Raw genomic sequence first — 569,247 nt, 5'->3', positions numbered from 1 at the left:
GAATGGGCGTGTTGGGTCTCAGATTGAGGTCTCAGAGCATTTAAAGGAGCAATTGGTAGAATAAATGTGGGGAAATATTTATGGGTAGAAGAGCGAGCTGAGGAAATGTTTAGAAGCTCATCCTTGGGTAAATATCAGGGAAGTTATAGGAAGTGCTTTGGTACCTAAAAGATACTAAATGGATGCTATTCAGAGGATTAGTGGCAGACAGTGATGGTGGGGGGATCTTAGGAGACAGTGGAAAGATATTTAAGAGATCAAGATCAGTAAATATTGGGAGTTGAGATTTTTAAAGTCTTTGTGGGGGGGCAGGGTCCAGTATGAAATGGGAGGGGCCATGTAAACATCTGGAAGCTCAAGGCTCTGGGCTGGCTTCTGAGGGACCACCTGCTTCCTCCCGCTCTTCACATGCCCAGGTTTCGGAATGAGGACTACACTGTCCATGTGCGGCTGAATGACTACCTGGACATCATCTGTCCTCATTACGAGGATGACTCTGTGGCAGAGGCTGCCATGGAGCGGTACACGCTATACCTGGTGGAGCGTGAGCAGTACCAGCTGTGCCAACCCCAATCCAAGGACCAGGTCCGCTGGCAGTGCAACCAGCCCAACGCCAGACATGGCCCGGAAAAGCTGTCTGAGAAGTTCCAGCGCTTCACACCTTTTACCCTGGGCAAGGAGTTCAAAGAGGGACACAGTTACTACTACATCTGTGAGTGCCTGGGAGTGTGCCCACAGGTGCACGTACTGGGGGGGCGCAGCTGGCATGATACACCTGCTTCAGTCCATGCTGAGCAGGGAGTCCAGCGGGAGAGAGTCCTAAATTCTGCTCTCAATCATTGTCATTACAAACGTGGAGTGAGCTGCTGCACCCTGCTTGGCGCTCAAGGCACAGAGATAAATAAAACACTACAGGGTCCCTGTCCTCCAGGAAGCTGGAAAGTGACACACACAGATTAATAGACCATTAGAACAGGGCGATCTGGTAGACAGGAGCACAGGGACCCTGAGAAAATGACCTGGTACCTGCCAGACAAGGGGGGGCTCAGAGAAGGCTTCCAGGGGAGGATGGCCCAAGAGCAGAGGAGTTGGCCGGACGTGGGCACATGTGCAAGAGAACATGACATCTTCAGGGACCTCCATATGGTCCAGCCTGACTGGAGCAGGAGGGACACTTGGAAGTGGGGAGATAGGAGCTTGGAGAGAGAGACAGGGTAGGTCCTGGGGGCCTAAGAAGTGCTGAGGAGTCTGGACTTTATCCCGAGCGCAGTGGAGAGTCACTGGTGGATTTTATAAGTTGGATGATAAGCTTTGTGTAGAGAGGATCCAGGCCTAAGTGGGGCTTAGGCAGGATGAGGACCAAGTGGCCTGCAGCCCCCCTGCCCCAGATTCAGGCTGGGAGGAGTGGAGGATGGCCTGTGGGGAGGAGACAGTGTCTCTCCTCTTTCTACCACCACTTCTAAAGCCAGGGGTTATTCCCAAAAATTGGAGCTTGGACTGAACTTGGGGCAGAATGAGGGCAAAAATTAAGGAACACGAGAATCAAAGATGAGGGAAGAGAGGGATTCAAAGGAGCAGGGACCAAGAGAGCAGCGCCAGAGACACGTGTGCCTCTATTTCCTTCCAGCAGAGTTGCGTTCCTTAACAGTCTCTGAATTTAATTTGTAGCCAAACCCATCCACCACCAGGAAGACCAGTGCTTGAAGCTGAAAGTGACTGTCAGCGGCAAAATCAGTGAGTGTCAGGGCCCAATGGGTCTCCTTCCTCCTTCTCTGTCCTAGGCCTGGTCTAGTGATCTGGAATCCCACCGCCCAGCCCACCCAGCACTCCCGCCCTCCTTGGTGCATGACCTAACCTAAGCCCACCCTTGTCTTTCAGCCCACAGTCCTCAGGCCCATGCCAATCCACAGGAGAAAAGACTTCCAGCAGGTAGGTGGCTGGGGCCCCAAAGGGGGGGTCTGCTTGAAGAGGCTGGTACAGGAGGTGGCTCCTCGTTGGGCTGAGGGCCGGTACCTGAGGTGGGGCCACTCATGTTGGGGGCCTTTGCCCTTTCACTCTGCAGACGACCCGGAGGTGCAGGTTCTACATAGCATCGGTCACAGTGCCGCCCCCCGCCTCTCCCCACTTGCTTGGGCTGTGCTGCTCCTGCCATTCCTGCTGCTCCAGACCTCGTGAAGGCAGAGGCCACATCTGGCGTAAAGAGAACTATTACTGAGGCTCCTCCCAGAGCCCCAGTCCCTGGGAAGCACTCCCACGACATGCATAAGCTGCCACCCAGAGGAGGTGCCATCCCCACATCCACCTGAGGGACAGACAGTCCTTTCCCCTCCCTTCCTGCCCATAAGCCAAAGAGACAAGCTCTGTGAACATGGCTCAGGAAGGGCACTGTGGGAACCAAGCTGGAAGGGGCTTGGGGTCACATGGATGGACTCCGAGCTTGGCAAAGACGCACCTCCCAGAGAGAGCCAGGACGGCCAGATGAACTGACTGAAGGAAAAACGAGACGGAACCCAACATAAGTGTCCGTGAGGATGTGGATTAGATCTCTGACCTCGCTCAGGGGGTTAAGGATCTGGCGTGGCTGCAAGCTGTGGTGTAGGTCGCAAATGCGGCTCAGATCCGGTATTGCTGTGGCTGAGCCAAGGACAGGAGAAGCAGCATGCTTGGGCTAACCCAGCATCTCTCCCAGGACTGTCCTCTGTGGCGCTGTCACAGAGAGGTTTGTAGCCAGGCACTGCATCATCTCCCATCCTGGGGCAGCATTTCCCAGAGCTGTGCCAGCAGGGGGGCTGTGCCAACCTGGTCTTAAGGTATATCTGTAAGGGCAGGGCCCACACACAAACAGTCTGTGCCTAGACTAAAGCCTGAAGGGCAGGGCCCACGTGTACAGAATCTGCATATGAACTTTCTGTGTCTGTGCTGATTTCTACACCTGGAACTTTTTTATACTGAGTTCTTTGTCTCAAAATAAAGTGATGTGTTTGGTTTTTCAGACTTGCTTTTTTGCCCCTCCATCCTGATTTAAGACCATTGAGTCCCTGCTATTTGCTAGGCTCTGTGTTATACCAGTAGGAACTGGGTTTGAATTTGCTCCTCACTCACCCAAAAGGGTGAGGTGTTTCCTCCCCTGAGGGTTGTCCAGGACAGGAGTGCTCCCCACGAGAATGTTTCAGGCCCTAGCCTGCTCCCCACTCTGGAAGTTCTTCCTGTCCAACCTCTGCCCCACTCCCACCCTCTCCGCGCTGGGCTTTGGCATACTGTTCAGGTACTCATTCTGCCGGGTGAGTCAGGGCAGCCGCTCAGGGGAACGCCAGCTGAGGCATGTGGCCCGCCCCACAGCCCCGCCAGCGGAGGCTGCTGCGTGTGTGGGAGGCTGGGAGGGAAAGTTCCCAGCAGCAAGTCGGTTGGACTAGGGGGTCAGTGATACACGCTTGGCCAGTGGGTTGGCCAAGTCACGGAAAGCTGGCAGTGTGGCGGAAGGGGGAGGGCAGCTCACAAAGACTCGGTGATTCCTGGCAATCCCTGTTATTTAGGGAAAAGACCGGAAAGAGGCTTCAGCAAGTGAGGAAAAAAATCTCCCAAGCTCTGGGCAACTGAAATTCCGAGCCGGGGCTCTGCCTGGGAAGCGTGTCGAAGTCTGCCTTGCAAGCTGCTGTTTTGGAGTTCTACCATGTAGGCTTTCGGGCCTGTGGGAAAGAGTTGAGGCTGGGGGGCTAGGGATCCAGGGGGTCAGCAGAGAGTGTGGAGCGGCTGGTCCCGGGGACGAATACGCCAAGCCTTAGGAAGGAGACGGGCGGGAAAAGAGAGCAACTTGAACCCCCGCAAGCCCACGAGCCGACAGCCAGACGGGTGGGGGCGGGACGGGCGCTCGGAGGGGCGGGGCCTGAGCTCCTGCTTGACGTCCTAGGGGTGGGCCGGGTTCCGGTTTAATTTCCGGGGGGGACGGCCGAGGGCGCAGGGGCGGGGCCGGGGGCGCGGAGGGGCGGGGCTCCGGTGTCGTGGGCTCAGGATCCTGCTAGCTGGTGTCCAGCGCAGAGCGCGAGATCCGGCTCGGGGAGGGATGGAGGCGGGCGGATTGGCGGACTCGCTCCTTTCCGGAGCTTGCGTGCTCTTCACCCTCGGCATGTTCTCCACCGGCCTGTGAGAGCGTGGACGGGCTGGGCTGGGGCAGGACCAGGAAATCGGGAGAGGAGAAACAGGGGACAGAGACGTGGCGGCAGCCTCAGGCTGCATCCGGAACCTAGAGTCAAAGTGGAATCGGGTCGAGGGGGCCGGGGGACAGGGGCGAGGCCAGTCACTTAAGCTGAGGGAGAAGGCCAGGATGCTGAGGGCGGGACCCGGGGGGGGGGGTCTGCAGTTGTCCGGGGAAAATGACAGGCATCGGGGATCTCGACGCCCCGGCAGCCTGGTTCTCCCTTTCCACCTCTCCCCCCTACCTTCGGGGCCCCGTTACAGCTCGGACCTCAAGCACATGCGGATGACCCGGAGCGTGGACAGTGTCCAGTTCCTGCCCTTTCTCACCACGGATGCCAAGTGAGAGGGGCGATGCCTGCGTCGGGAAAGGCTTCTGAGGGAGGTTGGGGAGGGGTAAGGAGGAATGTGGAGGAGGCCCCTCGGGTCCCCCGCCCACCCTCCACCCTGCGGATGAATGTCCCTCCCCTCCACCCTGCAGCAATCTGGGCTGGCTGAGTTATGGGGCCTTGAAGGGAAACGGGACGCTAATCGTCGTCAATGCTGTGGGTGCTGTGCTTCAGACCCTGTATATCTTGGTGTATCTGCACTACTGCCATCGGAAGGTAGAGGCCCTTCATCTCTGCTGCACGCCCTGCCTTGCCTTACTGGCAAGGCAAACACTGCTTCCTAGAAGACTGTAACAGGTTGGCACTGCCACCTTTTCCTGGAAGACCCCTCCAGCCTTGCAGTCCTCCTTCCTCCATGAGGCTAGCCTTCTGGGATGCACATATGGTCCCCCATTCTGGCAAGGCCAGTAGCTCTGCCTAGCCTGATAGTGCCTTGCTGCCCAACAGAGTGAAAGGGATTTTTTTTGTCTCCATGTTTCCTTCAGAGCCAAGGCCAGTGGCTGAGAGTGAGATGATTAGCTCTGCTTCCTCATTCACACAAGCATTAAGCTCCTACTCTGTGTAGCAAGCTCACCAAACCAAACAACAAAAAAAGATATACTTTTCCCTCCCCTAGACACCTTCAGTGTGGTGGGGGGATCAGATATGTGCTACAGTCACTGGTAGGAAAGAGGCTGTGACATGTGCAATACAGGAGGCTTAGACAATGGGTGGCTCCCTCACTGGAGCATGGGAGAGGGCAGGATGAATTAATTCCAGCAGCAGTGTCAGAAAGGGCTCCAAGCACCTCCAGAGGTAAGGCTACTCTCTCCTCTGCAGGGTGCTGTGCTCCTTCAGACTGCAACCCTGCTGGTGGTCCTTGTCCTGGGTTTTGGCTACTTTTGTCTCCTGGTGCCTGACCTTGAGACCCGGCTGCAGCAGTTGGGCCTCTTCTGCAGTATCTTCACCATCAGTATGTACCTCTCACCACTAGCGGACTTGGTGAGTGGGGATGTGCAGGGAGGTAGGGGCGATAAGGGTCAGGCTCCCCTAGCCAGAGGCTTACACTCCAGAGGAAGGGAAGTCAGATCCTGGAAGGACACAGGGCAGTAGAGTTGAGTGAGTAGGAGGCAGGAGGGAAAGGATGGGTAACAGAAGATTAGAGATGTTTGACCTTTTTCCTGAGTAAATTCTTAGGCAAGGTGAGCGCCTGGCTAGGAGTGCCTTTCATCCTTTCCCACAGGCCAAAGTCATTCAGTCTAAATCAACCCAGCGCCTCTCCTTTTCACTCACCATTGCCACCCTCCTCACCTCTGCCTCCTGGACCCTCTACGGGTTTCGAATAGAAGATCCCTACATTGTGGTAAGCAGCACAGGGACGGGGTGACAGGTGTACAAGGTGGAAAATCGGCCTCTCCTCAAAGCAGCCCTTGTGATTTCAGGTGCCCAACCTTCCAGGAATCCTCACCAGCCTCATTCGCCTCTGGCTTTTCTGGAAGTACCCTCCAGGAGCAAGACAGGAACTATCAGCTTCTGCAAACCTGAGGGAGTTCATCTGACTGCTGGGCACCTTAATGCCAACCTGTGGCCAAAGACACCTGCTTGTTTCAGCTGTTCCTGTTGATCGCTCCACAGATGCAGTGGGTTTTGGTAAAGGAAAAGGGACAGCTTTGAAAATTCAGGGACTAAAGAAAGAGCTTTACTTAGAAGACTGGAACTGGGAGATGAATCACTTTTTGTTTTGTTTTCCCCCAAGATTTCATTTTTTAATTTTGGAGGTGGGGGTGAAATCTTTAGAATGTGCCTTAAAATAAATTGTTCCCTACCCCTGCCCATCAAGGCTCATTCTCTCTTCAGGGATACTCATCCAGCCTGGTTTGGTAAAGGTTAGAGGTGCAATGTCCCCGCCACGTTTGTTCTTGGGCTGGTAGGGTTGGCTCAGGAAAGGTTATCTGAAAGAAGCAAGAGGTTGGAAAGACCTAGGAAGGCCTTAAAAACAACAGGGCTTGGGGACTCCCTGGTGGTGCAACAGGTTACGGATCTGGAATTGTCACAACTGTGGCTTGGGTCGCTGCTGTGCATGGGTTCAATCCCTGGCCCGGGAACTTTCACATGCTACCAGCATGGCCAAAAAAAGAAAAGAAAAAAAGGAACAGAGCTTGAATTTATGAAGAATGGAAATAAGCCTTCAAGAAATACTTCCTGAAGTTCCCTTTATGGCTCAGCAGAAACGACTCTGACTAGTATCCACGAGGACACAGGTTCAATTCCTGGTGGGTTAAGGATTGGGCGTTGCCGTGAGCTGTGGTGTTGTTCGTAGACATGGCTTGGATCTGGCATGGCTGTGGTATAGGCCAGCAGCTACAGCTCTGATTTGACCCCTAGCCTGGGAACCTCCATATGCCTCAGGTTCGGCCCTAAAAACACAAAAACAAAGAGAAGGATTTCCTAATGGGGCTAAAAGAACCAGGAAAGTGAAATGGCTTTTCCATTTGAGAGATTTTGAGACGAGGTCTTTGTTTCCTTTGGAGCAAAAATGAGGAAGCCCAGCAGAATGCAAAGACAAAGGCTGGGAAAACCACAGGAAGGTGGCTCTTCTACCTCTTAACCTTTAACAGCTGGTATACAGAACCCCCAATTCCCACCATCCACACTCAAACCAAACAAAGTTAGAAAATAAACTGGCTCTTTAATGGGAGAATGAGAGAGCAGGCTGTCCAGGCGGGAATTCGGTTAGGGTGTCAGAAGCGCATCCCCCTGCGGGCCAAGTCGGCTCGGGCCTCCTGGATCTGGCTCTGCAGCTCACGGGCGGCGTCCTCGCAATCGTGAAAAGTGGCCACGCGATAGCCCACAGTGCCCAGGGCATAGCAGCCAGCAGACACCAGCAAGTAGGCGGGCAGTGGCCACAGCACCTCCCGGCAAGACGAGGGCAGCTCCAGGCCAAGGGCTCCCATGGTCAGGGCCGCCCAGGTGGAGCCTAGAAGCGCCAGTCCCCACAGCCACTGCGCTAATTTCGTCATGGTCACTGAGGGGAAGAAGAGGCAAAGCTCGAGACCCCTGACACCCCGCTACCCGCTCTTCATCTGAGACCCAGTCCCTGTCCTTCTCCCTCACCCACCCTGAATAGCACCTAACCTCAGAGTCGCCCCCCCATCCTGTCATTGATCTTGCGCTCCCGACTCCTCCATCCACCTACACTTACCTCGCTGCCCCACGTCTCCCCTGTTCCGCGCGGGTCTGACGTCAGCGTCGGGAATCCTCCAAGGCTCGCGTTTCCGCCGCTGAGCCTTTTGGGAGTTGTAGTCGGCGAGCAGCGCCTGGCGAGCTCGGGGCTGTGGTCTTGACGTAGGCTGAACTCAGTCGGCTCCGCACCTGTAGCCACGGCCTGGATCCGGGGAGCCTTCGGAGCTGCTTCTCTCCCTCGGGATCCCGCTCCATACTGGCATGAGGCTTGTGGACAACCCGAGGATGCCTTAGGCCTTGCAACAAGGTGGGGATGTAATATTGTTCCTCTTAAACTCACTTCTGCACAAAAATCCCATTCATTCATTCGTTTATTCTTTTATTCATTCATTCACTTGAATATATTTTTTAATTTGTTTATTAGAGTATAGTTGATTTACAACGTGCTGTCAACTTCTGCTGTAAAGCAAAATGACCCAGTCATACATACTTGAATGTTTCTTTTTTTTTTTTGTCTTTTTTTTTGTTGTTGTTGTTACTATTTCTTGGGCCGCTCCCGCGGCATATGGAGGTTCCCAGGCTAGGGGTTGAATCGGAGCTGTAGCCACCGGCCTACGCCAGAGCCACAGCAACAAGCCACAGCAACGCGGGATCCGAGCCGCGTCTGCAACCTACACCACAGCTCACGGCAACGCCGGATCGTTAACCCACTGAGCAAGGGCAGGGACCGAACCCGCAACCTCATGGTTCCTAGTCGGATTCGTTAACCACTGCGCCACGACGGGAACTCCTTGAATGTTTCTTAATCGTCACAGTAGACTTTGGAGAAATGGAGATGTCAAGACACTCAGCTTCTCCTGGGGTGGAGAGTGAAAAGCAAGAGTCAGGAAAACAGATGCTTTAACAGCTAGCCATTGTGCCCTGAGATAGGTGTTAGAACAAGGCTTGTTGATATTTTTCTCCTTTGTTGCCCACCCCATGGCATATGGAGTTCCCTGGCCAAGGATCAGTCCAGATCCGAGGCTTAGTTGTGACTTAAGCCGCAGCTGCTGCAGTGCCGGATCCTTAACCCACTGTGCCCTGCTGGGCATCGAACCTATGTCCCATTGTTCCCAAAAGGCTGCCAATCCCGTTGTGCCACAGCGGGAACTCCAAGGTTGTCATATTTTAAAAGAGAAATTCAAGGGAGCAACCAGTATGGTTTGGAGCTAGAGGAAGAAGTGCTCCAGCATGGTGTCTTTAAGGGACAAAAAACATGGGGACAGAGGAGTTACCTGATGTGTTTAAGGTATTAAGAGAAGGGGTATACATCTTTCAGAATTTGGCAGATGAATTCATGATAGCTATATAGAAAACCAAATAAGACAAAATGTCAGGCAATTATCAAATTAAGGGAAAACAAAGAATTATAAAAGAAAGGAAAGAGATGGAATTACTGCCAGGCACTGTGGGTTAAGGACCTTACTGCAGCGGCTTGGTGGGCTGTGGAGGTACAGGTTCGATCCCTGGCCAGGTGCAGTGGGTTAAAAGGATCCTGTGTTGCCACAGTTGCAGAGTAGGTCGTGGCTAGGGCTCAGATTTTATCCCTGGCCCCGGGAACTTCCGTGTGCCCCAGGAGCAGCTATAAAATTTTAAAAAAGAAAAAGAAAGGAAAAAGAATTATAAAAGCCTGTCTGATAAGACCACTAGAAATATAACTGTAATCAAACAGTTAGGTTTATTCACTTGCTGCTGCAAGAGAGAGCACACACCAGAGGGACTGTGGAGCTTCTAAGGAAAAAGCCAGGTCATTGCAGGCTATGGGGAAAGGGTTGCGTTCAGGTGATATTTAAATGAAGCAGTGTTTCAATAGGTTCAAGGTAAGCACAGATGTAAGTGAAGGAGTTAAGCTCAGGGACTGAGAAGTCGACTGAGGTTGCACATGGAAACTACAAAATTAAGATAGTGAATTTCAATTTTTTTAAATTGTTATTGTTTATTTATATTTTATTTATTTATTTATTTTGCTTTTTAGGGCCACAAACGTGGCATGGGGAGATTCCCAGGCTAGGGGTCCAATCAGAGCTCCAGCTGCCGGCCACAGCCACAGCCGCAGCAATGCAGAATCTGAGGCACAACTGCAACCTACCTCACAGCTCACGGCAACGCCAGATCCTTAACCCACTGAGCAAGGCCAGGGATCGAACCCGCAACCTCATGGTTCCTAGTTGGATTCGTTTCTGCTGCGCCACGACGGGAACTCCAAGATAATGAATTTTAGATAATTATATAATGGATAACTACATAATTAAGGTATACTGTATAGCACAGGGAACTCTTCTCAATAGTCTATAATAACCTAGATGGAAAAGAATCTGAAAAAGAGTAGATATATGTGTATATATACAAATGTATATGGCTGAGTCACTTTGCTATCCACCTGTAATTAACACAATGTTGTAAATCAACTATAGTCCAATAAAATTTTTTAAAAAGATAAATATAGAATGTCACATCCAAATCCTCAATATCTGCAGCTTTGTGGTAGATTGGAAATTGAGGCTGCTCCTCTGTATCAAAGTAATCAACATGGCTTGGACCTCCAGGCAAGAGTGGGATGTTTCATTCTCACTGCTTGATTTTTTTTTTGTCTTTTTGTCTTTTTCTAGGGCCGAACCCGCGGCATATGGAAGTTCCCAGGCTAGGGGTCCAATCGGAGCTGTAGCCACCAGCCTACACCAGAGCCACAGCAATGTGGGATCCGAGCCATGTCTGTGACCTACACCACAGCTCACGGCAATGCCAGATCCCTAACCCACTGAGCAAGGCCAGGGATCAAACCCACAACCTCATGGTTCCTAATCGGATTCGTTTACCACTGCGCCATGACAGGAACTCCCTCGCTGCTTGATTTCAAACAGAAAAGTCTGTGACAGTATGATTTTAGAGAATTAAGTTTCTCAGTCCCATGTCCCTGATGGTAATTAATAAAACCAGTTTTTACAGATTCACAGTCTTAGTACAAACACTACATAACTCAGCTGTGTAGAATATTTTCACAGCCATAATAAACACTGAATATTGATTTAATCAAAAATTGGAATATATTTGGAGTTCCCATTGTGGCTCAGCGGTTAACAAACCTGACAAGTATCCATGAGGATGTGGGTTCAATCCCTGGCCTCACTCAGTGGGTTGAGGGTCTGGCGTTGCCCTGAGCTGTGATGTAGGTTGCAGACATGGCTCAGATCCTGTGTTGCTGTGGCTGTGGTGTAGGTCGGCAGCTGTAGCTCCAATTCGACCCCTAGCCTGGGAATGTCCATATGCCACAGGTGCAGCCCTAAAAAGAAAACAAAACCAAAACCAAAATGTAGAGGTAAGTACTAAAAAAGCAACCAAGAAACTTGAGAGTAGTTTATGGAGGAGTGTTTGTGTAGGGGTGGGAGAATGGAGCAGGGGTCTTTTTTTTTTTAGCTCTTTAGGGCTGCACCTGAGGCATTTGGAGGTTCCCAGACTAGGAGTCGAGTTGGAGCTACAGCTGCCAGCCTACACCACAGCCACAGCAACTCAGGATCTGAGCCACATCTGTGACCTACACCACAGCTTACGGCAATGCTGGATCCTTAACCCACTGAGCGAGTCCAGGGATCAAACTCATGGATCATAGTTTGGTTCATTAACCGCTGAGCTATGAAGGGAACTCCATTTTTTTTGTTTTGTTTTGTTTTTTTCATTAACTGCCTTGTAGAACTAGTTGGCTTTTTTTTTTTTTTTTTTTTTTGCCGAATCGGGGCATGTGTGTAGAAGTTATCAGGCCAGGGATTAAACCCACTCCTCACTTGCAGCCTATGCCACAGCTGCTGCAATGCCAGATCCTTAACCTGCTGCACCATGTGGAAACTTCCACTAGTTCCTCCTTTTTTTTTTTTTTTTTTTTGGCTTTTTAGGGCCACACCTGCTGCATAAGGAAGTTCCTGGGCTAGGGGTCGAATCCAATCTGCAGCTGCCAGCCTACGCCACAGTAGTTGGCTTTTGTGTGTGTGTGTATCTTTTTAGGGCCGCACCCATAGCATATGGAGGTTTCCAGGCTAGAGGTCTAATTGGAGCTATAGCTGCTGGCCTCCACCACAGCCACAGCAACACAGGATCCGAGCCTCGACTTCGACCTACACCAAAGCTCAAGGCAACGCCAGATCCTTAACCCACTGAGCAAGGCCAGGGATCGAATCCACCACCTCATGGTTCCTAGTCGGATTTGTTTCCATTGCACCACAATGGGAACTCCAGTTGGCTTTTTAAACTATGTAAATTCCCTTGTTAAAGTAAAAATTACTTATTTAATTATTTTCAAAATTAGAATATTTTTAGAAACTGGCTATGTGAATTTCAAAGGGCCACCCCCACTTCCTTCCCCATTCCCCTCCAAATCCTACTAGTTGCCCCCTCAAGACATCGCTAGTCACAGTGACTTTCCATACAATTCAAGGGCCACCAGGCATCAGCCTTGCAGATCCCAAAATTCTATCTTATTTACCTACAGTAGACCTGGCCCTGAAAGATTGCCACTCCCCAGAAAATCTGGGGGGGGGGGAGATAATGAGAAGGGGCTTGCTTTACAACCATAAAGACAGACAATAAATTATAATATCATAATACTCAGCAGAAGATTAAACATTCATTGAGGGACTATTATGGGTCATGCCCTGTGTGACACTGCATATCTAATTTTCCCAACAGGCTGCAGTAGGTACTTTTATATCCCCATGTATGAATGAGGAAACTCAAGCAGAGAGAAGGTAGAAGGTAAGTAATTTGCCCAAGGTCATGCAGGCAGTAAGGAGCAGAGCTGCCCCATCTGACTCAAAGCTCTGTGCTTAGTAATTTCACCCCTTGGGTTACTGGTAAAGTCGACAGATAGAGATCGTGCTAGCAGCTGACATTCCTTGATTGATTACTCTGTTCCAGGCACTGTCATATATATTTTATGTGCCGAATCTCAATCTTCACAGCTACCCTATGAAGTAGGTACTATTATCATCTCCATTTCACAAATGAGGAAACCAAGGCACGCCCCAGATAATCAGACTGCAGAGCCTGGAGACTTTGCCACCATGATTTAGCATCTCCCTCCCTAGATCAATGGAACAGAATCAAAAGTGAAGAAATAGATCAAACATATACCATTTCAGGAGTTCTCACTGGGGCGCAGTGGGTTAAGAACCTGCAGTAGCTCTGGTGGCTGCAGAGGCGCAGGTGTGATCCCCAGCCCGGCACAGTGGGTTAAGGATCTGGTGTTGCCGCAGCTGTGGCACAGGTCACAGATGTGTCTGGGATTTGATCCCTCGCCTGGGAACTTCCAGATGCTGTGAGTGTGGCCATAAGATTAAAAAACAAAAAACAAAAAACATATACCATTTCAGGAGTTCACATTATGGCCCAGTGGTGACAAACCCAGCTAGTGTCCATGAGGATTCTGGTTCAACCCCTGGCCTTGATCAGTAGGTTAAGGATCTGGTGTTGCCATGAGCTGTGGTATAGGTCACAGATGCAGCTCAGATCCTGCGTTGCTGTGGCTGTGGTGTAGGCCGGCCACTGTAGCTCCAATTCTCCAATTCAGCTTCTAGTCTGGGAACTTTGATATCCATGGGTGTGGCCTTAAAAAGCAAAAAAATAAAATAAAAAATAAAAAATAACCCATTTCGGCCTAGATAGAGATGGCATTTCAAGTGAGTCAGGAAAGATGGATTGTTTGGAAAACATTTGCAAATGGCTTACCATTTGAAAAAGTTAAGTTAGATTTCAACCTTATATCTTTTTTTTCTTACTTTATCTTTTTTAATTTATTTATTTAATTACTCAAATGAATTTATCACATCTGTAGTTGTATAATGATCATAACAATCTGATTTCACAGGATTTCCATCCCACAGCCCAGGCACATCCCCCCACTCCCCAAACTGTCTCCTCTGGAGACCAAAAGTTTTTCAATGTCTGTGAGTCAGCATCTGTTCTGCAAAGACGTTCAGTCTGTCCTTTTTTCAGATTCCACATGTCAGTGAAAGCATTTGATGTTGGTGTTTCATTGTATGGCTGGCTTCACTTAGCAGGATAGTTTCTAGGTCCATCCATGTTGCATCAACCTTATATCTTATACTAAAATAAATTGTCACTGCATGAAAACAAATTTAATGTGAAAAATGAAACCCTATATATGCCACAAGAAAATGTGGGTACATATTTCTCTAATGTTCAGCTCAAGCATCATGTCCTCCAAGCAGCAGCCTTCCTGGGCCTTAACCCTGTCTTGCAGAGTTGGACCCCATCTTCCTCCTCTGAGCTCCCACAAACTCTCTTTTATTTACTTTTAATTTATTATTTTTTTTTTTTTTTGGCCACACCTGTGGCATGTGGACGTTCCCGGGCCAGGGACTGAACCTGAGTCCTGAGCCACTGCAGTGACAATGCCAGATCCTTAACCCACTGCACCGCAGGAGACCTCCCAGACAGTCATTTCTAAATGGCACTTACCATGTTGAGCTGTAGGGGTTTGTCTCCCTGCCTAGCCTGCCCAGGGCCATTGTATCTCCAGGACCAAGCACAGTGATGGAAACGCAGAGAGCTTCTATACATTTAAGATGAGGGGCAGAAGGACGGGTTAGCATATGATGGTCTCCAGGGAGTCTGACCCATCTCTCCTGGTCTCAGGAACTAGAACTCTCCAGAGACTCCCATCTGCTAGACATAGGGTCTTTGGTTTTGGATAGCATTCTACAAAAGCCAGCAGATTCCTTTTGAGGGGGGGGGGAGGTGTGCCTGGGGGGCTAGGGATCAAACCCACGCCACAGCTGCGATCTGAGCTACAGCAATGATGCCAGATCCTTAACCCGCTATGCCAAGGGAACTCCAGCCAGGAGATTCTTATGGCTCACCAACTCCTTTCTTTTCTATCTTTCCGCAAACAAACCATTACCCATCACTCTGCAGCCAAAGGAGGCCACAAGTACACAGTACATGTGATGATAGTAGAATATATGAGGCGGTGTAGCCTGGGTGTTAAAAGTTTGCTTAGAGCCCAGGTGCCTGAGGTTGGGTCCTGGCTCTTTACCTAGCTATGTGACCTTAGGCAAGTAACTTAACTTCTCTCAGCTTCGGTTTTCTCCTATTTGTTGGGTTTTCTCCTTTAGCAAGCTTTGGTTTCAGAGAGAGACAAATTCCAGATCTGGGAGCCCTTATTCTAAAGTACACTAAAGACGGGAGAATATGCAAAACTACATAGAACACAGAGGAAGGAATTGACTCTTTGGGGGAAGGCATGAAGCCTCTTTGAAAGAGGCCCTAAAACCTGAAGTGATCCTGGCAAGATGAGTAAGAGTGTTCAGGTGGGGGCTGGAGGCGGAGCCTGTAAAGCCACAGGAAAGCCCGAACAAAGGCAGAGGCCTGAGAGGGCCTGGTGAGTAATTCTTTGTGTCTGTCTCTGGCACAAAGACTGCTTCATGGCAGAGAGGCCGGAGATGAGGCTGGAAGGGCTGTCTGGGGCCAGACTGCTTAAGGAAGACCCCTTAAAAGTATTTGTGTTGGGAGTTCCCGTCGTGGCACAGCGGAAACAAACGAATCCGACTAGGAACCATGAGGTTGTGGGTTCGATCCCTGGCCTTGCTCAGTGGGTTAAGGATCTGAGCTGTGGTGTAGGTTGCAGATGTGGCTTGGATTTGGCGTTGCTGTGGCCCTGGCGTAGGCCAGCAGCAACAGCTCTGATTAGGCCCCTAGCCTGGGAACCTCCACATGCCGCAGGTGCGGCCCTAAAAAGATAAAAAAAGACCAAAAAAAAAAAAAGTATTTGTGTTGGGGTTGATCCCTCAGGTCAGTAGCTCCCCCCCAGTTGGAGGAGTGGGTGACCTTCATGTGTTCCTGTCGTGCCGAAGAGCTTTCTGGGTGCCCAAAGGTGCCTTGGTGATTACTGGGTCCCTGAGGAAGGTTCCAAATGATTAGATTGTGTTGATTTCATCTCTGTCCTCAGGGCACCTACAGTTCCATTGAGGTGACAGGACAGACACACATGTAATCAACAAAAACACACACAGACAAAATTACAGCTGGGCTTTCAGGGAAAATGGCTCACAGATTGTGCAGCTGATTGGAGAAGGGCTGGGTGAGTCAGGTAAACTGGAGAAGACTAAGAAGGGAAAAGATGATAGCCTGAGGGAGGAGGGACCCAGGAACAGGCCTGGCCGAAGGGAGAAACATTTGGCTGATTCTGAGGACTCAGCAGTTAGAATTGATGGAGGATGGAAGCTGAGTTTCAGCAAATAGCTCAAAGTGTGGGAGTTCCCTTTATGGCTCAGCGGTTAACGAACCCGACTAGGATCCATGAGGATTTGGATTTGATCCCTGGCCTTGATCAGTGGGTTAAGGATCCGGCATTGCTATGTCTGTGGTGTAGGCCAGCAGCTGTAACTCCAAATTGACCCCTAGCCTGGGAACTTCCATGTGCCACAGGTATGGCTCTGAAAAGCAAAACAGAAACAAAACCAAAACCCAAACCCTCAAAGTGTGACCATGGTGTGTGGGTAATAGAGTTAGTTTTTTTTTTTTTTTTTTTGCTTTCTTAGAGCTACACCCGAGGCATATGGAGGGTCTCAGGCTAGGGGTAAAATCGGAGCTACAGCCACCGGCCTACACCAGAGCCACAGCAACTTGGGATCCGAGCCAAGTCTGCGACCTACACCGCAACTCACGGCAACGCCAGATCCTTAACCCACTGAGTGAGGCCAAGGATCAAACCCAAAACCTCATGGTTCCTAGTCGGATTTGTTTCTGCTGAGCCATGATGGGAACCCCGCTAATGGAGTTCTTGGTTCTTTTAACAAACATGTACTGAGTACCTGCTATATATCAAGCAGTATTCTAGCGACCAAAACAGACAAAACCTCTGCTTTCAATGAAGCCTGCAATGAAAATACCCGCCTTCAATGAAATGGTGGGAGACAGATAGGAAACAAACAAGTATTTAATAGATCAAGTAATGATGGATCTCCTGCTGTGGCACAGCAAGATTGGCGGTGTCTTGGAAATGCTGGGATGCAGGTTCAATCCCCAGCCCAGCATAGTGGGTTAAGGATCCAGCACTGCCGCAGCGCAGCTTAGGTCACAGCTGTGGCTCAGATCTGATCCCTGACCCAGGAACTCCCTATGTCATGGGGCAGCCATAAATGAAAGACAAAATATATATAAGTAGTGAGAAGTACTGTGATGAATATAGCCAGGCGAGGGGCTAAAGGGTGACAGTGACCCATGTTATAGAGCAATGGTCAGAAGGGCCTTGCTGAGGGGGAGACATGTGCATGGAAACCCAAATGAGGTGAAGGGGGTGGAAGTATAGACAGCCCCAGACAGCTGTTCCCAGGCAACTGGAACAGAACCTGCAAAGGCCATGATGTGGCCAGGGGACACATGGAGGCCGGAAGTGGGAGGGAGGAGCATGGGGAGTGTGTAAGGAGATGAGGTCAGAGGTGGCGGGGGTCAGATGCCGTGTTGTAACCAGGTGTTGGAACCACATTTGTTAAGCATCATGGCAAATACCAACAGATCTGAATTGCTACTTCAGCCCTGCCTTCCCATGTCATCTTGAGCAAGTTGTATTTTTTGTTTTTTTGTTTTATCTTTTTTTTTTTTTTTGCCAGTTCTAGGGCCGCTTCTGCAGCATATGGAGGTTCCCAGGCTAGGGGTCTAATCATAGCAGTAGCTGCCGGCCTTCGCCAGAGCCACAGCAACGCCAGATCCAAGCCGCATCTGCGACCTACACCACAGCTCACGGCAACGCCAAACCAACTGAGCAAGGCCAGGGATTGAACCCTCAACCTCATGGTTCCTAGTCGGATTCATTAACCACTGAGCCACGATGGGAATTCCTTGAGCAGGTTGTTTTAAGCTCTCTTTCATTTTTTCATTTCTCCATTTCATTTCACTAAAACAGGTGTATTTGTCATGGTTCTCCAGAGAAGCAGAGCCAATAAGAGATATATGGGGAGTTCCCGTTGTGGCTCATTGGAAATGAATCCGACTAGTATCCATGAAGATGCAGGTTCAATCCTTGGTCCCGCTCAGTGGTGTAGACTTGGTCATGTCTGCGATCTACACTGCAGCAACGTCAGATCCTTACCCCACTGAGTAGGGCCAGGGATGGAACCCGAAACCTCATGGTTCCTAGTCAGATTCTTTTCCACTGAGCCACCACAGGAACTCCCCTTTACTCCTATTTTAAATGCAAATCTCATTCAAAAGTACCCTCACAGAAATATCCAAAGTTGGGTTTGACCAAATATCCAGGCACCATGGCCCAGCCAAGCTGACCCATAAAAACATGGAGTAGGAGTATCAATCTCATGGAGTTCCCTTAATGCCTCAGCGGTTAATGAACCTGACCAGGTTCCATGAGGATGTGGGTTTGATCCCTGGCCTCGCTCAGTGGATTAAGGATCCGGCGTTGCCATGAGCTGTGGTGTAGGTCACAGATGCAGCTCAGATCCTGAGTTGCTGTGGCTGTGGCGTAGATTGGCAGCTGCAGCTCCAATTCAACCCCTAGCCTGGGAACCTCCATCTGCCGCAAGCGTGGCCCTAAAAAGCAAGGAAAAAAAAAAAACCAGAATATCGATCTCATAAGTTGACAGAAGCGTTGAAATTGAGACTCTCTCTAAAGTGCTAAATTGATTGGCAAGTGGTAAACGCTGTGAAAGGTGGTGGTTGTTATTGCATAGAGAAAAAAAAATGACATTTGTCAAATGCCTAGTAGGCCGGGCGCTATGCTAGCCTCTTCCAGGCTGTTATTTTTTTGTTATTATTATTATTATTATTTTACCTTTTCTAGGGCTGTTCCTGCGGCATATGGAGGTTCCCAGGCTAGGGGTCGAATCAGAGCTGTAGCCGCCGGCCTGTGCCAGAGCCACAGCAACTCGGGATCTGAGCCGCTTCTGCAACCTACACCACAGCTCACGCAACACTGGATCCTTAACCCACTAAGCGAGGCCAGGGATTGAACCCGCAACCTCATGGTTCCTAGTCAGATTCGTTAACCACTGCGCCACGACCGGAACTCCCCCATGCTGTTGTTTATCACAATTGAACCAGGTATCATTATCCTTATTTTACAGACAAGGAATTTCAGGTGCAGAGAGACCATTCAGCTTGTTAAGGACCCTCACCTGGTACCTACCAGTCAGAACTAAAACTAGAACTCAGGTCTGTCTGCTCTCAAGAGAGGGCTCTTTCTTACTGTCGCACAGATGCTAGAACCTGAAGCTCTCTGAGTCAGAAAAAGGCCTGGGTCACAGAGGCTGGAAATGGGGGCTGGAGGTCAAGAGCAGGAAGGGCGGGGATCTCCCTGGAGGGTTAGCAAGACCCTCGCAGGGGTGTATGCACTTCTCACTCCCAGAAATTCTCTGGAAGCAGTCTAAGGTAGGGCCTCATGGCAACTCTTGGCCCAGAATAGGGGTGTGTGGAAGGTTTTTTTCTGGGATCTTCACCTGTGCACAAAGGAATGGAGGTTCCCAGGCTAGGGGTGGAATCAGAGCTGCAGCAACCAGCCTACACCACAGCCACAGCTGCAGCAACGCAGGATCCAAGCCACGTCTGTGACCTACACCACAGGTCACTGCAACACCGGATCCTTAACCCACTGAGCCGAGGCCAGGGATCAAACTGGCAACCTCAAGATTCCTAGTCGGATTCGTTTCCACTGCGCCACAGTGGGAACTCCCGTTGTTCCTCATTTTGAAAGGTATCTGGAACCTCAGTAGTCACAAGGGACCTGGACGTCTCTTCATCTTTCAGAAGACCTGTCTCCCAGGGAGCAGTTGCTAAGAGCGTGGGCCCAGGTAGAAGAATCAGAAGAAGGCCCACCCCTCGCCCAGGGATGCAGAGGCTGGGGTGGGAAGAGCCAGCTGTCCGAGGCTCAGGGGAACGTGGCGGGGGTGCAGCCCCAGTAGGCAGTTCATACTCTGCCTTTCACGCCAGGTGATGCGGTGCCTAACTCTAGGGCCAACTAGGGGGCTTCTCTCTCTGCCAGGGCAGGAACCCAACCAAACAGCACTGACTGTGCAACCTCTGGTGGCTAGCTTGCTCTCAGCCCTGTTGGGGTGGGGAGGTAGGATTTGGAAGCACGATCTTAACCTTGTCCCCTGAGGAACTTCCAGTCTGCTGGGAAGGAGGCAGAGAAACTTACCTGAGACGGAGCAATTAAATGCTACCAACTGTGCCCACACAAGGGTTCCTGCCATTGTTTGCTTAGGAACCGGCTCTGTGAGTGACCCTAAGTCAAGCAGTGTGCAGGGGCAGGCCAGCCCGGAGGTCCCCAAGGGCAGGGCCTCCGGCTTGGCTTCCCATTCTTTCATGGTTCCCACAGCGCCCAGGGCTCGCTGGGCTCACAATGGGCTTCAATACTCGCTTTTGACTGAACTTTTCCCCTTTGTATCTGTCTCTGAGTCTCTCAGCATCTCTGTCTCTACCAGTCTCTGGCTCTCTCTTGTTTCCCAACATCCTTCCCGAGCCCCTGGGGAGCAGAGCTGGGGGCTGGGGGGCGGGCAGTCAGTGGGAACGGGACAGCGTCCTGTTCTCACCAAGGACAATAAGGTCCGGAAAGTGCTGGAGCCAAGGTCTGGCGCAGACTCCCCCTCCCTGCCCGCTCCGGGCGCCCCCACCCCTGCTCTGACCCTCTGGCAAGCCCTAAACACCAGGCATCCCCTCATGCCAGTGCCACTCCGAGGGGAGTGCAGCCTCTGCCCGGGCAGGGGAGCCCTATCCCCTGTATTATATGCCCTCTTCCTGGGTGGCATCACCTCCTGCCCCAAGGAGCACGGCTCTGGACCGGGAGCCCTCTCCCGCCAGCCTCCCAACTCACATTGAAGGCCCCCTCCCCCAGTATTATTTACTCCTATTTCCGGAGCAGGCAGCGGGTGCTGGCGGGTGTCGGGGCCACGTGTGAGGGAGCAGGAGGAAACATCTGGCTTCCCTCTGTCCTCTAGGGGCAGCCAGCCCGGCTCTCCCCTCAGCCTCTAGCCTCCGGGGAGGAGCAGAGCCCCAGGAGTCCTGGGCCAAGAGGTTAGCACCTTTGCCCTTCTCACCTCCAGGTCTCCAGAAGCCCGTGGTGGCCTCACGCCCCCTTACTTAATGATGGTGTCAGGTGGCTGGGATACCCCAGCGGGGTTAATTGGTAGGTCAGATGCAGGCAGCCAGCAACTAGGTACCCCAGGGATAGGCTGGGTGGAGAGCTGAGGTCGGCGCCAACCTGCCTGGTAAAATGCACCCATCTCCTGAGGAGGGGGTCATTATTCCTGGGCCACACACTGTCTCTGATGCCTACATAGCTGGTGGCAGCAGGTACGCAGATCCCTTGGCATCGTCCTGGCACCTGCTCAGGCTCCTCCCCTAATCAGGCCCCACCCAAGCTCTCATCTTAGAAGACATGGTGCCTTCAGGTGGCCCTATACCCTAGTTGTGTCTGTGCTTGCCTGGGCTGGGACCTGGCCCTCTGCCCTCAGCTCCCACTGCAGGTCAGGAGAAAGTCAAAGTTTGACAGAGTAAGACCTAGAATCAATCCGGCCTCCCCAGAGGTCCAGGATCCACTTTGGACCATCTTTCTTCTCCCCAAGAGTCCCAAGTATGGAAACCTGCCTAGTCTCCATCACTAGGTAAGCTGGAGACTAGATCCAGCTAGGAAGAGCTTCCAGCTTCTCAGGAAGGCTCTGGTCTCTGCTGAATTCTGCCTCCACGTCCATCCTACGGGAGCAAGGAGATCTGAGCTCCAGCCCTCCCAAACTGGCCAGTCTTTCAGGTCCTCTAAGAGTTGGCTTCCAGTGGAAAGACTCTCCCAGCAACCCTCCTAGCCCTCAGGACAGGCTTACAAGGGTGTTGCAGTCTCCTGGAGGAAGGTGTGTGCTCATGGCGCCCTCTGCGGGCAAGCTGCATAAACCGCAAAGCACTCCCTCAGCCTAAGCATAGCGGAGAGAGGGACTGGGGTTCCAGCTACAAATGGGAGGGTGTGGGTGTACCTCTAATCCTTGACCAGAAATCCTTTGACTCTCTTCGTCTTCACTGGGTCGCAGCCCCTAACCCAGGCCCATCCCATGTGTAAGATTCTCCGTTCTAGAAGGGCAGGTTCTTTCATTCAACCAACCCATCAGTCTTCCCTGCCCATGATCAGGCACGGGGAGACTACAAAGCTGACCAAGGCACAGTAAGAACCCTAAAGCCGGAGTTCCCGTCGTGGCGCAGTGGTTAACGAATCCGACTAGGAACCATGGGGTTGCGGGTTCGGTCCCTGCCCTTGCTCAGTGGGTTGGCGATCCGGCGTTGCCGTGAGCTGTGGTGTGGGTTGCAGACGCGGCTAGGATCCCGCGTTGCTGTGGCTCTGGCATAGGCCGGTGGCTGCAGCTCCAATTTGACCCCCTAGCCTGGGAACCTCCATATGCCGAGGGAGCGGCCCAAGAGATAGCAAAAAGACAAAACAAACAAACAAAAACAAAAAACAAAAAACCCTGAAGCCCGCACCACCCAGCAAGAGTGGGGATGCCTGGGTGCCCCAATGGACAGTGGAAAGAGAGGTACTCCTCATGGCAGAGCATGGACAGAGTAGGACCTGAGAAGTCACATCCCCCACATCCATTAAAGCTGGCTCCAAGGTGGGTGGCCTTGTCCCTAGTGTTCTATATACTTTGCTAAAACTTAGGAAATTGCCAATTCCTTGGCTATGAGATGGAGGAGGAAAATGAAGGCACCTGAACAAAGAGAAGGGACAGTGATTCAACCTGGGAAGTCTTTCTAAAATACAGGCATACGACATCCATGCTGGAGTAGAACACATGGGTCCAGGAGGGCACTATCAGGAGAGAATTTCCACCCGCAGACTTGGAGCAGAAGGGGCAGAGGGCTTGTCTGCTCAGGGTGAGGAGCTGGAGTAACAAAGCCCCCACATGCATAAATGGAACCCCAAGGGGAGGTATCAGTGTCGGGAGACTTTCCCTCCCAGACTCCACTGTTCCAAGGTCTAATTCCAGTTCAGAAGAACAAGCCTTACTTTTTTTTAATCCTTTTTTTTTTTTTTTTTTTAGGGCCACACTGCAGCATATGGAAGTTCCCAGGCTAGGGGTCGAATTGGAATTGCAGCTGCCAGTCCATGCCACAGCCACAGCCACAGCAGGTCCTTAACCCACCGAGCAAGGCCAGGGATTGAATCCGCAACCTCATGGATACTAGTTGGATTTGTTTCCTGAGCCACCACAGGAACTCCAAGCAGGCCTTCCTGCATTGCAGTCTCTACCCCTTTTCCCAAAGGGCAAGACTGCAGATCGTTCATACACTTTTCTTCCGTGATGAGACTCTTACACAAGCATGTGCCACTCTGTGCCTGGCAAAGTGCCTGGCACTGATGGCACTCAATCAATATTTGGTAAAAACAAATCTTGGAGGAAGGAAAGCCCCCCGCCACCCAAAGGTCTGAAAACAGTAGGTACCCATCTGCCCCAGCATTCTGCACACCCATGCAGGCATTGGTAGGAGGCCCACAGCATATCACAGCTCACAGAGCTACAAAGAATCAACTTTATTAGACATTCAGGGTCAGTTTCTCTTTTTGCCCTTGCCAGTAACCTTGGCTGGTGTGAGGACTGGGGCTGTTGCCTGGTACAGAGTGGACGAGATCTTGTTGATGTAGTACAGACCAACCATGGAGAAGATGAAGCTACAGGGTGAAGGAGAAAGATCATGGCCTCAATGGCATGCGGCCAGCCTGGTGCCTCCTAGCGCAGACACCAGCACTGGGGAAAGAACCCAGGTTCAGGTTTAGGAAATTGGCAAAGAGGATGGGGTGATGGTGGGGGGGTGGGGAACAGAGCAGGAGGAGGTAGGGGAAGTCTGGAACCCTCACAGGAGGTTCTAGTGCCAGCTATGCCTCTTACCCAGCTGTCAGGCACTTACCAGGTGGTGACACAGACCCGGTGGATGAGGCCAGATGCAAAGAGAGCCAACAGTAGGCAGAGGAGAACTGAGGAGGCAAGAGGGGAACAAGAAGAGTGCTGTTTAGAAGGGAAATTGGAATTCCCGTCGTGGCTCAGTGGTTAATGAATCCGACTAGGAACCATGAGGTTGCGGGTTCGATCCCTGGCCTTGCTCAGTGGGTTAAGGATATGGCGTTGCCATGAGCTGTGGTGTAGGTCGCAGACACAGCTCAGATCTGGCATTGCTGTGGCTCTGGTGTAGGCTGGCGGCTGCAGCTCCGACTGGACCCCTAGCCTTGGAACCTCCATATGCTGTGGGAGTGGCCCTAGAAAAGGCAAAAAGACAAAAAAAAAGGGAAATACCAGGCATTCATATATGGAGCCTAGGAGAAATCTGAGACCCTGTGAATTTGGGGGGCCAGATTGGAGGGGTAGGGCATGGCAACAGCAGGATCTCAGATGCCTTACTGATGCCCAGGCAGTAAGGCCAGCTCTGGCCCAAATATCACTTAATCTCCCTATCCTGGCTTGTCTCCAATAAGAAGGAAAGGTGATAGCAGAGTCTGAAGAGCAAGGCTTGCTCCCATTTGAGGAAGAGGGTCAAGGCCTTTCCAAGGGAAGCCAGACATTGGGGATAAATTCATGAAACTGGCTGGCCAGTGTGGGGAGTCAAGGGCCTCACTCCCTGGACGCAGGTTGGAGGGAAGTGTCTGGATCCACATAGCCATGGGGGGCGGGAAGGGGCCTCAGGGTAGGACTGGAGAGAGGGTGGGAGGGCAGATCGCAGCTAGGGAGGGCAGGGCAGGTGAAGAGGGCCAAGAAGCTTGCAAATGAAGGCAATACATCTGACACTTGGTAACAAATTCTAACAAAGTTCTGGCTGCTGTATGGCTGTATGGAGGCAACTCTGGAAGCCAAGCCTGCAAAAGGGCCAGGTGGATAAAGCAAGACACAAAGAGGACAAAAAAAGGAGGGCCTTGGTCTTTGTTCTACCAGGTGAAGGGGGTCACAAAAGATGGCATGTGCCATCAGCTGGGGCATATGGCATCCCTTAGGTGATCCGGCCTTGATGTCTGATTTGGTTCATGAACGTTAATTCTCCATAAATAACTAAATCATGTTCTTGATTACATGAGCTCTAATAACAACGACTGTTTCAAATGAAAAATGATCTCGGGAGTTTCCGTTGTGGCGCAGTGGTTAAGGAATACAACTAGGAACCATGAGGTTGCAGGTTCAATCCCTGGCCTCGCTCAGTGGGTTAAGGATCCAGCGTTGCGGTGAGTGGTGATGTAGGTCACAGACATGGCTCAGATCCCGCGTTGCTGTGGCTGTGGTGTAGGCCAGCAGCTACAGCTCTGATTCAACCCCTAGCCTGGGAACCTCCATATGCCATGGGAGCGGCCCTAGAAAAGGCAAAAAGACGAAAAAAAGAAAAAAAGAAAAAAAAAAGAAAACGATCTAACAGTTATTCTTATTTGGTCAGGATTCTTGCTGAGATAGAGAGTTGATATGTGTAATACATAGGCTCTTCACGATCATCTCAAATCAATAGAATTCCCGAATATTGAATCAATGTCACCTCTGAACCTCTCAACACACTTGGTCTTGCTCCTTCTGCTGGGAACAAAGAACATCTTTCCTTGGATGTGCTCATTACAAACCCAAACCTGCTATTCCCCTCAACCTTCCCCAGGAAATGGCCAGGAAGAAACTGGGTTTCTTGCTTTCAGAAGCCTTCTCTTCTAGCTCCAATTCCAGCAGCTAGCTAAGGTGCTGGATCCAAAAGCAGCAGCTAGCTAAGGTGCTGCTTCCAGACAGTATTAATACACATATTGCCTTTTCCTAAAACACCTTTACTATTCTAAGCACCTGGAAATTCAGTACTGTGTTTGCGGAGGTTACAGGAGAGGGATCAAATATTCCACCCTCAATTTCCACTTACTCTCGGGGAAGATCTTTGCTTGGAATCCTTTGCCAAAGACAAGATTCTCCAGATTATTGAAGGCCTGGGTTGAGAGAGTGAAGGAGTAGGACGTGCACAGGAGTAGGAGGGCAGAGCTCTGTGGGTAACGGGAGGGGTACAAGCCTGTGGCCCTCCACCCTCCCCACCCTCAAACACGTCTGCTTGCTCCACCTCAGGGAGGATACTGTGAGAGAGAAGACGAAAAGGCCGGAACCAAGTAGGCCGCCCTGGATGGTGAGCCACTCGGTGGAGGCCAGCTGCCGGCTGTACATCTGCATCCCAGCGAAGAGCAGCAGGGACAGGAGAGAGGAGAGCGCCAGCGAGGTGCCCGTACCCACCACTGCAGCGGAGTAGAGAAGAGACGGAGATTAGGCCCAGTCCTCCCTCCAGCAGCTGCAGGCAGATCCGGCAGGTCCGGGAGTCGAGGGCCCGACCACTTCCAAGCGCTCCCAGGACTGCAGCCATCCTCCGCAACTCCCAAAACCCGCGGCGACCCCCCAGGAATTCATTCCTCAGCCCCAGATGCCTCGAACCCTCCCGCCCTGGGGAAATGCCCGCCCCCCTGGAACCCAGGACACGTCAGCTCTGCGGGAAGAGGACGAGGAAAGCTGGTCCGCCCAACTCCGACCCCACTAGCCCGTCCAGGTGGGATCCCGCGGGTCCCGTTACCCATCATGCCCTGCCCTGGGGTCCAATTGGCGCCGCGGTCCGAGAGGAGAGCCGAACCGGGAACGGTTGGCTATGCGCATGCGTCGGCCCCAAACGTGGACTTGCTTCTCCCCAACGTCTTCCTCTTTCTCCCCCGCCGCGCCTGGGCGCAGCGCCCTCTCCCGGAAGGGAGGAAATAGTTCATGCAAAAGCAGCCTTGGCCACCACCCTGATCCCCCGCTCTTCTCCGCACCCGGAGCATCTGCCGCCTCTCAGTGCACGCTGCACTTAACTCTTCAAGTCACTGGACCCATGAACCATAGTCTCTAGCCCACGTCTGTCTTCTTTGCCATTCACGTCAGCCCTAGTGCCCTTTCCTTAAAACTCCCTCCCCCATGATCATTGCCTCGTGGACTCTGCCCAAACCAAAATCAAGTACTTCCATCCTTAAGCCCATCTTTCTCTGAAACTATCCTCTTGCTTTCTCTGAGCAAGATTAGGAGCCAATAAAGAATTCGAACATAAGAAATGGCACCCCCTTCAGATACCATTCCAAGTTACCCACCGCCACCCACCACCGCCTCCTGAGAACCACGTGGGGAAAACTATTTCCCACCTCCTACCTCGACCGGCGCTGTTCGAGGATGGTCCCTTGAGCATGCGCAGTGACATCTCACCCCACCCCTCCCCACATCCCCACTGGGCTCCAGCATTAAGCCCGGGGTTCGCAGCCGCAGCCGGGATCGGGCACCCGGGGGCGGGCGGGCATGGTAGGGCCATGGCTGAGGGTGAGGATATGCAGACCTTCACTTCCATCATGGATGCACTGGTCCGCATCAGTGTGAGTTAAGGTGGGGTCGAGGGAAGGGGAGGGGGAGTATAGGGGTCCCGGGTTGGCCGGAACCTGGAACAGGTGGGGATCCTGCAAATGCTGGGATGTAGACAGCGGGCTGATGATGGCAGAAAGAACTGGGGGGATCGGGTTGCAGGCATGTGAGGGTAATCTGGGGGCACCCCTGTGGTAAATGCCGTGAAGGCGTCCATCTGCTGGGATGTAAGGAACCTGGAGCTGCCCGGGCGCAGGGGGCGGCCCGGGTTAGCCGCCAGCCGTGCACCGGGGCTGGGCTGCAGGGCAACCGGGCTATGCTCTGAGGAGGGGGCGTGAGTGAGCTTGGATATTTTCCAGGAAAACTGAGGACAGGTGGGGGGAGAGCAAGGAGCCGCTCCGCGGTGTAGTTCCCAATTTGGACCCCTCCCAGAGACCCCACCCCACCGCACCCCCACTCAAGGCTGCCTCCGAGCCTGCGGTTGTCATGGCAACCCGTGCCCGGCTCTCCCAGGGGCGGTGCCAACCCTGCTCCCCCCCACCACTTCCTTCCCCCTCCCTCCCTGTCCCTCCCTCCTTTGTGTCAGCTGCGCCCCTGACCGGGATGGCTGCGAAGAGAGGGACCAAGGTGAGGTGTGGGGGTGGGGCATAGCTTCAGGACCCCCCGCCACCAAAAAAGGGAGGGGTACTTCCGGTGGGGAGGGGGCAAGGAGGCGGGGCGCTCATTTTTTTTCCCTTGCTAGGGGAGGGGGTTGCGGCAGGCCAGGTGGTGCCGGGGGAGGAAGCAGGAGGGCCGGAGCGTGGGGGGCAAAAGGGAATGGGTTAGAAGGAGCCGGATGGGTTAGTGATGGGGAATGGAAGCGAGGGCAGCTGCAGGCCGGAGCCGCGGCAGGAGGACGGGCAGGGTGAGCAGAAGGATGGAGAGAGCCTGGCTATAGGGAGGAGTCACGCGGGGGAGGGGGGAGGAGGGGGGGAGTCAGAGAAGGGGGCGGGGGTCCGCACGGAGCTGCAGAATGGGCGGTGTCCTTGAGAGGAGTGGCGGGGGCAGGCGGCCCAGGGATGGGGGGGGATGGGGCCAAGGCCAGGTGAGAGGGGCTGCAGGTCTGGCTGGGACTGGGACGGTGAAGGATGTGGGGCCTGAGGCTGGGGTAGAGGCGAGCTTCGACCATCCCTCCTCCTTAGGTTCTGTAGCTCTGCAGGAGGGAAACAGAAGCTAGAGACAGGGAGCCGGGAAGGCCTGTGAACCAGGCCAGGGCTGGTGCTGGAGAAAATCCACAGCTTGTCCGATCCCTTGTAACTTGTCTTGCCCATTCCTGAGATCCCGTGGGTCTCTTAGGGCAGCTGAGGGGCCTGTGGAGAGATGTCCAGGTGTCCAAGCTCTGATCCAACCTCCCGGTCCCTCCACAGACGAGCATGAAGAACATGGAGAAGGAACTGCTGTGCCCAGTGTGTCAAGAGATGTACAAGCAGCCACTGGTGCTGCCCTGTACCCACAATGTGTGCCAGGCCTGTGCCCGGGAGGTGCTGGGCCAGCAGGGCTACATAGGCCATGGTGGGGACCCCAGCTCCGAGCCCACCTCTCCTGCCTCCACCCCTTCCACTCGAAGTCCCCGCCTCTCCCGCAGAACTCTCCCCAAGCCAGACCGCCTGGACCGGCTGCTTAAGTCAGGTGGGGCTGGCGCCTGTGGAGTGGGGGTGAGGATGCTGGGATGGCCATTGGGAAGGCGGAAGGGGTCCATCTCTGGCCAGGGGCATCTGTCTTTTTCAGGCGGTGGAGAGACAGCCCATCCAGGCTCTAATGAGAGCCGAGCTCTGGCGCAATAAAAATTCATTTTTTAATTGAACAGATGCCCCAAGCCGGCTATAATTTTCACTTTCCTGCCTCCTCGGCCCATCCACAGGCTTTGGGACGTACCCCGGGCGGAAACGAGGTGCCCTGCACCCCCAGGTGATCACGTTCCCGTGCCCAGCCTGCCAGGGCGATGTGGAGCTCGGGGAGCGGGGCCTGGCAGGGCTGTTCCGGAACCTGACCCTGGAGCGTGTGGTGGAGAGGTACCGCCAGAGTGTGAGTGTGGGTGGCGCCATCCTGTGCCAGCTGTGCAAGCCCCCGCCACTAGAGGCCACCAAGGGCTGCACCGAGTGCCGTGCCACCTTCTGCAACGAGTGCTTCAAGCTCTTCCACCCCTGGGGCACCCAGAAGGCCCAGCACGAGCCCACCCTGCCCACCCTCTCCTTCCGCCCCAAGGTGAGCCAGCCTTTGCAGGGCCTGGGGAGGGAGGGGCATGGTGGTGCTGGGTGGGAGGGGTCGCCCAAAAGGAGGTGGCCAGGGCGGTGCCACTGCCTAGCTCCTTTTGTCTGTACCAAAAAAGGCACCGGACCAATCTTTGAACATCTTTGAGCCTCCATCTCACCTGCTGAATGAGGATTAAATATCCATAGCTGCAGGGTTGTTGAGAGGATCTCTGAGCTAATGTTTGTGGAAGTTATTTATACACTAAAAAGGTCTGTATGCGTTCATTCATTGAACAAATATTTAACAAGCACCTGTGTGCCTGGTGCTATTCTAGGTGTTGGGGTTACACAGAAAACAAGATGGACAAGGCTAATTATTAACCGCAAGGCTAAGGTTATCCTCCTTATTGTTATTACCACACATTGCTGTGAGGTAAATGCAGGGTGGAGCAAGGCTAATGCAGGAAAGGTGCTCGTTGATGCCGGGGTGTACCACCAGGTGGCACTGTGGAGCACCACCACCTGAACCTGCCTCCATCCCCATACAACCAGCAGAGGGAGGGCACCAAGTGGCTCCGTGGTGGGCCAGCACCCTTACCCACACCACTGGCTGACTCTCTCATTGCTCCTTCTGTCCCTAGGGGCTGATGTGCCCAGATCACAAGGAAGAGGTGACCCACTACTGCAAGACGTGCCAACGGCTTGTATGCCAGCTCTGCCGTGTGCGACGTACGCACAGTGGCCACAAGATCACACCAGTGCTCAGTGCCTACCAGGCCCTCAAGGTGAGGACCCCTGCCTCACTGGACCCCAGTGCTAACCCGCACTCGCACCCTCTCACACCTCCTCTTCACTGCTGGCTTCTTCGGAGTCAGGCACAATGCCCACCTCTTTCTTCCCCCTCAGGACAAGCTGACAAAGAGCCTGACATATATCCTGGGAAACCAGGACACAGTACAGACCCAGATCTGTGAGCTGGAGGAGACCGTGAGGCACACTGAGGTGAGGGAGGGCAGGGAGGCCGGGCCCGGCCGGGGAGCGGGAGCAGGAAGGGGCGTGGACCAGCCACGGCCCAGTCCCCTGGTTGCAAGCTCAGGAAGCCCATGGAGGGGCCCATGGTCCTGTTGAGGTTCTGGTTAAACCAGGTTGTCAGGAACAGCAGTGCCCCAGGCTGTGCCTGAGACTGCCATAGGGACAGAGTGGTTCTCACCCAGGAGAGGGAGAGCTTGAAAAGCCTCGCGGATGTAGCTCAGATGGCTTCAGCCTCGGCTCCCTGCTGAGGATGGCACACATGCCTGGACCAAGGAGGGTGAGAGAGTGAGGCGATGGCTCAGATACCACTTGCCAGTTTACTTGAGTCGGCTGAGATAGGAATGGGCGATAAGGATGGCATAAATGCTGGCGGATACTAGTGCAGTCCTGGTGGGCGTTAGTGCAGTTATGGCCTTTTTTCTTTGCTTTTTAGGGCCACACTTGCAGCATGTGGAGGTTCCCAGGCTAGGGGTTGAATGGGAGCTACAGCTGCTGGCCTAGGCCACAGCCATGGCACATCAGATCTGAGCCGCGTCTGTGACCTACACCATAGCTCCCGGCAACGCCAGATCCTTAACCCACCAAGCGAGGCCAGGGATCGAACCTGCAACCTCATGGCTCCTAGTCGGATTTGTTTCCGCTGCACCACGATGGGAACTCCCAGTCATGGCCTTTTATCTGGGGGAGTCCCTAAGGCTTCAGGATTATGATGCGGGTATCCAGGAAGGTGAGCACACATAGTCAGGAGTTGAGCCCATCTGGGTACACAGGGGCCCATCTGGGTATGCAGAGCCTGGCCCTATTAGAATGCATAGGTTTGAGTTCCCTGGTGGCACAGCGGGTTAAGGATCCCGCATTGTCACTGCTGTGGCACAGGTTCCATCCCTGGCCCAGGAACATCTGAATGCAAAAAAAAAGAATGGGTAGGTAAGATTTCCCCAGATCCATGGTGCGGTGCCCCAGGAGGCTGATGCACGTGCTACTTTGAAGCATTCAAGAAGATAGTGGAGTTCCTGTCGTGGCTCAGTGGAAATGAATCTGACTAGGAACCATGAGGTTGCTGGTTCGATCCCTGGCCTTGCTTAGTGGGTTAAGGATCCGGCATTGCTGTGAGCTGTGGTGTAGATCGCAGATGCAGCTCGGATCCTGCATTGCTATGGCTGTGGCGTAGGCTGCCGGCTATAGCTCTGATTAGACCCCTAGTCTGGGAACCTCCATATGTGTGGATGCGGCCCTAAAAAAAAAAAAAAAAGAAGAAGAAGAAGATGATAGTAAATGTTGCTCTCTGGGCAGGTGAGCGGTCAGCAGGCCAAGGAGGAGGTGTCCCAGCTGGTGCGGGGGCTGGGGGCTGTGCTGGAGGAGAAGCGGGCGTCACTGCTTCAGGCCATTGAGGAGTGCCAGCAGGAGCGGCTGGCCCGTCTCAGCGCCCAGATCCAGGAGCACCGGAGCCTGCTGGATGGCTCAGGTCTGGTGGGCTACGCTCAGGAGGTTCTTAAGGAAACAGACCAACCTTGCTTTGTGCAAGCAGCCAAACAGCTGCATAACAGGTACTCAGGGGCGTGGCACAGGGGCTCAGGCTCCTGCGGGGTAGGGGCATCGTGGGTGTAGCTCATGTATAAGACAGAGTTGGGAGTTCTGTCCGATGGAGAATCAGGCCCTGGGGATTTTCACCAGGCCAAACCAATGCCCAGCTTGTCCAAAGGGACAGGAAGAGACCCACAGCAGATACCAGGGCTCCAGGGACAGGCAAGGCAGAATCAAGGGGACGGGTGGTGGCTACCCAGATGGTAGTGCCTGACCCTTGCCTGCCCCCATCCCAGGATTGCCCGAGCCACCGAGGCCCTTCAGACGTTCCGGCCAGCTGCCAGCTCCTCTTTTCGCCATTGCCAGCTGGACGTGGGGCGTGAGATGAAGCTGCTGACAGAGCTTAACTTCCTGAGAGGTGAGGAGATGGCCAGGCCCCATGCCCAATTAGAGCCTTCCTCCCTTCTTCCCCAGCAGCGGGCCCGGGGGGCAGTGCCCACCAGGGAACTTCCCAGCCTCCTACCCGGCCCGGCTAGCCACCCCGCCCACCAGCCCATCCGGCCACCCACACGGTCCCACCGCGCTCAGCGCTGCTTCTCCCTCTCTTTGTTTGTAGGCTGTGGCCACCGCGGACTCTGCTCCGGAGCACCCCAGGCAAGTCAGCGGCCCTGCCCCGGGGGTCCTGCCCCCCCCCCAACGCCAGGCCCCCTGCCCTGCCACTCCCACTCAGCCCGGCTCCCCACTCATCACTTGCCTCTCTTTCCTGACCTCCCCAGACGCCTCCTGACCTGGTGCCCCCCCCCGACCCCCCACCAGTGCTCTGTCTCTCTCTCATGCCTTCCTTAGGTGCTGGCCTAACCCTTGCCCTTCTGACCTTTTGTCCTTGTGACCTTTGCCCTCTAGACTTTCCTCCTCTTCTCCTTGACTCCTGTTCCCTGCCATCAAGCTCTTGCTTGCCCTCTGCTGTCCCCCATTTTCTGTCCTGCCGACTCTTGCCTCTGTCTCCCGCCCCCTCGGTTCCCTCCTTCCTGTTCAGCGCCCTCTTGCCTGGGTTCCAGTGGCCATTGCCTGCCTTTTCCTGGGGCTCCTCTTTGTTCATAGACTAAAAAGGGTCATAGAAAGAAGGGACCCCTTCTGATATGAGCCCCTCATTTGACAGAGGAGGAAGCTGGGGCCCAGAAAGGGGGTCCAGAGTGAGGGAGTGGCAGCCCAGGACCCGGCCCCAGGCCTCCTGCCCCTCCTTCTGCCTTGGGCTCTGCCCTGCCCGTCCTTGCCCGGGGGCCCAGACAGGTGTCTTCCCCAGATCCCTCTCACTCACACTCACCCCCCCGGCTCCCGCTGCTTTCCCCTTTCCTGCCCGCCCTCCACGCCAGGCCCGTCGCCAGGCCCTGACGGATCCCCGCTGTCTCTTCCAACAGTGCCCGAGGCTCCAGTCATCGACACCCAGCGCACCTTTGCCTACGACCAGATCTTCCTGTGCTGGCGGCTGCCCCCCCACTCGCCACCGGCCTGGCACTACACCATTGAGTTCCGGCGCACGGATGTGCCAGCCCAGCCGGGCCCCACCCGCTGGCAGCGGCGGGAGGAGGTGAGGGGCACCAGCGCCCTGCTTGAGAACCCTGACACGGGCTCTGTGTACGTGCTGCGCGTCCGCGGCTGCAACAAGGCGGGCTACGGCGAGTACAGCGAGGATGTGCATCTGCACACGCCCCCAGCGCCTGGTGAGTGGCCACAGGGCACGCCGGGCCCCGGGCCCCGGAGAGATGCCATAAGCCAGCGGGTTGCGCTCCCTAGACTGCCCGGGTTCAAACCCCAGCTCGGCTTCTTGCCAGCTATGTGGCTTTGGGCACGTCACCATCCCTGGACTTCAAGTTCCTCTTCTGTAGGGACAGAAAGGACACTGAGCTCCTGGAGTTGTGAGAATTAAGTAACATGATAACATGAGCCATCTTAGCCGTGTTTCCAGCTCCTGGTAAGGGCTCACTGAGTGTGGGTAAAGCGACTCTTCAGAAAACAGTGGGGGGAGTTCCCCTTGGGGCTCAGCAGCAACGAATCCAATTAGTATCCATGAGGATGCAGGTTTGATCCCTGGCCTCACTCAGTGGGTTAAGGACCTGATGTCGCCATGAGCTGTGGTGTAGGTCCCAGCTGTGGCTTGGACCCCACGATGCTGTGGCTGTGGCACAGGCCAGCAGCTGTACCTCCGATTCAGCCCCTTGCCTGGGAGCTTCCATATGCTGCAGGTGTGGCGCTAAAAAACAAAAACAAAAAAGAACAGAAAACAGTGGGGACTCTGGGGTGGAGGCTCGCTGGAGGAGCATCACCTCCTGAGAGGGGGCAGAAGGGTGAGGGGTTGGGTGTGAGGGCCAGGGGTGAGCACCAGAATGCAGCACCAGAATGCAGCCTGGTGTAGGAGATGGTGGTGAGATGTCACCAGGTGGAATGTCACCAGCAGTGGAGACCCTCCATGGGGCAGTGGGGGAAAGAGTTGGGAGGCAGCATTGCGAGTCAGCTGGGTCTGGGGGACTGGCTCCTATGCCCACTGGTCATCACTAAAACTCTTCCTGGGGCCCCATGCCCACTTGGGATGCCCCTTCTTCTCTCCTTATGCCCCCCACTCCAGTTCTCCAGGCCTTGTTCCCCAGAGCTCCCTGCCCACTCCTTGGCAACCACGTTCTGCAATCTCCTGGTGTCTCGTGCTAACACCTCAAGGTCCCCAGTGCCAGTGTTTGTCCCTGAAGTCCTTCCTTCTGTCTCAACCCTCCCCCGCTCCAGTCTTGCACTTCTTCCTCGACGGCCGCTGGGGCACAAGCCGAGAGCGGCTGGCCATCAGCAAGGACCAGCGCGCGGTGCGGAGTGTTCCAGGGCTGCCCCTGCTGCTGGCTGCCGAGCGCCTGCTGACGGGCTGCCACCTGAGCGTGGATGTGGTCCTGGGCGATGTGGCTGTGACCCAGGGCCGCAGTTACTGGGCCTGTGCCGTAGACCCAGCCTCCTACTTGGTCAAGGTGGGCGTCGGGCTGGAGAGCAAGCTTCAGGAAAGCTTCCAGGGTGCCCCCGATGTGATCAGCCCCAGGTCAGGCCTCTCTGGAAGGGATGAGGGTATAGGGCCCTGGGTCGGGGAGCTGGGGACAGGGCGGGGGTGGCAAGGGGAGCACATTCGCTGGGATGGCGCTGCCAGGAGATAAGGAAGTAAGAGGAGCATGGGGGCTAGGCTGGGGGGCCTGCGGTCAGGAGAAATGTGGGCTCAGTGAAAGGGCTTTGAGCAGCGCTGTTCAGAGTGGTTGCGGAAAGGGCGCCATCTCCACGCCCCTTCCTCTGTCACTCAGGCCATCTCTCCAAGTCTCCATGTCCTTTCTCCCTAACACCCCATTTCCAACATCCTTTCTCCACCAAGCCTTTTCTCTCCAGTACCTCCTTCACCCACATCTTTTCTCAACATCCTAAACTTCTTCCTCTAAATGTCCCATCTCCATACCCTCTCACCCCCAACATCCTGTTTAACACCCGCCCACTCGGGCTTTTCTTTTCCTTTTTTTTTTTGGTCTTTTTGCCATTTCTTGGGCCGCTCCCGCGGCATATGGAGGTTCCCAGGCTAGGGGTCAAGTTGGAGCTGTAGCTGCTGGCCTACACCAGAGCCACAGCAACTCAGGATCCAAGCCGTGTCTGCGACCTACACCACAGCTCACGGCAACGTCGGATCCTTAACCCACTGAGCAAGGCCAGGGATCGAACCTGCAACCTCATGGTTCCTTGTCGGATTCGTTAACCACTGAGCTACGACGGGAACTCCCCACACGGGCTTTTCTGACTCCTTTCTGGGCAGCACTCTACCCCCCCAACACCCCACTTCTTCAAAATGCCTCCTCTCCCACACCAGTTCCCTCCTAAACCTCTGGTCCCCAACCCTGCATCCCGCAACATCTTTCATCTAAAACCCTGACCCGCCCTCAGTTCTCGCCCACGATCTACCATCCCAGTTTCCTTTCTCTGCTTTCCCTGCCTCCCTAGGACCTTAAATCCCTAAGCCTTCATCCTTCCAAGATTCTCTCACCTTTAAAACCCCCTCCCAGGGAGGCCCCTTTGTGGCGCAGTGGAAACGAATCCCACTAGGAACCATGAGGTTGCGGGTTCGATCCCTGGCCTCTCTCAGTGGGTTAAGGCTCTGGTGATGCCGTGAGCTGGGGCGTAGGTCGCAGATGTGGCTCAGATCCTGCATTGCTGTGGCTGTGGCTGTGACCAGCAACTCTAGCTCTGATCAGACCCCTAGCCTGGGGAACCTCCATATGCCACGGGTGCGGCCCTAAGAAGCAAAAAAAAAAAAAAAAAAAATCAAACAAACAAAAAAAACCCTCCCATCATGAAATCCCAGCAGCACTCTGCTCACCACCCTCCAATGTCAGGAGCGCTGATCCCTTCAGTGCGCTTGAGCAATACCGTCTATCCTTTTCCCCCACACCTCTCTGGCCATTGTGCTATCCTTTCAATACCCTCTTCCACCAACAGAACCCCCAACCCTATATTCTAACCCCTGTCTCTCCAACATGTTTTCTTCTCAATACCTCACATCATCCTTCGAACCACTTTCTCCCCGGCATTCCATCCTTCCAACACCTCAGCCCTCTGGCCCCCTCCCCCACCCCTGTACGCCACCCCCCAGCATCTTCCTCCCCAACGCTGCCTCCTGCAGGTACGACCCGGACAGCGGACATGACAGCGGTGCTGAGGATGCTACCGTGGAGGCGTCTCCCCCCTTCGCTTTCCTAACCATTGGCATGGGCAAGATCCTGCTGGGAGCCGGGGCCAGCTCAAATGCAGGGCTGACCGGGAGGGATGGCCCCGCTGCCAGCTGCACAGTGCCCCTGCCGCCCCGCCTGGGCATCTGCCTGGACTACGAGCGGGGTCGGGTTTCCTTCCTGGATGCTGTGTCCTTCCGAGGGCTCCTGGAGTGTCCCCTGGACTGCTCGGGACCTGTGTGCCCCGCCTTTTGCTTCATTGGCGGTGGCGCCGTCCAGCTGCAGGAGCCCGTGGGCACTAAGCCTGAGAGGAAGGTCACCATTGGAGGCTTCGCCAAGCTGGACTGACTCTTCCAAGCCTCCTGAAGCCGGGTTATTCCTCCAGCAGCTTCTCCTTCAAACTCTTCCTACCAGGTGGTCCTGTCCCTCACCCTGTCTTCCCAGGGCCTTCTCTTGACCAAGAGACTCTCCTCTGCTCACCTCTCTGGATGTCCCCATTCTCTCCATTGCCTCTTAACCCAGGGCCCCACCCCTATCAAGTCTCTGCCCCATGCCCTGCCCTTGGCATCTTTTACCCAAGTCATGGAGAGCGCCCCTTCCCTGACCCTGCCCTGTGCTCCTTCCCAGGCTGATTGGGAGGGAAGGCGCCTGGAACACTGGGCATGCTCCCCAGCTCTGCCCTCTGTCCTGCCAAGCTCCCGGCCCCATCAGCGCTGAACTCCAGCCTTGGGGCCAGCAGGCTTTTTGGCTGGACACCGCCCGGGCACTCCCTGGTGAGGGGAAAAGGGACCCTATCATCCTGCTTTAATTTATTCGGGTCCCTGTACCCCCAGCCGCATGCCTTTTATTTCCCTCGTCGCCCTCTTGCATGCTTTACCTGTCCTGCACCCATGCCAATGTGCCAAGTCTCCCTTGGGGGCCCAGCTGAGGTTGAGTGTTCCCATTGGGTGGGGCCTGGCGAGGCCTCTGGTACCTGCTGCTGCCCCCCCTGCAGTGGGTACTTCTAGGCCTGTGCCAAGCAACAGATGTTATTTTCATGGTTTATAAACAATAAACTGTGATGCCAGGCCTTCCTGTGATGTCTTCCTTTGAGCATTCCTCTTCATTTCCGTGCTGGGTGTGGCAGGCGGAGGGATCGAGGGTGCTCTGCTATTGCTCAGAGCAGGGGTGCTGAGGGATCTGGCACCTGAAGGAAGAAGGTCGCCAAGCTTGGTGCCTTCCCCCTCCTGCCACACCTGTCTGGGCTCAGGCCCGAGCCGACGGTGGCCGCCAGGGGGCGCATCGCTCCGGTGGCCGCTGGCGTCCGCCCTACGACGGTGCGTTGGTAGAAGTGGCGCCAGGCCCGAGGGTATGTGGTCGAGGGGGCGGGCCCGGTGCCTGGGCCCATAGGGATCAGGGAAACAGAACCACTTCCCCATTCTCAGGGTGCTGGGTGGCAGACCCCAGAGCCAGCGGGCGGGTGGGGCCGACGGGGAGGGCGCAGGTCCGGCGCCAGCCCCCCGGATCTGACACGGAGCTTATCGTGGCCCTGTTGACTCTGCCACTGTTGTCACCGCCCGAAGACTGACTTCACACTCGGACAGCCCCGAATAGAGCTGCTTGGCGGCACCGTGCCAAGGGGAGAGGAGGCCGCGGGGATGAAACCCAGGCCCAGGGAGAGGGGAAAGTCACGGGCATGTGGGCGGAGCCGGGTCACACCGGCCCCTGAGCCCCGGGAGGTTTCGTTTCCTCCTTCCTCTTGTGCCACCAGCCATGCAGGAAAGGTGACTCGAGGTCTTCCACCGGCCACTCTTTGCCCCAATGTCCTCTCTCCAGGGCTCCTGCTTCTCAAATGAAGCCCGCCCCTTCTGGCCAAGCTTCCCTTTTCTCTCCCAAGGCCCCTTCCAGAACCCGTTACATACATTGGGACCACCCCCACCTATCTAAGGTCACAGAGGACAGCTCAGAAGTTGGCAGTCAGTGCGGAGGAGGCCCACGTTTTATTCAGCCACGGTCAGGTTCCCACTCCCATCTTGGAATTTTCCAGGCAGTCCTCCTGGGTGCCACTGCCTCAGGCATGTCCCCCAGGCTCGGATGGACTTCGCTAGGGCTCAGATGGGTTAGGGGACTTGGTGGGACCTGTGAGGAAGATTGTGGGCAGCCCACCTGTGCTCCCAGCTCATCAGCCCAGAACAGAGTTGGGGGCGGGGGCTCCAGCAGGGAAGAACCTCAGGGAGGCAGCTGGCATTGGCTGGGCGCTCAGCCGGCAATGTGCCCCTACAAGTTGGCAGAAGTGGCTGCCAGGTTCGAGTAAGAGAGGCTGCCCCCACCGTTGCCTGCAGAAACCTAGGTGGGGGAGAGAAGGGAGCCAGGATGAGAGACAGAGGCCTTCCTGGGAGAAACTTCCTCCCCAAGGCTCCTGGATGGCACCCCAGGCTGGGGTAAATGGTCTGGGAGCCGAACTAGCTCTCAAAGGGTTAATTCGGAGAGAGCACCTGCTGGTCCCCACCAGCAGCCAGGTGACTGTAAACAGGGCCGCTCCTCCTCCCTCCGCCCTCCTGCACGCCCTGCTCTCCCTTCCTGCCTTTCTTCCCCCACTCTCTGCTCCTCCAGCCCAAGGAGGTTTTATGTGTGTCTGTAAAACCTAGAGAAGGAAGTCCCCAAGTGGAGGAAAAATGGGGTCAAGAAAAGGAAACTCCTCTCTCCTCCCCCACCTGGAGTGGCTTCCAGCCCAGGTAGCCAAGTAATTATTTACTAGGTCCCAGAGAGAAAGGCCAGAAGAAGAAAGAGGGAGGAGGGATCTGGGCCCCCCTCCAATTCCCAAGAACCGCAATTCCCAGAGTCCCCACCCACCGGCACCCAGGCTCACCCTGCTTGGCGAGACTTCTTCCTCAATTCGGAGACCCCTTGGCCCCACCAGCCTGTCTCAATCTACCCTCCATTCTTGGGAGACAACCAGAGGGCACAGGGGCTCATTCCCCGTGAGTCCTGCATAAAGGGCTCCCCTGGGCGCTGTGCCCCACTCATTTCTCCTCTGGGCATCCCAGGGAACAGCCCAGGCACTAATTCCTAATTCCCCGAGCAGTGACTGCTCTGCTGGGAGGGCTGGGAGTGGGGGGCACTCTCTCTCGAGGTCCCCTTTCTCCCGTGGTCTCTGCCCCAGGCCTTTCCCCCAGAACTCCTCTCACCTCCTCCCCCATCCATGTCAGGCCCTCACAGTCAATTCACCTCTCACCTCTTCTAAGTTCTCTGGGCTTCCCCAGTACCCCAGTCAGAACCCCCGCCCAGCCACAGCCTCTGCCTCTCTCTGCCTGGGGGGGCCCATCCTCACCTGCTCATAGGGGTTCCGTTTGGTACTGCCGGGGGGCACATAGCGCCCATGGGTGTGGTAGGTGGGGTACTCGCTCATAGGATGGTAGGCGTCCCGGGTCGGAAAGATGTCCAGCTGCCCACAGTTCTTTCTTCGGCACTGACACACAGCCTGGGGAGATAGGAGGTTGAGGGGGACCACGGAGGGCCTGCCCACAGGGGGACCCTGGTCAGGGCTAAGGACTGAGCACTTACCAGGGCGATGACATAGATGATGGCCAGGGCGACCAGAATACAGACCAGCACCAGCAGGGCAATGCCCCAGCCGGGTACCCCAGACCCAGGCTGAGCAGAGGAAGGAAATGGTGCATCAATCACTGGAAGGAAAAGCAGGGCTCAGGCCAGTCTACCAAAGGAGGTGACCCTCCCCCTACCAGCACCAAGAGAAAAAGCAGCCCAGATGCCGGAGAAAGACTGGCCCGGGGCAGTGTGGGGCTGGGTGGCAGCTGGGGAAGTGGCCTCACCACTAACTTCACTGATGGTCAGGTTATAGGTGCCCGCTTCCGCTTTAAGCCGATCAAACTGTGTCTTCAGGTTGTGGGCAGCGGCACTGTCTTGGAAGGCCAGAATCAGCTCTACCAGTACAGATCCTGGCCTGGTCACAGAGAAATGGGCAACTCAGCCATGGGGCCCAGCTTCTGGGTCAGCACATCCCTCGCAACCACAAGCACGCCAGCCGCTGCCCACAGTCATGACACTGTCCACCCATCCCACACAGAGTCCACCCCGAGAACTGTACCTGAACTTGATATAAAGGAGTCCCAGAAGCCTGTCTTCTTTATAAACCTGCAAAAACTGAGATGAGAGGGAAAGGGCTAAGGTTTTGTTTGTTTGTTTCTTTGTTTTTTGTCTTTTTTTAAAGCTATTTCTTGGGCTGCTCCTGCGGCATATGGAGGTTCCCAGGCTAGGGGTCGAGTCGGACCTGTAGCCACCGGCCTACACCAGAGCCACAGCAACGAGGGATCCGAGCCGCATCTGCAACCTACACCACAGCTCACAGAAACGTCAGATCCTTAACCCACTGAGCAAGGCCAGGGATTGAACCCACAACCTCATGGTTCTTGGATTCGTTAACCACTGCGCCACGATGGGAACTCCAGGGCTAAGGTTTGATGCAAGGGGTTCGAAAAGTTCTGAAGTCTGCTTTACGGGAGCATGGTAGAAGAAAGGCAGTACTCACCAATTCAGAAATCCTTCTTTGCAGATCCTTGTAGTAGCTGGTGCTGGGATCTTCCAGGGAAGAGGTAAACTGGAGGTTTGTAATGCGAAGATACAGGAAGATCAAAGAGACCATAACTGAAGATTGCTGAGAAGTCTTAGGATGGGAGGAGGTGGGAGGGACTATGCTATGGTTAGTGCTGTTGGCAATTGTTCTGGTAATGTGGCTGGCAAGAGTGGTGGGAGTATCAGAGTGGTTGCTAGGAACTGAAGATGGAGTACCTTTGCTGACTGGGGACATGGTAGCCTTGGAAGAGGTGCCCATGTGCGTTGGAGTGACAGTTGAGCTTGAGGCAGGGCTGGTGGCTAGGGTGGAGGTGCCAACATGGACTGGAGTGGTGGCCAAGCCTGATGCAGGGCTGATGGTCGGAGAGGAGGTCCCATTGGTGGCTGGAGATGAGGTACCATTGGTGGTTGGAGATGAAGTGCCATTGTGGACTGGAGTGGTGGCCAAACCTGATGCAGGGCTGGTGGTCGGAGAGGAGGTCCCATTGGTGGCTGGAGATGAGGTGCCATTGGTGGTTGGAGATGAAGTGCCATTGTGGACTGGAGTGGTGGCCAAGCCTGATGCAGGGCTGGTGGTCGGAGAGGAGGTCCCATTGGTGGCTGGAGATGAGGTGCCATTGGTGGTTGGAGATGAAGTGCCATTGTGGACTGGAGTGGTGGCCAAGCCTGATGCAGGGCTGGTGGTCAGAGAGGAGGTCCCATTGGTGGCTGGAGATGAGGTACCATTGGTGGTTGGAGATGAAGTGCCATTGTGGACTGGAGTGGTGGCCAAACCTGATGCAGGGCTGGTGGTCGGAGAGGAGGTCCCATTGGTGGCTGGAGATGAGGTGCCATTGGTGGTTGGAGATGAAGTGCCAACATGGACTGGAGTGGTGGCCAAACCTGATGCAGGGCTGGTGGTCGGAGAGGAGGTCCCATTGGTGGCTGGAGATGAGGTGCCATTGGTGGTTGGAGATGAAGTGCCATTGTGGACTGGAGTGGTGGCCAAGCCTGATGCAGGGCTGGTGGTCGGAGAGGACGTCCCATTAGTGGCTGGAGATGAGGTGCCATTGGTGGTTGGAGATGAAGTGCCATTGTGGACTGGAGTGGTGGCCAAGCCTGATGCAGGGCTGGTGGTCGGAGAGGAGGTCCCATTGGTGGCTGGAGATGAGGTGCCATTGGTGGTTGGAGATGAAGTGCCATTGTGGACTGGAGTGGTGGCCAAGCCTGATGCAGGGCTGGTGGTCGGAGAGGAGGTCCCATTGGTGGCTGGAGATGAGGTGCCATTGGTGGTTGGAGATGAAGTGCCATTGTGGACTGGAGTGGTGGCCAAACCTGATGCAGGGCTGGTGGTCGGAGAGGAGGTCCCATTGGTGGCTGGAGATGAGGTGCCATTGGTGGTTGGAGATGAAGTGCCATTGTGGACTGGAGTGGTGGCCAAGCCTGATGCAGGGCTGGTGGTCGGAGAGGAGGTCCCATTGGTGGCTGGAGATGAGGTGCCATTGGTGGTTGGAGATGAAGTGCCAACATGGACTGGAGTGGTGGCCAAACCTGATGCAGGGCTGGTGGTCGGAGATGAGGTGCCATTGGTGGCTGGAGATGAAGTGCCATTGTGGACTGGAGTGGTGGCCAAACCTGATGCAGGGCTGGTGATTGGAGAGGACATGCCAGTTGTGGTCCTGGATGAAGTGCTAATGTGGTCTCTGGTAGGGCTGACGGTCAGAGATGAAGTGTCAGTCTGGGCTGGAGTGCTGACCAAGCTTGAGGCAGGGCTGTGGGTGATGAGTGAACTGCTGGTTGCGCTCACAGCACTTCCACCAGTGGAGTTGGGCATTGGGCTGCTTTGGATATTTGAAGTCTGTGTATCTCTGCTTGTGTGGCCAGAGGTTGTAGGAACTGTTGTCTCAGAAGAGGTGGAGGCAGCTGTAAGAAGTTGGGGTTACAGAGTCGGATTGGGGGACAAATCAGCACAAGGAGAAAATATACTCTCTGGCATCTGGAGAAGTCATACCAGGAGGATTTGGGGAGTGGGGCCCCTAGGTCAGCCCTCCTCCTTCTCCTCCCCTGCTGGCAACCCCCCTCTCTCTTCCCATATCCCCCTGCTCCTGGCTTACTCTTTCTCCGCTGCCAAGATTTGCCTCTCCAGACTTCACCCCCACCCCCCACCCCCACCAAGCTTCTCTTTGGGACATCCGCCTGCTCTTGGCACCCACTCTCCTGGGGGGCTGTCTAGTCTCAGCCTGTCCTTAGCCTCTCTCCTTTATTCGGGCACAGACTGGGCCATGCCTGCCTGCAACTTCTACCTCTTGGATGCTCTCTCCCAGGAAGCAAAACTCATAGCAAGGCTGGGAAGACCCCAGGAGCAGAGCACCACCTCTCCCCGGGCCCCTCACCTGTAAGCACTGGGAGTAGCAACAGCCCGAAGAAGAAAGGGGCCTGGATGTCCCTTGTCATGATGGCGGTAAGGTGGTGGGGAGGGGGCAGAACAGACTCAGGCAGGTGCTGCGCATGAGGTGGAGCAGGCACAGGCGCCCGCTGCTTTATACCGGTCCCCCGCCCGCCCTCCGCTCGGCCAGAGCAGGTGACAGGTGACAGAGCTCCGCCCCCTCCCCCTTTCCCTCCCTCCTCCCTCTTCCTCCTCCTCCCCAACCGTTCCTGGCCCCTCAAATAGGGTACGTGGGCTCCAATCACTCAACCCTCTGACATGTTTGTTCTTCAGCTGGCCTTCCCCTTTCACCAACCACTCCCTGGCTCCAGAAGGCGGTAAGACGGAGCCTGGGACCTGACCTGGGTCCTCATGGCTTCAGTTTTACCCCCAGGACAACAGCCAAGGTGAGAAAAGTAACAGAGAAAGTGGGCTAGGTCAAAGTCCTGAACCGCAAGGTGGGGGGTCCGCAAGGTGGTGGAAGGTCCCCCACACCACTGTCCCATTCTCATTGGGTCCCTTGCAGTCCCAATCTGGGGGCTGAGAAAGAAGGGGAAGGCTTGATGACGAATGAACAGGTACCAGTTTGGGGCCCCCCTTCCCCCACTACTTCCCGGAATAGCCCCACCCTTCTAACAGCTCCCTGCAGCGCTCCACACGCAGTTTTACCCCGAAACCCAGTCCCCGCCCCTGCCGGACTTGCCAGCAGCCCGAGTCCTTCCATGACTTTCTCCCGAGAAAGGGGCGGGGGAAGAAATTTCCATTAAAGACGGCGAAATCTGCGTTTCACCGAATCTTAGGGTCTTTCCCGGTTCTCCGCCTGGTAGCGGCGGCTCGCTGGCCGGGCTCTCCTGCCCCCTAGCGATCACCTGGAGCCTCACCGGGCCTGCCTGAGCCGGCTGAGGGGCAGCCCCGATCCGTGGAGAGGAGGGTGGCGCTGCCTAAGTGGGGGCAGAGAATGGCTTGGGAGGGCAGAGCCCCGGCCAGAAGAGTCGGTGGGTTTCTTGGACAGTGGAGGGGAGGAACAGACAGTACCACCACTGGAGGGGCTGGAAGCTTTTGGGGCGGGGGGGGGACTCTGAGGCGCGTGGGGGCGGTGTCTGGAGGAAATGGCGCTAAGTGGGTGGGGTCTGAGTTACGTGGAAAGGGGCACTGAAGTATTTGGGCGAGGACATCGGAATGTGGGAGGGGGAGTGGAACAGATGAGTTATGTTTTCAGGAGGCAGAAAATAGGTGGGGCAACCGAATGGTATTTGGGGGCACAGAACTATCCTTTGGGGAGTGGTATTTGGGGCACGTAGGCACAAGGTGGTGGTGAGGGGTACAAAATTGTGTGTGACGGTGCGCGATTTGTGAAGATCAAGGGGTATTTTGAAGGGCAGAAACATATGGGATCAAGGAGGTATTTGGAGCCACTTGGCACGTGGAGCTTATCGGGCCCCATCCGGAGGTCCTGGGTTGCGGTCTTGGCGGATAGAAGCAATTACGTCCGCATTAGGAAACAATTCTTAGCCCCAAAGAATACAAATTGAGAAATAAACTTTAAGAACACTTCGGTGCGGCGGGATTGGAGGGAAGCCCCAGGAGCAAAGGAACCACAGTTGCAGCGCGCGCTCGGCTTTGTGCGACCGCCCGGCCCGGGGGCGGGCGCGGGGCGGGGGTGCGTTTACGTCTACGCGCCCCGGCGCTAGTCGGAGAGGCGGGGAAGACCCCCCCTCAACCCGCCGGCGAGAGAAAGCGTGAGTATCTATGTGGGCGGCCCCAAAACTTCAACCCCCCGGCGTTGCCAGGCAATAGCCATTCAGTTCGGTTGCTGGGACACGCGTCACCATGGCGACGGCTCCGCGCCGCGCAGTCTGAGTATTTAAAGAGCAAGCGCGCGCAACGCCCGGGAGTCGGAAAGCGGCCTTCCGGGATACTGCGGTCTCCCGTTCTCGAACCTCTTCCCCCTCCCCCTTACCACCCCTTTCACTCTCTTCCGGGCGCCAAGTCTCTCTGCCCTCCAAGGTGAACCCAGCTCCCCAGCGCGTCCCCGGTTCTCGGGCTGATCCGGCTTCAAGCGGTGGGGAGCGGGATCCCGGGCCCCGGGCGGGCGGGAGGGACGGGACGCGGTGCAGTGTTGTTCTTTCCCCTGCCAATATTGCACTCGTCCCGGCCTCCGGCCCCCCCGGCCCCCCGGCCTCCCCCTCACCCCGAGCAGGGCAGCCCCAGCACTCCTGGCTCTCGATCCCGCTGCTCTAAGATAGACTGGAGTGTCGCCGCGGCTACTGTGAGTAAGTGGGGCTGGGAGGACTTTTGCTATCCTCCGACCTGTATCCCGTCCTTCACCCAACCCCCGTCCACCATGCCCCAAACTCTGCCAAACTCCCTCTAGATCTCTAACTTCTGTTCTACTAGTCTTCTCCCTTACCGGCCTCAGGTTTGTTTGTCCTGCTCCCCACACTAAACCGGAAAAGCCCTAAAACAAGTAATTGCACTGGCTTAGAAAACAACTGGAACTTTATAGCAATGTGCTGTTATCTTTCCTGGGGTCAGTGCCTGAGAAATACCCCTTGAAAACTTCCCGTCTCCTCAACAGTGAGGTCACCACCCCTCTGGGGCTGAACTCCCGGTGTGTGCCAGAGGAGGGTCTGTGTTTGGCTGAGGGGCTGTAGAGTAGACCCCAAGGTCTCCAGGATGGACCCCAAGGCCAGAAGGTCCAAAATCAGGATTCTGAATCCGGTGGCCACCTCTTCACACTCTTCCCTGGAGCAGCTGCCTCCGGAATGGCTCAAAGTCCTCGGGAACTGTGTCTGAGGAAGGAGATAGGATTAAGGTCAGAAGATGCAACTCTCCCGTGAGGGCATGAGAGGTCAGGCCGATCTCCGTCTAGAGCCTCACCATTGCATCGATACTGGAGATTGGACCAAATGATGTTTTCTTGGGAGAAGCAGAATACACCAAGACGCCCCCCACGCATGGATGTGTCAATGATCACCCCAGAATCCGCCACTAGCTGGGGACCCTCATAAAGCTTCACCCTGTCCAAAAGAGGGGTGTCCATTGGTGCTAGGGTGCCAATGGGCACTGTGCCACCATGCCCAGACCCTGCAGGTCCCCAACCCCCCTAGGGCTCAGCAGGCCTGAGAGAGAAGGGAGGTGGGGAAAAGAGAGGAAGGAAAGGGGAGGGAAGAGGGGTGCTTTTCTCAAGCCTGGGGCCCCAGGCTCTTTGTCCAGCCCCCTTTGCATCTCAAAGCACCAGCCGCATTCCTAGCGAGGATTGGGTTGCCATGACAATAAGTACAATGGGCTGGGGGGTGAAGTCACCCGCTTCCCAGGCTCTAGTCCACCCCCCCATCCCCTGCCCTGGCGCCCTGCAGCCCCAGGCACCTTAAAGGGGAACCAACCCAAGTCCCTGTACTCTAGGCTCTTGGCCATTTCCCCTCCCTTCCCCGTCATCCCCACTAACTAGGAAATGCGGAGTTTGGACAGAGGGCTGAACTGAGAGGCCTCAGCCCAGCTACTAAGAGGTGTGGAGTCTGGGCCTTGGTTAGCTCTTCTGTAAAGGATGGTCGCTTCCAGGTCAGACACTTGGATGAGGCAGGTTCTGGGTTGTCCCAGTGATGGGGAGGTTTGTGATGTGCCCCTCTACAGACTGGCCTGGAGTTTGGAGGCTCCCGGAGGCACCCTCATTTTACAGAGGGGGAAAGAGAGCACAGAAAAGGAAAGACTTGCCCAACACTGCCTACAGGTCCTTGGCAGGGCCAGCCCCAGAGCCCAGGCTGCCTGATGCTGGGAAGAAGGCAGGGCCAGGGTAGTGAGCCTGTGGTGAGAGGGGAGGTAGAGAGAAGTGGTCCCAGTTGGGGCCATGGCACCTGGGCACTGGGGAGAGGGGAGGTGGCTGGTGAGTCCCAGCTACAGGCGAAGGAAAGGCCGGGCCTGGGGTCCGAGGGAGGGCTCAGCCCTTCCTCTCACCGAATGTAGCCAACTTGAGGCCGGTGCAGCAACTGCCAGCGGTAGGAGGTCTTGTCACGCCAGCCCACATTTCGTGGGTCAGTCCACAGCAGCCGTACCTGATCAGGGGTGTGGCCCGTATGCCACAGGGCATTCCGGAGGTGCTCACCTGGGCCAGACACCGATGTCACTGCCTGGGGGCATCGGGAAAGACAGTGGGTCAACCACAGGACCCAAGCGAGGGAAGACAACGGTGGGTAAGTGCAGGTGGAGAAGGAAGTCGGGAGAATATTCTGGAGCCCCAGGGAGCCACCCTCCAGGACAGCTGTCTGGATAAGAGGGTTCCCACTACTCAGGCAGTGGCGGAGGGGTACGGGGCAGGGGGGGGTGGGGGAGGCTTTGGGAAAGGGCCCTGGATTGGGGAATCTGGGCAGCGGCGGGACCTTGAGCTGTAGCCCGGGCTGGGCAACAGCCCGGAAAGGTGTGGCCTGCCAGTAGGTCTGCTCCGTTTGCTTCCACATGACTACGTAGAAGCGGCCGCTGTCCTGATAGCTGAAGAGGAAGCCTGCGTAGTCATCATCCGTCACTGTGTTCACGTGGAAGGTGCCTTCAAAGTCCACACCATTGAAGGCCGTATATCCTGGAGGCGGGCGGGCAAGTGGGATCTGGGTCAGGGGCAGCAAAGCTACTGGTGGCCCATGGCGGGGTTTGGGGGGCGGGGAAGGGATGCCTGCTGCACGGGTGGCCCAGCTTGCCCCCATCCCTCCATGTGCAAGTTACTGAGAGTGCTGAATCGGGTGCCCCTTACATACCCACTGCTAGGCCCGGGTCACTGTTCATGGTCTGAACGATCTCCATGCCCTGGGGTGTGCAGCAAAGAAAGGCCCGGTCCAGGTGCGCCGCCCCAACCCAGGCCCTGCCTGCTGGTCTGGTCTGAGCACCCGCCCCGCCCACCACCCTAGTACCTGGTTGAGCACGACCCAGTTGGGGTCAATCTGAGCATCACCCTCAGGATCCAGGACGACGGTCTGATAGGCCCGGAAATCCGTGAGGGTCACCTCTGCGCTCTCGGGGCACACATCCAGGGGGTCGACTACTGCATCGTTGTCGAAGTCATCCTCACACACGTCACCAACACCATTGCCTGGGCAGGGTGAAGCCTGGCGCTCAGGAAAGCCCTGGCCACTGCCATGGGCTAACCCCCTCTTGGGCCTCGCCATGCTGACCTCTCTCCCTACCCTGCCCTCCCTCACTCCCCAGCAAAGGCCTGCCCCCTCTCCCTGAGCAGAGCCCACTCCGGCCCCCTCCTCTGGGGACCCCAGCCTTACCATCTGAATCTTTCTGATTGGGATTGGGTACCAGGCGACAGTTATCGGGACCAGGAGGCACGTAATCTGGGACACCATCATTGTCATCGTCCCCATCACACTCATCTCCAAGTCCATCATTGTCTGAGTCCAGCTGGGAGCTATTGGGCAGCTGCGGGCAATTGTCCTTGGTGTCCTGATGTCCATCCCCATCGCTGGCCAGAAGAACAGGCACCAATTAAAGGCTTGTAAAGGTACCACATCCTTCCCCACTCTTCTGCTTAGGAGTCTCTGGGGTGTACCCTCCACTCAGCCAGACCCCTTGCAGTCAGCCAGGTGAGGTGAAGGTCCAGCAGGAGGAATGGGAGGTAGACTATGGGAAGGACCTCCTGCTCAATAGTAGTGGAGAAGTGGAGTTCCCGTTGTGGCGCAGTGGTTAACGAAGCCAACTAGGAACCATGAGGTTGCAGGTTCGATCCCTGGCCTTGCTCAGTGGGTTAAGGATCCGGCGTTGCTGTGAGCTGTGGTGTGGGTCGCAGACGTGGCTCAGATCCCGTGTGGCTGTGGCTGGCAGCTGTAGCTCCGATCAGACCCCTAGCCTGGGAACCTCCATATGCTGTGGGAAGTGGCCCTAGAAAAGGCAAAAAGGCAAAAAAAAAAAAATTAATTAAAAAATAAAAAATAAATAGTAGTGGAGAATTAAGGTTAGGCCGCAGAGGGAAGCAAGAATGTACCAGAGGACAGTGCAGTGTCCCCTTCCGTGTCTCGGCCCACACCATACCTGTCTTCATTGGTGTCACAGACATCCCCCACCAGGTCACTGTCTGCATCTGTCTGAGAGAGAGGGACCTGTTCTCACCATCTTCTCTTGATGACTTGGAAGACGACCCGACCCTTCCCCATCCAAAGGGCTGGGCTTCATCCACCCGTCACCCTACCCCTGCCCTGCCCTGCCCTCCCCATTCCCCTGTACCTGGGTAGGATTGCTCATTTCAGGGCAGCTGTCGCAAGCATCTCCCACCCCGTCTTCATCCCTGTCTGTCTGCAGGGGGTTGGGGACTTTAGGGCAATTGTCCAGTCCATTGGGGATGCCTAGGCGACATGTGGGTAATGCAAGGTTAACACGAGAGCCGAGCATATTCTCTCTTCTAGGCGGGTGAAAGCCCTGAGCCTCATCTCCCATCCAGAGGACAGCCGGTTGGAAAGGCCGCCTGTAGCGTGTCTTGCCCTCTCGCCCACTCCCTGCCTGACCCCATGTCCTACCTCTCACATTCCCCCGGCACCTGCCACAGGTGATCTCTCAGCCGGCCTGACTACCACAAGCATTGCCCTTCCCAGATTCTCCCTGCTTCATTCCCACCACATCAAACTCTTACAGGTTGCCCAGCCACCCCCTCAGCCCCAGGCCTGCACCATCCCCATCCACGTCGTTGTCACAGGCATCCCCTTCCCCATTGCCATCTGTGTCCTTCTGGTCATTGTTGGGAACGTTGGGGCAGTTGTCACAGGCATCACCAAATGAATCTGTATCTGAGTTTTGCTGGTCCTTGTTGGGGAACAGCCGGCAATTGTCCTGGGGTGGGAGGGAACGAGTCAGGCCTCCCTTGAACCACTGGCCACCATGCACCTTGTCCCTGTAACCTTTAACGGTCCCTCCTGTGATGGTCCACCTGCCTGGCACAGTCCCACCCACCCAACCTCCATGTAGTCCACCTTGTCCTGGGCACCAGGCTCGTGCCTCCCTAATGTGGAACACTAGGGCCCTTCCTGGGGAGCTGCCAGTGGCCGGGGGCGGGGGGGGGCAGGGATACGGGGTAAGGCAACAGTCACAGAGGAGCTGGAAGGAGCAGGACATCTGGGAGCCACCTCAACATTCTTGATCCCGTCCCCATCAGCATCATCATCACACTGGTCCCCCACGCCATCGTTATCCGCATCTTCCTGCCCAGAGTTGGGTGTCAGAAGGCAGTTGTCCTAAAGGTGGAGGGGGGGAGGAAACGGATAAGTTCTGTCCAGTCCCAGCCTGGGGCGCCCGACCCCGCACACCCACCCGCCTGCCCCTGCACCTGCTTGCAGTGTTTGTTGTTGTCCATGCAGGGCAGCGCCTGGTCCGGGTACCCATCAATGTCTGTGTCAGGCCCGCACACGTTCCCATTCCCGGCCCAGCCCACGTTGCACTGGGGCAACACAAAAGGTGGGAGTTGGTGGCCGGGACTGGCTCCCCACACCCCCCCTCTCCCTGCTTCAGGCTCTCTCAGCCATCTGGACCCAGGCCCGCCTCCCTTTCCCTGCCCCATCCCAGTCCCCCAAAACATTCACTAGCCCTACCCCTTTCCCCAAATTCCCCCTTTTCTTCCCAGCCCCGGGCCCAGCTCACCGAGCAGGACACTGCACCATTGCGTTCAAAGAGACAGTGCGCGTGGACATGGCAGGGGCTGTGGGCTGGGCTGTGGCAGGTCCGGGCTGGGAAGCAGCCATGGCTCTGGTTGCCCAGGAAGCCCAAACGACAGGGACCACACTTGAAAGAGCCCTAAGAGGAGGGAAGCAGTGGCTCCTGACAACCTGTCAAGGTGGGTCCTAGCCCCATCTTTCAAGTGGACACTGAGGCTCAGAAAAGGTAAATAACTTGCTCCAAGGTCATGGCTAGTAAGAAGCAAAACCAGAATTCAAACCAGGTCCATGCGGAGGACCCGCTATGTGTAAGGTCCTAAGGAAGGAGGAGGGAAAGCAAGAACTCAGAAAAGGGGTGGCACCCCATCCCATCACGTTCAGCTCACCACAGTATTGGTGCAGATGGAGTTTGGGTCACAGCCGCCGTTGTCCCCATCATTGCATTCATCGATATCGTTGCAGACCTGAAAGGGCCACACTCAGGGTAGAACCAGACCTACGCGGGCCTCCTCAGATAGAGGAGAGAGCACTGGCGTGGCCTTATCTGGGAACATGGATGTGAACCCCAGACCCCAAACCAGGCCAATGCCGGCAGCTGAGCCGGAAGCCTCATTCCAGTTATCACAAGGGCTTCACACCCAACCCAGAAGCCCCGCCCTTGCAAGGCCAAGATCTCTCGTCCCAACCTGACCTGCTTGCTGGCCCGGGCATAGTCAATGCCCACGCCAGACACCCGTGTGCCTTTGTAGCCTCGGGGACAGGCCTCACAGTGGAAGCCGGGCATGGTGTTGATGCAACTGGAGCCCGGGAAACAAGGGTCGGCGTGAGCGCACTAGGGACCAGATGAGAAGGAAGAGGTCAGGCCCCCTGCCTGTGATCTAGGACCACTGCTCCTGGTCTCCCCTATGTGCAGGCCTCCCTCTCTCCAACCTCCTCATGCTCTGATCCCAGCCCCCGCCTCTCTGGGGCCCCCCTCCTGGCTGGCCCTCTCTAACTGCCCCTGCTGCTCTTGCAGCTCCTGCGCTGCATGGCCCGGCAGTCTTCGCCCCAGACCTTCTGTCTCCTTCCCTTCTCCTGTCTTTTCTGGTCTTCCACTCTCCCAAACCGGGGTTCCTCTGCTCCTAACATTCATCCCACCTTCCCGGGCCTCTCCTACCTCCCTCACCCCAGCTCTCTGAGCCTTTCCCAGTTCTACCCTCCCCCACCTCATTGATGTCAGTGCAGTGGGTGCCGTTGCCCTGGAGGCCGGGGGGGCAGGGCCCACAGCGGTAGCCTGGGTACTCGTACACCTCCATGCAGTCCACGCCTCGGAAGCAGGGGTTGGGGCTGCAGTGGGAGCGCTGTTCGTGGAAGCCTGGGGGCGGGCGCAGGCGGGCACAGTCAGAGCCACCCAGAGGACACCATTTAATTCTCCGTAAGTAGAGGCCAAAGCCACGGGCTGGGGAGCACGGCGACGCCACCTGGGGCCCTCCCTACGCGCCCACTCACCGCACACCTGACACTCCATGATGGTGTTTCGGATCAGGGACATTTCTTTCACCTGGTAGACGGAAGGATGGGGAGGAAGGAGTCAGCTCTCGGCACCTGCCACCCCTCCCCAGCATCAGGACCACCCTTCGCCGGCCCACTAAACCTGGTCTCGGATATCATCCCGCAGCTCTACCAGGATCTGGTTGAAGAGGGTGAGTTGGGTGACCAGCGCTTTGGTCTGTTCCCCTGTCAGGGTCCAGGATGCAAACAGGCTCAGAACTGGGGCACCAGCCCTGGCCCCTCTCTGCGTAATAAGCCAGGGGCTACCATTGCTGCCCCCACCCCCATAAACCCACTCTCCTCCTGGCTGAAGAGGACTTAGTTGCAGGCAGCTGGGCCTCCTCCCCACCCTCATGCCCCTTTCACCTCAGCGCAGCCTACTCACCTAGGATGGAGTGGAGTGCACTGGCCACTAGAAAAGACAAGAAAACACAGAAGGTGGGAGTTCCTGTCGTGGCTCAGTGGAAAAGAATCTGACTAGTATCCAAGAGGACATGGGTTTGATCCCTGGCCTTGCTCAGCGGGTTAAGGATCTGGCATTGCCATGAGCTGTGGTGCAGGTCGTAGATGCAGCTTAGATCTGGCGTGGCTGTGGCTGTGGCTAGGCCGGCAGCTATAGCTCCGACTGGACCCCTAGCCTGGGAACCTCCATGTGCATCAGGTGCGGCCCTAAAAAGACAGGAAAAAAAAAGCCATGGAGGCCACGTGGAGATGTGAGACGGGCCTGGCTGGTGAGGAGGAGGAAGAAGAGGAGGGACAGGAGCAAAGGGCTGGAGCCTTGGAATAAAGATGCGGTGTTGAATGGGAATCGTGGGAGGGAGGTGACAGGCAGGCAGCGCCAGCCCCTTCCCCTGGCTGCGGGTAACCTCTCAGAGAGTCGCCTCATAGACAGTCGAAACCCAAATCCTCCTAGTTCCCAGGCATGGTAGTGACAGAAGAGTTCCAAGTGGGAAGTGACCCAAGCTGGGCCATGGCCACAATATCTTCCATTTCCTCCTTCCCAAGCTTCCACAGAGAGAGCTCTTTCTTTGAAATATCTGGGACCAGTGGACATTTTATTTAGGCAAGAACCTCTGAGCATCCCATCAGAGAGACCTGGCCGATGGGCAGTGCTTAGAGAAACTGCTGATAGGTGACAGATGCCAGTGGGAGCTAAAAAAGACCAAGACCCTTAGCGCAATCAACCAAGAAAGACTGAGCAGCTGACTTGCTCATCTCAACTCAAGTTAGATTCTTCAGACTTAGATTCTTTTCTGACATCATTGAATTTTTCTAGTCCCCCGTAGGTGGGATGACCTTAATGGAGATTTCCTGACCACGCCTCCTGGGATGGGATTATTTGGGGATCATAGCGTCAGAGGTGAAGAAGATCAGGGGTAACAGGATCAGAAGCTCCAGGAATAGTTGAGCCAAAAGCACTGGTTTTGGCATCCCCGTCATGGCTCAGCGGTTAACGAACCCATGAGGACGCAGGTTCAATCCCTGGCCTCAATCAGTGGGTTAAGGACCCAGTGTTGCCATGAGCTGTGGTGTAGGTTGCAGACATGGCTCGGAACCTGTGTTGCTGTGGCTGTGGCTGTGGCTGTGGTGTAGGCTGGTGGCTACAGCTCCGATTAGACCCCTAGCCTGGGAACTTTCAGATGCCTTGGGTGCAGCCCTAAAAAGACTAAAAGATCAAAAACAAACAAACAAAAAAACTGGTTTCAAAGGGCTGGGAGGTCAAGAGGATGGGGGCACCAAAGATCACATCACAGGATCTGGGGTCCAGGGTGTCAGCTAACAGAAGTTTCTGCGTTACCTGCACTGTGGATGGACTCATCCCCCTGGAACGGACACTCACTCAGGGCTCCGACCCGGGCCATGGACCCGCCCAGAATCATTTTCATTGATTCCACGAAGCCCTGGGGGGACAGGAACAGAGCAGGGTGGGAGGACCTACCGACTCCTCCTCCCACTGGTGCAAACTGTTTCCACAGACACTCAGGGGGTCCTCCCTTCCTGCTCACCTGCATCCTCAAATAAGCCTTCTGTCCAGTCCTAATCTCCAGCCCATTGACCTCTGCTGGAGGAATAGGGGCCAGTGCCGGAAGGCCAGCATGCTGGTCGCCCAGTTTGCAGTCCACGTACAGCTGCAGGGCAGGGCTGGGTCTGGACGGGCCTCGGAGTCGCAGGAGAGCGGTGTGTGTGCGCCCATCTGCCAGGCCTGCTTGCTGTAGGTTCACCGCGTGGACTTTGCCATCCTCCCGCTGGTACCGCACCAGCACTGTCCAGAAGGGGAGGTCAGTATTGGCACTGTCCCTTATCCCCTGTCTCCCAGTTGAACCTTGGATCATTTCTTCTGAAAACCACATCTCTAGGACTATCTTTCTTTCTTCAGCTATGTATCTCTCCACGCCTTGCACATAATCGGTACACACCCAAGGCACATGAAGGTTCTGGGCCAGGGATTGAACCACCCGTGCCTCCACAGCAACCTGAACCACTGCAGGCGGATTCTTAAGGGACTGCGCCACAGCGGGAACTCCTAAATGTTCTTCAAATTGGTTCAAAGACTTGGACTTTCTAACTCTTCCGTGTCATTAGATCACTATATCCCCCGCTACCGTCGCAGCTGGTTCTGAATCCCCAGATCCATTCCAGGGATCTGAGGGACCTCTTTATACCACTGCTGGGTCAGAGAAACATGCCTCCCTTCCCCCCAGGCATCCCCACATACAATTCCCCATTTCGACAAATGCCTCACCCTACTGTTTGGGTGCCTGGCCCCCCTAAGGCACTAAGTACCCCTTACCAGGTGCCCCTGGTGCCTGGGCACAGCCTGATGGGTCCATGGTCCCCAGGGGAGCCCAAAGAAAATTAAGAGGGGTCTGAGTGCTCGAAGGAGTCACCACACCACGGCAGGAAGGGAGATGCCCCACCAGTCACCTTTGTTGATCTTGCCCACAACAGAGGCCTCCAGCCATCGTGTGTTGTCTTGGCGAGAGTAGAGGCCAAAGAGGACACCACCCTGCTTGGGGGGCAGACGGAAGGTGGACAAGAGGTAGATGTCCCCAGCGGTGAGCAGGGCTGTCCGAATCTTCTCCGCCACAGCTACCATCTGCCGGGACTCGCCCAGAGTCAGCAGGTCGATCACTGACCAAGCAGAGATGATTAAGGTCAGACCCCTGTCAAATGCTAAGGCCTGCTCTCTCTGAGCCTTCAGGGGTGGGGCGGCATCCTTCATCACCACCCGACAGTGTTAGTCACCTCCTGGAAATCCAACCCTTGTTGCTGTCAGAGGACAAGGCGTTGTGCCTTCCTTACTGCCACTCGGAGAACCAGAACCGGCAGGCCTGAGGCTCAGTTGGAAATACAGCAACAGCGCCCCGCGAATGTGAGATGCCCCCACCAGGTGGCGCAAAGGAGTCACTGTGTTGATCTCAAGGCAGGAGTAGCACCTGGTGCCCACAGCGCAGAAATGGGAAGGCAGTTTCTCTTCACACGGCTGGGTTTGGCTCTAAATGCCCCTAAATGCTCCTCCTCCCGCCCTGGGGGGGTTCAGCACACTCGCTCTGGGTGAGAACAGCTGCCCACTGAAGACTTCGACCCTCCTGCTGTCTGGCTCTCTCCCACAGGAACCTGGGACCCAGCTCCTCTGCCTCCTGTGTCCTGGCCAATCTGTGGTTTCCCTTCCAGCCTGTAAAGAATCTGTGCCTGTGTCATCTGCTCCAGCTACCTCTCCCACACCCACAGGCCCATCCTACCATCAGACCTCCAGGGGAGCCCAGACCTCTTGGTCCCCACCCCCACCCGGTTCTTAGGCAACTAGGAGCCCAAAGGTGGAAGAAACCCACCTTTGAGCTGCTCTCCCAGACCCTGGGGTGTCTGGGGATGCTCAGACACCAAACCAGCCAGGCAGCCCTAGCATCCTGCCTCCTGAGTCCACAGCCCTGGCCTCATGCTGACCCTGGCCAGTTCCCACTCATCCGCCACCTTCTGGTGTCAGCTCCTTCCCACAGGGCCATAATTTCATCAACTCTTCCCTCCGGTTCAATTTCAGGACTCTCCCCTCTCCCCTTGCCCACATGTTCCCTGCTACTAGGCTGGGGGCAAGTGGGGAGGAGGCAGAGAGGGGGCTCTAAGAATTGGTACTGGCTTACCCTGCAGGTCCTGACTGGCAGATGCGAAAGTGCAAAGGAAGAGAAGAGCCAGGGCCCCCCGAAGTTCCTGCGTCTCCATGCCGCTCAGCCGGCTCACTACCCCTGGCAGGCAGGCGGCTGGGAGGGGAAAAGGCTAGGCGGAGAGCAGGAGAGGGGGGCGGAGGGACTGGAGGGGGGGGCCGGCAGGCGGTGAGGGGGGGCTGAAACAAAGAGCTGCCAATCACCCTGGAGGCATCCTCAGCTCCGGGAACCAGGGGCACTGAGGAAGAGTCCTGGAGGCCTCCTTGCCTCGTGCCTCTCCCTAATGGTGCTCTCCCCCAGGTGCCTCCCTCTCCCCTGCATCTCGCTCTTGGGGGCTGCTACCGAATGCTACTGTCTTCTGGAAGCCACAGTTGGGGAAGGCAGGCAACTTTGGCAGGGGCAGTGCCAGACAGTGAGCATTATTCCACAGCTGGTACGAGAGAATTCCAAGGGAGTGGCTGAAACTAGCTTGCTACAGTGCCCAGGGGATGCCCACATGGCATGACGTTTGCTCCTCCGACAGAGCAAGTGCTCTTTATTAGGGTGATGGTCCCATGCCTTGTCCCTGTGCTTCCACTTTCCTTCATTACTAGGAAAACCTGGTAGTCTAGAAGCGTCTGGTGGAAACTGGAGGGAAAGTCTACAACAGTGGTCAGTGAGGCTGGAGTGAAGAAATCGGGAAAGGGACGCCAAGGACAGGAGGAGACCAGAGGACAGGCCAGGGGCCGGGGGGCAGACTGAGAACACTTGGGGGTACAGGCAGACAGGCCACGACCCGGATGAAACGGAGGGGCGCCTCGGTTCCCGTTGCCAAGGCAACGGTCCCAGAGCCCCACCTCCCCTCCCCCCACCCAGGCCCCAGCCCGGCCTAGCTTCTGCCTCCGCCACCGCCCCTGTTTTGTTTCCATGGCGACAGGAGGCGCGGGGCCGGCTCCAAACATAACGCGCTGTGGAAAACATGCGGCTCGGGGGACCCCCCCCCCCCGCAGCCCCCGCTCGGGGCCGAGCCCTGAGGGGGCCGGAAGCAGCCCAGACCTCTTGCAGATCTGTGAGGGCACCTAGAGCCTGCCCAGGAGCCCAAAGCCCCCTTCTGGGCCCGCGAGCCTTCAGAAGCTCGGGGCTCCCCTCGGCCAAGGCTCCGGGACTCTCTTAGGCGCGCCGGGATGAAAGCCCTCCCCCCCTTCGCGAGCCGCCTGTGGATCGGGCCGCGGCCGCCCTCCCCCGAAGCCTTCGGCTCCGCCCCACGCCGTCAGGCCGCCTTTTGGGCCGGGATAAGCCTCGCCTTCCCAAGGGCCTCCCCCCAGCTCCCCACTGTGACCAGCCATAGGGGCGGGGGGCGGATCCGCGCGGAGGAGGGCTGAAGCGCAGGGGGAGGTGCTTCCGGGACAAAGGGCGGGCAAGATGGCGGCGCCCATGGAGCTGTTCTGCTGGTCAGGGGGCTGGGGGCTGCCGTCCGTGGACCTGGACAGTCTGGCCGTGCTGGTGAGGGGTGGCGCCAGTGCCCTCTGCTGCGCCCTGGAGGACTGGGGAGGGGGCTCGGACTAGCCAATCACCGAATTTTGCCAGGGCGCCTCAGCACGGGCGCATTGGGGGAAACTGAGGCAATCAAAGAGCGTGCCTGGCCAGTATGGACTCACATACCGTGTCCTTTGCCATTAGCAGCCTAGTTTTTGTTTGGCAATGGAACGGGTGCTGGTCAGAGGTTCAGGAGATGAGTTTTAGTTCTCGCATGTCCATTTACTGGCTGTGTGACCTTGGAGCGATCCCTTCTCTCTGGGCGCTGTTTTCTTCATCCGCTTGTTTACTGAGGCTGGACGATCTCAGAGTTCTCCGACTCCGCAGGTCTCTGCCTTCTCAGCCTCCCTCCCTCCTCCTCCTCATTCAACAGCACTGACTGAGGTTATTGTTCATTGAACCAAAAAGTCCACAGCCAGGCTCTGTAGATAGAGCTTTGGAGTCAGACTAGTTCACTCATTCATTCACTCTTTCATTTAATAAGCATGTATTAGGCGTCTTACAAATACCAGACATTGGCATGTAAAGATAAATAGCATGTGGTCCCTCCCCTGGTGGTGTTTACAGAAAGGTAGACATGTCAGCAAATAAGTGTAATAAAATGTTCTGGTGCTAAGTTATAAGTATGAACAGTCCATAGAGACTCCAAAGAAAGGCATGGTCAGTGCTTCCAAATGAGGTTAAGTGTTCACCGGGAAATGGCAGGAAAGAAGGTAGAGGAAAGGGTTTTTCTGGCTGACTTGTAATCATGGACATGTCCATCATCTCTCTGAGCCCTGTGTTACCCACTGTAAAATGGGAACATAGGAGTTCCTGTTTGGCGGAGTGGTTAATGAATCGGACTAGGAACCATGAGGTTGTGGGTTCGATCCCTGGCCTCACTCAGTGGGTTAAGGATCCAGTGTTGCTGTGAGCTGTAGGTTGTCGACACAGCTCGGATCCCGAGTTGCTGTGGCTCTGGTGTAGGCCGGCGGCTACAGCTCCGGTTCGACCCTAGCCTGGGAACCTCCAGATTCCAAGGGAGCAGCCCAAGAAATGGCAGAAAGACAAAAAAAAAAAAAAGGAACATAATGTCAACTTTTTTTTTTTTGGTAAGGCAATTATGAAGCATAGGGCATAACACAAAAGGTATTCAATAAATGTTATTTCTTTTCTTGATTCCCCTGTGGGGGCCATGTCCCTGGCCTCTCTGCCTTCTGCTTCCTTCCCTGCAGACCTATGCCAGATTTACTGGTGCCCCACTCAAGGTGCACAAGATCACCAACCCCTGGCGGAGCCCTTCAGGTACCCAGTGTCCCTGGGTCGCGGTGGGGGCAGTGAGGAAGGGAATGTACAAGGGGAAGAGCAGGAGACAGACAGGGATGTGGTGCAATAATATATGGATAAGCAGTTAAGGATCTGGTGGCCATACTTCTTTGTCAATGTCAGGAACTCTGCCTGCCCTTCGGACCAGTCATGGAGAAGTCATCTCGGTACCACACAAGATCATCACCCACCTTCGAAAAGAGGTAGGTGGCTTGGGTAGGGGGACTGTCAATGAGAGAGTTCAGTTGATTCAGTGCAACACATCTTTATTGAACAGCAGCATATGCCAATCCAGATGCAGGTGACTCAGCTGCAAGGAACACATAGTCCAGTGGGGGAGACACAATGTTGTTGTGATGGAGTACGTGGTAGACTAGAGATTAAGCTAGTCAGGGCATCCAGAGGCACCTGCTGGGCAGGGAGGGAGAGATGAACAGGCCGATGACACATGGAAGGGAAAGGAGAGTAGGAGAGAACAGTTGGCTCAGATGAAGCTCTCAAAGATAAGACTAGGAGAGAAAAAACAAAAAAGATAGGACCAGACAGGGATTTCTAAGGCCACTGCCCTTTTTTCAGGGACCAGTAGGGCTGAATTACATGGGGTTCAGGATGGACAAGGCTAAGAGCCAGGATGAGGAAATTCAAAGAGTGTTACGAGAGGAATGGGGAGGCCTAGGCTATGTTTTTCACTCTGTCATTGTCTGTGTGACTTTGGGCAAATTGTTTAACTTTCTCCTTATTTGTACAACTAGGGGGCCTAGCCAGGATACTTTGCAGGGGCTCTTCTAGCTTTTATGGTCTGGTTCCAAAAGGGAACACATCATCTGAAGTGTGGGACCCTCTTACTCATTTCTCCTTTCCCAGAGGTGGAGGAATTGGTGAATTAATGGAGGCTTGAGAGTCATGGAGAAAGGCGATCCAGATAAAAGCCAAAGTTCCTGGCAGGAACGGCACCACTGATTTCTGATGTAGGAACACAGCTTTCCCAGGTTCCAGAGTTTTCTCCTAACACAGCCACAGTGAGCGAAAGAGATTATTACCCCCATTCCATGGGGGAGAAACTGAGGTTCAGAGAGATTTGAAGATCACACTCGAGGTTATCTGGGGACAGAGTTTCCTCAGGATGTGAGGGAGGGGGCTGAGAAGCAGACACTGGAGCCCAGGAAGGTGTGGCAGGCAGAGACCTGGGGGTATGGCTGGAATGTGTGTGGTGGTGGCGGCGCCTGGGCCAGGGAATGAAATAGAAGAAACAGCCCAGAGCTAGGCATTGAGATAATAAGCCAGAGGGCCCTAGACATGGGTTCCCTGGGTCCCAGGAGCATAGGGATGGCGTCCCCTTGTTCCTGAGGCATTGATTGCGGCCCAGCCCGCAACTGAGCTCCGCTCTGCGAGCTTTGTGGTGTCTGGATTGGGGAAATTACCGTTAGAAAGTTGCCGTCAGCAGGCATCCTGCCAGCTTTCCGTGGAAACTCTGGGAGCTGCTCCTGGTTTGTGGCTGGGCCTTCCTTCCTCCCCCCAGTGGGCGCGGGACCTTGACGGCCAGCAGGCTCCAAGGTCCAGGCTTCCCGCCAACAGCAACAGGCTACTGACTGGGCCCAGGCAAGGGGGCCTCAGTGAGAAGAGCTCCTTGCCCTACCTCTGCTACACCCAGAGGTCAGTGCGGGTGGTGCCAGACAGGATGCCTCCCTCCTTGGGGAAGTGTCCTTGGAGTCCCCCTGCCCCGTGTCCCCCTCACAGTGGACATTTCCTCCACAGAAATACAATGCCGATTATGATCTGTCAGCCCGGCAAGGGGCAGACACCTTGGCCTTCATGTCGCTGCTGGAGGAGAAGCTGCTCCCGGTGCTGGTGAGTGTGCCCAGACCTCCCAGTGTGGATGGCCAGCAGGGGCGGGTGTCGGGCACACACACAGATGCCCCCCACAGACACACAGGCCTGGAACAGCATGGGGCTCAGAAGCCCACCCGAGTGGGGCAGGTGCACTGGCTCAGAGCCGCCTCTTCCTTCCTGCGTTCCCAATCCAGATACATACTTTTTGGGTAGATGCCAAGAACTATGTGGAAGTGACTCGGAAGTGGTACGCAGAGGCCATGCCCTTTCCCCTCAACTTCTTCCTGCCCGGCCGCATGCAGCGGCAGTACATGGAGCGGCTGCAGCTCTTGTGTGGGGAGCACAGGCCTGAGGAGGAGGAAGAGCTGGAGAAGGAGGTACCTCTGGGACAGGGGGCCGTTGTACAAGAGGAACCCCCAGGACGATGGCAGGGCATGGGAGTTCTGGGGCCGGGGGGAGGCGGCGCGCTGCCTGCAGCCGCAGCCGCAAACCGACCTTGTGTTCCCCTGATAGCTCTACCAGGAGGCTCGGGAATGCCTGACCCTTCTCTCTCAGCGCCTGGGCGCTCAGAAATTCTTCTTTGGAGATGCGTGAGTCTGACTCCAGGGGAATCATAGGTGGCTTGGAAGGAGATACAGGTTCAAGTGTCGCTGCAGGGGCGGGGGGGGGGTGGGCTCAGGCTCTGGACCAGAGGACCTTGGGACAGATACTGGGTCTGGTGACAGTGGGGCTGTGTGTGGGGCCAGAGCCGCCTCAGTGGTACAGGAGGGTGGGAGGGCGGCCAGGCCCAGGAGGGGCCTGCCGGGCTGTGGGGCACTCAATGTGCCCTTTATGCAGTCTTGGGATAGAGTCCCATTCAAGGCCAGGCTGGCGCCACCCGGGGCGCCCTCCCGACACCAGGTCCAGAACTGTGTGTCCTCTCCTTCCCCGGTGGCCCCCTGCTGCCCGGAGCCCACCTCCCAGAGCCGACTCTTCCTCCGACTCCATCTCTCCCGCTTCTCCTCAGCCCCGCCTCCCTGGACGCCTTTGTCTTCAGCTACTTGGCCCTGCTGCAGCAGGCGAAGCTGCCCAGTGGGAAGCTGCAGGCCCACCTCCGGGGGCTGCACAACCTCTGTGCCTACTGCACCCATATCCTCAGCCTCTACTTCCCCTGGGAGGGAGGTAAGGGGCGGATGGGTGGGTGGGGGTCACCAGCCCTGGGAGAGGGGGGCAGGGATCCAGGAACTAGCTCCCCTGCCCACCTTCCTTCCTTGCCCCTCAGCTGAGGTGCCACGTCCACGCCAGACACCAGTGAGCTCAGAGACTGAGGAGGAGCCATACCGGCGCCGGAACCAGATCCTATCCGTGTTGGCGGGGCTGGCAGCCATGGCGGGCTACGCCTTGCTCAGTGGCATTGTCTCCATTCAGCGGGCACCTCCTGCCCGGGCCCCAGGCACACGGGTCCTGGGCATGGCTGAGGAGGATGAAGAAGAATGACGTATATGCTCCCAGGACTGATTTTTTTACTGTCATGCATTCCAGGGGCCCCTCTGTTTCCCTGTTGTTGGTATGGCTGGAAATGTGGTGCCACCCCCAGAATAAACCTGCTCACACTGACGGGGATCAAACATTCTCTCCTTCAAGAGGCGGTCATTTTTCCTAGCTGGTACCAAGCAGGGGGTCACCTGGGTGCTTGAGTCTACTACCCACGGGTGCTTGGCTTCTCTTGCTGCCTGTGCCCTAGTGCTGACATCTGTATGGGCCTGGTTCTACATCTTCAAGAAAGACAAACAGTTCCCAGTTTTGGGTCCGGCTTTCCTAGTCTCTTCCTTTCCTTAACCTCTCCCCCCACCCCCCGTGTTTGTGCAGACAGTGAGCTCACCACCCTGGGCCTGGGCCCAGTTTCCACAGGCAACCAGCGCATAGCACACGCTCACACAGGCATGGGGGTGGGGGACCACCGGGGCTTCCTGATCCCTTCCCTAGGGGCCTCTAGCCCCTGGCAGCAACTAGAGGGGAGAGTGAGTCACCCAAACCACGGCCTCCAGGCTTACGTCACCTAAGATCCCTTCGGCCCTGCTGTACCCTCTACAGCCACAGACAGCATGTGAGCTGACTCTGTCTCTTTAATGTCCATGCCGGGCCCAGGTGCCTGCTTGGGTATCTGCTCCATCACTTGCGATGCCACAGGTAGGTGTGAATGGAGTAGCCAGGTGAGATCGTTTCCAGGAAGCCCAGAGCCGGATCCTTGATGGTGAGAGGCACATCCTTCGAGGAGCTGGGGAGGGGAGGGAGGAGAAGCTGAGTAGGTGAGCAGCCCGCCAAGGCCCCCGTCCCGGCTTCAGCCCAGTTCCCAGGCCCTGCTGCTCTCACCGGTTTAGCACGACCACAACGGCCGAGCCATCGGGGCGCAGCAGTGCCACCGTGTCCAAGTTGTTCTTCTCACTGGCAACCAGCCCCACTCTCTGGGAGCCCTCAGGAATGAACTTGCTGAAACGGAAACAGGCATGGTCAGGGACCCCATCCTAGACCCGCTGGCCCTAAGGAAGTCATCCTCCCTACTGTCACAGAACCCTGCCAAAGATCTGCCCTAACTCTCCAGGCCCCGAGCCAGACGGCTGGGCATGCCCTGCCCTCCCGCCTCCCAGCCCCAGCACTGGGCATTCTGGGGTTGTCTGTGTCTCTCCTCCCAGCTGGTCACTTCCTGCCTCGATGGCGCAAAAGGGAGAGGTGAACCTGCCCCAGGGATCCCACCCTAAACACCTTCCTGCTCTCTCATGTGGGGCGATACAAGCCCAGGGCAGGAAAGGCTAGGCTGGGGCCCACCCCCTCCACTCGCCTGAAGTGGCCAAGGTGGTAAAACATGGGCTGTTTGTAGAACGTGTCCTTGGAGATGTCCACGATGATGGGGCTGTCGACAAAGTTGCGCACCCAGTTGGGTCCCCCTTCGGGGTTCAGGGCGAGGTTCCAGTCAGTCCAGCCAACCACGTGGTAGAGGAGGTTCTAGGGTAGGAACAGGGCAGTCCACGTGGGGTCCTCAGGGCATTGAGTTAGAGGCACATGAGGGAGACCGACTCTGGCGCCTCAGCCCTGTGAGGGGGGTGTTTTGTATCCTTAATGTCTAAGGAGGGAGGGTTTGGGAGGATAAGGTGATCCCAAGAGGAGCTGAGAAATCGGGCGGATTGAACAAGGGTGACGGGGTGTGCAGATGGGTGACGGGAAGGCAAGTGAGCAGGTCGTGATATCCCAGAATTTGCCCCAAAGAGTAAGGCAGCTGGGGAAAAGCTGGAGAGGAAGGCCTCCCGTCAACCTTTGCTGAGACCAGTGAGGGGTCTGAGAGGGTCTGCTCTGCACAGAGGGACGCAGGTGGCATACCGTGATGATGCTGTGGCTGTACTGCACCCCTCGATCCCAGGAGCCCAGCCGTACGCTCTGCTCCCAGAACTTGGAGCCCACACAGGCCTCTGAGGCAAAAAGCATGGTGTTGGGGAACAGGCGGTGTGTCTCCCCCAGGGTGGCTTTTGCTGGAGCCAGAAAGTCCAGGTACCAGTGTACAGCGATGCCATGAACGTACTTAGCTGCCTCTGGGTCCGCCAGCACCTGTATGGGGAGAGAGAAGGACTGCTGGAGAGAGAAAGCCATTGATCCCGGGCCCTGCACAAATGGTTCTGGCAGAGGCCCTAGGACCTGAGAAGTAGGCAGTGGGATGAACCCAACCAGAGGGGGTTTGACAACCATGGGGCCCTGGAGAGCCGGAAGGGGGTCCTCACCACCCCCAGCACCTGGCTGGCCAGGGTGCTCTAGGATTCAAGAGTTGAGGCAGGGGTAGTTCCCATCGTGGTGCAGTGGAAACAAATCCAGCTAGGAAGCATGAGGTTATGGGTTCGATCCCTGGCCTAACTCAGGGGTTAAGGATCTGGCGTTGCCGTGAGCTGTGGTGTAGGTTGCAGACACGGCTCGGATCTGGCATTGCTGTGGCTGTGGTATAGACTGGCAGCTGTAGCTCCAACTGGACCCCTAGCCTGGGAACCTCCATATGCTGCGAGTGTGGCCCTAAAAAGAAAAAAAAAAAAAAAGAGTTGGGGCAGGGTAGGCACTCTGGCTGGGAGCCCGTCATCTGGATGCTGGATTTGGGGGTCGCAAGGGTACCGTGGAGGTCTTGGGCCTTACCACCTGGGCCCAGTGGGGCAGCAGCAAGCGCTGGTCATCCAGCATGAGCAGACGGACATTGCGGTGTGTACTATTGGCCAGGGTGGGACCCAGGTCACGGGCAATGAAGTCTCGCTGGTGTTCGGGGGTGAAGCCCAGGCACTGGAAGGGGTACCCGGTAAAGAGCCCTGCAGAAGGCTCGTTCTCGGCTGTCACTGCCCAGAAGTGTAAATTGTGCTCAGCATAGGCATCCAGGAACCTGGCAAGGTATGAGTGATCATGAGTGATCATGGCCAAAAAGAGAACCAAGGTCCTGGGGAGGAGGAGGCCCAACGGGGTGGGGGACCCGGGGGAGGCCCGAGTCTGAAAGGCCCAGAAGGTAGAACGATGATAAGCTGAGGAGAGTCAGATCTGGAGGCGGAAGCAGATCAAGGGTTGGGACATAGACCAGGGTGTCCGAGACAGAAGAGGTGTGGATCCTGTGGTCCTGCTGTTCCCTTACTTGACAAAGTATTTGGCCCAGGTCTGGTGGTAGCGATCCCCCGGATGACCCTTGAGTGTCCCCTTCCCATTCACTGCCCCATTGGTCTTGAGCCAAGTGGGTGATGTCCAGGGACTGGCAAAGAGGGAGACAGGGCGCTGGGCCATCTTCAGGGCTTGGTGAATCAGGGGTATCTAGAAACAAAGGTGGTGAGGCGAGAGACACCCAGAAGTGGAACATAAACAGAACTGGCCCAACCAGTCTATCAGGCCTCGCCACCAGCCCCCACCCTCCCTACCCCAGAACAGAAGAAAGAGAGCAGAGGGCAGCTTCTGTCTCTCTGTCCAGACTGCTCTAGCCTGAGGCCTCTCAACCCGCAGGCATCAATGCCACCAGGCCCTGAGGCAGCCAGAGGGCCCACCTTGAGCTTGACATCTTCCTCGGGGAGGCTGAAGTTGAGCAACTGGAAGTCATCAGGGGTGTCAGCATAGGTGTAGATGCGGATGGAGAAGTCACAGCTGGCCATAGGCACCCGGATGATATTGTATTCAATTCCTGCAGAAAACAAAGACCAAGATGTGGGAGTTCCCGTCGTGGCACAGTGGTTAACGAATCCGACTAGGAACCATGAGGTTGTGGGTTGGATCCCTGGCCTTGCTCAGTGGGTTAAGGATCCGGCGTTGCCGTGAGCTGTGGTGTAGGTCGCAGACGCGGCTTGGATCCCGCATTGCTGTGGCTCTGGCGTAGGCCGGCAGCTACAGATCCGATTAGACCCCTAGCCTGGGAACCTCCAGATGCTGCGGGAGCGGCCCAAGAAATGGAAAAAAGACAAAAAAAAAAAAAAAAAGACCAAGATATGTGAATCTGAGTCAACCGGAGAATGGGGGGTCTGACCTACCACTTGCCAGTCCTAAATTATGTCTAAGTCAGGGCCAAAAGAAACTTGGGCTCCAGGTGAAGCACAGATCCTTTTTTTTTTTCGGCTGCGCCCCTGGCACATGGAAGTTCCTGGGCCAGGGATCGAATCTGAGCCATAGCTGTGACCCATGCCACAGCTGCGACAATGCTGGATCCTTTACCCACTGCTGGGCTGGGGCTCAAACCCGAGCAGCTGCAGAGAAAATGCCAGATCCTTAACCCACTGTGCCACAGCAGGAACTCCTGAAGCACAGTCCCCAGGCACTCAGCAGAAGATGGGCAGAACAATCTTCTTTTCCAATTGGGGACTCAAATGTCAGGGATGGATGGACATCAGGGTCCAAAGAAAGATGTCAATTGCAATAAGTCATCTTGTCCCCTTCCTCCTCACCTTCTTCAGAGAAGTATGATTTGAGTAGCAAATTCCGGGCCTGGGGTGACAGGGCAAGGATGTTGAGAGCAGCAGCATCTGTCATGGCCCCTCCAAATCCCTTCACTTTCTGGAACTTCTGATCTGGCTGCAGGGTCAGTAGAAGCCCTAAGGACATCCAAAGGGAAAAAACAGTAGCAGTGCACAGGAGAGAAACTCCATGGTGATCATTGGAATGATTTAGTTCCAGAAGGATTCCAGCCCAGCTCAGGGGCTGAGGGGTGGATGGTTACCTTTGCTTGTGCGGTTGGCCTGGAAGGTCCCCAGGCTCAGCTCCATTCGGCGCCCGCTGCGTGTGCTCTCAAAGCGGCTGAAGGTGCCAGGGTCAGGCAGGGTCAGGGGGTCAAGAGAATCACAGTAGGTGGCATTGCAAACACAGACCACTGAGCTGTACCCAAAGCTTTTAGGGCTGCAGGGGCGGGCACCTGGGAGGGAAGGAGCACAGAGAGGCAAGGGCAGAAGGATGAATATGGGGCGCAGGACACAATAGTTGGAAGAAAAGACTGAACACTGGTTTCAAAAATTCTCTTGGAGGAGTTCCTGTGTGGCTCAAGAGTAACAAAACCCAGCAGGCTCCGTGAGGATGTGGGTTCAATCCCTGGCCTTGCTCAGTGGGTTAAGGATTTGGCATTGCCTCGAGCTATGGTGTAGCTTGCAGACTCGGCTCGGACCTGCGTTGCTGTGGCTGTGGCCTAGGCCAGCAGCTGCAGCTCTGGTTCGACCCCTGGCCTGGGAACGTCTATAAGCCACAGGTGCGGCCCTAAAATGCAATCAATCAATCAATAAGAATAAAGGACCCTGTGTTGTGGCAAGCTGCAGTGTAGGCCAGAGATGCGGCTTGTATCTGGTGGTGTGGCGGCTGTGGCATGGGCCCGCAGCTCCAATTCCCCTCCTAGCCTGGGAACTTCCATGTGCCACAGGTGTGGCTGTAAAAAGAAAAAAAAATTCCCTTGGAGTTCCCACTGTAGTGCAACAGGATTGGTGGTGATTCCACAGCACCAGGATGCAGGTTCCATCCTCAGCCCGGCACAGTGAGTTAAAGGATCCGGCATTGCTGCAGCTGCAACATAGGTCACTGTGGCTTGGATCTGATCCCTGGCCCAGGAACTCCGTATGCCACGGGGCAGCCAAAAAGAAAGAAAAAGAAATCCCCTTGCTATACCCACCCCACCATGGTTGATCTCAGTTACTGAGAAGGGTTTACTGAACAGCTATTGAAGTCCACCACTAGCATGCCAGAGAATACCAAAGGACCACAAGGCAGAAGGGGGTCTTGGGGCTCCCTCCCTCCTCCTTGGCTCACTTACCTGATGCCCATGATGCTGCTTGAAGTAGAAGCAATCCCATGAGGCTGGCAGCCATGATACCTACTCTGCCCTGGGGTCTGGGACACTCCTGAAAACAGAAAGAGGAGCAGCTAGGAGGCAAGCCCCTCTTCACGTGACTCTCATCTACTCTCCCGAGCAGGGCTCGCCCAGCCTAGTCTCCCACCTTTAGTTGAACACAGCCCACATATACCTGGGTCCAGCTCCCCTCTAAGCCCTCTGGTGCTGACAGCTTTCTGCCCATCCCAACCAGGACCCTCCTCCACCTCTTTCCATCCATTTCTCCCTCAACCCCTCCTTCCTTCTATCTTTCCCTCTATCGAAGAGCTGTGACAGCCTGGTTCAAGGAGAGACTGTCATTCATTGAATTTCAGAGCCTGGATGGCCAGGATTCCAGAAAGAGCATGACAGGACAAATTGGGCGCCCTGGCCCACTCACCTCTCTGGAAGGACTTGAGAGCTCCATCACCAGATGAGAAGACTGCAGGGATCCCAAACCTCAGAGGGAGAGAGGATCAACTAAATAAAAACAGGCTTGCAAGCACCAGTGGTAGCTATACACATCAGGTTAGCCCTACCAGTCAATACCGGCATAATGGAATGGATGGGTCATGTGATAACAATGGGAGAGTCACATGACACAGGAAGTGAAGCAATCACAACCATACTTGTAAAGGGCGACTGGCTTCCTTGGGGCTGTTGGTAATTATACACCCTGTGAAATTCTGGAACGTACGTATGGATGACAACTTTAGGGAGAATCTAGATGAAATCTATCAATGGAGAATTGGGAATAAGGCTCCTGAATCCCAGAAGATGGGAACCACAGCAGGCACATTGCTTTCCAGAGAAAAATAAGTTATTTTTCTTTATTTATAAATCAGTAGCCTTTATTTGCAGTTTTAGGTTTCCAGGAAGAGGAAAAAAAATTTTTAAGTAATGCTAATAAAAGAAATTTACTGTGCAAATTACTGAGGCCAGGAGTTCCCTTGTGGCACAGTGGGGTTAGGATCTCACATTTTCACTGCAGTATCTCAGGTTTCTGCTGTGGCAAGGGTTTGATCCCTGGACCCAGAACTTCCACCTGCCACAGGTGCAGCCAAAAAAGCAAAAAAGCAAAACTGAGATCAAGGAGTTCCCATTGTGGCTCAGTGGTAACGAACCCCAACTAGTATCCATGAGGTTGCAGGTTCGATCTCTGGCCCCAGCTCAGTGGGTTAAGGATCCCGTGTTGCCATGAGCTGTGGTGGACTTTGCAGACGGGGTTCAGATCTGGTGTTGCTGTGGCTGTGGTGTAGGCCAGCAGCTGCAGCTGCGACTGGACCCCTAGCTTGGGATCCTCCATATGCTGCGGGTGCGGCCCTAAAAAGACAAAAAAAAAAAAAACTCAAAAACCCAAAGCAAAACAAAACAGGTCAACATACTGAGAGATGATTAAGACAGCCTTTGCCCTACAGAGGCTCGTAAGGCAGGGGTCAGATGGTTACAGATAATGACAAAAACAGTAACAGGTGTGCACTGAAGGACCCTCCGTGGTGGAGATTATCCCAGAAGGCTTCAGGGAGGAGAAAGGGCAGGAAATAATAACCAGTGAAGAGCAGGGAGGATGAGCCCTGGGCAGAGGGAAGTGCCTCTCCAGGACTCCCTTGTTTTGTCATGAGATGCAGATGAGAGGAATTGATTCTCCTTTCTCACAGGACAGAGCATGTGTAAAGTAGCTGAGGAACTGGAAAGGGTTGCACAAAACTGTATCCTCATTGGATGTGAGAAGGGGATTGTGCATGGCATTGCCTCATGGGCCACATGCCATATGCTTTAGTGGGCGTGGCCCGCATAGTGCCACCTGGCTGACTCCAGCTCCCAGAGCCTACTTCCTCACCTGTAAAATGGAGCAACATTACCACCTCGCAAGGTCATTACTAAAGTCAGTGAAGTAAGCACAGTGCCTACTACAAAGCAGATGCCCAGGAGACACTTGTTGTTTCTTTTTTCGTTTTAAATTATCCAAGGGAGTTTCTGTCACGGCTCAACGGAAACAAATCCGACTAGGGACCATGAAGTTACAGGTTCGATCCCTGGCCTCGCTCAGTGGGTTAAGGATCCAGTGGTGTAGGTTGCAGACGCGGCTCAGATCCCATGTTGCTGTGGCTGTGGTGTAGGCCGGCAGCTGTAGCTCTGATTGGACCCCTAGCCTGGGAACTTCATATGCCGTGGGTGCAGCCGTTTAAAAAAAAAAAAAAAAAAAAAAAGCAAAGAAAAAAAATTATCCAAGTGAAGTCTTTCCAGACACACTCTAGGCAAAATGGACCATTTGAGTTGCACTTGGTTTGAACACTGGCTCCACCATTTACTGGTTATTTGACCTTCAATAAATTATTTAAGCATTCTAAGACTCTTTTTCTTTTCTTTTTTCTTTTTTTTTTGTCCTTTTAGAGCCACGCCCGCAGCATATGGAGGTTCCCAGGCTAGGGGTCAAATCAGAGCTACAGCCGCCAGCCTACACCACAGCCACAGCAGCGCCAGATCTAAGCCGCATCTGCAACCTACACCGGATAATGCCGGGTCCTTTACCCCACTGAGTGAGGCCAGGTATCCAACATGCGTCCTCACGAATATTGGTCAGGTTGATTTACCACTAAGCCACTACGGGGAACTGCTAAGCCCCTGTTTCTTTTTCTTTCTTTTTTTTTTTTTTTGCTATTTCTTTGGGCCGCCCCCGCGGCATATGGAGGTTCCCCGGCTAGGGGTCTAATCGGAGCTGTAGCCGCCAGCCTATGCCAGAGCCACAGCAACGCGGGATCCGAGCCGCGTCTGCAACCCACACCACAGCTCACGGCAACGCCGGATCCTTAACCCACTGAGCGAGGGCAGGGACCGAACCCGCAATCTCATGGCTCCTAGTCGGATTCGTTAACCTCTGCGCCACGACGGGAACTCCAGCCCCTGTTTCTTATCTATAGAAGGTGAGAACTCCAATCTTACAAAATTGTTGTGAGGTATAACAACAGTGTCTAGTACACTGCCTGTCACCAAATACTGCAACCAGTCAGGGCTGTGTCTACAGAGGAACCTTGGAATTCCACAAAGGAACATCTTACTCATTCTAGCTGCAAGACCTGGCACAGGGTGGGTAGTGCCAAATTGCTGAACTGAATTGAATCATCATCACTACGTCAGGAACTGTCCCATCCACACTTCCTGTTTTTCCAGGAAATGTTGCACAGGGTTTGTTCTTGGGAGGAGGGCAGGAGATATACAGTACCTAACTTCCCTCTAGTTCATTCATTCCACAAATATTTGTTAAGTACATAGGACATTTGCCCCTGCCTGCTCTGGTGGCTTTACAGCCCCACTCCCTACCCTGTTTCCCTGCAGGCACAGAGTTTGTGAGTCTCTAGTTTCTTCTCTCACGTGATTTGCCTGGGAGGCTTTTTTTTTTTTTTTTTTTGCCTTTTTGCCATTTCTTGGGCTGCTCCTGCGGCTTATGGAGGTTCCCAGGTTAGGGGTCTAATCGGAGCTGTAGCCGCCAGCCCACGCCAGAGCCACAGCAACGCGGGATCTGAGCCACGGCTGCGACCCACACCACAGCTCACGGCAACGCCAGATCCTTAACCCACTGAGCAAGGGCAGGGATCGAACCCGCAACCTCATGGTTCCTAATCGGATTCGTTAACCACTGCACCACGACGGGAACTCCCCGGGAGGCTTTTATACTTTGTTTTCTAAATAAAGTCGGTTATAATAAGGGCTAATGTTTATGGAGTACTTGTTCTGTGTGACTTTATGTTCATTGCCTCCTTTCATTCTCACAAGACAGGTACTATTGTTTCCTCCATTTTACAGTTTTTTTTTTTTTTTTTTGGTCTTTATGCCTTTTCTAGGGCCGCTCCCACGGCATATGGAGGTTCCCAGGCCAGGGGTCTAATCAGAGCTGTAGCTGCCGACCTACACCAGAGCCACAGCAACGAGGGATCTGAGCCGAATCTGCAACCTACACCACAGCTCACAGCAAGGCCGGATCCTTAACCCACTGAGCAAGGCCAGGGATCAAATACACAACCTCATGGTTCCTAGTCGGATTCGTTAACCACTGCGCCACGACAGGAACTCCATATTTCCCCTATTTTAGAGATAAAGAACCAAGGACTCTATAAGGTCATTAAATTGCCCCAAATCCTATGGCCCTTTAGTGGCAGAACCTGGATTGATATCCAGAGCCCTAGGACACACATTACACATTTGATGAGTGTCTCTGGGGCACCAAAGGCTCCACTGGCTCCTGGTTATTTTCAAAATTGGCTGTGTTAGTCTGCAGCCTTTGCTTTGCATTGTTTTAAAGTCATCCCATAATTTTTTTTTTCCCCTTTTTAGCTGCCCCGAGGCATATGGAGTTCCCAGGCCAGGGATCAGATCCAAGATGCTACCCCACCCCACCCCACCCCCACCCCCGCCCCAGCTGCTGTGGCAATGCCAAATCCTTTAACCTACCCTGTTGACCCGGGATCAGACTTGAGCCCTGGTGCAGCAGAGATCCTGCCGATCTGTTTGCCACATCAGAAACTCCTCCTGTAATGTTGAAGGAGGGTCTACCTGCCCAAAAGGGAGCCCAAGTTGGTTTCTTGAGTGCTGACTACGAGGCAACATTTCTGGATCTGCATTCTCCAAACACATTGGGCAAGGGATACCATGTCAATAATGAAAAAGAATCCAGGAGTTCCCGTTGTGGCTCAGTGGTAACAAATTCGACTAGCATCCATGAGGACGCGGGTTCGATCCCTGTTCCCAGTCAGTGGGTTAAGGCTCCTGGGATGTCATAAGCTGTGGTCATGGGGATGGGGCTCAGATCCTGCATTGTGTGTGGCTGTGGTGTAGGCTGGCAGCTGCAGCTCTGACTCAACCCCTAGCCTGGGAACTTTCACAATCCCCAAGGCGGCCCTGAAAAGAAAAAAAAGAAAAAAAAAACATAATGTAGTCAGATCTGTATAAACTTAAATGGAATAAATTAGGATGTAACAGAAGCAAAAACAGCCCCAAAATTAATAAATAATTTTGTGGGGTTTCATGGGGAGTTCCCTGGTGGTCTAGTGGTTAAGACTTGGTGCTTTCACTGTAGCAGCCTAGGTTCAATACCTGGTCAAGGAACTGAGATACCACATCAAGCTGCAGTCAAAAAAATAAAAAATAAAAAATAAAAATTTCAGGAGTTCCCATTGTGGCGCATTGGAAATGAATCTGGCTAGGAACCATGAGGTTGAGTGTATGATCTCTGGCCTCGCTCAGTGGGTTAAGGATCCAGCATTGCCGTGAGCTGTGGTGTAGGTTGCAGATGCAGCTCAGATCCTGCGTTGCTGTGGCTGTGGTGTAGGCCGGCAGCTGTAGCCCCAGTTGGACCCCTAGCGTGGGAAGCTCCATGTGCCACGGATGGGGCCCTAAAAAGCAAAAAAAAATTAAAAATTTAAAAGGAGTTACCGTCGTGGCACAGTGGAAACAAATCTGACTAGGAACCATGAGGTTTTGGATTTGATCCCTGGCCTCGCTCAGTGGGTTAAGGATCTGTGAGCTGTGGTGTAGGCTGCAGATGCAGCTTGGATCCTGCATTGCTGTGGCTGTGGCGTACGCTGGCAGCTGTAGCACTGATTGGACCCCTAGCCTGGGAACCTCTATATGCCGTGGGTGTGGCCCTAAAAAGCAAAAAAAAGTTAAAAAATAAAATAAAAATTTCTTTTTTTTTGTCTTTTTGCCATTTCTTGGGCCGCTCCCGCAGCATATGGATGTTCCCCGGCTAGAGGTCTTATCGGAGCTGTAGCTGCCGACCTACGCTACAGCCACAGCAACACGGGATCCGAATCACATCTGCGACCCACACCACAGCTCATGGCAACGCCGGATCGTTAACCCACTGAGCAAGGCCAGGGATCGAACCTGCAACCTCATGGTTCCTAGTCGGATTCGTTAACCACTACGCCATGACGGAAACTCCTATTTTAATTAAAAAAAAAAAAAAAAATGAGGCGTTCCCGTTGTGCCTCAGTTGAAACGAACTCAGCTAGTATCTACAAAGAGGTGAATTCAATCCCTGGCCTTGCTCAGTGGGTTAAGGACCCAGTGTTGCCATGAGCTGTGGTGTAGGTCAAAGAGTCAACTCAGATCTGGTGTTGCTGTGGCTGTGGCTGTGGCTGGCAGTGCAGCTCCGATTCAACCCTTAGACTGGGAACTTCCATATGCCGCAGGTGCAGCCCTAAAAAGCAAAAAAAAAAAAAAAAAAAAAGAACGAAATAATGTCTTTGCAGCAACATAGATGGACCTAGAGATTATCATACTAAGTGAAGCAAGTCAGATAAAGACAAACATCAAATTATATAACTTATATGTGGAATCAAAAAATATGAAACAGGAGTTCCCTTGTGACACAGTGGGTTAAGGATCCAGCATTGTCACTGCAGCAGCTTGGGTCATTGCTATGGTGTGGGTTCAATCCCTGGCTTGGGAACTTCTGCATGCTGTGGGCAAGGCCAAATTAATTAATTAATTAATTAATTAATTAATACAAATGAACCTATTTACAAAACAGAAACAGACTCACACACTTCAAAAACAAACATAGTGGAGTTCCCGTCGTGGCACAGTGGTTAACAAATCCGACTAGGAACCATGGACTAGGTTGTGGGTTCGATTCCTGGCCTTGCTCAGTGGGTTAAGGAGCCGGTGTTGCCGTGAACTGTGGGGTAGCTTGCAGACATGGCTCTGGCATAGGCCAGTGGCTACAACTCTGACTAGACCCCTAGCCTGGGACTCTCCATATGCCGCTGGAGCGGCCCTAGAAAAGACAAAAAGTCAAAAAAAAAAAGTAAAAAATAAAGAAAAAAAATTAAACAATTAAACATTAAGCATTATCCCCTTAGTTACCAAAGGGGATAAGTGTGGTGGTGGGGGGATGGACTGGGGGTTTGGGACTGTCAAGTACACACTACTGTATATGGAATGATGGTCCATGGGGACCTGCTGTGTAGCACAGGGAACTCTAACCAATATTCTGTGATAACCTGTATGGGAAAAGCATCTGAAAAAGAGTGGATATGTGGGAGTCCCTGTCATGGCTCAGTGGTTAACGAACTGGACTAGTATCCATGAGGATGCGGGTTTGATCCCTGGCCTCATTCAGTAGGTTAAAGGATCTGGTGTTGCCCTGAGCTATGATGTAGGTCACAGACTCAGTTTGGATTCCGTGTTGCTGTGGCTGTGGTGTAGGCCAATGGCTACAGCTCCGATTTGACCCCTAGTCTGGGAACCTCCATATGCCATGGGTGTGGCCCTAAAAAGCAAAAAAGCAAAAAAAAAAAAAAAAAAAAGGATATGTGTACGTGTATAACTGAATCACTGTTGTACAGCAGAAGTTATCACGACATTGTAAATCAACTATGCTTCAATAAAACTTTAAGAAATAGAAAAAAAATCAAAGTAAAATGGATCCTAGACTTCAATGTAAGCTAAAACTAGAAAAATTCTCGGAAGACAGCATAAGAGTAAATCTTTGTGACCTTGGATTAACCAGTGGTTAATGTTCTTTGGCCCTTGTGTGAAGCAACAATAAACATTTGTTATCTCACATAGTTTCTGTGGGAAAGGAATTCAGGAGTGGCTTATCTGGATGGTTCAGACTAGAGGTTTCTCAAAAGACTGTAGCCAAGATGGCGGCCAGGGCTGCTGTCATCTGCAGTAGGCTCCACTGGGCTGAGGCTCTGTCTAACAGAGGTGGTGAAGCGGGGCCGGCTGTTGGCAGCAGGCCTCAGTTCTCCACCGTAAGGGATTATTCAGAGGGCTGCTTGAGCGTCCTCACAATATGGCAGCTAGATTCCTCCAGAGTGAGTGACCTAGAGGAGCAAAAGGCAGGAGCCACCACATCTCAGCCTTGGGAGGTGGACATCAGCATTTTGACCTCTTTTATCAGTTACACAGTTCCCCCCCATACAGTGGGAGGGGGGTGGTGGGGCTAAACAAAGGCGTGACACCAGGGAGTGCCCCTTGTGGCTGGGTTTTTTTTTTTTTTGGTCTTTTTGCCATTTCTTGGGCCGCTCCCGCGGCATATGGAAGTTCCCAGGCTAGGGGTCGAATTGGAGCTGTAGCTGCCGACCTATACCAGAGCCACAGCAATGTGGGATCCAAGCCACATCTGCGAGCTACACCACAGCTCATGGCAACGCCGGATCCTTAACCCATTGAGCAAGGCCAGGGATCAAACCCACAACCTCACGGTTCCTAGTCGGATTCGTCACCCACTGAGCCACGATGGGAACTCTGGCTGGGTGGTTAATGAGCTCAACTAGGATCCATGAGGATGCAGGTTTGATCCCTGGCCTTGCTCAGTAGGTTAAGGATCTGGCGTTGCCATGACTGTGGTGTAGGTTGCAGATGCGGCTTGGATCTGGCATTGTTGTGGCTGTGGCTTAGGCCAGTAGCTCCGATTCAACTGCTAGCCTGGGAACTTCCATATGCTGCTGATGTGGCCCTAAAAAGCAAAAATAAATAAATAAATAAATTAATTAATTAAAAAAAATTGTGACACCAGGAGGTGGGGATCATTTCGGCCACTTAGCATTTATCTACTATAGTTTGCCCTCTGGTCCCTGAGAAGCCATGTCCCACCCACATGTAAATACTCTTACTTCCTCCCAAGGTATCCAAAATCTCATCTTATTATAACTTAAGCCCCAAATCTCATTAGGCAATCATTTCTTATTTATGATTCCAAACCATAAGTGACAGAAGAAAAAAAAAGACAAATTGGCTTCCTCAAAATGAAAAGGGTTAGCACTTCAAATAATGCCATTAAGAAAGGGAAAAGGGAGTTCCCGTCGTGGCCCAGTGGAAATGAATCCGACTAGGAACCATGACGTTTCGGGTTCGATCCCTGGCCTCACTCAGTGGGTTAAGGATCCAGCATTGCCGTGAGCTGTGGTGTAGGCCGGCAGCTGTAGCTCTGATTGGATCCCTAGCCTGGGAACCTGCATATGCTTCGGGTGTGGCCCTAAAAAGCAAAATAAATAAATAAATAAATAAATAAAAACAGGCAAAGGATCTGACTAGACATTTCTCCAAAAATAATATGGAAATGGCCAACAAGCACATGAAAAGATGCTTCACAACATTAGTCATGAAGGAAAGCAAATCAAAACCACTCTGAGGGAGTTCTCTTATGGCTCAGCAGGTTAAGGACCCAGTGTTGTCACTGCTATGGCTAGGGTCACTGCTGTGGTAAGGGTTCAACCCCTGGCCCAGGAACTTCTACATGCCTTGAGAATCCTCATGGATACTAGTTTGATTCATTTCTGCTGAGCCACAACGGGAACTCCAAGGTCACACATTGTTTGATTCTATTTATTTGAAATTCTGGAATAGGCAAATCTATAGAGACAGAAAATAGATTAGTGCTTGGCTGGGGCTGGAGTGGAGATGGATATTAACTGTTGTATAACTGTATATTTACTCAAAAGCATTGAATTGTACACTTAAAAGGAGAAACTTTTTTTTCTTTTTAGGGCCATACCCGAGGCATATGGAAGGTCCCGGGCTAGGGGTCAAATCAGAGCTGCAGCTGCTGGCCTAGCCATGCCACAGCCACGGCCACAGCCACAGCCACAGCCATACCAGATCTGAGCTGGATCTGCGACCTACACTGCAGCTCACAGAAACCCCAGATCCTTCACCCACTGAGTTAGGCCAGGGATCAAACCACATCCTCATGAATCCTAGTCGGGTTTGTAAGCGCTGTGCCACAACAGGAACTCCTATATTGCAGGTTATAGATGGTCTATCTATATCTATATCTCCAGTCATAACAGCTTCTCAAAATGACTCCTAGGGGGCGACTGAGGACCACTGCTCTAGGGGAGTCACCTCAAAGGCCCAGGCCTCAGTGCAGTAGCCACTAGGGGGGTACTAGGTGGCCATGAATGCTTTTCTTGGTTCCCTTTGCACAGCACTTTTACTATTTATTTATGTATTTTTGTCTTTTTAGAACCACACCTGCGGCATATGGAGGTTCCCAGGCTAGGGGTCGAATTGGAACCGTAGCTGTCAGCCTGTGCCACAGCCACAGCAAGGTCATATCTGAGCCACATCTGCGAGCTGCACCACAGCTGACGGCAACGCCGGATCCTTAACCCACTGAGCGAGGCCAGGGATGGAACGTGCGTCCTCATGGATGGTAGTCAGATTCATTTCCGCTGAGCCATGACGGGAACTCCCTGCACAGCACTTTTAAAAAGACTTAGCTAAACACCAAGGGAGAACAACTAGAAAATAAATATAAGCAAAAAGCAGAAGTACAAAAATAGTTTGGCTGACCCAGCACAGGGAGTTCTGACTCCCCCTTTAGCCAGGCTTGTGACAGGCTGTAGTCTTGGCTCAGATAGCAAACTCCAGACCTGGAGCTTAGCAAAGTACCACAGCACAGCCTCCTTGCTCTTCAGGCCTCAGATCAACTTTCAGAGGAGGAGTGCCTCCTCCCATTGTCACCTCCATGGTCAAGTCAAAGACACTTTCTCATGCCATGCATAGCAGAGTAGGTGCTCAGAAAAATACTTAGGGGAGTTTCCAATGTGGTACAGTGGGATAAGTGGTGTCTCCGGGGTGCCAGGTTAAAGGATTTGGCATTGCCCACAGCTGCGGCATAGATTGCAACTGCTGCTCAGATCTGATCCCTGGCCTGGTAACTCCATATGCTGAGGGGGCGGCCAAAAAAGAAAAAAAAAAACTACTGTGAATGAATGGATAAACCTCACCAGTCAGCCTAGAACCTGTCCTTTTGGCTCTGATCTGAAAAATCGCCATTCCTGGAGTTCCCTGGTGGCCTAGTGGTTAAGGATCTGGTGTGGCGAGGGTTACTGCTGTGGAGAGGGTTCAATCCCTGGCCTGGGAACTTCTGAACACTGCCAGCACAGCCTTCCCCAAAAAAAGGATACACCAGTCCCCTGATTATCGACCCCCCAACTTCTTGCTCCAGTGAGACCCTTCTGCTCCTTAATCACTAGGGTGTGCCTTCACCCTTGGATTCATCTGATTAACCAACTTTTTTTTTTTCAGCTTTATTGAGATATACTTGACATAACATTGTATAAGTTTAAGATGTACAACTGATGATTCCACATGGTATATGTATATGTTGCCAAATGATTATCACAGTAGCTACTTTGATTAATCAACTGATTTTTTTTTTCTTTCTAGGGCTGCATTTGCAGCATATGGAAGTTCCCAGGCTAAAGGTGGAAATGGAGCTGCAGCTGCCATCCACAGCCACAGCAACGCCAGATCTGAGCCTTATCTATGACCTACACCACAGCTTGCACCACTGCTGGACCCTTAACCCACTGAAGGGGGCCAGGGATCAAACCTGTATCCTCATGGGTACCAGTCGGGTTCTAAACACACTGAGCCACAACGGGAACACTGATCAACCAACTCTTTTTTGGTTTTTGTTTGTTTTTTCTTTTTTGGCCACCCTGAGGCATATGGAGTTCCCAGGCCACGGGGTTAGATCCAAGCCACAGTTGTGACCTATGCTGCAGCTGCAGAAAGAGCAGATCCTTAACCTTAAAGGGCAGATCCTTAACCACATGGATCGCCTTCTGTCACAGCTGGAACTCCTGATTAACCAACTCTTTTTTTTTTTTTTTGTCTTTTTGCCTTTTCTAGGGCCGCTCCTGTGGCATATGGAGATTCCCAGGCTAGGGGTCGAATCAGAGCTGTAGCCACCGGCCTACACCACAGTCACAACAACGCGGGATCCAAGCCACGTCTGCAACCTATACCACAGCTCGCGGCAACAATGGATCCTTAAACGCACTGAGCAAGGCCAGGGATCGAACCGGAAACCTCATGGTTCCTAGTTGGATTCATTAACCACTGAGCTACGACAGCAACTCCCTGATTAACCAACTCTTAAACAATAACCATAGCATCCTTCTAAAGCCCAGTGCAAATGGAAAGTATTTGTACCTTACATACTCTCCTATAATTTTTCTCAAGATACCAACAGCCAATTTTTCACGAGTGCCTATTACGTGCATTAACCTGAGAACTCCATGTTACAGATGAGAAAACTGACTTGTATTTTTTTTTCTTTTTTTGCTTCTTAGCACAGCCCCCGTGGCATATGGAGGTTCCAAGGCATAGAGGTCGATTACAGCTGCCGGTCTATACCACAACCACAGCAACGGCAGATCCGAGCCGAGTCTGCGACCTACGCCACAGCTCACAGCAATGCTGGATCCATAACCCAGTGAGTGAGACCAGGGGCCGATCCTGCATTCTCATGGATGCTACTCAGATTCATTTCTGCTGAGCCATGACGGGAACGCTGAAAACTGACTTAGATTAAGCAGCAGAGTTAAGCCTAAATTCAGCTATCCTACTGTGAAGCCCAAGCAGCTCTTAGCCATCATATCACATAGCCTCCCAGATATTCCAGTAGCATAATTTTAGTCTTCCATAAGTTTGCAAGCAGTTACAGGGCAGATTTCATGGTTCCTATGTCTCCGAAATCTCAAAACTCTTCACTCAGAGGCATGCACAGAATCAGAGGTCAAGTTTGCTGAATGAATGAATGAGCTAAGTTACCAATCACACCTGTCTATTCAAGGTCCTGCCTGTCGGTGTTTCAGAGACTGTCCTGGGTGTGGTTTGAAGCAAAGGAGTAATGAACGTCAGGAAGAAGGAAGCTAACTCTGAAAAGGACTATTACAGTGAGTCCTAATAGAGGGGATTGGGTTGAGGCAACAGGAAATATGATTCAAATCCTGAACATCGATGCGCCTGCTCCCACATTCCTTACTGTTCTGAGCCTCCCGACCCGGGCTGTAATGAGGCTCATTGAGAATAAAAACGTCTGGAGTTCCCGTTGAGGCTCAGTGGGTTAAGAACCCAACAGTGTCTGTGAGGATGCGGGTTCAACCCCTGGCCTTGCTCAGAGGGTTTAGAATCTGCATTGTTGCTGCAAGCCAGGGGTTGCTCCAATTCAACCCCTGGCTTGGGAACATCCATATGCTGCAGGTGCAGTTCTAAAAAGAAAAAAAATGAAAGAAAGAAAAGAAAAGAAAGATGTCTGTGAAAGTGGTTTTTGTGAACAGAAAAATTCCATATAGATGGCTGGAATTATTACAGTTATTAAGGATTTTTTTTTGGCCACTTCGTGGCACGCAGAAGTTCACAGCCCAGGAGTTCCCGTCGTGGCGAAGGGGAAACAAATTCGACCTAGTAAACATGAGGTTGTGGGTTCGATCCCTAGCTTTACTCAGTAGGTTACGAATCCAGCGTTGCCATGAGTTGTGGTGTAGTTCAAAGATACAGTTTGGATCTGGCGTTGCTGTGGCTGTGGCATAGGCGAGCGGCTACAGCTCTGATTGGACCCCTAGTCTGGGAACCTCCATGTGCCGCGGGCGTGGCCCAAAAAAGCAAAAAAAAAAAAAGGTTCACAGCCCAGGGATCAAACCCTTGCTAAAACAGTGACCTGAGCCACAGCCGTGACCATGCCAGATCCTTACCCTGCTAGGCCACTGGGGAACTCTATATTACTGTCATTGTAATTCAGCCTTTGATTCTTCCTTCCAGCTACAGTCAAAGGAGTCTGTCTGAGACCTCTACCTCCACCCTTGCTCCCTCTGGCCACCTCCATTTCTCTTCCATCCCAAGAAGAAGCAATAAATACGGAAGGGAGATTTAGCATGGACGCTGGAGTGACTATACAGGGTTGAAATCCTTGCTTGATTTCTCACTAGAACTGACATATTGGGAAGTCACTTGACTTCTCGGAGCTTCAGTTTCCTCTTCTCCAAAACTCTTGCCTCAGGGTTGTCATGAGGATTTCATGCAACAATGCAGATAACATTACTCATAGCAAACATCTGGAAGGTGGTACTACACCTGATGAGTCCTCTCTTGCACTTCCTACACCCCCAGCTAACGCTGGGCCCTCTGGACTCTAAAATTGCTCTTGCTTGGAGTTCCCGTGGTGGCTTCCCAGTAATAAACCTGACTAGTATCTATGAGGACGCAGGTTCAATCTCTGGCCTCATTCAGTGGGTTAAGGATCTGGCATTGCTGTGAGCTGTGGTGTAGGTCACAGACAAGGCTCAGATCTGGAGTTGCTATGGCTGTAGTGTAGACCTGTATGTGCAGCTCCAATTTGAACCCTGGCCTGGGAACGTCCATATGCTGCAGGTGTGGCCCTCAAAAGCAAAGAAGTAAAAATAAAAAAAGAAATAACTAAAATTGCTCTTGCTTAAAAAAAAAAAAAAAAAAAAGGAGTTCCCTGGTGGCTCAGCAGGTTAAATCTCAAACACTGTCAATGCTGTGGCTTTGGTTACTGCTGTGGTTCAGGTTTGGTCCCTGGCCCAGAAACTTCCGCATGCCATGGGTGCCTCCAAATAAAATAAAATAATAAAATTGGAGTTCCCCTTGTGGCTCAGCATAAATGAATCTGACAAGTATCATGAGGACTCGGGTTTGATTCCTGGCCTTGCTTAGCGGGTCGGGGATCCAGAGTTGCCGTGAGCTGTGGTGTAGGTCACAGATGTAGCCTGGATCACCAGTTGTCTGGGCTGTGGCATAGGCTGGTGGCTACAGCTCTGATTCAGCCCATCTCCTGGGACCGTCCATATGCCACAGGTGCAGCCCTAAAAATCAACAATCAAACAAACAAAAAACAAATTTTGAAGCTATCACTCTCCTAAAATCCTTCAAGGGCTCCATGATGCCTTTTACGAAGGTGTATGGGATCTGGCATCTTTGTTCCAGCCTCATTTGTTGTTGTCGTCGTTGTTGTTGTTTTTAGGGCTGTACCTGTGGGATGGATATGGAGGTTCTCAGGCTAAGGATCTAATTGGAGTTGTTGCTGCCGGCCTATGCCAGAGACGCAGCAACACCAGTCTCTTAAACCACCGAGCGAGGTCAGGGATGGAACCTGCAAACTCATGGTTCCTAGTCGGATTCGTTTCCGCTGTGCCACAACGAGAACTCCCAGCCTCATTTTTCACCTCTCCACTTGGACCACATGCTCCAATCACATTTCCTCTAATAGGCCACCATCCATCTTGCCTCTGTTCTACGCTATATTTTCTTCTCCTGAAAAAAATGAATATTCTTTTGCATCACTAAGTCCTTAGCCTTACTGTCTCTGCCATCAGCACCCATTTTCCTAACACCCTTGAGAGGGTTGGGCACCCCTGCTATGTGCTTCCCAATTCACACATTCAACAAATAATAATTGGGCATCTCCTATGTGCCAGGCACTCTTCTAGATCCGGAGGCTACAGAAATAAATGAGATGATAAAGTCCCTGGCTCTATGGAGCTTATGTTCTAAAGGGGGTGATAGGCAAAAAAAAAAAAAATCATTTCAGGGAGCTATGAGAACTACAAAGCAAGGGAGTGCTGGACAGAGTGAGTAAGGAGGCAGTGGTAAGAAGTGAGTTTGGAGAAAAAGGTTGAGGATCAGATGCTGCAGGTCTGTAGGGCCTTGGCTGCAGTGAAGAGTCTGAATTTTGTTCCAAGATGGAAATTCACTGGAGAGTTTGGGGCAGGGAAGTGACCACACCAAGATTTATATTTTTAAAAGATCACTCTGGCTGCTGTGTAGAAATCAGACTACAAGGGGTAAGTGTCCAGGCAGAAAGACCAGCCTCCAATGACAGCCCGCCATGGACTGGACCCCTTTGTTCTACATCCTTTCTGCCTCAGAATCCTCACAAAATCTCTTCCTTTAGTATGCATCGCTCTCTACCTCCATTCCGCCTAGTTAAAGCCTATTCATCTGTCCTTCAGAACTCAGCTCATATGTCATTTTCTCTAAGAAATTCTCTTCCCTTCACACACACACACATCCTGTAACACAAGCTCACAGCCTTTACATCTATCTCCTCTGTAGCTTTTATTACAATTGCAATTCATTGCACAAATGGCTTAATATCAGTTATATAGCCATCTCGTTTGCCTGCTCATCTGTCCGGGCGTAAACCCAGGAGGACAGGGATCAGTCTGTATCCCCAGTAGGTAGCACAGCACCCGGCGCTGGTCCCGTGCTCACTGAACATTTGTCGGATGACTTGAAGACATGGATAAATTACACAGACCTTCCTCCCACTCTACCCCTCAAAAACGCAAGTGGGTAGAAGAAAATTTGAAGATTCTCTCCCTCTTCTTCATTAGCAAAATACGACCATCCCTACTATTAATAATAACAATGATGATTTAAAAAAAAAAAAAAAAGATGAACTGCAGAAGCAGGGGAAGGGACAGTTAAGATCCAAACAGTGCAAAATCCATTACGCCTACCGTCGGCAAAGCGAAACAGCAGCCCCAACCGGAGGCGAAGGGAAATCCCAGTGCAGCCTGCAAAGCGGGGTGGGCGGGGCGGCAGAAAGGGGTCAGCGGAGCCCGAGCCGGAGCGAGGCTGCAGCCCCACCAAGCGCAGCCGCGAGACCCTAAGGGCCCACAGGGCGGGGCTGGGGCGGGATCTCGCTTGAGAAGGGAGACCCCCTAATCATCAGGAGGCGGGACGGGGCCCCTTTCCGCACTTCTTATTGGTCATGCTGGGGACGGACTGCTTCCGCTGACCAGCCGTGGCCCAAAGAGGACGCAAACCTATTCCGGAGTCTACTCGGAAGGAGGGCGCGGGAAGCGAGAGGCGCGCATGCGCCTTGGTGTACACTTAGCCGCACACCCAATTAAGAGGGGAGATTGAACTCACTCCTTGAGTCCGCCTTACGGAAGCTGAGCTGGTTTCTTGAGCTTCCTCCTCTGGGAGCCTCAGGATAGGGAACATCCAGTGCCCAGAAATTGCCCCGTAGGGAACCCCAATCTCCACTCCCTCCTACTGTTTTGTCGTCCTGGCCGCGCCCTAACCCTCCCTGAGGCTGAGTTGTTAGGATGGTGAATTATTCAAGAAGCCTTGCAGCCTGACGCCATCTATGGGCAGCGCCCCTCCCTTGCCCTGTTCTTTTCCTGTAGAGCCCCAGAGGTCCCCCCCCAATCATAGGGTCCCAAAGCTGGTTACAAGGGCCCACTCTGCGTTTTAGTAACTGCCTCAGTTTGTTGAGGACCTACTAAGTGTTAGATCCAGTGAAATGACCAAGTCCCTACACTCAGGAGCTTGAATTCTAGGGGCCAACACAGACAAACAAGATAATTTTAGATAGTGATAAGAGTTCAAAACAACCTGGCGGTGTGATAGAATGGGGAGTGCTCAACGAGAAGGTGAGATGGAACTAAGATCCGAAACAGGTGAAAGCAACAGCTACAGGGCACAGCGTTTAGCGTTGGTGAAGCGCTAGTTGGTGTAAAGGCTTTTGTACGAGGCAGTTTGGCTGGAGCAGAGAGTGGACTAGGTTGTGCCTGGCGGTACTTTCAAAGGAGTTGGGAGAATGAGAAGCCATTAGACTTAGGCAGAACTTCAATGTGACATGATTTCTTATTTTGCTGAGTGGATAATGAATTATAGGAAGCATGGAAATAGATCCATTCAGAGGCTGGGAGAGGCGAAGACTTGGGCTAGGTAGCTGGTGAGACATAGATGAATTCAGGGTAGGGCTGGATGAGGGAAAAGAAGTCAGGTGGGGTTCCCATCGTGGTGCAGCAGAAACGAATCTGACTAGGAACCATGAGGTTGCGGGTTTGATCCCTGGCCTCACTCAGTGGGTTAAGGATCTGGCATTGCTGTGAGCTGTGGTGTAGGCCACAGATGCAGCTCAGATCCCGAGTTGCTGTGGCTGTGGCATAGGCTGGCAGCTGTAGTTCCCATTAGACCCCTAGCCTGGGAACCTCCGTATGCCGTGGATGTGGCCCTAAAAAGTAAAAAAAAAAAAGAAAAAAAAAAGAAATCAGGGCCTGGAAAAGTGCAGGTGGATGAGTTCTGGTTCCACTTATTGAGATGGGACTGTTGAAAGAGGAACAGGTGCTGGGGGTGGGCCTCAAGAATTCTGTTATGACCATGTTGAGTCTTGAGATACCCATTAAACATCCAACAGAGATGTCAGTTTGGAGGTTGGAGCTAGAAGAGTTATCCATGAACACATAATTGGCATTTAAAGCTTGGATTTTTTTTTTCTTCTGCTGTTCCCATGGCACATGGAAGTTCCTTGGCCAGGGATCAAACCCACGCCACACAAGTGACCCAAGCTGCAACACCAGATCCTTAACCAACTGTGCCATGAGGCAACTCTAAAGCTGTGGATCTTGACAGGGCCACCTACAGACAGAGTGGAGGCAGAAAAGAGGAGTGGGCCAAGAGAGCACTGGGGCTCCCAGTATTAAGCAGTCCAGCGAAGGTGCGAAAGCTGTCAAATGATACCAAGATGGTAAAGTGGGAGGAAAAATAAGAGAGTGATGATGTCTTCAAAGACAAGAAAGGGAAAAGTTCAAGAGGAAAGATGCTGATTATCTGGCCTAAATGCTTCTTAGAGGTCAAGGAAATGCAGGCAGAGCAATGGCCACTAGGTCTGATACCTTTTTGGTTACTGAAAACTTTGTCAAAAGCAGTGCCTGAGGAGAAGGAGGAAAAGGAGCCTGATGGTGGGTGGAGAGAATGGATGTTCAAGAAGTGGAGGAAAAAGGGGAATACCTGTTGTGGCTCAGCGGTAACAAACCTGACTAGTATCCATGAGGGCTCAGGTTCGATCCCTGGCCTCGCTCAGTGGGTTAAGGATCTGGCATTGGTGTGGGCTGTGATGTAGGTCGCAGTCGTGGCTTGGATCTTGCATTGCTGTGGCTGTGGTGTAGGCTGGCAGCTGGGGCTCCAATTTGACCCCTAGCCCAGGAACTTCCATATGCTGCAGGTGCAGCCCTAAAAAGAAAAAAAAAAAAAGAAGAAGCAAGCAAGCAAGAGAAAACATGCGACTATGAAAAGGGGCAGAGATAGTGTGGTAGCTGGAAACAAAAATCAGCGTCTTGAGAGTTTACAGATGCTAGAACAAATTTCAGTGATGATAAAGAATGACCCAGAAGAGAAGGAGAAATTGAAATTTATTGAAGGCTTATGTAGTGTGTTGAGCTTTACAAACATTCATCCTCATAATGTTTTATGGATCAGGCAACTGAGGTTAAATAGCTTGCCCAAGGTCATGCAGCTGGAGGTGGCAGAGCTGAGAGGCCAGAATTTTCTGACCCATCATGCCTCACCGCCCCATTGCACAGGCACTCAGCCCCGTATACTTAAACACCCGGGATATGCCTTTGCCCCGGCCACGGGGCCCCTGGCACATCGGTTACTCTCATGCTGGGGGAGCAAGACTTTACTGTCCTCCTCCAATGCTGTAAGCAGGGACGTCTTCCTCCACAGCCTGAATACACACGCAGCACAGGGCAGAAGCTCACCCTGACCAGAGGGGCAGAGGCAAGCTGCAGGAGCCCCTAGAGGTAAGAGGGGAAGATACTTTTGGGGTGCTCAGCAAGTTTCTTTTTGTGTCAGCCAGTGCAAGGGGGTGCTGAGGGCTGCTGGTCCCAACCAGCTGGTGCCTGTGGCTCCAGCATTCATCTGGATCTGGTCAGTGTGCAAGGATGCCCAGGTCAGAGCCCAGTCTCCCGGCTGCCCCCATTGAGGCTGAGGCTTTGGGGGCGGGTACCACGCTCCAGCCTGCGGCCAGACAGGAGGCGCCTCAGGGAGGAGCCGGAGCTCAGGTCACCACAGCTGCGAAGGTGGAGGCTCTCTCGGCCTGGCCGGCCCCACGGGCTCCGGGGCACCTAGATGGGGCCGCAGGAGACAGCATCAGTATAGCCTGACCTGCGGCTCTGGGCTTTCCTGGGTGTTGTCCCAGCTCCCCTAACTCTACCTGCTTATGCCCATGGGTTCCATTCCCATTGGGGTCCGGGGCCTTCCTGGACATCTGGAGGAAACGAGCGACCAAGCCCCGGCCTGGCCAGCTGCCCTTCAGGTCCCCTAGGGAGTGGGCAGGTGCAGGGCCCGAGGGCAGGGGGACCTTCTGGAAGGTGGGCACAGGGCGCCGTTTCTCAGCTGAGCGGGCACGGAGCAACTTGGGAGAAGGGCAGTGGGCTAGACGGAAGAGGCAGGCTTCAGAGCAGAGCCCTGGAGAGAGAGAGACGGGGAGAGGGGGTGGAATGGGAGGTACAGGGAAGGTCAGGCCTCGCTCCCCTCCCCCTGCTCCCTGAGCACCAAGCACATGGCGGACCTGTATCTGCAGAGGAAATGGAAGCAGCTTCTTCCTCAAGCACTTTGGTATAAAGGTCCCTGAATTCAGCTGGGGTGGAGAGAGAGAGAAAGGGACTGAGAGGCAGCGCTCAGTAGACACACCTGCCCATCCCACCGCCCTCCTGAGAATGCAAGCTCGGCTCCCACATCCTATTCCCAGCCAAGGGGGCATCTTCTCTGCCCACGTCTTGGTGCAATCCATCAAGACAGAGATTAAGGAGCTGCCGTGCACTGCTGCATCCTCCCCAGTACCTGGCACCTAATGAGACTTTCTGTGCCAGTGCTAAGCCCCGGACCTGCCTCTCCTTGGGAACTCCACAGTACCCATGGTGGAGGTAATGCTTTTACACCATTTTACAGGTGACACACTGAGGCCTGGAGAGGGTAGGTAACTAGCCCGAGCTGGGAGCTGGGATTGGGTTCCAGAAACCAAATCCTCTTCCTTGAGCCACAAAGCTAGTGATGTGTTTCTAGGAGGTGACACAAGATGTGTCCACTGCAGGAGTGGGTCCACCCTTTCTTCCTCCTTGGGGACCTTGACCGTGTCCCAACTCCTGGGGGGCATCACTGGCCCTCTAACTCCCGGTGCCTGCCCTCTCCTGAACCTTGCAGGGACTCACCGGTGTTGCTGGAGGTGGTGATGCCCGGGTCACTGTGGGACCGTGGCAGCAGCAGCAGTGGTGGGGGAGCCGGATGAGGAGGCCGGTGCCCCGGTGGGGTGAGGGAACCTGAGCTATCGCTGAAGCGGCGAGCTGGGGGTCGGGGGGTCGGGGCCGCAGCTGGCCGGCTGCCTCCCCGGGGGACCCGCCGCCTCAGCTCGGGGAAGCAGGGTCCCACCCAGGGTGGCCAGCCTTCCAGCCGGTGGCAGCTGCGGGCAGCTGTGGGGGCACCCAGCGGGGGTGGGGCCTCGGGGGCAGAGCAGGAATAGGAGCGGGCAGCCCTCGGGGGCCGCCGGGGCAAGGGACTGTCCTCAAAAGGGCCCCGCAGGCCACAGTCCAGGCTGAGGCAGTAGCCGGCGCGGCTGCGCTGAATAGAGCGGAAGAGCACGTAGTCAACGGAGCGCACGGAGCCCTGCAGCTCCAGCAGGCACGAGTCCTCCGACGGGCTGGAACCCCCGGGGAGGTCACCAATGGCTGACAGCACCAGAGACCCGCTGTCCATGGACACTGTGGGTGGCAGGGGCTGCCAGGTAGTACCAGCCTGGCCAGGCCCAGGCTGGTCCTCTTTGCTCAGGCCCTGCCTCTTGGGGGCCATCCTGCCTCCCGTGTTATCTCAGAGGAGACAGATAAGTCCGGGATTCCCAGAAGCCTTGGCCCTTGCCTAGCTCTCCATCACCAACTCAGTCTCGTCTCTCCCCTCTCTGACCCACCCAGCGCTGCCAGCCTAGGCATCCCAGCCCTTGTCTGCCATCGGCACCGTCTGCTCACCATCTACAATGGAGGCCACCCGCTCACAGATACAGGAGCTGTCATGAAGCTGAGGATCAAACAAAGTGGCCTGTGGAAGACACAAGGGTCAAGGGTCCAGCCCTACACACGGATATGGCCACCCCATTGGCTGAACTGCGCTCTGGAGACCTAGATTCCAGTCCAGCTTTGTCACTCTGTGGGCCTCAGTCTTCCCAACTGTCAAATGGAAATAATAGTTCTTACCCCACCCACCTTACCAGGTGCTAGAGCAGATCAAAGATGACAGTGGAGGTGCTAGTGCTATAAAGATCACGAGAACTATTATCATCTTCATCCCCTGAGAGTGACTCCCTCATCTTTTCAGGCTCTGTCCCCAGCTCCCCGGCCTGCACCAAGCCCCGCTCTCACCTGGCTGTCTCCTCGTAGCCCCATGACAGCCTCATAAGAAGGGGGGCAATCAGTAGGGTACAAGGGTACAGGGCTATCCATGGAACCATTGTAGGTGATGCTGGCAAGAAGAGGAAGGGAGTCAAAGCTTGGAAAAGAACTCCTCCTCCACAAAGATCCCTCCCCACCAATCGAGCCTCGGCCCCAGTCCCCTTAGTTCCTCCAACAAGACTGGGCCAGGCCTCACCTCTGTGCATCTGTTTCTGAGCTACAGGTGTACTCTGGGGGATAGTAGGGCGGCGGGGGCACAGGCGGTACAAATTCCTCCAAGTCCAGCATGGTGTGTAGAAGAGGGGCTGGGGGTGAGGACGTGCAGCCCAGAGGCCCCAGAGGGCCTGAGACTGAGCGCTCAGGGGCCAACTGCTGGGGAGCAAGCAGGTCAGCAAGCTTGGTTTGTGGGAATACAGTTCCTTGGCTCCCAAACTCCTCTCGCATCTACATTTTCTGACCCCGCCCCCCCTCAAAGAAGCTCAGTTCTGGCCCCTCCCTTGGCTGAGCCAGTTCCCCCTCTAACCCTGCCCCAACCCAGGACCAACTCCATTTCTAGCCCTGCCCATCTTCTATAACCAGCATCTCTATCTGTCTCCACCAGAACAACAACCCATTATCCCCGCCCCCGTCTAAGACCTTCTGGACTCCGCCCAACTTTTAGTCTCACTCTCCAATGCCCCTGGACTGGCATCACAGACTTCTCTTGTGCCCTGTCATTCTCCTCTTCATCCCCCGCCCCTTGGACTCCCTAAATATCCCTACAACAGACATGCCTAAAATAGGTGCTCAGAAGCCAGTGTTGGCGCCATCGCTTCTCAAGCCCCCCCAGCACACTCACCCCTGCCCCCATCCTACCTTCTTGGCCTTGACCCCCGGCTCCTCAACTCACCGTGTGCACAAGGTCCAGGGAGAAGATTTGGATGCAGCAGACAATAGCAGACAGGGTACAGATTATGGCAGCGCAAACGGTGAGCCCACAGACGCTAAAGAGCAAGTTCTGGGAAAGGAAAGAGAGAGAAAGAAGAATATGACAGGAGCCTGGGGTTCGGTAAATCTCACCTATTCAGGGCCTGGGAGGATTCCGGGGCGGGGGTGCAAGGGTGAGAATCAGGACGGGCGGGGGTGGGAGGGGAAGGAATGGTGGGGGTGCGCGCTCACCTTGAGGGCTCCTCGGGCTTCATCACAGGTGGAGTTAGGGGCAACTTTCAGTTCCTGCCCTGACTCTGGACAGGGCCGGAGGAGAGGAACAGTGGGGCAGCACACACAGACCTTTCCTTCCTGAGTGGAAGTGGGGAGGGCGAGGCAGCCCGAATCAGGGCAAACCCAGGTGTCCCGCACGCCTCCCACAACCAGTGCTCTTGGGCTGTGCCGCCTCAAATCTCACCAAGGAGCAGTCTCGGAAGTCTCGGGCTAGCTGAGCATTTTTACAGGAGAGAACAGAGCCGGCCATGCTGAGCATGACACAGAGCACCGAGAGCAAGGAGAAGAAGGAGATCTGAGGGAAAGAGGGCACAGACTGAGGGCTGGGACCCCAGGAGTATCCTTTACAGTAGATGGAGTCACCCTCCCTCACAGACATGGTGCCTGGCCAGTGTGAAGGGGGAAGTCAGTTCCCTTCTTGAGGGCATAAACGGTATCCCCTCAGGTGATGGGCACCTGCCTCCCAGTGGGCACCAGACCTTGGCACCTACCACTAGAGTGAACGGCCGCTTCCAGGACACAATGCCAACCACCCCGGAAAACGCCAGCTGGGGACAGAGTGGGCACAGATTCAGTTTGGCATGGGAGGCCCCCGGTGAGCCCCCTGCCACAGGGTGCACCCAGCATCTTAAGGAGGAAGAGGACCAGGAGAGGGAGAAGAGACCAGGATTTGGACGGGCAGCTGGTCAGTGGCGGGGTGGGGCCCGAGGAGCATCCCCCACCCAACTGTGCACCCAACTCACCGAGAATCCAGCCCAAGACGGGCAGGACCTCTTGACGCTCTCGGTGGTGGTGACGGAGGAGGCCACCATGCTGAAGGTGACCACCAGGATGCCCAGGAGCACCTGAGCCAGCCCCAGCGTGAGCAGGGCCTGCAGCCAGGGCCGGTGGAGGCGGAGGTGGGTAAGGCCCCGGGTGCTGGGCCGGCTAGTCAGGGAGCGGCTGGAATCACTAGGCGAGGGCATCATGCTTGCCGCTTGGTTGCCTGCGCCTCGCTCGACCCCGCCTGGCGCTTGGGAGCATCTCAGAGGCGCCCCAGGCCCCGTCCTTCTTCCTCCCCACTCCCCTCGCTCTAGAGCCCACCCCCTGACTGGGTTCCCTGGGGCATGCCCCAGGGACTCCAGCTGGGGGGGGCGCCAAGGGAGGGGCGTCACGGAGGAGCCGCGGAGCGCTCCCTCCCCACCACGGGAACTGGACGGGCACCGTGCCCGGCACAGCAATGAGGACGCGGGGGCACCGGCTCATCGCATCTCCCTAGGGAAGAGGGCCGGTTCGGGAGTGAGGAGAGGGCGGCGGTCCGGAACCCAGGGAAGGGTGGGGAAAGGCGAGAAGGATGGGAAAGAAGTCTAGAGAGGAGGGTCGGGTCGGCGTGGGGCGACTCTAGAGGCGCGGTCGGTCTGCCCTCAGAGTGTCCAGTGGGATCCGAGGCCGCCTGGTGGGGAGAGGCTGCGGCGTCGCTGTCTCCTGGGTCGCCAGCCCGGCTCCCCTCCCCACCACGCTCCCGCTATCCCAGCTCGGGCTGCAGCAGGTCCGGGACTGGAGGCGGGGGATGGGGATGGGATGGTGCGGGGAGCAGGGGCGTGGTGCGAGGGCCGGCGCAATGCACCCCGGGAGTTGTAGTCTAGGCGGGAGACTCTGTGTAGGGGGAGGGCCGGAGCGGACAGCAGGGCAAGGGGCCAGCCGGAGCGGCTGGTGGGATGAACAGCTCCGGCCCCTGCCTCTCCCCATAGTGAGGCCCGAGCTAACAACGCTTTCGGCACTTAAGCCCCACCCAGCTTCTCAGGCCCCTGGGCCCGCTGTGTTCCCAGCAGAGGTAGCGGCTCTTTCCCTGCCCCTAATGGAGAGGGGTGGGGAGCTGGGCTGTTTGGCAGCTCCTCGATTCCACGCCCAACCGTGGACTTCCCTCCCTCTTCCTGCGCCAGCCAGCGGGCTCTGCTGCCCCGCCCTCGACGCACTGAGGCCAGGGCCCACCCTCCCTCTGGAGTCCACATTTGGCTTCCACTCCAATCCCCTCCACTTTCTTTCCCATAAGGCCTAGTTCCCATTAAAATTCCAGAAACAGGGATTTGTGTTCCAGTTCCACTTTCTTTTTATTTAAATAACCGAAGCAACAGCCTTGGCACAGCAGAGGGAAGCTGGGTTGGGATGTGTAGAGGTGGCAGCAGTGTGGCCTGATTTGGCGGGTGGGAGGGAAGCAGTGACTGGGTCACAGGGGGCTCTCGACACCCTTAAGTCAGGTTCAGCAGTCATGGCTGTGAGACTGGGGGCACTAGAGCGGAGACATCAAGTAGTGAAGTCTCACAAAGTCCCAGAGACCTCAGGGATGGGGGCTAGGTCAGCTCCCTCAAGTGGCAGGGCCAGAGCATCCCAGTCAGGGGTCACGGGGCCCGGAAGGCATTTTCGGCAGCTCCAGCGGCTGCATTGGCAGCTGCGGTTCGCACCGCAGGGTTGGAGAAGACACCGGCAGCAAATTCTTGCTGGGCCTTCTGAAAGCTGGCACCCGTGCGGCGATACAAGGAGTGGATCTGCAAGTAAAAGGCATAGCCTTTACAGCATGTTCTGGCCCCTGTTACCCCGCCCCATCTAACACCATCACCACCTCTCACCAGCCTGCAGCTCTAGCTCTTCCTTCTTGGCTCTCTCCCAACACAACACCCCCCTCCACTCTTCACAGGTCCATTAGCTGAGAACCCCGTCCATCGTCCATCGGTCTGGCCCTCCCAGCTGCTCCTGAATGTTCCACCCAGGCCCCTAGGGACATGTGATCTCGCTCTTCTGGCCCCATCTACAGTTCCTCACCCGCTTTAGCATCACAATTCCCAGCACAGCGATGCCAGTGAAGAACAGGGCGACCAGCAGCATAAGCACAGCTACAGCCGCATTGGTGTTCACCAACATCAAAGCGGAGATCCAGCCACTGCAAGGAGGGGAAAGTATGTGGAAGTGAAGAGGGGCTGCTCACAGCGGCTCCCTGTCCTCCCGGCTTCTGGGCTGGTTATGTCGCAAACATGTCCTGTTCCCACCCAACCCACCAGGGGGATGTTTCCCTGTCAGTCTGGTCGCTTTCCGCACACCACAATCCCAAACTACATCTACTCTCTTCATAGTTGAATCTCAGCTTCTGAATCATTTCCTACCTCTCCAAGCTCTTCCAGACATCCTCACTTTCAAGAGAACTTTCTGTTGAAGATTCTCCCTTGTCAACCACGCTTACATATACCTCCTCCAAGAAGCCTTCCCAGATGAACTGCATGCATCCATCTTTCCCTTAATCTATGCCTGTTGAGTTCCGTCTGGGGTCTCTCTATCCTGGCGTCCTTGTCTCTCTCATTAAACCAGCAGCTCCCGAGGATAAAAACCACGTTTCCGGAGTTCCCGTCGTGGCGCAGTGGTTAACGAATCTGACTAGGAACCATGAGGTTGCAGGTTCGGTCCCTGCCCTTGCTCAGTGGGTTAAGGATCCGGCGTTGCCGTGAGCTGTGGTGTAGGTTGCAGACGCGGCTCGGATCCTGCATTGCTGTGGCTCTGGCATAGGCCGGTGGCTACAGCTCCGATTAGACCCCTAGCCTGGGAACCTCCATATGCCGCGGGAGCGGCCCAAGAAATAGCAACAACAACAACAACAACAACAACAACAACAACAAAAGACAAAAGACAAAAAAAAAAAAACATGTTTCCTTTTTCTGAACAACTCCTATGCCAGTACTCAGTGCTGATTAGGCCTAGAGGAGTGGGAGGAAGGGGTGAGGGCGGCTGGCAGCCTCACAGACCTGAACCCCCAACCTGGGATGCCAATGGCCTGCAGAACATATAGGACATCCTGGACGAAGAAAATGAAGAAGAAAACGAAGAAATTGAATGAACTGTCACTCCTGCAAGGAGAAAGAATGGGGAAGGTAGGAGAAGAATTAAGGCTGGAGGAGCAGAATGGGACCCATCCAAGTCCCCTCCCTGCCATCATCCCCACTCCCCCTTCTTACCGGAAGGCCTTATACATGGGACGGTACCAGCAGACGAAGGAGCAGGGAGTGAAGAGGAGGATCCAGAGGATTGAGAGCCCGAAGCCTGAGCCAGTGTTGGTCTCCACACAGAAGCTAGCCAGGCAGGCGAGGAAATTCAGGAGAAGAGCCAGGGTGCTGCCTGGGGGTCAGAGGGACAGGATGATGGGTCAGTGAAAGGTCCCTCCCAGAGAGGCCCATCCCCCAACTCTTACCAAATGTGGCAGAATGAGGGAAGGCAGGCTGCCTCTGCCTTCACAGAGGTCTCAATGGGCCAGATGGAACTAGCAAATTTCAATCATGTGTGATCCCCTTTGTAAAGACATTTAAAGGATTCAGGATAGGTTGATGCACGAGGACAAAGGGAAAAGGGAGAGAGCAAGAACCTACATTTGCTAGAAGGCTGGAGAGTAAGTTCTAAATACTACAAAAGGAGTAATCAAGGAAGGTTCCCGGAGAAATGAGCCTGAAACTCCACTGCCGAGGAGAGGTGAGGTGTCACTCATTCTGGTGAGTGGGCTCCAGGGCTGGAAAGATGTAGCGGTTACTCCCTGTACTTTTCCTCCAAAAAGGCCTCTCAACTCACACATCCAGAGGTAGTACATGGTGGATACTGTCTTCTGAAATTCTTGGGGGATCTCCATAGAGATGTCCTGGAAGAAGCAGGGCTGAACTGGGCAAAACGAAGGTAGAGGAGGCCAATTGTTCTGTCGAGCTGTACGGCAGAAAGAGAGCAGGACCCCCAAGTGAGACAGAGCCCAACAGATCACGTCCCCTTCCTTCCACCCCTACGTCCTCTCTTCCATTTCCAGTTCGAGGGCTCAAGGAGACAAGGCAAGGGGCAAAAGCAATGCCGAGTGTTTACTATGACTTACAACTGCTAAGCACTGTGCCAAGCGCTATGAATAGATGACTTTAGCCCTCATAACAATCCTGTCAAACAGGTACAAACATCATTCTTATTTTACAGGGAAGGAAACTGAGGCACTTAAGATTAACTAACTTGCCTAAGAGCTCACCCTTAAATAAGCCTTAGCTCCCCAAGTCAAACTCAGCTCCTGCACCCATGCTCTGAGATCCTTTTTCGAGGCTTAAAAGCTGTCAGATGCCCTTCCTGATCCTACCAAGGATCCACTTACTAGCTGTGCCCCCCAGGGCAGCATGCTGCAGCTCTCGCTCCCTCCGGTCCAACTCCTCTGCCTTCCGGTTGAGCTCCTCCTGCTTCTTTAGCAGCTCAGCTGTGGCTGCTGCAGCTGAAGCCTGCCCAGCAGGAGCAGAGGGGGATATGAATCCTGAACCCCAGGGCTGGCCCCTCTCCCCAACCCCTACCCACACAGCCCCTTTACCTGGGTGCTATAGGAACCATAGTTCTTGGGTTCTGTGGGGCTGAGCTTTCTTGAGGACTGCAAGGGGGCGGCTGAGGGTGGTGCAACTGGAACAGGGGCAGGAGGCTCATAGCTTGGTGGTGGCTGTTGAGTTTGGAAAAGACCTTAGCAATCATCTAGTCCCTCATAATACAGGAATCTAGAGTCTGCTTGAATACCTCTAGACCTAGAACTCATTACCTAAGGCAGCAGCACCCCCCGCCCCCCGTTGTTAGAAAGCTAGTTCTTGCATTTATATCAGAGGATTCTGATGTGAGGGGTGATGAGGGCTACTATGACCTGAAGTCACATCTAGTTCCTCAGCCAGAACTCAAAGCACTCATCTACTGGATCTACCTCCTTAAAATCGACCTGAGCGATGCAGCCTCTGTTGGCTGTGGCTCTGGCATAGGCTGGCGGCTACAGCTCTGATTAGACCCCTAGCCTGGGAACCTCCATATGCCGTGGGAGCGGCCAAAGAAATGGCAAAAAGACAAACAAAACAAAACAAAACAAAACAAAAAACTGCCCTGAGCTGCTGCAGTGACAACACCAGATCCTTAACCTGCTGCAGCTGCACCACGAGAGAGCTCCAGCTACCTCCTTAACTTTTAAAAACTCTTAGCATTTTCTATTCCCACGAGATAAACAGGTCTAGTGACCTTCGTTTCTTGCTTTCGAACTGTACACCTAAGCATAGATTGTTTTCTCCTCAACTCCAAACAGCCCCATCCCTTTTCATCTCTAAAGAAGCCTCCCTAGACAGAGCCTTGGTTCAGGCACTAAGAGACTCCAGGTTCTTTCTCCCAGGACCGATATTTAGAGCTCAAACCACATGGATCTTTGGTTTTGGTGTCTTTAGAAGGTTCAGGCATCCCATGGAAGACTGGCTTCTCAGGGAGCTAAGATCACCCTGCTTCTTCCTTCCTTCGCGTGCAAACAAGTCCACTGTACCCCAACAGAGTGGACTTGCTGGCATACCCTAATCTTCCTGGCCCTCCTGTGCTCTTCAGAATCTCACCTCCCGGGTCTCAAAAGGGTTGTAGACGTCAAGCGTGGCATACTGCGGGCTGGGTCGGTGCTGGATCACAGCTGGGTCCTGTGGGCAGAGATCTGGGGCTCAGCTGGCACCTGGTGCCTCTGGAGGAACTCACAGGAACCTCTTCTCAATTGCCTGTGGCTGCAAGGACTGCAGCTTGGAGGCCACGTTGTTGTCCCAGTATCTGCTCCCAATCCTTCACCCCACACTGCCAGTACCAGCTCCTTATCGGGGCAGGGCCCGCCCCCCAGGTGCTCACTGATCGTCACTCCCACGTGGCGGCCCTTGCTCAGATCAAATGTCAAGAATGGGAATACAAGTTAGCCCGACCCTCTAGAACCGAGAAGTCCCCCAGGATGCCCCAAGGAGGCCGGCGCAAGTCACCTGAAAGGGGTTGTCAAGCTCGCCGGGTTCGGCGAAGGGGTTTCCACCATCTCTGCTTTGAGCCATGTTTGCAACCGCGGCCCGGGCCGCCCCCTGCCCTCCACGCCCCTGCCGCGGCAGTGGCGGCGGCCGTGGCTCTCAAGAGCTCCCTCCGCTCCGCTCCTCTCGGTCCGCCCCGCTTCTCTGTGCACGGATTGGCTGTACCGACCGGAAGGGTCACAAGGATCCCCGCAGCAGCCGCGAGTTGCGCCTGCGTCTCGGTTAAAAGCAAAGGAGGAAGTGCGCCACGTGACACTTCTCGTTGCCGGTAGCCAAGTACCGCCCCTACGTCATGTGACGTCCCTCGCCTAATGAACTACACCTCCCAGCGGGCCTAGCGTCAGAACCTGAGTCCATCCCAGCCTTGGGAGAGTTGCGACGGGAGACCTACCCGCCGGTGGTGGTGGAGGCGGCGGCGGCCGCCTGCCAGGAGCTCTATTGAGTAAGTTTTAAATCTGGATTTCTGGCTCTATCCTGGGGCCCGGCCTAACAGCTATAGTAATCAGAACTTCTTTCCCAACTCGTCATTCCAGATCAAAGTGCTTCATTAGCCCTTCATTCTAACCAAGAAATCTTACCTTACCCATTACTACTCTCCTGAGACAGACTGGGCAGATAAACTGGCAGCCTATGGTTAATGTCGCAGGGTAAGATGGGACTCCCTTTGTTGACAATCCCTCCACCCCAGCATCCCCCCAAACCTCAAACTCCAGGGAGGGGGGTCCGATGAAGCACGTCATTTTATTTCACAAAGACTGTACAAAATTCCTTATAAAACATGGGATTGATGCCACCTGGTTACCTCATTCTGCCCCCATCCAACTCAACTGTGAAGGGGCAGGTGAGGGCGGGAAGAGTGTGAGATGGGACAGCATTATGTACAAGGCAGGGGTTGAAGCAATAGGTATAAGTTCTTTCATATTTACACTATTTCACATATTCACAGGTACACACGGAGCCAGGAGGAAGGAGTGGGCTCCGGCTCTGTTCTCTTGTATAAAAAAGCACCAGTGTCCTGGACTGGACACCCACTGCTGTCAGAAATGCAGGGGGGCCCAGAGCCTGATCGTCACCGACTGATATCCCGACTGGAGTCCCACAACTTGGCGTTAGGTGGCTCAGCCCGAAGGCGGGCGAAGAAAGGGTGCTGAAGGGCTTCACCCAAGGTCAGCCGCTTAGCAGGTTCATACTCTAGCATGCTTTCAATCAGATCGAAGAGCTGGTGGTGTTCTTCTGCCTCTGAGGTCAGATACCGCTGGTGGTGGAGGGCAGGAAAAAGGTGAGGCATGATGCCTTGCAAACCCTGCCTTCTTCTTCAAGGCCCTGGCTTCCAATCCTGGAGGACCAAGGCTCTGCGGGCAACTGTTACGAATGCTACCTAACCATGACCACACTGTAACCATTTCTGATGTTCTACCTTCCCACTAGCACCATTATTCCTTTATACTTTTTGAAAGTTCTACTTGTATATCCTTGTCAACTTCAGGAATCTTCTTTAGCTCCTCATTAAAAAGTAAGCTCTTCAAAGGTAGTTTATGCTTTTCTGTCTGACCTAAAGAATCCAGGACATTGCTTTCATCTCTGGTTGGCTCAAAAAAGGCATGGCTGTCTAACCTCATTCCCTCCATAAAACCACTCCCTCATCTCTCTTCTATCAACAAAAGATGTCTTCTTTCAGTTTTCCTCCCCTACTTTGCTAACTCTCTGCTTGTAAAATGCATTCCAGGGGCAAAACACCTTAAGAAGGAAGTGACCTCTGGGTGATGGGCACTATTTATTCCCAGCCCGGCTCACCCGAAGTGGTTTGCAGTTTTCTCGCACGTAGCGCCCAGCTGATGTGTTCTCATCCCAATCCAGGCGACCCCGGTAAAAATATTTCTGCTTCCTAGAGGGGAAGGGGGAAGTTGAGGAATCAGGGGCTTCCTCTTGTTGTGGGATAATTCCCTTATTCCCCCATCTGAGAGTAGCTGGAGGTCGGGGTGGGGGGGAGATGTCAAAGAAAAGAGAAAATGATGTGATATAGACCAATTTTATGGAGAGAAAAGGAGAAGTTTAAGTCCCTCCCACTTGAGGTTCACCTTGTCTTTCGGATCATCCGGGAAGGGATAGGACCCAAGATCCTTTCCATCATGGCTAGATGTTCTCTGTTGTCATGGGTCTGGGAAACAAAGACAGAACTGGGTGTGGAACCAGGAGGGGAGGCTGAGGACTAGCCGCCAGGAAGGTAAGCAGTGTGAACGAGTGAGCAGGCAGGTCCTCAGCAAACAAGGAAATCAGGCAGGAGAAGCCCAGTGGTCATATAACACACCCCACCACTTACTTGGAAGAGGGTGAAGCCAACATAGTATTCGAAGATGATGCAGCCTATGCTCCACACATCACAAGGCTGTGACCAGCCCAACTCTGGGTAGGAATGGGAAGGAAAAGGTATGAGGCTCAGAGGGGCCCCATCCTCACCATCACACCCCATCACATATCTGGACAACCTTGGTCCTTCCCCCCTTACCGAGGATAACCTCTGGTGCTCGGTAGTGGCGGGTAGAGACGATGGTGCTATGGTGTTCATGGTCAAAGGTGGCACTGCCAAAGTCTACCACCCGCACAGCTGTGCTCTTCACGCTTCGCTCATCTCGCTTCTAGGAATAAAGCAGGAAGAGAATGAACCTCCCTCTGCAGTGAGACGGAAAGAATGAACAGACTGAGGTTCTAGCACGATTCTCTAAAGTGCTTCTGAGCCTTAAAACAAAGCAATTCTGACCTCCTGCCTGCTCCCCACACATGCTGAGACGTCTCCTCCTTTACAGCCTCCCCCACATCCCGCAAAGTACTTTAGGAGTGGGGCAGGAACAGGATCAAGGGCTAACTATGGAACAGCATGCAAGTCTGTGCATCTGAAGAGTATGCCCAAGCAACTGGTGGGTAGTGTTCCTGAAAATGCACAAGAGGTAGCCAAGTGAGGAAGAGCTGCCTCAGCTGAGATCTCCACTTAAGTCAAGGGAGCAGAGCTGAGCTTCCCTTATAGAAAAAAGAAGGAAGCCCAAACCAAGAAACTTAAAAATGTGGGAGGACAGAAAGGGCGAAGAGAAGGGCAAAGTGGCACGGCCACCTGCACCCTCCCTGGCTAAGGAGCACACCCTGTCTGCCTTACCTTCTCTAGGTTGTAGGTGAGCTCGTAGTCTGAATTCACAAACAGAATGTTCTCAGGCTTGAGGTCCGTATGTGTCAGCTTGTTATCATGGAGGACTGCAGAGGAGAAGGCCAGGTCAGGGTTGGTCCATGTGGCCAGGGCTAACTGGCACCGGCTGACCCCCGGCTTGGTCACCTAGCTCAAGGCTGGTGAGGAGGCAGATCCAGAATTACCAGGCTGTTTACTGCTCTACATTCAAATGAAATGCCTGGTCTAAGAAGCCCTACACTCATTAATGGACGATACATGTGTATTTCTCAACCAATGTATAGATGGTGTGCTATGGGTTTTTTTTGTTGTACTGACTTTGACACCTGTCTATCTGACTCCTGTGACTTCAGCTCTAGGAAACAGTACTGTTGTGAAGATATAAGAAGAAGAAGTATGAGCAGTCTAAATTCTGCCCCTGGCCCCTTGGCTGCATTACGCCCCACTCCCGCCTGCGTTGCTGGGAACAGAGAGTATCTCAGCTCAAACAAATGTAAACCTCTAGCTCGAGGAATCTTTTTGTCTCTTTGTGCTTCCTGCTTGACTTACACCTTCCCAAGGAAGGGGAATGAAGTTAAAAAGAGGTAATTAAGTGCTTTAGTTTGAAATGCTTTCTCTTCCAGCTCCTGCTAGGCTGAATGTGGAGTAAGAGCAATCGGTGACGGTGAGGACACGGATGAAGGAGGTAAGTCTGAAGAGGAAGAGATGTCAACAGGACAGTGGATAAAAGAATGGCACATCATCGAGATGACTGTTTGAGGGGCTTCACTAGTGCACAAACTGAGACAGAAGAGGTCCAATGGAGGGAGGGGCTGCCCCAGAGTCCACCTCGGCCCGCCCCACTCACACTTGACGGCCTGGCACAGCTGGAAGGCCATGTGGCGCACTTGGTGGATGGGGTAGGGCAGGTAGTTGTTGTCTTTGAGGAAATCGAAGGTGCTAAGGCCCAGAAGCTCAAAGGAGATACACATGTGGCCATGGTAGTCAAACCAGTCAAACATCTGGACACAGAGGCTGGGAAGAGAGATGGAGGAAGGGGGATGTCTGATGAGCTCCCATCTGCCCACCACCCCTCCAACGAAGAGGGACTGCATAGCTGTCGATTCCACATATTTGTGTAAAAACATGCCAGCTCTTATCACCAAGAAAATTCAGTTCAGCTAGAGAATGGCCTTTCTGGCAGAACCAAGAAGAGAAGTACTACCCGCGCCAAGCCTCACATCAGTTTCCTGCAACATTTTAAATAGTTGAAAAAAAGAAAAAAAAAAACCCACTCTATTTGCTGAGGAGCTGCTGAGTGCCAGGCTCCAGTGTGGAGTCTGAATGGTCAAACAGCCACTCCTACATCCGGATCCCAGATCCCACTCCTGAAATTCACTCACCACCAGCCATCACTGGACCCATGTTTATAACTATCGTCTTATGTCTTTGCTTAATACTCTTATTCTATAGTTAGATTCTGGAATGTGTGTGAATAGAAAAATTATACATAAATGTCATCAGCATAGTTTTGGGTATTAAAAGTTCAACTAATTTTTTTGAAAATGCTGACTCTCAGACTCAGGGCCATTTCCAGGGTACATCCCTAAGAGGCCATCCTGGGTCAAAGGCAAACTGCAGAGCAATCTATCGGCCTGAAAACAAGGGGAGTGAATTTGAGAATATCACAGACCCTCCCTTCCTGCCCTAGTGTTCTATCTACTACTCTAAGATGACGAACAAAAGATGAATGGATGAGAAGATCTAGAACTCCCTGCCTGGCTAACCCAGGTCAGGAAGGTTTTCCTGGGGCAGGGTGGAGCCTCTCAGACTCCCCACACACTTCTTCGCTTGCTTGCTTACTTCTTGTTGTCAGGGTCCTTCTCATTGATTTTCTCCAGCACATTGATCTCAAGTCGAGCTGCTTCCTTGTACTTTTCCACATTTTTAATGATCTTCAGGGCAACTCGGGCCCCACCCCTGTAGGGTGGCAAGAAAGGATTTTGTTGGAATCTCAAGAAAATCTCAGATTGAACAGGGCTGCCCAGGGAAGAAATCCTACTTTTGGCTAGTCAGCAAAAAAGCCCCAAATAATTTTTACTACCTCTTTACAGCTGGCAGGCGTGGAGTACAGAGGGGGGCTGCCAATTACCTGCGATGGTCGACACACTGCACAACTCGGCCGAAGGTCCCCTCTCCCAAGGTGCTTATGATTTCATCTGAAATGAAAAAGAGCAGGGTCGGGGAGAGGGAGGGAGAGAAGGTGGGGAATGAGCTGAGTTGGAAGAAAAAAAGGGTACAGCAACCTGGGGTGAGGAGATGAAGGAAGGGGGAACAGATACAGATGGTCACAGGGGAAGAAAACCCCTGCATGATTCCCACCACCTTTAACCCAGGGGCCATGAGAGCTGGGAGTGGACAGCAGAGGTCAATTCTCAACAGCAACTCAAACCACCCAGATAAACAACACCACTGAGAAAAGGCAAAAGAGGCTGTGACTTGGGTTGGCTCGGGACGTTAGGATGGCTATGGGACCATTACAGGCTATAGGATTGTTACGATTTGGCTTGTACATCGCTCTTGTAGCCAGTCCCCGACGTGGTAGATGAGGTGGCCCTCAGCGTCGTCCTCTACACTCTTGGCTCTCCGGCTGCTGTGCTGCTGTCGGGGGGCGGGGGGGGTCGGAGCAAGCCAGGTGTCGGAGCGGGGGCCGGAGGGAGGCGGGGTGGGTGGTGGAGGGGTCACCGGTCACAGGCGCCCAGCCAGGGGGGACAGACGATGATGGGGGACAGTGGAAGGGAACACGTCAGATGCAGTAAGGCGGATCGGGGTGAGAAGAGAGAGCGGCGCATAATCCCAAGTCCCCAAACCCAAAACGGGAACGGGGAGAGGCACGGGCAGAGCAGAGAAGTGGTGTCGTTGCCAATGTCACCCACAACCCCATGCTCTATGCAATGCCCTTCCAGGCGGGGACGCATCTCCCCTTGCCCCCACCCAAGCCCACCTGCTGAGGGGGCCGTGGAGCCCAGGGCTTGGGGGAGAAAAGCAATTCACAGGCAAGGGCCCCATCAGAAAGTGGAGGCCTCAGGGGTGGAGGAGCCGTTCCCAATACAATAAGCCCCGCATGCCAGGGAGGGCATGGGGTTCACAAATGCTTCGTGCCCGTCCATCTCCAAAGCAGGTTCCAGGGCCCTCCAAGAGTCGGAGAGCTTCCAAGAGAGTAGACAGACTCAGCGCCCACCTCAGTGTTCATGCCCCAATGCTCAGCTGAGAATACGGATACTTCTCACTTACCAGGGTCCCAAAGGGCTGAAGAAGAGTGGGGAGAGGAAGGGCCTGGGCTGGCACTCACCGAAGATGAGCGGCTGAATGTCCGGCTGCGCCGCCTCCGCCGTCTGTGCTTCCTCCGGCTGCTGTGCTGGCTGCGGTAACTGCTGTTCTCCCGGTGATACTCAAAGGAGTGCCGGTAGTCTGTGTCATAGTAGGCTTCGGCCCGATCCCGGCTGTAGTCGTTCCGCCTGTAGCTGCCACAGTACCGCCGGTCGTACGCCCTCCGGTCCGATGAACGATCATCATAGCTGCTGTTGGGCAACAGACACCCATTAGGTACACTCGTTCAGGCCACATTTCTGGCTGGGCCATAGCTTGTGACAAGGCCCTCCCCATCACCGAGGACAAGGAGTGATGCCTGGAAAAGTTGCCCTCAAACACTCAAGTCACTCTCAAGAGAGGACCAAGGCCCAGTGCAGTGACGTAGGTAACTAAACAAAAAGGAAGATCCCCACAGCTGCACGTCCCCGAAAGCTCTGAAGACATCTGTACAACCACACCCTGTGAAGGGCGCCCCCCTCCCCATTCCAGGGATGCAATGGAACAGAGCCATTTCTTTCGCGAGCCTTTCCTGACAGACATGTAGCCTTGCTCCAAACTATCCCTAACCCATCCCTCCCATGGAATATGCTGCTGAGTTATTCAAACCATGCAGCCCCAACTTTGTCTTGTCTATTAGTGACCTCTAGCCTCTAGTTTTTTTTTTTTTTTTGCATTTGCTTTCCCTCTGCCTGGGACACTTCTTTCTTGTCTTTCAGACAAGCTTAGATGTCCATCTCTGGGAGGTTTTCTCTGAACAACAGTTCTTGCCCCACTCCAATCAAACCTTTTGGATGCTTCCTCGGCTCCTTACGACACACTTCCTCTGGGATAACCACCCCTCCTTTAATGGCTGCATCTGCGGCATGAGGAAGTTCCCTGGGCCAGGGACTCAATCAGAGCCACAGCTGTGCAACCTCTGCCACAGCTACGGCAATGCTGAATCCTTTAACCTGTTGTGCCAGGCTGGGGATAGAACCCCCATGCCCATAGCAACCCGAGCTGCTGCAATCAGATTCCTAATCCACTGCACCACAGCAGAAACTCCTGTAATAACACTGAACATCACAGTACAAATGGCTTGTTTTGTTATCTTTTTTTTTTTTGGGGGGGGGGTTTTAGGGCCGCACCCATAGGTTAGGGGTCGAATCGGAGCTACAGCTGCCAGCCTACACCTCAGCCACAGCAATGCGGGATCTGAGCCATGTCTGCAACCTATACCACAGCTCAGTGCAACACCAGATCCTTAACCCACTGAGGCTAGGGATCAAACCGGCATCCTCATGAATACTAGTTGGATTCGTTTCCACTGAACCATGATGGGAACTCCCTTGTTATCCATTTTTTGGGGGCCACACTGAGGCACATGGAGTTCCTGGACCAGGCATCAGATCTGAGCCATAGCTGAGACCCAAGCAGCAACGCCAGATCCTTAACCCACTGCCAGGCTGGAGTGTACCCTCGTCCCAGCATTCCCAAGAAACTGCCAATCCCATTGCACCACAGCAGGAACTCCTTGTTCCCCATTTTGAGCATAAACATCCACAAGCTGCTAAGCATGAAACCAATACATCTATTTTTTCCCTCTTTTTGTCTTTTTAGGGCCGTACCTGCAGCATATGGAGGTTCCCAGGCTAGAGGTCAAATCGGAGCTGTAGCCACTGGCCTACACCACAACCACAGCAACACCAGATCCTTAACCCACCGAGCAAGGCCAGATCAAACCTGCATCCTCATGGACACTAGTGAGATTCATTTCCACTGAGCCACGATGGGAACTCCAATAAATCTTTGTTCAATATAACAAATGAATGAGTGGATCAAGTATGAGTTTCTCTTCCTGAGGCCTCACCTCCGGGAACGGACGTGGTAGCTGTCTTCCCGTCGGCGCCGCCGTGTCCGGTCACTGCTGCTTGACCAGGAGCGGCTTCTCCGTCTCTTATGCTTTCGGCTCCGATAGTGTTCATGGTAACTCCCCCGGCTGCCTCGCTCTGAAGAATGGTACCTTCGAGGATGAGGCATCTAGAAAGGAAGGATAAACAGAAATAGTGGGGCAAGCTCTGAGTTTTCAGACGTCCCTTCCAAGGACTGACTCCTCCAGAGATGCTAAGCTGTTTTTTTGTTTTCGTGTTTTTTAATGGCTGGACCTGTATCATACGGAGGCTCCTGGGCCAGGCCAGGGATTGAATTCCAGCTTCGACTGTGACCTATACTGAAACTGTGGCAATGTCAGAGACTTTAACCCACCGTGCCAGGCCAGGGATCTAACCTGTACCTCCGCAGCTACCTGAGCTGCTACAGTCAGACGCCTAACCCACTGTGCCACAGCAGGAATTCTTCTAAGCTGCTTTCTGTTCTTCAATTTTTACCTGTATTTACCACCCACAGCTTCCTTGTGCTTAATGGAGTATATATTCACCTAATAACTCTGGCTGACAGCTTTAGGAAGCTTCACTCCACTGAGTTCATTGCTCTAGTCTGATTTTCCTCAAATATGGCTTCATGACAACATTCAGGCCACAGCTCATTACAGGTGAGACTATGTAATTGACGAAGACGGCCACAGCTCATCTTTGGCTGAGATTTAGGATGGATCTGTGCGACGCTGCATTCGCTATTGTGCTTTACTATAATGAATAATGCTTCACTATATACTATTATGGTGTTTTACAATCATTAGTGTATCTTATCTCCCCAACTAGGCCATCCATATCCTGAGGGTAAGAATCCAGTTTTCCAGCTTTCCACTTATAGTATATATACCAAACACAAGCAAGTTCCAGGGATCTGGGTCTGGCCCCTTGAACATTTCTCACATCAATGGCCAAATCGTCCTTAAATGGTTTTAATCCAGGAGGCCCCAAGCTGCAGTCAGCTTTCCACCCAGCCCCTTCCCTTTTGGGTTAGGAAGTACCGAATAACTGCTTTTTAATTAATATCAGTACCGCCTGGCTAAAAGCTGGTCACCTTCCAGTTACTGGAATTGGAATGGCAGGGTGCACTAATCCTTTTTTCCTTCAAGGAAAGAAAATTACTGTCAGGAACCAATAAGATGAGACTTACAGGGCAGAATGAAAGTACATGGGCCAGGGACAGAGGTGCACCTTGTTGGGGGTGTCAGTGGTAGGATTAGGTGTGGAAAAGGCTTAATGATTCCAACATCTGGCTTCCATTCTGAGCTACTTCTCAAATTGAAGAGAAGGGTGGCATTTGATTCATTCCAGGCGTAAAAGGGCTTGCAGGAAGCCAAGAAGACGCAAGTACAAGATTCTCCCAGATAACCCAACCTTGCTTAACACAGCCACGCACATGTCATCTCACTACATACACAGTGCCACCAAAGTCCCTCACAGGCTTTCCTCCTTCCTACCCTCCCCCCCAACTATCTCCAGCTTACAATCTTTCTCCACTTCTAATCTTTTCCTCTCTTTCTCACTTAGAAAATCCAGAACTAACTCCTAGAGTCAAACTCTTTCCACAGCCTCCAAATGACATGGTGGTGTCTTCCAACCTCTCCAGCTTTGGTCCAACTTTTGAGATTTCTATTCTTTCTCATCTTTGCAACCACTCCTATCTTTACTCCATCACCCCTTCTCCTACTTCGGTCCCTCCTAACTTTCCTATTGGTCTTTACCAATGCATCTAAGACAGGGCGACATTCCACCTCATCTTCCTACTCCTCACCTCTGCCACTTCGCACATCTCAGCCCCACCCCACCCCCAAGCTCGCCCCGTCCCTTGCCCCCAATCCAATCTTCTCCCCGTCCGCCCCGCGGTCGCCATCTTTCCGCGCGGCCCCGCGGCCCGCCAGCCCGCGCGCTCACCGTTCTGGCGGCGAGGCCCGTGCGCTTGTCCCACAGGAAGTCCGTGATGGCGGCGGCACTGCGGCCGGAGTCCCGGCACCCCCGCGGCGACGAAGTGCGGCTCCACCCCCCCAACCCGAGACCCTGGACCTCCCGCCTCGTTCCCGGGCTCCGTTCCAGTCCCGCCCGCCCCGGCTCCGTGCCCGCCCCCAGGATCCGCTTGGCGCCGCTCGCACCGCCCCCGCCCGGGGCCCGATCCCAGCTCGGTCTCCGGCTCTGGCCTCCCCGATCCGCCGCCGCCGCCACCGCGAGCGAGCACGTACGCACGCACGCACGTCCTGCGTCGATTCCCAGCTACCCCTAGGCTCCGCCCCCAGGACCGCGCACGCCTCCGCGTCTTAGCGTAGCTCTGTCCGGTGAGAGCCGAGGAGGTGCTGGGGGTGGAAGTTCATGGGGGCGGGGAGAGAGTGGAAGCGGTTTATTGGGCTCGCGCTGCCTCGCCTGGTGTTCTTTCGTATCCTTCTTCAATCTTTGACCCTTTTCGTGGGACTTATGTGGCTTGCTTTGTTAGGTTTGGAGGTTGAAAGGAAGGGGTTGTGGTTTACGGAATGTCATCGCTCCGCAAACCTTTTGAAGCCTGGTGGTGAGGTGTGAGTCTCCATCATAGCCTGTTTTTGAAACAGTTCGCCTACCAAACCACAGCAAAGAGGGGCTCCCATCTTTTGTCCTGAACAAAAGCTGGTGCACGTTGTGTATATGGGGGAGGAGGGTAATGGCTTTGGAGGAAAGGTTTGAGAAATGGAGGGGTGGAGATTCAGGTGCCAAAGAAAGGGAAATCACTTGAGAACTTTGTTATATACCTACACATAATATATGATAAGTCTAAATTTGGTGAATTAAAAAAAAAAAGCAGAAGACGAGAAAAACTGGGTAAAGTTACAGATGTTATAGAAGGAATTGAGCAGTAAATAGGAAAATGAAAAATAACCTGAGGATAACTATATTCAAGTAAAGAAACAGAGAGGAGTCAGGGTGGAGGATAGTCAGATGGAATTTTTCATCAGTTGGCCAGAAATGGTTTAGGAAAAGTTTCCTGAAATAGAAGCTGAAGGGTAATGAAGGGGTGGAGAGGAAAGTGAACTTCACTTCCTCCTCCGTGTACACTTTCCCTCGTTCATTCAACAAGCATTTATTAAGTTCCTACTCTGTCCAGCACTGTGCCAGGCTCAAGGCTCCTGTTCTTCAGAGCTTCATAGTATAATGGGAAAGACCTGTAAACAAATAAGGGCAGCCTTGTGCTAAGAGCTGTTATGAACAGTGGTGTCCTGGCCACTGTAAGAAAGCTCTAGACTACAACCCTAGCTTGGGAAAGGAGAGTTATAAATGTGTTTCTAGGTTTCCTAGAGGAGATGACATCTGAACCAATGGATGGAAAGTGAATTGGAGGAGAGTGCTAGGCAGAGAAAGTATTTACAAAAGTCTGGAGACAAAGCAAAATGAAGTGTTTAAACAGAATTGGAGTCCTGGCTTTCAAGAGAGGGACTATCAGAAGGGAGGTTGTTGAAAAGAGAGGTCTAAATTTTGCAAGGCCTTGTGTTGTCATTCTAAGGAATTTAACCGTAATCCTATAGAACACTAAGAAGTTTGAAGGATATTAAGCAAGTGAGATAGCTACATTTAGATTTAGGAAGGTAACTCTGGAAGGAGAATTGGCCTGAGAGTTGAGAGACCTATTTAGAGGCTTCTGAAATAATCTAGGTGAAAAAATGCTGAGGGCTTGAAATAAGTCGGAGGCAATAAGAAATGGAGATAAAGGGAAGAATTTACTTCACATACTACTGTAATTTACCTGTTCTGTTTGCGGGCGTAGACGAGCAGTGCCTTTATGGCTAGGGCTTTGTATTCATCCTTGTATCCTCAGCGGTCGCTCAGTGATGGGCCGAGTTGCTTGTGGTGAAGGTGGCAGATGAATTCAGAAATGAAATACTAGGGGGAGCAGTAACGAGGAGATCCTTAGGAATATGCCTAGGAGAGTGCTGAGAGAAAAAAAAAGTGAAATGCAGGAAGTCCGTAAGCGAGAGTTAGGAAGGAGAATCCCCAAAGAATCCCTGCCTCTTCCATTGGTTCCCAATTCCTCGCCCTCCGGAGGCATACGAACTACAACCGGCGTCCGGTTTTCCCGCGGATCTCAGGCGGCCCCGCCTCCCCGGCACTCCGTGGTTAAAGGAACCGCAACTCTAGGCCACGCCCTCTTGGCCCTGGCTGCGTTCTCCTGAGCTTCCTACACCTGAGGGACCGCCCACATTGGCTAAGTCACACCCACCTCGGTGTCCCTCCGGTTACAGGCTTTATTGGCTCCGCCCCCTCCCGGGAGGTCTCTCGGTGGCCCCACCTCCGCCCGCCCTGCCCAGCCTTCCCTCAACTCTCGCCAGGGGGCGCAGCGCAACCCCCCTGCCACCCGCGGCAGAGTCTGTCGCACACACCCCCTCCGCCGGCGCGCCGGCAGTTCCTAGCCGACTACGCCTCCGCTCAGAGCCAGCCCGGCTGCTCCCGCTCCGACTCCGGAAAGGGTCGGGGGTCCCGAATGGCCGCGGCAGGGTATAGGAGGCCAAACGTGTAGGCCGACAGGCGTCATGGAGGCGGAGCAGCGGCCGCCGACTGGGACCAGCGACGGGGCGACCCCTGGACTGGAGGCGGCGCCTCCTGCTGCCCCGGCGTCTACGACCACGGCCTCCGGTCCGATCCCTGGGTCCGGGCCCGGGCCCGAGCCCAAGAGGAGGCAGCTCGGGACGCTGCTCCAGCCTACGGTCAACAAGTTCTCCCTTCGTGTGTTCGGCAGCCACAAAGCAGTGGAAATCGAGCAGGAGCGGGTCAAGTCAGCGGGGGCCTGGATCATCCATCCCTACAGCGACTTCCGGTACTGAGGGTCCGGCAGGGAGGGCGGGGGACACAGGTCCTACCTCCACGGGCCGGGGCACGGGGGCCGGGCCAGCCACACCCTCCACAGGCACTTCATTTCCGGCCCAGGGGTCCCTTGGGGGGCCGACAGTCACTTCTCCCAACCTAGCCCGGGAATTCTTGGGCATAGGGTCCCCAGCCGGAGATCCTGGCTGACTTCTTAGGCTGGGGGCGCTGGAAGGGACAAGCAGATTAACAGAGACCTGGATTTCCCATTTCAGGAAGCCGGCACCCCACCTGGACCACAGGGAATACAGGAACTAGGGACCGCTGCCTCCTCCAGTCCTGCTTGCTGGGGATCTGGGAAATTTTATCATATTTCAAGGCTCAGGGTCAATCTGAGGGAGAAACTGAACTCTGCTATCTCCCACCGACCCCATTCCCATCCCCAGCACCTGCCTAGTTCAGCAGGGCAGGCGACCAGGGAAAATAGGGACGCTGGGGGTGGGGGAGGGGCTGTCCAGACAACAGCTTTGATCGCTGTCCCTGGTGCTGAAGGAGGAATTCTGCCGGGCAGGGCCGAGACTCAAAGTGATTTGAGGCAGCCACGCAGAAGCACGGCCACCGCCCAGGTGACCACCAGAGAGAAGGGACGAAGAGAGGGGGTGGGGCTATTCCACAGTCCCCATCAGGCTGTACCTCCACATCAAGGTCGCTAGGGGAGGAGAGCAACCCTGTCCTTGGGGGAAATGAAGGACAGCTTTTGGATGAGGCAAGGATGTGTGCAAAGCACCCAACTTGGGGAGCAAAATGAGCAGAAAGAATGAGGTGTGAATCAAGAGCCTGGAAACACAATTGGAGACCCAGACATCATCTTAATCCACATACACACTCCCTAAATGTTCCTAGTTCTCACATTGTTCTTTCACTCCTCTCTTCCTTACTGCCTCATTCTCACCTTACCAGTGCACCTTTTCTAGTCTCCTGAGGGTCACTGTTCTCTCACCCATTTCACCCTCAGATGTATCCCCAGAAGCCATGTATTCCTGGTATTATTGTGCTTCTTCTCTGTCCTCTCTCCTGCATCACCCGCCAGGCTTGTGACTGCCTGTGAGTCAGGCTGTGAAGATGCTCTATGGCTAGGCAAACCCTCTTTCCCTCTCCTCTCCCAGCTCATGTACAGGATTTGTCCAGTGGCCATGAAGGAGAGGAAGTGGGGATCTAGTATTTGTTGATAGAAAGCACAGCGTCTGAGGGGCTTCCTGGAGGCCTGGATTTGGAGATCACTAAGCTTCCTTCAGGGGCTGAAAGGACTGATCTTGCAGTCAGAGTCAGAAGGGGCTGCGTCCTGGGTTGATGCTGCAATTAAGTGTGTCCTGGAATTGAAACCACCATAGCTAATTAGGACCCTCAGATTGTCCAGTGATCTTTGAATGAAGGCTTCACCTCACTCCCTCCTCTCCTGACCTCTTCTTTTCACAGCTTCCACCACAGCAGTGTGGCTCTCCCTGCCCATGCCCTTGCCTGGGCTCAGCCAGAGTTCCTGTGGGCATAGGGAGGTTAGAGGAGGAAAGGAGGGCAAAGCCTCAAGCCTTGCTGCCTTGGGATCTGCTGTGGGGCTTCTCAGTATGTGCAGTGCTGTCTGAGGTGCAGGACAGGGAACACCTCTGAGAAGCTAGTTCAGATGGAAGGCAGGATAGATCACCCCCACCTTGGGACACAGATGCACAGATCCTAGCAGAGAAACAGGAACCGTAGGCCCAGCTGTGTTGGGGAGGAGGGCTGGGGTGGGGCAGGCTAGGGAAGGCGTGAAGTCCTAGACTGGGAATGGGCAGAGAGCTGGAGATGGGAAAGGAAGCAACCTCTTCAGAAATCTGGGGATAAAGGGTGGGTGAGTCATAACACCAACTACTGCTTGTACAGCACTGTCACATCCATTGTCTTGGTGCATATTTTTTCAGCAGCCCTGTGAGAGCAGCAAAGGGGATTTATCTTTTTTTAACTTAAAAAATACTTAATAATAAAAACATACAATAGTGACATAGATTATATTCATATAGTAAGGGTGTTAGCTATATATTACTGTATGTGAAGAATACATATATGCACACTAGGGGTATATTTAGTAGGGATATATGTAGATATATATATATATGTAGAAAATATATCTATAAGGTGGGTATATATAGTAGAACAGAATATAGTAGGATGTATATATAAATTATAAACCAGGAGTTTCTGTCGTGGCACAGCGAAAACGAATCTGACTAGGAACCATGAGGCTGTGGGTTCCATCCCTGGCCTCGGTCAGTGGGTTAAGGGTCCAGTGTTGCTGTGAGCTGTGGTGTAGGTCACAGACACGGCTCAGATCTAGCATTGCTGTGGCTGTGGCGTAGGCCGACAGCTATAGCTCCAATTTGACCCCTAGCCTGGGAACCACCATATGCTGCAGGTGTCGCCCTCAAAAGACAAAAAAGACAAAAAAAAATTATAAACCAGACTCCCATGTAACAACTATACTGACTATACTGTGGGTGTCCCAGAAGGCTTCCTACTGCTCTCACATTCCTTTTCCAAACCCACTATTTTAACTTTCTTTTTTTTTTTTAAATGGCCACACCTGTGGCACATGGAGGTTCCCAAGCCAGAGATTGAATCCAAGCTGCAGCTGTGACCTACAATGCAGCCGTGGCAATGCCAGATCCTTGACCTCACTGCACTGGGTTAAAGGATCGCAGGGGGTCAAACCTGCACCTCTGCAGCAATCAGAGCTGCTGCAGTACCACAGCAGGAACTCTCAATTTTTGTGGTCTCCATTTCCTTACTCATATTTATGGTTTTACCGCTTTTCTGTGACTCTCTAAGTAATGCCGTTTAGGTTAGCCTATTTTTGAACTTTGTATGAGTGAAACCACATAGTATGTTTTGTTTCTCAGAATTACCTTTGAAAGATTCATTCATATTGCCAAAGGTAGCTGCAGTTGGGTGGTTTCACAGCTGTATGGTATTCCGGGGTATGAGTATATCATAGTGTATTTATCTACGGTGTTTGTCTTATTTACACTTTTCCACTGATGGACATTTGAATTATTTACAGATATTTATTTATTTATTTATTTATTTATTTATTGCAAGGCCAGGGATCGAACCTGCAACCTCATGATTCCTGGTCAGATTCATTAACTACTGAGCCACGACAGGAACTCCGAATTATTTACAGATATAATGCAGTTATTCCTGTATATATCTCCTGAAACACATTTTCCCTTGCATGTGTATATACCTAGGAATAGAATTGCAGGGTTGCCAGAAATGCAAATGTCTAACTTTACTGGGTAATTCCAATTGGTGGTCCCAATTTACACCTCCACCAGCTGTAAACCGTCATTCTGTTGTGCTGTATCCTTGCGCGCTTTTGGCCGAGTCAGACTTTCTGCCCTTGTGAAATAGCACGGTGGTCTTACTCCCCATCCCACCCTTACCTTAGGTTTTACTGGGACCTGATCATGCTCCTGCTGATGGTGGGCAACCTCATTGTGCTACCTGTGGGCATCACCTTCTTCAAGGAGGAGAACTCTCCGCCTTGGATCGTCTTCAACGTCCTCTCTGACACTTTCTTCCTGATGGATCTGGTGCTCAATTTCCGCACCGGCATTGTCGTTGAGGAGGGCGCTGAGATCCTGCTGGCACCTCGGGCCATCCGTACACGCTACCTGCGCACCTGGTTCCTGGTCGACCTCATCTCCTCTATTCCCGTGGATTACATTTTCCTGGTGGTGGAGCTGGAGCCACGACTGGACGCCGAGGTCTACAAAACAGCGCGGGCCCTGCGCATCGTGCGTTTCACCAAGATCCTTAGCCTGCTGCGGCTGCTCCGCCTCTCCCGCCTCATCCGCTACATACACCAGTGGGAGGAGGTGGGGTGGGGAGGTGGGCAGGGGGGCTTGCAGACTCCTCCAGACAGTGATGGGGCTCCTGGCGACTTCATGGGGTGGGGCGGATGGGTGGGGCTTCCAAGCATGGGTGGGTGCTCTCCAAAGTTGGAGGAAATGTAGGGACAGAATGAAGGTCCAGGGGATGGGTCCCCAAGGTGAGAGGATGGTAGTGCAGGAGGGTGGAACACAGTTGCTGGAAAATCACTTGAGGGTTACTTGGACACTGGGAGGAAGGTGTAGGAAGGGAGTTGGGAATTCCAGAGTGTGGGAGAGGCTACAGTTTCAGCTTCGGAACAGCAGTTTAGTGGTTCAGGGTGGAGGCTCTGCAGTCTCATTACCTGTGGTCAGATCCCAGTTTTACTATTTACTATATGAGACTTGGTTTCCTCTTCTTCTTCTTTTTTTTTTTTTTTTTTGCCATTTCTTGGGCCGCTCCCGTGGCATATGGAGGTTCCAGGGCTAGGGGTCTAATAGGAGCTGTAGCTGCCAGCCTATACCAGAGCCACAAAAACGCAGGATCTGAGCCCCATCTGCAACCTACACCGCAGCTCATGGCAACGCCGGATCCTTAACCCACTGAGCAAGGCCAGGGACCGAACCCGCAACCTCATGGTTCCTAGTCGGATTTGTTAATCACTGCACCACAACAAGAACTCCCTTGGTTTCCTCTTCTATAAAATGACAATGTTCAATATACTTACATATGATAAAGTTATAAGGATTAAAGGAATTAATACGTGTAAAGCCCCAGAACAGTGCCTGGCATATAGTAAGTTCTCAGTAAGTTATCCGTTATTGTTATTGGAGGGGAAAAGGGCTTTTGGCATTAATCCTTACGTGTGCCCTGGGGACATTGTACTGAAATGCCCTCTCTCCTCTTTCCCAGGCTATACTTGGGCAGCGTGGACAGTAGACCTTTCTGAGTTTCTGCTGTGACACTTGCTGTGTCATTTAGGGCACATGATTGGCATCAGTTTTCCTATCTCTAAGATGAGAGTAGTAATACAGCCTCCTTTGTATTGCTACGTAAGTGTGGTGTAAAGCTCTATGCGGAGGAATAACAGCCACAGTTTTAAAATTCATGGGAGCTGGGGCTAGAGAGAGGTTCAGAGAGAGAATTATTTGCAAGGCCGGGAATGGAGAAGGACTGGCAGAGAGGGGTTCCTGTCCACAGCAGCCCCTCCTCGGACTCCTCAGATCTTTCACATGACCTATGACCTGGCCAGTGCGGTGGTTCGCATCTTCAACCTCATCGGGATGATGCTGCTGCTATGTCACTGGGATGGCTGTCTGCAGTTCCTGGTCCCCATGCTGCAGGACTTCCCTCCCGACTGCTGGGTCTCCATCAACCACATGGTGGTGAGAACTCCCCACAGCTCAGCCTCTCCTGGGCCTTCGAAGGGCTCTTCCCCTTAAGTAGGAGGGATGAACCCCGGGGGCAGGAGGTGGGAGATGATGGAGAGATGACCAAGAGAGAAGACAGGAGGGGAGGTGAGAGGAGAGGGGAAAGAGGCCCAGAAGAAGTGTCTGTGTGTTGGAGCCAGCAGGCAGGGAAGGAAGGCTAGGCAGAAACTGCAGCCCCCAAGCTGTAAAAGAGGCCCCTTCTGCCTCAGGGCCCCCCCAAACAGAACTTCAGTTTCTCCTGGGAGGCAGATCTGAAATAGAAGAGGGCAGGCAGAAGGACTGAAAGAGAGAGAAGAAGGGGGCAGGAGGAGAATGAGGCTCTGAGGGGCATATGCCCAGCTCTGCAATACACTCTGCCCCGCAGAACCACTCGTGGGGCCGCCAGTATTCCCACGCCCTGTTCAAGGCCATGAGCCACATGCTCTGCATTGGCTACGGGCAGCAGGCACCTGTGGGCATGCCCGATGTCTGGCTCACCATGCTCAGCATGATCGTGGGCGCCACATGCTACGCTATGTTCATCGGCCACGCCACCGCCCTCATCCAGTCCCTGGACTCCTCCCGGCGCCAGTACCAAGAGAAGGTCAGCAGGGGCAGGAGGAGGAAGGGGAGGGGCGCTGGCGGCTGGGTAGCTCAACGTGGAGCCCATTCTGACACATGCCCCTGTTGGATCTCTGTGTCCTGCCTTGCCCCATGTCCACTTGTCCCATGTGTGTACCTTTTCCTTATTTGGACTCCTCCTCTGCCCACGTTGGGGTTTTCCTGTGATGCTGCTATGTGTCCTCCCCGTACCCACCATTATCCACATGTCCTTCCGCCTCCGTGTTTCAACCCCATGTCTGTGACCTTCCTCCACATGCTCCCCCCTGCCCTGTCCTGGCTCCACACCTGTCTCCATGTCACCCTTCCACCTCTCCAGTACAAGCAGGTGGAGCAGTACATGTCCTTCCACAAGCTGCCAGCGGACACACGGCAGCGCATCCATGAGTACTATGAGCACCGCTACCAGGGCAAGATGTTCGATGAGGAAAGCATCCTAGGCGAGCTGAGCGAACCGCTTCGGGAGGTGGGACTGGGTGGGGCCCTGGAGGGAGGCTCTTGAGGGACCTGGGCTTTGGGGATGCTCTCTGGGGTAGGGGCTGTTTGTTAGCAGAGGTACCCACAGGGAGTAGGGCCCACAGAGAGCCCCATGGGCGGTCAGGCCTTTGGGGGACTTTTCAGGGCTAAGGTTTTTCTTTTTTTTTTCTTTTTTTTTGTCTTTTTGCCATTTCTTGAGCCGCTCCCGTGGCATATGGGGGTTCCCAGGCTAGGGGTCGAATCGGAGCTATAGCTGCCAGCCTACACCAGAGCCACAGCAACACGGGATCCGAGCTGCATCTGCAACCTACACCACAGCTCACGGCAACGCCGGATCCTTCACTCACTGAGCAAGGCCAGGGATCGAACCCGCAAACTTATGATTCCTAGTCGGATTCATTAACCGCTGAGCCACGACGGGAACTCCGCTAAGGTTTTTCTTAAAGATGTTACAGGGGTGTGGTGTACATAGGGAGGGGCTGCAGGGATCTCTGTTTCTGGGGGGAGATGATCCTTTGAGGGCTCATATTGCTCCGAAGGTGGGAGCTTAGAGATGGTCTCAGGCGTACTGAAGCATCCACATCCGGTGGCAGATCATGACCCCAGGGGCGGGGCTTCCGGGGAGGACAGATGGGGGGGAAGCACCTCAGGGCAGATGGTCCAGCTTCTCTGACAAGCCCCTCCCCCGTCCAGGAGATCATTAACTTCACCTGCCGGGGCCTGGTAGCCCACATGCCGCTGTTCGCTCATGCCGACCCCAGCTTCGTCACGGCTGTGCTCACCAAGCTGCGCTTTGAGGTCTTCCAGCCGGGGGACCTCGTGGTGCGTGAGGGCTCCGTGGGCAGGAAGATGTACTTCATCCAGCACGGGCTGCTCAGTGTGCTGGCCCGCGGCGCCCGGGACACCCGCCTCACTGATGGATCCTACTTTGGGGGTCAGCAGGCCTCAGGGAGGGTCGGGGGGGTCTGGGGCAGAGGACAGAGGGCAACTGCTCCCTCGGATTAGGGTCTTTACCTGGCTGTGCTGCAGGACCACAGAGTTCCAGCCCCTCCTCAGTGTTACTCAGTTAGAATCTTTGGGTCTGGAACCTGGAGTTCTGTTTTTTTAAAAGCTTCTTAAGATATTCTAAAAAAGAGAGAGAGAAAGAGGGAGATTGCAGTGCACAGCCAGGTTGAAAGTTACTGGGCCAGTGAGTCTTTTTGAATCCTTAAGCAGTGAATTCCAAGGATCCCATAAGATGAGGGAGAGAGAGGAAGAAAGCAGTGCTGTCCCAGGGGCTTGAATTTTGTAGCTCCCTGATGGTATGAAGCCAGGACCTAGCCTGTGGCTGTGCAGCCTCCCAGCTGCTGCTCAAAGTGATTTGAGGTTTATCTAATCTCTCGGTCCCCAAATCACCCATCATGTTCCATTATCCAAATTGTGTTCTTTTTTTTTTTTTTTTTTTGCTTTTTCAGGCCACACTTGTGGCATACAGAGGTTCCCAGGCTAGGAGTCCAATCGGAACTGTAGCTACTGGCCTACACCACAGCCACAGCAACACCAGACTGAGCCTCGTCTGTGACCTACACCACAGCTCATGGCAACGCTGGATCCTTAATCCACTGAGCGAGGCCAGAGATTGAACCCACATCCTCATGGATACTAGTAGGGTTCATTACCACTGAGCCACAAAGGGAACTCCCAAAATTGTGTTTCCTTTTGCCCTTTGGCACTGCTTTTCTCCTGGGTTGCCCTTGGTGTTCATTCAAAGGAGTTGGAAGGGTGGGTGGGGAATGCAGAGGGCACTACCCCCAGCCTACAAGTGGAGGTGGGGTGGTAATGAAAGTGGAGTGGAGGAGGTCCCCGGTGGCCTAACTGTTAAGGATCCGGCACTGTCACTGCTGTGGCTCGAGTCATTGCTGTGGCGCGGGTTTGATCCCTGACCCAGGACCTTCCACATGCTGACAGCCATGGCCAAAAAATAAGAAGGTGGAGTGGAATATCTAAAGTCTGGGGGTCAACACAACCTAACTGTTTATCAGCTTTAATTTGGACAGAGTGAGAAGACCGTGCTCTCTATGGGTCTGCAGAGCAGCTGTGCTTGGAACACTGAGGGCCCCCTGGGTGGGTGGGTGATCATTAGTTTCTCCCATCTGGGGAGGAGCCTGGGGAAACTGGGTCAGCTGCTGCAGACCCACTGAGAGACAGTTCTTTGGCCGGTGTGTCTGAAGGCCTCCCCCCAACTTTGGCAGAGATCTGTCTGCTGACTCGGGGCCGCCGCACAGCCAGTGTGCGTGCTGACACCTACTGCCGCCTCTACTCACTCAGTGTGGACCATTTCAATGCTGTGCTCGAAGAGTTTCCCATGATGCGCCGGGCCTTCGAGACAGTGGCCATGGATCGGCTGCGCCGCATCGGTGAGGCCTATTTCACCATGTCTGCTCTGGGTCCAGCATGTGTCTTCACCCCATCTCCATGGCAAGGAGTCCCCAGCATCCCAGGGTCCAGGCTCTAATGCCTTGGCATCACACCCCAGCCCACCCTAGCCCCCGCAAATGCCCCCAATGGGGCTTTCACCACTGTCCTTATCACTCAGCGTCTCCTACCCCTGAGATATCACTCCGAGTTCCCGTGCCTTGAATCCTCTTTCCCTGAGTCCCAGTCCTTGACTCTCACCATCTCTGATACCTACTCCCATCTCCTGACCCTCTTCATCCAACCCCCATCTCGCAATCTCCATTCTCCAACTCCACCTCCGTCCCCTTGACCTCTATCCCCGACCTTCACCCCACTGCCATCCCTCGACTCCATCTTGTTCCCCTCATACTCTTTGATATCCAGCCTTTACCTTGGATTCCTTTCCTATCTTTCACTCCTTCTCCCTGGGATAATTTCTAGGCAAGAAGAATTCCATACTACAGCGGAAGCGCTCCGAGCCTAGTCCGGGCAGCAGTGGGGGCCTCATGGAGCAGCACTTGGTGCAACATGACAGGGATATGGCTCGGGGTGTTCGGGGCCTGGCCCCAGGCACAGGAGCTCGACTCAGCGGAAAGCCAGTGCTGTGGGAGCCTCTAGTACACGCGCCCCTGCAAGCGGCTGCTGTGACCTCCAATGTGGCCATTGCCCTGACTCATCAGCGGGGCCCTCTCCCCCTCTCCCCTGACTCTCCAGTCACCCTCCTTGCTCGCTCTGCTCGAAGATCAGCAGGAGCAGGCTCCCCAGCCTCCCCACTGGTGCCCGTCCGAGCCGGCCCTCTGCTGGCCCGGGGGCCTTGGGCATCCACCTCCCGCCTGCCGGTTCCCCCTGCCAGAACCCTCCATGCCAGCCTATCCCGGGCTGGGCGCTCCCAGGTGTCCCTGCTGGGCCCGCCTCCAGGTGGAGGTGGGCGGCGCCTAGGACCTCGGGGCCGCCCACTCTCAGCCTCCCAACCCTCACTGCCTCAGCGGGCAGCAGGCGATGGCTCTCCTGGGCGGAAGGGCTCAGGAAGCGAACGTCTGCCCCCCTCAGGGCTCCTGGCCAAGCCTCCGGGGACAGCCCAGCCCCCCAGGCCACCGGTGCCTGAGCCAGCCACGCCCCGGGGTCCCCAACTCTCTGCCAACATGTGAAACCTTTGGGTAAGCTCTCAGGTGCAGTGGCATGTGTCCAAGGGCAGATGCCTCTTGGGAACACCAGGAGGACCTGAAACGCTGCCCTATGGGAGTATCTCCCCTTAGTACAAAGAAGATGGCCTCTGTCCTCAGCTCAGGCACCCTGCAGCCTGACACCCTCCTAGTCCACTCACCCATTCATCAAAGACACCGAGTGCCTACCATGTGCAAGGCACTGTGCCAGGCGCTCTATGTCCCCACTGCCAAGTAGAAGTGACTCCAAGCCCTCTGATGAAGTTTAGTCCCCTGGCTGTGGTCTTGCCAGGTGCAGGCCCGGCCCGTGATCTCATCTTACTAAGCACAAGTACTTGTCATCGCCATCACTGCCACGTAACTAGATGTCTCTGTTTTCCTGCCCATGACCTTGCAGGTTCTGCCTGGCATGGTTGTCTTCCCATCCTGCTAGCATAGCTGGGCACTGCCAATTCCTTGTGCCCCCACTGCTGTCAACAAATGTCTTGGGTCCCCATGTGGGCATACAGCTTGACTGCCGTGTGTGGACCCTCCCTGTCTACACCCCCTGAACGGGAACACGGATCTCCTGCCAAGTTTCCTGCATTCTCTGTCTCCGTGGTAGAATTGCCTTTTTGTAAATTGGGAGCCACCTCTTCCCTGTGCCCCTGTTCCAGTGGTGTTCCCGTTAGAGCTAAGGGATTGTTGACACCCCCTTAATTCAGTGTGCCAACCTAGATTCCCCCAACCCCGGGGCGGGGGGCAAGTGGCTGAATCCTTGATGGCATTTTTTTTTCTTTCCTTCCTTCCTTATTTAATTATTCTTATTTATTCAATTCATTTAATAAGTATTCATTAGTATTTATTCATTTACTTGTTAATTTTATTTATTATCAATTCATTTTATTTACCCATTTCTTGATCCAGCCCTCCCCTCCTGGTAGGGAGGCAGGAATGGGCAGGGCCCCTCCATGCCAGCTCTTGTGGTCCTTGCCCAACTCTCATCAGCAGCAATACTTGAATCCTCTCCCTATCTAGGTAGGGGTAGGAAGGGCCACCTGAGAGGAGGAGGACTGTTTTTATTTTTAGGGTTTTTTTCTTCCTGCTGAGTTTGCTGAAGGTGCAGAAGCAAGGGGAGGGCCCGAGGTATCCAAGCCTGGGGAAGGGTAGGCTAGCCAGTGCCTCTGCCTTCTCAGGGATAAGAGAAATCCCTAACCCCACCCCTCTGTCCCTGTGCCTACTCTGCAGCATCAAAGAATGTGGGACCAGGACCCCAAATCTTCTTTTCTCTTGGGTGGGGAGTTCTGGGGTTCTGGATGGGTGTGGGAGTTTTATATTGCTTCCAAAAGCTGGGTTTAAAAAGAAAATAGAGACACTTGTTTTGGCTCCTGGTTCATGAATGGGCATAAAGTGGGCATTTTAGGGGGCAGGTGGAGGCCCAGCAAGGCATGAGGTGGGTATGAGGGCAGCCAGGGAGTGGCCTGCAAGCCTGAATGTGATAAAGACAGTGACAGGATGAGCCCACCTGGCTCTTAGGGCTCCCTGGCTTCCATCTGCCCTAGCTAGCCCAAAAATGTGGTACTGACACTGACAGTCTTGATGAAGAAAGAGGGGCATGCTCCTTGAGAAATGCCCAGATTATCAGGAAGGCCATGTTTGAGAACATCAAACTGCGTGGGTATGAAATATTTTTTAAAATAAAGATTTTTGGGAGTTCCCATCATGGCTCAGTGGTTAACGAATCTGACTAGGAACCATGACGTTGTGGGTTCGATCCCTGGCTCTGCTCAGTGGGTTAAGGATCCGATGTGGCCATGAGCTGTGGTGTAGGTTGCAGATGCAACTCAGATTCCGTGTTGCTGTGGCTCTGGCATAGGCCGGCAGCTACAGCTCCGATTCGACCCCTAGCCTGGGAACCTCCATGTGCCACGGGTGTGGCCCTAGAAAAGACAAAAAAAAAAAAAAGATTTTTGTGGAGACTGTGGACATGATTGCCCTGTTCCCTTCTCCCCAGCCTCCAGGGGTGGGAAGCCTGTTGGAATAGAATTAACCAGTTAAGCTGGGATTAAAGGCGCAGAGCATTTTAGGGACCAGTTGAGAGCATTGGATGCAGAGAATGTATGATTGGTGCTGTCAGATGGCCAGCGCTTAATTGGATACAGACTTTCAAGGCCTGTGTGAAATGGAGGGGAGGGGGCACCCAGAAGGGGCTAAATGCCGACGTGGCCTGGGGTAGTGAGGACTGAGAGTAGAGAAGACTTAGACAGGGGGCTGTAGGAGGGAGCAGAGAGGGGGACGGGTCAAGGGCTGGCTTGGTCCGAGGGGGAGGGGCACCTCAGGTTATGCTCAGCACCCGCATGATGTTGGTATAGCCGGAGCCGGGGCGCCAGCCTGTCACCACAATCACCAGGTCCCCCAAACGGAGGAAGCCACGGAGTTTTCCTAGGGGGAGGATGGGGAGAAAATGCTAATCAGTCACAGAGGGACCCAGGCCAGGCCTGTAATGAGAGCCAACTACCACCCTTCACCTCCTCAAAGCCACGCTTCAGGGGTAGGATGGGCCTGAGGCAAAATGCACAGGTGGCACCACGGGAAGGTGAGCACTGTAGTACATCAGAGCTGCAGGAGTGCCCGTGGGGTGGGCGTGGGGCATGCTGCTTGGGAAGCAGCAAGTCTCTCTGTGTTGCTATGCTGATAGGAAGGGTGGGGTATGAGCAGAGCCAACTGTCAACTAGATTTTAGTTCTAGCTGCAGGGGACTGGGTCGCCTTCTCTCCTCTCACCTCTGGCTCCTTGTGTCATGCTTGGCTCTTTCCACCAGGGACAAGCAGCAGCTATGCCGACTTCTTAGGCATAGCCCTGACCCCTCTCCCTCTTCAGCCTGTTTCCCCAGCCCTGGAGGCCCAAATATCTCAGTCTTAGTGAATCTCAGAAAATCTGGGGCCATAAGAGAGAGGCAAGGCCCTTTGAGTGGATGAGGAAAGTGGGGTTGGGGGACTCATGATACAAAGCCAGGGGTGGGTGGAGAGAAGGTCTATGTGGCTCACCGCTTTCGATGCCAAATTGGACCCGGCGATCCACATCGTCTGCCCAGATGTCCTCTGGAGGTTCACGGTAGAGCACAGGGAAGACTCCTCGGCAGAGGTGGGCCTGGCGGGCAGCCTGGGCAGAGCGGGTGACAGCAATGACTGCTGCCCGAGGTCGGTACCGAGACAGCAGCTGGGCTGAGCTGAAGGAAGAGAGAAGGTCAGCCCAGAATAATAAATGAGGGTTGGGTTCTCGTTCCAGATGCCAGCAATAAGCTGTGTGACCTCTGGGGCTTGATGTTCTCATCTGTAAAATGGGTATAAATACCTGCCTTTCTTAACACAAGGAAGATATGAGATGAGTAAAATATATAATGAGATAATGAGAAATCTCCTTGAAAGACAGAAAACCCTTCTGGGAATGTACCTTTATCCAGCTTTAAATAACTTACAAATATCTCTTGTTAATCCTTATAATCCTATGAGCAAATGGAGAAGGTTTATAGAGCCTGAATGACTTGCCCAAGGTGTTACAGCTAAGTTTCAGAGCAAAAGCTTGAACTCAGATCTTCTGGGACCTTCTGCAACACCTCAGCTCTGTAAGGCTTTGTGGACTAAATGCAGAGGACCTACCTCTGAGCCCCAGGAGCCCAAATGGCCTGGAAGCCAACACACCCAGTGATGCTACCTTCCCCTTCCAGCCCCTTCTAGCATTGCCTCTCCTGGCCTCCAGCTCCCAGTGCTACCTCTCCTCTTGCCCCAGAGTGATCTCTGATGATGAGACAAAATCCAAACCTGAGGCCCATCCCAGCCTGCCCCTGACCCAAAGCCCTGTCTTGGTGTTTCCAATGTCCCCCTCACCGGCCAGTTTTGGTCAACACAATGATGGCAGCAGCACAGCACTTGAAGGAAGCCTCCACAGCGCCGATAGCAGTGACTTCAGTGGGATCCCGGCTCAGTGGTGCTGCCCGGCGCAGCTCCTCAAAGAGCTGCCGGTGGTACACTGCAGCCTCTGCCTCCCGGGCAATCTGCAGGGAACAGGAGGTCAGGCTGGGCAGAGGTATTGGGACCTGGAAGGGCTTTGCCTTGCATTCTAAGCTCCTACCGCATGCTGCATCTTTACAGCCTCCACAGGAAAGTGGCCCTTGGCAGTCTCCCCTGACAGCATGATGCAGTCTGCCCCATCCAGCACGGCGTTGGCCACATCACTCGTCTCTGCCCGGGTTGGTCGGGGCTTGGTGATCATGCTCTCCAGCATCTGGGGGACATCTGGACATCAGAGCTGTAGGAGTCATAGTCTGATTGGGGGCCCACTCTGAACGACTACTTCTTTTTTTTAATGGCCTCACGCACAGCATATGGAAGCTCCCAGGGCAGGGACTGAATCCAAGCTGCAGCGGAGACCTATACCACAGCTGCAGTAATGCTAGATCCTTTAACCCACTGTGCTAGGCCAGGAATCAAACTGGAACTGCCACACAGACAAGCCACATCACCGACCCACTGTGCCACAGCGGGAACTCCCCTGAACTTCTTGACATCCTCACTCTCTGAGGGCCCCGAAAGCCAGCATCACAGTCACAAACTGTGTGATCCTGGCTGTTCTGTTTCCTCATCTGAAAATGAGAAGTTGCAGTATCTTTTCCTAGCTTTGTTGTTTGAGGGTCAAACGCGGGACAGCAAAAGGTGTCCCCTGACCCACAGGGCTGCCCCCAGGGCTCACTCCAGACCTGTGTAGCACAGACGACTGGCTTGCCCGCCAAGTTGCAACGGCCGATCATCATCTTCTGAGCCAGGAAAACCTTCTCGGCTGGGATTTCAATGCCCAGGTCACCTCGTGCCACCATGATGCCGTCGCTCACCTCCAGGATTTCATCAAACCTGGGCAGTTGGGGGAGTCAGGGCTGGGGAAGAGCTAGGAGATGCCAGGGAGAGGCAGGCAGGAGAAGAGGAGGGGCAATGGGATGGTTAGGGCCTGATGGGGAGAAAGAGCAAGCCTCACTTCTTCACGCCTTCATGGTTCTCGATTTTGCTAATGATCTTGATACCCTGTCCTTCTGGCCCCAGAGCAGCCCTGACGGCAGCCACGTCGCTGGCTTTCCGCACAAAGGAGGCAAAGACGATGTCCACGCCATGCTCCACCCCAAATTGCAGGTCCTGGACATCTTGCTCAGACAGCCCAGGCAGGTCCACCGGGGTGCCCGGCAAATTCACGCCCTTCCTGCTGCCCAGGACACCGCCGCTCTCCACTTGGGTCTCCAGGCCCTCTGGACCTGTGGGTATGCAAAGAGCCAGCCTAGGTCACGGGTGAGGCCGGGGGCTATAGCCACCGCAGCAGGAACACAGGGTTTGAACCCCCAAGAGAGCGGAATGCACTGAATAGACACAGATCTGGGGAAGAAACGACTAACCCACCAGTCCCGCCCCAACCCAGGGTGAGCCCAGGAATCTGGATGCCAGGGACTCCTGGGATGAGTGGCCAAGGGAAGAGGTGGTGGGTCTGAAGGGCGAATGCGGGGGCCGAAAGGAAAAGGGTGTGCTTCTTGGCCAGGACGGGAGGCGGATCCGCACCGATTTTCGTGACCACTAGGGAGATGAGTCCATCGTCAATGTAGATGCGGCCCCCCACCGGCACGACTCGGATGATATTGGGGTAGTCCACCCACACGGTGGTCGCGTTCCCCAGCTTCTGGAACGCCGGGTCCACCGTCACCAGCACGCGAGAGCCCTTCACTAGCTCCACTTCCGACGTCGGGCCCTAGGGGCGGGGCCACAGAAGGACTGAGCTCTGCCTTTCCCGGTCGGGACTGGCCCCTCCCCATGCTCCGCCCCATGGGCAATTGCCTCCGCGTCGCACCGCCTTCCTCTCGGTACCCTGAACAGGCGGATCCCAGGTCGCCTCTCACCCCCTGCGGGATCCCAGTGCGTATCTCCGGTCCCTTGGTGTCCAGAGCGATGGCCACGGGTCGGTAGATGAGCGGGGAACCTGCAAAGCTCTCCACCGCCTCCCGGATGTTGGCGATGGACTCAGCGTGGTACTAGCGACCCGAACAGAGCAGGATTTCAGGGGAAGGTGGGTGGGATCTCCAGGCATCCTTTAGACCCGCCCACCTCCCCGCGGCCCCGCCCTGAACCTCGTGGGAGCCGTGGGAGAAGTTGAGTCGTGCGATGTTCATCCCGGCCTTGATCATCTCCTTGAGGCGCTCCACGGAGCGAGATGCCGGCCCTGGAACCAGAGACCCTACTCAGACAACTTTCTCCCCATCATCACCACCTTCAGAGATGCCCGAGACCGCAGAAGTCCAGTTACCTGACCTTTGTTCCCTGAGGTAATTGTGTTGGCAGTGATGTTAAGCGTTGCAGTGGCGGGGGTGGGGGCCCCCCCTCAGCGTATGAGAAGAGGATGGCAGGGGGTGGGTGCCAGGTGAGGGCACTTGGGGGTACTAGGCTTTAGAAGCTGAGAGGCCTCAGACTGGACTCCAACTCTAATACGGAGAGTTGCGTTCTATCCACCCCTGCTCTGACGATAAGACAGCTGCAGAACTGAGAGCCGGTTGACCAACTTCTCCCGCCCCTACCTAAAGCCCGTTCTTCCTCTTGTGCCCTGGATCGCCTTCTCACTCGTTCAGAAACAGTCAGCCACTCCCAGTCCTCTGTGTCATCAGTATTTTCCTTTTTTTATTGGATCATTCCCATCAGCATGGAAACCTACTGTTATTTCTTTCAGCAAAATAAATATTCCCTGGTAGCTCGGTGCCTTGTCACTGCTGTGGGGCCCGTTGGCTCCCTGGCTCAGGAGCTTCTGCGTGCCATAGGCACGCCTAAAAAATAGTAATAATACATTCTCCTCATCCCAGTTCCCCTCCCAGCTGCAGTCTTTATTCCTTTGCACTCCTTTGCAGGAAAACTCATTGCAAGAGTTATCTGTCCTTGCTGCCTCCCCTTCCCCTCCCTCTATTCTCCGTTGCACCTGCTCTCTGCTACATCTGTTCTTTTCAAGGTCACCAGGAACCTCTGTGTTGGTGGGGGTTTTGTTTTGTTTTGTTTGTTTTGTCTTTTTAGGGGCTGAACCTGCGGCATATGGAAGTTCTCAGGCTAGGGGTCGAATTGGAGCTGCAGCTGCTGGCCTACACCACAGCCACAGCAACACCAGATCCAAGTGGTGTCTTCAACCTACACCACAGCCCATGGCAATGCCAGATCCTTTAACCCAGTGAGTGAGGCCAGGGATCGAACCTGCATCCTCATGGATACTAGTTGGGTTCATTACCGCTGACAACGGAAACTCCTCTAAGTTGTTGTTAAATCTTTTCTTTGTTCTTTTTTGGCTACACCTGCAGCATATGGTAATTCCTGGGCCCAGGGGTTGACTCTAAGTCACAGCTGTGACCTACCCTGCAGCTGGGGCAATGCCAGAATGGGAACTTTCATTGTTAAATTTAAAGGTCAGTTCTCAGTTCTCATCTTAGCTGGTCCACCAGCAGCATTTGACACACTTTTTCGGGGGGGGGGGGGCATGCCCGTGGCATGTATGTGGAAGTCCCTGGGTCAGGGATTCCACCTGCGCCATAGCAGCAACCAGAGTCACAGCAGTGACGATGCAGGGTCCTCAACCCCCTGTGCTTTAAGGGGACTCTGGACACATGTTCTTAATGACCCTCTTTGCTTGGCCTCCAGGACACTGCCCTCTCTTGGTTTACCCCCACCTCACTGGCTGCTCCTTCTGAATCTCTCTTGCTCCTCACTCCCCTTATCATTAGATGCCCCATTCTCTTCTGTCATTTTACTGTCACTCCCTTGGTGGTCTCAACTAGTCTCATGGCTTTACAGTTGGTTTTTTTTGTTTTGTTTTGTTTTTATTTTATTTTTTGTCTTTTTGCTATTTCTTTGGGCCGCTCCTGCGGCATATGGACGTTCCCAGGCTAGGGGTCGAATCAGAGCTGTAGCCACTGGCCTACGCCAGAGCCACAGCAACACGGGATCCAAGCCGTGTCTGCAACCTACACCACAGCTCACGGCAACGCCGGATCCTTAACCCACTGAGCAAGGGCAGGGACCCAACCCGCAACCTCATGGTTCCTAGTCGGATTCGTTAACCACTGTGCCATGATGGGAACTCCCGCCTCATGGCTTTAAATACCATCGATAGGACAGCTCCCAAAGTTATATCTCCAATGCAGACCACTTTCCCAAACCCAGAGTTGTATATCTGATTGCCTACTCTATACCACACTTGCATGTCTAATGCAAGTCTCAAACTTAGCATGCCCCAAAACTGACCTGATCTCCGCCCCCCAAAACTTTCCACCACAGTCTTTTCTGCTCAGTCGATAATGGATTCTTCTCGTTCCTCACGCCAAAAACCTGGGAGAAATCTTTGACTCCTTTTTCACCCTCACCCCTACCCCATATCCCATCCATCATTTCCTCTCAGCTCTGCCTTCAAAATACATTCAGAGGAGTTCCCGTCGTGGAGCAGTGGTTCACGAATCCGACTAGGAACCATGAGATTGTGGGTTAAGGATCCCTGGCTTGCTCGGTGGGTTAAGGATCCGGCGTTGCCGTGAGCTATTGTGTAGGTTGCAGATGCGGCTCAAATCCCAGGTTGCTGTGGCTGTGGTGTAGGCCGGCGGCTACAGCTCGGATTGGACCCCTAGCCTGGGAACCTCCATATGCTGTGGGAGCGGCCCTAGAAAAGGCAAAAAGACAAAACAAAACAAAACAAAAACAAAAAAAACACAAAATGCATTCAGAATCTGGTCACTTCTTGGGGAGGGGGGAGGGATAAATTAGAGGGTTGGGACTGGCATGTACACACTATTATATGTAAAATAGATGGGTCACAAAGACCACAATATAGCACAGGGAAATTTACTCAACATTGTGTAATAACCTATATGGGAAAAGTATCTGGAAAGGAATAGGTATATGTATATGTACACATGATTTTCTTTGGTGTAGACCTGAAATTAACACAACTTTGTATGTCAACTCTACTCCAATAAAATTGAAAAGAAAAAAAAGAATCTGATCACTTCTCACCAGCTTCACTGCCACCACCTGGTCTAAACCAGAAATACTGCAGGAGTGACTTCTGCCCTCATCCCCACCCCTGCCTCCAGTATATTTTCATTACCACAGCTGGGTGGGTTTGTTAAAACTTAAGTAAGAGTGTGTCATTCCCCCGACTCCAAACTCTGCAGTGGTTTCTCATTATACTTGGAGGAAAATTCAACTCAAATTCTAAAAATGACGTACTAAACCCTATAGGATCTTCCCCTCCTCCCAGCATCTTCATTTCTGCTGCTCTTCGCCTTGATGGTTTCCAGCCTCCTTGACTTAGGGCTTTGTCATTGACTGTTCCTGTTGCCGAGAACTCTCTCCAGACATCTGCATGGCTCGTTTTCTCATCTCCTTCAATTCCTTGCCCAGGTCTAATTTTCTCAACAAGAACTACCCTGCCTCCCTATTAGCACTGCCACCTCCTGCCCTTGCATCTTGACACCCCTTACCATGTTTGATTTTTCTTTTTCTCATCCACAGTACCTATCACTTTCTAAAATAATAAATACATTTCTTATTTTAAAATAATGTATTATGTTTCTTAAGTCTTGGCCCACCCAGCTAGATTGTCAGCTCCCCAAAGATGAGGGATCTTCATTTCACTGAACAACTCCCAGGGGCCAGATGCTTGTCTGCCTAGAGCTCAACAAATATTTGTTGAATGAATGACTCGCTCAGACAGGGAGAAGTCTGAAGGAGACAAAAGATGAGGAAGCATCTTGAGAAATGCCCAAGAGGTCCCGTGATGCTTCAGCGGGAATAGGGGGTGCTTACCGATGGTGGCAATGATGCTGGTACTACGAGCAGCCACAGGCTCAGAATCGATGTCCAGTAGGCAGAGGTGTTCCAGGAAGCTGTCTGCCATAGCAGCTGGTAGCTGTTGCCGCTGGAAGAAAGCAGTGCCCAGCTCCTGGGTCAGTTGGGCTAAGCTGGCTCGCCGTAGGTACCCCGCTGGCCCTGCGGTAGAAGAGGGCTGCATGGGCACCTGCCTCTCCTCCCCATCTTTTCATCTCAGCACAGCCTCAGCGCTCCAGTTTTGGTTGTCTTTTTATGAGCTGGGCATTACACGTACGTTATCTTATTTAGTCACAAGGATGCTGGGAAGCAGGTACTGTTAAATGCTCTATAATTATCCGCATTTTAACAGGTAAGGAAACAGAGGCTGAGAAAGGTTAAATAAAGTGCCCAAGGTCATACCGCTTCTACGTAAGAGATAGGATTTACGTCAAGGTCTAACTCTAGGCTCAAGTTCTTGACCACCCAGCTGTCTGATCCTTCTCAACCCTGGACTTCTTACCCTTTAGCTGCTGACTTCCTGCAGCCTTAGCCTCCATTGATATCTAGCTCACAGTGACCCTTCCTTTCCAGGCCCAGAATCACCCACTTCTCCCTCCTAAAGTCCCTGTTTTCTTCCTTCCAACCTCTGGCAATTGGCTGGCCTCCCCACCCCCTTGTCTGAGTTTCCTCAGCCTGCTCCAAGCTACTTCAGGTCCTGGAGCTCCTGTAGTTTGACACAGCCCAGCCCAGGGGAAGAGGAGCCCCACTGCCAGCCGCACCCTCCATGCCACTGCACGCCTGTCTATCTCTGGGGGGTCTGCTCCAGGATATCTGAAGCATGAGGGAATGAGGCCCAGCTGGGCCGGGGATCAGTACTGCATACTGGTTAAAGTGTCACCAGCATCTCCCCTGTCACTGGAGGACCTCTGCCCCAGGGGCCAGAGTCCAGGAACCACGGGAGTACCCAGTGGCTCCCGTGCTGCAAGCTTCCCTCTGCCCTGCCTTTTGTGGCTGAGAGAAGAGGCCCAGAGCAGGATCCATGACTAAACACAAGGGAGACTCCAAAGGCTACAAATCCTCCCCAAATGCCTACTGGCCAGCAGCAGATATGGATTATATGTACCCCCTGCCCCACTCCTGATTTTCACCCTCATTTTCCCCTTCTCTCTCTCTCTCTCTCTCTCTTTTTTGCTTTTTAGGGGTGCACCAGTGACATATGGAAATTCCTAAGTAGGGGTTGAATCGAAACTACAGCTGCCAGTCTATGCCACAGCCACAGAAATGCCAGATCCAAGCCTCATTTGCCACCTACCCCACAGCTCATGGCAACACTGGATCCTTAACCCACTGAGTGAGGCCAGGGATCAACCTGAATCCTCATGGATACTAGTCGGATTCATTTCCACTGAACCACAACAGGAACCCCTCCCCCTTCTCTTCAATGGCATCTGTTGCCCCTTCTTACCTCCTGGAGCCCCAAACAGGATGGACTTGGCTAAATCCCTTTGGGACTTAGAGATGCATGACAAAAGCCCCAGGGGTTGCATGCTCTCCTGCACTGACATGCCTCCAATATGCGGAACTGGGGCTGCCCAGACTGTGGAGAGAGAAGGGGAGAGGATAACAAGACTGCTGGTCTTATCAAAGGGAGCCAGAGAAAAGAAAAGGGGCACACCCTGCAGGCTGCCCATGTCGCCACACAGAGTCCCTCCCCCAGACCTGCTCAGCCCTCTGGCATTCTCCATCTCTCATCCATTTTTCCTGATAAATTTTCAATTCATTCACACTGTCTGGTCATCAGCCCAAATAGAGATTTTTTTCCCCTCATACCAGTGATATGGTTATTTTTTTTCTTTGCACTGCATTTTTTAAAAAAAATTTTATTGACTTTTTTAAGGGCCACACCTGCGGCATATGGAAGTTCCCAGGCTAGGGGTCGAATTGGAGCCACAGCTGGGGCCTACGCCACAGCCACATGAATGCCAGATCCAAGCCCCATCTGCAACCTACACCATAGGTTGTGGCAACACCAGATCCTTTAATCCACTGAGCAAGGCCAGGGATCGAACGAGCATCCTCGTGGATACTGGTTCAGCTCTTAACCCACTGAGCCACAATGGGAACTCCTCTTTGCACTTTATTGACGTTAGCCCTGGGTAAATCTAGGAAGCAGGGGATCTAGGGTAGGGCCTGGATCCTGAAGAAGGGGAATGGGGAGCACTTTGTGGGGGGAATCCTCTGGAAGGGCTCTGATAGCATCATTGTCATTATCACATTGGCTACCATTTGCTCATTGACCATGGCCAGTATTTATTCATTTATTTATTTGGTCTTTTTAGGGCTGCACCTGCAGCATATGGAGGCTCCCAGGCTAGGGGTCTGATCAGAGCTACAGCTGCCAGCCTTCACCACAGCCACAGCAACATCAGATCCCAGCTGCGTCTGCAGCCTACACCACAGCTTACTGCAATGAGGGTTCTTAACCCACTGAAGCGAGGCCAGGGTTCTAACCCAAAACCTCGTGGTTCCTAGTCAGATTCGTTTCTGCTGCACCACCATGGGAACTCCAACCATGGCCAATATTTATTGAGCACCTACTCTGTGCCAAGTCCTGAGGATACAATGGTGATCGAAAGAGGCAGAGCCTATGCCCTTCTAGGGAATTTATAGTATGATGGGGAGACAGACAAGTGTCAAGCACATGAATATTTAACTACATACTTTGTAAGTGCTATGAAGGAATTGGTCAGGGTGCTGAAACAGAGAAGCCCGTGAGGGCAAGAGAGGGGGAATCGGGCGTTCCCATGGTGGCGCAGCAGTAATAAACCCAACTAGTATCCATGAGGATGCAGGTTCGATCCCTGGCCTCACTCAGTGGGCTAAGGATCCAGCGTTGCCACAAGCTATGGTGTTGATCACAGATGCGGCTCAGATCTGGCGTGACTGTGGCTGTGGCTGTGGCTGTAGCCCGCAGCTGCAGTTCCAGTTCAACCCTTAGTCTGGGAACTTCCATATGCGGCAGGTGCGGCCCTAAAAAGACAAAAAAAAAAAAAAAAGAGAGAGAGAGAGAAAGAGAGAGGGTGGGAGCGGGAATGTATTTCAGGTGAGGTGGTTGGAGAAGACCTTTTTTTTTTATTACTCAATGAATTTATTACATTTATAGTTGTACAATGATCATGACAGAGAAGACCTCTTTGAAATGATCATATTTAAGCTGACACTTGAAGGAGGAGAAAGAACCAGTGGGGACAATTTGGAGCCAGGAGTTTTCTGTGGGATTGGAAATAATATACACCAAGCCTCCAAGGGAGGAAAAAGCCTGGTGTGAAAAAGAAGGAAAGCTGCCATGAGGCTCTGAGCCTGGAGCAGAGGGGCGTGGTCCCTGGTGAAACTGGAGCCTGAAGCAGGGCCTCAGAGGGCAGTGGGCTCACCCAGGGGAGTGACACCCAACTGATGCTTTAGAGCCCTCTGGCTGGGTGGGGGAGACTAGATAGTACAGCCCAGGGAGACCAGTGAGGAGGTTTAGGAGTAATCTAGGTGGGAGGTGGTAAACTAGCCTAGCAGCAGTGGCCATAGAGAGAGGGAGACAGATTTGAGATGTATTTTGGAGAAGGGCAGACAGGATGGAATGACAGAGATGTGTGGGGAGAGCAAGAGGGTTTTCACTCCATAAAGGATGGTGCTAGGGGAGCAGCTTGGTAGATGCTTGTGCCCCTAAGACTAGGGAAGAAATAGGTTTGCGGGTAAAACATTTAAGATTTCCGTTTTAGACTGGCTGGGTCTGAGATGCCAATTAGTCATTAAGATCAACAGGCAGCGGGTTGAGAACGAGACACAGTGTCCGTGAGGATGTGGGTTCGACCTCTGACGTCACTCAGTGGGTTGAGGATATGGCATCACCACAAGCTTCTGCATAGGTCACAGATGCAGCTTGGATCTGGTGTTGCTGTGGCTGGGGTGTAGGCTGGCAGCTGCAGCTCCAATTGGAGCCCTAGCCTGGGAACTTTCATATGCCGAGGGTGTGGGCTCAAAAAAAAAAAAAAAAAAAAAAATCAGCAGGCAGAGAATTGGATCTATTCATTGAGCATTCAGCATGTGCTGGAAGGGCCTCCGAGGCCTCAAACACATCCTTGCCTTTTGTCATCATGACAATCTAGAAGGAAGTTTGAACTAATAGCCGGCTTTACAGATGAGGGAACTGAAGCTAACGGGGTGGGTTGGGTATCTTCTGTGGCCATTCCACATCCTTCCTCTGCCCTTCCACTCTGGTTTGCGGCCGGGAGGCTGAAAGCCTTGCCCCAGGGCTTTTGTAGGGCTTGGCTGTGGAGAGAAGCACTAATAGCAGATAGATGGAAGAGAGTAAGGCTGGGCGTGTACCTGCCCCTTCCTGCTGTGAGATTGCTTTTGATCACAGCGCCTGCCAGGGGGCCCTCTCTCTCCAGATTCTAGGAACCATGGTCCCCCACATCTCGGGGCCCCTGAGGGTGGTAACTTAGCCACTGCTACTTGATCTGGAGTAATGCACTATTTCCTGTCGTTTACCAACACTCTGCCCATACCTTTGCCTATAATCCTTTTGTCTTGTTAAACTGAAATATAGTTGGTTTACAATGTTGTATTAATTTCTGCTGTACAGCAAAGTCATTCAGTTATACATATATATATACATTATTTTAAAAAATTCTTTTCCAGGAGTTCCCTGGTGGCTCAGTATGTTAAGGACCTTGTGTTGTCAGTGCTGTGACTTGGGCTCACTGCTGTGATACGGGTTCAGGACCTGGCCCAGGAACTTCTACATGCTACAGGCTTGGCCAAAATATATATATATTCTTTTTTTTTTTTTTTCCTTTTTAGGGCTGCATCTGCAGCATATGTAAGTTCCCAGGCTAGGGGTCAAATTGGAGTTGTAGCTGCTGGCCTACGCCTACAGCAAAGTGGGATCCGATCTGCATCTGTGACCTACACCACAGCTCAGGGCAACACTAGATCCTTTAACCCACTGAGTGAGGCCAGGGATTGAACCCGCATCCTCATGGATACTAGTTGGGTTCGTTTCTGCTGATTCACTACGGGAATTCCGCAAAGTATCTATATTCTTTCCTGTTATGGTTTATCATAGTATTTTGTTTTTGTTTTTGTTTTTTAGGACCGCACCTGCGGCATATGGAAGTTCCCAGGCTAGGGTTCAAATTGGAACTTCAGCTGGATCCTTAACCTACTGAGCAAGGCCAGGGATTGAACCTGTGTCCTCAATGGATGGTAGTTGGGTTGGTTACTGCTGAGCCACAACGGGAACTCCTATCATAGGATATTGAATATAGTTCCCTATGTTACATATTAGGACTTTGTTTATCCAGCCTATATATAGTGGTTTACATTTGCTAACCCCAACCTTCCATTCCATCCTCCCCTAACTTCCCCCCCGGCCCCCACCGCCCCTTGGCAACTACAAGTTTGTTCTCTATGTCTGTGAATCTGTTTTGTAGATAGGTTCATTTGTGTCGTATTTTGTTTTTATTTATTTGCTACACCGAGGCATGTGGAAGTTCCTGGGCCAGGGATCGAATAGGCATCACAACAGTAGCCCAGGCTGCCGCAGTGACAACCCTAGATCCTTAACCTGCTGAGCCTCATGGGAAGTCTGAAGTGGGAGCATATCTTTTTTTTTTTTAATTTTTTAAAATTTTCCCACTGTACAGCAAGGGGATCAAGTTATCCTTACATGTATACATTTTTTTTTCCCCAAGAGCATATCTTTTTGAATTATAGTTTTGTCTGAATACGTGCCCAGGGTGGGATTGCTAGATCATATGATAATTCTCTTATTCATTTATTTTTATTTTTATTTTTTGCTTTTTAGAGCCACACCCATGGCATATGGAGGTTTCCAGGCTAGGGGTCAAATTGGAGCTACAGCTGCCGGTGTATACCACAGCCACAGCAACGCAGGATCCACGCCACAAGGTCCATGCTGCTGCAGTGACAACACCAGATCCTTAACCCCCAGAGCCAAAAGGGAACTCCTGATTATTTTATGTTTAGTTTTCTGAGGAACCGCCATACCGTTTTCCATAGTCCTGTACCAGCGTACATTTCCACTAACAGTCTAGGACGGTTCCCTTTTCCCCCCACCCTCTCTAGCATTTGTTATTTATAGACTTTTTATTATTATTATTATTATTATTATTATTTGTCTTTTTGCCTTTTCTAGGGCCGTTCCCACGGCATATGGAGATTCCCAGGCTAGGGGTCTAATTGGAGATGTAGCCGCCGGCCTACGCCACAGCCACAGCAACACTGGATCTGAGCTGCGTCTGCAACCTACACCACAGCTCATGGCAACGCCGGATCCTTAACCCACTGAGCAAGGCCAGGGATTGAACCCGAAACCTCATGGTTCCTAGTCGGATTCGCCAACCACTGAGCCACGACGGGAACTCCTGTTATTTGCAGACTTTTTAATGATGACCATTCTGACCTGTGTGAGATAGTACCTCATTGTAGTTTTAATTTGCATTTCTCTACTAATTAGTGATGTTGAGCATCTTTTCATGTGCCTGTATTTTTTTTTCTCTCTCTCTCTCTCTTTTTTTTTTTTTGTCTTTTTGCCATTTCTAGGGCTGCTCCCGCAGCATATGGAAGTTCCTAGGCTAGGGGTCCAATCAGAGCTGTAGCTGCCAGCCTATGCCAGAGCCACAGCAACGCAGGATCCAAGCCGCATCTGCAACCTACACCACAGCTCAGGGCAACACCGGGTCCTTAACCCACTGAGCAAGGCCAGGGATCAAACCTGCAACCTCGTGGTTCCTAGTCAGATTCGTTAACCACTGAGCCACAACGGGAACTCCATGTGCCTGTATTTTTTCTTTGGAGCATGTCTAGGTCTTCGCCCATTTTTCAGTTGGGTTGTTTGGGTTTTTTGTTGTTGTTGAGTTGTATGAGCTCTTTGTACATTTTGGAAGTTAAGCCCTTGTCGGTCACATCCTTTGCAAATATTTTCTCCTATTCTATAGGTTATCTTTTCATTTTGGTTATGGTTTCCTTTGGTATGCAAAATTTGTAGGTTTGATTAGGTTGCCTTTCTCTTTGTTTTTATTTCTATTGCCTTGGGAAACTGACCTAAAAAAAAAATTGGTATGACATGTCAGAGAATATTTTGCCCTATGACCTCTTCTAGGAGTTTTATGGTGTTATCCCTTATGTTTAACCTTTTTTTTAAAGTCTTTTTTTTTTATGGTGTCATGTCTCATGTTTGTCTTTAAGCCATTTTGAGTTTATTTTTGTACATGGTGTGAGGGTGTGTTGTAACTTCATTGATTTGCATGCAGCTGTCCAGTTTTCCTAATACCGCTTGCTGAAGAGACTGTCTTTTTCCCACTCTATCTTCTTGCCTCCTTTGTCCAAGATTAAGTGACCATAGGTGTGTTGGTTTATTTGTGGGTTCTCTATTTGGTTCTGTTGATCCATAAGTCTGTTTTTGGACCAACCATGCTATTTTAACTACTGTAGCTTTATAGCATTATCTGAGGTCTGGGGGGGTAGAGTTTTGCCTCCTGCTTTTTTTTTCCCTCAGGATTGCTCTGGCAACTCTAAGTCTTTATGGTGCCAAATAAATTTTAGGATTATTTGTTCTAGTTCTGTGAAAAACATCCTGGTAATTTGATAGGGACCACATTAAGTCTGCAGATTTCTTTGTGTATTATGGCCATTTTATTTTTTTTTGTATTTTTGTATTTTTTAGGGCTGCACCCACGGCATATGGAGGTTTCCCAGGCTAGGGGTCTAATCAGAGCTGTAGCTGCCGGGCTACACCACAGTCACAGCAAATTGGGATCCAAGCTGCGTCTGCGACCTATACCACAGCTCACGGCAATGCTGGATCCTTAACCCACTGAGCAAGGCCAGGGATTGAACCCACAACCTCATGGTTCCTAGTTGGATTCATTTCCGCTGAACCACACGGGAACTCTGAGTATGGCCATTTTAACAATATTAATCCTTCCAGTCCAAGAGCATGGGATATCTTTCCATTTCTTTTAATCATCTTCAGTTTCCTTTATCAATGTTTTATAGTTCTCAGAGTATAAGTCTTTCACCTCTTTGGTCAGATTTATCCCTAATGTATTTGGGGTGTGTGATTTTGGTGTTTTGGAGGTTTTTTTTTTGCTTTTTTTTTTTTTGCTGCACTCATGGCACATGGTGGCTCCTAGGCCAGGGATTGAACTTGCTCCACAGCTGCAACCTGTGCCATAGCTGTGGCAATGCTGGATCTTTAACTGACTGTACCACATGGGAACATCCCAGGGTGTGATTTTGAAAGGTATTGTCTTTTTACATTTTCTTTCTGACATTTCATTGTTTGTGTAAAGAAATGCGACTGATTTCAGTATGTTAATCTTGCATATAATCCTCTTATGAAACACTCCTCAAATTATCTAATTTTTTTTTTCTTTTTGTCTTTTTAGGGCCACAGGCGTGGCATATGGAGGTTCCCAGGCTAGGGGCTGAATTGGAGCTATAGCTGCTGGCCTATACTACAGCCACAGCAATGCTATATCTGAGGTGTGCCTGCAATTACACCACAGTTCACAGCAATGCTGGATCCTTAACCCGCTGAGTAAGGCCAGGGTTCAAACCTGCATCCTCGTGGATACTAGTCAGAACTGTTTCCGCTAAGCCATGATGGGAACTCCGCAAATTATCTAATTTGAGAAGCACTAGACTTCAGTTTCCTGATGGAACCCTGCCTAAGACATTTATCTGGAGCTAAACATCTTGGCAGTGGTGGAGCTAGGCTTTAGGCATAGACAGTGTGGTTCTAGAACCTGAGATGTAATCACTGAGCTCCATTTCTTCTCTCTCGGGACTGTTTCAGTGGAAGAGAAGGGGAGAAACCTACGACCCCAGCTGGAAAAGAAATAAGTTAGACATAGGAAGGACTTCCAAGGGGGAATGAGCTTGGGGTCCTAGGCTCTATACGTAGAAGACAGAACATAAAGATGGACAAAAGTTGTTACCAGAGGGAACATAATAGACTTCAGAGGCTGGGGACTCAGGCCTTGTGCTTGCAGGTTGGAGTTGGACATGAGATATTTAAAGTTTGGTCTGACAATTTCAAATTGACTCCAGGACCAGTTGGGGGGTCAAGAATCCCAGAGATCCAAGTCCCAAGTGGCCAATAGGAAGAGCTGCCCCAAAGTAGCTTCCGTCCTACCCAGCCAAGAGACAGAGCTTTGACCTGAAATCAGATCAAAGAGGAATAGCACTCTGGCTGACCCTAGGTCCACCAGTGACCACGTGAGAGAGGGCCTGCACTTTGTCACAGGGTCGGGCAGCCCTGAGAAGGAGGCCTATGGGTGAGAAATCTGGGAGAAGGACTACAGGCCCCCAGGATCCAAACAGAATGGGGGTACTGGGCTTTGTCAGATGATACCCCTCTCCGTCCCTGCAAACACACACCCTGACATCTTCGGACACATACAAGCCACTTATGTGACATATCTCACACACACACACACACACACACACACATGCGTGCGTGCACCCACACCCACACAAGCTTGGATGGAGCCCCTGCCATGCGCCCTGTCCCATGTTGACTCAGGGTTCCTGCCCAGACTTGGGACAGACAGAAATGCTGGCTGTTAGTGTGTCAGGTGGGGTGATAGAGTTGTGTCAGGGACACAGAGGGCACCAGGGAAGACTGAGGGATGCTGGTGACAGAGGTCAGGGTGGTTTCCCAGAGGAGGTGATATCAGAACAGAACAGAGTCAAGGACAGAGATTGACCAGCTCTGGGATACATACACTCAAATGTGCCCATACACAAATGCCCCCATTCCACCCATGCCCACACAACTCCCCAACTGTAACACACGCAGAGTCTACAATCTCAAAACCAGCACACACTCATACAATAGACACACAGATGCAGACACATTGGAACCTCACACATGCATTTTTTTCTTTTTCTTTTTCTTTTTTTTTAGGGTTGCTCCTGTGGCATATGGAAGTTCCCAGGCTAGGGGTTGAATCAGAGATGTAGCTGCAGGCCTGCACCACAGCCCTAGCAAAGCCAGATCTGAGCCGCGTCTGCAATCTACACCACAGCTCACAGCAACACCTCATCATTAACCCACTGAGTGGGACCAGGTATCCAACCTATATCCTTAAGGATACTAGTCCGGGGAGCCACCACGGGAACTCCTCACACACTTTTTCTTACAGAGACACACACTTATGTACACACGTACACACACACTTACATGCACTTGTGCTCTCACACATGCACACGAAATCTAGGCTGTGTCCCATGCTAAGGTGGTTTATGTTGCAAACCAGAAAACACTGGCTCTCCTCATCGAGAAGAGGGAGACCGGCAGACCTGCGGGGGGCGCCCGCGAGCCACCCACTGGAGCTTAAGGGTGTGGGCGTGGCCGTTGGGCGGAGGAGGTGGGGGGTGCCCCGCCCACACCGAGAGCCAGGCTGGGGCGGAGACAGTTGAAGGTCACTGCAAACCGAGGTAATAAATCTTCGTGAGGGTGCTGGGCGGTAATGTACGTGGACGTGCAGTGAGCACCGCAGGAAATGAGAGGACGAAATTATTGCTGTAGTTCCGGTGCCAATGCGGGGACTCCTCTCCCACTGCAGTCATCAGAATACCAGGCTGGGGCCCTGCAGTTCTATTTCTAAAAGTGCTACAGAATTTGTCCAAAATGTATTCGCTCCTGGAGCTCCCGTCGTGGCTCAGTGGTTAATGAATCCGACTAGGAACCATGAGGTTGCGGGTTCGATCCCTGGCCTTGCTCAGTGGGTTAAGGACCCGATGTTGCTCTGGTGTAGGTCACAGACGCAGATCGGATCTGGTGTTGCTGTGGCTGTGGTGTAGGCCGGCAGCTACAGCTCCGATTAGACCCCTAGCCTGGGAACCTCCACATGCCATGGGTGCGGCCCTAGAAATGACAAACAACAAAAAAAAAACTATTCACTCCCATCCATGCTATTCTGTATTTTTTTAACCCCCCACTTAAAGCAGATCTGGGACTCCTTGCATATGAAGAGAGGCCTCAATTTCGCTCAGCTTTTATCGTGGACTCCTTGACATTCATCCATGGAACCCCCTCACTTGCATGGAAGGACACTAGCCAGAGAGGAGCTAGAGGCAGAAGCCGGTCTGGGCTAAGGTCTCTTGTTCTTTTCTTTGAAATTATGGTAAAATAAGGAGTTCCCCCTGTGGGGCAACAGAATCAGCAGCATCTCTGGATCCCAGGCCTGGCACGGGGACCTGGCGCCCTGTGTAGGCTTGGGTTGAAATCTCTTTCCTGGCTGGGGAACTGCCATGGGGCGGCCAAAAAAGAAAATAAAAATTGGGGTAAAATGTGCATAAGATGATGTTTACCATTTTAACCAAGTTTAGGTGTTATAGTTCAGTGGCATTAAGTACATTCACAGTGTTGGCCACCACTACAATTTATTCCCCAAACGTTTTCATCAATTCAAACAGAAACTCTATACCTATGAAACTGGAATTCCCCACCCCCCACCCTCCAATCCTGTGACTTTTTTTTTTCTCTTTTCTTTTCTAGGGCACCTGCGGCATGTGGAGGTTCCCAGGCTAGGGATCTAATCAGAGCTGTAGCCACCAGCCTACGCCACAGCCACAGCAACACAGGATCCGAGCCGCGTCTGCAACCTACATGGCTCACAGCAATGCTGGATCTTTAACCCACTGAGCGAAGCCAGGGATCGAACCCGCAACCTCATGGTTCTTAGTTGGATTTGTTAACCACTGAACCACAACAGGGACTCCCATCCTGTGACTTTTATTCTACTTTCTGTCTCTCTGAGTTTGACTACTCTAGGTACCTCGTGTAAGTGGAATCATACAGGTGTTTTTTCTTTTTTTTTTGACTGGCTGATTTCACTTAGCATAATGTACTCTGAAGGGAAGCCCCGGTTGCCCAGGAGGAGGTACTGAGAACAACTTCTGCTGACTCCAGGCACGAACAGTTCCTAACGGCGCCGGACACACGATCACTCCCCAGTCAACTGACCACACTCGCTAAACTGTAACTGAGAAAAATAACCTGGACAAAAAACAGGCCTTCTAAACTCCCCTATATATTCTGAAAACCCCAAGACCCTGGTGCAACAGTCTGGCTTCAAACCTGACTGCTGCCCCTCCTTGCCGATTAAAAGCAATCTGGTTCTATTGAGACTGTTTCATTTCTTTCTTTCTTTCTTTCTTTTTTTTTTTTTTTTTGTCTTTTTGCCATTTCTTGGGCCACTCCCGTGGCATATGGAGGTTCCCAGACTAGGGGTCTAATCGGAGCTGTAGCTGCCAGCCTTTACCAGAGGCACAGCAACTTGGGATCCGAGCCGTGTCTGCAACCTACAGCACAGCTCACGGCAACGCCGGATCCTTAACCCACTGAGCAAGGGCAGGGACCGAACCCGCAACCTCATGGTTCCTAGTCGGATTCGTTAACCACTGCGCCACGACGGGAACTCCTCATTTCTTTCTGTAACCGCCTCTCTTCCTTACATACAAAAGTTTCAGTCACGTGATAGCATGGGTCAGAATTTTCTTCCGTTTTTATTTTTATTTTTTTTGTCTTTTATCTATTTAAGTCCGTACCCAAGGCACGTGGAGGTTCCCAGGTCAGGGGTCGAATTGGAGCTACAGCCACCGGCCTACACCACAGTAATGCCAGATCCGAGCCAAGTCTTCCGCCTACACCACAGCTCATGGCAATGCCATATCTGTAACCCACTGAGCGAGGCCAGAGAGCGAACCTGCAACCTCATGGTTCCTAGTCGGATTTGTTTCTGCTGTGCCACAATGGGAGCTCCTGAATTTTTTTCCTTTTTAAGGCTGAATAATACTCTATCATATGCATATACCATTCTTCATTTATCTACTAATTTGTGGACACTTGGGTTATTGTCACCTTTTGACTATTGTTTTATTTCTTTATTTCTTTATTTTTGGCCAAGCCCATGGCATGTAGAAGTTCCCAGGCCAGGAGGGATTGAACCCTCAGCGCAGCTGTAATCAGAGTCACAAGGGAAACAATTTTTTTTTTTTTGGTCTTACTATAGCTGCCTGCTTATGCCAGAGCCACAGCAATGCCAGATCCAAGCTGTGTCTGCGACATTCACCACAGCTCATGGCAACGCCAGATCCTTAACCCACTGATCGAGGCCAGGGATCGAACCCACAACCTCATGGTTCCTAGTCGGATTCTTTTCTGCTGTGCCACAACGGGAACTCCTGTTTGGTGAAATTTAAAACACACATCATGAGCTACTAAAACCATGAGGTTTGGCAGTACTAAAAGTGGGGCAACTCAACCTGTGTGTCTCTTTATGGAAAGGAGCAGGCGTGTACATGCCTCAGAAGAATTCTGATTCTTTTTTTTTCATTTATTTTCAAATTAAAGTTTCGTTGATTTACAATGTTGTGCCAATTTCTGCTGTACAGCAAAGTGACCCAGGCATATATATATATATATATATATATATATATATACAAGAATGTATATATATATGTGTATACATATAGGAATGTGTGTGTATATATATAAGAATGCACACACACACATTCTTTTCTCATATTATCTTCCATCATGTTCTATCCCAAGAGATTGGATATAGTTCCCTGGGCTATACAGTAGGGTCTTGTTGCTTATTCATTCTAAATGTAAGAATTCTGATTCTAATGAAGCCTCCAGCATAACTACTATCTCACAGGAAATAGAGGATAGAGTTAAACAAAAGCTTGAGGATGCAATCAGCCAAATGCAGGCAATTCTACAAACAAATGACCCAGTTTCATCAACAATTAAATAGCATAAAAAATAGGGGAAGGAGGAAGGGTTTATTTATAAATGACTTAAGATACATACTAACCATGGGCAACGTGTGGACCTGATTTGGATTCTGATTTGAATAAAACAATTGCAAAATATATTTTTGAGAAACCCAGGATATTTGAATATGGATTGGGCATGAGGTGATATTAAAGAATTACTGTGTGTTGTGTCAGAAATTCCTTATCTATTAAAGATGTATCTGGGAGTTCTCGTCATGGCTCAATGGTTAACGAATCTGACTAGGAACCATGAGGTTGCGGGTTCGATCCCTGGCCTTGCCCAGTGGGTTAAGGATCCGACGTTGCCTTGAGCTGTGGTGTAGGTTGCAGACATGGCTCGGATCCCCGCCTTGCTGTGGCTCTGGCATAGGCTACAGCTCTGATTAGACCCCTAGCCTGGGAACCTCCATATGCCGCAGGAGCAGCCCAAGAAATGACAAAAAGAACAACAAAAAAAAAAAGATGTACCTGAAGTATTTATGGATATAATAATATTGATGTTGGGGGTTGGATTTAAAATATTCCAGTGGTTGTTTGCAATGAGGGACAGCAGAAACAAATCTGAACACTATCCATGAGGATGTGGGTTTGATCCGTGGCCCCTCTCAGTGGGTCAGGGATCCAGTGTTGGCGTGACCTGTGGTGTAAGCCGGCAGCTACAGCTTCAATTTGACCCCTAGTCTGGGAACCTCCAAATGTATGGACATAAAAAGGAAAAAAAAAATCCGTGCAGTGGAGAAGACAGACAAGAATTTAGGCTTGGAGTTCCCTGTAGGCTCAGCCTGTTAAGGATCCTGCATTGTCCTTGCTATGGTGCAGGTCCCAGCTGTGACATCAGTTTGATCTCTGGCCTGGGGACTTCTACATGCCTCACACAGACAAGAAAAAAAAAGGGATTCCAGTGCTGAGTGTATTTGGTGACCAGAGATATGACAGAGGTGAGCTCAGGGGCCACAAGGAAACAGAGATGGACATTTAACCAGGGATGGGAGGTCTCCTGGAGGATGTGGGTTTGACTTCAGGAACAAGAGACCACAAAATACAATAGCTGAACCACACCCTGAACTAATGGCCTGGGACGCAGCTGAAGCTGGAGCATCTGCTCTTGACCCCACTTGATTTCTGGACTCCTTGGGACTTCCTCCTCCTCCTGCGCCTGTCTCCTGTCTGTTTTTGTTCTTGTTTTGTTTTTGTTTTCTTTTTAGGGCCAGACCTGCACCATATGGAGGTTCCCAGGCTAGGGGTCTAATCAGAGCTACAGCTGCCAGCCTACGCCACAGCCACAGCAAGGTGGGATCCCAGCCACGTCTGTGACCTGCACCAGAGTTCACGGTAATGCCGGATCCTTAACCCACTGAGCGAGGCCAGGGATCGAACCCGCAACCTCATGGTTCCTAGTCGGATTTGTTTTTGCTGAGCCACAACGGGAACTCCTATCCCACATTTTTTTGACCCCACCCAGGGCATGAAGACATTCTCAGGCCAAGGGGGAAACCCGCACCCCAGCAGTGACAATGCCAGGCCCTGAACCCACTGTGCCACCAGGGAAGAGCTGGATGACTGCAAAGCTGTGTTCTTTCAGGGAGTCCGTGAGGCTTCCCTGTGACTGGGGCAGGGCTGGCTCTGAGCGCTTTCTCTCTTCCCAGGGTTCTAGTGTGTTCAGGAGATCTTGGCCTTTGCCCTGCCAAGTTGTTCCTGGTGGAGGGTTAGGCTGGTCCTAGGAGAGCCCAGGGGCCCTCGTCCTAGCCAGACTGAAGCCACACTGTCCCTGACCTCTCCTGAGTCCTTTTAGGAAGGTCACTTCCAGGAGGTCCCAGACTGGAAACGGGCAAAGAGAGGCTTTCGTTCTGGGAGATGCTGCCTCCCCCGGGTCAGTCTTCTCCCCTTCAGCTCTGGGTCTCATCTCCCATTTCCTTCTTTTTTTTCTTTCTTTGTCTTTTTGCCATTTCTTGGGCCAATCCCGCAGCATATGGAGGTTCCCAGGCTAGGGGGTCTAATCAGAGCCCCTGGCCTACGCCACTGGCCTACGCCAGAGCCAAAGCAACGTGGGATCTGAGCCACGTCTGCAACCTACACCACAGCTCACGGCAACGCCGGATCCTTAACCCACTGAGCAAGGGCAGGGACCGAACCCGCAACCTCATGGTTCCCAGTCGGATTCGTTAACCACTGCGCCACGACGGGAACTCCTATCTCCCATTTCTTGAAGCTGTACTCTGCCCTGAGCGTAAATTAATAATTCCTGGGATTGAAATGAACTCTTGCTTGCTTGCTTTCCTTTCTTTTTTGGTGAGATGGCACATGGAAGTTCCCAGGCTTGGGGTCAAAGCAGAGCTTCGGCTGGGCGCATACACCACAGCCACTGCAACATGGGTCCCAACTGCACCTGTGACCAACACCACAGCTCACACAGCTCACTGCAATGCCAAATCCTTACCCACTGAGCGAGGCCAGGGATCGAACCCCGCATCCTCAGGATACTAGCTGGATTCATTTCCTCTAAGCCCCGAGGGGAACTCTGAAATGCGCCTGAATATTGATAAAGACCTTTTCCTTACTTTGCCTTCCTTGCCAATCTAGGAGGTAATTAGATAGGGCACACTGATCCTTTGCTTCATTCAGAACACACAGAGGTCGCCGAAATCACACTGGTGTCTTCAATTTGCCATCTGGAGCCCACTCCGAGGGGTCACGTGCCTTGCTGAAGTGCACCCAGCTGGTTAGGGTGGAATCAAGACTTGCGCCCAGGCAGGCAGCACTCAGCCCCAGTTCTGAGCTGGGCAAGACCGAGGAAGGATGGCCTGGCGTGGGTTTCCCTTCCTGGCCTGTTTCAGTGGCTCTTCTCTCCACAGGCGAGCTGGCTGGCAGCGGCTCCCTGACTCCCATCAGACCCCAGAAGACAAGCCGGGTGGGTATGAAGTCAGCCTGACTCCTCCTCAGGCCCCTTCCCCAGCCTGTGGGCTGCTGGCTGTGCCCCTTGCTGAAGGGTCTTTGGCCCCGCCTCCCCCCAGGCTGGTTAGCGTCCTGGTCCTTCCTGAAAGGCTCACTTGCTTTCTGGACTGCTCTGGGTTTCCTGCTCCTCCTCTGCCTGTCTCCTGTCTGTATCCTTTGGTAAACCCTCCCCCCCGACCCCCCAGGCGCCATGAGGCCCTGAGCAGAGCAGGAGAGTGGTGGCCCGAGGCCTTGCCAGGTGGATGGCTAGAGAAGGAAGCCCGAGCTCAGGCAGGAAGCCACAGGCTCCTTGAGGCGTCCGTGTGGGGAAGATGTGCAGACGTCAAAGCAGACACAACAGATTCTGGATGTGGCTCTGCCACTCTTGGGCTGGAAAGCTTGGTTCCAGGTGCTGGCTCCAAAGGGGAAGATTGACAGGTGAGGCTTCTGTGAGGTGACATATGTGTCAAAGTGTAGATTTCCAATGCCAGTGACTTGATAGCTCTGCGGTGCATCAGGTGTTTGCAGAGAGAACAAGACAAGAGAATGTTTTGCTTGTCTTAAGCTGGCTGAGTCCTGGTCTCCCCTGTCTTTTTTTGTTGTTGTTCATATGTTTGCTTAGATTTTGAATTTGTTTTTAATTTTTTTGTCTTTTGGCATTTTTGTTTGTTTGTTTGGGTTTTTTTTGTCTTTTTGCTATTTCTTGGGCTGATCCTGCGGCATATGGAGGCTCCCAGGCTAGGGGTCCAATCGGAGCTGTAGCCGCCGGCCTACACCAGAGCCACAGCTACGTGGGATCCGAGCTGCGTCTGCGACCTACACCACAGCTCACGGCAACGCCGGATCCTTAACCCACTGAGCAAGGGCAGGGACCGAACCCTCAACCTCATAGTTCCTAGTCTGATTTGTTAACCACTGCGCCACAACGGGAACTCCTGGTTTTTTGTTTTTTTCTCTTTTTTTGCTTTCTACTTTCTATTGCTCCTTGTCCTGGGGTGCCTTCTAAGAGCTCCTCCTGCTGCAAAATGCAGCCCTGGGGAAACTTCCTTCAGAGGCCGTGGTTCTGGCAGCCTACACCCATAACATGGGGCAGCTGCCTGGGGCGAGCAGGGAAGGCTGGGCTGCTTTGAGGGTGGGAGGCCTCACGTTGTAGGAGGGGGAACCTGGGGGGAGCATTTCCTTCTGGTCAGCCTTGTGTCTTTCCCTGAGGTGCTTGCTTGCACCCAAGGTTCTGCTGCCCTGATCTCTCCATTTCCTGTGAGCTTCTCAATGTCTCCTTATGGAGCCCTGCGCCAAGGTGGAGGCAGACTGGGCTGGCAGACCCACCTGCCAGGTGCTAGCAATGTCACACCCTCTTTCCCTGGGTTGTAATCGACTAAAGTTGTTTTTCCTGGATTTCTTTCTAGTTCCACTCCTGAGAGGTGCAAGAGTTTTTAGGGGTTTTTGTGTGCATGTGTGTCTTTTTAGGGCTGCACCTGAGGCATGTGGAGGTTCCCAGGCCAGGGGTCAAATTGAAGCTGCAGTCCCTTGCCTACACCACAGCCACAGCAATGGCAGATCTGAACCGTGTCTGGGACCTACACCACAGCTCAGGGCAACCCCTGATCCTTAACCCACTGAGTGAGGCCAGGGAACACACCTGCGTCCTCCTGCATACTAGTCAGATTCGTCTCACCTGAGCCACAATGGAAAGTCTGTGGTTTTGGTTTTTGTAATTGTGGTAAAATATGCCTACCATGATATTTACCGTTTATACCACCCACTGAGCGAGGGCAGGGACCGAACCCGCAACCTCATGGTTCCTAGTCGGATTCATTAACCACTGCGCCATGACAGGAACTCCCATATACAGTTTTCTAAGGTACCTCTATACTGTTTTCCATAGTGGTTGTGCCCCAGGTCAGGGATTGGATCGGAGCCTCAGCTGCATCTTGTGTCACTGGTGCAGCAATGCCAGATCTTTAACCCACTGCCCTGGACTGGGGCTTGAACCTATTGCCTTCACAGAGACGAGCTGTATCCTTAATACACTGTGCCACAGCAGGACTGCCTTTATTTTCATTTTTTATAACGTTTTGTTGAAGTATTATTGATTTACAATATTGTGATCATTTCTGCTCTACAACAGAGTGAGTTATATAGATACACACATCCATTTTTTTTTCAGATTCTTTTCTTGTATGGATTATCATGGAATATTGTCTAAAGTTCACTGTGCTTTACAGCAGTTCCCCATTGGCCAATCCTTCCATATACCACAGTGAGCATATACCACTCCCAAATTCCTAGTCCATCCCTTCTCCCCACCTATTCTCTTTGGTAAGCATATGTTTGTTTTCAAATCTGTGAGTCTGTTTCTGTTCTGTGAATAAGTTCATATATATCCTTTTATAAGATTCCACATATAAGTGCTATCATATGATATTTGTCTTCCATTGTCTTCACATAGTATTATAATTTCTAGGTCCATCCATGTTGCCATTTTCATTCTATTTATGGCTGAGTAGTATTCCATTGTATATAGTACCACATCTTTATCTGTTCCTCTGTTGATGGACATTTAGTTTGTTTCTACATCTTGGCTATTGTAAATAGTGCTGCAGTGAACATTGGGGTGCATGTGTCTTTTTGAATTAGGGTTCTCTCTGGATAGATGCCCATGAGTGGTATTGCTGGATCATATGGTAGTTCTATTTTTAGTTTTTTGAGGAAACTCCATGCTGTTTTCCATAGTGGTTGTACCAATTTGCATTCCTGGCAACAGTATAAGAGGGTTCCTTTTGTCTACACTCACTCTTCAGTATCTATCATATGTACGTACTATATTATTTTTCTTTTATGGCTTCCCCATGGTATATTGGGTTCCCGGGCCAGGGATCAGATCCGAGCCCCAGTTGTGACCTATGCTGAAGCTGCAGCAATGCTGGGTCTGAAAGGCCAGTAGAAAGAAAATCCCCCTCTTGGAAGAGGCGACACCCCAAATCACTCACGAGAAGCGGTCTTGATGCAAACAGCAAGAGGATTTTTATTCCAAGCGCGCTGGGGCCCACAGTCATACGCCACGCAGGGGTAGAGGACTGCGGCCCTGAGTGCGGAGTCAGGATAGTTTTTATGGGATTCACAACAAAGCCCGGGGTTCACAGCAAAGCCCGCGCTTCACAAACCAATCATTTTAAAACTTCACGAACCCGTGCTTCGTGGACCAATTAGTTTTAATTTGTTCTGGAGTTACGTATTTGGGCTTGTACCTGGGAGGGGGAGACATATTGTCGCCAAGATATGTTTACCAGGATTTTCAACATTTTATGGCACAGCCGATCTTACTGGGGTCGGTTTAGCGATTAACTTCCCCTCCTTTCATCTTATGCAAGCAGCTTTACAGAAGCCAAACAAGCAGTTAGGGACCCTTCTCCCTGTTATCTCAAGCAGTTTCAAGAAGTTTCATGCCTAGAGGCACGTACTCAGGGGCCTATTTTCTCTTCTTTTTTTTTCTCCACATAGTTTTGTACAGAACGGAAAGCAAGCCCTAAACCAGCAAGAAGTATGGTCTTTTACCTATAGGGAACAGGGTCTGGAATTCGAGGGCATTTAGAGCTTTTTATTAACTTTCTGGGTTCTGGGAGGGTTAGGTCGCATTTTCATCCTTTCAGGTCCTTTAACCTACTGTGCTGGGTGGGTGATGGAACCTGTGTCCTGACACTGCAGAGATACTGCCCATCCCATTGCACTACAGAGAGAACACCCATTTTATTGTTTAGATGCTATTGTAAATAGAATTGCATTGTTCATTTCCTTTTTAGATTATTCATTGCAGGTGTATAGAAACACAAGTGATTTTTGCATGTTATTTTTGTACCCTGTGATTTTGTTGAGTTTGTTAGCTCTAGTAGCTTTCTTATGGATTTTAATATACAGGGTCATAGCGTCTCTGAAACAGATTTTATTCTTTTCCAATTTGGCTGTACAATGTCGAACAGCAATGGTTAAAGCAGATATTCTTGCACACTGATTTTGTTCCATAGTGACAAAATCATTTATGTTTTATGTGGTTTGGAGTTTCAGGCATCTTTCTAGGTGGATCAAGTTACTGGGATTTGGGAAGGTTAATGGAGAAAGAGCCAACAGTGTGAAGCCGTGTGTGTGTTTTCTGCTGAGTTTTATCTTTCTTGGGCACTTAAAGCACTTTATATACTTTATCTCTCGCGGGGTTTTCCTCATTTAACGAATGAGGGAAGTCTGTTTTAATTACGTTAGCTGAGGCTCCGGGAAGTTCTATGATTTGCTTAAGTGGTCCTTCTGGAGTTTTAGTAACGTGCCACTCAATTGCACAGGAAGATAATGAAAACTGAAATATAGTAAAGGCAACAGCTGGGAGCGTAGGAAACTCCCAGCCTGCTTCCCATGTGCCACAGCAGCCTCTAATCTTGGCCCACTCTACCTCCTTCTAGCGGTGGGCCCCGGGGTGCTGCACTTCCATTGGCTGTGGGTTACAGGGCCTCATACTCATACGAGGGAAAACATCCAATCAGAGTGGCTTGTCTCCACCCTGCCAGTCCACGCTAGATTGCGTTGTAGTTGTCCCTCCCGTGGCATGCCGGGAATTGTAGTTTACTGGGCCTTTCAGCCTATAGCGAAAAGACATGGAGAACTACTAGTCCCAGAGAGCTGAGCGTTGAGGAGTCCGGTTTTTAGGCGTACCCCAGCAACTCTCTGGATCCACAACCGGCATCCAGGAACAGGTGAGAGAGGTCTCGGGCAGGGAGTGGAGGCACGGGTTAGAAACTCAGCCTTACTTCTGTAGTGATACTTTGAGGCACAGGAGGACCAGTACGTTGTGCTGGAGTTCCCCCGCTTTGGGGGTTGGTGGGACCGACTGGCTAACCTCATGGATGTGCAAAAACTCCCATCCCTGTCCTGTGCTTTCCTGGAACCCTCAGTGTAACTGCACATTGGTTTGCTCTTCTGCTGCGAACTCTCCCCACCTGCCCACTGTTGTTCTGAGGTTGTCTGCATAGTTCTAGTCTGTAAAGGCTTAGGACACCCAGTCCCAGAGCCTCAGACCACATATCCATAGCACCCAGGGGTTCCTGTTTCATGTCTCTTCATCTCACAGACTCTGTACCCCTCTTTCTGTCTACTGGGAAGACCTGGGTTCTAGGTTTGGTACTGCCACATCCTAGGTATCTTCCTACCTCCTAGAGGCTCAGCTTGACTTATATAAAATAGGTTGATTTAAGGGTCTTCCTAGCCCCCAGTTCTGAATTCCTTTACTCTAGACTCTTCTCTCTGTACTCCAGGACTTGGGAAGCAGCCAGGGGTGTAGCAATTCCAGAGAATCCCTGGAGGGGAGGCATTGATGGTTGAGAAGGATAAAGTTAGGTGGCAATAAGTTTTAGTCACCTTTTTTTTCTTTTTGGCGACACCTGTGGCATGTGGAAGTTCCTAGGCCAGGGATCCAACCTGCCCACAACAGTGACAAGACTGGGTCCTTAACCACTAGGCCACCAGGAAACTCCAAGTTCTAGCCATCTTATTTTAAGTGCAGTTAGTTTATTCTCAGTCACCCAGCTGTACTTTTTGTTCCCCGCATTTTTTTTTTCCCTGTAAATGCCCTCAATCTCAGCCCAGGAGAGAGTGGGGCCTTCTGGCTATGGAGGTAAAAGTTCGGGGAGGTGACCTGGGGAGCTGCCAACGTGCATCTGCCTTTGGTGCTTGCTCCTGCAGGGAGTACTCAGTGCCCCTTCCCTGTACCACCCCCCATGCTGCCCCTGTCCCGCTGGCTGAGATCTGTGGGGCTCTTCTTGCTGCCAGCCCCCTGCTGGGTGCCCCGGGAGAGGTGGCTGGGTCCCCTACGGCGGCCCTCCCTGGTGCACGGGTGCCCAGTCCTGGGGGCATGGCACAGTGCTCGCTGCTGGTGCCAAGCGTGGACAGAGGAGCCTCGGTGAGTTTGGTGGGGGTGAGGGGCCTTGGGGAGGGGAGCAGCTGTTGAGGTTTCTGACTTGTCCTCCCTCTCCTCAGAGCATTTTACTCCTCCCTCAGAATGAACGGAGACCAGAAATTGGACGCTTATGCCCGAGAAAGGCAGGATTTCATCCAGCACTTCTCCCAGATCGTCAAGGTGCTGACTGAGGAGGACATCGGGCACCCAGAGATAGGAGATGCTGTTGCCCGACTCAAGGAGGTGAGGGATTTATGACTTGAGAGAGTCTTTGCTCTCTCTGCATGTGTAGGATCCAGCTCTGGCTTTTGGGGGACTTTTGGCAGGGGTGGGAGCAGAGTTTTACCTGAGCGTTTCTGGGTGCCCTCTGGAGGTGCAGGTATACTTAGCCCAGTAGTCCTGCCTGGTGGTTCTTTTGGGCCATCCGCACTGCTTTGAATAAGGGTGGAGGGCCCTGGGGGTGAGGCATTAGGCATCCAGAAATAATGAGGGGCTACCTTGGCAGGGACCTGGGAGGAAGGCAGTCTGAGATGGGCTTGGGTGAAGCTAGTGCATCAGAAACTCCTGCTCTAGGATAAGAACTATTGCTGAGATACTTAAGTTGCCTAATTGTTTTATTCCTCTTTTTTTTTTTTTTTTTTTTTTTAAAGGGCCACAAGTGTGGCATATGGAAGTTCCCAGGTTAGGGGTCTAATTAGAGCTGCAACCACAGCAACACCTGATCCTAGCCATGTCTGTGACTTACACTACAGCTCATGGCAGCACCTGATCCTTAACCCACTGAGCAAGGATAGGGATTGAACCTGTGTCCTCATGGATACTAGTTTGGGTGCATTACTGCTAAGCCACAATGGGAACTCCTAATTCTTTTATTCTTTTAGAGTATCTAGTAATTCTTACTATAAATGCTCTCTCATTTGTCTGAGGGGAACTAAGGAGAAGGGGGTGTGTCTACACTGGGATGGAGATTAAAAGGGAAGTCTTCCCAGTGAATTACATCTAAGGGCAGCCAACAGCACAGAGGTCCCAGCAGGACATGCCATTGGAGGAGTGGGGGACGGGTCCTCCAACCTGTGGTCTCCTCCAAGATTTCCTCTGGCCGACTTTGGGGGGGTGGGGGGGTGGGGGGGGCTTTAATAAAGTGAGAGAGGCTTTTCATTTGCAGATAGGTTGAACTGTGGGTAGGAGGAGGGGGCTGGGAAAGGAGGAATGGACTGTGAAGGGGAAGCGTAGGAGAATTGGAGGAGACCCAAACACACCAGCCATTCCTATGTACATTCTCTGCATGGACAGAGTTCTCCCTGGGTTTGGGAGCAGATTTTAATCTCCACTATGGAGGCTTTAAATGTACTGAGGAAGACAACGCAGAGAGTGCCTGGGGCCTGGGGAACTTCCCTCTGTGCTCCAGGACTTGAAGGAAGAGCAATTCCAGAGGCTGTCTGGAGGAGGGTGTGGGGTTGAGGATGAAGTTAGGGCTGGTTGGTGTTCCCATCGTGGCTCAGTGGTTAATGAATCCAACTAGGAACCATGAGGTTGTGGGTTCGATCCCTGGCCTTGCTCAGTGGGTTAAGGATCTGGCGTTGCCGTGAGCTGTGGTGTAGGTTGAAGACGTGGCTTGGATCCCGGCGTTGCTGTGGCTGTGGCATAGGCCCGTGGCTATAGCTCCAATTCAACCCCTAGCCTGGGAGCCTTCATATGCCTCGGGAGCAGCCCTAGAAGTGGCAAAAAGACAAAAAAAAAAAAGTTAGGGCTGGTGGTTGGAAGTGGGAGAGGACAAGGAGAAATCTCAGAGTAGCTGCTCTATGGACCCTGACACCCTGCCCCTGTGCCCTTGCTTCCAGGTTCTGGAGTACAATGCTGTCGGAGGCAAGTACAACCGAGGTATCACGGTGCTGGTGGTATTCCGGGAGCTGGTGGAGCCCAGGAAGCAGGATGCTGATAGTCTCCAGCGGGCCCTGACCGTGGGCTGGTGTATTGAACTGGTGAGAGGGCAGGAGAAGAGGAGGTCTTCTAGGGTGGAGGTGCCCTGGGTGGGATGGGGGCGGGGGGTGGGGGGGACAAGGAGGGTTGGGCCTTGGCTCTTTGTGTTTCTGTGCCTCTAGCCTGCCACAGCCAGACTTGGTGAATTACTCCAAGGGTTAACGATTGCAGTCAGTTTCTTTGGTCAGTAGGTACATGTTTCCCCAGTAGACTAGCTGTGAGCCAGGGCCTTGGAACTGGGCATAAAGTTGTCAACTCTTTCCTCTGAGCAGAGGACAGCCACACAAGTGATAGATGTTTTCTAGAAGATTATTCTACGGCAAAGATTGGAAAAATGGAAGCCTGCGGGTAGTTTTTGAAAATATTTTAAAATTAAGTTCCTTAAATATAACAAGAGATTTCATACAAAAACCTAGATTTCAGAGTTTCTGTCGTGGCTCAGTGGTTAATGAATCTGACTAGTATCCATGAGGTTGCGGGCTCGATCCCTGGCCTTGCTCAGTGGGCTAAGGATCCGGCGTTGCTGTGAGCTGTGGTGTAGGTTGCAGATGTGGTTCAGATCCTGCGTTGCTGTGGCTCTGGTGTAGGCCAGTGGCTACAGCTCCGATTAGACCCCTAGCTTAGGAGCCTCCATATGCCGAGGGAGCGGCCCTAGAAAAGCCAAAAAACCCCCCCTAGATCTCTTTTTTTTTTTTTTTTTTGACGTTTTACAAATTTACTAAGGTGAAAGTCCATTTTCAGAGAGGGAGTGAGAGAATTTACGTGCTCACAGGTTAAAAAAGGGCCTGACTCACTCTGCAATAGTCTTTTTACCCCACAGCGGGACCCAGTTTGATCTTCTGATTGGTTTCAGGCAGGATACCTTATTTGCATGGGGAACAGGTTATATGGTGTCAGGTGAGGAGTGGGAGACAGTCTTTCCCTGGCAGGGAGTGAGCAGCCCAGGCTGGTCAAGTTCGGGGGGAAGGAGCATTACAGTGAGACATGGCCAGAGGCTTTGGGTTTAATATCCTTGAAGGGGACTGGAAGCCTCTAACATCCCCCCCTCATTTTTTTGAGGGCCAAATCTTTGGCCCCTTTGAATGCCCTGCTCATGTCTGACTACCTGTGTATTTTACTCTGTGGCGTCTGGGAACCCAGATTATATGGGGAAAGGGCCAATGACTGCTCTAGCTGCTTCCTGCTGAATGGGGGTGTTGTTGGGCTCTGGGCTCCCGCTGCCTAATTTTCATCAGGGCTTTATTTTTTTTATTAATTTTTCTTGTCTTTTTAGGGCCGCATCCGCAGCATATGGAAGTTCCCAGGCTTGGGGTCAGATTGGAGCTGTAGCTGCGGGCCTACACCACAGCCAGACCCGAGCCTCATCTGACCCACACCACAGCTCAGGCCAATGCCAGAGCCTTAACCCACTGAGCAAGGCCAGGGATCAAACCTGCATCCTCATGGTTACCAGTGAGATTCGTTTCCACTGAGCCAGGACGGGAACTCCATTTGGGGCATTCTTGAGGCAGGAGGTGTAGCTCCCTGGGATGGCTTGTTCCTGTGTTGTTCGGATGTTGACTGGTTAATATCCCCATCAGATAATCATTTGGAGACTTGTTTGTCGTATTCTAGAAGAAACAAACTTAACAAGCAGATTAAAAATCAAGGCCAGGAATTCCTGTCTTGGCGCAGCTGAAACAAATCCAACTGGGAATCTTGAGGTTGCAGCTTTGATCCTGGCCTCCCTCAGTGGGTTAATGATCCGTCATTGCTGTGAGCTTCGGTGTAGGTTGCAGACGCAGCTCGGATCTGGCATGGCTGTGGCTGTGGTGTAGGCTGGCAGCAACAGCTCCAATTAGACCCCTAGCCTGGGAATCTCCATATGCTGCGGGCCCTAAAAAAGACAAATAAAATAAAACTTTAAGCTGATAATCCACTAAGTGAATAATGCATTTGAGCAAAAAAAAAAAAAATCAATACCAAAGATCAGTAAGGGAATTACTGTAATGAAGCCATTTAATATAGTTATATATTATAATGTAGGTGTAACACACCGAGTCAGAAATAATTGGAGAAGTGAAAGTTTGAAGTGACAAAGGAAATTAATTTTTTGAATAGGCCTGAAACCCAATTTGGGCCTGGCACTTCGGGGAGACTTGTAGCCAGGTAGCTAGTTGTCTAGTTTTATCTCAGTAGATTTTAGCTGTTAGTGTGGTATTGACTTAGAAATAACAAGAGCTTTTAGTCATTAGGTTTTCATCTTTCGGGGGGTTACAAGAGAGGACCTTGAAAATAGAAGGTTGCAGCTCCCAGCTGATGTTTTGAGAGAAGCTGTGGTTTATACGTCAGGTGTGTATAAACCGTAAAGTCGTAGCAATACAAGCATCTGTCTGGTATCACGGTGGATGTCTGAACCACTGCTATTCCATTTTGCCTTTTCATTTTATTTTTCTCCTAAATGGCTAAAGCAGATGTTACCATTAATGATCTTAGTGTTTTCTTACATGTAAGAAGCTGCAAGCATTTGGGCTCATAAAAATCTTTACCTGATAACATCTAACTATCGGAAGGCCCATTCCTTCAGTTCTTCCAGAGCACAGAAGGCCTTGTTCCTGATCTCTGCCCTGAGATCAGAACTCCTGTCTGGGAAGATTGAGGGTCAGCAGCTGCAGCAGTTTGATTTAACCCACACAGAGGCAGATGGCAGGTGTCTATCTCCAGTTCACAGGGCTCCCCATGGTCATAAATTCGACCATAGTCTTGGGAGGCATTTCATGACCATTTTTGGTGCCACGAATGCTCATTCCCAGGTCTGGCAAAGATTTCGTTGACAGACCGCTCAATGTGCTGTGACTGGATGAAGCCTTATTAACAGTAAGTTAATAAATCCCTGGACTACCTGTCTTACTAGTCTGTTATGGTCCAGGAAAATATTCCCTCTTGTTAACATTTTCTCATATCTAGAGTTACAGTGAAATGATATGGAGTTGTATATTATTTTAGAGACAATTCTGCATTTGGCAATGTAAGAAACAGCAATTTTGTAGAAAGTTAATAGAAAAAGAGTATAGTTGGTAGTATTAGTAAAAGTTTTAAATAGGGAGTTCCTGTTGTGGCGCAGTGGTTAACGAATCCGACTAGAAACCATGATGTTGCAGGTTCGATCCCTGGCCTCGCTCAGTGGGTTAAGGATCCGGTGTTGCCATGAGCTGTGGTGTAGGTTGCAAATGCAGCTAGGATCTGGTATTTGCTGTGGCTGTGGCGTAGGCCTGCGGCTACAGCTCTGATTAGACCCCTAGCCTGGGAACCTCCGTATGCCTCGGGTGCAGCCCTAGATAAGGACCGCCCCCCCCAAAAAAAAAGTTATAAATAGGAATTTAAGTTAAGAAGTTTTTCAAATGGAGCCCAGTGCATCCCAGTTCACCTAGCTTTGTCTCTTCCCATCTTTAAGGGAAATTATATACTGGCTTTGTCCATAGTAATACTAATAGTAATATTATGGAGGTTCCCAGGCTAGGGGTCAAATGGGAGCCGTAGCCTCTGGCCTACACCACAGCCACAGCAGATCCGAGCTACATCTGTGATCTACACCACAGCTCACTGCAATGCCAGATCCTGAACCCACTGAGCAAGGCCAGAGATCAAACCTGTGTCCTCATGGATACTAGTCAGATTTGTTTCCGCTGAGCCACAACGGAAATTCCCTGAACCTATAGAACTGGCTGGGGATCTTTTTTGTTTTTTTTGGCCACATGGCCTGTGGCATGTGGAAGTTTCCAGGCCAGGGATCAAACCTGAGACACAGCAGCGACCACACCAGAGCCCTAACCTGCTGAGCCACAAGAGAACTCGTCTTTTTTTAAAAAACACAAATTACATGAGATTTTCAACACTCAAAAACTTTTTTTTTCTTTTTTTGCTTTTTAGGGCTGCACCCTTGGCTTATGGAGGTTCCCAGGCTAGGGATCAAATTGGAGCTGTAGCTGCCAGCCTATGTCACAGCCACAGCAACACGGGATCTGAGCCAGGTCTGCGACCTACACCACAGCTCAAGGCAGTTCTGGATCCTTAACCCACAGGGATCGAATCCGCAACCTCACGGTTCTAGTCAGATTCGTTTCCACTGCACCATGACTGGAACTCAACAATTTTATGTATTTATTTGTCATTTTAGGGCCATACTTGGGGCATATGGAGGTTCCCCGAGTTCGAATCGGAGCTGTAGCTGCCGGCCTACACCACAGCCACAGCAATGGGGGATTTGAGCCACATCTGCAGTCTCCACCACAGCTCACAGCAATGCTGGATCCTTAACCGACTGAGTGAGGCTAGGGATCAAACCCACATCCTCATGAATGCTAGTTGGGTTTGTTAACTGCTGAGCCATAATGGGAACTCTGAGAACTCCTTTTTTTGTTGTCTGAGGGGGAATGTTTTTAAACACAGCTGTAATCCTGTCACTTCCACAAGATGCCATTTCAGCTGCCCACCATTATTTTGGATGATTTTTACTATAATTTCTGCTGCTTTCTTTCCTCTTCTGGTTCATCTCCTTCAACCTTTTCTTTTTATTTTTTTTTTGTCTTTTTGCTATTTCTTTGGGCCGCTCCCGTGGCATATGGAGGTTCCAAGGCTAGGGGTCGAATCGGAGCTGTAGCCACTGGCCTACACCAGAGCCACAGCAACGCAGGATCCAAGCCGCGTCTGCAACCTACACCACAGCTCACGGCAACGCCAGATCCTTAACCCACTGAGCAGAGGCAGGGACCGAACCCGCAACCTCATGGTTCCTAGTCGGATTTGTTAACCACTGCGCCACGACAGGAACTCCGACCTTTTATTTTTCTATTTCAGCATTTACCTCCTGAAAACAAGGACATGTGCTTATCTGATTCTATCGCATTATCACACGTTTCTTAGTCCATTCGGCTGCTACAGCAAAATACCACAGACTGGGTAGCTTATAAATAACAGAAATTTATATCTCACAGCTTCGGAGGCTGGGAGGTCCCAGATCAAGGCTCCTGCCCGATTGGGTGAGGACTCTACTTGTTCATAGCCAGGTTTCTTGCTGTATCCTCAGGTGGAAGGGCAAAGGGAGCCTTGCGTAATCCCTTTCACAAGGCTTCCACTCTCATGATGTAACCATCTCCCAAAGGGTTCACCTCCTAATACCATCATCTTGGAAGGTTGGGATTTCAAATGAATTTTGGCAGATGCGGATCTCAGCAACATCTTAGATATTTAACATAGCATAATAGTATCCTGGAGTTCCCGTTGTGGCTTAGCGGAAATGAGTCTAACTAGCAGCCATGAGGACGCAGGTTCGATCCCTGGCCTCACTCAGTGAGTTAAGGATCCGGCGTTGCTTAGAGCTGTGGTGTAGGTTGTAGATGCGGCTTGGGTTTGACGTGGCTGTGGCTGTGGCAGAGGCCTGCATAGGCCAGCGGCTACACCTCTGATTCCACCCCTAGCCTGGGAACCTCCATAATGCTGCAGGTGCAGCCCTAAAAAGACCAAAAAAAAAAAAAATAGTATCTTGGAGTTCCCTGGTGGCCTAGTTAAGGATTTGGCATTGTCTGTGACTCAGGTTTGATCCCTGACCTGGGAGCTTTCGCATGCTGTGGGCGAGGCCAAAAAAATTAATGTATATTCCATATTTAAATATTCCTAATTCTCCCCCAGTTGTCCATTACAGGTTTTTTGTTTTGTTTTTTTTCCCCCCAGCTGCACCCGACATATGGAAGTTCCCTGGGCTTGGGGATCAATCAAATTCTTGCCTTAGCAGCAATCCAAGCCGCCATAGAGACAACACTGGATCTTTATCCTGCTGAGCCACATCGGGAACTCTTGACTTTTTGTTAAGTCCAGGTGAATTGTAGAGTGGCTCAAATTCTAGTCTGACTAGTATCATGAGGAAATAATCAGGTGAACATTTAGGTAAGAGAGCTTTGCAGGTAATGTATATTTCCCGTTACTTCCCATGGTAGCACATACCTGGGAAAGTTACTAAAAATACCCAACCCGGAGTTCCTGTTGTGGCTCAGTGATTGACGAATCCGACTAGGAACCATGAGGTTGCGGGTTCAATCCTTGGCCTTGCTCAGTGGGTTAAGGATTGCCGTGAGCTGTGGTGTAGGTTGCAGATGCGGCTCAGATCCCGCATTGCTGTGGCTCTGGCCTAGGCCGGTGGCCACAGCTCCAATTCGACCCCTGGCCTGGGAACCTCCATATGCCACAGGAGCGGCCCAAGAAATAGCAAAAAGACAAAAAAATCCAACCCAGTACTATGGTACCATCCCCTGTAGATTTAAAGCTCCCTTAATAGAAAGTACAGTGAGGGGGCAGAGAAGATTGAGGGAGGTCACAGCATGAATGCCCTTTTAAGACTTTTTTTTTTAAACATTTTACGGCCATACCTGCAGCATATGGAGGTTCCTAGGTTAGGGGTCTAACTGGAACTATAGCTGCTGGCCCACACCACAGCCACAGCAACGTGGGATCCAAGCTGTGTCTGTGACCTGCACTGCAGCTCATGGCAACGCTGGATCCTTAACCCATGGAGCGAGGCCAGGGATCGAACCCACAACCTCACGGTTCCTAGTGGGATTCATTTTCGCTGTGCCACAATGGGAACTCCTGGAGATGATCTTGGCTGAGTGGTGCTGGTGAAACCAGATGGTCCTTATACTCACTCTTGGGAGAGGCAGTGGACCGTGGACCGGTGGTTTCAGGGGAACAGTGCCACTCCAAATAAACACACTGTAAAAACGTGTCCCTAGTGTGGAGAGCCCAATCTCCACCTCAGTGCAAGGTCAGAGGTAAAGGTGTCACTGGATGCCTCCTCCCCTGAGGACTTCACTTGGAACAAGAGCCACGATGGCCATTGCTCTTTCCGCGCTGCACACACCAGAGCTGGTGGGTGGTGTTGGGCATGTCCTCTGAGCAACACTGATACTCTAGTGCACACACAGGGGTCAGGATGGGATGAAGGTTTAAAAACCATGTCTTGAAAAGCTGCTTAAGGAACTGGAATGTGTAGCCTGACTGCAGGAAGTATCGTGGGGGACACGTTTGTGCTTTATTATTTATTTTGTAGACACACATTTATGACACACCCACTCCGGGACCAGCACTTGTGCTGGGCTCTGAGAATCCCAGGAGGGCCCCACTCATTGTCCCTGCTTCCAAGGAGTTCACAGTCCCGTGGGATACCACCTTCTGGTACCTTCACAGGCTGGGAGTTCCCTGGTGGCACAGGGTTAAGGCTCTGTCTTTGTCACTGTGGCTGGGTTGGCTCCCTGGCCCAGGAACTTTCACATGCCATGGCTGAGGCCAAGAAAAGCGTGCCGAAGAGTCAGCCCTTTGACAATGTTCAAGACTCATGGGTGAACATTACTAGGAGTCAGATCCTATTAGACCTGGGCTCCCAAATGAGCTCCCTGAGGTGAGGTTTTGTTCCTGGTCACTGGAGTGTGTCAGTGGAGTGCCCTGGGGGATGACAAGGACAGCCTTTTTTTTTTTTGGTCTTTTTGTCTTTTTAGGGCTGCACCCACGGCATCTGGAGGTTCCCAGGCTAGGGGTTCAAATCGGAGCTGTAGCTGCCAGCCTATGCCACAGCCACACCAGATCCGAGCTGTGTCTGCGACCTATACCACAGCTTACAGCGACGCCGGATCCTTAACCCACTGAGTGAGGCCAGGGATCGCACCTGCATCCTCATGGATCGAGTCAGATTCATTTCCACTAAGCCACAACGGGAACTCCCTAGGACAGCCCTTTTTGTTCCAGAAGTCGTGTAAAGGCAAATGGCACGAAGAAATCTTACTTGAGGCATTCGCTGCCATTTCTGGCAGGAGAGGATATAATATATACCAATAGATGTATCATCTCCATCATACTAGGGGTAGTCTAGGATTGCTGGTCTGGAGGCATCAGAGCACTGCCGTGGTCTCTTACTTTGAAAACAAGGAAGCCTGAGCCAGAGAGGTCTTGTAACTTTGCAAGGTCCGGTGGCACAGACCCAAAGTCCTCAGTGCCCCCCACCTTCCTTCCCAGCTCAGTGATTCTCAAAAGCAACAGCTCTGTCGCTGATAGAAGAAACAGTACTAAGGAGCCCTGGGGTTCTTATTACACTGTTCCTTCTCCCCCCAGCTCCAAGCCTTCTTCCTGGTGGCAGATGACATTGAGGACTCCTCCCTCACCCGCCGGGGCCAGACCTGCTGGTATCGGAAGGTAAAGTGGGCAGGAAGGGAGCAGAGGACGGCCGGGGAATGGGCCGCAGGGAGGTGGTTACACAGCGCCTATGCAGGGGCTCTTGGTTTGAGTCTAGGTCAGAGGTTGACTGATTGCTTGTTTGTCTTTGTCCCTGACAGCCAGGCATAGGTTTGGATGCCGTCAATGATGCTTTCCTTCTGGAAGCTTGTATCTACCGCCTGCTGAAGTTCTACTGCCGGGAGCAGCCCTATTACCTGAACCTGATTGAGCTCTTCTTGCAGGTGTGCTGTTGACCGGGGCTTAGTGCCCAGTGGCTGCCCATAGTAGCCTTGGCCTTTATAGGGCATTTTCGACTAGCGCCAGAAATCTATAGGTTTGTGGGGTTCCTGCAGTGACTCAGCGGAAACAAACCCACCTCATATCCACGAGGATGCAGGTTTGATCCCTGGCCTCGCTGAGTGGGTTAAGTATCCCGCATGGCCATGAGCTATGTGGTGTAGGTCACAGACACAGCAGCTCAGATCCCAAGTGGCTTTGGCTGTAGCCGGCAGGCAGCTGTAGCTGTGATCTGACCCCCTAGCCTGGGAATTTCCATATGTTGCAGATGCAGCCCTAAAAAGGAACAAAAAAGAAAAATCTGTGGGTTTGCGTGGAAGGAAGGTATTGAGGGAGGGCGTTGGAGGGTGATGGTGGCAAGAAGGGCTCCTGTGTGTCTGTTTGGAAGGAGTCATAAGGGACTGAGTGACTATATGGGCCTTGAGTTGGGGGCCCTCTTCCTCCTCTGTCTTTCTGCCTGCCTGGTTGTCAACTGGCATGGGATGTAGGGCCCAGGATTTCCGGGTTCCCCAGCCCTGGAGAACGTCCAGGTCATGGGTCATCTTCCTCCTCCTCCAGACTTGCTACCACACTGAGATCGGACAGACCCTGGACCTCATCACCGGCCCCCAGGGCAACGTGGATCTTGGCAGGTTCACTGAAAAGAGGTGAGGGACAGTGGGAACCGTATCTGGACAGTGAGGGAGGGTTGGGTGGGGGTGGGGGGTCTTGTCCTTCTGAGGAGTTCATCTCGAACTTCTCCCCTACTCAGGTACAAGTCTATTGTCAAGTACAAGACAGCTTTCTACTCTTTCTACCTGCCCGTGGCTGCTGCCATGTATATGGTAAGTGAGCCTCCCCCTACCTGGCCACCCTGCTGATAGGAGGCCACAGAGCAGACAGCTTTGGACAGTCTGGTGCCTCCACTAAGTATGTGATCTTGAGCAAGTTACGTAATCCCTCTTGAGTCTGGATTCCTCAGCTGTGGGAAGAGGATTAAAATCCCCACCTCCCAGGACGCCTGTAAAAATGAACAAGCCATTCACAGGAAAGTGGCTGGCCCATCACTGGGGAACAGTGAATCCACCACCTGAGTCGGGATGGGAGTCGGGAGGAGAGGATGTGGGCTGAGGAGGAGGCAGTTGGATTCGGTGGCAGTCATTGGGGTTAACAGTCTATGTTGTCCTTGCTTCTCTAAGTTTCCTTTTCCTCCTGAAGGAAGTCAGAAGTGGCAGAAAGATTAGGAAGAGGGATCTGAGTGACTCGAGGACTGAGGGCCTCCAGGATGGGGTCCTCTCTGCTATGACTCGCAGGAAGGCTTAGCTAACATAAGTGGGCTAGAGGCTGGACCGTCAGTCAGGACTTCGTGGATCAGGGATGTCTGAAAGGAGAGAGAAGATTAGGGGCTGCACGGGAGCACGAGCTTGTGGAAGGAAGCAGCCAGGAAGATGAAGGCACCTCTGGGGTGTGGCTTGTCAATCCCCTTTTCACCGCAGGCAGGCATTGATGGGGAGAAGGAGCACGCCAATGCCAAGAAGATCCTGATGGAGATGGGAGAGTTCTTTCAGATTCAGGTAGGAAGGCGTGAGGCGCCGGCAGCGAACAGGCTCCGACTTTTCTTCGTCTCGGCGCCTCTTCATTCCTCCTTTGTCGTCTCCCCACCCACCCCAGGACGATTACCTCGACCTCTTTGGGGACCCCAGCGTGACAGGCAAGATCGGCACAGACATCCAGGACAACAAGTGCAGCTGGCTGGTGGTTCAGTGTCTGCAGCGGGCCTCTCCGGAGCAGCGCCAAATCCTGCAGGTGCCCCAGAGCGGGCTGTGGATCCCTGAGCTGCTGAAAAGGGGGATTGAGCTAGTGGTTCTGCAGTAGGGGTGATTTTGCACCACAGGGGGTGTTGGGCAATGTCAGGAGACATCTTGTTATAACTCGGTGTGTGCATGTGCCACACATCTCTCTAGTGGTTAGCGACCCAGCGGAGCTGCCAAACGTGCAGCTTCCCACACCAAGTTATCTGGCCAAAAAATTTCAGTAGATAGATACTCGGAGACACTTGAAATTGGAGACAGCGATGGTGGGAATGGCACTGAAGATGTTCTGGAATATCCAGATGAGGGGAGTGGAGGGGACCTGGAGGTGCTGAGGGAAGGCTAATAGGCCCACTTTCCTGCCTCCAACATAGGAGAACTATGGGCAGAAGGATGCTGAGAAGGTGGCCCGAGTGAAGGCGCTGTATGAGGAGATGAATCTGCAGGCAGTGTTCCTGCAGTACGAGGAAGACAGTTACAGCCACCTGATGGGTCTCATCGAGCAGTATGCTGCGCCCCTGCCCCCGGCCATCTTCCTGGAGCTGGCACACAAGATCTACAAGAGGAGAAAGTAGCCCAGAGACTGAAGGTGGGGAGGGGGGGCCCTCAATAAATTACTGTCTAACCTCCGGTTCCGTTCCTGTTTTTTTGCCAGCCAGGGGCGCAGCTGTGTCCAGAATAGGCAGGGTGGAGGGTAGCTGCGTGGAAACCGGGACTGTGGGCTTTGGCTTCAGGACCTGCCCGGGATTGAATGCTCAAAAGCTTCAAAAGCAGTCGACCTGGGCCTGGGTGGGTGCCGGGCAAAACGTCAAGCGCTGGGGGCTGGGTCTCAGCCACGCCCCGCCCATGCGTGAAGGGGCGCGGCTGCGCAGCGCTGGCCGGTTGTCCCAGCGCCCCTCCCCTCCAGTCTGTGTGGGCTGGGCGGGGTCCGTGGGAGCCACAGAGGATCCCCGACGCCGCTGCGGAGCGGTTGCAGGAGGACCCTGGTGAGGATGGCCTTTGGGTGTGGCTGGAGGGATAGGGCACGTGGGGTGGGGCAGGAGAAGGGGGAGCAGTGAAAAATGAATAGACAAGGGGCGGGGTGGTAGCTGGATGATGGAGACAACTGCAGAGAGGATGGAAAGACATGCAGGTTCTCGGAGCTGGATGAAGGTGCACAGCTGCTGTGGGCTGGAGCCCGGGTTCTATGCCGGCCGACCTGCCAGGCTGCGTTGACACGCTGATGGCTGCTTCGTCCTTTCCCCCACGCCCGCCCCTTTCCTGCATTAACCAGCCAGACGCGCCTCCCCCTCTCATTTCAGAGCATCTGGGCGGGGCCTCTCGGCCCCTTCTGGGAGTGAGGGGCATTCTGGGGGGCAGGGCCAGATTGCAGTTGAGTGGATCCCGGGGCCATTCTCAGCCTGGCCCCATCCTTTTACAAGCCCCTGCACCTCCAAGGAGACTGAGAACGCAGCCGCATTCTCTGACCCGTCCCGCCCCATTCCCAGGAGGTTACAGTCGACTCCACCTGCAAACACTGCAGCGGACGCTAATGGCCAGTTGATGTCTGTTTGCATCTCATCTAAATATTGTTTAAGGCGCCTTTCCAGGCCTGCTCCAGCCATCAGTCACCTCAGCGTCCTTCCTGCGGCCCGCACCCTCACTGCTGGTTTCACCATCCCTGTCTTCTAGGTCTGCGTCTGCTGTTGCCAGGTAGGTGGATGTGAGAGGCCTGAGCCTCCTCATTCTCTAGAGGCTACCCCGTCGCCGCCGGCACCATGCTGTCCCCTCAGAGGGCTTTACTCTGCAACCTCAACCACATCCACCTCCAGCATGTCTCTCTGGGCCTGCACTTGTCCCGCCGTCCGGAGCTACGAGAGGGGCCCTTGAGCACATCCCCTCCCCCAGGGGACACCGGGGGTAAGGAGAGCCGAGGGCCTTGCAGCGGGACCCTGGTGGACGCCAATTCCAACAGCCCAGCCGTGCCCTGCCGATGCTGCCAGGAGCACGGGCCAGGCCTAGAAAACCGGCAGGTCCCAGCACAGGAAGAAGAGGGGGCTGCCTCTCCCTCGGACCCAGGCTGCTCCTCCTCTCTCAGCTCCTGCTCAGATCTTAGCCCGGATGAGTCCCCCATCTCAGTCTACTCCAGGGAGCTCCCTGGCAACGAGGATGTCCACCCTCAGCCCAGCATCATCCCCCTGGAGCAAGGCTCTCCACTGGCCTCCGCCGGCACAGGCGCTTGCTCGCCAGACAGCTTTTGTTGCTCTCCGGATTCCTGCTCCGGAGCTTCCTCTCCACCCGGCCCTAGCCTGGACTCCAACTGCAATGCCCTGACCACCTGCCAGGACCTCCCTTCCCCAGGGCTAGAGGAAGAAGACGAGGGTGGGGAGCAGGACCTCTCTACCCCTGATCTCCCAGAAGGTGATGATGGGAAAATCGATGCTGGGAAAACTGAACCCAGTTGGAAAATCAACCCCATTTGGAAAATTGACACCGAGAACACAGAAGCTGGCTGGAAAATCACTGAGAACAATAACTCTGGTTGGAGAGTCAATGGGAATACTAACACTAATTGGAAAGCTGAACCTGGAAAATTCGACTCCGGTTGGAAAACTAACACAGGAATAACTGATTTGGGCTCGAAAACAGATGCAGGGAAAATTGATGGGGGATGGAGAAGTGACGTCAGCGAGGAGCCGGTGCCCCACCGGACAATCACGTCCTTCCACGAGCTGGCCCAGAAGCGCAAACGGGGCCCAGGGCTGCCCCTGGTGCCGCAAGCCAAGAAAGACCGCAGTGACTGGCTCATTGTTTTCTCGCCGGACACGGAGCTGCCCCCCACAGGGTCGCTGGGGGGCTCCCCGGCACCTCCCCGGGAAGTCACCACCTTCAAGGAACTCCGGTCGCGAAGCCGGGCCCAGCCCCCACCAGTCCCACCCCGAGACCCCCCTCCTGGCTGGGCCTTGGTCCCGCCCCGGCCCCCACCTCCACCGGTGCCTCCCCGGAGGAAGAAGAACCGACCTGGGCTGCAGCCCATAGCAGAGGGGCAGACCGAGGAGGGCAGGGCGGGCAGTCCCGCAGTTGGCGAGGAGGCCCCAGCCGCGAAGGAGCCGGAGGAGCCTGGCGCGCAAGTCGGCCTAGAGGGTAAGAGGCCGCGGGAGGCAGCGAGAGAGGGCTGGGCTTCCACCTCGCCCACGCCTCCAAACCTTCCAACCCCGCCCCCGTCTCCCTTCCGTTCTGTGTCACCCATCCTCCCCGTCCCCTTCTACCAGGGAGCGCTCCGGGAAAGGGAAACTGGGTGGGTCCTTGGGTTACGGGACTAACTCTTTGCTCCCTCTTTCTCCCGCCCCTCCTTGCCTGGCTGCCCATTCCGCTGGCCTCCTTTCCCTCTGCACCTGCCCCGCCAATCCCGCCTGCAGCCAGTCCCCCCCTGCTCCCTCAGCCCCTGGTTTTCCGGTTCGCGGCTGACGGGCGCCCCCTGTTGGAGGGTGGGGGCGCAGCCGCAGCTGGGTCTCTGCTCCTGGCCCCTCTGGCTGGCTGGCCTGGCTCTGGGCTGCGGTTACTGGGGGCGCCGAGTCCCCCAGAGGAGCAGCTACTGCCTGTCCGCCTGTCCCCGGTGGGCGCCTATTCGCCTCCGGCTCGGGGGGCCCTGCCCTGCCTCGCCAGCCCTGAGCTGGCACTGCTGCTGTCCCCGCTTTTTCCCAGAAGTAGCACCTTCCCCGCCGCGGCTTCCCCAACCCGCCAGGTACCCGCCCCCCCGCTGCCACCGCCACCTCGTCCGCCGAAGGCCCCTCGCTGGACCAGGAGCCCACCGCCTCCGCCCAGGCTACGTAAGATGGACCCGGGCCAGCCCTGCGAGCCACGCCTCCAGCAGGGCTGCCCCACCCACTCCAAAGCCCCACCCACCCTCACCCAGATCTCTGCTTTAGTTTTTTCCGGGGTAACCCGGCTGGGTGTCGCCCTTCAACCTGGGCGGATTCCAAGTTCATTGGTCCTGGGGAGTCTGGCCCTGCTGGCTCCCTGTGCTGGGCGAAGGTTGCTGCTCTCCCCCGCTGCGTGGCCTGGCCCCTCTCCCCCTAGGCCCGGGCATAGTGGACGCGGGCTTAGCCAGCTTCCGTACTCAGTTTAAGGGGGTCCCAGCAAGTTCATTGTTAGGAACCTTGGGTTCCAGTGGAATTCCCTGGCCAGGGGAGTACCAGCCTGACCCCCACCTTATTCGGGAAGGGTGGAGGGTGAAGTTCGTGGAGCTTATAAGGCCAAAGGGGTTCTGGTCACACTTTTCCCCTCGGGGCCAGCCCTCCGGCGAGATGCTGGCGCAGGACCCGGGTTTCCCCTTTCCGGCGCCTTCTGGTCTCCCAATCCTTGGGTCTCCTCTCCTTCTGTCTCTCCTCCCATTCCCGTCTGTCTGTCTTTTCATTGGTCCAGGCTCCCCACGTGCTCCCTGGGTCCCCGCGGGCCTGACCGGGGCCTGGGCAGCGGGCACAGGGCTGCGCCTCCCTTTCCTGGCCCTGTCATCTCCCGCCTCACGGGCCCAGCCTGGCAGGCGGGAGGTGAGCGTGGCTGTCCCATTCCCGGACTTCCGGGATTGAGGAGGTGGGAGCTGGGCCGAGAGGAAGGGAAATGGGAACCGGGAGGCGGGGAGCAGGGTGGCAGTACTGAGAGAGGTGCAGGATTTCACTCTGTGAGCCCAGGTGGAGCTGCCTCGGGCTCCGCCCGGTCCTGTGCCCCCTTTCCCAAGACCTCAGGGGCAAGGACACTGCAGATCTGCAGGAGGTGACCCAGGCAGAAGCCTGGAGCCCTTGGGGTAACCCCCGGTAAGTGTCACTGCATTCTTCTTTCCTCACCCCAGTCCGTAGTTCCTGGTCATTCGCCGGTGTCCCCGGGGCCCAGCGACTGTGGATGGCAGAAGCCCAGAGTGGGACTGGCCAGCTGCAGGAGCAGAAAAAAGGTAGGATGCCCTGACTTTTGACCCCTAGCTTGGAATCAACTTCTCCTCACTTAAGTCTTCCCTCTCTCAGGGTCAAATGGCATAAACCAGCCTCTTACCATCCCTCGGGGTTGCCTGGGGAGAGCAGGGGTCTTTGATGCTTCGTCCCTTCCCCCGACCCAGGTCTCCTGATAGCCGTCAGTGCTTCAGTGGATAAAATCATCTCGCACTTTGGGGCCGCCCGGAACTTGGTTCAGAAGGTGAAGGTGTCTGTGGGGAAGGGGTGGAGGTTGGGGGGAGGGGGATGGATGTAGGTCTGAGGGCATAGGAGCAATTGGCGGGGAGAAGGTTATCTCTAGACCCCTTGCCCATTGTGCTGCCTCCAGGCCCAGTTGGGGGACAGCCGTCTGAGCCCAGATGTGGGGCACCTGGTGCTGACCACCCTCTGTCCAGCTCTCCATGCCCTGGTGGCCGATGGGCTGAAGCCTTTCCAGAAGGACCTCATCACTGGGCAGCGTAGGAGCAGCCCCTGGAGTGTGGTGGAGGCCTCTGTGAAGCCAGGTGAAGCGGGAGGATATGGGACGGGGCAGAGGGCAGGGCTTGGGGCCTGGCTGACAGTGTCGTGTGTCCTCAGCCTCCAGCACCCGTTCCCTGGGGACCCTGTACAGCCAGGTCAGCCGCCTGGCCCCGCTGAGAAGCAGCCGGAGCCGCTTCCACGCCTTCATCCTGGGCCTCCTCAAGTGAGTGGCCGCCTTCCTGGCACCCCTCCCATAGCCTGGGGACTGCAGGGGTGTCATGGGTGGGACCTATGGTGGGTCCTTGTGTCCTCAGAGAAGGCCCGCTTCCAATCTCCTCTCCCATCCTGTACCCACAGGGGGCTGGAGTCCTCCCCGCCCCTGAACTTCTCCCTCCTCTCTCCCCAGCACAAAGCAGCTGGAGGTGTGGTTTTCCAGTCTCCAGGAAGATGCAGGTCAGAGGCTCAAGGCCCACAGGGTGGGGCTGCTGGGCTGGGCGGGCGGGAGGGAAAGGGATCTGTTCTGTGGGTTCCCCCGATGCTAGAATGATCTTATTACTGTTCTACTTTAACCTCTTACAGGGAGTCAGTCCCCTTACCCATAGGAGGAACCACCCACATGCTCACTGTAACCTCCAAAGCCTGGGTTATCTGGCCTCTGCCTTCTTCCCCCGCCTTCAGGGCTGGGGCATTCCCTGGTCCTGGGACAGTCTCCTTCCCTTATCGTCCTGCCCCAGGCCCTCCTTTTGCTGTCCTTCCACCCAGAGCTGGGCTCCCTGCCCCTTGTGCCTCTTCCTTAACTTTCATTCATCCTTTGGGTCCTTCTTCAGTGAGGCTCCACCCCCACCAGAGTCTAGACTAACTCACCCCTACCCGGCAACCTGTGGGGTTGCTCCCATGGCCCTCAAGTCCTCCTTTTTGTTGCTTATGTATCTGCCACCACATGTTCTAGGTGTGTCTCCCTCTCTGGGCTGTCTGCAGGGGCAGGGATGTGGCAGCCTGGCACCCCCTGCCCCCCTGTCCCAGCATAGAGTAAGGCTTGTGGGGGAGGTCTGCTGACGGGCGGGTTGATGCAGGGAGGCCTCTGGGACAAGGGGCTGATGTTAGCCTGCTTTCCCCAGGCCTGCTGTCCCTCCTGTACCTGCCCACCGGATTCTTCTCCCTGGCCCGGAGTGGCTGCCCCTCCTTATCCACAGAGCTGCTGCTCCTGCTGCAGCCACTGTCGGTGCTCACCTTCCACCTGGATCTGCTCTTTGAGCACCATCACCACCTGCCCCTGGGCCCGCCTCAGGCCCCTGCCCCCTCAAGTTCGCCCCCAGCCCTGCAGCAGACTGTGCAAGCCATGCTGCACTGGGGGGGTCGGCTGGCACAGAGCCTCAAGGGGGCTTCCGGGCAGACCCCTCCAGGGCCTTCAGCCCCCTCAAGCCCTCCCACCCCAGGCAGCTGGTGGGAGCAGCTGACCCAGGCCTCCCGGGTCTACGCCTCTGGTGGCACCGAGGGCTTCCCTCTTCCCCGGTGGGGATCCAGGCGTCACGGGACTGCCGCCGAGGTTGCACAGGAGAGGTCCCTGCCCACAGAGGAAGCAACACCAGGCAGAGGCGTATGGCTGGGGAGACTCTTTGGAGTGCCTGGGGGCCTCGCAGAAACTGAGAGTGGAGCCCCCAAATCCAGGTAATAGAGTCCCTGGTCCCCTCCATGATCTCTGACCCCCCTCAGAGCCCCCTGTCATCCCAATTTAAAACTTGATGGGACAATCTACTTTTCTGTAGCTATGAGCTAAAAATTGTTTCTTTTTTTTTGGTCTTTTTGCCATTTCTTGGGCTGCTCCCGTGACATATGGAGGTTTCCAGGCTAGGGGTCCAATCGGAGCTGTAGCCGCCGGCCTACACCAGAGCCACAGCTACGTGGGATCCGAGCAGCGTCTGCAACCTACACCACAGCTCACGGCAACGCCAGATCGTTAACCCACTGAGCAAGGGCAGGGACCGAACCCACAACCTCATGGTTCCTAGTCGGATTCGTTAACCACTGTGCCACGACGGGAACTCCTTTTCTTTCTTTCTTTCTTTCTTTCTTTCTTTTCTTTCTTTCTTTCTTTCTTTCTTTCTTTCTTTCTTTCTTTCTTTCTTTCTTTCTTTTTCTTTCTGTCTTCCTGTCTCTTTCTGTCTGTCTTTCTGTCTTTCTTTTTCTTTCTCTCTCTCTCTCTTATTCTCTCTCTCTCTCTTCTCTCTTTTCTTTCCTTTCTGTCTCTTTCTGTCTGTCTTTCTGTCTTTCTTTTTCTTTCTCTCTCTCTCTCTCTTATTCTCTCTCTCTCTCTTCTCTCTTTTCTTTCCTTTCTTCCTCCCTCCCTCCATCCTCCCCTCTCTTCTTCCTTCCTTCCTTCCTTTCTTTCTTTTCTTTCTTTCTGCCATTTCTAGGGCTGCTCCCGTAGCTTACGGAGGTTCCCAGGCTAGGGGTCAAATCGGAGCTGTAGCTGCCAGCCTACGTCACAGCCACTCGGGATCTGAGCTGTGTCTGCGACCTACACCACAGCTCATGGCAATGCCCGATCCTTAACCCACTGAGCAAGGCAAAGGATGGATGGAGCCTGTGTCCTCACGGATGTTAGTTGGATTGTTTCTGCTATGCCACAACGGGAACTCCCAATGGTTACATCCTTAAGTGGTGAAGTTTTAACAGTTATATAACTACCTACAGAATGTCTATTTTGCCTCTTGGCCCTCAAAGTCCAAAATATTTACTTTCTGGCCCGTTAGAAAAAAAGGAGAAAAAAAAATTTCTGACTCCTGCTCTCCGGTTTGACCACTGGCGGCTCTTTCCTGGCTTCAGGTGCTCTAGTGACCCTTTGGATTTCTCGAAGCCTGCTAGTTGCACAGGTCCCTGTATGGCTTTTGGTGTTACAGCCCTTTGTTGTCACCTCCCTAATTACCCTAAAGATAACTGTATGCCACAACTGCCACTCTGCCCTCAGCAGTGACCCACTCCTGACCTCTTTGGAACCAGTCAGGTCCCTTAGCCTCTTCCTCCCTCCCTGGGGACTTGGGATCTTCTTCTGGAGGTGGGGTGACCTGTGACCCTGTGTCCTTTCCTCCAGGAGACCATCCAGCTGGCTGCCCCCGACAGTGAGTATGTTGGCTCTGATGAAGCGGGGGGCACCTCCCGAGACCCCTTCTTCTCCAGAGGAGCTTAAGGCCTCAGCACTCAGCATGGCGCAGACCCATAGGTAAGGGTTGGGGGAAGCGCTGGTGTGCATGTGTGTTACCTATGTGTGTTTTCCTGTCTTTGAAGAGTGGATGGAAGGTGGCGTAAAAGGCCTGGGGCTGTAAAGTCAGACAGTGCTTGGTTTGCGTTACATCTTTGCTGTTTATTATTGGTGTGACACTAATTTTTCTGAAACTTAGTTTCTTTCTCTGTTAAAAGAGGGTAACTTGGAGTTCCCGTCGTGGCGCAGTGGTTAACGAATCTGACTAGGAACCATGAGGTTGCGGGTTCGGTCCCTGCCCTTGCTCAGTGGGTTAAGGATCCGGCGTTGCTGTGAGCTGTGGTGTAGGCTGCAGACGCAGCTCGGATCCTGTGTTGCTGTGGCTCTGGTGTAGGCCGGTGGCTACAGCTCCGATTCGACCCCTAGCCTGGGAACCTCCATATGCCGCGGGAGCGGCCCAAAGAAATAGCAAAAAGACAAAAAAAAAAAAAAAAAAAGAGGGTAACTTAGGAATTCCCTTGTGGCGTAGCGGGTTAAGGAACTGGTGTTGTCACTGGGTCGCTGTTTGGGTCGCTGCTATGGTGTGGGTTCGATCCCTGGCCTGGGAACTTCTGCGTGCTACTGGCTTGGCCAACAAAAAAGAGAAGAGGATGATCGATATTTTGGTTGTGGTTACTGGTTATTATTAAGACTAAACAATAATTTAGTAATTATGAAGTTACTTAGAAATTACATAAATAACAATTTGTACAGTTTCATGAAAGCATTTGACACACAGAAAGTATCCAGTTAGTGGTAACTTTTACTACTATATGTATATAAGAATGTACCCACTTGTGTCACTGGGAAACTGTGCTTCCTTTTAGTGGGAACTTCTAATTTGGCACCAGGAGCTGCATTGACTTCAGGGTCTGGCTTCTCTTGGGTTCTCTCAATCCACTGAATTAGGCTTCTTGATTTTTCTGTTCAAGTACTTTTCAGGTACTTACTATGTGCTAAGCATGATGCTGGGCGAGGGAAAAGAAAGGAAAACATGTTGGAGACTCTGCCCTTAAGGAGCTTGTAGTCCAGTGTGGATATCAATGAATAAACAAGCAGTTACAGGGAGCTCCTGTCATGGTGCAGCGGAAACGAATCTGACTAGTATCCATGAGGTTGTGGGTTCCATCCCTGGCCTCGCTCAGTGGGTTAAGGATCCGGTGTTGCTGTGAGCTGTGGTGTAGGCTGGCAATTGTAGCTTCGATTCGACCCCTAGCCTGGGAACCTCCAGATGCTGCGGGTGCAGCCCTAAAAATACAAAAAACAAACAAACAAAAAACCAAACCAACAAGCAGTTACATTTCTGTGTGATAAATACTCTAGGAAAGGAAGACCCGAGTCCTTTAGGGCCACATAGACAGGGCTTCCTCCCCAGGGTGGGGACTCAGGGAAGGTGTGGCGTGTGCATCTGGCAGAAGGAATAGGGTGCAAAGGTGGAGAGGCCCTTTGTGGTGGTGAGTGAGGAACTATTAGTACGTGATTAGTTGTGGCTGGAGTGGAGGATGCTGGCAGCAGGGATGGGGAGGTTGGAGGCTTCATTAAGGCCAGTTAAGGAACCTGGACATCACTCTGAGGCAGTGGGAGCTGTTGAAGGGTCTTAAGCCTGGGGATGAGATGCTTGCTTATATTTTAGAAGGATCTCTGACTGATGTCTGGAGAATGGAGCTGGAGAGGCCAGTCAAGATTCAGGCAGACCAGGTGGATTAGATGCAGTGGTCCAGAGAAAGGACAGAGGCCTAAACTAGGTTAACAGCTGTGGAACTGAAGAGACAGATCAATGGGGTAGTGGAAGATACAAACACCAAACAGGTTTTGGTGATGAAGTGGATGTAGAGACTGAGACACTCTGTTTTTTGCCAAGAGCAACTAACTGGACAGAAGGTGGTGCTGTTTACAACAGGGGACACGGGAGGAGGGACTGGTTTGGAGGGTTGCCATTTAGCTTGCATATGTTGAACTTGAAGCAAAGAAGAATGGTGCAAATCATGTCAAATACGCAGCTTAAGAGTAGGTTTGGCGCTCAGGAGAGCGCGGGGGCCCTAAATACAATCACCATGTTGATAGACAGTCCCCATGTCTCTTCCAGAGTCCTGTCAGTGTCCACTGAGCTGAACCAATAGGGACACAGCACACAGAGGGAAGGGGAGGGTGGGACAGCTGGGCACCCCTGCCTTACTTCATCCCAGCATCTCCTCCCTGCTCCTCACAGGGCGGTCCGGGCTCTCTGTGACCACACTGCTGCGGGACCTGACCAGCTGAGCTTCCGGCGTGGGGAAGTGCTGCGTGTCATCGCCACTGTGGATGAGGACTGGCTCCGCTGTGGAAGGGACGGAGTGGAGGGGCTAGTGCCTGTGGGGTACACATCCCTTGTTCTCTAGGCCTAGGACCTTTTCCTTTCCTGCAACTCTCTCCTTCCTGTCACCTGGGAATGGAATGAACACTCACCCACGTAATCTGATCATCCCTGAAGCACTTTCCCCGTCTGCAAAATGACACTTTCCTCCCACGTCCATTTCTGCCGTGTAAAATAAACTTTCCTTCTTCCCTCCCATGCCCATTTATAATGTGAAATCTGCTCTTCTTCCAAATATATGAAAAGGAATTTCCCTCCATGCAATCTTTCCTCTTTCCAGTACGCATAAGGGAATCTCTCTCTTCCTATCTGCAAAATGGAAATCTAACCTTCCTCTATCTTCTTCATCTGTAAGTAGACTATGCCAGTACCGTATATGCCTCAGTCCCAAGACCAGAAGGGCCTCTAGTCTTCTTCCTGCGTATGGAACCTTCCCCCACTTCACCCACCCCATGTTGCCTGTATTTATGATGTACTCATGCTGTACTAGGTGCTGAAGTTTGGACACCCCTGGTGGGTGGGCCTGTGGTGTTGGTCTGCCTCTTTCCTCCTTTGTCCCAATAAAGAATGGGAGTTGAGTGTGTCTGTCACTGTTGGTTTCAGGATACAGGCTGTAGGGGAGGGAGGAAGGGAGAGAGGGAGGGAGGCCCTCTAAGGGGGAGCCCAAGGGAGATGCTTCCTTCTTAACCCAGGTCCAGTTCTTATTGTTGCCTGGGGAATCGCGAAGTAACTCCTGATTGTGCCAGACTCTCAGAAGTGCCTCTCTGGTCTGAGACTGGATTTCCTTACGTGATGAGACTGATGTGGTAGGAGGCCGAGTAGATACAGGAAAGTTGGAAGACTTAGTCCTTAAAATTATAGGCATCAGATTTATATCAGAGGTGATGGGAAGGATTAAAGGATTTAAAGAAGGGACACATTAAAAAAAAATTTTTTTTATGGCCACATCTGGGGCATATGGAAGTTCCCCGGTCAGGGATTGAATCTGAGTCGCAGTTTTGACCTAGGCCACAGCTATGGCAACGCCGGGTCCTTAACACACTTGCCAGCCTGGGAACTGAACCGCCATCTCTGCAGCGACCTGAGCTGCTGTAGTCGGATTCTTTTTTTTTTTTGGTCTTTTTGCTATTTCTTGGGCCGTTCCCGCGGCATATGGAGGTTCCCAGGCTAGGGGTCAAACTGGAGCTGTAGCCACCGGCCTACGCCAGAGCCACAGCAACTCGGGATGAGCTGCGTCTACAACCCACACCACAGGCTCATGGCAACGCCGGATCGTCAACTCACTGAGCAAGAGCAGGGGCCGAAGCCGCAACCTCATGGTTCCTAGTCGGATTCGTTAACCACTGCGCCATGTTGGAACTCCTGCAGTCAGACCCTTAACCCATTGTGCTACAGTGGGAACTCCAAGAAGGGACACATTTTTTTTTTTTTTCTTTTTAAGGGCCGTACCCATGGCGTATGGAGGTTCCCAGGCTAGGGATTGAATCGGAGCTAGCTATAACTGCTGGCCTACACCACAGCCACAGCAACTCGGGATCCAAGCTGCGTCTGTGACCTACACCACAGTTCACGGCAATGCCGGATCCTTAACCCACTGAGTAAGGCCAGGGGTTGAACCGGCAACCTCATGGTTCCTAGTCAGATTCGTTTCCACTGTGCCACGACGGGAACTCGAGGGACACATTTTTTTTCTTAATATCACCATATGGGGATATAATTTTGGAAAGCATAGTAACTTGGCATTTATTACTTTGTTAAGAGTTAATGAGTTTCCTTCCATTCTTGTGAAATGAGAATAACTAAATGCTCTACAGCTTTGAGAATGGGACTGGAAATCACTATGATTGCGTAGAGGAGAATCACTGAAAGGATGTAAGAATAGAAAGCTATAGTCATATCCAGGCAACAGGAAAGTTAGGAGGAAGCTGAGAATTATGAGGTGAAACACAGGGAAAAGAAATCTAAGTTTTCTTTCATCTTTGAAAGTTAAAACAGGCTGGTGTTGGGAGAAGGGACTTGATAAAAATCTTCAAAGCTTTGGAAGTGCTCAGGGGCAGGGTTGGTTAAACGCAAATGTCTCCTACTTTTGCCATTTTCTAAGATTTTATGTTCCCTATTCCTGGTCAATATATGTTACTCACCTGCTCCTTGCTTTAATTTTGCTTTTTGTGTTTGGCAGCCTGCTCCATTTTTAGACCTCAGTTTGCATTGCAGGTATTTTCTAGGGCGTTGTTTCTCAAACTGTCCCACAGCCTCTGGGAATTCCTAGTTATATTCTAAAGAGTGGGAATACTCAAGTATACAAAGTTTCTTCAATTGCAAGTTACTACTGCAAAAGAAGTTTTGTAACTTAGTGTAAAAATAAAAGGGAGATATGGAAGGCTATGACTTTGGGACCAATAGTTCTTTTTAAATTTTGTGACCATGTCTATGGCATGTGGAAGTTCCCTGGCCAGGGACTGAATCCAAGCCACAGCTGTGGCAATGCCAGCTCCTTTTAACCCACTGTTCGAGGCTGGGGGGCTGAACCTGTGCCTCTGCAGTGACCTGAGCCGCTATAGAATTCTTAACCCATTGCACCACGGTGGGGTTAAGCTTCTGAGCAGTTACATTCTAGCTGAACTCAAAGCCTAAATGGCTGACTCATATCTGTCTCTCTCTTCTCCTTCTGGCACCCCTATCATAGGATGTTGGTGCGCTCAACATTGTCCCAGAGTTCCCTTAGACTGTCTTCGTCTCTCTTCAATCTTTTTTCTTTCTGTTTCGCATCAGTGATTTCCACAAGTCTGTCCTTCACCTCGATTTTTTTTTTTTTTTTGGTCTTTTTGCTATTTCTTTGGGCCGCTCCCGCGGCATATGGAGGTTCCCAGGCTAGGGGTCGAATCGGAGCTGTAGCCACCGGCCTACACCAGAGCCACAGCAACGCAGGATCCAAGCCGCGTCTGCGACCTACACCACAGCTCACGGCAACGCCGGATCCTTAACCCACTGAGCAAGGGTAGGGACCGAACCCGCAACCTCATGGTTCCTAGTCGGATTCGTTAACCACTGCGCCACGACGGGAACTCCCCTCCACCTCGCTTATTTGTTCTCCTGCCTCCTATATTCTGTTGGTTGCTTCTAATGATTTTTTTGTTACTGTATTTTGCATCTCTGCTTAAGTTTTAAATCTTGTATTTCTTTGCTCAATGTTTGCTGTAAATTATCAATCCTTACCTCCAGTTTATTTCCAGTGTGTTGCATCATCTTCACTATTATCAGTCTGAAGTCTTTTTCCTGGAGGCTGATAATCTTCAGATCATTTAGCTGTTTTTCTGTTTTTTTTTTTTTTTTCTTTTCTTGCTCCCTTATCTGAGTTATAGTTTTCTGCCTTTTCATTTTTATAGGTTTTTAGTGTGGTCTCCTTTTTGCAGACAATAGATGTCTGCCCCCCTTGTGGCTGAAGTTGGTACCGGCTTGCTGCAGGCTTCCTGATGGCAGGGACTAGTGCCTGCCCACTGGTAGGTGGGGCTGATTCTTATCCCTCTGGTGGGTGGGGCTTTGTCTCAGAGATTGGAAGTGGCTGTGTCTGGGGGGGTCTCTAGGCAGCCTGTTAACTGATGGGTGGGGCTGTGATCCTCACCTAGATTATTGTCTGGCCTGGGGTCTCAGCCCTGATGGGTGGGGCCAGATTTTCCCCAAATGGCCACCTTTAGAGGAACACAGGCCGATGAATATTCCAGACAACTTTGCCTACAATGTCCTTCCCCCACATAGAGCTATAGTCACCCCGTTTTCCCAGGAGATCCTCCAAGAACTGCAGTCAGGTCCCAGATTCCTATGGAGACTTTGCTTCGCCACGGGACCCACTGCACATGAAAGCCTGTGTGTGTCTTTCAAGAATGGGGTCTCTGTTTGCACCCCAGTCCGGTGGAGCTCCTATACACAAGCCCAACTGGCCTTGGGCCTTTCTCCCAATGTCAGCTCCCTAGGCGTGGGGACCTGATGTGGGGCTCAGAACTCTCACTCCCATAGGTGACTCTCTGTGATAATAGTTACTTTCCCGTCTGTGGGCTGCCCACCTGGTGGGTATGGGGTTGCTTACATCACATTAATCGCCGGTCCTACTGTCTTGATGTTGCCTCCTCTTTGTCTTCTGGAGTAGGATATCTTTTTTGAAAGTTTCAAGTCCATCTGGTTGAAGGTTGTTCATCATTTGTTTGTAATTCTGTTGTTTTTATGAGAGAAGGTGACTCCAGTGCTTCTATTCTGCACTTAATCTCTCTTATCTTAATCTCATCCTGTCTGATTTACATCTGGCACAAAATTTTGTTAGGTCTTTCAGTGTTGGCAGGAATGGGTTTATCCTAGTGATCTTAGTAGGATCAGGCTTTGGCTCCCTCTGACACTTTCCTATTTGTGGCTCAACATAAAGATTCTGGAGTTCTGGCTCCAGCACCAGTTACTAGGTGATATCTGGTAAGTTACTTAATTTTCCTGAGCTGCTGTTTTGCTTCTACAAAATGGGAATAATAACTACAGGGGGCTATTATGAGGATTAACTGACAAGCTACAAGATCGTTAGGCAAGTTACTTGGACTTTTCTGTTGCTTTAGTTTTCTTATCTATAAAATTGGGTTTTGGTATTGACCTAAAGGGCTGTTGTGAAGAACAATATAAATAAATGAATACATGCAGACTGCTTACAATTGGAAATGGTCTAACATAGTGGCCTAGAAAAGGTAGCCTAAAGTTACTGTCAACCTTGGAGGCTGTTAATGAGTATTAGATGATGTCTATGTGTTGCAAAGGATAGAAGGTGTAGATGATTATTATTTACGCTGACTGGTTAGGGCTCGGCCCAGGCCAAAAAGATGGTAGTATTGAGGAAGTGGCTTTATCCAATAGTCAACACTGGTGAGTATGCCCAGGTAGGGCCCAGGATGGTGCTGATGTGGTTTTAAATCTATCACTTTGGAAACAGGAATGGAGAAGAGCGAAGACCCCGGAAGATAAACAGAAGATAGGACAGGGGAAAAAAAATACCAAGCTCACCACTCCACAGTTAGGAAAAGTTTTTGCCATTTAATACTAGACTTTCAAGGATTGAGATGCAAGCTTTTTATGCAATTACATCCAATGTTAAAATTGGTAATACATAATTTACAAAGATTAACATCAAAACAATCATCTATTTAGATATGCTTTTGTAAAAAGGAAATATATTAGCAGCATTTATATTTTCCGCAATCACACAGCCTACAGACATGCAGACTAACTCTGTATCTATTTGCAGTGATGTAGTGCTTTGCCCCGCATTTCAAACACCAAAACCCGCCTGGCAGCTAGGGGGTTCTTTTTATTTCGTTATTATAAAATAACTGAAAAATAAAAAAAGGCATTAATTTCTACACCAGTAAGAAAAAACAAGTTTTTGCACTTACCTAACATTTGATTGTCTAAAAAACATTTCAGTTTTTAGTCTTTCAACAAAAGAAAGATAAAATGACAGAGCGTAGTGTCTTTTGCTTCTGTTCTCCCATTTTACAAAGATTTTTTTCTTTTTTTTGTCTTTTCTAAAATTTTAGTGTTTAACACTATTAAAGGAAATATTGAATTTTAATCTCTTTCTTGTCATTTTCCTGCTTTGACTAAAAGGAGACCGAGACCCCCAAAGTGCCCCTATTCCCACCTCCCTCCCACCCAGCTCCCTGCAATGAAAACCAAAAGAAACCACTCAAACGGGCTTGGACATGCGATTTTTCCAGCTCCACACGTGAGTATCTTATACCCAGGTCTCTTAGTAATGTACAGTGCTTCTCTACAGTAAGAAAATACTCCAAACTATTTTCTTAATTCTCTTTTTTCTTTAATAAAATATTTATTCTGCTTTTTCTCTGCTCAAGGGGATCTTTGGCACCCCCCGTCTCTTTTGTTTTATTTTGTTTTTTTCCTCAAGATTGACACAGAAAGGAGAAAAAGAAAGATTCAATGGAATGGAAGGTGGTCAATGTTTCTACCTAAATAAGTCAGAGCGTCGTCATCATAAGAGGAAATGTACAATTAGGACAGCGTTGGTCCAATATTAGAGAAAAGTAATGGGGAAATGTTTACTATTGTATTGCTTACTAATCACGCAGCAGATATATATATATATATATATACATACATATATATATACACACACAACTTGGCACATTTAAAAACCATCTTTTCTCTTATAAGAACATCTAAAACGTATATGCATATGTATGTCTGAGAAGACAAAGCAAAGCTTTTTAAATTTTATTTTTAAAGAGACAGTATTGTCTGGTAACTTCTGGTCAAGAGGATGGGAAGGAGACACCCTGGATATCCCTCCCAATGGTTACGTCATCAGGAAGGTGGAGGAAAGATGGGACTAGGGGTAGGGAGAACGCACTGTCTCTAAGAGAGGGACATTGAAAACTGTACAAGTAAAACAAGAAGTAGTGTTTTCAATTGATAATCTACACTCACAACAAATACTTTGATAGGTGAATACTGCTCAACAGTTTATGTAGTGACTTTTGTTGGAGGGTGGTTAGAGTTCATTTTTATGTAGGTTTTAAAATGATTTTATTTTGAAATGAATCTCCATTCGCACAGCACAGCAGACACACAAGAACCACAGCGCATAAATAGCACGTGTGCTGGCGGGGGCCTGGCCTTCTCATTACGAAAAAGTATGTTCGGCAGGTTATGAAGGTTAAAACAAAAATAATTACAATAAGTACTGTGCCCTTCTGACCCCATGGGGGCCTTCCCTATTCCATGATTCTATTTTGGGGAGGAGAGGTAGGGAGAGGGGCAGCAGTGGCAAGTGCTTTGAGTTGTCAACTCACATTTTACTTTGACCTGGTTGGGCAAGAAAGGAGAGAGAAACTTCTCCTAGTCAGGGATCGGGAAAGAGGCTCCAGCTACTCTTTCTGTCTTAGGTGTCTGGGGTAGCTCTTGGAGCCTATAAGGAACAGACAGGAGAGGGGTGGGGATTCTGGCCCTATCCCTTTGGGGTCTGAATCATACCTGGGTATAGGAAGCAGCTTCTTAGCAGTGTCTGCGGAATCAGAGGATGACACAGAAAGACCCAAGCTGGGGGGAGGGGCAAGTGCTGTAAAGTACCAAAAGATTCTGGTCATCCCCACTGTGCTCTGCCCTCCACCCTACATTATTAACCCTCAGGGTGAAGCAATGGAGAGGAAAACAAGTTAAACTGAACTGTGTTAGACAGATCCCCTTCCTCTTCCTCTCCACTAGCTCCAAGGTTTACTAAGTACCTAATGTCAACGACATGGCCCCATTCCCCTGCTGGACGGACCCTTCCCACCCCTGTCTATACTCAGAGAACAGGAGGCAGGACTGTTAGCTCCACTGGATCCCAAATGCTTGAGGTTCTCATTCTGAGGTTCACTTCCGAAAGCTGTTTTCTGGGATAAACAAAGTACGCCTTCGAAGTTTCCTGCCTGATCCTTCCTCCAGCAAGTAGGTCACATCGATGGCTGAAAACAGAACCAAGGAGGCTCATCAAATACTACTCTTCCACTCCTTATTCCAGATTTGAGCTCTCAGATCACAGTTCAGTGGTTCCTTTTCTTTCTTTCTTTTTTTTTTTTTTTTGACTTTTCTAGGGCCACTCCTGCAGCATATGGAGGTTCCCAGGCTAGGGATCAAATCGGAGCTGTAGCCGCCGGCCTACACCAGAGCCACAGCAACTCGGGATCTGAGCCACGTCTGCAACCTACACCACAGCTCACGGCAACGCCGGATCCTTAACCCGCTGAGCGAGGCTAGGGATCGAACCCGCAACCTCATGGTTCCTAGTCGGATGCGTTAACCACTGAGCCATGACAGGAACTCCTCAATGGTTCCTTTTCTGGCCTGTAAGCAACATAGACCTTCCTCTGGCCCAAAACTGTTCTCCAGGGAGGAGATCCTATTACCTCCCACAGTTTCATTCCCAAAATAAATCTAAACATAAGCCCATGAAAGAACCATACCATTTTAAGAGAATATTTTCTTTCTAGGCAAGTAATTAGAAGTTGTTCTTTTTCATTCCCTCTCTGCTAATTCCCCATTCATCCTAAACCCTAGATATGAGTCTGATTCTTCTTACCATTTTTCCCAGGGATTTTTTCAAGGAGGTTGAGCAGGATCTGGTTGAGTCGTTCTCGTTGATTATGCCGGCGTTCCTCAGGGGTACAGGCTGCTTGGGGTTCTTGATTACTTTCCTGTGGTTTTTTTTCACTCTCACTGACTTCAGCAGTGGCCCCCTCCCGTTCTGGCTCCACCAGGCTGGGCATCTCATTGGCTGCTTGCTCCTGACTGGCCAGAACCTCTTCAATCAAGGGTAGAGCATCATCGTCCTGGCCCAGGTCTTTTAGGGGTGGCTTTGAGCGCTCAGACTTCCAGGATGATCTGCAAGAAGGGAATGTAAACTTACTAATTCTTTCAGGATATGTAAATTTAGAGGAAGGCTAAAGTAGGGCACTTGGGGATGGAAGGGGAATAAAGGGAAGAGAGCTCCTGATGGCTTGAGAATCTGCAGTTGAGCTGTAAGAGCCTTGGCTCAAGGGGTGAGAAACTTTTTTTTCTGCTGCAGCATGCAGTGGTTTCACATGGGATCTCAGTTCCCAGACCAAGGACTAAACCCATGCCTCAGAGGTGAAAGCACTGAGTCCTAACCACTAGACCACCCAGGGAACTCCCAAGAGGTGAGAAACTTGGCTATAGTCTTTGTTTTTTTAAAAAATCACTACCTTTCTTGAAATTTAACCTCTATTTATAAAAGTCAATTTTTCTTCTTTTATGAATCCCTAAAGAAGAGCAGAGCTGGTAGAAAGCTTAGCTAGTTCTGCCTGCTTCATGAGTACAGAGAAGTATGGTCCAACCTTGTGATACCCATAGTCCAACTACAATCATCATTTAATAGGAATTTTTACTTTTCCTGAATTTCTTTTCCTATTATCTGTTTTTTTTTTTAAAAAATTGAAACATAGTTGATTTCCTTATGTTAAGCTACTGATGTAGGTAGGTAAAGTAGTTATGCTACCATTCAACAGAAAAGGAAATTGAAAAAAAGCCTGCAGTATTTTCTCTAAAAACATCTTTCTTTTGTACAAAACAAGCATAAAAACTATGAGCTCAAACTGCTCAGCTAAAACTGCGCACCTCTAGTTATTACTATTTTTTTTAAATGGCCATATCCATGGCATATGGAAGTTTCTGGGCCAGATATTGAATGTGAGCTTCAGATTCGACCTAAGTCCCAGCTGAGGCAATGCTGGATCCTTTAATCCATGTGTAAGCCAGGGATCGAACCTTCACCTTTGTAGCGACCTGAGCCGCTGCAGTAGGATTCTTTTTTTAAATTATTATTTTAGGGCTGCACCTGCAGCATATCAAAGTTCCCAGGCTAGATGTCGAATGAAAGCTGCAGCTACCCACCTATGCCACAGCCATAGCAACATGGGATTCAAGCTGTGTCTGTGACCTACGCCAGAGTCCACAGCAATGCTGGATCCTTTAACCCACTGAGCAAGGCTAGGGATGGAACCTGCATCCTCATGGATACTAGTTGGGTTCATTACTGTTGAGCTGCAATGGAAATTCCCTGAAGCAGGATTCTTAACCTACTGCACCACAGCAGGTTAACTCCCACTTCTACCTACTTCTGTTTCTTGACAGAGGTCCTAAGAGCTGATACACCTTAGGGTAACAAGGCAAGCTTAGAGAAATCTAAAAAAATCTAAAAGAGATTTTTCCAAATCTGTCTAGAGTTCTGTTCCAAGTCCTTCTCTTTCTACAATCTTACAAATCTCTCTCCCTGCCCCAACTAAGGCTCCAAAATGAGACCACATCTATTGACGTCTAGTTCTTCCATTTTACTGTTGGCACTATACTGGGCTACTTTGCCAGAGACTTCCCAATCCTAGGGGTGGGGTTGAGTGGGTAAGTGGTGGTTCTCTTGCTCCATTCAGGTTGTTGGTTAATTCCTTGGGCTCCTCACACCCCCAATGGGACTCACCTCCCTCCATTCCTCTTGTAGTTGTCTGGGACATAATGAGGCTGCAGGGAAGAAAAGGAAGTGATAAGTGCATTGGAGAAGCTGGAGAAGCTGGATCAGATGATCAGGGCCAAACTCAGGATAGGGGACATGGGGAGACAGGGAGGTAGGGAAGTAAGGAAAGAAAAAAACTGGGCTAAAACCTTTCAAAGTTGGGGGACTGTGGGGTTTTTTTGGCCATACCACTGAATATGGAAGTTCCTGAGCTAGGGACTGACTTTGAGCTGCAGTGTTACCTACACCACAGCAATGCCAGGTCCTTAACCCACTGTGCCACAGTGGGAACTCTGGGTTATTGTGTTTTAAGGTCAAAAGTTCTTTACTTGTATTAATACAAATAAGTCACAGTGGTTTTTAGAGTTTTTAAAGACAGTAGAAGGGATAGACTCACAATTATTTTTGGCCATCCCAACTTTTAAGTAGTTAAGGTGGGAGTTTCAAAGCTAATCACTGAGCTGTTGACTGAACAAGCCAAATCAAAGAATTCTATATATGTATGTATTCTTTTTATGGCCACACTTGTGGCATATGTAAGTTCCTGGGCTAGGGATTAAACCTGTGCCTCCACAGTGACCCAAGCTGCTGCAATCAGATTCTTAACCCACTGTGCCACAGTGAGAACTCTGTGACCAAAAAATTCTAAATGAAAGGCAGAGCTTGGTTGGTGGTGGGCAGAAAAAATATAAAATATGGTTTAGAAAATTTAAAAAAATACTAGGAAAAATAGGAACATAAAGGTTTGCTTTCTGGTTAGACTATTTCCAAGCACTCCAGATTATTACTATGAATTCTGATAGGCCAACTGAAAGAAAACTCATGGATGAGGACCTTAGCCCAGGGTTTCATTATAGCAAATGGATGACCAAAATTTATGAAATGATGATGAATGGTGCAAAATAATTGGAGGAATATATTCACAACAGTTTGAAAGAAATAAAATAACACTCAGGTAAAGAGCTAGAATGAAAATGTAACTGGTTATTTTCTGGGTAGTAGGATAATAAACAATTTTTTCTTAATGTTTCTGTACTTTTCAAATTTTATTTTCTATTTTGGCTGTGCCTGAAGCATGTGGGAGTTCCTGGGCCAGGGAATGAAGCTGCACCACAGCAGCGACCTGAGCTGCTACAGTGACAACTCTGCATCTTTAACCTGCTATGCCACAAGGGAACTCCATGTCTTACGTTTTCAATGCAGAGATAAAAAGAAAAAGCACTGAGTTATTTATAACAAAGGTTTCTCAAGGTTACGGAGAGTCTCTTTTGTTTCTCAAAATAATGGATGTGAAAAATGTACCCGAATACTGAAGTATGGGGCTCAAGGGAAAAGACTTAAAGAGGTGAGAGAGAAAAAAGAAAAAAAATGACTAAAGTAACAATTTCCTGAGATACAGCCCATGCTAGGAATTGCAGAATAAATACATTTTTGTGGCCCAAACATCCCAAATAGAGATTGAATTTTCCAGTTTGGGTGGAAACAGTACAAAGAAGCAGAGAGCCACTTGAAAATTCTTACTCTAAGAATTCCATGCATGAACTAGATTGTCCTGACACATAGAGTGAAGAGAGGAAGGAGACTTACTGAGAAATCTCTTTTGGGAGTGAGCTTCTTGGGGAAGTGATCAAAGGCATAAGGTTTGGTGCAGACAGGATAGCGGTTCCGGTGGATCTTGTAAAACAGGTGTGCTGACTTGTCAAGCCGATAATCACAGATGTATACATCTTGCTCCTTCACTCCTTTGGGTCTCCCTATGAGTCCAAACACTGTTAAAGAACCCTCCCTATTTGGTCTCTCCTTCCCTCCCCCTGAGCTGCCCAGGGACCATGACACACCAATGGGATAGCAGCAAGACCTCTACGAGTGAAACATGGCAGCTCTGTTTTGATGGGGGGAACAACTAAGCATTTAGTGACTATAGAAGAAAGGAGACATTACTGTCAAAGAAAGCGGGGAGGGAATCTAAGAGTTGAAGGGCGTTCCTTCAAATATTCCTGCAGGGATATTTGAAAGAACATTTTGAGGGAAAAACAGAGCAGATTATGGGGAAATTATGAGAAAAGAATGGCAGTATAAATGAGGGAAGTACATTTGGTAATCAACACTTTATAAACTGGGGGATGGAGAAGTCATCAGTAGCAGGGAATTTCAAACAGTTAGTTATTGAATGGAATACATATTCTTCTGGACTATTTTGTTCTGATACAAAAAGAAAGAGCTAGGCATCTAAACTCTGCTAATAATAACAACCAACATGTACTAAGTTCTACAAGAGCCATAAACTCTGCTTAGTGCTTTTACAGATTATTTCATTTAATTCTTACAAAACTCTCTAAAATAGATACTAATCCCTATTTTTGGTAGGCTAAGTAACTTGCCCAAGGGCACACAGGTAAAAAGCGGTGGAGCTGAAATGTGAAATCAGATTCCTGACTCCACTTTTAATCACAAATCTTATGAAACTATTGTGCTTTTTTGGTTTAATGCAGAGAGTTAATGATGGCCACAGGGATTCTGGAATGGGTGTGTGAAGTAACTTATCTTCCTACAAATACTAATAGAATGTTAAATACACAGTATAAGAATTATATGAATTAAATTAACAAAAAGAGAATTAACATTTACTGAATACCAAGCACTAGGTAAAAGAAAGAAAAAATGTTACATAGCTCTTTGAAGCTTCATAGTTCCCTTAGATAGTCTTTTCTATCAGAGAGAGACTATAGGAATGAACAGTTGTAGGTCAATGAATTAGGGAACAAGAGATTATTTCTTAAGTAGTCCAGATCACTTACCTTTACAATATGTATAAAGATCCAATACACAGCAGGTCCCCACCACAGCCTCCAAGGGAATTATCTCATAAAGTGGCACCCGAAATAGCTCATTGTGATAGAACCGACGGGATGGAGAGTGGTGGGTTTCATGGGGACGAAAATAATGGTGACCAAAGGCAAACCGTTCCTCTCTAGAAAAGAAAAAAAGAGGAGAGATTTAGTTAATTAGCAAGAGCCAAGTAAATATCCAGCTCTGTGCTGAAAGGACACAGCTGGAGGAAGAGACAGAACCTCAACACGTACTTTTCATTCTTCCAAAGCTTCTCAATGCGGAATATGTCAAGTTTATCTCGGTTAATGTGAGATAATAGTCGATAAGACTGCCGAACTGGGTGGCCATCAGGGGTGCGCCGACTATCCCTCATCAGATATACACAGTCACCTACGAAGGCACAGGAGAAAGACACAGGTTAAAACGATTCCTGCATAACTTCTATTAGGTATCCATTAGTTGGACTCAAGGTCTACATACATAGAACTTAAAATCTAAAATAATAAATATGTAACTATAGGGAATTCCCATTGTGGCGAAGTGGAAATCTGACTAGTATTCATGAGGATGTGGGTTTGATCCTGGACCTCACTCAGTGGGTTGGGGATCTGGTGTTGCCATGAACTGTGGTGTAGTTCGCAGATGTAGGCTAGATCCCACGTTGCTATGGCTGTGGCACTGGCTGGCAGGTGTAGCTCTGATTTGATGCCTAGCATGGGAACCTCCATATGCTGTGGGTGTGGCCCTAAAAGGAAAAAAAAAAAAAAAAAAGCTTTATATGAAATCACCCTGGTTTCTCCAAATTAGTTTTATTTAATTGAGGGTAAATGTATGTAAGCCTAAGGACTCGAGGATATAAAAAATATAAATTCTATTGCTATTAATGATCATATGGAGACAAGGTCAACTTTGCCAAGTCAGCTCCCATGTACATACCCTGACGAAGCAGCAAGTCATCTCGGAGCAAACAGATGAAGTAGACACAGCCAGGTTGGGTGTAGTGGGGCCGAGGGATCATGGGTACCTCCTGGTAAGAGGAGAAAGCCAATAGCTAAGGGATGGGACTATGATACACACAGCCTCTCTATTCAAGAGAAAAAAAATCAAAACCTAGGATTCCCAACCAATTAAGACTTATGGTTAGTCATTTCAACACACCACAGATATATATATATATATATATATATATTTTTTTTTTTTTTTAAAGATGAAAGCAATTAGAGCTGTTACAGTTGAGGAAATGAAGGTAGAGGACAAATCTGACAGGCTAAGTATCCCAAACTATATTCTAAGAAGCACAAATTATGTGTCTGCTCTGTGTCATCTAAAGGGCATACGAAAATGTGTGAATGGGGAATTTGATTGTCATAATGACTGGAGGAGGCTACTAGCATTTAGTGCCCAAGGGCCAAGCAAGCCAAACATTCTCCAGTGTATCCCTCACAACAAAGAACTGTCCACTCAAAACGAGAATAGCACTGCTAATAAGGAATACTGCCTAAATACTTCATTTTATAGAAATGACTTGCCCAAGATCACACATATAAATATGGCAGAACCAAGCCAAAACTCATTTAATAACTTGGGCAATGTCTCCTAAAAAGTAGGCCTAAGATTAACCTGAGTCTAGCGCTCTTTTCATTTAAACACTGCTTAACATAATGATACTTAGAGTGCTCAAGTTCTGGACTTTACAAGCTACTTCTTTTATGGACAGTTGACAGTGTTTATAAATATCAGTTTTCTATAGTACTATTCTTCCATAAATTTTAAATATTCTACCTTTGGTCCCATTCCTGAGAAAAGAAAGGGCAGAATTATTACCCTCAATGTGAAGTGTAAGAAACTGAGGTGTAGAGAGGGAGAACAACTTACCAAAGCAAACTGAGTGCATCAGGAGCAGGGAAGATGAGATACAATGTGCCACATCTCCTACTTTTATTAGAGAATTATCAGAGGGCAACTTACTCTGTCCACAGGCCTCGGGTCACATTGCTCACAAAGGTAGTGCTCCACATCTGAGTTCACTCCCATACAGTCACAGTGCTGCCACACCTAAGGAAAAAAAGGTGTGTGTGTAGTGGGTTAGCCCTACAGAGAGAAGTCCTGGGGGCATAAAACAATTAGTAATGGGGACAGGGTAAAGTAAAATAGGAACTAAGGGTTAAGGTGGTAAGAAAGAAACGAAGAGATAAACGGTAAAATGGGGGGAAAAGAAAATAAGGATTTATCTGAACATACGTACATAGATTGGTTCATAATACATAGATCTGGACAAACAAAATAAGGGGATGGATAAAGAACAGGAATAAATACAGTACCAATCTATTACTTACTAGGTAATACAATCAACGATTTAGCCACTGTGGAAGGCTTAATCGTTACAAAATATTTTTACTTACCCTTCTCTAATTATATCCTCCCAACAATCCTATGTGTTACTCATAGCTCCACTTTCCCTATAAGGTAATGAGTTTAGATATATCAAATGGGGATACCAGGGCTCAAATCCAGGCCTTGATTCCTTCATCAGAAGCTCTATATACTGCACTCCATCTGTATTAATGCTATATATAGTACCTCTAATGTTTTCCAAGTAAAGCACCATCCTAAATAATATTCTTCTTGATCTAGACTGTTAGCAGGGTGCAGTGCAAAGTGGGTGGAAAGAACAGGAGGTAAAAAATGAAGGGAAGGATAAAATGAAAGGGAGGGAGAGGTATAAAAAGGGAGAAAGAAGACAAACAAACAAACAAACAAAAAAAAAAAAAAAGAGGAAGAACAGGAAGGGATAACAGAAATCAAGAAAGTTAAAGTTGGAGTTCCCGTTGTGGCGCAGTGGTTAACGAATCCGACTAGGAACCATGAGGTTGCGGGTTCGGTCCCTGCCCTTGCTCAGTGGGTTGACGATCCGGCGTTGCCATGAGCTGTGGTGTAGGCTGCAGACGCGGCTCGGATCCCGCGTTGCTGTGGCTCTGGTGTAGGCTGGTGGCTACAGCTCTGATTAGACCCCTAGCCTGGGAACCTCCATATGCTGCGGGAGCGGCCCTAGAAAAGACAAAAAAAAAAAGAAGAAAGAAAGTTAAAGTTTATAAAAAGCCTGTCAAGCCAAGCCCAAAGAGGTAATAAGGCCTGCTGATTTGAATATAGTCACATCAGGACTAGGCTTCTGCTTCATTTCCTAACTCTCACCATGCACTTGTCACACTGGATCATGAGGCCTTCGTCCTTGTAGAGGCCACAGATACAACGGATAACATCATCGTCCTTCTCATGCCCATTCTCTTTCTCAGAGACTGAGGTTTCACTGCTGTCTGCCTCACTTGCTGTCTCTCCCACAATCTCATCAATTTGGGCTGAGGCCTCATGTCGGGCGTTGTAATAGGCCTTTCGCAGGCGGCAAACATCTCTTCCAACTGGGGATTTACGCCCATAGTACTTCTGAAGAAAAAAGAAAGAAATCATGTTTGGTCTTCTGAATATGGCTTAAAAAGATACCTGAAGAGGTAGCAGGATTTTCCTTATCCTCCCATTTTGGTTAATAGCTTTTTAATACCATCAAATATAGGTGCCAGACAGTTGAAAACAACTTAAACTGTTGAATTAAAACTAGAATCTGCCTGGTAATTTTTACATTCTGCTCTACTGTTGTCAGTCAACTCCTGTCATTGGCCTTACTGTACCACAGATCAAAAATACAGTGACCATGGAATATGATTAAATATTGCAAGCATAATGTGAAGAAACCCTCTATTTACTTTTGCCCTGCAGATACTAGGGACTAAGCTGCAAGTTTAATTATACTTGGAAGCTGAGTTTCAGTAGAAAACATGCTATAATTCAAGATTGTTCTAATTCTTCTTCAATTTTTGTTTTTCTCTCATTTCTTGTCCTCAATCTCAATCTTCCTTCATCTAAATAGTCTCTTTTGTCCTTCAAACACCTCTCCAAGGTATTTCAAAATCACTAAGTAATACTCTATCTTCCATGCATTCTACAATATTCCATCCTTTCCTTTAAATCAGTTCAAGGCCAACTTCTCTCCAACGACCTTCACCTATTTTACAACCTATAGTGTAATACTTATCAATTCCATTCTTAAGATAGATTTCTATTTGCCCATACATATTTCTGTGTATTCCACATATACTTATTGTTTTCGGTAAAGAAACTACAGATACGATTTAAATGTAGTAAAATGTCTGTATTATGTAAACATAAACGTTTAATACTAAACTAGGTTTTTACAAAAATTGTTTTGGGAATATGATTTAACTTGCCATTCTAGTCATATATCCTTGTAATATCTACAATATTTAGGACACTATATCCTAAGGGTATTCAAAGAAATTGTTTCCTTTCTTAACCAGAAATATGAAGGGTATGAGAAGAGAGTAAAAATTCTAAACCTCTAGAATAGTTCTTGTTCCCCAAACTTTTTTTTTTTTTCCTTTTTCTGTTTTTGGCCACATATGGAAGTTCCTTCACCTATGCTACAGCTGCAGCAGCACCAGATCCTTAACCCACTGCACTGGGCTGGGGATTGAGCCAGCAATGCCACAGAGACAAGCTGGATCATTAACCCTCTGCACCACAGCAGGAACTCCCAGAACAAACCTCTTAAATCTGTGTTTGAAGTCAGTGAAAAATACCTCAGCATTCCGAAAGACCTTGAGCATGTCAGCATCAAAAGCCTCCACTGTCTTATAATAACCAATAAGGATCTGCTTCTCTATGGTGGAAAGATCTAGGGGATCAGAGATCTTCTCATAATAATCAGCATTCCTGGAACATAAAGCCATGGTGTCAATCTGGTACACTTAGTGCTTTTCTAAAACTCAGATGATTCCCACATTTATGAACTTACTTTTTCTTTGGGGGGAGGTTCAAAAGTGGTGCTGCCAGTGATTGTCGGGAAGAATCTGCAAAAGAATGCAAGGTTTAGTAGAAGGACTTATTATAATATAAAAGGGAAGCAAGTCTTAACTCCTAACTGAAAAAGTAGAAACCCCCAAATTAAAAGTTTGGAAAAAAAAATCTAAGATTTTTTTTGAGGCCTGTGAAAAATGCAAGGACTTTTTAGAAACACGGGTAGTTAAATTACCTGGAATATGAAAGCTATAGTGTATATACTTAAAATGGGTAACAATGTTAGCTGTGTAATGAAAACATTTTTTTTTTTTTTTGGTCTTTTCTAGGGCCGCACCCGAAGCACATGGAGGTTCCCAAGCTAGGGGACAAATCGGAGTGTAGACCCTGGCCTACATCAGAGCCACAGCAACAAGGGATCCGAGCCGCATCTGTGACCTGCACCACAGCTCATGGCAACTCCGGATTCTTAACCCACTGAGTGAGGCCGGGGATTGAACCCGCAACCTCATGGTTTCTAGTCGGATTCGTTAACCACTGCACCACGACGGGAACTCCTGTAATGAAAACTTTTGATGAAGAATGAAAGATAGAAACTTACTGCAGTAGCTAGGCTGCTGGAGCAAATTCCTACTCAACAGAACTTATGGCAAAGATCATCTGATCTTTGAGATGTATTCTAGTTCTCATTAACTGCCCATAGTTAATATTACTTCGTTGGTTTGGATTTAACTAAATTCCCAAATAATGAACAATTTACTACTGTAAGTACTTATGGAACCCATCTTCTCATAACCGTTACTCTATTATGAAAATATAATTCATACTGTGGGGCTGCTTCTCACTTGCTATCTTACTTTTTTTGGGCAGGCGGGGGCTGTGCTACCAGGGAACTCCCTTTCTTATTTTCTAACAACTTGCTATACAGAGAGAAAGAGCCTGTTGTTTCAGCCCAGAATGTAGTGACATAGATACATCTACTGCAGTTTCACATTATATCAGATGGGGCTGGTTGAAAAAGCAGAGTGTAATCTTTAGGGAATGTAAAGGGAACAGGTGCCACAAAACTTTAAGACATGTTGGTGTCCTCTTTCCTCTCTACATCTTTCAGTTAACAAAATGGCAAAAAGCCATTAAAATATGAAGATAAATAGTAGGTAGAGAAAGAAAACCAAATTCCTTGGAATTTAGGGAAAGAAAGGAAGCAAAAGTTGATGGCTGACTATAACAAACAAACAAACAAACAAACCAGTATGGGGAAGGAAATGGGGACAGGCAAGAGAGGGGTAGTGGATTAAGAGGTACAAACTATTATATATAAAATAAGCTGAAAGGATATGTTATACAACACAGGGAATATAGCCAGTATTTTATAATAATTATAAGTGGAGTATAACCTTTAAAAATGGTGAATTACTACACTGTATACATGTAAACTTAAAATATTGTACATCAATTATAGTTTCGTAGATAAATAAATAAAACAAGTGGGAGAGTAGGTTAAAGATCTAGCATTCACTGCCATAGCTCAGGTTTGATTCTGGCCTGAGAACTTCTAAATGCTGGGAGCACAGCCAAAACAAAAAGTTGATGGCAAAAAGTTGCAATTAGTTGTTAAAATGTCATTTTCTCTTCTTTCTTTCTTGTGGCTGCATTGCAGCAATGCTGGATACTTCAACCCAATGCGCCAAGCCGGGGATTGAAACAGCCTTCACATCAACTTGAGCTATTGCAGCCAGATTCTTAACCCACTGCATCACATTGGGAACTCCCCAAATCTCTTTTTTTTTGTCTTTTGTCTTTTTTGTTGTTGTTGTTGCTATTTCTTGGGCCGCTCCCACGGCATATGGAGGTTCCCAGGCTAGGGGTCTAATCGGAGCTGCAGCCACCGGCCTACGCCAGAGCTACAGCAACGCAGGATCCGAGCCGCGTCTGCAACCTACACCACAGCTCACGGCAACGCCGGATCGTTAACCCACTGAGCAAGGGCAGGGACCGAACCCGCAACCTCATGGTTCCTAGTCGGACTCATTAACCACTGCGCCACGACGGGAACTCCCCAAATCTCTTATTTTATTTATCTTATTTAATTTTAATTTTATTTTGTCTTTTTGTCTTTTTAGGGCCGCACCCACGGCATCTAGAGGTTCCCAGGCTAGGGGTCTAATTGGACCTGTTGCCACTGGCCTATGCCACAGCCATAGCAACACTGGATCTTTAATCCACTGAGCAAGGCCAGGGATCGAACCTGCAACCTCATGGATTCATTTCTGCTGCACCATGACAGGAACTCCCCAATCTCTTATTTTAAGTGTCTCAAAACATCCTGGTCAGAAAAAGTCATGGGCATTACCAAATTCCATATCTAAAATTAACAACTCTCTTTTTCTACCTTCGCCCCCAACACACATCCAAGATATGTATCTTGGAATAAGGAAAGGAGTGGGGTAAATATGTTTGCATGAAAAAAAATTTTTTTTTAAACTTTTTTCTTACTTTTTAGGGCTGTACTTGCGGCATGTGGGAGTTCCTGAGATAGGGGTCTAAGCAGAGCTGCAGCTGCCAGCCTATACCACAGCCACAGCAACGCAGGATCTGAGCCATGTCTACAACCTACGTCACAGCCCACAGTAATGCCCAGATCCTTATCCCACTGAGCAAGGCCAGGGATCGAACCTCATCCTCATGGATACTGGTTGGGTTCATAACCCACTGAGCCCCAACGGGAACCCCTGAAAATGCTTTTAAAGTAACTTTATTGCAACTTTATGTCCTTTTCCTTAATGTAGAGGTTAGGGCCTGTGAACCCTCCAAAACATATGCAAAATTATATATATAACATTTTTCTGGGGAAAGAGCCTACAATTTTATTCTCAAAAATATCTGTCAATCAAAAAAGGTTAAGGGAAGTTCTCTGATGGCCTATCGGGTTAAGGCTCTTGCATTTTCAGTACTGCTGCTTGGGTTGCTGCTGTGGCACAGGTTCGATCCCTGGCCTGGGAACTTCCACATGCTATGGGTATAGCAAAAAAGATTAAAAAAAAAAAAAAAAGAGAGAGAGTACTTGAAGTAATTGCTGCAACTCTCATTTAAAAAAATTAAGAATTACTGATATCTTACATTTGTAATACTTTTTCTTAAATTGCTAATTCAATGTCTCATTCAGGAAAATTATCTAAGACAAAGAGCTACTTCTTTCTAACCTACAGCTAAAAAATGTGATCTCTAAATATACTACTTAACTATGGTAAAATTCCAGTAAATAGAGAAAATTAACCTAAAGATGTAGGGATTTAAGGACCATAATTCCTAAAGACTATATACTTAGTCCAATAATTCTACACTCTGACAAAAGGAAGAATTAAATAAACTCCTAAATTCTTAATTGTACACTTTCATGTGTTCTTGGTTTTGGATGTCTCAGGTGAATGAATTTGGAGTAAATATGGTCACCTTTATAAGAGATGATGCCATCACAGATTTCTTTGAAGATCTGGGCAAGGCGGGCTGCCCGGGCTACTTCAATATTTTCCTCTGCTGCTGCCAACCGTCTCGTTCGAACAGATCGAGCAGTCTGCAAGGCGGAGAACTGGGTCATGAAGACATCTAGAACAATAAAATGAAAATTAGTTTCAGGAAAAGAGGAGCTCTATGTGGCTTTCTTTTCTGCAATGGATTCTTCCTATTTTCTCTATTTTCCTTGAAGTGACTAAGTAGATTAGTAGTCATGGAATTCTTTTGGTCATGGAGTTCTTTTTCTCCTCCTCAAAGAAAAATCAGAACTGGAGTCTACGAGAGAGACAAATGCTGCAATTTAGAGGGATCTTACTAATGGGCCAAATGTTAAGAGTACAGTAGTTGCAAATCTGGGTTTCAAAATGAGTCTGCCCACTTTAGAATTCTGGCCTCACAACTTACATGCTGTCTGATTTTGGGCAAGTTACTTAAACTGTGTCTCAGCTTCTGAAATGTAAAATGAGAATAGGAGTAGCACAGGCATGCTAATACCTCAGAGATACTGCAGATTTGGTTTTAGACCACTGCAATAATGCAAATATTGCAATAAAAGGAGTCACATGAAGTTTTTGGTTTCCCAGTGCATGTATAAGTTATGTTTATACTATACTGCAGTCTATTAAGTGTGCAACAGCATTATGTCTAAAAAAACAATGTACATACCTTAATTAAAAAATACTTTATTGCCCAAAATGCTAACCATCATCTATCTGAGTCTTGAATGAATTGTAATCTTTTTGGGGCTGGAGGAAGACTTGCCTTGATGTTGACTGCTGACTGATCAGGGTGGTAGTTTCTGAAAGCTGGGGTGGCTGTAGCAATTTCTCTTATTTATTTATGTTTTTGGCTGTGCCTGCGGCATGCTGCATGTAGAGGTTTAAGGACCAGGGATGGAACTTGAGCCATAGCAGTAACTAGAGCTACAGCAGTGACAATGCCAGATCCTTAACGTGCTGAGCCATGAGGGTACTCTGGCAATTTCTTAAAATAAAACAACAATGAAGTTGGCTACATCTTTTTTTTTTTGGCTTTTTAGGGCCACACCCAAGGCATATGGAAGTTCCTAGGCTATATAGCAATGTAGGATCTGAGCGGTGTCTGCGACCTACACCACAGCTCATGGCAATGCTGGATTCTTAACCCACTGAGCAAGGCCAGGGATCAAACCTGCATCCTCCATGGATACTAGTTGGATTTGTTACCGCTAAGCCATGATGGAAACTCCAAGTTTGATGCATCTTTGACTCTTCCTTTCACAAACAATTTCTCCACAGCATGCAGTGCTCTTTGACAGCATCTTGCCTATAGAACTACTTTCAAAATTGGAGTCAATCCTCTCAAACCTTGCCACTGCCATTGCCTTAGCAACTAAGTTTATGTAATATTCTAAATCTTTTGTGGCCATTTCAATAATCTTCAAGCACTGTCACCAGGAGTAGATTCTAGCTCAAGAAACAACTTTCTTTGCTCATCCATGAAAAATCTTACCTTGAGATTGCAGCAATTCGGCCACATCTTCAGGCTCCCCCTTTAGCTCTAATTCTCTGGCTATTTCCACCACATCTGCAATTACTTCCTCCACTGAGGTTCTGAACACCACCCCCCACTCCAAAGTCAGCCATGAGAGCTGAAATCAACTTCTTCCAAACTCCTGTTAATGCTGATAGTCTGACCTCTTCCCATGAATCATGAATGTTCTTAATGGCATCTAGAATCTTTTCCAGAAGGTTTTCAAGTTCCTTTGCCCAGATCCATTGGAGGTATCACTGTCTGTAGCAGCTGAAGCCTTGCATGAAAGCAACATGAATCTCGTTGTACATTTCCATCAGAGCTCTTGGGAGACCAGGTGCATTGTCAATGAGCAGTAACATTTCGAAAGGAATCTTTTATCCTGAGCACTGGGTCTCAACAATTGGTTTAAAATATTTAGTAAACCATGTTGTCAACAGATGTGCTGTCACCCAGGCTTTGTGTTATTCTTTTTAAAAGGGCTGAGCCAGCGTAGATTTAGCATCATTCTGAAGGGCCCTAGGATTTCTGGAAATGTAAATGACCACTGGCTTCAACTTAGTCACTGGCTGCATTAGTCCCTAACAAGAGAGAGTCAACCTGTCCTTTGAAGTTTGAAGCCAGGCACTGACATCTCCTCTCTGGCTGTGAAAGTCTTAGATGGCAGCTTCTTCCAATGGAAGGCTATTTGTTTTTTCCTACATTGAAACTCTGTTGTTGTGTAGCCACCTGCATTATCTTAGATCTCCTGGATAACTTGCTGAAGCTTCTACATCTGTACTCACTGCTTTATGTTGCACTTTGATGTTATAGAGATGGTTTCTTTCCTTAAACCTTATGAACCAACTTCTGCTAGATTCAAACTTTCTTTTGCAGCTTCTTCACATCTCTCAGCCTTCACAGAACTGAAGAGAGTGAGGGCCTTGCTCTGGGTTCTAACTTTGGTTTAACGGAATTGTTGTGACTGGTCTGACCTACTATCCAGACCACTGAGACTTTCTCCATATCTGCAATAAGGCTGTTCTGCTTTCTTATTGTTGGTGTGTTCACTAGAGTAGCCCTTTTAACTTCCTTCAAGAACTTTTCCTCTGCGTTCACAACTTGGCTAACTGTTTAGCACATAAGGCCTAATAACTTTCTGCCTGTCTTGGCTTTAGACATGCCTTCCTCACAAAGCTTGATTTAGAAATGATTTTAAATTGAGATTTTAAAATGAGAGATGTGTGATTCTCCCTTCACTCACACACTTAGAGGTCATCACTATAGTGTTATTAATTGGCTTAATTTCAATTTTGTTGTGTCTCAGAGGATAGAGAGACCTGAGAAAAGGGAGAGAGATGGGGGAATGGGTGGCTGGCAGAGCAGTCAGAACATACACAAGTTGACCGCCTTACATGGGCATGGTTCGTGATATCCCGGAACAATTAGAATAGTAACATCAAAGATCAATGATCACAAATCAACAAAAGATAAATAGTAATAATGAAAACATTTGGGAGTGCCCTGGTGCAAAGTAGTTAAGGATCTGGCACTGTTACTTCTGTAGTTCTGGTTACGGATGTGGCTAGGGTTTGATCCCTGGCCCAGGAACTTCCACATGCTATAAGTGTGGCCAAAATAATAATAATAAAGTACACACACACAAAATGAAAACTTCTGAAATATTACAAGAATAAGCCGAGTTGGGGCAAAACTTCAATTTACAGAAAATCTGTGAAGTGCAATAAAGTGAGTGTAAAAAAATGAGGTACACCTGTATTTTCCTCAAGAGGTAATCTGAGTAGACTAAATGAAATAATGTTTTAATGTGTTTTAGCTTGGTACCTGACCTATAATAATAAAGACCCAGGAAATAATTATTGTTATTATCACAAGATTTGACTAACTGGAAAATAAGTTCAGAGAATGTATGCCAATCAAATCTGAGAAAATAGAAGATTCTGGGCAAAGTTCTAAATCAACCTAGTTCCCACTCAGCATACTGCCTCATACACCATGTGGAATGCTTGTACCTTTAGAGGGAAAGAAGGAAAGAATAAAAGAAGAGTGTGAGCTTTTGAATACTGTATTCCCAGGTAGAAAGGATGCTTGGACTTGTAAGTTTCTCTACATTCAGACTGTTCTAGATACTAGATCTGAAATCAGGAGTGCTGGTACACTATTCATTCGTGAAGGTCAGAAAAAGGAAATGTAAAGATCTTTGTGTATAACGCTGATCTAAATGTAGGGGAAAAGAAAGTACTGAAATTAACACGTGTCACTTTCTCCTGTATTTGGCATCACTATTTATCCTGTCTGCAAGTCTTTTTGTAGGTAGGAGAGAACAAGAGGACTACTACCTATCTCATGTCTACTAACTTTCAGGCTGTAGGTGAGGTTTGAGAGGCTGTGGAAGGGGGTTTACTTCCTACTCCTTAGAGTAGAGACAGGGAAGTTGAAGAGCTGGGATGGACAGGTTATTGCCGATTGATGCTTGTATAGTTGGATTTTAACTTTTTTGGTTCAGACTAAAGAGAATCTTTGAATAGACTGCTTGAAAATGATTAAAATCACTTCTGAGGCAATCTTATGGCAATAATAAGAACATTTCCAGGCCTTACCAGACTTAATGTTCCCATCATCTCGGCAGATGCCATTCCAACGAGTATATAATGATGCTGAATGAATATTATCACTGGTGTGCTTTACTTCCTCCTGTTTCTGCCGAATCTTCTCCCAGTTTCGGACCAAGAACACATGATGCTTTAATACAAAGTTCCTGCAAGGAAGGAAGGAAGGATTTCCTTTATTCATCAATTCAATAAGCATCTATTACATGTCTACTCTATGTAAGCCACTGTTATGATGATATAAATGAATACTCATCAGCGAAATTAGCTATTATAAAGAGAATTACATATGGGGAAACATTCAGGTTTTTTAAAAATGAACTGTGACTACAGGACAGAGGACTAAAGCTCATAGGCCAATCCTTTGACTTCTCTGCCTTCTGCCTTTAGACTCTCTGGCTTTAGACTTTACATTAAATTGGCGTTTAGGAGTTCCCATTGTGGTGCAGAGGAAATGAATCTGATGATTATCCATGAGGATGAGTTTGATCCCTGCCCTTACTCAGTGGGTTAAGGATATGGCGTTGCCTTGAGCTGTGGGGTAGGTTGTAGACTCGGCTCAGATCCTGCGTTGCAGTGGCCACGGTGCAGGCTGGCAGCTGCAGCTCTGATTTGACCCCTGGCCTGGGAACTTCCATATGATGCAGGTGTTTAATCAGCCTTAGCCTTTCATTGTCTTTCTTTGGTTTATCAATAGCCTCTTGTAACAATCATCTATTTTCATAATCTTTATAGTTACTACTTCCTCTGAACCACTCAAATTCCAGAGATACTGCACCTTTCAGGAAACTTCCTTCCATTGCAATCTCAGTTTACACTAGCCAAAGGTATTTTTTTTTTTTTTTGGCCATGCCCATGGCATGCAGAAGTTCCTAGCCAGGAATCAAACCTGTGCCATAGCAGTGACAGGAGCCACAGCATCGACAATGCCAGATCCTTAAGCGCTAAGTCATCAGGGAACTCCACATTATTCAATTTTGCACCTTGATTTGTTTTTTATATAACATGAAACATTTCTCTATGACATTTACAATAATCTGACAGATACCACCTAAAAGCTGCAAGAATTTTGGCAATCAAAGCAGCAGGCTGACTTGAAGGCAGAGCTATATGGAGTATTTGTACAAATTCTAGAGGAGGCTGTTAAGATGAAGTATATGCTTAGGATCAGCTATAACGAGAACTGGAATGGCAGATGAAGGCAAACTTTTTTTTTTGTCTTTTTGCCATTTCTTGGGCTGCTCCTGCGGCATATGGAGGTTCCCAGGCTAGGGGTCTAATCGGAGTTGTAGCTGAGAGCCTACGCCAGAGCCACAGCAACACGGGATCCGAGCCACGTCTGCTGACCTACACCACAGCTCAAGGCAACGCCGGATCCTTAACCCACTGAGCAAGGGCAGGGATCGAACCCGAAACCTCATGGTTCCTAGTCGGATTCATTAACCACTGAGCCACGACGGGAACTCCAGAAGGCAAAAATTTTTAAGATGGATATGCACTGGGCAAAATACATTAGGTACAGTGCCTCCACACAGATCTCTAAACTTAAATGAGTTATGTGCATATTTTTTTATTTTTTTCTGGCTGCAGCATGCAGCAGTTTAATGTGCAATCTCAGTTCCCAGATCAGGGACTGAACCCAAGCCACAGTGGTGAAAGTGCTGAATCCTAACCACCAGACCAACAGGGAACTCCCGAGTTATGTGTATCTTGATTCTCTTCATACAATTTTGGTGATTCCATAATTTGATTTTCACCCTAGAACACATATAAATAGGTGTGATCTTGAATAAGTCTCAAACTATGGGCATCGGAAAATGGAGTTAGACTAATTTTATAGTTCCTGACTTTGGCTCCACATTGAGGTTACTTGGGAAGTTTTATACACTGATACCTAGGTTCCACCTCTGAAAATTCTGGTGTTAGTGGTTTGGAGTGTGGCCTGGGCATCTGGAGTTTTTAAAAGCTTCCAAAGGTAATATGGAGCCAAAAACAGAGAACCATAGGACTAGATCTTCATTGTTTTACTGAAATTAAAAATTTCTGGAGTTCCCGTCGTGGCTCAGTGGTTAACGAATCTAACTGGAATCATGATGTTTCGGGTTGGATCCCTGGCCTTGCTCATTGGGTTAAGGATCTGGCGTTGCCTTGAGCTGTGATGTAGGTCACAGGCGTGGCTTGGATCCCGTGTTACTGTGGCTCTGGCGTAGGCTGGTGGCTACAACTCTGATTAGACCCCTAGCCTGGGAACCTCCATATGCAGTGTGGGAGCTGCCCTAGAAAAGGCAAAAAGACCAAAAAAAAAAATTTCTATGATTCAAAGTGAAACAATGAAAGGGGCTAAAACAGTAAAGTTATAAATAAGGATGAACTTTCTAAGATACTGGAGGTGTGTAGTCAGGGAGGATGTAAAAAATGTCCCAAGACAGTTTGAAGAACAGGACATACACATTTCTCTTACTTCTGACAGGATCTGGTGTTGCTGCAAGCTGTGGGATAGGTGAGCAGCTGCAGCTCTGATTCAACCCCTAGCCTGGGAACTTCCATATGCTGCAGGTTTGGCTCTAAAAAGGAAAACAAAAACAAAAACAAACAAACAAAAAAAGGGAAAAGTAAAGATGACCACTAAAGACCTTTTAATAAAGACTTTTTAATTGCTCTGTTAATTTATCAACGAAACAGGGATTTTTTTTTTTTTTTTGCTATTTCTTGGGCCGCTCCCGCGGCATATGGAGGTTTCCAGGCTAGGGGTCCAATCGGAGCTGTAGCCGCCGGCCTACACCAGAGCCACAGCTACGTGGGATCCGAGCAGCGTCTGCAACCTACACCACAGCTCACGGCAACGCCGGATCGTTAACCCACTGAGCAAGGGCAGGGACCGAACCCCCAACCTCATGGTTCCTAGTCGGATTCGTTAACCACTGCGCCACGACGGGAACTCTGAAACAGGGATTCTTAACCTTTTCTGTGCCATGTGTTCCTTTGGCAGTCTGGTGAAGCCCAAGTAACTCTTCTCTAAACAATGTTAACAGTATTTAGAATTTTAATTAACTTTTAATACATAAGATTAAATGGAAACAACATAATACAATTTTGTTTTAAAATTTTTTTTTTTTTTTTTTGGCTGCCCCTGTGGCAGGTGGAAATTCCTGGGCCAAGGATTGAACCTGAGCCACAGCAGTGACAATGTTGAATCCTTAACCACTAGGCTACCAGGGAACTCCATGAAACACAGCTTTTGGAGTATTAAACAAAAACCCTGAAACTGTGATATAGAAATAAACATTAAGTTTTAACACATAAGATCTACTGGTGGGTTTAACAACCATAGTAATTCTGAGGTAGAGATGAGTGTAAATGATATTTTGAGATATCTGTAATATCTCTAACATGATATGAAAAAGTAGATAGTGGTGACAAAGCCATGGAAACCTCAACTACTATATATACATCTTTTCATTTTGGTCTATAGTCACATTTGAAAGAAATGTTAAATTTCAGTTAGATATTAGGGAAAATACATTTTTCCCCTACCTAAGTTCACCCTTGAATCCTTAAAAGAAATGGCTCAGCTATATAGGTGTTTAGTAACTTTTAAACTGACAAGCAGATCATGTAATTTAAGGAGCTCAGGTGAGAAAATATCCTTTTTACCTCTCTCGATTGGACATTGGCTTCATTTGTAATTGGGGGGTCAATCTTGTTGGAGTGTTGATGTTTTCACTGGGTTCCTCAGAGAGGTGGCCTCTCTAAAAAACAGATGGACCAGATTGCAGGAAAAACAAAATCAATCAGAAATCACCTCAAAAAATATTAAAATTACTCTCAAGATGTCCCCCTTTAATATTTCCCTTATTTCAGTAATTGTCACTAAGCAGTTGCTTGGGCAAAACTGTGAGATCATTATTTACCCTTTTCTTCAGCTTGTGCTTAGACTTCCTCTTTTCTTTTGACCGTCCAGACTTTTTATGTGTGGATACTGGCTGGCTGCTTTTGTTGCTGGTGAGTCCATTCATGCGTTGACTCTTGCCTCCAATGATTCCTCGACATTTCTCAAAGCCACACTTACACAGTTGCTTTGAAAGGAAAGAGAATAAAGCTTTTAGCCTGTAGTTTCACTGAAAAGTTAAAATAGAATGCCTAAGCATCTGGACACCTAACAGTAAGTTTGAATCAAGAAATTTCCATACAGAGAAAAAACTGAGAGTAAAATAAATATAAATGTTTCTACTATAATAGAAAAGAAAAAATTAAATTTTGAAAAAACTTCACTAGAAAAGGTAAGAACTGACTAGAGATAAAAAACGATTGAGCAGTCTCTTTCTAGAGAGTTCTGAAAGAATAACTGTGACCTATGTAACTAAGATAAGTGGGGTAAAGAGTGAAAAAGTGTCTTCTTCAATGTACTTCTTCTCAGTGGCTACAAACCAGTAATGTTCACTGAAGGCCCACATTATATAAGAGCACTGTGACAGAGTTCAAACTCCCTCCTGAATTTATTATTCTTACCTGTTTTTCAACATTGAAGGAATGAAAATTGTAATCATAAGTGAGTTCAGTACCAGCTGGCATATCTTTAAGAGCATATAGTCCAATTCGGTATACTCCATTAACAGACCTACAGGGAAAGAATAAGAGTTAAAGGCAAAGATTCATAATACCATACCTAAAAACCAGAAAAATGGGTACACTGATTTCAAATGTACTTTTGTTTCTATACCCAACTACTCAAGTTTTCAATAACTGGCCAATAACTCCATCTTTAATGTCTCTTCTATTCTATCCAGCCTGTGTAATACTGACAAACTAATAGTCCTAAATTGGTTCTGGAAAACATGCCTTACGTTGTTGACGGTTTTAACTTTTCTTGTTTCGTATTCAAAGTCCTTCTAACACACGGCTTTAGTCTATTACTAAATAAACTTATTTCCTATGGATTACCTATAAAAATCTTCTATTTCCTACCAATCTCCATCTTTCTCACCTATACATGAATGTCTCGTCTGTTCCATTTTACCTAAGTTATCAATAAGCTTACATGTACTGTTCTACATGACCTATGTTAGCTATGCTATAGCTAACATTTATTGAATGCCTGTTATACTGATTACAATACTTTATCATACAAACTTATTTAGTCCTCCCAACAACTATATTTAAAAAAGTACTATTATTAGGTAGTATTATAACCCCCATTTTCTAATTGAAGAATCTAAGGCATGGAGAATTTAAGAAGTGTGTCCAAAACCACATAGCTCATACCTGAGGGAATCAAGTTTCAAATTAAGGCAAATTAAGGCAGGCTGGCTTCAAAATCTTAACCACTAAACCATACTGATAACAGGTTATCTCAAAACAACCTTATAAGACAGGTATTATAACCCCTATCTTATTATGAGGTAATTGTGTCTTAGAGAGTTTGCTCATGGTCATGTAGGAATAAAGTTTCAATAAACCCACACTGTTTGATTCCACAGTTTCTCTTCTCTTCCTTCCTGCCAAGGTGGAACACATTGACATTTAGCTAGGATACTACCTCTATCAAATCTATCTATTATCTTTAGTTTTTGATATTCTTTTTTTCTAAATTCAGAAAGCATTTTTGGTCTATACCAGTAGCTGGCCCATTATGGCAGACAAACCCCCTCCAGGTATTTGTAAGTTTTTACTGTCACACAGCTATGTCCCAAGATTTGCTAACCTGGGTGTATACTGTAACATTTAAAATTTGAACATGTTGGGAGTTCCTGTTGTGACGCAGCGGAAACGAATCTGACTAGGAACCATGGGGTTGTGGGTTCGATCCCTGGCCTCACTCAGTGGGCTAAGGATCTGGTGTTGCTGTGAGCTGTGGTGTAGGCCACAGATTCGGCTTGGACTCTGTGCTGCTGTGGCTGTGGCGGAGGCCGGCAGCTGTAGCTCCAATTCAGCCCCTAGCTTGGGAACCTCCATGTGCTACGGGTGCAGTTCTAGAAAGAAAAAAAAAAAAAATCGAACATACTGTATTAAAAATTTGGGGGGAGGCATAACTTACATAGAATAGAATACACAAGTCTTTTTCCTTTTCTTTTCATGTATCTGTGGCACAGAGAAGTGCCTGGGCTAGGAGTTGAATGAGAGCTGCAGCTGAGGTATACGCCACAACTATGGCCAACACTGGATCCAGGCTGCATCTGTGACCCAAGCTGCAGCTTGTGGCAACACTACATCCTTAATCCACTGAGCAAGGCCAGGGATTGAACCTGCATTCTCCCAGAGAAGATGGCACATTCTTAACCCGCTGAGCTACAATGGGAACTCCCCAAAATACACAAATGCTAAATGTATATATGGCTTGCTGAATTTGATTTATCTGTACACCTGTATAAGCTTCCAGAAAGGGCCTCTTTCCGAGTCAGTATACTACCCAAAAAGGATTGCCATTATTTTAATCTGTATCCCCACAGAAAATATAGTTTTGTCCATTTTAAACTTTAAATAAATGGAATAATACAGAATATATTATAGACAATTACATGCCTACCTTCTTTCAATGTTACACTGGATTGTAATACAACTTTACATTGCTGTATAGCACTCCATTATATAAACTTAGGACAATTTATATAACTATTTTAAAGCTGATAAATATTTGGATTGCTTGCAGTTTTTAACTATTATCAAAAAGATTCCTGTGGATATTCTTACACATGTCTTTTGACATAAATATTCACTTACATTGGGGATATAAGTAGGAGTGGGTTGCTGAGTTACTGGATGTGTTCAGTTTTGGCAGGCACTGGAAAACATCTTCTATAAGTTGTTTCATCAATTTATATTTCCACCAGCAGTAGCACTATTGAGCAGTTATGTTGTTACACTCATCAACATCTTAAATTATCATTCTTTGATTGTAGTCCTTTTGGAGGGTATGTAGTAGAGTTTTTAGGCTGTGCCTGCAGCAGGTGGAATTTCCTGGGTCAGGAACTGAACCCACACCACAGCAGCAACCCAAGCTGCTGCAGTGACAATGCCAGATCCTTAACTTGATGCGCCACAAGGAAAATCCTATTCTTTTTTTTTTTTTTTGTCTTTTTTGAGCTACACCTGTGGCATATGGAAATTCCCAGGCTAGGGATCTGATTGGAGCTGCAGCTGCCGGCCCAGACCACATCCACAGCAACTCAGGTACCGAGCCACGTCTGTGACCTATACCACAGCTCACCGCAACACCAGAACCTTAAACCACTGAATCAGGCCAGGGATTGAAGCTCCATCCTCATGGATCCCTATTCGGGTTCATTACCACAGAGCCCCAAAAGGAACTCCAAAAATCCTATTATTTAATTTTTTTTCTCCCACTGTAGAAAAGCCAGATTTTTTTGCTTTTTGCTAATAAACAACATTGCAGTTTTTTATTTTATTTTTTTAAACTATTTCAGCCACATTTACAGCCTTTGGAAGTTCCTGGGCCAGGAACTGAATCCAAGCCAGAGCTGAGACATACACCACAGCTGTGGCAACTTGGGATCCTTAACCCACTGCAATACCACCTCCACAGGGACAAGCTGGCTCATTAACCCACTGTGCCATAGTGGGAACTCCTGTACCATATTTATACTTAAAAATGAAGTACACTTTTTCCCTTGGTTAGGAGTGGATTTTTAACATGGCTTATTTAATATCTCTCTGATGACTAGACTAAGCAGCATTTTATATTATTAACCACTTTTATATTACACTCTTTGATGTGTACTTTTAACTATTTAAAAACTGGACTGCCTTTTTCTTAATGACTTGCATATTCTGAATTTTATTTTTAAATTAATTCATTTTCCTTTTTTTTTTTGTCTTTTTAGGGCTGCACCCTTGGCATATGGAGGTTCTTAGGCGAGGGGTCCAATCCAAGCTGTAGCTGGCAGCCCACGCAACAGCCACAGTAACTTGGGATCCAAGCCACATCTGCGACCTACACCACAGCTCACAGCAACACTGGATCCTTAACCCACTGATCGAAGCCAGGGACCAAACCTGTGTCCTCATTGATGCTAGTCAGGTTCATTAACCGCTGAGCCACAATAGAAACTCCTTTTTTTTTTTTTTTTAAATGGCCACACCTGTGGCATATGGAAGTTCACAGGCTAGGAGTCGAATTAGAGCTGTAGCTGCCAGCCTACAGCCACAGCAACATGGGATCCGAGCTGAGACTGAGACTTACACCACAGCTGATGGCAATGCCGGATCCTTAACCCATTGAGCGAGGCTAGGGATTGAACCTACGTCCTTACGGATACTAGTCAGATTTGTTTCTGCTGAGCCACGACGGGAACTTGAAACTTGATTGTTTGAATGGCAATATTTAGGTCTATGATTCATGCTTTTAATTTCATTTCATGAATATTTTATTATTTATTAATTTTAAAGTTTTATTAAAGTATAGTTGATTTACAATGTTGTGATAATTTCTGCTGTAAAACAAAGTGATTCATTTATACATAACATGCATCCATTCTTTTGCAGATTCTTTGTTTCTTGTAACATTTCTGGGTTTAAAGTCTTTTTCTTTAAGTATTGTCATTCCTCATGGAAATAACCTAAATGTCCATTGACAGATGAATGGATTAAGGAGATGTGGTATATATATATATATATATATATATATACCACACACACACATGATGGAATACTACTCAGCCATAGAAAAGAACAAAATAATGCTATTTGCAGCAACATGGATGGAACTAGAGACTCTCATACTAAGTGAAGTAAGAAAGAAAAGGACAAATACCATATGATATCACTTATATTTGGAATCTAATATAGGGCACAAATGAATCTTTCCACAGAAAAGAAAATCATGGACATGGAGAAAACACTTGTGGTTGCCAAGGGGGAGAGGGAGGGAGTGGGATGGATGGGAATTTGGGGTTAACAGATGCCAACTATTGCCTTTAGAATGGATAAGCAATGAGATCCTGCTGTATAGCCCTGGGAACTATATCAAGGCACTTATGATGGAGCATGATAATGTAAGAAAAAGGAATGTTTATGTGTATGTGTGACTGGGTCACTTTGCTGTACAGTAGAAAACTGACAGAACACTGTAAAACAGCTATAACGGAAAAAATCTTTAAATAAAAAACAAGTATGGGGGAAAAAAAAAAAAGAAAAAAAAGAAAAAGGAGTTCCCGTCATGGCGCAGTGGTTAATGAATCTAACTAGGAACCATGAGGTTGCGGGTTCAATTCCTGGCCTCGCTCATGGGTTAAGGATCTGGCACTGCCGTGAGCTGTGGTGTAGGTCATAGATGCGGCTTGGATCTGGCGTGGCTGTGGCTGTGGCGTAGGCTGGCGGCTACAGCTCTGATTAGACCCCTAGCCTGGGAATCTCCACACGCCTTGAGAGCAGCCCTAGAAAAGGCAAAAAGACCAAAAACAACAAAAACAAAAAATCCAAGTATAGTCATTCCTGTTCTCTTTGGTTACTATTTACATGGAATACCTTTTTTTATCCTTTAACTTTTAACTTATTTATGTCTTTGGATCTCAAGTGAGGCTCTTATACACAGTATATAGTTGGATCATGTGTTATTATTGTTTATTTATTTATTTTTGTCTTTTGTCTTTTTTAGGGCTGCACCCGCGGCATATGGAGGTTCCAAGGCTAGGGATCTAATCAGAGCTGTTGCTGCCGGCCTACACCAGAGCCACAGCAACGCCAGATCCAAGCCGCATCTGTGACCTATGCCACAGCTCACGGCACCACCGGATCCTTAACCCACTAAGCGAGGCCAGGGATTGAACCCGCAAACTCACGGTACCTAGCTGGATTCATTTCCGCTGTGCCATGATGGGAACTCCTCATGTGTTTATATCTTAATTCTACTAATCTTTAAAAAACTGAGATATAATTGACATAAAATATTACATTAGTTTCAGGTGCAAAATATAATGGCTCAATATATATGTACATTGCAAAATGAATGAGTCTAATTAACATTCACCATCATACATAGTATCAAATTGTATTTTTGTGATGAGATCTTTAAGATTCACTCTTGTAGCAAGTTTCAAATATACAACATAATATTATTAACTATATTCACCATGCTGTACATTACATCCTGAGATCTTATTTATTTGGCCCACCTTCATCCATTCTGCCCAGCCTCCAAACACTTTTCTATGGCAACCATCAATTTGTATCTAAGAATTAATTAATTTTTTAAAAAGATTCTGTACAAGTGCAATCATATGGTACTTGTCTTTCTCTGTCTGGTTTATCTCATTGAGCTTAATGCCCCCAAGACCCATCCATGATGTTGCAAATGGCAGTATTTCCTTCATTTTCATAGCTGAATAATATTCCATTGCATTTATATATATACCACATTTTCTTTATCCATTCATCCACTGATAGATACTTGGGTTGTTTCCACGTCTTAACCTATTGCAAATAATGTTGCAATGAACATGGGAGTACAGTTATCTTTTTGAGTTATGTTTTCACTTCCTTCAGATAAATACCCAGAAATGGACTTGCTGGATTGTATGGTAGTTGTTTTTAATTTTCCAAGGAACTTCCACATGGTTTTTGATAGTAGCTGCATCAATTTATGTTACCACCAACAGTGCATAGGGATTCCCTTCTCTTTATATCTTCAGCAACACTTGTTACTTCTTATCTTTTTGATAATAACCATTTTAATAGGTGAGGTGATACCTTCTTGTTTTTGTTTGTTTGTTTGCTTTTTAAGGCTGCACCTGAGGCATATGGAAGCTCACAGGCTAGGGGTCTAATTGGAACTGCAGTTGCCAGCCTATACCACAGCCACATGGGATCCAAGCCACATCTGTGACCTACACCACAGCTTACAACAATGCTGGATCCTTAACTCATTGAGTGAGGCCAGGGATTGAACCACCATCCTCCTGAGAGTCAGGTTCAAAACATGCTGAGCCACAATGGGAACTCCTTGTCGTGGTTTTGATTTGCATTTCCCCAGTGATTAGTGATGTTAAGCACCTTTTCACATACCTGTTGGCAATCTGTATGTCTTCTTTAAAAAGATTTAAATTCAGGAGTTCCTGTTGTGTCTCGGTGGTTAACGAATCTGACTAGGAACCATGGTTAGTGGGTTAAGGATCCGGCGTTGCCATGATCTGTGGTGTAGGTTGCAGATGAGGCTCGGATCCCGCCTTGCTGTGTCTGTGGTATAGGCTGGCAGCTGCAGCTCTGATATGACCTCTAGCCTGGGAACCTCCATATGCTGCAGGTGCGGCCCTAGAAAAGACAGAAAAAAAAAAAAAGGAAAGATGTTGTATATTCAGATTCTCTGCTTATATTTAATTGGGTTGTTTTCTTGCTATTAATCTGTATGATTTCTTTTCATATTTTAGATGTTAACCCCTTATCATATTGGCAATTATTTTTTCCCATTCTGTAGGTTACCTTTTCACTTTGTTGATAGTTTCCATTGTTATACAGAAACACTTTAGTTTGACTAGTCTCACTTGTTCATTTCTGCTTTTATTGCCTTCCTTCTGGTGTTAAACCCTGCCCCCCCCCCCAAATCATTGTCAACTGATGTTTTCTTCTCGGATTTTTTGATTTTAGGTCTTATGTCCACGTCTTTAATCCACTTTGAGTATGCTGAAGGATAGTTGTCCAGTTTCATTCTTTTTCACGTGGCTGTCCAGTTTACCCAACACCATTTATTTGAAGAGACTGCCTTTCCTCATTTGTATATTCTTGGCCTCTTTGCCATAAATTAATTGACTACACATGTGTGGGTTTATTTCTAGGCTTTCTATTCCATTCCATTCATCTTTGTCGGTTTTTTTTTTTTTTTTAATCTTTTTGCTATTTCTTGGGCTCCTCCCAAGGCATATGGAGGTTCCCAGGCTAAGGGTCGAACCGGAGCTGTAGCCACCTGCCTATGCCAGAGCCTCAGCAATGCGGGATCCGAGCCGCGTCTGCAACCTACACCACAGCTCAAGGCAACGCCGGATCGTTAACCCACTGAGCAAGGGCAGGGACCGAACCCGCAACCTCATGGTTCCTAGTCGGATTCGTTAACCACTGTGCCACAACGGGAACTCCTTTGTCTGTTTTCCTGTCAATACCAACCAGTTTTAATTACCATAGTTCTGTACGTAGTTTGAAATAAGGAAGCATGTTACATTCAGCTTTGTTCTTTTTTCAAGATTGCTTTGACTATTTGAAGTCTTTTGTGGTTCCACATAAATTTTAGGATTATTTGCTTTATTTCTGTGAAAAATGTCACTGGAGATTTACTGCACTGAATTTGTAGGATGCTTTGGGTAGTAGGGACATTTAAACAGTATGAACTCTTCAAATCCATGAGTACAGAATATCTTTTCATTTGTGCCTTCTCTAAGTTCTCTCATCAGGATCTTACAGTTTTCAGTATATAGGTCTTTCCCCTCCTTGGTTAAATTTATTTTTATGTATTTTATTCTTTTTGATGCTATTGCATATGATATTTTTTTCTTTCTGCTAGTTATTCGTGAATAGAATTGCAAATGATTTTTGTATTTTAACTTTGTCTCCTGAAACTGCTAAATTTATCAGTTACAAAATTTTTTGGTGGCACTTTTAGGGTTTTCTATATATACTATGTCATCCGCAAATACAGTTTTGCTTCTTCCTTTCTGATTTAGATGCCTTTTATTTTTTCTTGCCTAACTACTCTGAATAGGACTTCCAGCATTATACTGAATAGAGGTGGTAGGAGTGGGCATCCTTGTTTTGTTCTTGATCTGAGAGGAAAAACTTTCAATTTTTCACTTGTGGGCTTTTCAACTCTGGCCTTTGTTAAGCTGAAGTACATTTCTTCATTCATTTTGTTGAGATTTTTTTTAAACCATAAATGATGTTCAATCCCATTCTCTTGGAGTTTAATTTGTTTACCTACAAATTAACTGCTGATGATGAGGGAATTATTTTCGTCATTGTGGAGTTTGTTTTCTACATGCCCTATAACTTTTTGTTGCTCACTGCCTACATTCTTGTTTCTAATTGAGTTAATTTTTTGTAGTGAAATGTTTAAATTCCTTAATTTCCTTTTTTATATGTCTGTAGCTACTGCTTTTGTGGTTATTGTAAGGATTACACTAAACATTCTAAAGTTATAACACTGTAATTTTATTTATAACAGCTTAATTTCAATAACACAGAAAAACTGCTCCTTTACAGCTCTCTCTACTCCTTTTAGATGCTGATGTCACAAAACTGCATCTTTGTACATTGTGCGCACAAAACTATAAACTAATAATTCTTTTAAACGGACGGTTACATGGAAAACAAAAAAGTGCAGTTACAAGCCACAGTAACAATAATTCTAGATTTTATAATTGCCAATGTATTTACTTTTATTGAGGATATTTATTTTTCCATATGGCTAAGAAGTACTGTTTAGTGTCCTTTCACGTCACCTTGCAAGAGATCCCTGAGGGAAAGGTCTAGTACTTCCCCTCAGGAAGTACAGGGTAGGTCTAGTACACAAGAATGCTCTCAGCTTTTGTTTATTTGGGAGTATTTTGATTTCTTTCTTACTTTTGAAGGACATTTTTGCCACATATGGGAATCTTGGCTGACATTTTCTTTTCGCAATGCTACATAATTCTTTTGCCTTCAAAGTTCCTGATGAGGAATGTGCAAACTTTCTTACTGAGGAGCTATTGTATGTGATGATTCACTTGTCTTGCTGCTTCCAAGATCTGCTCTTATCTTTTGAAAGTCTGATTATAACGTATCTTGGTAGTTGTGTCTGAATTCATCTCATGTGGAGTTTGGTAAGTTTCCGGGATTTCATGTCTTTCATGAAATGTGGAAAGCTTTCAACCATTATTTCTTCAAATAGTCTCTCTGTCTCTTTCTTTCTTCTCCTGCTGGGCCATCTACAGTGCATCTATATGGCTGACCTGCTTGACAGTGTCCCAGAGGTCCCTTAGGGTTCACTCTTCTTCAATCTTTCTCCTGTTCCTCTGACTTGATAAATTACATTGTCCTATCTTCAAGTTCACTGATTCTTTCATATGGCTCAAAAGAATGTGAGGCTCAAACCTGCCTTCACATTGATCTAGTGAATTTTTCACTTTAATTACTATACTTTTCAGCTCCAAAATTTCCTTTTGTTTCTTTTCAGGCTTTCTCTTTATTGGCATTTGTATTTTGTTCAAACATCATTTCCATGACTTTCTCCACATTTTCTTTTAGTTCTTTAAGCACCGTTAGGGCAGTCGTTTAAAAGTCTTTCTCCAGTATAGCTGCCATTAAGTCTATTTGCGGGAGATTCTAGTGAATTATTTTTTTTCTTTTGAATGGGCCTACTTTATTGTGTTTTGTTTCTCATGTGATTTTTTTGTTGAAGACTGGACATTTGAAACTTACAATGTGGTAACTCCTGCAATTAGATTCTCCTCCTTCTTCAGGGTTTGCTGGTTTTTTGTTATTGATCTTTTGATTGTTGTAGGCTGTCTCTGTGCCAAGGATCAGTCTGAGGTATAAACTTAACGTCTTACATCTTTTCTGATCCTTTCCTTGGATATGCACTATCACTTTCTATTTTCCCCCATATATGTGTTACTTTTTAATGTTTTAATCTTTAATGTGTGTCCCCAAAGGCAAAAAGCAAAAAAAAAAAAAATGAAGGCAGAGAAAGGAGGGCACCTTACAATCTAACTGGAAGTCACTTTAGCGAGTGACTGAGGTACAACAATGGCCGAGATACAATGGCTGTCTGCCTCTCTGCCTGCACCTTCTGTGAACAGAAGCATCAATCAGAGAATAGGTTATTTGGAGAACAGGGTCCTTTTTACCCTTTCTAGCTTCTGCAAGTTGTACATAAGCTATTCCCCAACACTTAACACAGCTGCCTGCCATGTGCCTTAGGGCAGGGATGAGTAGCTGCTACTGTGCTATGAGCTCAAACTGACTAAAATGAGCCATAATGAACCATCTAAGCCTTCCCCTGGATGTTGTAAGACTTCAACAGACTCCAAAGTTCCAAAATCCTTTTATCAGACAGATTCTGCTAGTCCAAGTATCTAAGGAGATAGATTCCTGGTGCTTCCTACTCTAGCATCTTCTCAGAATCCTCTCCTATTCTGTATTCTTTTTTGAATTATTATTATATTTTGGTTGTTTTAGGGCTGTACCTGTGGCATATGGAAATTCCCAGGCTAGGGGTCAAATTGGAACTGTAGCTACTGGCCGACACCACAGCCACCCCAACGCCATATCCGAGTTGTGTCTGCGACCTACACTGCAGCTCACAGCAACGCCAGATCCTTATCTCACTGAGCAAGGCCAGGGATTGAATCTGTACCCTCATGGTTACTAGTCAGGTTCCATTGTAAGGTTATCACTGAGCCACGATGGGAACTCCTGAATTATTTTTTAGATGTGTTTTTTTAAATTCTCAGATTCTAATCTATTTCACTTATTTTTATTTCTCACTGTGACAAATCCAGTGAGCATGTGATAAATGTGTTAAATGCATGGTTATGAGAAGAACCATATAATATAATGCTTGGCACATGGTAAGCAGTCAATAAATATCAGGTATTATCACACACACAAACACATGTATATACATATATAAAATATTGTACTTCTCTAGAAGTGAGTATTAGGATGAAGTGTGAAGAAACAGCATGAACTTACTCTGCCTAGATGATCTAGTATAACGGACTTGCCTGAGCTGCTTTGTGTAAGCCAATTAAAACTGTGGAAAGATCAATCTCTGGATGCCCTCAATGCCTCAGCTCTGCTGATTCTTGGTTTCACCTTCCCCTGCTTTCTTACCATTTCTGCATTTCACAATTTGGGTCACAGCTGTGGTTGATGAATCGAGCCTCATTTCCCATGCGGTAACTGTCAATCACCATCCCACTATCCAGGTTCAGACAGTAGTGGTCACTATGATTATGATACTGCTCAATCATCCTGTTCCTAAAGAGAGAAGTGATTTAAAGCCAATTAATGACTAAGTTAAAAGTGAATTTCAAATATTCCATTTTCCATTCTAATCTGTTACCTTTACCATTTTACTCGAATATCATTTACCACTGTACCTGAACTCCTGTTCGCTGACAACCTCCCCTAGGTATTCAATGATGAACTGCCCAGCTTTTAGGGGTTCTTTGGTTCTGATTCCCCAACCTTTTTCCTCGGCTCGAAATCGTTCTAGACACTGCACCCACTCATGCCTCTGTATCCTCTGGTTACAGCACTGCTCACCACAGGGGCAAGTGTTGGGAGAACACTCAGCAAAGATCATTCTAGAAAGAAATGGAGTAATTATATGTCAATTAACATTATATATCTTCATGAACCCACTTTTTATTTTACAGGAATTTAAAAAATGAATGCATAAAATTGTCATTTTAATAAGGTTAGATTGGTTAAGAAAGTTGGTAAGGTAATAACGACTAAGTTCAAGGATTAACATTAATAAAAATACTGGGAGTTCCCGTCGTGGCGCAGTGGTTAACGAATCCGACTAGGAACCATGAGGTTGCGGGTTCGGTCCCTGCCCTTGCTCAGTGGGTTAACGATCGGGCGTTGCCGTGAGCTGTGGTGTAGGTTGCAGACGCGGCTCGGATCCCGCGTTGCTGTGGCTCTGGCGTAGGCCGGTGGCTACAGCTCCGATTCGACCCCTAGCCTGGGAACCTCCATATGCCACGGGAGCGGCCCAAGAAATAGCAACAACAACAACAACAACAAAAAAGACAAAAGACAAAAAAAAATTAATAAAAATACTGAAACTTTCCAAGTCAAGCTGCAACCACATAAATTAGTAAGTTAACTGTCTACTCAGCATCCTGAGCACATACTATCATACTTAGCTCTGTGCTAAGAACACACAAACTGTTACCCATAGAGAAATTAATAATTTGATGACTATATTTCACTATTGTTTTGAAGTAGGTCATGGCTATTTACAGATTTTTTTACTGTGGAAAAATACACATAAAATTTGCTATCATAACATTTACCATCATAACCATTTTTTTTTGTCTTTTTGCCTTTTCTGGGGCTGCTCTCACGGCATATGGAGTTTCCCAGGCTAGGGGTCGAATCGGAGCCTACGCCAGAGTCATACCAATGTGGGATCCGAGCCGTGTCTGCAACCTACACCACAGCTCACGGCAATGCCGGATCCTTAACCTACTGAGCAAGGCCAGGGATCGAACCTGCAACCTCATGGTTCCTAGTCGGATTCATTAACCACTGCGCCATGACGGGAACTCCCATCACAACCATTTTTAAGTGCATAGTTCAGTAATTCACACTGTTGATGTTTTATAGGAATTTATATTTCATTGGCATAAACGACATTTCCACACTGGAAATAACATTTCCAGAATGTGTGATTAGCTGAACATATAATCTCTAGTGAATGAAACCTGATTGTGTTCCTGGCTCAGGATACCTGTAGTAAACTGGTAAGTCCACACTAAGATAAGAAAATAAACTAGGGTGTTTATGTCATATAAAAAACTTTCACAGTGGAATAAAAATAACATTAAAATGTTACCAAATTTCAACCATATTAGGATGTCTTATCCAATCAGCTTTCAAAATGCCTGATTAACTGAATTAAATACAAATAACTTTACATATGATTTTTAAAAATGAAGCATTTCAAAGTGGTTATGGGAATTAATTATAACTTTTAAAATGTCAAAGTATGCTATACATATTGCATACTTTTCTGCTAGGCTGGGCTAGTATCCTCCATGGTAAGATACCATAACTACTGAATAAAATACACTTTAAAATCAATAGACACTTACTTAATTTCCCTGAGATTATCAGCATCATTACCAAAACCTTCCTAGGATTTTGTAAGATTTGATTCCTTAAATATAGTTTTAAAGTTTAACTTAAGGAGGGGGGGAAAAAACCCCATATATTTGATTTTTTATTTCCTTTTTTGGTCATTTAATGACCAAAGAGAATTTTTAACAAAGTATGCTCCATGCTTCCTGGCTTAATAAAAAGCTACAATTTCTACCACCCAAATTATGAAAAATTATACTAATTTAAAGCTATTAATTTTCAAATGTCCATATATGTCTGCAGGTCCCCTTAGAATCTTTCCAAACCTTCATAAACAATAGATTTTAATCAATTAGGTATTAGAATCAAATTAGGTAAGGAAAAACTTTTTTTTCAAAAATAAAATCATGGGAGTTTCCGTTGAGGCTCTGTGGAGACGAATCTGACTAGCAACCATATAGTTTTAAAATAACCCTGATTATTTCCAAAATCTTTTCCATAACCACAGAAAGCTCAGGAAACCACTGTCTAGCATCTTTCTGCTGTACAACACGGCTACATGCAGACAGGCTAAAGCTAACATGAAAGGAGGATCCAGTAGGCAAAGATCCGTTCTGTATGTATCATTCACTATCCTCCATTCAAGGGGAAGCAACATGTCTTCTTGACTCCTGCACATACTGGAGCAAAAGTCTACAAGGATGATACACTATCAAGCAACAATCCATTAATTCCAAAAGACAGAATTCACATTCTAATATATGGTCCAACCTATAAGGAAATTCACTTGACGGCATATGAAAATCTAGTTTTTAATATAGAAGTAGCAGCAGAAATCAATACTGTATTTGAGACTACTCCAAATTCCTCTACTTTGGATGCCAAAACCACACATGTAGTAACAATACAGGATCTATACTTTTCAGAGAATACCTGGCATAGAATCTCTTGAAATAGACCATAGCAGTGGCAATAACTTGACTTAATTTAAGATGTTCACCTAATGCTTGGATAACATTTGTAAAAAATACCTGTAATTTCCAATACTCTTCTTCTGAAAGAAACCTTAAGTCCTTTCGGCGTTCCTTCAACAGATATTGTTTTTCCGAAACCCACTGCAAATAACGGGAGCTCTGCCAAAAGTTCCCGGCCATAGAATACAGCCTGCCCTTTAGCACCAGCCAGCAGAGCAGCCCACAGAGGGACCATAGCCCCAGCCCATCTGGTAACTGTGCTCCTCGATCTTTGATGTTTTATAATGTATTTTCTACCTTTCCAATAACAATTTCGGTCTTTTTTTTTTTTAAACAGCAATCCCCTTTTCCTCTTTATTTTCCATGGCACATTCCTTGCTCCTCTTTCCTTCAGAAGGCTCACTCATTTTCATAGCTTTAATTGCAACCCTCATCCATAATATCCCACCTATATATCCATCATACTCATAGCACATACAATAAACTCAAGGTGGATAAAATAACTAAAACATAAATCTAACAGAATGCTGAGATGAAAGAGACTTCAATTTCAAAAAGTTTCAGCCAGAGAATAATCATTCAAAAGTTGCTTAAAATTTGTGGTTTCTATAGTTAAAGGTATTGAAATATATTCTATTGGTTTTGATAAATAACCAAGATAAACTCTTTAATTGTATAAAAAATAAAACATGTTTCTGTCCATTGTCTGGAAAACTATAAACTTAACAAAATCTGAAAGTAGACGCAACAAACTAAGATATAAAGTCTCTGATGAACAATTTAAATTGCCATTATCTACAGCCATATAATGGCCTTGAAAAACTAGATTTTTTCCCCCTCTAAATACAGATCATTTGATTATTCTTTCCCTCACATTGTGAGATTTAAGATTAAACACTTACTGAGAAGGTACTAATATGACTAACTTAACTAGCTATGGAGGTCAGACCATTCCCTGGAAAAGGGTTTTCACTTAAATGAATGTACCCACTATGAATCATGCCAAGACAGGAAAGAGTAAGCCTTGGATGTAAGGGAGAGGACTGCCCTGACTTCTGGAGACCAAGAATTTAAGGACCTATGGTTCTTCTAGAGCAAAAGGTGAAGGCTCCTAGAGAGTCTCACTGGTGGGCAAGTGGAAGCTAACTGTACTCAACAAAGGAGCATGGATATAATCTAAAAGGGAGACAGAAACCCTGAGGTTTAGTTTAGGGCCTATGAACTCTGAGAATAATCTGCTAGTAGTATTATAAGTCTCACCAGGAAACATACATTTATCTTAACCTAAGTATACAGTTTTGTTATACACCATGCCTGCCCCTGTGGAGAGCTGAGGGAGTGGGCTCTTTGAATGCTGTGAGCAAATGGGAATAGGTTTAAAAAGTAGCTTCAAATGAATTATAAGACTTTGCTCTAAAGAAAGAGGAATATTCTGGAGCAGTACTGGGTTTGATATGGATGATGTACAGAAACAAGAACCCACCAAAGATGATTTGCAGAATTTATAAAAATGTTTATGATTCCTAGAAACTGTTTGGAAGTGAGAACAAGTATTTAAGGTATTTATCTGAAGTAACTGTAAAACCCTATTAATTGTTTAAAAATAGTCCTGAATCAAGTTTTCCTTGGGCTACTTGCGAGTAAATTTCTACATATGAATCTTATATAGATGTGAAAACAAATCCTGTGGATCCTTTAACTCCCCCACCCCCTTAAATATTTACAGAATTGAAGACAGTAAAGACAAAACCATCCTATATTTTAAGTAGCTTCATATAACTGAATCTTCCTTTTTTTTTTTTTTGTCTTTTTGCGATTTCTCGGGCTGCTCCCTCGGCATATGGAGGTTCCCAGGCTAGGGGTCTAACTGGAGCTGTAGCCACCGGGCTACACCAGAGCCACAGCAACGTGGGATCCAAGACGCATCTGCGACCTATACCACAGCTCACGGCAACATCAGATCCTTAACCCACTGAGCAAGGGCAGGGATCGAACCTGCAACCTCATGGATACTAGTTGGATTCGTTAACCACTGCACCAGGATGGGAACTCCTGAATCTTCATTTTTTTTTTTCCCTCTATGGTATATGGAAGTTCCCAGGCTAGGGGGTGAATTGGAGCTGTAGCTGCGGGCTTACAGCACAGCCACAGGAACACAGGATCTGAGCCATGTCTGTGACCTACACCACAGCTCACAGCAATGCCTGATCCCTGACTCACTGAGCAAGGCCAGGGATGGAACCCATATCGCCATGGATCTTAGTTGGGTTTGTTACTGCTGAACTCCCTAATCCTAATCTTTATGTGAATTACTTTTAAATATATAAGGAAGCATCCAGTGAATAACATACATTATTTGTCTTATGCATTTATCACACTCATTAGGTGCACGACAATATAATGATTACATTCTCATGACAAAGTTGTTGGCATTGCATCTGAGGGTTTGTTTGTCTTATTTAGGGCTAAGTTTTGTTGTTGTTTTTGACCAATAGCGACATAATGAGAAGAATAACTGTAATACCCATACTAAATGATCTAAGACAACCAATGAAATTATGTAAAGGTAAATATTCAAATTTCAATTTTTAAGAAATTAGGACTAAAATACAATATAGCAGTGTGGCATAGTGGAAAGAACATGACTTTTGAAACAAACATGTGGGTTCAAATTCTTTCTCTGTCACTAGTTTTATATAATGTGGAACAATTTTTCTTTGTCTTTTTAGCAGCATATGGTAGTTCCCAGGCTAAGGGTCAAATTGGAGCTATAGCTGCTGGCCTAAAACAACAACGCTAGATCTGACCTACACTACAGCTCACAGCTATGCCAGATCCTTAACCCACTGAGTGAGGTCAGGGATCGAACATGCATCCTCATGGATACTAGTCAGATTCTAGATTCCTTCATCTCTAAGAAGTAAAACTACCACCAATCTCCTTGAACTACTGTGAGAAAGAGAGGAAATAAGCAATAAAGCAGCAGCTATATTACAGAAATTTTATAGATAATAAAAATACAAAAAAGCACAGTAATGTTAGAATCTAAAGAAATACACCTTTAATCAAGAACTATAAGGACAAATGATATTCTCTCATATCAAACCAATGACATACTAATGCACTAGAAATAAATTTAGATGTTAACACCTAAAGGATGTGGAATTATGGGGAAATAAATATATTTATATATTGGTGGTGATACCAAAAATTAACTTAATCTTTTATGAGAGCTATAGTACATAGTAAGAATTATATATATTTCCACAGTTTGCACAGATATTTCTTCTTTTGAGAATACACTTGTGTGTGTGTGTGTGTGTGTGTCTTTTTAGGGCCACACCCACACCATATGGAAGTTTCCAGGTCAGGAGTCTAATCGGAGCTATAGCCACTGGCCCATGCCACAGCCATGCCAGATCCTTAACCCACTAACCGAGGCCAGGGGTCGAACCCTCATCCTCATGGTTACCAGTCAGATTTGTTTCTGCTGAGCCATGACGGGAACACCCGAGACTACACTTTAAAGCATTAAAAAATGGAATCTACACAAAGAGTTTCATAGTAATGCCCACCTGTTAGTAGCAAAACATTAAAAATAACTTGATCAATGAATAACAGAATGGCAAACTGTGACACATCACCCTAAAAAGGATGAGCTTGTGGATCATAATGATAACATAAAAGTGCTCATATGAAATATTTGTGAGTGAGAAAAATCAGTGCACAAAACACTAACTAGTAATCTAGCTATTACTACTATGTACAATCATATGTATGCACAATGACAAGATAGGAATTTACAGTGATGTAGGGAAGGTAGAATTTCCCAACTGGCATATTAAAGCAGAAACACTGATATCTCTACTCCCGTTTTGAAATCTCAATGTCATTTAAAACTCAGTGGTCCCAAATAAAAACCATAAATTTTATCTCCAAACCAGTTAGATTCCAACTTTCTATCTCTGACAATAGCGTTACCCTCTCTTATTATCATCACTGACTCAATCTTCATATGTTTATCTGCTATATGTTAATGGTTTATCAACTTAAGTTTCCCCCCAAATATATCATGGCCTTCTTCCTCACTATCATCATCCTACTTTTACTCCCTCATTATGGCTACCACACAGTGATATCTAGGTGTTTTTTTTTTGCTTTTCAAGGGCGATACCTGCAGCATATGGAAATTCCTAGGCTGGAGTCGAATCGGAGCTGTAGCTGTTGGCCTACACCAGACACAGCAATGCTAGATCCGAGCCTCCTCTGCAACTTACACCACAGCTCATGGCAAAGCCAGATCCTTAACTTACTGAGTGGGGCCAGGGATTGAACCCCTGTCCTCATGGATACTAGTCAGGTTCATTACCATTGAGGCATAACGGGAACTCCAAGAAGGTATTATTTTTGTTATAGGGGTTAAATAAATTTCCTCAGGTCTCATAAGTAGTGAGAAGATTTAAATCTGAGTACATAAGACTTTAAATCACATTGTTTTTCTGTTACTCTATTTGCCCATGTTATGGGCTGAATGTGGTCCCTCTAAATTCATAGTTAAAGCCCTGGTCCCCAGCCTCCAGAACTATGATTAATAAATTTCTTGGTTTTTTTTTCCTTTTTAGTGCCACACTGCAGCATATGGAAGTTCCTAGGCTAGGGGTTGAATTGGAGCTACAGCTTCTGGCCTACGCCACAGCCACAGCCACGCAGGATCCAAGCTGTCTTCAACCTATACCAGAGCTCACAGGCAATGCCAGATCCTTGACCCACAGAATGAGGCCAGGAATTGAATCTGCATCCTCATGGATAATAGCAGGGATGTGCCAAAACAGGGACTCCAAATTTCTGTTTTTTTAAGTCAATGGTATTTTGTTATAGCAACTCAAACAAAGACATCCCATCGATTAGGTTTTAAATATCTCTCTGCAACTTCCTGAGGTAAAATCAAAGGTTTCTCTCTAAATGAAGTGTCTTATAGATCTTAAGGCCTGTGCTTACAGAATCCGTTTAGTACAGTACCTATTGAGGCAGTCATCCACGCAACCCTTTCTGGTATCATCATCTGGCTTCTTACAGTTACAAGTGGTAGCCTCATAACCAGAAAGGGGTTTGACATCAACGTAGACATCTTGAGAGAAGACAGTAAAGAACAGTTAGTGAACATACAGGATAATTTTTTAAGTGCTAGACTAAGAATATTGATGGTATGGAGGCAGAAAAAATAGCACCCAAGTTACTCACTTGAACGGATTTTTTTATATAGTGGTACATCTGGTTTTTTGTATAGCTAGAAGAAAAAACGGAAAAATCTTTGATGTAGCATTCATCTTTAAATGCCAGACAAGAGTATCGATCACTAAAAATAGAGGAAATTATCCATGTACTCTGCTCATATGGAAACAATTTACAAGACTTTCTAGGTTGGATACATTTGAGGGTAACTCTTGGGAGTGATCACCTTTTACCCTGAAATAAAAGGTAACTTACTAGATCAGGGTAAAAGAGAATTACACGCAACAGGAGAAATATTTAGTAGTTTAAAGAAAATGAATTTCAAATTAAATGTTTTTTTTAGCATGTTATTGGACAGACTTAAATGAAAATCACACTGCGGATCAAAGCTATTCATTTGGATAAATTAAAATTTTATTTGTCTCTATGAAAAGAAAACTTGCACAGGGCTTGTTTAGATGGTCTGGGTAGGTATACGAAATTAAAAAGTTGAGTACCCTGGCCATTTCAGGCTGAGTGTTGAAGGAAAACACATTTCACATTTCAATTAAGACAATTAATTTGGTGAATACAGGGGAGATGGAAGGCAGGATAATGGAGCTCTCACCCTGCAATCAAGAATGCATTAAGAAAAACAAGTATTAGGTGGTCAGTAAAAGACAGTACAAAAAAAAGGCAACTTGGTCTAGGCTAGAGAGTAGTATTAATCTATAAGAATAATCCTATCATCATTTTTCAGTGGGTATAGTCAAAGCACATCTCCTTCATTGTTATGAATTCCTTGAGACAAATATCTAACATACTGATTGATCCTTTCAGAATTAGAGAGAGGCCACTAGAGTAAAGAATGCCAAGGGGAATGTCCTTTTCTTTCGCTTTCCAAAATTAAACTTTGATGGAATTTTGGCAAACCTCAGGAGCTGATTTACCTCATTTGTGTGACTACTTTAATTTCCCAATGGTTGTTTTCAATATGTAATCTGGGGCTATAACTTAATATAAAAATTACTGGGGGAAACTTCAATTAGGTAAGCAAGAGAGAAAAACTGCACCTTCTTATTTTTAGTTCTCAATATATTTAAAGATCTTTTAAAAGCACAAGAGTGTTACACATTTTCCCTATTTCCTTTGGTAGAAGAATCTCTTTTGTATATGGAAAATAAATTCCAAACTGATGGGAAGGAGCCAACAAAAATAAAGCCTGAAATTTCTTAGTGCTGCTGGCAGTACATCTAAATTCTCTTGAGACCTGCATCAAACAGGATTCTTACAGAACAGAATCTTGGCTACCAAAATAAAAGTCCAGAATAATAACAGACGGTTGCCTAAGGAAACAGGGACTTACTCCTATTTTGAAGTATGAGTAAAGGCAAATAGGTCACATTAAATATGGATGTAAATTCATTTTTCTTAGTCTCTAACCTTCATAGGGACACTTTTCTATACTTCCTAAGAGCGTAACAAGGAAGGAGACAAAAAGACATGCACCTCCTTCTCTCCCATTTACCACTTAAGAATGAAACATGGTAAGATAGGCTGGTACCTGATTATGTTTCCACTGCCAAAGGATGTCATAGGGAAGCTGGAAATCAATTCTCTTTTGCCTTAAATATTTTCCTGAAACAAACAAACAAAAATGCTATCAATTTCATTATCTATTCATACAAAGGGTCAAGCACCCACAAGATTTAATATGTACTGACTAAAAAAAAAATTTAATTTTTAATTTTATGGATTTTCCATTACCAATGTTTTTTTTTTTTTTTTCTTTTGCCACCCCTGTGGAATATGGAAGCTCCTGGGCCAGGGATTGAATCTGAGCTGGAGCAGTGACCTATGCCACAGCTGCAGCAATGCCGGATTCTTAACCCTCTGTGCCAGGTCAGGGGTTAAACTCACACCTCAGCAGTAATCTGAACAGCTGCAGAGACAACGCCAGATCCTTAACCTACAGAGAAGGAACTCCTCCATGGCCAGTTTTTAATTTTAGTTACTTGTTTCCACTGTGCTCCATGTGCTATATACTAAAGATATGTTTCAGTAGTTGCTTATATAAAACAAGTAGCACAGTAAATTTACTACCCAAATACAAAGGTCATTATGAAACAAACTAAATACTAAGAACTATTTGATCATTAAAATCATTAACCAGAGCAGCTGTCATCCACTCTCCCTCATTACTGTACCTAATCTAAGGCTGACTATAAAAAGAGGCATAAGAGTTTTCTAAAATAGGTACCCTGAATTTAAATGAATCAAGAGTATTTACATGCAAATTTATGATCTGTTAACATTTTCTTCCTACCGAAATACTACCACCATTTTTTTTTTTTTTTTAAATAGCTTCATCCATGGCACATGGAAGTTCCAGGCCAGGGATTGAATCTAAGCCGCAGCTACGACCTATGCCACAGCTATAGCAACACTGGATTCTTAAACTATTGTGCTGGGCTGGGGATCAAACCCATATCCCAGTGCTCCAGAGATGCTGCTGATCCCGGTGTGCCACAATGCAAGTGGGAACTCCAGGACTTAGATTTTTTTTGTCTTCTGGATATTTGTCCTATTATGGTCTCCAAACCAGCAGTTCTCAGTGTGTGCTCTGCTAATCCCAGGTTATCTGAGAAGACAATTCTATTTTAATAACACTAGTAAGATATATGCATTTTTATTATGCTGATATTTGTACTAATGGGATAAAAGGAATCATGTGTAAAATTGCAGGTACCTTATCATGAATCAAGGCAAGTGGCATAAAACTATACTAGAATGAAACTAACAGAAAAGAATAGTGTCTGGAGTTCCCGTAGTAGTGCAGTGGAAATGAATCTAACCCGTATCTGTGAGGATTCAGGTTCAATCCCTGGCCTCACTCAGTGGGTTAAAGGATCTGGTGTTGCTGTTAGCTGTGGTGTAGGTTGTAGGCATGGCTCGGATCCCACCTTGCTATGGCTGTGGTCAGCAGCTGCAGCTCTGATTCAACCCCTAGCCTGTGAATTTCCATATGCCACGGGTGTGGCCGTTAAAAAAAAGGGAAAAAGGAGTTCCCGTCGTGGCGCAGTGGCTAACGAATCTGACTAGGAACCATGAGGTTGCGGGTTTGATCCCTGGCCTTGCTCAGTGGGTTAAGGATCCGGCATTGCCGTGAGCTGTGGTGTAGGTTGCAGATTCGGCTCAGATCCCTCGTTGCTGTGGCTCTGGTGTAGGCCGGTGGCTACAGCTCCGATTCGACCCCTAGCCTGGGAACCTCCATATACCGCGGGAGCGGCCCAAAGAAATAGCAAAAAGACAAAAAAAAAAAAGGAAAAAAAAAAGAAATCAACTGTACCAGCATCATCAAAGAATGCTCTTGATAAATAGCAATAAAAATATTAAATTTCAACCCACAAAACAAAATCTTTATTCCACATGACACAATGTAAGTATGCATAAAGCATTTCTGCTGCATACTGAGATATGACGGTTATCTTAAGGAAAAGCACTTGTGCAAATACTTGAATGGTGAGCTTAACTAGGTGCTTTTTAAATGGAATACTGTTCTTACTTGAAAGAATTGAGAGACAATGGTTAGTCAAACCTAGGAATGTAAGTGAGGCAAGTGAACTTGTTACTTTAAGATATCCAACTGCAGGAGTTCCCTTGCGGCATTCACCATTGCATCAAAAAGAATAAAGTACCTAGGGAGTTCCCGTCGTGGCTCATTGGTGAGCGAATCTGACTAGGAACCATGAGCTTGCGGGTTTGATCCCTGGCCTTGCACAGTGAGTTAAGGATCTGGCGTTGCCGTGAGCTATGGTGTAGGTCACAGATGTGGCTTGGATCCCGTGTTGCTGTGGCTCTGGTGTAGGCCGGTAGCTACAGCTCCAATTTGACCCCTAGCCTGGGAACCTCCATGTGAAGTGGCCCCAGAAAAGGCAAAAAGACCAAAAAAGAATAAAGTACCTAGGGATAAACCTACCTAGAGAGACGAAAGATCTGTATTCTGAAAACCATAAGACACTGATGAAAGAAATCAAAGATGACACAATACCATGTTCTTGGACTGGAAGAATCAATATTGTCAAATGAGTATACTACCCAAGGCAATCTACAGATTCAATACAATCCCTATCAAATTACCAAGGATATTTTTCGCAGAACTAGAACAAAATATTTTAAAGTTTATTTGGAGGCACAAAAGACCCAGCATAGCCAAAGCCATCCTGAAAATGAAAAATGGAGCTGGAGGAATCAGGCTTCCTGACCTCAGACTATACTATAAACCTACAATCATATAAACTATATGGTATTGGCACAAAAACAGAAATATAGATCAGTGGAATGGGACAGAAAGCCCAAAATTAAACCCATGTACCTAGAGCCAACTAATCTGTGACAAAGGAGGCAAGAATACATAATGGAGAAAAGACAGTCCCTTCAAAAAGTGGTGCTGGGAAAACTGGACAACTACATGTAAAAGAATGAAATCAGACCACTTCCTAACACCACACACAAAAATAAACTCAAAATGGGAGTTCCCTTCTTGCCTCAGTGCTTAATGAACCTGACAAAGACTCATACGGATGTAGGTTTAATCCCTGGCCTTGCTCAGTGGGTTAAGGATCCGGGGTTGCCATGAGCTTGGTGTAGGGTGCAGATGTGGCTCGGATCTGGCACTGCCATGGCTATGGTATAGGCCAGCAGCTGTAGCTCTGATTCGACCCCTAGCCTTGAGTACAGCCCTCAAAAGCAAAAAAGTAAAAAAACAAAACAAAACAAAACAAAAAAAACCCTCCAAAAAACCCCCAACTCAAAATGGACACTATAATACATTTAGAGGAAAACACAGGACAAACACTCTCTGACATAAACCACAGCAATATCTTCTCAGATCCACCTCCTAGAGTAGTGATGGTAAAAATAAAAATAAACAAATGGGACCTAATTAAACTTAAAAAGTTTCTGCACAGCAAAGGAAACTCTAAACAAAATGAAAAGACCACCCACAGAATGGGAGAAAATATTTGTAAAGGAAACGATCAACAAGGGATTAATCTCCAAAATTTATCAACAGCTCCTGCAGCTCAATACCAAACAAACAAACAAACAAAAAAACAAACCATCAAAAAATGGGCAGATCTATGGAGTTCCTGTCCTGGCTCAGTGGTTAATGAATCCGACCAAGTACCATGAGGTTGTGGGTTCGATCCCTGGCACCGATCAGTGGGTTAAGGATTGGGCATTGCCGTGAGCTGTGGTTTAGGTCGCAGATGCAGCTCGGATCCCGAGTTGCTGTGGCTGTGGTGTAGGCCGGTGGTTGTAGCTCCGATTAGACCCCTAGCCTGGGAACCTCCACATGCCTCGTGTGCGGCCGTAAAAAGGACAAAAAACAAAACAAAACAAAACAAAAAAAGGGCAGATCTAAATAGACAATTCTCCAAAGACAACATACTGATAGCCAAAAAACACGAAAAGATGTTCAACATCATTAATTATTAAGAGAAATGCAAATCAAAACTATGAGGTACCACCTCACACTGGCCAGAATAGCCATCATCAAAAAAATCTATGAACAGTAAATGCTGAAGAGGGTGTGGAGAAAAGGAAACCCCGTTACACTGTTGGTGGGAATGTAAAATGGTACAAACACTATGGGAAAAAGTATGGTGATTCCTCAAAAAACTAAAAACAGAATTACCATTTGATCCAGCAATCCCACTCCTGGGCATCTATCCAGAGAAAACCATGACTTGAAAAGACACATGTACTCCAATGTTCATTGCAGCACTATATACAATAGCCAAGACATGGAAGCAACCTAAATGTCCATCGACAGAGGAGTGGATAAAGAAGATGTGGTATATATGCACAGAGGAACATGGGTCATAAAAAGGAATGAAATAATGGCATTTACAGCAACATGGATGGACCTACAAATTATCATGGTAAGTGGCTAGTCAGACAGTGAGACACCAATGTCATATGCTATCACTTACATGTGGAATCTAAATTCCTCTGCAGAACAATACTGACTCACAGACTTTGAAAAACCATGGTTTCCAAAGGAGAAAGACTGGGGAGGTAGGGTGGGGGATGGGCTGGGGGTTTGGGATGGAAAAGTTATAAAATTGGGTTGTGATGATCGTGTAAAAGTATAAATGTAATAAAATTCACTGAGTTAAAAAAAGGGTGAAGGTGCAAACAGTTACGAATTTTTAAAAGAATACTTTTCTTTCTCTTTCTAAGAAAGAAAGCATCCATTAACTACTTCGACTAAATTCAAAGACACAATTTTCCACAGAGCCCAATATCTTTAGTTTTCCTAGCAATGTCTCCATAGATGTTATGATGCTTTTCCTGGCATTACTTGTATTCCTCCTCTCTAATCCCTATACTGAGAGCTGGAGGAAAAATGATGGGTCAGTCTTTCCTTTCCTTTAACATTTCTGAAACTAGACTAGAGCCAGGTAATCATTTTGAAACTCACCTAAAGAGATTTCCTTGGTCAAATTCTGCAAGAGCTGATATTTCACAGGAATCTATTCAGGAGCTCCTCATTTGGAAAAATTATTTTTGGTTAATCCTCACTTTTTTTTTGTTTTTGTTATTTCTTGGGCCGCTCCCTCGGCATATGGAGGTTCCCAGGCTAGGGGTCGAATCGGAGCCATAGCCACCAGCCTATGCCAGAGCCACAACAACGCGGGATCCGAGCTGTGTCTGCAACCTACACCATAGCTCATGGCAACATCAGATCCTTAACCCACTGAGCAAGGGCAGGGACCGAACCTGCAACCTCATGGTTCCTAGTCGGATTCGTTAACCACTGCGCCACGACGGGAACTCCTTAATCCTCACTTTGAAAATGGGAAAAAAATCATTTTCTATCCATCTAGAAATTAGATGAAATCGTATCTTTTGTGGATTTTTCTTATAGTGCTGGAGCTGTGAAATCTCAAATCCTGCCACTCATCACTAGGCCAACAGAAAAGAAATCCTTTTCTTCCTCTCTTGAAAGAAAACTGAATTTGTGGGCAATAAAGTTATTTCAAGGAAGAGACTTGTGTTGACCTTGAAATCTAAGAGGGAAGGTCCATGAAGATTTTTCTTTTACAAAATCAATCCTGAAATGAACAACAGGAGGAGGAACATCTCCACAAAAATTCTCCATTGCTAAGGAGGTAGCTAGGCAAATGAGGAAACCAAAGGAGAGAGAGGTATCCAACAAAAAGAAAGATAACTATGGCTTTGCTTCTAAGATAGCTTAAAATCTGACAAAAACGTGTTTTTTTCTTTTTTTAAAACAAGAATAGGGTGACTGACTTCAGAAAAAGTCCTGTTTGTTTAAATAAAATCTAAGCATTGGGTTATAATATCACTCTTCAAACAGAAATTATTAATCTTTTCTTTTCATTCTATGAAAATAGTCCCAATACTCACTCCCCAAAGAAAAGCTGTAGTGGTAATATTTCAGTGAAATGTGTGCCATCAAGGGGGTTATAAATAATAATCAAAGATACTTAAAAGGAAGCTTCAAATTTCACTAGACAAAACATTAGTACAATGTAAAGTTTTTGGTTTTGTCAGCCTGAGGAAAAACAGGTGAGACCTAAAAAGATAGGAATATTGTGATTCACACCTTCCACTGAAAGAATGTCAGCTCCACAGAGGCAAGGATTTTTACCTATCTTGTTTATTGATGTATCACAATCATCTAGAAAACTGCCTGATCAAAGAGTAGGTATTAAATATTTTCTGAATGAATGAAAATATATATTCCGTGGCTTAAGTTTAGAGGTACTCCACTGTTATCTTATAGCCCTACTAAGTAATATCATCATCTTTCCTCAGTTTTTTGACTTTTACTCTCCCTAAGCAGTTAATCTTTCTTTCATTTTTTTTTTTTTGGCTTGGTTTACTAATTAATTTCCCCCCAGTTGTACTGAGATATAATTGACATATATAACTGTAAAAGTTTAAGGTGTACTGCATAATGGTTTGAGTCACATATATGTGAAATGATTATGGATATAAATTTAGTCAGCATTATCTCTCAGACATACAATTAAAAAAAGAAGCAAAAAAAGAAAAAAACTTGGGAGTTCCCATTGTGGCTCAATGGGTTAAGAACCTGACTAGTATCCAAGATGTGGGACACTAGTTTGAGCATACATGATGTGGGTTCGAGCCCTGGCCTCCATCAGTGGGTTAAGGATCTGGCGTTGCCACAAGCTGTGGTGTAGGCTGCAGCTGCAGCTCGGATCTGGTGTTGCTGTGGCTGTGGCAAAGGCCGTAGGCTGGCGGCTGCAGCTCTGAATGACCCCTAGCCAGGGAACTTCCATATGCTACAGGTACAGCCTTAAAGTAAAAAAAAAAAAAAAATAAAAAACTTCTTTACCTTGTGATAAGAACACTTTTAAGATTTACTCTCTTAACAATTTTCATAGATGACATTCAGTAATGTTAACTATAGTCATTATGCTTATTATATCCCTAGTACCTATTTATTTTATAACTGGAAATTTGTATCTTTTCAGCACTTATTCCCTTCCCCCATCCCTCAACTCTGGTAACCACAAATAATCTGATCTCCTTTTCAATTTTATACACACACACACACACACACACACACACACACACACACACACACACTCATGTTTTTAGATTCCATACTGTAGAGATCACATAGTATTTGTCTTTTTCTGTCTGACTTATTTCACTTAGCATAATGCCCTCAAGGTCCATTCATGTTGTCACAAATGACAGGATTTCCTCATATCTATACATTGTATTTACATGTATACTGTGGCATGACATACATATAACAACTCCTTTATCCATTCATCCTCTGATGGACACTTGTTTTCATTTCTTGGTTGTTGTAAATAATGCTACTATGAATGTGTGCAGGTATCTTTTCAAGTTAGTGCTTTCATTTCTTTGGATATATTCCCAGAAGTGAAACTGCTGACTATATAGTAGTTTTACTTTTAATTTTTTTTGAGGATCCTCCATATTGTTTTCCACAATGGCTAGAGAAGCATAATTTCTTAAACACAACCAACTCCCTCCCACTTTTATATTCTCAGGTGTCATTCTTCTAATTTAAAGCTAAATCCTTCTCCATCAAATTCTGTCCTTTGCCTCATTCTCAACCTTACCTAAAAATCTAATTTTAACATACTTATTGTAAACAACCACATTCAACTGTGATTATTAGAGATGTTATCTTCAATATGGTAGTGTATATAATTAAATGATCATTTGGCATTTATATACTTTATGGTTTTCTCTATTAATGTCATAGAGATATTCTCCAATTTATCATATATGTGATAAGGAATTATTCATAGAAAGAACTAAAGCTGAAGAATAAAAAAATTGACTCAATTCAAAAATGGACAAGGACTTGAAGAGACATTTTAGTAAAAAAGATATACATATGGCCAATAAGTACATGAACAGATGCTAAACATCACTAATCATTAGGGAAATGCAAATCAAAACCATAATGAGATACCATCAGGATGACTATTATGAAACAAAACCAAAAAATTTTAAGTGTTACCAAGGATGTGGAGAAACTGAATTCTTAAGTATTCCTTGTGGGGAGTTCTTATTGTGGCTCAGTGGATTAAGAACCCGATATAGTGTCTATTAAAGACATGAGTTTGATCCCTGGCCTCGCTCAGTGGGTTAAGGATCCAGCCGTGGCAATATCGGATCCTTTAACCCACTGTTCTGGGCTGGGGATTGAATCCCCACCTTTACCATGACCAGAGCTGCTGCAGTTGGATTCTTTTTTTTTTTCTTTTTGCCTTTTCTAGGGCTGCTTCCTGCAGCACATGGAGGTTCCCAGGCTAGGGGTCTAATAGGAGCTACAGCTGCCGGCCTACCACAATGCAGGATCTGAGCCGTGTTTGCAACCTACACCACAGCTCACGGCAACGCTGGATCCTTAAACCACTAAGCAAGGCCAGGGACCGAACCCGAAACCTCATGGTTCCTAGTCGGATTTGTTAACCACTGTGCCACGACAAGAACTCCTGCAGTTGGATTCTTAACCACCGTGTCCTGGTTGGAATGCCATCATATTTAACATTTTAAAAAGATGTTTTTACTCATACTTAACAGAACTGGGAAAAGCAGATTTGCTTCATCATTTCTGAAGTGGAATATATATCGAATACAAAAGTTTTTTCCTTTTTATTGCTGATTAACAGTGCACTGTATGAATACACCACAGTTTATTTCTTCTTCTATTAATGGTTACCCGGTCCATCTCTAATTTACAGCCATTCTAAACAAGGCTACAAGAAACATTACATCTTATGGACACAAGTATCATTTTTTCTTTGTAAGTGTATGTTTAGTTTTATAAAAGCTGCCAGAGCTTTTCAGAAAGTTTTACCATTTTACTTAAAGCAACTACATATAAGCTTTCTGGTTGAGCCCACATTTGGTGCTATATTTTTTTCTTTTTTTGACTGCACCCATGGCATGAGGAAATTCTTGAGCCAGGGATCAAACCTGTGCTACAGCTGTGACCCAAGCTGTTGGAGTGACAATGTTGGATCCTTAACCTGCTGTGCCACAGGAGAACTCCTTGGTGCTGTATTTTTTTTTTTTTTTTTTAATGTCCGCACCTGTGGCATATGGAAGTTCCTGGGCCAGGGACTGAATTTGAGCCACAAATGCAATCTATGCCACAGTTGTGGCAAGCAGGATCCTTTAACTCACAGTGCTGGGCTGGGGATCAAACCTGCAGCATCCGCAGCAACTCAAGCTGCTGCAGTCAGATTTTTAAACCACTGCACCAGAGCAGGAACTCCCTCGATGCTGTATTTTTAATTTTAGGTACTCTGTGGATGTGTGGTATCTCACCTCTGGTCTTAATTTGCATTTCCTTGATGAGTTATGATACTGAATATTTTTTGTGTATTTATTGGCCATTTGTATATTCTCTTTGGTGAAGTCTGTGTTCAAACCTTCATTTTATTTTCATTTTTAAAAATTACAAAAAATTTTTTTTGGTCTTTTTAGGGCTGCACCTGAGGCACATGGAGGTTCCCAGGCTAGGGGGTCGAATCGGAGCTGTAGCCTCTGGCCTATGCCACAGCCATAGCAACACGGGATCTGAGACACATCTGTGACCTATACCACAGCTCAGGGCAACGCCGGATCCTTAACCCACTGAGCGAGGCCAGGGATTGAACCCACATCCTCATGGATGCTAGTCAGGTTCATTAACCACTGAGCAGCTACGGGAACTCCCAAACCTTCATTTTAAAATTGAGCTGTCTTTAAAAAAATCATTTGTAGGAGTTCTTTATGTATTTAGGATACAGTATGGAATAGAAGGTACAGAGATTTCCCATATACCTCTTGCCCGTAAACATGCATAGCTTACCCCATTATCAATACCCTCCACCAGAGCCATACATGTGTTAACAAGTGATGAGTCTATATTGACATATCATTATCAAATTCCAGTTTCTATTAGGGTTCGCTCTTGGTATTGCATATTCTGTGGCTTTGGACAAATGTACAGTGACGTGCATTCACTATTATAGCACTGAAAAGAATAGTTTTGATGTCATAAAAATCCTCTGTGCTCTGTAGATTCATCCTTACTTCCCCCCAAACCACTGGCAACTACTAATCCTATTAATGTCTCTAAAGTTTTGCCTTTTCTAGAATGTCATTAAGTTGGAATCATATAGTATGCAGCCTTTTCAGATTGGCTTATTTCATTCAGTACCATGAAATGAAAATTCTTCAACGTCATGAAGCTTTAGTACTATGAATTTAAAGTTCTTCATAGCTTGACAGCTCATTTATTCTCAGTGTGGAACAATATCCCATTGCCTGATATACCACAGTTTACCCACTCATATAACAAAAGATATCTTGGCTGCTTTCAAGTTTTGGCAATTATGAATAAAGCTACCATAAACATGTGTGCAGGTTACTAAACAGACTTAAGTTTTCAATTTCTTTGGGTAAAAAATACCAAAGGAATTCAGTTGTTGGATTGTATGGTAAGAGTATATGTAGTTTTGTAAGAATACAAGTGATTTAAAATTTTTTTATTATACTTGATTTATAATGTTCTGTCAATTTCCGCTGTACAGCAAAGTGACCCAGTCATACATATAAATACTTTTTATCATATTATCTTCCATTATTTTCTACCACAAGTAATTGGATATAGTGCCCTGTGCTGTACATAGGACCTCATTTCTTATCCATTCTAAATGTAATAGTTTGCATCTACTAACCCCAAACTCTCAGTCCATCACAATTGACTTTTATATACTGCTTTTGTTTCTAGTAACCTTGCCATTAGTTCTAATACATCTTTTTAGATTTTCTACATACATGACCATGTTATTTGCAAAGAGAAACAATTTTACTCTTTGTTCATGACTTATATTCATCTTTTTTGCCTTACTGCACTGGCTAGCACATCTAGAATAATGTTGAAAAGAAGTAATGAAGGTGAACATTTTTACCTTTTTTCCAATTTTAGGAGGAAGCATTCAATATCTCATTAAGTATGATCTGCTGCTTTTTTTTTAAGTTGTATTAAAGTATAGTTAAGTATGATCTGCTTTTTATAACACTCAGGAAATTCCTTTCTAGTCCTAAGAGTTTACAATCAACTTTGTTCTGTAGTTGTTTTATTCAGCAGGAAGTTTTTGTTGGGTTTTCTACCAGGGTTACATTAGCCTCATAAAATGAGCTGGGAAGTGTTTTTCCTCTATCTTCATAAAGTGTTTCTGTAAGACTGATGCTATTTCTTTCTCAAATATATAAGAGAGTTCATAAAGGAAATTGTTTTGTTCTGGAATTTTTAATGTGTAAGATTTAGTAAGGAACTCAATTTTGTTCTTTTTTTCCTTTTTTTTTTTTTTTTTTAATAGGGCCACAGGTGTGGCATATGGAGTTCCTGGGCTAGGGGCTGAATCAGGGCTGCAGCTGCCGGCCTATGCATAGCCACAGCAACGCCAGATCTGAGCCATGTCTGCAACCTATGCTGCTGCTCACAGCAATGATGGATCCTTAACCCACTGAGCAAGAAATGGAATGGAACCTGCATCCTCATGGGTACTAGTCAGGTTCTTATAGCAATGAGCTACAATGGGAACTCCTCTTTTATTTTTATTTACCCATTTTTGTTTGGCTGCACCCCCAGCACATGGAAGATCCCACCATACATAGTCATAGCTTGCGCCACAGCAGCAACAATGCTGGATCCTAAACCCACTGTGCTACATGGTAACTTTCAGGAACTCAATTTCTTTCAGTGATAAGGGCTATTCATATATTTGATTTCATCTTACATTAGTTTTTTTTTTTTTTTGGTCTTTTTGCTATCTCTTTGGGCCGCTCCCGCGGCATATGGAGGTTCCCAGGCTAGGGGTCCAATCGGAGCTGTAGCCACCGGCCTACACCAGAGCCACAGCAACGCGGGATCCGAGCCGCGTCTGCGACCTACACCACAGCTCATAGCAACGCTGGATCGTTAACCCACTGAGCAAGGGCAGGGACTGAACCCGCAACCTCATGGTTCCTAGTCGGATTCGCTAACCACTGCGCCACGACGGGAACTCCTTACATTAGTTTTGTAAGTTGCATTTTGTAAGGAATTAGCCCGTTACACATACATTTTAAACTGGCATAGAGCTGAATTCAATTATTAGCCTCTTAATGACTATAGGATGATTAGCATGGATACTGGTAATTTACTTTATCATTTACTTTGTCTTGGTTAGTGCATCTAGAAATGATCAGTTTTGTTGCTATTTTCAAACTTTTGTTCCCTTATTGTCTGTTTAATATTTCATTATTCATTGGCATTGAGTATTGCCACCCCTCTTTATCTGTGGGTTCTGCATCTGTAGATTCAAACAAATTTGGATCAAAAATAAACTTTAAAAAATTCCAGAAAGTTCCAAACAGCAAAATTAGAATTTGCCCAGTACTGGCAACTATTCATACAGCTTTATAAGTACCTAGAGATGATTAAAAGTACAGGAGGATATGTATAGGTTATCTGCAAATACTATACGACTATACAAGGGACTTGAATATCCTTGGATTTCGCTATCTGAGGGCTCCCAGAACCAATATCCCACCAATACGGAGGGGACAACTTTACTTGATTATAGTAAACCAAGAGGAAGGAGTATAAGATGATTAGCATGGATACTGGTAATTTACTTTATCATTTACTTTGTCTTGGTTAGTGCATCTAACCAATATATATTAAGTACAAAATAAATATCACTTAATCCTCACAACTCAAGTTGGAAACAGTCCGATAGATAGGTGAAGAGACTGAGATGCAGAGTAGATAAGTAACTTGTTTAAGATCATTTAACTCTTAAGAGTCTGGAATGAAAAGAGTAGTCTATGTGTTTGATTCTAACGTATGCCAAGGGTCCCCAAGAACACCTTCAGGTTTGGTGACTAATAGTACTAGCATAAAATCAGACTCAAGACTCTACTTTGGTATAGCAAAAAGATACAAAGCAAAATCAGTAATGACAAAAATATATATATATATATATATATATATATATATATATATATATATGGCAAAATCTGGAGGAAACCAGGCACAAGTTTACAAAGTACTCTCCCAGTAATGTCACACAAGATGAAATCTATGGCAATGCATTGTGACAATATGCATAAAATGCTGTCTAACAAGAAAGCTCATTATGGAGTTCCCGTTGTGGCTCAGTGGATTAAGAACCCAACTAGTATCCCAGACCCTGCTCAGTGGGTTAAGCATCTGGCACTGCCATGAACTGCTGCGTAGGTTGCAGATGCGGCCTGGATATTGCATTGCTGTGGCCGTGGTGCAGGCCAGCAGCTGCAGCTCTGATTCAACTCTTAGCCTGGGAACGACCACAGGCTGCAGGCATGGCCGTAAAAAGAGAAAATAAAATAAAAAAAAAAAAAAAGAAAGAAAAAGAAAAAGAAAGCTCGTTAGAAACTTAGCACCCAAGGTTTTAATTGGTAGTTGGTCATACTGGTACCCTCTGCCTAGGATGTACTAAAATTCCAGATTCTTAGAATGAAAACATATGTTCAGTAGAAACCATACAGTTTATACAAGGCAGGCACAGTAAATCACTGTTATCATCTAGGAAGTTTTATATCAACAAAGGTAACCATTCTACTCAAGTTTCCAGATGTCAGCCACTGGCCAACCCTGTAAGCAGAACTTCTAAGAATAGAAGTCTGAGGCCTACTATCTTAATTATTTTGTGCACATAAGGTCTATGTTCTTTCCACTACATCAGGAAAAGTAGTCAAGATTTGACATGAGTCTGAATGACTGGTAGTGGCAACTGACAAAAGCTATGTTGAGAAGGATTCTGAATTATTTTCTGAGCTCAGCCAAAGAGTATCACAATATATTTCACAATAACTGCCAGAGTAAAAAGATGGGGGAAACTATGTACTAAGTAGCAGATTCTTGCTGATCGACATTCTACTGCAAAAACAACTACAGTAATTACATTTACTGAATGATTACTGTTAGGTACTATGCTAAGTATTTATGCACTGCTGTATTTAATATTCATATTAATTTCTACTTTAAAATAAAGATTCTGAGGCCTTGAGATGTGTCAACTTGTCCAAGGTTGCATAGCTGGTAAGTGGTGGAGGTGAAAACTTTTTTTTCTTTTTACGGCTGCACCTTTGGCATATGGAAGTTCCCGGGCTTGGGGTTGAACTGAAGCTGCATCTGCAGGCCTACATCACAGTCATGGCAATACCAGATCCAAACTACACCTGCAACCTATGTCACAGATCCTTAACCTATTGAGTGAGGCCAGGGATTGAACCTGAATTCTCATGGACACTATGTCAGGTTCTTTACCACTGAGCTGCAATGGGAACTGCTGGAGATGAATTTAAATTAAGGCCTAAATGATGCCAGAAACCAAATATGAAAGATTATGTCTTCATGTTTTTTGCTTCCCTACTTCCCAGAAAATTTCTGAAAAACTACGAATCCCCTTATGCATTTTTAAGTGTAAGGTAACAGAGTTGTTAATAATGTACTATTTGGTTATATCATTTAAAAATGATGAAGCTGCATACCATAAAGATTACGGAGTTCCTGTTGTGGCTCAGCAGTAATGAATACAACCAGTATCCATGAAGAGGCAGGTTCAATCCCTGGCCTCCCTCAGTGGGTTAAAGATCCAATGCTGCCTTGTGCTGTGGTGTAGGTAGCAGATGTGGCTTGGATCTGGCATTGCTGTGGCGTAGGTGGGTAGCTGCAGCTCTGATTTGACCCCTAGACAGGGAACTTCCATATCCTGTGGGTACAGCCATAAAAAGAAAAAAAAATCTTTAATACTTATCATTACTCATTAAAACATATCCCTTACTTTAATATTTAGAAAATTAAATTATTTCTTTTTATCCTTGAGTTAGCCAATTTCCCACCCAGGATAAAACTAGTGAGATCAAAATGTTCACGTTTTCCTTTAAATAGGACTTTTAAATTTTCATTTTCAAAGCCAATTTATCATTAGCAGATTCTAGGAAACAGCTAAATCTGCTGAGAATCAGCTTCCACTGCTATGACCTCATTTCTAAAAACAAAAGGTTCTTTGAAAAGAACTTTGGCACTAAGCCCAGAGAACATGGAACTTACTCTTACTTTCCTTAATTAAGCACTAGTACACTTATCTAGCTGAGAATTAAACATTGTAGTTAAACCATTCTCCAGCCATCCAATATAGATTCATTAAAGCAAACTAATCTTTATTGCAGAACTTGTCAATGCCTGTTGCCTTTTTTTGGCCGCATGTGCAGCATGGGAAATTCTCAGGCCAGGGATTGAAACTACATTGCAGTTTCAATCACCACAACTGTGGCAATGCTGGATCCTTACTTAACCTGCTGCTCCACAAGGAAATGTCCCTTGCTTCTTTTAATATAATGCATTGCTAGTGCTGGGCAATCTGGGCAGAAAAATGGAATTAGATAATTATAACACGGAGAAGAGCCCTATAGTCAAGAGCGTCAAGAGTCATAGGTCAAGAGAAAAACAAAAGTACAGGATCAACATATAGTACACAAGTAAACTGTTCCTAAAAAAAATAACTGTCATCCTACGGTCAACAGTTTTTTTTTTCTTTTTTGGGTGACACACGTGACATATGGAAGTTCCCAGGCTAGAGGTCAAATTGGGGCTACAGCTACTGGCCTATGCCACAACAACAGCAAAATGGGAATAGAGCCATGTCTGCAACCTACACTACAGCTCATGTCAATGCTAGATCCCTAATCCACTGAGTGAGGCCAGGGATCGAACCCAAATCGTCATGGATATTAATCAAGTTTGTAACCTGTTGAGCCACAAACAGAAATCCCTTATGTTCAACAATTTATCCTAATCTCTCCTCTTTTCTTTCACTTGTATAACAAGTATTTATTAAACTTCTATTATACACCAAACACTGGGAAATCAAAGGAGAATAAAAAGACAAATGACTCTGTGCTCCTGGAGCTTATAATCTAATAGGGGAGATGGACAGTAAATGAGTAAACTAATACAGTAATTATAGAGTGAAACAAACAGGGTGCTGTGATACTGAATAAAGGGAAGAAGCCTCTCTAACAGGATAATCAGGGAAAAAATTTTAAAGAAAGTGATATTTAAGCTGATACTGACATTTAGCTCATCCTTAAAGGATGAAAAGAAATCAGCTGGGGGAGTTTTGATGAAGAACTTTTCAGGCAATGGTAATAATAAGCATAATGATCATTTGGTGGGAAGCAATTTGGTATAATTTGGAATCTGAAAAAAGACAAGCATAACATAATACAGTGTATAAGGGAAAGATGAGAAGAGATAGATGTAAAATGATGAAACAGTCAGGAACCAGACCATTTCAGTCAGGGTAAAGAGTTTATACTTTACTGTAATGGTAGGCCACTGAAAGATTTTAGGGATGATTTAGTTTAAGTTATAAAATCATATGGATGTAGTGAGAGATTATCATACTAAGTGAAGTAGCTATAGAAAGATAAATATCATGGGATATCACTTATATGTGGAATCTAAAAAAAAAAACAACAACACAAATGAACTTATTTACAAAACAGAAATAGACCCACAGATCTAGAAAACAAACTTATGGTTATTAAAGGGGAAAGGGGAGAGGAGCAAATTAGGAGGATGGAAGTAACATACACACACTACTATATATGAAACAAATAACTAACAAAGACCTATTATAGAGCACAGGGAACTATAGTCAATATTTTATAGTAACTATAAGGGGAAAGAATATGAAAAAAATTTATATATCAAACACAGTGCTGTACACTTGAAACTAATACAACACTGTAAATCAATTATACGTTAATAGAAATATTAAATTAAAAAGTTATAAAATGATTTCTCTTTTTACGGTGTGGAGAGTGTATTGGAAGGGAGCAAATACGCAAGTGGAGAGATCTGAGTCTACTGCAGTGGCCTGAACAGAAGATAACAGTAGCATGGTCTTGAATGATGGCGGTAGAATTTGAAGAGAAGTTGGATATATTTCAAGGATGAAAATAATGAAACGTGGAGATGGACCTGATAAGGTGATGCAAGAATAAGGGAAATCAAGAATGAGTTCTAGGCACCCCTTTTTTATTTGTATTTTTTGGCTGTGCCTGTGGCATGTAGAAGTTCCCAAGCCAGGGATCTAACCTATGTCACAGTAGTGACAATGCTAGATCCTTAACCTGAACCACAAGGGAGCTCCAAGGTACTGTTTACTTATCTAGGATTCTGAAAGGTATTATTATTAAAATGCTAAGCAAAGACTTTTTCTCCAAAATTAAGAGAAAGATAAATCTTGATCAATTTTCAAGCATATAAATGATCAGAAAAAGGAGTGGGTCCTTTTTCTTTGATTATTACATATCCATAAATCATATCCCTTTGAACACAGAAAACATTTGAAACTGAAGTAACAAATAGTTGGGTTTTCCTAGATGATATACTAACATAATCAAGAATATGTAACTGTTGTTTACTGAAACTTCAGTGAATAAGAGTTACATCATTTTGACTCCTAGATAGCAAAAGAGTTTGAAAAATTCTTCAGAGTGAGTATAAAATAAATGGTAAATACTTGACTCCACTGGAGATATAGAAATAACAAGAACACAAAGATATTATCTCCCAAACCCAAAAAATATCATTTCTTCTCAGCAATATATTGTATATACTAAGTACTCACCAACATGAATGGGGGCTGGGAATAATCCATATTCATGTTCTCCTGGAGTGTATTCCAGCTTTTCTTTCTTTAACTGGATCAATCGGCTCTTTGGGCTGTGATGAAAAAGAGAATGGAAAATAGTCAGAGGCAATGAAATTTCCTCTTCTGGTCAAATACAGAAAACAAATCACTATCAAGAGTATTTGTTTTGGTAATCATTGTGTACAAAAATATCAATCACTATGTTGTGTACCTGGAACATGGTGCTATAAGTCAATGACACTCAATTTAAGAAAATGAAAAACTCTTTTGAATCAAAAATCACTTTTACAATAAATATAATAAGAAATGAACTTGGCTTCTTGGTAATTTATGTGAAAATACTGGGGGGATTTAATTAACAATTAAAAAATAGTAATGTAATCCAACTGAGCCATAAAGTACAAATTTCATAAAGTAGTAAAAATTCCAAATTTATAGAGTGGTAATTTAAGAAAAGTGTATCAGGAAAACTATGCACTTTTCTATAATTTTGAACTTACACTTGTCATTTCATGTGATTCTCCTAATAAGATAAAAAGAAAATTAATGGTAATAAATGGGTTTATATGTATGAACTATTCTGGGTGACTTGTTCTACATGTCAGAAATAGTTGATTTATATACATATCTGGTTTGTACATAAAATTCTGAATTGGGGGAAAAAAAGAGTATTGTTTTATTTTTACTTTTTTGGCTATGTCTGTAGCATACAGAAGTTCCCAGGCCATGGATGGCACCCTCAGCACAGCAGTGACCTGAGCCTCTGCAGTGACATCGGATTCTTAACCTGCTGAGCCATCAGGGAACTCCAAAAGAGTATTGTTTTAACAGTGGCTTAAATCTTTTTTTTTTTTTTTTTAAGAGCCACACATGCTACATACGGAAATTCCCAGGCTAGGGGTCAAATTGGAGCTACAGCTAGCATCTCTTTTGGAAGGCAGCTATGCTCACCACTATACCACCAACGCTTGCAACTAGCTCTTCTTCACTGACCCTTTGGTTGTTGAGTAGCATGTTGTTTAATTTCTACATATTTATGAATTTTCTTTCTTTCTTTTTTTTTTTTGGTATTTTTAGGGCAGTACCCATGGCATATGGAAGTTCTCAGGCTAGGGACTGAATTGGAGCCATAGCCACCAGCCTACGCCACAGCCACACTAGATCAGAGCCATGTCTGCAACCCACACCTCAGCTCATGGCAATAGCAGATCCTTAACCCACTAAATGAGGACAGGGATCAAACCCACATCCTCAGGGACACTAGTTGAGTTCGTTTCTGCTGAGCCACAATGGGAACTCTGGCAGTGGCTTAAATATTAAATGCTTATGTTTGGTGGGGGAGGGATACTAAGCATTTTCATATATATATATATGCTAGTTGGGTTCGTTAACCACTGAGCCACGACGGGAACTCCCATTTTCATACAGAAAATAGATATAAGAAAGACCCTCATCAGCATACTCCTAAAGTTCTGCAGAAAGAACCTAAATTTCAGATTTGATCATAATGACTGCCTTATATTTGGTTAATGATTTATAGTTTATAAAGTATTTTTACATATTATCATTTATATCAATTCTTCTTACCTGATGGATAAGAAATGTTAGCTCTAGTATATAGATTTGAACACTGATGCTCTATAAGGCTGATTTGGATTAATCTCAGTAGCTGGTAAGGGGATTCAAGATGAAAATCTCAGTTTCTTGCTCAACTCACATTCACTTACTATTCTCTTTATTCCACAATGTTCCGTAAATGTACCTTGTCCACTCATTTTATTGGGTATGTGTTCCTAATATTTGTTATGAGATCAAAGTCTAAAGAGATTTCAGCTATATAAAAGAGGGGAAAAAAGGGGAAAGAAAAAGGAAATGACAAAAAAATAGGTGAGAAAAAAGGAGTTCAGGAGAGACTCATTCGGTCTGGTTTTATTTTCCTTTACAGTTCTAATAAGGTAAGATGTATATATTTCTTTCTCTATGAAATCCGAAATACTGCCTTTCAAAAAACAAATCTAGGAGTTCCTGTTGTGGCTCAGTAGTAACAAACCTGACAAGGATCCATGAGGACGTGGGTTCAATCTCTGGCCTCCCTCAGTGGGTTAATAAGGGTTAAGGATTAATCGAAACATTCCAACAAACAAAAACCCAATTTGTAAAGGAAGAAGTAAAACTATTACTGTTTGCAGATGACATGATACTATACCTAGAAAATCCTAAAGATGCTACCAGAAAACTGTTAGAGCTCATAAATGAATTTGGTAAAGTTGTAGGATATAAAATTTATACACAGAAATTGACTGCATTTCTATATACTAACAATGAAAGATCAGAAAGAAAAATTAGAGAAACAATTCCATATACCATCACATCAAAAAGAATAAAATACCTAGGAGTAAATTTACCTAAAGAGACAAAAGACCTGTACTCTGAAAACTGCAAGACACTAATGGAAGAAACCAAAGATGACACAAACAGATGGAAAGACACACCATGCTCTTGGATTGAAAGAATCAATGTTGTTAAAATGACTATACTACTCAAGGCAATATACAGATTAAATGCAATCCCTATCAAATTACCAATGGCATTTTTCACAGAACTAGAACAAAATATTTTAAAATTGGTATGGAGGAGTTCCTGTTGTGGCTCAGTGGTTTAAGAATCCGACTAGCATCCCTGAGGATGTGGTTTGATCCCTGGCCTTGCTTAGTGGGTTAGGGATCTGGCGTTGCTATGAGCTGTGGTGCAGGTTACAGACGTAGCTCAGATCCCAAGTTACTGTGGCTGTGGTGTAGGATGCACCCTGGATCCTGAGCTTCTGTGGCTGTGGCATAGGCCAGCATCTGCAGCTCCAATTTGACCCCTAGACCGAGAACTTCTCTATACTGAAGATGCAGCCCTAAAAGAAAAAAAAAAATTTTGTATGGAAATACAAAAAGCCCTGAGTAGCCAAAGCATTCCTGAGAAAGAAAAATGGAGCTGGAGGCTCCCTGACTTCAGACTATACTACAAAGCCATAGTCATAAAAATAATATGGTACTGGCACAAAAACAGAAATATAGATCAATGCAACAGGAAAGAAAGCCCAGAAATGAATGCACCTATCATCAGTTAATCCAGGAGGAAAGAATATAAAATACAGAAAAGACAGCCTTTTCAATAATGATACTGGGAAAACTAGAATGAAATTAGAACAGTCTCTAACACCATACACAAAAATAAACTCAAAATGAGGAGTTCCCATCATGGCTCAGTGGTAACAAACTCAACTAGTATCCACGAAGATGTGGGTTTGATCCCTGGCCTTGCTCAGTGGGTTAAGGCTCCAGTGTTGCCATGAGTTGTGCTGTAGGTAGCAGACACAGTTTAGATCTCTCATTGCTATGGCTGTGGTGAAGCCTGGTTGCTGCAGCTCTGATTCAACCCCCAGCCTGGGAACTTCTGTATGTTGTGGGTGTGGCCCTAAACCAACCAACCCCCCCCAAAAAACCCCAAAAAACCCAAACAACAACCCCCCCGCCCAACCCTCTAAATGGACTAGAGACCTAAATATAAGATTGGATACTATAAAACTCTTAGAGGAAAACAGGATGAATACTTTCTGACATAAACCGCAGCAATATCTTCTCAAATCTACCTCCTAGAGTAATGACAATAAAAACAACAACAAAAAAACCAAACGGGACCTAATTAAACTTAAAGCATTTTTCACAGTAAAGGAAACCCTAGACAAAATAAAAAGACAACCCACAGAATGGGAGAAGATATTTACAAATAATGCAACTGAAAAGAGATTCATCTCCATCTACATAAACCTCTCTTGTAGCTAAATATTAAAAAAAAAACCCAAACGACCCCATCAAAAAAATGGGCAGAACATCTAAGCAGACATTTTCCCAAAAAAGACATACAGATGGCCAAAAAACCCATGAAAAGATACTCAACATCACCAATTATTAGAGAAATGCAAATCACAACTACTATGAGGTACCACGTCACACTGGCCAGAAAGGCTATCATCAAAGAGTCTACAAACAATAAATGCTGGAGAAGGTACAGAGAAAAGGGAACCCTTACACTGTTTGTGGGAATGTAAACTGGAGCAACCACTATGGAAAACATTATGGAGGTTCCTCAAAAAACTAAAAATAGAACTACCATATGAGCCAGCAATCCCAGTCTTGGGCATCTATCCAGAGAAATCCATGATTCGAAAGGATGTATGTACCCCAATGTTCACTGCAGCACTACTTACAATATCCAAGACATCGAAGCAACCTAAATGTTGACAGAGGAATGGATAAAGATATGGTACACATGTACAATGGAATATTACTCAGCCATGAAAACAATGAAATAATGGCATTTGCAGCAACATGGACGGACCTAGAAATTATCGTACTAAATGAAGTTATTAGTAAGACAGTGACAGATAAATATCCTATGATATCACCTGTATGTAGAATCTTAAAAAAAGGATACAAATGAACTTATTTGCAGAATAGAGAGTCACAGACTTTTAAAAACATGGTTACCAAAGGGGACAGGCAGGGGGGATGGAGGAGTGGACTGGGGTTTGGATGGAAATGTTAAAAAATTAGGTTGTGAAGGAGTTCCCGTCGTAGCACAGTGGTTAACGAATCTGACTAGGAATCTGAGGTTGCGGGTTCAGTCCCTGGCCTTGCTCAGGGGGTTAAGGATCCAGCGTTGCCGTGAGCTGTGGTGTAGGTTGCAGACGAGGATCGGATCCTGCGTTGCTGTGGCTGTAGTGTAGGCTGGTGGCTACAGCTCCGATTAGACCCCTAGCCTGGGAAACTCCATATGCCGCGGGGAGCAGCCCTAGAAAAAGGCAAAAAGAGACCAAAAAAAAATTAGGTTGTGATAATGGTTGCACAACTATAAATATAATAACATTCACTGAATTATTAAAAATAAAAGAAAATGTGAGTAGACTGATAACTAGTAAGGCGAATAAATCAGTAATCAAAACCTCCCAACAAACAAAAATTTAGGAACAAAAGGTTTCACTGGTAAATTCTACCAAATACTTAAAGAATTAATAAAAATCTTTCTTAAACACTTCAAAAAAAAAAAGGAGGAGGAAACACTTCTTTTTTTTGCCTTTTTTAGGGCCACACCCAAGGCATATGGAGGTTCCCGGCAAGGGGTCCAATCGGAGCTACAGGTGCCATCCTATACCACACCTACAGTAACGTGGGATTTGAGCTACGTCTGTGACCTACACTACAGCTCACAGCAACACCAGATTCTTAACCACTGAGCGAGGCTAGGGATCAAACCTGCAACCTCATAGTTCCTAGACGGATTCATTTCCGCTGTGCCACAATGGGAACTCCAAGGAAACACTTCTTAATTCATTTTATGAGGTCAGCATTACACTGACACCAAAACATGAGGACACTATGAGAAAATTAAGAGCTAATCTCCCTGATGAAAACAGATGTAAATATCCTTAATGAAATATTAATAAAGTAAATCCAACAATACATTAAATGGTCTACAGCCCATGATCAAATGGAATTTATTTCAGGGATGCAAAAATGGTCAAACATCTGCAAAATCAATGTGATATACTAGAAAAACAAAATAAAGAATAAAAATCATGATTGGAGTTCCTGTTGTGGCTCAGTGGATTAAGAACTCAACATAGCGTCCATGAGAATGTGGGTTTGGTCCCTGACCTCATTCAATAGGTTAAGGACCTGGTGTTGCCACAAGCTACCGCGTAGGTCACAGATGCAGCTTGGATCTGCTGTGGCTGTGGCATAGGTCTCCAATTCAACCCCTAGCCTGGGAACTTCCATATGCTGTAGGTATGGACATAAAAAGAAAACAAAAATCATATGATCATCTCGATAGATGGAGAAAAAGCATTTGACAATACTGCACATCCATTTATGATAAAAACACTCCACAAAGTAAGTAATGTATCGCAATGTAATAAAGGCCATATAAGACAAGCTCGCAACTAACATCATACTTAATGACGAAAACATGGAAGACTTTCCTGTAAGAGCAGGAATAAGACAATAACATCTGCACTGCAGAGAAAAACTGTTATAAAGGACATAACTGATACAATTAGTGAAATTTGATTATGAACTGTACATTAGCTAATAGTACCGTAGCAATGTTAAGATCCTGAATTTATTTGTACCCTGTTTATAGAAAGAGATGTCCTGGTTCATAGGAAATACATTGTGAAATAATTATGAATCATAGGTTAAAATTTCTATAACTCTTTATTAAAAAAATTGAGGAGGGAGTTCCCTGGAGGCCTAGTGGTTAACAACTGCTGTGTCTTAGGTGGATCGATCCCTGGCCCTGGAACTTCTGCTTGCTGAAGGTGCATGCAGAAAACACACATGCATGTTTTGTCCAAAAAACAAAACAAAACCCAAGGAAAAACAAAAAAAGGAGGTCCCCTCTAGTGCAGTGGGTTATGGATCAGGCATAGGTTGCAGCTACAGCTTGATTCACTCCCTGGCCCAGGCACTTCCATATGCCCTGGGTTCAGCCAAAAAAAGAAATAAAAAACCGAAGCAAAGAAAACCCTGAGAATAAAAATATGTCTGTATATGTGTGTAAGAGAAAGGTAGAGGAGGGAGGGAGGGAAGAGGAGAAAGAAATGTAACAGAATATCAATATTTGATGAATCTGGGTGAATGGTACATAATGCTTTTGTACAATATTGCAATCTTCTTTAAATTACCACATAACTGTGCATAAAAATAGATAATAAACATACACTTTAGGAAAATACTAAAAATTTTTTACAACAAATTAACTTATTATGGTAGTATGAAATTATTTAATGTTTAAATAATAACTATCTTTGGAGTTTCCTTTGTGGCTCAGCAGTGGCAAACCTGACTAGTATCCATGAGAATGCGGGTTCGATCTCTGGCCTCGCACAGTGGGTTAAGGATCAGGCATTGCTGTGAGCTGTGGCGCAGGCCAGAGGCTGTGCTCTGATTCAGCCCCTAGCCTGGCAACTTCCATGTGCCACAGGTACAGTTCTAAAAAGACCAAAAAAAAGACTAAATATCTCTAGCACCAACTAACTTCTCACCTTGGGGAAAGTATAAAATAATACATTTGACTTGCTTTAAGTAACTTTAATAATTTATTACAGTGGGCATAGAAAACTAATACACAGGTTAACTTCCACTAACAGTTTGATGACCATACAACTAGACATTTTTTGGTGTCTATATACGAGGTTTAAGAGGTTTTCTTTCTTTTTTTTTGTCTTTCTGCCATTTCTAGGGCCGCTTCTGTGGCATACGGAGATTCCCAGGCTAGCTGGTCTAATCAGAGCTGTAGACACCGGCCTACGCTAGAGCCACAGCAACACGGGATCCGAACCGTGTCTGCAACTTACACCACAGCTCATGGCAACGCCGGATCCTTAACCCACTGAGCAAGGCCAGGGATCGAACCTGCAACCTCATGGTTCCTAGTCGGATTCTTTAACCACTGAGCCATGACGAGAACTCCTAAGAGGTTTTCTTAAACCACGGAGTACTGACTATATTTTTATCCAGTATCTTAGTGACATCATCATAGACCCAGGAGTACATAACAAAACACTGGAATCATCACTGATTCTAGCCCAATCCTTTACTCCCTCCCATTCCTTCAGTCTTTAATTCGTTTCAAACAATGTCAAACAATGTCAAGAGTCCATTCCTTCCGAATAAATAAATAAATAAATAAATAAATAAGAGTCCACCCTTTCCAACATCCTGCCACTGCTATTATCTTAGTTCATTACATGATTTCTATCCTGGAAAACCACAAAGGTGTCCTACTTCCTAACTGGTCTTTTCATTTAATTCATTTCCCATACTGATACCATGGTCTTATCTTGATTCAATTTTAACTGACCCAAACTCTCCCCTCAGTTTTTAAAAACTAAAATGATTAATATAAAAAAGAGTAACTTTGGGAGTTCCCATTGTGGCTCAGTGGAAATGAATCTGACTAGCATCCATGAGGATGCAGGTTTGATTCCTGGCCTTGCTCAGTGGGTTAAGGATCATTTTTTCCATGATAAATGAGGTTGAGCACACATACCAACAGAAGGTATATGCAAACTTTCTATATACTTTCCAACAATTTTGTCATGAACCTAAAGCTGCTCTAAATAATTGTTTATTACTTAAAAAACCAAACCAATCCCTCCCTCAATTGCTACCAATAAAAAATAGCACACAAAAATACAGTGGTTCCACAACTTATAAAAATGCATACATGTGTTAATCAATGTTTTTAAAAAAAGATTCCCAAATAATTTTCTTCCAATTTATTTCTGTAAGATGAAGAGCTAGTTCTAACATAAACAAGATCCACTTCAGAGTGAAAGACTTTTCTGTGTCTTGAGATGTTTCAAAGCACTGATGTAGTTGATACTGATCTTTTGAGGCACAGTATGACACTATTACTAATCTCCCATTTTTAAGAATTCAATCCTTAAATCTCAATAGTAAAAATAGAAGTAGTAATTCCTGTCATGGCGCAGCAGAAACAAATCCGACTAGGAACCATGAGGTTGCGGGTTCAATCCCTGGCCTCGATCAGTGGGTTTAGGATCAGGCGTTGCTGTGAGCTGCAGTGTAGGTTGCAGATGTGGCTCGCATCCTGAGTTGCTGTGGCTGTGGTGTAGGCTGGCAGCTGTAGTTCTGATTGGACCCCTAGCTGGGAACCTCCATATGCCATGGGTGCGGCCCTAAAAAACAAAAAACAAAAAATAAAAAAACAGAAGTAAAAGTTGAACTTTATTTCTTAGTAGAAAACAATATATTTCTACATTCTCTCTTCAGAAAAAACACTGCTTTAAAATCATAACTATATTAGATGTTCCCAAAATACATTTTCATTTTCTCATTTGTAGTGACAGAATATTAATTTTTTTCAGGTGTTGTCATCTGGAATAATGACCATTATTTCCCAGCCTTTCCTGTGGCTAAAGTGTGGTTACATGATTGTGTTCTGGTCAGTAGCTATAAATGATGTTTTTAAGTTTCCTTTCTTAGATTAGCTGCTATAACAAATTACCACCATGGACTGGGTGGTATGAACAACAAAATTTTATTTTACTTTTATTTTTTTGCCTTTTAGGGCTGCACAGGCAGCATATGGAGGTCAAATTGAAGCTACAGCTCCCAGCCTATGCCACAGCCACAGCAATGGAGAATTCGAGCCATGTCTGCAACATACACCGCAGCTCAAGGCAATGCCGGATCCTTAACCCACTGAGGCCAGGGATTAAACTTGAGTCCTTTTGGATACTAGCTGGGTTGGTTAATGCTGCACCACAATGAGAATTCCTCCTTATTTTATTTTTTTCTTTTTTAGGACCGCACCTGTAGCATATGGAAGTTTCCAGGCTACAGGTCGAATCAGAGTTATAGCTGCTGGCCTACACCATAGCCATAGAAAGGCAGGATCCAAGCCGCATCTGTGACCTACACCATAGCTCATGGCAACACCAGATCCTTAACCCACTGAGTGAGGCCAGGGATCGAACTCGCAACCTCATTGTTCCTAGTCAGATTCATTTTTTCCGCTGCACCCCGATAGGAACTCCCTCCCTTTCCTCTTTTATACTCTCTGTAATGAAGATCTTATGGCTGGATTCTAGCAGTTACTTTGGAACAAAAGGTAACCATAGGAATGAAAGCTTAGTGCTGAAATGCAAGAACCAAGAGTCTAGGTCCCTGAAGACACTGTAAAGATACCATATTAACCTTGAACTATATTTCACAACTTCTTTTGAATTAAAAGAAAATAAATGTTCATTGTTAAAAACTCTTGGTTATTTCATAGGATTTTCTATCACTGACAGCTGAAACTAAGCTTAACTAATAAAACATTTTCATGACCCAAGAAGCAAAAATGGAGGGCAAAGAGCTTATGCGATACCTACCTCAGTAGCAAATCAATGAAAGATCTTTTCAATGCAAAATAGTGTTGAGGTTTACATATTAATCACTTTAATCACACCAAGTCAGATATACCTCTAATACGTAAACTTTTCCCTTCTAATTTGACTCCTTTTTTGCCTAAATTCAGACCCTCATGATCTTTTTTTTTGGCTGCTGTGACAATGCCAGATCCTTCATCTGCTGTGCCACGAGGAACTCCCCTCATGACCTTCTGATGGATACTGGGAATTTCTGCCATTAGTAACTCATTCAATTCATTTTCCCCTCTGTTGCCAGAGTTATCATCTTAAAACACAAACTTATATTTTTACTTCCTTTTCTAAAAACAGCATTTTTAATTTCCTGTAGCTTAGTGGGATAAATATCTTAGAGTCATGAAGTCTATGAGTTCATGGTCCCTATCACACAATGCTTATTTCCACCACACCAATGTACTTCAGAAAAACTGAACTTCTAAACTGCATATACACACACACATATATATATATTTTTGGTCTTTTTGTCTTTTTAGGGCTGCACCCGCGGCATATGGAGGCCCCCAGGCTAGGAATCTAATTGGAACTGTAGCCACCAGCCTACACCACAGCCACAGCAACGCCAGATCCGAGCTGCATATGCGACGTACACCACAGCTCACAGGCAAACCGGATCCTTAACCCACCGAGCAAGGCCAGGGATCAACCCACAACCTCATGGTTCATTTTTGCTGAGCCACGACGGGAACTCCCATAAATTGCTTTAACATACAAAAAACCTTTGCATACTAGTATGTGCCTTGGTACATGCTATTCTAACTGGAATGCCCTTCTCCATCTTGCAAACTACTACCGAGCCTTCAAAACCTAACTCACCTATATTCTGTGAACTACTTATTACTCAATAATACAGTTAGGTGATACCCCTTTGGGGCTGTGAAAACTCTCAGAGTACTGATCAAGCTGTACTTTCCCAAGGGCGTATGAAATTCTTAAAAGTAAGGAGTATTTTACTCATCTGGCAAAGCTCTTGGAATACAGAAAGCATTTAACAAATGAGGAATGAACGTAGAAAATCAAGATCACTTTAGATACACGCTTAGTACCCCTTTTCTTTCCTTTTTTTTTTGGTCTTTCTAGGGCCACACCTGAGGCATATGGAGGTTCCCAGGCTAGGGGTCAAATTGGAGTTGCAGCTGCTGGCCTATGCCACAGCCACAGCCATGTCAGATCTGAGCTACATTTTCGACCTACACCACAGCTCATGGCAACGCTGGATCATGGATGCTAGTCAGATTCGTTTCTGCTGAACCATGATGGGATCTCCCTCTTTCTGTTTTAAATTTTGGCTGTACCTACGACATGTAAGTTCCTGGGCTAGGGATCAAATCCCTGCCACAGAAGCAACAACGCTGGGTCCTTAACCTGCTTAGCCACCAGGAATTCTGTTCGATTTCTTATTTTTAATTAAAAAAGGCATCCTCAGGAGTTCCCGTCGTGGCTCAGTGGTTAACGAATCTGACTAGGAACCATGAAGTTGCAGGTTCGGTCCCTGCCCTTGCTCAGTGGGTTAAGGATCCGGCGTTGCCATGAGCTGTTGTGCAGGCTGAAGATGTGGCTCGGATCCCATGTTGCTGTGGCTCTGACATAGGCCGATGGCTACAGCTCCAATTAGACCCCTAGCCTGGGAAACTCCACGTGCCGCAAGTGCAGCCCTGGGAAAGACCAAAAAAAAAAGGCACCCTTAGAATCCAAACTATAGAAATGTACCCTAGAAAGGCAGAGAGAAGATAAAGATCATGGAAAATAATTAGCCCAAACAACACATCATGAGTACAGCAATCGTTGAAGTATTTGTGATGAGATATGTATTCCTGTATATTACATTTGTATTATGCTTTTTTTCTTTTGATAGTCAAAGTATTATTTAAAACTTGGAAGAATAACAGGTATTTTTAAAGGATGTCAGCTGATAGGTACCACTACTTACTCTGTAGTTTTGTAAACATCAGAATACAGCCCTGCTTTCTGATACTTCTTCTTTGGGGGACGTGGGGCCTTCTTTTCTCTTGGGATGAGAGAAAGCACAGGCTGCAAGGTACTTTCAGGTTCGGGAAGTTTGGCTGGGGTTTCAGGAGGACTGGGAATCTCAACTGCTGCTTCAGTAAAGCTAGAAAGAGAAGTTTAAAGATAATTTTATGATGAAATTTTTTTCCCTACAAATGATTACCTATTTAAAAAAAAACATCACAGCAATAAAAAAAGAGATATGGGGACTTCCTCATCTGGTCATGCTGGAGTAACAGATACTAGACTTGTCCTCCTGATAGAAACTAGTAAAAACAGAGCAAACTACTATAAACCTGGAGAATGTTTACAAAACAATTACCAGACATCTGACAATAGTGACTGAAGCACTCTGGTTCCTGAGAAAATTGGAGGGAAAAAAAGAGATGATTCCTAAAACCACTTTGCCCTTATAAGAAGGACTAAGGTGGAAGGAGTAAAACCAAAGTAGATAATGGCCAATCTGATGAGTTAAAAACAGATATCAGAGAATGGAGAAGCTGAAGTAAAGGGACTGAAAGGCAGTGCAAAATGGAGTGAAGAAAGCTATGGAGGAAAATAACTCTTGAAATCTGTGAATGCGTCTCCTTTAGCATATTGCTAAATACTAAGTTTGTGTATTATGCAGGGCAAAATTCCATAAGGCAGGACAAAGAACCACCAGAATAGCATAACTCAAACAATTTCTAGAGCTCACTCACACATGATGATAGACATTCAGATTCCACTAGAGAGAGTGAAGACATTGCCCAACACTGGGGGCATTCAATATAGACCCCAGGGGGTAATATAACCCATTCCTGTAGGGCTCAACTATCTCTAGAATAAAAGCTAGCCCTAATAAAGCTTAAAAACTATCTTTAAAAGAATCCAAGCTGATCCATAATTAATTGTCTACCAAATAAAATCAAACACAAAGGAACAAAAAACAGACATACAATAATGTAATATTTACAATATTTAAAAAATCAAAATTAAAAATTAAAAAGCAATGATATTTTTCCAAATTTGATAAAAAGTATAAACCCAAGGTTTCAAGAAGCTCAACAAAACATAAGCAATACAAACCTAAATTTAAAAAGTATGGAACATCAGAATAAACTTGCTGAAAATGATGAAGAAAATAAAAGGAGCCAGAAAAAAAATACACAATCTATAGAGGAGAACAAAAATAATAATGAATGCAGATTTCACATCTGAAATAACGCGAGCTAACAGGCAATGACAAGACATCTATTAAAACGAGAGCAAGGGGAGGCGTCTGTTAAAAGAGAATGCTCAATCAAAAACATTTTTAAAAGTTAAGGTGAGGAGTTCCTGTTGTGGAGTAGTGGAAACGAATCCGACTAGGAACCGTGAAGTTGCAGGTTTGATCCCCGGCCTCACTCAGTGGGTTAAGGATCTGGCATTGCTGTGAGCTGTGGTGTAGGTCACAGACTCGGCTCGGATCCTGTGTTGCTGTGGTTCTGGCGTAGGCCAGCAGCAACAGCTGATTTGACCCCTAACCTGGGAACCTCCATAAGCCACGGGTGCAGCCTTAAAAAAAAAAGACAAAAAGACAAAAAAAAAATTAATGTGAATACAGTTCTAGGCAAAGATGGAATAGACACTTCTATCTATCCTCCCATTAAATACAACTAAAAACCCTGGAAATTATATATAAAATTAACATAAGCAAACAGGTTGGCCAGGCACTTTTGGCCCTAAGCAATGACACATCAGGGAATTTCCTAGATTGTCTTTTTGCCTTATAACACCGAAAGACTGGAAACAGTTTTCCTAACATCAAGGACAAGACAAATGTCTACGTTCATCACTTAAAGTCAACGTCAGGGTTAAAGGTCCTAGCCAGTGCAAAGTGGCAATTAAAAAAAGTCTAGAAGTGTGTGTCCTCCAATTTTGTTCTTTTATTTCAAGATTGTTTCAGCTATTTGGGGATCCCTTGAGATTCCTTGTGAATTTTAGGATGGACTTTCCTATTTCAACACAAAACATCATTGGGACTCTGATAGGAATTGCACTGAATATGTAGATCACTTTGGTAGTACTGATGTCTTAACATTAAGTCTTCCAATCCATAAACACAGGGTGTCTTTCCATTTACTTATATCCTCTTTGATTTCATTTTACAGTTTTGCAGTTTTCCATTCACAAGCCTTTGGCCTTCCGAAGTTTATTCTTAAGTATTTCATTCTTTTTGATGCTACTGTAAATGGAATTCTTTTCTTAATTTCCTTTTTGGAAAGTTGTTAGTGTACAGAAATCCAACTGATTTTTCCATGTTGGTTTAGTATTCTCAATTTTGTTGAATTTGTTTACAGCCTCAATAGTTTTTTGTATAGAATTTTTAGGATTTCCTACATATAAGATCAAAGCATCTGTGAGCACAGATAATTTTACTTTTTCTTTTACAATATGGATGCCTTTTACTTTTTTTCTTGGCTTACTGCTCTGGTTAGCAATTTCAGTATGTTAAACTGATGGCAAAAAGTGCAAATACTTTCCTAGTTGCTGATATTAGAAGAAAAATTCTTTCACGACTGAAGTTGTTAGCTGTGGGTTTTTCATATGTGGCATTTCTTAGGTTAAGGTAGTTTCTTCTCATTCTTAGACTGCTAGCTTTTTTTCTTTTTCTTTTTGCTTTTTAGGGCCACACCCATGGCATATGGAGGTCCCCAGGCTAGGGGTCTAATCCGGAGCAACAGCTGCCGGCCTATGCCACAGCCGCAGCAATGCAAGATCCAAGCCTCATCTGTGACCTACACCACAACTCATGGCAACACTGGATCCTTAACCCACTGAGTGAGGCCAGGGATTGAACCTGCAACCTCATGGTTCCTAGTCAGATTCGTTTGTGCTGCGCCACAACAGGAACTCCCTAAGTTTCTTTACATCATGAACATGTGTTAGATTTTTGTCAAAACTTTTCCCACATTTACTGATATGACCATACACTATTTCTTCTTTAACCTGTTAATGTGATGGGTTACATTCATTGATTTTTCAAATGTTGCACACGTTTTGTATAACTGGGATAAGTTTTACTTGCTCATGGGATGGACTGATTAATAAACTATATTTTTCCCATTCTCCTAATCAGCCAAATTCATTTCTACTTCAGTAGCTTATCTATGTTTCTTTCTCCTACAATTGAAAATGTTTTCTGAAGTTCCCGTTGTGGTTCAGCAGTAACAATCCCGACTAGTATCCATGAGGGTGCAGGTTTGATCCCTGGCCTCGCTCAGTGGGTTAAATATCTGGCGTTTCTGTGACCCGTGGTGTAGGTGGCAGATGCAGCTCAGATCCTATGTTGCTATGGCTGTATCTGTGGCCAGGAGCTGCTGATTCGACCCTAGCCTGGGAACTTCCACATGCCGCGTGTGTGCTCCTAAAAAGAAGAAGAAGAAAAAAAAGTTTTCTGTGCTCTTGCTTATATGCATATGTACATATACATGTATACCCCACATATAAAAATTCTTCAAATGCCATGTTTTTCCAAGTGCTGTCTATAGGCCATATACATCAGAATCACCTTGGGGGCTTATATAAGAAATGCAAATGCTGGAGTTCCTGTCGTGGTGCAGCAGAAATGCAAATGCACACACATATAATTTTTAAAATTACTATTTAGGAGGTCTGAGATGAACACCTAACCTTGCTAGTCCCTGATATCCCACATTGGTAACTCTCATTATGAGAGCATCCTTCTCATTCCACTTGGGCTCTGACACTTTAGGCTGGGTTGATATTCTCTCCCCTTTGCCCCATTAAGGCTCCAACACCCAGCCCAGGGTCATCATGGTTTCTGCATCCCATATGGTTACCTAGCTAATGGTTTTAAGACTGAATTTTTCAGGAAAGAAAAGAGAAAGAAAAGGTAAGGCACTTTAAAATATGGTTTTATAGTATATTTGTCTTATTACAAAATGATACATTGCTTACTTTTTGGAAGATTTTTTCTTCATAAAAATAGCATCAACTAGTGTATCATTTTGAGGGACTTAATTTCTTTGTTAACCTTGTTTCTAAGACTCATTCATTATCATTACCTATCAGTGGTAAATCCTTAATTTTCATTATCATACCATATTACATTGTGTGAAAAACAGTAATATACTTATTCCTTTTCCTGTTTACCTGAGATATTTCCAGTTTCTATTATAACCAACCTTGCTATAATCTTTTCAAAAAATGTTTTCTGGTGACTGTTGCACAAGAGGTTTTCTAAGCTAACTAAAAAAGGGAATTGCTAGATTACATAAGGATAATTTGTAATACTTTTTAAAGACAAAAATGAATAATTAATTGTTATAAATTTCCTCTCCAATTTGTAGCAAGTCTTCATACGTTTATCATGATCATGATGAATAGAAACTTAGTTAAAAAAAATTTTTAGTTTTAATATAATCTAGTATATCAAGCTTTGCCTGTATTCTTACCGTTTTTGATACTTTTTTATGAAATCCTTTGATAAACAAGATCATAAAGCTTTTCTCTTTTTGTATTAGCCTTTAAAAGTCTGAAGTTTGGGAATTCCTTGGCGGCCTAGTGGTTAAGGATCTGGTTTATCATTGCTGTGACCTGGATCACTGCTGTGGTGTGGGTTTGATCCCTGGCCAAGGAACTTTTGCACATGTGGCCGGAAAAAAAATTTGAAGTTTTGCTCTTTACACTTACATATTTATTTAACCAAAGAGGAAACGATTTTTGTATCTGGATTAAGACAGATTCCGATTTCATTTCCATTCCTATGTACTATCAACTTTTGGGGCATAATTTATTGTATAGTGTCTTCTTTCTCTATTAATATATGGTGTCATTTCTGTCATATAGCAAGCTTGCATGTATGGATTTGTTCCTCTCACCCAGTCCTGTACTCAGTTTCATATTATCTTAATATACCAGAGCTTAAAATTAAGTCTTAGAGGAATTCCTACTGTGGTACAGTGGGTTAAGGGTCTGGCAATGTCTCTGTGGCAGTACAGGTTCGATCCCTGGCCTGGTGCAGTGGATTAAGGATCCAGCATTGCTGTAACTGTGGAGCAGTTTACAGCTGAAGGCTTGGATTCAGTTCCTGGCCTGGGAACTTCCAAATGCTGTGGATGCAGCCAAAAAAGGAAAAAAAGATTAAGTCCTAGAGCAAATCCATTGTTTCATTTAGTGATTCCATTTCTAGAAGTATTAGTGTCCATATCCCCCACTGAACATTAGAGGAATGTAAAGAGCAGCATTTTTTTTTTTTCCTTTTTGCCTTTTCTAGGGCTGCTCCCGCAGCATATGGAGATTCCCAGGCTAGGGGTCCAATTGGAGCTGTAGCTGCTGGCCTACGCCAGAGCCACAGCAACTCGGGATCCGAGCCGCGTCTGCAACCTACACCACAGCTCATGGCAACGCCGGATCCTTAACCCACTGAGCAAGGCCAGGGATCGAACCTGCAACCTCATGGTTCCTAGTCGGATTGGTTAACCACTGTGCCACTATGGGAATTCCAAGAGCAGCATTTTTGTTTTTCTTTTTTTTTTGGCAGGAGCTGTGGCATGCAGAATTTCCTGGGCCAGGGATCGAACCAGAACCATAGCAGTGACCCAGTCCACAGTAGAAACAATGCTGGATACTTAACACTCAAGGCCACCAAAACTCCACGAGCAGCATTTCTGGATAATAACATCAAACGAAAATAATCCAACAGTACAATAGAAAACCTGTATTATATATAATCAATGGATTACTACACGATAACAAAAAAGTAACTATAGCAATATGTAACAACAGAGATGGTTTTACATTTATATGTTGGGAAAAAAGGTGAGGCACAAAAGCACATGTCCTGTGGAATTCCCATTGTGGCTCAGTGGGTAAAGGACCCAACGTTTTCTCTGTGAGGATGATGGTTCGATCCCTGGCTTCACTCAGTGGGTTTAGGACCCTACACTGCTGCAAGCTGCAGCAGAGGTTGTAGACACAGTTTGGATCTGGTGTTACCCTGGTTGTGGTACAGACCAAAGCTGCAGCTTCAACTCTACCCCTAGCCTGTGAACTTCCATATGCTGCAGATGTGGCTATTAAAAAATAACAAAGAAGAAGAAAAAGAAAAAAGGCATATGTCCTGTATAATTCCATTTTAATGAAGATCAGAAAGGATAAACTAAACCATATTGTCTAGGGTTGCATACTTAAGTGATAGAAAAAAGGTACGAGTCAGAAGATTGAATACAGCTATTGGCAAGGAAGTGGAGCATGATTGGGAAAGAACAGGTGATGCTAGCAATATTCTATATGTTTACCTGTTTTATATCTACATTGATGTGAACTTTATACAATTTTTTTAAACTGGTTACTTCTGTTTATACATTTTGTGTGTATTTCCCCCTCTACACCCCTCATATTCTCTAAAGAGTTTTAATAAGACTGAAACAATCTTTTTCTTTAAAGACAGAATTCTTTTTTAAGCCTGGTCCTGGTGCTTTCTTTTTAGCAAGATTTTAAAATATAGGTTCAATTCACATAATAGAAACACTCAGAGTATTTCCTCCAAGTAGAATTTTCCCTAGGAATACAGTATACACATTTCACCTGAGCTTTCCATTTTGTTGGGCATAAATTTCTTCGAGTAGTCACTTTTTAACCTCTTAATATATATAGCTTATCTCTTTTTTATTTCCTAATTTTATCTCCTTTCTCTTTCTTTATTGATCAACCTTAGCAGAAGCTTATATATTTTATTAGTTACCATTAGTATTACCAACTTTGGTCTGCAGTGATTTTCTCCACTGTACCTTAGCTTTTTTGTTGGTTTTTTGTTTTTATAGGTTTTTAATTTTGAAACATTTGAATGTATTGCCTATTCAAAAATACTACAAAAGTTTTTAAGGAACCATGGTAGATAACAAATGTGACCAAAAAACACCCCTATTTATAGTCAGAGTTTAAACCATTGCATTTGTACCAGTTATTAACGTGTTTGAGTTCTAGTTGCACTGGTTTAACTGGCATCCCCTGTCATTCTTCCCAGCGCCAGTCACCTTCCCTCATCGCACTCAGCCTCTTTGCACATAAAGGGAACTTGCCTAACCCTTGAAGGCACACTGCTTGTTCAAGGCCGCCCTGCCCCCGACTTCCAGTAGCCTTCAGCAAGTCCATTCGCTTCTCTGTGTCTGATTCCTATTATAAACTGGTGATAATAATCCCTCTTCTTCAATATTATACAGATGGGAGAGCAATCAGTACTGGTGAATGAATTTTGTACTAGGAATTTTCAGCACTAGGTATTACTAAGAGGCTATTTCCATACCAGCTAAAATGCTCTTAACAAATAGAAAAATGTTTACCCACAAGCAAAAGTGCACATAACCCCCTGAGAAAAACCATATGGTAGAATTGCATTTGTAATTTCTTCACTTTATTCCTAAAACTATTAAGGAAGTATTTGCTCAGTGTTGGAGTCATTCTCACCAAAGGCATGGGATTCAATAAGCGAGTATTTCAATGGATGGATAAAGCATTCTGATGAATGGCAGAAATAACAGCACGCTTGTTAACCGGAGAAGGAGGTACACAGAATATACAGTAAGTAGGCTCACATGATAATGGTGTTTTAAAATAAAGATGTTGTTATTTAGCTATAGCAAGGCCTACACAGCTAGAGACAGCTGTCATTGTTATACTAATGATCCCAAGAGGAGGGCATAGGACATGCTGTGTGGGGGTCACATAGGGAAGCACCAGGGAGGGTAAGGAGGCAGAGGGAGGGGGGAAAACATGGGCAAGAGTCTTTATTATGGTTTCTGTGGGAAGGAGCAGACAGCCTTAGGATTGGCTAGTTTGGATAATTTCAGGGGGTCTGGGTCACAGTGGCTGCCCCTGGTTGTCTGGTATTTGGCCCAGGGATGATTAGGACAGGAAAATAGTGGCCCCAAGTGTGAAAGCCCAAGAAAGGAGATGGCTGGGCTCTGGGTTGGTGGGTTTGCTTTTGAAGGGTGAGTTCCAGGCAAGTTGTTTGCTATCTCCATGAACTGCTGGACCCAGGAGGGGCAGTTCCTCCAAAGTAATTATCAAGATCCCAGATGTCAAGGCATTAAAATACAAAAAATAAAACAACACAGTTAAGACCTATGAAATGATCAGTCCTCTCATAACATCTGTTGGAGGAACACAAGGAATGAGGACAATTCTGAACAGTAAATAACTTTAAAAACTATCCCTAAAAAAACCTGACATAGGTATGTATGTATGTGTATACACATACAGATTTACTTTCCTAACTAGACTTAGCTTAGACGATATTAAATTATTTGGACTTTGCTCAGACTAAAATTAAAAATCTACAGGGCCTTGCAGAGAATTGTCCACATATTTTTTATGTAGAAATGGTTAGGTATCTGGAAATAATACTGTTAAATGTGTCTTTTTCAAATTGTAATTTTGTAGCCTATGTGTTTTATTTTTGTTTTTTGTTTTTTAATATAGGTGGTTTGGAGGAAACTTAGCCAATGAAATTCTAGAATACAGTCAGCAACTTTTAACTTTGCTGACAAACGTCATGGATGAGGAGAATGATTATTGAAGTATAACACAAAGAGATTCCTTGGTTTTGGAATCAGTATCTGAACACACAGTTGAGTTTCAATATAGTTTTCTTTGTACCTTAGCTTTTATTTTCTTATTATGTACATGTTTTATCTCTGTCCTTTATATTTTGGGGCTTATTCTCATTTTTTTAGTTTCTTTATCTTTTTTTTTTTGGCTGCACCTATGGCATGAAGAGGTTACTGGGACAGGGACTGACCCCCATACCACAGCAGTGACAATGCTGGATCCTCAAACCCACTGAGCCACCAGTGAACTCTTCCTTTTTCAAATTTTTGTTTTTCCTTTTTAGGGCCTCACCTGCAGCATATGGAAGTTCCTAGGCTAGGGGTCAAATTGGGTCAAACTGGAGCTGCAGCTGCCAGCTTATGCCACAGCCACAGCCACACCAGATCTGAGCCGCATCTGTGACTTAACATGCAACTTGTGGCAACACCAGAACCTTAACCAACAAAGTGAGGCCAGGGGTTGAAATGGCATCCTCATGGACACTATGAGGTTCTCAACCTGCCAAGCCATAACCGGAACTCCCTTTTTCTAATTTCTTAATTGGGTTCTTTGTAAGTGAGCAGGATCCTATGGTGCCTTCCAGGGTCAGATCCTTCCTCTATTCTCTCTGCTTTAGTTTCTCTCTCAAGTACCTAGATAAAAGTATCTGATGCACATTTCCTGAGTTGTTTTACAGATGCTAAAACCACCACCAAAAGGAAGAAACTAACTACTCACTAATCATGAATGCCCCAGAAATACAGATTGATAGTTAACTCCTGTGACACTACCCTGTGACCTCACCATAAACCAATACAGAAATGATCATGAGCTGATCACATACCGTGGAATGCCTGTCCCTCAACTTGCCTTTAAAAATGCTTTCCCAACAAAATAACGGAAAAAAAAAAAAAGAGAGAGAGAAACAAAATAAAAATGCTTTCTTGGGATGTTCCCATTGTGGTGCAGCAGAAAAAAATCCAACTAGTAACCATGAGGTTGTGGGTTTGATCCCTGGCCTCACTCAGTGGGTTAGGGATCTGGCGTTGCCATAAGCTGTGGTATAGGTCAAAGGCTCAGCTCAGATCCCATGTTGCTGCGGCGTAGGCTGGCAGCTGTAGCTCCGATGAGACCCCTAGCCTGGGAACCTCCATATGCCTCGAGTGTGTCCCTAAAAAGCAAAAAAAAAAAAAAAAAAAAAAAAAGCTTTCCTGAATGACATCAGGGAATTACAGCTTTTTGAGCACTGTTCTGAACTCCTTGCTTGGCATCCTGCATTAAATGCTGCACTTTCCTTCTATAAAACTCAGGGTCATTAGACTGGCTCTACTGTGCAAGGGTGAGTGAACTCAAGTTTGATTTGGTAACTCTTCATTCATAAATTTTCAGCGTTCTTGAAAATAATGTAACATTAAGAGCTATAAATCCCCCTCTAGGAAACTCTTTAGCTATATCCCACAAGTTTCAATATGTAGCACAGTATTTACTCAGTTTTAAATATTTTTAATATTTCAATTATGATTTTTATACAAGTTTTAAAAATTTATCTTTTTTCCTTTTAGAATTAGGATTTGAACCCAGGTTTTTCTGAGTCTAGAACCCAGCCAATAATCATTATAATATTCTTTTGCATTCTGGCTTATGACTAATGGACGAATAGTGACCAAACTCCATGGCATACAAGGCCCTCTGCAAGATCTGGCCCCCACAATCTTTTCTCTGTAGATTCATTTGACACTACACTTAATCAAATTCACTGGTGTTTTGGCAACAAAAACTTTCTTTCATTTTCCTGAACCTTCCATGCCTTTTCATACTTACCAGTCTAAAATGTCTGCTCCAGCCTTACACCTTTAAATAACAGATAAGTCTATTCTTCAGATTTTACCTTAGCCATTACTTCCACAGAGAAACTGTTAACTACCTCTGATATATTCTCACAAGCCTAAATAATTCTTCTTAACAGTAGTCATAATATAAGAACCACTGAAGGGAGTTCCCGTCGTGGCTCAGGGGAAATGAATCTGACTAGCATCCATGAGGATGCAGGCTTGATCCCTGGCCTTACTCAGTGGGCTAAGGATTTGGTGCTGCCATGAGCTGTGGTGTAGGTCGCAGACATGGCTCTGATCCCGCGTTGCTGTGGCTGTGGTGTAGGCTGTTAGCTATAGCTCTGATTCAAACCCTAGACTGGGAACCTCCATATGCCGTAAGTGTGGCCCTAAAAAGACAAAAAAAGAGAACCACTGAGGATAAGGAATATTTGCTATATTTGCTTACAACAATATTTACCCTCAGCACATGAAATAAATGCTTTTGCAATACTTGAGATATAAATGAACACACTCCTACTACATAACAAATACTACAGTAGGTCCTGGTTAGAGAAAGGTGAAAAAAACTGTTGCCATTTTTGGGAACTCTGTGTCATGTCCTTATCTGCACAATCTCTTGAAGGTAGAAACGCTATCTTTCTCTTTATAATCTCTTCAAATTTCAGAAGGTAATTTTGTGGAAAATAAATGTTTAATGTTGCTGACTAATGTTATTAGAACTTGCTGGAACAGAAAGCTTTATCTGGAGTAAAGCCTTGTCTCTGAGACACAATTTAGGGTGAACCTTCCTAAAGTACATGGTTAAGATGTCACACAAATTGTCACTTTCTTACTAGAATGAAGTCAAAAGTCATTCTCTTTGTAGACATTTTAAAGCCTCAGTAATTAAAACAGAAATAATATTTATACCAAAACAGACTGATGGAAAGAGAATATAAAAATATAAAATAAGACACTAAAACCCCAAATAAATAAGAATTTGGTATACTATAAAATTATTTCAGGACTTCCCGTGTGGCTCACAACATAAAGTTATTATTTCAAATATGTAGGGAAATTATAATTGAATCAATTAATTATGGTAAGACTATCATTTATAAATCCAAAAAATTTAAATCTCCTTAAAAAACTAAAACTTGGAGTTCCTGTCATGGCTCAGTGGAAACGAAGCTAACTAGTATCCATGAGGATGCAGGTTCAATCCCTGGCCTCGCTCAGTGGGTTAAGGATCCAGCATTGCTGTGAGCTGTGGTGTCAGTCGTACATATGGCCCGGATTCCAAGTTGCTGTGGCTATGGTGCAGCATGGCAGCTGTAGCTCCAATTTGACTGCTAGCCTGGGAACCTCCATATGCTGCAGGTGCAGCCCTAAAAGACAATAAATAAATAAATGAAATAAAACTTCACAAAAATCCAGTGGGAATATAAACCATAGAAAACAACACACAACACAAAAATAGTCATGCTTACAAATCTGCAACCTTGCTAAATAACTGGCCATAAACATAGTACTACGTTATACATAGTATATACAGTACCACCTCATACCTTATCCAAAAGTAAATTTCAACCAATTTGAGACTATATGTAAAAAAGTAATATATAACTCTTTGAAGGAGAATAATTAAATTACGATATATTCTTAGCATGGAATAAGGCAATTCTATATGTACTAATGACAAGATCTCTGGCATACATAAAGAGAAAAAGTTACAAACTTAAGTACAGTAGCTATGTTACATAAAACAACAGCTTTGCATATACATGTATTTGTAAATGCAAAAGAAAAGTATCAAATGATATACAATATATACTGTGAACAGTCTTACCCATGAAAAGAACAGGATTTGAGAAGAAATGAGAACATGTGAAAGGAGACTTACCTCTTGATTCAGTAAATTACTAGTTTCACTGATTTATTTAAAAGCATGTATTCTCAAGAAAAAAATTTAAATCTCACATATTCTCTATTATAAAGAAACATTTTTTACAGATGTATGCATTGAGAGCTACAAAAAAAAAAAAATCTGTTTATAGGATTCACCAAGGCAGATGATAGAGAAAAAGACTAATTAACTATTCCGTTATTGTATGGCAAGAAAACATAAAGAAAATCAAATGTCAACAAATACTAATACTCTGACTATATAAAGAGCACTTTAAAAATCACCGAGGCATTTCCGTCGAGGCACAGTGGTTAACGAATCTGACTAGGAACCATGAGATTGAGGGTTCGATCCCTGGCCTTGCTCAGTGGGTTAAGGATCCGGCATTGCTGCGAGCTGTGGTATAGGTCACAGATGCGGCTCGGATCCTGCGCTGCTGTGGCTCTGGCATAGGCCAGTGGCTACAGCTCTGATTAGACCCCTAGCCTAGGAACCTCCATATGCCAACGGAAACGGCCCTAGAAAAGGCAAAAAGACAAAAAATAAATAAATAAATAAAATAAAAATCACAGAAAAAATAGGTAAGGAACATAAGTTGGTAGTAACCTCCACTATGTAAACTAAGTGCCAATTAAAACAAGCAGGAAGTAACACTTAGGAAGTATATTTCTTTTTTTAATATAGCTTTTTTAAATTTTAATTTTTTTTCTTTTGTTGTTGTTGTTGTTGCTATTTCTTGGGCCGCTCCCGTGGCATATGGAGGTTCCCAGGCTAGGGGTCTAATCGGAGCTGTAGCCACCGGCCTACGCCAGAGCCACAGCAACTCGGGATCCGAGCCGCGTCTGCAACCTACACCACAGCTCACGGCAACGCCGGATCGTTAACCCACTGAGCAAGGGCAGGGACTGAACCCGCAACCTCATGGTTCCTAGTCGGATTCGTTAACCACTGCGCCACGACGGGAACTCCTAAATTTTCATTTTTAATTTAAAAACATTTATTTATTTTTTGGTCCTGGTGTGCAATGGCTTGATATGGGATCTCAGTTCTCAGACCAGAGATTAAACCCAAGCTGCAGTGGTGAAAGTGTTGAATCCTAATCACTAGGCCATCAGAGAACTCCCAGAAAATATATTTCACATACATTAGATTGAGGGCAGTTAAGGGTAGGGTAGATAGTATACAACTATTACCTTACAATGTTGGTAAAAGTTAAAAGAGGCATGGCTTTCAAGAAGGCAATTTGACTACATATTTCAATTTGGCAATATATGTTAAAAAGCTATGTGTCTAGTAGTTTTCCTTTATATTTCTCTAACTGTGAATAAGGGTTTCAATGTGAAACAGAGAAACTATAAACAGTAAAGGTGAAGCCATATGCAAATGGTGAATATCATACCAATTCATTTAAAAAGATCAAATATTCCTTCAGGGAAAGAATCTGGCTGGATATATAAGAAAGGATTAAATGGTGTTTTGGGGAGTGATTTTTGACTTTGGGAAAAAAAAATATAAAAATACTACTAAAAAACAATCTAAGACACAAGAAGACTTAAAAATGTATTAATGATAGGATGAAAAGTTTCAGAGTACAAAGAAGCTAAGACAGCGTAATAATAAAAATAATTCCACCACTTAGCTATATATTGGATAAAATACACAATCTCTCTGGGCCTTCACTTTCTCATCTCTATGATAAGTGCCTTGGGCTAGACTGTTAAATTCCCTTTTTTGGGGAGGGGGTGGGAGAGGGAGGCTGCACCCATGGCATGTGGACATACCTGAAGTAGGAACTGAACTCATGCCACGGCAGCGACTGGAGCCACAGCAGTGACAGTATCAGATTCTTAACATACTGAGCCACCAGGGATCTCCCCTTGCTTCTTAATTATTTATAATTTTAGACAGCCATAAGAACAATTAATTAGAACAGAAAGGGAAAGGTCTTACATAGTGAAAGTTGTTAGATTACCTGAACAATTCAGCTGCACAGGTATGTTACATCTGTACACAAGCTGGTTTCCTCTACTCAGATAAAATGTTACATGAGGAATTACCTTTTAGCATTCTCTTGTTCTTCTTCTTCTGGGAATGGCTTCTGTTTTTTCTTGGTCTGTTCTTCCAACAACCAACTTTTCCTCTTCAATCCCTTTTTATGTTCTGGATTCAGGTTTACACTCTGAACCACAGCTTCAATGACATCTGTAACTGTATCAGGACCAAGGTGCAGTGCTGTTTCTTCTTGGCCTTCATTTAATTCTGGGCTGACAAACTGGGCAGCCTGGAATGCTTGCATTGATACCACAGCCTGGAGGGGACATTTCCGAGGTCGACCTGGTCTGCGTTTCACAAAGTTATTCCCTGTCCTTGCTTGTCTTTGAAGTTTTTTGGCTTTTAAAATTTTATTGACATGGTCCAGGTTTTTCTTGGTGGCCAAGATTTTGTCATAATTGCACATTTTCCGAGCCTGGCGCTGCATAGCTTCCACTACACTTCTCTTGATATGATGGGGGGGACAGCTGCTTGGCAACTTTTCAGAAAGGAGAGAGATGCTACTACTGCAAGAATCACTGGGGACTGCAGGCACGAGAAGGCTGTCTGGTTTTCCCAGGGTTCGATCCTTGTTGTGGCTGTGGCCTGGACTGGAGGAAGGTGGCACAGAGGCAGAAGCAATCACACCATCAATATTTTTCTCCAGGGGCTCTTGGTCCTCATGGTGTACCATCCGCTGCAGCAGACTATCCACAGAGTCATCCCCAGAGGCAACCAATCTTGGACTTCGAGAGGGAACTCCATTCACTAAATGAGACAACAAATCACATGTGATAAAAATTTAAATAACTTTTTTTTTGTTTGTCTTTTTTTGCCTTTTTCTAGGGCCGCTCCCTGCAACACATGGAGTTTCCCAGGCTAGGGGTCTAATCGGAGCTGTAGCCACCGGCCTACACTAGAGCCACAGCAACGCCAGATCAGAGCCGCATCTGCAACCTACACCACAGCTCACGGCAACGCCAGATCCTTAACCCACTGAGCAAGGCCAGGGATCGAACCCACAACCTCATGGTTCCTAGTCGGATTCGTTAACCACTGCGCCATGACGGGAACTCCTAAATAACTTTTTACACAGGATAAAAGATAAGGAATACTGTTCTAATACCATATTCATTTGTTTTACACAGGCATATTGATAGTTTACTTTTCTGAACAAGGTACATTACAATAACAACAAAAAATTCAAAATTGGCCCATGTTTCCGTGGTCATACATAGATCAAAACAACAATAATTCTCTAAGATGAGAAGCAAAAGGTAATTTCTTTAAAAATGAATGTTCAGGAGTTCCTGTCCTGGTTCAGTGGGTTACGAGCCTGGCTGGGATTCACAGGGGCGTGGGTTTGATCCCTGGCCTCTCTTGATGGGTTGAGGACCTGGTGTTGCTGTGGGCTGTGCTGTGGGTCTCAGATGGGGCTTGGATCTGGTATTGCTGTGGCTGTGTTGTGGGCCGGTGACTGCAGCTCTGGTTCGACCCCTAGCCTGGGTACATTTATGTGCCATATGTGCGGTTCTAAAAAGACGAAAAAAAAAAAAAAAAAAAAAAAGAAGGTCCAATTAAAAGACTCGACAACTAAATATTGAATGAAGATCTAAACTTTAAATAGATATTTCTAGTTCAGTTGTTTTCCTCCTCCTTTTTTTGAAATTCTTTTTATGGCGGTACTTGTAGAATACAGAAGTTTCCAGGCCAGGGGGTCGAATCAGAGCCTATGCCACAGCTATGGCCACATTGGCTATGAGCCTTATCTGTGACCTATGTAGCAGCTTGTGGCAATGCCGGATCCTTAACCCACTAAGTGAGGCCAGGGATCAAATCCACATTCTCACGTGGACTACACTGGGTCCTCACCCTGCTAAACCTTAACAGAAACTCCTTAGTGCTTTTTCTACCAATACTTTTTTTTTTCTTTTTTAAGGCTGAGTCCACAGTATATGGAAGTTCCCAGATTAGGCATTGAATTGGAGCTATAGCTGCCAGCCTATGCCAGCTACAGCAATGCAGGATCCGAGCTATGTCTTCGACCTACACGACAGCTCATGGCAACACTGGATCCCCGACTCACTAAGTGAGGCCAGGGTTGGAACCTGAATCCTCATGGATACTAGCTGGATTCATTTCTGCTGTGCCACAATGGGAACTCCACTTTTCTGAAATGTTTTAAGTGCAAAGGAATAAAAAATTCTCTCCTTGGGAAAAGCTTTAAAATTATAATAGAAAACATCTGTAAATTAGTTCAGTAAGAATATATGTTCACGGTAAAATCAGGAAGTAAGTGGTCAAACATAATGGTTGCCAATGACCGGGGTGGGGGAGGGAGGATAGAGAGGGAAAATTTAGGAACTTGGGATTAAAAGATACACACTACTTTACATAAAATAAACAAAAAGGACCTACTGTATAGCATGGGAACTATATTCAGTCTCTTGTAATAACCAATAATGGAAAAGAATCTAAAAAAGAATGTATACATACACACACACACACACAGATAACTGAATCACTTTGCAATGCAGCAGAAACTAACACAAGGTCAATTAACTATATACATATACTTCAATAAAAAAAGAAAACAAAAAAGCCAAGTGGTCTTTAATATAAACTTTACCTTTGTGATCCAGTGATTTGGTGATCTTTGTTTCTTTAGATATGACTCAGTAACTTTTAATGACTATAATTAATGTGGGAAATGCTCAACTTCCTCTAGCAAGTTATATTAGTTTTACAACATTATAAAAATAAGATCTCAATAGGTTACTTCTCAAAAAGCCTAGTTTACTATTAATGATCACAGGTCATGGAGTTCCTTTGTGGCGCAGTGGGAAGGATATGGCATTGTCACTGCAGTGGCTCCGGTTGCTGCTGTGGCCCGGGAACTTCTACATGCTGTAGAGGGGGCCAAAAAACAAACAAATGAACATAAGTTTTATTTCTCCAAAGTTAATCAATGAAACTAACACAACACTGTAAATCAACTATAGTTAAACTAAAAAAAATGAGGTTAATGGATATGTGTATGTATAACTGAATCACTGCTATATAGTAGAGATTATCACAACATTGTAAATCTATACTTCAATAAAACTTTTAAAAAACAATTAAAAATTAATCAATTGGAGTTCCCATCGTGGCTTAGTGGTTAACGAATCCAACTAGGAACCATGAGGTTGCAGGTTCGATCCCTGGCCTTGCTCAGTGGGTTGAGGATCAGGTGTTGCAGATGCGGCTGGGATCCCACGTTGCTATGGCTCTGGCGTAGGCCGTTGGCTACAGCTCCCATTGGACTCCAAGCCTGGGAACTTCCATATGCTGCGGGAGGGGCCCAAGAAATAGCAAAAAATAAAAAAAAATACCAAAAAAAAAATTGATTTCTTACCTACAGGATTTTAAAATGTGATACTATTCTAGATACTCCTTCACAAGCCCCAGGCATCCAAAATTACAATCTCATCAAATTACACTGGAATTTTCTCAAATTAACAATGTTGTCCTTCGAATATATCCAATAGTCTGGTTTAAATTTAGTATCTTTAAAATTTGAAACTTTCAGCTATATTTTCTATCACCACTTGTTGTTTTTTTTTTTTTTTTTGTCTTTTGTTGTTGTTGTTGTTGCTATTTCTTGGGCCGCTCCCGCAGCATATGGAGGTTCCCAGGCTAGGGGTCTAATCGGAGCTGTAGCCACCGGCCTACGCCAGAGCCACAGCAACGTGGGATCCGAGCCGCGTCTGCAACCTACACCACAGTTCACGGCAACGCCGGATCGTTAACCCACTGAGCAAGGGCAGGGACCGAACCCGCAACCTCATGGTTCCTAGTCGGATTCGTTAACCACTGCACCACGACGGGAACTCCACCACTTGTTTTTAAAACTCTGTTTCCACTGTTTTCATGATAATAAAATACTTTATCTTCCAATTACTTGTGGCTTCATTAAATTTAACTTTAGAGGTCCTTAATCCTCAACATTTGTCATTTACCTTTTATACTTATTTTCCCACTGGGAATGTTTATTCTCATAGTTTCAATTATCATCACAGTATACATATTGATTTTCAATTTTATCTGAAAATTATCAAAATTAAAACTGATCCTGGAGCTCCCGTCATGGCTCAGCCAAAACACATCTGACTAGTATCCATGAGAATGCAGGTTCGATCCCTGGCCTTGCTCAGTGGGTTAAGGATCTGGCATTGCCGTGAGCTGTGGTGTAGGTTGCAGACGTGGCTCGGATCCTGCTTTGCTGTGACTGTGGTGTAGGCCAGTGGCTATAGCTCTGATTCGACCTCTAGACTCGGAACCTCCGTGTGCCGTGGGTGTGGCCTGAAAAGACAAAAAGAAAAAAAAATTAAAATTGATCCCTTTTTCCCAACCTTTAAATGCTATGCTTAGCCTAGTACAAGCTTTTTTTTTTTTTTTAATTTTTTAATTTTAATTTTTTTTGAGATGCAAAAGGCCCACAGAAGTTCTGGGGCAGGGATCAAATCTGCGCCAGAGCAGTGACCTGAGCCACAGCAGAGACAAGGCCAGATCTTTAACCTGCTGAGCCACGATGGAACTTCTACAAGCCTCTTCTTGTTACAACTCACTCTTAGGTAATTCACTCAACTATTATCTATATTCTTTCTTTTATAAGGCTACACCAGCTATATATGGAAGTTCCTGGGCCAGGGATCAAATCTGAGCCACAGGTGCTACCTACACCACAGCTGTGGCACCATCCAATCCTTAGCCAATGTGCAGGGTGGGGGGATCAAACTTTATGACGCCACAAAGAGACAACACCAGATCTTTAACCTTCTGTGCCAAAGCAGGAACTCCCCTATATTTTCTTTAAAAAATTTTTTTTTAAATTGAACTATAGATGATTAACAGTGTTGTGTTTCAGGTATACAGCATGGTGATTCAGTTACACATACATATGTATATATACATATATACACACACACACATATTTATGTGTATAATCTGTATGTGTGTGTATATAAACAATTTTTTAGTCTTTTTCCTTAACAGGTTATTAAAAAATATTGAGTATAGTTCCTTGTACCATACAGTAGGTCCTTGTGGTTATTTATTTTATATATAGTAGTGTATAAATGTTAATATTAAACTCCTAATTTACCCCTGCCCCCTTCCACTTTGGTAACAGTAAGTTTCTTTTCTATGTCTCTGGGTCTATTTCTGTTTTGTAAATAAGTTCATTTGTATCTTTTTTTTTTGTTAGATTCCACATATATCATGAGATATTTTTCTTTCTGTTTGGCTTAATTCACTTGGTATGATAATCTCTAGGTCCAACAGGGATTATTTCACTCTTTTTTATGGCTGAGTAATATTCCATTGTACCACATGTACGCATCTATCCATTCATCTATCGATGGACATTTAGGTTGTTTCCATGTTTTGGCTACTGTAAATGGTGCTGCAATGAATCCTGGTGTAACTACCATGTATATTCTGATGACTCCCAAATCTCTATTTTATCAACAGAACTTTTTTCTAATTTTCTACTTCTGCATATTTCACAGATTTCTGAAGCTCATATTTACAACTTAATTATTTTTTTCCTTCAATCTTGCTCCACCTCCTGATTACTTTTCTCAGGGCATGGTATCATAAAACCAACTATTCAACATTATATACATTGAACACCAATCACGTGGCTGGAATTTTGTTATCTAAGCTCAGATCAAATCATATTTCTTCTTTCTTTTCCCCACAAACCATAAAATTTTGTCTTATGTTAGTTTAATCTCTTGAACCTATTTTTCTTCATACTACTATAGCACTCAAGACTAAGCTAACCTTATCTCTCTAAATATGTATACAACTCTTTTGATGCTTCTCCTATCAGGTGATAGTATCTAACTCCTCTCCTCTTGAATATGAGCTGCCCTTCATGGGTTGCTTCCAGCAAAGAGAATCTGATGGTAATATGAATATGGTGATCTTTAAGGTTAAACTAGAAAAGGAAGCACAGCTTTCATGTGAGTTTCTCAAGCCACTGACCTTGGAACCTAGCATCCACATTGCAAGGAAATCAAGGCTAGGAATTGGCATACAGCTCAATAGATCATCTACTGCTAAGGTCATAGGCAGCAGCCAGCATCAATCACCAGATATGTGAATAAGCCAGCCTTTGAAATGCCTCCAGTCCTGCCACCTTCTGGTTATAACCATAGAAAAGACATCCAGATACTTTCTAGATGAGCACCTAGAACTTTGGAGTAAGTGATTCTTATTATTTGACATCACTAAGGTTAAGCTGCTTTGTTATTCAGCAATAATAGATAACTGGAACATTTTTCTTACTATTTCCACTCTTGCCTTTTAACAACCCATTTTTAACACAGTAGCCTAAGTAATCTTTTTACAAAAAACACAAATTTTATTAGGCTTTCACTTCTGCTTAAGACTCTTTAAAAGCTTATTACTACATTAAAAAACTCAGAAATTATCACCCTTGCTTGAAGCCTCATGTCATATTAGCATTCTATCTTGAACTCTCAATTACAACAATAATGAACTTCAACTCCTCAAATCTAACATGTCCTTTCCTGACTTAAGGCCTCAGAATATGTTATCTCAGAGCCTGGAATAACATTTGCTCTGTTTATCTGCTTAATTACTATTCACTCTTTAGGTTACAGTGAGGCTATCACTTTCTTAAGAAGAACTTTTCTGGCCAGACTCTCCCCCCGCCCCCGCCACACTATTAAGAATTACCATAACACCCTCTCCTTTCTTAGCACTAATCAGAGTAAATAACGTATTCACTTTGTGCCTTTAATGACCACATAATCAATCATAACTGTTAATAAGCAGTGAAGAATGAATCCTGGGTTCAAAATTCCAGAATTTCTTTGTGTCTCCTCTTTCCCCTCATCAACTGCTCAGTGCTACCAAATGTTTCTAATTCGTGAAAATAAATTTAAAACAAAATCCTAAAATGGGTATTGTTTGAAATTACATACCTGAGCCACTCACCTAGGGCGCTCATACCTTACTTTCTAAATTGACCCCATCTTCTCAAATTCTAGCCTGCCAATTTTCTTTTTTTTTTTTTTTGTAGTCTGCTCTGTCTAGGACATGACACTGGACATTATGTTTTAGATATAATAGTTTATTTTGTAAATTAACTTCATTGAAAGTCAAGTTTTTTTTTTTGTCTTTTAAGGGCCGCACCCTCGACATATGGAGGTTCCCAGGCTAGGGGTCCAACTGGAGCTATAGCTGCCAGCCTAAGCCACAGCCATAGCAATGTAGAATCTGAGCCCTGTTTGCAATCTACACCACAGCTCACTGCAATGCTGGATCCTTAACCCACTGAGTGAGGCCAGTAATCAAACCCGCATCCTCAGAGATGCTACTTGGGTTCATTAACCTCTGAGCCTTGATGGGAACTTCCTGAAGTAAAATATTGCATAAAATTTAGTTCACCTTTTATGCATTTTTAATACTTTTGACAAATTTACCATGTAGCCACTATCATAACCAAGATACAGAACATTTCCATTATGTTTTAAAGTTTTCCTGGAGTTCTCTTGTGGCACACCAGATTAAGTTACAGAACTGTCAGTACAGTGGCTTCAGTTATTGCTGTGGCATGGGTTCAATCACTGGCTTGGGATTTTCCACATGTCCTGGGTGCAGCAAAAAAAAAAAAAAAAAAAAAGTTTCCTTGTGCCTATTACAAGACAATCTGCCTGTCAACCATAGTCCTAGGGAAGAAACCACTAATCTGCTTTCATTGATTATAGATTAAATTTGCTTTTCTGAAAATGTTTTATATATATGGTAAAGTATGTGCTTTATTGTTGTCTGGCTATTCTTTTTTCTTTTTAGGGCTGCACCTGCAGCATATGGAAGTTCCTGGGTCAGAGGACTAATGGGAACGGCATCTGCTACCTATGCCACAGCCAGGGCAAAACCAGATCCTAGCTGCACCTGTGACCTACGCCACAGCTTGCGGCAGTGTAGGATCCTTAACCTACTGAGTGAGGCCAGAGATCGAACCCACATCCTCACAGAGACAACACTGGGTCCTTACCCCCTGAGCCACAACAGGAACTCCTCCAGCTTCTTTCATACAGGAATTTAAAAAAAAGAAAAAACAGAAACTTATTGGCTGTATTTGCAGCTTGTGGAAATTCTGGGTCTAGGGATCAAACACGCACCATAGCAACGAACTGAGCCACAGTAGTGACAATGCCAGATCCTTTTTTTTTTTTTAATTATTATTTTGTCTTTTTGCCTTTTCTAGGGCCGCACCTATGGCATATGGAAGTTTCCAGGCTAGGGGTCCAATCGGAGCTGTTGTTGCCAGCCTACACCACAGCCACAGCAATGCCAGATCCAAGCCGTGTCTGTGACCTACACCACAGCTCAGAGCAACGCTGGATCCTTAACCCACTGAGCAAGGCCAGGGATTTAACCCGCAACCTCATGGTTCCTAGTTGGATTTGTTTCCGCTGCACCACGATGGGAACGCCCCAGATCCTTAACCTGCTACACTATCTAGCACATTTTTGAGATTCATTTGTATTGTAGTATCCCTTTTTACTATTCCTATTATATTTGCTTTTACTACTGAATTATATATCAAAATTTGTTTACACATTCATCTGCAAATCCGTATTGTTTCCAGTTTCTAACAATAAAGAATAAAGTTCCTATAAATATTGTGTATATGACATTTGGTTTGGACATGTTGACATTTCTCTTGGGTCAATACCTAATACTGGAACTACCAGGTAGAAATAAGTGTATGTTTAAGTGACAAACTCTTTCAATGTGACTGTACCATTTTATAGTGTTATCAGCAATGAATGTGAGTTTGAGACTAGGCATAATCAATCATTTTAATTTAACTTAATTCCACAGCACAGAAATGCCAGATCTGAGCCACATCTGTGACCTACACCACAGTGTGTGGCAACACCAGATCCTTAATCCACTGATTAAGGTCAGGGATCAAACTAGCATGCTCATGGATACTAGTCAAGTTCTTAACCTACTGAGCCACAACAGGAACTCCCAAGAACTAACATTTTAACAACACTGGTTCTTCTAAATAAATATAAATCTGTAGTATCTATTTATACACTCTTTACTTTTTATCAATAATGCTTTATATTTTTAATTATATAGATTCTGTACATATTTTACTAAAAATTGTTTTTCAGACTGTACCTGCTGCATGTGGATATTCCCAGGCCAGGGATGGAACCCACATCACAGCAGCGACCTGGGCCACTACAGTGACAATGCCAGATCCTTAATGTGCTATGCCACAAAGGAACTCTTATTTTATAAAATTCATCCCTGGAGTTCCCGACGTGGCGCAGTGGTTAACAAATCCGACTAGGAACCATGAGGTTGCGGGTTCAGTCCCTGCCCTTGCTCAGTGGGTTAATGATCCGGCGTTGCCGTGAGCTGTGGTGTAGGTTGCAGACGCGGCTCGGATCCCGCGTTGCTGTGGCTCTGGTGTAGGCCGGTGACTACAGCTCCGATTCAACCCCTAGCCTGGGAACCTCCATATGCCGCGGGAGCGGCCCAAGAAATAGCAGCAACAACAACAACAACAACAACAACAACAAAAGACAAAGAAAAAAAAATTCATCCCTAAGTATTTTGACTCTTAATATAACTGTAAATGGTATTTTGTTCACATTTCAATTACTAATTATTCATTGCTGTATACCAAAACACATTTTCTTTTCTTAAACTCATTTATTAGGTTCAGCAGCTTTAAGAGATTCCTTAGGAATTTTTCCACATATCATTATCATCTGTGTATAAACATTTTTTCCCACTTCTTCCTTTCTGATCTATATGCCTTTTATGTCTAAAAACTGGGTTTGTATGTATGTATGTACGTATTTTTTGCTTTTTAGGGCTGCACTCACGGCATGTGGAGGTTCCCAGGCTCAGGGTCAAATCGGAGCTGTAGCTGCCAACCTATACCACAGCCACAGCAATGCAGAATCTGAGCTGTGTCTGTGACCTACACCACAGCCCATGGCAACACCAGATCCTTAACCCACTGAGCAAGTCCAGGGATCGAACCTGCATTCTCATGGACGCTAGTCAGATTTGTTAACTGCTGAACCATGCACGACAGGAACTCCAAGAACCGGGTTTTAAAAAAACAAAAAACAGATGTTAGATTTTGTCAAATATTTTTATCTACTTGGATGATTATGATTTTCTCACTTTCTATTAATTTCTTAATATGCATTAATTGATTTTTCTACTCTTAAACCAACCTTGCATTCTTAAAATAATTCCACATGGTAACGGTACATTCAACATACCAGATTCAAACTGCTATTCTGTATTATTTGCATTCATGCTTAGAAACAACAGTGGTTTGGTTTGTAGTTTTCTTGCAATGTGTTGCTTGGTTCCAGAATCAAGGTAATGCTGGCCTTATGAGTTGAGATATGTTCTTACTTTCTGTATAATTGGTATTATTTTTTTTTCCCTTAAATGTTCATGATTGAAGCTATTTATGCTTTGAGTTTTCATTGTAGGTAAGGTTTTTAACAAGCGGAATTTTTTAAACAGACATAGGTCACTTAGGCTATTTATTCTTGAGTTTTAGTATTCTTGGTGTTTTTCAAAGAATGAGCTCCTTATCAGAGTACCCACTGTGGCTCAGTGGAAACGAACCCAACTAAGATCCATGAGGACGAAGGTTCTATCCCTGCCCTTGCTCAGTGGGTTAAGGACCTGGCATTGCTGTGAGCTGCAGTGTAGGTTACAGATGCAGCTCAGATCCTGACTGTGGTGTAGGTCAGCACCTGCAGCTCCGATTCAACCCCTAGCCTGGGAACGTCCATATGCCACAGGTGCAGCCCTGAAAAGCAAAAACAAACAAAAACCCAATGAATGAGCTCCTTTTATCAAATGTATTGGCATAATACTGTTGATTTTGCTCCCTATTGTTCTATTATGGCGCACAGCAATTGCAGTGATGTCCTCTATTTCATTCATGATATTGATAATTCGACTTTTTTTTCTTTCTTTTTTTTTTTTTTGTCTCTTTAGGGCCATACCAGTGGCATATGGAGGTTCCCAGACTAGGGGTCCAATCAGAGCGGTAGCCACTGGCCTAAGCCAGAGCCACAGCAATGTGAGATCCGAGCCGTTGTGATCTACACCACAGCTCATGGCAATGCGGGATCCTGAGCGAGTCCAGGGATCAAACCGGCATCCTCATGAATGCTAGCTGGGTTCGCTAACTGCTGAGACACAACGGGAACTCAACTTTTTTCTTAATCCTTTCAGCTGGTTAGCCTTTTAAAAAATTTTTTTTCAACAAACCAGTAAAAGCTTTCTGTTTTCTGTTTTTTTCAACTCTTATATTTATCATTTTTCTTCTAATTTGGGTTTAACTTGCTCTACTTTAGCTTCCTAAAGCTGAGAGCTTTATACTATTGATTTAGACCTTTGTTGTTTAATGATGTAACTTTGTAAAGCTAAAAATACAGACTTAGCTATACCCTGCAAAACTGTGTATGTTTTCACTTTTATTCTAATTTTGTCTGTGATTTCCTCTTTGACTTAACGGGCTACCTAGAAGTGTGTTGTTAAATTTTCACATTTGGGGAATGTCAAGACATTGTTTCTTACTGAATTCTAATTCAATTCCATTGTGTTCCTAAAATATATTCTGTATGAGTTCAATTTTTCAAAGTTTGAAAGATTTCAAACTTTATTAAGAGGAGTTCCTGCTGTGGTGGAGTGGGTTAAGGACTCAGCATTGCTGCAGCTGTGGTGTAGGTCACAGATGCAGATCAGATTTGATCCCTGGCATGGAAACTTCCATATGCTGCAGGTGCAGCTGATAAAGAAAATAATAAAGTAAGTTTACTAAGATGTTTTATGGACCAGAATATGATATCTTTATAATTTCACATGAATTTCAAAAACAACATGAGAAAAGAGTGTTTTCTGTTTATTGAAAATTTCTGGAACTCTTCATCTCTTTGGAAGAGTCGTGTTTCTAACTAGTATGATTTATCTGCTTGAAGAATATGTCTACTATTCTAAAAATGCTGGCAACAAATTCGTTAAGCTTGTTTTTCTGATAATGTTTATTTTGCCTTCATTTCTGAAGACTATTTCACTGGCTACAGAATTTTAAATTGACAGGTTTTTTCCTTAAAGCATTTTTTTTTCTTTTTCTTTTCAGGGCTATACCTGCAGCATGTGGAAGTTCCCAGGCTAGGGGTTGAATTGGAACTTCAGCTGCCAGCCTATGCCACAGCCACAGCCACTCCAGATCCAAGCCAAGTCTGCAACCTACACAACAGCTCAGGACAACGGCAGATCCTTAACCCAGTGAGCAAGGCCAGCGATCGAACCCACATCCTCATGGATACTAGTCAGGTTCGTTACTGCTGAGCCACAACAGGAACTTCCATCCTTAAAGCACTTTAAACACATCATTTCATTGTCTTCTGTCTTACAGCTATGACAATCCATCTGCTGTGATTCATTCCCATGTTCCTCTGTATACTATTTTTTTTTTTTGGTGGTTAATTTAAATTTTTTCTCTTAACCACTGGTTTTAATAAATTTGATGATGATGTCCCTGATTATTGAATGTTTGTGTATCCTGCTTGGGATTTGTGGAACTTTATGGATCCATGGGTTTACAGCTTTCAGTAAGTGTGAAAAATTATTGAGGATTATTTTTCAAAAATTTTTTAAATTCTTAACTCCCTCTTTATAAGACCCTAATCTTATGTACGTTGGTCCTCATATTGTACCAGAGGTCACTGAAACTCCAATCATTTTATATCAGTCTATTTCCCCATCTCTGTACTTCATTTTAAGTAGATTTTGTTAGTATTTCTGAACGTTCAAAGATCTCTTCTGCAGTGCCTAATCTGCTGTTACCTCATTCAGTGAAGTTTTCATTTGAGATACTGTATCACCCAAAGAAGTCACAATGGGGAGTTCCCATCATGCCTCAGCAGGTTAAGGATCCAGTGTTGCTGTAAACAGTGGTGTAGGTCACAGATGTGGCACAGATCTGGTATCTTGGATACAGTGCTGCTATGGTGCAGGCCCCAGCTGCAGCTCCAATTCAACACCTAGCCTGGAAATTTCCACATGCTGAAGGTGTGGCCATTAAGTAACACTGGATTTTTAAAACAGCTTCCATTTCACTATTCACTGTGTTCATGTTTTCCTTTAAATTCTTTTTTTTTTTTGGTCTTTTTGCCTTTTCTAGGGCTGCTTCCTGTGGCATATGGAGGTTCCCAGGCTAAGGGTCTAATTGGAGCTGTAGCCGCTGGCCTATGCCAGAGCCACAGCAATGCGGTATCCGAGGTGCATCTGCAACCTATACCACAGCTCACGGCAACACCAGATCCTTAACCCACTGAGCAAGGCCAGGGATCGAACCCACAACCTCATGGTTCCTAGTCGGGTTCGTTAACCACTGCGCCATGACGGGAACTCCTCCTTTAAATTCGTAAAGACAGTGGTTTTAATAAAATCAATGAAACCAGAACACACCCTCGCACCATGCACAAAAATAAACTCACAATGGTTTAAAGACTTAAACAAAAGACAAGACACTATAAAACTACTGGAAGAAAACATAGCAAAACATTCTCTGACATCAACCATATAAACGTTTTCTTAGGTCAGTCTCCAAAGGCAATAGAAATAAAAACATAAATAAACAATGGAACCTAATCAAACTGACAAGCTTTTACACAGCAAAGGAAACCATAAAAAAAAAAAAATGAAAAGACAACCTATGGAATGGGAGAGAAGTAGTTGCAAAAGATGCACTGACAAAGGCTTACTCTCCAAAATACATAAACACCTCATACAACTCAACAACAACAAAACAAACAACCCAACTGAAAAATGAGCAAAAGACCTAAACAGACATTTCTCCAAAGAAGACATATGGATGGCCAATAGGCACATGAGAAGATGCTCAACATCACTAATTAGTAGAGAAATGCAAATCAAAACTATAATGAGGTACCACCTCATGCTGGTCAGAACTGCCATCATTAATAAGTCTACATTTATCAAAAGCTGGAGAGGGTGTGGAGAAAAGGGAACTCTCCAATACTGTTGGTGGGAATGTAAGTTGGTACAGCCACTATGGAAAACAATATGGACATTCCTCAGAAAACTAAATATAGAACTACCATATGATCCAGCAATCCCACTCCTGAACACGTATCTGAGCAAACTGTAATTCAAAAAGACACATGAACTCCTATGTTCACCATAGCACTATTCACAATAGCCAAGACATGGAAACAACCTAAATGTCCATCAACAGATGAAAAGATAAGATGTGACAGGTGTAAACAATGGAATACTACTCAGCCATAAAAAAGAATGAAATAATACCATTTGCAGAAACATGAATCCAACTAGAGATTCTCATACTAAGAGAAGTAAGTCAGAAAGAGGACAAATTCCATATGATATCACTTTATAAGTGGAATATAAAATATGGCATAAATGGGAGTTCCCATCATGGCTTAGTGGTTAATGAATCCGACTAGGAACCATGAGGTTGTGGGTTCGATCCCTGCCCTTGCTCAGTGGGTTAAGGATCTGGCGTTGCTGTGAGCTGTGGTGTAGGTTGTAGACGCGGCTTGGATCCTGCATTGCTGTGGCTCTGGCATGGGCAGGGGGCTGCAGCTCCTATTCGACCCTTAGCCTGGGAACCTCCTTATGCCGTGGGAGCGGCCCTAGAAAAGGCAAAAAGAATAAATAAATAAATAAATAAGGGCGTAACACTAGATTTTGAAAATATTTTCCATCTCACTATTCACTATGTTCATGTTTTCCTTTAAATTCTCAAAGACAGACTTTTTTTTTTTTTTTGGTCTTTTGTCTTTTTTGTTGTTGTTGTTGTTGTTGCTATTTCTTGGGCCGCTCCCTCGGCATATGGAGGTTCCCAGGCTAGGGGTTGAATTGGAGCTGTAGCCGCCACCAGCCTACGCCAGAGCCACAGCAACGCGGGATCCGAGCCGCGTCTGCGACCTACACCACAGCTCACGGCAACGCCGGATCGTTAACCCACTGAGCAAGGGCAGGGACCGAACCCCCAACCTCATGGTTCCTAGTCGGATTCGTTAACCACTGCGCCACGACGGGAACTCCTCAAAGACAGACATTTTAATGCACTTTTCTGCTAATTCCATCATATATGTTAAATCTGTGGCAACTCCCACTTACTGATTTTTATTCTGCTAAATCATACTGTCTCTCTTCTTGACATGTCTATTAATTTTTAATTGGATCCTGAGCATTGTAATGAGACATTCTGAAGTGCCTAGATTTTGTCATCTTCCTTTTAAAACTGTTAAGTTGGAGAAATGGGAAACTTGTGCACGGTGTGTAGGATGTAAAATGGTGCAGCTGCTATGGATGACAATATGGCAATTCCTCAAAAAAGTAAAAAACAGTGCTTTTTTTACTCCAAAAATTTTTTAAATTAATATAAGTATTATCATCTAGAAGTTTCACTTCTAGGTACAGGAGAATTATAAGCAGGGTCTCAAAGAGATATCTGAACACTCATATTATATTTATAGTGGCATTATTCACAAACAGCCAAAAAGTAGAAGCAGCCTAAGTATCCATTAATGGATGAATGATAAAGAAAATGTGCTATAAACATATGTAATATTATTCAGATTTTAAAAAGAAATTCTGACACCTGGATGAGCCTTGAGGATGTTATGCTAAGTGAAGTAAGCCAATGAAAGAGGACAAATACTATGTAACTCTACTTATGTGAGTTGCTTAGAATAGTTACAGAGACAAAATGTAGAATGATGAGTGCCACAGGCTGGAATCAGAGAGAATGAGAAGTTGATTAATGGATACAAAATTTCAGTTTTACAAGATGAAAAGAGTTCTAAAGATTGGTTGCACAACAATACTAAAATATTTAACACTACTGAACTATGTACACCCAATAACAGTTAAAATGTTAAGTTTTCTCTAACATGCATTTTATTACAATTAAAAATTAAAATGAAGTTTAAAAGCCAGTTAAATTACTTGTTAAATGGTTTACATCTTTACTAGGTTGGATCTAGTGTAGCCTTCACTCCAGGGATAGTTTGGTACCCACCCACTTAAGGGATAAACCTTATGGGGTCTCCATGATTGCACCAAAGACCCTAGACTTAGTAATCAGAGTACAAATGTCTCTTTGTCCTATGACTGCTCTGGAAATTTTTCATCTTACAACTACTGGATTGTTCTCTACCATTGCGGAGTTTCAGTCTCTGGAAACAGGGCCTAGTATGCAAGAAAAGATTTAAGTATTAAGGCTACTCATCAAATATCCCAAATGCTTTCTCCATATTCTTTTTATACTCCATCTCCCCACCAAAGGATCTAATTCTTATCCCTATTCCCTTATAACAATAATGGGAAGAATAAACAAACAAAACAAAAAGTTCCTTTGTGGTGCAGTGGGTTAAGGATCTGTTGTCACTACAGTGGCTTGGGTTGCTGCTGTGGCCTGAGTTGGATGCTTGGCCTGGAAACTTCCACATGCTGTGGGCATGCCAAAAACAAAACAAATAATGGGAAGAAGGCCAATAGTAATAGTGATAACAATAAAAGTTGTCATTTATTCAAGAATTGATCAACAATAAGAGCTTTATATAACTTTACTCTAATCCTTACTGTTCTAGAAGGTAAAAAGAAATAACTTTGATCTATAAATGAGAAAGCTTGTTGCTTGAGCAGTTTAAATAAATTGCTCTAGATTACACAATATTGCAAAAGCTAAATTCAATCAGTTCTAACTAAAAAAAAAAAATCATGGATCCTACCATGTCATGATGCCTTCATCTTCTACCATTTAGCACATCTTTAGCTATGTGTTATATATGAGGTCTTTTAAGTCTCAATCCAAAGTTTATGGAAGTCTTTCAATTAACTGTATATCACTTTAGCCATTAGGTATTTATAGGATATTACTACACAGTCACTAACATACTTTACTGCTGCTTTCAAAATAAATAGGTTTTAAGTTCTTTGATATTAGAGACCATCTCTTAAAATCCTTTGGGCCTCATATAGTTCCCTAAATACAGTAGGTAACTCAGTTATAACAGGACTACCACTTTAATTAGTGTAACAATATCAATACTTCAGCCAAAGAAAGATGAAGTGATTCTATGAAATATTACTGCAAAGCTTTATATCTTCTAGAAATTATAAATTACCATGAATTTCTTTTCTAACCATAAAATGCCTGGGTTAAATAATATCCCTGAGAAAAGAGAAAACAACAAAAATATCTTAAAGCTGCAAATATAAGAAATAGTCTTACTGTCAATTTGAAGAAAAATATTTCCACAGATTTTTATTTCATTTTCATATCAAGTCCCAAAGATCAACAAGACATTTACCCCTCCAGAAAAGATGAAGATTTTACTCAATCATGTCTTTTTTTCTTTAAAAATTTTTTTTGGCCATGCCCACGGCATGTGGAAGTTCTTGGGCCATGGCAGCAACCTGAGCCACAACACTGACAATGCTGGATCTTTAACTTGCTAAGCCATCAGGGAACTCTACTCATCCATATCTTAACACTTTTGTTACCACAGGCTCTTAGAATGTCTAACAATGACTGTGGCTACTTGTAAAACGATATACTCTAATAGTGTTTGATCCCTTTAGATTTATTTTATAGGGAGTTCCCGTAGTGGCGCAGTGGTTAACGAATCCAACTAGGAACCATGAGGTTGAGGGTTCGGTCCCTGCCCTTGCTCAGTGGGTTAAGGATCCGGCGTTGCGTGAGCTGTGGTGTAGGTTGCAGACGCGGCTCGGATCCTCCGTTGCTGTGGCTCTGGCGTAGGCTGGTGGCTACAGTTCAGATTGGACCCCTAGCCTGGGAACCTCCATATGCCACGGGAGCAGCCCAAGAAATAGCAAAAAGACCAAAAAAAAAAAAAAAAAGATTTATTTTATAACAGACCATTAGTTCATGGACGGGCCATAAGATGTCTCATCCAAAACTCTTTCTACAGTTGTTTATATATGTCAGCTCAATAGATAGATGTATACACATACAAGGTTAGGACATAGTTCTAGTTGAGTTATTTCCCTTTCAATTGCAAAATAAAGGCTGTCATTCCTGTGTTGCTAGAGTAAATGAAAATGCTAGGTCATCCAAGATAAAGGATATACTGTTCATAAAAAATTTAGCCTTATTTTGAACAGAAACTAAATTTGCATTTGGCTCTGCAAGGCAACTGGGGGCATTAACAATCTACATTTTTGTTTTGTGTTTTGTTTTTTGTTTTTTTAGGGCCGCATCTGTGGCACATGGAGGTTCCCAGGCTAGGGGTCAAATCAGAGCTACAACTGCCAGCCTCCGTCACAGCCACAGCAACATAGAATCTGAGCCACACCTGCGATCTACAGCACAGCTCTCGGAAATGCCAGATCCTTAACCTACTGAGCAAAGCCAGGAACTGAACCCACAACCTCATGGTTCCTAGTCAGATTCGATCCTGCTGCGCCATGTTGGGAACTCCTACAAAATTTTTAATAATCCTCTGTGTCTCATAGGCAATATAAATATAAATTTACAGCAATGACAAAAAAAAAATAAATGAGTATCAGCTTGTGGTCAGGAACTCTTTTTTTCTGATTTTCCCAAAGCCAAAACTGAAAAAAGGATCCAGTTTCTGTGATATTCATTTCTATCTGCTCCTACACTGCTAAGTGTGACCATTAGGGAGTTCCAGATTTATGCAGGGAAATCTGATGTGAACTTCTATACTGCTAGTCTCCTAGGCTTTGTCTTTTGTCTTCTGTACCTGGATATGTTCCAATAACCAGGTTCTATACCACCAGGAATCAAGCAGGTGTCAAGTGTAGCTCATTTCTATTGAATTAAAAGCTTTCTGTAAGTTTCTACTTTCCCATTTACTTATTTCAAAGTACAGCAACGTTTTAAGGAATTTTTTTTCACATTTTATTTAGTATTTCTAGTTTCAGGTACCAAGAAGTTTGTTTGTTCTACACATTTAATCTACCACATTGCTGGAAATAAAGAGCACTAATTTATTCCAATGCTACCTGAATTCTAGCAGTATCCTTTCCCCATATCAAGTCTCTAGACCGTTTTAACTCTACACCTGAAAACTCATTAAAAAAAAAAATCATTACCCCAATCATTTCACACTTTCTGTCCAAATTTTATTGACCTCTTTATGACATCTGATATTAAGACACTTCTATGACATGCGCTCTTTTTCTATTAAAAAAATCTATTTAAAATTTTATGTTATTCACTGACATCTTTTCATCTACTTTCCTCTCAAATGTTAATGTATCTTAAATGTCCAACTCTGTCATCTTTTCAAATTACACTTTTCTCCCTGGGCAACCTCATTCACTGCCAGATTCAAGTTTATATATATATAGAGTGATAGATCTTTACCTTTACCATAGATGTCATAAACCATAAACCAATACCTTCCAAATGGTTATCTTACATACTACCTCAATAGCCCAAAGACAGTTCAAATTTAATATATATGCAAACCTGAAGTCATTATCTACTCTCTTTACACATTTATTTTGCCATACTCCATACTATAAATGTGCACATTCTCCATACTATAATGTGCAGACTATATTATTATTATAAGAATTTGCTGCCCTTCCCCTGCCAGGATTACTTCTAGGGAGGATCTGGTGTTGCTGTGACTGTGGTGTAGACCTGCAGCTATATATATACTGTTATATATATATACTGTTATCTAAAATAGTCCATTATGACTTTTAAGCTTCATTTCCTTGTCCCACTTTTCTACTCAAATTAGTGGTTAGTGCTTGAGTTCTTCTGTGTGTCATAACATTTTGTATACTGGTCTATTACAGAATTTAGTACACTTTTATTAAATTATTTAATAGATCCAAATCTTTGAAGGCAGGAACCTTATTTATATTCCCAGTGTTTGATACTTATGGTAACCCTCAATAAATATGTATATGAATGATTAAAACAGTCTAATGGAAGAGAAACTTTAAGGACTTAGTTATTATTTCCTTTGTTTACTCAAGTTAACATTTTAATGATTTTGTTCATATAGAAACCTCATTCATTTTTTTCAGGGGTTGGCAAACTTCTTCTGTAAAAGGATAGATAGTAAATATTCTAGGCTTCCAAGGACACAGGATGTCTCATATATACTTTTTCTTTACCTCTCCTTACTGCCTCATTTTTTTTTTTTTTAACTTTTTTGGTAACCCCGGTGGCATATTTCCCCATCCTTTAGAGAAAAACAAAAACTCTAAATATGTAAAATCAATTCTTGGCTTGAAGGCTGCACAAAAAAAGAGGCTTTGGAGAACAGCTGGCCCATAGATTGTGGTTTGCTGAACCCTGGTCTAGGTTGACACCATCATAGTCATTAATTGATAAAGAGTTTAAAAGTCTCCGAAGAATAGTGTAAAAATAAAGCATTATGAAAAACAAAAAACTATCACTGCTGTTTGGATTTTGCTGTACCTTCAGCACAATGGTACTAATAAAAAGCTTCAAATATATTGAAGATAACCATCAAATAAAAATTAAATAAATACCATGGAGCTCCTGTCATGGCTCAGTGGAAACAAATCTGACTAGCATCCATGAGATGCAGGTTTGATCCTTGGCCTTGCTCAGTGAGTTAAGGATCCAGCATTGCTGTGAGCTGTGGTATAGGTTGCAGATGCAGCTCAGATCTCACTTTGCTATGGCTGTGCTGTAGGCCAGTGGCTACAGCTCTGATTTAATCCCTAGCCTGGGAATTTCCTTATGCTGCAGATGCAGCCCTAAAGAGACAAAAAAAAAGAAGAAAAAATGTTAAATAAATACCATATTGATACAATTCGACAGTAAGATCTTGTATTGATGAATAAATTGAATTTTCTTTCTTTTGTTTTTTTCTTTTTAAAGCCGCAGTCACGGCATATGGAAGTTCCCAGGCTAGAAGTCAAATCAGAGGTACAGTTGCCAGCCTCTGCCACAGCCACAGCAACGCAGGATACAAGCAGCATCCACAACCTAGACCACAGTTCACGGCAATGCCAGATCCCCGATCCACTGAGCGAGGTGAGGGATCGAACCCACATCCTCATGGATACTAGTCAGATTCATTGCTGCTGCACCACAATGGGAACTCAAGAAATTGAATTTTCTGACCATAAATCACAAGTGATCTAATCAAAACCACATGGAAAGCTAAGAAATGGGAGTTCCCTGGTGGCTTCTAGGGTTAAGGCTCTGGTGTTGTCATTGTTGTGGACTGGGTCACTGCTGTGGTACAGGTTTGATTCCTGGTTCAGGAATTTACCATGGGAGTGGCCAAAAAAAAAAAAAAAAAAAGAAAAGCTAGGAAAGGAATATTACTTCCTTGCTTAAAACTATCAATGGCTTCTAAGTGTTATTAATGGCTTTATAGACTGGTGCCTACCTACTTTTCCAGCCTCAAATTCAGTCACTGTCCTCACTCCAAACACACTGGCTCTTTTACTTAGTTTCTTGAACTCACTCTTCTCCCTTTTAGATATATTACTCTACTGTTGGGAATGAATCTACCACTCTTCATTTCTCCTGAGAATGATAAATTTAAAATGATTTCTTATTTTCCAATCCTCAATAGAGACAGAAGACAGACATATATCATTCTCTATTTTTTTTTTGTTAACTACACACACCATCGGTAAGAAGAAAACTGAGAGCACAACCTATATCTACGTATAAAATATATAAAAATGTTGTACTGTATGAAGAGGTACATATATTTAAAACATAAAACACTACACATTTTAAAAGCTGAGGTTAGACAAATATTAACAGAGGTTCTTACAATCTCAATTGTTTTATATATCTCAATGATTTATAAATGCTACTGGAAAATATTACTTTACTAACAATTTTATATATATCTAAGTCTTTATTAAATAGATCCAATCTATACTTCCCTATTATACTACAAACCTTATTACCTCAATTCAACTTTTAAGATCTCTTATTTTGTGTCTGCCTACCCTTGCACCTACTCATTTTGAATTATCCCTCTGGATTATATCAAAATCTCTATACCACTACAAACTTTTAGTTATAAGATAAGTTCTAGGGAAGTAATGTACAACATAATTAGTAAAATTAACACTGCTATATGTTATACATTAAAGTTAAGAGAGTAAATCCTAAGAGTTTTTATCACATGGAAAAAATGTTTTTCTTTTATTTAATATCTATATCTATATGAGATGATGGCTGTTCACTAAACTTATTGTGGTAATCATTCCATGATATATGTAAGTCAAATGATTATGTTGTACACCTTAAACTTACACAGTGTTGTATGTCAATTATACCTCAATAAAAGAAAGAAAAAAATCACTATACTTCAGTATGGACATAAAACAGGTAAAAAAACTACTGTACTGTTTCAATATACATTATAATTCTCACATCCCAGGATCACTTTTTTCCCTATAATATTATACTGCAAAGTATATATAAGTTGTAATCTATAGTGTAAATCTACTATAAGTCTGTTCACAAGCAACAGCACTTGCCTGTTGAAGAAGTACTCTCAGATGAAGACCTCTTTCGTGTAGGGCTACAGTTTGTGCTCTCTGATGGTCGCTGGGAAGACTTATCTGAGGTTGCCTGGGAACCTGAAGAGATAAGAAAACAGAAATCATAGGAAAATCAAAGTATAAAAATAATGTTAGAACTGTGATATTTTAGTTGTTGCCACTGCCATTCCCTGTAATAATATGACTTTCAAGCTGATAATATGAGGACATTAAAAGGAAGACAAATCATGCTAGATGTTGCCGACAGAATTTCACAGGTCTCATATACATAATTTCTCCTGTTACAGTAACAGAAAACTAGATTTAGTTTAAGAATAAAAATAACATATGATTTAGTTTTTATGTATTACCACTATGAAATATATTAAAGAAATAACCAGATATAATCTAATCAAACCTGCACATGATTACTGGCTCAAATTCACCATACAAACTGACAAACAAAACCTACAGTGCAATCAATTAGAAACGACTGACAGGAGAAAAACAGGTCCAACCTGAAAATTTCATTTATTAGAATCAGGGATGAAAATTAAGAGTTGAACCTTAAATCTACACATTTCATATAATCCATAGAGATCATTTTATAGTCTATGTTTTTCTGCTATAGCACATTCTGAAAGAATGTTATTAATTTATCCATAGAATAAAATAAACCTCCTTTAATGCTTACATTTAAGATTTCTTGGTTATATACATAAAGTTCATGAAGATAAAGAAACTCAATTTCCTTAAAAAAAAAGTCTTCTTTTCACAAAACCCCAAATCAAAGTGGCATAACTCAACTCTTAGCTCAAGATAAAAGTACGTCATTCAGGAAAGATTATTTTCCTGAATAAAATATACTTGGTTCTGATAGTGGATTTCTTAAACTCTAAAAAGCCAGCTGTTGAGAATATAGAATCAATGTCCAACTATTTGTCAAAAAACTAGTAGCACTCTGAAATGTTCACTTTAAACTTGAAAAAAGTTACAATAAAAGTCTTACATATAACCAAAAGGTACAAGAAATAAAATACTTGAAGATAAGATCTGTAAGATCTGCCTCTAAATAAGAGTTAATTCCTTAAGGAACTAATTGAAGGACAACTTGGGGACAGAAGAATTCAATGGAGGTAAGTTTCTATTATTTCCCTTTCTCAAAAAGAAATAGTAAACCATGAGCTTTGTTTTAATAATGCAGAATCTTAAATCACATCACTGTAAGTACTCTTTTAGCAGGCTCTTAGTATTGCTCAGGTGAGATATAAGACTGTGTTGCCATTCAAGAGTAATAAATTATATTTTGGGGAAAATGATGTGACAGTACATCCTATTTCAGAAACACAACGAAGACTACTGTAAGATCAAATCAAGAAGCAAGACTGGTTATTGCTGACTCTTAAAAACAGATACAAACTGTACCAACAGTACAATAAATCCCCCTAGAGTGTGGGTCAGATAAGATAAGATTTCCATTAAAGAGCTAAATACCACAATAAAATATCTAAGAAGTAAAAGCCCAGGCATCAGCGAAGACATAAATTTAAATATTAATACTGAAAAATTCTTTACAGGACAGCTATTTCCTACTCAGACACACAGCCAAGACAGAAGACATCAGTGGCCAAGAAGCTTGAGATATCATTGAACTCTCTTTATCATTATTTTCTTGATGACTGGACAATCTTAGATTAAGTACTAGGGAAAGAATGGGTTAGAGAGCACTTTTTATAAAGTCTTCTCTCTCAGTCATAAGCTAACATTCACTGAATACAGTTTATATGCTTGGTACTATGCTAGACATTGTGGAGGTTGGGGGGGGGGATATATATACAGTTTAATAGTCTCTGCCCTCAAGGAGCTTATTTAGGGTCTTGTATGTTATCATGCATTACATTTCAGGTGGCATTTGTGCCATCCATTCTTGAGCTCCATCTTCAGTTTCTAGGCTATTTGGTAATGTTTCCCAAATTTCTTGGTCATCTTCAAGAAAGTCTTGATGAAGGCTTCAACTATACCTTTGATCATCAGGATATCCTGAGAATCACCCTGCCTGGCCTCACCCACCTCAGGTAAAAGAGGGTACAGGCACTTTCTTCAAAGCTCCTTCTTTTGGTGGCATCTGGAGCTGCAGAGGAGGCAGTGGGAGGTGGAATAGGGGTCAGATCCCCGGAGATCGTTATTGGCAGCTTTGTACAGCAATTCCTGAGAAACTGAAACAATTGAGAGAGAGATGGCTTAGCTCACTTAGCTTCTGAGCCATTTTTCATTTCCTGAAAGTAATGGAGGCCAGCAGCATATTCTTAGGATATAACAGGAAACTAGAATAAAACTTCATTCTGGAGGATTCTCATTTTTCATTTTTATAAGTCTGTTTGAATTCCCTGTTCATCATACAGAGCAGAGCTGTTCTTAACAATTTTCTGTAAGGGGGAATAAAGTTGTAACCCTAAGATACAGATCTCTAGGGCTTGATAATCATTAGATCTAGACCTTTACTTCACTTAAAAAAACACTGCATACAGGAGCAGTAAGAAGATGAGGATACCTGAAAAAAACATTACCTAATGATGTGAAGCAACCAATTTTAAGACTGGAAAATGATGATATAAACTTATATGCAAGAGTTAACAACCTGTGAAAGATGTTTAAAAGCATGTTAAAACAGGCCTAATAGCAGAAATCACATGAAATCTGTAAACACTCTCTCTAATACTGCCATAAATAGCCTGTTTTATAAGTGCCATTATGCAGTTGGGTGGATGGGGAAGAACAAGATAATGCCTAGAGAACTAGCATGTCCACTTCAAAAGAGACCAATATATTTATGTTTCAAAACCTGAAATAGAATGCAATGCAGAGTGTAGTAATGTTAAGTACGTGAACTATGGAGTAAGGTATCCTGTGTTTGATTTCTGATTCTGTTATAAATCAAGCTATAAGACCTAGGTAAGTAAACATACTTGAATATTGGTTTAATAAAGCACTCAACTCACATGATTGTTCTGAGTTCCAAAATGAGATAATATACAAAATTCAATGGGTTTTTATAAGCATTATACTATTATATATAAAATGCTTCCCGGGGTTTATCACAGTATTTTTATTTATTTATTTACATTTATGGCCACACTCGCAGCATATGAAAGTTCCTGGGCCAGGGAATGAATCTGAGCTGCAGTTGCAACCTATGCTACAGCTGTGGCTATGCTGGATCCTTTTAACCCACTGTGCTGGGCCAGGGATTGAACCCACACCTCAGCAGCAACCCAAGCCCCTGTGGTTGGATTCTTAACCCACTGAACCACAGTGTGAACTCCTATTGTAGAATTTTTAGACCCTACTTAACAATGTCACTGACATGTATAGGCAACGATTCTGTATTACAATAAAATTAAAGAAGGACAAGGTCTTAAACCCAACCAGGAATTAGAACTAATCTAGAATACCAAGCAATTACCTTAAACATAAAGAAGTACTAGTAAAATAAGTACCTCTAATTAAGAAGTACTATTAAGATAGGTACTTCGAAGGTTGGTAGGTAACTGCAAGGTTGGCAAAAACTTCTTTGGAGTGAACCTTCTAATTCACTCTCTTCACCATAGCTTCTCCTGGGTTGGGATTATGCTCTGGATTACATCATTAAAATAAGATGTGCCCAAATGATGAGTCAGAACCAAAAAGTGTTTAGTTCTCTGTTCAGTGTTGTACCAAGGGAGAAAGCGGTTTTCTGCTTCCACTGTTTGGTTCTTTGGGTCTTCTAAATTATGGTCGATTACTCAGGGAATCACGGGTCATCAGTGATCATTTTAGATCTGCCTGGAGGGATATGTGAAGACTCTATGCTCCTCACAGGACAGGAGGTCTGTAGGTATTCCAATTTAAGGCAAACTGATGGCTCCTCAAAGAATATACACAGAGAACACACATAATTCTAAATATCAGAGAGTTCTCATCATTTTTTATTTCAATATAGTATAAAGCTGAATAATTGAGTACTCTAGAAGTAAACAAAGACTATAAATGGGGATTCCTCAATTCACTATTTGGTGGAAACCCTACTGAGTATTTCACCACTCAGATGATGGCTTTAGAAATGGATTAGAAATTCTACAGACATAGATGAAGGAAACAGAAGTCACAGATAAATCACAAAAGTATTTAAATAAAATTGGTCTTTAACATAAATTTAAGTTGATTACAAGTAAATTCTTTTTTTTTTCCAGTTGGAAATACAGAAGCCTTCATGTAAAAAAGAAGGCAGACTACTACTAAGGAGAGAAAAGGAAAATAGAGAATACCATTAATTGGGATAATAATTGGGAATTAAGAATTAAAAAGAAACTTGGAAATGTGAGGGAATCCTGGAAGTGGTTTTTTTTTTTTTAAATGATTTTTTTTTTTCCATTATAGCTGGTTTACAGTGTTCTGTCAATTTTCTACTATACAGCAAGGTGATCCAGTCACATATACACATATACATTCTTTTTTTCTCACATGATCATGCTCCATGGAAGTGGTTTTGATTGTAGAATCTCTGTTTTTTTAATCTGGCCATTAATCTGATGAGCTTTTAAAGGCAAAGACGGGTTTTGGAGAAATGTCTGTGTCGAATTGGACAAAAAGGAAGAAGATGGTACTTTTATAGCAAAATCTTAAGATGAAACCATGAAATCATGGATAAGAATGTGAGAAAGTTGAGAAAACAAAAAACAAAAAAATATATAACGACTTTAAAGGGGCAAGAATCTGGAAATCTTTTTGTATCATACACAAAAATTGGTGGAAACCAAGAAGCTGTTCTGAAGTTGATTTGTCACAAGAGATCTTGACTGATGTGTAGAGAAGAACAGAAACAAGCCTAAGGTTAAAAGAGAAATACTACATTTACAGATGCCTGGGTGTGAAGATAGAGTCATGTGGGCAAAGATTATCAGCATAAATAGAGAAAATTCCCACTGACAATAGTGTGGGGGAAAGGGAGAATCACAAACACTGGAGTAAAGGTTCAACCTAACTACTTCACTGAAGCCCTTAGGCTGGCTAAAAATCAAGAAATTTCCAAATGTAAAATAGCAAAAGAACATAGTGAATGAAACCAAAAGCTAGGTGGATAAAACATGCATTTCTTTAGTCTAAATCCACTATTAAAACTTTAATAACAATATAGTATAAGTATTGGTTACATCTATTGGGAGTTTACCATTAAAGACCCTAGAAACTAGGAAATAGTTTGAATGCGAAACTTGTTTGATATTTCTAATGCTATAAATATCTTTGGGTAAACTATGGCAAATCAGATTTGAGTATGCTAGATTTGGAAGGTGCAGTAACCAGTTCATAAATAATATACATTTATTTTAAAATAATGCATTTAAAACTAGTTTCTAACATTTAATTGCTCCTTCCCCCCAAAATTAGTTATGAAATTCCTCCTTTTATTATTTATGAGTCAAGACTACTGGCAATGTTTGTTAAACAGTGACTGAATCAAAAGTGGTTATAATTAAAATGGACACCATAGTAAAAAAATGTGAAAATACCAACTATGTGGAAATCTCTGATCAAGTTTTTTTGTTTATATATTCAAAGTTCTGAATCCTTTGCAATGATTCACAGATCATAAGGGCTCTAAAAGCTTCTTTTGAATGAGCTGAATGCTGAGATAAAAGCTGGTTCCATGATAAAAACAGCTGTTTCCAATTGTGGGAAATACATTTACTGAAAGCAATACATTTCATCTGACTCACCAATTAAATGCATTACAAGAGAGAATGATTCAGAGCCTGTATTGGTGATTTTGAAGCTAAAAAGTCTGTGTTTTTCTCCTTCCAATTAGGCTATTTCTCATACTGCCCAAATCAGATAATTCACTGAAATAGAATTTCACGGGAAATTCCCAGAACTGTACTAACCACCACAATAAATTTTCTGATTTCATCTCCACATGTTCACACTTCACTTATGAATGTATCTTCTACACCATCCTAGAGAAATTGTCAGAAATGAGAAAATTCTGATCAATGCTTACATTCTTCAGTTAAAAAGAAAATAATACTCAGTATACTGTGCTTCAACCATTATGCTTCCATAGTGAATATACTTTTTACAAACAAGAAAAGATTTAGCCCTAATTTACTTTTGGGGAAAAAAACAGTTCTCAATATTATATACACACACACACACATATGTATACTTATGTATGTGTGTATGTATATAAAAATTTGTTTTCATTCCAAAATTTGTAACTTGTAAATGCAAAATACTCCATGCTACTGCCCTCCCCATTTTTGAAATCAGGTTGCAGATTCTGGCACTTGCAGATAGCCATGAGCTGAAAATGCTGAAAAGCAAAGATGGAGTATATGACGTCCCAGGTCAGAAATTCTTCCTTCCCAGTCCTATTTCATGTCTACTTAAGAAAGATAATTAAATAGAATTAGTTATTAGAATGGGGTGAAACCAGAAAACTTGGCTTCATTTAAGTGTGTAATTTCACTATAACTTCATTTGCATCAAGCTGATTTTAGTCTGTTAATATATAACAACATAATAGAGCATATAATTTAAAAAATAAACTAAGTACCACATGCAGATCATTTATAAAACAGACGAGTTTTCTTTTTATTTATTTTTAACTTATTTTTTGGCCATGCCTGTGACATGCCTAAGTTCCCAGGCCAGCAGTGACAGTGTTGGATCCACCATCAATATTGAGGTGCCAGGGAACTCCACTTTTTAAAAAAGTTTTATGAGATTGGATTTGTTTAGTCCAAAACTGCTCAAGTGACTAAGGCAGTTTGATTCCCCACTTAGGAAAAAAGGAGGGAAAGTTTAAAGGTTTAAATACCCCGTTTCAGACTACAAAGGACCATCATTTCTGCCTGTGCCCTTGATCTGATGTCATGTATTTTCCTCAAATTTACATCAATATAATTTATCAAACATACCTGTTTTATTCCAACTAACACTTGTGATAAATCTACTCAATACAAATAGTGAAGAATACTTTTAATTTTTTCCGTAATCAGCAGTTTGAGATAGGTTTAGCTTGAGAATTAGTAACCTGATTTTTTAAAAAATTCATAATTTTAGAATCATTTTAAATTACAGAAAAGTTGCAAAAACAGTACAGAGCAAAAATCCTGACATATCCTTTACCCAACTTTCCCTAATGTCAATAATGTCTTGCAAAACTACAGTACATTTGTCAAAAATATAAAATTTAAATTCACGTAATTTTTTCACTGTTGTCCTTTTCTTCCTCCAAGGTACAATTCAGGGTATCACACTGAATTTTGTTGTCATGTTTCTTTAATTTCCTCTGATCTGTGACTGTTTCTCAATCTTGTTTTTCCAGGTCTTGATACACTTGAGGAATCCTGGCCAGGTATTTTGTACAATGTGCCCTTCCCTGCTTCCCTTTTTTTGATTATTTTCTTTAAGATTAAACTGGGAGGGAGTTCCCATCGCGGCTCAGTGGTACCAAACCCAACTAGTACCCATGAGGATGTGGGCTCGATCCCTGAGTTGAGGATCCCATGTTGCTGTGAGCTAAGGTGTAGGTCACAGACACAGCTTGGATCCTGCGTTGCTGTGACTGTGGTGTAGGCAGGCAGCTGCAGCTCTGATTCGCCCCCTAGCCTGGGAACTTCCGTATGCTGCTGGTGTGGCCCTAAAAAGACAAAAAAAAAAAATAAAAGATTAAACAGGGGTTATAGGTTTTAGGAAAGAATACCATAGGAATGAAGTTCCTTTCTAATCACATTATATCAGAAGGTACATATTATTATCAGGATTTATCATTGGTGAACTTATACTTGCACTCGATTTAAGATGCTTTCTGCTAGGCCTCTTTACTGTAAAGTTACTACTTTTCCCTTTCCATACTCTGTTCTTTGGAACTAGGTCACCAAGTCCAGCCCATATTTAAGAAGAGGGAAATTAATGACCTCCTTGAAGGGTATGGTTTACATATACTATTTACAATTCTTCAAGGATGATTTGTCCCTCGCCTCTATTTATTTATTTATATCCGCATGGACTAAAGGATATTTACCATAGTCTTTAGGATATAATCCAATAGTGTCATTATTAATTTTGTTTTTTAAACTGTTCCTGCTTTGGCCACTGGCTGTTTCAAGACAGGAATATCCCAAAGGTTACCGACAATTTTGTAATAAATGGTATAGTAAGTAGTTTTTTGGACATTTTAATAGAATACCAATGTATGTATAATAAATCTAGTTCCAAGTTACATATGGAAAAATTATCGGAGACGGAGAAGGTCAATTTAGGATACTATAGTTTAGTTATGCTTTTTTATACTTTAAGAAGGAAAACTATGTGACACTGAAACAATTGCAGATCGAGAAGATGAAATTATATCCTTGACAGAATACAAAATTATAAGGAAAGAGTAAATAATAAAACAGAACTGCTACAAGATTTAAAGTTTTAAGAATTTTAATTGTCTGTTTCCTCATTATTTCCCATTCCATTCCTTAACCCCTAGAAATCTAACAATTGCCACCATGAAAATTGCTCTTAGATCACAAAAGATAATTTGCCAAAGTAAAATTTCAGTCCTTACCTAAATGATCTCTGTAGCACCCTCAGGAAACCCAGTGTGTTCACCCTAAATATTACCATTCCTTCTCTTAATTCCTTTGCTTAAACAACCATTTATCTAAAAACTTTTATCTTTAGATGTGATTTCTCTTTTGAGTTACAGGTCCATACATTCCACTGAACAGCATGAGAAAACCCAAATCCATTTTCCATCTCCAATCTTCTTTTGCATACCACCTTTCACTTAATCACATCAACATTAACCAACTACCCAAGAGAGGTATCCTGGAGACATTCTAAAATATTCCCTCTTTTCTTTGCCTCTTATTTATTTATTCATTTATAATTTACTTTTCTTTTTTAGGACTCCAGTCGTAGCCTATGAAGTTTACAGACTAGGGGTCAAATCGGAGCTGTAGCTGCCAGGCTACACCACAGCAACGCCAGATATGAGCTGCATGTCTGCACCCTAACTACTGTTCACAGCAATCCTGGATCCTTAACCCAAGGAGCAAGGCCAGGGTTCAAACCCACGACCTCATGGATCCTAGTCGTGTTAGTTACTGCTGAGCCACCATGGGAACTCCTCTTTACCTCTTTTTGAAATCCATTTCTTCAGAATACTGTTTTCTCTATCACCACTTTAGTCCAAAACTTCCCATAATATTTTGTTGCAACTATACCCAAAATGGTCATTATCTTCTTTCTCTAATCCATCTATCACAGTGCTGTCAATATCATCTTAGCAAATCATTCTGCTTCAAAACCCTTAACTTCTCAATGCCTATAGGGCTAACTCCAAACTCCTTGGTATCTTACATAAACAAGAGAGGTTTTATGATTTGTCCACTGTCTATCTTTTATCTTTTCAGCCTCATCTCTTGGTCCCATATCAGATTCTTTACAGTTACCTAAGTACAGTATTATGTCTTCAAAACCCGAGAAAGCTTAGTTCTCCATAAGAAATAATCTTCACTCTATTGCTTGCACACTAAACTCAAAACATATTCCTGGCTCAAGTTAAGTCCCTTTCTCCTTTGCTCTCCAAAACACACTGTAAATATCTCAATTTTAGGAGCCATCAATAATTATTTGTATATATGTTTATGTAATTACTGAATTATATATTATTTGAAGGCAGAAATCTTATTCCTTATGTTTGTATTCCTTGTACCTGACAACCAACAGACACAAAATAATTGCTGAAGGGACAGTTAATAGTCAAGATTAAAAAATCAAATACATAAAGGTTTGACTAAACAAAAGAAGTTCTGACTTTCAAAGTGATCAAAGTAAAAGATATCCCATGATTTAATACTTTTTTTCTTATTATTTTTCCCTAACTAAATATCTTTTTTTTTTTCCATCTGGCTTTATGGTAAAGGTAAAGACAATAGGTAAGACAATTTTTATGTCTATCTGAAAAAAATTCCCTTTAGAAAATAAGACATATTTCTATATACTTATCAAAAGAATAACTGCGGGAGTTCTCATGGTGGAGCAGCAGAAACGAATTTGACTAGGAACCAGGAGGTTGCAGTTCCATCCCTGGCCTTACCCAGTGGGTTAAGGGTCCGGTGTTGCCATGGGCTGTGGTGTAGGTCGCAGATGTGGCTCGGATCTGGTGTTGCTGTGGCTCCAGTGTAGATCGGTAGCTATAGCTCCCATTAGACCCCTAGCCTGGGAACCTCCAGATGCCATGAGTGCAGCCCTAAAAAGACGAAAGACAAAAAAAAAAAAAAAGGAGTAACTGTGAAGAAGACTCAAGAGATTCCAAGGTACAGACCAATTAGCAAAAGAATTAAGACTTGTGATATAATAAAAAATACTGTTCTTTGTCTCTGATTCCTAGCACAGAGCTTCAAAAAGCCTTGGTTTTTCTGAGTGACAGCAATGTCTTTATTATGCCAAGGAGGTAACTTAAGGTGAACCCTGAGATTCTTTCAAGAGGGGAGCTAGTCACTAGAAAGACCAACCACAAGATTAGAGGATTGAAACTCTAAGCCAAGTCTACAAACAGCAGAGGTAAACCAGGGACTGAATTCAATCACACTGCCAATGATTTAATCAATCACACCTATATAACGAAGCCCCTATCAAAACTCTAGACACAAAGGCCTGGTGAAGCTTCTCTGTTGGTGAACACAATGATATGCTAGAAGGATGAAACACCTAGATTCCACAAACAGAGCATGGAAGCTCTGAGTCTCCTTTCCCAACACCTCAGTTATTGCCCTATGCACCTCTTCAGTTCCTGATCTGTACCCTTTATAAGAAAACTGTAATTGTAATGACAGTGGTTTCAATAAATTCTGTAAGCCATTCTACCAAATTACAAAACTAGGGTTGTGAGAGGCCCTAAATTTGTAGCAGACTGGGCAGAAGTGTGGGTGGACTGGGAACACTGACACTTGCAGCTGGCATCTTAAATGAGGGCAGTCCTCAAAGAACTTTGCCCTTAACTTGCAGGGTCATCTTTGAGTCCAGGTAGTTAGTATCAGAATTGATTTAAATTGTAGGATACCAAGTTGGTGAAAGAGAACTGGTGTCAAAACAGTGACTTCAGAGGTCTTTAAATGTTTCTGTACATTATTTTTTTAAAGGGAAAAAAGACAATGTGCTATTCATAAAGCAGATATTTTTGCAAATGTTAGATTCCCTATCTCATTCCCTGAGGACTCTGAAATCAGACACAGATTTATCCTTTCCACCCGACTCCTACAAATGGCCTCTAGAGTGACTTTAATGTCCATGTGGCTGATACATTTGATAACATTCAACAACTAACCTTCACCTCAATTTCCCCACTTGCAGCAAGCTCCTTCTCACAGCTCAAGTTAGGGACCTCAAACTTAAATGTTCCTTGGAGCAAGATAAACTGCTTTAAACAGCTGAAATGGGCCAGATATAACACACAACAGGAAACTGTGAGAACCAAGGCAAAAGGAAAAATGTATGCCCCAACTAAAGGCTCAGTGGGGAGCTGCCACTCCTGAGACCCACCAGTGATGTCATCAAGGAAGTATGGATTGTTATCAGATGTTGATTTCTTTTCAAAGAAAAGAAGAATTCTGCATAGAATTCCAGATTTTTAAATTTTTGAAAAACTTTTTTCGGAGTTCCCGTGGTGGCGCAGTGGTTAACGAATCCGACTAGGAACCACGAGGTTGCGGGTTCAGTCCCTGCCCTTGCTCAGTGGGTTAACGATCCGACGTTGCCGTGAGCTGTGGTGTAGGTTGCAGACGCGGCTCAGATCCCGTGTTGCTGTGGCTCTGGCGTAGGCCGGTGGCTACAGCTCCGATTCGACCCCTAGCCTGGGAACCTCCATATGCCACAAGAGCGGCCCAAAGAAATAGCAAAAAGACAAAAATAAATAAATAAATAATAAAATAAAATAAAAAAACAAAAAAACTTTTTTCTTTTTATGACCTCACTTGCGGCATATGGAACTTCCAGGGCCAGGGGTCAAGTCACAGCTTCAACTGTAGGCTATGCCACAGCTGGCAACTGAGTCTCTGACCTACGCCCCAGCTTGTGGCAATGCTGGATTCTTAACCCACTGAGCAAGGCCAGAGATGGAACCTGCATCCTCACACAGATAACATTGTCAGGTCCTTAACCTGCTGAACCACAATGGTAACTCCTAGCAGTTACTTTTTAAAAAAACTATAGAAATCATCACAAACTATCACATATAAACCAAAGGGTGACAAGTTTTTATTTATTTATTTGGCTTTTTAGGGCCGTACCCGTGGCACATGAAAGTTCCCAGGCTAGGAGTCAAATTAGAGCTACAGCTGCCAGCCTACACCACAGCCGCAGCAATGAGGGATCCAAGCAGCATCTGCAACCTTTATCACAGCTCACAGCAAGGCCAGATGCTCACCCTGCTGAGCAAGGCCAGGGATTGAACTTGCATCCTCATGGATACTAGTTGGGCTCGTTACTGCTAAGCCACAATGGGAACTACTGTTTATTTGGTTTTTCTTAAGTGGCCGCATTCGAGGCATATGGAAATGCCCAGGCCACGGATTAAATCTGAGACTTAGCTGTGACTTATATAGACTTCCACAGCAGCAAGGCTAGATCCTTTAGCCCACTGCGCCAGGCCGAGGATCCAACCCCCACCTCCGCAGTGACCTGAGCTACTGCAGGTGCATTCTTTTTGTTTGTTTTTGCTTTTTAGGGCCGTATACTCAGCATATGGAGGTTCCCAGGCTAGGGGTCGAATCAGAGCTACAGCTGCTGGCCTATACTACAGCCATATCAAGACAGGATCTGAGCTGCATCTGCACCCTACATCGAAGCTCAAGGCAATGCCAGATCCTTAATCTACTGAGGGAGGCCAGGGATCAAACCCACAACCTCATGGTTCCTAGTTGGATTCGTTTCTGCTGCGCCATGATGGGAACTCCCTGCAGTCACATTCTTAACCCCCTGCGTCACTGGGGGAACTTCAGCTGTCTTTGCTATTTTTTGGTTGCACCCATGCCATGTGGAAGTTCTTGGGCCAGGGATTGAACCTGTGCCACAGCAGTGATAGCCAGATCCTTAACCTGCTGTGCCACAAAGGAACTCCAAAGGCTGTCAGCTTTTAACCACTACTTTAAATACTGAAGTTCCTCAAAGCTTTCCAAGGCTCTCTCTTTTTCCTTAATCTATATCCTCTCTAGGGAAATATCATCACTCTTATGATGATAGACAGTTGAATAAAGGATTCATGAAATGTATGGTCTTTTATTTTAGTGTTTCTATAGAGTGAAATAGCTCTACACACAACTGATAAATAGAACACCATAGTAACATGGAAGGTGTATGAGTTCATACATGATTTTTGAGAGTACATCAACATCTTGAAGCACCAAGTTAGCAGCTCAACAAAGAATACATAACAAACTAAATGTAGTAAACCACCGAGCAATGCAGTTCTATTCAGAATGCCCATTCATCTCATATTCTTCTTGGCTCCCACTGGTCACAGATTTTCCTACAAGTTCTCATTGTATGGTTCCCACAATCTTCATGCAAAAGAAACAAATAATGACAAGTAACCAGAACTAGCTATATCTAGGATCACTTCATCTACCTGTCAATGATACACATTTGTGTCTACAACTGAGCAGCTTCAACCCTTCTTTATATTCCCTTCTATCAAGCTACCTTCATCTTTTCCTAAAAAGTACTATGTCTGTGGTAGTATTTATTTATTAAACAGTTTAACATGTATTTTTAACTGCTACTATTGGTATTTTCTAGAATTACTGTTTTTCTTGGTGCTCTGGTTACAAAGTTTCACAGATTTTGAGAATCTATTGCCAACTCATACCTTTTTGAGAAACCCTTTTATTTTTAGTGAGTAATACTGCCAAAGTTTTTCAAAACCTCATAGTAAATGCCCTTTTCCCTAGTCCAAACATGTCTCCTGAGCTCCAGAACTATATACCTAAATGCCTGCTCAACATCTCCACTTGAATTTTCTAAAGGCATCTCCACTTTATTTTCATACATAGCAGACTTGTGCTCTCCCGAAATTGCTCTTCCTCCAGTTTTCTCCATATCAGGGCACAGCACCACAGATCTCTATGTTCATGCTTAACTATCATCTGCAACTGTTTACCAATTGGTTTCCCTATAACAATTTTTTCCTCTACAATTCAATGTTCATACATGGGTCAGAATGATCCAAAATTGCAAATCTAAAATCAATACTTCTTTAACATACGGTCTGGCTTCTTTCTTTCACCAAAACTGTCTCATTATTCTCCCTTTTCTATTCTCTCTCCTACCACAATGAACCTTCTGACTTCTACTGCCACCCTCTAGATGTAAGCTCCTTTCCTTTTCAGTATTTTCAAATGCGCTCTTCACCCAATCCTCAGCTTGAGAAGCTTAGTGGTTTTCGCCTGCTTTAATTTTAACATTTTAAGCTTGGTCTATAATTCATAACTCTGAATAGGTAACCCTCTCCTTGTAGTTATCTACCCTTATACTATTACATTAATTAATTTGATAGCATTTTCCTCAATTATGCCATTACTTATGTGCTTACCACTCTACAGTTTATCTTCCTTCACTCACCTGAAAGTTAGTAAGGACAGATAACATATCTTAACTCTCTACAATATACCAGTGACTAGAAGAATGCTTGATGGTTTGGAATTCAATAAATACATGAATAAGTGAATGAATGAATAAATGAGGTTCTGTTTACTCAGCTAATTACTGCTCATTCTTCAGGTAACAGTCTAGAGTCACTTTCTCAGGGAAACCTTGCTAAGTTGGGCCCCCATTTCATACTCACATAGAACCCTATACTTTCTTTTTTAAATATATATATATATACCACTTTTACTACACTTACTTACTGCATAACTTTTTTGTTTATTACCCATGTCCTCCAAAATTAAGTTCTATGAGAACAATGAATTTGAGTGCCTTGTTCCTTATTATATCACAGGGCCCACAAAATAGAATTTTTGGCAGATGATATTCATTAAGTGTTGATTACATTTTGTCAAAAAATTTGCTGCATGAACCTAATTAGAGTTTAGGATTATTTTCCTCTTTATTATATTGTTAAAAACTAAAGAATACTTAGTTTCTCCACTAAGATAGCTTTTATTTTTCAAAAGTTCATAAATAATTAAAATCAGGAGCAAAAATTCTTCTTTGAGGGGTTTATCATTTCCTCTAATGCACAAGCTTTTAATCTTTTGGGGGGAAAGCACAGTTGTGTGCTTACTATGTACAAATCATTTTAATTTAAACACTATAATCTCATTTACTGCTTATAGTAACTCTACTAATCCCATTTTACAGGAAGGGATAGAGAGGCTTAGAAAGTTTACTTGGAGAATCTGATGAAATATATATGGCTCACACAAGCATACATATACATAATTTTACTTACAACATCAGAGGTTTTAGAGACTTTCTAGAGTTAATTTACAAACCCTTAGGGTTGATATCTATGATGAAGAACTTTTAACTTAGAGCTATCTTCTACATGAAGAGGCAATGCTTCCTTTTTGTTTTCTACCCTTTTTTTTTTTGTCTTTTTGCCATTTTCTTGGGCCGCTTTCCCTCTCGCGGCATATGGAGATTCCCAGGCTAGGGGTCGAATCAGAGCTGTAGCCACCAGCATACACCACAGCTCACGGCAACGCTGGACCGTTAACCCACTGAGCAAGGGCAGGGATCGAACCTGCAACCTCATGGTTCCTAGTCGGATTCGTTAACCACTGCGCCATGACGGGAACTCCTTCTACCTTTTCTTAAAAGACACTTTCTACACACAAAAAAATGCATTACCTATATTTGTTTCATGTCCTCTTATTCAACCGAAGCAACTTTTATGAAGATATTCAAAGGTATTCTGAAAAATGAAATCCCTCTAAATATTCAGTTGAATTTTACAAAGTTGATCATTTTGAATGCTTAGATTTTTATTACGAGACACAGAGTTAACATATTCCTCCTATAACACAGATGGACTTATAAATTGGATTAGCATATATTAAAAATTTTGCATTGCTATTAACAGATATCTACCAGCCATTTCTCACTAAAGAAACTATGTAATGGCCTTTCTGCATAAGAAAGTCATTTTTCTTGATTTCTAAAAATTGATTATTTCTTGTTTGTTTTGATAGTATCTCTCCTCAAAATTCAAAATTAATGCAAGACATGCCTTATCTTCTCACAATTACTGGAAATAAGAACTTGGAAGATAATACTTCAAAATATTTACAAAAACAAACAAAAAAAACAGTAGAGCTATTAAAAGTTCATGTACATGTATTAGGCAACAAGTAGGAAAAATACACCTTTAACACAAGCAGGCAACAAAATCACTCTCTTACCTGTCAAGGTCTGTACTGCCCTTTCGCTGGAAGGCAGCGGCTCCTTTCTGTGAGGCCGATTTAGTGAAGTGTCCTGTGCAGAAAACAGTCCAGGGCTGTCAGTTAATTTCTTCCGGCCACTGGAATTAGGGTTTGAAACTCTGCAGCTCCCTATTGCACTTGTGAAAAGGTTTGTATGTTCATCACTGCTGGCTGGATCAGAGTTGGGAGTGAATCCTCCAAGAGATAAACTTGGAGAACTTTCTGAACAGTCAATCTGTAAAGGTGTCTGCAATCCCAAGGCCAATGGACTAGATTCTGAAGGCTCTCGGTGGACCCACTGTTCTTCTCTGTTTATTATGCTTTTTGAAGGAGAGAGATGAGGGCAGGACATATGACACCGGTGCTTTTCTTTATGTTTATATCGCTCTCCAATGGTATCCTTTCCAAATCGATAGCGCTTCAAAGATTCCAGGACGGATCTGGAGGAGCCACTGTCCATGGAAACCTGTGGCTGCTCAGAAGAACGGTGTTCTCTGTGTTTGTGACGGTGCCTGTGTTTGTGCTCGACCATCCAACCATAGGCCATCTCAGGAGGAACGCTAGGATAGGTACTCATGGAAAGGAGGGGAGTCCTGCTGGTTGTAAGAAAGGCCTCCTGTCGAAGCAGCTTATGCTTTTTCTTATGGTATTTGGTGGGATTGAGAAGTAAATGACCAGCATGCATATAGGAAGGAGGTGGAAGTGGAGTGGTGAAAGAAGGAGATGGAGGAGGTGGATAAAGAGTGGGGGGATACCTTCCATAGTAACCTAATCCTATGGGAGCAGCTGTAAGGGGTGAGGGAGAGTAAGGCATGCCGTAAGAAGGGTAAAATCCAGTACTAGAAAGAGGAAAACTAAGGCTGTGCATAAAAGGCATCTCAGCCATTGCCTCCCTCATCTTAGGGGGTCTGCCTCTCTTCTTTTTTAAGTCAGGTTTTCGAATGTAGTGCAAAGGGTCTAAGGGGAAAGAAGGATGTGTATAGAAACTATTAAAGTTGATTCGAAAAATAGTTGGGAGAAGATCTCGGGGGATAAAATGATGACTTCGATGAGTGATTCGAATTTCACTTAGACGACTTATTAATTCCTCCAGATCTGCGATAAAATCTGGATCCTGTCTATTTCGGAGTTGGGGATATTTCTTTTTCCGTTTTCGCTTTTGCCTTTTCATCTTGTCATAGCTGAGGTAATCATGATTCCTGCGCTTACATTTATGTTTATGTTTTTCTTTAAGACTGCTTAGGACTGTAGAGGTTTCAGGGGGAATCAGAGAAACATGCTCAAAAGAATGCCTTCTCTTTTTTTGCCCACAAAATTTCTCTGCCCTATCTGATGTACTGTTATTATCTGTTCCAATTCCACTATCACTGGGAATGGTCTCATCACTATGAGACTCACTAATGGGTGAAGGAGTAGCTTCTTTCAGAGATGTGAGTTCACTCAAGTGCGAAGGAGAATTTGGCAGCAAAGTTGGAGGAGATAATCGCCTCCTCCCCTTTGAGGCCTTCTTCATTGCAAGAGTCTGAATCATACTGCCCTGTCTTGAGTGTAAATGCAAATACGGCACTGAACTGGGTTCGACGAAACCTGCATCACTACTTACAGGGCTCTGACCTCCACTAGTCCCAGAAGACTGAGAGCAAATAGGTGATGGAAGAATCTCAGAACTACTAGCAGATGAAGGCAGCAAAGGGGGAAGGATAGGTCCTAATGCTGACCCAGTTGCCTGTTGAGCTGTTTGTTCAAGAACAGCAAGGCTGGTAGGGCTACCAGAAAGAATGCCATTTAAGACAGTTTTGGGTTTTCGACCCCTCCTCTTTCCTATGTAAATGGTTCCTTTCTTGCTGACATTTATCTGTTGGCCCAATTTAGAGCCAAAAGTGGCGGCAAGACTTGACACTGTATTGTGGAGTTTGGATTGCACTTTCCCTTTATTACTTGATTCTACAGAACTTGAAAGAATCTGATTCAACAGTTTCTTTCTCTTTAAAGTCTTCATTTTATTTATTTTGCGGATAATTGTTTTCATTAATTGTCCATTGTTTCTCTTGGTAATTTTTTTATCTGGTTCCATCTCAAGGTCACTCATACTGCAGACAGTTGGCCTATGACTGTCATCTAGATCATCTGGATCCTGAAATTGATCCTCACTCTCAAAGAAATCACTGCTACTTCTATGGTTGTCACTTTCAGACTCTAGCTTGCTTGGGCTTTCAGTGGCAACAAATGGAGCCACTGATAGTACAGGTGGCTTCATCTTGACTGGTGATCTCATTTGTCTCTTAGGTCTGCCTCTCTTTTTTGGAAAAGGAGAAACAGAGAGACTTTGTTTGAAGGAAGGAATTTCAATTTCTGGCTGTAAAATTGGGGGTTCTTGTTCTTCCTTAGACTGCAAAGAAAAAACTTTAGAGGCAGGAATTTTTAGAGTCCTTTTAGGTGGACCTTCCAGTTGAGGCATCTCCTTAGATTTAGGTCTTCCTCTTTTGGGCTTATAAATATCAGACAAAAGGTCACTAGAGACACACATACTGGAGGACAGTTTGTGAGTAGCAAAAGACTTATGAGATGGTTTTTCACTATCAGTTAAGAGAGCAAGAGATGGAGTTGTTGATTTGCTCAACTTTGGCAATCTGCGTTTAAGGAAGTCATGATCTACAAATGAAGATGGTCCAATGTTCTTCATAAACTTGGCTGGCTCAGAATTACTATTTGATAGTGAACTACATGAAACATTTTTAAAAAGCTCTGATCTTTCCAATTCTAGCCCTTTTGGAGACCGGCATGTGCTTCTTGCCACCACTTTAGTCCACCGAGGTTTTCTTCCTTTTCTTTTTTTTAATGGTTTGGACTGCAAAGTAGTGCTTAGGCTTTCAGCAACTTGGCAGTGTTTGTCAGGTGCGGTTACTGCACCAAGTTTTAGGAAGGGCTTGTTACTAAATAAACTAGTAAAGTTAACAACTGAAGGGGTAATTGTATGAATACTGGATTCAGAAGTCAAACTTGGCTTTTTTCCCAGGGAAGAGCTTATTCTTGGAATATCTATATGTGTACTTTTGGAATCATTCAGCTCTTTATCAATCCCTTTACATTCAATATTCATGCTATGACCCACAGACCTATGACCAATGTTCAAGTGGGTACTTTCAGAAGTAAATTGGTTCTTTCCAACAGATTCAGAAATTTCTTTCATTAGTTCTGTGGTAGGACTTAAGAGTAACGGATTAGGAGTCATCTGTGAAGAAGTTTCAGGGGGACTTCTGGTTAAAGGATTAACTGATACAGTAGGTGATGGGGAAGGGAGACTGCTTTCTCCTACTGCACTAAAAGGGGATTTTGCTGTAGATGCATCAGAAGCACCTCCCATCTGAAAGTCCGGAGAAGTGCAATATACGGGAGGTTGCTTTTCATGCTTCGAGGTTTCATAAGACCCCCTGTCTGCCTGAATGCATGTTCCTTCATTAAATATTTCTTTTTCCAAATTAATAATTTCCTTTCGAACTGAGAACTTTTCCAATATGCTTTCTTTACTCTGCCGTATAACATTCTTCTCAAAAGTTTTGCTGGTGGAACTGTCTTTCGGGGATTCAGAAAGTTCCTGACTTTCATGACTACTGATGTTTGTACTACAAGAAGCCTTAAGTGGTTCCTGAGTGGGAAGCAGTGCTTCCGCTTTAAGGTTTATGGCATCTTTACTGACTAGTCCTGCCATAGGACAACTCACTAGTTTTTTTCCAATGTCCTTATTAACTAATCCCATTGTTGAATTTGCTACAATCTTCTTTGCACAGTCTTTGGCCACTAGGCCAACAGTAGAACCCAACTTCTTTCCCAAGTCTTTATTAACTAGTCCAACCACAGTGCCAAGTCCTAGCTTCTTTCCAGATTCCTTATTCACTAAACCTGGAACAATACCAATTCCCAGCTTCTTTCCTGAATCCTTGCTCAGCAGTCCTACTGTAGTGATAGTCCCTGGTTTTTTGCCCAAGTCTTTATTAATGAATACTGTTGTAGTGCCAGTTCCTAGTTTTTTCACAGAGTCCTTATTGACCAATCCCACTGCTGCATTAAACACCGGCTTTTTCCCAGGATCTTTAGTTACCAATCCAACTGCTGTGCTGATAGTTGGTTTTTTTATTAAGTCCTTATGTATTATTCCAGCTACAGAGCTAACACCTGCTTTCCTGATCAAATCCTTGCTAACCAATCCTGCAGTAGTGCCAGTTCCTAACTTCTTCGGTTTTGTCTTGGAAGACTTGGAGGGAGGACAAGTTGCAATGAGCTGGGCTAACTTTTCAGTTACACTTGTTCCACCATTAAGTAATGCTCTGTCCTTTAAATCAGGATCCCGGCTACCAACAAGAGTAGATGACGCTGCACTAATGTAATCTGTCATTTCTGAGTGTACTGGAGAAAGCTTCTTAGACAAAGGATTGTTTTCTCCCTGTGAATGAAGATGGATGCTTTCTTCAGACTGGCATTCAATGGCTGCAGCATCACCTGATTTCTTGTATAACTTTGAAGGGTCCTAAAATTCAAACAAGAAAAGGATTTCAGAGAGAGTAAACGTTATACCATCTCAGTTTAGCATTACACTCAAACTAAATGATCATATATCAGACATAAGAGGCAACAATGCTTTCTAAAAAATCTAATATTATACTAATGTCACAGTGTGTTAGGTCCTCTAAATGTTATCTTTGTTGACTTTTAACTCTATGAATTGATACATTTACTGGGTGTTCAGGACCATCCCAGCGATATTTTTCGACATTGTTTTAAAAAGGCAAATCAATAGTCTACTTTCACCTTGCTTTAGACTCACTAAATATATATTAGCATATGAATGTACTGTTTTTGAAGAGACAAATATTGTTAGCTACAATATCTCATGGTTCTCGTTTAAAATAATGGTTCACTGCCTACTTCCTGCATTGATTTCAAACCAATGTAGGACGATCTCTGACCTACTTTCACTCCTTTAATGCATTCTTAATTATATTCTTGAATGGGCAGTCAAGTTCTTTCTTCATGTGAGAGAAATAGAAAAGACAATACATTAATGTTTTTTTTTCTTTTTCTTTTTTAAATGTCTTTCTGTCTTTTCTGGGGCCGTATCCGTGGCATGTAGAGGTTCCCAGGCTAGGGGTCTAATCAGAGCTATAGCCACGGGCCTACGACACAGTCACAGCAATGCCAGATCCAAGTGATGTCTGCAACCCTCACCACAGCTCACAACAACGCCAGATCCTTAACCCACTGAGTGAGGCCAGGGATCGAACCCAAAACCTCATGGTTCCTAGTCAGATTCATTAACCACTTAGCCATGACGGGAACTCCTTAAACATAAGGAGTGTTTCTTTACAATGTGTTTTTATATAAAATATTATCAGAGTTGGAAGTAACCTTTTTTTTTTGTCTTTTTTGCTATTTCTTGGGCCGCTCCCACGGCATATGGAGGTTCCCAGGCTAGGGGTCGAATCGGAGCTGTAGACACCGGCCTACGCCAGAGCCACAGCAACACGGGATCCGAGCCGCGTCTGCAACCTACACCACAGCTCACGGCAACGCCAGATCGTTAACCCACTGAGCAAGGGCAGGGACCGAACCTGCAACCTCATGGTTCCTAGTCGGATTCATTAACCACTGCGCCACAACGGGAGATCCTCATTTGTATTTTATAGTTAAATTGTTTATGTCAGTTATATCTCAGCTTAAAAAAAAAAATCGGTGCAGAAACACGAAGGAGGAAAAAAATCTTTGTTATCACAAAGTGAAAGACTTGTGTGAAATGATAAATTTGTAAAGTATCTAATGAGGATTCATGCTTTAAATAGCACTTTATATTATGGCTTAAAGGTTACTTCCGGAGTTCTCGGGAGCGGCCCAAGATATAGCAAAAAGACAAAAATAAATAAATAAATAAAAATAAATAAATTAACTTGTTATGAACTTAATGAAACAGGAAGGCATAGCCTTATTACACGTTAAAATAGAGCACTTGAACAAAAGAATGCTTTAAACTTATGCTCTTTAGATAATGATATTAACACAGGAAAACCTATTTTTCTTTATTTTTTCTGCTTTTTAGGACCAGACCCATGGCATATAGAAGTTCCCAGGCTAAGGGCTGAATCGGAGCTGCAGCTGCTGTCCTACGCCACAGCCACAGCCACATGGGATCTTTAACCCACTGAATGAGGCCAAGAATTGAACCCGCATCCTCATGGATACTAGTCAGATTCATTACTGCTGAGCCACAATGGGAACTCCTTTTAAGTCTATTCAAAACAATCTATAGTTTCTTAATTTTAAGAAGTAAGTATTATTGGTAGTAATGATAGGACATTTGACTGTTTCATCAATTTCCTGGTAAGGCACAACTCTGGTGAACCCTTCTAACTGGTCAAACAAAAACTTTCCTTTAAGTATTTAGTCACAACAAAGTCTACTTGATCTGGGGGGAAGAAATTATCCAATTCAAGCCCACTATAGCCATCCTGTCCTACCTAAGATGGTAGGGAGAAATCAGGAAGTATTCGTGAAGTATATAGTCTAGCAGTCTAACCAAAAGACTGACACCTAGTCATAGGATTAAAGGCCCTCTTCTGGAGTTCCCATCGTGGCTCAGTGGTTAACAAATACGACTAGGAACCATGAGGGTGAAGGTTCAATCCCTGGCCTTGCTCAGTGGGTTAAGGATCTGGTGTTGCTGTGAGCTGTGATGTAGGTTGCAGACGCAGCTCGGATCCTGTGTTGCTGTGGCTGTGATGGAGGCCGGTGGCTACAGCTCCGATTAGACCCCTAGCCTGGGAACCTCCATATGCTGCGGGTGCGGCCCTAAAAAAGGCAAGAAGACAAAAAAAAAGACCCTCTTCTTAGCTACAGAGGAACAAAAAGAATTCTATCCAACTTCTCTTCAGAAACCATTCAAGAAAGGGGTTGAATGAAATATTTAAAGTCTTAGAAGAAAAAAAAAATAACCCCAAATTCTGTAACATGTTAAATTATCTTTTAAAATTGAAGAAAGAAGAATTCCCTGGTGGCTCAGTGGGTTATGGATCTGGCATTGTCTCTACTATGGCTCAGGTTTGATCCCTGTCCCAGGAACTTCTGCATGCCACAGGCACGGCTGGGGAAAAAAAAGGAAGAAGCAAAGACTTTTTCTGACAAACAACAATTGAGAGAATTTGTTGCCAATAGACCTGCCTTGCATGGTATTTAAAAAAAAGTTCTTTACATAGAAAACAGACTTGTGGTTGCCAAGGAAGAAAGGGGAAGGAGTGGGATGGACTGGGAGTTAGGTGTTGGTAGATGTAAACTATTAACATTTAGAATGGATAAGCAATGAGGTCCTACTGTATAGCATGGGGAACTATACCCAGTCTCTTGGGATAGACCATGATGGAAGATAATATAAAAAAGGGAATGTGTATATATATATGTATGATTGGGTCACTTAGCTGTACAATTTTGGCACAACATTGTAAATTAACTAGAATTTTTTTAAAAAAGAACAAGAAAAAGAAGTTCTTCAGAGAGAAAAAAATTGATACAGGTCAGAAACTCAGATCTACATAAAGAAAAAAGACCACTGGAGAAGAAAAAGTGAAGGTAAAAATTTTTCTTATTTTTTTAATTGATCTAACAGATTGAACAGTTTATTTAAAATAAAAATATATTCAACAACATATTATTGTGTGTATGTACATCCTTATGTGTAAGTGAAATGAAAGACAATAATGATACAAGAGACCATGGAAGGAAGGGAGGATTTTTGTATTATTTTATTATTATAAGCTATCTGTGAAGCAATACAGTGTTATTTTTTTTTTAATGGACTTAGTTGAAAATATATATTACAAACTGCAGGACAACCACTAAAAAAAAAAAAAAATGTAAAGAAAAATGTTTATACAGTTCCCTGGTGTCACAGCAGGTTAAAGATCCAGCATTGTCACTGCTGTGGCTCAGGTAACTGCTGTGGCAGGGGTTCAATCCTTGACCTTGGAACTCCTGAGTGCCACAGGCATGGCCAAAAAGAAAAATGTTTATGAACAAATTTTTTCCAAGTGATTGGAATAAAAGTTACTCACAAAACTATGTTAAAACTAAGAAATATATGGAGTTCCCTTGTAGTGCAGTGGGTTAAGAATCCAGTGTTGTCACTACAGCGACTCAGGCTGTTGCCCTGCTGTAGTTTGATCCCTGGCCTGGGAATTTCTATATGCTGTGGGCAAGGCCCAGAAAGAAAAAGCAGAAATATAAGTAAGGCAAGAAACTTAAATCAACTTCTGAAAAATACTCAGAAAACATCTTCAAGAAATGTGCAAAGGTTCAGTTTGTGGCATACAATCAAAAGAAAACCAAAAGTCTGAGAATGGGATTTGGGGGAGGGTTCCCGAAACAAAATTATTAAAGATAATTTAACATAGAGATAATTAAATCAAGTATTTTGATATAAAATCACAAAATCTTCTTTTCAAAAGCAGAACACAATGCACTTATCTTAAATTACAAGCCATTAAATAGGTACTGCACTTGAACCCTATATTCTGGATTGAGGTCCAAAATCTATGCTCACCCTTATTATACTATACTGCCCCATTATGATCAAGAATCCAGCAAAATATACTGCTAGAGGAAGTTTAATTGCTTCAGAGGATATTATAATAAAAGAACAGTAATAATATGGAATAGCTCTTCTTGCCATTAATATAATTTAAGGAACAAACATAATATGCCAATCTGTTCCAGATATCAACAGAGGAAAAGAAGTCTTTAGATTCTTCCCTGATGTGAAAAATCACCACTGCAGCACATTCCTAATTTAATCTACAGTCTTTCTCTCAGGATTTCTGCCCCTAAATCCCTATCTAATTGGGAAAGAGGTGAAATTTAGAATAAGGTATCCAGTAGTTTAGACTCACAAAGTTAGGTCAGACAGGAAAAAACTTTTCTTTCATCACATATTCAAACTTTTCTCCCTACTCATGAAGTTTCTCTAGTGCTCTCGGTTTTGTTATCTCATTATATAGGGCCTTTAATTCTGCTATCTCCCCCAAAAACTCTTCATTCATTTCCATGCAACTGTATTTCAGAATTTATGAGCAATGTGCACTTATAGAGCAGTCTGTATATGAGCATTTCTGAAATGATTTATGGTCATCAAAATGAAATAAAGATATGAACAAATAAAAAAGCAGCATGTGAATTAGTGAGTCAATATGATCTTTAGGCTAAATTCTCTGGGACTAAGTTATGCCTCCTATCGATTTGTTTCAATAATGACTTTTTTCATTAGCGAGATCAACAATAAAATGAGAAACGTTCACGTTCACCACACCTCATTATGTCCACCATTAAAACAAACCACACACAGACTCAAGCAGATATCTCTAACATGCTATACTTTAAGAGAAAATGAACTGCTCAATCAGCCAAATGCAGTGTTGATTAGAGAAGTTTCTACAAAATGAAAGCAAGAATTGGGGTTGAACCTGATGAAACTAACATGGTAATTTTAATCTTCCCAGTACATTTATAGCAGAGATAGCTCAGTGCAATAAAAGGGATTTGCTTTTCCCCTCCCAATTTCTACAAGTGATGGTATTTTGATAAAAGAGTGGCACCTTCCTTGTTTTGCCTCCAAGGCTTAGGGCAGATTGTGACTGCCCTCTTAGTAGTCTGTCTCATGTATGTTAAAGAGAGAAAAGAAGCCTTTACAGAAATGTGAAGATTCAGGAGAATTTGTGTAATAGCCTTTACCATGAAGAAGCTGGGCTGTATGTCAACTTTTCTATTCTCTACTGCAAAATAATTCTAGCTCAAGCAGCCTCCAAAGCAAGAAAGCAATACAGATGTAAGAAAACAGAGCTCCATTCAAAGCAGGACATGGAAATACCTACATACCATCAACTCTCCCCTCTTGAATAGCCTTTGACAACAAGAACATGGGACTTGCCACCAAGAACACAGACCCCAGACTAGTTGGAACCAGCAGGTTGAGCTTCCAAAAACATTACCATTACCTTCACCACCAAAAAATTAGAAAGTCCATGAGCTGATCATGCATCCTAAGACCCTCCCCCCTAACATGGGCATGAGCTGCTCATTCTCCTTGCTTGGTGCCTTGCAAAAAACCCCTTACTTTGCTGCAAACACCCACTGCCAGAGTTTGGCTCTTTGCATGGGAACAAGAGCCCTTGTTTGATAACAATCTGGTACCACCTTGTAGTGGATGAGTCACTAAGATGTTAAATGCTTTCAACAGGTGTTTGACAACTAAAAATGTTTTTTTAAACCAAGAGCCTAATGCAGGGCTTTTTAAAAATGGAATTAACACAGACAGCTTAATTCACCACTGTGTTGTGACTAAGGAAGGTTTTTGCTTGACCTGTTATAAGGGTTCACCAAAGTTGTGCCTTACCAGGAAATTCATGAGACAGTCACATGTCCTAGCATTACTACCAATAATACTTATTTCTTTTACTATTTTATTTTTCTTTTTAGGGCCGCACCCGCGGCATACGGACGTTACCAGGCTGGGGTTGAATAGGAGCTGTAGCCTCTAGCCTACACCTGTCGGTCTACACCACAGCCACAGCAATGCCAGATCTGAGCCACATCTGAGACCTATACCACAGCTCACAGCAATGCCGGATCCCTAACCCACTCACTGAGGCCAGGGATTGAACCCACGTCCTCAAGTATGCTAGTTGGGTTCATTACCGATGAGCCATGCCAGGAACTCCCTTGACTTACTTCTTTTCTCTTTTGTATACGGAAACATTTTTCTTTTTATTTAGGAACTTATTAACCTTGGTTTTCCTAATTTTTCATTTCTATCTTACACAATTCACTTTAAGGCTGAAAGAAAAACAGAAAAAAAAAAAAATCAGCAAGTATGCCTAGCAGATTTTCCACTTGTATGAGAATTCCTAAGGGTCCACAATTAACAAACAGCTTAAAAGGAAAAGTTACTAAGCTCCTGTACCTTTAGCTTGTAATTTTCAGTTTCTACTTGTGATTTCTTCAGCAGTTATCTGTAGCCCTCTACCCATCATCAAGGGCTAGACAGGAACTATAGGATAATCATACTCAGCAATTTTGTGAAAAATGGAAAGGGGTGGGGGTTTAGATGCAGGTTCCATCTTGTTTAACTGTTTTTATCTGTGAAAGTTACTACTGAATCCTGCAATTGTTAGGATAATCTTTTCCCTTTCACATGCATACTCAGATGTTAGCAATTCTATGAAACTTGGCTAAAAACAGCTAAAATATTCTAGTATATATATCCACCATCTGTGAATTTGTGTCAAAACACATTTGAGCACCTCCTAAACTCCAACTTCCTAATATAGTAGCAGAACTTCAGTGTAAACTTGTATATTTGACTTTGAAATGTTTTCCAAAAAAGAAGGTAAAACATACACAGCAGATCAGGACTTGGCTGTTAAAGAGTAGAAAAAGACCAAATTTAATAGTTCAGAACCAATTTTGTTTAAAAATCGAGTTCTCATTACTATTTCAGTTTAACATTATTTATTTCTGACATCTGTATTTTCTCAATTTAGATTAACAGATTTTGGAGAAACTAGAGCCTTAGGAACACCATAAATCTAGCTTGGAGACCCATGTTTATATTAAGGGGTTGAAAGGAAGCCACAGTTAATATGCAAACTATTGCCCCCTTCCCTCACAGGACTTTACCCAATCATATATACCTATCTTAACATCTATCATTACGGACTTCCTGGAGCAAAAGTGATACTTATAACAAAAAGGCAAAGTCTATTAAATAGATTCTGTATGACATCTTCATATTCTTCCACCTACTAGTGGCGGGGAGGGGGGGAATAAGGAATAATCCGACAAACAACAAAAGTTTCATTTCCTTCTGTTAAGAACTTTTTTCTTTTTTTACAGCCGTAATGGCAACATATGAAAGTTCCCAGGCTATGGGTCGAATCCGAGCTGCAGTTGCAGGCCTACACCACAGCTATGGCAACAATGGATCCGAGCCACATATGTGACCTACGCTACAGCTTGCAGCAATGTGAGGCCAGGGATCGAACCTGTACCCTCACAGAGAAAATATCAGGTTCTTAACGGCTGATCTACAATGGGAACTCCGGAAGAGAATTCTTAATTACTAGCTTTTTTTTTTTTTAAGGGCAGCACTGGCAGCATGTGGAAGTTGCCAGGTTAGGGGTTGAATCAGAGTTGCAGCTGCCTGCCTACATTACAGCCACAGCAACTCGAGATCCAAGCCTCGTCTTTGACCTACACCACAGCTCATGGCAATGCCAGATTCTTAACCCACTGAGCAACGCCAGGTATTGAACCCATACCTTCATGGGTTTCTGCTGCACCAAAAAGGGAACTCCCAATTATTGGATTCTGTAGTTGATGTTAAAAGATAAATACACATATACCTACAGATAATCTTTAAAAAGACCAACAACATCCAAAGGTCATGCTGAGCTTTGTCAGCTGTACCTGGACTCCCCAATACACCTCACTTCTCTTGCCCCTTTAATAGTTAAATCCTTGCAACTCATCCTTAAACCCGATCTCTAATGCCATCAGCTGTTGCTGTTTAGTGTCCTAAAGAGGCTCTATCAATCTGCCCCAACAGTATCCCTGCTTGACCATCACTCATGTAAGAAGACAAAGGTAATTCACTATTAATAGATTTGTGAAATAAAATTAAGGTGCTTTATCTTGGTAAGTTTTTTTTTTCCACTTTGGCTTTTTAGGGCCACACCCACCACATATAGAAGTTCCCAGGCTAGGGGTTCAAATCAGAGCTGCAGTTGCTGGCCTATGCCACAGCCACAGCAACACCAGATCCTTTGACCCACTGAGTGAGGCCAGGGATCAAGCCTGCATCCTCATGGATATTAGTCAGGTTCATTACTGCTGAGCTGCAATGGGAACTCCTGTCTTTGGTAAGATTTAACATCACAGTTGTAAATGATAGTTCCTATTTACCACAAGCACAAGGTAACCCTAAATTTCTCAAAGAAAAAAAAACACTCTCCAAAAAAGCAATTTTAACTTTAAAATGTTTCCTAAGACCACAAAACTTTAAAAACTAACAAAAAAATCAATATAGTCATGTAATTTTTGCTTTAAAATTTCAGAGCATTAAAAGTAACAGGATTTGGACTTCCCGTCATGGCGCAGCAGAAAAGAATCCAACTAGGAACCATGAGGTTGCGGGTTCGATCCCTGACCTCGCTCTGTGGGTTAAGGATCTGGCATTGCTGTGAGCTGTGGTGTAGGTCATAGACATGGCTCGGTTCTGGTGTTGCTGTGGCTCTGGTGTAAGACGGCAGATGTAGCTCTGACTTGACCACTAGCCTCAGAACTTCCATATGGTGCAGGTGTGGCCCTAAAAAAGGCAAAAGACAAAAAAAGAAAACGTAGACAGGAGTTCCCTGGTGGCCTAGCAGTTAAGAATTTGGTGTTGTTGCTACTATGGCTTGGGTTGGATCCCTGGCCTGGGAACTTCTGCATGCCTCGGGGGTGGCCAAAAAAAGAGAGGAAGGAAGGGAGGAAAGGAGGGAGGGAGGGAGAAAGAGTAGACAAAAAATGAAGTGGAGGTTCCCTAAATTTTTGAGTGCCATACAAAAAGATTGTTAAGTTCTCCACTTGTCCTCCGTTCTTTATATTTTTTCAGTACTCATCTACACGAAAGGGCTGTCAAATTCTTGTTTTATAGCACAACTGACAAACGTCCAGAAGACATGATAAATGCAATTTTGCTACCAAAGCCATTCTCTTTCTAGAAAATTCTAATAAAGATGTCAATACCTAATTTTCAAAATTTATTTATCTGTTTGTCTTTTTAGGGCCGCACTCACTGCAAGTGGAAGTTCCCAGGCTAGGGGTCAAATTGGAGCTGCAGCTGTCAGCCTACACCACAGCCACAGCAACATAGGGTCCAAGCCGTGTCTGTGACCTATACCACAGCTTATGGCAATGCCAGATCCTTACGCACTGAGCAAGGCCAGGGACTGAACCTGATTCCTCATGGATACTAGTCAGGTTCACTACCACTGAGCCACAACGGGAACTCCAATATCTTATTTTATTTTTGCTATTTTAGGGCCGCACCCCTGGCATATGGAGGTTCCCAGGCTAGGGGTCTAATCTGAGCTGTAGCTGCCAGCCTATACCACAGCCACAGAGACACGGGATCCAAGCCGCATCTGACCTACACCACAGCTCTTGGCAACGCCAGATCCTTAACCCACTGATCGAGGCCAGGGATCGAACCCACATCCTCATGGATCCTAGTCGGGTTTACTAACCTCTGAGCCGTGAAGGGAACTCCATCCAATATCTAATTTTAAATATAAGCTCCTCTGTAAAGCTTTCCATGCATATTCTCCTTTCAGCAGCTTCTCCCAACAATTCCGATTTCATTAAATACACCATATATTATTTCTATTATGGAAATTATCATATTACATTATAATTACTTGTTTACTGCACAGGATAGGCATTCAAATGTTATATGGAAGGATAAATAAATGCTGTGAGTTGAGACTAGAGATTATATTCAAAATTAAGAGATACAAATTTGACTCTCCTTTGTGAAAGTACAAAGTAAAATATCAGTCCTATGATCAGTTATCTAAAGTATAATAGACAAAATAAAAATACACATTTAAGGTAGTGACAATGTTCTGAAATTAGACAGTGGTGGTGTCTGCACAACTCTGTATGTAGCCAATATACTGAATATACTAAAAACTACTGAACTGTATACTTTAACAGAGTGAATTTTATAGTATTTGAATTGTACTCAATTAAAAATATATAGATTTTATCCAAAAATCAGACTAATCTACTAGAAGATATAATTCAAAGGAAGTACTTAATATATGCAGAAAACCTAATAGACTACTGCTATTTAACAGAAATGCTGGGGAAAGAAAAGCCAAAACCTAGGTGATATTAAACCCATTTACCCCCTCAACATTTCATTTCAAAATTGGAATCTGTGTTAAACATTTTAAAGACTGCCAGGCAAATTAACCATATTGAGCAAGAACAGAGATAGTGTTACTATTATCTATATTTTCTTATTAAAGAACCTGTGTTAATCTATCAATTCTGTAATTTAATAAAATCTTAGGCCAACAAGCCTTAATTAGAATACTTGGATTCACTGGGTTTTAGTAATTCTCCATAAAAATAATTTATCTGTGGAGTTTCTGCTGTGGTGCAACAGGATCCAGGGGCGTCTTGGGAGTGCTGGAACACAGCTTTGATCCCTGGCCCAGCACAGTGGGTTAAGGATCTGGCATTGCTGCAGCTGCAGCTTACCCTACAGCTACAGCTTGGCCCTGATCCCTGGCCTGGGAACTCAATATGCCACAGGGTGGTCAAAAAAAGGAAAAAAAAAAATCACTCTTTAAAGTTCAAAATTATATTTCCAATGGAGTTCCCATTGTGAAGCAGCAGAAATGAATCTAACTAGTAACCATGAGGTTGCAGGTTCGATCCCTGGCCTCAGTGGGTTAAGGATCTAGTGTTGCTGGGGGCTGTGGTATAGCCTGCAGATGAGGCTTGGATCTGGTGTTGCTGTGGCTGTGGTGTAGGCCAGCAGCTACAGCTCTGATTCGACCCCTAGCCTGGGAATTTCCATATGCCACAAGTGTGGCCCTAAAAAGCAAAAGCAAAAAAAAAAAAATATATATATATATATATCCAATGGGCCGTTTCTTATATAATCTATTAAATCAGCACAGTATTTTCTAAACTGAAAATATCTTTTGACAGGAAAATTATAATTAAAACTATAAATTTTGTTTATAATTCATTGTGCTCATTCAATCCTTTTAACTAGAGTAAAATGACATCAAATAAACAATTCAATGACAAAGACAGTACCAAATCTCAATGTTATTTGACATTTTTATTTACTGATTGACTGATCGACTGTCTTTTTAGGGCTACACCTATGGCACATGGAAGTTGTGGAAAGTAACATAATGTCTTTTCTATCAAAGGAAATCTTGGTTACTCCATTTTGCTCCAGTTTCCCTTCCTGCGACCACCCCCATCCCTCCCCTTTCCCTCTTCTCCCAGTAACAATTTGTTTCAAATTAGTCAACCGGGAAGTGTGCGCGCCCTGAAATGACCAATGGGAAGGGGACAGGTACATCACCTGCGTTAGGGATAAATAGGGGAGGGTCCTTTGTTCGGAGCACACTTTTTGGAGTGCCTGCGCCCTTCTGCAGAAGTAAAGAGCCTTGTCAAGATTTCTCCTTGTCCACGTGTTTCACTTTCCAACAGTGACGACCCGAGCCAGAGTTATTGTAACTTCCAACAAAGTTCCCAGGCTAGGGGTTGAACTGGAGCTGTGGCTGCCGGCCTACACCACAGCCACAGCATCATGAGATCCGAACCAGGTCTTTGACCTACACCACAACTTAAGGCAATCCTGGATCCCTAATCCACTGAGTGAGGCCAGAGATGGAACCTCCTTCCTCATGAATACTAGTCGGGTTTGTAACTGCTGAGCCACTACTGGAATTCCTGATTTAATTTATAATCAGCATACAGTGGTATAGAAATATCCCCCCAATCCCTTTCCACTCACACAAGTTTCAGTTTGAATCATCTGCTAGAGCAAACAGTATTTTTGCTATTTTTATTTGTTACAAAAGCCTTTTTTTTTTTTTTTTGCTTAGTATCCTAATTAGACTAAAATCATGGATAACTAGCTATGCTGCATAATTCCAGAACTGGAATTTTGTTTAAATGCTAAAAAAGAAAGTACCACTCACTGCCCCTTCTCCTTTTAAGTTAGTGTGTGATAAATATAAGTAAATATTATGACTTCCACCTCTACTTTCACTTTCTATAATATTGCAATAGAAGAATGACTACCCTGTTCTGACAGCTTATGAAATGACACAAACACTACATGAAGTTGCAAGACGGTCAAACCTAGATTTTTGCCAGAAATTTAAAAGCAAGTATCTCTTTCCACTACAGACAAATTAAAATGAAACCGGAAAATCTATTATAAAATAATGAACCTATTTCTTATAAAACAATCAGGTGATTTCCACCCTAGCCACATAGCCAGCTAAGTACTTTGAAGAACCTTTTACTACAACAAAACTCAATCTGTTGCTTTGTAGCTTTATAAGATTTAAGAAAAATCTCCAAGGGTACCAGAAGAAAAGAATAAGAAAAGCTGACCTAAGCAGGCGTGGTTGCCCAGAGGGTAAAGGCACCAATCTGTGGCCTAGAGGCAAAGTGGGGTCCCCAGGAAAGGTGTTAGTAACACATCCTAATTCCTGGCAAAGCAAACTCAGAGCTTCTCTAGGAAATCACCCACCAATTAGCTTCCAAGTTCAACCACAGATAAAGATGAACAAAATATAGCCTTTATAATCAATTAGACAAATTCTAGAAAAAACCTATTTTTATTAAAATCACATTGTTTATAAATAGGTAAGAATGCAAAGAACATTCTAAAATATGAGTAATGAGGAAGGATTAATCCTACCAGACATAAACCATAATAATTAAAACTGTGATGCTGGCAAATAAACAGACCAGTAACACAAAATGGGAAATCAGGCCATAACCAAGTACATGTGAAAATTTGGTATATGGTAAAGGTAGTGCCTCAAATCTGAGGACACTTCATAAAAGTACTGGGACAACTTGCTATTTGGAAAAAGATAAAAGCGGATTCACAACTCATATTAAATATCATGATAAACTCCCAAAGGGTCAAGTATTTATATATTTTTAAATGAAACATTAAAAACTCCCATAAAAACTATTAAGATCTTTTATAAACTTGGAGTGAAGCTCTTTCTAATGATATATCAAATTCTAGAAGCCATAAAAGGAAAGATTAATTAAATGCAGTAAAAACCTAAAGACTTCTACATAGAAAAATAAAATAAGTAAGTTCTAAAGACAAATGACAAACTGGAAAAAACAAACTTGTAACCCACATTTCAAAGTCCTAAAGAAGTTCTCTTAGTTTTTGTATAGAAAACCCTCCAGAATATACTATTTAAGTGGAAAAAAAAAAAAAGATGCAGAACAGTGTGTACAGTATACTACCATTTATATTGCTTAACATGGGGGGTAGTTACATGTATTTGGCTGTATATATGTAACGTATTTGTGGGAGATATCAAAGGCAATGATATTGAAGTTATTAACATTCTCACAAGTTTCTTTGTACCAATTTTGGTTCCAAATAATTTGTTCTTGTTTATTTTCGAAGTAAGACAATTTCAACATAGCAAAGTTTTCATTTTGGCTGAGAAAGGAGTTGTTCTGCTTAACTAGTTACCATAGTTAGCAGGGGATTATCACAGGATGGCTAAAAGAAGATTCCAAAACATTTGAGTACTTAGAGGGGAAAGAAGGATAATGATGGTAACAATGTTTCATTGTTTCATTTTTTAGCTTTCAAATATTGAATCATAGGAGTGTATCACCTAGGCAATAGTTGCTAGTCCAGTAACAACCATTAAAATTTTTTATTTTTTATGACAGTTTCCCATGTCCAAAGTATCCCTTGATATCTTACACAGTGTCTGAATTCAGAGAGCAAGTTCAGGGTGAGTGGTGTACTTAAAAATCTCTCAAAGACCTAAACATAAGAGCTAAAACTATAAAAACTGGAGTTCCCATTGTGGCTCAGCAGTAAGGCGACTGACTCGTATCCATGAAGACATGGGTCCGATCCTTGGCCTTGCTCAGTGCGTTAAGGATCCAGTGTTGCCACGACCTGTAGTGTAGGTCACAGACATGGCTTGGATCCAGAGTTGCTGTGGCTGTGGCATACAGTGGCAGCTACGACTCCGATTAGACCCTTAGCCTGGGAATTTCCACATGCTGTGGGTGCAGTGCGGCCCTAAAAAACAAAACAAAACAAAACAAACAAAACAAAACAAAAAACGCTTAAAAGGCAACATGGAGAAAATCCTCTTATTAGATTTGGCAGTGATATCTTGGCTGTGACACCAAAGCACAGGCAATAGTAGAAAAACTGACGAATTAGAGTTCATTGAATTTGAAAATGTTTGTACATCAGAGGACAGACACTATCAAGAGAGTAAAAAAGAACCCACAGAATGGGAAAAAAATACCAGCAAGTCTTACAGAATATATATAGAACCCTGAAAACTCAGCAACAAAAACAAACAAAAAACAATTCAAAAATGGCCAAAAGGAGTTCAGCGGAAACGAATCTGACTAGGAATCAAAAATAGCCAAAAGATTTAAATAGACATTCTCCAAAGAAGATATACAAGCAGTTAATAAGATGTTCAACACCATTAGTCATCAGGGAAATACAAAGCAAAACCACAGTGAGATAACTTCATGCCCTTTAGGATGGCCATTATTTAAAACACACACACACACACACACACACACACACGATAATAAGTGTTGATGAGGATTTAGAGTATGTGAAACCCTCATGCATTGCTGGTGGGAATATGGAATATGAAATGTTGTAGCTGCTATGGAAAACAGTTTGGCAGTTCCTCAAAAAGCTAAAGGAAATACAGACTTATCATAGAATCCAGCAATTCTACCTTAAGGATATACCCAAGGGAATTAAAAGTAGGAATCTGAACAAATGTTTGCACACCAATGTTCACTGCAGCATGTTTCCCAATACTCAAAATGTGGAAGCAATCCAAGTGTCCACAAATGATGAACAGATAAATAACGTGTGGTATAAATGTACAATGAAGTATTATTTGTCCATAAAAAGGAAGAGGTTCTGGTATATGCTACAACAAGGATGAACTTGAAGACATTATACTAAGTGAAATAAACCAGACCCAAAAGGACAAATACTGTACGATTCCACCAACATGAAGTACCTAGAATAGGAAATTATAGAGACAGAAAGTAGATTATAGGTTACCAGGTGCTTAGGGGAGGGGCAATACAGAGTTACTGCTTACTGGCTACAGAGTTTCTGTTTGGGGTGATAATGTTTCAAAACTAGTTGGGATGGTTGCACAGTACTGTGAATGAAATTAATGTCACTGAATTTACACTTTAAAATTACCCAAATGGCAAATTCTAAATTAAATATATTTCACCACGATTTAAAAAAACCTAATAATGTAATATACCAAAACCAATGAATTGTACACTTTAAATGGGTGGATAGTATGATATGTGAATTATATCTTAATGAAGATTTTTTAATTTTTTTATGGCTGTACCTGCAGCATATGGAAGTTCCCAGGCTAGGGCTCAAATGAGAGCTGGGGCTGCAGGCCTACACCTTAACCAGGACACTGGATCTGAGCTGCATCTGCAAACTACCCAGCAGCTTGAGGCAATCCAGATCCTTAACCCACTGAGTGAGTCCAGGGATCGAATCCACATCCTTAAAGAGACAATGTCAGGTCCTTAATCTGCTAAGCCAAAATGGGAACTTCTCAATGAAGATATTTTTGAAAACACCCTGACATACTGAGTCAGAACCATAAAGAAGGCCTAAGGAGGAGTTCCTGTCGTGGCGCAGTGGTTAACGAATCTGACTAGGAGCCATGAGGTTGCGGGTTCAATCCCTGCCCTTGCTCAGTGGGTTAAGGATCCGGCGTTGCCATGAGCTGTGGTGTAGGTCACAGACGCGGCTTGGATCCCGCGTTGCTGTGGCTCTGGCGTAGGCCGGTGGCTACAGCTCTGATTCGACCCCTAGCCTGGGAACCTCCATATGCCACGGGAGCGGCCCAAGAAATGGCAAAAAGACAAAAATAAATAAATAAATAAGATTAAAAATTATAAAAAAAAAAAAGAAGGCCTAAGGAATATACATACATTTTTTTCCTTTTGGGCCATACTCGTGGCACGTGGAAGTTCCCAGGCCAGGGATCAAACCCATACCACAGCAGCTACTGGATGATGCCGGATCCTTAACCAGCTAAGTCACAAGGGAACCTCAGGAATCTACACTTTTAATAAATATCTTACACATACACTTTGGTATATACTTGCAAATATTCTATATGATAGTTTATCAGTGACACTGTGGAACAATGGAATTGTCCATTTTTACTCATGACAAATACAAGCAAACTTTTCTTGAGAAGTTACTACATCAATATACTCTCCACCAACAGGGTATGACAGTGTTTGCTTCCACTATACTTTTTTTAATTTTTGAAATTGAAGTATAGTTGATTTACAATGTTGTGCCAATTTCTGCTGTACAGCTAAATGACCCAATCATATATATATATATATATATATATATATATATATATATATATTCTCTTTTTTATGTTATCTTTCCTGGTCTATCGCAAGAAACTAGATATATTTCCCTGTGCTACAGAGTAAGACCTCATAGTTCATCCACTCTAAATGTAATAGTTTGCATCTACGAACCCCAAACTCCTATCGCACTCCCTCGCCCTCCCCCTTGGCAATCACAAGTCTGTTCTCTAAGCCTGTGAGTCTGTTTTTGTTTCATAGATAAGTTCATCTAGATGTGCCATACTTTATTTTTTATTTTTTTACTTTTTAGGGCCGCACTCGTAGCATATGGAGGTTCCTAGGTTAAGGATCGAATTGGAGCTACAGCCGCCAGCCTACACCACAGCTACAGCAATGCGGAATCCGAGCTGTGTCTGTGACCTACACCACAGTTCATGGCCACAATGGATCCTTAACCCACTGAGCAAAGCCAGGGATCAAACCCGAAACCTCATGGTTACTAGTCGGATTTGTTTCTGCTGCACCACAAAGGGAACTCCCACAGATGTGCCATATTATAGATTCTACATATTAAGTAATATCATAATGTATGACTTTCTGACTTACTTCACTTACTATGATAATCTCTAGTTGCATCCATGTTGCTTTAAATGGCATTATTTTGTTCTTAACTATGGCTGAATAGTGTTCCATTGTATAGTGTTCCTCTATATTCCTGACAACACTAAATGTCATGAAATTTTCTAGTTTTGACAAAATGTAATACAGTGAGGTAAATCTCAAAAATTAATTAAAAATAACCAAATGCATCTTAAACTTACACAATACTGTATGTCAATTATATCTCAATAAAACTAGGGGGAAACACATTTAAAAAAACAAAACTAGGACACTTAAAATCTGAAACTTACATAACTTTAACTAAAAGACATGAAGAACATCTAATATTTCTCAAAGGAATGAACTAAGCTTTAAACTTTAGTTATTAATGTGCCAGTTTCTAATCATTAGATTGAAATTAAAAAAAAAAACATTTTTGAAACGTTCTAACAGAGTCCATGAGTAAACTACTATAAATCTGACTATATGTCACATAATACAAGAAAGGGAAAATTTCACTTATGGAACGGAACTTGACTTTTGCTATTAAAAATGACATAAACTTGGGAGTTCCCGTTGTAGTGCAGCAGAAACGAACCCAATTAGTATCCATGAGGATGTGGGTTCAATCCCTGGCCTCACTCAGTGGGTCAGGGAGTCAGTGTTGCCGTCAGCTGTGTTGTAGGCTGCAGATGTGGCTCAGATCCTACTTTGCCGTGACTGTGGTCTAGACGACTGGCAGCTACAGCTCAACCCCTAGCCTGGGAGCTTCCATATGTCGCAGGTGCAGCCTTAAAAAGCCAAAAAAAAAAAAAAAAGACACAGTTAATAATCAATAGCAAATTATTTTTTCAGAGGGTCTTGTTTTTTCCCCTCTGAACATTACTGAGAATAGTTCTACTGAGAGATAAAATGTAAGATCTGTATTTCTGTTTTTACTAGAAATACAAGGCCTAATATTTGCTTTTGGAGTTCCCATCATGGCTCGGTGGTTAACAAATCTGACTAGGAACCATGAGGTTGTGGGTTCGATCCCTGGCCTCACTCAGTGGGTTAAGGATCTGATGTTGCCGTGAGATGTGGTGTAGGTCGCAGACACGGCTCGGATCCTGCGTTGCTATGGCTCTGACGTCAGCTGGTGGTCACAGCTCTGATTTGACCCCTAGCCCGGGAACCTCCATATGCTTCAGGTGAGGCCCTAGAAAAGACAAAAAAAAGACAAAAAATATATATATATTTGTTTTAAAAGCAGCAAGGTAAGGTAAATCTCAAAATTAATTAAAAAGGAGTTCCTGTCATGGCTCAGAGGTTAACGAATCCGACTAGGAACCATGAGGTTGCGGGTTCAATCCCTGCCCTTGCTCAGTGGGTTAAGGATCCAGCGTTGCCGTGAGCTGTGGTGTAGGTTGCAGATGTGGCTTGGATCCTGAGTTGCTGTGGCTGTGTCGTAGGCCAGTGGCTACAGCTCTGATTCGACCCCTAGCCTGGGAACCTCCATATGCCGTGGCAGAAATGGCAAAAAGACAAAAAAAAAAAAATTAAAAATAACCAAATGACAAAAAGCCAACTACTTTTCAAGAATGCAAGACAATATTTCTAGTTGTGTTTGGTACAGACTTATTTATTTATTTTTCTTTTTACTGCTGCACCTGTGGCATATGGAAGTTTCCAGGCTAGGGATTGAATCATAGCTGCAGCTGCGGGCCTATGCCACAAGCACAGCAACGTGGGAACAGAGCTGCATCTGCAAGCTATGCCACAGCCTGCAGCAACCTGGATCCTTAACCCACTGAGCGACGTCAGGGATCGAACCTGCATCCTCACAGAAACTAGTTGTGTTCTTAATATTCCTGCTAAGCCACAACAGAACCTCCGAAAGCCTTACTTTAAAGTAAATGAAACAATACCCTCAAACTTTCTTAGACTACCAACAGGGTTCATGGTAATTCACCTTTCCCTCTTTAGCCACTAGTGCTTAATCTTCTTTGGAGTCACTAACCCTTCGGAGAAGCTGGTGAAAGCTATGTAAAAATGCATCTGCACGAACACACAAAATTCCACACAGACTGTCATATTCTGAGAGCAACCACACACTCAAACCCTTCCAGAGATTCCAGGTTGTAATGCTCTACTTTAGGCTGAAAAAAGTTAAAGAGAACATTTATAAGAATCTATAATATGCTAGATACTACACATAAATTTAATTTTCTTTAATTGGAGTAAAGTTGATTTATGTTGTGTTCATTTCAGGTATAGAGCAAAGAGATTTTTTTTTTTTCAGATTCTATTCCATTAAAGATTATTACAGGATATTGAATATAATTCCCTGTGCTAGAGAGTAAATCCTTGTTGCTCATCTATTGTTATGTGTAGTGGTTTGTATCTATTAATCCCATATTCCTAACTTGTCATTCCCTCTCTCTCTCCCCCCTCTGATAATCATAAGTTTGTTTTCCAGGTCTGTGAGTTTGTTTCTGTTTTATATAAGATTCATTTTTTTAGATTCCATACAGTATTTGTCTTTCTCTGGCTTACTCCACTGTGTATTAGTACTCTTTAGGTCTATCTATGTTGTTGCAAATAGCATTCATTCTTTCTTATGACTGAATAATAGTCTACTGTGTATACACACACACACACACACACACACACACACACACACACACAATCTTCTTAAGCCAATCGTCTGTTGATGGGCACTTGGGTTGTTTCCAAGTCTTGGTTACTGAAATTTATTATTTATATAATCATTTAAGATAGGCATCAATTGTCCCACGTTATAAATGAGAAAACCACAGCACAGTAAGAGAAACCAAATTGCCTTGTCCAGTTATTAAGCCAGGATTTGAATTTGGTTCTGACTCCATAACTCGTACTCTTTCTATTATTTATGAAGAAGTAATTCAGAGGGAAGTAATATATTCAATAGCCTATGATAAAGTAAGTGTCGGAAAAATAAACACCTACTCATCACCAGCAGTTTCGTAAGTATACAGACACCTTTCCTCAGGAACCACAGAGTACAAACAATGTAAGTGGGATATAAACTACTACAAATTCTGCTACAAACAATATAAATGAGATATAAACAGTAGTAGGTAGCACTGGGAACTATGTCTAGTCACTTATGATGGAGCATGATTATGTGTGAAAATAGAATGTGTACATGTATGTGTAACTGGGTCACCATGCTATATAGTAGAAAAAAATTGTATTGGGGAAATAACTATTAAAAAAATTTAAAAAAAAAACAGTAGTAGTTTATAATATATCAAGAGTAAGTATGTTTTGTGGGTGAAATCTTTTCAGAATAAAACCTCATTATTGGTACTACTTAAAAACCATTACAGGAGCTCCTGTCATGGCTCAGCGGAAACAAATCTGACTAGTATCCATGAGGACACAGATTCTATCCCTGGCCTCATTCAGTGGGTTAAGGATCCAGCACTGCTGTGAGCTGTGGTGAAGGTCCCAGATGAGGCTTAGATCCCGCATTGCTGTGGCTGTGGTGTGGGACCAGCGGCAACAACTGCTATTCAACCCCTAGTCTGAGAACCTCCATGTGCTCCGGGTGCGACCCTAAAAAAAAAAAAAGACAAAAAAAAAGTTACGGGGGGTTCTCTGATAGCCTAGCAGCTTTAAGCTCCTATATTCTCACTGCTGTAGCTCTGGTTGCTGCTGTGTGGTGCAGGTTCAATCCCTGGCCCAGGAATTCCCACCTACACAAAAAAATTCCGAGAGAGAACCTGAAATAAACACTGCAACTCCCATTTAAAAAAGAATTACAGAAAGATCACTAAAGATAATCATCCTGGACCCCTTTAAAAGTTATCTGTGCAAGACAAGTTCTAACACTGTTTCAAGTAAAAATGTTTAGATAAAAATCTTTTTGATTTGACTTTCTGAAAATCCTTGAGGTCACAGGAAGAGAACCATCCTGAAAGGTATGTGGTATTGTAATCATTTTACATCTTTGAGCCTCAATTTCTTCTCTGTTAATTTGTCTATGATCACACTGCTATTAAGTAGGAGGGCAAGATACAAATCTAGGTTTCCTAACTACAAATCCAGTATTCTTTACAGTAGGCTACATCAGAACAGCAATCTGGATATACTCCATTTAAAATATTTGCCATAATTTTACAAATTCAAATATATAATGTGTATGCTATCTCTGACAAGACTCAAAGCCTGTTTTACATTCATAAAACAGACTAGGTGGAAATAACATATAAAGAATAAAATCAAACATCCTGGAATATGTACGTAGGCTTGATAAAAATTAATAGAGAAATCCAAATATTGGGTTTTTTTTGTTTGTTTGGGGGCTTTTTTTTTTCTTTCTTGGCCACCCCATGGCATATGGAGTTCATGGGCCAGGGATCAGATCTGAGTTGCAGTTGCAACCTACACTGCAGCTGCAGCAATGCTGCATCATTTAACCCACTGTGTTGGGCCAGAGATTGAACCTGTGTCCTGGCACTGCAGAGACACCACTGACCCCATTGTGCCGCAGGAGGAACTCCCCAAATATTGTTAATGACCACATATTGTTGGGAATTCTACTTACCCGCTTTGAAGGACAATGTTCATTCTTTTCATCTGTCATCTTCCCACTTTTAAGTGCTTTCCTTGGGTGCTTGATACTCGTTTTTATGGCAGGTCGACATACATAGTTCTCCAAGTTCTTTGGAGGTTTTTTAGTTCTCTTAGCCTGAAGGCCAATTTTCAATTTCAAATTTCCCTCTGAAAAATTTGTTTCTTTCACTGAAAACTGTTGCTGTGCATCAGTCAAACCATCATCCTTCCCTGCTTCAGTATTTCTTTCCCGATTCCACTTGCGGAGGTCCTCCTCTTCCTTTGCGTTGTTTTCTAGCTCTACTTCTCTCTTGCTGACCAGTGTGCTTGTACTGATGGCAGAGGGACTCTTTCTTGAAAATCCTTCGGAATCAGAACCCAATCCTAACATAGCAGTATTTCTAAGGTCCATCACAAGTGTATATTATTGCCAAGGAATCTTATGAAAATTTTACAGAACTGTGTTCCATAAAAAACAGGGATCTCCAAAACTTGCAACCAGCATCTCTTTCTCTGCAGGACAGACCATAACAAAGATTTATCAGAACAGAGGGAATTACTGATGAACATGAGAAATGGGTATGGGGGAAGAGGACAAAGAGATCAGGAAGAACTCAAAGTCACAGTTAAAATAGATCAAAATATAGTTCAATACAGGTTTAAATTAATTTAGTTATAAATAAATTTAAAATTTCAGAATTAATTTATTATTCTCTAGAAATCAAAAACTAACTGGTTCGGTAAGGTGCAAATCAATGTTTAAGAACCACTGCTAGGGAGTTCCCGTTGTGGCAGAGTGGTTAACGAATCTGACCAGCATCCATGAGGACATAGGTTCATCCTCGGCCTCGCTCAGTCGGTTAAGGATCCAGCATTGCCGTGAGCTGTGGTGTAGGTTGTAGACAAGCTCGGATCCTGCGTTGCTGTGGCACAGTCCAACAGCTACAGCTCCAATTAGACCCCTAGCCTAGGAACCTCCACACGCCATGGGTGCAACACTTTAAAAAAAAAAAAAAGAACCATTGGTATAACTCAACCAAGAAGTGTCTGCAACTGACAGTCAAGCATATCCTAAGATAAAAATAGTTTTATAGGAGTTCCCATTGTGGCACAGCAGAAATGAATCCGACTAGTAACCATGAGGTTGTGGGTTTGATCCCTGGCCTTGCTCAGTGGGTTAAGGATCCGGCGTTGCTGTAAGCTGTGGTATAGGTCACAGACATGGCTTGGATCCTGCGTTTCTGTGGCTGTGGCGGAGGCCAGAAGTTACAGCTCCAATTACAGCCCTAGCCTGGGAACCTCCATATGCCACAGATGCAGCCCTAAAAAACAAAAAATAAATAAATAAAATTAAAAATTTTTAAACTATATATATATATATATATACACACATACATATTTTAATACTCCTCAGTTTCAAATGAATACTTTTCTTACATTTTAGTTAAATAAAATCAATTTCATTGAAGGTAAAGAATCATGTTTCAGGGTGGTTTCAGGCTAAAATCATCTCTGTTGCTGGTATATAATTCAACTCTGAACTTACTCATTTATTCATTAAAAAATATTTCTGAGTACCTATCACGTCATTGCGCAACACCCTAGAAATACTATAGTCAACATAGTCAGTTTCTAAACTTAAAAGCCTTATACTCTAGTGAGAAAGATGAACATTAAATAACTATATAAATGATTTAGAACAATTGTTATAAAAGCTCTGAAAACCAAAATACATTTTCACAAACTTTCCTAATAGCAAACAGTCAGTTGGCATGCCTCAATCTCCCAAATCCATAAAATATTTTTACACTGATATGCAGATTTATTATTTTACAGTAATAGGTGGTACACCTTACCTGAGAAGCTGAATATCTACACAGGGCAACCCCCTTCCCATAAATAAAGATCCTCAGAAAACCATATTAGATTACCATATAATCTAGTGGCTAGTGAATACAAAACCAAAACAATTCACCATACTCGAGGGCTAACAGACTAGTCTTTATTTCAAGCATATATCTGAATCAGGATTAGGACCAGCATCTGGGAAAAAAAGAGAACATCCTATCCCTTAGAAACATCCATATAAGTAGAATATTTTATAGTTTAAACTATATGCCTTAAGACTTTTCTTTCCACCAAAATTATACAATTTTCAAAGACAAAGACCACATGATATATTTTATAACTCCTATAAGAAATTTAAGTAGAATCCATAGTCCAATGACAGGAACACAGCAAGGTTCAAAAGAAGGTGGCAACAATTTTATTAGTAATACTAGTAATGGTGATAGAATTTTAAGCAGTTACTCAACAAATGCTGGCCAATTGACTAAAGTGCTTTCCTATTCTATTCACTCACAGAAACAGCTGAAAGAATAATTTTCAAATCAACTGCATATGATAATTCTTTTTGTTGTTTACCACTTCATATATTAGCACTTCACAATGGTATTCAAGGATTTTCACAGTCTGGTTCTAACTATTCAAACTTGTTTATCCTTACTTTCCAACATACATCTATGATTTTAGTCAATTCAGTTTTCTTTATTGTCATTGACAAATCATGTTCATTTCTGCTTCTATGCCATGTGCTTTCTCTCCTTTTAAAGTACATTGTCCAGATTACCCATTGTGGCTCAGCTGGTTACAAACCCAACTAGTATCCATGAAGATGCAGGTTTGATCCCTGGTCCTGCTCAGTGGGTTAAGGATCCAGCATTGCCATGAACTGTGGTATAGGTTGCAGATGCGGCTTGGATCCTGCATTGCTGCTGCATAGGCCTGTAGCTACAGCTCCAATTCGATCCCTGGCCTGGGAACCTCTATATGCCACAGGTGTGGCCATAAAAAGCAAAAAAAAATTAAAAAAAAAAAGGTACAAAGTCCTATCTTTTCCAAGATGTGTTCACATCATCCTGAAATTCAAAACTCTGAAAATCAAAAGGTTTTTTTAATAACTCACTGGTGACAAAATGACCTGACCTGATCTGGATCCATTTGGGTCTTAAATTACCACAATTTTCTGTGAACAGTCATATACTTCAATGCACAGGTACTAAAGTATTTGATTAAGGAGATTTCTTTGCCAATTGTTCCTTTCTGCCCTCAACTCTAAACACTGGAGTGCTCCAGGTCATGCTCTTCCCTTTTCCATCTACACTCACTTCCTAAATGAGCAGATGTAGTCTTTTAATTTTTGAATTTAAATTTCATCTAACACTGATGATTCACAAATTTCTATCTCCAGACAGAGACCAGGTGAGATCTCTTCCTGGAACTCAAGATTCATATTATCTAAATGCCTACCTGACAAGCTTACCATGTCCAAAGGCAATTCACCTTCACTTAGCCCCCTAAATCTGTTCTTCCCACAGGCTTATTCATCTCAATAAATGCAAATCCAACCAGAATACCTACGCCAAAGTTTTCTAATCATCCTTGATTCTTTTCTTTTTCTAATGCCCCATATGTCCAGTCAGAAAAGTCTTCTTTACTTCCAAAATACATGCAGAATCTATTTATAATTTGATAGCTACTAATCAGGTCCAAGTGATAATATCTGATCTGGACTATTTCAATAGCCTCCTAAATGGTTCCTTGTTCCAGCCTTTGTATGTCTTCATAGTCTTCTCAACACAACAGTAGAACGATCCTTTTAAAGTCCATGTCAGCTTGTCAATCTGCTCAAAACCCTTCAATGGCTTATCTCATTCACAGTAAAAGCTAAAGTCCTTAAAACAGTCTAAAAGGCCTTACAATCCCTCTGCCTCTCTTCCATCTCCTACCAGTCTTCCCACTTTGTCCCAAGATGGGGTGAACTACTGCTGTAGCGCATATTTGATCCCTGGCTGGGAATATCCACATGCCACAGGCGTGACCAAAAGAAAAAAGAAAAACACCCATTCCAACTCTTCACACTATATCCTGCTTTTTCTCCAGTGCTCTTCTCACCATCTGATATACAATGTTTGTATTGTTTATATGCTTCCATTGGAATGTAAAGTCTACATGGAAATGGATTTTTGTCCCTTTAGTTCAATGTAGTATCCAAGCACCTTGCACACAGGTAATGCTCCATAAATATTTCAATTAATTCATGCCGTATGTGGGTTATATCTTATTGGCTTCAATTTGTTTCTTTTCTAGTTTTTTCCCCCTCCTCTTTCTTTTTTTTTTTCCCATTTTATTTATTTATTTATTTATTTATTTATTTTTGTCTTTTTGCTATTTCTTGGGCTGCTCCTGTGGCATATGGAGATTCCCAGGCTAGGGGTCCAATCGGAGCTGTAGCCACCGGCCTACACCAGAGCCACAGAAACGCAGGATCCGAGCCGCGTCTGCGACCTACACCACAGCTCACGGCAACGCGGATCATTAACCCACTGAGCAAGGGCAGGGACCGAACCCGCAACCTCATGGTTCCTAGTCGGATTCGTTAACCACTGCGCCATGATGGGAACTCCTCCCCCCCTCTTTCTTTCATGTTCTTAAATTCTAATGCCTACCGTGGGTTTCCTGCTTCTAATGATGAACTCATGGACCTGCCACATTATCTTTCTGGTTAGTTATTAAATCCTTTCTTGGATAAAAACAACTGCTTTTATATTCACTACTCATAACTACACACATTTTTTAAATTTCCATGTAATTTTTTATTTTCATAATAAAAAATTCCACAAGTCTTAATGTATATTTATAAAGTAGAATTTCAGAATTTCTTTCAAAGAAAGAACTCATGGCATTTTTTTACCAGCATTTATTCACTTTCAAAACATTCTAGAAAAGGGTTTGGAGAAGATGATTCTCTTTATTTGAAAAATAGAAAAAAATGAAATCAAGCGACACAGATTATTAAATATAGCAGAATATCAACAAACTGAAAAGGAATTAATTTGAAAACACTGATCACTATGCTAGAAATGTATATATAAGAATAGGTAAATATTACGTTTCCTTAACTTGATCAAAGAGGAAAAAGAACCGTATGCCTCAGGGCATATTTTGTGGATCCATTTAGACAGCACGACTGGAAAATCATGATTGGCAAACCCTACATACCAAATTTAAGTGTTTTCTAGTAAAGACAAATCCAATTTCTGAAGATACTTCGCAACAAAGAATGCTTTTTATCTGCTAAATGCAAACTGCTTGAAAGGCAGTCCCTACAGCAGCTGCCAAAATGTTGTTTTTGAACTTTCAAAGCAATGTTCTTCATGAATGATATTCTTTCAGCTTTTGGAAAGATATCTATACCAGAATGATATTCTTTCAGCTTTTGGAAAGATGTATCTATACAATCTACGTTTTTCATCCAGGAGCAAGGACGCCATGTTGTTATACAACGTATTCTAGTTCCTACTATAATATTTTCAACTTAAAACACAGTTTCATGGAGAAACACAAAACAAAGAATGCTAGAATCTTGTCACTCATGCTCAAAGAGGCAAATTCAACATTCTTCTCACATGTAACTTTGGGATTTATATTTTCAAACAAGTGAAACAATCCAAAACAGTTTAGCCCAAATTCAAAGGAAACTAACATTAGATCTTTCCAAAGCCCTTTTGCCCAGATCATTTTAGCTGTGAACAAACTTTTTAGAAAATTACTAATTTAAGTTGACCCTTGGAAAAAAAGGGTTGGAACTGTACAGGTCCACTTAAATGCAGATTTTTTTTCAATAGTAAATACCGGGGTGCTACATGATCTGGCTGACTCCATAGATATTGAGGAACTGCAATTCAGAGGGCAGACTTTGTGGGTTTTCAATTGTTTGAAGTGTCAGTGCCCCAACCCTCATATTGTTCAAGGGTCAACTATACATATTTTCTAAGTACTACAAATATTGAATCATTACAGTGGGTTCAGCATTAGTAATTTTAAAATAATAAAAATAAATTTTACTGAGCTCTTAATATATGCAAGACTAACGCTGAAAGATTTATATAGATTATCTCATTTAAGCCTCACCATCACCATGAGGTGGTTACTACTATTACTCTATTTTTAGAGATGAAAACTAGGTTAACAGGCAATAAAAGGTAAAGCCTAGGCCCATCTGGCTTCTCTTAAACACTATGTTATGCTGTCTCCCAAAGACCATTTTTAGTTCTGCTCTTATTACTCCTCTCTGCTACATTTAGCATATTGGATATTTGAAACTCTTGACTGCTATGGCTGCTATGATCACACATTCTACTAGCTCTCCAACTATCTAACCATTCCAGAATTTCCTTTATGAATTCATCACTCTTAATCTATCCTTTCATTAATTCAATAAATATTCTGAGAGTCTCTAAATATGTTTTGAGAATTGTGACACCCACTGCAGATATAGTCATAAATAGTACAAACATGGTTCTTGGTATCATGAACCTTTTTGTCTTTTTAGGGACACACCTGCAACATATGGACGTTCCCAGGCTAGGGGTCAAATTGAATCTGAGCCACTTCTGTGACCTATGCTACATGGCAATACTTTATCCCCAACCCACTGAGCAAGGCCAGAGATCAAACCTGTGTCCTCATGGATACTAGTGGGGTTTGTTAACGATAAACCACAACAGGAACTCCCTGTATATGTATTGTTTTTCAGATTCTTTTTTTTTGGCCTTGCCTGTGCTACAGCAGTGACCCATGCCACTGCAGCGAGAAGGCCAGATTCTTAGCCCACTGTGCCACAAGAGAACTTCCTCTTTTTCTGATTCTTTTCCATTATAGGTTATTATAAGATATTGAATACAGTTCCCTGTGCTAAATATTAGGTCTTTGTTATTTATCTATTTTAAATATACTGTCTCTATTAGTCCCAAATTCCAAATTTATCCCCTTTGGTAACAATTATGTTTTCTAGATCTGTAACTCTATTTCTGTTTTGTAAGTAAGATGAATTTTAAATTTTAGACAGGGAGACAGATCAACGACTAATCCTATAAATATATATAACTTTTAATAAATGTGAAAATACTACTATATGAGGTAGTACATCAAGGAAACTTGGAGGGACAGGGATATTTTATAAAAGCATTTAACTTTGGAGTTTCTGTCGTGGTGTAGTGGAAATGAATCTGACTAGGAACCATGAAGTTGCGGGTTTGACCTGGCCTCACTCAGTGGGTTAAGGATCTGGTGTTTCCATGAGCTGTGGTATAGGTTGAAGACGCAGCTTGGATCCTGCGTTGCTGCGGCTGTGGTGTAGGCTGGCAGCTGCAGCTCCAATTGGACCCCTAGCCTGGACTCTTCATATGCCACGAGTGCGGGCCTAAAAAAAAAAGCAAAATAATAATAATAATAACTAAATAAAATAAAAGCATCGAACTTTAAGTTGAGACCTAGTATAAAGATTAACAGTAGGAGTTCCCGTTGTGGCGCAGTGGTTAACGAATCCGACTAGGAACCATGAGGTTGCAGGTTCGGTCCCTGCCCTTGCTCAGTGGGTTAACGATCCGGCGTTGCTGTGAACTGTGGTGTAGGTTGTAGACGCGGCTCGGATCCTGCGTTGCTGTGGCTCTGGTGTAGGCTGGTGGCTACAGCTCCGATTCAACCCCTAGCCTGGGAACCTCCATATGCCGCGGGAGCGGCCCAAGAAATAGCAACAACAACAACAACAACAAAAAGACAAAAGACATAAATAAATAAATAAATAAATAAATAAATAAATAAATAAATAAATATTAAAAAAAAAAAAAAGATTAACAGTAGATAAACCAAAGGGAGAATACCACAAAATGAAAATGATAAAGATTACTGAAAATAGCCTGCAGAAGGCCTTGCTGGCTGACATGAAAGATATGGAATCTAAAAAGAAGCTCTGAGTGGAGGAGTAATAAGATATAATTTACATTTTAAGAAAACTTCTCCGGTAGCTATGGAAGGATTAAAAAGATAGCAAAAGTTGATTCTGGAGTACCAGTCATAAGATGGAAGATCAGGGTAGTAGCAACTGGAAATAAAGAAAAATGGATGGATGAAGAGATATTTTAAGGATTTCTCATCGTGGCTCAGCAGTAAGGAACCTGACTAGTATCCATGAGGATGTGGGTTCACTTCCTGGCCTCACTCAGTGGGTTAAGGATCCGGTGTAGCCATGACCTGTGGTGTAAATCACAGACATGGCTCGGATCTTGGCGTTGCTGTGGCTGTGGTGCAGGCCAGCAGTTGCAGCTCTGATTCGATCCCTAGCCTGTGAACTTCCATACGCTGTGGGTGCGGCTCTAAAAAGTAAAAATAAATAAATAAAGAGATTTTTTAGAGACTTAACTGACAAGATTTGTCAGCGAGACACAGGAGAGGAGGCAAAGAAAAAAATGAAAATTTGAGCAACTGGAGAATTATAAGGTGGTACCATTTAGACACTCCTTCAACAAATATTTACTGACTACCTATCATGTAACAGTAACTTACATAGTAGTATTGGAAAAATCCTGCCCTCAGGGCGCTAACATTCTGTAGGCTATTTGTCAGGATGAGACAGAAGGGAAGATTAAGAGTTCAGTAATAAATATGTTAAATTTTTGATGCCTGTGAAACATTTAAGTGGAAAGGTCAAGCAAACAGATGTAAATTTATGTATATGATATAAATACAGAGGGAGAGAGCGAGGTAGTATAATATATGAACAAAAAGTGAATGGAGTTTTGTAAGTTTTAACTTAGTAAAAAAGGTAACATTACCACACTGCAGACTAAACAATATTGGCAAATTTTTATATTAAAATAAGTAAAATCTAGCTTGTCTCATCTATGATAAATTTTCATTTTTCTTTGTGGTCTTTATTAAACATAGTTAGAGACTGTAATCCTTGTTCTATTTCTTGACATTCAAAACCAGATGTAAATGAACTATTTTACACTTTTAAAGACTTATAGCTCATTACGCATTTCAATTTGTCCTGGGTTTCATGCTCTTTAAAACTTTTTAGAAAAGACTATTGTATTTTTAGACTATGTATTAGCTAAGTAATCACAGTACCACCAACTGTTCCAGTCAGAAACCAAGGGATCATCCTGGACTCCCAACCTAACAACCAAACTTGTGAAAACCACATAAATAATTTTTTATTACACCCAATTCTAATTCAATTCCATTGCCACTTGCTTGTCCAAAGAAACAATTCTTGCCTAGAATATAGTACTGGTCTTCTAGCTTCTTTGCATAGCTATCCTGCTCTCTTCTAGTCCCTTCCCCAAGATGCAGCCAGAAAGATGATTTTAAAAACGATCTAATTATGTTATTTCTCTGCTTAAAACCTTTGGATTCTTTGATACTAACCTTTGGATAAAAAAATCCCCAATTCTAATCATCATTTATAACTTAGATTTGCAGGATAGTACAGTAGTTAAGGATACAAACTCTAGACCCAGAATACGCAGGCTCATATCCCAGTTTTGGTATATTAATTTTGGGCAAGGCACTCCATGCCTTGTTCTCTAATTGGTGAATAGAAACTGTTGTGAGGGTTCAATAAACCAACATATAAGAAGTACTTAAAAAGTACTTAACGCATACTTGTCTACTTTTTTGTTATTATCTGTCCCTACCTACCTCTAGCCACACCATTTCCCACTCTTCTATGAGCAGAGGCAGGGGCAAAGAACAACCCCCAAAAGGAAAAATTAATATATGTGTGACATATAAGTGTTGTAAGTACCTTTCAGTTCCTCAAATGTCTGTCTTCCTCCCTTTAGGAGAACATACGGTTAGTTCTCTCTGCCTGGAACCCTCTTCACCCTCTTCTTGGATAACTGCTACTCAACCTTTCCATCTCAACTTAAAGGTCACCTCATCAGGGAGATACTTCCTAACCCCCTAGACCAGGGGATATCTCCCTATTAAGTGCTTACAGAGCATAATGTAAGTCTCTTAACACTTATACTAATAAGTTATATGCTTAATACCCATATTTTACTCTAGACTACTGGTTCCATGAGAATAAGAATCCTAGTCATGAGATTCCTAGTCATGAGATTCAGAATCCTAGTCATGAGAGTAAGAATCCTTGTCAACTCCTAGCCAACCCACTTGGTTGTAACACTAAATAAAAAGAGTCCTTCCAAGAGTACACCATTCACATTGTAAATATCTTACATTTGTTTTTCATAAAACTTTTCTGTGGAAAATTGAAGTCAGAATTTAAAATGGTGCAGCTGCATTGGAAAACAATCTGGCAGTCACTCAAAAGGTTAAAAAAAAAGTTACCACATAACCTTGCAATTTCACTCCTAGGTATATACCCAAGAGAAATGAAAACATTTATCTACCCAAAAACTTGTACACAAATGTTCACAGCAACATTATCCAGACAATAGAATGTTACTCATCAAAAAAAGGCTTAAAGTACAGTCACCCCCTCAGTACCTGTGGCGTGGCTTCCAGAACCCCCAGATGTCAAAATTCAAAGATATTCAAAAGCCCCTTATAGGAAATGGCACAGTATTCACATATAACCTACATGCATTTAAATCATCTCTAGATGGCTTAAACATAATACAATGTAAATGCTACATAAACAGTTTAAACACAATGTAAATGCTGTGTAAAACAGTTGCATGCAACAAATTCCAAGTTTTGCCTTGCAGAACTTTCTGGAATTTTTTCCCCCCCAATATTTTCAATCTATGGTTAGTTGAATGTGTGGATGTGGAACCCACAGATATGAGGGGCAGATGTATTGATACATGCTACAACATAGATGAAAACCGAAAACACGCTAAAAGACGGAAGCTAGATGCAACAAACAACACTGTATTTCAACATTTGTATGAAATGTTCAAAACAACAAATCCATAAATATTTGATAAAGGTATCCCTAGTGGTTACCTAGGGCTAGGGTAAAAGGAGAATACCTAGGAAGAAGAGGTATGACTGCTAAGGTATAACAGGATGAAATATTCTAAAATTAGATAGTGGAAATGGTTGCCTAACTATGTGAATATACTAAAAACCACTGAATTGTACACTTCAAATTAGTGAACTGTATACCACATAAATTATATCTCAATAAAGCTGTTTAAAATTTTTCTGGTAGATCAAAATGAAGTATCTTCTGGAAGGGGTTCCTTCTTACCTTTCATAAAAATAGAATATGGGCTACTAACAGTCCTGTAAAGACCTTTTTCAATTAAAGAGATTTCAATATGGCAAGAAGCTGATTTATCTGATATATATTTGCTTCGGGTTGACCTAACTGGCTATCCAGTTGAAGCAAAAAAAGTTAGATCCATTCCTCACATTTAACACAAGAATAATTTCTGGGAATTCTCTTGTGGCACAGCAGGATAAGGATCAGGCACTGTCACTGCAGTGGCGTGGGTCACTGCTATGGCATGGGTTTGATTCCTGGCCTGGAAACTTCCACATATCACAGGTGTGACCAAAAAAAAAAAAAAAAAAAGAATTTAAGTTATATGGAAAAATAAAAGTACTTGAAGAATATTTGCAAATATTTTTATAGTGTATGGTTAAGAAATACTCCTTTTTTTCTTTTTTTCTTTTTTTTCGGGCCACACCCGTATGGAAGTTCCCAGGCTAGGGTTGAATCAGAGTGGCAGCTGCTGGCCTACACCACAGCAACAGCAATGCCAGATCTAAGCCACATCTGCAACCTACGCCACAGCTCATGGCAACGCCAGATCCTTAACCCACTGAGCAAGGCCAGGGATCAAACCCACACCTTCACGGATACTAGTCAGGTTCTTTACCGCTGAACCACAAAGGAATTCTCGAAAAACATTCTTAAGCAAATCAGGAAACTAGAAACCATACAGGAAAATACTCACAAACTTGATTACATAAAAGTATTATATACCTATAATGTAAGACGTGAACAAAATCAAAAGACAATAGATTGGGAGAATAAAAAATAAGTTGAAAAAAGAAAAAAATAACAGATTGGGAGAAAATATGATAAACATGAAAAAAGATTAACATCTCTTACATGCAACATTATTCCATAAAGAAAAGATACAGAGGAGATATGCATAGGCAACTACAGAAGAGACAGACAAATTAATTAGAAATATAAAAAGATGAACTATCTCACTAATAGTCAGGGAGGTATGAATTAAAATAAGATATTTTTTGCTCATGAGTTTGGTTGAAATTTATGAAAGGTAAGAACTAATACTGGCAAGGTGGGAAAGAGGGCACTAGTGGTCAGCATCATTTTGGAAAGTTACATTTACTATCACAGAAAAATAAAAGCACCAATAAAAGGATATTTATTCCAACACTCCTTGATGTGGCCACATACACAAAAATAACTAAGTATATATAAACACACACACAAATATATAGCCATGAGATTAAGTAAAAATGCAAGCATGATCTCACATTTATAAAAGGTAGAAAGAGATGTATCTGTATATATATAGAAATAAGTATGGATGATTATACACCAACTGATACTACTGGTTACTCTAGGGAAAAGTTTGAAAATGAAAAGGAAAAATTATTTATAAATCTTTTTTCCTTTTTACAGCAACACCTGTGGCATAGGGAAGTTCCCGGACCAGGGGTCAAAGTGGCAACACTGGATCTGAGCTGCATATGCGACCTATGCCACAGCTTGTAGCAACACCAGATCCTTAACCCACTGAGCAAAGCCAGGGGTTGAACCCACAACCTCAGAGACAATGTTGGGTCCTTAACCTGCTGAGCCACAACAGGAACTCCTAAATATATTTTTTCTTGATCTATTACAAAATTTGTATTAGTTTTATAAATAAACATAAATCCAATAAAACATTTTAAAAAGATCTGAAATATACATATACCACCACATGCACACACCTCTCAAGTCTCATTTGTTCATTTACACATGAAATGGAGAAAACGAACCCAATAGCTTCTGAGTATATTTTATAACTCCATTATTTTAATACTGACTAGCTATTTTCTTAATACATTTTTCTCCTTTTTGTTTCCATTCAATAGACTACCACCTACTACACACCTCTTTATCTTTTTATTATTTTATTTTATTGTGGTAAGAACAATTAACATGAGATCTACCCTCTTAACAAAATTTAAGTGTACAATACACTATTGTTGACTACAGGTACAATGCTGTACAAGAAGTCTCTAGAGTTTATTCATCTTGCTTGACTGAAACTTTATGCCTATTAATAAGTAATTCTCCATTTCCTCCTACCCCCAATTACATTATCTCTTCAAATTAGAGAAGAAAGAAAAGGGGGAAAAAAAAAAGACAAATTGGGCTTAACAAAAATAAGAACTTCTGTTCATCAAAAGATACCAAAGAGTGAAAAAGCAGGCCACACATTGGATGATATTTGCAGTGCATATATTTGAGAAAGGAATTACATTCAGAATATATATTAAGAGCAGGCACTTTAGAAGAGGATGTCCGAATGTACAACCAACACATAAAAAGATGCTCAACCTTACCAGTCATCAGAGAAATACACACATCAATACCAATGAAATACTACTACTCATCAAAATGGCTCACATTTAAAAGAATGGCAACAACAAATGTTGGGGAAGATGTGGAGCCTGATAAAGTTACAAAGTCATACAATCAATCTGGAAAACTATTTGACGGTATTTACTAAAGATAAAAACATGCTTACCCTGTAGCCCAGTAATTCCACTCCTAGGTATATGCCAAAGAGAAATGAGTGCATACTGTTCACCAAAGGAGGGGAGGTGGCCAGGTAAGGCTTCACAGCATCAACTTGAACTTTGTCTCAGAAGTTGGGTAGGTGTTCTCTAAGCAGCCAGGCACTGGGAGGAACATGAAAGTCATGGAGATATAAACAAACCATGCGTGGGAATGACAGTTCCAAACAGCTGAAGCGCAAGAATAAGAGGCCCAATGAGACACAAAGCTAAGGAGGCAGGCAGGATCTTGAAGAGTGCTAAAGAGTGCCTCCTGTCAGGGCACATGGTCAGGTCTGGATTCAGAAAGTGCATTCAGAGAGGTGTGTGGGATATAGCTAGGGAGGCTAGGTAACTGTAGGAAGGGTGAGGCAAAGATAGATGATTATGACTGACGCCATTTTACCGAATTTGGAGAATTACTTTTTTTATACCCAGCCTGCCATTCTAACATTGGTATGTTGCTTTAACTGATGATTCTCCAGAAATTATTGCATTACCAAAATGGTGAAGGGAAAAGGAAAGTCGTCACATAACACACAGTCCAGCAAAGATTTACTTCAACCACCATCCCTATGTGAGTTTACGTCCATTTTTAAATGCGGTCTCTGTTGCAATGCATTCTTTAGCTGCTCTGTCTCAATGCAGAACAGGTAAAGAATGCATTGTCATTTCATAACATTCATAATTAAGATGCTTATGCAGACAAGGTATGTTGGCCTAAAATCAAAATTGCCCGTGAACCCCAAAATTATATACCAAAATTTTTATGCATATATGTACACTCTGGGGGAAAGAGTGCAAAGGTTTCATTATAGTCTTAATGGGGCTCATGACCACTGCCACCACCACCACAAAAAGGTTACGATCCTTTGGTTTTAAGGCCAGCTTCTAAGATAAGGTACAGAATGGATGCCCATGAACTAGGAGGTGGCCACTTTAAACCACCTAGTTCTAAGTCTCAGTAAATAATTTACAGATTTTTGTGGAACAAATTCATCTAGAAATATTTTTAGAGGCTTATCTGAATCCCAAATCATACTACTTTCTTAAACATCTCAGTTCTACTTAAGAAGATCACCTCTAAACTACCTGGAAATTTTGACAATGTTTTATAAGGATACTATTTATGTGGCAGAAAACTTGGCTCTTTAATGCACATAAACGATAACTGACTTAAAACTTGGGGAAAAGAAATCATATGTGATTATGGATTCTCAATTCTCTGGTGATTTCTATAAGATAGCAATAAGAGAGCAGATAAACCTTAGGGAAAATGTTGTTATTAGGCAAGTTTCCCCTCAATGTTCTGGAATTAATTTCTCTTCTTGGACTGACAAAGTCCAAAACTACCAGCCTTTTAGGCATAGTGCCAATTCAACAGATGGGCTCTACATTTTCCTAACAGTAGAGGTGGATTGTTAAGTTTGAAGCTGTGTGCTCAAGCAAGAGTATCCATTTCATGCATTAGCTAAGAGGATTTCTGATAGGTTTTTAAGTCAACAACAATCACCTATATACTGTGATTGCCTTTATCATCTGTTATTTCTATTCCAGTTTCTGACACCTCAAATACATTTAAATAGATCCTTACCCACATCCAGAAAACATGTCCCACAAAAAGCAGTAAGTCAACCTAAATGGTATTAAGCCCCTAACTGCTACAAGTATTAGTTAGTTACATCTTATATATTAGATGTGTTGACAAATTAGGTCCACAGATGAAAAACTGGCTTTTTTTTTTTTTCTTTTTAGGGCCACACCCACTGCATATGCAAGTTCTCAGGCTAGGTGTCAAACCTGAGCCATAGCTGCCAGCCTAGCCACAGCAACACAGGATCAGAGCCATGTCTGAGACGTGCACTACATTCATGGTAACACCAGATCCTTAACCCACTGAGCGAGGCCAGGGATCTAACCTGCATTTTCATGGATACTAGTTGGACACACTTCCACTGAGCCACAATGGGAACTCCAAAAAATCAGCTTCTTTAAAGGAAGGTTTAACAATGCCCGATGATAGGATAAATAATTAGGAGACAGCTTCATCTCACTTACACTATAAATTTTCAAATCTAGAAACAGTCATCATGTTAATGAGTAAGCGGCATCATGTCTTTTGAAATCTCTCTTGTTTTTGTTTTTCTTTTGTTTTGTTTTTAAGCTGCACTCTCAGCAAGTGGAAGTTCCTGGGCCAGGGAAGGAACTCACTCATGCCAGAGCAGCAGCCCAAGCCACTGTAGTGACAACACCAGATCCTTAACCCACCACACCACAAGAGAACTCCTCTCATTCGTTCATTTTATAAACTTGAATTTATCTTATGTTTCCTACCACAATGATATCTAGGAAGGTAATGACCACTTTGGCCATCTTTTCATAGTAATCAAGTAGAAATAGGTACTCTGGTCCTTAATTTCATATAAAATAAGTGTTGTGGTCTCTGTGACACAAAGAGCTATTTAACAGATTAAAAAATAGCAATCTGTGGAGTTCCCGTTGTGGTGCAGTGGTTAACGAATTGGACTAGGAACCATGAGGTTGCGGGTTCGATCCCTGGCCTTGCTCAGTGGGTTAAGGATCCGGTGTTGCCATGAGCTGTGGCATAGGCTGGCGGCTACAGCTCCAATTAGACCCCTAGCCTGGGAACCTCCAGATGCCATGGGAAGCAGCCCTAGAAAAGGCAAAAAGACAAAAAAAAAAAAAGAAAAAAAGCAATTTGTTCCTCAACCATTTTATTTTTGTCTCTCTGTCTTGACTAGTTAGCACCTGTTGGGTTTTCTTTCTCAGCAAAGTATTACTCCTGAAGTTATCAAAAGATTCTTTCAACTCTGGCATTTTTTATTGTGTCAAGAATACTCCACAACTCAGTCCAAGAACTTCATCTCTTCTCTATCTACATTCACTATCCACATAATCTCAAGAAGTCTCAGGGGGAGTTCCCGTCGTGGCGCAGTGGTTAACGAATCCGACTAGGAACCATGAGGTTGCGGGTTCGGTCCCTGCCCTCGCTCAGTGGGTTAACGATCCGGCGTTGCCGTGAGCTGTGCTGTAGGTTGCAGACGTGGCTCGGATCCCGCGTTGCTGTGGCTCTGGCGTAGGCCGGTGGCTACAGCTCCGATTCAACCCCTAGCCTGGGAACCTCCATATGCCGAGGGAGCGGCCCAAGAAATAGCAACAACAACAACAACAACAACAAAAGACAAGTGCCACTGGAGCGGCCCAAGAAATAGCTAAAAAAAAAAAAAAAAAGAAGTCTCAGGGCTCTAAATAGCATCTCTACACTGATCAGCTCCCAAATTTTTATTTGCCCAGACCTCGAGACTTACACATCCAACAGCCTACTCAATATCTCAACCTGAAACATTTAACAGGAAATTCAAAGTCAATATACCCAAACCAAACCCTTAAGTTCTGCATCCCCCCAACCTGTCTCACCCAGTGTTCCTCATCTCAGTAAATGGTATTCAACTGTTAAGGCCATCATTAGAGTCATTCTTAACTCTTATACTCAGACCTCACATCCAATCCAGGTTATCATCTCTATGACCTTCAAAACATATCCCAAATCCATCCCTCTGGTAACACTTTAGGTTCAACCCATAATCATCTCTTGCCTCAAATATTACAACTGCCTCCTAACCAGTCACTCTGGTTGCATCACTCTTGCCTTTCAAAGCATATATAAGATCAAATCACCTCCATTCTCGAAACCTTCCAATAACCTCCTCTCAAATGGAAAATAAAACCTAGACACTTAGTCAAGTCCCTACATTATCTAGACCCTGGCTACCTCTTCTCCCTATTTTCTATTATTCTTCCCCACACTGTTCACTCTGTTCCAGCTCTTTCCTATTTCTTAGACACACTAAACACACCACTGACTCGGCACTAATGCTTATGTTCAAGATACATTCATGGGGTCCTTCATATCATTCAGATCTCTGCACAAATATTACTATCTCAAAGGACTTCCCTAACTACCTAACATCCCCTTACATGTTTACATTTCCTTTATAACACTAATCACTGAAATGCTATGACATCATATCCATTTCTATAATATCTGTCTTATCACTCACTAGAAAGTGAGCACCATGAGGGCAGTGATTTTTGACTATTATTACTCACTGTTACTGAACTGTTCGGCTTAGTACATTACTTGGCAAAGTAATCACAGTCCTCCCTCATTATCTGTGGGGGACTGGTTCTAAGTCCCATCGCAGATACCAAAAACCAAGGGATGCTAAAGTGCCTTATATAAAATAGCATAGTAATTGCATATAATCTAAGAACATCCTCCTCTATAATTTAAATCATTTCTAGAGTACTTACAATATATAATTTAAATGCTATATAAATAGTTGTAAATACTACAATGTAAATACTATACAGTTGATAACATGAAGCAAATTCATGTTTGCTTTTTGGAACTTTTTAGAATTTTTCCCCAAAATATTTCTGATTTGTGGTTGGCTGAATCCAAAATTTCAGAACCTACAGATATGGAGGGCTGACTGTATACAACCAATACAAGCTGAATGAAGGAATGAATATTCCTTCTGATAAAAGGCACAGGTAGCAGAATGCTGGTTTTTATATGAACAGAGAACTTAACCCACTGATATCACAAAGGATTAACTGTGCAATGGACTGCTGGTTAAAACATAGGCACACAACAAGGATTCTTCAAGTTAGAGATTTTTTCCTAGAATTGATTTGCTCTGCAAAAAAATAACACATCCTGAGAGAGTTCTTCAGAAATCTCTACTCTATCTTAAGAACAAGTTTGGTGAGAACCACATATAATATTATGGTATCAATACGTTACAGCAATACTGCAAGATATTGTCCTGAAAAAGGAAAATGTTCAAGGACCTTATTCTGTTTGTCACTGCATTGTAGTGGCTGGCACTTTTTTTTTTTTTTTTTGTCTTTTTGCTGTTTCTTGGGCCGCTCCCGCGGCAAATGGAGGTTCCCAGGCTAGGGGTCGAATCGGAGCTGTAGCCACCAGCCTACGCCAGAGCCACAGCAACGGAGGATCCGAGCCGCATCTGCGACCTACACCACAGCTCACGGCAACGCCGGATCGTTAACCCACTGAGCAAGGGCAGGGACCAAACCCGCAACCTCATGGTTCCCAGTCGGATTCGCTAACCACTGCGCCACAACGGGAGCTCCGGCTGGCACATTTATTATGTTGTCACTGCAGTGGCTGGGGTCAATGCTGTGGCTTAGATTCACCCCTAGTCCTTGAACTTCTGCATGCAGCTCCTCAGGTAACTAAATATAGAACTACCATATGATCCAGCAATCCCACTCCTGGACATATATCTGAACAAACTATAATTCAAAAAGATACATGCACGCTACCCTATGTTCACTGCAGCATTGCTCACAATAGCTAAGAAATAGAAACAACCTAAATGTCCACCGATAGATGGATTGATTAATAAGATGTGGCACATATTTACAATGGAATACTACTTAGCCATAAAAAAGAATGCCATCTGCAGCAACATGGATACAATTAGAGATTCTCATACTAAGAGAAGTAAGTCAGAAAGAGAAGGACAAATTCCATATGATACCACTTTATATGTGGACTCTAAAATATGGCACAAATGGGGCTAAGCAGTTAACGAACCCAACTAGCATCCATGAGGACACAGGTTCAATCCCTGGCCTCGCTCAGTGGGTTAAGGATCTATAGTGAGCTATAGTGTGGGTCGCAGATGCAGCTCAGATCCCATGTTGCTGTGGCTCTGGCTCAGGCCAGTGGCTACAGCTCCTATTGGATCCCTAGCCTGGGAACTTCCATGTGCCATGGGTGTGGCCCTAAAAAGACAAAAAGACAAAATAAATAAATAAATAAAATAGAATATGGCACAAATGGGAGTTCCTGTCATGGCTCAGCAGAAACCAATCTGACTAGCATCCATGAGAACGCAGGTTCAATCCTTGGGCTCACTCAGCAGGTTAAGGATCTGGTGTTGCCATGAGCTGTGGTGTAGGTCGCTGAAGCAGCTTAGATCCTGCGTTGCTATGGCTGTAGTGTAGGCCATTGGCTACAGCTCTGATTCAACCCCTGGCCTGGGAAACTCATGGCACTAGTGCAACCCTAAAAAGACAAAAAATAAAAACAAAAATAAAATATAAAATATGGCACCAACGAACCTATTTAGAAAACAGAAACAGACTCAGACATAGATAACAGACTTGTGGTTGCCAAGGGGGAGGGGGGAGGGAATAGGGTGGCCTGGGATTTTGAGGTTAGTAGATGCGAACTATTACATTCAGAATGGATAAACAACAAGGTCCTACTGTACAGCACAAGGAAATATAACCAATATCCTGGGACAGACTATGATGGGAAAGAGTAATAAAAAAGAATGTGTATAACTGAGACACTTTGCTGTAGAGAGAAATCAGCACACTGTAAATCAACTATACTTTAATAAAAAATAAAAATGATTTAAAAAACTAAAAAAAAAAATAAAAAGAGAAATATCATAACAAAACCCAATTCTGTTCAAAAACTTAAGGTTCTTCACCCCAAAATAATCACACAGTAAGATATATTCCTGTTTTCACTTTGGAGACATATCCTTGATTTGGTAAGAAGGTAAAATGAAGCCAAGACAAAAGCCTAGCCTGGAGTTAAGTGAAAAAAATGCAAAGGTAGAAATCAAATGTGAGGAAAATCAGACGAACTGAGAATTAGAAAAAAACATGTATTCATGTAAAGAAGTTGTTTACATACACTGAAGCAAATGTATTTTATTTACTTACTTACTCACTTGCTTATTGTCTTTTTAGGGTCGCACTTGCAGCACATGTAAGTTCCTGGGCTAGGGAATCGAATGAGAACTGTAGCTGCCGGCCAATGCCACAACCACACCAGATATAAACCACGTCTGCGACCTATACCACAGCTCACAACAACGCTGGATCCTTAACCCACTGAGCGAGGCTAAGAATCGATTCCATATCCTCATGGATACTAGTAGGGTTCATTATTGGGAACTCCCTCACAAATGTATTTTATTTTTATTTATTTATTTATTTTGTCTTTTTGCCATTTCTTGGGCCACTCCCGCGGCACATGGAGGTTCCCAGGCTAGGGGTCCAATCGGAGCTGCAGCTGCCAGCCTATGCCAGAGCCACAGCAACTTGGGATTCGAGCTGAGTCTGCAACCTACAGCACAGCTCACGGCAACGCTGGATCCTTAACCCACTGAGCAAGGCCAGGGGTCAAACCCTCAACCTCATGGTTCCTAGTTGGATTCGTTAACCACTGAGCCACGACAGGAACTCCACAAATGTATTTTACATATTCTTATCTCCTACAGGAAATATATGTAAAGGAAGTCATTTGCTTTGCCAAAAAAAATTCCTCTTTTCAGGAAATGAAGAAGAAAAATTAATAATAACAAATCTGTATTACACACTTGCTACCCAACATAAATTATGCTGAGTACTTATACATATTATTTCATACAATCTTCCAACAGCCTCTTGCTATTAAGTATTATCATTTTATAGTCAAGGACTCAAAAGACCACAGTCAGCAAGTAGCAAAACTGGAATTTGAGCCTACTTAATCTGACTTTATTTATTTATTCATTTATTTTCTTTTTGGCCATATCCACGGCATATGGAAGTTCCTGGGCCAGATATCAAACCCATGCCTCATCAGTGACCTAAGCCATGGCAGTGACAAAGCTGTATCATTAACCTGCTGAGCCCCAAGAGAACTCCTCAATCTGATTTTAGAATCTATGATCTTAATCACTATTTGGGATTTTCAACAAATTGAAGAGAAACATACCAATGTAGAGGCTGTGAAATTTGTTCATTATTTAAAAAAGCAATTATACTTTTTTTTAATTTGGCTGGATAATTATTATAGTCGAGGCTTGTTAACTAAAATGCTGAAGGAGTGGGGTGCATTCTAGTAAAAATTGTCTGAATAACTAAAACATAACCAATTATTTTCTTGATTTTCATCTCAGAAATTATGTTTAACAATATATTATTTTGTCTAAGTAAAGTTTAATGAACAGAGTTCCATTCTTTTATTTTTTTTGATGATCTCTAAGTACAAAGGCCACCCTTATACAGCACTGAAGACACAGAAAATCATAGGCAAATGGGTAGAAAGTACTATACTGATTCAAATTACAGTCTCCGAATGCATCCTGCTATGTTATGTTCACTTTCATACCCTTGCAGATGATCTTCCTATACCTAGAATGCCCTCTCTACACCTAACTGAATAATTCATATTTATCCTTTAAAATGTGGCTCTTCCTACTGGTTGGAAGCCATCCTTAACCTTTCCTTTCTTCCCACAGATTTATTAACTTCCTCCCCTCTCTACCTAGGAGAAATGTATTACACTGTATACTATAATACCTTTGTTAACATGAAGTTCCTCTTACTAGATTCATAACTCTCTTTAGGCAAAAAAACCCCAAAAAACTAAATGTTTCCCAACACCTAAGCACAAAAGTAGGAATGAAGTAAGAACTAAAAAAATGTTAGTTGCGTGAATAATGGATGAATGAATGAACAAAAGAAATATCTGTTAAACCAAATCAAACCCTGATCTTGTTCTACATTTCTTTTTGTTTTTCCTTAAATACACACACACAAAATTAACTTAAATTTCTAACTCATGGCAGTTTTAAGGTGATTGCTCTTTTTCCTGCCCCGCAGCATATGGAGTTCCTGCACCAGGGAGCAGATCTCAGCTGCAGCTGCCACAACTTAAGACCCTTAACCCCCTGCGTCGGGTTAACCCACCGTGTCGGGCCAGGGATTGAATCTGTGTCCCAGCACTCCAAAGATGCTGCCTACCCTGTTGTGCCACAGTGGAAACTCCAATCACTCTTTTTCTTTGACATGCTTCTGGATTTAAACTTTAACTTCCCAATCTGTAGTATCATTTATCAACCATATATGGAATCTCTACTTATTTGAGATTCTTTATTTTTTCTTTTTACGGCCAATCCTGCAGCATATGGAAGTTCCCAGGCCAGGGGTAAAATCTGAGCTATGGCTGTGGCCTATGCCACAGCTTGCGGCAACACCGGCTCCTCAACCCACTGAGCAAGGCCAGGGATGGAACCTGCATCCTCACAGAGACAATGATGGTCCTTAACCCACTAAGCCACAATGGGAACACCTTATTTGAGATTCTTATCTTCTGATCTTCGTATCCTCAAATATACATATATATACACACACATATAAATGTATATGTATCTCCTTATATATAAACACACACACACCATACACAATATTGTTCACCCGTTAATTATTATATAAGATTAATTCATTCCCCCATTTTTCTCAAATGTCAGAATTAGCAGTTTCTTTTTCAAAGACAATTTTTAAAATTCTCTCCATAATCTGTTAGGCTTCTTATGTTAGTTTGCATTTAAACTCTACGGAGTTCCCGTCGTGGCGCAGTGGTTAACGAATCCGACTAGGAACCATGAGGTTGCGGGTTCGGTCCCTGCCCTTGCTCAGTGGGTTAACGATCTGGCGTTGCCGTGAGCTGTGCTGTAGGTTGCAGACGCGGCTCGGATCCCACATTGCTGTGGCTCTGGCGTAGGCTGGTGGCTACAGCTCCGATTCGACCCCTAGCCTGGGAATCTCCATATGCCGCGGGAGCGGCCCAAGAAATAGCAACAACAACAGACAAAAGACAAAAAAAATAAAAAATAAAAAAAAATAAACTCTAGGGCTTTCATTTTCAGCAGTGTTGAATTTTAAGAAACCTTACAAGCAATGTCTCCACCACTTCTCAATGTCATTTACACCAAGAAGCCATGATATAGCTACTTTATAATTTGACACATTGTCCAACTGTAGTCTTAGGACAAATAAAACTGAAAGAGAAAAGTGATTTGGTATCAAGTGTGGAAAAGATAGAATAAAATATAAAACAAAATGACTAAGCCAAAGATTCATGATTTAATTACTGTGGGACTGTAATATAAGATAAAACAAAAGATAAGTTAACCAAACTTTCATTAATGATGGAATTCACATTCATCTGTCAGCCTTTTCTGGAAGGAAGGGATATACATTCTACTGTATTAGCAACCATTTTATATCTCTAAACTTACTGTTTCATCTTCGTAATTCAATAGGTATATAAATTATACTGTTCATCATAGCCATGCTCTGTAACATGGTTCACATTTAGAATTGAAGCAATGGTATATATTTTCAAATGTCCACAATTAGAATTTCAAAATTCAAAACAAAGTATTCACTCATTCTCTCTAAAAATAAGTTGATTTTAGACCAATTTCAGCTCCCATACAATATCACCACTATCATCTGATTTCTCGATGGTAACTAAAGCCGGTTAGAAAATTAAGAGGTACCAAGAGAAACTAGAAGACGTTTTTAGCATCTTGTCACTATGACTAACAAAACAAAACAAACAAAAACACTAAGAGACAGTATTTCTTCCTGGTATGTAAGGTAGTAAAGTAAATTTCTATTCAGCTCATTTCTTCTTAGTTTGTAGAGGGAATCCCTACTGAGAGGTAATACAGATTAGAAGTATCTGGCGTAAGTAGTTTACTTTCAACTATCACCAGATATGTATTTATTTATTTATTTTTCCTTTTGTTTTTTTAGTGCCGCACCCAAAGTGTATGAAGGTTCCCAGGCTAGGAGTCGAATCAGAGCTACAGCTGCTGGCCTACAACCACAGCCACAGCAACATGGGATTCAAGCCACATCTGTGACCTACACCACAGCTCACAGCAATGCTGGATCCCTGACCCACTAAGCAAGGCCAGAAATCAAACTGGCATCCTCATGGATACCAGTCGGATTCATTTCCGCTGCGCCACAATGGGAACTCCCCCAGATATTTTATTTTAAAAATATATAAACCTAACTACAGAGAAATCCTCTTTAAGAGTTAAAAGAATGTGTACAGTGAAGAATTCATGGATGAAATAACATCTGGAAGATTTACTTCAAAATAAGCAAAATGAGGGAGGAGGAAGAGAGGCTAGTTGATGAGGATATCATGTGATAAATGGGTGTGGATAACTGTTGAAGTTGGAGAACTCTACACTATCCATTTCTGTATATGTTAGGAATTTTTCATGTTTAAGAAAACAAGCACTGGGCCCTTTTTTGGTCATAAATTTCTCTCCCCTAAAGACAGCTGTTAACTTTTATGGCAATCACCTTTTCTTCTTTTTTTGATAGTTTTTGCTATAGATTGTTTATTTTCAATGCTGTATAATATAACATTGTATACAACTTTTGACGGACAGCTGGTTTCTGTCTCGTTTCTGGATATTATGTAAAATGTGGCTAAGAAGCACACAGCACACACCTGTATCTATTTCTATAGTGTATGTAATCAAGACTAGAATTGCTCAGTCATAAGGTGGATATAACTTCAATTTGAGAGCAAATGACTAAAAACTATAGAAAGCAAAACAATACTAACGATGCTATACAATTTTATAGATTCTCCCAACATAAAAAACTTAGATGCTCAAGGAAGGAAATACAACTCTGAAATAGCAATAAATTATTAGTTAAATTTCTGTCACCACTTGAAGTCATAATTTATTAATTTGGTCAACATCTCACTGCCATCAACACCTCCAATGAGGCCATCATTAAAAAAGTGATTTCTAAAACATGACAGTTATCACTAACTAGAATGACAGATCATAAGTATGAAAATCTAACCTCTCCAAATAAAAGAATTTATTTATTTTTTATGTTAAAAATACCGCTTTTTTTCCCACATTTTTTAAAATTGTTATTTCCCCAATTTTTTTTCTACTGTACAGCATGGTGAACCAGTTACACATACATGTACACATTCTATTTTCTCACATCCAAATGAAAGAATTTAAAATCCCCCAAAGTTTACAAGTAATTTAAAGAAAGATGATTTCAAAAAAAAAAAAAAAAAAAGACTAGCAATATAGCTCCAAACAAAAACTACTACTTTCATTTCCCTTTCTTATGACAGCCAGTATTAAGTTAGGTCATGCTTCAGGAAAGGCTGGCACAAAGTAGACCTCACAGCGGATTTCAATAAGACTGTATACTACCTTTAAAAGACCCATATCAATACACAAAACTCAAATAACAACATGAAATTATTTAATGGAGACTTACCACCTACACATATGGTAAAAGTTTCCCACTGTGCATAAGCAGATCATTTTAGGCAGGCTTGAATGTGTCCAAGTATTTATATGTAAGGCATGGAAGACTTAAAAGACTCAAGTGATATCACTAATACTATAAAAACACATTACCTAACAAGATTTAGGGAGTTATACTCCATGTTTCAGAATACAACTCAAGAATAAGATGTGAAAACCACTTTCTATTCTTTTTTTTTTGCTTTTTTTTTTGCTTTTTTTTTTTTTTTGCTTTTTAGGGCTGTACCTGCAGCTTACAGAAGTTCCCAGGCTGGGGTTGAATCAGAGCTGCAGCTGCTGGCCAAAGCCACAGCTACAGCAAAGGCGGTATCCAAGGAGAGTCTGTGACCTACACCACAGCTCATGGCAATGCCAGATCCCAAACCCATTGAGCAAGGCCAGGGATCGAACCCACATCCTCATGAATACTAGCCAGGTTCTTAACCTGCTGAGCCACAATGGAAACTCCCCACTTTCTATTCTTGATCTTTAAAGATCCTGAGTATTTTTTATAATTATTACAAGCCTAATTTTTTAATTGTGAAGTATCTCATACATATAGACTATAAACATGTTACACATATACATCATGTTATTTTTTAAAAACCCATGAATCTACTACCCAAGTTTAAAATTACAGAAAATATTAAACTTTTCACAAATTTACATGACATTCTCACAGAGGACATGACAATAGAGACAAAAATCAGACCATTTTTGTTACAATCTATTATCTTACAGAATGCTGTAATTTGTGCTCTCAAGGCCCTACTTTACCCCAGAAGTGTTATCTAGATACATGCATATCCAAAAATGACATTAAGACCTTTTAACATAAACTCTATATAATACATCCAAAGCAAGATAAGGAAAGAAACCAATGTTTGCCTCCTTTTCAAACCAGAGTTCCTACACCCCAAAACATTAGATGATACCAAAACATTTTTAGCTACAAAGTTGCATGCAGAATGTGAACACTTTATAACTTCCTAAGGATAACAGCAAAACCTGACAGCAATTAAGTTATAAAATCTCAGCTTCTAGGAATTATGATTCCCTTCACCTTGCCCCACTTGAAATTAGTGGGGGCTAATTTCATGCTAGCCCCCACTAGCATGAAATTCATAGTTTCAACTGGCTTTCAATTGTTTCAAGGACAGAGGCCATATATTATTCATCTTTGTTCTTCCTGCACAGAAATAACTTTATTTATTTTATTTATAACTAAGATAAATCCCAGGACATGAGCTTTAAAACACCTCAGTCCCAATGCAAAACTGGAAAGAAATGAGTTTGAGAATAAAAATTATGATGATGATGATGATGATGAAAAAGAATAAAGTTATAAACATTTGTGTTCTATCATATTCTCTTATCACCTAATTCAGAATCATGTGTTAACAACTTCAGAAATAAGTTTGTGAAGAGTAAAGAATAAAATACAAAGAACCCCAAGCTCTGTCAGCATACTCAGATTGTCATAAAATCTTTCATCTTACTCATACCAACATCTCCACCGCCCCAACAAAAAACTATTTAAAAAAAAAAAGGCTTTTAAATAAGACCTGAATATAAGTTGGTTTTACCTCACTACAAGTTAAGTTTCTGAAACTGTATGTATAACTTATGCAATTGTACTCACGCTCATTTTCTACAGTCAGGTTTTTTTCATCAGATTCTCAGAAGGGTAAATGACCCAAAAAAACTTTTAAGAACTAATCTAGCAAATCAAAAACATTCTATTTTTCAGAGAAATTACAGTTAAGTTGGCTTAATTTAAGCGTTCTTCCCTCACATTAATAAAGGGGATATATGATATGATATTCTTACTATAAAATTAATAGATCCTTACTACAAAATTGATCTTTGAACAATTTCTTCAACACAGTCAAAAAGTTCCAACATCTCACAGGCACATATGTCAACAATTTCAGCTTCCCAAAAACGTTTACTCAGAAATGCCAAAAGAAAATGCAAAAGGTGGCACATGCTACCACAAATTGGCCACCCTATTAGACACTTAAATACACAGGTATCCTTCCATATTAAAATGTCTGGAAGATCTAAATTCACTCCAAACTGAATAGACTTTTTAGGACATTTTTCTAGTTTCAGTTCCACACTGATCTGCCTGCCTCAGGAGACTCAATACATATCACTGTCAAGACAAATCCCCTCAGATGTACCTAGGCTGTTTCAACAGGGTCACCTTGATTATTCTCACCCCAAGACAGGGACCACTTATTGAGTATTCAATTAATATTTGTTGAATGAATAAGAAAAGATCCTTTCTCCCATTAAATTAAGCTGTCAGCCCCCATGCAGCACTATGGTACAAGCTATAAAAGACATCCCTCCCTCAAACACACAAGCTAAAGTGTCAGAAATGCTCTGCATCCTCTGCAAACAAATATAGTCATGGAACACCCATTTCATACAGGCCAATCTGACGCAAGCTATGTTCTGACACAACTGATCTCTAGCAAAAACCATTCAAACAGTCAATATGCTCGAATAAACTCAGATTTGCCTGATAGAGACCTTCTAAGACTCCATGGTATGGCAAACACACTACTGGACTCATAGTCAAAATACCTGAGTTACAGTCCCAACTCTGTCAATTTAACATGTGACTTTGGAAAAATTATCTCTTTATGCCTCAATTTCTTACTTTGTAATATGGGAGGAAACAGCCATCCTATCATTCGCAGAGAAACTTAGGATGGCAAAGAAACTGAAAGAGCATTTTGAACAGTATAAAAGCTTTATTCTATTATAAAGTGTGAATACAAACTCATGTCAACAGAAAGGCCAACCATTCTTTACACCCTCACAGTAATTGTTCAGGTAAAGATGTTCTGGGCCTTCATATTTACACAATTCACTCTATTCAGAGGAACAAACTATTCTTAAGAATAACTGGTTATGACAAGTTTCTCCCATCCCTGACCACACACTTACATGCTACATTTCTAAAATACTGCCGTGACTTCTCTTTCCCAACAAGTCAATAAGGCACTCTCAAACCCTAAAACACACACACATATCAACCAGCAGGGAATATCCCAAATTTTAATTTAAAAATAAGCTAACTTATAAGTGGAACTACGTTACACTTGTACAAATAAAAGCAAACTCTTCCGAAACACTTTCCTTTCTTGCATACACACACAAACACAGCCGCTATACACTAACAGACCATCTGTCTCCCAGACCAAAAACATGTCTTTCCATGCACAAACTAACCAGTAACATCTATTAAACTTATAACACGGAGACCATCCTGTAGTTTCAACAGCCAGTTGAGCGTGTCAGGGACACCACAGATCTGAACATACAGGTAAACTACCCTCAAAAGAGGATCATCCCTCCTGACACTCTTATTCCTTAACGGGAACAACCTGGCCTATGGGGGATGCTCCAATCGTGCCTCCACAACACACAAACTAACCTGTCAGGGGCACAGCGGGCTCCGCCTCCACTCGCTTACTTTCCCGCCCCCTCCCCCAAGCCAGAAGCCCGCCTGTCAGGGACACCCCTTCACCTCCGCCAGGAGGGACTTCCCGGTAAGCTCAGGATCCCCTTCCCTACTCTCCCCTCCCCCATCCTTACCACCGCTCTCCCGGAGGTCCAGGTCCGGGAGATGACAGTAGCTCCCAGGAAGCCAAGGACTGAGTCGCTGAGGGAGTACTTAGGCCCAAAGGCCTCCCCAGGCGGTACTACTCACCGTGTCAGAGGCCGAGGCCGAGAGAGATGAGAGTGCAGGGAAGTGGGGAAGAGGGGGCGGCCGCCACCAGGCTCCTCCGCTTCCCTTGGTCCACAGCGGATCCCTCCCGCTTGTCAGGAGGCGGCCAGCGGGTGAGCGGACTGGCGGAAATGCGAGAGAGGAGAGGGGAAAGGCGTGGGGCTAAGCGGGGGAAACTGAGGGGAGGCGGGTCCCGCAACCGAGACGGGGATCGTCTCCCCCTCCGCAAAGCGAACCCAAAATGGCGGCGGGAGCGGCGGCGGCAGAGCGGCGGCGGCGGCAGCTCCTTGGGAGGGAGGGAGCGAAGGGCGCCTCGTGCCCCCCCACCCTCCCACTCCTCCCTCCTCGCGTTTTCCCCCTTCGTCCTCCCTCCTCACTCGACTCGGGCGGCAGAGCGCGCACGCCCGCCCGCACGCGCCAGAGTGTATCTGGGCTCGTCGCTTGCTGCTCCCACCAACCACCGCCTTCGGCCGCCTGGCGCGCCCGCCAGCCAGTACGCACTCGCTCTGGGGAGCCTCCTCGCACGGTCCCCCACTTCCCCTCGGCCCCTGTCAAGCCAGCTTTGGCGCGGGCCCTCACGCGTACCTTCAGCGGCGCGAGCCCAAGCCTCCTCCTCCACCTCCTCTCCTCTCCTCCCCCCCTTCCCCGCCCCCACTGCCACCAACCGCCGCCACGGCCGCCGCCGCCGCCTCCTCCCCCTCCGCCCCCCCCACATACCCTCCACCCCTCGCGCGTGCGCCTCCCACAATCCCCCCCGCGGGACTGTTCCATTCCCATTAGCTGCAGCAGCGGGGGAGAAAAGGACAGATGAAACGGGCAGAAGTTGCCGTTAGGATTGGAATTACCCCAGTGGCCAGTAGACACCTATGACTATTTACCTCGATGGCTGAGGCGCCAAGGCGCCACGGCTCGCTCCCCCCATCTCGTCCTGGCCGCGGTGAGCGGCTCGGGGGCGGCCTAGCGCCCCTCTGCTGACAAGTAGTTGGAGGCCGCGGCGGCTGCGCGGTGAGCAGCTTCCTGCCAAACGACCCGAGCTTGCTTCTCTGCTGCGGGATAAGCGCTGTGGAGCCAGCCCTTGACTGTGCTTGTCGTTCACCGCATCAGGAAAGCGGATCCACGACTCTCGGTGAGGGAATGGACCCGCATGGGGTTGTACTAATGAAGGAGAGGAGTGGGACTCGGAACCTCCATGAGGTAGGGAGTGAAACCAGTAGGGCCGGCGACCCTCCTAGGGGGCTTCCTTCCGGGCTCCGTGTTGCGGTCCTGAAACCTAAAGAAGAACCGGTGCGTGGTCGGCTTTTTCTTTCTTCCTTTTTTGAAATTCTATTTTAAACACATCTTAGATTGCTCGAACTTCACGCCACTGTCTATACGCGATGATGTTTCGTGCACTTTTATGCATTCCTCTTGGCTAGATAATATATTTTCAACCTCATTAGGCAGCCTGATGTTAGAGGATAAAGATGCCATACGTTTCAAATTCAAGGTCTGGACTCGGTCTCCCACGTCTTGTGTGTCTTTCAGAAAGTTATTTTTCTTAATTCCTTGTCAACAAATGAAAAACTGAACATAAAAATTAGTTAACTCCAAATCTGCCTTCAAGGTTGGTATGTGATAAAATAAAATAATGTAGAGAAACTAATGTAAGTATTAGCTTCTAGGCACAGGGAAGGTGCAAAGTGTAATGTTATCGTTTACAGTACTCTTGATTTTGATAAGGTTTGTGGGTGTAATTGGTAGTTTGTGTCCTATTCTTCCAAATCGTTATAATAAATGCAAAAGGAAATCTTTCAGATTTCTGTGGCTACTGATACTTGTTTCTCAAAACTGTAAATGAACACTTACTTTTTCTTGATGATTGAGTTTAGGAGAACTATGAACTGTTAAAATGTACGGGTAATTCTGAAGCTTTCTATTCAAATAATCTTTAGTTTCACCCAAAGTGTAAAACAGAATAAATCGGGGGAGGGATCCACCTGGATATTCCGTTCCTTAACATCTATGGACTTTTAAGGATCTAGGAATAGTTTCAAAATCACTGTACTAGATTAATTTCAAAGACCCATTCAAGCTCTAAAGTTTAAGTAGACAGTCCTAAATGTTCCCTTTTCCATACTTCAGTATGTGGATCAGGTTTTGTTTAGTTGCTCTGGGGTTTGTTTGTTTGTTTGTTTGTTTGTTTTAAGGGAAGGATGGAATCCCCTTTAATTACCTCACTATCCATATCTTTGCTTTTCCTAATCGTATCTTAAGCCCCAGCTATTTTATGGAGCCATTTAGAGGCCATATATCTTTCTCAATAGTGTCATGTATGCAAGTGTGTTACCCTACCAAGAACATTTTTAATTTTAGGGCAGAGACTATGTCTAACATTTCTTTGTATATTCTTTTGTAGTTTGGTGCAAAGCAAGTATGAAAATGTTGAAATGAATGTTAGATACTTACAATATGAGAAGGGAAGGAGAATTAATGTCTGTAGAATACCATGCCAAGAGAACTTATGTTCCTGTTTAATCCTTATGAAATAAATCATCTTGGCCCCATTTTGCAAATGAGAAGCCTGAGGCTCTAAGAAGTCCAGTAACTATCTTTAGACTTCAGTTTGCTTATCTCTTAAATACTTAATTTTTTTCACAATACCCCATTCCCTTCTTAATAAAGTTTCTCATCAGCAACATAATTGTTTATGCTACAAAGAAAGAAACACTTATAACTGAATTCCACTACACTAGTACATAAAAATATAAAGTTCCTTACATATGGTCTCTGCCTTTAACTGGCTTTGAGTAACTGCACTGATTCAGGAATTGTCAACCAAGTATAGACAAGATAGTATTCTGGGGTTTTTTTGTGTGCATATGCTGCAGTGCCTGCCAGAGACTAAAATATTTAAATGTTCAATAAAATGACCTTACTGAATGGATGAACCCCCCATCATTTGAGCCAAGGAAGGTGTGGAAAATAAAATAATGGTGCCCCCAAAGATGTCCATATCTCAATCCCTGGAAGCAGTGAATACATTGTTTACATGGCAAGAGAAAATTAAGGTTACTAATCAGCTATTATCTGATAGGGCCCTGTAATTACAAGGGTGCTTCAAAGGTAAGAGAGAGAGACGGAAAGAGTCACTGTCAGAGTGATGGAATATGACATAGACTTGACCAGCTGTAGTAGGCTATTAAGAGGAAAGGGCAGGCTCTAAAAACTGGAGAAGTCAAGAAAACAGGTTCTCTGCTAGAGCATCCAGAAAGAACACAACCCTGCCACACTTTGATTCTGGACTTCTAAACCACAGAACTCTAAGATGACAAATTTGTGTTGTTTTATGACACCAAATTTATGTTAATTTGTTACAGCAGCAATAGGAATAGTAATACAGAAAGAGGACCAAATCATGACTAACCGCCAGAGTACAATTCCCTGGGTGGTGCTTTTGTTTAAATGAGGGTGTGACTTAACTGAAACTTTTCTTTAAGCACAGTGATAGGCACTCAACAAAGCTGCCTAGATTTCCAGTGTTTCTCTGCTGCTCTGCTTCTCTTGGCATGAGTCCTCAAGCTGTAAATAGACAACTGGGCTCTAATATTGCTCCAGAGCAGCAGTCTTTAGCTGCCCTCAGACTTCCCCACTAGAACAGAAGTAATTAAACATTTATCTCATGGTGCTTCAAAATAAAATTTCAAAATTTTAAAGATAAAACTAACTGGGTCATCATAGGATTGATTTTACGTTTGACACGTTATGGTAAATTGTAAACAAAATAGTCTACAAATAATTTTCTGTTTAACAAAGGAAGAACTCTGGAGTTCCCACTGTAGCTCAGCAATAACGAACCTGACTAGTAACCATGAGAATGGGGGTTCAATCCCTGGCCTCATTCAGTGGGTTAAGGATCCAGTGTTACCATGAGCTGCAGTGTAGGTTGAGGACTCCGCTCAGACCCCACATCCGGCCTTGCTGTGGCTGTGGGGTGTAGGCTGGCAGCTACAGCTCCGAATCGACCCCTAGCCTGGGAACTTCCATATGCCACACGTCCGGCCCTAAAAAAGCAACAAAAGAAAACAAAACAACCAAAAAAAAAAAAACAAAGGAAGAACTCTGAAGCTTTTATTTGGGTACCATGACTTTAAATTCATTCTTCAGGTGTTTGCCTTTTAGCAAAGTAGAAAAATACACTCCAGACTGCCTGGGTTTAAAGCCTGGCTCTTTGATTTGGTAGCTGTGTACACTGGTATAGAAACTTAGTAGTAGTAATAACATATAAGTCATTTAATCCTTTTAATGATCCAATATTGAAATACAAACATTATCTCCATTTTAGAAATGAAGAAACACAAAATTTAAGTGACTTGCTCAAGGTCACACAGCAATTAAGTAGGAGAGCCCCATTTCTTTTTTCTTTTTTTTTGGGGGGGGGGCTTTTCTAGGGCCCCACTCACGGCATATGGAGGCTCCCAGGCTAGGGGTCTAATTGGAGCTGTAGCCACTAGCCTACACCACAGCTCACGGCAACGTCAGAGAGCCTTAACCCACTGAGCGGGGCAACGGATCATACCTGAAACTTCATGGTTCCTAGTTGGATTCCTTAACCACTGCGCTGGGACAGGAACTCCCGAGAGCCACATTTCAAATCCCAGCAATTGGATTCTTGAGTCTATGCTTTTAACTATTCTGCCATACTTACCCCTCTACCTTATGTAAGTTGGAGATAATATTACTTACATCATAGGATTGTTTTGAAGATATGATGAGTTAATTCAATAAAGCACTTAGAATAGTGCCTGAACTACAGAAAGTGTTCAGTAAATGTTAGCTATTGCTATTGTGGGTGCTGGAGTTTTTTTGATCCTTAGATTTTTTTCTTATATGTTTTAATACCTGGAAGAAAGTGAACATCAAATGCTCCTTATTCCTTCTTTTCCCAGCATAGTCTTTGTATATCTTTTATTATGTTAGTATTTTAAATTGCTCTTAGCTCGGGAAAGGTTATGTTACCAGAGAAAACTAAAATGTCTGGAAAACACTAGTACTTGCAGTTTTACAGATGGAAAATGGGCTTAGAAAAAGGACATTTTTATAAGCTTAAAAAAATGTTATTTTTTACTGTAAAGAATCTTTTTTTTTTTTTTTTTTAATTGTCTTTGTGGGGCCACACCCACAGCATATGGAAGTTCCTAGGCTAGGGGTCGAACTGGAGATGTAGCAGCCGGGCTACACCACAGCCAAAGCAATGCCGGATCCTTAACCCACTGAGCGAGGCTAGGGATCGAAGCTGGGTCCTCATGGATACTAGTCAGATTCGTTTCCCCTGAACCACAACAGGAACTCCCCTACTGTAAAGAATCTTATGTAAAAGGTGCTCATTTGAGAAACCAAAGAGTTAATCAGACCTTGCCAAGGGAGATATAGATGTGTTGTTGGGATGGAGACCCAATATTTATTTTTTTATTTTTTTCCCTCTATTTATTATTTATCTTTAATCTCATCCTAACACAGTTTGATGCAGCGGGTTTTTCTATATAGATTAACGTAATTCATACATACAGAAAAATTGTTTGTTAGTTTTAAAGGATTCATTAGGAATTTGTTGATTTAATTTTTTAAAATTTACGCTTTGCTTGGGTAATAGCAACATGGTTCACTATTCAAAAAGTAAAAAAGATACCAATCTCCCTCTTTTCCTGCCCTCACAGGAACCTATTTTCCTTTTCCCTGAAGACAAATAGTATTATCAATTTTCCCATATAAAAATATTTACCTTTTTACCAACAAATCGGATAATTTTCTCTTTTTTTTACACAAATGATAGCTTGCTGTATACGTTGTTTTGCACTTTGTTTTTGTTTTAGTTTTCCATTTAAAATATATTAGATATTTTTTCCTCATTAGTATGGAGAGAGCTTCTGGGATTTTTTTTTTTTTCTTTTAGGGCCACAACTGCAGCATATGCAAATTCCCAGGCTAGGAGTCGAATTGGAGCTGCAGCTGCCAGCCTACACCACAGCCACAGCAACACCAGTTCTGAGCCATGTCTGTGACATATACCACAGCTCTCGGCAGTGACGGATCCTCAACCCACTGAGCAAGGCCAGGGATCAAACCCGCATCCTCATGGATAATAGTTGGTTTCCAAATTGCTGAGCCACAATGGGAACTCCAGGGATTGTTTTGTTTTTAAACCCCACTGCATGGTATTCCATTGTATGGATATGCTGTCTATCCACTGTTGACAGATATTTAGGTTCTTTCGTCTCTTTTAAAAAATAGTGTTGGCAGTTGAATAATTTCATATACATTGGTACTCCTATGTTTTTATATAACTATAAAATGGTTTTGTTTGGGTCTTATAAAACCTTTTTTTTGGGGGGGGTCTTTTCAGGGTCTTACCCACAGCATAGGGAGGTTCACAGGCTAGGGGTCCACTTGGAGCTGTAGCTGCCTGCCTACACCACAACCACAGCAATACAGATCTGAGCTGCATCTGTGACCTACACCACACAGATCATAGCAACACTAGATCCTTCACTCACTGAGTGAGGCCAGGGATCGAACCCACAAGCTCGTGGTTCCTAGTCAGATTCATTTCCCCTGGGCTACGACGGGAACTCCTAAAAATGTTTTTTTAACATGGCCACCTTACATAAATTTGGACAGTTTTATTACATAAACAATGTTATTGATATTGTTTATTATTAATAACTTCAGAAATAAAAATCAAGAAAGAAAATTACCTGCAATGTTAGCTCCACAACAGGAGTTCCCATCATGACTCAGCAGTAACAAATCCAACTAGGGTCCATGAAGACATGGGTTCGATCCCTGACCTCGCTCATTGGCCTAAGGATCTCGTGTTGCTACGACTGTAGTGTGGGCCAGGGGCTACAGCTCCATGTCGACTCCTAGCCTGGGAACTTCTATGTGCCACAGGTACAGCCCTAAAAATACCAAAAAAAGCAAAAAAACAAACAAAAAAACAAAAAAAAACTGAAAAACTCCACAAGAAATCAGATTGTTTTGTGATCTTTTTTCTTTAGGTCATTATCTTTGTGTGTTTACACTTCAGAACCATAATCTAAATGTACAGTTGGCTTGAGATCAATGTAGGTCTATCACTGAACCCTAAAATTCTGGGGTATTACGACTGGATGCATGTGTACACTTCACATGCCTTTTTGTGAAGCCTTTAAAGCCTCCAAGATATTTCACCAGTCTGGAGTCAATTTGTTGAGGAATTTTCTAAGTTTGCTGAGAATCATCCAAAATGTCCTCTGGCATAGAAAGCAATCATAGTCCCTTCCATCCTCTTCCTTCTTTCCTTTCTCCATTAGAACTGTTAGTATATGTTGCAGCATCACTTGTTCCTTTATCATTCAGAGACCATGTATTGTTTCTAGCAAAAACATCTAGGAGTAGAATATTGAGAGCTTGGAGAAATTTGCACTGTTGAAGCTTGTCTGTTTTAGTTTGCGTCAGAGAAACTCCTTTACTTCTGTAGCCCTAATACTGCTCTAGGAATCCAAACGTGGGAGACTGGTTATAATGAGGATTAAAAAACACAGAATAACAAATTCTATTTTTTCTAACTGAAATTATGAAAACAATGAGATTAGTCTCCATGAGCTAAATTTTTCCTATAGGACTCAAGATTTAGAACAATCTCTCTCAACCTTGGCACTATTAAAATTTGTGTCTGGATAATCTTTGGTTAGGGAGCCTCTCCTGTGCATTGCAGAATGTTTAGCAGAATCCCTGGTTTCTGTACTATATGCCTGTAGCACCACTCACCCAAGTTGTGACAACCAAAAAATGCTACCAGACATTGCCAAATGTCCCTTAGGGGGCAAAATTGCCCCAGTTGAGGACCACTGATTTAGAAAAAGAAAGACTGATTATCAGGAAATCAGTCTAAGGAGTTCCCGTTGTGGCTTAGTGGGCTACAAATAACTGACTAGTATCCATGAGGATGTCAGTTCAATCCCTGGCCTCGCTCAGTGGGTTAAGGATCCGGCCTTGCTGTGAGCTATTACGTAGGTCACAGACATGGCTGGAATCCTGCATTGCTGTGGCTGTGGTGTAGGCCAGCAGCTGCAAGCTCTGATTCAGCCCCTAGCCTAGGAACTTCCATATGCCACGGATACGGCCCTAAAAAGAAAAAGACAAAAAAGAAAAGAAATCAGTCCAGTTTCAGCAGAGGAAAAAGTTATGGCAGACTAATATATCTTTTTTTGTCAGAATTCCTAGAATGGTAAATCAAAATAATGCCATTTTGTATATGTGTGTGTGTGTATATATATACGTATATATAAAATGTTGCCATTGAAGTAAGGCATTTGACAGTCTCATTATGGCTTTTTGGAGCAAACATGTACTAAATGTTTAATTGATTGAGTAACCATACCCAAAAACAATTGTACTTAAAAGGGTTGAAATTCTCTTAGCCATTGACATGCATGCAGTGGTTCTCACTCTTAGCTGCGCATTGGATTCATTGGAGAAAACTTAAAAATGCCTGTCTGAGTCTCACTAACAAATTGTGATTTAATTGGTCTGAGATACAGTCTGGGCATCAGAAGTTTTAATTGTACCCTGGTGATTCTAATGTGCAGCCAAGATTGAGAACCACTGATCTAGACTATGCTGTAGAATTCTTCAGGTGACTATATCCTGTTGAATTGTTCCTTGAGATCACTTAGGATATATTTTTCAAATTTATGATTTTCACACCGTTTTTAAAGGGAAGATAGTATGATGGTGATTGATTCCGAAAAACATTCAGATGTCCATATGTGGGATCTTGAATTGGGTCCTGTAACAGAAAAAAGACATTATTGGAAAAGTTGGGGAAATCCAAATAAAGTCTGGTTTTCAATGTTTATTTCTTAATTTTAGTAAGTATAGTATGGTCATGTGTAAGATATTAATATTAGGGGAAGCTGGATGAAGGATATATGGAAGGTTTTTGTATTTGCAGTTCCTTTAGTCTAAATTTTTCAAAAATAAAAACTAAAAAACTCTTGCAAGATGTTCCCATGTGGCACAGCGGGTTAAGGATCCAACTTTGCCACAGCTGTGGTGCAGGCCACAATTGCAGGGTGGGTTTAGTCCCTGGCCCAGGAACTTCCACATGCTGTGGGTACAGCCAAACAAACAAAAAAAAAACTGTTACAAATGGTTACCATTTGCAACTACTTATCTGTGTGACTCAAGATTTCTAATATTGTGCATTCAAAATAAAAGCTGAATTTCATTTGATGCTGAAACTGATATGAAATTGCAACTCTAATTCCGTAATTTCTTGTTTAGAATTTTAGTCCTCACTGGTTAACTTGATAAATAAATGTTTCAAATTGTGAACAGTTCCAGTTGTGGCATGTTAGGTTAAGAATCTGACTGTGGAGGCTTGAGTTCAATCCCTAGCTCACTGCAGTGGGTTAAGGGAACTGGCATTGCTGCAACTGCGGTACGGATTCTGTCCTTGGCCTTGGAACTTCCATATGCTGCTGGTGCAGGAATAAAAAAATAATAATAAAATTGTGGACTTTCAAAAACTTTTATTAATAAAGAAGATATTGGAATTCCCCTGGTGACCTAGTGGGTTAAGTTTCCAGCATTGTCACTGCTGTGGTGTGAGTGTGATCCCTGGCTTGGAAACTTCTGCATGCTGCAAGTGCAGCCAAAAAAAAGAGAGGGAGATTAACAAACTGAAATAAGATTCAAAATTAATAAAATTGAATTTTAATATTTCATTTATTTTTAGCTAAGATCAAAATCGACAAATAGCTGCACAAATAAAGTATTGAGGCCCCTTGAAAGAAATATGGTATAGCAATAAGGAATATTGGCTCTCAAGTCCAATAACCATATTTAGATTCAAGCTTCCTTATTTTTGAACAGTACAGTGGTTTTCAGTACATAAACAGTACATAAATTTTCATGTCAGAAAAATTATGATTTTGCAGATCCTTCAATAAAGAGTTTAAGTCTACTTCCTACCCTTTGAATCTTGGTTGACCTATAATGGTCTACAGTAGAATGTAACAGACTGTACTGGTTCTGAGCCAAGTTTGAAGAGATCTTAAGTATTTTAGCTCTCTTGGAATTTTGCTACTGCTATGACCAGTCCAAGGCACGTTGCAAAGAGAATGAGAGACAATGTGGAGCAGCATCAGTCATCCCAGTTGAAGCCAACCTCAGATGCATGAGGAAGCCCTTCAGAAATAGCCAAATCTTGGAGTTCCCATAGTGTCTCCGAGGTAAGAAACCTGACTAGGATCCATGAGGACATGGGTTTGATCCCTGGTCTTGCTCAGTGGGTTAGGGATCTGGCGGTGCTGTGGCAGTGATGTAGGCGCAGCTTTAGCTCCTATTCGCCCAGCCTGGGAACTTCCTTATGCCCCAGGTGCAGCCCTAAAAAGCAAAAAAAAAAAAAGAGGAAGGAAGGAAGAAAGAAAGATCGCCACATCTGGCTCAGAGTGAAAGAACTAACCAGCATATAAGTTATAAACCTGTGAGCAGTAATAGGTATTGTTTAAAGGCACTGAATTTTGGAGTGGTTTGTTATGCAGCAGCTGATAAAATGCTTCAAAGGATGCTATGATGATGAAATAACAAAGTATATAATGTATATTAGTACATTGCCTGGCATATGGTAGTTAATCGGTGCATTTAGCTTCTGCTATTGCTGTTTTTTTAATATGTCTAAAAAGCAACATTTTTTTAAAAAGCAGCTTTATTGAGATTCACATACCATAATTTATGTTTTTCTTTCTTTTTTTTTTTTGACTTTCTCTCTTTTTAGGGCCACACCCACAGCATGTGGAGGTTCCCAGGCTAGGAACCTCCAACTGAAGCTGTAGCCACCAGCCTACGCCACAGCAATGCAAGATCCAAGCTGCGTCTGCAACCTACACCACAGCTCATGGCAGCGCCGGATCCTTAACCCACTGAGTGAGGCCAGGGATCGAACCCACATCCTCATCGATGCCAGTCAGGTTCGTTAACCACTGAGCCATGACAGGGACGCATCACATACCATAATTTATATACCATAAAACCCTTTTTGTTGTTGTTATTTGATTGGAGGTGGGGGGGTTGGCTGTACCTGAGGCATATAGAAGTTCCCAGGCCAGTGATCAGACCCACACCATAGCAGCAACCCAAGCTGCTGCAGTGACAATGCTGGAGTCTTAACATGCTGTAGGGAACTCCTTCAGTATCTTTAAAAGTATACAATTCAGGAGTTCTGTCGTGGCTCAGTGGTTAGCGAATCTGACTAGGAACCATGAGGTTGTGGGTTTGATCCCTGGCCTTGCTCAGTGGGTTAAGGATCCAGCGTTGCCATGAGCTGTGGTGTAGGTTGCAGACACAGCTTGGATCTTGCGTTGCTGTGCCTGTGGTATAGGCCGGCAGCTACAGCTCGGATTGGACCCCTAGCCTGGGAACCTCCATATGCCACGGGTGCGGCCCTAGAAAAGCCCCCTCCCCCCAAAAAAGTATACAATTCAGTGGGTTTTTAGTATATTCACAGAGTTGTGTAACCATTGCCACTATTTAATTTTAGAAGTTTTTCTTTTTCTAAAATTTTTAGGGCTGCACATGCAGCATATGGAAGTTCCTGGGCTAGGGGTTGAATCAGAGCTATGGCTGCTGGCCTGAGCCACAGCCACAGCAACCCCACATCTGAGCTGTGTCTGTGACCTATACCACAGCTTGAGGCAGCTCTGAATCCTTAACCCACTGGGCTCAAGGCCAGGGATGGAACCCCCATCCTCAGGGATACTAGCCAGGTTCTTAACCTACCGAGCCACAGTGAAAACTCTTAGAACATTTTTATCACCCCAGATAGAACCCATCAGCAGTCACTCTCCATTCTCTCCTATTCCAGCCCATGGCAACCACTAATCTAATTTTCTATTGCAATAGATTTGCCTTTCATGAACATTTCATATCATTAGAATTACACTACATGTAAAAAGGTGGGTTTTTTTTTTGTCTTTTTGCCTTTTCTAGGGCTGCACCCACGGCATATGGAGGTTCCCAGGCTAGGGGTCTAATCAGAGCTGTAGCTGCCAGCCTACGCCAGAGCCACAGCAACGGGGGATCCTTTAACCCACTGAGCAAGGCCAGGGATTGAATCCGCAACCTCATCATTCCTAGTCGGATTCGTTAACCACTGAGCCACGATGGGAACTCCAGAAGGTTTTTTTTTATGACAGACTTCTTTCCCTTTCTTTAAAGGTCCATCCATGTTGTAATATATATCAGAACTCATTTCTTTATTACTGAATAATATTCCATTGAATGACTACAACACAGTTTTTAAATCTCTTTATCAGTTGATAGACATTTGGATGATTTCTACATTTTGGCTGTTATGAATACTGCTACTATGAACATTTGTGCGCAAATTTTTGTGTATACACATGTTTTCATTTCTCTTGGGTATATAACTAAGAGTAGAATTGCTGGGTCATTTGGTGAATCCATTTTAAACTTTCAAGGAAATGCCAAGCAGTTTTCCAAAGTGGCTGCACCATTTTACAGTCCTGGCAGCAATGTATGAGGGTTCCAGTTTTTCTGCATCCACTTCAACACTTATTATTGTCTATCCTTTTTGATTTTAGCTATCCTTGTGAATGTAAAGGGGTATCACATTGTGGATTTGATTTGCATTTTCCTAGTGTCTAATGGTGTTGAGCATCTTTTCATGTGCTTATTGGCTATTACATATCTTTGGAGAAACATCTGTTTAAATTCTTTGCCTGTTTTTAAGTTACATTGTCATTTTATTATTGAGTTGTAAAGAGTTCATTGTATATTATGGATGCAAATCCTTTATGAGATATGTAATTTGCAGATCTTTTCTCCCATTCTGTGAGTGGTCATTAACTTTCTTTATGGTATCTTTTGAAGCAGAAGTTTTTAATTTTGATGAAGTCCAAGTATTTTATTTTTATTTTTTAATTTTTTGGCTGCACCCAATGCATGCAGAAGTTCCCAGGCCAGATACCAAACCTGCACCATAGCAGCAACTTGAGAACTTCAAGTATTTTTATTTTCGTTACTTGAATTTTCTGTTAAGAAACCATCACCTGGGAGTTCCTGTGTGACTTCGCAGGTGAAGGATCCGCCATTGTCACTGCAACGGCTCAGGTTGCTGCTGTGGCACAAGTTTGTTCCCTGGCCCGGGAACTTGCACAAGCCACAGGCATGGTCATAAAGCAAAACAACAACAAAAATCAACTGACTTTGATATGAGAGCTTATTACTGAATTCTCAACTCTGTTCTATTGATCTGTAGACACATAAAAAAAAAGATATATATGATCTACAGACATACACAAATACAACACTGTCTTGATTACTGTAGCTCTATATTGAAATTAGGAATGCGAACCCTACAACTTTGTTCTTTCAAAGTTATATGGGCTATTCTGAGTCCATCACATTTTCATATGAATTTTCAGATCAGTTTGACAATTTCTGTAACAAAGGCTACTGGCATTTTGTTAGATAATATTTGTTTAAAAAAGAAAGAACTGATGTTAGTGAGCTTTGTTCTCGATGAAATGGTGGTGTTATAGAATAGCAAAATAGTTACTCTTGAAAATATGAAATCGAAAAATGATAGATGATAGCTAAAAAGTATTGATGAGTAATATAGAGAAAGGACTTGGGTGATGATCGCTTTAAGAAACTGAAGTCATTTACCTGGGAAAAGAAAAAAATAGGGGACATAACTATCTTCACTTTATCTTGTGGAAGATAGCTTATACAACTTGAAAGACCAAGATAGTGAAAAGAAGCAATAAGATTGTGAAAGAACTTTCCATAAAAGCTGTCTGAAAATGATATGGGCTGCTTTGTGAATTCCCCATCAGTGGAAATGTTCAGGCAGTTTGATAATTGGCTGTGTAATATATGCAGTGGCTAATGGGAAAGGTTGCAGAATCAAACATAGGTTTGAATTTCAAGACTGCCACATTTAGGCTATATACCCTTGGGCAAGTTAATCTATTCATCCCTATTTTCACCTGGATATAATGTTATCTACTATAGGGTTGTGTTGTGAGACAGTGCTTAACAATTACTTATTTCTGAAAAATACTGTTATTAAGATCATTGTAGCACAAACTATGAACTAGTTCTAAAAGAGTTTAGTTCGTGAACTAGATCGCCTTAATTTATGATCCTTCACACAAAAATCTGTACAGAAATGTTTCATTGCGGCTTACTTGCAATAGCCAAAGCATGGATACAGCCAAGATGTCCTTCAGTGGATGACTGGTTAAACCAACAGGCACATTCATACCATGGAATAGTACTCAGGATTAAAGGAACAAACTATTGATACATATAACAGGCCACCAAGATCAATATCTAGAAAATTATGATGAGTGGAAAAAGCCCATATTAAAAGGTTGCGTACAGTATGACTTCATTTATATAACATTCTTAAAATGACAAATTATAGAAATAAAGAGGAGACTAGTGGTTTTCATTGGGTTAAGGAATGGGATGATAGTGGGAGGGAGTGGGGGAGGCTATAGAAGGGCCACATGAAGGATCCTTAAAGTGATGGAAATGTTCTGTATTTTGACTCTATCAGTGCCACTATCTGGGTTGTGATATTGTACTTTATTCTTGCAAGATGTTACCTTTGGGGGGAACTGGGTAAAGGATACATGAAACGTGTATTATTTCTTTCAATTGTATGTGAGTCTACAAATTTCTCAATAGTAAAAGTTTAAAAAATGACCTATGACTTTTTGTGACCATTGAAATGTTAGCGTATAGTCTTTGGGATACCTTTTCTAAATTTTGTACAAGCTTTTTCAACTTTTTGGTATACATTTGGCCTCTCTCTCTCTCTCTCTCTCTCTCTCTCTCTCTCTCTATATATATATATATATATATATATATATATATATTTTTTTTTTTTTTTTTTAAGAAAGAGGGCTCTAAAACTAGCTAAAAAAGTGTCATCGGAAGAGTGATAGAACTTTAAATACACTAGTGAGTAAAAGCCCCTTCCAAGTGCACCTGAAAAAAACTCAAATTGTTTAAAGACTAAGGAAGTTATTTGTCTCTGGAATTTGTTTTATCCACACTTTAAACAAATAACAACTGTGATTGGAAGGAGGACTCTTCCTTCCTGGAATAGCAGAAATAGACAACAAGTTGTATCTCAGAATGATGGTAGTTGAACAATATTAGAGAAGTAGTTTAATGATAACTTTGAGAATTTTTTTCTTCATTTTGACTTCCTAGAAGGTTTGAGATTATTTATCTCTAGTTTTAACCATCAGTCTTATTTTGTTTTCTTGGGGTTTTATGGTGGTGGTGAGTTGTTTTGTTGTCGTTGTTTTTGGCCATATCCACACTTATGGAAATTCCCAGGCTGGGGGTCAAATCTGAGCCACACCTGTGATCTCTCCCACAGCTCTGGTAATACCAGGTCCTTAACCCACTACACCACAACAGGAACTCCTTTCTCTCTCTCTCTCTTTTTTTTTTTTGGTGTGAAATATACATAACAAAATTTACCATCTTAACCATTTTAAAGTATATAATTCCATGATATTATACATTCACATTATCGTGCAGCCATCACACCATCCATCCCATAATTCTTTTCATTTTGTACCATCAGTCAGTTTTAATAGGAAACCTGTCCTCTACCTGCCTTCCAGTAATAAACATGTGGTTAACTTGTACTCTGCAAATCAGCATTCAAAGGACATGAAGAAACTGAGAGGAGAAATCAGTACTCAATTTTTTCATAGTATTAGTGACTTTGAGCCTTTTTCTTGCAGTGCCCTGATTTGTATAATGTCCTAGAATGTAGAGTGAGCAAATATTCCATTCTTCTGCTTTCATTTGTCTTATCATTAGGACTTTTTTCTACTTATAGGTATTTTAAGAGGATATGGAAAGTATGGTTTAGTCCAGATTTCCTCTTTAAGATCAGACTTTTGAGATTCACCACCCCCTTTTTTTTCTCAAAGTATCTTCTATTATTCTTAAGTAAGCCATGTGTGTGTTTGTGTGCACGCATGCACACGCGTGCATGTGTGTCCTTTACCTTTAAAAGCAGTGATAAAATATTAAAGGGTTATAAGAGCAAGACTTCAGTGGAGGGGATGGATTAGAGTGGTTCAAGATTGGAGGCTGGTAGACCCAATGTTGTAATATGGATATAAGATGCAGCATATAAGATGGAAAACTGGTCACATTGTCCTGACCAGCTCTTCCCATAATATCTAAAACAGGGCCAGAATAATGGCCTTAATGACACAGGCATACCTAGAAGAAGAAATAGCGACCTCAGGATCATGTCACCCACTCTTTCTAGGACCTGCCTCCCTCCAGAGCTGGAGCCCACAGCTGTCTCATATTAGTGGTTGTACCAGAGCATGTTGAGATGATCCAAGGAGCAGGCTTGAGTGGGCCTGATGCTCTTGTAGTGACACTGGGGTCATGACTAGTTTGGTAGTTGGGAAAGTTGAGTTGGAGGGCTTAGGGTTGGAAATCAGCTGATAGGTAGAGTTAGTATGGTGTTAGCCGGTCCTAGATCAGCAAGGAAGCAGGGAGCTGAAGTAGTTAAAATAAGGGAGGATTGAAAAAAATTCAGGTTAAGAAAATTGAGCTGTTCAGAGACGGTGGTGGTGGGTGCCAGTGATGGTATCCGGTGGTATTGGGTACCAGGTGGAGACTGGTTCGAGATGGCACTGGGTGGTTGTATTGGTGTTTGCCAAGAACACCCCCAGCTTCTCTGATTCCCTAGGAGGACTCCGAAGTCAGCACATAGTCACACTTAACAGCTGTTACTTTTTACAACAAAAGGATACAGAGCAAAATCAGCAAAGGACGAAGGCACATTGGGCGAAATCTGAAAGAAACCAGACGTAAGCTTGCAAGAGTCCTTTCCCGGTAAATCACACATAGGACACACTTAATTCCTTTAGTGAAAAGTTATGACAGCATGGAGTTCCTGTCATGGCTCAGCTGTTGGCGAACCCAACTAGCATCCGTGAGTATTAGAGTTGCTGTCATGGCTCAATGGAAATGATTCTGACTAGCATCCATGAGGATACGGGTTCGATCGGTAGGTAGTCCGTAGTGAGTTAAGGATCCGGCGTTGCCATGAGCTGTGGTGTAGGTCGCAGACATGGCTCAGATCCCGTGTTGCTGTGGCTGTGGTGTAGGCCAGCGGCTGCAGCTCCAATTCAACCCCTAGCCTGGGAACCTCCATGTGCCAGGGGTGCAGCCCTAAAAAGACCAAAAAAAAAAAAAATAATAATAATAATAAGTTAGGACAGCACATGAAATGTTGCCACTCAGGGAAACCCAATAGCATCTCAGTGCCCAGGGTCTTTAGTGGGGCTGGTTGTGTAGTCATTTTCTGCCTAGCATGTACTAAAATTCCAGGCACCCAGAAAGAAAGTAGGTATTTAACATAAAATGTCCTGTTTGTATAAACAGTGTGGGCACAGTGACCTACTCTTACCAGTTCTGGGAATAGTAGGAACTCTCCTGAAATCCAGGTTCCCAGACAGCAGCTAAGGGGCAGCCGCAACAGGCCTTTCTAAGGGTAGTGGTCTAGGGCTTGCTCTTTTAGCTCTTTTCTGCACAGTTGGATTAGGCAGCAGGTGGCAGTGGTATACGTTGGACAGTTGTTGGGCAGCAGTGGAGGCAGTGGTCGGCAGAACTAAGAACAGCTAAAGATCGGAGAATAGAGGGGGCCTTGCCTCTGCCTGTGGCCTAGTAGAGCTTCCTCTTTCAGGCCTGGGCACATGCTCACAGCCACCACCTCACTCCACAGCAGCAGCCCTTCCATTACCATCTAGGAGAGTGTTATTAATAGTATCTTGTGGACTTCCCATCATGGCTTAGCAGTTGTCAAATCGACTAGTATCCATGAAGATGCAGGTTCAATCCCTGGCCTTGGTCAGTAGGCTAAGAATCTGGCATTGCCATGAGCTGTGGTGTAGGTCGCAGACGTGGCTTGGATCCTGCATTGCTGTGGCTGTGGTGTAGGCCGGCAGCTGTAGCTCCAATTTGATCCCTAGCCTGGAAACCTCTAAATGCTGTGGGTGAGGCCCTAAGAAGACAAAAAAAAAAAGAGTATTTTGTAACAGAGGAGTTCCAAGCATTCCCAAGGCCAAGTCAATTTGAATTAACATGATGTCCCTTACTATATTCCCAAAGCCTTTAAATATACTAGTATATGATATATTGTAATTATTCAAGAAATGAATAACTATATAGCATTCTCAAATTTCTTTAGCCAGAGAGCATTGGTACATTTTTTTTACTAGTTAGTAGTCAACAAACTCATTTTGGGAACTGCTGCTCTAGACTTATGATTTTGAAACACAGCAAAGGAGCCTTGGATTCCCACATGTAAATGGGAGGCAAGCCAGTAGAGACCATGCCCGTCTTGTTCACCACTGTAAAGCATGGGCATGTGGAAGCACATCACAAATTTCTTGAATGACTGAAGGAATGCATTGGCGTCTGTATTAAAAAATAAACTTGGAAACTAAAAAGATGGGATTCGAAGAGTTTGTGGCATCTCTTAACTGTACTACAAGCTCCATTGGGTCACAGACCATAACCGCTTTGTTCACCATCTTATTCAGAGGCCTGGCACATCATAGGTGCTCAGTAACTTTTAAATAAATGGGTACAACTCTCTTGTTATTGTTGAATAAATGTGTGCAACACTGTTGTTGCTGCTGCTGTTTTAAAGATTTCATATGTAAGAAAGGTGAAACTTATTAGTCAAAATGAAGTACATAATTACCTAGAGATTTGATTTAGTTATGCTATTTACTATTGAATATTGAGAGTTGCATTTAAGTATTTTAAACATTTTTTAGCTCCCTTGTGATTAAGGCTTTTTAATTAAAAAAAAAAAAAACTTCCAACATACAAATGAATAAATATAACACACACGGTATAAAATAAAGCAAATACTCATATATCCAGTATCCATCATTTGAAATAGTTCATTACCAATTTCTTTGTGTACCTTGCCCCAGTCTTGCCCCTTTACCTCTCCTAAGGGTAAGCATTATTCTAGATGTTGTACTTACCATTCTCTTGCCTTTCTCTTTCAGTTTTACTACATATATTTATACGACATATGGAAGTTCCCAGGCTAGGGGTCCCATCAGAGCTACAGCCACTGGCCTGTACTATAGCCACAGCAAGGCGGGATCCAGGCCACATCTGTGACCTACACCACAACTCATGGCAACGCCAGATCCTTAACCCACTGAGCAAGGCCAGGGATGAGGATAAAATAAAGCAAATACTCATATATCCGGTATCCATCATTTGAAATAGTTCATTACCAATTTCTTTGTGTACCTTGCCCCAGGATCTAATGCCAGATCCTTAACCTACTGAGCAAGGCCAGGGATGAGGATCCGAGTCAGGTTCGTTAACCACTGAGCAATGAAGGGAACTCCCTGTTTTTGAGTTTTATATAAATTATGTCATGCAATATATTACAGTTTTCACTCAGTATTAGTTTTTGAGACTCATCTATGTCATACATGTCATACATGTAAATGCAGGAGATTTTGCTGTTTTGTTTTGTTTTCCTTTGCTTTGTTTGGCTGTCCCCCAGTGTACAGAAGTACCTGGGCCAAGTATCAAACCTATGCCACAGCAGCAACCTGAGCCACTGCATGGACAGTGCAGGATCCTTAACCTGCTGAGCAGGAACTCCTCATTGTAGTGGTTTTAATTTAGACCACAAAAGAACTCTCGTTTATTGTTTTTATTTCTGTATGATGTTCCATTGTATGACCATATCTCTATTTAACCACTCTTCTTCAATGGACGTTTGAACTTTTTTAGAATTTGATAATCCATGTTCTACTACTATGAACATTGTGATACATATTTCCCAGTGTACATATATACCTGTTTTTCTAAAATAAATACAAAGGAGTAGAATACCTGGGCCATAGACATGTACGTTTTCAACTTCGCAGACGATGCCAAATTTGTTTTCCAAGATATTTATTTGTATTTATGATGCCATAAACAGTATAGGAAAGTTCCCAATACTTTGCACCCTCTTTAACATTTGCTGTTGTCTTTTTCATTTTTCCTAATATGGTGGTTGTGGATGGTGTCTCATCGTGTTGGGTTTTTATTTTTTATTTTTTTGGCCCCACCAGCAGCATATGGAAGTTCCCAGGTCAAGGATCAAATCTGAGCCACAGCTGCAATCTACGCCACAGCTGCCCAGCAACACCAGATCCTTAGCCACTGTGCCACAGCAGGAACTCCTCATTGTAGTGTTTTTAATTTACATTTCCCTGATTCGTAATAAAGGTGAAAATCTTTTCTTGAGTTTACTAGCCATTTGCATTCTCTTTTCTGTGAAATGTCTATTTGTGTCTTTTCATTTTTAAAATAAATTTAAAGACATTCTTTATTCTAGATACTAATCTATTGTGCAGATATCTTTTCCCAGTGGTGGCCTACCTTTTCACTTTTTTTTTAAATTGCAGGGGTAATGCTGAAAGGAGTAACAAGGCTCATCTCCAGGGTCCATAAGGTGAGTCCTAACTGACCTAAATAGTTTGTGCAAACTGTCTTTAGGTGGATTTCCTTTCTGGAATCACTGTACCCAGAATAAAATTCTCTGGAATACTTGAGCTGACTAGTGCTTGAATTTACAAGTTTACACTGAAAAGAACAGTCACAATTCCATTTCTCTGCCCATACGCTTCACTGTGCTAAAAATCCAGTAGCAGGTCTTATAGAACAGTTTTGCTTAAGAATTTACCCTGGCATAGGAGAATTAAAATAGATAAATAAGCTTAAGTGCAGCTATCTTTATTAACATTTATTATTCTCTAATTGAGTTGATGATTATCTTCCCTCAATGAAGTATTGAAAAGAATAAGTTGCCAATTTCTGATAGCTGATTAAAATAACAAAATCATCTGTCAGAAAGTCCATTCTGTTGCTTTGCTTCATTCTCTCATTTATTTAGCAGATAATGTTTTAGTACCTTCCATATGGCAGGTACTTAGGATTCTAAGATGACTCATGTCACTAATAAAGGGTACTATTTTTTGGGCATTAATTATGACCAACTCATGAAGTAGATAAGATCTTTGTTTCACAGATGCAGAAATTGAGGATTAGAAAGGCTAACTTGCCTAAAGTAACATGGTGTGAAGTTGGTTATCTAACCCAGACTAGATAGCAGGTCTGTCTGACTTCAAAGCCTGTGGCCTTAACCACTGTGCCGTATTCCATTTTGTGGTCCATATTCTTCAGGACCTCAAAGTTCAGTAGTGGAATCATGAATAAATGATTGTTACAGCATGGTGCTGTAACAGCACCCAGGAGAAGCACTTAATGTGGATTATAGGGTCCAAAGGAAATGCTACCAGAGCTAAGTCCTAAAGGATAAGAACTGAGCCAGAAGCACTTAGTCACTTCCATCTAATCATTTAATTATAAGTTGGATTCCTGGAAAAGGATCCCTTCCTCCTATAGTATTCATCCCCCCTCCCCAACCCCAGACTCATGACAAACCTGTATACATAAAATAACCCATTATTGGAGTTCCCATCGTAGCGGAGCAGAAACAAATCTGACTAGGAACCATAAGGTTGCAGGTTCAACCCCTGGCCTTGCTCAGTGGGTTAAGGATCCGGCATTGCCATGAGCTGTGGTATAGGTTGCAGACACAGTTCCGATCTGATGTTGCTGTGGCTGTGGCGTAGGCCAGCAGCTGTAGCTCCTATTCAACCCCTAGCTTGGGAACCTCCATGTGCCACGGGTGTCGCCCTAAAAAGCAAAAACAAACAAACAAAATAACCCATTATGACCCCACAGGCAGTTGGGTGTTGTTTCAGGTCCTTTCTCATAATAAATAAATAAACAAACAAATAAACCCATTATCATAAAATTAAAATAAAAGCAAAGAACAAAGGGATGGATTCCATTAAGTCTACAATTTCTTCTTCCTTATTAGCAGGCGAGAAAGACCTGAGAAAGAACTGCAGAGAAATGTCAGAAGAATTTTATGCTTTTTGTGGATTGGTTTAGAGTAACCTTTATTGGCTCATGAATGCTGTTTTTTGAACTGTGATTTTCATCCTGAAACTGTGCAGAGGCAGTTGTACACGTGGTTGTTTTCCCTGGAAATGAGACTAGCTAGGTGATGCCATATATGACATTAAGAAGTAAGGAATCCATTTTGCTAGCTTTTAATGTGCTGCAAAATTAGCGTTTAACTAAAAAGTCATAGGTTTCTTGTAGAAATAGCACCACCTTGTGGCCCTTGAATGTCTATAATTTTCCACTTGACTGCTGCCTTAGAGACATGATACTTTCCAGTAGAATTGAGAAAATTGTATCAGTAGTGGGGTGTATTGTTCAGATCACTATGCTGAATAACAGACCTTGAATTCACACTGGCCTTGCTCAACACATGATACTGTTTGTTTTGTGTATATGTTTTGTATATTTTTTGTTGTTGTTGCTGTTGCTGTATTTCCAAAATGGCTTACAGGCAAAATATGGGAGTAGACATAGAAATAGTTTATGAATAAAACCTGATCCTTTCTCCAAGTGCTTGTGGCCTAGAACCGGAGACAAAATGATATAAAAAGGATAAAGATTTTGGAGTCAGACAAACTTGGATTTGAATTCTAGTTTCATCAGTTACCCACCCTGTGACCTTAGACAAAGTTAAGTTCCCCAAACCTTGGTTTCCCTCATCAATAAAATAGACATAACATTCTACCTATCTTCTAGGATTCATGGTTCAAAAATAATGTGTGTATAACCCTATATTGCCCAGCATCTTGTAGGTACTCAGTTAACAGAAGCTGTGAATGTAGTCCAAAGCAGAGTAAAAGTGCATGCAGTACAAAGAAATTGCTATCCCTATGGAGGGAAAGATAATTACTTTTGCCTGGAAGTGTCTGGAGAATCTTCACAGAGGATTTGACATTTGAGATGAGCCCTAAAGGATGAGTAAGATTAAATAGGGAATTTGAAGTAGAATGAACAGAAGTATAAAGCCATGAAAATGAAGAACATGTTTTAGCATGGTTGTCTGGCTGGAGTATAGAGTTTGGAGAGGCGTAGGACTAGAAATGTAGGTTGAACTCCTACCAGTGGCCTTGATTATCATGCTAAGGACTTTGAGACTTATTTTGATATTAGTAGGGAACCATCCAAGCTTTGTTGATTAGCTGAAGGTTAAACGTATTGGGGAGCACAAATCTCCTAGACTATGAAAGATGAAAAGTCAGAGATTTAGAGGTGAGGGTATCAGTTTGGGGGAAAAAATAAAGTTGTTAATGGAGTTTAAGGTCTTCTTGTTAAATGGGTAAGTATTAGGAGAGGTAGTACAAAAACAGTATACCTTGTCTACACTCATGAAGCTGCTTGGTTCAGGCAGCTTTCATATTACTTATTGACCTAGCAAGAGACTCCCTTATTAGAGCCATCTCTCACACCCCCATTCGCCTGATTTTGCTGGCTTCATACTCTAATCTTTGTCTTGTAACTGGCATCTTTTCACTTCTACACAAGGCCTCTTATCCTTGTACCCAGTTTGGGAATTCTCCAGTTAGCTTTTTCTCAGATTTGTCTCCTGAGATCTCATCCTCTCCCCTAACCCTTCCCCACTTCTGAGGTTTCCAAGTGCAGTTCACTGACATGCCTGGAGAGCAGTTTATTTTCACTTAGCTGGATGCTTTACACACTCCCTCATTACATGTCCTTAATAAAGGATTCTTTATTTCAGGGCACAGCTAGCAAGAAAATTGTTGCAGGGAGTGTAATTATACCTATCAAATAGGAACACTGCACTAATCCCCTAATAACTGAGGTCACTAGGATTACTAGACAGCTGGGAATTGTACAATACTGGCCACCATTCATCACTGTGGGCAAGAGCATTAAATGTCGTTTCCTGAGTTAGGTTGTTAATGGCTAGCTATGCTCCTGAACAATCTCTGATGGAATTGTTTCCATATGGGACAGAGCCCAGACATAGCAAGTTGGAACCGATTCACAGTATGAATAATATGATTGGACTTAGAGAACTATAAAGAATAACAGGAATCTGGTTTACATAAAACTAAAATGCATGTTAGTGATATTTTTCCATATGGCAGATATGTCTTAAAACCTCAGTGTCGTAGGAGTGCCCGCTGTAGCTCACTGGGTTAAGAATCCGACTAGTATCCATGAGGATACGGGTTCAATCCCTGTCCTCTCTCAGTGAGTCAAAGGATCCTGCATTGCTATGAGCTGCAGCGTAGGTCTCAGGCGCAGCTCGGATCCCACATAGCTGTGGGTATGGTGTAGGCAAGCAGCTGCAGTTCCGATTCAACCTCTAGCCTGGGAACTTGCGTATGCCACAGATGCAGCCCTAAAAAGGGGGGTGGGGCGGGGGGGAACACCTCAGTGTTGTAGCAAAAATAAAAAGCCTAGTAATTCCAGAACACTAAAATGGTTTCTTTTATAGTTGGACACTGGACATGTTTTGTATATGGGGACCCAGGCACCCCAAAGCCTTGCTGCTCATCTGGATAACCAGGTTCCAGTTAAGAGTCCCAGAGCTATTTCTCGCACCAGTGAGGATGATCCGGTGAGTTGCTAATGTGCATATGGATTTTTTTCAGGACCTTTAAGTCGTTTTACATATCAGGAAAACTGAAACCCAAAGAAGCTAAGCAGATTTAAATATAGTCAGGCAATGTACCTACAACAGCGTTATGGAACCCCAGTGTTCCCCATCCATCTCTGATACCATGGTAGCATAATTCAGGTCAATCCACATCTATTCTAATTCCTACCATTGAACTCACTTCATGCCAAGGGTTGTGTGGGGCATAGAGTAGGTAAATACTTAATAAGTCAGTTCCTTAGAAGTTAAATTAAGTAGTTATTATTGATCTTACTATATGTTGGATTGGCAGATTTTTCCTTCAGGAAACAGTGATTATTTTAGGCATATGAGCCAAAGTGGTCTCTGTCACAACTACTTAGCTCTGACGTAAACAAATGGGTGTGGCTGTGTGACAGTAAAACTTTATTTACAAAAATGGGTAGCCAGCCTTGGTTCACCAGTCCTGCTATGGAGAATCCTAAAGAAATTGACTTACTTGCCCAGGATCACATAGCAGGGCAGGTACCAGCCAATCTGGTACTTTCACCTTTCTAAGTGGATTTCCTATGGTGTCTGGAAAGGGAACTAGCTTGATAAGTTGAGAAGAGCAGCATTTTAAAGTGAAGTTTGTCAGCAGAAGCCAGGATTCCAGCAATATCCAGTGTTGCATTTCCTACTTCAGGTCCCATTGGGCTAAATGTTGATTTCTTCTTCCTCAGTGTTATTGTTGCCTTTTATAAGTGAAATTTGTTGTGTGGTCTGTGCTTAAATGTCTTAAATGTGAAGAGAACCAATAGCTTTTGTGTCCCTTTTCGTCCCTACCCCCTGAGTTGCCCCATCTTAACATATGCTGTGCGGGTGGAAGGGGAAAAAATAAACTCATTGCCCAAAACACCATCTCAGCAGGATGTGTTTTATTTATGTCTCTAGTGTTCATCCACTTTCACAAGCACAAGATGAAACAGAATAAATGAATGAAGTCATTGAAGTGTCTTTCAGCTTTCCATGTAATTGTAGTCCCTTTATCTGCCAGTTCCTCTGGGGTTTCTATGGCAACAGCAGCATGCAGATGATCTTGTCATGTGACTGGAGCATCTCTATACACAGCTTAGAAGAATCCAGATGGCAAGAATTGTCCCTGCTCTCTCTATATCTAGGGTTTACGTTGCTGAGCAACTGGCTTCATCATTCAGACCAACATCAGCTTTATATACACACTGTGGATTTGGGGATAACAACGAGGTTTTGCCTAAGAAATGAAAGCTATCTTTTCCAGCTCTGAGAGAAGTGTTTCCTCAGTATGGACTAGATGGCCCTTGCTACTTTTTCAAAGTCTTTGTCACTCTATCCATTATACCTGTTTGCATTTTTATTTCATAGGCCAAGCATAGGGAGCAGCATGAGGGTCAGCACTACAACATATCCCTCCAGGAGCTGAAGACTGTCTTCCCCCATGGCCTGCCTCCTCGCTTTGCAATGCAGGTGCTCAAAACGGGAGGGAATTGGAGGGACCTCATAACACAAGCTGTTGATAGCAGAGGGGTGGGATTAAGTGAGGAGAAAGCTATAAAAGATTCGTTTTTTGTTTTTTGTTTTTGATGATGTCTGTCACAGGAAGTTCCTGGGCCAGGCATCCAACTTAAGCCACAGTAGTGACAATACTGAATCCTTAACCACTAGGCCACCAGGGAACTCCAAAAGACTTAATTTGAATCTTTAAAAAAAAAAAAAAGATAAATTCAGCTGTTGATTATCTCTTGTGAATATTACTGTTGTTATAATTACTTTAAGCAAATGTTTATGTGTAGTTCACCACTTTAAATCCTTTTTGGAGCCAGGCAAAATATTCTTAAATAAACAAACAATATCCCACTCTTTTTCTTGTGTTATCCAACAGATTTCTTTTTTTTTTTTTTTGTCTTTTTGCTATTTCTTGGGCCGCTCCCGCGGCATATGGAGGTTCCCAGGCTAGGGGTCGAATCGGAGCTGTAGCCACTGGCCTACGCCAGAGCCACAGCAACGTGGGATCCGAGCCGCATCTGCAACCTACACCACAGCTCACGGCAATGCCGGATCGTTAACCCACTGAGCAAGGGCAGGGACCGAACCCGCAACCTCATGGTTCCTAGTCGGATTCGTTAACCACTGCGCCACGACGGGAACTCCCTTTTTTTTTTTTTTTTTTTCTCAACAGATTTCTATAGACTTCATTCAGCCTTCAAATAGTTGTTAAAAATGAATGTAATATTTGCCTTAGCAAAATACAATGAAAATACATGTGTAGAAAATCAAAACATAATATATTCCTAAGCCAAATAGAAATGGCATTTGGATTAGATGTATCATTCGTTGTTCTTCAGCCTAATAGCTTTTCAGAAAATAGCTTTTGTGGTCATAACTTCAACCCAAAGAGTGTAATCTTGGGTTGCATCATAGCCATTGAAAGAATTCATAATTAACTACAAGCAGTTTATTGGCAAAATTGGGTCTTTTGACTAATTCCTGCTCAGTTATTTTCAGCCTCAGAAATTATTCCTTACTGAAATATCAAACTTGACTGTGTGGGTGATTTTTAGCTTAGGAGCCAAAGGATGTCATTTCTTCTGTGTGCTTTGTTTCAAGAAATTAAATGAGACACCAGTAAAGGAGCTAATTCTAGACCACAGACAGCCTTGTCATCAAACATTTTAAGTTTGGGGAGTTCGCACTGTGGCACAATGGAACCTGCAGCATCTCTGCAGCACTATGATGCAGGTTCAGTCTCTAGCCTGGCACAGTGAGGTAGAGGATCGAACATTGCCACAGTTGTGGTGTAGCTCACAATTGCAGCTGGGATCTGATCCCTGGCCCACCTGAGAACTCCATATGCCACAGGCTGGCCAAAAGGAGACAGCCGGGGCGGGGGGGGGGGTGGGGGGGGTGGAAGAAGGACACAACCAGAAGAAATCCTCATTTTACACCAAGACGTTCATAGTGCAGTTTCTAACTTCATGGTTCTGAGCGCCTAACTTTAAGTATTTCAGTTGCTTTCAGAATGGCTTGCCCACAGTGCTTTGAAGGGAATTACTCATACATAATTTCCATTATGTAAAGGCCGACTCCTTCACCATTGTTTTGTTTATTTTAGTATTGTCATATGGCCTAATTTGGCATTTCTGTTTTAATATCTGTATCATGTTTTTAAAGGTTTCACTTTCCATTAAGTTTAAACTTACCTGTCAAAGTCCTTCTCCAATACAATTGTATTGGTCAGGATTTCTTTAAAAAAATACCAACACTATTTTAATCCTTATCTGATGTACTTGTGAGTAGTATAACAAGTATTTAACAAGTATTTATTCTTCTCATTAGATATCATTAAATATTTTATCTGCAAATCACTTTCACACATATCAGTGCTTCCCCAGGTTTTCCATCAAAGTATTCCTGGTAGCACAAAGGGAATGAATTTTGTGTGTCATTTCTCTGATGTGTCTATATGCTGGTGGTGTCAGGTATGGCTTCATAGTTGTGGGATAGCTGGTCACACCTGCTCCTGAGCTGTTATGTATCTGGTTCTAGAGAAAAGTCTATATAGTTACAGTAATAAGCATTAGCTAAAAATAAATTTTAAAGAATTAACATTTATTTGATGCTCACCATGTACCAGATATTTTGTTAAGCATTTTACACTTAACATTTCCTATCAGCCCTAAGTAGTATAGTTATGAGATATCTGGATTATTTGTGTCAACTGATGTAGTGTCTGTGCTTTGTGTACAGAAATAATCAAAAGCTTACTGTTATATACTTGGTGTGTTTCAATTTTTAGCTAAATTTTCAAATTTAATACCAACCCAACCTGAATAAAAGAAGAGAGGCAATTTGGTGCTATGGTTGCTGTATTAGGCTCGGTGTATCTACCAGGAACTGGCTGGGAGTTCCACACCCCACCCTCTCCTTCCTTCTTCTCTGTTTTGTTAGGTGAAGACATTCAATGAAGCTTGCCTGATGGTAAGAAAACCAGCCCTAGAGCTTCTGCACTACCTAAAAAACACCAATTTTGCTCATCCAGCTGTACGATATGTTCTCTGTATCCTTTCCTGCTTGCCTGGGTTGTCTGAGCCAGTGCTTTTCTCCCTCAAATGTGGGACAAGAAATGCTTTACTTGTTCACAGGCAAAGCATCCTTTTTGGTAGTGTTTTCTTTAACAACAGGTACTTTAGATGGTGAGAAGGGAACAGGAAAAACTCTCAGTCTTTGCCATATTCTTCATTTCTGTGCAAAACAGAACTGGCTGATACTGCATATTCCAGATGGTAAGAATTTTCTATCTTCACTATATTGGGGTTAGTTATTCTGTGGTAGCATTGTAGCTTCAGTTTTCTGACAGGGCTCTGACAACTAAGGGAAAGGTCTTTTACTCCATATGCAAATTGGTTTGAATTCTGGAACCTTTTGATGATGAGGATGACCTGCTTTGGTCCAGCAGTCCTCACTTTGATAGGTAATGCTGAAGAGCATAAACTCCCACCTTAGAGGTCACCATAGGCTTTACTGCCATCAGCCACAATTCTGAGTACTCATAGAGCTTTAGACATGGTACTGTTTATCAGCACTCTAGGTTGTCAATGTGGAACTTAAAAATTTAAAGTCTCATACTTTGCACATATCCCCCCTTGTTTTGTTCAGAGTTGTGTGCATCTATGTTTTCTGTCTTTAAAATCTGCCAGGAAGTCGAGGTGACTTTTAATCCATTTATTGTGTATTGTGTATAATGACAGTATTTAATCTAAGATGGACCAGATGAAAAAGTAAACCTCTGAAGAAAGAGGGTTTTGAGAACGCGTATGGGAAACTAAAAGTCATCTCCCGTAACTTAAAGAGCCATAGAGTATTTGGAGTTGAATATGGTTGGTTCCTGCTTAGTTTGTTTTGTTTTGCCTTTTGATCAGCTCATATTTGGGTCAAAAACTGCCGGGATCTACTACAGTCCAACTACAACAAACAGCGCTTTGATCAACCTTTAGAGGCTTCAACCTGGCTGAAGAATTTCAAAACTGCAAATGAACATTTCTTGAGTCAGGTGACTAGACGCCCAGAAGTTTGGTGCTGTACAGTCTTTTAAGATTTTATCTTCTTTGTGCCCTGAGTACCAGTAGACTATGGAGAACTAATATTATAATTGGGACAAATGTACCATTTGGTTTTTTTGTTTTGTTTTGTTTTTTGCTTTTTAGGGCCACACCTGCAGCATATGGAAGTTCCCAGGCTAGAGGTTGTATCGGAGCTGCAGCTGCTGGCCCACGCCACAGCCACAGCAATGTGGGATCCGAGCCCCGTCTGCAACCTATACCCCAGCTCATGGCAACACTGGATCCCCAACCTACTGAGCGAGGCCAGGGACCGAAACTGCATCCTCATGGATACTAGTCAGATTTGTTTCTAGTTTCCACTGAGCCATGATGGGAGCTCCTTCTTTTGTTTGTTTTTAAGCTCCAGGCCAGAAATGGGCTAGAAAGTATTCACTTCCCTGCTGAGTTCTCTTACAAGGCCTGAAAAAAAAAAAAAAACAGATTAAAACTGACTCCAAACAACCCTAATAACCTCCTACCTTCTTAGCTAGGGATAGGTTCATCCTTAGGCTAAGTGGCCTTTTTTGGGTTTTATTTTTAGATAAAAGTTCAAGAGAAGTACGTCTGGAATAAGCGAGAAAGCACTGAGAAGGGCCGTCCTCTGGGAGAAGTAGTGGAACAGGTATTAAAAACACTGAACGTGTACTGTGTCGTACCCAGAAACAGCCTCTTGTAGGACTGCAAGCCACTGTCTCTCTTTCCCTACAGGGCATAATGCGAGTGAGGAATGCCACAGATGCAGTTGGAATTGTGCTCAAAGAGCTTAAAAGGCAAAGTTCTTTGGGTATTTTTCACCTCCTGGTGGCAGTGGATGGGGTCAATGCTCTCTGGGGAAGGACCACGCTGAAGAGAGAAGATAAAAGCCCAGTAAGAAAGCTGAGTTTCCTATTCTGGTTTCTCTGATTTCTGTTACCACCATATGCCTAGGCTGGGACACAGCCTTTTAGACCATGCAGCATATTTTCTTGCCTTGGGATATTTGAAATGTATAGTGAAAATAGTATCAGAAGGAGAAGGTGACATGCATGTACTGTCTTCCACTGAGTACCAACAGCATGACAGCAAAAGCTGTTTTCTTAATTTTATTTAAAATTATTCTTATGGGTTAATAATTTATACTTTAAAAGTAATAAAAATTCCACAGAATATCATTTATACTGTTAATGTACTCTTTAATACACTTTTTTACTGCAAATGAAAACATATACTTAGTCTGCAAAAATAAATATATTCTACAAGTTAAAACCCAAAAGAAGCTGTTTTCTGTCGATTTTTTCCTTTCTATTCTCTTTTCAAAATGATATTCTCTTGGGAGTTCCCTGGTAGCTCAGCAGGTTACAGATCCAGCCATGTTACTGCTGTGGTGCGGGTTTGATCCCTGGCCCTGGAACTTCACGAGTGCAGCCAAAAAAATTTTTTTAATGATATTCTCTGTTCTAAGTGGAGAAGATCAGAATCATCAAGGAAGGGGGTGGTTTAAGGTGGGTGTTTTTTTCCCTCAGTGACTGTTTTTGATCTCCAGGAGCGTGGCAGTTTGAGGGCCAGTGGCTATGTAGCTTATCCCAGAGGTTGTACCTTCAGGGACTCTGGTCACGTAGTGGTTGAGAATTTTTTAGTTGTCAATTCAGATATCTCGCATCGCAAAGGAAGTAATGTTCTCTTCTCTCCTCCGGCCCCGCCCTCTCTACCTCTCTCTCACACACACCAACCAATGTGCAGATTGCCCCAGAAGAGCTAGCGCTTATTCACAACCTGAGGAAAATGGTGAAAAATGACTGGGTGAGTGCATGTGATGCCTAACACATTTCAGAAAGAAATATATTTTTGTTTTAAAGATGTTCAACTGCTTCATCCCTAATACTAACCAGTCTCTAATTTTATGGACAGAAATTCTTATATATCTTATTTCATTACCATAACTGTACCAAGTTTTGAATCTCTGTATTGGTTTCCTATCTTTCTGCTTCACTGGAGTACACTTATTCAAAACCATTTTATTTAAATATGGAATAATTTTACTTTCCTGCCATTGTTCAAGGTGTTATTTTTAGCAGCTTTGGAAAGGATTTGGATAAATCTAAGATCGAAGATGTAGCAAGCAATTTATTGTCAGAGCCAAATCTAGAATTAATAACCAATTTAGTTGCCATTTAACTATGTTAGATCATACTGCCTTACCACTGCATAGCAACAAGAACAAAAACTGCAGGTGATTAAAATGCATTTTTTTATCTTTTTCAGCCTTTTTTTAAATTTAGCCTTTTCTCCTTTCTTTCAGCAAGGAGGTGCCATTGTGTTGACTGTGAGCCAGACTGGTTCTCTCTTTAAGCCACGGAATGCTTATCTGCCCCAGGAGTTGCTGGGAAAGGTCAAATCACTGGAAAATTTGTTTGCCCTTAGATAGTCATTCTGTCTAAGATATATACAAAATTTGGAGGGGGTAGGACATGATTTCAAACTTGGAGAAAAACTGTATTACTCTGACTTCACCTAGATGTTTTATATGTTAACACTTTACCATATTTGCTTTATTCTCTCTCCAACTTTTTTTTTTCTGAATTATGTGATAGTGACCCAAAACATGATGTCTTCTTTTATCTCTAAATAATGCATATTTTCCAAAATTAAAGCTATTCTAATGTATAACCTCAGCATAGTTATAAAAATCAGAAAATTAACACTGATCTAATACTGTTACCTATCTATAGAATTTATTCTGATTTTGCCTGGTTATCCCAGTACCTTTACAGGCAAAGGAAGTCCTGGACAATGCACTGCACTCAATTGTTGTATCTTGTCAGTCTCCTCTAATCGATAGGGGCCAGTTCCTCAGTCTTTGTCTCTTATAACTTTAATATCTATATCTCTGTTTTTGAAGAGTGCATGCTAATTATCTGATGTTTTTTCCTGAGTAAATGTGATGCTAGAGATTATATTGGGTCTTCTCAGTGTATAATACCAGGAAGCTCGTGACACTTCTATTACTGGCAGTATAAGCTTCGAATGCTTAGTTAAGGTGCCATCTACCTGATTTCTCCTCAGTAAAATTACTCTTTTCCTCTGTAATAAATAAGTATCTTGTGGAGGTACCGTTGAGACTAGGTAAATATCCTTTTACTCCTCAAACTTTCCCTTACTAGTTTTAGTTTCCATTGCTCATTCTCCCCTAAATCAGTTATGATAATTGCACAATATTTTCTAGCTATCATTTCTTCTAAATATATCAGTTAGCTTTCTCTTAAATGTAAGGATTTTCCTTTCTTGTATTTATTTGTTTCAACATGGACATGTGGATTCTTGTTTATTGAGCTCTAAACTTTTACTATCATTATTTATTCTGGTGCCTAAATTATCCTAGTTTCGCCAACAGGAGCCCTTCAAAGTGGCTTCTTTGAACATGTCCCCATCATTTCCCCCCTACCCTCCCTCCACTGTCCCCATTATTGAAGCATTTTACTTTTGGCACAAGAACATGTTCCAGGCTTATCTTGTACTTTCCATACCTGGCCCTAGAATCAGCCATTTCTCCAAGGAGTTTTGGTTCATTTTAGAGGAGAATGGTATTAGAAACCAAGACCTGAGTGCTGCTGGGGTGTGTCTGTCATCTCTTCTAGGCCCTCCAGCACAGTTAGTAAACAGATCTGTGTACCATTCCTGTACACACAACATGCAGATATTTGTTTATATATATACAAGTCCACACACATCTCTGTTTCTCTGAGTTTGATTCTTTCCATTCCAGGCTAGCCCCCTACCCCACAGCTTTCCATACCTGTAACCCTCATCTCCAACAATAAGAAATCTGTTCTAATTCACACTATTTACCCTTTAGCTCAATCTCAGATCACAGTAAAAGTAGTTTCAGAACTGCTACCCCTTGGCTATAAAAATAAGCTGCAAACCAGAGCTCAAAAGAAATTTTTTTTACTTGTGTTTTATTTAGACTTAATATCTTCTTTTAGGGCAGATTTTTGTCTTTTGCCTTAAGGGACCTTTAGCTCAAATACTCTGTTCAGAAGCTGGTTTGGGTTAGTCTTCCTCCTCCCTTCTGTGTTCTGTTTGATTCATTTGTTTCAGTTTATATTCTATTTAGCGTCTTCTTCCATTTTGTTTATTTTCTGTTTTTGAGTATTTGAACTATCAAACAGTTGTTAGCAGTTAAAGTCAGAAATGTAAAAAAATTTAAATATGTTATGTATATACCCACTCAGATAAGTGACACCCTCCACCCCCCCCCAAACATTATCTCTTCTTTAAATATAGTATTTGTGGCCACACAGAGCAAAAGTAGCCAGCCCTGGAGCAGGGGGAATAGAATAGAACAAAAGCAAAGAACTTACCCTTAAAATGTTTAAATAAACATTTAGCAAATACTGTGTCCTTAACAAATACTGTGTCCTTTTTCTTCTCCAGGAAGGATTTGACGCTCTGGATCCCTTTATTCCCATCCTGGTTTCCAACTATAACCCAAAGGAATTTGAAAGTTGTATTCAGTATTATTTGGAGAATAACTGGCTTCAACATGAAAAAGGTCAGTTGCTTAATTTTTTCCTCTCACAAAAGAATCCCACTGAGTCAGAGCCTTTATCTCTTCTTCCCTCAGCAGCAGCCTGTAATTTGTATTTCATCTTTTTTCCCTTTATCTTGACTTCTTTCTGGCTGACCAGATGGGTACAGAAGGTGTGGGGTTGGGGAGGGGTAGTTAAAGTTTAATGTACCACAGACATTAAATTTCTCCCTATAATTATCATATTAGTCCTGAATAAGATGCTCACAGAGGAGGCCAGACCAAGCCCGGCCACTGGCAGAGTTTCCAGGTCCTTGGGTTGCTGCCACACTCACTGTTGCATTTATTCATCATTCAACAATCTTGGATTGAGAGGCTCATATGCTAGGGCACCCCCAGGGTAACTGATAGTGTGTGGAGGCTATTCCAGCACCAAACCAAATCCTTGCCATCCTGTCCTAGTCTCTGTATATGAAAGCAAAATTATGCATAGGAAAAATAGTACTGGGGGCATAGGGGAATAAAAGGTTTAGAAATGAGGTCCCTTGGGAGTGCTAATTACATGAGAGCAGAATCTGGATAATGTCATCTCTGACTGCAGAATTTGCTGAGTGACATGATGCTGCAGGAGAAAACTGCTCTCTGTGTCTGCCTCCATTTTAGCTCATACTGAAGAAGGGAAAAAGGAGCTGCTGTTCTTAAGTAATAGGAATCCCGGGCAGCTGGAGCGGCTCTGTGCCTACCTCTAAGCCATGGTCACAATGTGCCTGGAGGACACCAGACCTTTCTTTCAATGGACACCCAGTCAGATGGGGGAGTCCCACCGTACATGAGAAGAGCAGCCAGGCGCCTGCACTCACGGACCTGCAGTGGACGGGCCTGCAGTCAGCTGCCCACCTTTGTTGAAACGGATTCCTTGTGAAGTGACTGTGATGGTAATAAGATGTTCTATTGTTCCTGAAATTAACACCAGTTTATCAGATGTGGTTTTCACATTTTAAATAATCATGTAGCTTTTCCTAAAAAATTAAATTAAGTATTTTTCTTAAAGTGCTGTGTTTTGTTTATAAGATGAAAAGAGCCTTCAGATTGGCCAAATTGAATTTCTTTGGCATTCTGATTGTTGAGGGTCTGAAGAAACTAAATTCTACAGAAATTCTCCTGGCTGTATTCAAGTGAAGAGACTGAGATTCACAGCTTAACTTCTCCCTTCCAGATCATTAACTTCCTATTTACACTTTTATCAGTGGTCCCTGAGAAATTTCCTGAAACTCTAGCTGAGTCTGATACAGCCGCTGTGTGTAGGTTCTTTTTTTTTTTTTTTTTTGGTCTTTTTTGCCTTTTCTAGGGCCGCTCCCTTGGCATATGGAGGTTCCCAGGCTAGGGGTCTAATTGGAGCTGTAGCCGCCTGCCTTCGCCAGAGCCACAGCAATGGGGGATCCTTTAACCCACTGAGTAAGGCCAGGGATTGAACCCGCAACCTCATGGTTCCTAGTTGGATTCGTTAACCACTTCGCCACGATGGGAACTCCTATGTGTAGGTTCTTAAAAGAATTAACTACTAAACCCCTACAGCACACATTGTTTGTAATAAATTAATATATCTTTAACCCATATAGAATAGTACCATCTTTGTGAGATTTTAGAAAATAGGGACTCAGATCAGTTTCAGTAGTTTAACTCCCTCACCATGCCCCAGCTGCTGGTCATAAAGTCAGAAATTTGAATGTTAGATCGCTGCTTATTACCTGTCTTAGCCTATTTTCTTGTCTACTTTCACCTTATCTCTGTTTCATTTTATGTAATGGTAATAATAATGCCAGACTTGCAGGGATTTTGTTAAATCACCTAATATATGTAGAGTGCCCCACACATAGTAGGTACCCATTAAACTGCATTTATAACTTGGATTTTATAATGCTTTATTTGAAACCTTACTATGAGGGAGAGAATTAGTGAATGTATATCAGCATTTTTCATTGGACAGCCAGCTGCTCCTACCCTTAAACCACCTTCTCAAGGATTCCCTATCAAGGAATTCCCTGATAGCTCAGTGGGTTAAGAATCCGATGTCACTGCTATGGTGCCAGTTTGATCCCTGGCCTGGCAACTTCTGTATGCCATGGGCACAGCCCCCCAAAAAGAAAAGATTCCCTATCAAAATCAAACCTCTACCCCACCTGGATCCCGAGACAGTTTAGCTAGACCACTGTTCTAGCATCAGACTCAAAACTGTAGAGACTTAAGTTTAGCACTTGAATTTGGAAAACTTCTGTCTCTTTAATATGGTTCTGCTTCTCTGATTGAACCCTGATTGATACATCTCTTGATATGGAGAGTCGGCCCTTTAGATCTGTCTTTTCAAATAGCTCCAACTCACTTCTTCCTCTCTGTCCTTAGTACCACTGCTTTCATAACCCCATCACTTCCAGTTTGAGTTACTATAATCATTGGCTAATGTGTTTCTCTGCTCCCAAATACTCTTGGCTCCCCACTCCCATCCGTCTTTCACAGAGCTGCCTAAGTGAGTTTTCCAGACACAGCATATCGGAGCTCTGGGCTCAGAGGGCTGCAAACCTGACTAGTATCCATGAGGATGCAGGTTCAATCTGTGGCCTCTCAGTGGGTTAAGGATCTAGTGTTGCTGCAAGCTGCAGCATAGGTTGAGGATGTGGCTCGGATCCGGTGTGGCTGTGACTGGGGTATAGGCTTATAGCTGCAACTCCGATTCTACCCCCCGGCCTGGGAACTTTCCACATGCCACAGGTATGGCCCTAAAAAGCAAAAAGTAAACATAAACACAGCATATCATGCAGTTCCCTTAGTGTCATTCATTAGCTTCAATATCCTTTTATTCTAATTGGTTTTGCCATGTACCAAGTCCACACCATACCAAAACACTTCATGGAAAAATCAGGCTCCTTTGTTTCCTCTCAACTCCCTTTTCTAGAGGCAACTTCAGTTACCAAATTCTAGAGATACAATTCTACACCCAAAAACACTCATCAATTTACTTCACTATAAGACATAACACCATGAAATTCCTCAAACAGAACACAGAAAAACATTCTGACATAAATCATAGCAGTGTTTTCTTAGGACAGTTTTCCAAAGCAATAGAAAAGCAAAAATATAATACAACATTGTAAATCAACTACAATAATTTTTTTTATTTTTATTCTTTTTGCCTTTTCTAGGGCCGCTCCCGTGGCATATCTAGGCTCCCAGGCTAAGGGTCGAATCGGAGCCGTAGCCACCGGCCTACACCAGAGCCACAGCAACGCAGGATCCAAGCCGCATCTGCACCACAGCTCACGGCAACGCCAGATCCTCAACCCACTGAGCAAGGCCAGGGATCGAACCTGCAACCTCATGGTTCCTAGTCAGATTCGTTAACCACTGCACCACGACAGGAACTCCCTTTTTTTAATTTTTAAAAAAGAAAAGCAAAAATAAATAAATAGGACCTAATCAAACTCAAACAGCTTTTTGCACAGCAAAAGAAACCATAAAAGACAGCCTGCCTACAGGAGAAAATATTTGCAAATGATGTGATCAACAAGACCTCAATTTCTAAAATATATAGACAGCTCATATAACTGAATAACAACCCAATCCAAAAAATGGGCTGAAGACCTAAATAGACATCTCTCCAAAGAAGACATACAGGTAGCCAACAAGCACATGAAAACATGCTCAACATCGCTAATTAGAGAAGTGCAAGTCAAAACTACAATGATGTACCACCTCGTACTGGTCAGAATAGCCACCATTAAGTCTACAAATAAATGTTGCAGAGGGTGTGAAGAAATCAGAACCCTCCTGCACTACTGGTGGGAGTAAATCTGTGCAGCCACTATGGAAAACGGTATGGAGGTTCCTTAAAAAATATACTGTATTATCCGGCAATCCCACTCCTGGGCATCTGTCCAGACAAAACTCTTAATTTGAAAAGATATATGCATTCCAGTGTTCATGGCAGCACTGTTTACATTAATTAGCCAAGACATGGAAGCAACCTAAGGGTCCTTCAACAGATTAATGAATAAAGAAGATGTGAGATAGAGCTATACCCAGTGGACTACTCTCAGCCATAAAAATGTCATTCACAGCAACATGGATGGACCAAGAGATTATCATACTAAATGAAGTCAGAAAAAGACAAATATCATATGACATCACGTCTATGTGAAGTTCAAAAAAATGGTACAAATGAGCTTATTTACAAAACAGAAAGACTCAATGGCCATACAAAACAAACTTAGGGACACCAAAGGAGAAAGGGGGGAAGAGGGATAAATTATAGTTTGGGATTAGCAGATACAAACTACTATATATATATAAACAGATAAACAACAAGGAATTACTGTGTAACAGAACTAAATTCAATATCTTACAATAAATCATAATGGAAGAGATTATATATGTATAACTGAGTCACTTAGCTGTATACCAGAAACTAATGCAACACTGTAAATCAACTCTACTTCAATAAAGTTTTTTTCATATTTTTTTTTTTTTTAAATGTATACATTCTTTTTTCTCATATTACATGTTCCATCATATGTGATTAGACAGAGTTCCCAGAGCTACACAGCAGGATCCCATTGCTAATCCATCTCGAAGGCAACATTCTGCATCTAACATTTTCTTCAAATACACATCTTTTTAAGCACAAAATTGTACTTACTCTCCTCTACCTTGGCGGTTTTCCACATATCTTGGAAATTTTATCTGTCGGGAGTTTTCCTTATAAATTGTGTGCTCACTGTAAGGAATTTTAAAAGGAATTAGGTAGCACATAGAACCTCCCAGAGGGATAGTGTCACAAGCTCAGTAGCCACAGATAACATCCCAACCACAACAGGGGCAGGAGAGCTGTGATAAAGTCACCAGTCTGACCATGAACATGAACACTGCAGTCTGTGTTACTGACAGTGGCAGGAATCCTGCAGATAACCCTGTGCTGCCACCCCCCAAAAAAAGCAAGATAGATGTTTACTGGCCAGGACCTGAATCTGAAGCAAGCCTGATCCTTAGTTGTAGGCTGGGAAACTGGCTTCCATCCTTGGGAAGGCCATGCTCCTAATATGCTTGAAATACTAAGTTGTGTGGCTCTACCATTATTATATACAAAGTCCTTACTGAAGAATTGCTTCATTACTTTTGCAATTTGCTACATATGGATTCTTAATTTTTTCCAAATACTCTATCATAATCTTCCCTATTACATCCCTTTCTTTTCCTTCCTCCCTCCCTCCCAGCTTCCTTCTTTCTTCTTTTTTTACAGCCACACCTGCAGCATTTGGAAATTCTTGGGCTAGGGGTTGAATTGGAGCTGCAGCTGCAGGCCTACACGACAGCCTTAGCTACACCAGATCTGAGCAACCTTCGCTGCAATTTGCAGCAATGCCAGATGCCAGATCCTTAACCCACTGAATGAGGCCAGGGATCGAACCCACATCTCATGGACACTATGTTGGGTTCTTAACCCGCTGAGTCACAGTCAGACTCCATCCCCGCCCCCCCCCCCCTTTTTGGTCTTTTTGCCTTTTCTAGGGCCGCTCCCACAGCATATGAAGGTTCCCAGGCTAGGGGTCGAATCGGAGCTGTAGCCACTGGCCTACGCCAGAGCCACAGCAATGCCGACTCCGAGCAGCATCTGCAACCTACACCACAGCTCATGGCAATGCCAGATCTTTAACCCACTGGGCAAGGCCAGGGACCGAACCCGCAACCTCATGGTTCCTAGTCGGATTCATTAACCACTGAGCTATGACGGGAACTCCTGTGAACTCCCCCCTTTTAAGATCCTTCTACTGCAGTCCTGCCCCAATTTTCATTGTCTTCCTGCTAAGCCTTCTGCACAGCTGATGTCTTGGGGCTTTCATCACCTAAGTGGACTGAATCAGAATGAAAAGAAGTGAAACTATTTTCAGACATATTCCTGTATATAGAAAACCTTACGAAATCTCAAAATAATCTACTAGAACTAAGCACAAGTTCAGTAAGTCACAATAATACTACAAGATTAACACACCAAAACCAAGTGTATTTCTCTACACTAGCAATGAAAAGCCCAAAAATGAAATTAAAGTCTATTCTAAAATAGCAAAAAAATAAAATACCTAGCAATTGAATAAAAGAAGTGTAAGATATACATCAAAAACTGTAAAACATTACTGAGAAAAATTTTTAAAGATTTAAATTAATGGACAAAAGTCCATGGTCACGGACTTTAAGTCTCAATAGTATTAATTTGTTAATTTCCCCAAATTAGTTGATATGTTCAATGCAATCAATATTAAAATTTCAACACATGGAATTCTCCGTGTGGCACAGTGGGTTAAGAAACCAACTGCAGCAGCTGAGGTCACTGCAGAAGCCCAGGTTTGATCCCTGGCCCAGCGTAGTGGGTTAAAGGTACCAGCACTGCTGCGGTCATGGCATAGGTGGAAACTGCAGCTTAGATTCAACCCCTGGCCTGGGAACTACCATATGCCTCAGCTGCGGCCATAAATATTTTTTAACTAAAAATGTCAGCAAGCTTTTTTGCAAAAATTGGCAACTGAGCCTAAAGTTTATATGGAAATGAAACCAACCTGATTTCTTAAATAAGCAAATTGAGTGGTACTAGTATAGGAAAGACATTAGGTCAGTGGACCAAAATTGAGTCCAGAAATAAACCCTTATATTTATGGGGAATGGTTTGTCAACAAAGCTATCAATGCGTTTTAGTGGGGAAAAGATAAATTTCAACAAGTTGTGCTGGGATAACTGGATACATGGATACATACATGCCAAAATAGGAATTTTGAACCTTACCTCACATCGGACACCCAAAGCAGATTATAGACCTAAGTGTAAGAAGTATAAGACATTTAAATAAAAGCATAAAAGGAAATTTTTATGACTTTTTTTTTTTTTGGCTTTTTTTAGGGCTGCACTCGCATGTGGCATATGAGGTTCCCAGGCCAGGGATCCAATCGGAGCTGCACTTGCAGGCCTACATCACAGCCACAGCAAAGCCAGATCCGAGCCATGTTTGCAACTACACCACACACAGCTCACGGCAATGATCCTTAACCCACTGAGCGAGGCCAGGAATTGAACCCAAACCTCATGGTTCCTAGTCAGATTCGTTTCCAATGCGCCATGACAGGAACTCCAGAAATCTTTATGACCTTTAACTAGACAAAGATTTCTTATAAATGACACCAAAGAAATGATCTATTCAAGAAACATTTGATATGGGGTTCCCATTGTGGCTCAGTGGGTTATGAATCTGACTAGTATCCTTGAGGATGAGGATTCAATCCCTGGCCTCATTCGGTGGGTTAAGGATCCTGCATTGCCAAGAGCTGCAGTGTAGGTTACAGGTGCGGTTCAGATCTGGTGTAGGCCAGCAGCTGCATCTCCAATTCGACCCCTAGCCCAGGAACTTCCATATGCCCCCTAAAAAAAAATAAGGATACCACTAAAAAAATGAAAAAGTCAAGACACAGATGGAGAAAATATCTGTCTGATAAAGGACAATCTAGAATATGTAAAAACAATTGCTCACTAATAAACAACACAAAAAAAGGACAATTTGACATTTCTCTAAAGACATAATTGGCTGATAATGAAAATATGCTCAACATCACTAGTGATTAGGAGCAAATCAAAACCACAGTTAGGTACCACTTCACACCTACTAGAATGGCTATAAATCAAAAGGATGATAAGTGGTGGGGAGGATATGGAGAAATAAGAACCCTCAAACACTGCTAATGAAATAAAAAAAGTGAAGTATAACTTTGGAAAACAGGTTGGCAGTTCCTCAAAATGTTAAGCATGAAATTTATCAAACAACTTCTACCCTAGGTATCTACCCTAAAGTAATGAAAATATGTGGAGTTCCCACTGTGACACAGCGGGTAAAAAAAATGTGACTGCAGCAGCTCAGATGGCTGCAGAGGTCTGGATTCCATCTCTGGCCTGGCATAGCGGGGTTAAAGGATCCTGTGTTGCCACAGCTGCAGCAGAGTTTACAGCTGAGGCTTGGATTCAGTCTCTGGCCTGGAAACTTCCATGTGCTGTGGGTACAACAATATCAAAAAAAAAAAATAATGAAAATATGTCCACACAAACACTTGTGTTCAAGCAGCATGAGACTATTCATAGCAACATTCTTAATAGCTTAAAAGTGAAAATAATTCAAATATCCATCAACCTGTAAACGGATAACCAAAAGTAGCAAAATACTAATACATGCTACAACATGGGAACCTCAAAAACCTCATGCTGAGATTCCAGACACAAAAGACTACATTTTGTAAGATTATATAAAACATCCAGAAATGGCAAATCTATAAAGGCAAAAGTAGATTAATGGTTGCCTGGTATTAGGGATAGGAAAAGGGTTAAGCTATAATCACAGAGGAAGAATCTTTTGGGGATGATGTAAATACTTTAAAACTGAATTGTAATTATTGCACAACTCTAACATCATATACTTAAGATGGATGTAAGAGGAGTTCCCCGGTGGCTTAGCAATAAAGGATCTGGTGTGGTCACTGCCATGGTGTAGATTCAGTCCCTGGCCTGGGAACTTCCACAAGCTGCGGGACCAGCCAGAAAAACAAACAACTTCAACTGGCGTTCCCATTGTGGCTCAGCAGGTGAAGGACCAAACCTCTGTGAGGATGTCGGTTGATCCTCTGGCCTAGCTCAGTGGGTTAAGTGTCCGGCTTTATCACAAGCTCTAAAGTAGGTCCCTGACTGGGCTCAGATCCAGTGTTGCCATGGCTGTGGCGTAGGCCCCAGCTGCAGCTCTGATTCAACCCCTAGGGAACTTCCATATGCCACGGGTGTGGCTGTAAAAAGAAAAAAAAAAGGATGTAAATGATACCTCAATATCATTTAATGTATATAAGTGACACTTCAATAAGAATGTTTTAAAAAAAGCTTCGCTCAAACTTCTACCCCCCTCTTTCTTCACAGAGTTCATACCTTCATCAAGGTCTGACAACTCCCTGCCTCCTCTGGTTTCCTTGAGATGTTCCCACACAGGCATTTCCCCAATAAAGTACTTGCACGTGTAATCCCGTCTTGGTGTTTGCTTCTGGTATATACTGTCTTCAAGAGACAAAGTTGCAAAAAAAATAAAAATAAAAAGAGAGATAAAGTTTCAAGTAAGAAGTCAAAAAAGATAGACTATGCAAACACTAACCAAAAGGAAGCTGGCTCATCTATATTACTGTCAAAGTATACATTAAGGTAAAACAGTATTATCTGAGAAAAAGAGGGATAGTTTATAATGATAAAACTTTAAATTCACCAGCAAAATAAATCAACTGTATTTTTAGTGTGCACTAATAACATAAGAAAATAAAAACTGATGAAATTACAAGGAGATAAATAATCACAGTGGGAGAGTTAATATATACTTCAGTGGGAGAAGATATTTTTCAACACATATAATTGATAAAGGCCTTGTTTCCAGGATAAAGTGCTTACTCCTACAAATGGATGAAAACAACCCAAAAGAAACATGGGCAAGAGGCCTGAGCATCCACTTCACAGAAGTATCCTGGAGTTCCCGTTGTGGCCTAGCAGTAACAAACCCGACTAGTATCCAAGAAGATTCAGGTTTAATCCCTGGTGTAGGTCAGCATCTGCAGCTCAGTTTCCACCCTCAGCCTAGGAACTTCCATATGCCACAGGTGCCGCCTTAAAAAGGAAAAAAAAAAAAAAAAAGATATCTTGATGGCTGATATACAAAAAGGTGTTCTGAATATCACTAATAATCAAGAAAATTAAAACCCATATGATTAGGGCTAAAGTTTCATTTTTTCTTTTAAAACCGCACCGATGCATACAAAAGTTCCTGGCCAGGGTGGGGGCTCAGCGGACTCCTAACCTACTGGGCCACAGCGGGAATTCTCTAACTTTTAAATGTTAGCAAGGTTATGGAACATCACCTGCAAACTCCCCTATACTGATGGTGAAAGTGAAAATTAGAAAATTTAGAAAAGAATTTGGTGTTACTTCCCAAATCCAAACAGCCATCCTTATGACAGAACAATTACACTCCCAGGTATATATACCCAATAGAAATGTGTGCTCAAGAATGTTAACTATAGGAGTTCCCGTTGTGGCGCAGTGGTTAGCGAATCCGACTAAGAACCATGAGGTTGCGAGTTCGGTCCCTGCCCTTGCTCAGTGGGTTAACCATCCGGCGTTGCCGTGAGCTGTGGTGTAGGTTGCAGACGCGGCTCGGATCCCGCGTTGCTGTGGCTCTGGCGTAGGCCGGCGGCTACAGCTCCGATTCAACCCTTGGCCTGGGAACCTCCATATGCCGCGGGAGCAGCCCAAGAAATAGCAACAACAACAACAAAAAGAATGTTAACTATAGCCCCAAATTGCAAACAATTCCAAAATCTATTAGCAGAGCAGATCTTTTGCGGTATATTCATACAAAGGACTATTCTGAAGCAATGAAAATGAACTACAAGTGTACAAAAAACAGGAAGGAATTTAACAATATTGAGCAAAAGGCAGACGCAAAAGAAGAAGTATTCCGATTCACTTACATTAGATAGACACCGCCAGTACACAGGGTGAGAAGTCAGGAAGGCTATGGCTTTTGGACCGGAAGGCGGGGGGAGTGTGTGAGGCTCTACTGTAAGTGTCTAGTTTTCTGGCAAGGTTTTATTTTTTGCCTGAAGCACTATTAGCCAGCAGAATTCTCCTGTGAGAGAAGAGACAAAAGCCGCCAAGAGCCGGAAAGAGTAGGTAAGAGAGTCTTCAGGGAACAGCGCCAGGAATCCAACAAGACCTGCAGACATCACACGCGCGGACTCTCCAGCATGGCGCAACGGACCCGGCGCCTACAATTTCCGGCCTGCGCCGTGGGGCACCGCCCCTCGACGACAAGGCTGGTAAGCAGAACTGGTCCACACTAGGAAGAGGCGGGGCATGATGAGCGGTGTCTTTAAAGCCCAACGAATCATTTAGCCCATGGGAAAAGATGTGCTTTTGGACCAATAGGGAGCCAAGAATAAGGCCCCCGCCCACAAGCCGGCCGAGCCAATCGGCTAGGAGCAGCGAGTGGGCCGGCAGCTGCCTTGCTGCCGTGTGGAGCCGCGCGGCATGGCGGGCGGGGCCCGGGAGGTGCTCACTTTGCAGTTGGGACATTTTGCGGGTTTCGTGGGAGCGCACTGGTGGAATCAGCAGGTGAGGTCTCTGGGAGGCTGTTCAGCTGAGCCTTTCGGGGTTTCTAGCCCTTCCTTCTGGCCTGTTCCTCTCGCCATCCCTGAGTCCAGTCTTTCCTCTGTGTCTCCGCAGGATGCTGCGCTGTGCAGGCCGACCGATGCTAAGGAGCCGCCAGGAGAGCTGTGTCCTGATGTCCTGTACCGTACCGGCCGGACGTTACACGGCCAAGAGACCTACACGCCGAGACTCATCCTCATGGATCTGAAGGGTGAGGCTGTGGCCGAGGTCGGGCAGTTCCCAATGTTTCCCTTCGTGTGCGGAGTCTCCACCCTTCGTTGACTTCAAGATCCTCGACCCCGACTCTGCTAGACTCAAGGACCAGAGATGAGGAGCCATAGGGAGAGATAACCACAGTATGCCAACACCGAGGGGACGAAAGAACGCAAAACCTTTTTCTGTTCAAGAGCCATCTCTGGGATGGGCTACTATGCCTCTGGACATAGCGGCACTCCCGCAGGACCGCTGGATGTGGTCTTTGCCCAGGTCCCACCGCTAACAATTAAGCTGGGAAGAGAAGGACTGAATCTAGACTCTCCGAGGCAAAAAAAAAAAAAAAAAAAATAATTTTTTTCCAACACATGTATATTCAAAGAAAGCTTGAAAGAGCCAAGTGCTGGAGTGATGGTGACAGCAGGTTGTCAGGTGACCAGACTAGCTGAAGGATGGGAGGGACTCGGCTTTACCTAACATTGCCTGTTATTTTTGTGCAGGTAGTCTGAGCTCCCTAAAACAAGAAGGTGGACTCTACAGAGACAAACAGCTAGATGCTGCAATAGCATGGTATTTGTGACATCTGTGATATTCTGAGAGGACCTGGAGAACTCAGGGACACTGTCACTATGACCAATCTTCAATTTCTTTCAGGCAGGGAAAGCTCACCACACACAAAGAGGAACTCTATCCCAAGAACCCTTATCTCCAGGACCTGATGGGTGCAGAGGTAAGGACCTCTGTCCTCAACTTTTAAACCCAGTGCTACAACCACAGTGCCTCCACTGGGACAGGAAAAAAAAAAAAAGAGAGAGAGAGAGAGAGAATTTTAGTCATCTTAAAATGCCCTAAAATGGTATTTTGGGAAAAAGCCCTTTTTTCTCCTAAAGGACTATGACTATGTGAACAGAAAGGAGGCTTATGTTGTGACCAGCAAAGTGACAGGGGATAAGTCAACTTCTGCCCGAAACTAAATGTAGATTTTCTCATCCCTCCCAGGGAGTGCTGAGTAGTGATGGTATCTGGAGGGTCAAGCCCATTCCCAATGGCAAAGGTGAGACTTCTCAAGACCCTGCAGAATGGGGAAGTGGGAAAAGCAGGACCATGGAGAAAGGTACATTTTTTCTGCTTCTTCTTCAGGCCCCCCACCATTCACCACCACTACAGCTCCAAAACCACTTATCCCCTCAGAGGGCAGCATCAGAGTCTGGTCAGACTTCCTCAGAGTCCATCTCCATCCCCGGAGCATCTGTATGATTCAGAAGTACAACCATGACGGGTATGGGGGGGGCCAGAGGCTGTGAGGCAAGAAGCTGCATCCCCACCAATGTTGGATAAGGCTCTTGAGGCCATAGTCCCTGCCCTCCCCCAAAACAAGAGATCTTGGTGGGGAATGGAAGGGAAGGAGTCCTGGGTTGTGTTACTGCATGGCAGGGAAACAGGTCGCCTGGAGGCTTTTGGCCAAGGGGAGAGTATCCTGAAGGAACCCAAGTACCTGGAAGCGCTGGAGGACAGGCTGCACTTCTATGTGGAGGAGTGTGACTACCTGCAGGTAGCTGCGTGGCACGGTGGGCATGGGGTGGAAGCTTCTCTCATTCTGCCATCTTTCAGCATCCACCTCTCTCCAGGGCTTCCAGGTCCTCTGTGACCTGCACGATGGCTTCTCTGGGGTAGGTGCCAAGGCCGCAGAGTTGCTACAAGACGAGTATTCAGGGCGGGGGATAATAACCTGGGGCCTGCTCCCCGGTCCCTACCATCTTGGGGTGAGTAGTACTTGGGGAAAAGTTAGGGTGAGGAGGGAGAAATGAGGGGATGACAGCCCAGCGAGAAGTTTGCTTAAAACAAACTACTCTCATTTCTTTCATCAGGAGCCCCAGAAAAACATCTACCGTCTCTTAAACACGGCTTTCGGTCTGGTGCACCTGTCTGCTCACAGCTCTCTGGTCTGCCCGTTGTCCTTGGGTGGGAGCCTGGGGCTGCGACCTGAGCCACCTGTCAGCTTCCCTCACCTGCAGTATGATGTAAGGCTCCACACCTCCATGCTCCTGTTCTAACCGAGGCTAGAAACAGGACACCCCACACACTCACCAATTCAGCCTTTATCCATTAATGGCTCTATTCTTTTTTTTTTTTTTTTTGGCCACACTCATGGCACAGGGAAGTTCCAGGGGGCCAGGAATCAAATCTGAGCTGGAACTATGACTTATACCACAGCTGCAGCAATGCCATATCCTTAACCCACTGTGCCACAGCGGGAACTCCCAACTGGCGCTATTCTTGCAGCTTCAGCTTGAACTCAGCTCTCACGTGGCCTCTTAGAACACACTCGTCCAGCCTTGGGCCAAATGCACCCGTTTTGTCCCAAAGCATCCAGGCATCTCTGCCATTACTATTCTGCCTTCACACTTTCTTCCAGGCCCAGAAGGCCAAGTGCTCTTCTCTGTATCCTCTCCACAGGCCGCTCTGCCCTTCCACTGTGGCGCCATCCTGGCTACAGTCCTGGACACAGTCACTGCCCCCTATCGCCTACGTTCCTCACCGGTTTCCATGGTTCATCTGGCTGATATGCTGAACTTCTCTGGGAAAAAGGTAGGAAGCTTTGTGAGGAGCTGGATCAAAGCTAAGCAAAAGCTCTATAACTTGATGTCTTCCTTACCTTTAGGTGGTGACAGCAGGAGCCACCATCCCCTTCCCCTTAGTTCCAAGCCAGTCCCTTCCGGATACCCTGATGCAGTTTGGAGGGGCCACCCCATGGACCCCACTGTCTGCGTGTGGGGATCCCGCTGGAACACGCTGCTTCGCCCAGTCGGTGGTGCTGAGGGGTCTAGAGAGAGCACGTCTCACCAGGTGAGGACCTGTCACACTTGTTTCCCATCCTTTTCTCCCTCATAGCCCTGGAGGTTCTAATGGCACTGCCCTGCCCGTCTTCCCTCTGCCCCACTTAAAAAGACTAAGCATCCTGATCCAGCCGATGGCCTGAGAGCATAATTCTCAGTTTCTCATTCATGCTGCCACAGATTAAAGGTAGTTTTGGCTTTGTTCTGGCAGTCAGCTCGCCCCAGGGACACCTCTGCCCTCCCCGCTCCATGCGTGCGCCACTGGGGAAGAAGTCTTGGCCCAGTACCTAGAGCAGCAGCAGCCTAGAGTCAGGAGGTCAGTATAACGCCTGCTCCTCCTCTCCTCCCAGACCTCAGACCACCCTGGACCTTTTTCTCACTCGGTTGCTACTCTCTTGCCCCTACAGCTCCTCTCATCTGCTGCTGACTCCCTGCAAGGTGGTCCCTCCTTACCCCTACCTCTTCTCCTCAAGCCTTAGCCAGCAGGGTCTGGTTCTGGATGGTCCCCCAACCGGGGCAGGTAAGTAGGAGGTGAAGAAAACCAAGATTTCAAGCATGGGAGAGTTTTCCTATACCCCTTCCTGGATAAAGGTACTTGAAAAGTCCCGGGTACTTTAAACACTCCTTTATTCACTCCAGGGCTCCTGAGAGAAGTAGTCTTCCTCTGGGGTACTGGGAGACAAAGGGGACAGGACACAAAATTTACTGAGTTTACTATACAGTCAAGTCTACCAGATGCCCAGACTTCCCTGTGTGCACGACAGAGTGGGGGTAGAACAAGAGTCCGTTCGCGGGGTTCCCACTGTCCTCCCTCCGCAGCGGTGGAGAGCATCCCAGTGCTTGGGGCCCTCTGCTCCTCTTCATCCTTGAACCGGACCCTGGGAGATTTAGCCAAAGAGCTCGCCAAACTCGACCTGCGGCGCTGGGCCAGCTTCATGGATGCTGGAGTGGAACAGGATGACCTAGAGGAGACGCTGCAGGAGCTACGCAGCCTGGCCCAGTGCTACCAGGGTGGTGACAGCCTCGTGGACTAAAGCCCCAAGGAAAGGAAAGGGCTGCTTTGCAACAACTGCCGGCTGCAGGATGGGACTGGCTACACCAACATACGCGTTCACTACGTTTACAAACACTGTGATCAGGTCACAAAACAATAAATATGTACCATCAGACCAAAAAAAACAAAAGGTAGAAAAGTTGCTGAGTCCCACTCTCCCTCAATGGTCTTTACAAAGGGGATTTCTAAGGTCTTCATAAGAGACACCCAGGAGAGCAGAGCCATCCAACCCCGAGCCTGCCTTCGCCCTTGTCTCTGGCCCCAGCTCCTCCAGCTCTGCATCCAGAGCTCAAGGATTGTACAAGCAAAGTCCCACCACCCTCTCCCCCATCAGGGTGCCTGTCGGGTTCGATCCTGTGCAGGTGACACCGTCACGCTCCCAGGGTCTCACTCATCCAGCTCTTCCTCAGACAGAAGGTCCCCGTGGTCAGAGAGCTGGTCTGTATTACTGGTACTGGTTGCATCGTCCTCGTCCTCGGAGCTGGCCTCGCAGGCTGTGTGGAAGAGCTGCATGAGTTCTCGAAAACGGTGGGAAACCTAGCAGGAGACAAGAAGGCCCACAGTCACCTTTCTTAGTAACATTCTGACATTTACTGGGCGTTATGTACCAGTTTGAACGACCTTGTTTGTGTCACAGAGTAAGGCTGTGAGGGCTGTGTCCTCCTTATAGATAAGGAGACTCAGATCAAGAGGCTACACAAAGTCACATTCTTTCTAAAAACAAACTGAGAATGCAGTCTCTGGGGCTTCCACCTCAATGCAATACCCCTGCTCTTCTCCTGGAGCCACTACTGACCACCCTGGCAAGTCATGACCTTCCTCAGGGCAGACCTTTCCAGCCGCCCATCATCTCTTAGTTGGGCAACCCATCCTCTTCTTGCCAGGCCCTCCGCTTGGTTCCCCTGGAGCTTGACGCTCCAGCAGGGCTCTGCCTCCTTACCTCACTAGGGGTCTTATTTCCCAGCTGCTGGGAGATGATGCTAAAAGTCTGCGGCTGGGCTCCTTGCTCCTGGCACATGGTCAGAATCACACGGTCAGCTTCCCTGTAAGCCACATATGGTGACTCATTTAGATCAGTGACATGAGCAACTTCCGTGTGCCTCCAAACACACATATCACCCGTCCCCACCTACCTTGTCCACAGGACAACCTTTTCCCCAGTGGAGCTGACCTTGCTGTTGTTGGCACATACTGTAGCTTCTGTGGCCTTTGGCTGCGGCTCCCCTGCTGGACCCTTGCCCTGTATTCCACTATCTTTAGCCAAACCCCCTCTGGGGGCTTTGGGAGAAGTGTCTGAGGTGTCAGTCCCTGATGATGATGACTCGTGGACAGGGGACACCCTGTCTGCTGTCGTCGTTGTCGTCCCAGCTCTGCTGGAAGGCAGCCAGCTCTCTGGAGTATCTGGTTTCCCAGACACCTGTCTTCTCCCTAAGTCTCCGGTCCTTGAGGAGTCAGGACTCGGGAAGGAAGCAGGGGGTTCAACAGTCCCAGGCAATTTCTCTGTCTCCGAAGCATCCCAGACCAGCAGGGGAGCTTCTGACTCTCCCCCTGCCGCAGGGCCCTCCTCCTCAATCTGAGGCCTGGAGGCTGCCTTAGGGCAGGAGAGAGCCTCGGGCCCAGCCTGGTCACTCCCGGCAGCGTACAGCACAGTTTCCGTGGTGGAGGGAAGCTGGGGGGTCTCTGGTGAGCAGGGCGGTGGGCCATCCAGGAGGAGCTGGTCTGTAAAAGTCATTTCTTGAGGGGACAGCAAAGCGCTCCCTACTGCCAATCCTGTTTAGGAGGAAAATAAGGATCTAAGGGTATGGAAGAGGGTCACGATACACCGAGTTACCACAGGGTCACTCTGGCAGAGCTACTGTGACCAAGTTCTAATGTAGGCGAGTAAGGTGAGGGTGTGGCCAGAGTCGCTTATGGAAAGGTATAGAGTCCAACTCCCAAAGCTGAGCATGGCTGAGTCTTTGAACACAGAGCAACGCAGACCACAGAGGATCTGGAGATACAGGGGAGGGGCTGGTGAATGGGAATGCAGAAGAAAATGCTGAATCATGCGGACTGGTAGTGCTCTTGAGGTCTCAGGAGAGAAAATTAGGGCTGAACAGGAGAAGGGTTTCCTATTGGCTTATCAGTAAAAGAGGTGGGAGTCCATCCCTGAAAAGACCACGGTTTATCCAGGCTCACAGATGTTCTTGCTTTTAGTATGTGAGAATGAGACAGAAATAAAGGAAGAAAGGCTGGGTTGTCAATCGAATCACTCACCTGGAACAGGCATCTCTTCCCTTCTGGTACTCCTGCCAGTCCTGCTCTGGGACGCCTCAATGCTTTCTCGCTCCTCTGGGGCTTCCTCCTCCATCGCGTCCTTGCCCTGCCCAGCTTCCTTAGCACCAGGCATGGGACTGGCCTCTCGGTGGGGGCTGTTGCCCACCGACTCATGGGGCTCCTTGCTCTTGTAGGATTTGCTGTCGCAGACCTGCAGGGATGGCCTTCTGGGTCAAGGGTCTCCTGACCTCTTTTGTCTTAGGGACCGACCAAGGAGAGCAGCTCTGCCATGATGCTCAGCCGGTCAACCAAAAGGTTGCCGGCTCCAAAGACTTTAAATGGCCCTAAACAAAGTGCTGGATTCTACCATGCCTCCTCCAACTGAAGACTTTATTTTTACTGCCAACCAATCATGTTCTAGAGAACCAGTATCACCTTCAGTCTGTTTTCCTCACACAGGGAAACAGATGAACTGGTTGACATTTTTTCCCAATTTCACAAGCTTTACCTCTAAGATTCTCTTTAAAAAGCAAAATCCATTATATATGTTTAAAATATTCTATTTATTTTGCATCTACACAAAGATTCTACAAAATGAATATTCTATTTTGCATCTACATGTGTGTGCATTCTGCTCATGATTTATCCACGTGTAATCTTTTTAGGAATTCAATGAGGTGCACATCGGTGGTAGCAAACAAGACCTCAAACAGCAAGGCAACCCGGAGGCTGCCCTGGGCGGCGGATCCCCCTCCGTGTCAGTTCCCTCCTCACCTTGCTGTTGCAGTGGCTGCAACTTCTCCTTTTGCTCTTCTTCAGCTTGGAATCAGGGCCTCCGTCATGGCAGGAGCAGGCACAGTCCTTGGCCCCATCTGGCCACTCAGCCTCCTAAGAGATACCTGGGCTTGGTTAGCTGCCAAGCATTTTTGGTACGGAGAGAGGAAGCTAAGTTGTGAGCCATCTGCACAAGCCGGCCCCCACCCCTTCCTCCCGCTTTCTTTCTGTTTTATTACACACCATCTCTCCATGTTGCCTGGGGAAATGAACGCCCAAACTCAATTAAAGCCTATTATGAATCCCTGAAACAATCCTTAAAGGACCCAGAGACTGACATATCCCAATTGCCCAGATGTTTCAAGAAATATTTAAGTGAAATACAATCTGGAGCAAAATCCCTGGAGAGCTCCGTCATGAGATACAATCAACTACTCACTCGTCTGTCTGTGTTTCTGTCTCCCTGTGCCTGGAGCTCTCCCCTCTCTTCCAATCCCCTTGAGAGAGGGCTTTGTACATATGGAAGGCTCACTCAATGATACTCTCTGTTCAATAAACCCAAGACATAAGTACCATTATTATCCCCATTGACAATGAAGAAACTGCAACAAAGAGAGATTAAATCAACTGCCCAAGGTTACTTAGTTAACTAAGAAGCAGTTTTCCCCAAGAAAGAGTACAAGACATATAGAAAAGGGACAGGGATTGAAAAGACTACTTCTTGAAGAGCAACAGAGAACAGTGAGTACGAGCAGATTCTGGGGCCAGACAACCTGGGCTCAGATGCCAGCACTGCTCCTTATTAAATATGAGACCCTGGCAATGGCCGCTCTCTGCACTTCAGTTTCCTCTTCTGTAAAATGCAAACAGGAGCAATCTTTTCATAGGAGAAGAATTTCATGGGAGAATTAAATGAGGGAATATACATGATAACTTTGTAACAGAGCTAGGAATCAGATGTTGTCATTATGATTAAAATGAGGGACTCCTGGTTCTATTTTTTGGCATCAACAGAAAGGACGAAGACCCAAGGGAAAGGAACAGCTCTGAGCTGGAGAGAAACAGATCCTCCCAGTGAGGCAGTCATGTCTGGGGCCTCTTCAGCAGCTGCACGGCTCTTCCCATGAACTCTGAGTGTCCCCAGCAGCCTGACCTTTGGTTCCTGCTCCATGACTGCCTCAGACCACAGAGGCACTGCACCACACTGAGCCAGAGAACCATTTGGCCAGAAAACTCAAGGCCCGATTCCTGAAAACTGGATAAAATCCCCAACAACCTGGTGTACCTTATCATGATTTTGGACCCCGATCTCTTTTCTTCTTTTGTTCTTGGAGGCTGTGGGAATCTTGGGAGGTTCCTCTTCCTCTTCCACATCAGGCAGGGCCACTTCTTCAAAGCCATCAAACTGGGGAGGAGTTGGTGCCACTCAACACAGACTCTGGGCAGACAGCCCTCCTACACATGGCCCTTCCCCTTCACAACCCTGCTATAGCCTCAGGGCCTGTACCTCATACTCCTTCTCCTCAGTCCAATTGATCTCTTCGAAATCACCCATCCGGCTAGCTGCTGGGCGCAGATGGTCAAAGAAGATGGAAAACTCATCCTGTAGGTGGTCATGGCCCTTGAGGAGCTGCCACATCTGTGTCTTGAGCTGGGGAGAGTTGGAGAGGGAAAGATGAAGTCTTTAGGGCCTTTCCAGGCCGCCAATCCAAATCAGTCCCATATACTTCTGAGTGTTACTCCAGGTTAGCTGGGACACACACAGAAGCTTCTTCTTTTTTTTTTTTTTTTTTTTGGTCTTTTTAGGGCCACAGCCACAGCATATGGAGGTTCCCAGGCTAGGGATTGAATCAGAGCTGAGGTGCTGGCCTACACCACAGCCACAGCAATGCCAGATTCGAGCTGCATCTGCAACCTACACCACAGCTCACGGCAACGCCAGATCCCTAACCCACAGAGCAAGCCAAGGATCAAAGCTTCGTCCTCATGGATATTACTCAGATTCATTTCTGCTAAGCCAAGATGGGAACTCCAGAGGCCTCTCTTTGATAACTAAGAATTCTTAAAATTTTCCTCCCTCTTGCTTGCCTACACGGGAGGGGTACAGGCATACCTCACTTTAGTAAACTTTGATTTAGTGCACCTCACAGATACAATGTTTTTTTCCAAACTGAAGGTTCACACAACCTTGCATCGAGCAAATCCATCAGCACCATTTTTCCAACAGCATTTGCTCACTTCATGTCTCTGTGTCACATTTTGGTAATTCTCACAAATATTTCAAACTTGTTTATTTTATTTTATTGTCTTTTTTAGGACCGCACCGGCAGCATATGGAGGTTCCCAGTCTAGGGGTCCAATCGGAGCCACAGCTGCTGGCCTACACCACAGCAATAGCAATACAGGATCTGAGCCTCGTCTTCGACCTACACCACAGCTCATGGCAACGCTGGATCCTTAACCCACTAAGCAAAGCCAGGGATCAAACCTGCGTCCTCATGGATGCTAATCAGATTCATTTCCACTGAGCCACGAGGGGAACTCCCTATTATTATATTTCTTGTGGTGATCTGTGATCAGTGATCTTTGATGTCACTACTGCAATTGTTTTGGAGCACCAGGAACCTCACCCATATGATACCGTGAACTCAACTGCTAAATGCTGTGTGTGTTCAGACTGCTCCACTGCCAAGAGTGTTCCCCCATCCCTCTCCCTCTCCTTGGGCCTTGTTATTTTGTGAGACATACAATATTGAAATTAGGCCATTTAATAACCCTACAATAGCCTCTAAGTGTTTCAGTGAAAAGAAGCGTCACACATCTGTCATTTTAAATCAAAAGCTAGAAATGATGAAGCTTAGTGGGGAAGGCATGTTGAAAGCCGAGACAAGCCAAAAAGTAGGCCTCCTGTGCTATGCACTTGGCCACGTTGTGAATGCAAAGGAAAAGTTCCTGAAGGAAGTTAAAAGGGCTACGCCAGTCCTCTCCACGGTGCTCCAAGCCTGGGCGGAGGGCCTCACCGCCCAGTGGGGAAAACATGTAAGGAATCTGCATAAGACAGCTGTGCAGAATGGAGCTGGAGGAGTCTCATTTGTGAACTCTGAGAGGTAACATATTAAGGGATCCAGTTCTGTGTTCACCATACATAAAAACATTAACATTAAACATTAATATTATCAGGAGATGCTTCTGAGAATAACCCAAATACTCCATTTGATTTCAAACTGTAAGAGGATAGAGGCAATTGTTAAAAACTACCCAGAAGGGCATAAAGCAGCCGCTGTGGTTCCAGTTTTGGATTTAACCCAAAGACACAATGGATGGCTGCCCATCTCTGCTATGAACAAGGTGGGAGAAGTTTTACAAGTATCTCCAATGAGAGTATATGAAGCAGCAACTTTTCATACAATGTATAATCGAGAGCAAGTTGGAAAGTATACTCAAGCCTGCAGCACTATGCCTACTGGGTTCCAAAACCCTGACGGCATCTCGAAGGCCATTCAGAAAAGGCTTGGAATAAAGGTGGGAGAGACTATATCTGACAAAGCTTTTCATTCTTATAGAAGTGGAATATTTAGGGGCCTGTGTAAACAGACCAATGGTTCAAATAAATGACAGCTACTATGAGGATATGACACCTAAGGACACTGAACAAATTACTGATGAACTCAAGGCTGGCAAAATCCCCAAACCTGGGCCAAGGAGTGGACACTTCTCTTGTGAGCCAGCTGAGGGTCTTACCTCTTTGACTGAACCATCTAAAGGACCTGGCTTTGATATGCAAACAGACCTTTAATTTATATTCAACTATAAATATGTCACTGGAGAAATAAAAGGGGAGGCCTATTCCAGCAAACACATGAATAATAAAAAAAGCAAAAGAGCCTTGAAGCTTGAAGCTGTAGTGCAACAGAATCCAACTAATATCCATGAGGATGTGGGTTCGATTCCTGGCCTTGCTCAGTGGGTCAGGGATCCGATTTTGCTACCAGCTGGGGTGTAGATCACAAATGAGGCTTGGATCCCATGATGCTTGGCTGTGGCCAGCAGCTGTGGCTCTGACTCGACCCCTGACCTGGGAACTTCCATATGGTGAAAGTGTGGCCCTATAAAGCAAAAAAAAAAAAAAAGAGAGAGAGAGAAAGAGAGAGGGAGGGCCTTAGTGCTGATAGGGAAAAAGTTTACTGCTCCAGACAGAAAAAACAAGCAAAAGAATAAGAATTAAAAGGGGAGCCTGAAGCTGGGGTTCAATTGCTGCAATTCCATGACAAAACTTAAATGGAAAAGGAGTTACTTCTTACAGATGAACAAAGAAAGTGGTTTCTTGAGATGGCATCTATTCCTGGCGAAGACACTGTGAAGATTGTTGAAATGGCATCAAAGGATTTAGAATATTACCTAAGCTTAGTTGCTAAAGCAGCAGTAGGGCTTTGTGACGACTGACTCCAATTTTGAAAGTTCTATCATTAAGTGCTATCAAACAACACTGCATGCTATAGAGATACTGCGTGTGAAGGGAGAGCCAATCAATGGGGCAAATTCCATTGTTGTTTTATTTTAAAAAACTGCTACAACCACCCCAACCTTTAGCAACCACTACCCTGATCAGTCAGCACCATCAACACTGAGGCAAGACCCTTCAGCAGCAAAAAGATTACAACTAGATAAAGACTTTTTAAAAACTGAAGAACAGCTGATTTACAGATGGTAACCATTTTAAAATTAATGTGTGTACATTTCTTTAAAGTATTAATGCTTTTGCACACTTAAGAGACTATATTATAGTATAACCATAACTTTTAAATGCACTGGAAAACCCAAAAGTTCCTTGACTTGCTTTGTTGCAATAATTCACTTTACTGCGGTGGTCTGGAACCGAACCTGCAGTATCTCCAAGGTGTGCCTGTATTATTAACAGGTTTGATTCTAATGATACCACCTTATCGCTGCCTTGCTGATCTCTAGGGTCAGGCACTAACTCAAGTGGAGCAAGGAGGCATGCCCCTCCCCACTGCCTGGCACCATCACCTCCTTCCTTGAACTCTGTTCCCAGGGCACTGATGGCATTCTTGAGCCCGCGAGGAGTGGTCAGGCTCTGGTTTCAGGTGGCAACCATCCCCTATCCCAGTGCTTTATGTGTTAGGTAAGCCTGAAAGTTCCATGCCTTCTTCATCTCCTCCAGAAAGTCCACTGCTCAGAAGGAAGAGGACATGGAAGAGGTTAAGGAGACGGGAAGGGCCTAAAGCCCAGGTAACGATGGAAAGGAAGCGAAACAGCTAAGAGCACCTCAGTGATCTCCTGGGGCAAGCAGTCTGCACAGCTCTGGAGGACCTTGATAATCTTCTGGTGGTGTGAGGGGTTCTCTGCAAAGCAAATTTCCAGCTGCCGAAGAAACTTGCGACTCTTCTCAAAAGCCTGCTGCTCCTCAAACTGCCAGAGAGGAAAGAGAGCAAAAGAGTCACTTATACAGTTTGAGCAGGACATGTGGGTTCCCAGTGTAAGAACCGAGAAAAATGTGCTGGGGGCGTGGGGGATGACAAGGCTCTGGTTGACAACTCTGAGGTGTTTTTTTTTTTTTTTAAAGACCAAGCATCAGAGTTCCCATCGTGGCTCAGCAGAAACGAATCTATCGATGAGGATACAGGTTCGATCCCTGGCCTTGCTCAGTGGATTAAGGATTCAGCATTGCTGTGAGCTAAGCTAAGGTGTAGGTCACAGACGAGGCTCGGATCTGGCATTGTTGTGGCTGTGGTGTAGATGGGAGCCTGGGAACTTTCACATCCCATGGGTGCAGCCCCAAAAAGACACACACACCCAAAAAACACCCAAGCATTTATCCACCTTGGGTCACTGGGGTCTATCAAACCAAGATAACTAACATCTTCTTGAATGAAAGATTCCAGAGCTCTATATCTCAGGTTGTTTACTGTGTCATGGATTGTGAGATCAGATACATTTCACCGTTTGCAAGGAATTTTCCCATATATACTCATTTGATCCTTATAATGATACAGGAAGAGAGGATTATGCATAATCATCTCATTATCATTTAACTGCTTTAAGACTATCAGAATAATCTCATTATATCCTTAATTCTTGTGTTTATCTGTCATGACAAGAAACCCAGAACTACTGGGCTATTCCTCATGCTCAGACACATTCTCCCAGACCACCATGTATAAAACTGCAACATTATCACTATACACCACATTTTACTGTTTATATATTTTTATAATTTTCACAATATATATTTATAGTGTATAGATCTTACTCTTTATCACCTGACTTTCCCCATGAGAATGTAAGCTCCATGAGGGCAAAGATTTTAGTCTTTTATAATTACTACATTCCTAGTACCTATAACTTGGCCTGACACATAGTAGGCATTCAATAAATATCTGCTGAGGAGTTCCCGTCATGGCTCAGCAGTAAATGAACCCGACTAGTATCCATGAGGATGCGGGTTCAGTCCCTGGCCTCGTTCAGTGGGTTAAGGATCCAGCACTGCCATGAACTGTGCTGTAGGCTGCAGACTCGGCTCAGATTCTGTGTTGCTGTGGCTGCGGCGTAGGCCAACAGCTGTAACTCCGATTCAACCTCTAAACAGGGAACCTCCATATGCTGTGGGTGTGGCCCTAAAAAGACCAAAAAAAAACAAACAAAAAAAAAATTTACTGAATGAATGAATGCCCATTTCACAACAGTGCGGAGTACAAGGAAACCCCCTCATTCTACAGGTAAAGAAAATGAGAGAGCACAGTTGGGAAGGAGGAGGCTCCTGTGACCGTGGGCGAGGGGAAGGCTATCTAACTGGAAGCAGCCAGAAGACTGGAACAATGCTGATGAACAGTGTTCAATCCCAGTCTTGCTCTGACCCAGGAATCCCTGTGCGCTATCTTTGACCTTCTACTTACTAATCCACAGGCCAGAGCTTGCTCAGGCAACAGGAAAGCAGCAAAGTCCTTCAACAGCTGAGGCCAGTCTTGGAGCAGAATTTGTAGGCTCTTGTAGAGATCCACGGCTGTCTGCCTCTGAGTACTTGACTCAAATTCATAGATGACCTGAAGGAAGTCCTCATACTTGCCGGGGATATGTTGCAGGGCTTCACGGACCTATATAGGAGGATTTTCAATCATAAATATCCTTCCTCTGGGCTCCAACAAGAAATAATGGGGAGTTCCCGTCATGGCTCAGTGATTAACGAATCTGACTAGGAACGATGAGGTTGCGGGTTCAATCTCTGGCCTCGCTCAGTGGGTTAAGGATCTGGCATTGCCGTGAGCTGTGGTGTAGGTTGCAGACACGGCTCGGATCTGGCATTGCTGCGGCTGTGGTGTAGGCCGGCTGCTACAGCTCCAATTAGACCCCTAGCCTGGGACCCTCCATGTGCTGCGGGTGCGGCCCTGGAAAAGACCAAAAAACAAACAAACAAAAAAACCAACAACAACAAAAAAAAGAAACAATGGTACAGAGGGAGGAAGAGAAGGAGTTACTGCTAGAGAGCTCTAGAATTACCCTCTGACAGGTCTAAGATCTAACTGTTGATGGAAGACATAGAGCCATGAGCAAGGCGCGGTTCCTTTTCTGGCAGTGGGCAAAAGAAAAACCTTCATTTTCCAGGGATCACAGCCCTACTCATAAAATCAGGTAAGCTTTTCTCTCCTTACTGACTTCAGTTCCGTTTTGAAACAGATAAGGAGCGCTTGGTATGTATATTTCAGCAAGTTACCATCTGAGGGTAAATAACACATAAATTGGGAATATTAGTAAAATATGTAAAATATTAGAAGAAAAACCCTGACTATCACTGTTTTGGTTTTTTAGGTTTTTGGGGTTTTTATTTGGTCTTTTTAGGGCCACACCCGCACGGCATATGGAGGTTCCCAGGCTAGGGGTTGAATTGGAGCTGCAGCTGCCGGCCTACACCACAGCCACAGCAACATGGGATCCAAGCTGCGTCTGTGACCTACACCACAGCTCATGGCAACACCGGATCCTTAACCCACTGAGTGAGGCCAGGGATCGAACCCACATCCTCATGGATACTAGTCAGGTTCAATACCGCTGAAGCCACCATGGGAACCCCCTATCACTGTTACCTCTCTGCTCTGCAGGGGGGATAAAGGAATCAGCTGGTTACCAAAAGAATGACATAGGGACCACTACCAGGAACAGGGTGGTTCCTGTCTCTGAAGATCACTGAGGTCCACTCCCTGGCCAGTGTACCAAAACAAAGGCCTTTCTTCTCAAGCCAAGGGCTCAGTAAAGGTCCTTCTTAGCCAACCCAGTGAAGCCACAATCTCTCAGTGATGATGGAGGAATTATCATTTCCCAATTTCTGGGTAATAGAAGGGTGATATGCTAAGGCAGCAATAATAGATCTGCTTATGACTGAACTCTGTGTTCTTGTGCTTCTCTCACACAGTTCTTTCGGTAATTCCAGGAAAGCAAAGGCAGGGGCAAAGAAGGCTGTTGTACAGCCTGAAAAGCAGACTTCATTTCAAAGAGCCCTCCCTTGAAGGAGAAGCAGTCTCATTCAGAGGGACGGGCAGGAAGAGGAAGCAGCATTTGCCTACCCTGGTCAGATACGCCTGAGCAAAGGCCAAATCCTTCTGCTCCCTGAGTGGGTCCCGCTCGAGGATGTCCTCATCATACAGCAACAGCAGCTTGGAGGTGTCCTTGCTGGCCCGGGCCCGACTGCCCCGCTTGCTGCGAGCTCGATGATTGCTCCGGCCTTTTCCAGCAGCTTTGATGCTCTCTCCTTGGAGTACATGTGAAAATGACTGTTTCTCCCTTCCTGCAACCTCTACTCTTCCCAGCCCTCCGCATGGATTACCCTCCACCCCAATCCAAATCTCAGTCAATGTCATGGAGCAACTTGGGGGAAAATGGTATGAGAGGCACTGCTGACTCTGTCAAGTTAGCTCTCTGCAGAGTCGGCAACAAAACTGCATTAACTGGGATAATAACGAGCTATTTAGCTACTGCATATTGAAAACGGAAGTCTAAAGAGCGAGTATGGTCTGATGTTGGGCACCCAAGGGACTAGATGTCTTGGTGAGAAACAGGTAGCGCTTTCTGAAATAAACATAGCTCTTGGCCCATGCATGATAGATGAGTCAAGAACCAGTATGAAAACTTGCATGATCTAAGCAGCTAATGAGAGTCAAATTTAAAATTGCTGAGCAGCTCTCCTCTGCAACAGCACCACGTTAAACACCTGTTTGGGGGAAGGGTGACTGGCAGGGGGGTATCCAGAGGATTTCCTCTGGAAACCGGCACCTGTTTTACAAGCTGGCTACTCTGCACTTGTCCCTGAGACAGTGAGGCCACCTGAGACCTTCCCCGGTTCAGGCTTGCCCAACTCACCTGGTGGGGTCCTGCTGGTCTCCACTTCTGGGGCAGTCTTGGGAGAGGTGAAGGTAGTAGGAGGCTTCTCAGCAGGGTCTCCAATGGCTTCGTCCGTCATTTCATCCTCTTTCTGCAGGCTTTCCATTCCTTCTGCTTCTTCTTCCTCTTCTTCCTCTGGCTCGGAATTCTCTTCCTGGGAGTTCTCTTCCTCCGACTCACCCTCCTGACTCATGCGTCTTTCAGATGCGAGCCAAGTCAGTTTCTCCATGGTTTCCTGCAACCCCCCATCAAAGTGTTCATGAGGGCTGTAATGGCTCATCAGGTGCTGACTGCACAGTTTTCAGGGAGGAACTAAGGTTAATCAATTAGTCGGGGTGGGGTGGGGGTGGGAGGCAGATGTGTCTTGAAAGGGCTACCTCAACCATGAAGATAACTTTCCTTTGCCAGGGTCCATACTTTTTTTTTTTTTTTGTCTTTTTGCTATTTCTTGGGCCGCTCCCGCAGCATATGGAGGTTCCCAAGCTAGGGGTCCAGTCGGAGCTTCAGCCACCGGCCTATGCCAGAGCCATAGCAACAGTGGATCCGAGCCGTGTCTGCAGCCTACACCACAGCTCATGGCAACGCCGGATCGTTAACCCACTGAGCAAGGGCAGGGACCGAACCCGCAACCTCATGGTTCCTAGTCGGATTCGTTAACCACTGCGCCACGATGGGAACTCCAGGTCCATACTTTTGACTTTTTTTTCATTTAAATTGTGCACAGGTGATTCAATTTGAAGTTTAAATGAAATTTAAATCAATTATAGAAAAAAATTTCACCCTTTCCCTCTCCTCTCACCTTAACTCCAAAACCATGTCCATAATACATTCAAAAGTCAAAATAAGAAGTTCCTGTTGTGACTCAGCGGGTCACGAACCCAACCAGTATCCATGAGGATGTGGGCTGGATCCCTGGCCTCGCTCACTGTATTAAAGGATCCAGCACAGGTTGTAGATGCAGCTCGGATCTGACATTGCTGTGGCTGTGGTAGAGGCCAGCAGCTGCAGCTCCAATTCAACCCCTAACCTGGGAACTTCCATATGCCCCACGAGCAGCCCTAATAAGCTGGAAAAAAAAAAGTCAAAATAAAAATGATGGGTGTTCCCGTTATAGCGCAGTGGAAACGGATCCAAATAGTATCCATGAGGATGCGGGTTCAATCCCTGGCTTCACTTGGTGGGTCAGAGATCCGGCGTTGCCCTGAGCTGTGGTGTAGGTCACAGATGTGGCTCGGATCCTGTGTTGCTGTGGCTGTGGTGTAGGCCAGCAGCTGCAGCTCTGATTTGACCCCTAGCCTGGGAATTTCCATATGCCGTGGGTACAGCCTGAAAAAGAACAAAAAAAAAAAAAAATGTTTTAGGACTATCTATAGCACAATGAGTAAGCAGGTGGCCTATTGATAAATTAAACCTATTACTGAATTCACAAATATTTCATAATATTCCCCAGCTCTCACCTGGAGTTCTGGGACAGAGAGCACAGACTCCTCAGAAGCTGATGACATCTCGTCTTCTTCATCTTGGGTAAGGTCATCGAAGTCCTCTTCTTCCTCTTCCTCTGGACCATCCTTCTCTCCTCCAGTTTCTGGCCCGGCCGGGGTGCCCACTGACTGACCATCAGCGCTGGATAAATCTTCAGGCTTCCCGGGGGGACTGCTAAGCACCATTTCAGGGTCAGTGGCGGAGGAGGCGTTCCTTGGGGATCCTTTGCCCACATCTCCTGAGTTTCCTTCATCAGGAGGCTCCTGAGAAGCAGAAGGGGTTTGAGCGGGCTGCCTCCTCTCCTCCTCCTGCTGTAGGACCATCTGCTTCTTCACCTCTCTGGCACCACTTGCCTCTTCACTTGGGAAGCCAGTGTTCAATTCCACAGAATGTTCCTCTTTGATGTCCTCACGAGTGTCCTGCTCTGCGCACTCAGCAGAGAGTTCCTCCCCAGGGTCTTTAGGTTCCATCTTGACGATTTCCTCTAAAGCCTCAGGGGAAGAGGTCAGAGATTCTTGGAAGGCCTGAGGCAGTGGTTCCAGAGCCTGCCTCCCCTCCTCTGTTTTCACAATCGTCCAGCCATAGGCACTGCTCTCCGACAGCTGCTCCTGGCACACCCTGTCCGGCGGTAGAGGCCCTGGGCTGTGCTCCTCCTTGGGGAAGACGGCGGCACAGAGAGGAGATGGTTCCTGAGGTTCTAATTTGGGTTCTAGGACTTGAAAGGCATTCTTCCCCTCAGCCAAAGGACAACCTATGTCCACACTCACTTGGGCCTTATCTTCAGGGGCAGATGGTACAGGAAGATTCACAGAGTTGCCAGAAACTATTAAGGGCGGGATGGAGGAGGCCACAAGGGGCTGGTTCAACGGACAGGGGAAGGAAGTAGGGTTAACCAAGAGGGTGGTGATGGGAATGGTCTGAGGACTCTGAGCCACAGTTGCACTGACGGGCTGGAGCATGTTGCAGCCGCTGCCGAGGCTCACAACCTTCACCGTGGCCGCAGGAACAGTGAAGATAATAGGTGCAGGGTGGATGAGGGGGGCAGGCTTCAGACAGAGAGAGGCCTTGGCCCCCTTTCTCCTTGAGGCTCTCCGTTTCACACACGGCTTTCGAAACCGAGAAGGACCCAGCGAGGGCAGCATTACCTTGGGCACGGGGGCAGAGGAGAGCAGGGTCTGGGGCTCGGGAAGAGGGAAGCTGGTCCTGGCCTCGGCCGGAGTGGTAGGCAGTGCCGCTGGAGACTCGAAACGCTCACCCGCAGCGACCCCCTGAGGAGGGCCGCCTGGCACTGGCTGTAAGACAGTGGCCGGCTGGATCATGTGAGGAATGCGGACCATCACTTTGCTCGGAGGGGCTTCTGCCTGAGCTGACCTCACTGGGGTCTTCCCAGAGCTGGAACTAGGCTGCAGAGAGGGGCTGGGTCTGATGAGGGGCTTCAGGACTGAGGACCGCTTCTGTCTCCAGGCCTTCCTGGAAAAGTAGTTGGCAACCGGCTTCAGCTTCAGGACTACCCCCTTAGGCAGCAACAGTGGGTACCGAGTTTCACTCCCCAGTTCTGAGCTGCCTTTGCCCAGGCCTGGCTCTGAGCTGATCTCAGCGCTTCCGGTCACGTGCCCCACCTCTCTAGCACCATCAGCTATGTGCTGCAGCTCCTCCTGGATGGACGGCAGACTGGCCTATGGGGAACAAGAACACTCAGATCTAGCACGTGCCAGAATCCGGTAAAAGTAACAGGGCCTTCCAGATATAAGGGACCTTGCCAGGGCAGTCTCAAGACAGCTTTTCAAGAAGGATTTTTCTGAACAGTATCAGACATTTCTACAAAGACTACATTCCAATTATATACTCTAGAAATTCATCTCTGAATTGCCTTTAAGAACTATCATTTTCATCACTACTTTTGTTTGGCCACGCCCGTGGCATGCTAAAGTTACCAGGCCAGGAATCGAACCCAAGCCACAGTAATGACAAGGAAGGATCCTTAACTGCTAGGCTACCAGGGAACTCCTTTAACCACTTTTTTTTTTCTTTTTTTGGTCTTTTTAGGGCCACACCCACGGCATATGGAAGTTCCCAGGCTAGGGGTCGAATCAGAGCTGTAGCTGCCAGCCTACACCACAGCCACAGCAACGTAGGATCCTTAATGCACTGAGTGAGGCCAGGGATCAAACCCAAGTCCTCATGGATGCTAGCTGAGTTTGTTACTGCTAAGCCACAACAGGAACTACTTTAACCACTATTTTTAAAACATTACAGAATCACCTACAGGGAAGATGGAGAAGTAGGAGAAGAGAGGTGACTGAGGAAGATTTCTTAAATCCTAGTTCTACAACTAAAGCATCAGAGGAAAGGTTTAAAGTAGCCTTGACGTTTCTGCCGAGTCTCTAGTGACCTTCTGCTTCAGACGTATTTCAAGGAGGAGGGCAGTACCTTTAACCAGAAAGGAAGCCGGTGTTCTTCCCTCTCTACAGGTGGCTTCCACTGATGTGGCTGGATCTCTTCACAGCACTTCATTAAGATGGGCAGCTGTTTGGTCTTCTTATAAAACTGAGTAAGAAGAAATAAAGCATGAGTCACAGTCCTTCCAGAAACACTGCCCTGTGTCAGGCTGGGGAGGGTGGTGGGCCGCCGTTTGAGACAGACACACACACATATCCACATAGACATATATACGAACAGCATATGCTGAAGGCTTCTGCATTTCAAATTACACTCATCTCTAATGAATAAAAATTTTACAATTACTCAAAATTTTCTGATGCGCTCCATTCTGGTCACCAGGAAGGGAAAAGTTTAGGTCACAGAGAGAAGGAAGCAGAGGATGAGAGTCATTTAAAATTTGCTCCTGGAGTTCCCATTGTGGCTCAGTGCTTAATGAATCTGACTGGGAACCATGAGGTTGTGGGTTCGATCCCTGGTCTTGCTCAGTGGGTTGAGGATCCGGTGTTGCCGTGAGCTGTGGTGTAGGTTGCAGACGCGGCTCGGATCCCGCATTGCTGTGGCTGTGGTGTAGGCTGGTGGCTACAGCTCTGATTAGACCCCTAGCCTGGGAATCTCTGTATGCTGTGGGAGCAGCCCTAGAAAAAGCAAAAAGACCAAAATAAATAAATAAACAAAGGCACTCTCTCAAAAAAATAAAAAATAAAAAAATAAAATTTGCTCCTGCCTAGCAGCTGCAATCAAAGTGCCTTAACCCTCATCCTGGCCACATGGAAGCTTCCTTTTAAGCAAATAATGGTGCGGAGGACATAAGAAGGGAAGGGAAAGAAGAACAGAAGGGCTGAGACAGTTCAATTTTAAGAGTAAATGAAGAGGGGAACTGAACTTAACACTGAGAGCAAGTATCAGGCTCTGGGCTACAAGCTGAGCATATGAGTAAGAGAAACAACTCCTGCTCTCAAGGAACTCAAAGACCAGTGAGAAAGACAGTCAAGTAGAAATGTCAATAATGACATTCTACGTACTTTTTTAAGTAGAAAGATGTGCACACACACAAAGGACACACAACTCACTTGAAGAACTAAAGATTTTTCTGGAGCAGGTACAACTACAGATGAATCTTTTTTGTTGTTGTTGTTACTTTTTAGGGCCACACCCAAGCATGTGGAGGTTCCCAGGCTAGGGGTCAAATTGGAGCTACAGCTACCGGCCTATGCCACAGACACAGCAATGCAGGATCCAAGCCGAATCTGCGACCTACACCACAGCTCACGGCAACGCCAGATCCTTACCCACTGAGTTGAGGCTGGGGATCGAACCCGAAACCTCATGGTCCTAGTCGGATTCGTTTCCACTGCACCAGGACAGGAACTCCTATAAATGAATCTTAATGAAACAGTTTGCTACATGAGGCAGGGGAGGGCAGAACACATGTTCAAAATCCTTAATGTGCTGAAGGAGCCACAAATAGACCAGTCTGGCTACAATTAAAGGAATGTGGAGACACTTCAGCAGACAAGTCAGAGGTAGGCAGGATAGGCCTTCTGTGACATACCAAGCAGTCTGAACTCTATGCTGAAGGATTAGATAAAGCTGGCTACGGCGCCCATCTGTGAAGGAGAGAATAAATGGAGCCAGAATCAGAAACACCAGTTAGAAAGCTACTGCATTAATGCAGGTGTACCAATGGCCTGCACTAAGGCAATGGGCAAGAGAGTAGGAAATAGAATAAGAAAACCGAGGACTTGCTGACAGACAGACATATGGGGAGTGATCGAGCAGGAGGAGTTGAGGGTATCTCCCAGGTTTATGGATTGAGGAAATGGCTAGACAAGAATGTCATATGCTGGGGCCACGCCTGCAGCATACAGAGATTCCCAGGCTAGAGGCTGAATCAGAGCTACATCTGCCAGCCCACACCACAGCCAAAGCCACGCCAGATCTGAGCTGCATCCGCAACCTATGCCACAGCTTATGGCAACAACAGATCCTTTACCCACTCAACAAGGCCAAGGTTCGAACCTGCGTCCTCAGTGACACTATGTCGGGTTCTTAACCTCCCTGAGCCAAAACAGGAACTCCTGAATATATTTCTTTCTTTGATGACATTTGGGTTTTGTAAAAAATCACCAGGACGTATGTATGTGTATGAGTTTTTAGACTTTATTTGATTCCCATGATATATTTGTCTATCATCACAACCTTACCACATTGTCTTGACTACTGTGACTTTTAGTGCGTCTTACAATGAGATGGCATAATTGTTCTAGCTTATTCTTTGATTTTAAAATTGTTTTGACTATTCCAGGTCCTTTTATACCTGTGAATCAATTTTAGAATAAGCTTATTAATTTCCACTGCTGTGACTTTTAAGTAAGATTGCTTGAATCTGTCATTCAAATTTGGGGAGGATGCATTATCGTAATACCAATGCTTCAAGTTTATAAACTTGAACTCGTAATACTGTGTATTTCTCTCCAATTAGTCTCCTGGAATATCTCTCTGTAATGCTGTGTAGTTTTTAGTATAATGATCATGAACTTTTTAAGTTAAATTTTTTTCGATTAAGTTTAATTTTCCATTTGTTGTTACTATATAGAAATACAATTGATTTGATGTAATAAACTTATACCCCAATGGGGGAAAAAAAAAAGAATGTCATATGCAAAGAACAGATTGAAGAAGGGGTAAGTTGGTGGGGAGGGGGGTTAGCTGGGGGCAGTGGCAACAACTGGGGGTGCAGAGGGAGATACAGTTCAGCTTAAGGCTTGAGTGAGGCAACTGCACTGAGAATTCCTTTAAACAGGCAACTTCCCTAAGCAGGAGCTCAGGAGAGAAATCTGGAGCAAAGATACAGATTTAAAAATCGCAAAAAAACATATAATACCAAAAATCATGAATTTGGTGGGACTACACATTGTGAATTGACTGTGGAACACTGCCATTTAACGGCAGAGCAGGGGAAGAAGAGTTCAGGAAGGAGCAGCCTGAGGTAAGTGTCCTCGCACCACAGGAGATCAGAGCACAGGAGTCTGAAGAAGGAATGTATGGACTACAACAGCAACCACAAAGTTAAATGGGAGAAGAGTGGAAAAGTATCCACTGGATAACCACTGGGGAAACATTCCAGGATCTTCATGGGTACAATATCCACATTTTCACAGGTTAAGGAGTTAAAGGGGTAACTTACTATTAAAAGAAGCAGATTGGACACGTTCATTTGGCTGTGTTCCCTCTTGAAACCCCATGAAAAGAACAGAAAGGTTATGTTTGTGTTTTTGTTTGTTTGTTTTGTTTTGGTCATGGCGTGTAGTGGCCTCATGTGGGATTTCAGTTCCTAATCAGGGACTGAATCTGGGCCACAGTGGTGAAAGAGCTGAATCCTAACCACTAGACCACCTGGGAATTTTTGAAAGGTAAAAGCCTACAAGGAGAGAGAGAATGGGAGAGATGGTAAAAGTAACACAATTTTCAAAGCTAAAAAGCAGATGGATGAGTGGTAACTGACAGAGGAGAATCAAGAAAATCAAATTCTATTTGGAGAAAGGTTAAGGGCCAACTGAATTTATGCCAAAGGCTGGTAAAAGGATAAGCTACCAGATACTTCCAGAAGTGGAGGTAAACCTGGAATTAAAAACAAGTCAAGGATGGAGTTCCCGTTGTGGCTCAGCGGGTTAAGAACCCAAAATGGTATCCATGGGATGTAGGTTTGATCCCTGGCCTCACTCAGTGCGTTAAGGTTCCAGTGTTGCTGCAGGCTGCGGCGTAGTTCAAAAATGAGGCTCAGATCTGGCATTGCTGTGGCTCTGGCCTAGGCCAGCAGCTACAGCTCCAATTCAACCCCTAGCCTGGGAACTTCCATATGCCGTGGGTGTGCCCCTAAAAAGCAAAAAAAAAAAGCAAGTCAAGGAGTTCCTGTGGTGGCGCAGCAGAAACAAATCTGACTAGGAACCATGAGGTTGCGGGTTCAATCCCTGGCCTCGCTCAGTGGGTTAAGGATCCGGTGTTGCCACGAGCTGTGGTGTAGGTTGAAGACGCGGCTCGGATCCCGAGTTGCTGTGGCTGTGGCGTGGGCCGGCGGTTACAGCTCCGATCAGACCCCTAGCCTGAGAACCTCCATGTGCCCCAGGTGCAGCCCTAGAAGACAAAAAGACAAAAAAATTAAAAAGTTAAAAACAAATAAATAAATAAAAACAAGTCAAGATGAGGAGGACAGGTTTTAAATCTGTTGAAAAGGCAATTGGACCCCAAACGCCACCTCTTGTTTGACGGAGCCAGCTTCTCCCCCTACCCTGGCAGAAGCATTGTGAAAAAGATGGTCTCTGAAACAAGGCTGTGGGGTATAGTTGAGGAAAGGTGTACGATGCCAATCAGATATAGAAAACTCCAGCCTCCTTCTCTGGCTTTCCCACATTCCCTCTTCCATCTGCTATTCAATGAACAAAAACAAAAAATAGCTGCAGGTAAATTAATGAAACTAGAACACACCCTCGCACCATGCACAAAAATAAACTCAAAATGGCTTAAAGACTTAAACATAAGACATGATACCATCAAATATCTGAAAGAGAACATAGGCAAAACATTCTCAAAATAAATCTTACAAATGTTTGCTTAGGTCAGTCTCTTAAGGCAATAGAAATAAAAGCAAAAATTAAACCAAAGGGACCTAATCAAACTCACAAGCTTTTGCACAGCAAAGGAAACCATAAACAAACAAAAAAGATAACCTATGGAACGGGAGAAAATAGTTGCACAAGATGTAAACAACAAGGGCTTAACTCCAAAATATGCAAACAGCTCATACAACTCAACAGCCAAAAAGCAAACAATCCAACCGAAAAATGAGCAGAAGACCTAAACAGACATTTCTCCAGAAAAGACATATGGATGGCCAACAGGCCCATGAAAAATGCTCAGCATCACTAATTATTAGAAAAATGCAAGTAAAAACTACAATGAGGTACTACCTCACACTAGTCAGAATGGCCATCATTAACAAGTCAACAAATTAACAAATGCTGGAGAGGGTGTGGAGAAAAGGGAACCCTCCTACACTGTTGGTGGGAATGTAAATTGGTACAACCACTATGGAGAACAGTATGGAAGTACCTCAGAAAACTAAATATAGAACTACCATATCGGAGTTCCCATCGTGGCGCAGTGGTTAACGAATCCGACTAGGAACCATGAGGTTGCGGGTTCGGTCCCTGCCCTTGCTCAGTGGGTTAACCATCCGGCGTTGCCGTGAGCTGCGGTGTAGGCTGCAGACGCGGCTCGGATCCCGCGTTGCTGTGGCTCTGGCGTAGGCCGGTGGCTACAGCTCCGATTCAACCCCTAGCCTGGGAACCTCCATATGCCGTGGGAGCGGCCCAAGAAATAGCAGCAACAAAGACAAAAAAGACAAAAAAAAAAAAAGAACTACCATTTGACTGAGCAATCCCACTCCTGGGCATACAGCCAGACTAAACTTTCATTCCAAAAGATACATGCATCCTATGTTCATTGCGGCACTATTCACAATAGCTAAGACATGGAAAACAACCTAAATGTCCATCAACAGATGAATGGATTAAGAAGATATGGCATATATATACAATGGAATATTAGCCATAAAAAAGAACAAAATAATGCCATCTCTCAGCAACATGGGTGAAATTAGAGATTCTCATACTAAGTGAAGTCAGGCAGAAAGAGAAAGACAAATACCATACAGTATCACTTATATGTGGAATCTAAAATATGGCACAAATCTAAAATCTACAAAACAGAAACAAAGTCATAGACATAGAAACAGACCTATGGTGGCCAAGGAGGAAGGGAGAGGAAGTAGGATGGATGGAGAGTTTGGGGTTGCAAACTATTATATTTAGAATGGATAAGCAATGATGTCCTACTGTACAGCACAGGGAATTATATCCAACCTCTTATGATAGAACATGATGGAAAAGAATATTAAAAAAGAATGTCATGGAGTTCCCGTCGTGGCGCAGTGGTTCACGAATCCGACTAGGAACCATGAGGTTGCGGGTTTGGTCCCTGCCCTTGCTCAGTGGGTTAACGATCCGGCGTTGCCGTGAGCTGTGGTGTAGGTTGCAGACGCGGCTCGGATCCCGCGTTGCTGTGGCTCTGGCGTAGGCCGGAGGCTACAGCTCCAATTCGACTCCTAGCCTGGGAACCTCCATATGCCGCGGGAGCGGCCCAAGAAATAGCAACAACAACAACAACAAAAAAAGAATGTCACTTTGCTGTATAGCAGAAGCTGGCACAATACTGTAAATCAACTATAATTTTAAAAATGTTTTATAAAAGAGAGAATAGAACAGGATAGAAAGCCCAGAATTAAACCCACGCACCTACAGCCAACTCATCTATGACAAAGGAGGCAAGGATATACAATGGAGAAAGGACAGCTTGTTCAATAAGTGGTGCTAGGAAAACTGGACAGCCACACGTAAAAGAATGAAATTAGAACACTCCCTAACACTATACACAAGAATAAACTCAGAATGGATTAAAGACTTCGATATAAGACCAGACACTATAAAACTCTTAGAGGAAAACATAGGCCAAACACACTCTGACATAAACGACAGCAACATCTTCTCAGATTCACCTCTTAGAGTATTGACTATAAAAACAAAAATAAACAAATGGGACCTAATCAAACTTAAAAGTTTCTGCACAGCAAAGGAAACCCTAAACAAAATGAAAAGACAACCCACAGAATGGGAGAAAATCTTTGCAAGTGAATCAACTGACAAGGGATTAATCTCCAAAATTTATAAACACCTTCTGCAGCTCCATACCAAAAAAACAAACAACCCCATCCAAAAATGGGCAGAAGATCTAAACAGACAGTTCTCCAAAGAAGACATACAGATGGCCAAAAAACACATGAAAAGATGTTCAACATCACTCATCATTACAGAAATGCAAATCAAAACCACTATGAGGTACCGCCTTACACCAGCCAGAATGGCCATCATCCAAAAGTCTACAAACAATAAATGCTGGAGAGCGTGTGGAGAAAAAGGAACCCTATTACACTGTTGGTGGGATTGTAAATTGGTGCAACCACTGTGGAAAACAGAATGGAGATTCCTCAGAAAACTAAAAATAGAACTACCATTTGATCCAGCAATCCCACTCCTGGGCATCCAGAGAAAATCACGACTCGCAAAGACACGTGTACTCCGATGTTCATTGCAGCACTATTTACAATAGCCAACACATGGAAACAACCTAAATGTCCATCGACACAGGAGTGGATCAAGAAGATGTGGTACATACACACAATGGAATATTAGCCATAAAAAGGAATGAAATAATGGCATTTCAGCAACATGGATGGACCTAGAAATTATCATGCTAAGTGAAGTCAGCCATACAATGAGACACCAACATCCAATACTTTCACTGACATGTGGAATCTGAAAAAAGGACAGACTGAACTCTGCAGAACAGATACTGACTCACAGACATTGAAAAACTTATGGTCTCCGGAGGAGACAGTTTGGGGTGGGGGATGTGCTTGGGTTATGGGATGGAAATCCTGTGAAATTAGATTGTGATGATCATTATACAACTACAGATGTGATAAATTCATTTGAGTAATAAAAAAAAATAATATAAAAATAAATAAATAAATAAATAAAAATAAAGAAGAAAGAATGGGGAGTTCCCGTTGTGGCACAGCAGAAATGAATCCGACTAGTATCCATGAGGATGTGGGTTCAACCCCTGGCCTTGCTCAGTGGGTCAGGGTTCCAGTGCTGCTGTAGTGTAGGCTGCACAAGTGGCTCGGATCCCAAGTTGCTGTGGCTGTGGTGTAGGCCGGCAGCTGTAGCTCTGATTCGACCCCTAGCCTGGGAACTTCCATATGCCTCGGGTGTGGCCCTAAAAAAGAAAAAAAAGAGAGAATGAATGGCTAAAGGGAAAAAGATTCAAGGAGTATTATATTTTACTTATTTTTTTGCTTTTTAGAGCCGCACCTGTGGCATATGGACGTTCCCAGGCTAGGACTTAAGTCAAAGCTACACCTGCCGGCCTACACCACAGCCACAGCAACTGAGATTCAGGCCATCTGTGACCTAAACCACAGCTCATGGCAATGCCAGATCCTCAACCCACTGAGCAAGACTGGGGATTAAACCCACATCCTCATGGATACTAGTTGGGTTTGTTACTGCTAAGTCACAATGGGAACTCCTCAAGAAGTATTTTAAAATTTGAACAAACTTTTTTGGAGGAGTAATATCCATAACAGAAAATGATACTCCAGAGAAAAATACTGGATCACTGTCCTTTGAAAGGCAAGAGGACAATTAACCTAGTGCACAGGAGGGAGGAACTAGCCTTAGGTAAAAGGCTATTCGTTGAGACTAAGAAGGAAAAGGATGGGCTGCCCACAGGCGAGATCTTTGGTAGATCATGCAGAGAGCGCTTACTTTAATGATGTTGTCAGGAGCTCTGCTCAAGTTGAGGTTCTTGATTCGCACTGTCAGCTGGCGGGCAGTCTTGCAAGTGAGAAGGTACTTGCTGATTAGAGGCTTAGGAAACTTAGTCCCTTCAAAGTGCTTCAGTCCTAAAGCCAACAAACTGAGAAAGGGGCAATAACATGCAATCTCAAATCACAATCCCTCTGCGATTCTCAATTCACAGTCCCCTCCCAAACTAACTCCACATTCTACGATCCACTTATTCTTTTTCTTTTTTTTTTATAGCCACACCTGCGGCATATGGAGGTTCCTGGGCTAGGGGTTGAATTGGAGCTGCAGGTGAGGTTTACACCACAGCCACAGCAACACAGAATCTGAGTCGCATCTGTGACCTACACCACGGCTCACAGCAACAAGAGATCCTTAACCCACTGAGCAAGGACAGGGATCGAACCTTCGACCTCAGGGATACTACCTCAAGTTCATTAACCACTGAATCACAAAGGGAACTCCCAAAATGTTCATAAGCTTTACCAAATAATCTCACTGTTGAAAATTTCCCAAAGAGATAAAAACTTAAAGGATTTTCAAAAGCTCTATGCTCTGTGACCTTGGTGAAGCCTCACTTAACAACAGTTAAATGGTGGGGAGGGAGTGGTAAATAAAAGGACTATCATAGGGCTATTAATATTGCTTTAGAAGAGGAGTTCCCACATGGCTCAGCTGGTTAAGAATCCAGTGCTGTCACTGCAGGGGCTAGGGTCAATACTGTGGCATGGGTTCAGTCCCCGGCCTGATAATTTCCATATACCACAAGCACGGCCAAAAAGAAAACAAAAAACCAGAGTTCCCGACATGGCACAGCTGAAACAAATCTGACTAAGAACCACGAGGTTGCAGGTTTGATCCCTGGTTTCGCTCAGTGGGTTAAAAATCAGGCGTTGCCATGAGCTGTGGTGTAGGTCGCAGACGTGGCTCGGATCTGGCATTGCTGTGGCTCTAGCATAGGCCGGCAGCTACAGCTCTGATTCAACCCCTAGCCTGGGAACCTCCATATGCTGCAGGTGCGGCCCTAAAAAGAAAAAGGGGGGAAAAAAAAAAGCAAATATTGCTTTAGAAGTCAATATACAGAAACCCAGGGGCAAACAAAAATGAAAACAACAACAACAACAACAAAACAGGAAGTTCCCTAGTGGCTCAGTGGGTTAAAGATCTGGCATAGCTACTGGGTCACTGCTGTGCCGTGGGTTCAATCCCTGGTCTGGGAACCTCTGAGTAATGTGGGAGTGGCAAAAAAAAAAAAAAAAAAAAAGTAAAACAAAATTATGCTTAAACTGCCAACAATTATAGAAGAAAAGGAAAAAGAAAAATCATTATCTTGGGGTGGTTAGAATAATGGATAAAAAACTTGTTTTCCTTTGAAAACTTGCCTCCAACAGTATCATGAAACTAGTTTTTATAATAAATAAAGACAAAAAAATTACACCTTTCAAAAATGTGTATGTCGGAGTTCCTGTCGTGGCTCAGTGGTTGACGAATCCGACTGGGAACCATGAGGTTGCGGGTTCCATCCCTGGCCTTGCTCAGTGGGTTAAGGATCCAGCGTTGCCGTGAGCTATGGTGTAGGTTGCAGATGCAGCTTGGATCCCGCGTTGCTGTGGCTCTGGCATAGGCCAGCGGCTACAGCTCCAGTTAGACCCCTAGCCTGGGAACCTCCATATGCCACGAGAGCGGCCCAAGAAATGGCAAAAAGACAAAAAAAAAAATGTGTATGTCATTCCCTAAAAAGAGTAGTGTTTGGCACCGCCAGAACAAGCACACACTAGACAACTGTGCCCAGCTTCACTGCTTGTCTTTTGGTCTTTTGTGTCCATTCTTTATTATATAGGTTTTCTCCTTGGGCTAGTCTGTGATTTTGTTCCCCCTACAGTAAATCCTTACTTGTCCTCAGCCTTGGTGAAGAAAATCTTATCCTGGGGATTCTTTGCCTTCAGAGAACACACTGGAAGTAGCTCTGGATACATGAAAACCTTGCTTGTGGCTAGAATCCAAGCCACTTGCTTTGGCAAACAGGGAAATTCGTGGGCTGTAAGAAAAAAAAAAAAATCCATGGTAAATGAAATTATAGAACAAAAGAGGACTTCACAAAAGCTTCCGAATAGCCGTCTTGCATTTAAACAGAGCCACCACTGCCTAACTCAATGCCCTCTCACCGACAGCCACCAGCCAAAGTTTTCACACCCTCTCTCAGCCTGATACACACCTAACAGGAGTCCCATTCACTGTTACTAAAAGTTGATTCTCTTATTCTTTCCTAGTGGAACACGTAAAACACTAAGGCACATAAATGCTTATAAAGCACCTGGTAATACCTGGCAGATAGTGTGTGCTCAAAAAATTTTTACCTCCTTCCCCCTTTAAATCCTTGAAAGATAAGTGACCTTCAACAATGCTCTTTCTTCCAGAGTAAGATCCCAACTTCTTTTTTTTTTTGGTCTTTTTGCCTTTTCTAGGGCCACTCCCACGGCATATGGAGGTTCCCAGGCTAGGGGTCCAATCGGAGCTGTAGCCACAGGCCTACGCCAGAGCCACAGCAATGTGGGATCCAAGCTGCATCTGCAACCTACACCACAGCTCACAGCAACGCCAGATCCCCAACCCACTGAGCAAGGCCAGGGATGGAACCCGCAACCTAATGGTTCCCAGTCGGATTCGTTAACCACTGCGCCACAACAGGAACTCCATAAGATTCCAACTTTTTTAATCTCCCTCACAAATCTGGTATCCCAGATTTTAATTTATTTGATTCTTACTTAACTTTCATTAAGTTCTCCCAGATTCCTCCTGAGGTTGGGAACAAAGAAACCATAAAAAGAATGAGACAATTCCGTCTCATTCATTTCTGTCTTGCTGTCTAACCCTCTCAATTCTGGGCATTTCCAGAGATAAGCACTACTATAGCCCTATTTCTCCTTCTGTAAATGTTACTTTTATATTCCCAGAAGAAAAACACAGGACACCATATGTGTAAGTTACTACTGTAGTTAGGTGTTGAATTAGGTTTTCATTATCAATATACAACTAATAGTTTGAGATCGGTGTCTAAGATATAATGCACTTAAATTCAAGTGTATTCAACTTATCTGCAAAAGTTAGAGATTTCAACTCAAATCCAAAGACAAACCTGAATCTGGAGCAAAACACTGACTGACTTGCTAAACCAGGAACAAATCAGAAGTAAACATCTGGTTTAAAGGAAGCAAATATTTTCTCAAAAACTACTACAGCAAAGAAAGGCAGAAACCAAATCTGAAAATTTCTTTAAAACACTGAACATGGCAAACGTACAATATCTCTAATTTGTTCCTAACTTCCAAATCAAGGTGTCACTCAAAATGGAGACACCACTACAATCACTATGGGAAACAAAACAATTTTGAGAAGAGAGCAAAAGCCTAAACCCAACCCAGCTTTGCTACCTGAGTCCTGTCTCTATCAGACAGCAACTGGTCTTGACCTGACTTCTGATATTGACCCTCATATCTATTTAAGTCCAGTTCTTAACACTGAGTCCCATTATCGCTACTCCCCCAAAACCCTGTCCTGGCCACTGCTCTCTCCCTTACTTCAGTCCAAGTATTATTACCTAATTCTAGAACGAAGACAATGAGCACAAAGGGAGGATAAAAGAGAGAAGAAATTACAAACATCCTGTCTCCACCATCCCCAGGAAACTTATCTATGGGATAAGATTCCCATCTCTAATTGTAAGTAAGAACTTAAAGTGGACACATCTGTCCCCTACCAGTCTTCTTGACAGTTTTTCGAGGACTCCAGTCAACGCTGACATGTGTGTTGAAGTCTTCAATGAGCTGCATGGCTCCCATCAGGTTACAGGGTTGGAACAAGGTCTGAAACTTGGGGTTGAACTGATGATGAAGAGCAATGGAGCTTTGAGCAAAGGTCCCCAACTCTTTCTAGGAAAACAGGACACAAAGGAAATCTAAGTTCCAGACAATTAATATCGGTAGCTCCTAGCCTTTGAGTGAAAAACTGTCCTTCCTACAGCAGGATAAAAACAGGTAAAAATCATCATGAAGTTCTTTCATAATTGACATATTCCACTGACACTGCTGTTTTGCTGAGTCCTCAGATATTCGGGGATTCAAGTATACTAGTTCGTTCTTGTTCTATTCTCAGCCTGAGTGTTCCTCAGCCTTTTGGATGTATAGTCTAGCTTCCCAGGTGGAATTAAAATTCTTAAGACTGAGAGCCATTACTTAAAAAAATTTTTTTTCTTTTAAGGGCAGTACCCATGGCATATGGAAGTTCAACCCCCCAGGCTAGGGGTTGAATTGGAGCTGCAGCTGCTGGCCTAGGCCACAGCCACAGCAACGGGGAATCCAAGCTGTGTCTGCAACCTAGGCCGCAGCTTGCAGCAATGCCGGATCCTTAATCCACTGGAGGCCAGGGATCAAACCCGCATCCTCACAGCTACCAGTCAGGTTCTTAAACCACAGAACCACAATGGGAACTCCTGTTGTTGTTTCTTTGAATAACACCTAGAACAAAGTACTTCTCATGATCCTCTGAACATGAGAAGAGGGAAATAAACCCTGTTGACTATGCAGGAAAACTCAAGACAACCAGCCAACATATTACTCAAACTCCAAAGAGACTTATCCAAGAGGCAAAAAACATCCTCATTACCTACCCCAAAATTTAGAAGCAATTTCAATAGGATTTTAAAAACTAAAAATAAAACCCCTTCCTCCAAAACACTTCAAAATGCCATGAGCAAAATTAATTCTACATACAAAATACTGATACTGAGTTTCATAAATGCTTAATGAATTCAATAAAAAGAAGAGAAGTTCCAAAACCCTAATATGGGTGGATCTAAAGGTGAGGAAGAGAACCCAATAGAAAAGAGGAACCGACCGTCTTAAGAAAACTGAATATACTCTCCGTCCTTTCATGGGAATCACTGACTTATGTTCCCTCAGCAAACACAGGAAGTCATATGAAGAATTACCAAAACACACAGAGGAGAACAGATGTAGCTTATGATGGGTGAATATCTGTGAAAAATGACTTTCCAATTAATTCATATGCAATTCTTCAGAGTTAGGGATATTTGAAACCTTACAAGAAATATCCTGGTGGTACTGGCCTCCGAACTGAGATTGGGGTTGGAGGTGGCGAGAAGGTGAATTTGCGTCAATAGCTGAACATGCTGGGGAGGGAAAGAAAATAATATAGTGACATGTTATGATGGTGTCATTGCAGGAACCCAGAAGACCTTATTATCAAGATGTTAGCGACTCTATCACACATGTTTCGCTTTCTAGAGAGACTATGAGAACAACACAATACGTTGGTATGAATTTTTTTTCTCAGATGTGTTCCCCTTGAGCAAAGTGACGGAACCAGAGGAAGTTTAACCTCAAGCCAGAGCGACTGAGAGGAGAAAGAAGAAAAAAATTGACTCTGGCAGCAAGGCTGTTAATTCAGAAGGGATTACTCAAGATTCTTTGAACTCGATCATCCTGAATACCATCAGGGTCCTTAGGTTCATTCTTACCTGAGCCATGAGGACACGAACATGACCACCTGTCAAGGCCCTAAGTGATGTGAAGATCCTGTTGTCCTGTGGTTTCAATGGTTATCAAGACACCTATTTCTGACTTTTACGAAGCTGCTAATTTTTAGCTTCGGAGGCAGGCCAAGGGCTGATCCAATATTAACATGACCAAGAAGAATCTTACCTGCTGCATCTGCTGCTGGAGCCTCCTCCTCTGTGCTGGGTCTAGAATCAGAGTCTGATGAACTTTCTCACTCTGGGGCTTAACCCTCTCGACCTCCTGTTGCTGTTTGGCTGAAGACTTCTTCATCTTCAACTGTTCAAGCAGCTCCTTCACTGTGCGATGTTGCTCATTTAGCAAGTTGGCTAGTGGTTCCTCAAATCTATCCCCAACAAAGAGATGACTGGATTTGAACATTTTCTGAGTCCATAACACACCTAATCCCTTCTAATGGTGGGCTGAGAGAGTCTTGGCAATTTCCACCTACTACTAATGCCTAAATCTCACTGGAGCCAATATGCAAACTCCTAGCCTGTCCAAATCCTCTCCCAAAGCTGTTATGTAGATTCAAATAAAACGCTTCTGAATTGTCTTCTGCTCATTCTTCTAGTCAGTCCTCTAAGTAATAGAAAAATGAAGGGGAAATTAAACAAAAATCTAGGAGTTGGGAAATGCCTAGATAACAAAGCCGTCAAGGAGCTAATGGAAACACATCATTTTTGCATCACACTGATATCCACATTAATCTGGGATTTGTTCTTTTTTTTTTGCCATTGCTTGGGCCGCTCCTGCGGCATATGGAGATTCCCAGGCTAGGGGTCCAATTGGAACTGCAGCTGCCGGCCTACACCAGAGCCACAGCAATGCGGGATCCAAGCCGCATCTGTGACCTACACCACAGGTCACGGCAACGCCAGATCGTTAACCCACTGAGCAAGGGCAGGGACCAAACCCACAACCTCATGGTTCCTAGTCGGATTCGTTAACCACTGCACCACGACGGGAACTCCTGGGATTTGTTCTTAATGGTGATACAGAATCTTCTCAAAGCACATCATTTGTTCTCTAATCTACCTATTGCGTCTCAGGTCTAGCTTCTTCCATTCTCCGACTCCTATTCATTCAGGCTGCCCCGCCTTCCTTTCTTAAAAAGTCAGACTCTATGGCCGTTCCCTTGTGGCACAGCAGGTTAAGGATTAGGTACTGTTGAGAGTTCCCATTGTGGTACAGTGGAAATGAATCCAACTAGTATCCATAAGGATTTGGGTTTGATCCCTGGCCTCAATCTTCAGATAAGGGAACTGGCATTGCCGTGAGCTGTGGTGTAAGTCGCAGACGCAGCTCAGATCCCGAGTTGCTGTGGCTGTGGCATAAACACAAAGCTATAGGCAGCTATAATTCTGATGCAACCCCTAGCCCATATGCTGTGGGCTTTGCCCTTAAAGAAAAAAAAAAAAAAAAGGATTAGAGGTTGTCACTGCAGTGGCTTGGGTCCCTGGCCCAAGAACTTCTCATGCTGTGGGCACAGCCAAAGATTCTAGCATTAAGCAAGAAATAGATGTACTAAAATACATGGTAGTTTAGATGAACTGTGAGAGGTTGGTTCAGGTGTTACACTACTAATCTCCACGAAAGTATCTTCTTTTAGCCCTCTAAATTCCTCTTCCAGGTTTTCTAACCCTAGCCTCACACCCATACCTCCTGAGAGAGACTGACTGTGTCCAGAGCTGGAGTAAGAATCCAAATACCCAGCATGGGAGTTCCCATCGTGGCTCAGTGGTTAACAAACCCAACTAGTATCCATGAGGATGTGGGTTCGGTCCCTGGCCTCGCTCAGTGGGTTAAGGATCAGGCATTGCCATGAGCTATGGTGAGGTCACAGATGTGGCTCGGATCCCGAGTTACTGTGGCAGTGGCATAGGCCGGCAGCTACAGCTCGAATTTGACCCCTGGCCTGGGAACCTCCATATGCCACGAGTGGAGCCCTAAAAAGACAAAAAAAAAACAAAAACAAAAAAACAAATACCCAGCATGCTAGTTCTGAGGTAGAGGCAGAACAAGACACTTAAGTGATCAGGCAAGAGCTGATACTCTATGCAATCAGGATAAGACCTGCTCAAGTAGCTATCACTAGTGGATTATCACATTTCAAGAAATCCTCTAGAGTGTGGCAATAGTTATGTGATAATAACTTTTCTTAACAGCTTCTAGGGATAAAGATTATGTTTCCTTTTATAGTATTTACCGCAAGTACAGGCAGGCAGAGGGTGAAAACATAAAGACATGAGACTGTTCTATGTATGATTTTACTGAACTGAAAACTCTAGATTATCTGAACTACTAGCAGAGAAACAGAAGAATAGAAGCATTAAAAAGGAAAATAATGCAAAAAAATGCCTGCCCTTTATTTATTTATTTTTGGTCACGCCCGTGGCATACAGACGTTCCTGGGCCAGGAATCAAACAAATTCCACAGATGCAACCAGAGCCACAGCAGTGATAATGCTAGATCCTTAACCCACTGAACCACAAGGGAACTCAAACCTGCATCTGATTTTAAGGAGTATTAACTGGATAGTTGATAAGGCAAGCACAGGTAACTCACTTTCCCAATGATACATTTTTTTAACACGCCCATGGCAAGGGAAAGTTCCCAGGCTAGGGATCAAACCCGTACCATAGCAGCAACCCACGCCGTAGCAGTGAAAACACCAAATCCTTAACCTGCTGCACCACAAGGGAATTCCCTCCATTATATTTTATTTAGTCAAAGATTAAGATAGGTTTGCATTTCCAGCTGAAAAAGAAGCAGAAGCAGCCCAAGCAGATCAACTGAGTACCAAAAAGTAACTGAATTTGAACAAGGATTTTTAAGTAGGTATATAATTCTCAAAATTTCAAAATTCAAACACAGAGTTAATTAGTGGAACTGAAATATGTTTACAGACCAAATCCCATGACAATAGGTTCCCAGGTTCTATTCTGGTACACGAGAATATTTTTTCTGTGAAATAAGTGGGCCAAGGGAGTTCCCTGGTGGTCTAGAGGTTAGGACTTGGCACATTCACTACTGGGCCCGTGTTCAATCTCTGATCTGGGAACTGAGATCTTACATCAAGCTGCTGCACGCCGTAGCAAAAAAAAAAAAAAAGTCAAATACAGACATATTGAAAATGTTCTCAAAAATATAAGGTGAGTTCCCGCTATGGCACAGTGGTTTAGGAATCTGACTGTAGCAGCCTGGGTCGCTGTGGAGGTGGGGGTTCAACCCCATGGGCCCAGCACAGAGGGTTGAAGGATCCAGCATTGCTACAGCTGTGGCTCAGATTCAATCCCTGGCCTGGGAACGTCCATGTGTCCCAGGCGCAGCCATTAAAAAAAAAAGGTAAATGTGTGACACGAGGTAAGTAGAAGTATTAATTAACTCAATGGGGGGAATCCTTTTACAAGGCATACCTATATCAAATCATCATGGTGTATGCTTTCAGTACTTTACAACTTTATTTGTCAACTATACCTCAACAAAACTAGAGGAGAAATAAAGGAACTCTTGAGATTTCTGTTGTAGTTAGTTACACTGCAGTATCTATTGTAATGGAGTACAATTGATACTTACGGCTTTTACCATTGGTTAGTATACTTTGTCTTTTTCACTAAACTGCAAGTTTCCTGAAGGTCTAGCTTTCAGGTGGGTCCAAAGCTCTCTAGTTAGGTAATGCTGTTAATTTATTTATTTATTTATTTATTTTTTGTCTTTTGTCTTTTTTGTTGTTGTTGTTGCTATTTCTTGGGCCGCTCCCGCGGCATATGGAGGTTCCCAGGCTAGGGGTTGAATCGGAGCTGTAGCCACCGGCCTACGCCAGAGCCACAGCAACACGGGATCCCAGCCACGTCTGCGACCTACACCACAGCTCACGGCAACGCCGGACCCTTAACCCACTGAGCAAGGGCAGGGACTGAACCCGCAACCTCATGGTTCCTAGTCGGATTCGTTAACCACTGCACCACGACGGGAACTCCTAATGCTGTTAATTTAAAACATGGGACTAGGAGTTCCCATTGTGGTGCAGGGGAAACAAATCGGACTAGTATCCATGAGGACGCAGGTCCGATCCCCGGCCTCACTCAGTGGGTTGAGGACCCAGCATTGCCGTGAACTGTGGTGTAGGTCACAGATGTGGCTCAGATCCCGCGTGGCTGTGGCTGTGGCTGTGGTATAAGCTGGCAGGCGTAGCTCTGATTCAACCCCTAGCCTAGGAATCTCCATATGCCCCAAGCGGCCCTAAAAAGAAAAAAAAAAAAAAACAGGACTAATTAGAGTCTATAAGTCTTTAAGTTTTACTTTGTTCTCCACCAATGGCACAAACCTTACCCTGACATCAGCCAGTCATCTAATGATAGTAAGTTGCTCCTCAGTAGGGATAACAATAAAGTACAGATGACTATGCACATTCATCACAAAAACAGGGGCGGGGGGAAATTAAGCCTCTACCTTCTGGGTGGGGCAAGAGAAGTGTCAATGTACATTAAGCTGGCAGTATATGCGTTAAAAAGACTCCAGGGCATTACTGTAAGTGCTTCATGGTTTGCTTAACTAACACTTTGATGACTAACAAACTTTCATTAACATTTACCAAATGTGGAGTTCCCCTTGTGGCACAGTGGTTAATGAACCTGACTAGGAACCATGAGGTTTCGGGTTTGATCCCTGGCCTCGCTCAGTGGGTTAAGGATCCGGCGTTGCTGTGAGCTGTGGTGTAGGTCATAGACACGGCTCAGATCCCACATTGCTGTGGCTCTGGTGTAGGCCAGCGACTACAGCTCCGATTAGACCCCTAGCCTGGGAGCCTCCATATGCCATGAATGCAGCCCCAGAAAAGATGAAAAGACAAAAAAAAAATTTACTAAATGTTAACAGAAGGACAAAAGAGACATACTGGATATTACAATTTAGGGGAGTTTCTGTGGCTGGCCACATAGAGTCCTACACACCTCTCCAGCACCACTCACCTGGAGAAGCTGCCATGATTGCCAGCTACTGCTTTTTCTCCTTTCCCAAACAGATACAGCTTGGTCTATAGCTGCACTGCCCCATAATAAGGAGACTTACTCGCCTGACATCTAACACCCTCACAGGGCTCTGCATCCTTCTATCAGTCACGGCAGGTAGTGAGGGATGGGAAACTGTCAATCAAAATTTCTGAAAAACCTTTTCAGACATACACTTTGGTTCCATTCTAAGTTTCAAGGCTAGCCTACCGTAGGGCTTGAGGGGTGTTAAAGTTAGGCCGGGGCTCAGCTACACGTTCCTCCTCCTCCGGGCCATCATCTTCCATGTTGGAGAATCCCATCTCATCTTGAAACTGAGAGCAAAGGAAAAGAAAGATTTTCCTGGACAATGGGGATGTAAAAGTCACTCCAGCAATGAGAAGGGAAAGCAAAGATTAGAGTTTACAGGACTTTAATAATGCTGGCACACAGAAAGAGCCTGTATCAGAACACCGCACTTCAAGGTTCGCACCTACCCCCACATGAGATGACTATTATGCCAAGAAAAAAGTTCCTCCATCAGCCAACTTGTGATGTATGGATAACTCAAAATGATCAGAATATCTTCCAAGAGATAAATTTATGAGAAAGATAATATTTGTGTTCAGAATAATCTAAAATTAGTTTGCAGACTTTAAGGATACACCATATAATTGTTGAAGAGGACAACCAAAAGCTCGCAAGGAAAATTTTACTAATAACCTACATATGGATAAGCAAATTTTATAAGTTAGCAAAATTCTCCTGCCACTATATTCTCTCCTGGGTGGACTGAAAGGGGAATGGGCTTGGTCAGACCCGCCTTCTGAAGCGAGAGGCCTTGAGACCAAAGGGCAGAACTTGCTGGAGAGTCCACTTTTACTATCCCGAGTTCTCACTCAGAGATCATTACTCACAGTTTCGAACAGCTCTTCCATCAGTTCATTCACTTCCTTTTCTGCAAAAAAAGCCAAACAGTATGATGTTGGCACAAGTCTGTTTCAATTTGCAATAGGTGGAATCCCAAGAACACAATCAAAGTTGTTTTCAGTGAGGCATCTGACAATATCCTCCTATCTATCCATCACTTATTCATTCATTCAAAAACATTTATAAATTGAACACCAACTCTATGCCTCAATCCCTGTTCTAGAGGCATGGATACAAGATCAAACTTTAATGAAGTTTAATTCTAGTGGACGACATACAAAAATATAAGCTAGGTGATTTGATAATAAGATAAATTCAGAGTTTATTCGCTGCTCTTACTGAACGGAGTCAAGAGAGACGTCTTCAGTAGTGTATCACAGGACCCTATCTTTGGACCTGAACTATTCCGCAATCCCATGAACAATCTAGAACCCCCGGAAAACACACTTATCAAATCTGTAAATGATGTAAAGCTGAAAGGGATTGCCAGACCAACTGACAACAGATTAAAAATTCTAGGTTTTCTCAAAATAATTGGATAAAACATAATGAGGATAAATTTAAAGTTTTACATTTAGGATTTTCAAAAATCAGCTTCAGTGCACAAAAAGGTGACATGGCTCAAAAAACAATTAATTTGAAAAGGATCTCAATGTTCTGGTTGACCTTAAGCTCAGTATGACACGGTGCTTCCAAAATAGTGCTCATAACCAAGAAAGCAAGCAAAGCACTGAATCAGAGTATCAGACTCTGTCTAGAGGACTGTGATCATCTTCTATAAAAACCCTTTTAAGGAGGGTGTTAAAAATCTAAAATCTAAATGCTGGTGAGGGTGTGGAGCAACTGGAACTCTAAAAAGAATGTAAAATCAAAAGCCACTTTAGGAAAAGATCTGGAAATTTCTCAGAAAACTAAGTATATATCTACCTTATGGCCAATGATTCCTTCCCTAGATGGCTGCTGCGAGAGAAATGAAACATTCATCCATAAAACCTTGCATAAGAAAGGGCAGAGCTATCTTCATTCTGGGTAGCCAGAAATCAGAACAGAAAGAACCCAAGTGTCCATCAACACCTGGGGACTGATGAAAAATTTTAAATTTGGTATATTTATATAGAGGAATCCTACTCAGCAATAAAAAGGAAGAGATTAATGATACAAGCAACATGCATGAATCTCAAAAACATCATGCTAATGGAGCTCCTGCCATGGCACAACAGGTTGGTGGCATCTTGCAAGTGCTAGGATGCAGGTTCCATCCCCAGTCCAAGACAGCAGGTTAAGGATCCAGCATTGCCGAAGCTGTGCTTAGGTCAAGACTGTGGCTTGGATCTGATCCCTGGCCCAGAAGCAGAAACAAATGTGACTAGGAAACGAGGTTTTGGGTTCGATCCCTGGCCTCACTCGGTGGGTTAAGGCTGACAGCCGTGGCTCCAATTCAACCCCTAGCCTGGGAACTTCCACATGCCACAGGTGTGGCCGTTAAAAAAAAAAAAAAATTCTCTCCTAGTTTTTGTTTATGACCACAGAACTCTGACTAGAAAGGAAGACCCTTCACTCAGGCATCGCAGAAAAGTTCACTATTTGATTGGCAAATATTGCCAGCCCCATGCAAAACACTTGCTCTAAGGCAATAATCAATACAAATCTCATAAGAAGCTCACAGTCCAAGGGAGAAGACAGATATAAATAAGCAATTATGAGAGAGATGAGCATTAAAAAGGACATATAAAACAGTATGCAGTACAACTCCATAAGATCAACCCTAATTGAGGAGGATCACTAAGAAATTACAGTTGACCTTTGAACAAAATGGAATTGAACTGTAAGTGGGGGTCCACTGACATGCAGATTTTTTCAATAAACATACTGGAAATTTCGGGGGGATATCTGCAACAATGTGAAAAAAATCCTCAAACCCCAAAGCCTAGAAATACCAAAAAAATTAAGAAAAAGCGGAGTTCCCATCATGGTTCAGTGATAACGAACCCAACTAGTATCCAAGAGGACACAGGTTCGATCCCTGGCCTTGCTCAGTGGGTTAAAGATGTGGTGCTGCCGTGAGCTATGGGGCAGGTAGAAGACACTGCTCAGATCCAGCGTTGCTGTGGCTGTGGTGTAGGCCAGCAGCTGTAGCTCTGATTCGACCCCTAGCCTGGGAACCTCCACATGCCGCAGGTGCACATGCAAAGAAAGGCACACCTACAGACTCTAATATCATTTGAGAAAAAGCAAAGTCACAACTTAAAGCAAAAGGAAGGTGAAGAATCTAAGGCTGGAGAACTGAATGCCAGCAAACGATGGTTTGATAATTTTAGCAAGAGGTTTGGCTTAAAAACTGTCAAACTAACAGAAGAAGCAGCCTCCACTAATGCAGAGGTAGCAGATGAGCTCCCAGACAACATGAAGAAAATCACTGAGGAGAAAAGACAGCTGCCTGAACAGGTTTTTGTTGCAGATGAAAGTGCCCAATTTGCGGGGGGGGGGGGGGCATAAATAAAACCAAAAACACCACAAAGGACATTTATTAATAAGGAGGAGAAGTGATCACCAGGATTTAAGGCAGGAAGGGATAGCTAACTCTATTGTTTTGTGCAAATGCAATCAGGTTTATGATCAGGACTGCCGTTATCTATAAATCTGCTAACCCCCAAACCCTGAAGGGAAAAGATAAGCATGAGCTGCCAGTCAAAAAGAAGGCCCCTTTTCTGGAATGGTTCCATTAATACCATGTCCCTGAAGTCAGGAAATACCTTGCCAGTAAGGGGATTGCCTTTGAAAGTTTTTTTGATATTGGACAAGGACCCTGGGCCACCAAGAACACCATAAGTTCAACACCAGAGGCATCTAAGTGGTCTACTTGCCTCCAAACACAACATCTCTAATTCAGCCTCTAGATCAGGAGGTCATAAGAACCTTTAAGACTTCTGTAACACACACGGTACTCAACACTACAGAAAAGACCTTGATAGCCATCACATAAGTCTGGTGGGAGGATTACATCACTGAAGATGCCTTCATTGTTAAAGAAAAGTTCATGAAAGCCATCACGCCTGAAACAATGAATTCCTGCTGAAGAAAACTGTTCAGATGTCCTGCCCAACTTCACAGGATTTATGAAAGAGCCAATCAAGGAAAATCATGAGATTGTGAATACAGTCAAAAAAAAAAAAAAAAGATAGGGGTAAAGGGTTTCAAGATATGGATCTTGGAGAAATTTCAAGAGCTAACAGAGGAATTAACAGAAGATGACTTGATGGAGATGAACGCTTCCAAACCAGTGCCAGATGACAAGGAAGAAGATGTAGAAGAAGCTGTTCCAGAAAACAAACTGACAGCAGACAATCTGGCAGAAGGGGTCTGATTATTCAAGACTGCTTTTGACTTCTTTTATATGGACTCTTATGATATGGACACTGAAACTAAAGCAAATGGTGGGATGAGGATCAGTATCATATGGAAACATTTCTAGAGAGACGAAACAGCAAAAAAAAAAAAAAAAAACAGACAGGAATTACAATAAATTTCCATTAAGTTACACCAAGTGTGCCTGTCTCTCCTGCCTCCTCACCTCTTCTGCCCTTGACTCCTGAAACAGCGAGACCAAGCCCTCCTCTTCCTCCTCAGCCCTACTCGTTGTGAAGACAAGGATGAAAGTCTTTAGGATAATCCAATGTGACTAAATAAACAGTAAATAATCACCATGCCTATGGCTAATAAACTTATCAGTTGTATACATATGTACGTCTTTGTGTGAAAATCTAACCACTGTATGACAAGAACTGCATGAGACATTTCTGTGTCGTCGTCGTCATCATCATCATCATCACCGCCTAAGGATTTATCGTGTAGAAGACCATGTGTAACACTTGTATTGAAGCACGATGGCTTATCTTTACACAGGCACAAGGTGAGTGATATTTATATAAATTTAATAATGTCTTACTGATTTATAACTTTGCTTTCAAAGAATTATATTGCCTTACCCTATGGCTCTCTTGTAATTGGAAAAACCACATATAAGTCTATCATCATATTTTTTATTTATTTATTTATTTATTTTTGTCTTTTTGACATTTCTTGGGCCTCTCCCATGGCATATGGAGGTTCCCACGCTAGGGATCGAATCGGAGCTGTAAGCCGCCATCCTATGCCACAGCCACAGCAACATGGGGATCTGAGCCGCGTCTGCAACCTACACCACAGCTCACGGCAACACCAGATCCTTAACTCACTGAGCAAGGCCAGGGATCGAACCCACAACCCCATGGTTCCTAGCTGGATTCATTAACCACTGAGCCATGACAGAAACTCCAATCATCATATTTTTAAATGTAACAATGCTTCCAATCCTGTATGTGAATATGACTGTAAGACTGTGTGCCATAAAATCTTTGTAACAATTCATTCATTAGTGTATAGCCTAGGCTATTGAGAAGCAATTATACTAGGCCACCATCAAGCGATCATATTGCTGCTGCTTCTTTATCAATGTGTGAATCATTATACCTGCAAATAAACATGAATTTCTTCTTCACATTCTTTTAATTTTTTTCCTGTTTGGCCACACCCACAGCATGCAGAAGTTCCCCGGGCCAGGGACTGAACCCATGCCACAGCAACAACCAAAGCCAATGCAGTAACGACACCGGATCCTTAACCACTGTGCCACAAAAGAACTCTTCCCACATTCTTTTCATTTTTACTGTCCAGCGATAATGTGTCTATCTACAGTGGGTTTTTTTTATGTAGGACAATACTGATGTAGAAACTAACAAATGATTCATCTTATAAACAGTGTAAATATACATCAACAACTACAGCGCTGGAGTTCCCGTTGCGGCACATCAGAAACGAATCCGACTAAGGACCATGAGGTTGCGGGTTCGATCCCTGGCCTTGCTCAGTGGGAAAGATCCAGCATTGCCGTGAGCTATGGTGTAGGTCACAGATGCAGCTCGGATCTGGTGTTGCTGTGGCTGCGGCACAGGCCAGCGGCTGTAGCTCCAATTAAACCGCTAGCCTAGGAACCTCATATGCTGCGGGTGCGGCCCTAAAAAGCAAAATAAATAAATAAATACAGTACTATACTATAAATGTGTTTTTTCTTAAGATTTTCTTAATATTTTCTTTTTTCTAGCTTACTGTATTGCAAGAATATAGTATATAAGACATACTACATACAAAATATATGTTAAATATTAACTTTGTCAGTAAGCCTTCAATAGGAGGCTCTAACTTTTGGGGAAGTCAAAGCTTCCCGTCAGATTTTCAATTGCACAGGAGCTCAGCACCCCTAACCCCTGAGTTATTCAAGGTCAACTGTATCTACAACTGAAGAAAACAAGAAGGGAAGGCAAGTGTATTCCAGGCTGGGCTGAGATGAAGTGAGATCACCTACTTTTCTGCTTGGAGAAGAGTATTTCATGACCAACACATGACAATGTGAACAGTTGCTCTTTCCTGAAAGACTTTTCCCTTGGCACAAGACCTTGGTTTTTCTCATACTTTCCTAGACTCTCCTTCACAGTATTCTCAAAGCCTAACGCTCAAGCCTTTTCATTCTACACTCTCGCTTTGATTCTTCCTGCTTTCCTTTCAATCCTTCCTCTAACCTTACATAACATGCCAAAAAAAATAGATCTTCATAAAGGAATTGGCACTCTAATCTTAAAAACAAGATGAAAGATGAAACAAGGCAACGAAACAGAACATAAGTCCTAAAGGACTGTTAACATAATTCTCTTTGCACAAAGACTTGCATTATTTAGGTATACAATAAACATTTTTGGATGCGTACAAAGCTTCCTTCATAGCCTGGTCAAGAGCCAACATCTTATCTTCACCATGCTGTGTATGCTATGCCAGTACAGAGTCATGCACATACTCAATCAATAATTCTTGAAATATGTCTTCCATCATTGGCAAACTAGCAATGAAATAATTTTTGAACAAATGACTCAAGCCAAGTCAAGTTACTTGTTTTCCATGCCTCCAATCTTGCTTTCTTTCCCACCAAATCAATACAATAAACTGGCATTAAATCAAAGTGCTAGTTCTAAAATGCAAATCACTTCCTATTGCTTTCCTGCTTACATCGCTTTGGGCACTCCTTTTTGACAAATCACAAATCAAATCCAAGGTTCTCCATCAACGGAGCACTGATCATCTTTTCTACCACCACTCGCTCATACAAATAAATCAAACTACTCACTACTTTCCAAACACATTTACTGTTGTTTGTTAATTTCATGGTTTGCATTCTTCTATTTGGAATATCCCTCTCTGCCCCCATTCACCAAAATTTTCTAATTGTTCCTTTAAAACTAAGATAAGGAGTTCCCATCAAGGCTCAGCAGTAAATGAACCCACCTAGTATCCATGAGGATGCAGGTTCAATCCCTGGCCTCGCTCGTTAGGTTAAGGATCCGGCATTGCCGTGAACTGTGGTAATAGAGCACAGATGCAGCTCAGATCCTGTGTTGCTGTAGCTGTGGCACAGGCTGGCAGCTGAGCTCCGATTTGACCCCTAGCCTGGGAACTTCCATTGCCATGGGTGCGGCCCTAAAAAGTAAAAAAAAAAAAAAAAAAAAAAAAAAAACTAAGATAAAACATCTTATTTTGTGACTCATTCCAAAACCTCTCCCATCCTACTCCATACCATATACTAGGACATTATACCTTCTTTTAGGCCACTAGGGTTCCTTATACACAACCAATTACAGCACGTGTCACTTTGAACTATAACTGTTCCTGTTTGTATCCAGCTACTAAGCTGACATCCTACAGGCTGAGGCCACGTCCTATTCATTTTGCTGTCTTAGGTACAATCTTGCCAAATACTGGACTCAATACATGATGTGGGATGTATAAATGAGTAACTGATAGGCCTCCTAAACATATAGGCAAACTTACAGAATTATAGAAATAAATAAGTAGAGGAAGCTTAAATGTCTTAATGTGAATGGGCTGTAAACTTCACCATCAAAAATCTACAAAGTAAACAAAGGTAGATGTGGAAAGTCAGGAGCAGGACTCATAGCAAACAGAGACTCACTGGTGATTCTTACTGCCCGGTCAGTGCGGAAATCCTCTGTGTCTGGTTCATCCAGGTCTTCGAGGAAGTTATATTCTGGATCATCATCATCATCTGCCTCATCTAGGGGGAAAAAAATGTTTCAGACATTTATTGCCTCTGAATTTTTATCTCTAATGAAAATTTAAGATGTTCAGCACCATAAGCATCTATTTCAATGAAGCACATGGCATATTTATTAAGTTTTTATTTTTTTGTCTTTTGCCTTTTTCTAGGGCCACTCCCATGGCAATATGGAGGTTCCCAGGCTAGGGGTCTAATCGGAGCTGTAGCCGCCAGCCTACACCACAGCCACAGCAACTCCGGATCCGAGCCTCATCTGCAACCTACACCATGGCAACGCCGGGTCCTTAACCCACTGAGCAAGGCCAGGGATCGAACCTGCAACCTCATGGTTCCTAGTCGGATTCGTTAACCACTGCGCCACGACAGGAACTCCTATTCTTAGGTTTTTAAACAACTTATTCTTTTTTCCCTCAGTGCTTTTGCACACATCTTTTCCCACAGCTGACTCATCTCACCTATTCTCTCCAATAAGCCAAGTTCCTTCCTTCTTTGAACAAGACATAAACCTCTCAAAAGGCAGTGAAAGCCAGAAAATGGAACATACAATTTATCTCGGGAAACCTGCTTAGGAGTTCCTGTCATGGCTCAGTGGTTAATGAACAAAACTAGTATCCAGGAGGTTGAGGGTTCGATCACTGGCCTTGCTCAGTGGGTTAAGCATCTGGAGTTGCCATGAGCTATGGTGTAGGTCGCAGACACGGCTCGGATCTGACCTTGCTGTGGCTGTGGTGGGCTGGCAGCTACAGCTCCTATTCGACCCCTGGCCTGGGAACCTCCACCTGCCTCAGGTACAGCCCTAAAATGACAAAAAGACAATAACAACAACAACAAAAAAAACCTGCTTAGAGTAATGCATCTGATAAAAACAATACTTTTGTAAAACCATTTAAACAAAAGCACTGATAGTGAAAAAAGGAATCACCCTAATTCCCAATTACAGAATGACTATAATTATGACAATATAAGAGTATATACATATAGAAAGCAACATTCTATACGTGTTCAATGCATGCATAACAAAAGTACAACACAATATATACAGAATATTCATAAGTATGAAAAAATATTATCTCTACAATAGGACTCTCAGAAACAACTAAAAATATATAAAAATAATAAACATTTGTTATGTTAGAACATACAAATATGGGTGTTTTTCTCCCTCATAATTTTCTCTAAAGCTGATGCTATGACTTTTTGATTCCTAAATAACAACTGTGAGGAGTCACTGACTCATGGATATGTTATATTAAGGTGATATTTTTCCTGAGACTTTATTTATTTATTTTGGTCTTTTTGCCTTTTCTAGGGCCACTGCCGCTGCATATGGAGGTTCCCAGGCTAGGGGTCGAATCAGAGCTGCAGCCATCGGCCTACGCCAGAGCCACAGCAACACGGGATCCGAGCTGCGTCTTCGACCTACAGCACAGCTCACAGCAATGCCGGATCCTTAACCCCCTGAGCAAGGCCAGGGATCAAACCCACAACCTCATGGTTCCTAGTTGGATTCATTAACCACTGAGTCAAGACGGGAACTCCATTCCCGGGACCTCCATTCCCGGGACAACTTTAGATCAGTGCCATCTACTAGAACTTTCTGCAAGGATGGAAATGATCTACATATGCATTGTAGCCCTTAGCCACATGAGGCTAGTGCAACTGAGGAACAGAATTAAAACAAAACTACAAAAAAGTCAACCAAATGAGAATAATTAATTTCCTTATTGCTATGCAGCCATTAAACAGGAGAAGGTGATCTCTATGTAGTTCAATAGAAAGATATCTAAATTATACAGCTAAGTGAAAGGAGTGAGGTACAGATGCAGGACAAATGTAAAGTATGATTCCTTTCATGGAAAAAAAAACACATTGTTATTTGAGATAAATATGTGTTTGACTGAATACACAGAAAATAACCTAAAAAGAATTAACAAAGACTGAAGAATAGAACTCTTACTTTTCACATTGTGCTTTTCCATAGTGTTTTAATTTTTCACAATAAATGAGTATCTGTCATTAAAAATAAAAATATAGGGAGTTCCTGTTGTGGCTCAGCAGTAACGAACCCAACTAGCATCCGTGAGGATGTGGGTTCAATCCCTGGCCTCCCTCAGTGGGTTAAGGATCCGGCATTGCCATGAGCTCTGGTGTAGGTCACAGGTGCAGCTCAGATCCCCCACTGCTGTGACCATGGTGTATTCCAGCAGCTGCAGCTCCAACTGGCCCCCTAGCCTGGAAACTTCCATATGCTATAGGGGCAGCCCTAAAAGACAAAAAAATAGATAGATAGATAGATAGATAGATAGATAGATAGATAGATAGATAGATATACACACACAAACACACACAGTGATTCATAACCACTGGAAAATATGTACTGATGATAAGCCCCAATCTAACCTGATATTTTTTACTAAACATTTATTCTGTTTATAATGTATGAATTTGCTCTGTTTACACATATCTATTTAAATGTGAAGTCTTTTTTACCCATCTATGGGTTTATCTCCGCAGTGAAAATGTTTTGAATCCTTAGGAATAGAATCCTGTCTTTCTAATCTCCAGAGTAGCTTCCTCTTTTTTTTTTTTTTTTTTTTTTGCTTTTTAGGGCCATTCCCACAGCATATGGAGGTTCCCAGGCTAGGGGTCCAATTGGAGCTACAGCTGCTGGCCTACGCCACCGCCACTGCCACCGCCACACAGGATCCAAGCTGCATCTGAGACCTACACCACAGCTCACGGCAACACTGGATCCTTAACCCACTGAGTGAGGCCTGGGATCAAACCCCCAACCTCATGGTTCCTAATTGGGTTCGCTTCTGCTGTGCCACAATGGGAACTCCAAGAGTAGATTCTATTTAAGTCCCTTAACAGCAGGTTCTTTACACACGTTGCTGAATAACGTAAGTTCTGGGGTATAACATATGGATAGTTACACAGGTTTGGACCTGTGTCTGTTCAGGCATAAGAACTACACCAGACAGCTTCTGTCCACACCATACAAATGGGTTTGCCAATATTCTCAGAGAACGCAGTTGGCAAACATGTTGAAAAATCATTTAGGAAGGTTTCTTCTGAGTTCTGTACCTTGGTTGTGGAACCCGCCCTCTGGGTTTAATTGCTTTTTTGACTGATTAAAAAGGTCAGCTTCTACCCAGCTGATCTCAATCTGGTGTACCCTTCCATATAGCCTCTTAATTATTTTTTGCAAACAAGACTCTCACTTTTAATAATATGCAGATCAGATGGTACTAGGAACCTGTGAAAATACTCAGCCACGTAATGCTATAAAAATAAGCCAGCATATGGCTAAAGTGTGGTACTGGGATATATATCTAGCATCATTTCCTATTTACAAGCACTCATTAAATTCAGCTGGTAGATCTGCGGATCCAAACCTACCCTAGTCATTGGCTCTGTGTTCTCTCTTTTTCTAATCTGTCCTAATAAGGAAACAAAAAACACTGTTTTAAAGAAAGAGGATTTTCACCCTCCCCATTAACCATTATTCCATTTTCTCAATCAACCCTTATCATATACTTTTTTTTTCCTTTTTTTAAAAAACTGAAGGACAGTTAATTTTTTTTTAGGGCTGCACCTGAGGCATGTGGAGGTTCCCAAGCTAGAGGTCCAATCGGAGCTGCTAGCCACTGGGCTATGTCACAGCCACAGCCACGCAGGATCCAAGCCGCGTCTGCAACCTACACCACAGCTCATAACAGATCCTTAACCCACTGAGCCAGGAGAGGGATCAAACCTGCAACCTCACGGCTACTAATCGGATTCATTTCTGCTGCACCACAATGGGAACTTGGGAAGGGCAATTTATTTTTTTCTGTTCACCTCAATCTGTTTTTTTCTCAATGAATTTTAATACATTTATAATTCTACAATGATCATCACAACAAAATTACAGCATTTCCATCCCAAACCCCCAACGCATCTCCCCACCCCCCAACCTGTCTCATTTGGAAACTTTAAGTTTTTCAAAGTCTGTAAGTCAGTATATGTTCTGCAAAGAAGTTCAGTTAATTTAAAATGTTGTGTTAGTTTCAGGTGTACACCAAAGTGATTCAGTTTTACATACATAAATATATTCTTTTTCAGATTCTTTTCCATTATAGGTTATTACGAGCTATTGAATGTAGTTCCCTGCGTTATACGGTAGGTCCTTGTTGTTTATCTATTTTATATATAGTAGTGTGTATATGTTAATCCCAATCTCCTAATTTATCTCTTCCCCCTCCCTTATTACCATACACTTTTATTTCTCTGAGACAAGTAGTTTCCAACCTTTAGGATACATAAGAATTAGACCCCTAATGATACCCGTTAACGATTCTGAATCGATCCATATTCCAGGATAAGGCCCTGGAATGTGTATCTTTAATGAATACCACCCAACACACACATCCTTACACTCCCTGATTCTGATTCAAATCCTAAGGACAAATTATGAGAAACAGTGCTCTAGACTCTCAAAATCCTTACAGACAACTCTGGTCTTTCCTCCTCCCTAGCTACCATCTCAGCTCTTTCAACCAAGGTGATAACAATCAGGGTACCCAAGCTACTGCACTAAATAAGCCATGAGAACCTGACTTAATTACTGTCAATATTTTGTCTTAGCTTAAGTCTAATGACAAAAACGCAGCTTGGGTCCTGTGGTGCTGTGGCTGTGGTGAGGGCCAGCAGCTACAGTTCCAATTCGACTGCAGCCTGGGATCTTCTATGTGCCACAGGTGTGGCCCTAAAAAAAAAGAACAGAAAAAAACAAACTGGGTACTAATCCTGGCAGTATAACAAATTCACTCTGTAACAGGAAACACAATGAATTTCTGAGATATCAAAAAAATTGATAGAATTATCTTTGTCCCTGTTTATCCCTTTTTACAGAGAATTTTGAGTCGGTGTCAGAGACCTTGGAGTGGGTTGACAGAAAAAGAAAGTGCCCATAAATGAACTTCAAGAGAGTCCTAAATCCCAAATAAAAGTGACATAAAGAAACTTTATGTATGTAGATGTGTACATTTTTCTGGGGAGTGGCTACATAGCTTTCATTAGATTCCCAAAGCGGTGAGGAATGGAAAAGTTAGAAGCTTAGACTCCTATCAGAAAGACTAATGAAGAAGTTCTCACTGCAGCACTTAATAGAATCCAACTGCAGTGGCTCGGGTCGCTGGGGAGGCATGGGTTTGATCCCTGACCTGGCACCGTGGGTTAAAGGTTCTGGCGTTACTGCAGCTGCAGCTGCAGCTCCGATTCAATCCCTAGCCCAGGATGCCCATATGCCACAGGGGCAGCCATAAAAAGGGAAGGGAGGAAGGAAGGAAGGGAGGAAGGCTAATAGAAAATACATCAGTTGTTGGTTATTAAGGAACTGACTTTTCAGCTAATATTAATGACTCAGCTGCACATTTCATCTTTTCCTCCTTCATACATTTCAAACTGGTGCTAAAAAGAGGGTGGGTGGAAAAGAACAAAAATGCTAAGATTCAAACCAATTTGCTTCTTGTTACCTGTCTTTTCCAAATGTTTAGGGATTTTTTTTTCTTTTTTTTTGGATGCCCCATAGCACAAGGAGTTCCCAGGCCAGCTATCAGATATGAGCTGCAGATGTAACCTACACCGTAGCTGCATCAACATTAGATCCTTAACCCACTCTTCTGGGACAGGGATGGAACCCACATCCCAAAGCTCCCAAGACACTGCCAATCCCACTGCGTCAAAGCAAGAACTCCTGCTTGGGGAATTTAAATTTAGCATTAAAATTTCTTTCTTTTGCCATGATGGGAAAAATTAAAAGGTAACTTCATATTTGAAAACTCTTGAGAGATGCACATCAAACTGTTATCAGTGATTCCTCTGGGATATAAAACTATCATGTGGGGAGGGGCTTCGAAAGTTTTCTTTAGGAGTTCCCATCATGGCTCAGTGGGTTAAGAACCCAACTAGCACCCATGAGAATGCGGGTTTGATCCCTGGCCTCGTTCAGTGGGTCAGGGATCCTGTGTTGCTGTGGCCATGGTGTAGGCCGGCAGCTGCAGCTCCTATTTGACCCCTAGCCTGGGAACTTCCATATGCTATGGGTGCAGCCCTAAAAAGACAAAAAAAAAGTTTATTTCACTGTTTGAAAGTTAAGAACTTTTTTTATATCCTAAAACAAATAAGGTTTGGGGTAGGGGTTCTTACACCATGCATGACTGTAGTCAACACTGATTTTGTCTGATCGGTGCTCCTTCCCTACTTCTGAAAACACTATCGCTTCTTTTGGGTAACTACCACCTCCAACCACATAGCTCTATGAGGTGCTGCCAATCACAGGACCCTATGCTTAAACAGTCCCCCCGTCAACCCCATGCAATACTAAAACAATGGGCATGTGAGCAAACCAAGCTCACTGGAGTCGTTCCTCTGGACTTTTCAAACTGGAGCCTGTAGGAGAGTCCTTCTGATGTGGGGACAAAGCAAGAAGTGAATGATATGCTTATGACTATAGTTCCAGCCTTGTAGAGAAATATAAGTTTGAGAATGGAGTTTATTGACAAAAAGAAGTAGAGATAACAGCTGTAGAGAGGGAAAGTGGACCTGAACAGTACCTCAATTTCACTGCAGATTTTTCTGCCCTTCCCAAAGTCTGGTTTCATCTGACTTCTAGCAGGTTGAAAATTAGGATTCTCTCACTTGTATCATGAAGAATCTTAACCAATATGATAGTATCTGAGTCAATACACTCTCATGAACTCATATATAAAATTATGTATGCATTTATGTTTCAGATGAGGAATTTCAGCATTCAAAAGAGTCTCAAGGGGGAGTTCCCATCATGGCTCAGTGGTTAACGAGCCTGACTAGTATCCACAGGTTCGATCCCTGGCCTTGCTCAGTAGGTTAAATATCCGGCATTGCTGTGAGCTGTGGTGTAGGTAGCAGACTCAGCTCGGATCCCGAGTTGCTGTGGCTGTGACATAGGCCGACAGGTACATCTCAGATTTGACCCCTAGCCTGGGAACCTCCATATGCCATTGGTACAGCTTTCAAAAGACAAAAAAAAAGAGTCCCAAGGGAGGAGTTCCCTTGTGGTGCAGTGGGTTACGGATTTGGTGTTGTCATTGCAGTGGCTCAGGTCGCTGCTGTGGCACAGATTCTATCCCCAGCCCAGGAACTTCCACATGCTGTGGGAGTGACCAAAACAAAACAGAAAAGATTCCTAAGGGAATTCCCTGGTGGCCTAGTGGTTAGGATTCAGCACATTCACTGCTGCAACCTGGGTCCAATTTCTGAACTGAGAACTGAGACTCCCCCCATCAAGCTGCTGCATGTTGCAGCAAAAAAAAATAAAAATAATAAGATCCCCCAAAAGACTCTTAAAAAGGGGAGATGGGAGGGAATGAAAATGTAACTACTTATTTAGAGTAAGTTGTTAAATACAAAATTAAATCAATGGGCATTCCCGCTATGGTTCAGTGGGTTAAAGATCCAGGACTGCAGCAGCTATGGCAAAGGCCTCAGCTCCAGCTCACATTCAATCCCCAGCCCAGGCATTTCCATATGTCGCAGGTACAGCCAAAAAATTTTTAAAAAAAATTAAATCAATGAACCAAAAACACCCCTTTCTTTAAGCATTTTTTTTTTTTTCAGGCCGCACCTGTGGCATACAAAAGCTACCACGTTGGGGATCAAACTTGAGCCACAGCAGTGACAACACCAAATCCTTAACCACTAGACCACCAGGAAACTCCTAAGCTTTTAATTAATGAAAATTTTACCATAGAAATAATGAACAGAGTAGATTATAACTGCAAATGAAAACGCTGTAAATCAACTACAATACAAAAAAAGGAAGTCTTTTTAAAAATGCAAATGAAACCCACTTACCTTCATTCCCGACATCATCATTCATGAGTCCCCCCAGCCACATCTTCCAGTCCTCATCATCTGCTGTATTGGGGTCATACATGTCTGGGGTGATATCTGGGGCACGGAGCTCCGCCTCCAGTTGCCCCAGGGGAACATCTTTCAGAGGCATCTTAGAGCGAGTTCGGAATGCAATGAGACTGTCATCCATGGTCTAGCCAATGGAGAAGGAAACAAAGCATTATCACTGAACACCCAATGCTTTCAATTTCTCTAAACTTCATTATATTGTGTATGTGTGTTCTTAGCTTAAACCACAAGGTCTTGTCTCAAAACAATTTGGGTTTGACCTTGAGAAATTTTAAGGATAATGACATCGGGGTGTTTTGGGTTTTTGGGTTTTTTAGTAGCTGCCAACCTCTTTTTTAAAATTATACTCCATTTATAGTTATTACAAAATATTGGCTATATTCCCCATGTTATACAATAACAGGCTTCTACCTTATAATGACATGAGTTTTTTTTGTTTGTTTGTTTTGTCTTTTTAGGGTTGCACCATGGCATATGGAAGTTCCCAGGCTAGGGGTTGAATTGGACCTGTAGACGCTGGCCTACACCACAGCCACAGCAACACCAGATCCCGAGCCGCATCTGCAATCTACACCATAGTTCGTGACAATGTCAGATCCTTAACCCACTGAGTAAGGCCAGGAATCGAACCTGCATCCTCATGGATGCTAGTCAGACTGGTTTCCACTGAGCCATGATAGGAACTCCCATGACATTAGTTTTAAAACCAACATTTCAGGAACATTTATAAGAGTTCTATTAAGATATAATTTACATACTATTAAAACACCCCCCTTTTTTGTGTGTCTTTTTAGGACTGCACCAGTGGCATATGGAGGTTCCCAGGCTAGGAACTGAGTCGGAACTGTAGCTGCTGGCCTACACCACAGCCACAACTGGGGATCTGAGCCCCGTCTGCAACCTACACCACAGCTCATGGCAATGCCAGATCCTTAACCCACTGAGTGAGGCCCGGGATGGAACCCGCATCCTCAAGGATACTAGTCACGTTCATTAACCACTGAGCCACGACGGGAATTCCAAAACACTCTTTAAAAAAAAAACAATTTCTGTGTGTGCATGTGTATTTGTAGCTACACCTGTGGCATGCACAAGTTCCTGGGCCAGAACTCAAACCCACGTCACAGTAATCGGAGCCATAGCAGTGACAACCCCAGATCCTTGATCTGCTGAGCAAACGGGGGAACTCCAAAACTCATCCTTTTAAAATGCATAACTGAGTCAATTTTAATATATTCAGAAAGTTGTATGACCCTCACCACTATATAATTCCAAAACATTTTCATTACCACAAAAAGCCCATTCCCCTTTGCAGTCACTTCCCATTCTTCCCTGATCCCAGTCTTGATAACCACTCATCTTTCTGTCTACATGAATTTGCTTATGCTTGACATTTTATATAAAAGGAATCATGCCATATGTGGCCTTTTATCTCTGGCTTCTTTCACTTAGCATCATGTTCTCAAAGCTGATCCATTATTGTAGCATATATCAGTACCTCATTTCTTTTTACTGCACAATAATATTTCATTACATGGGTATACTGCATTTGATTTATCTATTGATCAGTTGGTAAAAACAGGTTGTTTGCATTTTGGGGCTACTATGAATAATGCTCCTACGAACAATGAGTACATGCTTTTTCATGGATATGTTTTCAGTTCTCCTGGACTGAAAGTGTTGGGTCATATGGTAACCACGTCTAACTTTCTGAGGAACCACGAAATCATTTTCCAAAGTGGCTACACTATTTTACATTCCCACCAGCAAGATGTGAGAGTTCCACATTTCTGGACATCCTAAGCCAACACATGTTACTGTCCATGATATTTTCAGTACAGCCATCTCAGGGGGTGAGAAGAGGTATCTCATTGTAGCTTTGGTTTCCATTTTCCTAATGACTAATGATGCTGAGTATCTTTTCATGTGCTGGTTGGCAATTTGCATATTTTTCTGGAGAAGTGTCTATTCATATACTTTGCCCATTTTTAACTGAGTTGTCTTTCTATTGTTGAATTATAAAAGAGTTCATTATATATTAACAGATATAAGACCCTTAGCAGATATGTGATTTGCAACTAATTTTCCCATTCTATGAGTTGTTTCTACTTTTTTGATGTGTCCTTTGAAGCACAAGTTTTTAATTGTGATGAAATCCATGTATCTCTTTGGTTTCTTTTGCCATTTGTGCTTGGTGTTATATTAAGAAACCAGGAGTTCCCGCTGTGGCATAGCAGAAGCAAATCTGACTAATATCCATGATGATTCAAGTTCAATCCCTGGTCTCACTCAGTGGGTTAAGGATCCAGCGTTGCCGTGAGCTGTGGTATAGGTCACAGATGCAGCTTGGATCTCGAGTTGCTATGGATGTGGTGTAGACCAGCAGCTACAGATCCGATTGGATCCCCTATCCTGGGGACCTCCATATGCTGCCACTGCAGCCCCAGAAAGACAAAAAAAAAAGAAAAGAAAAGAAAGAAAGTCATAGTTTGACAGTAACCACAGTAATGATTGTTTCAATCAAGAATAAGCAATGGATGTTAAAATCAGTGGGTGAAAAGATGTTTTGCCTCAAAGACACATCTACTAATTAATTTTAAAATGAAAAAAAAAAATTTTACAGTGAGGAAAACATGCAGATACCACCTCAGCCATGTGATCATCTAACATGATAGAAGTCATGTGTCTCCTGATTTGATACACTGAAAAGGACATGTCACTTCTGTGACATTTGTGCCAAAAGTGAATAAACCAAATCTAATTATGAAGAAATATCAGAAAAGTCAAAATTGAGGAATATTCTGTAAAATAGTTGCTCTATAAGGTTAAAAAATATCAAAGTTATGAAAGACTGAGAGGAGTTCCCGTCGTGGTGCAGTGGTTAACGAATCCGACTAGGAACCATGAGGTTGCGGGTTCGGTCCCTGCCCTTGCTCAGTGGGCTAAGGATCCGGCATTGCCGTGAGCTGTGGTGTAGGTTGCAGACGTGGCTCGGATCCCTCGTTGCTGTGGCTTTGGTGTAGGCCGGTGGCTACAGCTCCGATTGGACCCCTAGCCTGGGAATCTCCATATGCCGCGGCAGCGGCCCAAGAAATAGCAAAAAGACCAAAAAAAAAAAAAAGAAAGAAAGACTGAGAAACTGTTCTTGATTAAAAAAGACCAAGGGACAGCTAAACAAAACATGTAATCCTAGACTGGATCCTGGATCAGAAAAAATTTTTTCTTTTGCTTTATATAAAAGACATTATTGAGACATCTGGTAAAATCCAAATAAGGACTTTAATAGATTATATAATATTACTCATCCTTAACATTCATAATCAAATGTCTTCTTTTTTAGGAAATATACACTAAGGTATTTAGGGGTAAAAGAGCATCATGAAGGCAACATATTCTAAGGCAATTCAGGAAAAGAAAACGTGGAGCTCCCATTGTGGTTCAGTGGGTTAAGAACCCATGAGGATGCGGGTTTGATCCCTGGACTCAGTCAGCCAATTAATCCAACATTACCACAAGCTGTAGCATAGGTCGAGGATGTGGCTAAGATCTGGCATGGCTGTGGCTGTGGCATAGGCCAGCAGCTGCAGCTCTGATTCAACCTCTAGCTTGGGAACTTCCATATGCTGCAAGTACGGCCCTAAGAAGAAAAAAAAAAAAGGGAAAACATGTACAGAGAGAAGGAAGCAAAGAATGATAAAGCAATTGTGGTAAAAGTTTGTATCTGAGTAATCTGGCTGAAGATTCCACATTTAAAAATGTTCCCATGTTCCACATTTAAAAACACCCTCTGGGAGTTCCCATCGTGGCGCAGTGGTTAACAATCCGACTAGGAACCATGAGGTTGCGGGTTCGATCCCTGCCCTTGCTCAGTGGGTTAATGATCCGGCATTGCCATGAGCTGTGGTGTAGGCTGCAGATGGGGCTTGGATCCCGCGTTGCTGTGGCTCCGGCGTAGGCTGGCAGCTACAGCTCCGATTCGACCCCTAGCCTGGGAACCTCCATATGCCGCAGGAGCGGCCCAAAGAAATAGCAAAAAGACAAAAATAAATAAATAAATAAATATAAAAACACCCTCTGTCTCATACCTTATTCCTTCCTTAGGAGCTGCCATTTTTACTTATGATAAAATAGCACAAATCAAATCGAGTACCAAAGGCCTACAATTTCATGACTCCTACTTATATCAGAATTTAACATCTTCCCTTCTCCCTTCCCAATCTGAGCAATGACTAATTTACTCCATTTGACTTTCTCAGCAATTTAGTTCTGCTTACCTGGAAAGAATCCATGCAAACCGGACTGGAAGCCAGCTCTTCATCTACTGCATGCAACTTCTCCATGAAAGTACTATCCTTGGTCTGTTTGGGCTTCGGGGGCGGTGGGGGCCCCATGGGCACTACCTCAGCACTGATATGCCTGATGGCAGGCGTGGTGACTTTCTCAGCCTGATTAAAAGAGGCAACTATGTTAAAAAAAAAAAAATGAGAGGGAGGGAGGACGGGAAGGGAAGAAAAGAGAGAAAAAAAATAAAAAGGGAGAAGAGAGAAGAAAGTCCTTCATATGCTAGCTGTCTTCCTCTTCCCATCCAGACAGAGGTATATAAAAACAAAGGCGCTCTCGGAGTTCCCATCATGGCTCAGTGGTTAATGAATCCAACTAGGAACCATGAGGTTTCGGGCCTCGCTCAGTGGCTTAAGGATCCGGCATTACCATGAGCTGTGGTGTAGGTCGCAGACGCGGCTCGGATCCCCCGTTCCTCTGATCAAACCCCTAGCCTGGGAACCTCCATATGCTGTGGACATGGCCCTAGAAAAGGCAAAAAGACAAAAAGACAAAAAAAACAAAACAAACAAACAAAAAAAAACCAAGGCATTGTCAAGTACATTAGTCTAACCAGGTTTCATCCTATTTCCAATGAAGCCAACAGGATGCTACTTAGGTTACCAAAAGTGGGAAAGAGAAAAAAAAAAAGGTCTTAGAGTTCCTGTGGTGGCACAGGCGGTAAGGAACCCAACTAGTATCCATAAGAATGCAGGTTCAATCCATGGCCTCACTTAGTCGGCTAAGGATCCTGCATTGTCATGAGCTGTAGTGTAGGTAGTAGACTCGGCTCAGATCCCATGTTGCCATGGCTGTGGTGTAGGCTGGCCCATGGAGCTTCGATTAGACCCCTAACCTGAGAACTTCCATATGCTGTGGGTGTGGCACTAAAAAGACAAAAAAAAAAAAAAAGGCTTTAGAATATTAGAAAACAAGTTTGAAAAAGAGAAGGGCAAAAGAGGGGTTCCCGTTGTGGTACAGTGGAAATGAATCCAACTATTAATCATGAGGTCGCAAGTTCGATCCCAGGCCTCGCTCAGTGGGTTAAGGATCTGGCATTGCTGTGAGCTGTGGTGTAGGTCGCAGATGCAGCTCAAATGCCAAGGTGCTGTAGCTGTGGCTGGTGGCTACAGCTCCGATTGGAAACCTAGCCTGGGAACCTCCATATGCTATAAGCTGCGGGGGTGGCCCTAAAAAGGAAAAAAAAAAAGAGAGAGAGAGAGAGAGAGAGAGGGTAGAAGCAACTCTGCCAGTCACTCATATTCTTCCCCTTAATAAGAACTCCAGGGGGAGGGGGAGGGAGTGGGATAGATCAGGAATTTGGGGTTAATAGATACAAACTATTGCCTTTGGAATGGATAAGCAATGAGATCCTGCTGTATAGCACTGGCAACTATGTCTAGTCACTTATGATGGAGCATGATGATGTGAGAAAAAAGAATGTATACATGTATGTGTAATTGGGTCACCTTGCTGTACAGTAGAAAATTGACAGAACACTGTAAACCAGCTATAATGGAAAAAATAAAAATCATTATAAAGGGGAAAAAAAAAAAGAAAAAGAACTCAGAAATCTCTCCCTGTCACAGAGTTCCAGTTTTCTCTTGACTGGTCACTGACTTAAAGGATTTTGAAATTTAAATGATCATAACTAGTCACAAATACCAGGAAAGATAATGGCATAATTACTATTTCTTGAATCATGGTTAACAAGGGTGACAGCTCAGAATCACCAAGGATAAATGATCTACTTATTTACGCAGCTAAATAATCTACTTATACAGCTATCTCTAACTTATCTCTTCGGTGTGATAGGGATTTACCTCTGATAATATGCCACTCTCCTCATCTGTTTCAGTCATCTCAGAAGACTGCCTCAATCTGGATTTCTTTGCCCCTCGTGGAGACGACGCAGTGCTTTCAACATCACTTTCCAATAAACTCTATAAAAGAAGTCCAGTTCACGTTCATATTTATGCCTCTACTTCATTCCATTGAGTTCGAAGTATCTCAGAAGAATGAATCACAAAGTATCACTAAATTAGTCAGAGTAAGAGAATAAAATTTAAACAGAAGCTTATTTTTCTGAAGGTAGGAAAAGGGAACAGATCGCTATCCTCATCAGCGTTGTAAACTTTATAAAACCGTAAGGCATTGGTTTGGAACCCTTTAACAAACACGTCAAAGAACACATTAAGAAACAGAATGTTACAAAAAAGAAAAGAAATAGAATATTACATAAATATGAAAATGAACAAACTATAGTTACAAGCAACTGTATAAATGAATCTCAAATGACTTGTGTTGAACCAAGAAAAGAAAAGGGCACACCAAAGAATACACACACTATGGTTCTATTTACATAAGGTTCAGACAGCAAAAAAAAACTGAACATAGTGTAGAGGGCTGCATATTTAGATGCTGTACCTATAAAGATAAGCAAGGAAGTAATTATCAAGAAGTCCAGGAGCTCCCGTAGTGGCGCGGTGGTTAACGAATCTGACTAGGAACCATGAGGTTGCGGGTTCGATCCCTGGCCTTGCTCAGTGGGTTAACTGTGGCTCTGGCATAGGCCGGCAGCCACAGTTCCGATTAGACCCCTAGCCTGGGAACCTCCATATGCCGCGGGAGCGGCCCAAGAAATGACAAAAAAAAAAAAAAAGAAGAAGAAGAAGTCAAGGTAGGAGCTATCTACAGGGGAAGAGAAGTGATTGTGATTAGGAAGGGCACGGAACAGGTGTCTGGCAACATTATGTTTAACCACTTTGAGGGAAGTTTCAGGAGAATTAGCTTCATAATTATTTAAACTGTATACTTTCATTTTTATTTTATGCCCAGTTCTATATCTTATATATGTGTTACATTCCACAACATAAAACATGAAAAAAATCCAGGGAGCATGAAGAGGACAAAACACCTCACATTCTTGGATTTATGTGAAGAAGTGAGTAGAAAAAAAGAACTGTGTTTCAACCCTCTGTATTAAACAGGTAACACTACTAAGGAAGAAAAGTACACTCTGCCAATTTGTTTCTGTATTACCAACTAACACTCACATGGGTAACCACTGACCTCTTCAGCAGTCTCATCTTCTTCTTCATCATCTGGCTGGTACTCTTCATCTGAGGAATCATCGTCTTCGAGGTGGATATCCACAAACTGAGGAGGCTACATAAATACGATTATAGAAAAAAAATGAAATAATAGAAAACACAAATCATATGTATTTGGAAAATAAGGGGAAGAAAATAGAGCAGAACAAAAAAATCCTAAGAGCACAACAAGCAGCTAAAGCAAGTAATAAGAGACAGGAGTTAAAGAGACCCCTAGCATGAAAGTCAGACCTAAAAGTAATGGAATGGGAAAAACCAAAGCTAGAATGAAAATAAAAACATAGGTCCAAAAAATATTAACAAATAGAAGGGTTTCAAAATTGATGAGGTCTTTTCTGGAAAAGATGCCTCTTCGAGGTTTACCTTAATTTCATTGGCCTTCTTAATTGGTGAAATATTCCATGTTGGAATTACCTATCAATAAAGAACAGGAATAATTAAGTTAGCTGAAACCGACTTTCAATTTTATTTCTTCTTTGCTACCACCAAAAGCCATCAGACTAACATGTAGCTGCAGTGATCTAGAGGCACTGAACTACATCCTCAAATATTTGTCAAAGTTTGACAGAAGAAAAGGTGACAAGAATATATTTCCAACTTCGGCATTTCTGCTTAAACCTAGTAAGACTCTGTATTACCCATAGATGGAGAAAGTGTCTATCTTACCTACTTCACATCACAGTTTGGGTTCACATGGAATAATGAATGTGTAAACTATTTGTCTTTGTATCTTTCTTTTCTTTTTTTGGACATGATAGCAGCATATGGGAATTCCCAAGCCAGAGATCGAACCCAAGCCATAGCAGTGACCCGAGCCACTACAGTAGCAATGCCGAATCACTAACCAGCTGAGCCACTAAGGAATTCCAATGTGAAAACTATATGTAAACTAATAACATATGATATCACTTATATGTGAAATCTAAAACATGGCACAAAATGAACCTATCTACAAAACAAAAACAGACTCAGAGACACAGAGAATAGATTTGTGGTTGCCAAGGGGGAAGGAGGAGGGAGTGGGATGGACTGGGAGTTTGGGGTCAGTAGATGCAAACTATCACATTTAGAATGGATAAAAAATAAGGTCCCACGGTATAGCACAGGGAACTATATCCAACCTCAAGGATAAACCATAATGGAATATTAATAAAAAGAATGTACATTGGGAGTTCCCGTTGTGGCACAGTGGTTAACGAATCTGACTAGGAACCATGAGATTGCAGGTTCGATCAGTGGGTTAAGGATCCAGCGTTGCCGTGAGCTATGGTGTCGGTCGCAGATGCAGCTCAGATCCAGTGTTGCTCTGGCTCCAGCGTAAGCCAGCGGCTATAGCTCTGATTAGACCCCTAGCCTAGGAACCTCCATATGCCCGGGGAGCGGCCCTAGAAAAGGCAAAAAGACAAAAAAAAAAAAAAAGAATGTACATATATATGTATGACTGAGTCACTCTGCTGTACAGCAAAAATTGGCATAATGCTGTAAATCACCCATATTTTAATAAAAAAATAAAAAATAAAAATATTTGTAGGCGTTCCCATTGTGGTTCAGTGGGTTAAGAACCCGACTGGTATCCATTAGGCTATAAATTCAATCCTTTGGGTTAAGGATCTGGGATTGCCACAAGCCGTGGTGTAGGTTGCAGATGCAGCTCGGATCCAGTGTTGCTGTGGCTGTGACATAGGTCACAAGCTCCAATTGACCTCTAGCCTGGGAACTTCCACATGCCATGGTGCAAACCCACAAAAAAATTTTTTAAAAATAAATAAATAAAAACTATTTGTAAACTACAATAGTACACACACCTAGGATATTATAGATGATAGCAGCCTTCTGCTATCTGCTATTGACATTGGTATTTTTTTAAGTCAATGACATAAATCCACATAAGTATGCCTCCAAAACGACAGCCATGAAAAATTCTTAGGAAAGAATTTAGGGGTGAAGTGTCAACAATGTGCTATCTTATTTTGTTTTGGCCATGCCCAGGACATGCAAAAGCTTCCAGGCTAGAAATTGAACCTGTACCACAACAGCAACCCAAGCCTCTGCAGTGACAATGCCAGATCCTTAACCTGCTGAGCCACAAGAGAACTCCCAAGAATGTGCATGTTTTGGAGTTCCGACTGTGGTGCAGCGGGTTAAGGGTCTGGCATTGCCTCAGCTGAGGCACAGGTCGCAGCAGCATCTCGGATTCAATCCCTGACCTGGAAACTTCCATTTGTTATGCGTGCAGCTGAAACAGAAAAAAAAAAGAACGTGCTTTTTTTTTTTGGTCTTTTTAAGGCCGCACCTACAGCATATGGAAATTCCCAGGCTAGGAGTCAAATTGAAAATGTAGCTGCAGGCCTACACCACAGCCACAGCCACAGCAGATCTGACCCATGTCTGTGACCTACACCACAGCTCACCACTGAGTGAGGCCAGGGATCGAACTCACATCCTCATGGGTACTAGTGGGGCTCTTTACCACCAGGCCACGACAGGAACTCCAAGAGGGTGCATTTTTAATAAGCACTCCTGTGGATCCCCATACCAGGATAATCTTGATGTAAGTGGTCCCTAGAACACAATTTGAAATATTCTAAACTCTTGGCCACATGTCTCACAACATGAATAGAACTGTCCTCCGTCATTGCTTTCAACCATTACAAATGATTATCCACCTAGCACTTCCAAAAAAAAACAATGAAAATTTTTAAGAAAACTACACTAATGATTTGATATATTCCATTTCTACATGTCTATTTGCTTTTACAAATATTTTCTTTAAGGAGGCAAAGCCAGATGATAATAAGTCTTTCCTGTATTTTTTCCCTACAGATAACCTGGAATTAGCTATTATTAACGAAGTTAAATAGACGATAAAGAAAAAAACAGAACACCTACCACTCCTTTTTCCACCACTTCCTTTAGTTTAGAGCGTGTCATTTTAGGCTCCTAAAAAGGGAAAATGAGAAGAAGAAAAGCGTCAATAAAAATCAAGTGATTCTTGAGTTGTGAGATGCTAGCTTTGCCCCCATCTGTCAAATTATTTACAAAATCTCAAGAGACCTCCTATACTTGGCCAGTTTACAGGTAGCTCTGTTCCATGACACTGAAAGAATAACTACTCACAAACATGGGCATATCCTCCGTCTCACTGATGGCTGCTTTCATCATAGCTACCACATGTTCATTTGTGATTACTTCCTGGAGAAAGATGAAATTTCGCTTTATGCAAGAAAGATGTGTCATCTAGATAATACTCATCTCTCTGTAACTCTGCTAGATAAATGGAGAGGATAAATGAGAGCTAGATACTCAAATGGCTTCAGACTAGGGGAAAGTAAGGCAACAGAAAGCAAAGAAGCAAATTTTGGGGAGAAGCACACAGCTTTCAACAATGCAGCAGCAAAATGGCCAATCTCATTAGCTGCTACTAAGAACAGGAATGGCTCACCTTAAAAAAATTCTCATGTAACTATCTGCTTAAGAGAAACAGCAATAAGCAACAAAGGCTTTGTAAATAGCTGTAATGCTACATATCAAAGAAGACTATTTGCACACATGCAAAGCACTGTAAACTGTTAACTGGGCATCTTTTTAGACCTATCAACCCACAAGAGTAAATCCACTACAAACATTATCATCTTCCATTTTTATCTTCAAATCTGCTAAACAATACAATAAACAATCAAATCAATATAAGGAAGCAAAGTAACAGCTTTCTTCCCAATTAAGTTCTTTCACATGTGTTCACATGTCAAACTTATGCTGAGTGCAAAGAAAAAGCTATCCTGAAAGGTAAAATATTTCGCCAGAGGGAAGTCACCAAATTAGTAATTCACACACCAAGGCCCAAGAGTTTCCTGGGTATGTTTATATGCTTCCCATGCAAAAGTTCCACTCTCGTTACACAGCTGCCCAGTCTTACTCACATGAAGGATGTTTCGAACGTTGACAGCTGTTAGGTTGTGCTGCTTGGCACCGTCCTCTAAGGTGCGGTCAAGCATGTCATCCAGCTTCAGGTCACAAGCCAAAGTCCCTTCTTCTTGACCCCTTCCATCTCTTTTCCTCTTGGTACCCTTTTTCTTTTTTCGCCTTTTCTCATTTTCTTCATTGTCTTGCTCTTCTACAAATAAACCAAGAACATCATCAGAATCTCTATAAGGCAGCAGCTCCCAGAATTCAACCCAAACAGCCAATGTAAAAGAAAAGCAAGCTGCCAGCTGTCTGGCCCTGGACAGAGGTAATGATGGATGTGGTAATAACATGTAACATTCACTGAATAGTCATTTTCTGTCAGGCATTCTTCTACACACTTTACACATATTAATTCACTTACTCCTCATACCAACCCTATGACATAGGGACCATTATTTTTCCCACTGCATAGAGGCAGAAACATGAAGAAACTTTCCCAAGAGCTAGTCATGACAGCGCCATGTTTTGAAGCCAAGTACTCTAGCTCTCGAACCTGCTGTCTTAATTATCACTCTATACTGCCAAGATAATATATCAGAAACCCTGGGCTATGTTCCAGAACTTCCACATGCTGTGGGTCTCGTAAAAAAATAAATAAATAAAATTGGAGCACCCATTGTGGCTCAGCAGTAACAAACTCAACTAGTATTCATGAGGATTCAGGTTCGATTCCTGGCTCTGCTCAGTGAGTTAAGGATCCGGCATGACCATGAGCTATGGTGCAGGTCGCAGATGCAGCTCGGATCTGGCATTGCTGTGGCTGTTGTGTACATCAGCAACTGCAACTCTGATTCGACCCCTAGCCTGGGAACTTCCATATGCCAAAGGTGTGACCCGAAAAAAAGGCAAATAAATAAATATAAAATATAGGCTGAAAAAAATTTAACCCCAATACAAATACAATAAAGACAAATATTTAAGAATAATTTAGGAGTTCCTGTTGTACCTCAGCAGGCTAAAGACCTGACGTTGTCTCTGTGATGATGCAGTTTTGACCCCTGGCCTCACTCAGTGGGTTACGGCCCTGGCACTGCCACAAGCTGCATGCGGTATAGGCTGCAGATGCAGCTCAGATCTGGTGTTGCTGTGGCTGTGGCACAGGCTGCTGTTCCAACTCTGATTCAACCCCTGGCCCAGGAACTTCCATATGCCACAGGTGCAACCATCAAAAGAAAGAAAGCAACTTTTTAAAAAATTTGAAATAACTGCAAAGAAACCTTACCATAAAATTAAAATGGAAATAACAAAATTCACTGCAGAAAATATTTTCTTACAGAAAAATCAATCACCAGAGTTAGCATAATCCCATTGAGAATGGGTAGCTTATTAAACAGGAATCAAAGTAATCACTGTGGGGTTAAACCATTCCATCTAATTACATCTCCCTAAATCACATCACACACATTTCTTCTCTGACTTCTAATTTTATTTTTTTTGGCTGCACCCACAGCATGCGGAAGTTCCTGGGCCAGCCATAAAACTAACGCCACAGCAGTAACCAGGGCCACAACAGAGACAATGCTGGATCTTTAACCCATTGAGCCACCAGAGAACTCCTTGATTTCTGATTTTAATGCTGAGTTTATTAGGAACGTAGGTCTATAAGGAAAATCTAATACACTCTAATACATTGCATAGATGGTGCAAGAAAGAAAAGATAATTCAACTATTTCTTATTCTGTTTTAAAACTAATCCTTTCTCTTACTTTTAAAATATTAGGGAGTTCCCATCCTGGTGCAGTGGAAACAAACCTGACTAGTATCCAAGAGGATGTAGGTTTGATCCCTGGCCTCGATCAGTGGGTTGAGGATCCAGTATTGCTATGAGCTGTGGTGTAGGCCCAGTGGCTATAGCTCCAATTTAATCCCTAGCCCAAGAGCCTCCATATGCCACAAGTGTGGTCCTGAAAAATAAATACATAAATAAAGAGAAAAATAAATAAATAAATAAAGTAAAATATTAGGATATCACTGACCCTAAGAATTCTAAAGAGTTGAAGTTGAAAAATTAAAACAGCGAAGTTCCCGTCTTGGCTCAGTGGTTAACGAACCTGACTAGGAACGATGAGGTTGGGAGTTCCTGTTGTGATTCAGTGGTAACAAAGCCAACTAGGATCCATGAGGATGTGGGATCAATCCCTGGCCTCACTCAGTGGGTTAAGGATCCAGCGTTGCTGTGAGCTGTGGAGTAGGTCGCAGACGTGGCTCAGATCCCACATAGCTGTGGCTGTGGCATAGGCTGGCAGCTTCAGCTCCGATTCGACCCCTAGCCTGGGAACCGCCATGTGCCTCAAGTGCGGCCTTAAAAAAGACAAAAAAATATATATATATTTTTTTAATTAAAAAAGGAAGACACTCTATAAAAATCAGACTAGAATAAAGCAGAAAATATAATTTTTCCTTCTATGACAAAGGTGAGAGAATTAGCTAAAAACAAGATTCTCATTGAGAAGCAGATTTAATGATTTAAGAAACAAACTGAAAGTAAGATGCACTGTAAATGTGATTTAAAGTGGATAATGTCAATAAAAATGAGTGGGTTCATACAGATGTGACAAATTCATTTGAGTAATAAAAAATACATTAATAAAAATTAAAAATAAAAAAAAATAAAAAGCTATTGCCCCCTGATCAGCACTGGAGAGTTGTCCTTTTGGCAAGAGTCCGCCTTCTCCCAGGTTACCAGCCTCCTGAATAAAGCAACCTTACCTTTCTACCAATGCTTGTCTACCTGATTTAGGTAACACCCTGCTTTCCTTGGCCTTTTGTTTCAAACTATAAAGACAACTTCCTGAACAGAACATCTGCCCCAAGCACTTCATTCTGTTGCATATGAGTAAATAAAATAACCATCAATTCAAAAAAAAAAAAAAAATGAATGGGTTCAGGAGTTCCCACTGTGCCACAGCTACTGCAGCTGCTGTATAGGCTGCAGCTACAGCTGGGATTTAATCCCTGGCCTGAGAACATCCATATGCTGCAGGTGGGGCCAAAAAAAAAAAAAAAAAGGACGGGTCCTACAATATCTTAATCACCAAAGTTGTTCCGGTGTATGAAAACAGTTGCTTAAGAGCCAAGTCAAAAACACACCCAGGTAAGGCCAGAATAAAACTCCTAGAGGAAAACATAAGCAGAATACTCTCTGACATAAATTGCCAGTAATATCTTGTTTGAGCCACCTCCTAGAATAATGAAAACAAAACCAAAAATAAACCAATGGAACCAAATTAAACTTAAAAGCTTTTGCACAGCAAAGGAAACCATAAAAAAAAAGAAAAGACAACCCACAAAGTTCCTGCTGTGGCACAGTAGAAATGAAGCCGACTAGTATCCAGGAGGATGCAGGTTCAAACCATGGCCTCGCTCAGTGGGTTAAGGATCCAGTGTTTCTGTGAGCTGTGGTGTAGGTTGCAGATGTGGCTCAGATCTTGCATTGTTGTGGCTGTGATGTACGCCACCGGTGTGGCTCAGATTCAGTCCCTGGTGCGGGAACTTCCATAAGCCGTGGGTGCAGTCTACAAACAATAGATGATGAAGAGGGTAGTGGAGGAAGGGAACCCTCCTACACTGTTAGCGAGAATGTAAAATTGGTACAACCATTATGGAGGACAGTATGAAGGTTCGTTATAAAACTAAACAAAGAACTACCAAATGATCTAGCAATCTCACTCCTGGGCATATATCCAGAGAAAACCATAATTCTAAAAGATAACGTGCACCCCAATTTTCATTGCAGCACTAATAGCCAAGACGTGGAAGCAATATAAATGTCCATCAACAAAGGAATGGATAAAGACGTGGTAATATACACAATGGAATATTACTCAGCCATAAAAAGAATGAAATGATGACATGTGCAGCAACATGGATGGACCTAGAGATTATAATACTGAGTGAAGTAAGTCAGAGAAAGACAAATATCATATGATATATATGGAATCTAATAAAAAATTATACAAAAGAACTTATTTATAAAACAGAAACAAACTCATAGATTTCAAAACCAATCTTATGATTTCTACAGAAGAAACCACTGGGGGGAGGGAGGAATTGAGAGGGTGGGAACATAACAAATACACACTGCTGTCTAAAACAGATGATTAACAAGAACGTACTATGCAGCACAGGAAAATCTACTCAACAGTTTGTTATAAACTATACGGGAAAAAAGAATGGCTATGTTTATATGTATAACTGATCCACTTTGCTGCATACCCGAAACTAATATAACGTTGTAAGCCAATTATACTCCAATAAATTTTTTTTTTTTGGCTTTTTGCTATTTCTTGGGCCGCTCCCGCGGCATATGGAGGTTCCCAGGCTAGGGGTTGAATCGGAGCTGTGGCCGCCAGCCTACGCCAGAGCCACAGCAATGTGGGATCCGAGCCGCGTCTGCAACCTACACCACAGCTCACGGCAACACCGGATCTTTAACCCACTGAGCAAGGGCAGGGACCGAACCCGCAACCTCATGGTTCCTAGTCGGATTCGTTAACCACTGCGCCACGACGGGAACTCCAACTCCAATAAATTTTTTAAAAAAACCACATCCAGAACTTCTGTTTCTATAACAATGTATTTTTATGAGATGAAATCTTCCTGCAAAAGACAACTGTGACACTATATGAAACTATAAAATTGGAGTTCCCTCATGGCTCAGTAGGTTAAGGACCCAGTGTTGTCACTGCTGTAGCTCAGCTTACAGCTGTGGTACAGGCTGGTTCCCTGGTCCAGGAACTTCCACATGCCATGGGTATGACCAAGTTAAAGATACAAATAAAGGAGTTCCTGTTGTGGCGCAGTGGTTAACGAATTCGACTAGGAACCATGAGGTTGCAAGTTTGATTCCTGGCCTTGCTCAGTGGGTTGAGGATCCTGCGTTGCTGTGGCTCTGGTGTAGGCTGGTGGCTCAGCTCCGATTTGACCCCTAGCCTGGGGACCTCCATATGCCATAGGAGCGGCCCAAGAAAAGGCAAAAAGACCAAAAAAAAAAAAAAAAGAGACAAATAAAAAGAGGAGGAGTTCCCGTCGTGGCGCAGTGGTTAACAAATCCGACTAGGAACCAGGAGGTTGCGGGTTCGATCCCTGCCCTTGCTCAGTGGGTCAAGGTTCCGGCGTTGCCGTGAGCTGTGGTGTAGGTCGCAGACACAGCTCGGATCCCAAGTTGCTGTGACTCTGGCATAGGCTGGCAGCTACAGCTCCAATTAGACCCCTAGCCTGGGAACCTCCATATACCGCGGGAGCAGCCCAAGAAATGGCAAAAAAAAAAAAAGACAAAAAAAAGAGGAGCTCCCTAAAGTCACCTCTTTAAAAATCTTAAAGACATCCCAAATAAACATATTACAACAAAATAAACTTTATATCAACAAATTTGAAAATTTAGAGAAAATGTACAAATTCCTTGAAAAACACAACCTACCAAAACTGACACAAAAGAAACAGGATATCTAAATAATCCTGAAATCATTAAAGAATTTAATCTATAACTTAAAAGCTGCTGACAGAGAAGATTCCAAGCCTAGAAACAATTTAAAGAAATACCACTAGTCTTGGAGTTCCCGTCGTGGCTCAGTGGTTAATGAATCCGACTAGGAACCATGAGGTTGCAGGTTCGATCCCTGGCCTTGCTCAGTGGGTTAAGGATCCGGTGTTGCTGTGAGCTGTGGTGTAGGTTGCAGACGCGGCTCGGATCCCACATTGCTGTGGCTGTGGTGTAGGCCGGCGGCTACAGCTCCGATTCAACCCCTAGCCTGGGAACCTCCATATGCAGTGGATACAGCCTTAGAAAAGACAAAAAGACCAAAAAAAAAAAAAAAAAAAAGAAGGAAAAGAAATACCACTAGTCTTGTCCACACTCTTTCGGAGGATAGACAATGATGAAAAATTTCCCAATTCATTTTATAAGGTCATTATAACCCTGATACCAACACATGAAAAAGACATAAGAAAAAAAGTAAAATTAAAGCCCATAGATCCCATAAACAAAGACACAAAAACCTTAAACAATATATTAGGAAATGGAATCCAACAGTATACAGAAGATCTAATATAGCATGACCAAATAGGTTTATCCCAGATATTCAAGTTTAATATTTAAAAACCAATCAATATAGGTTAGTTATTGGGCATACCCCGAAAAAAGAGTTTTAAAACTGACAGAACTGAAAGGAAATATACACAAATCCACAATTAAAGTTGGAGATGTTAACATTCCTTTCTCAATAACCAAGAGAATGGCCAAAAAAAAAAAAAAAATCAGTAAAAATAGAGAAACCTGAACATTACTATCAACCAATTTGACCTAATAGACATTTATAGAACAGTGTACCTCAAAACAATAGAATATATATTCCGTTCAAATACACATGGAAGAGTTAGCAATAAAGATTACATTGGGGCCACAAAATAAACCTCAATAAGCATTAAAAGATTGGAATTCCCACTATGGTGCTACAGGATCAGTAGCAATGCTACAGCTCCAGGGTGCAGGTTCAATCCCCAGTCCAGCACAGTGGGTTAAAGGATCCAGCATTGCCACAGATGCAACATAAGTTGCAAATGCAGCTCAGATCAGATATATGGGCTGGGAACTCCATATGCTGCAGGGCAGCCAAAAAAAAAATTAAAGGTATGAAATCACAGAAAGTATGATGTGAACTCAAGGAAATTAAAATTTCTCTTTTTTTGTCTTTTTTTTTTCTTTTGTCTTTTAGGGCCGTACCCACAGCATATGGAGGTTCCCAGGCTAAGGGTCCAATCGGAACTGTAGTCATGGGCCTACGGCAGAGCCACAGCAACCTGGGATCCAAAACAAGTCTGCGACCTACACCACAGCTCACGGCAATGCCAGACCCTTAACCCAATGAGTGAGGCCAGGCATCAAACCCACAACCTCATGGTTCCTAGTCGGATTCATTTCCGCTGAGCCACAACAGGAACTCCCAGAATGATTAAGAGAAGGCTACAAATGACTAGTGTCAGGAATAAAAGAACAGACATCATTACAGATCCTACAGACAATAAAAAGATAAAAGAAGTTCTTCCTGTGGGAGGAAAGGATCCTCCAGGGCTGGGGGTATGGATCAAACATTCTGCAGCTGTGGCTCAGATTCAATCCCTAGCTCAGGAACTTTCATATTCCTTGGGTGTGGCCAGGAGAAAAAAAAAAGAAGACGATGACTACCTGATTTTAAGACTGTGTGATACTGATGAAAGGTTAAATATATAAATCAGTGGAACAGAAAAGAGTCCGGGAAAGACCCACACGAGTATGGCCAAGAAACTTTTTCACACAGATGCAAAGGTAACTGAACAGAGAAAGGAATCTTGTCAATACATAGTGCTGAAACAACTGGACATCCACAGGCAAAAAAAAGAATCTCAAATATACCTCCCACATTATACAAAAATTAACTGAAAATGGATCACATACACCTCAATGTAACATACAAAACTACAACTTCTAGGAGTTCCTGTCATGGTGCAATGGAAACGAATCCAACTGGGAACCATGAGGTTGTGGGTTCAATCCCTGGCCTCGCTCAGTGGGTTAAGGATCCAGAATTGCCGTGAGCTGTGGTGTAGGTTGCAGACACGGCTCGGATCTGGCATTGCTGTGGCTCTGGCACAGACCGGCAGCAGCATCTCCAATTAGATAGACCCCTAGCCTGGGCACCTCCTTATGCTGCCAGTGCAGCCCTAAAAGGTCAAAAGACAAAAAATAAATAAATAAATAAAACCACAACTTCTAGAAAAAAAGAGAAAAAAAAACCTCTGGCCTTGGATCCAGCAAAGGTTCCTTGATACACTACGAGAGCATAATCCATAAAAGTAAAACCTAAAGTAGCTCCCCAAGGTGAATGTTGAAACAATCTGAGCAAACTACATAATGATAATATTGCACTATAACTCAAACAATAAAATAAATATCCATAAATCCATACTCATGTAAAAACTGAATAAATGAGTGAGAAAGGACTGCTCTTCTTTACAGAAAAATTCATTAATGAATGCAGAAGGGACAAGAGAAATAAAAAAATCACCATGAGAACAACACAGTAATAATTGTTGCAGGTGATCCATGAACAGAGGCTAAAATTAGTGGGGAAAAATTTGAGGAGAAACAGGATATAGGATTAGTTTCAAAGTATCTCCTGCAGAATATGTAGTAATTAAAAAAAAAAAAGCAAACAACAGAATGAAAAAAGATCCACAAATGGCCAATAAATACATGAAAATATGCTCTATATCATTATTCATTAATGAAATGCAAGCTAAAACCATAAGGCAATACACCTAATAGAACAGATAGAATTAAAGGATGGATGGAAAGGATGTGGATCAATTGAAAATCTCATACATTCCTTTTGGGAATGTAAAATGGTACAGCTACTCTGGAAAACAGCTTAGCAGTTCCAAATAAAGTTAAATATACATCTCTTGTAAGTCCTGGCAATGCCACTCCTAGCTTTTTACTCAAGAAAAATGAAATTATGTCTATCAAAGAACTACATGTGAAGGTTCAGCAGCTTTAGTCATAACAGGCAAAAACTAGAAGCAATCCAAGTGTCCATCACCCGGTGAACAGATAAACTATGGTACATCTACGCAACAGAACACTATCCAGCAATTATGATGACCATGAATGAATCTCAAAAGCATTACACTAAGTGAAAAATAGCAGATACACACAATATTACAAATCAATTATTCAATTTAAAAAATTTAAAAAGATACCAGATGCAAAAGGCTACATACGTATGTACCGTATGGTACCTATACATAACACTAAAAAATGCAAAACTGTTAAGAATAAAAATGAGATCAGGGAGTTCCTGTTGTGGCTCAGCGGTAATGAACCTGACTAGTATCCATGAGGAGTTGGGTTTGATCCCTGGCCTCACTCAGTGGGTTAAGGATCCACGTTGCCATGAGCTGTGGTGTAGGTTGTAGACTCAGCTCGGATTCCCTTGTGGCTGCGGCTATGGCCATGGCCAGCAGCTACAGCTCCAATTTGACACCTAGCCTGGAAACTTCATATGCTGTGGGTGCAGCCCAAAAAGCAAAAAAAAATTCAGTATATTTGGATATCTTGGGATATGTGCAGTTTCCTGCATATTACATTTTAATTTTATAAAAAGAAAAAAAAGCCTACCCATTGGAATAAAGAGTCCACCATCCTCTATCTCTTCCTCAGCTTGGTGAGCTAGAGTCCTGAGTGATTTTTCTTGAGAGGCACAGACATCTGGCTGAGATGATTTCCTAGGCTGGGCTGTGGATTTCACAGGGTGGCTGCCTGATGGTAATGAAGGCATTTCCCCTCCAGAATGCATTTGAGGTTTTCCTGGAAAAATCACAAAAGTTGCTCCACACTTTGTCCATTCTCAACTATACCGTGTTGCAGAAATCAGCATCTTGTTATAGTCTTTTTTAGTTAAGTAACTTCATTAATGATGCATTTACTATACAGGCGATCCTCCTCATTTTAATTTTTTTATTTTTTTGTCGTTTTGCCATTTCTTGGGCCGCTCCTACGGCACATGGAGGTTCCCAGGCTAGGGGTCAAACTGGAGCTGTAGCCACTGGCCTACGCCACAGCCTTAGCAATGCGGGATCCAAGCTGCATCTGCAACCTACACCACAGCTCACGGCAACGCCGGCTCCTTAACCCACTGAGCAAGGCCAGGGATCGAACCCGCAACCTCATGGTTCCCAGTCGGATTCGTTAACCACTGCGCCACGACGGGAACTCCAGGCAATCCTCCTCCTAAAGAGAATATCCGGGAGTTCTCGTTGTGGCTCGGCGTTAACAAACATGACTAGTATCCATGAGGACTCAGGTTCAATCCCTGGTCTCACTCAGTGGGTTAAAGAATCTAGCGTTGCTGTGAGCTGTGGTGTAGGTTGCAGATGCAGCTGGGATCCTGTGTTGCTGTGGCTGTGGCATAGGCTGGTGGCTACAGCTTCGATTTGACCCCTAACCTGGGAACTTCCATATGCCACAGGTGTGGCCCTAAAAAGACCCCCCCCCAAAAAAAAAAAAAAAAACAGTATTCTAAGAAAAACAATGAGATCAAAGCTCAGGTACCATTTATTCATCTGTAGTATCAGTGAACTGAACTAGGTAATTGCTAAGGTCTTTCTATTGCATGTTCTTCATGTGGAAAAATCCTATTCATAATTGTAGGTAGGGACTTATATTCCTGACAGGAAAGGGACTTTTTTTGTTTTTTGTTTGGCTTTTTTTTTTTTTTTTTTTTTGCTTTTTTGGGCTGCATCTGAGGCATATGGAAGTTTCCAGGCTAGGGGTCTAATCCAAGCTACAGCTGCCATCCTATATCACAGCCACAGCAACACAGGCTCTGAGCCGCATCTGCAACCTATACCACAGCTCACAGCAACCGCCAGATCCCTGACCCACGAGCAAGGCCAGGGATCAAACCCGCATCCTCTTAGATACTAGGCGGATTAATTTCCACTGAGCCACAATGGGAACTCCTGACAATGGGACTTTTTTTTTATATATATATAGCTAATTTGCAATGTTCTGTCAATTTCTGCTGTACAGCAAAGTGACCCAGTTATACATATATACCCATCTTTTTCTCACATTATCCTCCATCATGTTCTATCACAAGTGATTAGATATAGTTCCCTATGCTACACATCAGGATCTCATTGCTCATCCACTCCAAATGCAACAGTTTGAATCTACTAACCCCAAACTCCCAGTTCATCCCACTCCTCCCCCTTGACAACCACAAGTCTGTTCTCCAAGTCCATGAATTTATTTTCTGTAGATAGGTTTGTTTGTGCCATATATTGGATTCCAGATATAAGTGATATCATATGGTATTTGTCTTTTTCTTTCTGACTTACTACACTTAGTATGACCATTAACAACACATTTAATTGGAGTTCCCTTGTGGCACAGAGGTTTAAGGATCCAGCATTGTCACCACAGAGCTTAGCTTGCTGCTATGGCACAAGTTCGATCCCTGGCTCAGAAACGTCTACATGCCATGGGTGCAGCAAAAACAAACAAACAAACAAAAAAAACACATTTAATAAACTATAAATGATATACATTAAAAAATGTCTTGAACTTTCTGATTGAATTCTTTCCAATCTGACAGAATATCAGAGTAAAAATGACCATAACATTATAAATAGGTGATTATACAGTTCATTAGATAACTTTCTCCTTTCCTCACTTTAACTCTTTATTTTTGTCTTTTGTCTTTTTACGGCTGCACCCAAGGCATATGCAGGTTCCAAGGCTAGGGGTCCAATCGGAGCTGTAGCTGCCAGCCTACACCACAGCCACGGCAACTCGGGATCTGAGCTGCATCTATGACCTACACCACAGCTCACGGCAACGCCAGGTCCTTAATCCACTGAGTGAGGCCGGGGATCAAACCTGTGTCCTCATGGATGCTAGTCAGATTCGTTTCCGCTGAGACGGAACTGCAGCTCCTCACTTTAACTCTTAATGAGTGCTATCTTTCTTTCCTTTTTTTTGGTGTGGGGGGGATTAAAAAGACAAAGAAACATTCATGAAATATCAAAAGTAAACATCAGAATCAAGCTGTCAAAGGAAAAGAATACATGGGAGTTCCCTTGGTAGTACAGCAGGTTAAGGATCCAGTGTTGTTACTGCTGTGGCTCAGGTTGCAGCTGCTATGCTGCTTCAATCCCTGGTCCCAGAATTTCCATATGCCATGGGTGCAGCGAAGGAAAAAAAAAAGGAAAAAGAATACATATAGGCTATAGACTAAGAATACATATAGCTCTATAGACTATACACAAGGAATCGTTACAAAGTGATTGTTTCTGAGAAGAGAACTGGGGAAACAAGAGGACAAAGTTAAAGATTCCCTCTTTAGGCCTTTTTTTTTTTTCCATATTCATGTATTACACAGCCAAAAAAAATTTTTTCATTTTCAAAAAGAGATCAAGTTTTTATTCACTTTTAAAAAAAATTATAGTTGATTTACAATGTTGTGTGAATTATAAAGAGATCAAGTTATTTGTTACTGAGCTCCATTCGAAATAGACAGTCTTGGAGTTCCCTAGTGATTTAGCTTAAGGATCCAGTGTTGTCACTACTGTGGCTCTGGTTACTGCTGTGGCAAGAGTTCAATCCCTGGCCAGGAAACTTCTGCATGCCATGTGTGTGGCAAAAAAAAACCAGCCTTTACACTTTTTTGGTCTGCTATCTCATCAACATTAGCAGTTTCAACTGGCATAAACAAGATTTCACTTTATTTTATTTTTGTCTTTTTAGGGCTGCTCCCACAGGATATAGAAATTCCCAGGCTAGAGGTCAAATTAGAACTGCAGCTGCTGGCTTACACCACAGCCACAGCATCTGTGATCTATACCGCAGCTTAACCCACTGAGCGAGGCCAGGGATTGAAACCACATCCTCGTGGATACTAGTCGGATTCGTTTCCACTGAGCCACAACAGGAACTCCCAAAAACAAGACTTTAAACTGGAGGACCCCCTCCCTTCTTCCTGGACAACAAAGAAAAAAAGCCTTTCATTTCATATAAAGGATGAATCAATCCTTAATTCTATGTACTCTCAATTTTACTTCCCTTACTTCTGGAGCTCAAGACTACATCACAATGTCAAAAAGGCTATAGACTTCGGCTCTAATAGGCTTTGGCTTTGATAGGGACTGTATGTACAAAAAGGAGTTGAATCCTAAACCCATCACATCGAAAATTCCTCTCAGGCAAATTTCTTCTAAGAGGGAGGATCTTCAATCAATTGCACAGCAGAGCTTTCTCATATTTTTTTTTCTTTCTGTCTTTTTGAGGGCTGTACCGGCAGCATATGGAGGTTCCCTGGCTAGGGGTCTAATCAGCTGTAGCCGCCAGACTACGCCAGAGCCACAGCAACGCCAGATCCGAGCCTCATCTGCGACCTACACCACAGCTCACAACTCCGGATCCTTAACCCACTGAGTGAGGCCAGGGATCGAACCCAAAACCTTATGGTTCCTAGTTGGATTCAATTCTGCTGCACCACAATGGGAACTCCGCCTTTTTTTTTTTTTTGGCCCTGCCCATGGCATGAGAAAGTTCCCTGGCCAGGAATAGAACCCACACCGCAGCAGCAACCAGAGCCACAGCAGTGACAATGAGAGATCTGTAACTATTAGGCCACCAGGGAACTCCCTAGCAACTTTAAATTGATAACATGATAATTAGCTGAAAACCATAAAATCCAACAAATTATAAGCTGAAATCTAAGTTAATCATTTTGAGAATGCAAAGAAAGGGAAAAAAGGCAAAAGTAGAAATTAGGGTATGTAAATCAATTTTCAAAGAACGATTAAAATTCTATGAGAATAGGGAGTTCTTGTTATGGCACAGCAGAAATGAACAGACTAGGAACCATGAGGTTGTGGGTTCAATCCCCTGGTCTACTTTGGTGGGTTAAGGATCTCGTGTTGCCATGAGCTGCGGTGTAGGTTGCAGACACGGCTCAGATCTTGCGTTGCTATGACTGTGGCATAGGCCAGCAGCTGTAGCTCCAATTAAACCCCTAGCTGAGAACCTCCATATGCCCTAAAAAGCAAACAAACAAAAAAAAATTCTATGAGAACAGGAGTTCTCTTATGACACAGTGGGTTAAGGATCTGGTGTTGTCATTGCAGCTGCTGTGCTTCGAGTTCTAACCAAAGCCCAAGGAACTTCCGCATGTAGTGGGAGCAGCCAAAAAAAAAAATTCTGGAGTTCCCTTTGTGGCTCAGCAGTTAATGAACCCGACTAGCATCCACTGAGGACAAGGGTTCAATCCCTAGCCTCACTCAGTGGGTTAAGGATCCGGCATGGCCGTGAGCTGTGGTGTAGGTCACAGATGCAGCTCGGATCCTGCATTGCTATGGCTGTGGTATAGGCCAGCGCCTATAGCTCCAATTCAACCCCTGGACTGGGAAAAACCTCCATATGCTGCAGGTGTGGTCCTAAAAAAAAGACAAAAAAAAAATTTATAAGAATAAACAACAACATAGACAAAGTTTTTTTCTCCTTCTTTTTTGCTTTTTAGGGTCGTATGTGCCTCATATAGAAATTCCCAGGCTAGGGGTCAAATCGGAGCTGCAGCTGCCAGCCTACACCACAGCCACAACAACTCAAGATCCAAGCCGGGTTGGAGACTTACACCACAGCTCACGGCAACACAGAATCCCTAACCCACTGAGTGAGGCCAGGGATCGAACTGCATGTCCATGGATACTAGTCCGGTTCATAACCTGCTGAGCCACAACAGGAACTCCTAGAAAAAGGTTTAATCACTAGCACCTGTGCAGTCTAGAAACAGAATTTAACAGTGTATACCAATTGTAACACAATGCTGATACCTTCAAAATAACCTGGGTTTTTTTTGTTTGTTTGTTTTTTCCCCACATAATCATAATAAAAAAATCCAAAATGTTCATTAAAAGAATGGAAAACAACAAAAAATATGCACTACTTTTTTTTTTGTCTTTTTGCCTTTTCTAGGGCCGCTCCTGCGGCACATGGAGGTTCCCAGGCTAGGGGTCTAATCCGAGCTGTAGCCACCAGCCTACGCCAGAGCCACAGCAACGCAGGATCCAAGCCGCATCTGCAGCCTCCACCACAGCTCATGGCAACGCCAGATCCTTAACCCACTGAGCAAGGCCAGGGATCGAACCCGCAACCTCATGGTTCCTAGTCAGATTCGTTAACCACTTCACCACCACGGGAACTCCAGCACTAAATTTTAATAGTAATTACTCTGAGCAGTCAGATTGTGGGTGATTTTATTTTCTTCTTTCAACTTTACAATGTTTTCCAAAATGCACATATATGAAATTTTGATCTTCCTTCTTTCTTCCTTTCTGTTTTTTTGTTTGTTTGTTTTTTTAGGGCTGCACCTGTGGCATAGGAAGTTTCCGGTCTAAGGGTTGAATCTGAGCTGCAGGTGCTGGCCGATGCCACAGCCACATAGGATCCGAGCCACATGTGCGACCTATGCTGCAACTTCCTTAACCCACTGAGGGATCAAACCCACATCCTCATGGATACCAGTCGGGTTTGCTACCTGCTGAGCCACAATGGGAACTCCTTCACTAGCACTTTAATCCTGCATTTTCCTCCAATTCCTCCTGTCTTCACATCACAAATACAACTTAGCCAAGGAAAAAAATTCAGCAATCCTGCTGCCCACTCTAGCTATTTCCATTCCCCCACTGCACAAATTATCACTGGGGCTTTCATCCCTACCTCTTTAATTCCATTATTTTATTTTCTTTTCCCAAAAAACCCTCCTAAATCTACTCTCAAAGATCATCAACCTTCCAAAGTAATCTTTTCTCAGGCATCATTACACCACCTTTGTCACTAAACTTTAAATGAAGTACCTGTCCTTAAAACTCTCTTCCCTTCCTGACTTTCACTATTACTCCAGCTTTCCCTTCTCTGTCATCTTCTTCCATGCTCCTTTTCATGAAGAACCACAATGAACACTTTTCTGGTCCCACCTCTCACCAAACTTCAATCTCTATTTTCTGTTTTTCCCTGATGTCACCTCACAGTCCATATATCTAAAGCTGAACTCATTTCAACCCTTCAAGCATATTATTCCCCAGGAAGGCATGCTTCATCCCCCCCAGTCCAAATATCTTAAACGGTATCAGTTCAAAGATTGATACTCAGAAGCAATATTAATTCTTTTTTATTTTTATTTTTTGGCTGCACCCATGGCACATGGAAGTTCCCAGGCCAGGCTGAATTTAAGTCACAGCTGTGACCTACATGCAGCTATGATAACAAACCCATGCCTCTGCCATGACTAGAGCCACTGCAGTTGGATTCTCAATGCACTGCACCACAGCAGGAACTTTTTTTTTTTGTCTTTTTGTCTTTTTAGGCCCCACCCACAGCATATGGAGGTTCTCAGGCTAGGGGTCTAATTGGAGCTATAGCTGCCAGCCTACACCACAGCCACAGCAATGCCAGATCCTTAACCCACTAAGCAAGGCCAGGGATCGAACCTGCATCCTCATGGATACTAGTCGGATTCATTAACCACTGAGCCACAATGGGAGCTCCCAGCAGGAACTCTAAAATTCTTTCTTTCTAACATTTATAAGATATCTTTTCTTCTCTATCCTTACTGCCAAAATCCTATACCAATACTTTACAAGGTCTCAAGGGCCTTAAGAGCAAGGCTCTGTACAGTAACCTAAATCTATCCTTTCTGTCTGAAGCTCTGCTACACTCCCACACAAACAAACGTTTATTTGTTTTTCTCTTTATTTTTACAGCCACATCCATTGCCATGGCATATGGAAGTTCCAGGGCTAGAGTTCCAACCGGAGCTGCAGCTGCTGGCCTATACCACGGCCACGGCAACACCAGAGCTGAGCTGCATCTGCAACCTGCTCAGCAGCTTGTGGCAATGCCAGATCCTTAACCCAGTGAGCGAGGCCAGGGATCAAACCTGCATCTTCAGTGACACTACGTCAGGTTCTTAACCTGCTGAGCCGCAATGGGAGCTCAGACACGTTTGCAGAATGTGTTATTCTACTTCCACTCCTTCACCCCAATCCATCAAATCCTATCAATGCATCAAGTTCCAATTTCAAAAATCCTTGGAGTTCCCTTCATGGCTCAGTGGTTAACAAATCCGACTAGTATCAATGAGGTTGCAGGTTCGATCCCTGGCCTTGCTCAATGTGTTAAGGAACCAGTATTGCCATGAGCTGTGGTGTAGGTCGTAGATGCAGCTCGGATCCTGCATTGCTATGCCTGTGGCGTAGACTGGCAGCTGTAGCTCCAATTCGACCCCTAGCCTGGGAACTTCCATATGCCACGGATGCAGCCCTAAAAAAAAAAAAAAAAAAAATCCCAATTACTTGTATCACACTAGTATATAATCACATATTGTCTTAAATGGCTCCAAATGAATTATGTATTTGTGTCTTGTCTTCCCAACTAGACTATAAGCTTTCTGAGGTCAGTACTCTGCTTTCTGCTTCTTTTATTTATTAATTAGCTATAAGCAACTGGAAAAGGTCATACACTTAAACATGAAAAACAAAGCCCCTCACAGTCTAAGCCCTCTCCCACTGTGAAGCCACTTCTCACTACCTCTTCTGCCTCTACCTCTGCTCAGACTATTCTTGGCCTAAGACACTCCATGCCACCATTACCTTAAACCACAACTTACCCTTCAAATCCTAAGGGTTATGTCATCTCTGTAGTCTTACCAAATGTCACAGGCAGTAATCTTTCTTTCAGCCACTGCCCCTCCTCCAGCCCCATTTCATAAATACCCACATCATAAAAGGCCATACATAGTTCAACCCTCCAAAAATGATGCAAAGAGAAGAAAAGATACAGAAAAGGATCTAGGAAATGGGAGGGAAGAAGAATACTTCCACCCATTTATAAAGTTCGATGCTGACCCTTATAAGCACCACAGCTCCAACTCCATATCAAATCAACACTCCCTTTTGGAAATGCTGTTCTGTGAAGGCGCTGTAGAGAGGGCAATGACAATGGCAAAGGTCATGGCAAACTGCTACTGACGAGAAGAATGTAACCTAAGACCTCCTGTATCTTACCTCCTTCTTCCTTGACTTCTTCACTGGGCTCTCCTAAAAAAGGCTCCTTTGCAACAGGATGATCGCCTCTGTCTTCTTGAGTAACTAACCCAGGCCTCAGTGTAATTTTCTTCCCTCTCCTTGAGCTACTGGCCTGGAGTTTTCCTTTATAAATGTGTATATTTAGGGGCTGGGAGGCCTCCAAGGAAGGTAGGGTGATTCCCTGAGAGATGGCCACATCAAGAGTTTCCAGAACGGGTGCATTTGCATCCTGGGTGAGGACCCTAGAGCTCAAGGATGGGTCCTCCATAGCAAGCAGATTTCCTGCATCGTGCACAGACTGTACTTCAAGGCCAGCCGCTCTGCCATGATTCAGACCCCAGGACAGGGACACTGACCCCAGGTCTTTAACTTGGTCAGATTCTGGTTTAACAGGTGACTCTAGGTCTAAGTCACCTTCCTCCTGGTTGCCCTGGTGCTGTGGCGACTCTGTCGGTGTAGTTCTTCTCTTCTTACAGGGCAACATTTTGCAAGTCCCACTTCTGTTCCATCCTGAAAGGATAAAGGTTAAGTTCTTATCAGCTTCCTATTAATGACAATAGCATCTCCTCAAATATCGTTTCACTTATTCATGATTAAACATGAACACAATACCTTACACCAGATATACTACCTCCCATTAGGTGGGAGATGAGAGACCATGGTTAGAGTGCCTGAGTTCAAATCCTAACTCTACTACTGATTAGTACGTTATCTTGGCTGAGTGACTTAACCTCTCTAAACTTCGGTTTCCTCAACTGTAAAAATAATTATTGTTCTTACCTCAGGGAGTGGTTATAAGAATTAAATAGTAAGTGATTAGTAAGTTTTAGTTATTATTATTACCATCAGGGAAGTAGAATAGCATGATGCTGAGAGCAAACTGTGGTGTCAAACTGTCTGGATTTGTTTCCCAAGTCAGCTTCTCTCCAGCTTTGTGACCTTGCATAAGTTACTTAACCTGAATCTCAGTTTCTTCAGCTATAAAATGAAATAAAAATAGCACCTACATCATTAAATAGTAATTTATTAGATCAATAAATCTTTGCTATTGATGCTTTCATAAACAGGTATTTCCATTAACAGAAACAATCCAAAAGGAGAGTGTCCTTGTTTAAAAAGTTTAGGCTACCTTAACAGAAATTTTGTGTTGAAAAATAAGAAAGAGATTCCTACTGTTCTCTATACTATGTTACTTCTGGACTCTAGGCTTCAATTCCAATTATCACCTTTTAAGGACAACACTAACCTAAACTGGAGGGTATCTTCTTCTCTCTCTCACGGTCTTATAGCACCTCTCTGCAAACCTTTTTTTTTTTTTTTTGTCTTTTTGCCATTTCTTGGGCCACTCCCGCGGCATATGGAGGTTCCCAGGCTAGGGATCGAATCGGAGCTGTAGCCACCGGCCTACGCCAGAGCCACAGCAATGCGGGATCCGAGCCGCGTCTGCAACCCACACCACAGCTCACAGCAACGCCAGAGCCTTAACCCACTGAGCAAGGGCAGGGATCGAACCTGCAACCTCATGGTTCCTAGTCGGATTCGTTAACCACTGCGCCACAACGGGAATTCCTGCAAACCTTTTTTATAGAATTAATCGCATTTATGATTGCTCCTTGTCTCTTTCCCATCTCTCTCACTAAAAACTATGTGCTTTTGGAGGGAAAAGACTCTTTCAGCTAGTACCCCTAGTACTCAGCAGTATCTGACCTACTATACATACTCAATCAAAATTCCCCAAATGAATGAATAAAAGAGGGCATGAGGAGTTCCTGCTGTGGCTCAATGGGATCAGCAGAGTTTGGGGAGTGCTAGGACAGAGGTTTGACCCCTGGCCTGCCATGGTGGGTGGGTTAAGGATTCAGCATTTCTGAAGCTGCTGCTTGGGTGGAGACTGGCCCGGAAATACATATACTGTGGGGTGGCCAAAAATGAAAAAGAAAAAAGAAAAGGGGCGTGAACTTCCTATTCTGTGTTTATTCTGTGCCCCTTGGACCAAGAAGAGCACTATATGGAAACTGACTATATCTTTCCAACAACAACAACAAAAAAAAAACTTTACTCTCAATTAAAAAGGTTCAAGAATAGTAAGTTGTCTTGTGCTACAGAGTTCTTCTTCATCACTGACAATGTTAAAGCAAGGCCTGAAAGCCCATCTATCAGGGCACTAGATGAGAGCTTGGACAAGAAGACTAAAAATAAAGTTCTTTCAAGAAGAGTCTGAACTGTAAGGTTAGTTTTAAACCTCCCTAACTCACTTTCTCCAGAACACTAGAAGAGATCCCCCGCCCATGCCAAATCAACTTATACCCTTATATCAGTAATTAAAGCTCAATAAACACGTGAAGATTCCACTGATCCCTGTGACGAGGGTGGTACGGGGGGGCGGGGAAGAAGTGGAGTGGGAGTAGTTTAGTAGAGTCTTACATTTCACAGAGGTCCTGAAAAGGGGGAGGGGGGGTAAGGGAAAGAAAGGCAGCTACTAGTCAAAGTCAGCAGCATGCAGGGATCAGCTCCGGGCACTTCAAACACAGCAGTGACTCTAAAGAGGCTCCCCCTTTGGGAACTGGAATGAGACCAACCGGGCAAATGAATGCAAATCCGGCAGCAGCCCCAGCGCGGACCCCTCCTGGGAAAAGATTTCACAATGGGGTCCTAACTGCGCTTTTCATCGCAGCGCCCAGCGCTGGAGCAAGTCCCCACTCCCAGCTAGACACTTTCACTCCCAACCTCTGTCACGCACCCGACCGCCTCGGCTTGGACTTCCTTCGCCCGGACGCCCAGCTCCCACCTGCGTCTTCCCGCCCCAATGCACACAACCCAGTACCCTCACCAGCCGGCCGGATCCCGCGGAAACTCAGCTTCGGTACCACCGGAAGTCAGCCAACGGCAGCGACTGACGTGCGCGCCCCCAAGTCGCGGTGCGCGGCGTCAGAACACCAAGGAGCATGCGCCAAGCACCGGCGCCATCCTATTTTAGGGCAGAATGAAGGCAAAGATCTGGTACTCCGTTGTTGGCAAAATATTTAAAGGCAATACCTCGCTTTCTCTGTCCAGGGAGCTCCCCTACTCAAAACAAAACTGGATTAAGGTTCAGCGATTTAATTTGACAACTAATCCTTCTCGCCACGAGACACCTGGAATATGGGACCAGGGAAACGGGGAATTCATAAAATTTCAGAAAGGGGAATCCCTGGGTTACAAACTGCAGTTTCCTGAATAAAGCTGAGGCAGACTTGGACTCAATCCATAATTATGAATTATAATTATTCATATCTATAAAACACTCCGCATTTAACAGAATGCTTTCACTTACGTTATCAAAGGTGATTTGATCTTCACAATAAATCCTATGGCACAGTGGATATTATACCTTCCAATTTCCACAGGACAAATTTTTGGCTCAACTGGGTAGATGATTTCACAAAGATAAATAGCTGTGAGAGGGAATCCAGTAGCCTCACTCTAGCTTCTAATGCATTAATCCGGTGTCCAGGATGGTGCCTGGGACATAGTCAATGTCCAATAAATTCAATACATGTGTTTTGAATGAATGAATGACTCCTAGAACCATGTTCTTTTCCTCTTTTCAAGAAGGACAAAATGTCAAAGCTGGAAAAATACATTCAACTCTCTCACTTTACAGGTGAACCACCAACAAATACTTATGCATTTAAATAATCTACTTGACCTGATCCTGTCTGTAAACAGAATCGGATAGGATGAAAGTAACAACAACCAAAATGAATGACGAAATTGATGTAATCATGGAGATAACCTGCAGTAGTCTGACGCTAACCTGAATCACCCTAAACCTTCCGAATGCCAAGGAAGTCTCTAGAAGCTTGGAGTTTCATTTGTGTCCTGCTTTTGGATCTACAGAATACACGGATCTGTTGGTTTTCACTGCCTCTCTCCATACTTTCTCTCTTCCGCCATCCCTCCCTCACTCTCTCTCTCAAACTTCTCTAAGCAGCCCTAAGCACTTGAAGCTTTTACAAGAGAAATATCCAACACTGATTAACTTTGGCACTCTTCATTAGTCCTTTTTTAAAACAGTTTCAATTTACACACCACAAAACCCAGCCGTTTTACTTATACAATTAAATTATTTTCACTAAATTTTCAGAACTCTGCAACCATCACCACGTTTGGTCTTTAATCAGAGTTTCTGAAGTTTAAGAAGGGTTTCAAAATATTCTTTAGTGGTCTCATAAACTTATAATAATTGCAATTGATACTGAATGTAGGCAAGATAGAATTTTGTTTTTCCAAAATCCTGGGTCCCCCTCGGCCAGAATATTCAGTTGCTATATTAAGCCCAGGGAACCGGAATCACAAGATCTATAGGCTCTCATATGATAAAATACCTACCTACACTTCTTAAGCCACAGAGTTTTCGCCTTACAGAGCCACAACCCATTAGTGGGCGGGGTCTCATTCTCTGGAAATCTTGGCGAAGGGAGAGGGCCCCTCCCAGAGGTCTTCCGGAAAGGGGCGGGGCTCGCCTTCCGGAACTTTTCGGACAGAGGCGGAGCCTTCTGCCGAGGGTCGTTCGGAAGAAGGCGGGGCCTACCTCGCATCAGGACCAGTCTGGCTGCACCTGCATCCTTAGCTCAGAGCATCCCTGGAGCATCTTAAGAGGCGACCGCAGCTGGCAACCAGGGGCCAGACCGTCGCAGGAGGCGTCCGCCAGATACCTTCCCCCTCCCCTGACCTAGCGCTCTGCAGCGGCGGCCTAGGTACTGACCGGAGGTTCCCAGAGTTGCCTGACCATTGCAAACGCGTTAATAGCAATAGCCTCCGATTACGACATGGCTGAGATCACCAATATCCGACCTAGCTTTGGTAAGTAGAATCTGGCAAACTAAGCTTGGGGTAGGCGAAACCGTTGCAAAACCAAGGGAGCCCAGGGGCTGGGCAGAGAGTGAAACCAAGACCAGGACCTTCAGGTGCTATCCGCTCTAAAGTCGGGCCTGTGGTGATGCGTAGTAGGCAGTGGGCAGACCTGAACTTGAGCTATGGGCTGCAGGGGCTGGGAAGGCCAGAGCCACACCGAGGTTGGGGAGGTTCGGGATGCTAAAACCTTGTATGGTGCACTGTCAGCACTGCTGGAGGTGAGAAACAGAGAGCTTGCGGAGGATGTGAACCCCTCCTTCTGGAGGAGGAGAGGGGGGTAGGCCGAGCCCTCCCCCTTGGGGCACGCAGGGCGGTGCCCCTTCCTCCTCCTCCCACTCCTTCAGGGCTGCGAGGGAGGGAGGTGGCAAGGGGGATGGGGCATCAAGATGGCAGCTTGGAGACTGTGGGCTGTGTGGCTGGGAGCCAGGGGAGGTGGCGGCCTCTGGGGAGAGAAGGGTGCGGGGGTGGAGAGCCAAAAGCAAGCCACTCCTTAAGCCGGTCAGCTGGATGCTGGGGCTAGGAGAAAACGTGAGCCCTGCAATTTCTATTCTGCATCGTAATGGTGGGGTCCTCCTATGCTACCAAATGGCGCTTGGCGCTGCTGGGCTAGGGGATGACGTGATGTCTATTTCTGGGCCTCCTGGCAGCGCCTAGGCTCTTCTTCCCGGGCCTTTGTTCCCTGTTTCCCTAGACTGGTTTTTCAAAAAGGGGGACTCACCCGCTCTGGTGCTGGCGGGGGCCTGATCCAGGCCGGAGGGGGAGGGGCGAAAAAGGCTGAGCCCTGGGGAGGCCGCTTTGTGTACCAGAGAAAGCATTACGTCATCTCGGAGCCGCTGGTCCCCGACCCAGCCCTACGGGCTCGGAGATCAGTTACGCTCCCTGGAGCAGCGAGTGGGGTGGAAAATAGGGAAGCAGATGGGAAAGAAAAGCTCGAGAAGCAGCAAAGTTTTTCCTCTTGGGAGATTCCTCCAAAATGTGCTAGGGTAGCAAACTTCCTGTGCTATGCTTTCCTGGACCAAAAATAAAAAAAGAATTGCCCTGCTTCGCCCTCAGTCCTACCCCAGTTTGGACGGGAGAAGCCAGTGAGAGTTGCTGTCAGCGAAGGGTGCTGTCATTTCCCTTAAGAGAGTTATCCCTCAGACAATCCAGCAGGTTTGAGCCTCCAGACTCCAGTGTTTAGGGTGGGGCCTCGATCCAACTAGGAAATGGCTTTTCCTACTCCAGCGAAAGGTTTATGGAAATGAACAGAGCCCAGTGTGCTCTATCCCCTTAATGCCAGGAAGAAGCCATCAGATCAGAGAAAGTACACAAAACAACAGATCACACCCATTACTCCTTGTTCCCGCTGATTCCCCAAGGCCTAAATCTTGATTCTGTTGTTGTTGTTTTGTTTTTTTTCTCTCTTCCACTTCACCTTCTGCGTTTTTTATTCTTTGAGTTCTAAATTTCCAAAATAGATGTCCCTTTTGTGACCATGTGAGCACCCTGTGATTTTTCTTCTTGCTCTTCCTTTTCCTTCTTATGCCTTCTTTCCAACATGTTCTTTTCTCTAATTGCAGTTTCACATTCCCTGGGAAGTTAGATGGTGTAGAGCATAATGTAGTGATCTCATCGAGAAGGAGTATTAGTAGAAAAAAGAAAAGTGTTTTATGTACTACATTTTATTTACTCCTTACAAATACCCTCCTGTGTATTCATTATTATGTATATTTGCCCAGGAAACTGAGGCTAAGGGAGATAAAATAACATGGCTCAAGTCAAACAAACTAGTTAGGGTAGTTCTAGGATTAAAACCAATTTCCAGTTGATGCCAAAGTTTCTTCTCATTTCACTGTGTCACGCTGGCCTACTTGACAGGGAAAAGCTATTTTAGCAAAGGAACTGTCAATAAGCAGGTCTGGTCAGAGGCTGAAGAGTTGGACAAAGCCCAGATGTGTCTTGCAGATCTTTAAATCCATACAGAGGATCTCCTCCACAGAGAACTGCTACTTGTGCTTTTTCACATATCTCATAAAGTACTATATTTCAAACCCCATAGCCCTTGAGAGATACACCAAGCCAATACTCAATTATCCATGACCTTGGAGGACAAAAGGAGCAAGCAGCATGGGTCACTGCAGTTTACAACTACTTGAAAAACACTCACTTCAGCCATTTGTTCCAACTTCCTTTTCCCACCAAGCTTTTGACAAAAGCTAGACAGAGGGTCCTGAGTTTCAGCATCTCTGATTTTTCTAGTTCACTGCCTTGGGGGCTAGAGAGAGAGGCAGGGGTTAGCAAATACTAGAATGAAGAAGAAAGGAGGGCCAAAACAGGAAACAGGGTGGAGGAGATCACCTAGATAGTTTACAAGTGGATTCATCTGTTTCTCTATTTTTCCTTCTCTATTCTCTTGAAAGATGCAAATCCTCTTTTCTTTTACCTGCTCCATCTCTATTTTCTAGTGATAAAGGCTGAGGTATTGTAAGCAGCAGTGGGATCTCTCAGGATCACAGAGTAAATCTATGGTAGAGCCAAAAGGATCTCTCAAATGCCTCCCATCCTGAGCCTTTAGAGCTCCCTTTCAAATCATTCTCAAAAATTTACTTGTCTTGATCGTTCCATGCTTTCTCTTCTCATAGAGATCATCAAAGTTCAGTTTTACTAATCAGTAGCAAGCAATTTTCAGAAAAGTCTCTGATAGGTGAATGGAAAGCCACTTTTTCAAATTGTGCGCTTTGTGATTGACAGTTGCATCCAACCAATTGTTCAAACAAATATTTACTGAACTCCTGGTAGATGCAAGAGATTCAGGGATTCAGAGATGAACAGGATGGGAGTTCCCATTCGTGGCGCAGCAGAAATGAATCCAACTAGGAACCAGGAGATTGTGGGTTCAATCCCTGGCCTGGCTCAGTGGGTTAAAGATCAGGCATTTCGGTGAGCTGTGGTGTAGGTTGCAGATGCCCCTAGGATCCTGCGTTGCTATGGCTGTGGTGTCAGCTGGCAGCTGTAGCTCCAATTCACCCCTAGCCTGGGAACTTCCATATGCCTTGGGTGAGGCCCTAAAGAGACAAAAAAAAAAAAAAGAAGAAGAACAGGATGTTATATCTGCCCACTCTCAAGGAGCATACCACCAAGGCTGCTTCCATTTTGTGAAACTTCTCCCTATCAGCTTTTATTTCCCTTGATTCTTTGAGAATAAATACTATTATTATTCAGTATGCCATGGACATGGTCACCTTGGTTTATTTTGTCAATGGCTTTACTCCTAATCTATGTTAATTCAAAATGTAACCCCTTCTTTTCTTACCTGGTCCCAGCTTTCATAAAACCATGGCATGTTTGAGGTAGAATGAATTTCCAAGACATTTAGTCCAATCCCCATTAAGGAAATCTCTTGTAGAATATGCCTGACCCATGGTGATCCAACCTCTCTTTGAAAGTTTTCAAATGGAGTTTCACTGCCTCCTGAAGCAATCTGGGCCAATGAGAGGCAGTTCTAACAATAAATGGATTCTTTTCACTGAGTCAAAAATCTGTCTTCCTATAGCCTTCACTCACTGCTGTTAGACCTACCCTCCAAATAAGATCACATCAGATCTTCTTCCAGCAAAAATGCCTTAAATAATTGAATAAAGTTATTATTCCTAGACCCCCGCAACTCCCAGTTCCTTCAGTTTCTCCTCTTTTGATATGATTTCCAGGTCCTCTGCTATCCTGCTTATCCAAGATGTAGACACACTTTGGTGTCAAACTAGGGTTTAAATCCCATCATTTCCATTGGCTACTATATGGCCCAGAGCAGGTTTGAGTCCAGCTTCCTCAGTTGTAAAGTGGGGAGATATAAATAAATATATATTTATTTATATATAGGCTTTTTAGGGCTGCACCCCATGGCATATGGAGGTTCCCAGGCTAGGGGTTGAATCAAAAGTGTAGCCACAGGCCTATGCCTGCACCCCATGGCATATGGAGGTTCCCAGGCTAGGGGTTGAATCAAAAGTGTAGCCACAGGCCTATGCCGCAGCCACTGTAACATTAGATCCGAGCCATATCTGTGACCTACACCACAGGTCACGGCAACGCCAGATCCTTAACCCGCTGAGCAAGGCCAGATTCAACCCAAAACCTCAGGGTTACTAGTTGGGTTGGTTTCCACTGTGCCACAAAGGGAACTCCTAAATGGGGATGTTAATAGTACCCACTCGATGAGTTATTTCATTCAGAGAGAGAAAGCTCGAGCACAAGGCCTGGCAGGGATATCATAAATGTACACAAAAAGAGCAGTTGTTATTCTGGTTAGTACCAGATAGAACACTCCATGTGTCCTGTGACCAGTGCAGATGAAATTATTACTACCCCTCCTCTGATTTGGACAGGGTACTGATAGTATAAGCTAGCATTAGCCTAATTATACTCTAAGTTTGTTATCACCTAAATTACCAAGTTATTTTTGCTAAGACTCATCAAAGTCTCCTCTTACCCATGGATAGGTTTTGAAGGCCAAATAGAATTTTACATGTATCTCTGTTATGTGTAACCATAGTGATTTAATTCTCTTTTTCCAATCCATGGAAGCTGTGTTTTTCTTATTTTTATTGGAGTATGGTTGATGTATAATGTTGTGTTGTGTTAGTTTCTGGTGTATGCAGAGTGATTCAGATATATATACATATATGTATATATAAAGAGATTCTTTTGCATATTCTTTTCCATTATGGTTTTTTTTTTGTCTTTTTGTTGTTGTTGTTGTTGTTGTTGTTGCTATTTCTTGGGCCGCTCCCGCGGCATATGAAGGTTCCCAGGCTAGGGGTTGAATCGGAGCTGTAGCCACCGGCCTACGCCAGAGCCACAGCAACGCGGGATCCGAGCCGCGTCTGCAGCCTACACCACAGCTCACGGCAACGCCAGATCGTTAACCCACTGAGCAAGGGCAGGGACCGAACCCACAACCTCATGGTTCCTAGTCGGATTCGTTAACCACTGCGCCACAACGGGAACTCCCCATTATGGTTTATTACAGGATATTGAACATAATTCCCTGTGCTATATAGTAGGACCTTATTGTTTTTCTATTTTACATATAATAGTTTGTACCCGCTAATCCCATCCTCCTAAAGTGGAAGCTGTTTTGAATTCACTGACTCATTTGTTCACTCAACACTCACTATGTGCCTCATGTTACTGGGACCTGGGAATACAGCCGTGAACAAAACAGTCACTGTTCTTTTTCTTTTCTGCCACACCCATGGCATGTGAAAGTTCCCAGGCCAGGGATCAAACCCATGCCACAGTAGTGACCTGAGCCACAGCAGGGATAATGCTAAACCCTTAACCTGCTGTACCACAAAGGAACTCTGATAGTCACTATTCTTTTTTTTTTTTTGTCTTTTTGTCTTTTTGCCTTTTCCAGGGCTGCGCCTGTGGCATATGGAGGTTCCCAGGCTAGGGGTCTAATCGGAACTGTAGCCACTGGCCACAGCAACGCCAGATCCAAGCCAAATCTGCAACCTACACCACAGCTCATGGCAACGCTGGATCCTTAACCCACTGAGCAAGGCCAGGGATCAAACCCCCAACCTTATGGTTCCTAGTCGGATTCATTAACCAGTGAGCCACGACAGGAACTCCCTGATAGTCACTATTCTTATTAAGCTTATCTAGTGAGGGAAGACAGACAAATAAATATAAATCAGAGGTAGTTAGTGCTATGAAGAGAAATCAAGGGGAGTTCCCGTCGTGGCGCAGTGGTTAACGAATCCGACTAGGAACCATGAGGTTGCGGGTTCGGTCCCTGCCCTTGCTCAGTGGGTTAACGATCTGGCGTTGCCGTGAGCTATGGTGTAGGTCACAGACACAGCTTGGATCCTGCATTGCTGTGGCTCTGGTGTAGGCCGGTGGCTACAGCTCCGATTCAACCCCTAGCCTGGGAACCTCCATATGCCGCGGGAGTGGCCCAAGAAATAGCAAAAAGACAAAAAAAAATTTTTTTAATTTAAAAAATAATAATAATAACAATTTTAAAAAAAAGAGAAATCAAGCAGCGTGATGAGGACCTCATCTTATCTGGGGCAGTCAGGAAATGCTTCTCTCATGAGTTTTGATACGTAATGAGGATAATCCAAATCTTTTAAGACCTAAACTCAATTTGGCTTCAATGCATGTAAAGGGGAAGAAATCCCTAAACCTAACTATGTAAGTCAGGGGGCCAGTGTATACAGGAAAAGGCAAAACTGGAAGAGGGAAGGAAAAAAATCTGTTTCTCTTTAGTTGTTTACTCAACAAATATATATTAAGTACTTGCTAGGTGTTTTTGGTGCAGGAGATACAGGAATAAACAGACAAAATCCCTGTCCTTAGGAAACTTACACTCTAGTAAAAATAGACAATAAATAGGAATTCCTGTTGTGGCTTAGCAGCAATGAACCCGGCTAGTATCCATGAGGATGCATGTTCCATCCCTGGCCCTGCTCAGTGGGCTAAGGATCCAGCGTTGCTGTGGTACAGACATAGCTTGGATCTGGCATAGCTGTGCCTGTGGCATAGGCCAGCAGTTGCAGCTTCAATTGGACCCCTAGCCTGGGAACTTTCATATGCCATGGGTGTGGCCCTAAAAAAAAAAAAAGACAATAAATAGTAAAATTACATGTGTATGTCTATATATATTCTTGTGTGTGTGTGAGAGAGAGAGAGAGAGAAAGAATGATAAGACATGTGGAGAAAATTAAGCAGGGCCAGGAAGTGTGAGTCTCCAGGATGGGAAAGATTACACTTTTAAATAGGGTGGTTAGGGAAGACCTTACTAAGAAGGGGACTTTGGAGCAAAGGTCTGACATTTTCTATGGTATTTCTTCCTATTTAAAATACTTGTACTTTAAATACCTGGGAGCTGAAATTTGAAACATATTTCAAAAGTACTTAAACCCAGAGGTTCCCATGGTGGCACAGTGGAAACGAATCTGACTAGTATCCATGAGGATGCAGGTTCGATCCCTGGCCTCGCTCAGTGGGTTAAGGATCCAGCATTGCTGTGAGCTGTGGTGTAGGCTGGCAACTCTGATTAGACCCCTAGCCTGGGAACCTCCATAAGCCAAAACTGTGGCCCTGAAAAACAAAAAAAACAAACAAAAAAGGTACTTAGACCCAGAGTTCTACTTCCTACCACCTACCCCACTTTTACCACCCTTGGGCACCCTGCCAAAACCATCCAGTCCCACATTGTTCCACCCTACCTGTCAGTCAATCAGTGAACACAGCCCACAATTGCAAACCCTGTGCTGGATGTTGTGGAATATCTTCCTAAAACCAGACATAGTTCATGTCCTTCTGTAACAGTTGAGGTAAATCGATTCTCGTGTAAAAAGGTGACCGATAACACTCACTCAATTTAAGCAAACCAACTCCATAAGTGCTGGGGGACAGCCAAGAAAAGAACAGGCAATCAGGTGGGGCCCTTCACGGAAGGCTTTACAGAAAAGAGAAATATTCTGGAGTTCCCTTCGTGGCATAGCAGAAACAAATCCCGCTGGGAACCATGAGGCTGTGGGTTCGATCCCTGGCCTCGCTCAGTGGGTTAAGGATCCTGCGTTGCTGTGAGCTGTGGTGTAGGTCACAGACGCAGCTTGACTCTGGCGTAGGCCAGCAGCTATAACTCTGATTCAACCCCTAGCCTGGGAACCTCCATATGTCGTGGTGTGGCCCTAAAAAGCAGAAAGGAAGAAAAAAGCAAAAAAAGAAAAGAGACATATGCCATCCACGTCTGATGGAAAGAAAGAGCCGTGGGTTGAAGAGAATGGGGGAGGGCATCTCCGAGAGAGGGGGGAAGTTCATAAGCAGATGAGCAAATTTTGCTTTGGAAGCTAGATCGCAGATTAGCTTGGCCCCAGCCAGAGGGTGCTCTGAACAGGGGTTGAGGTCCACCCACCTTGACCTATCTCTGGTCTCCACCTCCAGATGTGTCACCAGTGGTAGCCGGCCTCATCGGGGCCTCAGTGCTGGTGGTGTGTGTCTCCGTGACCGTCTTTGTCTGGACATGCTGCCATCAGCAGGCAGAGAAGAAGCACAAGACCCCACCGTACAAGTTTATTCACATGCTCAAAGGCATCAGCATATACCCAGAGACCCTGAGCAACAAGAAGAAAATCATCAAAGTGCGGAGAGACAAAGATGGCCCTGGGAGGGAAGGTGGACGTGGGAACCTGTTGGTGGACGCAGCAGAGGCTGGCCTGCTGGGCCAAGACAAGGGTCCTGGGGGCCCTAGCCCTGGATCTTGTATAGACCAATTACCCATCAAAGTGGACTATGGGGAAGAACTGAGGAGCCCCATTGCGAGCCTGACTCCCGGGGAGAGCAAAACCACTTCTCCATCCTCTCCAGAGGAGGATGTCATGCTAGGATCCCTCACCTTCTCAGTGGACTATAACTTCCCGAAAAAAGCCCTGGTGGTGACAATCCAAGAGGCCCATGGGCTGCCGGTGATGGATGACCAGACCCAGGGCTCTGACCCCTACATCAAAATGACCATCCTTCCCGACAAGCGGCATCGGGTGAAGACCAGAGTGCTGCGCAAGACCCTGGACCCTGTGTTTGACGAGACCTTCACCTTCTACGGCATCCCCTACAGCCAGCTGCAGGACCTGGTACTGCACTTCCTCGTCCTCAGCTTTGACCGCTTCTCCCGGGATGACGTCATTGGGGAGGTCATGGTGCCGTTGGCTGGAGTAGACCCCAGCACGGGCAAGGTCCAGCTGACCAGGGACATCATCAAAAGGAACATCCAGGTGAGGCGGAAGGGTGGGGGGCTGGGGGGAGATGGTAGGTTGAGGGACAGAAGGGAATGAGGGGGGAGGGGTGGGATGGATGGCAAAGAGGAGCTGTAGCGAGCTCGTGGCCCTTGAAGATAAGCAGTGATCAAAATACCATAGAGAGCCTGGCAGGTTAGGTCTCCTCCAAGAAGTAACTTCCTGAGGAGAGAATGGCAGATAGCTTCTGAAGGTTCACTTAAGGAGTTCCCGTTGTGGCTCGGCGGGTTAAGATCTCAACTAGCATCCATGAGGATGTGAGTTCCATCCCTAGCCCCACTCAGTGGGTTAAGGGTCCAGTGTTGCCGTGAGCTGTGGCATATAGACACGGCTTGAATCTGGTGTTGCTGTAGCTGTGGTGTAGACTGGCAGCTGGAGTCAGGTTAGACTCCTGGGAACTTCCATATGCCGTGGATGCAGCCCTAAAATGCAAAAAGCAGATAAAACAAAATGAAATGAAATGTCACTTAGTGGTTGGCATCCTGATGCTGCATCCAGCTTGCTGAGAGCAGGCTGGGCCACCAGTCCTAGACCTCATCATGTCCGGGATATGAGGACTCTTTAGGGGACTTGCCTTAAATAATGTGTTATCTTCCGCTGGTGAAATTTCTCCTGGCCGAGAAACCATGAAAATAGTTCAGTCATTTTTCCCTCAGCTTTCCCTTCCCATCCCAAACCTGGAAGGGTAAGTAGTATATTGAGTACATTGTATAGGACTTTTAATAACCATTTCATAAGTGCAGCTTAATCACCTGCTTCACCCTTCAGGACCCTTTCCCAGGCCCAGACCTTGGCCACAGGTCTTCTCTCCCTGTTCCTCCTCTCCTTCCTTTGCATTAGGAGGGAGGTGAGACCCTCCTTCCTGCCTTCTCTCCGCTAGGCCTGCATTGAATCTTTTTTGTTTTGTTTTGTTTTTTAGGGCCTCCGCTGTGGCATATGGAGGTTCCCAGGCTAGGGGTCTAATCAGAGCTACAGCCACAGCCACAACAATGCCAGATCCGAGCCACATCTGCAACCTACACCGCAGCTCACAGTAACGACGGATCCTTAACTCACCAAGCGAGGAGGCCAGGGATCTAACCCACAACCTCATGGTTCCTAGCTGGATTCATTTCCCCTGAGCCACAACGGGAACTCCCAGCATTGGCTCTTGAGTTATCATTTCAGGGGTACGAGAACTGTAACCCCCCAGCCCCTAGATCATGTATTTCCTCCTCAATTGAGGAGAGAGTGTGGTTCTGCAGTTAGACACAGGGCTCCTGAGCCTGACTACCTGCCTTCATCTTCCAGCTGTGTGATCGATGTGGGTGAGTTACGTAACCCTTCTAAGCTTCTGTTTCCCCATCTGTAAAATGCCGTGGATCATACTGCCTTCCTTTGGGATCAAATCAGATACTATACCTGGCATATTATTGCCTATGTGGAGCTTTGACTTCAGAGGAGGAGAAAGACAAAAAATCTTGGTAATTATCACATAGTGAGTATGGGCAGTGCTATGAAAGAAATACGCTATGTTGAAATTTTAAACTTAGAGTTTCATTCCTTTTTCAGGATTTAACACAAGTGGTTAATAACAAGGACTTTCGAAGTCAGACTTGAGTTTGAATCTAAATTCCACCAGCCAAGGGACCTTGGGCAAGCTGCTTAAATTCTCTAAGTCTCAGTTTCCTATAGGAATTAAGATCGATAATGGACTTACATAGTCCCTGGCACATAATAAACCTTCAATAAATGGTAACCATTATTATTAATTATTATTGTTCTTAGTAACGTTTGACTCCTGGGAGAGAGATGTGATTTGTAGATATTTATATTTTGTTTTGACAATGTGGAGGGAGACAAAGGAGGCCTGGGTCAGTGGAGAAGAGGGTAGAAGGTTCAGAAAGGATATCAGGGCCACTAGAAACTGCACATTTCCCCGAAAGAGCCCTGCCTACAGGTTTTTTTTCCACTCTCTTACTGCCTTCTCCACACCTGCAAGCCCACACTAGACTCAGTGAGAGGCAGGAGGCTCAGGACTGGATAAATGATTCTAGGCCAGCAGGGGCTGAGTGTGCAGTGAGCTCCCGGGGGCAAGGTTCGGCCACTGACAATGGGCACTGTGCTGCGCCAGGCTGAGGAGGGCAGGCAGGGAGCAGTTGCCCCTGGAGGAGGCTTCTTCCTCTCTCATGCCATTGCCCAGAGGTGTGCTGTGGCCACATGTCACACTCACTCTGCCTCACAGGGGCCCGGCGGGAGTCCACACATTTTAAAGAACACTAGAGGCGCCTGGTCAGGGCATAAACACTGGTCCATTGCCAGGACACAATGACACATCCCCGAGTCCAGCACAGCAGCAGTTCCTGTATCCTCTGAGGTTGGAGTCAGAAGGGCTGGACAGAAGCTGCAGTAGTGACCTGTCTCATCTCCTTCCATCCCTTCCCTTCTCCCTCCATTTCTTTTCCTCCAGATTCTGCCAACCCACTCCCCTGATTCCTGACTCCCCTTTCCAGCAGCTCCAGTGTTTCAATCCCTGCCTTCATCTAGCTTTCCTCACAGGGAGGTTCCTTCCCAGCACAGCCTTCCCTGCATCACCAGCCTTAGGAAAGCCACCAACTAGCCAGCCGCCTCCAGACAGCTTGTGCGCACACAGCTCACGGCTGAGAGTGAAGGATGGCCCTGTGCCAAGCCGCAGCTGGGAAGATACTGGCAAGGAAAGGGGCCGATCTGGGCTGGGAACAAAACAGCCTCAAATCCAGGACACTGGGCAGGGAGCACAGACAATGGCATTTGCTAAACTGCCAGGGGCTCTTGGCAAGAACCAAGCTTCTTTCCACTTTATTAACTCCCTTCAGGAGGGATAAGCCAGGGCTGGGATCCTGAGCCACACATCCCCTGGCAGAGGCCCCAGACAGGACACCCAGAGCCTGTGCAGCCCCACATCAGAGCCTTGCAGCCTCCCAGGCTCCCTAAGCCTGCTTTCCCCCACCAGCGCTGGTGGGCAGGGCTGTGTTCCATCCTGGGTCATGGCTGTCATCTCTGTAGTCACTTGTCCCCCTGATTCCCTGGAAGAGCTGCCTCTAAATGTCTACCCTAAGTCCTCCCTACTGTAGCCAACAGTCTGCTCTTTCTGGAGCTCCCATTGGCTTGTCAGTTAGAGCTGCTTTGAACTATTCTACACCATCTATGAAGAGCTTTTCCTGGAGTCCCATTGTAGCACAGCAGAAATGAATCCGACTAGGAATTATGAGGTTGTGGGTTCGATCCCTGGCCTCACTCAGCGGGTCAAGGACCCAGTGTTCCCATGAGCGTTGGCATAGGTCGAAGACGCGGCTTAGATCTGGTGTTGCTGTGGCTGTGGCGTAGGCCGGCAGCTATAGCTCCAATTGGACCCCTAGCCTGGGAACCTCCATATGCCATGGTGCGGCCCTAAGAAGACCAAAAAAAAAAGAGCTTTTCCTGGTCTGTGTAAGGCAGCCCCTTATAATCATGGAGCCAAAGATCACTGTGTAGAAACTGGTGAGAATTGCATTTCTCTAGAAAATCTCCCACCCCAACTGCATTTCCTGACCTGAATTTTCTGGAAAACTCAGCTCTTGTCTTCCATTATTACAGTGCTGTCCAGTTGAAGAAGCCTATGACTGGTCATCATTTCTTTTTTTTTTTCTTTCTCCTTTTTTAGGGCTGCACCCACAGCATATGGAAGTTCCCAGGCTAGGGGTCGAATCAGAGCTACAGCTGCCAGCCTACACCACAGCCACAGCAATGTGGAATCCAAGCCATGTCTATGACCTACACCACAGCTCATGGCAATGTTGGATCCTTAACCCACTGAGTGAGGCCAGGGATCAAACCCATATCCTCATGAATCCTAGTTAGGTTTGTTACCGCTTAGCCACAGTGGGAACTCCCTAGTCATCATTTCTGGCTATTCGTGTCACTGCCTAATTCTGGGCAAGCAGTTTATCTCCTCTGGGCTCCGTATCCCTCGAGGCTGGATCATGAAAGCTGATGAGGTCACTTCATGAGAGCACTCTCAGCTCTGATGAATGTACTCAAAGATTTAAGAAGATTAAAAATTAACACTTGAGAAGCTCCCGTCATGGCTCAGTGGAAACGAATCTGACTACCATCATTGAGGATGCAGCTTCGATCCCTGGCTTTGCTCAGTGGGTTAAGGATCTGGTGTTGCCGTGAGCTGTGGAATAGGTCACAGATGTGGCTTGGATCCCACATTGCTGCACCCGTGGCGTAGGCCAGCACCTGTAGCTCTGACTCGACCCCCTAGCCTGGGAATCTCCATATGCTGCGTGTGCAGCCCTCAAAAGACAAAAGTCAAAAAAAAAATTAATACTTGATTATTTGTGAAAGAAGTTCATAGTATAAACTCTAGAACGCCCAAAAGGCTCTGAGTCCCTGAGTTGGACTTCGGAACTGGATTTTTTTTTTTTTTTTAATGGCAGATTTTTTTTCTAATATTTTGTTCAGATATAAATAAAAGTCTATTTACATTCCCAGAACACTTCCCCTACCAGGAGAAGTGAAGCGGTGCAGAGAGGCCTGAGGGTAAAGAGGAGGCAGTGGGAAAGAAGTGATTTACAAAGTGGATAATAGCGAGTTGTTAGACTCTTCCTAATTTCTTCAGGCCATTGTTTTCCAAACCATTTCCTGTCTTTCTACGGCCAGATTGCTGTTCATGACCTGGGACCGTGGTCATGGGAATGAGAGGATTCTTAAAATCTCAGATTTATAAGAGACCTTCGAGGTCCTTCAGTCTAGTCAAAAGGGACTAACAAGAGAGAAAGAAAAAGGAATGTCAATTTTGCAGGAACAATAAAGAAATAAACAATAAAGAAAGTGGCTATGTGTCTGTGCCAGGGAGAAGACAAAGGGGGATTCGGGAATGTCGAGGGTTTTGTTTCTTTTGTTTTCCCATGACTGTGATTTATGTGGAGGTAGCACTCTGAACTTCTCGCCCCAATAAAAGTTTGAGGATGCCTGAGTCCACTGAGTTCGGAGATTTTATGGCTACAAAAATCACTCTGGGGGGGGCTCTGCTAATGATCAGAACTAGGCTTATCCCTTCCCTAAGTATTTCCTTCAGCTGAATGTCTTCTTTAGGACGACTGCTCTTGTTCCTCTTTTGCACTGAATGACAAAGGATCCCGCTCTCTGGGAGCAAAGGCTCCCAGCTCTGTCAGGCACGGATAAAACCCTTTCTCCGCCTTGTCTTTCTGCTCGCCTGCCCCCCAACAGAGTCTTTACCTCACTAGGCCGCGGGGCTGGGAAACAGAGTTTGCTCCCAGCCCTTGACAAAGAGCCCTTGAGAAAGCGCCATTGACAATGCCCCTTGGAATGGGAATTGGATGGAAAGAGAAGGGGAGGGGAGGAGGGGACTTGAAACTCTGGCTTCAGTGCAGAATGGAATGGCATTTAGGTGGTGTTGTGGCTGCAGACTTGGGCATCACAAAGGGGCCGCTGAATGGGGATGGGCATTCTGCCCGTGTGCAATGGCCAAAGGTGAAGCGGGTGGGGATCAGATGGAGAACAACGGCTTAAGCAGGGATTTAGGGGCGGAAGTGATTATGAGGGTAACCAGAAGTGGTCCACTTTCCCAAAGAACAAGGAAAGGGTCGTGGGGATTTAGATTAGGGTGATTTTGCTGTAATGGATGATTTAGGAAACAGAATTTTGTTTTGTTTTGCTGTGTCCACGGCATACAGAAGTTTCTGGGCCAGGGATCAAACCTGTGTCACATCAGCAACACCAGGTCCTTAACCTGCTGAGCCACCAGGGAACTCCCTAGGAAACAGAGTTTTAAATAATCAGAAAACCTAAGTATAATCTTGTAATCAATGTTATTTTTACAAATAACATTGTTTTTTAAATTAAATTTCCCTTTTACCTAACCTAGCTTTCTTCTATATATAAAGTTAGATTATATTTAAAGATTCCCTGGTAGCCTCTTGGTTAAGGATCTGGCATTGTAACTGATGTGGCACAGGTTTGATCCCTGATCTAGGTACTTCTGCTTGCTGTGGGTGCAGTCAAAAAAAAAAAAAAAAGATTCCATATTTAATGTTTAGATACCAATATTCAAGGATGGTCCCAGAGAAAGACATCAAATCTAGTTAACATTCATTATTCATGGAAATGAAAAGGAGCAGTGGCCCAAATAATCCAAAATTGCTTTCTAGATCAGCACCATCCACTGGAACTTTCCATGGTGATAGTTCTATATCTGCACTGTCCAATATGTTAGCCACTGGCCACATGTGGGTATTGAGCACTTGAAATATGGCCAGTGTGACTGAGGAACTAAATTTTTTTTTTATGGCCACACCCATGGCATATGGAGGTTGCCAGATCAGGGAATGAGTCTGAGCCGCAGCTCCGAGACCAGATCCTTTAACCCACTGCACTGGGCCAAAGTTCAAACCCATGCCTCTGCAGCAACCTGAGCCACTGCAGTGGCTGTACCACAGTAGGAACTCGAACTAAAATTTTAGTTTTATTTAACTTTAATGAATTAAAATAGACACATGTGGCTAGTGGCTACTAAATTGGACAGCTCAGTTCTGAATATTTGGGGAGGCATCTGATTTTCTTTTTCAGGCTCACTCTCCTGATGCCATTTGGTTGTGGCTAATAGTGAAAATGAGTTTACATTCTCTGACTGCATTCTAACTCATGTCAAAAGGAAGTGGCCCAGAGGTATACTGGTTGGCAGAGGCAACCAGCCTGTGATTTTTTTTTTTTTTTTTTGAGTTTTAAAAATGAAAGTATAGTTTTGTTTTGTTTTTTGTCTTTTTAGGGCCACACCCATGGCATTTGGAGGTTTCCATGTTAGGGGTCTACTCAGAGATACAGCTGCCGGCCTATACAACAGCCACAGCAATGCGGGATCCAAGCCAGTCTATGACCTACCACAGCTCAAGGCAACGCCGGATCCTTAACTCACTGAGCAAGGAGGCCAGGGATCAAACCCGCAACCTCATGGTTCCTAATTGGATTTGTTTCTGCTGCGCCTGGACGGGAACTCCTAAAGTATAGTTTATTAACAATGTACCAATTTCTGCTGTACAGCCGATTGCAATTTTAAACTGGCTGAAGGTACTTCCTGTGGATATAATCAAGAGTCAACTATATATGTATGGATAAGAAAAAGATGGGGGGCTTCAATCTAGCAGAGAAAACCATGAAAATCTTTTTTTAAAGTCTGTCCTCTTTTCAACTTCAATTTCAAAAGCCAAAGGCTAAGTTTAAATTTCAACAGCTAAAGGCTAAGCTATGCCCTATGAGAGACATTTCCATATGCTCCTGATATGAAATATAGCCTCAAGAAATTTTTTAAACCCAGTCTCATTCCTCAAGATGGCTTAAGACTTATAATCAAAGCACAAAGTATTAGGGTTTTCCCCTTGTTTTTCATTAATGAGCTAATTAAATTCTTTGCTGCTGTTGCCCTGCACCAGACACACCTGAGCAGGTAGGGCACTAGCCTGTGAGCTTCCTGACGGTAGGGGTCCTCATTGTCCATCTTTTCAGCTCTAGCTGCTCTCAGAGCACCTGGCACTTAGTGTGCAGGAGTCTTTTTTCGGTGGTGATGAGGCCTGTGTAAGGCTAGTGGTGAGTTTGGTTCATCTTGCTCAATCTAAGAATCCCTAGAGTAGGTGACATTTCTTTGCATCTGTGAAGAATACAAGGAGGAGTTCCCTGGTGGCCTAGTGGTTGAAGGATCCAGCGTGGCACGGGGTTTGATCCCTTGCCTGGGAACTTCTGCAAGTTGCAGGAATGCCCCCCCCCCAAAAAAAAATATCAACAAAAAAGAATACAAGGAATAAGATGTGACAGTGGAAGAATTATTTTGGCTCAAATTTAATTTATTATGCCCTAAATTCCTCCAATCCCACCTCCTTTTGTTTTCTTTATCCCAGTTTCATCTCCACTTTCTTTTCTTTTCTTTTTCTTTTTTTTTTGGCCACCCAGTGGCATGTGAAGTTTCCAAGCCAGGGATCAAAAACAAGCTGGAGTTGCGACTTATGCCACAGCTGAAGCAATGCCAGCTCCTTAACCCACTGGACCAGGCTGGGGATTGAACCCGAGTCCCTGTCACTGCAGAGACACCACTGATCCCAGCGTACCAGAGTGGGAACTCATTTCCACTTTCCACTTTCTAATCTGGAAACCACTAGAAGTAGTACTCCATCTCTTCCCTTTCCGATATATTTACACCCAATTAGCTGCCCCAACCCAGAAAATCCTGACAGTTTTTCCTGAGACATATCTTACCCCGGTCCCTCTCCTCTGCCAGAGCCATGGTTTCAGACCTGATCATTTCTTTGCTAGCCTATGGAAGCAGCCACTTTAACTGTGCTTTATTTCCCCCCCCATCTTTTTGTTTTTTTAGGGCCGAACCCATGGCGTATGGCAGTTCCCAGGCTAGAGGTCGAATGGGAGCTGTAGCCACTGGCCTACACCACAGCCACAGCAATGTGGGATCTGAGCTGCGTCTGCGACCTACACCACAGCTCATGGCAATGCCAGATCCTTAACCCACTGAGCAAGGCCAGGGATCGAACCCGAGTCGGGTTGCTAGTCGGGTTCGTTAACTGCTGCGCCACAAGGGGAACTCCTCAACTGAGCTTTTTGACTTTGGTCTTTCTCTGCTTCAGTTCAATCTCCAGCTTTCACTAGAACATTATTATTATTAATACATTAACAACAGGGAGTTCCCATCGTGCGCAGCGGAAGCAAATCCAACTAGGAACCATGACGTTGTGGGTTGGATCCCTGGCCTTGCTCAGTGGGTTAAGGATCCAGCGTTGCTGTGAGCTGTGCTGTAGGTTACAGATGAGGCTCAGATCCTGCGTTGCTGTGGCTGTGGTGTAGGCCGGCGGCTACAGCTCCGATTGGACCCCTAGCCTGGGAACCTCCATATGCGACAGGTGTGGCCCTAAAAAGCAAAAAAAAAAGCCAACAACAGTAACTGTCGCTTCTCTGCTTACTGACCTCCTCTCGCCTGGGGCTACTGCTGGCTCTGCTGTTTGGTTACCCTTTCCCCACTGCCCTTCACCCTGGCCTGACCCACCACCTCTCCAACTCTTGACCCCTCCCTCCTGCCAGCACCTCAACAGCAGGCGCCTTCGCCTCTCATGGTTCCTCGAACAGAGCCTACCCATCAGCACCCAAAGCCTTGGAACCAGCCATTCTTCTCTCTGCCCACTGCCTCAGTGTGTCTTACCCTCCATATACTCAGTCCCCACAGCAGGGCTGAGTCTCCCAGCAGCCCTGAGGCTTCTCATTTTTCTGACAAGTAAACATGTTTGTCTACAGCTCTGTCTCTTCTGCTGCATGATAAGTGCCGTGGAAGCACTTTCAGCTCTGAATCCCCAGCACCTGACATGTCACAAGTATCCAAATGTTTCAAATGTTCTCAGGAAAACTAGAGTTTGGGTTTTTGTTTTTGCTTTTTTTCCCCAACCTCAAAATAGCAGAGCCTAGCATAAAATTTCAAGGTGGGGAAACAGTTGTGGGCTTCAGGGAGGAAGCAGCTTAGCTGGAGATGACACCTTGAGGGGCATACCCTAGGGTGGGTGGAGCAGGTGCGGATCCTCACCCATGAAAGGGAGGCACAGGCTCCAGAAAGTCCAGGGACTTGCCCGGGGCCAGGTGGTGAGTAAATGGCAAAGTTAAGACTCAAATTCAAGGACTTTTCTGTCTCCCACTATACAATCCTCAAACCACTTTTTTTTTTCTTTCTTTTTTTTTCTTTTTAGGGCCGCATCCTCAGCATATGGAATTTCCCAGGCTAGGGGTCCAATCAGAACTACAGATGCTGCCCTACACCAGTTCACGGCAACGCCGGATCCTTAACCCCCTGAGCAAGGTCAGGGATCGAACCCGCATCCTCATGGATGCTAGTCGGATTCGTTTCCGCTGCACTGCGATGGGAACTCCCACAATCTTTAAACCTTTTTTATCTCAAGAACCGAATGAGAGAACAGGATGGCATGCACATCTCTGGTACCTGCTATGTGACAGGCACTGCGACGTATTACAAATTCTAACATTTTGAACCCTCTTACTAATCCTGGGAAGTAGGTACTATATTTTTTCTTTTTTTTTTTTTTTTCTTTAAGGGCCACACCTGGGCATATGGAAGTTCCCAGGCTAGGAGTTAAATTGGGGCTATAGCTGCCAGCCTACAGCTAGCCACAGCCACAGCATTGCCAGATCTGAGTCATGTTTTCGACCCACACCGCAACTCATGGCAACGCCAGATCCTTAACCCAGTGAGTGAGGCCAGGGATTGAACCCACATCCTCATAGATACTAGTTGGGTTCATTACCACTGAGCAACAACGGGAACTCCCTAGATATTATTTTTATCTCCATCTTATAGATGAGGAAGCGGATGTACAGAGAGGCCAAGCAGCTCATCTCAGGTCCTACAGATAAAAAATAGAGTCAGAATTTGAATCTAGGCCAGTCTGGCTTCAGAGTCTGCACTCTTCGAGACTAGGCTACACACACTAGGCTACACTGCCTCTCCATGCAAGTGACTTTCTTTAGTTTCAGGACTATGATGAGAATGTTTCCTCCTCCTTCCACATACTTTCTGTGGCCGGTTCCCTCTGCTGGGATTCTCAACTGTATTTCTTCTCCACAGAAGTGCATTAGCAGAGGGGAGCTCCAGGTGTCCCTGTCATATCAGCCTGTGGCACAAAGAATGACAGTGGTGGTCCTTAAAGCCAGACACTTGCCGAAGATGGATATCACCGGTCTCTCAGGTAGCAGCTATTTACTTCAACCTATTTCTCTCTCTCTCTCTCTCTTTTTTTTTTTTGTCTTTTTAGGGCCACACCCACAGCATATGGAGGTTCCCAGGCCAGGCGTCTAATCAGAGCTGTAGCCACTGGCCTACACCATAGCAACGCCCGATCTGAGCTGAAGCTGCAACCTACAACGCAGCTCAGGGCAACGCTGGATCCTCAACCCCACTGAGCGAGGCCAGGGATGGAACCTGCATTCTCATGGACGCTAGTGGGTTTCGTTTCCACTGTGCCACCATGGGAACTCCAGCTTATTCCTCACCATCTGCTTGCACCGCCCCCACCTCCACTCCTTGCCTGTGACCCAGACAATGCCATATACTTTTCAGGACCCCTGGCACCTCTTACCATCCACTCGTTCCTCTTTCTGTCTACATTCTCTGCTGGATGAATGTAGCCAGGGAGGTGCTTTGGGTGAGCAATCGGGGTCTTTACGTTTGGTGAGGTATCGTAAATGATATGCATGCTGGATGCTGTCCCCTTGGTCCAGGTGAGACCTCTCAAAAAGCCTGCTGGCAGTTGTTAGTCCCTGTGCCCTTGAAATGCTTCTTAGTGCCATGGGGTTTCTTTAGCTCTGACTCGAGGTGCTTCTTCTGTCCCCTGCCTGCCTCGTTTCCCTGGCCCCTTGCCCAGCCGGGCAGACACACCACGGTATGCACTTACCGTGCAATCACAAAAAGAGCACGGAGTGGGGGCGGGGGGCGGCAGGGAGACAAACAGCAGAAGCCCCTCCTCCCCAACATGAGGTCACCTGACAGAGGAGAGGACTGTGTCATAGGCCGTCTCCCTTTCTCTTTGTCTCTTTGGGGGCCCCAGATCCTTATGTCAAGGTGAACGTCTACTACGGCAGAAAGCGCATTGCCAAGAAGAAAACCCACGTGAAGAAGTGCACTTTGAACCCAGTCTTCAACGAGTCTTTCATCTACGACATCCCCACCGACCTCCTGCCCGACATCAGCATCGAGTTCCTCGTCATCGACTTCGATCGCACCACCAAGAATGAGGTGGTGGGGAGGCTGATCCTGGGCGCGCACAGTGTCACAGCCAGCGGGGCTGAACACTGGAGAGAGGTCTGCGAGAGTCCCCGCAAGCCTGTGGCCAAGTGGCACAGTCTGAGCGAGTACTAATCCTCTTCTCCTCGCCTCTAACCTCCCTCCCCCGCCCCCGCCCAACCCCTCCCCAGGGCTGGGCTGGGCAGGGGGACGTGGCGAGGGAGAGAGGTGCCCGAGAGAAGCGGACTCAAAACCTCCCTTTAGTTGTAGAAGAAAATTTCTTACAAAACAACCACCACAAAGAACGCCCCACATGACCACAGCTGCAGATCAGTTCTTAGCGATGCTGATTTTTCTCCTTTGCAAGGCACTAGAAAAATCCTTTTTTTTTTTTTTCGAATGGGGAAAAAAAAAAGAGAGAGGGAAAGACCTCTACGAGTCTATATATAACAATGTAACCTTATACTTGCATGTCTAATACAAACTGAAGAAATTAGCCTAACTGCCAATACCAAGGTACAGATTTTAATCCATGAAAATTGTGTTTTGTGCCGAATCGTATTTGCTGATTACCTGAAATTGGTCTCTTTTTATCGGGCTTCTCTGGAGAGTTCTTTTCACTCCCCACCTTTGCGGAAGAATATTTTGCTCTTGTAAAACCTCATGTTTTTCATCATCCCCATCTTTTCTCCCTGTGACCTCTTGCATCTCTGCTCTTTAAAGCTCGAGGTCCCGAGGTCTGGAGTAAGCCAAGAAACAGAGGTGGCAGGCATGGACAAGGCAGGATGTGCAGAAGAAAGACTGAGAAATCGGCTGTGTTTGCTGCTGTCCGTGCTCCTGCTCTGAAGGGGTAAAGGGCAGTCCTTGATTAATCTGTGACCACGTACACAAAGACATCATCAAACTCATTAGGTAGACTGTGAGTTTATAAAACTAAATGACCTCTCTAAAAAGAGCTTGGGGGACTTCAAATTCAGCCAGAGGATAGTGTCAGTGAGCACGTCCAGCTGATCCCAAGAGCTGTTTGCAGGTTTGGAAGACAGGGACGGGAAAATGCGATGAGCTGGCATCTCCCTGTGTAGCTGTGTCTGGAAGCAACAGCCATTTGTTGGCTGATGGATTAGAAACCATCAGTGGTTTGAAGGATTAAACTGGCTTTTGTTTTCCCAGAAATGCTGACCATTGAGAAGCTTTAGAGTCTTTTTTTTTCTTTTTTTTTCTTTTTTTTTATAAGAAGCTTTGGAGTCTTCTTAGGTAGCTTAGATGAGGTTAGTTATGCTTCATAAGGAAAAGGGCCTTCAGTAATTATTTTTTCTCCTTAAATTTTTCAATAATGGCTCTTAAAAATAACTAAATGAGTAAAATACGTACATGTGACTAAATGAATAAGAAAGACAACTTGGATTCTTCCAGAACATCTTTTCCCTTGGGACAAAATGCCTAGGACTAAGTACAACACGTTCTTAGGACTTGGGAATCTCAAGAAAAGATGAAGGGGTGGGGGGACCACAGCGTTCAATCTTCCTTCTGCCGGTGGACAGTAGAGGGGGAGAGAGAGTCAGCATCTTGCTGAGATGAGCATCTCCTGTCTCCTTACCCCTCGTCCAGTAACATCTCTAACGGTGAGACTTTTCAGATGGCAGAGACTTCATTGACAATAAGTCAGCCTGCCTGGTCAGTAGGTAGTCTTACCAGCCTGAAGAGGAACTCACATGAGAAAGCAGCTTGAACCAAGACCTGGAAGATTGGCCAAGATTGAAAGTCCCCATTCAGACAAAAATATCACCACCTGACTTGCTTCTGAGAAGGGAGTTGAAAAGCTGAGTCTCCATGGAGAGAGTGGTGATTTGTCTTTGATGTTCCCTTAACTCTTGTGGATATAAAACCAATCTGTCCCCTCCCCAGTTCTTTTTTTTTTTTTTTTTTTTTTTTAAAACCTGGATTCTTGACAATGCAGAGCAGTTCTGAGCAGGCACAAAGCCCCCCTCTCTGCTCTTGTCCCCGTCAGCCCCCCACCCCCATGATCTGACTCACAATCTCACCATCCTTTGGGTTCCCACCACCAGTCTCTATCCTCTGCTCCATGGAATGTAAATACTGTATCATACGTAGCAAAAAAAAAAAAAAAAAAACTTCTTTTGTTTTCTAAAAATGCATTTGGAGATAGGTTAATGTAAATCTGACAGGAGCATTCCGAAGCCCCGTTAGGAAAAATTTTCAATGGTTCCTCTTCATCGCCTTAATGTCTAAAGATCAGAAATCGCTGAGTAACCGCTTTGGTTTCCTTCCCAGAAACAATGCAAAGCAACAGGTGGAGATAGTCTGGTCTTTACCCTGCTGTGTGTGCCTCTGTAGCTCCTGCTGACACACGTCTGGGACAACAGCCTCACCCCACTCCTCTCTTCCCCGTCCCCTCATAGCTTTATTCCTTGCATTCTTTGGGTCTTCTGAGCAGTGGGTGGTGAGGTGACAGGGGAGGAACCAGCAGTTTGTAGCCTAGGAGCTGCCTCAATGCCTCTCTCAGAAAACAGCAAAGGGTTCCTCCCTCCTCACTCGGGCCTGATCCATCGTGCCCTTGACTTTGCTGTCCCAAAGGTTCTTAGCTGACTTTGGCTTTCGCATTTGTTCCTCCCAGAGCTAACTGATAAGGGTGGAGGAGGCAAGCCTCCTCCTTCGGGTCCGTGGAAAGACAAGAGAGTCACATTCTAGCTTTTGCACAAGGCACTCATGGTCCAGAAGAGGTTAGGGAATGGTCACTTCTGATTTTCCAAGAGTCAGTCCTTCTCTGCTGACATCTTGATTCCTTTGGGAAGGCAAGAGTTTTTCTTAATAACAAAAGTCCCTTCATGTGTTAGTTCTTCCTTCAGTTCTTCTCGGGAGCGCTGCCAAATGGATAGGTGCGGGAACAGTGCTCTGGAGGTGAAAACAGTTAGAACTGGTTCGTGGGACGGGGCGGCTTGCTCAGGAGAGGGGATAATGCAAGTAAGTCCTTTTTCTTGGAAGACTTTTAATAAGGCCACAATAGTGACATTGCCCTCACCGTGATCCTTCTCCGATGTGGTCGTCTTTCTTTACCTTGTGTCTTCTCTTGTAAAGATGAAACTCAAAAATAAATGTGTCAAATTTAAAAAGACGAAGAAAAAGCTAACATAAATGGTGTGAAATTGCGTAATGCTGTAACGCTAACCTACGATATGTAATGCTATCTTGTATGTTGAATTTGTTAAAGCACCACACAAGTGCAGAATAAAGACTGATTCACATTAAATACACCCGGTGACATCAGCCTGATTTTCATGGAAGCTGGATGACTATAAATGATGTTATCACACCATAGATGTTCTAGGGCGTGTGTTCCAAAGTGTGGTCCCCAGACCACATGATTCAGACTCATCTCGGACATGTGTTAAAAAAAATGTTGCGGGGCTGCACCTTGCAGGCCCTGCCAGGCCTGGACTTGCCCAGCTTCAAGGCCAGAGTCAGCTAGAGTTCCTGTCATGGCTCAGTGGTTAAGGAATCCACCTAGGAAGCATGAGGTTGCGGGTTCGATCCCTTGCCTCGTTCAGCAGGTTAAGGATCCGGTGTTGCCGTGAGTTGTGTTGTAGGTCGAAGACTCGCTCGGATCTGGCGTTGCTGGGGCTCTGGCGTAGGCCGCTGGATACAGCTCCCCTTAGACCGTGAGCCTGGGAACTTCCATATGCCACGGGTGTGGCCTTAGAGAAAGGCAAAAAAAAAAAAAAATTAAAGACCAGAGGCAGCAACAGAGACATCGATGGTTTGATGGATGGGGGCACTTCCATGTCTGAAGCACGGCAGGCTTCACTCTCTGGGTGGGAGGGGACACTGCCGGTTAGTGGGGAAACTGATGTGGGGTTGGCTCAGAGGTTACCAGGGAAACTAGCAGAAGGGCCTGCCTCTTTGATAGGAACAATCACTAGCTGGGACCTGGGGCAAGTATGTAGAAAGGTCAATCAGCTGAGTAGGGCGTAGGTGAGGCCGGCACTCACTGGTCGATCCTGGGAGGTACCGAGAACAAGGCCACAGCCACCTTGTGTGGCCTGACCAGGCATGCAGATTCCACGCTCTAGACCTAGAGCCCTTTTTCTAGTCCTTTAGTTTTCCTCTTAAAATGTAATATTTGGGAGTTCCTGTTGTGATTCAGTGGTAACAAAGCCAACTAGGATCCATGAGGATGTGGGATCAATCCCTGGCCTTGCTCAGGGGGTTAAGGATCCAGCATTGCCGTGAGCTGTGGTGTAGGTTGCAGACGTGGCTCAGATCTGGCGTTGCTTTGTGGCTGTGGCGTAAGCCGGCAGCTCCAGCTCTGATTCGATGCTTAGACTGGGAACTTCCATATGCCACAGGTATGGTCATCATAAGCATAGGATAAGAAAATTGGAAAATAGAGGAGAAAAAAAATCAAGATTCCAAAACCTTAACCATCATTTAGTCGTCTAGGCTTATTTCCTGTGCATTTTTCACCCTGATACTCAGGATCATTGTAGAAAACACATAAGTTTAAGTTCATATGAACAAGAAAAAAATCCACCTAAAGGCAAACATTATTAATTTTGGCACATATCCTTCCAATTTTGAACTACCTTATGATTTCAATCATGGTATATAACTTTATATATATATTTTTTCTTTTTAGGATTGCACCTGTGGCATATGGATGTTCCTGGACTGGAGTTGACTCAGAGTTGCAGCTGCCACCCTACGTACACCATTCCCACAGCAACTCAGGATCTGAGCCATGTCTATGACTTACACCACAGCTCACAGCAATGACGCAGGATCCTTAACCCACTGAGGTAGACCAGGGATGGACCTCATGTCCAGTCCTTTTTCTTTTTTGCTTTTTAGGGCCGCACCCATGGCACATGGGTGTTCCCAGGCTAGGGGTCCAATCTGAGCTGTAGCCACTGGCCTACGCCACAGCCACAGCCACGCCAGATCCAACCCGCATCCACGACCTTACACCACAGCTCACAGCAACAATGCCGGATCCCTAACCCACTGAACGAGGGCAGGGATCAAACCCACACCCTCATGGATACTAGTCGGATTTGTTTCCTTTGCACCACAGTGGAAACTGCACTAGTCCAGTTCTTAACCACTAGTCCTGTTCTGAGCCACAAAAGGAACTCCATGTATATTATTTTTTTCTAATACACTAGTGTAATAACAATGGTGGTAAGACTATCTTGCCACTCAAGATACTTTTGACTATAATTAACAGGATGCTTTTGACTATAATTAACAGGAAACCCAATTCGAATTGGCTTGAATATTAAGAAAATGACTTGGTTCATCTAACTGGAAGTCCAAAGGCAGGTTAGGCTTCAGAGTTAACTTGGCAAAAGGTCACTAATAATATAAGGGGCCCAGGTTCTTTCTGTGGGCCACTCTGACATTCAATGCTAGGTTTTTTTGGTTTTTTTGTTTGTTTGGTTGGCTTTTTTTTTTTTTTTTGCTTTTAAGGCTGCACCCATGGCATATGGAAATTCCCAAGCTTGGGGTTGAATCAGAGCTACAGTTGCTGGCCTACACCACAGCCACAGCATGGCGGGATCTGAGCTGTATCTGCGACCACACCACAGCTTATGGCAACGAAGGTTCCTCAACCCACTGAGAGAGGCCAGAGATCAAACATGCATCCTCATGGATACTAGTCAGATTTTGTTTCTGCTGTGCCACAAGTGGAATTCCCCATTGCTAGATTAATCCAAAGGCTTCTATGATGTTTTTAGAAGCACTTCCAGGGCTCCGTGCTTCCTCATTCACTTCCGGGGTGGGGGGGGGGAGAGATCACTTCAAACCTCTTCCAGAAAAATAAGGTGAATCATTCCCAAAAGCCTCTAGCTATTCTTGCCTCTAATCTTGCTAGACCAAAATGTGTCACACGGTCATTTCTGAACCAATCACAGGCAAGAAGGGTGGAATTGCCTTAGGCCATTTCTGGCCACCTGAGAACTGAGTATGGGAAATGGGTGGATTCTTGAATAAGACGTCATTTCCTTTAGAAGGAGAAATTGATGCTTGATGGGCAATGAATAAAGAACATCACAGTTTTCTATAGCACCGCTCACTCCAAAGTCCTGTGATCCTCTTACAACAAATTGAGAAGAGCTCCCAACATACTAAGTCCTCACCTGCTAACCTCATCCATCCCCAACAGTCCTCTTTAAATAGTTCAAGAACAACATAAGTTTAGCCATAGGGCATAACTGTTCAGAAAGCTGAGAACACACACAATATTTTCTTTTTTCATTCTAGGGCTGTACCTGTGGCATGTGGAAGTTCCAAGGCTAAGGGTCGAATCAGAGCTGTAGCCGCTGGTCACAGCCATGAGGGATCATAGTCATGTCTGCAACCTACACCATACATAGCTCATGGCAACACCAGATCCTTAACCCACTGAGCGAGGTCAAGGATTGAACTTGCATCCTCATGGATACTAGCTGAGTTTCTAACCCATTGAGCCACAAAGGGAACCTGAAAGCTGAGAACATATCTATTCTTATTCTTTTTTTTTTTTGTCTTTTTGCCTTTTCTAGGGCCGCTCCTGCGTCATATGGATGTTCCCAGGCTAGAGGTCTAATCGGAGCTATAGGCCTGGCCTACGCCAGAGCCAGAGCAACTGGGGATCCGAGCCACGTCCATGACCTACACCACAGCTCACGGCAACTCCAGATCCTTAACCCCCTGAGCAAGGCCAGGGATCGAACCTGCAACCTCATGGTTCCTAGTCAGATTCGTTAACCATTGCACCATGACGGGAACTCCTCTATTCTTATCTATAACTTTTACAAAATGGTAAATTGTTTGTTTGTTTTTGTCTTTTTGCTATTTCTTGGGCCGCTCCCACGGCATATGGAGGTTCCCAGGCTAGGGGTCTAATCAGAGCTGTAGCCACTGGCCTATGCCAGAGCCATAGCAATGCGGGATCCGAGCTGCATCTGTGACCTACACCATAGCTCACGGCAACGCCAGATCCTTAACCCACTGAGCAAGGGCAGGGACCGAACCCGCAACCTCATGGTTCCTAGTCGGATTCGTTAATCACTGCGCCACGACGGGAACTCCCACAATGGTAAATTGGAGAGTATCCCAATTGCCTAATACTGTATCAAGTCAAATATACCTTCTAAGCATCTGTAAGAAATGCTCAGAACTCCACTTAGTGTTCAGGAACAAACTCCTAGAGGAGTTCTTATGGCTCAGCAGGCCCAGGAATAGATATACTAACAGAATAATCTGGATAAGAGCCTGGAAACTCATTAGCTACTCCTGTGTTCAAGCTTAGGGAGCTGGTAATTCGCCTCAAATGTTATATTAAACCTCAATCTAATTGAAAAGCTTTGAAAAGGCCATAAAGTGGGATTCATTTTCTCTTTAACAATCATAGCAAAAATAGCTAATACAATTGAATGCTTACCAATGCTGGGCACTGTTTTAAGCATTTTATACATTTAAAATTCAATCCTTCCTATGACCCTGTTGGATATGTGCTGCTAGTATTCACATTTAACAGATGAGGAAACTAAAGTTCAAAGAGTTTAACTTGTTCCAAGTTACAACACTGAAAGGCAATGCAGCCCAGATTCATCCTGTGGCATTCTGACTCAGGTGATCTCCTTTTCCTACCAAACTTACTTATGGGTGGAGAGGTCACAGATGCAATCACGGGCTACAGGAACTAATGCAAATTAGAAATTGCTCATGCTTTTTTTTTTTTTTGTCTTTTTTCTTTTAGGGCCGCACCTGTGGCATATGGAGTTTCCCAGGCTAGGGGTCAAATCAGAGCTGTAGCCTCCAGCCTATGCGACAGCCACAGAAGCTCAGGATCCGAGCCATGTCTGCAACCTACACCACAGCTCACAGCAATGGCAGATCCTTAACCCACTGAGCAAGGCCAGGGATCGAACCTGAATCCTCATGGATGCTGGTCAGATTTGTTTCCACTGAGCCATGACAGGAACTCCAGAACTCACTCATGCTCTTGATGCCAGTGTCTTCAAGAATGTTTCAAAGGGTCACTAGCTATTGTACAAAACTAGACATTTTCATGATTTACGGTCACTCACACCAAACCAGCCTCGAAGGCATTTTTCCAAGTTTTTTCTTTTCCAGCTGCACCCACAGCAAATGGAAGTTGCAGAGCCAGGGATTGGATCCGAGCCACAGGTGAGATTTCCCTTGACCTACACCACAGCTACAGCGATGCCAGATCCTTAACCCACTGCACCAGGCCAGGGATCAAACTCATGCCTCCTCAGCGACCCAAGCCACAGCAGTCAAATCCTTAACCCATTCTGCCACAGCAGGAACTCATTTTTCTCAGTTAACCTTTTTTTGTCTTTTTAGAGCTGCACCGGGTTCCCAGGCTAGGGGTCAAATCAAAGCTGTAGCTGCCGGCGTACACCACAGCCATAGCAACGCCAGATCTTTAACCCACTGAGCAAGGCCAGGGATCGAACCTGCGTCCTTTCGGATACTAGTCAGATTCGTTTCCCCTGAGCCACAACGGGAACTCCCCAAGTTAGCATTTAAATATTATTGTTTAGAGGTTCTTTTGTGTTGCTGGGGGATAATGTTCCAGTGCTGTCGATGCTATGCTCAGGTTTGACCCCTGGCCCAGGAACTTGCATGTGCCACAGATGCAGCCAAAAACAAAAAACAAAATTATTGTTTGGCAAGGAGTTGAAATTTCTACTTGTCCTTTACCCCCTTTCACTTTCCCATCATTTGATTTGATCAAATCTCATAAATTTTTGCACTTTAGAAATAGAGGTACCCAAAGAACAGAGCTGAGACTCCAAGAGCTGTGGACCTGATTCATTCATTGTTGAATTCCCAACACCCAACAAAACCTAGGCATGCTGCAGACACTCAGTAACGGCTGGTAGAATAAAGGCAGACAGGGAACAAAATACAGTCCAGGAAGCAGACCTCAAGCAAACACAAAAAGCCTTTGCCTCTTCTTCCTATTTACCCTTGAGTCAGAGTTTCAAAAGATGTTTGGTCTAGAGTTGTTTTGTTTCATTTTATATATATATATACATATTGGTGACTTTAGGGCTGAACCTGTGGCATATGGAGGTTCCTAGGCAAGGGTTCTAATCAAAACTACAGCTTCTGGCCTACACCACAGTCGCAGCAACATCAGATCCGAGCTGCTCTGTGACCTACCCCACAGCTCATGGCAATGCCTGATCATCCCCAACCCACTGAGCAAGGCCAGGGATGGAACCCTCATCCTCATGGTTCCTAGTCGGATTCGTTTCTGGTGCACCATGATGGGAACTCCCAAGAGTTGATTTATTTTTGTGTTTTGGGGTGGTGCTGGATGTATATTAGCTGCAATCAGACCCACATACTCTCTTGAGGAGTCTAAGGATATGAAAGAGTGGCCGCGGTGTTTTGGGTGGGACTGTGCAAGTTATTTCTCACTAAAGTGATGTGCATGTGTGCTTTCCAGGCCAGCAGAGACTTGATATCGTATTACACTGTATTTGAGCACATATTTGGACTCGCCTTCATACAAACTGTAAAGTTTCTCTGCCTCCACTCCCTCACCTACACACTCCTTTGCAAGGAAACCGTAAAGGAAAGCATCTGGCCAGGGATATTTCTGGAGCTAAAGATTTTCTCCTGGCTCAGAGCAAACTGTAATAAGCCCTAGCAATTTAAAAAGAAAAAAGAAAAAAGAAAAAACAGCTCTGGGAAGGGCAGGAAATGACACATGTCCCCACCCCAGCAGCTTTTGTTCAAAAAACTGGGTAACTTAATGATCTAATCATGTGCGCTGAGGAATGTACACACTGAACCAAAAGCTGCTCATCACATTGTTTTTGAAAGCAAGGACTATGAGACAAAGCTAAGATATTTCAGTAATTTTGTCTTGAGGCAAACTCATGGTAAAAGTTGGAAATTTCAAAATACCCCAAACATCAAGATCTAATAGACATTTGTGCTATCCAGTGGTTTCCTTCAAAACAAGATATGAGATTATTTTTCTTGCTTGTTCCCACAGCCCAAGCCCTTGTTTCCTTAATGGTGAACTATTACAGCATCCTTCTTGTTGCTCACTCCCAGCTGCTCATCATCCCTACACCGTTCCACCCAGAGCCACGATGTTCCACACCTGCTAACTACAATCTGTCACTCTTTATACAGACCTCCAATGAGCTCCCAAGACACTCTGATATCATCCAGCTCAGTGATTCCTAATCCAGGAATGGCTGCCTGGCTGCAATGGGAATCACCTGGGGAGGTTTTTTGTTTTTTGTTTTGTTTTTTTGTTAGGGCCACACTCAAAGCACATCGAGGTTCCCAGGCTAGGTGTTGAAGCAGAGTTATAGCCGCCGGCCTATGCCACAGCCGCAGCAATGCCAGATCCGAGCCATGTCTTCGACCTACACCACAGCTCACGGTAGTGCCAGATCCTTAACCCACTGATCGAGGTCAGGGATAGAATCTGCGTCCTCATGGATAATAGTGGGCGCCATTTCTGCTGAGCCATGACAGGAACTTGGAGGTTTGTTTTTATATAGGTTCCTGGGCTCTATCAGAGATCTAGCAAATCAAAATCAGAGGTGGAGTTCCCATCGTGGTGAGGTGGTGGGAAGGAACTAAAGTTCCACCGTTTCCTCCCCAGTGAGCAGTCTCAGGGGTCTCTAGTGCTCTAGCCTTTGGGGTTAAACACCGTCCTTCCCAAACCTTTAAAAAAGGTGGGGAGTTCCCGTCTTGGCACAGCGGAAACAAACCCGGCTAATATTCATGAGGATGTGGGTTTGATCCCTGGCCTCACTCAGTGGGTTAAGGAACCTGCGTCACTGTGGCTGTGGTGTAGGCCAGTGGCTACAGCTCCAATTAAACCTCTAGCCTGGGAACCTCCATATGCCGCGTGCAGCTGTAAAAAAGAGCAAAAAAATAAAAAAATAAAAATCAGAGGTTAGCATGATAAAGGAGAAAAAACGAAACAGCTCTTCAGCTGTTTCTGACACAGAATAACCAGACATTTGGAACCCATATGCACTTCAGACCGGCCTCCACGGCTTTCCCCCCAAAGAGCCCTGCGCTCTTGGTTTCTTGTTATATTCCAGCTCTTACCGTTTAACTCCAAGCTTGTTTCTCGCTGCCCATTGCACGTACAACGGTATTCTCGATGTTCCCAGCCTCAGATCCTGCATCGAGGTTGGCCTACATTATGATTCTTTACTTTTCTGTTGTTCCAAGTCACACTTTTCCTCCTTTGGAGAAATCTTCCTGGTCTAATTCCACCTACCAACTTAATCCTAGACCTTGCAATGTATTCCTTTTTTTTTTTTTTCTTTTTAGGGCTGCATCCATAGCATAAGAAGTTCTCAGGCTAGGGGTCAAATCAGAGCTGCAGTTGCCAGCGTACAGCACCCCCACACCAGATCCAAGCTGCATCTGCAACTGATGCCGCAGCTTTCGGCAACACCGAATCCTTTAACCCACTGAGCTAGGCCAGGGATCAAACCCATAGCCTCATGGATACTAGTTGGACTCTTAACCTGCAGAGCCACAACAGGTACAATGTATTCTTTTAACTAGTCAACGTACTATTGGTTTTTATGTGGTCATGGATTGCCTTCTCAATCACCTGTAACTCCCCTGGGAATAGAAACCATGTGTTAGGAGTCTTTAGTTAGGTTAAGTAACTCATTTTAGCCTAAGGAAGCTGGCCACGCCCACGTCTGACCACGTGGACAGGCGTAAGAAATAGGTTTGCAAGCCTCTATAGGTGGCTTGACTCACTTACTCTGACAAAATTTTCCTAAAAACTAAAATCCATCCTGGTTTCTCCAGGCCATGCTAGGTCTTTCGCTTCTAAACAGTGATGCCAAACAGGCAGCAAGTCAATCCAACTCATCAGAGGAGAATGAGTCTTTCTGCAGACAAGTGTTAAGTCAGCTCTGGCTTTCTCCATGGGTATGGGTGCAATCTAGCAAAACAGGTAAACAGCACACCGATGAAAAGAGTTAACTAATAAAGCAAAGAAGAAAGCAAGGCTGGAGTTCTTGTTGTGGCACAGCGGAAACAAATCCGACTAGGAACCGTGAGGTTGTGGGTTCCATCCCTGGTCTTGCTCAGTGGGTTAAGGATCCGGCACTGCCATGAGCTGTGGTGTAGGTCGTAGACGCGGCTTAGATCTGGTGTTGTATGACTTTGGCATAGGCTGGCGGCAACAGCTCCGATTCCGATTTAGACCCCTAGCCTGGGAATCTCCATATGCCACAGTTTCAGCCCTAAAAAGCAAAAAAAAAAAAAAATAGTTGCTCCTGATTTATTCTAATTATCTGACAGCAACTCTTAGTGGGAGAAAAGACAAAATTTGTGCAGTGAGAGTCTTTAGAAATACTTTTGAGGACAGAGCGAATAATCTCTTTAGCCAGAGATCTAGGATTTCCACCTACTTCCCTGTATGGTTTTACCACCTGAATTTCAGTTCCAGCTGAGCTGATGAAATGTGAGAAAGAAGATTTGAAAATAAATTTTAATTTGAAGCTGAGCAAATCTAGGATTACTGCAAATCCCATATTTCAGTATTAAGTCATCTTTAAAAGCCAAGTGCTTGTCAAAGTTAATAAGGACTCCTAAAAAGAAGACCTCAAATTTCTCTCACCCTTCTCAAAAAGTACAAGACTTTCAATTATTTGTCAAGAGCTTACTGAATTCATGTGACTTTTTAAAATAGAAAATAAGCAATAAATACTAGTAATAAGGAATTTCAGAAATGACTTTCAATTTTTATCTCTTTATTATTCCACTCAGGTTAAATTCAGTCTCTCCTCAATTTGCCTCCTCTCTCATTCACCCTTTAAAGATTCATCTCCACTGATCTGCCCGGCGATGCTAATTCCTTCCTTCTCTGAGTTTTTTTTTAGGGCCTCACCCTACAGTGGCGATGAAAGCAATGACCTCCACATAAAAAATTATTCCTCACTTTCACATTTAGTATACATACTTTAAACAACTTGAACCCTTGATCAGGTGGCAAACGTGTTACCAATTTTCAGTATGTTTTTCCTGTCTGCCTAACCAAGAGGTAATCTTTTTATTTTTTAATTTTTATTTTTATTATTATTTTTTTTGCGCCACACGCAGGCATATGGAAGTTCGCAGGCTAGGGGTCAAATCCGAGCTGTAGCTGCTGGCCTTTACACCACAGCACAGCCACGCCAGAACTGAGCCGCATCTGTGACCTACACAGAAGCTCACAGCAATGCCAGATCCTTAACCCACTGAACGGGACCAACGATTGAAACTGCATCCTCATGGATACTAGTCAGATTCAATATCCCTGAGCCACAAAAGGAACTCCAAAGTAATCTTTCAAAAAAAATTGTTGCCTTGTCACTCTGCCTCTCTCCAGAGACACTGGGGTCCCTCAGGAACCTGCCTTGGAGGCTGTAGTTCACTCTGCATCCCAAGTCCTCCAATGGCATGGCCAAATGTCACCAGTGCTGGTGCCTGAATAGCAGGCAGTGCTTGGGGTCAAGAACCAGAGCCAGGTAGCTCCTGGAGCTAGGAGCCCACTCCCTATTACAGGAAGACTCTTCAGCATTGGACCGAAGCACCCCCACCTCCCTCCTTGCCCCTCGACTTGTGCTGAGATAATCTCTCTGAATGAAGCTGTGCACCCTGTGGCAATGCTCTCTAGCATTTACACAAGTATTCAGTATGTGGTGGGCACTCACATTTTTTAAAATGAATATATTCCAGAATATAGAATCTCATGGTACATTGAAGTTTTTCTTTCCTTCCTTTTTTTTTTTTTGGTCTTTTTTAGGGCCACACCTATGGCATATGGAAGTTCCCAGGCTAGGGATCAAATCAGCTGCAGCTGCCAGCCTACACCACAGCCACAGCAACTTGGGATCTGAGCGGCATCTGCGATCTACACCACAGCTCATGGCAACGCCGGATCCTTAACCCACTGAGCGAGGCCAGGGACAGAACCCACGTGCTCATGGATACTAATCAGGTTCATTAACCACTGAGCCAAAATAGGAACTCCTCCAAGTTTTTCTTAAAATGACCCTTGTGCAATGATCCCAAACATTTCTACCCACAAACGTAAGTAAAGGAAAGGCCCAAGAAGTTGTTTAAAAGTTTTGTATTGTGTCATACAAACTGTCTTCATATACAAGTGCATGAGTGAAAAACTTTTCTTCCCTCTCCTCCCCAAACATTACAGTAGACCAATTCTTGCTAATATATCACAAAGTTAAAACATACCTCCCCTTTTGAATTCTAAACAGTTAATTCTAGACACCAGCTTCTAAATTTTGTAACTTACCAATCTGGTATGGACATGAACAATTCCAGTGCTTTTCAACTTGTCCCTGAATTTTTCTCTCTTCAAAGTTCCAGGCAGTAATTGATTTTAATGCCCTCGAATTAGATAAAGCTGACTATTTAGAGATTATAATTTATGTACACTATACAATCACTTAGAGCTATGACTTACACATATTATACCCCTCAAACTATTCAGCACCATGAATAGAATTCTCAATACTAATTGATGGGCTAATTAATCCAATGATCAAATATGTGACAGTGATAGTCTTTTTTTTTTTTTTTCCCCCTTCCTTTTTAGGGCCACAGCTGTGGCATAGGAAGTTCCCAGACTAGGGGGTCGAATCAGAGCTGCAGCTGCTGGCTGACACCACAGCCACAGCCACGCCAGATCCGAGCCACATCTGTGACCTACACCACAGCTCGTGTCAACACCTGATCATTAATCCACTAAGTGAGGCCAGGGATTGAACCCACAACCTCAAGGATACTAGTCAGATTCTTGACCCACTGAGTCACACAGGAACTCCCAACAGTGATAGTCTTAAAAACACTAGTTTGTTATTTTTCTTATATACAATAAAAAGTCCTTCTTGTCTTACAGATTTTTTTCCCCTGGCAATCTTCTCTGCTGCCTTGACTATCCTGAATAACTACAGAGCTGTCAACTACATGCTTGATGCTAATAACAATTCCCTAGGTCATTAGTAATAAGAAACTAAGGCATTAAACCTCACAGGTTCTAAGCTAGTTTAAATGTGGTGAAATACTGTTACAACAGAATTGCACTGTATTTCTTTTCTAACTTCATGTTTCTCCAAAGTGCCATGGTTCCTATAAAATTTTTGTCCTGCATAGATTCAAATTCATTCTTTCACTTTTGGATGGCTTGAGTACCATAAAACATGACTTATTTGGTAGCAAAAACATTTCTAGGAGTTTCAAATGGGGATCACTAGTCAGCTAAAAATGTTATAACCATCACTTCTCTTTAAATCTAGAACACAAACCACTGATGGAAGGAAACACATTAACAATCCTGTCCTGCCGGTAACAAAAACGGAAAGCAGTAAGGAGCTGTGCACTTTTTAAGAGGTGCCACACAAAGTCATGTTCTTAAAGTGGTCACTGACACTACTTCTTAGTGACACTGAATATTCAAAATATGCTATATTACTCTTAGCACTTTTTTGAATTTAAATCTCCACATATAACAAGTTAAGGTTATCAAAATAATCCTGATTCTAAAAGAAAGAGCTCACCACCAATATTTAAAGCTGATTATTCCCAGGAAAAGAGGATAGTTTCTCAAGTACACAGTTATCAAAGTGGTATTCTCTTGCATGAAACTTTGTCAAGGCTCAGAAAATCCTGACGTGAACTTAACAAAGTCCTTGTAAAGAAATCTTCAGTGAGAGGAGTTCCCATCGTGGCTCAGCAGTTAACGAATCTGACTAGCATCCATGAGGACGCAGGTTTGATCTCTCACCACGCTTAGTGGGTTAAGGATCCGATGTTGCCATGAGCTGTGTAGGTGGCAGACAAGTCTCAGATCCTGCATTGCTGTGTCTGTGGCGTAAGCCAGCAGCTACAGCTCCGATTTGACCCCTAGCCTGGGAACCTCCAAATGCCATGGGTTCGGCCCTAAAAAGCAAAAAAAAGAAAGAAATCTTCAATGAGAAACTCAACACATGGCAGTTTTAAAGCTTCAAGACTGGCTCATTACACAGAAATGCTTTTGTAGAACACTGAGTCTAGTGATTGTCTATTTCAACGAGGCACATACAGGATTTTACTAATCCTGATGTTTTTTCTGTATGGAAAATGCGATTGGTCTGACAAAGGGCCTAAAAAACATTTTGCCAGGCCTGGCTCTTCTAGAGAGTATAGGGAAGCTAAGGGAAAGCACTAGGAAGCAATTAATGTAAATATATTGGTGTGTCCATCTCTGGGGGAAAAATAAACCTGTATAAGGCCACGGCTGTCCTAACCAAGGATTAAGATTAACCAAGAGTTTAGTAATCCAGTAATGGTTCCCAAAGTGTTTATTTACCTTTGAAGGTAAAGAAAGGCAAAACCCTGAAAGGAAGAAAGAAATAACCTCACAGAAGAAGCCTTCATTACATTTTATATGCTTCTGTTTGTTCTCATGCATCCCAGTGCATTTAGGTCATATGTGTACTTAGAAAAAACAGGCTCCTTTGGGGAACACCGTTCTGATCCCACCTTTTTCTCACCAAGTTCCCGAGAAAACATACGGCCTGATTTCCCCAATCTTATAATTCCACAATCCACAACAGAAGTTCCACAGCTATTTGCTGAACTTTAGCAATGATCTCTTTAGAACTGATTCCCTGATAAAGATTTTTGTTCTGTTTCCAGGAAGCACAGCATGAATTTTTTAGTAAAGACTGAGGTTCTTTCCCAGGATAGTCCCAGGAAATTGAGTTGAAAGAGATTGCAGAATAGTGCATGGCAAAAAAATTCCTTTTGTGAGCTGAGTCAGATGTACATGGCATTCGTATTCCCCTGGGTATAAAACATTTACATTAATTAATTAATATCAGCAACAGAACCCAAAACAGTGGCAGATCAAATTCTAATGTGACGATTTAAAAGTAGACAGTGCTCCACTGGGTTAATAACATCAGAATTAGCTGAGACACAATATTTTAAATACCGCATCACTGAAAACTCCTAGTGGGTTTGTCCCCTTCATCAGTTATTTTTAAAATAATGGTCCTAGCAGGAGAAAGAACGAGCACCACGCTCACTAATGCAGGTTACTGGACTGCTTTGATTAAGCTCTGCAGTTCACAGATACACACTTCCCAGCTTCCTTTCAAGTTACTGAATCTTTCTTCTTCCGGAATGGTGATTTTAGCCTCTTCCAGACGCTGTTTTTGGGTTTAGATTTTTTCTCCATGGCCAGTACTGCCTCCTTTTCTTTCCTACGTATCTCCCGTACGAGAGCATGGAAGACATCATCAATATAGTAGCGGTATGCGGCAGATGTCTCAAAAAAGGGGCAGCTGAATTCTCGGGCCAAAGCCAATCCTTCTTCCTTGGAGACCTTTAAAAATATAAACATGAGAAAACCTGTAGTGCTAACAGTGGGAAAGAATTACAGCTACTCCAAAGAGTAAAAGGGCTACCTTAACAGGAAGAGAGCTCAACTCTAGAGAGGTCCTTGAAGAGATTACTTTGAGCAGGACTTGATTGAGATGCATTAACTTAACTACTGTCAAACTACTTCTAAAAAGTTTGTATCAAAGAAAACATTTAAAAAATTCTTTAAAACAGAAGAATGTTTGTACCATTCGTTGCTTTCACCAGTAGTGAAACATGAGCCCATCTTGCTACTCCTTCACCTCGACACCAAACAGCAAAACTTTAAACATCGTTGTTAATTTGAAGAGTATCACGTATTCGAAAATCCTCTATAATTTCTCTGATTCTCCCTTTCTAGGGCTCATAATCGACACCATTAGAAAGTATACCTTGAAGTTTAACCTAAGTGTCTCTCTTTGCAACATAAAGAGATTTATTTCTGAGGTTTTAGGAAATGGACATTTCATGGTTCTTCACTTAATGAGTATTCTATTAGTTATCTGATTATTATCCTGTAGATTTTATCCTGTAAACTGACTCCTAAAATCCAAATCCTACCCCAAATGATAGCAAATTAGTAGATATAGGGAAGTTTTCAACGGTAGGGAGAAGTGTATTTTATTTCATTTTTTTCATCTATTTATTGTTTTGGTTGCCCCCAGGGCATACAAAAATCCCAGAGCCAGAGATTGAATCTGCACCACAGCAGTGACCTGAGTGACAGGAGCAACAAGGCCAGATCCTTACCCTGCTGAGCCAGCAGGGAACTCTGCAAGAAGCTAATTTTATTTTATTTTTTATTTTTTATTTTTTTTTGGTCTTTTGTCTTTGTTGTTGTTGTTGTTGTTGTTGTTGCTATTTCTTGGGCCGCTCCCGCAGCATATGGAGGTTCCCAGGCTAGGGGTTGAATTGGAGCTGTAGCCACCGGCCTACGCCAGAGCCACAGCAACTCGGGATCCAAGCCACGTCTGCAACCTACACCACAGCTCATGGCAACGCCGGATCCTTAACCCACTGAGCAAGGGCAGGGACCGAACCCGCAACCTCATGGTTCCTAGTCGGATTCGTTAACCACTGCGCCACGACGGGAACTCCAAGAAGCTAATTTTAAAATTTCATTTTACACAAATCAAAACCACAGTGAGGTACCACCTCACACCAGTCAGAATGGCCATCATTAATAAGTCTACAAAAACAAATGCTAGAGAGAGTGTAGAGAAAAGAGAACCCTCCTACGCTATTGGTGGGAATGTAAACTGGTGTAACCACTGTGGAAAACAGCACGGAAGTTCCTCAGAAAACTAAATATAGAACTACCCTGTGATCCAGACCAATCCCATTCCTGGGCATATATCCGAACAAAACCTGCATGTTCATAGCAGCACTTTTCACAATAACCAAGACATGGAGGCAACCTAAATGTGCATTAACACATGAATGCATTAAGATGTGGTATTCGAGTTCCTGTAGTGGCTCAGTGATAACGAATCTGACTAGTATCCATGAGGATGCCAGTTTGATCCCTGGCCTTGCTCAGTAGGTAAGGGTCTGGAGTTGCTGAGAGCTGTGGTGTGGGTTGCAGATGTGGCTTGGATCCCAAGTTGCTGTGGCTGTGATGTGGGCCAGCAGCTACAGCACCAATTAGACCCCTAGCCTGGGAATCTCCATATGCCACTGGTGTGGCCCCAGGAGAAAAAAAAAAAAGATGTGGTATCTATATATGATAGAATACTACTCAGCTATAAAAAAGAATGAAAAAATGCCATTTGCAGCAACATGGATGCAACTGAGATGCTCACACTAAGTGAGGTAAGTCAGAATGAGAAGGACAAGAGAGTTCTTATCATGGCTCAGTGGTAATGAACCTGACTAGTACCCATGAGGACTTGGGTTCAACCCCTGGCCTCACTCAGTGGGTTAAAGGATCCGGCATTGCTGTGGCTGTGGTGTAGGCCTGCAGCTGTAGGTCCAATCTGACCCCTAGCCTGGGAACTTCCAATATGCAATGGGTGTGGCCCTAAAAAGCAAAAAAAAAAAAAAGAGAGAAAGACAAATACTATATGACATCACTTATATGTGGAATCTAAAATGTGGCACAAATGAACCTATCTACAGAACAGAAACAGACTCACAGACATAGAGAAGAGATTTGTGGTTGCCAAGGGGGAGTGGGGAGGGAGTGGGATGGACTGGGAGTTTGGGGTTAGAAGATGCAAACTATTACATTTAGAATGGATAAGCAATGAGGTCCTACTGTATAGCATAGGGAACTATATCCAATCTCTTGGGATAAACTAGGATGGAAAATAATATTAAAAAAAGAATGCATATATATATATATATATATATGTGTATATATATATATATATATATATATGAATGACTGAGTCACTTTGCCATAGAGCACATATTGGCACAGCATTGTAAATCAATTAAAATAAAATATTTGCCTTCATTTTAAGGCAAACAAACTTAGAAACACAAGACTAATCCTAGAAGATTGAATATAGCATTTTCCAGTCTATCCTCACCTGTCTTAGTTGCTTTAGGTCAGACTTGTTTCCCACAAGAACCACAGGAGTATCATCAGTACGGCGAACTCGATAAATCAGCTGTTTAAACTCCCGAACTTCATGGAAACTTCTCCGATCGGTGATAGAATAACAGATGATAAACCCTTCTCCTGCCCTCATATACTGATCCCGCATGGCGGTAAACTCTGCCTACAAAGAAACAAAGATCATTAATGTACTGATGCAACCTAGAACTATATACACATTAGCTATTTCTTTCAGATTAAAGAGAGATGTTGGTTACCTGCTATCCTGAGTCAGAGTGCATGAAAAATTAAAAGAGATGAACTAGTGATCTTCTCTGTGTAAGTCTTCCCCTCCCCTTAACTAGCGCAAAAAGGCCTTTACTCATAGCATTCTGGGATTTAATACCTGTCCAGCCGTATCCAAAATGTCCAGATTGGCAGGCTCATCATCAATACGGATCCGGATTTTATAAGCATCTTCTACAGGAGGGAAGAAAGGTGTACTATAAACCCATAAATGCAGGAATATGCAACCTTATTTTGAAATTCATCTTATGGAGAAGTAGATTACACCCTTATGTGCTCAGACGTTCTCAGAAAGCTCCTAATTCCACTGAGATATGTGAACTGGATCTTCAACTAATGTTTTTCCCCCCTCACATAAGAAATGACATAAGTTTATTCATAGCTTAAGCTTATGAAACTTCATCTACGATTCTAAGCTGAAAAAGAACTAAGAGATTGTCTTTTTTAAAAAATGTTAGGCCAGAAAAGTAACTTTCCCATTTATTAGTTAGGAGACACCAGGCATTATACTAAGTGATTTATTTATATATTAACCCATTCAATAGTGACAATAATGCAATGAGATAGGTCTTACAGATAAAAAAAATTAAAACAGCAAATGTGTTCCCCATATTACACAATTCATTAATGACATACCCAGAACCAAAACCAAGAGGTGTTTGACCCAAAAGTTCATGTACTTAATCATATGCTATATTTCCTCACCACTTTTTTAATAATGTAGGAAAAAGAAAACCCAGAGTTCACTATTTCCTAAAGAATCCATATTGTCATGATTCTTCCTTTATGAGAAAGAATATATTTATGTATATTATCATGGTAACCTTGGAAAATAGAGGAAAGTAAAAAACAGAAAAGCACCACTCAGTATTGCCATCATTCAAACAATTGCTGCTTACATCCTGATATGCATCCTTTAAACGTTTGTTTGTTAGTTTTTCCTTTCTCCCCCTTTTCAGCCACATCTGCAGCTTACAGAAGTTCCTGGGCCAGGGACTGAATCTGAGCTGCATCTGCGACCTATGCCACAGCTATGGCAATGCCAGATCCTTAACCCACTGTGCCATGGCAGGAACTCCTAAACATTTCTTCTTGAACCCTTGCTTCTAACTCTTCCTCAAAGATGAAGAGCCTAATAAGTCAATGATTCTCAAACTATAGGTCATATATGATCCACTAGTATTAGTGCATTATGGATGAATTTAATGCGTTAGGACCAGCATTAAAATAAATAAGCAGAAATCTAAACTGAAAGAGGAAATACAAGTGCATACCACATGAAGTGAGGTAAATATAGTTTCATAATACTTTACATTCTTGTATATTAAAATGTATACATATATGCAAATATATGTACAAATATATACACACATACTTACATGCATACTGGTTATAACAAATTTTTCTTCTTAGAGTTAGCAGCTAAAGTTTAAAACAAAATGCACTAAACTATAAACTCAATGAGAGCAGCACCACATGTTTTTGCTCACTACTGTACTCCCATGGCCTAATACAGTGCTCAAGAGATAAGAAGTATTTGCTGTTAAATCAGATAATATCATCAGAATAGCTGATGGGGGAGGAATCAACCGAGCAAAAAAAAGTAAGAGGGGTTCCTGCTGTGGCTCAGCAGGCTAAGAATCCAACTAGTATCCATGAGGATGCAGGTTCAATCCCTGGCCTTGCTCAGTGGGTTAAGGATCTGGCGTTGCCCTGAGCTGTGGTGCAGGTCACAGATGAGGCTCAGATCTGGCGTTGCCGTGACACAGGCCAGCAGCTGCAGCTCAAATTCAACCCCTAGCCTGGGAACTTCCATATGCCAAGGGTGTAGCCCTAAAAAGACCAAAAAAAAAAAAGTCTTTTAGGGGACAAGTATATGAGTTTTACTTTAAAGAAAGGAAAAGATATTTCTGGAGTTCTAAGTAAATTATCTTAAGCCCTAAATTAATTTTATTCCTAAAATTCCCACTGTAGTGTGAATTCCTGAACAATGTTTGAAATTTAACATAGTACATGAAAAATAAGAACTGTTTCTATTTTTCCCCAAGCCACAGAAGCATCTACTATATAAAATGGTAACAACCAAAGGTAGGTTGGCACAGAAAAATTATTGGCTTTATGAAAAAGAGGATTGGAGTCCTGACCCAATGGGAAATCCTTCCTAGAGACTCAGGATCACAACAAAAGTGTCACATCCTGAAAATACAAGTGATATGGCAGAACTTCTGTGCCCTTCTCTACCCCCATCGCCATTTTTCTTCTTCACTGGGAAATAACCCCTTAAAATCAAATCTGCTTCCTTATGGTCCAGGAATGACAGTAACATTCCTAAGGTCTATGGCGAATAGCAGCTAAAAAAAGAAAAAAAAAAAGGGCACAAGAAAATTAGTTTTTACTTACTAACAGTGGTTTACTAACAATAGAGCATTAAGATTATAGAAGACGTGAAGAAAGACCTTGCTGTGTAATGAACTTGAGGTATAAGGAAGTAAATGAAGGGCTTCTAGTGGAACAAGTCCAGGCTCTGCATGTCTGGGTTGTAAGAGTTCAGCAGGCTGGCTCTACTTGTTTTTCTGCTTCCTTTTGTGGAAGTTCAGACCAGCTGACTCATAGTTACAGAGTTAGTCTCAAATCAGACCCTTAAAGAAATGATAGCAAAAGCCTTCTGTTAAGTGGCCTTTAAACTTTTCCTTTAATCTGACGATACAGTAGAGCAACCATAAAAATAAAACAAAGTGTCCCAGTAATATTTAATAAAAAACAGACTAAGATGCCTTATGTACATATAAAGTTAAGCTAAGAAAAAAAAGTCATTTGCTTATCAACTGCCATGTTATTCTTGTTAAGTAAATCTAAACCAGACACCCAAAAGGCTCAAAATATAAATGGTTTAAAACTGTTTCAAAAACTGACACCAAGGCCTTTTTATGGGGTTTAGTGGAAAAACCTAAGTGACAGTCTGACTTACCAATGGTGGGGTCATGATCTTCTGGAAATCGGTGGCTGATGAACTGCATGGTCATGGCTTTAAAACAAGAAGCGAAAGTTAAAATAAACACAAAGATGACCCACAGAAAGAACTGTAAGTATCAATATTGCAGGACAGTCTCCTACTTGGTTTTCGGGGAGGGCATCTGTTGTAAGCATTTTTCATTCTTACTTCTTTAAAATGGAAAATGTCACCTACCGCTTTTCCCTACACCGCCAGCACCTAGCATCACTAGTTTGTATTCCCGTGACAGCCCTGCAGGGCTGTTACAGCTACCAACTGGGCGAGTTCCAGAATCCATTGTCCTCTTGGAGAATCCCGGGCTGCCCGGAGGAAAAGGCACCTGGAAAGAAAGAAAATATTTAATCCAGGATGGAGACCCCGTGACGACAGTCCTAGAGCCAGTGCCCTACCCCTGCTCCCTTTCTGGCGACCCTCAGGAAACACGTAGCCTCACCTTCCCTCCAGGGCAGCTCAGTCCCATGACATATCATAGATTTTCTGAATTATTACTTTTTTCAAAAAAAAAATAAAAAGAGACAAAGAAATTTAGCATTTCTTTGCAGACGGGGACGCCGGCACAGCAGGAAGAAGCCCAGTGAGAAAGTTGCAGTTTGGGACTTAGGCCGCAGGGTTTCCTCTCAAGCCCGCGGTACCCGGAGGTTCAGCCCCCTCTCCATTCCCCTCGGAGGCAGCTCTCCTCCCCCGGCAGCACCTCACGCCGCCATCAAGCCCCCCACCCTTCCGCCTCACAGGCCAACCCCTCCGCTGCTCGTACCCGTCGGAAGGTTAAGGCCACTGCCGGGTCTGATCACCCACTTCGTCCTCGGTCCTCCTCATTCGCGGCGAGAATCTGGCACTGACCTGTGACCCCTCCCGCAGCTGGGGAAGATGGCGCCAGCAGCGACCGCGTCTCAGCAGGAGGGGCGGGGCCGCCCTCGTGACGCAGGGGACTGGCCCCGCCCCCTCCGGGGAGGACCATCTCCTGCCCGGTCCTCAAACCCCGCTCATCGCTGAAGGCCCTGGGGGAGTGCCACACTCAGCGCCCCCCTCTGCCACAAAACTATTTACACCAAAGTCAAGCAAGGAGGATGTGATAAGGGGCACACTGGAGACTTCTACAATAACAACTTGCCCAGGACCATTGATGAGAAAAACAAATTTGGCCAAATGTAATGAGGAAATGGGCACCCGCCAAACCCCACCCCCCCAAACAGGACCAAGGTGTTGTTTATTGCTTAGTAACAAAAAAAAGCACCTGGTTTTGACTTTACAGCAATAAATTAAGACACTATCAACTCTGTTCACCTGTATTTAGGTGGGTAACATTATAGAAGTACTAGAAGGAACTTTATATGGGAAAAATTTTCTGTTGCAACTTCTGCCCATCCTTCTTCCTTTCTAAGCATGTTTTTCCAAGAATACTTATATTTCCTGGAGTTCCCGAGGTGGCTCAGTGGGAATGAACCCAACTAGCACCCATGAGGACACAGGTTCGATCCTTGACTTTGCTCAGTGGGTTAAGGATCCAGAGTTGCCGCGAGCTGTGGCTCAGATTCGGCACTGCTGTGGCTGTGGTGTAGGCCGGCAACTACAGCTCCGATTCACCCCCTAGCCTGGGAACTTCCATATGCAAATGGGTGCAGCCCTAAAAAGCCAAAAAAAGAAAAAGAATACTTTCACTCAGTCCTTTTAACCACATTCAATAAAGGAGGGCAAGAAAATGAAAAGGAAAAACATCCACCATAACAATCCTTTACATTTCACTTGGACTTTGAAGGGTTTACTTTGGAAAGTCATAAAACACTTGGAACTAAAAGAAAAAAAATTAAAAAAAACAAAAAACAACAACTTGGAACTAAATGCAAACTCTTGGGTCCAGGTATGTATTTTTCTGATGGGGGTTATAATACGCTGTGAGCAAAAAAGTTTATGAATTTTAGTGCATGGATACGTTGTGGAAGAAAGAACAGAGAAACCACAAGCAGAATATTTATACATTTATTTATAATGAAATTATGTTCTAAATATTTACAACATATAGGAAACCAGAGGATACATTTATACAAAGCCAGCCTGCAAAGTATTCAAATGTGCAAAAATGATAGTTCAATATTTCAAACTACTCCTGGTTCAGCAGACTAGCTCCTTCACTTTCACACATCAATATTTGATACAAAAAAAGTTCTTTTGGCAAAACCTGTAATGCCAAGAAAAAGGACAAGTCGCAATTCAGTCACTAAGTCCACCATTCTATTGCGAGCAGTCAAATCTCTCTATTTTCGCTGCAACCAGTTCTGAGAGAGACAGACCACTGGGTTTCATTTCTGTGATGAGTTCTGACCAGCTTTTGATCAAGCAGTTTTCTCTGACCCACTTGAAGACAAGGAGCTTAGACGGGCAATAAAAACAGCAATGGCTCTCTGAGACGAGAGTGCCTGTGAAGGTGCCAGCTTTGGATCATCCCAAAGAAATAAAGAAAACCTTCAATTCCCCAGGATCCAGCTATATTCAACAGTTTTAAATTAGTAAAACCACGTTTTCCAAAACAAAGAATCCAAAAATGAAATAGGGACGCAGGGGTTCTTAGATCTAAGTACTGAAAAGAAAGGATGGTCTTAAAATCATTTCCCCACTAATAAATAGTAAGGCTTTGTTTGGAACCAGTTATTATCAAAATTGACCAAACAGTAGTAAAATACAAATAAAACTTGGTTTACGTCAGAATAAGGGCTATTCATTTGGAAAAGGCTGGACCAGGTCAAGTGTATATCGGAATGACCCTGTTGAACGAGCACATTTCACCAACTGTTAAAAAGCTTCTGAGACAAATCTGTGATTCTAAGTAAATTTTAACAGATGCTATGCCGCTGCAGATTTAAGGATGTTTTAAAAAGAATGGAACCCCTTTAAGAAAGGGGACACTCATCTCTGACTTCTTCAAAGGTCCAAGATGGTTCCTAGGACAGGCCCCAGAGTCTTGTTAAATTGAATGCATGCATTATTGCTAAAGAGTCACCAAGGCTCAAAACTCTTCCACTGTTGCCTATGGGGCCATCCAGAATGGCATCTGTTGTTTAGCTCGTGGTTGTGATGAAGGGTACTGATATCCCAAACTCCAGCCCTGTGGAAAACTACTTGCATTTTTATGACCGCCATGTTCCTCCTCTTCGTCAGATGAATCTGCAGCATAAGCCACCAAACCAAATCCCTTCTCCGTAGTTTTCATCTTCTTGACTGGATAATCTAGAATAGAGAAAGACAACCCCAACCCCAACCCCCACCAAGAAGGAAAAAAAAAAAAAAAAAGATAATACCACAAATTCGTTAATTTAAAAAAAAGATGTTAATTGTAATTGGTTAGTTGGACACCATTTTGAGGTCACAGGGTCAATGGTCACCCAAAAACGTTGAAGATCACACGAAAAACAGCACCAGCATCAGCAAATGTGAATCCACCAGAACCATGTAAGAAAACAGAGAAAGAAAAAAGAAACACAAAAAAAAGAAAAAAAAAGAAAAAAGAAAAAAAAAGGAAAGTTAGCAAGTGAGTCTCTGGAGGCTGATATTTCACCTTTTAAAGAGTTAAAAGAAAAGAAGTTAAGAAAAGAAAAAAAAAGTATTTTCTTCTGTTCATTTTTATTATGACTACAGGCAAAGAACAAAAATGATCCCATTCATGGACCTCTCCAGGATTTAGCATTCTGGGATACCAAGAAGCAACACTTTAAAAAACAGCCACTTGGCTGACCATTCCCAACCTATAGAGCTATGAGGGGAGATGTGGCTCATATCCCCAAACAAAGAAAAATCAGTATTTAAGTCTGTATCAGATTACATCCAGTATTCAAACAACAAAAGCAACAAAATTTTGAAATGACCTACCAATCATTTAGTTTTTCTTAGGGTTTTAATGTCACTGATGCTATGTATAAAATATAAGTTGACTGACTCTTTTCTAGACACACGTCGGTTGAAAATAAAAGGCTGCGTAACTACATGCTGTCCTTATAAATAAAAAAAAAAAAAAGCATTCTCATTAGCCAGTAGATTACAGAGGTTGGATTAAGCACCTGAATGAGTCGCACCTGAATGAATCTCAGGTTAGAAAACTATAACAGTTTAAGACCCGTCTTAGCCACTCCCTTGTTCCCCCAGCTACACCTTACTCACCATGGCTCCCTGTTAAAGTCCCAGACCCATTCCTTTCATCAGACTCTGTTTTTATTCCAGTCACTGGAAAAGCTGGTGGAGGCATCAACTGCCTGTTAAAAGAAAAAGTTAAATAGTCTTTCAGACAAATTCAACCTGTTTCAACACCTCCAGTAGATAAGAAGTGGAGTAACAGTACAGTCTGCATATAATCTTTCAAGTTTATTTTAACCAATAGTTTCAACCTTTTTCACCTGATTCCCTTATTTTTCAAGTTGTTATCAAGTTCTAAGATTATAACGCTATGATAGAATGAATAAATAAATATGGATAAAATAGATATAACAGCATGAATGAGTAAGAAAGAATGAACTATTGTGATCGGTCAGCTCCAACTTATGATGGCTACCATAACATAGAAAAGGAGAATTCAAGCACTGGATGGCAGGTCGGAGTTCCAATCAAGTACCTCCATCCATGATATCCTAAGACTCCAAGCTGCCAAAATGGCTTGTCATTTTACTGTCTACCCTTAGGAAAATGGCCAAGACACAGACAATGAAAAGTAAAGGAAGATAACTCAATAATCAAGTCCAGAATTATTCAAGGCTAACTATAACTGCTAAGACTGTGTAATGGATATCATATTTTCCATTACTGCATCTATTACAACAAACAGCAGCTTGTTTGAGCGAAATGATTTCATTTCAGTTTTACAACATGGAAGCTCACAGCAATTAACACTATCCACACTAATGGTGCAAAAAAATAACACCTGTATATTCATATAGTTATGTTCCAACCAGCTTACCTGTCCCTCTCTCGCTCTTTGCCTGAGGAACTTGCTGGCTTCGATCCTGCACCTTCAATCTCATTCTGACTGGAGAAGCCTGTACCTAAATTAGTCATATGAATGGGTCCATGCTATGAGCAGAAAAATACAGTAGCATTAGCAAATCTACAACTGCTGTATTGACTTTAGCTCCTTAATGTAACTGTCAAGTGCCTCATCTTTCTGATAAACTGCAGTAAGCTGCACTACATAGCTCTTTGGGACTTGGAGTATAACTACAGTGGGAGTAGATTATTTTTCTCCGTAGGACTTGGTCAAGTCTGTTGTGATTCTCATTATGCCATGTCTGTATGTTCTCAGCTATCCATGACTTAAACTTGTCTGTATAGACCTACTCATAAAAACTACAAAAATGCTCCAAAATTTGTTTCAAAGATTCAGGCAAAAAGGGTGCTTCTCCTGATAAAACCAAATTGTGCCTAAAGTACATACGTCAACAATCTTAAAAAGACTCATTAGTAATGACTGTATATAATTATGTACATGCACAGAATCACTGCATTTCTGTTTTTTTTTTTTTTTTTTTTAAAGGGGTGTAGGAATTGGAGAAAGGTATCACCCTCCTTTTTAGGAGGGAGAAAGAGAATAGCAAATTGAAAGCCAAGGTTTTAAATACAAACCATAATGGTAGAATGCTAGCTCTTCCCTACGTATTTCACTAAAAACTATCAGAGGCTTTCAAGTCTGCTGCATAAAAAGGAAGTGCAGAATTCTACAGAACTTCCAGATGTTAGTCACAGGAGACTTATCTCTAGGTGGAGAGCTTTGTGTTCTCTTATCACACTGACCCCAAAGATAAAACCTGCACAAAGGGAATCACTCTCGCTTTAAATTATTCCCCAAGGATGAATGATCTATTCTAAACAGATTCCAGAAAGCAGAAATCCTAGTATTGGGAGGACGGTTGATATAAATGTGAATTTATCTTTCTTTTAAGGGAGAATACAGTCGGTTAAGATGAAGAAAATAAGACAGGATATTTTATTTAACCTGGTATCCAAGAAGTCCAGATTCTCGTTCATCTGGTAGCTCCTCTGTGAATCGCCTCTTCTGTGCCTGGGGTTGACTTGGGAGTGGGGGCTGGGGCTGGGGCGGGGGCGGGGGCTGGGGGCCGGCAGGCAAGGCAGTTTTGACAGGAGCAGCAGGAATAAAAGGCCCACTCATCGGACTCTGGGACCAAAACAAACCAAGGAAAAACGTGTGAGAATACCCATCTCAACGATTAACATTAAAGATTACAATGTACTTTAATGATCAGTTAGGTTTCATATGGACCTTTCCTCTTCTGATGAAAATAAGAACCACAGTCTCCTTCAGGTATAATTTGTTAAGAGTTATCACCTTGTCTTCCCACCTTCCTGGTAGGGGAACGTGAAACTGACAAACTCTACAACTCAGGAAAAACCTGCTGCACATTCTGGCCATTAGCAGAAAACATGATTATTAACAAACAATGGACACTCCAGCCATTTACTTAGTCCAGAAGTTCTCAGGCAAGAACATTCTCTTATTTAAAGCCCTTTAATCAATGTAATTAGTGCTTTCTAAATCATAAATGCAGCTAATGCTTATGGTAAAGACAACTTCGTCTATCACTCCCATGGGTCAGGTGTTATATCAAGAGCCAGTCTGTCTAATATTTTAAGAGGTTGTTCCAAAATGGAATGAGAGATGATCAAAAGATAGGCATATTAGGGAAAACAAGCACTTCTAAAAGGAAAACTCTTATTAATAACAACTAATATTTACTGACCGCTTAGATTATCTTGCTTAATCCTGGCAACTCTTTGAGGTATGATCATTACGGGTTTTTGTTTGTTTCTTGCTTTTGGCCCAGCAACCGCAGCATATGGAAGTTCCCTGGATAGGGTTCAAATCAGAGCTATAGCTGCTGGCCTACAGCACAGCCACAGCAACTGGGGACCTGTGTGTGCCTCATCTGTGACCTACACCACAGTTCATGGCAATGGCCGGATCCTCAACCCACCGATGTGAGGGATGGAACCCAAATCCTCATGGGTACTAGTCAGATTCGTTTCTACAGTGCCACAACAGGAACTCTGCTCATTTTATATATAAGGAAAACCAAAGCCTCGAGAGGTTAAGTTCTATCCCAAGATTACACAGCTCAAAAATGGGGAAGCATCATGAGCCCTGGAAGTCTATCTCTAGACCCCAGTTCTTTTTTTTTGGCCACATCCGTGGCATTTGGATCAAACCTGGGCCAGGGATCAAACCTGCACCACAGCAGCCACCCAGGCTGCCACAGTGACAATGCTGGATCCTTAATCCAGAGTCACAAGATAACGCCCTCGAAATCCCAACCTGTTAACCACTCTGCTACACTCTTTCTAACTACAAAAGAATGTGGCACAAAGTTGCAGAACTATAGCTCTGCCTAAATATAAAATGTAAAATAATTATGATTAGGAACCACAAGCAGAATTTAGTTCACAAGCCCTTTTTTGGTTTTACACTGTACAACCCCCTTCAGTGCTCACAGCCCACAGGTAAGGAGGCTGGGCAATGGTTCAAGGTTGTAAGTTACTCTGGCATGGGTACACTATGAGAGGCCCACAGAGGAGGACCCGCCATAAATCCATTACCATGCTCCCAATCGCCTCTCCCCTGCCTCTAGGAAGGACTGTAGATAATCTGGATGAGCTGGCTACTTACTCTTTTCTAAAATTCTAGTTTTTTCCCCACCTTCAGCTCTTGAGAACTTTTTTTGTTTTTCGAGAACTTTCTTAACACCGCAAAGCCAGGGGCATGCAAACTATGATTTTTTTAATTTTATTTTATTTTTGGCTGCACTTGTGGCATACAGAAATTCTCACGCCAGGGATTAAACCCGTGCCACAGCAGCAATCTAAGCCACTGCGGTGACCAACAATGGATCCTTAACCTACTGCACCACCAGGGAACTCCCAAACTATGACTCTTGATTTTGTAAATCAAGTTTCATCAGAACACAGTGATGCTTATTCATTTGGTATTGTCTGTGGCTGCTTTTGACATGACAGCGACTGTACGCCCACAAACCCTACAATATTCATCATTCAGCCCTTCACAGAAGCTCTATGTACACACTATTCCCAAGTAGTCAGGTAGTTTCGTGGTTAGAACACAGGAAGAATAGAGAAAACAAATCCCTCACATCACATATCACTTCTGAATAATACCACCCCCTTGCTGTCCCCTCCCGGTTGCAATTTTTCCTAATTCAGTGGGAGCAATGTTCCATATCCTGGCATCCTACCTGTCCAGTGCTAGCTGGAGGCTGCACTTGTGTTATCGGGTATTGTGTTGGCACAGGTGGAACTCCAGTAGGTAATGCTGGCAAGACTCCAGGTGCCAAAGAAACAGCTGGTGGCACTATGCTTGGTACTCCATAGGGAGGTTGAACTGGCTGCTGAGGAGGGGGAACAACAGGGTAACCAGACTGATAGCCATTGGATGGATAATATGGTGGTTGAGGAGGGACACTACTTATAGCAGAGGGTTGTGTATAGCCTGAGGGGGGAAGAAAAAAAGTGTTTAATCAGCTGCAGCAGAATGAGACATTTTAGCTGAATACTAAACTTAATCTCTAGGGAAGAAAAACTTCTGAGGCACAAATGGCTTTCCAAATTACCCTGAGTTGAAGGGAACATTAGCAGTGCCCAGGCACAGTATATCTAGCCTCAAGTATCATATTTTATACATAAATTATCACTAGCAAGATATTTTTCAAACACTTCAAGACATACACACCTGGTAAAGGGACGGCAGTATTAATCTGATTCACAAATCTAGAGTATTCAGCATGAACCTGAAAGAGAAGGGAAAACAAATCAATATGGGTCAGACCCAAATCTCTGAGAGTGTAATTCTAGGACCAAAGCAATCAGGAATGAAAACACTTCCACTGATGTTTCAAGCAAATTCAGACTTGTTTAAATTCTTTTTTTTTTTTTTTCTTGGTCTTTTTGCCATTTCTTGGGCCGCTCCCGTGGCATAGGGAGGTTCCCAGGCTAGGGGTCTAATCGGAGCTGTAGCCACCGGCCTACGGCAGAGCCACAGCAACGCGGGATCCAAGCCGCGTCTGCAACCTACACCACAGCTCACGGCAACACCGGATCCTTAACCCACTGAGCAAGGGCAGGGACCGAACCCTCAACCTCACGGTTCCTAGTCGGATTCGTTAACCACTGCTCCACGACGGGAACTCCTAGACTTGTTTAAATTCTAATAAGGAACACCTATAAATTATTAAGCCAGATCTAGAGAACCAGGAGCATGGACATCAGCATTCCAAATCTGCCCCCCCACCCCCAGCAAAATCGACCCAATTCTGGGGTACAAAATCATTCAGAGATCCACAGAAATTAAAGACTTATAAAAATGTTAAGTTCTATCACTGTAGAGAAATTGTTCATTCTTTTATTTTACTTTTAAATTTTACGGTTGCATTTGGGGCATATGAAAGTTCCCAGGCCAGGGATTGAATCAGAGCTGTAGCTGTGGCAATGCTGGACCCTTTAACTCACTATGCCAGGCCAGGAATCACACCTACACCTGCTTAGCAACCAGTCTTTTTTTTTTTTTTTTTCAAAGCCCTTTCAGGGCCACGCCCACGGGATATGGAAGTTCCCAGGTTAGGGGTCAAAATCTGAGCTGCAACTACTGGCCTACACCACAGCCACAGCAATGTGGGATCCGAGTCACGTCTGTGACCTACACCACAGCTCACAGCAACGCCAGACCCTTAACCCACTGAGCGAGGCCGGGGGTCAATCAAGCCTGAGTCCTCATGGATACTAGTCAGGTTCGTTACCACTGAGCCACAATGGGAATTTCCTGCGACCACGTTCTTAACCCACCTTGCCCCAGTGGGATCTTCCATTCTTTTATTTACTAGGTAATCTACCTTCAAAGACCTCATAGCTTAATGAAGGTTTAGTACTCCCCGCCTCCAGTTCTTCATCATAAGCATCTGACTAAGTCCAATTTCAGGTGGCAACAAAGAAGATGGGGAATAGTCAGGGAAGTTACATGGTACAAGGTTTGGTATCAGGTTACCTCACAAAAGCAAAGAAAACAGCTTCATCCCAAAAGGACACCCTTAAATGCCAAATAACATATTCAATCATCCCAAACCTGAATTTCAGACCTAAAAACAGTCTTACGGTTTAACTTCTGGTTATCTGATTACTGAATAAAAAGAATGGCTAGTCAAAGAAGCAATTATCCCAAAGGCACTGCCAACTGGTTTTAAACTATTATAGCTAAAGCTGATATTAAAAAGAATTTGGGGAGTTCTTTTTAATATTGGCTCAGTGGTTAACAACCCAGTTAGTGTCCATAAAGATGTGGGTTCAATCCCTGGCCTCGCTCAACGTGTTAAGGATCCAGGTTAAGGACTGCTCCAATGTTACAGTGAACTGTGGTGTAAGTCGCAGACGTGGCTCAGATCCAGTGTGGCTGTGGCTGTGGCGTAGGCCAGCAGGTGTAGCTCCGATTCAACCCCTAGCCTGGGAACCTCCATAAGCCACAGGTACTGCCCTAAAAAAAAAAAAAAAAAAAGAGAGAGAATTTGGGGCACTCCCACTGTGGCACAATAGGATCAACAGAGTCTCTGCAGCAGCAGGAACTTGGGGCAGTGGATTAAGGATCTGCTGTTGCCACATAGATCACAACTCCAGCTTGGATTCATTCCCTGACTTGGGAATTCCATGCAACGTGGTAGCCAAAAAAAAAAAAAAAAACGTCCACCATAAATAACTTGACCAGGACGAGTAAAAGTATTATTAAAATAACTGACAACATTGAGATTCTATAATACTGGAAATTTCAAAATTCCATACTAAAATAGCTGCTGAAGAAGAAATGCAAGCCAACTGTGACTCTGGCTAGGGGAAACTGACTTCCTTACAGAGAATTATTACTTGCTAGAATGATGTAATGGTTTGAATAGAGCGTGTCCCCACCACCCGTAATTCATGTCTGCCTGGAAACTCCTTTATATGGAAACAAGGCCTTTGCAGATGGAAGAGGTCATTAAGATACAGTCATACTGGATCAGGTTGGACCCTAAATCAGAGGAAGCAGAGTTATGTGGACACAAGGCTAAGAATTCTGAGGACTGTAAGTCCTAATCACAGGAAGCGCATAAAGAAGAGTCTCCCTCAGAGCCTTCAGAAGGAACCAACCTTGATTCTGGACTTCTGGCTTCCTGAACCGTGAGAGAATAAATGTCACCCAGTTTGTGGTAATTTGATATGGCAGCCCTAGAAAACTAATCCAGGTAGAAAAACAGCTAAGACACTGTCCAAAATGGCAGTAGATCTTCTAAATGAGTAACCGACAGATAAATAAAACTCACTGTTTGCAAGAGATTCTCACAGAGCTTCTTGGCAGCAGCCAGGCCTTCTGGTTTGGGATGACTGCAAAGAAGTAAGAACCAAGAAATTTTAAGGAGAGAAAAAGAAACGATACAAAATTCTGCTTCCACTTTGTACGCTATTTTATAAATGTAACATATTCAATTTAGCACAAATCTAAGCTTCTGAAAAATCACAAAATAGAAACACAAAGTCATTTAAACCTTTCAAGATATAGTATCATTAGGAGTTCCGCAGTGGTTAATGAATCTGACTAGGAACCATGAAGTTGCGGTTTCGGTCCCTGCCCTTGCTCAGTGGGTTAACGATCCGGCGTTGCCGTGAGCTGTGGTGTAGGTTGCAGACGCGGCTCGGATCCCGTAGGCCGGCAGCTACAGTTCCGACTCAACCCCTAGCCTGGAAACCTCCATGTGCCGAGGGAGCGGCCCAAGAAACAGCAAAAAGACAAAAAAAAAAAAAAGATATAGCATCATTAACACAAATGCTATGGATCTCCTTCTTTAAGTAATGGTACTTTTTAATATAAAGAAAAGACACTTAAAGGTCATTAAAATTATATCATCATAGGTTTTTTGGCTTTTGTGGGGGTTTTTTTTGCCTGCACCCGCACACAGCATGTGAAAGTTCCTGGACCGGAGATTGAACCTAAACCACAGCAGTGAGAGCACCGGATCCTTAACCCACTGAGCCATAGGGATACTCCAATATTGCAAGAGGAGTGTAAATGAAAGTTATTTAAGGCTCATCACAGCTTATTTTATGATTGTAGACTCATATAAAATCCAAAGATTTGAATACTAAAAAAAACCCCTCTACCTCTTCAGTTTTTGGCGGCACCTACAAGCATGCCAAAGTTGCAAGGCCAGGGATCGAACCTAAGCCACAGCAGTGACAATGCTGAATCCTTAACTGTTAGGCCACCAGGGAACTCCCTTTTAACACAGTTTTTATTAACTAATTAAGAGTTATTACTGCTATTTTTACTTAAGTTCTCATGTTACTACTTATTAAGCCCAATCTTTGAGTCATTCCTGCTTGTACTGATCAAGTAGCCAAATGTCCTCAGCACCACCAACCAATCCATACCTGATGTAAATGTACATAGGTTCAAAAGCTTCTCGGCCAGATGCTGGCTCAATGCAGCCCGAACCTTTTCCTCGTAGGAAGACTTTGGCACCAGTTTCAATCTGAATGTGCTGCAAATAGGAGCAGCCTGGACCTTCCACTTTCTCCTTGACATTAAAAGTGGGCACGGCATGTTCTAGACCCACGAATAATTTATCTTGAACATAATGCATCTGTAGAAGAACAGAATACCTCAAATGAAACAGAGAATAATTAAATCCTAATCTTGAAAATTATTACGCAAAATACTTTAATCCCCCAGATACTTCCAATCACTTCCAGAAAAAAGATCCCCTGTAACTTATACCATGAGCCTAAAAAATAAACCCTATCAAGGAGCTTCATTTAAATGCAAACCACATATTCTATGTACATACCTATAACACCCATACCTCTTCTAGTCAGTGAAATCTATGTAAGAGGTGAAAGCCCAAGATTGAGTACTGAGTAAGCACACCCATGTACCCCAACTAATGTAAGCTGAAAGCAACACAGCAAAGACAGTCTCCTGAGAGACTGGAGCAGAATGTCGGGTAGTACAGTCAGCCCTGTGATATTCTTCAGTGAGGGCTGCTCTCTCCAACCCCTTTTATTCTAGGAGGAGTGTATCAGCAGAGTCTTGCTTCATCAGACTCAGCCTTCTTAGTCCTCCAGCTGCCATCAAGTTTTACATTTTTTTTTTGTCTTTTTGCCATTTCTTGGGCCTCTCTCGCGGCATATCGGAGGTTCCCAGGCTAGGGGTCTAATCGGAGCTGTAGCCACCGGCCTACGCCAGAGCCACAGCAACGTGGGATCCGAGCCGCGTCTGCAACCTACACCACAGCTCACGGCAACGCCGGATCGTTAACCCACTGAACAAGGGCAGGGATTGAACCCGCAACCTCACGGTTCCTAGTCGGATTCGTTAACCACTGTGCCACGACGGGAACTCCCCAAGTTTTACAAATTTAAATCAAACCACTGACTTCAAAATGTACAGTGTGTATACCCCAATCTCTCAATCCCTCTTTTAGAGGATTTTGGTATAAAGAGATGTGTATTTCAGATGTTCACTACAATGTCTTGGAAGCCTAAACAGCCCAATGAAGCTATCAATGGCAAGTAATTTTCACGTTGGAATTTCAGGATTTTTTTTTTTCCTTCATGCTTTGTGTAGTATTTGCCAAGTATCATTTTTACTGAAATGATAACACTGTTAATCATCTCTCTGCAAAACATACCCCTGACTGGAAGGGAGGCTTCTGGCTAACAGCTGGGGACAGCTGTGCAATGGGCGCTGGCTGGTGATAGACAGTGACTGTTGCACCATTAAAAGTGGGACTTGTCCCTGTTGCAGCTTTGACCACCCCATTGGTAATAATTTCTTTGATTCTGTTTACAGCTCCTAGGGAAAAACACAGATAGTAAGATACTATACCAAAGACATAAACAAACTGACTAGTACCCAATGATAAATATAGACCAAGGCTCAATTACTCATGTTTTAATCCATTTTATAGATTACCCCAGTACATCCATGAGTAGTTCATAAAGAAGAATTAGAACAGTCATCAGGAACAGTTTGTCAACTTACTACAAACAGTCCTGTACTTTGCCCTTCACAAAAAGCAGTACGTGAGCCAAAACCATTACTTACTGTCTACTAATTCCCGTGTCTGGCCTTGGACATGAAGATATAAGGGACGATCCCTATAAAGAGAAACATAAAATGATGATCCCAAACTAGTCGTAACAAAAGGAGCCAAATGGGTCACCAAATCTAATTTGTAATGTTCAAGGTTTCCACATAAGTAAAACAGACTATATACATGGAAATGGCTACTGCTAGTTACTTTCTAAGAAGACGGTTTTATAGCTAGGGAATGTATTAACCTTCCCAGCTGCTTAAAGTTAACAGGGCCACACAGAGATCAAAACTGCTCTTAGGGGCTTATGAATATCAGTATCCAGTTAACTAGATACCCCAATGCTTGAGAACAGAATTCCTCTTTGTTGTCTGTCTATTAAATTAAGGGCAAATGTGCTCTTGGCTACCCAAACTAATGAGACAAGAGCGATGGTGGCATATAAATAATTTGTTTAAAGGCCCACACCCAACTGGAAAAGACTCTCTACATTTTAAACGTAAAGGGGCTTAGATTGTGATTACAATAATGGAGAAGGTGATCAAATAATCATAGTTAATAAAATGCTGTAGGTATAAAATTAACTGTGTTCCAAATAGCAACCAACAACATAAACAAAGTTAAAATATAATTTTGGTTTGGGGTGGGGAGCACATTTTCCCTCCTAATTATATTTAATTTAAGCCAATGTGAAAAATGTTTCACTGCCTGAATACCTGCCCGCAAAAATTCATAATGGAAGTAATGAAACTAAACTGAGATGAAACCGTTGCATGAATAGCCCACAACCTACAATCATCAGAGGTAATAAGGAATTTGATAAGAGTTTTTCTTGAAAAGGGAGATTATGAAAAACCATGAACCCATTTTTGGGGGGAAATACTTCCATGAGAAAAAGTTTAGTGATATATACCTTAAATGTTAACAATATTATTTTCTTCTACACTTTGGTATAACTTTTTTTCCCTCCAATAAAAGCATTAACTGTGAGATGAAAAACCAAAGAGAGGAAACAGCTGCCAACACTTCTAACATCTGTTTGAGATGTCCCAAATTCTGCTATAAAGCACAGGTGTGTGTGCAGCTTCTAACCATACACACACACACACACTCTACGAATGAAAAACATGAAGCTAATGTGAGTCCTAAGTGCAGTCCTTCCCCAAAGCAGAGGACATGCATACATACCCTGGTCCTACTTTGGCCTTCTCCTCAGTTGTCATGAACCTCCCTCGAGTTGACACTGCAGCCCCACTAAGTCGGCTGATCTAAAAAGGAAACATTCTATCAAAAAGATGACGTGGCAATTGACTTCAATGACAGGCAGCAGGACAGATTCTCCCCATTCACTGATTCCCCCAAGAGGCAGCAAAGAGTTCTCTCTTCTCTGAAATTTTGATCTCATTGTTTCTTACTCAAAACTAACTCAAGGAACTCACCCGTACCTCTTTCTTTACCTTCATTAAGACGTTCTTCCACAGTTAAACCCAATCCTGATTCTGCAGACTACGACTCAAACCCACTAATAAATATCTGACCCCTGCTTGTGTTTAGAGGCCATGGTTTTCTGAAACTACATCCACCCACCACCTCCCCCAAAGAGGCCAACATCTCCACACCTCGTCTTGAGTCTGTCCTCGGGTCAGCAAGTTCCTACACGTGAGAGGCACGTCATTGATCTCTACTTCAGCTACGACCAGGTCATCCTTGCTTTTATTGCTAGTTAGGCCTTTGCCGGGGGCCTGAAGCTACAAAAAGAGAAGTTAGATTACAACGTTTCTATGATGAAAAAGTATCTTTTCATTGTCCCATTTACAACTACCTCTTCCCAAGTGCCACCACCTTCTTAGCTTTACCTGCCTGCAAACACACCTGGAAATAGTCCTTGGTCATTCTTCATAAATGAAATGACAAGCAAACAGAACCTCACTCAAATGATATTAAGTACAGTCAATTTACTTAAAGGTCAACATCAGATTTCTCTGTCTTGGCCATGTGTGCAGTTTTACGATCATGTAATCATAGAAACTCCACCATCTAGAAGCTGCAATCTCCAAAAGGAAAATTAAAGGGCCAAGTTATGGGTCTTTACAGCTCAATTCGTTAGCTGTATGTCTACGAAAATATAGGGTAGAGGCCACGCACAACTTTAGTCCAACAACTCATACATCTCGTTTGTGTAATGAGAAGCTGCTTTTGTGCCAACGCTACAGTCACAACACATCCAGTTCAGCATCAAGTTCCATCCTTACAGGGACCTCAGAAACCCTTAAATTGTACCTAATTCACATCTCATTATTCTCTATTAAGGAGGAACAAAGAGAATGAATAAAAAGCCAGGTAAGATCCTAAAGCCTGATCTGTTTTCTCTCAATTTAAACCACAGGCAACTCCAAGAGAGCTGGATATGAGCGTTAAAACTGGAAAAAACTTTCATCTCAAAAGATGGCCTCCCCCAACCCTTGGTTGCCCTGGACAGCTCAAAGAAGGTAAAGTACAGGTTCTTCGCATATTAGGCACATTTTTTTTTAACTTCTTTAAAAAAAAAAAGTATTGAAGTGCAGTTCATTTACCATGTTGTACAGTTACACTGTTTAAATGTGGAGGCAAACGAAATAAACTCAGTATCTCTTCTGTTTTATTTAGCCCCCCTCAGAATGCATTTACACATCTTCTCTCACTGAATCCTTATGGCCACCTTAAAAGTACAAATCAGTGTTGTCCAGCAGGACTTCCTGTTCCTTACTTGGCAGTTCAATATGGGTGACACTACCCATGTTTATCGAGCACGTGAAATGTGGCTTGTGTGACAAAAAAAAATCCCCCAAAAAACAAAACAAAAACCCATCCTAAATCTTAAATTTACCTTTAACTCAAATTTTCATTTAATAGCCACACGTAGCTAATGACTACTGGACTGGGCTGCACAGGTATCTATTACCAATCCCACCACAGATGGGGAAACTGAGGCTCAGATGTCAAAGCCACACAACCAGGAACTGGGGATTCTGGATTTCTAACCTAGGTATTCTGATTCTAAATACAGTATTTATGCACCATGCTACCTCCTGCTGAGTTCAATTACCTTCTCTCTCTCTCTCTCTTTTTTGTTGTTTAGGGGCACACCTGTGGCATATGGAAGTTCCTGGCCTAGGGGTGGAATTGGAGCTGCAGCTGCCAGCCTACACCACAGCCACGGCCACAGCCACAGCCACACAGGATCCGAGCTTTATCCTCCACCTACACCACAGCTCTCATGGCAACATCGGGTCCTTAACCCACCGAGTGGGGCCAGGGACAGAACTTGCATCCTCATGGATACTAGTTGAGTTAGTCACCGCTAAGCCACAATGGGAACTCCCTCAATCACCATTTTAGAGATTATTTTTTAGAGGAAAAAATGAGTCTAAATTATTAACATCGGTATTAAAAATTTTAACATTCAAGCATCCATCTTGCTTTAAGTATGTCTAAGGCCTCAGAAATAGACGACTCAATTTTTTCAAACCATAAAAATACAATGAACAACAAACTTCCAATTCACTAAAAGTTTTCACCAATTCCGCAGAACTCGATTATTAAATCATCCACACAGGTTCCAGCCTGGTAAACGTTGTTGATGTTATCTACTAATAAACTGGAAGATTGACGAATTGCATTTTCATTTTTTCTCCCCCTCCAGCTTTACTAAGGTATAATTGACAAATAAAAATTGTACCTTTTTTTTGGTGAACCTGTGGCATGTGGAAGTTCCTGGGCCAGGGATCGAACCTGTGCCACAGCTATAACCAGAGCCACAGCAGTGACAACACTGGATCCTTAACTCACTGAGCTGTGAGGGAACTCCTAAAAATTGTACATATTTAATGTGCACAACTTGATGTTCCGATATTTGTGCATCATTGTATTGTAAATAATCACCACAAACACACTAATTAACATATTCAACACCTCACATGAATTGCATTTTCAAACACAAAACTCATCTCTTCCCAGGTACCATGGAAGGCAATTTTTTTTTTTGTCTTTTTAGGGCCAAACCCGCAGCATATGGAGGTTCCCAGGCTAGTGGTCGAATCAGATAGAGCTGTAGCCAGTGGCCTACACCACAGCTACAGCAACACAGGATCCGAGCCATGGCTGCAACCTACACCACAGCTCACGGCAACACCAGATCCTTAACCCAGCAAGTCCACGCATCGAACCTGAGTCCTCATGGATGCTAGTCGGGTTCGTTAACCATGATGGGAACTTCGGCAACTTTTAATTTAAGCCAAAAGAATCCTTTTCAAACAATGACTATACTGGAATGAGCTACCTGGGAACACAATAAATTCTCTGAGAACTCTAGAGGCTTTCAAGCAACTGTCCAAGATAACTCTGAAGCCAGACATCTGTGTCTACCATTTACAGATCTAGAACTAGTTACTTTCCATTCATGAACCTAATTTTCCTAATCTATAAACTGGTAACAATATCCCATTCCATAAAATTGCTATAACAATTTTTTAAAGAACAAAGCATGTTTTCTAACAATGCAAACAGACCTATACCCATTATCCTATAGAAAGATTCTATGGCAAGGTAAATTAAATGCTTCAAAGTTCAGACCCACATTAGTTGTAAGATTCTAATTATAATAGGGATTATATAAGACGACTGAAAAATTTCCTCAATTTGCATTAAAACAGCAAAAGACCCATATATATATATATATATATAAATTACTCATTTTAGTTCATGTCCAACAGCACTTTAATTAGGCAGTCATTAGAAATGTGAATCTACCGATTTTTTTTTTTTTTGGCCGCACCTGCGGCACATGAAAATTTCTGAGCCAGGGATCTAATCTGCACCACAGCGGTGACCCAAGCCACTGCAGTGACAACACTGAATCCTTAACCAGCTGCACCATAGGAGTACTCCTGAATCTACAGATTTAATTAGAGATATTTTAAAGCTCACCACGATTTATCTGATTTTCTCTTTTGACTTCAGGGGAAATGCACATGTATCAAAAAACCTATTACATCACTGCTTTAAATGATCATGTAGACAGAACTAGGGCTGAACTAAGGGAACACAGACAAAACAAGTTATTTGGTCCATAAATGTAACTTAGCCCAAGCAAAATTGCCTCCTAGGAGTTCCCATCCTGGCTCAGCAGAAACGAATCTAACTAACATCCATGAGGATGCAGGTTAGATCCCTGGCCTTGCTCAGTGGGTTAAGAGTCTGGTGTTGCCGTGAGCTGTAGTGTAGGTTGCAGACGGGGCTCAGATCTGGTGTGGCTGTGGCTGTGGCATAGCAGCTGCAGCTCTGATTTGACCCCTGGCCTGGCAACCTCCACATGCCGCTCCTGCGGCTCTAAAAAGAAAAAAAAAAAAAAGGCTCCTAAAAACAAAAGACGAGAGACCAGCAGATACATTCCAAAACTAAATAACTAAATTACTGTACCCCCACGCGAGTGTCTCCTTAAGACAAATGATTGTGAGATTACAAGATTACAAACTGCAATCAGCAGAATCCCCTCAACTTCAAATACCTTCTCAGCAGCATTCTGAGTTGGTTTAAGCTTTCCTTTGGCCATAAGCATGGCATTGATTTTAGCAGCCACAGCAGCAGCAGCGTCCAAGGCTCCAGAGGGAGCAGCTGTGGAGCCCCCAGGGCTTCCCCCACTGCTGGTAACCTCCCCACCTGGGGCTGCTGGTGGCAGGAAGAGAAGGGGGGCTGGAGCTGGTTGGTCCCATTTGCTGCGGCGCCTACAGGAAGAGGAAAATATTAGGCCACAAAGTTTTTACTATTTTTCTCCCCTTACTACACCTTAGCAACCTATTTTCCCTCTATCAGGCTCCCTTTACACTTTCGAATCTACTATCAGAGCTTAAATTACCATCTCTCCTTAAACAGACAACCACTGCAATATTTCCCCAAATCCTCACTTCTTTCAACCCTTTTCCTGAATCTACTTCCTTTCTACTCCGTCATCCCTATTAAAAGATTCTGGTGTCCTACAACCCTTCGTTCTCACCTTCCCTTTTGGCTCGTCATTCCCAAAGTCCCTGCTTTTCTCCTTTCTCTGATCCCCGCTGGCCTTTTTCTGGGGCCCCAGGCCTGCTCACGATCCTTCGCCCCCAAAGTCCGGCCCTCAAATACATACACTTCCCACCCAAGCGCCCCTCTACCCAGACGCTGCTTCCCATGATCCCTCCGCCTCTCCTGTGCCTCATGCTCGCTGCGATGCCCTCGCCAGAAAAGCTTTACCCGCCAGCTCCAGGATGTGTCGCGCTCCCCGCGGACATGGCGACCGGCTCTGATCAACCACCCGCCAACTACCCCACTACCTCCTTCCCGTCACTTCCGCCCCCAACGCCCTTACGCACAGCCTCTTCCGGTCGTGAGGCAAAGCAGTTCCGGTATAAAAGTCTATTCCGATTGGACTTCTGTTGATGTCAAGGCTTCTGGCCTTATCTGAAACAGACGGGGTGTGGCCTTCCTGCTTGCGCCTTCCCTTGAGAAAGATGGCTGCTAAATCTCATATTAAGGAAGAATTGGGGCAAGAAGAATCCATCTTTCTTGTGGGCAAGTTGCTAGCCAAGAATACAATACGCATGAGTAAGGAAAATTAAACAGGTTTCTTCCCAAATTCAGTCACATTCTTGTAGAGTCCCAGCCGCTGACCTGGGAGAGCGCTTTCCCGCGGCTTTTGCAAACTTCAAGTTTCAGTTACCTGCTTAGGGAAGAGGAAAGGACTCATCCCAAAAATTATTTGAAGATTTTTTTCTTTTCATTTCTGCGCGCCTAGCCCTGTTTTCAGAGCAGGGGGTCCTGCCTTTCTGACACTTAGAATGTGGCGTGGTGGCCACGCCGGGTATTACATAGAATAGGTTATAATAAACAAAGGTGGAGAAGATAAATGCTCAACTTGGTGGAGCTAACACGCAAGTATTTGAAAGTCACAGAGCCCTTCCAATGAGGGCTAAAGAAGTGACCCAGCCTAGGTTATAAAATGGGAACTCCAAGGAGTCTCTAAATTGAATCAATAAAATACAATGCTATTCTTGCAAACAAGTTTATGTACTGATAGGATTAACAGAATACAAATTCATTTAAAATTCACATTTTTAGGCATCCCCGTTGTGGCTCAGTGGGTTAAAAACCTGACTAGTATCCATGAGGATGCAGGTTGGATCCCTGGTCCTGCTCAGGGACTTGAGTTGCCGTGGCTGTGGTGTAGGACAGCTGCAGCTCCTGTTTGACTTCTATCCTGGGAACTTCCATGTGCCACACCTGTGGCCCTAAAAAAAATTTAAACCACATTTATAGTGTTTTCCCTTCAGCATTTAATAAATAAATGTCCCATATAAACATCATCTATTTCTGCATTCTTTTCTATTGCATGAATCTATTTTTTCCTTTGCTATAGTGTTTGTGTGTGTGTGTGTGTGTGTGTGTGTGTGTGAGCTTTATTTGGGCCACACCTGCAGCATATGGAAGTTCCCAGGTTAGGTGTCGAATTGGAGCTACAGCTGCCCACCTACATCACAGTGACTGCAACACCAAATCTTTAACCCTCTGAGTGAGGGAACCCTTAACCCAGGGCTTGAACCCACATCCTCATGGGTACTAGTCAGGTTCATTATCACTGAGCCACAATGGGAACACCTGCTATAGTGCCTTTTTTTTTTTTTTTAGTGTCTTTATTTCCTTTTTTCTTTTTCTTTTTTTTTAGTTGCACTAGCAGCATGTGGAAGTTCCTGGGCCAGGGATCGAACTTAGCCACAGCAGTGACAGGGCCTAATCCTTAACTATTAGGTTACTAGGGAACTCCTTTTTATTTATTCGTTTTTTCTTTGTTTTGGCCTGACCCAAAGCATTTGAAAGTTCCCAGGCCAAGGATGGAACCTGAGCCACAGCAGTGACAACACCAGACCTTTAGCCCTCTGCACCAGCAGGAAATTCCTATAATTTTATGCCTACTTTAGTATCCGTTATGGTAAAGCCAATACACCTACAATTTTTTGTTTATTCTGACAGGTGTA

General features: G+C 44.8%; 23 protein-coding genes, 1 long non-coding RNA gene, 2 other non-coding genes and 3 pseudogenes across 75 annotated transcripts in view; 12 read left to right on the top strand and 17 right to left on the bottom strand.

Annotated features, from left to right (window-relative positions):
- EFNA1 (ephrin A1) overlaps positions 1-2,992 on the top strand; it is a 6,143-nt gene extending 3,151 nt beyond the window's left edge. Inside the window, exons 2-5 of the mRNA XM_047784417.1 lie at positions 417-712; positions 1,669-1,734; positions 1,879-1,929; positions 2,063-2,992. Coding sequence (XP_047640373.1) covers positions 417-712; positions 1,669-1,734; positions 1,879-1,929; positions 2,063-2,175 — 526 coding nt within the window. The 3' untranslated portion in view covers positions 2,176-2,992. The remainder of the gene's footprint in view (positions 1-416; positions 713-1,668; positions 1,735-1,878; positions 1,930-2,062) is intronic.
- A 1,005-nt stretch (positions 2,993-3,997) lies between these two features.
- SLC50A1 (solute carrier family 50 member 1) lies at positions 3,998-6,392 on the top strand. The gene is given in 7 exon segments (XM_047784416.1): positions 3,998-4,140; positions 4,456-4,533; positions 4,673-4,796; positions 5,400-5,561; positions 5,803-5,922; positions 6,002-6,064; positions 6,066-6,392. Coding segments are annotated over 7 exon segments (666 nt in total). The 5' UTR covers positions 3,998-4,060; the 3' UTR covers positions 6,105-6,392.
- Positions 6,393-7,228: 836 nt separating this feature from the next.
- Positions 7,229-7,841, bottom strand: DPM3 (dolichyl-phosphate mannosyltransferase subunit 3, regulatory). The gene is made up of 2 exons (XM_047784421.1): positions 7,762-7,841; positions 7,229-7,584 (listed from the first exon to the last, which is right to left on the bottom strand). Exon 2 carries the CDS (start codon positions 7,577-7,579, stop codon positions 7,301-7,303), a length of 279 nt encoding a protein of 92 aa, XP_047640377.1. The 5' UTR covers positions 7,580-7,584; positions 7,762-7,841; the 3' UTR covers positions 7,229-7,300.
- Positions 7,842-23,298: 15,457 nt separating this feature from the next.
- On the bottom strand, positions 23,299-26,450 carry KRTCAP2 (keratinocyte associated protein 2). Of its 2 annotated transcripts, none has more exons than XM_047784418.1 (5): positions 26,343-26,450; positions 25,859-26,013; positions 25,653-25,716; positions 23,688-23,754; positions 23,299-23,451 (listed from the first exon to the last, which is right to left on the bottom strand). In XM_047784418.1, exons 1-5 carry the CDS (start codon positions 26,347-26,349, stop codon positions 23,331-23,333), a joined length of 414 nt encoding a protein of 137 aa, XP_047640374.1. In that variant the 5' UTR covers positions 26,350-26,450; the 3' UTR covers positions 23,299-23,330. The 2 variants fall into 2 exon arrangements, with proteins under 2 accessions (XP_047640374.1, XP_047640376.1); XM_047784420.1 differs by having other exon boundaries at positions 26,357-26,439.
- A 476-nt stretch (positions 26,451-26,926) lies between these two features.
- On the top strand, positions 26,927-37,731 carry TRIM46 (tripartite motif containing 46). Of its 2 annotated transcripts, none has more exons than XM_047784422.1 (10): positions 26,927-27,162; positions 28,555-28,816; positions 29,049-29,392; positions 30,021-30,164; positions 30,286-30,381; positions 31,705-31,958; positions 32,232-32,353; positions 33,354-33,656; positions 34,711-35,008; positions 36,623-37,731. In XM_047784422.1, the coding sequence occupies exons 1-10, from the start codon at positions 26,980-26,982 to the stop codon at positions 37,014-37,016; spliced, it is 2,400 nt and encodes a 799-aa protein (XP_047640378.1). In that variant the 5' UTR covers positions 26,927-26,979; the 3' UTR covers positions 37,017-37,731. The 2 variants fall into 2 exon arrangements, with proteins under 2 accessions (XP_047640378.1, XP_047640379.1); XM_047784423.1 differs by lacking the exon at positions 26,927-27,162 and adding an exon at positions 27,749-27,775.
- Positions 37,732-38,617: 886 nt separating this feature from the next.
- MUC1 (mucin 1, cell surface associated) lies at positions 38,618-43,747 on the bottom strand. 3 transcript variants are annotated; one of them, XM_047784393.1, is made up of 8 exons: positions 43,613-43,747; positions 41,691-43,142; positions 41,197-41,582; positions 40,756-40,811; positions 40,481-40,611; positions 40,212-40,333; positions 39,979-40,128; positions 38,618-38,993 (listed from the first exon to the last, which is right to left on the bottom strand). In XM_047784393.1, the coding sequence occupies exons 1-8, from the start codon at positions 43,671-43,673 to the stop codon at positions 38,925-38,927; spliced, it is 2,427 nt and encodes an 808-aa protein (XP_047640349.1). In that variant the 5' UTR covers positions 43,674-43,747; the 3' UTR covers positions 38,618-38,924. The 3 variants fall into 3 exon arrangements, with proteins under 3 accessions (XP_047640349.1, XP_047640350.1, XP_047640348.1); XM_047784394.1 differs by having other exon boundaries at positions 41,197-41,906; positions 42,123-43,142; XM_047784392.1 differs by having other exon boundaries at positions 41,197-43,142.
- A 2,378-nt stretch (positions 43,748-46,125) lies between these two features.
- THBS3 (thrombospondin 3) lies at positions 46,126-57,079 on the bottom strand. Of its 3 annotated transcripts, none has more exons than XM_047784382.1 (23): positions 56,945-57,078; positions 55,731-55,937; positions 54,812-55,068; positions 54,604-54,706; positions 53,191-53,217; positions 52,909-52,991; positions 52,764-52,815; positions 52,481-52,629; positions 51,967-52,107; positions 51,662-51,739; positions 51,262-51,414; positions 50,951-51,061; positions 50,751-50,858; positions 50,298-50,457; positions 49,858-49,976; positions 49,666-49,718; positions 48,906-49,099; positions 48,543-48,721; positions 48,390-48,438; positions 48,021-48,217; positions 47,599-47,771; positions 46,525-46,664; positions 46,126-46,436 (listed from the first exon to the last, which is right to left on the bottom strand). In XM_047784382.1, exons 1-23 carry the CDS (start codon positions 57,021-57,023, stop codon positions 46,378-46,380), a joined length of 2,871 nt encoding a protein of 956 aa, XP_047640338.1. In that variant the 5' UTR covers positions 57,024-57,078; the 3' UTR covers positions 46,126-46,377. The 3 variants fall into 3 exon arrangements, with proteins under 3 accessions (XP_047640338.1, XP_047640340.1, XP_047640339.1); XM_047784384.1 differs by lacking the exon at positions 56,945-57,078 and adding an exon at positions 56,052-56,871; XM_047784383.1 differs by lacking the exons at positions 46,126-46,436; positions 46,525-46,664 and adding an exon at positions 46,671-47,446 and having other exon boundaries at positions 56,945-57,079.
- Positions 57,080-57,856: 777 nt separating this feature from the next.
- Positions 57,857-63,211, top strand: MTX1 (metaxin 1). The gene is given in 10 exon segments (XM_053743509.1): positions 57,857-58,064; positions 58,067-58,269; positions 58,271-58,447; positions 59,695-59,764; positions 59,909-59,988; positions 61,541-61,633; positions 61,810-61,992; positions 62,129-62,205; positions 62,622-62,776; positions 62,877-63,211. Coding segments are annotated over 10 exon segments (1,446 nt in total). The 5' UTR covers positions 57,857-57,871; the 3' UTR covers positions 63,092-63,211.
- Positions 63,212-63,702: 491 nt separating this feature from the next.
- On the bottom strand, positions 63,703-85,557 carry GBA1 (glucosylceramidase beta 1). Of its 3 annotated transcripts, none has more exons than XM_047784402.1 (12): positions 85,223-85,557; positions 69,337-69,395; positions 68,880-68,967; positions 67,806-67,997; positions 67,534-67,680; positions 66,646-66,779; positions 66,246-66,418; positions 65,765-66,002; positions 64,970-65,194; positions 64,434-64,597; positions 63,968-64,084; positions 63,703-63,872 (listed from the first exon to the last, which is right to left on the bottom strand). In XM_047784402.1, the coding sequence occupies exons 2-12, from the start codon at positions 69,361-69,363 to the stop codon at positions 63,767-63,769; spliced, it is 1,611 nt and encodes a 536-aa protein (XP_047640358.1). In that variant the 5' UTR covers positions 69,364-69,395; positions 85,223-85,557; the 3' UTR covers positions 63,703-63,766. The 3 variants fall into 3 exon arrangements, with proteins under 3 accessions (XP_047640358.1, XP_047640359.1, XP_047640357.1); XM_047784403.1 differs by lacking the exon at positions 85,223-85,557 and adding an exon at positions 73,386-73,506; XM_047784401.1 differs by lacking the exon at positions 85,223-85,557 and having other exon boundaries at positions 69,337-69,509.
- A 2,333-nt stretch (positions 85,558-87,890) lies between these two features.
- ENTREP3 (endosomal transmembrane epsin interactor 3) lies at positions 87,891-93,711 on the bottom strand. 2 transcript variants are annotated; one of them, XM_047784398.1, is made up of 12 exons: positions 92,881-93,711; positions 92,629-92,685; positions 92,322-92,432; positions 92,096-92,215; positions 91,827-91,934; positions 91,134-91,309; positions 90,908-91,007; positions 90,518-90,587; positions 89,711-90,256; positions 89,071-89,139; positions 88,714-88,967; positions 87,891-88,624 (listed from the first exon to the last, which is right to left on the bottom strand). In XM_047784398.1, exons 1-12 carry the CDS (start codon positions 93,103-93,105, stop codon positions 88,451-88,453), a joined length of 2,010 nt encoding a protein of 669 aa, XP_047640354.1. In that variant the 5' UTR covers positions 93,106-93,711; the 3' UTR covers positions 87,891-88,450. The 2 variants fall into 2 exon arrangements, with proteins under 2 accessions (XP_047640354.1, XP_047640356.1); XM_047784400.1 differs by having other exon boundaries at positions 91,134-91,306.
- A 491-nt stretch (positions 93,712-94,202) lies between these two features.
- On the bottom strand, positions 94,203-99,204 carry SCAMP3 (secretory carrier membrane protein 3). Its single transcript, XM_047784409.1, has 9 exons — positions 98,923-99,204; positions 98,521-98,598; positions 97,482-97,604; positions 97,275-97,395; positions 96,722-96,850; positions 96,118-96,277; positions 95,908-96,009; positions 94,937-95,054; positions 94,203-94,662 (listed from the first exon to the last, which is right to left on the bottom strand). Exons 1-9 carry the CDS (start codon positions 98,986-98,988, stop codon positions 94,516-94,518), a joined length of 1,044 nt encoding a protein of 347 aa, XP_047640365.1. The 5' UTR covers positions 98,989-99,204; the 3' UTR covers positions 94,203-94,515.
- A 479-nt stretch (positions 99,205-99,683) lies between these two features.
- CLK2 (CDC like kinase 2) lies at positions 99,684-111,160 on the bottom strand. 5 transcript variants are annotated; one of them, XM_047784405.1, is made up of 13 exons: positions 111,137-111,160; positions 107,337-107,506; positions 105,468-105,696; positions 104,689-104,776; positions 104,268-104,334; positions 103,979-104,095; positions 102,984-103,150; positions 102,110-102,204; positions 101,468-101,597; positions 101,282-101,364; positions 101,040-101,119; positions 100,756-100,846; positions 99,684-100,216 (listed from the first exon to the last, which is right to left on the bottom strand). In XM_047784405.1, exons 2-13 carry the CDS (start codon positions 107,504-107,506, stop codon positions 100,031-100,033), a joined length of 1,503 nt encoding a protein of 500 aa, XP_047640361.1. In that variant the 5' UTR covers positions 111,137-111,160; the 3' UTR covers positions 99,684-100,030. The 5 variants fall into 5 exon arrangements, with proteins under 5 accessions (XP_047640361.1, XP_047640360.1, XP_047640362.1 ...); XM_047784404.1 differs by lacking the exon at positions 111,137-111,160 and adding an exon at positions 109,309-109,615; XM_047784406.1 differs by lacking the exon at positions 111,137-111,160 and adding an exon at positions 109,309-109,615 and having other exon boundaries at positions 104,689-104,773.
- On the top strand, positions 109,583-122,981 carry HCN3 (hyperpolarization activated cyclic nucleotide gated potassium channel 3). 3 transcript variants are annotated; one of them, XM_047784396.1, is made up of 9 exons: positions 109,583-109,703; positions 112,127-112,204; positions 115,673-116,102; positions 117,318-117,479; positions 117,889-118,107; positions 118,444-118,590; positions 119,295-119,535; positions 120,833-120,997; positions 121,479-122,981. In XM_047784396.1, exons 3-9 carry the CDS (start codon positions 115,692-115,694, stop codon positions 122,183-122,185), a joined length of 2,052 nt encoding a protein of 683 aa, XP_047640352.1. In that variant the 5' UTR covers positions 109,583-109,703; positions 112,127-112,204; positions 115,673-115,691; the 3' UTR covers positions 122,186-122,981. The 3 variants fall into 3 exon arrangements, with proteins under 3 accessions (XP_047640352.1, XP_047640351.1, XP_047640353.1); XM_047784395.1 differs by lacking the exon at positions 109,583-109,703 and having other exon boundaries at positions 111,247-112,204; XM_047784397.1 differs by lacking the exon at positions 109,583-109,703 and having other exon boundaries at positions 111,247-112,204; positions 120,909-120,997; positions 121,479-121,570.
- A 1,154-nt stretch (positions 122,982-124,135) lies between these two features.
- Positions 124,136-133,627, bottom strand: PKLR (pyruvate kinase L/R). The gene is made up of 12 exons (XM_047784381.1): positions 133,468-133,627; positions 132,824-132,850; positions 132,042-132,224; positions 128,339-128,430; positions 128,111-128,242; positions 127,776-127,962; positions 127,207-127,477; positions 126,935-127,085; positions 126,310-126,462; positions 126,066-126,232; positions 125,226-125,407; positions 124,136-124,621 (listed from the first exon to the last, which is right to left on the bottom strand). Exons 1-12 carry the CDS (start codon positions 133,607-133,609, stop codon positions 124,515-124,517), a joined length of 1,794 nt encoding a protein of 597 aa, XP_047640337.1. The 5' UTR covers positions 133,610-133,627; the 3' UTR covers positions 124,136-124,514.
- A 19,848-nt stretch (positions 133,628-153,475) lies between these two features.
- On the top strand, positions 153,476-167,720 carry FDPS (farnesyl diphosphate synthase). 3 transcript variants are annotated; one of them, XM_047784378.1, is made up of 11 exons: positions 153,568-153,586; positions 154,572-154,788; positions 154,866-155,028; positions 156,627-156,767; positions 164,902-164,982; positions 165,123-165,245; positions 165,859-165,947; positions 166,052-166,124; positions 166,776-166,853; positions 166,951-167,085; positions 167,465-167,720. In XM_047784378.1, exons 2-11 carry the CDS (start codon positions 154,607-154,609, stop codon positions 167,663-167,665), a joined length of 1,266 nt encoding a protein of 421 aa, XP_047640334.1. In that variant the 5' UTR covers positions 153,568-153,586; positions 154,572-154,606; the 3' UTR covers positions 167,666-167,720. The 3 variants fall into 3 exon arrangements, with proteins under 3 accessions (XP_047640335.1, XP_047640336.1, XP_047640334.1); XM_047784379.1 differs by lacking the exon at positions 154,572-154,788 and having other exon boundaries at positions 153,476-153,586; XM_047784380.1 differs by lacking the exon at positions 154,572-154,788 and having other exon boundaries at positions 153,521-153,586; positions 154,887-155,028.
- A 253-nt stretch (positions 167,721-167,973) lies between these two features.
- On the top strand, positions 167,974-178,682 carry RUSC1 (RUN and SH3 domain containing 1). Of its 12 annotated transcripts, none has more exons than XM_047784365.1 (11): positions 167,999-168,076; positions 168,762-170,213; positions 170,489-170,899; positions 171,919-172,017; positions 172,180-172,262; positions 172,383-172,557; positions 172,631-172,736; positions 172,920-172,966; positions 173,632-174,181; positions 175,605-175,733; positions 177,961-178,682. In XM_047784365.1, exons 2-11 carry the CDS (start codon positions 168,848-168,850, stop codon positions 178,127-178,129), a joined length of 3,135 nt encoding a protein of 1,044 aa, XP_047640321.1. In that variant the 5' UTR covers positions 167,999-168,076; positions 168,762-168,847; the 3' UTR covers positions 178,130-178,682. The 12 variants fall into 12 exon arrangements, with proteins under 12 accessions (XP_047640325.1, XP_047640321.1, XP_047640323.1 ...); XM_047784367.1 differs by having other exon boundaries at positions 168,000-168,076; positions 172,180-172,256; XM_047784369.1 differs by lacking the exon at positions 170,489-170,899 and having other exon boundaries at positions 167,974-168,076; positions 172,180-172,256.
- Positions 178,683-183,148: 4,466 nt separating this feature from the next.
- On the bottom strand, positions 183,149-368,820 carry ASH1L (ASH1 like histone lysine methyltransferase). 6 transcript variants are annotated; one of them, XM_047784346.1, is made up of 29 exons: positions 368,777-368,820; positions 352,210-352,363; positions 338,607-339,127; positions 312,173-316,718; positions 295,734-295,835; positions 273,131-273,872; positions 258,703-258,882; positions 246,740-246,834; positions 229,033-229,106; positions 227,499-227,544; positions 227,277-227,385; positions 219,573-219,779; positions 219,304-219,450; positions 208,003-208,111; positions 207,405-207,569; positions 207,148-207,242; positions 203,485-203,642; positions 199,313-199,465; positions 195,858-195,912; positions 195,643-195,775; positions 194,183-194,431; positions 192,959-193,045; positions 191,927-192,017; positions 191,242-191,380; positions 190,957-191,129; positions 189,746-189,912; positions 188,126-188,166; positions 186,215-186,516; positions 183,149-185,600 (listed from the first exon to the last, which is right to left on the bottom strand). In XM_047784346.1, exons 3-29 carry the CDS (start codon positions 339,024-339,026, stop codon positions 185,509-185,511), a joined length of 8,877 nt encoding a protein of 2,958 aa, XP_047640302.1. In that variant the 5' UTR covers positions 339,027-339,127; positions 352,210-352,363; positions 368,777-368,820; the 3' UTR covers positions 183,149-185,508. The 6 variants fall into 6 exon arrangements, with proteins under 6 accessions (XP_047640302.1, XP_047640303.1, XP_047640304.1 ...); XM_047784347.1 differs by lacking the exon at positions 368,777-368,820 and adding an exon at positions 368,174-368,535; XM_047784348.1 differs by lacking the exon at positions 352,210-352,363 and having other exon boundaries at positions 368,777-368,808.
- Positions 221,498-224,040, bottom strand: LOC125129561 (cyclin-C-like; annotated as a pseudogene).
- On the top strand, positions 367,973-411,568 carry DAP3 (death associated protein 3). Of its 5 annotated transcripts, XR_007135501.1 has the most exons (14): positions 369,188-369,317; positions 388,726-388,772; positions 392,718-392,840; positions 394,242-394,343; positions 396,825-396,933; positions 397,067-397,159; positions 397,796-397,926; positions 398,517-398,597; positions 398,684-398,842; positions 399,695-399,754; positions 400,254-400,343; positions 402,389-402,506; positions 403,146-403,417; positions 411,468-411,568. XR_007135501.1 is itself a non-coding variant. In XM_047784361.1 (13 exons), exons 2-13 carry the CDS (start codon positions 388,731-388,733, stop codon positions 403,229-403,231), a joined length of 1,194 nt encoding a protein of 397 aa, XP_047640317.1. In that variant the 5' UTR covers positions 367,973-368,012; positions 388,726-388,730; the 3' UTR covers positions 403,232-403,532. The 5 variants fall into 5 exon arrangements, 4 of the variants coding, with proteins under 4 accessions (XP_047640317.1, XP_047640318.1, XP_047640315.1 ...); XM_047784361.1 differs by lacking the exons at positions 369,188-369,317; positions 411,468-411,568 and adding an exon at positions 367,973-368,012 and having other exon boundaries at positions 403,146-403,532; XM_047784362.1 differs by lacking the exon at positions 411,468-411,568 and having other exon boundaries at positions 369,187-369,317; positions 403,084-403,193.
- On the top strand, positions 368,200-369,054 carry LOC125129560 (WAS/WASL-interacting protein family member 3-like; annotated as a pseudogene).
- Positions 398,287-413,437, bottom strand: LOC125129562 (uncharacterized). Of its 5 annotated transcripts, none has more exons than XR_007135504.1 (6): positions 413,060-413,437; positions 411,477-411,602; positions 409,308-409,339; positions 407,173-407,250; positions 402,316-402,435; positions 398,287-398,395 (listed from the first exon to the last, which is right to left on the bottom strand). It is a non-coding gene; the product is annotated as an uncharacterized LOC125129562 (long non-coding RNA). The 5 variants fall into 5 exon arrangements; XR_007135506.1 differs by having other exon boundaries at positions 402,316-403,439; positions 411,477-411,598; XR_007135505.1 differs by having other exon boundaries at positions 399,551-402,435; positions 411,477-411,598.
- Positions 413,438-413,555: 118 nt separating this feature from the next.
- MSTO1 (misato mitochondrial distribution and morphology regulator 1) lies at positions 413,556-417,872 on the top strand. 2 transcript variants are annotated; one of them, XM_047784357.1, is made up of 14 exons: positions 413,556-413,702; positions 413,814-413,949; positions 414,452-414,521; positions 414,606-414,681; positions 414,951-415,005; positions 415,092-415,230; positions 415,386-415,503; positions 415,580-415,714; positions 415,820-415,972; positions 416,409-416,540; positions 416,614-416,798; positions 417,000-417,104; positions 417,196-417,308; positions 417,608-417,872. In XM_047784357.1, exons 1-14 carry the CDS (start codon positions 413,619-413,621, stop codon positions 417,820-417,822), a joined length of 1,716 nt encoding a protein of 571 aa, XP_047640313.1. In that variant the 5' UTR covers positions 413,556-413,618; the 3' UTR covers positions 417,823-417,872. The 2 variants fall into 2 exon arrangements, with proteins under 2 accessions (XP_047640313.1, XP_047640314.1); XM_047784358.1 differs by having other exon boundaries at positions 417,196-417,312; positions 417,572-417,750.
- GON4L (gon-4 like) lies at positions 417,399-501,438 on the bottom strand. Of its 5 annotated transcripts, none has more exons than XM_047784351.1 (32): positions 501,131-501,438; positions 498,280-498,810; positions 489,830-490,018; positions 480,630-480,823; positions 479,827-479,901; positions 479,599-479,649; positions 477,073-477,123; positions 476,669-476,764; positions 475,420-475,539; positions 473,551-473,721; positions 469,208-469,400; positions 461,225-461,326; positions 454,155-454,195; positions 453,469-453,572; positions 448,393-448,591; positions 447,774-447,860; positions 446,430-446,601; positions 444,566-444,710; positions 442,634-442,784; positions 434,175-434,291; positions 431,720-433,420; positions 430,242-430,497; positions 429,449-429,633; positions 427,787-427,984; positions 426,159-426,302; positions 422,380-422,523; positions 422,158-422,277; positions 420,873-420,986; positions 420,099-420,309; positions 418,976-419,612; positions 418,783-418,885; positions 417,399-418,379 (listed from the first exon to the last, which is right to left on the bottom strand). In XM_047784351.1, the coding sequence occupies exons 2-32, from the start codon at positions 498,782-498,784 to the stop codon at positions 418,230-418,232; spliced, it is 6,726 nt and encodes a 2,241-aa protein (XP_047640307.1). In that variant the 5' UTR covers positions 498,785-498,810; positions 501,131-501,438; the 3' UTR covers positions 417,399-418,229. The 5 variants fall into 5 exon arrangements, with proteins under 5 accessions (XP_047640307.1, XP_047640308.1, XP_047640309.1 ...); XM_047784352.1 differs by lacking the exon at positions 501,131-501,438 and adding an exon at positions 501,041-501,118; XM_047784353.1 differs by lacking the exon at positions 489,830-490,018.
- On the top strand, positions 423,720-424,668 carry LOC125130027 (NADH dehydrogenase [ubiquinone] flavoprotein 2, mitochondrial-like; annotated as a pseudogene).
- Positions 501,439-502,824: 1,386 nt separating the features above from the next.
- On the top strand, positions 502,825-527,057 carry SYT11 (synaptotagmin 11). 2 transcript variants are annotated; one of them, XM_047784344.1, is made up of 4 exons: positions 502,825-503,145; positions 511,132-511,958; positions 522,631-522,751; positions 523,610-527,057. In XM_047784344.1, exons 1-4 carry the CDS (start codon positions 503,112-503,114, stop codon positions 523,918-523,920), a joined length of 1,293 nt encoding a protein of 430 aa, XP_047640300.1. In that variant the 5' UTR covers positions 502,825-503,111; the 3' UTR covers positions 523,921-527,057. The 2 variants fall into 2 exon arrangements, with proteins under 2 accessions (XP_047640300.1, XP_047640299.1); XM_047784343.1 differs by having other exon boundaries at positions 502,827-503,145; positions 522,631-522,754.
- A 10,865-nt stretch (positions 527,058-537,922) lies between these two features.
- RIT1 (Ras like without CAAX 1) lies at positions 537,923-548,002 on the bottom strand. Its single transcript, XM_047784342.1, has 6 exons — positions 547,846-548,002; positions 547,266-547,410; positions 547,047-547,103; positions 544,179-544,252; positions 543,765-543,956; positions 537,923-541,195 (listed from the first exon to the last, which is right to left on the bottom strand). Exons 2-6 carry the CDS (start codon positions 547,366-547,368, stop codon positions 540,965-540,967), a joined length of 657 nt encoding a protein of 218 aa, XP_047640298.1. The 5' UTR covers positions 547,369-547,410; positions 547,846-548,002; the 3' UTR covers positions 537,923-540,964.
- Positions 548,003-549,054: 1,052 nt separating this feature from the next.
- Positions 549,055-567,578, bottom strand: KHDC4 (KH domain containing 4, pre-mRNA splicing factor). Of its 3 annotated transcripts, none has more exons than XM_047784339.1 (14): positions 567,470-567,578; positions 566,751-566,967; positions 562,825-562,953; positions 562,394-562,473; positions 561,217-561,269; positions 560,801-560,964; positions 559,542-559,753; positions 558,437-558,497; positions 555,826-555,883; positions 555,332-555,585; positions 553,063-553,242; positions 552,031-552,143; positions 551,241-551,332; positions 549,055-550,313 (listed from the first exon to the last, which is right to left on the bottom strand). In XM_047784339.1, exons 1-14 carry the CDS (start codon positions 567,505-567,507, stop codon positions 550,114-550,116), a joined length of 1,851 nt encoding a protein of 616 aa, XP_047640295.1. In that variant the 5' UTR covers positions 567,508-567,578; the 3' UTR covers positions 549,055-550,113. The 3 variants fall into 3 exon arrangements, 2 of the variants coding, with proteins under 2 accessions (XP_047640295.1, XP_047640296.1); XR_007135500.1 differs by having other exon boundaries at positions 550,295-550,313; positions 552,031-552,115; XM_047784340.1 differs by lacking the exon at positions 549,055-550,313 and having other exon boundaries at positions 550,359-551,332; positions 552,031-552,115.
- Positions 554,547-554,683, bottom strand: LOC125130163 (small nucleolar RNA SNORA42/SNORA80 family). Its single transcript, XR_007135664.1, has one exon. It is a non-coding gene; the product is annotated as a small nucleolar RNA SNORA42/SNORA80 family (small nucleolar RNA).
- On the bottom strand, positions 560,105-560,235 carry LOC125130168 (small Cajal body-specific RNA 4). Its single transcript, XR_007135668.1, has one exon. It is a non-coding gene; the product is annotated as a small Cajal body-specific RNA 4 (non-coding RNA).
- Positions 567,579-569,247: the final 1,669 nt, after the last annotated feature.

The sequence above is a fragment of the Phacochoerus africanus genome, chromosome 6 (assembly GCF_016906955.1).
Source record: "Phacochoerus africanus isolate WHEZ1 chromosome 6, ROS_Pafr_v1, whole genome shotgun sequence".
NCBI classification, from domain to species: domain Eukaryota; kingdom Metazoa; phylum Chordata; class Mammalia; order Artiodactyla; family Suidae; genus Phacochoerus; species Phacochoerus africanus.
Note: the sequence above shows the minus strand (reverse complement) of the source record. Positions and strands in the feature narration are given on the sequence as shown.

Coding starts and splice junctions, on each gene's coding strand:
- MSTO1 (XM_047784357.1), top strand. CDS start 413,619: ATGGCGGGCGGGGCCCGGGAGGTGCTCACTTTGCAGTTGGGACATTTT. Junction 413,950..414,451: donor CATCCTCATGGATCTGAAGG/GTGAGGCTGTGG, acceptor ATTTTTGTGCAG/GTAGTCTGAGCTCCCTAAAA. Junction 414,682..414,950: donor AGGACCTGATGGGTGCAGAG/GTAAGGACCTCT, acceptor CATCCCTCCCAG/GGAGTGCTGAGTAGTGATGG.
- THBS3 (XM_047784382.1), bottom strand. CDS start 57,023: ATGGAGACGCAGGAACTTCGGGGGGCCCTGGCTCTTCTCTTCCTTTGC. Junction 52,108..52,480: donor ACTGCACTGACATCAATGAG/GTGGGGGAGGGT, acceptor TCTGGTCCCTAG/TGCGCTCACGCCGACCCTTG. Junction 50,458..50,750: donor ACGGGATCAAGAATGTTGAG/GTGGCTCCCAGA, acceptor CTCCCACCCCAG/GACAATTGCCGGCTGTTCCC.
- KRTCAP2 (XM_047784418.1), bottom strand. Junction 25,717..25,858: donor TTTTCGTCTTCTCTCTCACA/GTATCCTCCCTG, acceptor CTCTCAACCCAG/GCCTTCAATAATCTGGAGAA. Junction 23,452..23,687: donor CGGGTCTGTGTCACCACCTG/GTAAGTGCCTGA, acceptor TTCACCCTGTAG/CTTCATCTTCTCCATGGTTG.
- DAP3 (XM_047784361.1), top strand. CDS start 388,731: ATGCTGAAAGGAGTAACAAGGCTCATCTCCAGGGTCCATAAG. Junction 397,160..397,795: donor GATACTGCATATTCCAGATG/GTAAGAATTTTC, acceptor CCTTTTGATCAG/CTCATATTTGGGTCAAAAAC. Junction 397,927..398,516: donor ATGAACATTTCTTGAGTCAG/GTGACTAGACGC, acceptor TTTTATTTTTAG/ATAAAAGTTCAAGAGAAGTA.
- SCAMP3 (XM_047784409.1), bottom strand. CDS start 98,988: ATGGCTCAAAGCAGAGATGGTGGAAACCCCTTCGCCGAACCCGGCGAG. Junction 97,605..98,520: donor ACCCTTTTGAGACCCGGGAG/GTGAGATTCTGA, acceptor CAAACTCAACAG/CCACCACCAAGCTATGAGCC. Junction 96,278..96,721: donor CATGTACTACCTCTGGATGT/GTGAGTTGAGAG, acceptor TCTGACCCCCAG/GCAGCACCCTGGCTCTTCTC.
- FDPS (XM_047784378.1), top strand. CDS start 154,607: ATGCTGCCCCTGTCCCGCTGGCTGAGATCTGTGGGGCTCTTCTTGCTG. Junction 155,029..156,626: donor CTGTTGCCCGACTCAAGGAG/GTGAGGGATTTA, acceptor CCTTGCTTCCAG/GTTCTGGAGTACAATGCTGT. Junction 166,854..166,950: donor GAGAGTTCTTTCAGATTCAG/GTAGGAAGGCGT, acceptor CACCCACCCCAG/GACGATTACCTCGACCTCTT.
- GON4L (XM_047784351.1), bottom strand. CDS start 498,784: ATGTTGCCCTGTAAGAAGAGAAGAACTACACCGACAGAGTCGCCACAG. Junction 476,765..477,072: donor AGAAGGCCAATGAAATTAAG/GTAAACCTCGAA, acceptor GTATTTATGTAG/CCTCCTCAGTTTGTGGATAT. Junction 453,573..454,154: donor TGGAAGAGCTGTTCGAAACT/GTGAGTAATGAT, acceptor CTTTGCTCTCAG/TTTCAAGATGAGATGGGATT.
- CLK2 (XM_047784405.1), bottom strand. CDS start 107,506: ATGCCTCATCCTCGAAGGTACCATTCTTCAGAGCGAGGCAGCCGGGGG. Junction 104,096..104,267: donor CAGTGTGTCGACCATCGCAG/GTAATTGGCAGC, acceptor GCCACCCTACAG/GGGTGGGGCCCGAGTTGCCC. Junction 103,151..103,978: donor AAGGACCCTGACAACAAGAA/GTAAGCAAGCAA, acceptor CTCTCTTCCCAG/CCTCTGTGTCCAGATGTTTG.
- KHDC4 (XM_047784339.1), bottom strand. CDS start 567,507: ATGTCCGCGGGGAGCGCGACACATCCTGGAGCTGGCGG. Junction 562,474..562,824: donor GAGGACAGACTCAAGACGAG/GTGTGGAGATGT, acceptor TTTCCTTTTTAG/ATCAGCCGACTTAGTGGGGC. Junction 555,884..558,436: donor GTGAGAATCTCTTGCAAACA/GTGAGTTTTATT, acceptor CTTCTCTTTCAG/GTTCATGCTGAATACTCTAG.
- PKLR (XM_047784381.1), bottom strand. CDS start 133,609: ATGTCAGTGCAGGAGAGCATGCAACCCCTGGGGCTTTTGTCATGCATC. Junction 128,431..132,041: donor CAGCATCATTGCCACCATCG/GTAAGCACCCCC, acceptor CTCTGGTTCCAG/GGCCGGCATCTCGCTCCGTG. Junction 124,622..125,225: donor CCAATTTGGCATCGAAAGCG/GTGAGCCACATA, acceptor TCCTCCCCCTAG/GAAAACTCCGTGGCTTCCTC.
- SYT11 (XM_047784343.1), top strand. CDS start 503,112: ATGGCTGAGATCACCAATATCCGACCTAGCTTTG. Junction 511,959..522,630: donor TCATCAAAAGGAACATCCAG/GTGAGGCGGAAG, acceptor TCTTCTCCACAG/AAGTGCATTAGCAGAGGGGA. Junction 522,755..523,609: donor TATCACCGGTCTCTCAGGTA/GCAGCTATTTAC, acceptor TGGGGGCCCCAG/ATCCTTATGTCAAGGTGAAC.
- RUSC1 (XM_047784365.1), top strand. CDS start 168,848: ATGCTGTCCCCTCAGAGGGCTTTACTCTGCAACCTCAACCACATCCAC. Junction 170,900..171,918: donor ACCGCCTCCGCCCAGGCTAC/GTAAGATGGACC, acceptor TCCTCACCCCAG/TCCGTAGTTCCTGGTCATTC. Junction 174,182..175,604: donor AGTGGAGCCCCCAAATCCAG/GTAATAGAGTCC, acceptor CCTTTCCTCCAG/GAGACCATCCAGCTGGCTGC.
- TRIM46 (XM_047784422.1), top strand. CDS start 26,980: ATGCGCAGTGACATCTCACCCCACCCCTCCCCACATCCCCACTGGGCT. Junction 30,382..31,704: donor AGACCGTGAGGCACACTGAG/GTGAGGGAGGGC, acceptor CTCTCTGGGCAG/GTGAGCGGTCAGCAGGCCAA. Junction 31,959..32,231: donor GCCAAACAGCTGCATAACAG/GTACTCAGGGGC, acceptor CCCCCATCCCAG/GATTGCCCGAGCCACCGAGG.
- GBA1 (XM_047784402.1), bottom strand. CDS start 69,363: ATGGAGCTCTCAAGTCCTTCCAGAGAG. Junction 67,998..68,879: donor AGCAGCATCATGGGCATCAG/GTAAGTGAGCCA, acceptor CTTCCCTCCCAG/GTGCCCGCCCCTGCAGCCCT. Junction 65,195..65,764: donor TGCCCCACTGGGCCCAGGTG/GTAAGGCCCAAG, acceptor CTCCCCATACAG/GTGCTGGCGGACCCAGAGGC.
- DPM3 (XM_047784421.1), bottom strand. CDS start 7,579: ATGACGAAATTAGCGCAGTGGCTGTGGGGACTGGCGCTTCTAGGCTCC.
- HCN3 (XM_047784395.1), top strand. CDS start 111,921: ATGGAGGCGGAGCAGCGGCCGCCGACTGGGACCAGCGACGGGGCGACC. Junction 116,103..117,317: donor ACATACACCAGTGGGAGGAG/GTGGGGTGGGGA, acceptor CGGACTCCTCAG/ATCTTTCACATGACCTATGA. Junction 118,591..119,294: donor TGAGCGAACCGCTTCGGGAG/GTGGGACTGGGT, acceptor TCCCCCGTCCAG/GAGATCATTAACTTCACCTG.
- ENTREP3 (XM_047784398.1), bottom strand. CDS start 93,105: ATGATGCCCTCGCCTAGTGATTCCAGCCGCTCCCTGACTAGCCGGCCC. Junction 90,588..90,907: donor GGCTACGAGGAGACAGCCAG/GTGAGAGCGGGG, acceptor TGTCTTCCACAG/GCCACTTTGTTTGATCCTCA. Junction 90,257..90,517: donor GGTGGCCTCCATTGTAGATG/GTGAGCAGACGG, acceptor TGCCACCCACAG/TGTCCATGGACAGCGGGTCT.
- MUC1 (XM_047784392.1), bottom strand. CDS start 43,673: ATGACAAGGGACATCCAGGCCCCTTTCTTCTTCGGGCTGTTGCTACTC. Junction 40,334..40,480: donor GACCATCAGTGAAGTTAGTG/GTGAGGCCACTT, acceptor TTTTCCTTCCAG/TGATTGATGCACCATTTCCT. Junction 40,129..40,211: donor TCATCTATGTCATCGCCCTG/GTAAGTGCTCAG, acceptor CTATCTCCCCAG/GCTGTGTGTCAGTGCCGAAG.
- RIT1 (XM_047784342.1), bottom strand. CDS start 547,368: ATGGATTCTGGAACTCGCCCAGTTGGTAGCTGTAACAGCCCTGCAGGG. Junction 544,253..547,046: donor AGATCATGACCCCACCATTG/GTAAGTCAGACT, acceptor TCCCTCCTGTAG/AAGATGCTTATAAAATCCGG. Junction 543,957..544,178: donor TTTTGGATACGGCTGGACAG/GTATTAAATCCC, acceptor GTTTCTTTGTAG/GCAGAGTTTACCGCCATGCG.
- ASH1L (XM_047784346.1), bottom strand. CDS start 339,026: ATGGACCTTAGAAATACTGCTATGTTAGGATTGGGTTCTGATTCCGAA. Junction 207,570..208,002: donor CCTTCAATGTTGAAAAACAG/GTAAGAATAATA, acceptor TTCCTTTCAAAG/CAACTGTGTAAGTGTGGCTT. Junction 195,913..199,312: donor TGGCATCATCTCTTATAAAG/GTGACCATATTT, acceptor ATTCTTTTGCAG/ATTCTTCCCGACAATCACTG.